The following is a 576716-nucleotide window of genomic DNA, read 5'->3' as shown; positions in this document are numbered from 1 at the left end:
TGGCTCAGGGAGAAGTGGAAGACGAAGCAATATCCAACCAACACAGCAGTGTTGGCAAAAGCTTCTAGCACAGAGCAGTTTATCCTAGCAAAATTGCACTTGGGTGTTTCACCCACACAAGGCTGGAAGAAACTTGGAGAGGAGAGGAGAGGAGAGGAGAGGAGAGGAGAGGAGAGGAGAGGAGAGGAGAGGAGAGGAGAGGAGAGGAGAGGAGAGGAGAGGAGAGGAGAGGAGAGGAGAGGAGAGGAGAGGAGAGGAGAGGAGAGGAGAGGAGAGGAGAGGAGGCTGCCTGGAGAAGAGTAGCTCCAAGGAGACCTTATAGTGACCTTCCAGTACCTGAAAGGGCGTACAAGAAAGCTGGAGAGGGACTGTTCGCAAAGGCTTGTAATGACAGGATGAGGGGCAATGGGTATAAACTGGAGAGGGGCAGATTTAGGCTTGACTTTAGGAAGAATTTCTTCACCATGAGAGTGGTGAGACACTTGAACAGGTTGTCAGGGAAGTTGTGGCTGCCCTATCCCTAGAGGTGTTGAAGGCCAGGTTGGATGAGGCCTTGGGCAGCCTGATCTAGTGGGAGGTGTCCCTGCCTATGGCAGAGGGGTTGGAAATGGATGATCTTTACGGTCGCTTCCAACCCAAACTATTCTATAATTCTAGGATGCTTGAGGTTTAAGCTACAAAATCGGTATCGTGCTGGTACGATGTAACAACATAGGCAAATATTCCCAGATTAGGTCTGTCCCAAGCGTCTTGCTCAGCAAGTAGTAAAGGAAATAGGAAGTCAAACATCAGGAAGGCAGTGAAGAACTCTGAGTCTAAAGGGGAATCTCCCAAAGCAGCACTCCTTCCAGTAAACAGGAACCTTCCTGCCCTGCAACAGCATTCACAGCCTTGCAGGCTGCAGAACAACCAGCTGCAGGGCAACGGGGGAGGAATTGTGCAATAAGTTCAATCGGCGCCGAAATGAGGAAGGAAATAATGTGTTAAATGATTTAATTTTCTAAGTTCGCTTTGTTCCTTCCAGATAGACCTAGAATCGGAGCTGATTACAGTGCCTTGTTTTGATTAACAGAGAGAGATCTAAGAGGGAGCTGTTTCTATCAGTTTCAAAGAGTTTCCACATCTTGTATTTCATTTTCATAGTGGGGTCAGGAATTCAAAGGACATTTATCTTTCATTCTTTATAGCTAAAAAATTATTCTCAGGCATGCTAGTTTAATGCTAGTCAACTCCACCAGCCTTACATTTCCTATACTCCTGTAGAATTACACCAGTGTAAGGAGGTACCCTTTATCTGACACTAAGTGAATTTAGATGGAATTTATAGCTAATCAATTATTTCAGTTGTGTTTCAGCTCTACATATTCCATCAGTCAGGTTTACTGTGTAATGCAGTCAGAATTTGGAAGTTAATGAGCCAAGTGCAGTCTCAGATGCACCCTGGGATGCTGCTGAGATCTGGTCATCCCCCCAGACCATCACTCCTTCTGCCAGTGCCTGACAAATCCCAGCACCTCTATACTGCCGCAGGAGATTAAAGCAACATTTCTTTTGTACTACCCAGTAATCTTTATGCTCGGTGGTAAAGTTAATGTACGGGATTGTCATTCAACTCATTTCACACTGGCTGCCAAAGAGCCTTCAGAGCACAATGAGGCTCTGTTGCTACCAGCCTAGAGCAGATCTGAGCCAGCGATCTAGAGGTAAAAGCATCGCACACTCATCTGCTCCTCAGTTTCAGAGGATGTGCAGTGCAGAAAACGAATGTAATCGCAGTGGCTTCTAAATGAATCATTAAAAAAGAATCCAGAATTCCTGATGCTCAGCCCTGTCGTAACTACTAGAAAGCACCTCCACTCACTGAAAGTCTCTAATTCTCAGGAACTGCAACTCTCTTGAGGCTTGGTGAAAGGGGAAATGGGGGAGAAATGTGTATTAGACAGCCCTGTTCTGTAGAGAGAGTGTTCGTTTTAAAAAGGAATGAAGACAGGCTTACAGAGCTTATTAGTTGTTCCACATACACATTCATTGGGAAGGGGAATTAGTTTCTGGCTAGCACACAGCCGCTGGGTAATACAAAGGCAAGACTCCTTTAATCTTCTGCAGCAGTATAGTGGTGTCCAGGCTTGTCAGAAGCTGCAGGAGGAGTGATGGCCTTGTCGCTGACAGCCTTCTAATTGGGTAGTAGAAAGCAGCTCTAAAGGATGTGTTTGTGCCAACAAGTGTGGCTCAACACCAAGAGAGATCTGTTGAGGAATGGAGAGGGAGAGTACAGCAGGAGTGCAGTGCTGGATGCTGTCCGAGCCGAGCAGGGCTTGGGTTTCACAGCCAGCAGGGCTTGGTTGTGCTGAGGTTACCCATGGCTGGTGGAAAGTGATGGCAGAGATGTTTGATTGGAACCAGAAGCGATTGGAAGCAGATAGGCTCTGCCAAAAAGGAGTCTTTGTGTCCTAGCAATAGGACCCAAGCTCACAAATTGCCTAGGAGATGGGAGACAGTAAAGCTGCAAACACTGCAAAGTGTATGCCAACCTCTGGTTTCCCCATTGATCCCCCAGTTCTCTCGCTCTGTACCACACAGCCACCAGCACTCCAGTACTACTTGCAGGATTATTGGGATCCATCTACCTGGATCCACCAGGACCTCCTGTGTTGGCTCCTTCTTCTCCAAAGACACAGAGCAGCAGCAGAGCTGACAGGAACTTCACACTGAAAACCACAGGCAACTGCACCCACTTAAATATTAACAGGAGATGTTAAATAATTCCACCTTGAGACTCTGATGAAGTTGTCTGAGTGAACGAGTTGGTCAAGGCTAGCTGATATGTATGTGATATGAGTTACTGGGCCTCCGTGTCACTGAGCTTACTTAACTCTAGAAATAAGCCCACGGGGAATTGAAACCACAGTTTAATCTGAAAATGCTCAGGCCCTGTGGCTGTGGAATTAAATGCCTGCTCTAAATATAAATAAAGGCTGAAGGACTTGCTGCCTAAAACATCTGTAGAGAGAGCGGCAGCCCAGGCAGGATGAAAGAAGAACCTGGATGCAGGTGGAGGCACTGGCTGGAGCATAAAATGCAGGCAAGCATGCCCACACTTCTTCAGGCTTTGCCGTTTTTCCTGCTGACCAGTAAGAGAAGACACAGCTTTGTGGTGATAATTCGAGTAGATGACATCATTCCCAAAAGGGGCCAAGAAATTAGAAAGCAGAGCTCCAGGGAAGGGTGCACTCCAAAGTAAAATGTCTGTTGTTCCTCTTCTGGGCATATTTCCAAACTGAGAGCAGCCCCAACTGTGCTTCCAGTGGCACCAAGTCCACACAGAGCTTCTGTTAGTGACAGCAGAAATCAGGTGGTGGTGACCAGATGGGGTGGCAAAGACCTGAACACTCTGCCAGCAAGCCTTGCGGCATCCCAGCTTTCCTCCTTTGGCAGGCACCTGACTTTTCCACACCCTGCCAGAGCAAGGAGATGGCACTGTCAAGAGCCATGGAGGTGCTGCAGAGAGGAGCCAGCTGCTTCAGGGCTGTAGCTGATGCAGAGAACAAGGAGGCAGGAGAAGGTGCAGCTGCCAGCAGCAGATTCCCAATGAATCATACACTGCAACCCAGTGAAGGCAAAAGGATCGCACCAGGATCACTTCAACCCTCATGGACAAAGTCGCAAGAGCTGTAAGGGATATATAATTTTAAAACTGTGTCAGGATTGACGAACAGAAGAGTTTGATGTGGCCACTGTAAACAGGAGATGTAGTAAGAATGTGGAAAGATACCAGTTATGCTGCAACCGATGCTGCTGTCTCATTTAAATAATGTTTGCTTGCAGCCTTGTGTGCATGGATAGGAAGCCAGACAATTCCTACCCACAGCATTTAGAGGTAGCTAATAATCTGGTCAGTGGTAGATGTAGCAGGTTTTACTAACATCTGTGGTTACTGGAAATTTACCCATCCAATTTTCTCCTCTACCCCAGCCACAAAGGGAGAACACTCCAATTATTTCTCAGACAGAATTAAGGCTGATGTTTACCATTATCTCCCTGGTAACCCTCTTCTTATGACTACATTATGCAATGTAAATGTAAAACCGCCTCAGCTCACTGGGGTTGTTACTAAATGCACCCTGCTTCTTTTTTTTCCCAAGGTCAAGATTAATAATTAGGTGGCTGTTCTGCCTGCAACAGAGACTTGTTATGTATTAAAAAACAGAAGCAATTTAAAGGCTGCATCAGATATTCCCAAGTGAGGAAATTTCTGCAGTGCGTTAGAAGATCTCCTGAAGGTGGGACAGTGAAGAAGGGTGAAGGAGTGAATACGAAGTTGTCCAGCACGCTATGGACGAGGCTTGGGCAGAATTGCAGTACGAAGCACATCAGATTAATTTCTTCAGAGAATGTGGGAAAGTGGGTGATGACCTCATGAGACCCCACCTGGAGTATTGTGTCCAGTTCTGGAATCCCCAACATAAGAAGGATATGGAAGTATTGAAACGGGTCCAGAGGAGGGCCACGAAGATGATCAGAGGGCTGGAGCACTTCCCATATGAGGACATCCTGAGAGAGTTGGGATTGTTCAGCCCAGAGAAGAGAAGGCTCTGGGGAGATCTTATAGCAACCTTCCAGTACCTGGAGAGAGCTACAAGAAAGCTGGGGAGGGACTGTTTACAAGGGCATAGAGTGACAGGATGAGGGGAAATGGCTTTAAATTGGAAGGGAGAGAATTTGTATTAGGCATTAGGGAGAAATTCTTGATCATGAGGGTGGTGAGACACTTGAACAGGTTGTCAGGGAAGTTGTGGCTGTCCCCTCTCTGGAGGTGTTCAAGGCCAGGCTGGATAGGTCCTTGAGCAGCCTGATCTAGTGGGGGGTGTCCCTGGATGTTTGGAACTGGATGATCTTTAAGGTTTCTTCCAACCTAAACCATTCTGTGATTCTATGATGCATTCTATGATTCTATGAGATTCAGAGCTGAGCTCCAGCTTCTGAAAGAGCTGAACTTGGCTCCTCTGCACTGCAGTTTTTGTTTGAGCTGGTGTAACAGTACTGAATTGAGCTGGCTGTTTGTTTTTCTTCTGGCCATCGTTTCCAAAGGGCCATGGTACTTGCATGCGATGTGTAAGCACATTATGCAGTTCTCAGGCCATGTATTTTTGAAGGTATACGTATGCACTGGGATGGGACAGCTACTCAGCAGGATGTCTCTCTCTTTCCATGGTCAACAGTACATCCAGCAATGCCAGGCAAACATGGTGATTTGCCTGGTTGAAGTTGAGAGGCTGGAAAAGAGGACGTGGCCAGGAACAGAGAAACTGAGGCACAAAGTCTTGCCCAAGTAAGTTCTTTTCTTGGTGGCAGAGCGAGGATTAAAACTCATCTCTCCTGGCTGCTGCCTGCTACCCGGTAGACCACTATGTCTCCTTGATGGCACCAGGATGGTCAATGTGAGCTAGATGACGCCAGACTTCCTCATTAGACCTACCTATTGCATTTAAATTGGGAAGATGACTTTATTGCATGTTAAAGCCCCAGAAGGAATTAAAAGGAAAAATAACAACATTACAGAGGGGAATAAGAGGACTGATGTATTCCTGGAGTGATGACAGACTTCCCGGTGCATTGCTAGCTACTGCCAAGGTTACTACATCTTCCAGGTGACTCTCTCAAAGGATAACATAAAACAGTGTGTTGGCTGGAGCTGGCAGTAATCTTGAAAAGCTACTTTTGTTTGGGAAACAGCTTGGAAAGCAGCAGAAGATGAAACTACCTGACTTACAAGTCTGCATGTGTCTGTGTGTGCCTACAAATATGCGCGCACACACAAATGTATAATTATATACACATTACATAGGCACGCACGTACAAATGTGTATATACATAAATACATAAACATATAAACATATCTATACATACGTGTGTCTGTATATAACAAAAAGGGAGCCTGAGCCACTGTTTCTAGTCTGTCTATGACTCCCTCTGAAGTTTTCCCTGAGGGTATTGCTTTCCCAGTCACCAGTTATTTTCTAAACCAGAAATATTTGTGGGCCTGACTCAAAACCCAATTAGATTCCTATGTGTCTCTCCTCTCCACATGTCTGGGTTGGGATGAGATATTTAATAGCAAAATAAACACTTTCCCCAGTGACTTACTGGAATGATTCCCATGCCTAAGCTCAGGAGAGAGCACTTTCCATGGTAAAAGGCAAAATTACTTGAAAGGACTACACTGTAGAGCAGTAGCCTTATGAAAACCATGACAGGGTAATTGGATCTGGCTTGTGCACAAGGCAGCAAGAGCTTGATGGGAGCAAGAGAAATCAATAAAAGAAGAGAGAGGAAATGGGGAGGGGGAACCTTTCACATTTTTGCACTGAAATATCCCTTCATCTGACTGCCTGTAACTTACTTTTCATCATCTGTGGTGTGACCTGCAGTCAAAGATTTCTCTCAGCTATAAACACAGAGTTGAGTAAGGTGATTTTTTTTCATCTTTGTTGCTTGTTGGAGAAAATAAGGCAAAACAAACTGAAAACTTTGTAACTGCTCAAACTTCTTTATGTACCAGGCTTCTTATCTAACGTCTGGACCTCACAATCCCAGGGCAAACCTCACCCTGAGTGTGGTTTTTATAGTTCTGGTTTGTTTTCTTCCAGTTCAAAGAAAAGGTTAAGCCCCAAAAAGAGAATTATACCCTTGGTGAGAAGGCTAAGTCCTCAGAATCACACTTTACCAAAAGCCTCCAAAACCAATCAAGTTAGTGCACATTGTCATCACTCCAGAAAAACTCCTTATCCTTGCTATCACCACTTCTATTCCCAGAAAGGTAAGAAAATATGAAAGCCAGGAGAATGATGTGGAGTCTTTGATGTGACGCCCCCCAATCAGCACTTGTGGAGACTGCACAAACCAGAACAGAAATTATTAGCTAAAAAAGAAATTTCCAGATCCATGAAAAGGCAATAAACACACTTTTTTCCTTTGAATTATGTGGTGCCTTTGATGCTATCAATATTACATAGTAGTGATGTCAGTAACTATTGATATGGCATTGATTCTCCAGTGGCACAGTCAAACATCCCCAGCAGTAGCTGGTTTATATTTCTCCTCAAGTATTCTCTATTCTTTAATAGAGACCAAGGTCTCAAATCATTCTGCAGTGTCAAATCTGTGTTCAAAAACCCCAAACCAACTGAAATTTTCCATTTCTTTAGAGTATCATCTGAAGGTCTGGTGTATCAAAGCTTCAGCCCAGCATGCAGTGAGAAGGAGGAGGATTCTTCCACTTTCAAAAGGGTAAACTGAGGAATGAAGTGGAGCAGTGATTATTCTAACACCAAAACGTAGGTCAGTGGCAGAACATAGCCTATATTACTAAAATCCTTATTCCTCTTTGCCACTTTCATGCTATTAATTCACCTTTAGTCATGGTCTTGACTTTTCTATCCCACAGAAAGGTGTAACAGAAAATCTAGGCCACCATCACTGAGATTTAATTCTCGGATCTATTTGGAGACTTCAGTCTTCATAAACTGCATTTTAGGCAACCAGCATTACTGGCTATTAGGGGCAGGAAAGTTAATCTTACTGAACACAGACTTCTCTAAATGAGGGTCACCTGAAATAGTTCCATCTTATCCATAAGCTCTAGGGGGAATAAAGCTAAGATATACTGAAGAAATAAAGGTAGGAGCAACCTGAGACTGAGCAGTGATGAAGATCTTAGGCATTAGGAAGAAATTCTTTCTGTCAGCGTGGTGAGGCACTGGCACAGGTTGCCCAGAGAAGTCATGGCTGCCCCATCCTTGGAGGTGTTCAAGGTCTGGTTGGATGAGGCTTTGAGCAACCTGACCCAGCAGAAGGTGTCAGAACTGGATGATCTTTAAGATCCCTTCCAGCCCAAAAAATTCCACGATTCTATGATTCTAAGATGATTCTGTGGATTTCTTTAGAAGACATCACTCATAGAAAGAATGCAGTATTACAACAAAAGTTCTTGTTGAGAAATAACTAGAGAAGTCCAACCAACTTAGTCATGGCACATTATTCCAAGCACTGAAAGCTAAATGCAGTTAATAACAGTGGGTTTGATCTCCACCATGCTCCAAGAATTAGTCTATAGTGTGATCTATATTAATAAAAGTTAATTGAAACCAAAACTCATCCCTTGGGATTTTCAATCAGTGAATACAAAAATAAATCTGCACTAAAAAAGCACTGGAAAATACGGCTTCATAGAGAAAGAGACAATGGAAAGAAAAGGCCTCCCTAAAAATAGTGTTAGTCTTTTTGTCCCTGTGCAGGAAATGTCAGCACCAACAATTCTGGTGTTGAATAACTCTTTGTCTTTAGGAACATTATTCAGCAGGAGGCAAAAGTAAATCAACAGCCAGTTCTGCTGAGGGAAATAAACAGTTGCGGACGGGAAAATTGAGGCAAAGGTATTAAGGGACTTGCTCAAGGTGAAAAAGAGAAGTCGCTCTGGATTAGTGTTCTCGTGGGATACAAGAGTCCTCAGCTGGAAATGCAAATATCACTGTCCAGAGCAAGAGTTTATTATATGTAATACAATGAAGGAAATTGTCCCAGAAAAGTATATATCTTTGCTCCTCAAAGGTGTTAGAAGATGCAGCTGTTGGTTAACATTCCAAGGACCTTCATGCTGGGCTTTTTGCTGTGAATTCAGTGGGATCTGCCACTAAATTCCAGCACAGAAATGTGAAGAAGAGGTGCTTCCAAAAACGTCACTGGGGCAGAACACCCTCCAGCAGTTTGGTAGACATCCATCAGGTCAGGACACTGCTCCTTGGCACCTTCTGCTCACCTCCTGACACACTAGTTCCTGCAAAGCCATGTCTTGGCTGAGTTTGAAACCCAGCCTGATGCATACTGTTGCTTGGTGTCTTTGTTGTGCAGTTTGTTCAACTTTAATCCTCATGCTGCATTTTCTGACCACTGTTTGTCTAAGCAGATTGAGGTCCAGCACTGTCCTATTAAGCATGATGGAACAAGGCTTTTATTATGTTACATACCAGCAAATTGCCTGCTTTATTTTACTTTCCTTAGCACAGGACTTCATCTAGCATGTCTTCTTCATAGGAAAGAGAGAAAACAAGAAATAATTGTGTGGGTTTGATTACAATTCTTGTTAGACAAGGAGACAACGGGCAGGACCATGGTGTGATACCACACTATCATAAGTACTGTGCTTAAAGATCTGACTTCTGTAGGAAGTCTGTTCTGGATCTGAGTGAAAAAATGACAATAAAATGCATATAAGTTGTCCTCTTCAGCTTCTTTATCACACGTCATTCCACTGGTTTTATGCAGAAAAGCTTTCTGCAGGTTAAGGGATGTAACTTGCAAAGCAAAGAGCATTCTTGGTCTGTCCTGCGATGCATGCACTCAGCTTTGAAGATGAGGTTACCTGCTAGACCTGAGGCAGTCTGACCAAAGCAAAGAATACAGCTGTTGCAAAACCTTCAAAATTTTGTTTATCAATAATTACTGGCCACTGCGTTTTATGAATCCTCATTTTAATGCTATTTTTCCAAGCAATTAAGTAATTCTTAATGTGACAGTGTTGATGGGTTTGTCCCTCACAAGAAGTTTTGAAGTAGCTGATGTCTTTTAGATATGTCTTTTTTAGAGACGGGGTTCCAAAAACACTAATTTCCTGTGAATTTGTACAAATAAATAGAAAGGAGTCTGCACACCAGTATGTCTCTAGTGTGTGCACAACTGTGACAGCTAGAACTAAAATCTACCTGGTATTACAGACTTGTTCACATTATTCCATCAGGGACTATTTAGAATATGAATACCCCCAATCATCAGAGAATTTTAACTCAGAGTTTATACTTTATTAAACCTCAAGACCCAGCGCCAGGAGAAACCAAGCTCATAGATATGTCTTTTTTCTTTTTTCAAAACATGTTTTAGGTCTTCATGCATGTTTTTTACCCACCTTTAAATTAAATATCTGATATTTTTAAAACAGCATAATGAAGCTTGTAGCAGACTATTTGGGGGGGAAGGGTCTCTTGTAATACTTTAATTATTCCGTCTTCTGGAAAGGTTTACGTTTTACTTCTGTGATCACACTGTAAATACATCAGAAATTAAGCAGTCATCATATAATTCAGTCCTGCCTGTGAAAACTTAACAAAAGAGCCTTTTCCTTAGCAGAAATAAGACAGGTTGTTATACTGTAATAGCTTAAAATACACCGGAGATAATGTTTTTAAAGAATAAGAAAGATGTGTTCTAATGACCGGTGATGGCTCTAAAGTATTGCAAGAGCTTGGTTCAAAGCTCCTTGAAATGAATAACAGTTCTTCTGCTGACATTACTAATCTTTGAATCAGGCTCATTAATGCATTGCAGATATTATAACCCCAGCTGCCAAAAAGCTGCAAAAAATAGAATGTAGTCATAAGAATAGACATCAAATACATTTCTCTTCTGGGAATTAATATGGAAGTGAAGTATTTCTACTACCATTCACTAGCTTTATCATAGATATTTTCTTACTGATTTTAAAGGAATTAACAAAGGAAGCTGTTCATCTCATCCAGAGCTCTGCCTCCAGCAGCGGCCAGTATCTAACGCCACAGAAACTGGGAAATGCTGGAATTGCTCTAACAGTTTTCACACCGGCGCTGTAAATCAGACCTTTCCGGGATGTGCTGTGCTGATGGAGAAGAGGAAGGGTGGGAGGGGAAATGGAGATGTTCAGGCAAGACTTTCCCATCTTTAGCTTCTCTGTGATTAATTACAGATCGATACTTTGTACTGTCTGGCTTTTATAGCTCATTAACATCAAGCAGTGTCACGATATAAATTTGTTATATTGCTTGCCAAGAGCTAGAGGATGTCTAGAAGCAGACACTCGTAAATGTTCACTGGGGGATGTAAATGAGATGCAATTCAGTTGACCGATTTGAATCCAAGGTAGAAAAATAAGCTGCAGGTTCTGTGGATCTTGATAGAATCATAGAGTCACCGGGCTGGAAAAGACCTCTTGGATCGAGTCCAACCAGGAGTCCATCAATCTTAAAGTACTGTACAAAAATATGGTATTAAGGGGGGCACAAAGGTGAAGTTGGAGGGGGTTCTGAGTAACCCGATCGAGTTAAAGGTGTCCCTGCAGGGTGGGTCAAGCAGATGACCTGTAAAAGTCCCTTCTAGCCCAAAGCATTCTATGATTCCATGTGTGTATCTATGTAAGAGAGAGAGAGTGACTGTCACTTTGGTCCTATGTGGAGCTAAGAAGAAGCCAGCAATACGGAACCAGGCAGTTATTTTTTCCCAGCCCTTGGGATAATTTCCAGGCTGCCTGCTTACCTGAGCATCCCAGAAAGTGTTGGTAAATGCCCTTGTGATGTGAAAAAAGCACCGTCAGCTCCCAGCCCTGGCTCTGGAGAGCCTCAGCTCTGTCTCTTTAAGAAACCCAGCGAGTCGTGATGCTGCTGTTTGTATTGCTCCATCCCCAGGAGTCCAGTTAAGAAACGGCCAGCTGTCTCTTTAAGTGTGATTTCCTTCTATTGTATTTGAATCGTGACCAGGAAAAAGGAAATGAAACCAGGGACCCGGGGCTGAGCCACGGAGTAATAATAATAATAATAATAATCATAGTGATGCTGCTCTCTCCGCTTCCAACACACCCACCCGGCTCCGGGGCATGTTTAGAGCTGGAAGGCTGAGAGGAGCGCTGGGAGCTCCGGATTGAGGCAGCAGTGGCTGAAGCAGAGAAAGCGGAGCAGAAAGCGGAGCAGAAAGCGGCTCGGCGGGTGCGGGCGCTGCCCCGCAGGAGGAAGGCGGCGATGGGAGGTGAGAGCCCGTGGGGCAGCCCAGCAGAGCCGCACAGAATCAGCCCCAGCCCCTGCTTCTCTCTCTCTCTCTCTTTGGTGTTGCAGGAGGAAATCCTGTGAATGTCATCGGGGGGCGGAGGGGGAGCTCCGCTGGGGAGAAGGCGTCGAGAGCAGACAGCCTCGGCGGGGGCAGCGGGGGCAGATCGCACCACCGGCACGCTACAAAGGAACAATCCTTGCCAATGTCATCGGCCATCGAGAGGAAAAGCCTCGATCCTTCCGAGTAAGTGGCCTTTTTTTAATGCATCCCGGCTCTCCCGCTCCCCAGCAGCCTTTCGGGGGGCCGCTCAGCATCCCCCACCGGAGCCGCTTGACCGGCTTTGTGCGCCCGGCAGAGCCCCTCCCGGCGGTGGGTTGGGGGTTTGGCATCGTCCCCCTCCTCTCCTTGCCTTCCCCTCCGCTCCCGATGGAGCAGCGAGCGCCGAGCACCGGCTGCCTCAGCCCCCGAGCTGCCTCCCGGCTCCGTGCTGCTTGATGAGAGCTCCCCAAGTTGGGGGAAAGACCAGCCCGGGGCAGAAAGGTGGCAAACGTCCCCCCGGGCAGGGCATTTTCCAACCCTTCGTCCACCCCAGGGGTGGTGGGAATGGCTCAAGGAGAGGGACAGCATCCCGCTGGCCAGATGTGAGGGTGGTTTTCATTTGGAAGGCACTTTCTCTGCCCAGTCTTTGATCTCCCTGACTCGATCGTAGTGAAAGGTCAGAGCTGTTATCTATGGGTGCCCAACTTCCACATTTGCATCGTGCAACTTTCAAGAGCTTGTGTCTAAAATGTGTTGGTGGGGGCAGGGTGTTCTGCAAAGGACACGTAGAAAGACTTGATGGATGTACAGGATATTTCATTCCATGGGTTCCAACTCAGGGAAAGGACCGGCTGTCATGTCCTGATCCTTGCTTTCGGGCTGTGCTCCGCAGCTGTCCCATCCCTCCTGCATCCCACTGGTGAGAGGCATGGGAACTCGGGGAGGACAGAGTCATTTCAGCCCTGTGCGTGCGAATAACTGCGGTTACGCTTGTCTGGAATCATGATCAAAGAGAAGAAAGAAAAAATTATAAAATTTCCATTTTCAGATAACGCTTAAAACACTGTTCTTCGTAAATTGAGTCATTCGTGGTTTGTTTCCTGTGAGATATTAAAAATGCCATTGTTTGATGCCCAGAGTGAACACATGGGAACTCTTTCTATAGGGAACTGAATCAATTCATTTTGTGTCACATCCGATGTTTTATAGGTTATGTTTTCTCTTATTTTATATTGTTTTTTTAAGAAATGATAATCCAAGTTCTTAGGTAGATGATGTCCAGTTTTTAACTAAAAAGATTTAGGAATCTTTATTTATTTTCCTACCTTGTCTTCCAGTGACTTAAATGCTGGCTTAGAAACCTATGGACATCAAAAAAGCTACTGCGTAAACCGGCAATTCTGTTCTGTGTAAACATCCGCTGGGCTGTTCCGGAGTTCAGGGCTTTCAGAGAAACCTGGCTCATGATTTCTGACCACTCATGAGATGAAATATTTTGGGGTACATCTGAAGTTTCAAGGAATGGATGATAAAGGACAATAATGGGCATTTCCTTCTATTGGAAGGCTCTCAGAACTTGTTGGAGTGGAGCCCACATTAGGAAAGGGATTATCGGGCCCAAAATAGTAAACTTGGAAAATGTAAGGCCTGATCACACAGAGAATGATTGATTTTAACCGAAACTCACAGGACCGTGAGCTGGTAGGAGAGAAGTGTTAAGACAGAACTTGCAGAGCACAGCAGTTTGAACTTAGAAGACTGGAAACCAGGACAGAATGCAATCAGATAATATCTTTGGGCTCAGCTTGCCTAAATAAAAAATGCAGGATCAGTTTCTCAGCACAGAAGTTCTTGACCACTGATCATTTCTCCCTGCTGAAGAAAGTAATTTTTGTCCAGAAAACCGCTGACCCAGGAAATAAGCAGCAGTAATATAATTTTTTCCTGCCGCCTGCTGGAAACCAGGAGCAGCCTGATCCTTCTCCATCGGTGTAGGTCTCCTCTAGCCTCACTAGCCTAGGGGAGGACAAACCAGTGACAGAAACAAAATGTTGAGGGACTCTGTGGTACAGCGAGAACACAGTAATATAAGAAAAAGTTTGGGGCTCTACTCTACCAGATATTGAGCACCTCGCTCATCAGCCAGCAAATAAATACACAAGCATACACCTTCCTTGCCACTAGCCACAGGTCTAAAATTAACCAAGTGCTTAAAGGATTGATCCTAGCCTTTTTATTAACTTCCCTGGGGTTGGATGAGGCCCTCAGCGGCAGCACCAGGTCACTGCAAACCTTGCAGAACTGGGCTTGTATGCCTTGCTATTTTTTGCTGATCATTTTTTTTGGCAGAACTTTTCTATCCCACAAAAAGGCAAAAAAAAAAGAGAATTCCTTAAGAAAACAGGTTTGAAGAAACATCTTGCTTTATCCCCAGGTGTTACCAGAACCATCCTAGATTTCAGAGCTTTTAAGAAGTGTAAAAATAAGGCTCATGAATACTTGGTGCTAAGATCCCAATAAAGATTTATGCCTCTTTTCACGCAGGGATGTGTAAATCCTAAATAATAGTTTGAGTTATTTTGGCATAGACCCATCCTAGGGGATTCACATTCGTAGGAAAATAAAGAAATCCTGCAGGATATAACATCAGGTAAAATTCTGTCTCTGTTAAAGAACAGTGGCAAAACTTAAGCCAATTGGGCAACAGTTTCATCTGTTGTATTTAGTCATTTCATGCTGTTCAGAGAAATGATATCCTCAGACTTCAAATTTACATCTCCCAACAGAAAGTAAAATCCTTCAGGTGCCTTTTCCAGTCTCGATGAGACAGTAATTCCCTTTGCTTCCAGGTCAAAGGTTTACAATGTGGGCTCACAAATCTGGGGGTTCCTGCAGAGATGCTTTATGGTAATGCTTGGGTTCTTCAGTAAGTTCTGGGTAAATCCAAAGGTTGTCTGTGTTGATTAAGTCACTTCCAGTTGTTTATAGGTTAAATCTTAAAAATCTTGTTGGGAACAAAAAGCACTCTTTAATGCAAATGAAAGCATTGCTGCAGACAAAAGAGAATTGTTTGAAAATATGAAGAATATAGGAAGAACTCCTAGGACTTTGGGATTGTTGGCATTTGTCAGCCTGCACAGACATAACTGGCATTTCTATGAAATGGTGAATCTAAGCAGCTCTTTGATTGTACTTCTGAAAAAGTGTAATCTTTAATTATGAAAGAATCATGTTGTGGGAAAGGTATCTCTTTTATAGAACCTGCATGGATTGAGACACATGACAAGCCTTTCGTGTTCTGTCTAGCAGAAAAAAAATGATGTACCTACACAGATACCAGTGTCCTAGTAGAGTATTACAGTATAACAGATGCCTTTGCAGTAATGAATACACATGGGTGATACAGTGGTGGTCATGATTATGGATTATTCTTTGAAGAAAAATTAAAAAATTAGTTGGCAAATTTTGGGATACTCTTATTAACATTTTAAGCCGTTCTTTTTTTTGAAAGCAAAAGAAGAGTGAAGTCCTGCTCCCTCTGATGTTAGAAGGATGAATCATTTACTCCACTGGGAGAAAGAATGAGGATCATAGAATCATAGAATCATTTGTGTTGGACAGGACCTTAAAGCCCATCCAGTTCCAGCCCCCTGCCATGGGCAGGGGCACTGTCACAGGGTCAGGTTGCTCAGACCCCCATCCAGCCTGGCCTCAAACACCTCCAGGGATGGGATATCTATGACTTCTCTGGACAACCTGTTACAGTGCCTCACAGGATGTAATCCCCATTCTAACTTGACCAATCTTGTGTTCTGTTTTTCCTATTCCTCCTTTCCATTTGGATGCTTTCAGAGTCCACTTTCCCTCTCTAATGACTCTTTCATTCTCTCAGGGAGCCGGTGGATGAAGTCCTCCAGATTCCCCCTTCGCTGCTGACATGTGGTGGTTGCCAGCAGAACATTGGGGACCGCTATTTCCTGAAAGCCATCGATCAGTACTGGCACGAAGACTGCCTCAGCTGTGACCTGTGTGGGTGCAGGCTTGGAGAAGTAGGGAGGCGGTTGTATTATAAACTGGGCAGAAAGCTCTGCAGAAGGGACTATCTCAGGTACACAACCCACTCGTTCTACCCCTGCTCCCCTTCTTTCTATCATTTCAGTTTTGCATAGTCATTTAATTAGTACAGCTAATGAGCAAAGATCCATAAAGAATTCATTTTTGATTACTCTTAAATGCAAAGCCTGACATGAGTCACAGTTGTAACACAGCACTGTTCACAAATTCAGGTTTATAAAATGGGCTCACGTACTTTGGGGGTTCATGCAGAGATGCTTTATGATAATGCTGCAGTTCTACAGTAAGTTCTAGGTAAATCCAGAGGTTCTCTGTGTTGATCATAGAATCATTACATTGGAAAAGACCTTTGAGATCATCAGCTCCAACCGTAAATCAATCAGGTCACCTGGAGTTGTTTATAGGTTAGATCTTTAAAATCTTGTTGGGAAAAAAAAATAAATTAAAGCATTGCTGTGTGTTGTGGACAAAAGAGGAGTATTTGAAAACTTCTAGGACTTTGGGATCATTGGCATTCATCAGCCTGCACAGACAGAACCTGATAGCTCCAGGCAAACCATGCAGTGTCAGCATGGGATTCTGGCAAGTAGAAATTGGGAAAATGTGATGAATTTCAGCAAGCTCCCTCGGAGCTGACAATGAATCGGTTCTCCCAAATGGTTTTAAGAAGTTCTGTGCTTCTCCAGGCATTGCCTTGGAGCTAAAAGGTACATAAAACCAGGTGCCAAGATCAGCAACTGATGAAGGATCATTTAGTTCTCTCATTTAAGAACACGGTATCCAAGGTAACTGAATCCAATTCATTTTCCTGATGCAGTAATAACAGCTATGTAAGAAATGCCTGATTCCACTATCCAGCAGGGCTAGAGGAATCAAGGAACCCACTTGGTGTCTGAAGTCACTGCCCTTTAGACACGGTTTGATCTCTGTCTTTCTCTGCATCACTAGTAAATAATCTGTGACTCTTCAAGCAGAAAGATGGGATGTGCTGTATGTTTATTGCAAAGCTAGAGCCAGTACAGGAAAGTTTGGTTGCACTAATTTGGATCCAGTGGACTGATTGCACTAATGCAGATCCTGTGGATTTTTAGCTTCTAAAGTCTTGTCCTGAACAGACAAAAATTTACCCATTTTGCTGAATCAGATCCTACAAATACACTTGGTACAGGTATTTTCATTGACATATCCTCTGCCTATCTGTTTTGCCAATATTTGTAAGTAGGACTGAGATTAAGATATTTCACAGAAGTTTATGATAAAGGATCTTTATGTTCTTGGTTACAGAAGATTAAAGTGATTCGGTCTTTGAATGATTAAAGTGCATTGATCTTTGCTGCACTGGTTGAGACAGTTTCTTCCAGTGGATCCCTAATATCACAGGAACAGAATAATATTATTTGATATTTTTTTCAGCCACCTTACTGAAGGCTAATTTACCTGCCAATAAAAACTAATCCAAAATCTCAGTGGGTGTCCTAATTATGGTCACCCTGAGCTTTACTGATGGGGACTTTGCTAAGCAGAAATTGAGTTCTGCTAATGGGGCTGCTTGTAAATATTCCACATACACAACAGTCCATCAGCGATCCAGTGTTAGTTATGCTTCCCAAATACTTTTTGCCTTCAAATGGAAGCAAGGGAAAGTATGGAAATACAATTTATGTATTTTATTGTAGTGAAATTCAACGTTGTTATTTATTTAATAATGCAACATATAATATCTTCCCTCATTAATGAAAAATTTGGCAACCTTTGTGTAACCTTAGTATTACTTTTGTAGGCTAGAAGTAAACACTGACATCTCCTGGTAGATGAAAGAAATGATGCCTTATCCCCTTAGAGATCTCCTAATTTAGTGTGTAACCTTTTTCCAGCTCAGAAGATTATATGAAGTAGGCACACCACATGTAAGAGAAGCATAGGTGGTGGAAAAACTCTTTCCACAATTAGCATGTAAATTTAGAAGTCAAACTCAATAGGTGCAGACTTTGAACAAGTAATAGATAGTATTTCTCCCTCCTTTTAAAAAAAAAAAAAATTCTATATTTCTGCTCATTTACTAATGATCTGGAAGTATCTGGAAAAAAGTATTTGGAAGTAATGTATCTGGAAGGTCTTAGCATGTAACCTCCTGAAACCCAGCAGAAGTGACTTCATGGATATGGAAATGTTTTTGTTTGAAAGAATCTTCACATAGAGGCAACAAGAAGAGACAGAGAGACTTAAACCAAGGCTTGTGTCAATCCCTTTCTCTAAACTCCAATAGTAACTGCTGAAGATAGGCAAAATTTATCAACAGAGAGGTGGTTTCTATCAATTACAGAAGTGGAAGTATTAGCATGGCACAACTTTATATTATGACTGGAGAACCTCTACTCCTCCTGAACCTACTCAGCAATTCAGGATAAGGTCATTGATCAGAGAAGTCAATTATAATGATAATAGGTGAACATCTCAGACTTTCTACTTTAATTTCTGGCATTGCAAAGTTTAGAGTTCTGCTCGGCAGCTTTCCATGTGCCGTCTACCTAACTTGGCAGGACTGTGATTTATGGATCAAGACACTGATGTTGTGTTCTTGGTTTGATTTGTTTTCTCCCATCTCCCCAGCAATAGAACTCTACTTACTTCTCTGCTGTTGTTGTTTTAGGCTCTTTGGCCAAGATGGCCTCTGTGCCTCCTGTGACAAGCGAATCCGGGCTTACGAGATGACCATGCGAGTAAAGGACAAAGTGTATCACCTTGAATGCTTCAAATGTGCTGCCTGCCAGAAACATTTCTGCGTTGGGGACAGATACCTCCTCATCAACTCAGACATAGTATGTGAACAGGACATCTACGAGTGGACTAAGATAAATGGGATGATCTAGCAAAGACATGCCTCGTAGTCTATAAAAGACATCTCACGGGCGACACCGGTGCATAGCTGCAGTGAGGAGATCATCACTTGAGCCATAGGCTTTGTCTAAAATAGGGGGAAAATAACTGCAGAGTCAGCCCTTTGCAGGCAGTGCTACATAGAATCTAAATTACAAATAGGTGAAGAAGGGAGATCGAAGCAATAGTAGATAGACTGACTTCTGATAACAAAGTTGTATGGACAGTAACTGACATCAGCCATATAGACAAGAGCTGGGGAACAAACACAGCGTGATAACAAATTCTAATAACTGGAAAACGAGTAGGGACTTTACAGCTGTAAAGAGATATTATGACTTTGTCACCTGCAGACTAGGATTGTGCAATTGAACTTTCTTTTCGTCTTGTTTTAGTTACTGAGTTTAGACGACAGCTCCTAATGTAGACATGAGGAAGAACACTGGAAGAAAAGGGCCGTCATTTACATGGTCATTCCGTATGGCCTTACATTTTGGATAGGAGAGAAAGTGGGAAGAGGGTGGGGGTTATTTTTGCATGGATTTTTTTTTTAATTTGAGAATGAACAGTGCATCCTCTAGTCCCAAACTCTCCTTTAAAAAACATCCTGCTGAATAGTTGTTTTCAGGCACTGCTGTTTCAAGATGATATGTTCCACAGATCATTTCTATACAAATATAAATCTAAAGAGTTGTTCAACTATTTTATTAACTTAGATTATATCGATAAAATATTTGTTGTGTGTAGTAAGACTCTGCAGCTTTAATAAAAATAACAGAAGATTCGAGTGTTGTTATTTCTTTTTTTGGAATTGGGCTGGGTTTTTTGTTTGTATTATTTTATTCTTTGTAGCAGGGTTTCTACACTTTGTCTATGGCCAATACCTGCTGGGTCCACTGAAGCTTGTGGTTCAAAGCAGTAGAGTGAGAACATTAACGTCTCAGTAAGCCCTGTAAAGATCTTCATGCTCAGGAGAAATTAGATAGTGTTGTAGGAGAAATTGGGTAGTGTTTTGTGACACTTAGGCTCTTGGGTGTTTATAAGGATGTTTCAAGGCTGGTAGCCCACAGAGAAATACATTTGGGCATTACTTCACAAGAAAGGCAGAGTCTATCTGATCTCAGAGGAGATCGTGTAAGAGTAGGGTCTCCTAGAAAAGTATCTTGGCCTGATTTTGCTCTTGGTTATTGAATCCAGTATAATATCACTACAGTCAATCAATAATTGTTAATATTTGGGAAGAATTAAGTTCAGAGCTTTTCCTACAAAGACTGTTGTCACTTGCTTCTTAAGCAAAAGGAAGTTTCTTAGCATTGTAGCAACACTAAGAACATAGAAGTAGGCCTGGTCAGGCAAAAGTGGGCATTTAATATTTTACCTCCATAGAGACAAGTAGTGGGACTCCAGGCAAGCAGGGAGTGACCTCCTCATGGAGCTTTTGCAGCTTGCAGGAAGATCCAATGAGCTTTGTGCGGGTTTGCCTTGAAACCCCTTTGCTGAACACCAACCTTAGATCCATCCTTTCTGAGTTTGCCTAGTCCCTTTTCTTAATTCTTTGGCCTCCATAAAGTCCCAAAGCAATGACTTTCATAGTTTAATTCTATGTTGGATTGATTTCAAAACCTGTTGCCTGATAACTTCATTGGTTGACCACAATATTGTGAAAGATAATGAATGGGCATTTCCTATCACCTTTTTTTCACTGTCCCTGACTTTAAAGACCTACATCATATCCCCTCCAGCTTGTTTTTTTCTGAGATGAATAATCTAAGTTCCTTCTTCCATGAAAGCTGTTTCATGCCTCTGATAACTTGTGTTTCTCATGCCTATGTATCTTCTGCTTTTATGTTATCTTTCTTGAGTGTCACTAGAACTGCACATTGTGTTCAAATGTACTAAAAAATTAAAGCTCCTAGCATAGCTGAACAAGTCTGACAGTCTAGTCAGAAGATGTTTGGCATGTCCTGCCACCCCATAAGTACTGACATGTAGCACCGAAGCATGTGGATATCTATGTCTGATTATTTTCAATAAACTTGTCACCTAAGGGATCTCTCATCCAAGTGCCAGCACTGACCAATGACATTTTTCACTTTACAGTGGATCTTCATAGAGTCATGGAATGCTTTGTGTTGGAATCATTGAATCAGAATGGTTTGGGTTGGAAGAGACCTTCAAGAGCATCCAGTCCTAACCCCCCACCATGGGCAGGGACACCTCCCACTGGATCAGGGGCTCCAAGCCCCATCCAACCTGGCCTTGAACACTTCCAGGGATGGGGCAGCCACTACTGCTCTGGGCAACCTGTTCCAGTGTCTTGCCACCCTCACAGGAACAAATTTCTTCCTAATATCTCATCAAAATGTCCCCTCTTCCAGCTTAAAATCATTCCCATTTGTCCTATCCCAGCGGTCCCTGATAAGGAGCCACTCCACAGCTTTTCTGTAGGCCCCAAGAGCTCTTTTTCCTTTTATTGCTTTTGTTGTCACAACTAGTGTTGGGGACAAAACCTTTAAATCTTATGACCAGTGAAGCTGGAAACTATACAGAAGACATTACAGGACATAATGAGATCATGCTAGAAAAGTGTAGTTTGAAGGGGCCTATGATTTAGCTCTTCTCAAGTGATATGCTGACCTCTGGAGGCCATAGGTGGCTGGTATAACTAGAATTCTTAGCCTAAACTGTATTCCTGCCAGCACAGGCAAGAAAGCTACATACCCAAGGAAAACACAACTATCACCTCTCCTTACCCTCAGTGGCTCCCTGCAAATATCCTGTCCAGCTAGAAAGAAAGTCTAAGTATTCCTTTTATTTTAAACAGTTTGGTGGGTGTAACCGGGATGCTAATACAGGGTGGAGGTTCACAATCGTTCTTCAGGTTGGTGCATGGAAGCACATAGCTTTCCAGGTCACTGTGCCCTGCCATGTCATTGCCATGTCCCTCTCAGAGCCCCTTTTCTTTCTCCCCCTCTCCTTTCTCCTCAAAAATATACCTTGATATTAATATTGTATGAGCAAAGCAGAGGAGATTTACAGCTTCATGAATATCTACTAGTTCATAGCAAGCAAACCTTGCCGATGATGGCAATTAGCTATAAAGCTGATTTTTCTGTAGTTACATGCTAATGATGGAACAGGTATTAAAAGGGAGTGTCATACACAGGGGAGACTGGAACTCTGGTCCACCTCATGGTGCTGCCAGCTGAAGGGTCTCTGAATGAAGGCCATGTATTTTGGGTAGCCATCTGCTGATAGTCCTGACTGTGTGAGAGGAAGAAGGAGATGAAATGAGATTCCCTTTGACAAAGTAAGCCATGATTTTGACTTCCAGAACTGCTGTGAAGAGGTTTTGGGCCACATCCTGACCTCCTGCAGCATGATGGTATAACTGGTTCTAAAATAACTGCAACTATAGAGTTACACCAGCACAACAAGAGCATCGGTGTGGTCATAGAATCATAAAATCATAGAATGACTAGTTTGGAAGGGACCCACTGGGTCATCGAGTCCAACCATTCCTAATACTCCCTTAAACCATACCCCTCAGCACCTCATCCACCCATCCCTTAAACACCTTCGGGGAAGGTGACTCGACCACCTTCCCTGGGCAGCCTATTCCAGTGCCCAATAACCCTTTCTGTGAAAAATTTTTTCCTGATGTCAAGCTGGAACCTCCCCTGGCGGAGCTTGAGGCCATTCCCCCTCGTCCTGTCCTCTGTCACTTGGGAGAAAAGGCCAGCTCCCTCCTCTCCACAGCCTCCTTTCAGGTAGTTGTAGAGAGCAATAAAGTCTCCCTTCAGCCTCCTCTTCTCCAGGCTAAACAACCCCAGCTCTCTCAGCCGCTCCTCATAAGACTTGTTCTCCAGCTCCTTCACCAGCTTCGTTGCTCTTCTCTGGACACGCTCCAGAGCCTCAACATCCTTCTTGTGGTGAGGGGCCCAGAACTGAACACAGTACTCAAGGGGCGGTCTCACCAGTGCCGAGTACAGAGGGAGAATAACCTCCCTGGACCTGCTGGTCACACCGTCTCTGATCCAAGCCAAGATGCCATTGGCCTTCTTGGCCACCTGGGCACACTGCTGGCTCATGTTGAGTTGGCTGTCAGCCAACACCCCCAGGTCCTTCTCCTCTGTGCAGCTTTCTAGCCAGACTTCTCCTAGTCTGTAGCACTGCATAGGGTCGTTGTGCCCCAAGTGCAGGACCCGGCATTTGGCCTTGTTAAACCTCATGCCATTGGTCTCGGCCCAGCAGTCCAGCCTGTTCAGATCCCTTTGCAGAGCCTAAACCAGATTGTCAGAATCAACTGAGATCACTACAGGTAAGAGCTCTGACACTGTTCCCTAGACCATTTGCAGTGTGATTTTTAACCTTACTCAGGCATACTGCAGAGCTGATTTCCAAGATTCCCCCTTATAGAGAGGTTGGGTTGAAAATTTAGTGTAAGGAGCTTCATTAACATCTGGAATTAGGTAAAAGTGCCAGTAGTTCAGGGAGGCTTTGTCATTTTAAACTAATGAAAGCAAGATCAATGAATCATAGAGTGCTTTGGGTTGGAAGGGACCTTAAAACTCATCCAGTCCCAACCCCCATGCCACGGGCAGGGACACCTTCCACTGAATCAGGCTGATTGAAGCCCCATCCAGCCTGGTCTTGAACTTCTCCATGTGTTTTGTTCCCACCTCAGAAAGTATTTTCTCTGTGACCCCTAGCAAGGTAGTTAAATATTCTGCTTCTCAACTTCCACCTGTAAGACGGAGCTGTTATTACTTATTCTGTAAAATACAATTTAAAACTTCCTAATGGAAGAAGAAGACGCTCTACTTGAGCATTATTACTCTACTTGTATAATTACACCACTGTATTGGTGGGCTCTTCCCCACCAGATATCCAACTCTTGGTCTCCAAATCCAGGAGGAGAGTGAACAGATTTCTCTTGGAATTAGTGTAACCAACACTTCACCTCCATCCACATCTCAAGTCTGTTCCCTACAGAAAGGACTCTTTCCCAAAATAACAAGAAAATGAAATATTCCAAAATGGATGGCAAAAATAAAAGCAAAGGCATAGGCAAAAAGCACAATAATCTGAATATGACTTCATCAGGCACTATTCAAATGCATTGTCCTTTATATGTTTTCAATATCAGCAGTATTTTAAAAGGCATATCCTCCTTCAAGATTTCCCTCCTTTGTCCCCATTATTCAATGTCATGGTAGGAAGATGAGAGCATTACCATCGATATCACTTTTTTAATTCCGTGCCCTTGAATAAGGGCAATATAATAGAGTTTTCAGTGGAGAGAGTAAATGGGAATCAGTTGTTAATTCAATACAGGATACAGAAGCTGTCTCTCCCATCTCTTTTTCTCAAGGTAATACTGTGCCTCCAATTGTCATTATACCCAAGAATCAAATTATTTGAATTCTGGGCACATCAGCACAAAACTGAAGACTCCCTGCCAATTTCGTAGCCTGCTTGGAAGAGAACATCAGAGAGCATCACTCATTTATACGACTGCCAGACTGAGACTGTAAATTCAGAAAACAAGAAGGCCTCAGGTGCTGCACTTTAACATGTCTTTTTGCTCCTGAATCACCCCCACCCTTAGCACCCTCATCACACACAAGGTAGTGTTTTATCTCTGAAAGGCAAAGCTTTCAAGCATGTGCCAGGGTGCGTATACACACTGTAAGGCCTGAATGCGAATGGAAAGTGAGATTATTAAGTATATTAATTGATAACAGTGACTTGTGACTTTGAAGCAGATTTATAACACTTGGGAAAAATAATCTATAAAGATTTTTGTAGCTCTAAAAGATGGTGCAGCATCAGCTTATTTCACTTGCGGCAGGTTCATCTCTTTTATAGAGCGTACTGCACTGCAGGCAAAGGGAATTTTAATGGACACTGGAAAAAAATGAGCTATTCCTCTGTCCCACAACAAAAAAGAAACCATAAAAGGACATAGAACAGAGAGATTGAGATATGATATCAGAAAACGTTTAAGGGACTATAATTAAATTAAGATTCAGAAGTTGGTCAATGAGATGAAGATTAAACTGGCAGAAAGTTGAACCTTGTTTGAAGCAACTTGTTCCCTCCTGCTGTGGGTTGCTTTGTACCAGGCTAATGAGAAGGCACCTCACTCAAAGGTTCCTAGTAAACTGGATGATCTCTGATAGTTAATTAATAAACATATTTTGCAGGAGTATACCATGTTCCATTTAATGCTTTAATGCAAGCATTAATGCATTACTCTTTCCTTTTTTAAGCTACAAGTTCTGTTCCATAGGTGGGGAAATTGAGGCACAGAATGAACATGACTTGCTTAAAAACCATGTGGTATCTCAGCCAGGCTTCGGCAAGAGCAGAAATTAGATCTCTTGGCCTGAGTGGGACCATTCAACCATGGACCATCTGGCAGCCGCTGACGAAGCAGGTATGGGTGCCACATTGCCTCACCCGTCTGACAGTGGGATCTCAAATACACTCTGAGTGTCAGCGAGCACTCTCAAATAGCGTTTCATATGGATGCTATCCATGAATTATGCTGACAGTGATGTACTTCCGCCCCTCCATGACAGATAATCTGGTACATAAAGCTCAGTTGTGTTTGCAGAATCAGGAGCTAACAGCCTGTGGGGACATTTGGGCATGGGTGGTAAAAACCCCTGAACTTCAGCTAAAATAAATGCATTTGATGACATCTATGGCTTATTCTTCAAATACAGAGAGCGAACCACCACTTCACCCTCTGTAGCAACACTCAAGCAATGCTTGAAGCACCCTTAAATTCCTTTGCCTTAACAGCAAAGAGATGATAAAAAGTACCTGTTAAACTGTTTCTCTAGTAACAATTTAGTTTTCAAATATTTAATTTTCATGGGGTGAAAACCAGATCATGCATGAAAAAAAAAATTAAGATTTTTCAGGGAGGAGTTTTTCTTTTTTTTTTTAATGAAAAGATTGAATGTACACTTTTGGCTGAACGCTTCCTGGTCATCTCTGCTTGCTCTCTGGCATATTCTGGTTACATTTATACATCGGCATAATGCAGCAAAGCCTGAAACCAACTGCAAGTGTGATTTCTGTGGAGTTGCTGGAATGGGGGAGCTGTGACAGTAATGACTGGAGTAGTGAAAAGCAGCTGTTATACTGCAGTGTCGAGAGAGGAATAACATTTTAAAGCCATGACCAAGAGAACTGACCCCTTTTGTAGTCCAGTAGCTCTGTCACACTGTTGCTGAGGTGTTTCCTCTTGGCTTAGTTGGTAAAAGCTTGCGCTAAGAAGGCTATCAAAGAAGCCTGAAAAGCGATGCAGGCTTTTGTTTTCTTGTTTCAGTTAATCATTGCAGCCCTCTGTCTAAAAGACAAGACAGTAAAAGCATTTCTCTTATGTGAAAACTACCACAAATGTTTGCCAGGCTACTCATGGCAATAAAAGATCTGGAAGCAGTGGTGCAGCAGACCAGCACCCCAGCATCTGAGATGCAAGCAATGAGGAAAAAGCCCCTGGATATAACAGCTAAGAGTTTAAGAAAGATTATTCCTAAGCAACCGGTGATCCTCATATTAATGAAATACTGTGTAATGACTATGTGTGTAGCTTCCAGAACACAAGGTGTCAGTGACAAGATGTATTTTCCCTTTTCATGGCAGTAGATTTCGATGCTTGTTAGTACAGGGAGTAGCTTTTCAACCGTGGTAGCTGAGCCCTTGACTTCATCTTCAGCTTTCTGACTTTTTTAGGCTCATGATTCTGGGCTGGGATTAGGGGTTTGGTTTCCTTCTCTCCTCAGATATGTGTCTTGCATCTCATATCAGATAACCAATATTTGATTATCAGATTACCAATATTTTTCACAACACCTGTAAACTGTTTTTGAGACACAGACGATTTACTTATTTGCATTTATTTTAAAGAGACAATCACAATAAAACTGAAATACTTCAGCAATAAGACACATCATAGTCTTCAGTCTGACAACATCCCAAAGCATCTTGACAGCTACCCAAAAGTGTGCTTAGTTATTAAGCTGATATCTCATTAAAAAGATGTAATATCCACAATCATTAACTTAAGGATGCTTTGCAACACCAGGAAATTCTCTGTCTGCTCCATCACAACATGCTTATGTTTTTTTTGCAGTTGGTAGGTGGGAGCGAGCGCTGAACGAGCTGTGGTGCAGTTGCCCTGGAATTCTTGGAGCTGGACCAGCAGCGAGTTTGACCCAACATGCATGAGAAGCGTGTTGTTCAGCTGATAAGGAAACTGAGAACGTGCATCAGCAAATACAGTTTGTTTATCCTGTAATAGCTGTTTTTGAGGACTACAAGCAAAAAGAGGCTGGGTCTGCACTAGACAGATAAGAGCTCTGACCAAAAGGACGACCAAAGGTCACACTAGGCCTACTGGAAACTTCAAAAGAGAAGCCTTTGGTGGGAATGGATGACTAAGGGAATAGTAAAGGGCTTCTAGAGTCTTTTATCTTTGTGCTACCTCTTCAAATCCAGCTCAACACTTCAGTCATTTATTGTTGCCATCATCTGATGAACGTACGCTGCGTTCAGCCGCCTTTCTACTGCACAGGTGTTTGCAAGCCAAAAACCTCCACTGCTGTGGCCCTGGCTAACTGGCTGCCTCATAAACGATCTCAGCTAATGAACTAAAGAAAGAGTGTGGGGAGCTGAAAAATGACCTGCTATCTGGTTGGTACAAGTAAGGCTTTTACATCAAGAAAGAACCAATAGCAGAGAAATTTTCTCTAGGGTTGCCTCATTATTCTCCATGTTCCTTAGGTAAGGGAAGACCTTCTGAGCTCTCACACAAAACAACCAGGGTCCCAGTGCTTTCTATAAAACAAAGAAATATTCCTCCAGTCCTTGCTTTCAGAGTGGTCTTTTGAACATTGCTTAGGCTGTGAATCCTGTCATTGCATCATGAATCACACAGGTGGAAAATACTGTAAGTGCATCATGTTAGCATTATTACTGCCTTTTCTGACCACGTTAGGTTTGAAATTATCAATCTTGGTCTCCTGCTAACTTTGTTCATGCTGTTCTCTATCAGTATTAAGCCAGCATGCACAACTGCATATGTACAAAACCTGAAAGCAGGTATTAGCATGGCCGGCCTGTGATGAAAGCACCTACTGTTTATCTACTGCACTGGGTTTCTCTTCTGTGTTTATCTGCTTAATTTAAAGCGTTAGCTCTTGAAGGCAAGAATCATGTCTTTCTATGCTATCCATGCTCTGTAAAGTAAGTAAATTTTATTTTTGATACTTTCACAGGTTAATGTTTACATTTGGAGCAGTGTTTATATTTGATTTATATGAGGGAGGATGATATGAAAGAAAAAGCAACTCTGCACTGAGCAACCCTGGGAAAGGATAAAACTTAGGTATGCAAGTTTGTGTCAACATGGAATCTTTCATCTGAAGAAAAAGCCCAGTCTGTTAAAATTACTCTCTAAGTGAGATTCCAAACTCTGCAAACACACATAAATATCTTAGACTCATTTTGGAGTTAAGAAGTGGAGACAAAAAGATTTGCTAATAAAAAAAAGACAAGCCTGAAGTCACAGAACACTTTGACTCAGAGCTGTGCTGTGCATGAGAGCAGAGGCCCAGATGTGGCTTTTTTGACAACCTTGGGCAACTGATGTAGACAAGAGCATCCACGTAGGGCCATTGGAGAACTCCAGATAGTCCAGTCACAGTTATATTGTCACAGTGCTCCCTCCCCAGCTCATCTCCATATCAGAATCTGCAGGCATCAGATGCGTGAGGACATGAGGCTCAAATTCAGCTTGCAACCTTTCACCCTAAGGGACCTGTCTGGTGACATGCACATGGCGCATCTTGTAGTGTCTGGATGGACGAAGACTGGGAGTAGACTCCAGCTACGGTTGCTTCAAGTCTTTCACTGCAACCACTAGATAAAGTCCATTGGTTGCATTCTCGGTGACCGCTTTGAACTCCTTTGACCTTGGAGCTGCCAAGGCTAATTTACAATTATGTGAGTGATTCAAAAGAGGTGTCATTATCGGCTGTGTCTACATGGCAGTAACAGGGAAGGGATTTCTCTTTAAACCATTGTTTCATTCTGTCAGAAGGCAGCATGAAGCTGCACTCTGACAGATACCCCATTTGTTACTAAAATATCCAACAAGCTCCTATGTAACATTTACTTTATTCATGTACACACTTCACTGAAGTTCTGTATCTGACCCCTTTAGCTACGTCCCTGTCGTCTAATCCCATCTGAGATTCACTCCTGTGGAGCCTGAAACAGTGATTTGGTTATCAGTTTATATGTAACTCCCCAACTTTCAAAGGACTGCTGAACTATCTGCACATTTATGTGATTCACCAGAGTCAGAGTCACTGCATGATCCCATTTTTAATTTTCTTACCTTTCTCCTTCTGTGCTCTTTATTACAGCCACTCATTGTGTTCTGGTCAATTTTAGATGATCAGATTTCCAAGCAAAGGTCATGGCCGAGTTATTCTTATGAAGCCCTGGCCTTATAGCATATTTGCTACAGTAAGAGCAAACTCAATAACAATAGTATAATAACAGTACAATATTTCTGTACCTCAGCTTCTTCCTTACTACCAATTCCTCAAGCTGCCTTCTCTCCTCAAAGTCTCAGCTTTGTCCATTTATTATTGCCCATTTAGAGGACTAAGAAGCTGATCGTGTGAAATTATCACCTGATCAAAAATCTTTGCATATTAGGTGAATTTTTACAAGGGCATGTAGTGATAGGATGAGGGGGGATGGCTTTAAATTGGAAAGCGGAAGATTTGGATTAGACAGTAGGAAGAAATTCTTCACAATGAGGGTGGTGAGACACTGGCACCCAGGGAAGTTGTGGAAGCCCCATCCCTGGAGGTGTTTGAGGCCAAGCTAGATGGGGCTTTGAGCAACCTGATCCAGTGGGAGGTGTCCCTGCCCATGGCAGGGGGGTTGGAACTGGATGATCTTTAAGGTCCGTATGAACGCAAACCAACCATTCTATGATTCTAATTTCAAGAAAGGCTCAGCACCCAGTGGTAAAGATCCCTAGTATGTCATTTCACGAGATTCTGAATAGGTAAAAGTAAACGAAGGATGCTAAAAGCCTCATCATCTTTCAAAGATTAAACATGTGATGTGTGAAGCACTCTGAGAAATTTTCAGCCTGAGGAATATCTCTGATCTATTCAGCCATTGGGGCTCTATGACTGGTAATAACAGAAGAAAAACTAGGTTCCATTATTAAAGTGGAAAAGAACCTTTATGTCTAGAGTCGGCTGGGAAAATGCCATGATAACCTACCCGTGCCTACAGTTTGTGCCACTGTCAGTTATTTGATGGAGAATGCAAAGCCTGCTGTGGGTAAAACATTTAAATACTACAATTTTAAGTGGTTTTCTGTTGCTTTTATTTGGTTTTGGGTTTTTTTTTTGGGAGGGAGGGGTTGTATTTGATTGGATGTTTTTTGCAGATTTTTTGCTCAGCCTCAGGGACAGGTATTTCTCTTTTACAATCTGTTCTTTGCAACTGTTAAGGTATCCGCTAGTATATCCTGCTCCCGCTGGCCACACTATGGCTAATACAAGCCAGGATGCTGTTGGCCCTTGCTCATCTGAGCTCACTGCTGGCTCATCTTCAGCCACGGTTGACCAGTACCCCTAGATCCTTTTCCACCAGGCAGCTATCCAGATACTCTTATAGAATCATAGAATCAATAGGTTAGAAAAGACCTTTGAAATTATCGAGTCAAACCACACCTGTCCAATACTAAGCCATGTCCCTAAGCACTTCATCTACCTGTCTTTTAAATACCTCCAGGAACAGAGAATCCACCACCTCCCTGGGCAGCCTGTTCCAGTGCCCAGTAACCCTTTTGGTGAAGACATTTTTCCTAATATCTAATCTAAACCTCCCCTGGCACAACTTCAGGCCATTTACTCTCATTTTATCGTCTGTCACTTGGGAGAAGACACCAGCACTCACCTTGCTACAGCCTTCTTTCAGGTAGTTGTAGACAGTGATGAGGTCTCCCCTCAGTCTCCTTTTCTCCAGATTAAACAAACCAAGTTCCCTCAGCTGCTCCTTGTAAGACTTGTTCTCCAGTCCCTTCACCAGCTTTATTGATCTTCTTCAGATATAGTCCAGCACTTCAATATCCTTCTTCTAGTGAGAGCCGCAAAACTGAACACAAGTTTCGAGATGCAGCCTCACCAGTGCTGAGTACAGGGGTACAATTGCTTTCCTGGTCCCGCTGGCCACGCTGTTTCTTGTACAAGCCAAGATGCCGTTGGTCTTCTTGGCCACCTGGGCACATTGCTGGCTCATATTCAGCTGCTGTCAATCAACATCCCCAGGTTCTTCTCCACCAGGCATAATTCCAGCCACTCTTCCCCAAGCCTGTAGCACTGCACAGCGTTGTTGTGCAACTGTAGGACTCGGCTCTCGGCCTTGTTGAACCTCATCCTGTTGGTCTCAGCCCATTGATCCAGACTGTCCAGATCCCTTTTTAGATCCTTCCTATCCTCAAGTAGATCGATACTTCCCCTCAGCTTAGTGTCATCCACAAGCTTACTAAGGGTGCACTCAATCCCCCCATCCAGATCATCAATAAAGATATTGAACAGGACTGGACCCAGCACTGAGCCCTGGGGACAAAACTTGTGACACCAAGCCTGGAGGGTTGCATGGAGCTGATGGCGCAGAAGGTTGGAGAGTGTCATTGATACAAAAAGTAGTTACTATTACAAAGAGTGGAATATTTTGATTCAAGCTGAAGTAGAGTTAACTTCATCCAAGTATCTGTGTTTTTGAAAGTTAGATAGCTATTCCCTCTGACAGCATGGTTTTTTATAGCATGTTTTGCCAGATAGTGCTTTTCCAGGCACTGTTATGTCTTGTGTTCAAGATCTGTGTTGAGCAGATGTGTCTTCTTTTGTAATCACCTCAGTTTGCAGTCTTTCCTGATCTCAGATGCAGGGTCAGACAGAGAGCTGGAGCCAGCTCCAAATTAGCAAGAGATTTGACTGTTGTGAAGTTCATAATAACATTAAAACTAGTCCTTGGACAGTAATAGAATATGCATACGATTTCTGGGAAAATTTATACATATGCATGAAAATGGGGAATATACTCTGTAACCAGCGCTTGTCTCCTTGCACAGGCTTGACAGAGATCATGACCTCATGTTGCCCAGGCCTGATTAAAGGGTGTTTGCTTTCCAAAACTCCAAAGCGAGCCTTAGAGAGTTTATTTGCCAGCATTTTTGGTATCAGGCAGATATATATTTTGTATGTGTATTTAAGCAGAATTTAAGCTTGTTTTCCACACAGAAAGGTCACAGTGGAATTGAGGAAACATATTTCTCAGAGGCTTGATGGTGCATTGACGCTCCTCAAATCCTGTGTTCAGCTTCCTGTTGACAGAACAAGGAGGAATGGCTTTAAACTGGAAGGGGGAAGGTTAAGATTAGATGTTAGGAAGAAATTCTTCATGGTGAGATGGTCGATGGCCAGCTCGACATGAGCCAGCAATGTGCACTTGCAGCCCAGAAGGCCAACTGTGTCCTGGGCTGCATCAGAAGCAGTGTGGCCAGCAGGGCGAGGGAGGGGATTCTGCCCCTCTATTCCTCTCTTGTGAGACCTCGTCTGGAGTATTGTGTCCAGTTCTGGAATCCTCAACATAAGAAGGATATGGAGCTGTTGGAATGGGTCCAGAGGAGGGCTCCAAAGATGATCGGAGGGCTGGAGCACCTCCTATATGAGGACAGGCTGAGAGAGTTGGGTTGTTCAGCCTGGAGAAGGGAAGGCTCCAAGAAGACCTTATAGCGACCTTCCAGTACCTGAAGGGGCTACAAGAAAGCTGGGGAGGGGCTGTTTACAAAGGCTTGTAGTGATAGGACGAGGGGCAATGGCCATAAACTGGAGAGGGGCAGATTTAGACCAGACACAAGGAGGAATTTCTTCACTTTGAGAGTGGTGAGGCACTGGCACAGGTTGCCCAGGGAAGCTGTGGCTGCCCCATCCCTGGAGGCCAGGTTGGATGGGGCTTGGGGCAGCCTGATCCAGTGGGAGGTGGGGGTTGGAACTGGATGAGCTTTATGGTCTCTTCCAACCCAAACCATTCCATGATTGCTTTGAGTCCTTCGCTCCCATGCGCTGCTTGGAGCGGCCACAGGGGGCGCTGCGGGGAGGGGCCGGCAGGGGGCGCTGCGCGCGCCGGAGCCCCCGGAGCCGAGAGCGGCCCGGCGCGAGGGGCGGGCGCGTGCCCATTTACGGGCGGCGGCGCCGCAGGACGCCTTGCAAGATGGCGGCGCCCCTGGACATGGAGCCTTCAGCCCTCAGCCTGGAGCTGCTGCCCACCGACCCGCTGCTGCTCATCCTCAGCTTCCTCGACTATCGGGATCTGATGAGGTAAGGGTCGGGCCCGGGGAGCCGCAGGAGCCGCCTGAGGAGTGGGGTAAGGGGGAGGAAAGGGCCGAGCTCAGCCTTTGCGGCCGGGGGTGAGGAGAGGGGCGGAATGGAGGGGTGAGGAGAGTAGAGAAGGAGTGGAGGGGTGAGGAGAGAGTGGGTAATGGAGGGGTGAGAGAGTAACGGAGGGGTGAGGGGAGAATGGAGGGGTGTGGAGGAGGGGAATGGAGGAGGAGGAGGGGAATGGAGGAGGAGGGGGGCAATGGAGGAGTGAGGGGGAGTGGAGGGGTGAGGAGAGCAGGGGAGGAATGGAGGAGTGAGGAGAGAAAGGGGAACGGAGGAGTGGGGAGGAATGGGGGGGTGAGGAGAGAAAGAGAAGTGGAGGAGAGAGGGGGGAGCGGAGGGGTGAGGAGAGAGGGGGGAGCGGAGGGGTGTGGAGAGAAGGGGGAATGGAGGGGTGAGGGGGGAATGGAGAGATGGGGAGAGAGAGGGAAAGAAGGGGGGGTGAATGGAGGAGTGAGAAAAGAGGGGGGAATGGAGGGGCAAGGAGAAGGGCGGGGGGAGACGTGGGGGGTCCTGGAGAGCCGGGGGAGAGACGTGGATGGGGGGAGGAGTGGGGGGGAAGCCATGGGGGAGGGGCATGGAGTGGTGGAGCGGGAATCGTGGAAGGGTGAAGACATGAAGTGAGACGAAACCATAGAGGGGAGGAAGCTATGGAGTGGGGTGAGAGGAGAGTGAGCCGTGGAGGGGGGCGGGACCGGAGGGGGGCGGATAGGAGGGAAGTTCAGCCATGGAATGGATTGAGCAGGGGAGAGTCGTGGGGTGGTGGTGGGAGGCGTGGAGGGGCGTGAGGAGAGGAAGGGGAGTCATGGGGGGTGAGGAGGAGGGGGTAGCCATGGCGTGGGGGTGGGGTGGGGGCTGAGCCATGGAGGGGGTCGAAGGGAAGGGCCAACCGGGAGGAGGGGTGAGGGGGGGTGGGGGGGGGAACCCACGGAGTGGGGTGGGGAGAAACCATGGAGGGGGGAACAGGTGAGGCCAGGGGGAAGCTGTGGAGTGGTGGTAAGGTGAGGTTGCATGAGATGGGGAGAAAACGTGGAGGGAGGCTTAGGTGAGGTGGTGGTGGGTGTAAGCTGTGGAGGGGGACCGTACAGGGTGGAAGAGGTTAGGACAGGTGAAGTGCTGTAGATGAGATGAGGCTGATCGGAGCCATAGAGGGGGATGAGGTGACTTGGGGCACGGGCGAAGACTTGGTGGAAGGAAACTGGACGGAGAAAGAGGTGAGGGGGAGCCATGGAGGGGGCTGAAGTCAGGCAGAGGGTGTTAGAGATGGCAGTGAAAAGCCATGGAGGGGCATGAGGAGAGGTGAGGTGGAAGGAAGTCTCGGTTGGAGGAGGAGATCAGGTCAGGTAGGATAGAGGGGAAGCCATAGAGGGGGTGAAGTGAGGTGAGGGTAAGCCATGGAGGGATGTGAAGAGTGATGGTGAGGGGAAGACCTGATGAGGAAGCCATGGAGCAGGGAAGAAGCAGGGGTGAAACTGTGGAGGGGCTGAGGTGAGCTGGGGGAGAAGTTATGGAGGGATTGCTGGGGTGAGGCTAAGCTGGGGAGCGGAGTCATGGAGGGGCAGTGAGGTGAGGTGGGACCTGCCAGTGACCTGGGGCTGCACAACTTCACTGTGCAAACCGAGCCAGGTCACGGACTGGTGTGGCTGTGACAGCAGGAAGTGGTCAAAGCACTCCCACAGCTCTTCCCACCGTGTAGGAAAAGAGTCTGGCTTCTTCTGGAGAGCTGCTATAAGGAAGACGTGCTAAAGCAGCAGCCCCTTCCAGAAACAGTGGTGGTGTTCTGATCTTTTGCCTGTTGGGTTGTTTTTTGGGGTTTTTTTTAAGGAAAAGGGAATTTTCCCAGTTTTCCTCTCCCCCATTTTGTTGGTTTTATTTGTAGCTAATACACTATTTTATTTGTAGCTAAATAACAATTTAGAGATGAACCAATAACTGAGTTTGTGAAATCAGGAATTCTCTGTATCTGTTGTGACTCTGTGGGCAAACAAAGGGCAGCCTTGTTGCCAGTAAATATATCCAGTTATTTGAATGAGCTGTTGTTTCAGGAAAACTGAGTGAAATTAAGTAGGACGACTTTTGAGGCAGAAAAATATGAATGGAAGGGGCAAGCTCCTCTTGGACAGCTTATTCAAGGTTGGATGAGGCTTTGAGCAATCTGATCCAGTGGAAGGTGTCCCCCATGGCAGGAGATTAGAGCTGGATGAGCTTTAATGTCACTTCCAACCCAAATCATTCTATGATTCTATAGCTGAATAGTTATGAGTCAGAGAGTGAAGAGGAGAGTATGTTTTTAGCTAAAATCCTACCAATGATGTACAAGCACTAACAGTGATTGAAATCACTGTATTTAATCAAAGAGGGAGGAATAGATATGCATGAAGTTTATTAACAAAATGGTTGTTGTTTGATTCCCTCCCATAGTATTAGTCAAAAAAGCTGAAGACATCAGGGAAAGGTCTTATGTGACTGCAAAAAAGAGATTAAGTATAAGCAAAAATTATAACAATTGTTCCAAGTCCAGTGTGTATGATTTTATAGTAGTTGCTAATGGTGTAATAAAAGCACTACCGATTTTTATTATGTATTTAACAAAATGAGAGAGATTTTGCTGTGCAAGGACAATTAAATACTGTGTAGGTCTCTTATTTATAAGGTTGGGTTTGTATAATGAGAGGTTTGTAATAGTGTGTTAGTTGAGGAAATCTCTGGGTTGCTCGCATTTGATTTTGGTGATGTTTGTATACTCTGACCATCTCAAACATTACAGTTTTGCTAGTATTCCACAGGCTGGTTTATCTGGTGGTGGCCCTTAAATATTGGAAAAGCTGATAGTTGACCAAATACTTAATGTAATTAATGAGAATAGTATTAATGGCGTCTTTATCATATTTGAAGCCATGTGGTCCTGTGATGCTACAGTGATTTCTTTCCTACCAGAAATTACAGACTTGATTGATAAACACCGATATAATAGATTTCTGCAGGGACTTTGACTTAGGGATATTTCTGTTCTCCAACCTCTTTCCCCGCTGCCAAAAAAAAAAAAAAAAAAATCCCTGTATCATGGATGAAGTTCTTAGGCAGCTAGATGTCAGGGTTTGAAGTGAATATGTTTGTGTCTGTGTTATTGCGGAGGGGAAGGGTAATGGTAGGGCATACTGGAGAATTGCTTTTACTTCTCAATGTTCATTTTTAAATACTAATACAATTCTAGCTTAAACAGCTTGCAATGGGTGTTGAGGAGGGGGAAAAAAAAAGATAATTGAATTGAACAGATAAATATGAGTAATTATGTAATCTTTGTGTACGATGTTTTCTCTAGCTCTGGACTTTGATTTTACTTACCAAAGACAAGATCGAGAAGCATCCTTATTTCAGTGCGTAACTGTGTCTGTTTACATTGTTGGTCTTTCTTAACAATTTCTGAACTACACTGGAAAAAGCGAAAAAGCAGTAACTGGAAGCTTAAGTCTGTCTACCTCATTTGGGGTATTTAGATGTCAATCGCTGCCATTAAAACACACATTAAGTGTTAGAACAAGGTAACAGAGGAAGTGATGTAACCACATCTAAATTGGTGGTATCTTTTGGGGAGTTTCTTTAAAGTATAACTGGTAATTCAGCTCAAACACAGAAGACAAAAAGGTTTATATTGTCTGGTGTTCAGGTTAGATTGAATGAGGCAGTAATTTCTTTTAAATTCCATGAATCTTGGAATAACATGGTCACTCCCTGTATTCCTGCTCTGCACGTTGCTGATGCTTTGCTGCACATTCTTATTTGTATAAATGCACTCTAATGATTTGCTGTCAGTACCAGCGTATGTTCCAGAAAGGCTTTGTAACTGTAAAAGTATTTGATGGCACCTCCATTGCTGCTTTTAAAGTGAAGTAGCAGGCATGGGGAATGTAGGTTAGCTTTTGCTAAGTCCTTGCATCCAGCCAGGATAAACTTAAATGATTTCTGAGGACATTTTTAGATTACATCCTGCATATTTTTTAATACTGCACTTGCAATAGTGCTGCATAGTGGAGAATACATTTTTTTTTTAATTTCCTGAAGCAGCAATATTACTTGTAATGCAGTGGCAAGAGCTTATGTATGGTCTTCATTAGAGCAAGCTTGCAGTTCTTGTTTCCGGGTCTATTATCCTTTGTATTTTTTCTGTGTCTTTCTTTGTCTCTGGTCATGAAGTTTGTTATTTAAACAAGTTAAAGTGAAAGTAACTTTGTAAAACTCAAACCTTAGGGTTTCTCTAGCTTTCAGTAGTATGGCAACAGTGGAAGAGATAAGGTAGAGACTGATAATCTAGATAAGAAAGTGATTTAAGTATAATAACTAGCCTTTGCTACTGGAATATTCATGGCTAGTGGAGAGGATTCACAGCTGGTGGAATGGAGTCACGCTGTGGAGTCTTTCAGACACTGTTTACAATGGCATAGATCTACAGGGTGACCTGCTTTACAAAATTACTTAATTGCTGACAGTTCTCAAAGTATGTAGAAAAGTAGTTCATGACTCACGTAGCTATAATGAAGACTTTTAACCATTGTAAGCACAACTGTAAAAAGGACAGCTAAGCAACTTTCAAACTCTGCATTTGTTTAATGAGCATGCAAGTGTAATTTACTGATCAGGATCTATCCATGTTCGTTTTACTACTGGTTTGCAATGAAATTTAATTTTTTTATATTTATAGTTGCTGCTATTTAAGTCGAAGATTAAATCAGCTATCAAACCATGATCCATTATGGAAAAGACACTGCAAGAAATACTGGCTTATTTCAGAGTAAGTGTGGTTGTTTTAAGCCTTTTTTTCTGAGACAATGAGACTTGGGTTATTGTGTTGTCTGTTTTTGTCCACATTACTTCTAGTAACTCTATGACTGAGTAGGTTTAGAAATGCTTTCCAGGAGGATTTTCTTCATCACTTTCCCCAGGAAGTCACGTCGGGGTGTGTAAAAGGTTTTATATAAGTGGTTCTTGAAATGTTGTGTCCTTTTCGAAAGTTCACTTTCTGTTATGCTTGCTCACACTGAACTCAGGGTGCCTGTTAATTGGAATCTAACTGCAAAGGTATCAATCCACATCTTTGCTAAAAAGCTTGTGTTTTTCTGAAGAGCTGAGAAAGCTTGTGGAGTTGACCAAAGTGAATTTGCAGCTGGTTTTGTTATTGCTTATCTCCTCTTTGTGTCCTCTTTTCTGGACAACATCTTTCTTTTCCGGTTGTAAATTGTGAGGAGTATTAACTGCTTATGACTTAGGTGATCAGTTCCATATATTTTTCCATTATTCAGGTTATGCAGATCTCCTTGGATTACACAAATAGCTTCAGATGGCAGAACAGCTAGTGATAAGGAGTTAATATGTATATATGCATGAGTAGGTGGGGAAGGTAGTTTAGGAAAACATTTCCAAAGCTGTAATTTGTAATCTGTATTATATCATATGAACTATTAAAAATTAACAGCAAACCAAGTTAAATCCACAAAGGTAAACATACCGTGCATATTCTGATTATATGCAGCTTATGAAGATATAACGCAGCTTCTAAAATTTTGCTTTGAGACTCTCTGCATAAAAATACTAAGTGATAGTCTTACTGGAATGTAAACTAGAAAGGAAAATCTGGTGTGGGGGCAAGGAAAGAAGGTAATGAAATGAATTCAAACTAAGTACCTGATGCTTTCAAAGAGGAACTTGTTGTGTACAAGGGGGAAGATGAGGGGGCTATAGGGCTTTGCTAAGGAGAACTGCCTCTGAGGTTGGTTTCCAAGATGTTGCTCTCCCCATAGCCAAGAAAAACTGAGTAATGGAAGGCTGTAGGTAATTTCTACAACTAACATTTGGAGGGTGAAAATATGTTGAAACTTTTCTTCCCTACTAAGATAATTCACTTTGGGTGTTTTTCTTTTAGCTGTTTAGTTTGATGTTAGTTTATCTAACTTCCCAGGTTAAACTTGATGTACCCTTCAGTGTACCCTTCAAGAAGTAAGGCTCTTCTCTTTTGAGAGCTAGAGAGATCTTAAAGGTGGCATGAAGACTTCCTAATTGTTACATTTTTATTTATATGTACAAACCTGTATTAAATCTCTTAGGTTTGGTGTGCTGATTGCAGTTTGAGGAGTTGGAATATATCCTAACACAAAGATGCAAGGGCTATTACAATTTGGAGACAAGCATCCTCTGTCAGATTGTTAGTCAGCAATTTTTTTTGGCAGCCTGCCTTCCCATAACCTGCTGTTTTGCCTGTGAGGAGTGCTGAATATGCAGTAGTTCCTTAAGAAACTGACTTTCCAAAGCAGTGCACGTGTAACTCTGGTTTGTTCCTTAATCCTTCTTTCTAGGATTTGTGACTAATGCAGTAGATCCAAAAAATGAGACTTTTCGAAGGCCTTCTCTGTACGTGTGTGGAATGTGATCTGAATTAGCTGTTCCCCAGTTCTAAGATTTAATAAGAGACAGCACTCTGTTTAAAGGAATACTGTTCCTAAGTTTTCCCCTGATACAATGTACCCTAAATATTTCCTATTTCTGTTCCAAGTTGCTGTTGAATAGATAGTGGAATTAATTGACTTTGTGTAGCTTCAGGTGGCTCAAAGTGTTCCTGGCTTAATATTATGCATGCTATTTCTGCCAAATAACACATATTAGCTTCTCAGGTTTAAAAGTCAAAGTTTTTGGGCTGGTCTTTAAACTTATTTTCTTCGTGTCCACTTAGTGAGGAAAAAAGTCGACGAAATCAGAGCTGGAAAGCCATCTTCATCAGTACCTACTCTGACCTAGGAAGATACATCCGTTACTACGCTACCTTGAAAAAAGCCTGGGATGACCTAGAGAAGTACTTGGGACAGCGGTGCCCTCGGATGATTGGTTCTTTGAAAGGTACGGTGAAATGCCTGCTTTCTGTAGTAATTTGGCTGATGCAGCATTGTCTGTTATTAAGTTTCATGTTGCTTTCATCCTGGGTGTGCGCCTAAATTACTGGAGCCTTGGCAGTCAAGTAGCTGTTCTTTTCCTTTTCTTTGAGTAAACAAGTAAATTGAACCACCTGTATGGTCCTTGCCCAGTTCCTGGTAATCACCATGCTTTTGTCTTTGGTTGCTATGACTGGATTTTGCTTCTTTGTTTATTATTATATTTTAGTTTAATAATGTCATTACTTCGAGGACCTGGAACCTGTCGATGTGATTTTTGTGAACTTTTCTTAAGACATAATTAAAACACTCCCGTATGAAAGCAGACATTTTAAACTAATGCATATTAAAAAGGAACTAGGTGGGTTTTTTCCTTCTTGTGGGCCTTACTGTGTTCCTCTGCAGGTCAGTGTCTGAATAAGAATTTTTATTTATCTTTCGAAGATTCAGTTTTTAAATTGTGTTTTAATACTTGAAGTATGTACAGTATTCTGGTTCATAAGTCTTACACAGCAAGACATACAGCAAGTTTCAGCTTTTCTGGTGTAGGGACAAAATATCTTTTACATCTTCGTCTGTACTTCTGTATGAAATGGACTGTTAGACCAAGATGTTTAACAGGATCTGTGAAAGTAGGAGAAATGTATAGACAATAATCTCTTTCATATGTAATTTTGCATGTTTCTTGGCTTGCTGGATAGTGCTAGATTCTTAAGTTTTGCTAAGTATTTGTGTATAACAGAATGTGTTTAGAACTTAAAACTCACTTCTATTGAAAAATATTTTTTGTTTTGTTACTTCTGAGTGTTAGTGAAGGAAAAGGCTAGAAGGGTTATCTGTAGCCTGAACTCTTGGTTAACAGGCTGTAGTACTTGATGTAGGTATCCATGCCTTGATTTCTGTAACTTTTATGCTGCTCTGTTGAAAACACAGACTTCACTTAGGTCTATAGAACCAGTGAACTGTCAGTCAAATATTTTGTTAATGAAATTGAAATTATTTGTGTTGAAATAAACAGATTTCACCACAGTTTTACTTCCAGAATCATCCTAAGGAATTTGGGGCATTTAAGCGTCTTTTGGTCTACAGAAAGACAAAAATAAATCTAAAAGGATACATTTCCATATTTGTATAGTGATCACAGCTTTTAGCAGGAGCTTCTCCGTAACTTAAACTTTTAAATACCATTTTTCACAGGGTGTTGTTTCAATGTATTGTTAAATTTTTCCATATGAATGAAACTGATTATGACTATGAAAAGAATTTAAAAAATAAATTCACCAAACAAAGCCTCAATTGGAACACACCAACCCATCCACCCTGTTGATCTTTGGTAGAAGTGAGGGTGCAGAAACCCTCTTAAGTGTGTGTGGAGCTGTAAGAGCAGTTACTCCCCACCCCCTTCTCATGACAATATGAAATTCCCCGTGTTACAACCCGGTTATTGCTTCAAATTCTAGGTGAAGGGTGGTGCAGCCAACATTTCTTTGGGACTGATTGGGCTGGAAATGGAAAGAATGCCCTCAGAATGATGAAAGAGTAAAATCAGTATTACGTAAAACTTTAAATAGAGACTCAGTCAGCTAATGACAATATTGTGGGAGAAAAGCTCGTTTCACTTTATAAATACTTTCTGCTTAAGTCAAGCCTGTTGAGATTTTGTTGGATGGAGATTGGTCCTGTATTAAGTAATCACTTAATGTAATTATCAGCTTCCTTTCAAATTTATGTAGTATTCATTCTGTGCCATCTAGCATACAATAAAGTTACCAAGTCTTGACTTGAGTCCATGTTCGTTTGATCAAGGCACTTACAAATTCCACGCTTTGTGTGTGAAATGCTTGATTTTCGTGATTCTGTCCACTAGACTGAATTTAATCAATGGAAGATTCTTGAGACCATGCTAGTAGACAGCTGCCTCCCAAAGCTGAACTGAATTTATCTTGTTTTTAAATGTCTGTCAGTTCACTTTCTTTGAATTATAAATGGGAAGATACTTTGAAACATCTATTTCTTTTGTGATTAAAAAAAATAATAATGCTAAGGATACTGGGGCTACTTAAAATTCCCAGCATATAGTAGTTAAAAACACGCTGTTATGTCTAGAACATAGCTAGTTTTTGCTTTATTTCTAGCCATGTAGCTCTGCTGAAATGATGTGAAATAGAATTTTAAAGGGGAAGTCTTAAGACAGACTCTAATGTTCACCTTTGTCAGGAACAGCATACTGGGCACCGGGGGCAGAGTGGTGAAGCAGCATTAAGTCTGAGAGTTTCACAGGAGCAGCAGTTCTTGGTTCCCCTTCCAAAACTGCCACTTAATACTCTGTTTCTTTTTGTACTCAGAGAGTGTGCGGGAGGAAGATCTAGACGCTGTGGAAGCACAAATAGGTTGCAAACTCCCTGATGACTATCGATGTTCCTTTCGTATTCATAATGGACAGAAGCTAGTTGTTCCTGGGTAAGGAGCAAAAATGATATACTGAGTTATTTATTCTGTTTGTGTTTCTTAGATAGTTTATTTAAAATGTCTGCTGAACAGGATAAATGAAGCATTTAAATGTCTTGCAACTGAGTGACTGCTTGAAGTGACGCTTCTAGGATTGGCCATCTTCTAGTCTCAGCAGTAATTGAAACATGGTGTGGGCTTCTAATTGCTCAAATTACTCTTACACTTCAGTCCTTTTTCCTAGTGAGAACCCATTTTTTTGTAATAACTAAAGCTTCCAACTGTTAGACTTCTAATCATACCAGAGGAAGTTGCTCCCCTGAAGTTTTGCTTTGTATTTCCTAAGTAAATTAGCTGTTTGCACCCTTTGGATTTCATTATTTTAAAAGCTTTTTTCTTTAGAATGGTGAGGGAATAGCTTTCAAACCAGGGAGCCATTTTAAGTAGAATCAAAATGTCAATTCTGCAATTTATTTTTTCTCAGTAGAAGATTTTACAATTTATGCAGTTTCAGCAATTAAAAACTCCTTATACGTCAAGGTTAGAAGGCAAATGACCAAACATAGTTTGCAATCTTTCAGCTATAGGAAAAGTTCACAGCTCAGCATTTGAAGCGCCGCAAACATTAGCAAATATGGAGAGCTAGGGCCAATCACTGCAGTGTCTGTAGGGGACAGTGCATTTGTGTTGCTTTACCAAAACCTTCACTAGTAAAGAAGGCACAGCTTCCTCCAATTCTAGCACTGTGTGTGCAGAAGGTACATGTGAAACAGTTCTATGCAGCCACAAGAATGGCTTCTCTTTCTATTTCTTTTCCAGAAGTTGCTTTTTTTTTAAGAGAGGAGATAGGTGCCCTAGTTCTGTAGACTTCAAGTGGAGCTGTGCAACTTGTGTGCTTCCTGCTCTTCCTACTACTTTTTCACTCTCATGAAGCCTCTACTGTAGTTATGTGTCTGTGGAAGGGCTGCAAGAGAAAACATATGCCTTTGGGCATGCTTTTCAGCTTGAGCAGCTGCTAGTGGGCTGTGGTCCCTCGCTGTGCCCTCAAAATGAGGGCGGGAGCCTTACACATAGGTTGACAAAGCTTGTTGCAGTGACTAGGGTGTGAGTTAGGGCTGACATGTGGGACCCTGGAGCAAGAAAGGCTGCCACACTGTGAGTGGAAGGTTTGGTCTTACTGTTGGGAACAACCTTGCTTTCTTATGGGAGATGAATAGTGGAAAGATCAGGTGTAGGTAATGGGAGTCTATGCAGGAAGTTGTTGGAATGTTAGATTAGAAATGAAGGAGATTTTGGGACAAGTTGTCACTGTTACATGCTTCAGGTTTCTGTGTTTGGATGTTAGCATTGATTTTTTAAAGCATGGAATGTGCTAATTCCAGGGAAGACTGAAAAGAAAAAGAGGAGTGGAACCTGTTACCCGAGATGAGAGCAGCTGACATGTGGCGGCATGCGTCTGAGTCACTGCTTTCATAACACCAGTGCAAGCTTAGCATCTGCGAGTTTACAGCTGAAAACATTGGTGAAAGGCAAATTAGAAAGGAGTGTGGGTGGGGAGGTGTAAATGGCAGATTTGTGTACTCCTCTCATTGCTAAGTGCACTGCTGTAGTCTGTGCTCTTGTAGTTGATTACTTTGATCATATTACCCCTTTTTTTCATTCTTCCACTGTCTGCCTCTTTGCTACGTTGATTGTAGGTTGCTTAGGTTTTTTATTTCCACCCTAACCTGACATTCATGTTGTTAACTTCAGCTTCTGATGCTTACTTCCATTCCTAATCTGTTACATATTTCAAATTAGTACCACTTTTTTCCAAATGTGTATATTCTTCTGTATAGAGGGGCTCATTTTGCTGTCTCCAATTTCACTTCCTTATTGTCAAAAATGGAAGAAATAAAAAATTCCCGTTCTTTGCTGTGACACTTACAAAAGGCTAGAGATAAAAATTAGAAAGACAATTGATGGTCTTGCCATGTTGTCTCATGAAAATTTTCTAATGCTTTCCTTGTGTATCTGTTTACTTCTGTCTGTATGCCTTCATTTTTATACTGAGATTATAGTCTCCCTAACTCAGTGGTTATTTTGCTTGTTTACTTATCAGCTTTTTCTCTGAAGCGTAAAGCACTTGCTCACTGTAGTTTCAATCAATGACTGTTACTATAGCAGCTGGGTTTTCTAATTGAAAAATCACTCGTGCTTCAATAGTATCAAAATGAACTCGCACAAAACTTGATTCTTATAGTGTGCTACTATAGGAAGCTGTGTCAGCTGTGAATGGCGTCTTTGAAGTAGTTGTAGACATGACAGGAATCACCAACAGACTTTAAAACGATGCTTTAGGGTGCTCAAAACACATGAGGTGGTCTTTATCTTAGAGGCATCAATATTGCAAGCTAACAACCTAGTTAAGTACCTGGATGTTAGACCTGGACTTCATCTAAGTCTAATACACATCTAGAGTCACTGCTTAGAAACTATTTAAAGCTACTTTTGCATTGTGAGTGGTATCTTCTGTTTATCTTTCCTTTTTTTCGTCATTATCTGTTAAGTTTGATGGGAAGCATAGCACTGTCAAACCACTACCGCTCTGAAGACTTGTTGGATATTGACACAGCGGCTGGAGGTTTTCAGCAGAGGCTAGGTCTGAAACAATGCCTTCCTCTTACTTTTTGCATTCATACTGGCCTGAGTCAATACATGGCCCTGGAGAGTGTGGAGGGACGAAGTAAATACGAGATCTTTTATCAATGTCCGGTAAGGAAGATACATTTATACTTGTGAATGTACTTTTTTAATAATTGCGAGTGTACCTTTGCATGTTATCAGATACCTGAAGTATTTTACATAACAGAAAGTGAATACTTGGAGTTCATATTAGTTTATCACTTGCCCCTGAGTTGCCATCTGGTTTTCATTGAAGACCACAAGCGGGCTGATTAGTTAGTGTGAGAAATTTACATGAAGCTGTCAATGGCTATAGCAATTTCTGTAGGTTCATGATGGTGGACAACATTAATCTTTATTGAAAGATATTGATTTAACTTGTTCAAACTATGGCAGATTTAAACTCTTTTGCCCCTTTCTGTAAGGAAGAAAAGCTTGTCTGTTATGGAAGATTGGCATCTGTATATGTGTCTTCCCCCAGACGAAAGGTTAGCAGCTTGGCAGTACCTGAGGGGGGCCTACAGGAAACCTGTGGAGGGGGAGGTGTCCCTGACCGTGACAGGAGGTTGGAACTGGATGAGCTTTAAGGTCTCTTCCAACCCAACCCAACCCATTCTTTGATTCACTAAACCTGAAATCTAGCTGCTTTATACATCATTATGCTCCAGTCAGATGTTCAAATATACATAAACAATATTCATATATGTATGTATAGGGGAAGTGTTCCTTATGTTTTGTTTAAGGTGTTGAATTTTAACCTTGGAATTCTAATGCTCTCATTCTAATACCTCCAAAACTTTCTTTCCCTTTTAGGACCAAATGACTCGCAATCCATCTGCTATTGATATGTTCATTACAGGTAATGCTTTAGATAAAATATTCACAAAATGTTTTAATTGCACTGTTTAGAAAGTGCATGTTGGTATGATTTGAACAAAGCAAGCGTTCTAAATAACCTGCTTTAAAACACAGTGTGTACTTGAAATGAGACGCTAGTTTTCTCTATTGAAGCTTGTCCTTCTGTGTGTCTTGTATACAAATCATTCAGTGTACTATCATGGGGCTGATGTAAGTAGTTATTAAATACAACACCCATCTGGACAGAAAGATCTTTTTTCTCCCCAGTAGTTTTTGCAGTCATGTTATTTTAAAAATATTTTGCATCCCTCAGTGGAATCTAATTTACTATAAACATAGCTGCAGAAGAAAACCTTTCTGGATTTTTTATTTGCCTGATTGCTTTGTTCAAAAGACAAAGGAGGGAAAGAGAAAACTGTAATTGTTTGGCTATGCAGTAATCTGTTATAGTCATTTATTTATCTGACACGTACATTAAGTGGAATAGTGTTATGATGATTTCTTGTTAATCCATTGGTATCTGGTAATCATAGCTGCGTCTAAATTAATTCCTTTCACTCAGTGGGAAAGCAGATGTGTAATAAATGGCACCAAAATTAATTAGTCTTGTACATTTCTTAGGAAATATATATTAATATTTATAGAGAAACTACAGTAGGCAATGCTATCCCATTGCGGGGTTGGGTTGAAGATAGGCAAACCACTCTAATTTTAAGATACCTTTCTATGTACTGATTGATTGGATGAACCAATTTCAGTGTGAAGTAGTCAGCCTGCTATTGGTTTTACAAAGGTCATTGTAGAATGCACTGTGTGCTTTAGAACCATCACACGAAAGATACAGCCAAAGCTCAAGAGTTTAGTTACTTGCTTCTCTCCACCTGACGACGGTGTCATACTCTAAAACTGCTCTCTGGTGAATTGGTGTTGCTGCTTTTATGGGATTGAGTCAATGGCATCACATTTAAATGTATTCTGTTTGGCTGAAAGGGTTAATTTTGGCTTATTGCTGAGTGGAGGAGAAATTTCATACACAGCATTTACCTCATCATTTTGAACATGGAAGGTTAAATCGGTCCACTTTATCCATTCGGAATTACTTTATACAAGGTTTGCATTTTGTGGATTAGTGGTAAACGAGAGGAGGATAATAAACTTGGAATTCCTTAGACTTACAAAAGATCAAAGGACAGCACACATAGCTCTTACTCAGAGGAAGAAGTGGTAAGTACTCTTAATCTAACAGAAGTGGTAGTACTTGATAACATGTCAGCGAAGTTGGGGATAATGATTTCTTAGTATTTCATCTTAAATCCTGTTTTGTGTCAGTAGCGTTGAAAAATAATTGAAGAAATCTCGACTTTTCTATTGAACTCTGTGTTGCAACGCTTGGAAGATTTATAGCTGAGAAATTCTTTTACAGAAAGCTAGTATCTCTTGTATGAAGCTCTTCTTTGAGTGTTTAATGTGACAGCTTGATTATCTACTTAGAAATCAAGCTATTCCTAATTAAGGGTTGTAGGTGTATGAAAAGCTGCTCTGAGACAATGGCTGTGGGTGTATGAAAATCCCAGGTTCTTTGGAATGACACATAGCCTTCATCTTCCAGGTTTGTAGCAGGAGTGTGGAGCATGTCTATGACCTACCCCTGGCTTTAAGGAGAGGGAAATTCTGCAACATGCTAGCGTGTTTCTTAGAGGCTCTATTCATCTAGAAACCTGGATATCAAAACCTGGCTGTAGTCCATAAATCCACCAGTGCGCTTGCGTGCTTTGTGTAGGTGGAATAGCTAGAAATAGCTATAGAAGTAGTATAGACCACTCTACTTGTCTTTCCCAGTCACAGCAGAAGAGTTATGAGCAGGAAACCAGATGAGGAGAGACACAAGCATTTGAAGACTGTGTTTATAATGTGAAATGCTTAGCTAAGAGATTATGAGTTTGCTGTGCCACTTCTGGAGTGTGTACCCTTAACTTCAGTTCTTGGTTGGTTTCTCCAAATGATCTTTGTTGGTGGAATGGACTGGACCACTGACTGACTCATCTAAATATGTCTGAGAGCAGCGTATCATAAAAACATTCAAAGCTTTAAAATGGTTCCATGAAGTATTTATTGTAATGAGCTTGGTGGCAAATTTGCCTGTGCTGATGAATACTTTTCTTCTTTGGCATCTAGGTACATCTTACTTGGAATGGTTTACATCCTATGTAAACAAAGTCGTAACTGGTCGTTATCCCATCATCAGAGACCAGATTTTCAGGTATTGCAAGTGGGATTTATAACCTCACTGCAAGGTTTTGATACTTCTTTTAGAATGCTGACCTCTTTCCTAGTAGTTATGAAGATCTGATACAAAAGCTGTTGGTGGAGAGAGGAGAAAGGACATGGGACTTACTGCAGATAAAGGTGTAAAACTGAATGCTTAAGGATACTTTTTGTTTTTAAAAAGAAGCTTCAGACTTAACTTTGTATTACAGGACCAGGATTTTGCACTGTAGCAGATCTGAAGCTTGACTAACAGCATAATATTTATTCTGCTTGCCGTGAGTGTGCTGCAGCTGCAGGACTGTCCTGAGTTATTAAAAAAGCAATCATTTCAGTGAACTGGTCTCATAAATAACCCTGCTGAATAGGTAAATAAAGAAGACTTATCTGGTGTTTGAATCTTCATGCGCCTCTCTTCTAAATATAAGCAAGAACCTTAATTCTGTCAAACTGAGGTGCTGTAGAACCAAGTTCCTGATCTGTAAGTTAATTTGCCATAGGAGTTGCTAGTTTTTGTTTTTTAAATAGTGTATTGATGCATCCTTAATAAACAAGTGTCTTCATTGACTTCAGATTGAATTGTACACCCAGCTTAATACAGGCAGTAATGGAAGTACAAAGAGATCCATAACTGTGTGAGTTTAAGTGATGGGGAAGTATACATCATGAAGACACCACGTACATTCTTTTTTTAAATGTCAAATGACAAGAATTGCTTTTGATCTAGCACCACAATGCTCTTATTACTAATTAACTAATCATTTGACAGGTTTAGTTTTCTGTATTGAGTGTACAGAGCTATTTGCGAGTTAATGTTTTCCTTTCTGTAGGTATGTACATGATAAAGATTGTGTTGCTACCACAGGAGATATTACTGTTTCTGTGTCCACATCTTTTCTACCTGAACTCAGTTCTGTACATCCACCGCATTATTTCTTCACTTACAGAATCAGGTAAAAATAACAATGGAATTAACTCCTACAACACAGGAGAGACCTATGTAATGTTCAAAGCATCGGTTGTTGCAAATTTATGCACAGCATTCATACTAAAACAAATAGAATGTGCTCAACATGCTGTACTTCTTAATTAAAAAAAAAATTAAATCATTACTTGGTCAGGTACGCAACGTAACGGTCAAATTTCTAGTTGTTAAAGTACAGTGATGGGCAGGGGAGATAAGTTATATGTAACTCTTGTGCTTTAGAAAGGGGTAAATAACAATAGAGTGTGAAGCAGAGGCATGGGGATGGATCTTGACAACTGATTCAGCACACTTTCCCTTGGCGGGAGGTTGCCCAGTCCACTTGGACAGAAAGCCCAGGGACAGTAAAGCATTTCTTAAAATGTATAAAAGTAGTTACCTAACTAAAAAGTGTGCTGTTTGGCTTCTAGAATTGAAATGTCCAAAGATGCTCTTCCCGAGAACGCTTGTCAGCTGGACAGTCGATACTGGAGAATAACAAATGCCAAAGGCGATGTAGAAGAAGTTCAGGGTCCTGGAGTAGTTGGTAAGTAAAAGATGGCTTTTATGAACACGATAGAGAGAGTGTTCTTGTATTTAATGTACATGTTATAAAAGTTACGTTATTAGCTGTTCCATCATGGGGACAGGGTTGTAGTTGTATAGTTTGTATCAAAATCATTTTGTTGCTTGAAAGAAAGAGATGTGGATCCATCTCTTTCGTCTTTAAAGTTGTTTGACAAGGGATTCTGAATATCCTGATAGTTAACCTCTCCTTAGACAGATTTTTAACATCGGTAGTTGCTGAGAATCATTATGCATCCACTGGAATATAAAATGATCTGCCTGAGTATGTTGTGGAGTGCAAGTGCTTTAGCAAACTGCTGAACTGTAGTTCTACTGCAGACCTTACTATTGTGATCTTACCAACAGGAGAGTTTCCAATTATCAGTCCAGGGAGAGTCTATGAATACACCAGCTGTACTACGTTTCCCACAACATCTGGATATATGGAGGGGTATTACACCTTCCACTGCCTCTACTACAATGACAAATTCTTTAACGTCACAATTCCCAGATTCCACATGGTGTGTCCAACATTCAAGGTGTCTACAGCACGAATGGTAAGTGAAGGTGCAGTTATGCTTATCCTAGATGGGGTTTTTTTTCCCCCCTGACCTCTTGTTTTCTGAGAACACTTGGATTAATTTTAATAGAACAGTGTAACTGTGCTTCAGCATCAATGTTGTCGTTTTTCAGTTTTGATTCTTTTCTTGAAAATGGCTTTTTGTTGAGAACTCTTTCTCAAAAAAAGTAGTAGTCTTAAAAGTATCACTCAGTCTATACGAATTCTTTCCAGCTTCTGGAATGTTTATCGGGAAGAAAACACTTCTGGTAGAAAAATTACAGTACTGAACAGTGTTCAGATTGATAATTCAATACAAAACATTGTCCAATTAAGACTGAGTCTAGCAACTGTAATAATCTTTATAGGCAGTTTGTACCTGGGTAAAGCCATGTATTCTCGTTGCTTTGTCACGTAATGCTACCAGTTTAGCTCAGGACCCTTGGCTCTGGCTTTTGTAGGACACTGTACATGGCTATGGGTCATCCTCCTTGCATTGTCATGTCTTGTCAGATATCAGGGTGAAAGCTGGTTGTGTTGTTGAGATCAGAGGCCCTGTGGATTCTTGACAGAGGTAGAATGTGACCTGATGTCCTTTCTATGAACACAAGTGCCCCTCAGGATACACAGAAATATATGTGTGTGTGTGTGTATGTCTGTTCAGGGCATATTTCAGCAGTGTATCTGATTATGCGGACTATAGCAGTATTGAGCTTTGCTTATTTTGCTTTAAGGACCTATCTTGCATCTTAATTTGTACCTAGAAAGATGACATTGCATTAGCTGTTTGGATTTCATAGTTCTTTCAAATATTCTGTCTTGGTATGAGTTGTTATCTGTTTTAGCCTTGACAGCGTATCTTCTTTCTTCAACAAGGGAAGTTTCCGTTAACAACAATTTCAAAGTGACAGCAGTCTGTCCAATGTTCATGAGTGCTCACTGAAAGTGCATTTCATAAAGTCACTTAATGAATTTGCCAGTCAATAAGCTCTATAGCTTGCTGTTAATGCAGATTTAGTTGTGGGACTGCAGCTTAACTATAACTTCTCCTTTTGCTTTGGTGCGTTTCAAGAAGGTGGTTTTATTTCTTTTATCACTAGTGTAGCACTTATTTAGTGACTAATTCAGATAGAACTTGAAGGTGTTTCTGCAAGCACCAAGTCTTTCCTTGGGGGTAGACAGCTATTTGTACCCTTTCTCACCTTTTTCCAGGGATTTGAGATGCTCTTATTACCATCTACACCAGCAGATGTCGTGCTTCTAACAGAAACTGGAATCTCATAACTCTTGCTCACATTGCTGGGAGTTGTAATCTCCTTCTGTTCAGCTGACTGTATAAATAATTTGCTTTTTTGTTTTGCTGTACCTCCAACTTAAAGGTAGTAACGACCCTTTGTTTTTTAAACTACATTTAATAAAAGCCGCCAAGAAAATTGGTACAGCTAAGATACCAAATTGTGGCTTTGCATAGTTGTACATATGAAATAATGAAGGCTAACCGATATTTACCGAGTGATAGGTCAAGTAGTTTGGCAAAATGAACTCTATTACGAATGAAATATTGCAATTGTAAGGAGCCAGTTTTAGGACACAGAGCACAAGGCAGACTGCAGATTTTTGTATGCAGTTGTTAGTGCTTTCTTGTAACTCGTTGGAATTGAAGGCTTTGATTAAGTATGGATGTGTTTTGTATTAGGAAACAAATCATAATGAACATGCACTGGATGAAGATGAAGATTCTACAGACACTGATGAATATGAAGATCGACGCAGAGTGTTGGACATTCCTGCACCTTCTGGACGCTGCCCACGTCATACCTGATGGGATTTATTTTCAAAACAATAAAAACTGTTTTCAGAAGCTGAACTCTTTGGGGCTAGTGCATAAAAATATTTGACTATTGTAAATGAACTTCCTGTTGCACATCAAGGCAACTAGCATGAATGTTGGTGCCAGTTCTAATATTCATCAGAGTATAACTTCTTTTTTTCTTGGTTTGGAAGTGGGAATGGTACTCGGGGTGGGGGCAAAGAGAGGGAGGGAGAGGGTCAGAAAGGTGCTTGGGCTTTGTTCACTTTTTTCCAAAGTGCAAAACAGCTTGATAGTCCAAGGTAATCATATCTTACATTTTTAAACTATTGCCTATTTATGATCATAATGCAAATATGGTGTGGGGACTGGTTTTTATACAAGCATTTAAAATTAGCAATAGACAAGATGGCAAAAAAAGGTGTATACTATCATCCTTTCTCCCAAGTTTCTACTCTTGATAACTCCCACTAAGCATGAAACTTGCAGTTTGGTCTGTGTATCCTGTTTGGGTGAGATCAGGTGCTCTTATGCTTTTTTTTATTAACATAGAAGTACCGGAAAATTCTGGTCATCAAATGCATAAATTAGGAATTAAACTGGCCTTATTTTTAGACAATCTGTCTTTCAGCTTAATTTTATGCTAAGTGACTCTGACTGGATAATGCCTTTTGGAATGTAGTGTTCATGCATCATCCACCATTCAGTAACCAAGAAATTTCCCAATGACTACAAGTATGAATTTGTAAATACGTTTTGAGTTTTTTTCTTTATATGATGTTTGCTGTTCAGACTTTGTCGTAGGTGACAAATTTATGGTGAAGTATCATGTTTCCCTAAATCCTCTATGGATTTTGTAACTACACCTGAATAAAAGAAAGGAAAAGAAAAGAAAAGAAAAGAAAAGAAAAAGGGAGGGAGCCTAGCAGAACACCAGATGACTAAAAACTTTATATTTAAAAAGTATTTGTTTGCTTTATCACTTTTATTTTGTTTCCATTGTCATTAATAAACAACTTAACTGCCTCCTTTGCTTTGAAGTGCTGCATGGATCTTCTCATGCCAAGACTTGAGCAATATTTGTGTGACTGGCATTGCTGTGGTCAGTTGTTTTTAACATCCAGAATTAGTCGTTCCTCTGAGGACAATCAGTCCTCAACAGACTGTTTCCATTACTGACTAGTTACTGCTCATACAGAAAGCCTGTTTTTTTAGATGTTATGTTCTCCCTGTACTTATCTTTTCTCGTGTCATGCAGCATTTGGATCTTCCACAGTGGAAGAAGGCAGGAAAACAAATACCCCGTATGATCCCTACAACAGGTGTTCAGGTGAACTGTCTAGAGGAGCAAAAATAAGTGCGGTGTCCTTACAGAACAGCCCTGTGAATCACTGGAATGGTTTGAAAACAGTTCCATTTTGAGGATTCTGCAGTACTAACTGTGAGGGGAAAATGTGGTATTTGTGGCGTAATGGTCTTTCTTAACAGGTATTTCATCATCTGTTCAAAGTATGAGTGAAAAAGGGATTTGGTAGAACTGGAACTTATTCCAGTGCTGTGTTTTAAGGACAGATAACTCACGGTCGGAGGATCTAAATGTTCTGGTTAAGTGGTATCGGGTGAAGGTCACAAGGCTCTACAGAAACATGTAGATTTTACTCTTCTCAGGGAGTGGCTCTCCCTTGGGGTGTTGAAGAGGAACTGTAATTACTGCTCACTGTAGAAGAAGCCAAGAGAGAGGACAAAGCTGTTTTGTCAACTTCTGAGCACTGCCATGTGAGGGTTTGAGCACCACTGGTGAGCGCAGGACACCTGTGAGCTCTGTGTGGGTGGAGTGAGAAGGTAACTAGGTGGTGGGAATGACACTTCCCTGTGTAATTGTAACAGGAAAAAGGTTATCCTGTTGCTTCAGGCAGCTATTTTAGCACTGGGCATTTTGCCTAAGGCTACCAGATGCAGATTACTGCGAGCATTGTAACTCTTCGTTATGTGCGTTTGAAGTAGGGTTTATACCACTGGTTCTTCTCACCCCACCCAAAACTCAGAAGCTTATGCCAGATCGGTATGAAAACTGAAGCAGCAGAAACCATCGGAAGAAAACAAGGAATCGGTTGTGTTTGCCAGTGTTTGGATTGGAAAGGACCATGAAGGTCATCTAGTCCAAAGCCCCTGCAGTGAGCAGGGACATCTTGCTCAGAGCCCCATCCAACCTGACCTTGAATGTTTCCAGAGACAGGACTTCTCCTGTCATGGTAAGAGAAGCCTTGTTGAGCATCTGTGAATTCAGAATATGGTTAAAAACCTAGCATCTCCAACACAAATGTATAACTAACCAAGTCCTTTTTTTTGTCTGTGGAGAAGGGCTATGCTAACAGTCTCTTTATAATTGCACTGTAGGATTCCTTCAGCATTTTTATGGGCTTTAGGCTGACTGGATGGCCTAATGGAGAGAACCTTTGGCCACCGTTTCCTTGCTGTGACTGCATCACATGAGAAAAACAGATGGTGTGCCAACCAGGGGGTAAAAAACAGCCCAAAAGTTGCTGTGCAAGTTATTCCAGTGCTGGACTTTCTTTTCCTGTCATTGTTTAATGTAATTTGTCATTGTCCATGTAAAGAATGCAAGGTGGAAAGTTCAGGCCATCATGGAAATACTATTTATCCGCAATGATACAGATAAATGTATCCTCTGTGTTGAGTACCTGCTCCTAGATTTTGGGCAGGGAAAACAGGTAAATGTTTCAGCTGTGGCCTCGTTTCTAGTTCTTCACTGCAAATTTTTCTAAGTAATGAATAAATCAAAGATTTTTTTCTTTTTAATCAAGCATTAATTGATTGAATTCTCAGGTTGCATGCAATAACCCACAAGCATCTTGCTCTTCCATTCCTTTGCTTTATGGCTTAAAAAGAGGTAAAATCTCAAAGACAATTACAAGATCAGATGCTGAGCTGACCAATAATAATCTCAACTACTGTAACCCAACCACAGAATCTGATTCAAGTTCTGAGTAGTTCAGGTTTGGAGGGTGATGAGCATTTCATTGCAGTCTAACTAATCCCATTTTCTTATTCTGTTGCTTTGTCCACCCAAGAAGCTGGGGTCACTGATCTTTGTGGCTCTGGAGCTGCCCCAACCACCTTTTGAACCCCATTTTCTGTGTGCGTAAGGCAAGTGCAATGGGCACAAAGAAAAAGTTTAGCCACTGGGATAGAAATTCAGCATAGGAACAGCTCTACTTAGTGAAGGATGGGAGGTATCTCTCACCCATCAAACAAGCCTCATGAAAAATCATTGGAGCTGGTACTACCGAGCTTTGTAGTAGGTCGGTGCAAAAATAATTGCTGTTTTTAAGCATCAACTTTAAAGCATAAGGTCTCTCTCCACTGAGAATAAAATGTGTTGATCAAAATAAGAACCATTAGAATCTATGCATTTTTGCCAACAAGAAAGAAATTATTCTAGTAGCATAGAATTCTGGAGCCCTGAACTGATGAGTTCTATGAAGATACTTGGAGCTACTGCTTGGTCGTGGAAAACCTTCTCTCGCAGGAAGTTGAGAGGCTTGAAACCGGTAACGTGCGAGAGAGGTCTGGTGAGGAAGGAAGGTGGACGAGTTAGGGGTTTATAGCTCAGTTCGTGCAGCTTCTGCAGTCACTTGTGAGACATGTGGTTGAGTGTTGTCATGGATTAGAACTGGTCCTTTACAATTGACCGATGTTGGACATAAACACTGCAGTTCTTGGTGCATTTTGGTAACTCCCTGGCAATGCTGCTCTGCTGTGATGGTTTCACCAGGATTCATGAGGTTGTAGGTGATTCCACTTGCTGAACAGCGAACAATGACCAGAACTTTCTTTTGATGCAGCTTCAATTTGGGGAAATGTTTTGCTGCTTCACCTCAGTCCTACCACTGTGTGGAACTGTGTCAGTTGTTGAATAGAATTGTTTTTTCCTCTCGTCACAATGTGATCAAGAAATAGATTGGTTTTGTTGTGCAAAAGAAACACTACATCAAAAGAAGTGTGGCCAGCAGGTTGGGTGAGAGGATTCTTCCCCTCTACTCTGCTCTGGTGAGACCTCACCTGGAGTCCTCTGTCCAGCACAGAAAGGAAATGGATCTGTTGGAGTGGGTCCAGAAGAGGCCACAAACATGATCCGAGGGGTGAAGCACCTTCCACATGAGGACAGGCTGAGAGAGTTGGGGTTGCTCAGCCTGGAGAAGGCTCCAAGGAGACCTTAGAGCAGCTTCCAGAATGGAAAAGGGCTTCAGGAAACCTGGGGAGGGGCTCTTGATCAAGGAGTGCAGGGACAGGATGTGGGGGAACGGTTTTAAGCTGAAAGAGGGGAGATTTAGACTGGAAATAAGGAAGAAATATTTTGCTGAGAGGGTGAGGAGACCCTGGCACAGGTTGCCCAGAGAAGCTGTGGCTGCCCCATCCCTTGGGGTGTCCAAGGCCAGGTTGGATGGGGCTTGGAGCCCCTGATCCAGTGGGAGGTGTCCCTGCCCATGGCAGGGAGGTGAAACTGGATCGGCTTTGAGGTCCCTTTCCACCCAAACCATTCTATGATGCCATGATAAGGCGATTAACCAGAACCCAGCAGCAATGCCTTCCCGAAAGTTCCCCATCTCGTTTTGTCGCCCAGGTAAAGGAGGGGGGGTCCCCGCCCCTCGGCCCCGCCCCGGGGGCGGCCCGGCCCGCAGAGCAGCGCCGCAGCACCCCCGGCACAGCGAGCGGCGGGGACGGAGCGGAGGGAGGTAAGGGAGGGTGAGGGGAATGGAGGGGGGAGATGGGGGAATAGAGGGGAGGAGGTGAGAAGAAGGGGAGATGGAGGGTAAAGGGGGGGAGATGGGGAGGGGAATAAGGGGAATAAAGGAGAGAAGATGGGGAGATGAGAAGACGGGAAGCGAGAAGAGGGGGAGATGGGGAGGGGAGTAGAGGGAAGGACGTGAAGAGAAGGGAGTAAAGAGGGGGAAGATGGAGAGATTAGAAGAGGGGGAGATGGGGGAGTAAAGGGGGAGAAGATGGGAAGGGAGGAATAAACGGCGAGATGGAGGGGGGAGTAAAGGGGGAAGAGATGGGGGAATAAAGGAGGGGAGATGGGGAGGGGGAAGAAAGGGAGGGAGGTGAAGAGGGAGATAAAAGGGGGAGGAGATGGCGAGAGGGGGAGGGAAGAGGTGAGTAGAGGGAGGGTGAATAAAGGGAGAGAGGGAGGTAATGCGAGGGGGAAGCAGCGAAGCCCCCCCAGGATTTGTGGAGCAAAGCCAGTGCCCCCCGCCCCATGAGGCACAGTGGGGTGATGGGGAGCGCGGGGCAGCCCCTCCGGGCGCTGTGGAGGAGAGATGCTGCTGGGCGAGATGAGCGGCGAGAAGGGAAGATCCTCAGCGAGGGAGGGAAGAAGGGGTTTTCTTAGAAATTCGGGGGCGGGGGGCGGGGGGTTGGGTGGAAATCTGTGTTTACAGTGTGTGCGGAGCAGGTCTGGATGTGGCCCCGGTCCCAGTCACGCTGGCAGCACCGCAGTGCGCTAAGCAGGGCGGGCTGCAGCAGCCGGGGGGGTCGTGATGAGTTTTGGGGTGTGAGACCCTCGTTGGAGAACCCTCCAAGCCATGGGGTGAGGGTCCTGGCTTCCAAAAAGATGGGAGAGAGCGAGGTGGGAGCTGGTTGGTGGCCGCAAAGGTGCGTGGCGCATCCCCGAGAAGATGCTGAGATGCTCTGGTCCCTGCAGGAACAGGGCTTGTAGCCCTTATTTACTCTTTTTCTGGCTGCCTTCTGCTCTGAGGTTGTGATGAGCACAGCCGGAGCTTGTCCGTGTGCTCTCTCCCAGGTGGGACTGCAGAGGAATTCTGTTTCACAACCACAGCGATTGCTCTTTCTTGTTACTGAAGTTGGTCAAATGCTTGAGTTAAACCCAGCAATTTAGAAAATTCAGTTAGGAAATGTTTTCTGCTTTGCTTCTTTTAAGCCATGTTGTGAATTGTTGTCTCTATATCTTCTTTTTATTTTTTTTTTTTTTTAAGCTTAAATGTTACTGTTGTCTCATTTGTTTGTCATTCAGGAGGACAGAAAAAATTACTCATTTTCACAAAAATAGATGGGTTGACTTACTGCTGCCAATGCTGTTATGCTGGTTTTTATTAATCTACTTTATATTTATTCTGGTGATAACTTGGTTGTTTTGCTAAAAGGCAAAACTGTTGTACTCTGCTGACACCATTGGGCTCCTGGAACATTGAGAGCTTCTCCAGGAGATTCTTGTTCCTGTCCAGAGTGGCTCTTGCTTTCCCCACCACACGCCGGGGAACTGCCAGCCTGTGGCACGAGCCTCTGGTCTTGAAAAGCTTCTCACAAAGTTGTTTACCCCATAAAAATCATCTGGTTTTGCACACTATGATTTTGCTTTTCTTGGGTTTCCTGCTCAGTGGGTCGTACAGGCAGGAGAAAAAATAGTGAGTCTGTTTTGTTTGGGGAGTTTTTCAACAGAAAAATTCAATTGAGAAGGATTTCAAGGTTGTTTTACTATGACTCCATCTTTTCAAGCCCACAATCAGCCTCCTGAGAGGAAAAACAGCCTCCATCCCAATGTGATTGTGATCTGCCACGCTTTTAGCTGTGCATAGAAATAGCTTCAAGTATGTTAACAGGGTCAAGAGCAGCAACGTGACTGTTTCACTGTGGTCTTATCATAAGTGAAACTTCTTACCTGGATGCCTTTAATTCTTTGGGACTCCCAGTTCCACTTGGGCTTTGAAGGCAAACATGAAATCATCCCCTCCTAGCACAAATATTGTCCTTCGCTCCCTCTCCACCTGTTTGATGCCTGGTCTGAGTGGCCCACTCGCTGCAACAGCTGAGCTTTTTTTTAGTAGTGAATATTATTGTTTGTAGTGCAAACTAATATACTACTGCATTGGAGTTGCATATGGTAAAAAAAGCCTCACCTTCTTATCTCACTGCAATCTGTGGATGAGAGGAATAGTGGAGGACTGAAAAATTGGAAGCAGGGAGATTTAGATTAGATGTTAAAAAGAAATTCTTCATGATGAGGGTGGTGAGACATTGGCTCAGGTTGCCCAGTCATGGATATCCCCGTCCTGGAAGTGTTGAAGGCCAGGTGAGATGGGGTCTTGAGCAACCTGGTTTAGTGGGAGGTGTCCCTGCCCGTGGCAGTGGGGTGGACTTGGATGATCTTTAAGGTCCCTTCTAACCCAAACTGTTTTACTATTCTATGATTCGATGACTGGAGCTACCACTGCAGTCACTTGGTGGGTTATTGTGTCAATACCTCATTGAGAGGAGAAATTTGGGGAGACGAGGGGCCAAAGCCCCCTTAGTTCAGACAAATCTCTTGCAATCCTGTGGAAGTGAAGAAAGGAGCACAGCCTGGCTCCAGGGTTATTGGGGAAATGCTGTAAAAGAAAGGGATCTGAGACCTAAATGGCCTCACTTTGTGTGAGGTGAATTTGAAGCTGTCAGAAATAGGGAGACCTGTGCAGTAGTGTAATCAGAGAAGAGAAAGGAGGGCAATCTACAGCCTTTCCGGGGCTCAAGCTCAGTTCTCAGACTGGAAACCCTCTTCTGTGCTGTTACTTTTCTCTTTCACTGGTTTCCTGCCCAATGCTTTCAGTTCCATCGTGAATCAAGTGTTCAAACCTCAGTTCCTCACTGTATTTTGCTGGGTTCATGTAGCTTTTAAATAGAATAAACATGTAACGTTTATTTGTGCCTTCAGGTTAGGGAAGAAGTATGGTCAAGATGAACAGCATCCTGTTAACCACCTGTATCCTTCTGGCTGCTTTTTGTAGTTGTGGTGAGTACAAAAGGGAGACTTTCCTGATGTGATGATATGATGGGCTGAGGAAATCATGGAAGAATAGGTTGGAAAAAAAAAATAACAGAAAAAAAAGGTCTGGATTATTTAATACCACTTTGGGGAATGACAGTAACCACCAAAGAAGAGAGAATTGGGTACAGAATATGATGCTTCTTAATGTGGCAAGAGACTATTCTGGTTTGTTGCTAGAAAATTGGATTCCTGTTGTGTAAATTGGAAACCAGGTGTACAGCACGAGAGAGAAATGAGATGTGACAAAAAAGTGGTAGAATAAAATCCTGCTAAAAGTCTCTCTTCTTGTCTGTCCTTTTGGAAGAGGCAATCTTTAAGAGTAGATAACAGAAGCAAACATTTATTATATCATTCTGCAGTGAACAATATAATGAGTAATGTGAGTAAATGTAAGTACATATGAATATACGTAAATAAAATAGATATTAATATAAGCATTTTAAAAATTACCTATGTGCTTCAGAATCTTCTTTTCAACATGGCCAGTCTCAGTTTGCACACTGACAAAAGCTTGTAAAGTTTAGCTTGAGTCTAATGACCAGGCATATGTTTTGTGACAGTTCGATGCAGGTAGTGATTATTCTTTTATTCTTTTTTAATGCTGCTGCTGTTCCAGTACTTTCTTATTCCGTGAAGATAACCCTTTCTCTTCTTAGGTTATACCCTAAGGTGTTACCACTGCGAGAACAGCCCTTCGTTGTGCAAGACTAACAGTACTTGCTTAGAAACTGAAGATACTTGCTTGCAGATGAAATTTGGTATGTACACTGTCCTACGGACCTAAAATAACACGGTGATATCAGTTTTCATTGCTTGTACGCTTCTAATCCAGCCTTTGCATGCATTTCTTAGCCTCACGCAAAAGAAGGTTGCAGATACTTTGAAGGTCATGCTTACAGTAGATGGTAATATTTTGACTCCCAAGCAACTGAAGAATGAAGATTTAGATAGCCGATTTATACTTGTACAAGCATATATATATAGATATCTGCATATCCAGATTTAAAAAAAACCAAACCAATGAAACCTCCACCAACTAAGGGAGCTGGAAACAAATACAAGTCAGCAATGACTTTAGAATACAAAACCTTTTCCCCTGAACTTTAAAAACAGATAAAGCATGTGTAACTCTGAAAATAAAACTGCAGATAAAGACTCAGTCATTTATGAATTGGGACTATTAAAATAAATGATCTTTTCCTGTGGGTGAAGTCACCTGCATCTCGGGAAGATAGTTGAGGATATTCAGGGCAACTCTTGTAGTTGTTAAATAACATTTAAGTAACTGTTTTTACTAGGAGTGACAGGAGTTTCATTGGAAAACCAGAAATACTGGATCAACTGGAATAACCTTCTTTCCCTGCTGGTTCCCTCAGCCCTAGAAAGCCTCTTGTGCTGGCTTTGGACAGCCGGAACCAGGATGGAACGGGACTGCTTTGTTCCCTGGGATGGTCCCTGCTAAAGCTCATGACTTGGTGTCAAGGAAGGAAGCTTCTGCCCCGCTGGGCCGGGATGCTAGTCTGCACTGCTTACCTTCTAAGGAATTTTCTCTTTAGCTATTTCCCTTAGGCCTAAACCCATGAGCACAAACTCTTGGTTTTCTCAAGTGCAGCCTACAGCAATTGCCCATTGTCAGAATCAGAAGTTGAGTACTTGAGTTGTAGGGAGAACAGAAGACAAGTTGTTTGATCTCTGGTGTCCAGGTGGATGAGCAAGAAAAGCGGAGGCTTCTTCTACTCCTCAAGCTCTGTCTTCTGCATGTTGCTTCTGGAAATGAAACCGGTCCTATCCAACGGGACTTGTCCTCAGCAGAAAAACTGGCTTGAGTTACTGGGGTCACTGAGCTTTGTGGAGAGAGAACGCCCGTGCTGTGGGACAATGCAAGAACAATGCAGGTTGAGCTGGATGGTAGTGCACTGTTTTCCTCTGTCAGGAGCCCTAGTGCAGCTATTGCTCAACCTTTACCCTGTACCTCTCAGTGTGTGATTTGGGCTGAATTGGAAGCACTGGTTAGCTTGAGCTAGAAAGCTTTCTTAACGGATGGCTGAGAGCTACAGGAGGGCCTATGGAGGCAGAACCGTGGCTTGCTATCACTATTGGCGCTACTAAATTCCTATTGAAGGCAAGTTTGGAAGCTTCTAAGCACCTGAAAAGAAGTTAAGAAAGGAATTTTGTGTCAGTGTAGGCAGTGATTCTCTCCCCATACCGAAAACGGCATTACTTTCAATACCTTCTTAATCTATTTGATTTTTTTTTTTTTTAGGTAAATTGAGAACTTTCTCCTGCTGGAAGGCATCCCAGTGCCGAATGAATGATATTGCGGAATTCTTCCAGTTGGATAATTTTGATTTCTTTTGCTGCCAACACGACTTGTGCAATGAGAGCGCAATTACTCGGGTTAACAAAGCAGCCTTCAGTATTGCCTCTGTAATGACCATGCTATGGATGCTTCTGTAATAATTCCGATTTGTATGCCGCACTTTCAAGCTGAAATTATACAGGATCGTTAACTCTTTTTCTGAATTGCCACATTTTCAGTTCCTAACCATGGGCTGAAACATTACCTTTTAATTTTGCCCCATCCCTGGAAGTGTTCAAGGTCAGGTTGGACGGAGCCTTGAGCAGCCTGGTCCAGTGGGACGTGTCCCTCATGGCAAGGGGGGTGGAACTGGATGATCTTTAAGATCGCTACCAATCCAAACCATTCTATGATTCTATAATGATTTTAAATTCTGTTTCCTAAGGTTGCATCTGTTCAGTGGCTGTCTCCATTCATGGGAAGGAGATGCATATTGTTAGCAGTTATAGTGAATTTGGGTATTTGGGCCTGTTTTATTCATGAGGAAAAATAACTTATTAATAAGTAATGTTATTTTTGGGAGAACCTAGGCAAACATCAGTGGATGATGTGAAAAGAAGGAACACTGTAGATTTTTATGCTGGAAAATGATAATATCACAGAATCATTAAGGTTGGAAAAGACCTCTAAGATCATCAGGTCCAACCATCAACACAATAACAGCATTTCTTGCCATCCCATAAATTGTCATTGTTGGTTGGAATTTCTATGTGGGCTTTTTGGGTGTTGGATTGGGGTTTTTTTGGAAGTTCCCTTGTCATACACCAAATAGTGGATTTGCTGTGCAAACAAGAAATGTTGGGTCATAAGTATAAGCTTTCTGCAGTCCTCACAATGAATATGGAAATACTTTTCAAGTTTCAAGTGATGTAGATTCTTTGTTCCCATTTCTGTAACATTTTTCTTCTTTTTTACATGCCAGTGATATAATCTTGTAAGTACTGTTATTTTGAGAGAAAACACCTACATTTCTCAAACCAAAATAATGTTGTATAAGTAAAGAGCACTTTTCTCTCTTTTTATAATTTCTCTGAGCATGCAGTTAACACATGGCAGCTTCTTCTGCAAGCTTTTTTTTCCCCCTTACACTTCATCCATGTCTAGAATTTTAACAAAGCATGTGCTTTGCACTGAGTATTTATGGGAGCACTGAAAATTCTTTATAATATGCTAAGGAATCAAGGTGGCACATCTAGGTTATTTTCCCACACAGTTAGCTTTTGGGTTTTGTTGGGAACAGTGACAGGTAAACTTAAGCCTTCAAACTTCCACCTAAGAGTATTAAACAAAACCTTGTAGAACGTTATATTTTGACTTTTATGTAGTTCTATAAATGCTAATACAAGAATATACATGTATTTATACAGCATGAATAAAAAATGCTCAGTTTGTATGTATGAGAGGTCTGGGGATGAAATGGTCTGCACGTCGCTCTGCCTCAGTGGTGGAGACAGACCTTTGATACTTCTCTGGTTCTTAGGGACCCTCTCAGTCAGGTACAATGCCAAATGCTCCTTTTTGTCTTCTGGAGCTCTTGACATGTCCCTGCAAGAGTCGTGGTCCATTGCCAATGACATATTCTCTTTCTGAAGACCCTTGCTTGTGCTCTTGCAGGGTGCCAGTGACAACAGTTCACCCAGTCATAACAAGGGTGTTACTCCAAATCCATGATGTATTCTGCAGTATATCTTTTGGTTAAGCTTGTCTTCTAGCTGTGACAGCGTCTTCGGATTAATCTGATCACTCAAAATGTGGAAGTTGTGCTGTCTTTGATTAATAAAAATGTCAAAAAAGAAAATGTGGAGAGCGTAGTTGTTTGTTGGTGTGCTGGATATTTAGAGATGGATCTAACTAGTCGTTTCCATGTGAGATGCATCCACACTTCCCATCCAGAGACTTTAGATAAGTGCAAGTAGACCTCTCTCGCTTCTTCTCTGGAGATGGGTGCTACATGTAGTTGGTTAGTTATGGCAGAGTCATGATTTGCTTTGTTTGATAGGTTAAGGAGTAATGGTTTTAAACTAAAGGAGGGTAGAGGTGGACTGGGTATAAGGAAGAAATGTTTTACAGTGAGGGTGGTGAAACACTGGAACAGGTCACCTGAAGAGGTGGCAGATGCCCTATCCCTGGAATCACTCAAGGTCAGGTTGGATGGGGCTCTGAGCAATCTGATTTGGTTGAAGACCGCCTTGCTCACTGCAGGGGGTTGGACTAGATGACCCTTAAGGTCCCTCCTGACTCAAACGATTCTATGCTTGGAAAAGAGAGTTGGTGATCTTAACAGTGATGTGGTGCTGGGGGGAAGCAGTAGAATATGTTGAGTCTTTTCTGCTCAAGAACTGACTTGTTGGAGGTGCCAGTATCCCATGATTTGGGGGGGGGGAAAGAGAGTTCTCCCTGTGTGACAGCTTTAACAACTGAAGCGTGGCTTGTAACATGCTTACCATGGTGGCACTCAGCAATCCTGTCTGCAGTTTTCCATTATCATGTTTGTATTCTCCTACATACTGATAGATTTCTTTGTGGAAGCATTTGTTGCTTCTCCATTTTCCCCTCTCCCCTCGTTAGTCCTTAGCTTTAGCTAACTTCTAGTATTTGTTTCAAGCAGAAAAACAGTTGCATATGATACTCCTCAAGTCGTAAATGATTTTAATAGAAGCTGTTTACTTGAAGTGTGTAAGCAAGTTGAATAGAAAGAGTTGTAGTTCATATTTACAAAGCCAGACAACTGGAAAACAGTATTTTCCTTCTCTCTCAAAAGCTAATTATACTTTGAGCTGTTTGGTGTGCATTCTTAGTCTAATAGGTAGTCAAAACTGTGATCTGGTGTGCTAGAAAGAAGAAAACAGTCCTTTATTTCCCACTCTCTTGTCCTTCCACCTTTTTATTTCTCATCTAATTAACAAAAGCAGACACTTAGAAGACAGTGATTTCTGCACAATGACTTTTTTTCCACTGATACATCACCATTTGTCATGTTCTTGCTCATTTCAGATGAAAAAGTGATATTAAAGCACTGACTCAATATAGAGTTGGGGTAGGTTTGTAGCAGAGAAGATATCTTGTGTTAGACTAGCTGATAGATTCCTTATACTTAAACTATCCTGGTTGCAGCAGTTTTGCTCTACGAAGTTGTCAATGTCTCTTTCGATGATTTTCACTTTAAAACCTGTTTGATTGCTGCACGGTGTGCATAAGCAGAATATTCCTTCTTTAATAAGTGTAAAAATCTCTCTATTTTGTCTCTTGATAATTGTTTGAACAATATTTTTTAGTATTTGGTTTGGGGTTTTTTTATGGCCTTGAGCATATTCTTGTCTAATCTACCATATTTCTCCTTCATTTTCTTTTAGAAGCAACTTGAGCAATAAGTCCATGTGCTTTGTGCTCTAGAAGGCCACTGCTTTTGTACAGATCAACAGGAACACCGTTTAGTTCTTGTGGTGAGAATGCACGTAGCAAACTAAAAGAATTCACAGAGGCAACTGCTATGATGGCAAACAACTTGAAGAAAAATGACTAGATTTTTTCTGGAAAGCATCCCTTTTGTCCCTTTCCTGGGAAAGTTACAGTACTTTTGTAGGCTTATTCTCATCTTATGGCATTTATGAGCTAAATGGTGATGCAAGGTTTCATATTTTGTTATGTATTCGCATCTCCTAAGCCTGCATGCTCTGACTGGGGAGCTCTCTCCTGCAGAAAGAGTTGCTAAACAGTGACTGGTGCTTGAACGTTGATGCTTCTCCCACATAATGCTGTATTATGTCCAGACTTGACGGCCAGCCCTCGAAAGTGGGTAACCAGAGCCATCAACACCTTAGATCAAATATACTTCTATTTAATCATAGTAAGATAATATCTGCACACATGGCAGGAGAGCACAGGGTACCAGAGATCAATTCTACATACAAGTATCTCATCAGTGCAAATAATTGCGTTTGCTTTAGGTTTGCATACATTTCAAAGCCAGCTCAATCTCTGCTCCGAGTTACAGAGCAAACAACTCTCACTAGGATTTTCTGGCAACAATCGGTTATTTGTGTGTATAACCTTGGTACAGTCTTGTCTCTTCACTTTTACATACACCTCTGTTCTTAAGTCAATGATTTTTCAGTCTATTTAACAGTGAGATCAGTGCATATGATAGTTTCTTGACTATTATTTGTATCTAATTATGACACTATTGTTGGATAGCCTATAATTTAAGCTCTTTTCCAGTCGTAAGGGCGAATTACAAAGAACTGAACAGCTGTTGGGAAGTCACAGAACGGCTGAGGCTGGAAGGGACCTCTGGAGGTATGTGGTCCCACTCCATGCTAAAGCCAGGGCCACATACAACCAGTTGCCCAGCACCATGTCCAAACAGCTTTTGAATATCCCCAAGATGGAGGCTACATGACCTCTCTGGACAACCTGTGCCAATGCTCAGTCACCTTCCCTGTGAAAAAGTGTTTCCTTGTGTTTGAGCTGTGCTTGTTGCCTCTGGTCCTGGCACTGGGTACCACTGAAAAGAGCCTGGCTCCATCCTCTTTCTATGACAATATGACTCGACTACTGGATGTGGGAAAGGCTGTGATGTAGTCTTCTTGGACTTCAGTAAAGCCTTTGACAGTTTCTCACAGCTTTCTGCTTCAGAACCTGTCAGCCTCTGGCCTGGATGGGCGCACACTCTCCTGGGTCGAAAACTGGTTGGATGGCCGGGCCCAAAGAGTGGTGGTCAATGGAGTTAACTCCAGCTGGAGGCCAGTCACAAGTGGGGTTCCTCAGGGCTCGGTACTGGGTCCAGCCCTGTTCAATGTCTTTATCAATGACCTGGATGAAGGCATTGAGTGCACCCTCAGCAAGTTTGCAGATGACACTAAGCTGGGTGGAAGTGTGGATCTGCTGGAGGGTAGGGAGGCTCTGCAGAGGGATCTGAACAGGCTGGACTGCTGGGCCGAGACCAATGGCATGAGGTTTAACAAGGCCAAATGCCGGGTCCTGCACTTGGGGCACAACAACCCTATGCAGTGCTACAGACTGGGGGAAGAGTGGCTGGAGAGCTGCACGGAGGAGAAGGACCTGGGGGTAAAGGCTGACAGCCGACTGAACATGAGCCAGCAGTGTGCCCAGGTGGCCAAGAAGGCCAGTGGCATCTTGGCTTGTGTCAGAAACGGTGTGACCAGCAGGTCCAGGGAGGTTATTCTCCCTCTGTACTCGGCACTGGTGAGACCGCCCTTTGAGTACTGTGTTCAGTTCTGGGCCCCTCACCACAAGAAGGATGTTGAGGCTCTGGAGCGTGTCCAGAGAAGAGCAACAAAGCTGGTGAGGGGACTGGAGAACAAGTCTTATGAGGAGCAGCTGAGAGAGCTGGGGTTGTTTAGCCTGGAGAAGAGGAGGCTGAGGGGAGACCTTATTGCTCTCTACAACTACCTGAAAGGAGGAAGCTGGCCTCTTCTCCCAAGTGACAGAGGACAGGACAAGGGGGAATGGCCTCAAGCTCCGCCAGGGGAGGTTCAGGCTGGACATCAGAAGAAAATTCTTCACAGAAAGAGTCCTCGGGCACCGGAACAGGCTGCCCAGGGAGGTGGTCGAGTCACCTTCCCTGGAGGTGTTCAAGGAACAGATTGATGAAGTGCTTAGGGACATGGTTTAAGGGAGTGATAGGAACGGTTGGACTCGATGATCCAGTGGGTCCTTTCCAACCTGGTGATTCTATGATTCTATGATTCCTTATAGGAGAGATGTTCTAGTCCTTTCATCATCTTGGTTGCCCATTGCTGTATTCTCTCCAGTATGTCCAAGACCCTCTTGTACTGGAGAGCCCAGAACTGGACACAGTACCCCAGGTGTGATCCTGCCGCTGCTGAGGAGAAGGGAAGGATTACCTCCCTTGACCTGCAGGCAATACTTAGCCTAACGCAGCCCAGGATACCATTGCTTTCTTTGCCACAAGGGCACATTGTTGGCTTATGTTCACCTTGGTATCCACTAGGACCCACAAGTTCTTTTCTGCAAAGCTGCTTCCAACTGGTCATCCTCCATCATATACTGGTCCCTGGGGTTATTCCCAATCTTTGGAGTGAGTGCCACAAAACGGGTCTTGAACCCTAGAGACTCCAAAGTTTAAACCACCCTCACTGGGAAGTGCAGGTGCCAGATATTCTGTGTGGTTTTGCTGTGTCCTTTTTGCTGTAATGCAAAATATATTGAGGGTGAACTCGTGTATTGCTGTGCCAATGTCCTATTGCTCTCTGCACTGAGTGCTGGGTAACTTGCCACTATTGTCTGGTTTCTTTTGGGTTTACTTTGTAATTATCTAAATGTTTTAATCTGTTCTGAATTAGTGGCATGACTAAAACTTCATCCTTAGCTGCTAACCTTTGAACTTGCTGGTTTTTTGCCAATACACATCAACTGTATACTGATGGCCACCTCACCATCAAAGAATATTCTTCCCTGCATCTACTTCTCAATATTCATTGCTCTCATAACCGTTAGTCCCTTTCTTGGGGCATAGGTTCACAAAGGAGTTATTTTTCCCTATAGGCATATGAAGAAGGAGCTAGCAAATGGGAGCTGCAGTAGCAGCAAGCGGTATGTGCAGAAATTCATTCTTGTGATCCATCTTTGCCCTTAATTCTTCCTTGAATTCCTCCTCTTTCCTGCCTTCTGCGTGGTGGTGACTTGCTGTTCTTTGCCTTGGACTTGGGCAAACAGATCTTGAAAGCCCTATGGTGCTGGTGGGAAAGTGAGGCTGATATACCTGGCTGGTAAAGATTTTGGTTTATCCTCTCTGAAATCCTTCTCTAGTTTTACCATGGCTCATTAAAGATTAAGATGGGATGGCTCCGTGCTATATCAGGATGTATAAAACTGTGAATAGAAGCAGATGCATGGGAACAAAACAGTCAGGCAGAGCAAGCATATTCCTCCCACTGCTTGATGGAGTGAGAGAAATGAGAAGGTTGACCAGTGAGGAGCTTTTATTTTGTGAGGAGGAGGAATTGCTAGTATAACAAAGCAGTCCCAACACAGAACTTAACATTAAGTAACTCACTATTGCTCTAAGTAGGGCATCTGGATACTGCTATTATATAAATATTAAATGCATTTGCTAACAGTGGTGTTCCTGCAGCTGGAAGAGAGTTTAATAAATCCAAACCTCTGAGTGTCTCCAAGGGTCTTGGATCTCACAGGTAAATCCAGTCATTCCTAGGGTCGGTATCTTAGTGGGGAAGTTAGGCTGCGAGGTAGGTCCAAACATCCAAGCCAACGTTATCTGTCAAATGCCCACGTGTGTTTGGGCAGAATCTAGTACATCATGCTTTCTGACTTGATAAAACAATCTTAATTTTGAACTAACAGGACCCTGCTAACAGCATTCTGCATTATAGAGGCAGAAGAGAGTGGCTAATTTGGCTGTGGGATTGCTGAAAGAAGTAGATTGTTATTTCCACTCCCACCTTTCCAAGAATACTTTATACATTGGGTTGAAATAAAGACCTGCAGATGATGTTATCTTTATGGCTTTATCTGCTGCATTGATTATTACAGTATGACAATTTACAGCATCAGAATATATATACCTGAATATAGATGGACTTAACATTTTGGACAATTGTATCTGAACCCTCCCTCCTGCATAAGAAAATCTCTGCATATGATCCAAAGTTAGTTCTATTTAAGTGGTTGGGCATCTCGCATTGATTTATATGCTCCTGGTATTCAGTTCCCAGCACCATCCTGAGCCTAGCTGAGTTATTCATGCCACGCTGCTGCTGTTCAGGAATAGTAACTCACCGTTCCTCACTGCACAGGGTTGGTTTGATGCTTGATATAATTTAAAACAGCCACTTTGGCGGCGTATTCATTCCTGTTTTCTCCTTTCTGACAGCTATTCCAACTACTTTGGGGCAGGTTTGGAGAAAGACAAACAAGGTGTTGGAGATACTGAGGATGGAGCTAGAATCCTGAAGGTTTGTTAGATGGAGGTTGTGGTCAGATGCACTCTGGTATTTTTGGAGTCTTCTATAAACCTAAATTGAAACAAGAAACAGCACAAACGTAAGTGTCTACCTTGTGCCTTTCTGGGTGGAGGACTAAGCTGTGAGAATAGTAGCTTGAAAGTTTCTGATGCTTTGTAGGGAGCTGTTTACTCTGTATTTCATCAAAATCCACAGTATTTTTGAATCACCAGCTAGCCCAACAGTGTTTTGAGGGTGCGACATAGTGCTTTTTTTCTCCATTTTTACAATTGCGGAAGAAGCCTTTATACTCTGCACTGCATTCAAGCCTGCAGCGCTGTAGTTCATTTCATGCTTATACTCCTGTTTCCAGAGACACTAATTTCTTCCAGAGGACTTCAGGCACCCATTGTCATCATCATCTGTCCTATTATTAAATGTTTAAGGCACGGATGAGAACACACACAATGCAGCATAATTATTTAGCTCACATCCAAAACTAATGAAGAGAGAGTCTGCAGTGTTGCACCAGGAAAAGCTTAAAGTGATAAAAAAGACAACCATATCTTGAAATCTAATCTCTTTTAAAATCTGATGGGTTTCTTCCTCCCTGTTTCCAGTCATTTGAATGTTGTAGTGCCCTGTAAATGAATGCTTTCTCTCTGTTCCACACGCTACAGGATGAACTTGTCTGGGAAATGCAGGGGCTGTAGGTGGGACAGAGCAGAAGCCGGACAGTGCCACACACTGCTAGAAAGCTGCGGTCTGCACACAGGGAAGAAAAGTATTCTCTAAATAAAAGCTGCCACTGTCAGACACAAGGTACAGCTTGCTTTTGTACTTATAATAATGTTCTACCCCATAGGAAGCTGGAGGTGGTTTTCAATCCATTCTTCTTCCTGGAAGCAAGATCAGTTTAGCTATTGATATGAAAATTCCCTTCCCTGGTTATATAGCAACCAGTCTTTATAGCAGGAAAGTGGTTTAACTTTGTTAATATAGATATTAGCTCTTTATACATCGTAATGTATGAGGTAATGGGATTTTACTGGAGGCTTTTGCATTCTTCATGTGTAAGGACAACAAACTAAAGGACAGCCCAGCCCTGGAAATAATGACTTTGCTTCTTGGAACCTTAGATCTGTTTGTGAAGGATAAAAGATGCTCCTGAACAATCAACAAAATGCCAACATTGGGTTGTGTCTGAACATTTTTCCTGTGAGAGTGGTGAGGTAGTGGAACAGGTTGTCCAGAGAAGTTGTGGCTGCCCCATCCCTGGAGATGTTCAAAACCGGGGTAGATGAGGCTTTGCACAACCTGATCTAGCAGAAGGTGTTCCTGCCCATGGCAGGGTTGTTGAGACTGGATGATCTTGAAGGTCATTTCCACTCCAAACCATTCCGTGATTCTGTGATTAGAAGCAGATAAGGACTCTGTGCAAAACCATCTTTGGGGTGCCCCAGTTTGGCTGGAACACCTCATGGACTTCAACTCTTTGCTCTTGGGTTTCTCTGTGCTGCTTCTTAGCCTCTGTTCTTGGTCAACACAGCTTAGCTGAGAATTCTGTGACATTACGGGCACCCATACCCTAACCAAGCTTGAAACCTCCACTGAATGGAATTCCTTCTCTCTACAGGAGATTTATCAGAGGGCTTTGCTTTTCTCTTCCTTGCTGAATTTTAACTCCATTATGAGCACAGTCCCATCCACATGGAAGATATCTGGATCCTTTCTCCAGAGCCACCTGGGAATGGGAGAGGGACTGAGAAGGTAATGGAAAGGATTGGGAGAGACTGGGAAAGACCAGGAGGGGACCGGGAAGGGGACTGGGAGAGACTGCGAGTGTACAGGACTCCATGGGTTTTGGTTTCTTAGAACTCTTTAGGCTTCTCCCTTTAACCACAAAATCGTTTAGCACTGATATTGCCATCTTATACATGGATAGCATCGTTCTGCGTTTCAACTTTGACTGCAGACCCAACTTATATGAAGCACAAAATTTTGGGTGTCTTTGTCTCTGGTCTTTATTGGGCAAAAATCAGTACTTATATTGCAAAAAGCAACATTTCTTTTCCTAACAAGAGGAGTGGGAGGGACTGAGAGGAGATGGGAGGGACTGGGAGGGACCGGCGAGGTGACTGGGAGAGACGGGGAGGGATCGAGGGAGACTGGGAGGGACCAGGAGGGGACCGGGATGGGATGGGAGGACTGGCAGGGACTGGGAGGGGATGGGAAGGACTGGGAAGGACCGAGAGACTGGGAGGGCCCGGGAAGGCATGCGAGGGACTGGGAAGGACCGAGAGAGACTGGGAGGGACAGGGGGAGGGAACGGGAGAAACTATAAGGGACCGGGAGGGGACCAGGAGGAAATGGGAGAGACTGGGAGGGACCGGGAGGAGATGGGAGGGGATGGGAGAGACTGAAAGGACCGAGAGGGATTGTGAGGCACCGGTAGGAGATAGGAGGGACCAGGAGAGTCTGGGAGGGATTGGGGGAGTGAACGGGAAGAGATGGGAGGGACCAGGGAGGTAACTGGGTGAGACTGGGAGGGGATGGGAGAAACTAGGAAGGACCGAGAGAGACTGGGAGGGACCAGCAGGCTACGGGGAGGAGATGGGAGGGAGCGGGGAGGTGACTGGAAGTGGACTGGGAGGGACTGAGAGAGTGGGAGGGACCAGGAGGGACCGGGCGGGGCCGGGGCGCAGTGTCCGTCCTGCGGGGCTGTGGGCGCTCCTCCAGCCGCGCGGGGGCGCTGCTCGGGGGCGCGGCGGGGCGGGAGGCGGCGCCGGGCTCTCGGCACGGCCGCCCCCAGGTGAGAGCGGGGCTCGCTGCGCTCCCTCCGAGCGGGCAGCGGGGGTGTGTGTGGAGGCTCTCGGTGTGCCCCTGCCCCGTGCCCGGCTCCGAGGGGGGCTCCGGCCGCGGAGGGGAGGCGCTCAGCGCGGGGGGAGCCGCGGAAACGGGGGAGGGGAAGGGGCGTGTCGTGACCCTCCGGTCACAGCGAGCTCGTAGTGCTGCGGGGGCTGCGGGAACTGCAGGAGCTGCGGGAGCTGCGGGGAGAGGGCCCTGCAGGGAGAGGAGCTGCAGCAGCATCAGAGTGAGGGAGCTGCAGGGAGAGGGCCCTGAAGGAGCTGCAGATAGAGGAGGTGCAGAAGCTGCAGGAAGAAGGGCTGCAGGAGAGGGAGCTGCAGGGAGGGGGCCCTGCAGGAGCTGTGGGGCGGGGGAGCTGCAGGGAGAGGGATCTGTAGGGAAGGGAGCTGCAGGAGCGTCAGGGAGAGGGATCTGTAGGGAGGGGAGCTGCAGGAGCATCAGGGAGAGGGATCTGTAGGGAAGGGAGCTGCAGGAGCGTCAGGGAGAGGGATCTGTAGGGAGGGGAGCTACGGGAGCATCAGGGAGAGGGAACTGCGGGGAGAGGGAGCTGCAGGGAAAGGAGCTGTAGGGAGAGGAGATGCATGAGAGGGAGCTGCAGGGAGAGAGCCTTGCAGGAGCATCAGGGAGAGCAGCTGCAGGGGCAGCAGAGAGAGAAACAGCAGTGAGAGGGACATGAAGGAGTAACAGGCCGAGGAGCAGCAGGGAGAGGGACCTGTTGGAGCAGTGGGGAGAGGAGCAGTGGACAGAGGGACCCGCAGGGGCAGCAGGCAAAGGAACTGCTTCGGGCTGCTCTGCTGGGAATGGCTAGTGCTCTGCTCCATGCACGCACCTGCTCTTCACTGGGCTGTCTGCCCCGATGTCTGATTTCTCAGGGGGTTGTGCACTGTAGAAAATTACACTTCTGTTGTTGCTTCTGTTATTAAGAGGAAAATGTGGTTGTTGTTATTAATAAGTGGTGTTTATAATAGACGCAAGTAATAACTATATTGATGTACTGTTCTATGAACTTTACGGAGAGCTTGTGGTTTGATTAACACAGCTCCTGTGTTTGTGCTTCTTTGCTGCATGTCATACGTGTGTGCAGTTTTGTTCAAGAGCTTTTAAGTTCTAAATGGCACAGACCATTTAAAAAGAAGTTTGGTTAATCAGCAGAAGAACCAACATCTTGGCAAGCCGTGAAAGAAAAATATGCACATACAATAAGAGAATAGTTCAAACGCTTTTCTTTCAGTGTGTGTGTTTAAAGCACAAAATTGTTCTAGGAAATGGATTTAAGATAATAAAACACTTAGATGACACTTCTGCAGTTGTTTGCTTTTCTGTAGTCTTGTGGAAGAGAGGAGAAAGGGGACCACCGTTACCTTTCTGGGAAGCAAGAGGAGTAGAGTTGCGCCTCATTGTTTCCTCCCATTGTCTGTATTTTTGCAAGAGAAGGGGGAAAGGTTCTACTGTAGTAGCTTCGTGGAGAGAACTCAAATGCTCTTTGAAGCCATTTTTTATATCTGAATGATTTTGGAATACATGTGGAGAAAGTTAGACAAACATGAGTAGTTCTGTGAGTATCAGTAGGCTGTTTCTTGGCCTGGGTAGTGATCCAAAGATGTATTTGTAATGATGCAGTTCAATATTTTATCTTGTGGATTGGTCACCCGCAAGCTGTGGGACATCTGTGACTGCTTTAGAAGGAGATGCTGCTGAAATCCATCCTGTCTGCTGTTGTGTGCTCCTGGGTGCCGCTTGTGCTGGGCCCTACGATGTCTGACTCAAGGGAGTAAATAGACTGGAAACAACCCAGATGAATAATACGCTGTTAGTTTTTTTAGCTGGATTTGGCTGCAGCTAGTGCTGGGACAATGGAATGGATGAGGTTGAAGGCAAAGCTGCCAGTGGGACTTTACTTTTTGATTGCAATAAGGGCCAAAACCTCATTTGTACTTCGAGCATCAGAAGAAACTTACTTCATAAATCAAGTGTTGTATTTTATGGAATTTGTGAAAGCTTTGACTATCCTGCCTATTGTTCTTTAGAGAAGAAGAGATTAACGGAAAAGAGTGCATGGTGGATAGCAAAGAATGGTTGCCAACACAGTAGAATAGATCAGTTAGGTTGGAAAAGACCTTCAACATGACCCATCCCTGGAGGTGGAAAAGACCTTCAACATGACCCATCCCTGGAGGTGTTCAGGGCCAGGTTGGATGAGGGTTTCAGCAACCTGATCCAGTGGGAGGTGTCCCTGCCCATGGCAGGGGGATTGGATCTGGATGGCTTTAAGGTCCCTTCTGACCCAAACCATTCTATGATTCTATGATCATTGAGTACAACCCAATAGGGAAGATAAAGAGCAGGATGAGGTGCTGGTAGTGATAAGGCGTGTGAAACCTTGAGAGTGAGTTGTTTGAATTTAGAGGGGGAAGACGAATTATCCGTCACTGTGAAAACTTCAGAGAGGGTAGCCACAGATAATTTGGACTCCTTGCTGCTCCTGTGTTTGATGCTTGGTAGCACTATGTGCAGGACCTAAGCCTTCATTCAAAGGAATGAAAATGGTGATAGAAAACTTAATTGAATTGTGTTCAGATGTAGTGCAAGGAGGAGGGATTGAGTTGAGTGGTCTAGCATTCAAATTGCAACTTAAGTGCTTTAACTTGCTGTCTCTGCCCTAGAAGAAAAGCAAGCCATATTATTCATTGACTTGATGCTGGGAAGTCTGTTCAGTTTTATTTCCCAGCTTGATTTGGAAAACTTGTCAATATTTGGTGTCCCTGATGTAAATAAAAACACAGCAGAAAGTAACAGTTAAGGCATTCAGACTGGAATACTGGCAGGTGAAGTGAGCAAAAGTGTCAGTCAGAGCTGGAAATGAGCTAAAATATTGGCCTGGTCTGGTGGGAAGTGTCCCTGCCCATGGTAGGGAGTTGGAACTGGATGATCTTGAAGGTCCCTTCCAACCAACACCATTCTATGATTGTGTGATAGTCATAAATTAAAAGCAGATGCACCACCACGTTACATCTAGTGAGTCATTTTGTCCTCTTTATACCTGGGTAACTTGTTTATGTATCTGCAAACAAGCTTTTCACTGAGAAGAGATTTGAAATTACAACTCTGGAGGAATTGTAAGAGGAGATTTTTACTTACAAGTTCTGTAATTCCCATCCCCAAACCCATGTCTCATTTGTGGATGTTAATGTTACAAAAGCTTTTTGACAGAATCCAGTGTAGCCTTATAGATAACGTGGGCCATAGATTGTATTCTGTGATTGCAGGTTTTAGCTTTGAAATGATAAACAGCTTTAAAAGCAGCCTCTGCTCTTGTTCTGCATGCTGTCTGAGATAAGCTGCATGCTAATGTTTATTGTAAACTGGTTTCCAGATTTGGTTCTGATCTGGGTACATGTAATTCCTAAGACTATAATATGGATTAGAAAGGACAGATTATTTTTCTCTGGAGGTTGCTAATTGCGAGTGAAAATTACTGAACAGGTACAACTTCTTTTTTTCCACTTTGTGCTGCTATTGGGAATATTATCCAGAGGCCAAGCAAGGTCTGTTAGTATGCTCTTGGGATTAAAAGAAGACACAATTTATAATTTATTGCCTGGGCTGTTTCGTAGACTTTGCTCATTTTTTTCCTCAACCGAGTTATCCAGTAAAGGTCTTAACCTTTGAGCTGCCTTGTACCTATTCTGCCTATAGGATTTTGCTATTTAAAACATTCTTATGGCCTGTACTTTTGTTTATTAGGCAGCTACAGTTTTCCATGATCAAATTGTGTATGTTTCTGGTACTTTGGTGCCATTTAGAAACTTGTGGTCCTTGATTGTGAGCGAAAGCAGCAATGAACACTTGCTGTTCACTTGCTTCTCTTGTTCAGCCTGGAGAAAAGAAGAGACCTTAGAGCAGCCTTCCAGTACCTGAAGGGGCTACAAAAAAGCTGAGGAGTTTTTTTTTACAAGGGCATGTAGTGATAGGATGAGGGGGAATGGCTTTAAATTGGATGGGGGAAGATTTAGATTAGGAAGAAATTCTTCACAATGAGAGTGGTGAGGCACTCAGGGAAGTTGTGGATGTCCCATCCCTGGAGGTGTCCATGGCCAGGTTGGATGGGGCCTGGGGCCCCTGATCCAGTGGGAGGAACTGGCTGGGCTTTAAGGTCCCTTCCAACCCAAACCATTCTATGATTCTGTTCCCGGAGTTTTGGATTCGGGCATTGTCTGTGCTGCTCAGTGACCGCAAGAGCTGCAACACTCCACATAGCTTTAGATCTGCAGTAGTCACACAGCAGTTAATGCAGTTTGGTGTTCTTTCATGTTTTTAGTCTTTACGTATGATTTTATAGCTGTATGCGTCGATACAATCCCTGTTACAGTTGCAGGCAGTGTTTGAGGTGACGTTAAATGTTAGCAAACTGAGTGTAGTTTCTGTCTTCTGTTTATAACTGTTTATAACTGTGCTGAATAATACTTCATGGCATTTACTCTTTAAAAACTTTGGATTATTTTTGATAGCATTGACATTTTACTGTCTAGCAGGTTTTAGAAAAGGCTCGTTATGCATATTTTATACATAATTTTATTACTAGTTGTTGAGAACTGAAGTGGTGGAGGTCAGAGGTGCTGTCAGAATTGGACAAATTTGTTCCAAACATTTTACAGGGGAAATATGTAGAGAGAAATACGAGTTAATTACACTTATCTGACAGTCACTTATTCTATTATTATTTCATTTATTTTTTCATAGCCATCGTGAAACTATGTGGAAATGGGGTAGTGGAGATGATTCTCCTTCGAAAACAGTAGTAAGTATTGAATTACTATTAAATATTATTTCCTTAAGAGTTTCAGACCTAGAGAGCCTTTAGTTGATGATATACTAATTGTATGTATTTGTCCTTTCGTTAGTAAGTTGCTTAACTAGTTCTACCATGACTCAGTTTTAGGACTCTCAAAGACAGACTGGGTTCTTGCTTCCTGTCTGCTTGGTATTTAATCTTTCCCACAGAACACAGCTGCTCTGTTCCTATTCGCTGTGCTTATCTTGCTTTAAGAAAACATCTGTAGGAATTACATAAGCTTTATCCCCAGTGTATTTTTGTGTCTAGTGTGTTCAGTGTCAAGAATTTACTGCCACCAGGCTCAGTAACTCTGCTACTGGTTGTTATGGTTAAATCCAGTAGATGAGGAAATTCGGTTTTAGATATTTGGGTGGTTTCATGGTTTTACTGTGTTTCAGACAGATGTTCCTAAATGAGTTTTGAAGATTTTTCATTCCATGTATCTATCAAACCTGCTAAAAACGTCTGGTATAGGTACATACAGTATATTTTAGTGTTGCATACTAATAGCATTTGCTGAATGTGTTTATAAAACCCTGAACAAACACCACCTGATGACTTTGTTGCAGAAGCAGCATTGTCTGCAGTGTTTTGTTTGTTCAAAATGTACTTCATATCCACAGGCTGGAGGCTCACGAGATGCAAGCGGCATGTCGGTGGCAGATTTGACTGAGCAGCTGGCAAGTACTGAGCAGCTGGTAACGCAGCTGAAGGAGCTTGTCAGAGAGAAGGATGCCGAGCTTAGAAATAGAGATCTTCAGTTAAAGGTACTGTCCATGTATTCTGGGCAAAAAGACTCTTTATTTAAACCCTTCAGTCCTCTTTATCATGAGCTAGTTTTAGAGATACTGGCTTATAGTCAGTTATAGCAACTCCAGGAACCCAGGAAGCGTTGTTCACAGTCAGCTGTTGTGTTTCCTTGTAGTGACTGCTTTTTGCCAGTGTCTTCTGTTCTAAAATTATAACTGGGTTTGGGTATTATGTGGGCAACATGATCCTTGCGTGAGCAGATGCACTTAGCAATTGCAAGCCACAGACTGACTTTCCAAGAGCTAGGTATGCATTTTAAGCTATATATGGGGAGAAGCATCATCCAAGTCAATATTGGACTTTAAATGAGTTGCCAGTGTACCTCAAACTGAATTTCTGTATATAATATTTTATTTCTCTTTCCACTACATGTATCTTTTTGCTGTATATGATCTTGCTGTTAATGCTAAGTATTATCCTCTGTTGTTGACTGGCATTAGGAAGGATGGAAGTAGAAGGAATTTATATCTAATATCCTGAAGACTTTTGAGGGTTTGTTATTCCTTACTCTGTTGTTTTTTTCAGCCAGTTGTAAGGTTAGCTTGCTCCTGCAAGAGACTATTTTTACACTTTAAAAAAGTCAGTCTTCTGTGGACTCAAACAGTCAAGTGTTAGAATATGGAATTTTATAAAACTCAGTTTAAATTCAGTAACCTCTTTAAACAAGATGAAATATGTTTTTATTGTATTGTGAAAGTGTCCTTTTGCATCAAAAAAATATTAACTCTTATTGTTAGAAACAATCAAGCCCTGAATTTGTATTGCTATCAAAAAATAGGAAAATACTTAACATTATAATGCCCTGGATTCTATACAATAATAATAACCATGTGCAGAAAGTTAAAATATTGAAAGAAAGGTTGTTTTATATATGCAGACCTCGTGCACATGACACTGTCTCTTCGGGGGAAAGATTTTTTTGGTGATAGCTTTAGATTTCTCTGTCTCTTTTTTTTAATGGAAGGATTGAGGGATGCAGTTGTTCATGTAGCTAATTTAGTCTTTCATGACTTTTATGTTTGTAGGAGGAGAAGGAATCTGCTGATGCCAAACTTTCCAAGTTGAAGCTGCAAAACAAAGCCAAGGTTGCATCATTAACCTCACAATTGGAAGAACTTAAGAAACAGTTATCAGGATCAGGAGTCTTAGAAGCAAAAGCAGAACCGAAAAAGGTAAGTAACCTTACGATTCAAAGCATATGTAATTTCTGTAACGTTGGAGACAGTTTTGTGTGCTGGACTCAAACGTGGAACTGAAGTTAAGAATTTGAGCTGAGTCAGATTAAGGTCAGAGTAAACTGTTATGGGTACTCTCAGTCCATCTGTGTGTTTCAGTTTAATTATTCTTTTATCTTTCTGTAGAAGGGTGCATTCATTTCAGCTTGTTTTAGTTAAAGTATTCTTACTTATCTCCATCTTATTAGCAGCTCAAACTTTCAACATGTGAATCAGGAAGATATGCTTTTAAGAAGGAATGAAAACAAAACCTATTTTGTTGTACCGTCCAGGATAAAATGGAAATACAAAAATGTCCTTGGTAGCAAAATGTTGTAGCAACATAGAATCATTGAGGTTGGAAAAGACCTCTAAGATCAAGTCGTGGCATCACCCCAACACCACCATGCCTTTCAAACCACGTCCTGAAGTGCCATGTCTACGTATTTTTTGAAACTCTCCAGGGATGGTGACTCAACCCCTTCCCTGGGCAGCCTCTTCCAGTGCTTTATCACCTTTTCAGTGAAGAAATTTTTCCTAATATCCAATCTAAACCTCTCCTGGCACAACTTGAGGCCGTTTCTTCTCATCCTATCACTTGTTACTTGGGAGAACAATGTTAATTAAGTGTAGAAAAGTCTCATTTAAGTGCCCAGTGTTTTACTGTTAACAAAGATTCTCAGATGACTTTTTAGTAGCGCAGTTGTGTGAATAGACTTTTATTTCTTTGAAAGGACATGCTTTCACTTCATAGAGCTTCTAAACTAGTGAGGCTTTGCTATTTCTAGGGCATTTGTATTTTGAAGGTATGCCGAAAAGGAACAAGACCAGATCAGTTTGTTAAAGTCCCATCGAAGACAGTGCAGTATTGATGATTCTGATCTATTTTGCTAATAAATTGTGTTCATAGCAACTGCACTTGCTTTCTTTTATATTGGCAAATAATTTCTCTACCTGCTGAAATTCTGATCGAAAACATCGTGCTTAGGAACAGTTTAGTTCACAGTTTGCCCCTCGCCTCTCAGTAGTCCTTTTCGCATCTGAGTTATACAGACAGAATCACAGAATCACTGGGTTGGAAAGGACCCATTGGATCATCGAGTCCAACCATTCCTAACACTCCCTTAAACCATGTCCCTCAGCACTTCATCCACCCGTTCCTTAAACATCTCCAGGGAAGGCGACTCGACCACCTCCCTGGGCAGCCTGTTCCAGTACCCAATGACTCTTACTGTGAAGAATTTTCTTCTGATATCCAACCTGAACCTCCCCTGACAGAGCTTCAGGCCATTCCCTCTTGTCCTGTCCCCTGTCACTTGGGAGAAGAGACCAGCTCCCTCCTCTCCACAACCTCCTTTTAGGTAGTTGTAGAGAGTAATAAGGTCTCCCCTCAGCCTCCTCTTCTCCAGGCTAAACAACCCCAGCTCTCTCAGCCGCTCCTCGTACGACTTGTTCTCCAGCCCCTTCACCAGCTTCGTTGCTCTTCTCTGGACACGCTCCAGAGCCTCAACATCCTTCTTGTGGTGAGGGGCCCAGAACTGAACACAGTACTCGAGGTGCGGTCTCACCAGTGCCAAGTACAGAGGGAGAATAACCTCCCTGGACCTGCTGGTGACCCCATTTCTGATACAAGCCAAGATGCCGTTGGCCTTCTTGGCCACCTGGGCACACTGCTGGCTCATGTTGAGTCGGCTGTCAACCAGCACCCCCAGGTCCTTCTCTTCCGTGCAGCTCTCCAGCCATTCTTCCCCCAGTCTGTAGCGCTGCGTAGGGTTGTTGTGCCCCAAGTGCAGGACCTGGCATTTGGTCTTGTTGAACCTCATCCCATTGGTCTCAGCCCAGCGGTCCAGCCTGTTCAGGTCCCTTTGCAGAGCCTCCCTACCCTCCAGCAGATCCACACTTCCTCCCAGCTTAGTGTCATCTGCAAACTTGCTGAGGGTGCACTCAATGCCTTCATCCAGGTCATTGATAAAGACATTGAACAGAGCTGGACCCAGTACTGAGCCCTGAGGAACCCCACTTGTGACTGGCCTCCAGCTGGAGTTAACTCCATTGACCACCACTCTCTGGGCCTGGCCATCCAACCAGTTTTCAACCCAGGAGAGTGTGCGCCTGTCCAGGCCAGAGGCTGACAGTTTCTGCAGCAGAATGCTGTGAGAAACTGTGTCAAAGGCTTTACTGAAGTCCAAGAAGACTACATCACAGCCTTTTCCCCATCTGGGGAGGCTGCACCTCGAATCCTGGGTTCAGCTTTGGGCCCCTCAGTACAGGATAGACATTGAGGGGCTGGAGTGCATCCAGAGAAGGGAACGGAGCTGGGGAACGAGGGTTCTGGGAATGGTGAGGGGCCTAGGGGTGTTCAGCCTGGAGAAGAGGAGGCTGAGGAGAGACCTCGTCACTCTCTGCAGCTCCTGAAAAGCTCCTATTGTGGTGAGGTGGGTGCTGGGCTCTTCTCCCAAGTAACAAGCAAGAGGATGAGAGACAATGGCCTCAAGTTGTACCAGGGGAGGATTAGTTTGGATATTAGGGAAGATTTCTTCACCAAAAGGGTTCTCAGGCCCTGAAGAGCTGCCCAGGGAAGTGGTGGAGTCCCCATCCCTGGAAGTGTTTAAAAGGTAGATGAGGTGCTTGGGGATATGATTTAGTAATGGACAGGTACGGTTGGACTTGATGATCTCAAAGGTCTTTTCCAGCCTAAGGGTTCTATGATTCTACCCTTACTAGATTATATGGCTTATGACTGCCAGAGGAAACAAATGCCCTTATTCCATGTTCCAGTCCACTTTGCCACAATAATTATCATTAGAATTTAAATACACAAATTTTTACAAAGTTTATGTAAATTCTGTGCCTGATTTGTGTAGCTTCTACGTGGGATATGTAATATATAGGAGAACTGAAACACAAACCATGAGTGAAGTCTACTTTTTCTTACCTGAATGGGTAGAGATCCAGAAATCAGGTGTTAACTATTTACGGAATGACAACTCCCTGTTTTTGCAGGCATCAAAAGATGGTGACCAAGAAAATGCTGCCGCAAATCGTGGAAAAATATTAGTACTGAGAAGGAGAATAGAAGAACTAGAATCCCAGATCACACAAAAAAATGAAGACTTACAAAAGAAGGTGGTGTTCTATATGATGCTAAGTGTGTGTTTTTTCACATTTGTGGTGCTGGATTATGTTTAAATATATTTACTTAAGATGGTTATTTATATGAAAATATGTTTATAACAGGGAGAAATGTAGGCAAGGGATGATATATTGTTACAATTTGTGGCTGTTCTGTGCAGAGATGTGTTTTGTGGACCTGACTGTTGGCAGTGGGAAGTGGCAGGAATGTTAATGCTGCAGAATTTCAGAGAGAAAGGCTCAGTAGTTAAAAATTGCACTTAAAATTGAATCAGGTTATAAATTTGATTATAACTTTGTAATTGCAGTAAAGAAATAATGTAGACCATTCTTCTGTGCTGTAGATGGTGGAAGTACAGGATACAAGCAGTGCTGTCTTTTCATTTTCAGAGTGTTGAACTGGACGCCCAGCGCTGTCGTGGGGCTGAAATGGATGCCATGCTGGCAGAGAAAGAAAAGAAGATAGCTGAAAGAGATGCTTATATCATCGATTTACAGATGGCGTGTGGGTCAAGTGGTGCTGCCCGGGAAATACTCTTGCCCAATGAAGAATTGAAGGTATATTAGCAGCTCAAATATAAAATCTCCATAGAGGTTTCGAGGAATCAGTGAATTCTGGTGCGTTATTCCTTGATAGGAATGGTTGGACTCGATGATCCAGGAGATCTTTTCCAATGTAGTGATTCTGTGATTATATGGTGGATCCTTCTCTGAAGCACAAATCCTCTGTAGTTATTCATGTGAATAAATATTCTTTACTGATTATGTAATTTATGTTAATAGGTCTGTATTTCTTTCCTTTGTTTGTCAGTACCATTTATACGTATTAGTATCAACTTCAGAATCTGCTGACAAATTTAATTCAAGTCAAACCTGAATTTTGAGTTGAATGTTGCTTTAACTGCGGGAAGGGCTGGGAGGTGGCTTCATGATGATTGCTACACCTTTCTCCTGGGTCCATTTTTCTGACTGCCTTTTGGTTTGCATTCTAAAGAATCAGCTGGCTGCTCAAAAGTCATCACTACAAAGCATGCAAATTCTAGTTCAGACCCTTACCAAGAAGGTTGGAGACAGTGAAGAAAAATGTAGCTTGTACCAAGAAGAGATTAAGAGTCTTAAAAATATTCAGAACAAAGAAAGAGAGCGTTTCCAAGGGAAAGAAGCTACGTATATGGAAAACGTAAGTAAACACAATAGTATCTTGGCTCTAATGTTTCTATGTCAGTAGTTAAGAAATGCCTTTTTAAATTTTGGATGATTCTTGAATAAAGCTCAATCATGGTGTTCAGATGAAATGAGAATAATAAAGCAGTAGCCAGTTTGTGCTGGTGATGATTGAAGTTGAATGTTTTGTGCAAGAGAGGAGTTTAAGGATGTGGCTGGTGCTTGAGCATGGAGGAGCCTGTGTGTAACAGTGAAATGAGTTGTGCAGAAAGAACCTCCAAACGTCTCTGTCTTGTAGCACTACACTTGAAGGTGCCAAAATGCAGGCGTGCTTGTGGCTGGTAGTGGTTTTGGGTTATTAGATCATTGTTGGCACAAATGGCTGTTTGACAGATCACATTCACTTGTACTGTTAGCTGTCTGGCACAATTTTTGGTATGAGAGCATGGGAAAAAGTTGTGTTTTCATCTGGACTGAGAAACAGTTCTAGAAGTTAGCAGCTAATTAACAGGCCAAGACAAACGACTTGTTAAATAATACTTAAAAAGGAAAAAAAAAATTGGAACTAGGGGGCTTTTTATCTTGTTTTCGATGCTACCTCTTCCAGCATCTTTGGAAGCTAAATCTCAGATTTTAATGTAATATGCTTGATTCCTCAGCATTTGAGTTCTACCATGTATGAAACTGTTCATCTCAGTATTTCCTACATCATTTGATATCTGAGTTTATTTTATCTGTAACAAAAGTGCTACTCTAATCCTGGATGTGACTGCACCTGTTCAGCAGCACAAAAGGAATTAGTTTTGATACAAGAAAGAAAGACAAAGGCAGACAGTTGAGACTTGAAAAGCCATTCTGGTGAGCACAGTATCATTGCTTGGATATAAATCTGGGGAGATCTTCATGTGAATTTATTCAAAATATCATTAGTGAGATTCCAAAAGTTATATCCGGTCCATATAAAAATTTTAAGGTGGCTAACAAAGACATGTTGGAGGTAGAATGCAAGTTTTTGAGGTTTCAAAGCTGCCATTTGGGCTTAATTGATGGAAACTTGCTAGAAATGAGCATGATCATAGTAGTCTTTTAGGAATTAGAAGTCTCAGAACAGTGGCATAGAAAAGGAAGGTGAAGATCTGTGATATTAAAGAGAAATGAATGGTACCAAGCTTCTCATTTTAAGTTTGTTATAGTGGAATTGAGACAAATTTTGTATGAATTGGATGTTTACGTGCATGCAGCACTGAGGTCAGCAGTCACTGACTGATTACTATATTTACTGTTAAGTGGAAGCAAAATTCAGACTGAAGCTAAATAGATTATTTTGCTCTGCCTGTACTTAGACAATCCAGTGTCCTTTTTCTATACCTGGACTAGTTTTGTATGTACTTTCTGTTTGCCTTTAGGTGCGTGTGTTTGAAAGTATTATCCAGGAAAAAGAAAAGGAACTGCAAGCACAGAGAGAAAAGCACGAGCAGGAGCTCTTTAAGTTAGCTGCCAAGTGTGATGCAAGTGCTGACCTAGAACAGGTACGTTGCTTGGAAACTCAGTAGTTTGCTTTGACTTAGTTAGACTTGGGAATTTGGAATCATGCAAATCACTAACCTTTATGCAGATATCTGGTTGGGAAAATAAAGATTTTTCTTTCTCTTCTGAATATTTTAACTCCTTTATTGATTGCTTGATTATTTTTTTCCCTAGCTACTAAAGGCCTTGAAACAGAAGCTCCATGAAAAGGAGGAAGTCATGCTGGGAAGGACACAGGTGATAGATGTCTTGCAAAAAGAACTGGATGCCAAGGACCAGCAGTTGAAAGTAAGAAATAGCATACACGCACAACTAAACTCATCAGGTCTATTACAGGCTCAAAAAGCTGCTTGGTTGTGCATAGAAGATGGTGTTGCATCAAATATTTAGGCAGTTCTCTGGGAGGCTTTGACAAATGCTAATAGTGCAGCTGTAGTTGTGCAAACAAGTAGTAATTCCAGTTATGAAATTAATTCAAAGAATAGGTAAAGTCTGTAAAATATAAAACTATCAACTCTCACCCATAGTTCATCTTGATTAATTTTGGGAGCAGGAGGGACTTATTTGCTGTTGAAAGATTTTAGCTTCCCTAGTTAGAAACTGGAGTGAGCCCCAAAACTGAGAGTTCTCCCCCCACCCCCAAGAGACTGTTTTGCTAATTGTGTGCCTTTCCTTTTGCTGTATTTCTACTGATTGCAGAAGCAATACCTAATCGAGGTGCTTTGTGTTGAGGCATCTAGCATGAACTGTGATTATAGCCTTTGAGAGCTGCTGCTTTAGTTCAGTGAAGTAGGAAAAAGATTGACTTATGGGACGGGGCTGAAACGGATACATTATAGGCTGTCAGGGATGCCAGCTCCAGCATTTTAGCTATCCGCTTTCCATGGAATTTTCCACCTACCAAGGGGGTAGGTGTGTTACTATTTCTACTAAGATCAAAATCTTAGTAGAAATAGTTTCAGCTGTGTATCCAGGCGGATGTCCTACTCGGGTGGTTGAGGTCCATGGTAGTTTAAGCCTGTTTTGTTTGTCCTTCAAATTCGTTATTCTTCCTGCCTTATGCAGGATTTTATTGGCCTTGTCTTTTGGGTTCATACAGCGCTGCTCTGCAAGAACAGATGGTACCTAGTGGTAGTGCATTGAGGGGACAGAAGTGCACACCTTGAGGACAGGGAGAAGGTTTGACTATGACAGCATGAACTTTAAGGTGTACCAGAGTCTCAGCTTTAGTATTAAACCAGCAGGAAGCCTTGCTTTATTTACATAATAAGTTATGGCCATATTTTGGCAATGTTCCCTCTGCTGTTCTGCACAGCTTCTATACTTGGACAGTTTATACTCCTAAGTTTATGTATCATGAAAGTAGTTCTTGAACAGCAAGTCTAGTGTGAGTAGACGCTCTGTAATCTTTTCTGCCTCTTTATGTATTAAAGAACTGCCATAAAGGCACTAGAAGTAGAATAAACACTGACAAGAAACTAGTTAGGAATAAAATATTGTAAAGAAGAGATAAATTGGTTTGCCAATTTTAATTTTAATGGATTTAGGTGACAACACCTGAGTGGCATCGTAGTGAGCATTCTTAATCTTTGGGATTGCTGTTCAAGAGAACTGTGTCTGTTTTTTTAGTAATTCAAAGAACCAAACATTCCTTTTTTATTCGGTTTTCACCTCTGGGAGAGTTTGCGTGTAGTTTGCACCGAAATAGTGATGCCATTTTGCTGACAGTCCTCACTTCTGTCTGTAGCTTCTGTAGCAGAGCCAGGATACAAAAAAGCAGGGCTAGTTTCTGATTATAATGTATGTAGGAATACTGGTGTAATATTTGACAATGGTACTGAAAGTTTGCATTAAAATATAAAGGTGGTGTGTTTCTTTCTTTACAGGAGCTTAATGAAAACCTGAAACGTCTTCTATCTGAAAAAGGAAACCTCCAGTCTAAACTGGATGCTGAGAAACATGTAATGAGAGCGCAGTTAAGAGACATGATGGAGAAACATGAGCTTGAAATGACAAAAGTTAAAGAGAAATATAATGCGGAACTGCATGAAATTCAAGAGAAACATGAAACTGAGCTACAAGAGAAAGATCAGGCCCTGTTGCAGCTTAAGAAACAAGTGGCAGAATTAAGCGGAGGTGGACAGACTAGCTCAAAAGAAGTTAAAGATCTGGAGTTTATAACCAAAGAGAAGATGGAGGATTTAGAAGGTATCCTATTTAAACAGTTATTAATAAGGGTTCCTTTGCCCCGTGCTGTGTTGTGTGCCAGTTTCATACCTGTTGCAAGTAAAACCACATTAAATTTGTCGGAAGAGTTATTGCCACACTACTTACAAAGTATCTCTACTCAAATGCTATAATAATGAGGCTTTAAGAATACCAAGAGGATCGTGTGAACTGGTAACTTCTCACTAGATTTCTTATTATTATGGTTTTCTTTAAATGCCGTTACCTTATATAAGTGTATAACTTCAGTTGCTGAAAGAATTAAATCTCTGTCTTGTATTAATAATCTTTCTAGAGTTTTAAATAGCTTTTTGTTTCTTGTTTCTTAGTACAAGTGAAGTTGAAAACGGAAGAGGCCAGCAAGTCGGAAGCCAAGTTTCTGAAAATGAAAGCTTGGTCTAAATCAAGAATCAAACAACTGGAGGATGAACTGAAAAATGTACGTGTAACATTATGTTTAATATTCCATTTTAGCCTGTTTTATATTCCAATAGCCTGTTTTAAAAAGCTTCTGCGCTTGGAGATTTGACTGAAAAAAGTAAAGTATGGGGTAAAGGGAATATTAAAGTAATTTACTCAAAGTATACTTGTATATGAATTAAGATGAAAAAATTGAATGGACATAAAATATTGATACAGGATGAAGTTTCAACGGAAAATAGTACAAACTGGTGTTACCAGCATTCAGGAAGAAATTTGATAGCGATTAGCTAGACTTTCAAGTATTAGAAAAACATCTCTTCTGAGTATTACTAAAAAACAAGGAAAAAAGTTGCATTGACTTTGCCATGTTTCTGGTATTTTGGTGCATTCGAAAAACTCTTTATTTTTTTCTTGTAGTTTTCATCAAAGAATAATGATGTATCTGCCTTAAACAATCGTGTTGCAGAATTAGTAACTGAAAATGAAGAGCTACAGTCAAAACTGCAGTCGCTGCATGAAATCAAAACTCAAAATGGTGAGAAAAGCAATCTTTCTTTTGCATATAATTCAAAGTAAAGAGGCAAAGATAAATGAACTTTCTAATTTTCAGCTTCAAAGTTTATCTTTTATTTAAGACAGATTCTGAAGTAATTTCATGCAACTTTGACCAATGACATACAGTACTTAGAGCTGCAGTTCAGCTTTTCTTCCCCTAAATGTATTGGGCAGGCAGTTGGACTTGATGGTATTAGAGGTCTTTTCCGACCTTAATGTTTCTATGATTCTACCTGAGCATAATCCTTGTTACATTTAGGCTTGGGCAGAATATGCGTCAACTTTTCCAGGAAATGGAAGAGACATCTTCTTGGAAGGAAAAATGAGACCAAACATACTTGAAAAAGTTATCATTGTACATAGAATAAACTTCTGAGAGCAGCGAATTTCAACTAAATTAAGAATTATCTTTTCTTTTAAAAGGATTTGAGGGAGAATTTTTGCTTAAATCTTAGATAGGTTAGAGTTCTGTGAAAGATTTTTCTGTTTCATTGTGTGTTATTGTCATAGAATGGTTTTGGGTTGGAAAGGACTTTAAAGACCTTCTAGTTCTATCACCCCTGCCATGGTCAGGGACATTAGACCAGGCTACTCAAAGCCCTATTCACCTGGCCTTGAGCAACTCCAGGGATGGGGGCACCCACAACTTCTCTGGGCAACCTGTGCCGATGTCTCACCACCCTCATCATGAAGAATTTCTTCCTAATGTCTAATATAAATCTTTCCCCTTCCAATTCAAAGCTGTTCTCCCTCACCCTATCACTCTACATGCTCTTGTAAAATGTCCCTTTCCAGCTTTCTTGTAGCCTCCTTAAGTACTGGGGTCAGTACAGGGCCTCCCTGGAGCCTTCTCTTCTCCAGGCAGAACAGGGCCAACTCCTCCCAACTCCTCTGCCTGTCCTCATAGCAGAGGTACTCCAGCCCTCTGGTCATCTTTGTAGCCTCCTCTGGACCCATTCCAGCAACTCCGTATCCTTCTGATGTTGAGGACTCCAGAAATGGATTATCTCTGACATCCTTTCTGTAAATTGAAAATGGTAGACTTTTCAGATCTCCAGTCTCAGTTGTTGGCAGATTTATTTTTAAATCGCTCATCAATGTTTAATAATCAAGAGGTTTGTCTCATGGGTAGATGGACAACAAAGCCCAACAGAGGTCTGCTAACTTAAATGAATTATAAGCGTTTGCATTTTAGATCTTTCTTTTAAATATGTATTGGTCTTCCTATTAGGGCTTTGTCCTAATGAGCCGAATTTATTCTATTTTGTAGAAGAATTGCTGACTAAGCTGGAAGTGTATGAAGAGCAGCAAAGGAAGTTGCAAGCTGATCTTGACCAAGTTACAAAGAGGGCAGCTTCACAGGTTAATTTTCATATTGACCCATATGAATTACTGATTAACACAGTGTTAATTAAACTTTGAAAAGTGTATTGACTGGATTTTGGAGCTGAAAATTCATAAGCGGAATGTGTTAAATGGAATTTTCAGTGTCAATACCTGTTCGGTTGGATAACAAGCGGACAGGTTTTGAACGACTTGAAAGGGATGGTTTCTACTTAACTTTTCTATGTAGCTTAAATTATGTTTTTCCAAGCAGTTTGCTGTTTATTCATTTGCATTTAACATGAGTCGTCAAAGTGGCTGTTATTTCCTATATAATCTGAATAGCTTTCACTATGCGTTTCAGGAAATACAGATGTATTTCACTATGTATTTCAGGAAATAACAGCTGTAACCTTGACAAACGTACAGGTCCAGATAAGAAAATAAGAGACACAGAAGGTGTTGCTAGAGGGCTTAAGATGGATTAACAGTATATGTTAATCACTACGTCTTTATGCACCCATGCCAGCAGAGGCAGCTTGGAAGAGTTAATTATGTTCTGCTAAAACAAAAAAATACATATTTTTTCTAAATTTTATGGAGAAGTTGTTTTTATAAAAGCTTGAAATAGTTTTTGTTTTGATGGGAAGGCAGAAACATTTTTATCCTGTTCATGGGGGAAAAGAGTTAGTAGAGATTTGTTATCCCACACAGAGAGTTGAATATTTTTCTACTTTGAAACATGCCAAGATGAAAATGTGCAACAAAAATAATTTGGTTATAAGAATCATTTTTTCATTTAAAAATATTTCAGATTAGGTGTGCTGCCGGTAGTGGCATTTTTGATATTTTACGATGTGATGTGGCTTACTTTTTACATCATCTACAACAGCAGTTGTCATTACTTTAATAGATTTATTTGTGCAAAGTGGTGAATTATAGTGGATTGTTTTCTCTGGGAATGGTTTGACAACTTCAGTTGTTATTTCTATGTACAGTCGGATTTGGTGAATTTATTTTCATGCACAATTTCTCTTGGTAGGCCAGTGAATCCGGTAGCGCGGATGAATTGCAGAGTCATCTCTTAGAATGGCAAGAAAACGTGCCAGAGACAGAGGAGTCCCGTGATCAAGTCAGGGAAGAGAAATCTGCAATGGCCTTGAGAATGGCTCAGATTGAGGAGGAGAGAGAAGGTGAATTGTTTTATTTACAATACAGTTATATTTTTTATATACCTATATATTTAAATATATATTTATGTGTCTGCTGTGGATCAGACTGAATTAATAGCGCACCACCATGGCTCGTTTCTGTAGTAAGTTTTGTATAACTGGAAAAATTGCTTAAAATTGCAATTTCTGCTTTTTCTTATCTCCTTGAATTTGTTTTTCATTCATTCATAGTTTTGGTATTGTTTTTATGAGTAATGTGCTTGTTCTGTTTGCCATCTGAGTTGCTGCCCTGTACGACTGCTTGGACTTGGAAAGCTTGTTGTCTGCGTATGAGTGATTGATGATAAAAAGTTCACTGTCGAAATATTAAAGCTGCTTAGTACAATATTAAAGCTGCTTAGTGAAGGTGTGGGGAACTGTAGTCTAGGTTTGATTTTAGGGAATGAAGGTGGTTCTTTAGCAAAATGCACCTGAGACGAAGTTTCTCTTTAAGTACAATTAATAAGAAACCTTTCTTAGAATATTTACTAATCTCTTAGAATGTGTCGGTTGTGTAGGGCAGCTGAAGAACATTAACTGGCAATGGTACGTAGTTAAAAATATTAAATTACCTACAGAAAATAACATTTCAAGTAATCTTCTAAATTATTAATAAAACATAATTTATTATTAAAAGGTGATGAGAAGGTACAGCAGATTCTATTAAAACTTATAAAAACTGCTTAAGTTGCAGTTTTTACTGCTTCTTTCCTTGCATTATAGTACAGGATTATATTTTTAGTCCTGTTAGTTAACTGTGTGGGGATTAATGGCAAATCTTAATGTGCACAACCTCCCGTCATAATTAATCCAGTTGGTTAATTTGAGCCTTCTCTTTTTAATCTGCAATTGAATTATTTTTCAATTATGTGATCAATTTGGAAGTTCAGTAGGAAAACAGAGAAATGTTTTCAAGATCACGTCTCTTCTTTTTGAGCCATTTACACATGTAGTGCTTTGGGATTCAAAGAGAATAATATTACCTTCTTTCAAACTACTTTTTGTCTCATCTGTAGTAACTACAGATCCACAAGTAATATTGGTAACAGTTGTACAATTTCATCTGCGTCAGTCTGTGTTTAATTTTGCATTTTTTCCCATTGGGATAAGCATGACTTTTCTGTTTCTTTTTTCCTGCCGTTACACCCGATGAGCCCTCAGCGTCCCTTCCCCCTCCACTCCTACCCTACACTGCGATTTGGTCAGCCAGTGAGAACTGAGTTTCCCATCAGTTTTGTGCATGCAGGTTCCTGCAGCAATGGCAACTTGTGATATACTGCTGCTGATTTCTTCCCTCGTTGCTTCCTTTGAGGAAATTGCCAGCAGTGCCTTATAAGCTTTGCCATTGATGGTATCTGGGTTTTAGCAATTCGTGTAACAAATGCTGGGTTTAGCTTGATTTTTTCCACCTTGCAATACTTGTTCCTTCATGTATATTAACCGAATCATCTTCCTCCATTTCGATTTGTTGTAACAGCTGACTCCATATTTATGTTGTAACCTTATCTAGAGAAAAATTTGTTGGCTTCCTGCAAGTGGTTGTGGCTAAGAATCAAATTAATTTCAATATTCTCAGTAGTATTTGAAATTCAGTAGTATTTTTTAAAAAATATATTGCAGAGCTTTGTATGTATGTATTAATATTAGTTACCAGTATTTTAATCTATATATAATCTCTCTCTATATAATCAATATATAAATTCATTCTATCCCAGTCCATGACCATTTGTCATATATGGCAATTGTCTCGCTTGGGCTGAATATATAGGGAGCTGCAAAACTGTAGAGGATGAGAGTATTTATTACATTTATAGACCAATCTTTGTATCCTCTGCGAACCACTAAAGGATGTAGTATTTAGTGTGAATAGTGACACAAAGCAAGACAGATTCACCATTAGTTAATTTAAATGGAGTATTTCAAGAAGCGGTTTCTGGGAAGCGTTTTCAGTTTTCCATTAGATACAATTGCAAATGAAAAACTCCCTAAGCTGCTGTAAAACATTAGGAAAATGTATTTACTTACCAACTGTTGTTAAAGAAAGGCCGAATTTAACTGAAAGTGTTTTAACACTTGCGCAAGTGTTTTAAGTTGTTCTAAATCTCTGATTTATTTTTTTTTACTTTAATTTTTTCACGTCACAGTGGTAATTTCATTCTTTTTTCATTATCAAATACTTTGGAGCCCTAAATATTTTGGGTTCCTAAAGGGCAGTGTGCTATTCGTTCTGATTATACTTAAAACCAGATTACTTCAATTTCAGCTTCCAAGAAATTGAATTTTTAGGTTTTTTTTCCTCCAGTGAAAGAGTTAAATTGTTATTGGATGAGGGGCAATGGGTATAAGCTGGAGAGGGGCAGATTTAGGCTAGACATAAGGAAGAATTTCTTCACCATGAGGGTGGTGAGACACGGGCACAGGTTGCCCAGAGAAGCTGTGTCTGCCCCATCCCTGGAGCTGTTCATGACCAGGTTGGATGGGGCTTGGAGCAACCTGATCCAGAGAGAGGTGTCCCTGCCCATGGCAGGGGGTTGGAACTGGATGGGCTTTGAGGTCCTTTCCAACTCAACTTATTCTATGATTCTGTGAAAATGAACATGGATAAGGTAACAGTGCCAGAAAGTTAATTGGAGCTAAAAGAAAATTTAGCAGTCCTGTTGTAAAAGCTTCTTTAATTCTTTTCTTTTAACTTTTTTCCTCTATTCTTTTCTGACATCATGTTCAGTTTATATTTTTGAAATTAATATTAGAGGAAGAAAAATCTAGTCAGTGTTACAGAATTGTGTGTTAGTGAAATGTGTGGTGTAAGTACTCCTTGGACAGCTCAGATGGAAGCTGAGTGTTCCCAATAGGGCTGGATCTCCTAGCAATTTCTGGTGTTTCCCTCACAGATGCATTGACATAAGTTCTCTGAATTTTGCATGCTGTGAGGACAACTGTGGATTGATGTGGTTACATTGAAAGCTGAATTTGTAATTATCTCATTAATCTAGTTTTCAATTAAAGTATGGAGCCAGCTTGACTTTCATTTCTTTTCCCTGGCTGTTCTGTGTTGTCTGCTTCGCATGAAACATCTATTTCCTGATCTGTTCCCCCAAATACGTTTTGTCATATCACAAAACAGATGGGAATGTACTTTGAATGAAAAATCATTTCTAACAATGAACAGGATGCATACGTTAGCTTTTGTATTCCAAATTTATTTGGTGTGTTTATTTACAAGTGATTCTGTATTTGTCTTGAAAAGAATGGTATTATTAATTTCTGATAAGATGGTTTGATGCCAGTTTGCAGTGTAACACGTGCTTGTGACTTCCTCAAATTATCTGGCTTTGTAGCTCATGCTAAAATTAAAGTTGAAAGGGACACGTCATTTCTGTAGAAATGGATGTGATTGTTCAGGTTATAAAAACTACAGCTGTCACAGCTGATGCTTTTATCGTGCAAATTAAGTATATTTTAACTTGGTAAATGGAAATGAGATAAAATTTGGCATTTTAATTGTCTGGCATTTTATTCTAAGTATCAGCATAACCTCACCGTTTCCAGTCTCCTGTATAAAGTCTTCATTTAGAGCTGATGAAGAAGTAAAGTTAGATTTCAGTTTGCTTCTTCTTAGTGAGATATGCAGACTTTATTCCAATCCTTTACATGGTAATGCTGGAGGGAAATCACAAGGTGAATGTAATGAATTGCTTCTTTAATCTTGTTCCTGTCAGTCATTCATAGGGACTTCAGCCTGTCCCTGGTCTCTTTTCACATAGTAGTGTCTGATGTAAATGTAACTGCTTTCCTGTGGCACAAAACTGATTGAGGATGACTGGTTCTTTCCTGGCTGCTCTGATCCAGCCATAGTCTCAGGGCAACAGGAGCTGGAGGAGGAACTGACCACAGTTCAAGGAATGGGCAGGCTGCAGCAGGCCAGAAGAAAAAGCAATCAGACCAGCAGGAAGCTTCAGGTGGGTTAAAAGAGATAAGAGTTTATTTTTACCTGTGTGTTAGCAAAAATATGGGAAGTACTATTATTTATATGGTGTTTTACAATTCAGTATATTAACGCCTTAGGAGCTTTGGTTGTGTAACTGAAAACTTTGGTGAATTTAATGACTGCACATGTAGCCAGAAGATGAGAAATCTTAATTCACATGCTTGAAGCTATGCACACGCTGAATATGTTAAGGCCATTTTTGGTTTAGATACAGTCTTTGCAAATCTCTTTGGTGGAGCTTTAAGTAGTGTCAGTTCATTCAGGTGTACTTCGAGGTAGTCAGTGCTGTAACTTCATGGGAATTAGGATGTCATTGTCACTGTAATGTGCTGTTGGAAGAATAATTATATTTAGTTAATGCTGATACTTTACCCTCAGATTCAGAGGACCCTATTACGTTTAGGGGACCGATTAAGCTATCTGAACACACTTGGCCTTTCACGTGTCTCAGGATGTCTTTGAAGGCCGGGCAGATATCATACAAAACCTGTGGGAGACTTGGATTTTCTGGAAATAATAGTTGGAAGCTGGGCAGGTTATTCTAGTATCCACTACAATCCCACATATTTACATTTAGATACCTGAATCCCTTGCTGGGCTTTAGGAATTTTAATTCATAGAATTATAGAATGGTTTGGATTGGAAGAGACCTTAAAGCCCATCCAGTTCCAACCCCCTGCCATGGGCAGGGACACTTCCCATTGGATCAAGGGCTCAAAGCCTCATCCAACCTGGCCTTGAACACCTCCGGGGTGGGACATCCACAATTTCTCTGAGCAATTGAAACTACGCTTTTAATAACAGAATATGTATTTTACCTTTGCTTCCTTTCTTCTTTTAATTAAAACTTTGTTCTCATGTTTTTTACATAGGAAGAATACAACTTCGATAGAAAACAATGCTTTCAGGAGTTGAACGTCACCTTGGATAGCACTGATTCAGCTGAAGGAGAAAATATGGGAGGTTGGTGGCCAGAGTACACTTCACCTAATGCAGGTGTGATAGCAACTAGACAGTTTATTAAAGCATGCACAGCATCTGTATTTTGTGTCTATTTTTGTTTTCAAATTCAACTAACAACCCATTTGTGGTGTATTCTAATAGTTGTTGAATTATTTTGGCTTGTGTTTTCTTCCTTTTCATTTCAAAGCATGTGCGTGCTGGATGAACTGCCTAGTTTTGGTTCAGAAGTAGAATATAAATATGACTAAACGCTGCACTTGTTTCAGCCTTGGTGCCCATGAAATATCATGTGCGGCAAGATTGTATGTTTTTTAAGTTACGAGTCTTGTTCCTGTGAATGTGTTTCCAATCTATGTAACTGTTATGTTGCAAAATAGAATTGCATTCCGTTTCTCTAGGCTTTTAATTTGAAAATGGAGATCTTATGTTTTTAATGACAATGTTTTTATATCAGTTGTTAAGGCTGCAAATATATCTTATTTGTTAAAATAGAATAGACTCGCAAGTTTTCATACAGAGCAGTTTACTTTGTTTATGAATGGATGCTTAAGGATCTGATCCTTGATGATTAATTTGTGATTAAAATAATGTGAGCTACACTGTTGGTTGAGCCACAATATTGTTTAGACTATTTCTGCCAGATTCTCTGAGTTCTTGAATTATGCAGCTTAGTTTTGCTTTTTTCAACGTTTAGGAGTACTTTTGCAATCTGATTTTCAGAAGTGCAGGACCTCAGGCATTTCCACTGGAAATGGTTGGGATCTGATTGTACCCAGCACTGATGAGAACTGTGAATAAAAAGCTGAAACCGTTTCTAGACTTCAGGAATTTTAGTAGACCTTGCTTGAAATAATTTTTCTTCTTTGACTTAAGTAGGTTTACGGAGTGTGGTTGAAGAGTTGGAATTGGAAAGAAATCAACTGCAGGAACAAATTCTTTTTCTAGAAGAGCGTTGTCAGGATTTAGAAGATAGATTGCAGCTTCAAGGTAGAATGGAGGCTCTTCAGGTGAGCTTTTGCAGTTGTGTAAAACCTGATAGCATAGGAGAATAATTTTATTCTCTGTTTATGTTCTTACAGTCATAGCCAACATCAAGACAAAAAGTCAATTTACAGCTAGCAAAGCTGTCTAAACCCTACTTTATATTTCATAATTATGTTGGCAGAGGGTGTACACATACTATATTATGCTTTAAATTGGAAGCTTTTCATTTCTGTTCAGCAAAAGTAAATCATCACACAGAGAAAATTGAAAGTAAGCTTTGCTATTTGTTTTAGAAACAGTAAAAGGCTGTTATTCTTTATTATATATTATCATTATTCTTTGTAGGGCCCTTTGACAGATGGGCTAGCATTAGATTTTGTTACTATTGGCGTAAGTCTCCCTCTGCTTACATACATCAAGTTTCTTCCGTATAAATGTGTGTGTGTGTGTGTATTATTTTTTATATAGACAAATGTATTTATAAAAAAGAAACTGTAAATATATGTAAAAAATTTACTAATTTAAAAAATATTGTTAGATACATATTCACACATTCTAAACCCCAGATATTAATTTAGTGTATATTTATATTGTAAAATTATTCAATGAAGTAATAGTAAAGTTAATATTTATCAGAAAAATTATTTTTAATATTGCCAGACTGACAAGTTACCGTGTTTGATAGTTTGTAAGCCTTATGATACAATTAATCTCTTACTCAAACTGCATCAAATTTGGTGCGTTACTGATTGTTCTGTACCCGTTAAGTTGCACGTATATAAAAAAGAATTAATGATTTTAAGATGTAAGACAACCGTATATTAACTATTCCTTAGTTGTAACAAAGCCTTTCAATACAGGTAACGTTTGATGTAGATGAAGAAGGGCAGCTATTGAGGGCGGTACAGGTGTGTTCTGCCTCCTCCAAAGTGGTAGCTTATTTTCATTAGAGGTGACAAGTTTGCCATGTTTGTCTTGTTTGCTGTTGATTCTGGATGTGTGTTTTGCTTTTGGTTTTTGGGTGCTATTGTCAGGTTTCTTTTGTGGTTTGATTTTTGGATTGGTGCAGTGGATCTGAATAGAGTAGGAGATTTATACTGTGTTTTAAAAAACCCAACTGTGTGAATGAAGCTTGCTTACTTTTTCTTTCTTCCACAATCCCCCCATATGCACGATTTTTGCATTCCTTAAACCTGAAAAAACAGGCAAAAAATGTTCCAAGTTTACTACTGTCTTCCAACCAGTGGGGAAAACAGTTTTTCAAAGCAGTAGCTCCCCCTGTTAAGATAAGTAAGCTGCCTTAACACAGTATGAGTGTGTGTGTGTGTTGTTTTGGGTATACAATTGTCCTTGAGCTCATGCTGTCATAGCATTGCTGAAGCAGGTCTTTCTGAAAGGTGGGTTGCATCTATTTGAACTAGTATCTCATCTGAATATGTTGTGATATTAGTGTTATATTTTGCACTGCTATCTGCTAAAGTGCTATAATAAAGGTCTCTGTGACCAGGTAGGATGTAAATCTCCCAAAGATTCAGATTTTCATGACTCCAATTATCTTGTGCTATTCTGGATGTTTATATGTGATAATCTCTTCATTAATATTTTGTTGCAGAATGAAAATGAACGTTTGCAAACTCAACTCACGCAATTACGCAGCCAGCAAATGCGAGATACGGAGAAGAATCAAATTCTCATTTCTAGCTTGAATGAACAGCTTAAAGGGTAACATAAATGTTCTTTACAGCTCTGTACAGGATTAACTTTCTTTGCTTTAACCTTAAACTTCTGATGAGAAATATAATCTCTTAAAACACTTGAAAGAGAGTTATTGGATTCGTGCTTCTGTTTGCAATAATGTTATTTTTGTACTTGCAAGTTTCAATGGAAAGTGTAAAAGTAGTTATTGTTTTAGGAACATAGTTTGGGGCTAGTAAGTTTAGAAAGATTAAAGCAAGCTTTGTTTTCAAAATATCTAAATATGTATTTTCTTCTTAGATTAAGTGACAGAAATAGCTTCCTTGAAACTTCGCTTGCAGAAAAGGAACAAAAACTATTGAGCACAACAGAAAAATTAGAACAAATCAAAACTTTGAGGAAACTGCTTCAAGAAAAGGATCTTCTGAACAAAGAGTTGGGTGAAAAGTTTGTGCATACCGAGCAAAAAGTAAGTTAAAGTTATTGTTAAATATTATTTAATTTGTTAGAACTGATGAGCATTAGCCATAACTTTCTGTTTGTGTCTCAGCAAAAATACTGCTGTTTTCCCTACCTATGCCATTTTTGCTGTTTCTTTACAGTGTCATTCATTTTTAATTCACTTAATTGCTTTGCTTTAAGTTGAGTGTAAGGATATCTTAGACTCAACACAGAGCTTTGCATGGAAGTGCTTTTATTGCTGTGATAAGTTATCCTCATTTATTAATTTAGAAGTATAAACTCCATTGTTATGTAAACTTGATATTATAACTCTAATATCACAATTTTAATATGATTCTATATATTTCTATCACATCAACTTTTATTTTTAATGCTAAGCTGAATGAAGCCTTAAAGAAATGCAGTGTTTATGAAGTGGAGAACACTGAGCAGAAAGCACTCATCAGTGATCTAACAGAAAAAGTTGCTGCGCTGAAGGAAAAGGTAACTCATCAAAATAAAGTAAGAGAAGAAATGGTATGTTCTTTTGACATGGTCCATTTAAATGTCAGCTGCTAAAAGTTTTGTATACTAGAGTTTCTGTATGATAAAACGATCTAAAGAATAACATGGTTATCTTGTGACTCTACAACTGGGTACAGATTGATTACTTTAGATACTCATTGTACATGTGGACTGTAACTTCCATTCTCCCTCTAACACGTGCGAAGTACTCTTGTAACATTATTTTCTTGATGTTTAGACTTTGAAACAAGACGGCGTGGTAGAGTCGATGCAGCTGGATCTGGACCAAACAAATGAAGAACTTGACAAATTGAATACAAGCCATTTAGAGGAAAGATCTCAACTTATTCAAGATCTCCAGAAATGTGAAAGAGAAATTGATAATCTTAAAGAAGCCCTGGCAGAAAAAGACAGGGAGATGTCTCTCCTGTCTTTGAATATGACAGAATATTCTGAACAGGTTATCATTCTGAAGCATCAAGTGCAATGCAAAGAGGAAGAATTACGAGGGATGGAAGAGACTTTATCAAAGACTGAAAGGGAAACTCATTTATTGAAAGAAGTACAAACAGCTGATATAAGAGATGCAAGTGTGAAGATGTCTGTCCTTTCAGAGCAAACTAATACAATGCGACTAGAACTAGAAAGAGTTAGAGCTGAGAATGAAGCTAAAGCCAAAGAAAACGAGGAATTAATAAGGCAAAGCAGCGAGAACAGCATAACAATTAAGGATCTCCGTTCTGAAATCAAAGCCAGCAGTGTCGCATACCATAACAAACTGGCAGAGTGTGAGTCACAAATTACTTTGCTGAAAGAACAAATTAGTAAATCTTCTCAAAAGCTACGAGAAACAGAGGATAAACAAAGAAAAGAAACTGAATATTTGAAATCTCAGCTTGAGGAAAACAATACTCTAAAGGAAGAATGGAACAATTTGCTTAAAGAGAAAGAGAGTAAAGCACAGACACTTGAAAATGAGTTAAAATCAATTAAAGATTCATACAATAAACTGGTTTTGGAAAATACTAAAAAGGATGAAGAGTTGGCTGAGTTATCTAGGAAGCTTATAGAACATACTGAGCATCAGGAAACAATTACAAAAGACTTACAAGAGAAACAAGAGTTCATTATTTCATTAGAGCAGAAGCTTGGGGTTTTGGAGCAGCAACACGAAGAGACTAAACTTAAATTAACTGGAGATCTGAAAGCCAAAGAGACATGTTGCAAAGAACTTAATAACCAATTAAATGAAATACATAAACAAATTAACAAGATGGAAATAGAGACACAAGAGAAAGCTTCAGCTAATAGGCAATTGCAGGCAGATCTTGCAGGGAAAGAAGAAAAATTGGTAGAGCAAATAAAAGCAAATGAACATCTGAAACAAAGTCTAGATATGCTGGAAAAAGAGAAGGAACAGCTAATCAGTGAAAATGAGAATTTGTCCAAACTGCTGGATGTGAAAGAGTGTGAATTGTTAAAGAAAATCCAGGCTGTGGCAGAAATAGAAAATAAGTTATCTGTTAGCACTGCTGAGTATGAAAAAACTGTTTCAGTACTAAACTGTGATAAAAACACTCTGGCAAAAGAGATTGAACAACTTTCAGTATTTGCCAAGCAAAAAGAAAATTCCGTTGCAGAACAGCTGCAGGAGAAAACAAAGGAATGTAATACTCTAGCTGATCAGTTGTGTGAAAGCAAGAAACAGACACAACAGTTGGATGAACAAATGCAATCACTTGTCATTCAGCTGAGGGATGCTAGAGACAAAGAAATAAAGAAAGAAGAAATGTTCAATGATAAATTATCTGAATGCAGTAGCCTGATCCAAGAGCTCAGCCATAGTAAGGAAAATAACTTACTACTGCAGGAACAAATTCAAAGCATAACTTTGGATTTTGAAGCTGCAAAGAGGTCTCTAGAAGAGAAAGTCCTTCAAAATGGTTCATTGCTTAAGGCAGTGGATGAGAGTAAGTTTTGTATTGTAGAGTTGCAGGATGAACTTAAAAATCTTAAAGATGAAAAAACTAAGTTATCTCAGTTTGTAGAGGAAAGAGACCTAACTTTAAAAAGTCAAAGTTCAGAACTTGAGAAGCTTCATAGGCAGGTTTCTGAAAAAACGGAAGAAAATACAATGTTAAACAATCAGCTGCTGCTCTTAAGGAAAGAAATGGGTGTGCTTAAGCAGGAGAAGGAGGACTGTACAAGCTTGTTGAGCAAGAAGTCACAGGAATGCGAAGTTCTTCAGTCGCAGTTGGAACAGCAACAGTCTGAAATTACTTCAGCAAGGCAACAAGCTCATACGGCAGCTCTAGAAAATGAAAAATTGAAAGCAGACATTGAAACAGTTAATGTAACGGTAATGAAAAAGACAGATGAAGTAGCTGGTTTAACTTCCCACTTGTCCCAACAAAGTCATAATATTTTAGCACTGAAGGACCAAATTGATGGCCTCTTGATTGAAAAAGAAAACTTAAGAATTGTCTTTGATGAAAAAGAAAGTCTCCTTTCTGAAAAGGAGGCTTTGATTCAGCAAATGAAAGATAGTAAAATGGCAGGAGAAGGGCAGTACATGCAAATCATTTCGGATCTGCAAAACCAAATACAAGCCCTAGGGCTTGAAAGCAACCAGCTTAGACACACGCTGCAGGAAAAAGAAAATGAATTAAAGAGGCAAGTCCAAGAATTAAAGCTACTAAAAGATAAATCTGAAGAGTCAGATCTACTTAGGGTTCAACTGTCTGAGAATATGGAGGTTATTTCTGACCTTCAATATCAGCTTAAAAATGTGACAGAAAAATCATCCCAGTTGAATGATTCAATTATACAGAAGGATGAATTCTTAAAACAAAAACTAGATGAATACATCGGTTTAAAAGCACAGCTTTCCGAGGTGCAGGATTCATCTGTTTTGCAGCAGAAACAGTTGGAGCTTTTAGCTTCTGAAGCAGAACAGTTAAAAGTGCTTGTTTCAGAAAAAGATTTAACCATCAACAATATTTCATTATCTAGTGAGAATTTAAAGATGCAACTTCAAGAGAAAGAGAATGAATGTGAGGTCTTAAAGAAACAGGTGATAGAGCTGGAGGAAGTGAGGGTGAATCTGCAAAAAGACATACAACATCAGAAAAACATAATAAATGAGATGGACCAGTCCTTATCAGAAAAGGATTCATCTCTTATGGAAAATAAAACTCTCCTCAAAACTCTGGAGGAGAAAGCAAGGAAGGATGAAGAGAAGACAAATTTAATTTCTCAGCTTAAAAGTCAGGTACTTGAACTAATGCAAGAGCTACAGAAATCTAAAGAACTAGTCCATGAGAAAGAAAATGCCTCTTTAGCTCTTCAGGAGAAAATTGAAGCACAATATGAACTAAAAACTGAGTTGAATGCAGCTCTTGGGAAAAAAGAAGAAGTTATCGCTGGTCTGCTTAATTCTTTAAAGGAGAAAGATGCCTGTATAGAGTTGGCAGATAGCAATGTTAATGTTCTTTCTAGTGAGATTGAGGTTCTCAAAGGAAAATTAGAGAAAAATGATACAGCCATGAAGGACCTTGCTAAGGAGTTTCAGGAAAAGAATGATAAGCTTGATAGTAACCAGAAAAAAATTGCTTCTTTGACAGTTGAACTTGACTGTCTTAAAAATGAACACCAAAAAGCACTAGACGAAATAGGTAGATGGGAAGAAGAACAACAGCAAAAAGAATTGGCTGTGGAGTCTCTGCGTGTAAAGTGCACTGAACAGGCAGATAAAATAGTGAATTTGAAATTGGAGTTGGACAGTGTCAATTCCAAATCGTCACAAGACTGCCATGAAAACGCGCTTTTAATAGATAGTCTGCGGTGCCAGGTGGAGTTCTTAGAGAAAGAAAAAAATCGGTTGCAAGAAGATGCCGATAAGCTGATGGTTGAAAATGCACGACTTACTGCATCTCAAAGTAATTTGCAAAAGAAATTGGAAGAGCTCCAAGAAATCAATGGAAAACTAGAAACCAGTGAGAATTATTCAAGAATGCAGATAGATGCTGTCAAACTGCAGATGAAGACTGAAAAAGAGAAGTTACAGACGCAGGTTAGTGTGAAGGGTGAAGAACTTTCTAGATTAGAACTTAAATTTGAAACTCTAGAAAAAAATCTACTTGAGTCAGAAAGCAAATGGGTGACAGAACTTAATAAGGCAACTTCACAAAATAGTGATCTTACTGAGCAATTGAGCAGTTTAGAAAGCGAAATGAAATCAAAGGATAGCAAAATCCAGTCTTTGCAGCAAGAGCTGGATCTTATAAAAGAGGAATTAACTAAAAACTTATCTCCATTACTTAGCAGTAGGCTTTTATGTAAAGAAAAGAAAGCACAGACTTCAGATACTGAACTGCAGCTAAATGACAGTAAAATTCAGTTGGAAAAATTATCTGCTCTGGTAACCACTATTTTGAGCAAAGAAACAGAAGGAGAACAATTGCAACTGGTGCTTTTAGAAAAACAGAAAGAAATAGATGCCTTGAAAGATGAATTAAAAAATATGCAGTCCATTGAAAAGCAGAAGGAGTTGCTGGAGAATGATATTGAAAAGATGAAGTACAAATACAAATCTGAAATTGAATGTCTGTCAAAAGAAATGGTCACTGTCAAGGAAACATTATGTAAACAACAGTCTCTCTTGCAAGAAAGGGAAGAGTCTTTTGCAGAAATAAATAAGCAGGTTGAATTTCTTCAAGACAAGATAAATAAATCAGAAGAAATAGTAAAAACCAGTCAAGAAAAACTGCACTCTGAGGGTAACAAAGTAGCAAATCTCCTTGAAGAAATGGGAAAAAAAGATCAACTCATTGAAAACTTAACCACCCAAGTAAATCAGCAGAAGAATTTAATTTCTGGTCTAAGCCAGCAACTGAAAGAAAAGGACTGTTCTGTTACCCAGGTCATGGAGTCACTGTCTAATGAAATGCTCAATTTTTCCGAAGAGAGAAGTAGATTAAATACCAAACTGCAAGACCTTGAAACTGTTCATAATAGTTCTGTAGGAGAACTAAGCCGAGTATTGCAGGAACTTGAGGATTGTAAGAAGGAACTGGAACAGAGCCAAGTTACCTTAAGCAGCAGAGAAGCTGCTTTTAAAGATTTAATTAATGAAAAGGAGGAGATGCAGTTTAATCTTGAGAGAATGGCCAAGGAAAAAGAGAATCTGAAAAAGAAACTTCAGGCAGCATTGATAGTAAGAAGAGATCTAATGCAAAAGGTTGCAAAACTAGAAAAGAGCGGACAGGAAGAACTAGAGAAAGAGCAAAAAAAAGCAGAGGAGTTGTTGAAGAATGTTAATGAGTTAAGAGACAAGCTGAAAACATTCGAAGTACAAAACAAAGATTTGGAAACTCATCTTGGTACTTTGAAGCAACAACTTTTAGAAAAAGATGCCAAAATGAGTGATTTGACTGAAATTTTGTCTTCAAAAGCCTCTTATTTAGAGGAACTTCAGGGCAATATTGCGGAGCTAAATGTTATCATTGCTGAAAAACAAAATTCATGTGAGCAGAACCTAAAATCTTTAGAGGAAAAGAACTGTATGCTTGCTCATATGCAGTCTGTGCTTGATGAAAAAACAAGTGCATATGAAGGGGAACATTCTCGTCTGCTTTTAGCTCTTGAAAAGGTGAAATCTGAAGCTAAGAAGGAACAATTGCTGGAAAATTTTACTTCAGAAGAGCCTGATTTACATGCTGGGGACAGGAAGAAGTGTCTGGACACCAACAATGACATTAATATCATAAATCAATTAAAAAAAGACAAAGAAGCCCTAGAGAGGGAGCTTTTGGTCAGGAAAGAAGATACTAAAAAAATTCAGAAAGAACGGGAAGACCACACAAAACTTGCAGCAGATTTTGATGAACAAAAGAAACACCTGGAGAATCTCAAACAAGAATATAAAGCACTCTGGGAAGTTCTTCAAACAAACTGTAAAGAACTCGACTTGAATCAGTTAGAAAAGTACCCTCTAGGGAGAGAGCTGGCTTCACCTAAGGCAGTGCTGGGAGAAGAAGCTGACCTAGAGAACTTGGAATCGGACAAGCCAAGAAGCAAAGTTCGGGTTACATCCTTGAAAGAGTCAGAAAACATCACTTCAGTGACAAGTAAAGACACTGAATTAAAAGAACTAAGAAGTACTTGTGAAAAACTTCAGGAGGAAAGAGAAATGTTAAAGAAAGAGTTGAGAAAAATATCAAGTGAATTTGGTGATGAAAGAGGAGAAAGCGTCGACTTGGAGTCTTTGAAACAGCAGGAGCAGTACCAGGAACAATGTGAGGGCAGCTTGTTGGAGGACATAAAAGAGCTACAGAAAAAGCTGAAAGTATACGAAGCTGAAGCTGTAAACATTAAGACAGTGCTTGAATGCGTGAATAATGAGAAAGAAGTGCTTATTAAAAAAAGTGAAGAGGATCGCATGATGAGCCAGGAGAAATTGCAGAGGTTGAGGATTGAAGTGAAGAAGGAGGTTGCAGAAAAGAATGAGGAAATAGAAGCATTACGTTGTTCACTTATGGATTTCAAAGATAAACTTGATCTGGAAAAGGAATTATTAAATAAAGCTATAAAGGACGGCCAAGAAGAAGCCCATCATTACAAAACGGCATTTGAAGAAATGAAGAGTGAGAAAGAGAAACTTATGAGTTGTTTAGAAAAGTCCGATTTGGAACTGATTAATATGAAGAAGGAGGTAAAACATTTCAGTGAAGAAAACAAAAAACTTGTGACAGAACTATGTGTGCTCCGTGAGAAGGCTGAGATGAGTAGACCTGTGGTGTCATGCAAAGAGCTTAAGGAAGAACTCAATACTGAAAAAGAGCTGGGAGAACTTTGTTCAGGAAATAATTCTCTTCAAGGAGAGTTACAAGGTAAAGGCGCGTCTTTTTCACCATCGGAGGCTGATTGCTCTAGGAAAACTAAGCAGAGAGAAGCAACAGAATGTCAAATCCAGAAACAAATGCAAATGATTGAAGAGCCCCTGACAAAAATTGCAAACATAAATGGTTCTAAACCACAAGACCAAAGAACTGTAGCAGAAGAGAAGTCCAGAGAGCGCCTTCAAAGAAAATTACAGGCAGCTTTGATATCACGTAAAGAAGCCCTGAGAGAAAATAAGTGTCTAAAAGACCAGATTGATAAGTTGCTGTTGGAAAGAGAGGAGCTGGTGAACAAAGCAGGTATGCTTGAACACTTGTTAGAGCTTGGTAGAGAAAACCAAAGTTCAAGTACTATTTCTCCATTGCCTGAAGAGGAGAGCCTTGTTTCTGAAAATGCGAGACTCTTGACTGAAAATGAAAACCTCACTGCGGCATGTGAAAGTCTTAAATCCACCATGGAGACTATAGTTCAGGAAAAAGAGGCCTTTTCTTTCCAACTAAATACCTTAAAAGATTCTCAGACAGTTGAATTAACAGGATGGAAGGCTAAACATAGTGAATTAAAGCAGGAGTATGAATCGCTTCTTCAGGCTTATGAGAATATCAGTGGCAAAATAGCAGATATGAGGCAAGTTATTGATCTCACTAGAAAAGAGAAGCAAGAGGCTATTCAAAAGCTCAGGGAAGGAGAGTCGGAGAAGGAAGCTCTTGAGGAGCGTTTACAAAAACTCATTGATGAAAATGAGGTTATTAAGGGTCAACTGAAGCAACTCAGTGAATCCAAGAAAGTAGAAGTTGATGAATTACAAAGTAAAGCAGAAAGGCAGATCCGTGAGCAAGAAGCAAGGATACAAGAACACCAGGATCGTCTTCATGAACTCACTGATCAGAATTACCAGCTAATGGAGGAAAATGACCAGCTGAAACAAACTTCCGAAAATTTAAAGCAGGCTTTAGAGAAAATTCAGACTGAAAATGATATCCTTCATAATAACATCACTGTAACTAAAGCGGCTTTGAGAGAACTCCAGGTTCAAATGGAAGTCTACCAAAATGATACACAATCTAAAATCAGTGACGCATTATCTGAGAATGAGTCACTGTTGAAGGACATTAATGTGTTAAAGGATAAACTCTCTGAAAAAGAACAAGATGTGCTTGTCTTAGAACAAGAAAGAAAATTGATTTCAGAAAAAGCACAAGAAACTGAAAAATCTTTGGACCATAAAAATCATTGTCTAACAAAGCTTGAGGTGGAATGTAAAAGTCTTGCACAGGAAATTGTTAGTCTAAATGAAAAAGTAAAGATTTTGGAGGATGATAAATGTCTGTTACAGGAAGAATTAGAAAATGCACAAGAAAGTTCTTGCAAAATAAAGAATGAGAGAGAATTTCTTGAGACAGAGTTACTTAATCATGTTAAAAAAGTGGATCATCTTACTGACAGAATGAAATCAGCACAGGTACAGAATAACTTGTTGTTACAGCAGCTGGAAGAATTAAAGGCAGAAAAATGTCATGTGGTTAAAGAAAAAGAAGAACAGCAGTTACACCTTGTAAAAATGTTTGAAGAAAAAGTGAAAAGTGCTCAGAGGGATAATAGTGGAAGTAAAAACAAAACCAAAGAATTACAAGAACTCTTGAAAGAGAAACAGCAGGAGATCAACCATTTGCAAAAGGATTCTATCAAGTTCCAGGAGCTGATTCTGGATTTGGAAAGATCTGTGAAACTGTCACAGTCAAGAAGTGAAAAATTTGAAAAGGAATTAAGTAACATGTCAGAAAAACTTGCAAAATCGAATGAAGAAATACATCATCTCAAGGGAAAGCTTTCTTCACAGATGAGGTTGTTGGATCAGGCGAAAAATGAAGTGGACAGGCTTACAGATGAGAATCTAAATTGGAGAAAAGAACTTAAGAAGAAGGAAGATGAACTACAATTTCAAAAGAAAGGATATGAGAGAGAATTGGAGTTTAATCTTCAGCAATTAAAATCGGCTCATGAAAGAGAATTTTTGAACCTAGAGGAGAGACATGGTGCCCTTCAGAGGGAAAAAAAAAGGGCCATTAGTGAGATTAATGGTTTGCAAGAGGAAATCAGTGTTAAGGACTCTCAAAACAAGAAACTTCAAGCAGATTTGAATGCAGCTTTGGCACAATTGGCTGCCTTTACGAAGTGTATGTCCTCTCTTCAGGATGACCGTGACAGGGTAGTCACTGAAATGAAAACCTGGGAAATGCATTTCAAAGAGGCCATCCAAAATAAAGAGAAACAGCTAGAAGACAGTAACAAAAGGATAATGTCTTTACAGGATGAATTGAAAAACAAAATGACTCAGATTCAAGAACTGAATATCAAATATTCCGTGGTAGAGGAAACAAAGAATGAACTTTACATGAGGCAAAAATCTGTTGATACACAACGTTATGAAGAGCTCTGCAGAGTAAAGGAAGAAAATACGCTTTTTTTTAACAGGCAGCAAGAATTGGAGAGTGTTCTTCAGTCAAAAGAAGAAGCTTTGCAAGCACTTCTTAAAGAAAATAATTCTCTTAATCACCTCATAGAGAATAGTAAAAGTGCAGGAAGAGAGATAAAAGCTTTAGAAAGTAGTTTTACGAGGCAGGAACAAGAATTGCAACAGCTTCTGGCTGAGAAGGAAAAAATTAATGCTGAATTGCAAAAGCAGATTACCATTTCTGAGCAAATGAAGATCATGCTAAATAATAAAGACAAAGAAATTTCCTTACTCATTTCTTCAAAAGGTGATGAAATTTCTGACTATCTAGTTCAGGTACAAACTCAACATAGAAATCAAATCAAAGAATATGAACTTCAGTTAAGGTCTTTGCAGACAGAGAGACAACAGTCAGAGGAGTCCTGTCAGAGGATGGAAAATGAATTGAGAAATCTCCAGATGAAAGCAGACAAAGCATGTCAAGATAAGGTTGCGATTGCCAGTGAATTAGATGCTTTTAAAAAATCGATGTCGTCGCTTCAGAGTGATCGGGATGATCTTTTTTCTAAATACAAAGAGCTGGAACGTCTTTACCAAGATGTCTTAAATCAGCGCGATAATCTTATAGTTGGCAACGCAAGTGAGAGTAATGCTTTGAAACAAGAATTGAGGGTACTTCGCAATCAGATAGATGATCTTCATTCTGAAAACGCACTGCTAAGTGCACAGCTGATAAAGTATAGGGAAGATCTTAACCAAGTTTTGTCTCTGAAAGACCATCAGCTGAAAGACTTACTTAAGCAGAAATTGGATTGGATTAAAAGCCTTGAACAAGAAAAATACGATCTTCAAAAACAAATGAAAGAATTGCAACTTTCCAATCAGCTGCAAAAGGAAACTGCTGTGTCTTTAGAACACGAAAATAAAAAGTTAGTGTCCAAAGTAAATGATTTAGAGTCTTTAATTGCATCATTAAATAAAGAGAAACTTGTTTCTGAATCTGGAGAGAAACTGCTAAGTAGTGATAATGTTCAGAAAAAAGAACGTGAATCCAGTGGACAGCATGGAAGAAATCTTCAGAGGAAGATTCAAGAACCCCAGAAATCAAGAGGCAGAAATACTAAAGATGCAGATGAGGAATACAGTAAGACTCTTGTGACGCTTGAACATGGACATGAACCTGATGGTTTTGCAGAGAAAATGATATTAGAAGTTCAATCTCAAAATAGTGAGCTGAGGTCCCAAAACGAGGCCTTTGGGAAAGCAATGACTGCTCTGCAAAATGACAGAGATAGGGTAATAGAGGACTTAAAGCTACTTCAGAGCAAATACACCTCTGAACTCAAGACTGAAAGAAAGAAAGGAGATGAACTCGAAGCTGAATTGGATGGCTTTAAACTGCATCTTATCAGTTTGCTTAAAGAAAAATCTCAGAGTCGGGTTGGTTTTGATGCTGCAGATAAGGTTACACTTGATCAGATTGCTGCTGAAATTGAAAATCTCTGTAGGACGTTAGTCAGTCGTGAGATGGAGATTAGCAGGCTTTCCTCTGAGTGTGGGAATTATGTTCATCAGATTGAAGCATTTTCCAAGGCTATGGCCAGTCTTCAGGATGACCGAGACAAATTGCTGCAGGAACTCAGCAATCAGAAGGTAACTTCTGAAGCAAAACAGGGCACAACTTCATTTCCTATTGGTTGCAACAGCATCAATGTGATAAATACTTTTAAAAGTAATTTGGATGTGCCTCAGAACAATAGGGAAAGATTGGTAAGTTTTAATTAGCTACATGTCTTTGTAAGTTTTTTTTTAATGCTTAGAGACATTATGGATTCTGAAGTTTAGCTTTGTAAGTTATGTGAGTGCTAAGAAAACATTATGTGAGTAGAGGAGGAGGAGGTGTTCTTACAGTTTTGGGAGTTTAGGTAATTATCCTGTTAAAACAGGAAGGAAACCCATTATTCTGTAATTAGAATTCTAGCACTAAAACATCAACCCTATAGTTTTAATTTGTTTGCTAATCATGTTTATTAAACATAGGCTAAAGAAGGAGCCAGCCTTGCAGCTGTTGAAATCTCAAAACTGAAGACCAAGGTTGATGATTTGGAGAAGGCATTGAATCAGACAAAAGCCTTCCAAGCAGAAGCTGAGAGAGAAATTGCATCGTACCAGAATGAGCTTGCTGGATTAAGGTATAAATGTTAAAATTAGCAAATAATACATGGCTCTTGCTTAGAATTCTTCAGTGACTTCACAACCTGGCATAAAACGAACACAAACCCAAAAGTATTTCTAGTTTAACAGAAAGTAGAATATTTCTTTAATGTGCAAAATCAATTTCCATCTGATTTTCTTTGTCTGTGGTTATCCGTGTGCCTTTATGTAATGATCTCTTTATGTAAAGTTTCAAGCAGTCTTAGTTGAATGTTTTCTCTTCTGTTGGTGACTTGGATACATGGAACTACATTTCAGAGCTTGGTCTCATATTTTCTTCTTAGAGTAATGGTTGCTATGGCTGAACATATTCCCAAAAATATCTATTTTAAAAGAGGTATCTGAGGTGTTGCATATTTGGCCCAACCACATGTTGAAAATTAAATGCATTTCACATTTGAGCATTATTTTTGTAGATTCAAAAGGCCACTTCAGCAATGTTAATGTCTTGCACCATTTGTGATAAATGAATAATGTGACACTTTGGGCCTCATTCTGAGAATGCCTCATGAGGTTTGATTCAGAGAAGGCATTTTTATGAGGCACTTAAGTGAAGGCTGGTCAAAATTTGGTCATCTTCAATTGCTGTTCTCATTCAAGCTTTTAAACTTGTGCAGATGAGTTCTGCTCAGGGAATTGCAGTCTCCATCCCTAAAGGCATTCAAAAAACATGTGGTTGTGGCACTTTGCGTCGTGGTTTAGTTGGCATGGTGGTGTTGGGCTGGCGATCGGATTGCATGATCTTAGAGATCTTTTCCAACCTTAATGATTCTGTGATTCTAGAAATGAAAAAGCATGTTGTGATCAATTCAGTGAAGGTAATTTTGTTGGAAATCAAGGCCATTAGGTGATATCCTAGTGTCTTACAGCATTTTATTGCCTGTAGTGCAATTTTTAGGCCTCTAATTAAACTCTGTGTAAGAAAATAAATGTTTTGGAGGAGGGGGTGTAGACCAGAAGGCCAGCCCCACATTTACCTTTGCAAATGTGAGCAAGATAGCATGAAATATTCAAACCTTGTTTTAACTTGTAGATTCAGTCAATGAACAGCATGAATAGTCTTTTCCTTTTTTTTCCCCCCCAAGCTTTAAATATATATATTAAATCGAGTTCATAGGGATTTTAATTACTTTTTTGGCCTTTATGATACTGCCTGTGTATGACAGTGGTTTCTGGAGATTTGGTATCTTAGTTTTCAGCCTTCTGAGTGTAGGGTGTTCTTTTTCGAACTTGTCTGCTTGTAGTAGAGTAGATTTGCTGTCTTGAGCAGCTCTATACAGCTGCAACCTGGAGCTGCTTTGCTGTGCAACCTTATTTCTTAGGTAGCTAAAGTATTTATTGCGTTAACAGATAATAGTATCTTTACAGCTATTGAACTTCTCTGATCTCCAAGCCAGTGAAGAAGATGTCGTGTTGGCACTTTCCAGGCTTTATTTTCCAGTTTTCTTTTTAGCAGATGTCTTTAAACTGAAGCATGTATTGGGAATGTTCATATAGTTCTCCATATTTGCATATAACTGGTCAAAAAAGACCATTCTTTATTTCAGAAATAACAATGAGTGCAATTTTATCCTTTTCATTGACTTCTATGGAGTATATTATCATTTAACATCCAGTCTGGTATTTTATGTTCAGAATGGAAAAAAACCTCCTCCTCTCAGAGTCCCAGGCCCTGCGAAATCAGTGTCAAATCACAGTTGCTGAGAGAGACCAGCAGATTGCAGAACTACAGAAGCTGCAACAAGACATGATTGTGAAGAAATCTGTCTCCACTGGCAGTAATTACCCAGTCAAGGTAAACAAATGAAATGTAGCAGGAGGCATGAATCTACTTTAATCAGTTTGTTGTATTAAATTTGCAGCCTGCTATAGGGCATATAGTGGTGAACTATAGGGCATATAGTGGCGAAGTGTAGAAGACCAATGTCAGCATTACCTGTGTGTCAGGGGTCAAACCAGCAAGTTGCAACTATTCCAAGCAAATGAGCTGCAGTTATTAAAACCACTTTTTAATAGTCTCTGACATATTAATCAACTTCTTTTAAACAAAATAAAATAATGTTTCTCATCTGCTGATAAAATAACAGAGAAAACTTATGGTGTGGTATGTTTTAATGGCTAAAACCACAGAACGCACCTTCATAGAGAAATCATAGAACCATAGATTTTTTTCGGTTGAAAGGGACCTTAAAGATCGTGAAGTTCCAACCACACTGCCATGGGCATGGACACCTTCGACTAGAATGAAATGGCTGTGAAGCAAAAGGTAAAGGTCATGAACCAATAATGGTTACTGCTTCTTAGTTTAAAAGGAGTTTGTTGTGGTAATGTTTTAAGGTAATGGTATTTGCTTGTTGTCAGTTGCTAATCTTAGTAGATTAATCGAGTAATCTTGTAATTGACTATCTTAGGTTAGCTAAATCCAGAATATAATATGAAGAAAGTAAAAGAAATAATAACAAAATAGTTCAGACTTGGTTCAACAGCAGAACAGGTGCTGATAAATCAAGACACGTACTGGAAACGGAAAGAAGTAGTGCAATTTACAGGTTTCTCAGTTAATTCTTTCAACTCAAGAGGAGGATAGGGAGCTTTAAGGCACCTCAAGGAGGAATTCTTTTCAGGTAGTAGCTGAGATGAAACATATTATGTCCACAGGTGGACTTAACTCCTCTTACTCTTCACACTGTTGTAACACAGGTGTTGTTAGGTGTTCTTACAGCACACTTGCTCCATAGAGAATAGGGTGCTGCACTGTTACTTGTAGGATGCCAACAATGTATTTATTGTCACCAAGTCCTTGCATGCTGCTTGACTTAATCACCTGCCAGACAGCCTGTGCTGCAGCTGTGTTTTACCTACTTTTTTTTTCTCTCAATAGGTAATACCGAGTTGGATCCGTCTTGCCCAGTTCAGTGATTATTACACTAATTATAGAAGCATCATAAGTTTTTTTTAGATGTGAACCTTCTCTTAAAATCTAGTTTTAGACTTGGCTAGGTGATGAGGGTATTATTGGGGAACAGATAGGCCAACAACTTATGACTTGCATATATCTTATTTTTTAGAAAGCCAGTCTAATCAAGCAAGTTATTTGATGTTGAAGAAATGGTAGGAAAAGTGGCACAGAAAACGTAATTCTGGAGTGTAACAAATTCATAGTACACTTCACCTCAGCTTTATGAAGTATTACACTGCAATACCAAAAGGTGTTTCGAGGGAGAAAGGTGGAAAGCATGATATAGAAAACTTCCTAAGAAGAAAATTTAGGAAAGATTGGGATTGTTGTTATTAAGAAAGGAAGAAATGAGAGAGAAAAAAACCACCCTAGTGTAGGATGTGAGTAAAATGAGAATCTACACTTTCACATCTGGTAAATCCAGAACAGATGTTCAGTGACATGTATACAAAAGTAGTAAAAGGATATGCTCTTTCAGGTAATGTGAAGATGTTTGCAGATAAATTATAGCTACAGTGTGTTTCCAGGAACAGTTTATGTTGATAATAATGGTTTTCAGAATTTGCTTACTTGATGCTAATAAATTCTAAAGATCTAATAAAGTTAATTCATCAGAGCGTAAATCAGTGTGTAGTTACTGCAGATTAAAATAGGACCTAATTGGATGGAGAACGGCGAGATATGCCTTATGAAAGTGTTCTTACCCGTTCCCTGAAGCGGCTGGAGTTGGCTTCTGCCAGCAACAAAATACTGGCTTTAGAAGGACAGCAGCTGAGACCCTGTCTGGTGATCGCTGTCTGCTTTTGTAGACTATCATTAAAGGTTCAAGAAAAGCGTTATTTTAGAATAATATTCTTATTTGCCTTTTCTGTACCAAAGGAAGTGATCCATATTCCTTTGAATTTCATTAAAAACGTTTTAGTTGGTCAGGTTTGTGTCTCATACACTGTTTATTTTCTGTGATTAAAATCACGAATCAAAGCTATTGAACAGTAATGTCTGTTTTATTATGGAATATTTTATGTGGTAGAAGTCTTTATTTCATGATTTAGTAGGAAAATAGATTCTGTAAAGCATTAGACGTGGCAAACTTATTGGCGATGAACATCAAAATGTTGACCTGCCAGAGGAAATGAAGGACAAAGTTGTGAATCCATTATAAAGTTGGCTGGTTTTTTATTCCAAAATGGACTATCAGCTTTACATTCATGTTTACAAAATGTTTACATTTTACATGTTTACACATGTTTACAAAATAGCTGCTCCTTTTGCCTACGTTATTAGTTTGAAAATAATTTTGAAAGGTGTTTTATATTCAGCTGGCTCTTAATATTTTTTCCTTTTTTGTGTGTGTGCTTCGCCCTATTTGCAAATTAAAAGTTAAGTTGGGTTACCTTTTCATGGTAGCTTTTTATTGTTTTAATTGAAGAGTTTAGGTTCAAAACATTAAAGTTTTTAAATATAAATTCTCTTGCAAATGTGGTATTAACTTGTGAGGAGGAATTGATCTAATGAAAAGGAAATTATTGTGTAGTCCATTTGCATATTTAGTGTTGGAGTTGTATATTGTTTAGAAAACTCCTATACCATTTACCCTATATATGCTAATACTTCTTTAGGTTTTAGAAACTGCCTCCCTCGCTGGAAGTGCCAATGTGCCGGAGGATTTTAAACATATCTTAGCTGAGAAGAATCAGCTTCAAAGCGAACTGCAGCGCTGTCTTCAGGAGATACACCAGAAGGATCTGCATTTTCAGCAGATAAATTCAAAGGTAATGTAGAACAAGAGTTATGATCCTAAACAGCCCATGTGAATCTGAGCTGGTATCAGCATGGAAATATTGCTGAATTGGCAGTTTCTTGTATAATTGAATATTAGAATGTTTTAAACTTAGATTCTTCAAAACAGCCGTGTTGGCTTGGACTAGACATGGCAAACTAAATGTCGGCATGATTTTTCTGTGAGGCTTTCCTGACCTATTATTTGACAGAGAGAGGTTTATTTGATTCTGCATTCCGAAAACGTTAATGGGGCACCGCTGAACTTCTATTTCAAGTGAAATGTTTTTCATTATAGACAGACACAGATGTCTGTCTTAGCTGGACCAAGATTTTGGGTATCATACCAAATTTTAAATGCCTCATAAATGTTTCTGCACCATTATTTGTTGAACCCTTTTGTGGCTCTTAAGATGGGGTGTGTGTGTGTGTGTGTTTGTGTTCAGTTTTGTTCACAAAAGTTTGTAAATGTCCTTGGAAATTACCTTAGCATGTATTTCTCTTTGTGTGGCCTGGCGTCAGAACCAAATTAGGTTTATGTTTACCTTTCATCTATCACTGTGTCTCTTTTCACTCCTTCACCAAACATTTTATAAACCTAATAATGATTTGAACCAAACTTCGAAATAGATGTAGGAATCTCAGGCTTCTACAAGTGAAGATGACTCTTTGGGTAACATGGAGATCCAAATTATGGTCTGCTTTTAGAAAAGAACTTTGCTGCTGAGCGTTCCTGGACTGCCTGGTGAGAGGGTTTATGTTTTTGAGCACCCTGATCCAGTGGAGGGTGCCCCTCCCATGTCATGGGGTTGGAACTGGATCAACTTTAAGGTTCTTTCCAACCCAAACCATTCTATGATTCTGTGATTCCATACTACCAGCCTTCTTTGGCCATATGGATTGTCCTGAAGTAGCAGCTATGCATGCTGTCTTTTTCTGGATGATGATGTAATAGCAAGCACGAGGAGGAAAGCACTGGTGTTTAAAACCCTGAGTTTGGGCATGTCGATGACAGGGGAAATGAATCTTCAGGTGTCATTATTTCTGCTGCTCATAAAACAATGCTTAAATCTTACCAAACTATGAACTTGACAAAAAGTTTTGATACTTGTACTCGGTTGATTTCAACTGCAGGTCGCAAATGTGAAGTAATTTCCTGGAGGAGGTAATTCTAATTTGTATTTATTTAAATGTTTATTTCCTTCAGGTCGTGCAGTCAGCAGAAGAGAACGCCGTCTTGTCTGCCCAGTTGAAGGCTCTTTCACAGACTCTAAGAGATAACCAGTTTCGTTACACTGACTTGCAGAATCGTTATTTAAGACTGGAGAGGGAATATCAGACCATGCAAGTGACGTCTTTCCAAGGCACTGTTCAGGTACACAAGGATATGGAAAAGGTTTTAGATTTCTTTTTAATTCTGTGCTTATGCTTCTCTAGTTCTTGCTTTAAAAATAAAGTAAATTCTTTTTGTTGTGCTTATTGAATACTCCTGATAACCTGCCGTGGGCTGAAGGCAGCTGTCTTCATTGTCATAAAGCTGTTTTTATTTGACCTTTAATTTAAGGAAGCTGTTTATACATGCTTTTTTTGTTTTGAAGTATCATCTTGAATTGGTTATAGATGGCAGAAATAATTGGATGGTCACCAGTCATTAGATCAGCAAAGTTTAGTGATAATTTCGCAGCAGACATGAATCATTTTGCAAGGTGTTTGAGTAATATTTTCAGAAGTGAGCTCTATATAACCAGTTTAGCATTTCAGTACCGTTTGCCAACCCCTCACATACACCTGTAAGCTTATTCCCTTGTGATCTCTTAATTCTTAAAATGTTTTCCTGTACTATCTTGGTAATTCAGTAACAACCAAATAATGTTCAGCCTAGAGAAGAGAAGATTCTGGGGAGACCTTCTAGCAGCTTCCAGTACTGAAAGCAGGCCTATAGGAAAGCTGGGGAGGGGCTCTTGATCAAGGACAGGATGAGGGGTAATGGTTTTGAGCTGAAAAAGGGGAAATTTAGGTGAGATGTTAGGGAGAAATGTTTTCCTGTGAGGGTGGGGAGGCCCAGGCTGCCCAGAGAAGTTGTGGCTGCCCCATCCCTGAGGGTGTTTAAGGCCGGGTTGGATGAGACTTTGAGCAACCTGGTCCAGTGGGACGTGGTCTGCCCCCCATGGCAGAGGGGTTGGAACTGGATGATCTTTAAGGTCCCTTTCCATTTCAAATCATTCTATGATTCCTCCTGAACGGTTCAGTCAATCGGTGCCGCTGTGACTGGTGATCCAGCCTTGCTCGTGTCCTAGTCCTAGTGCACATCCAGGAATTTCTGCTCTGCCATGCATGTTAGGCTGTCGCAGTGACCTGGGCAGCTAGAGCTGCCATAATCAGTCCAGATCATCAGAGGCAGTTATGAGGCCTTCAAATATAAAGTAGAAATTAATTGCCTGGAACAAGGTCCCCAAATGTGAGTAAAAGGATGCAATCCTGTGCAGAATTTTTCTACTACTTCTGTATGCACTGGCATATCGATAAGGCACGGTGCAAATATTTTGTCTCAGATTCTGTTAGTAGAATAGGTGCATTACTTAGGAGGTTGTGGTCAGTGCTGTGTAGATAATTTCATCCACTTCAGGCATTGTTCAGAGATTGCTATGTTATGTCGCGTATGGGTATCCTTCAAATCCTGCAGCAGATGGTGTTCCTCACAGGTTTGGAAAATTGTATCTCCAGAAATTAAAACATTAAATGGCACAAAGAATGGTTTATTCCACTGCTTTGTAGTGTTTGTGGCTTCTTTATTGAAATAAAGATTTTTAGCACCTAGAAAACCTGTCTTTTTTTTCCCTTTTAATATTTTCTAGGATGAAACTAGTGCTGAAGTTCCCCCTGGAGCGCCACAGGAAAGATCTGCTGTTATTGTTGAAATGGACAATATGGAGCTAAATGAGCTCAGAAAAAGGTCAGGACAGTGAGAACATGTATTAGCAATATTGTTTTCCTGACAGCTGCGTTGTAAGTGTGAAAGTAATACTTTTCTATCCCTCTGAGGCATTTTAGGGGAAAAGGAAAAGAAGTGTATTTACAGTGGATTAAATGAATCATAGTCTTGAATTCTTTTTATCTGCTAATGTTTATGGTTTATTTTTCTAAAGACACATACTTATTAGTGACTTTATTTCAATATCTAAAGCATCTCATAATTAAGTCTTCATCATAAAAAAGATGAAGACTTAATTATTATTATTCCTTAATAAAAAAAAGAACAAGGAATTAACTCTTTTAAGTACATAAAATATTGATTTCAGATTTCATTTTGTCACAGGCTTGCGGAGACTGAGCAGCAGTATGAGTCAGTGCAGCAGGCTCTGGCACAGCTGACAGAAACACTGTCAGAGGAGAAGAGGAGGAGAGAAGCTGCAGAAGAGGCTCTTGGACTCTCTGAGGAGCAAAGTAACAGGTAAAATACTCCTGTCAAAAACATAGGGTATTTCCTTTTGGAACGAAGTGTATGTAAAGGATATTGCTTTATTTTTTTCTTATACTTTTGAAATATGTGCTGCACTAAACCCTTATGTGGATATGAAATTACCTGCATGTTCAGAGAGCCAAAGCCATCTCTGACTTCCGCTTCCCCTTGGACGAACACGTGTTGAGGTTTTCATTTACAGTATGCCTGGAGTAAGTGCAAAGTGTGCTACAGAACTGGGAAACAGTGTTGGATTTTCTATTGGCATTTTATTTTAGTGAGATTACTGGTAGCTTTTCCTGTAGTTGTTAGATTTCTGAGCAAATAATAGAACAAACAAATAATAGAACCCATTCATGGGTCCACATTACCCGAAGCAATGAAAATGCATGTTAAAAAGCTTCGTCTAACTCTGTGGATCAAGAAAATGTTATGGGCTTTGGGATTTCTTTTTCTTTCAAGTTAGGAAAAAATCTTGCATGTAACAGCTTCAGTACAGCCACTGTATAGATGTAAAATGTCATTATCCATCTGCCTGCATAAATTGTCCATCACTACCATCATCTGGAAGTCACTGTTCCATCAGCTAGTGATGATGGGGGTTATTCTGAATAAATGAAACACCTTGAGAGTAGATTGTAAATAGAGGCTGAAAATGGCCTGGCAACATAAGCTGAGTCTTACTGCTTTCTGTGGGGACCTTCCTCCAGTAACATAAGGATACAAAATGATGGTTTTCACATTAATTCAGTATTTTAAATGAGCAGATAATTCAGTACTTTGTTATCTCCCTTTAATGTTTCTCTAGATTTGAAGTAAGCAGTTACAGGTCTGTACCTAGCGACTACACTGTTCAGATGGAAACTGAGGAGGAAAGGGAAGCCTTAATCATCAATCCTAGTGAACATGTTGTTGTGCGAAAGGTAAGTAAATTAAAGCTTTTAAAACACTTGAATTAGAAGTAACTTTAAAAGTGTTATGCATATGGTGTACTGCTAGTTGCAGGCTGGATTGAAGATGGCACAGCTCACTATCTCCTTCGTGCTGCTCCTTTCTTCTCTCTGTCTTCCCTTTATTATACCTTTCTTTCAAACCTCATTTGTTCTTGTTCTTGGAGTGTGGGTTTCCCTTCTGGATGACTGGGTTTTTCTCTTTATACACAAACACTGGCACAGAGCAGCCGCTTGCATGATCTGCCATCTGGAATGCTGACTGTGAGGAAGCACTCTTTTATTGTGTTGGATATCGTGGGGATGGGTGGTCCATAGAGGCGCCCATTCAAAGTTACAAGCTGCTGCTGAAACTACATTTTACTGAAGGAACATTCTTAACTTCTTTCTGTTTGGGTTGAGTCAAATACCTGTGTAAACCATTCCGTAAAACACATTATATATGTCCAAATCGAAATGTGAGTAATTGTAAATATGGCACATGTGGCCATTAAATAAAATGTGTTTGCATATAATGATGCATTTTGATGTCTAGTATGTGTATGTAATGACATAGTGGACAAATAGAATCATGGAATCGTTTGTATTGGAAGAGACCTTAAAGCCTGTTCCAACCCCCTTGTGATGGGCAGGGACACCTCCCACTGGATCAAGCTACTCGAAGCCCCATCCAGCCTGGCCTTGAACACCTCCAGGAATGGGGCAGCCACCACTCCTCTGGGCAACCTGGTCCAGTGTCTCACCACCCTCATTGTGAAGAATTTCTTCCTAATGTCTAATCTAGATATTCCCCCTTCCAATTTAAAGCCATTCCTCCTCTTCCTATCACTACACGCCCTTGTATTAAGTTCCTCCGCAGCTTTCTTGTAGCCCCTTTTAAGGCCTCTGGGGATCTGGGACCTCCCAGTACTTCTCTCCAGGCTGAACAACCCCAGCGCTCTCAGCATGTCCTCGTGGCAGAGGTGCTCCAGCCCTTTGATCATCTGTGGTCTCCTCTGTATCCGTTGTACAAATATCTTGTATCCATTATTCCTCTCCCCTTTGATTAATGCTGTTTCCTTTAGCCTTTGAATCATTTATGCTGTGGCATCCTTTGCTGCACGAGAGGCAAAAGGTTTATAGTGCCTCTGAAATCTGAAGTTATGGTGGAGCTTCTTCTCATCTGTATTCATTATTACTTATTTGATGTTTTTTGTTTCTTAAACAGATGAAAGGAGGAGCCCTTTTGTTCAGAAGATGGCTTCGAGGGCGAAGTCTTTACTGTTCTAAGCTGCTGACCTCCAGAGCAAAATCCCGCTATTTATTCCTCACATACCTAGTTATACTACATCTTTTTGTTTTGCTGTGCCTCACTGGTGTTCTCTGAATACACTGTATTTTCTGGGTGAATTATTTCCCTATAGGTAATGGTGTGCCAATTCAAGATGATAGACTTTCCACATGCTGCTGTTAAGCTATGCACTGGACACGGTTGTACATACTCTTCTTACACTACATGAATCTTGAGCTTCTTCAAAGAAATTTGTGTATATCACAGTTGCTCCAAAGTTGACTTGAATTGCTCTTTAACAGTGGAATATTATATTTGCTAAGGAGAAAATATTCCCCTCTATTTGCCCTATAAAGAAACTGCTGCATACAAGTTATTTAATATTGTTTGTGGGTACTTAATGATTGGTTACTACTGAATGGGTTGTAAATGATATCTTTTCTATATAAATTTTATTTTAAGAGTTAAACTATAAATTTTAAAGGAATATTCAACTATTACTGTTTATTGGCTTCTTGATTATAACAAGAAGTTTTATGGAGTGCAATAAAGGAAGAACTACTGTGTTTTTTTTGCTTCTTTTTGACTGAAAATGAAAGATTTAAGTTTGTGCTGTGGCCGTACGGTTGGTGGTGGCTCTGGCGAGGTGCACAGATATGTATGTGGTAATGAGGCAAGCTGATGATTAAAGATTCAGAATTAAAATGACATGCAGAATTGGCTTCAACTCCTTATTTCTTTACTGTTGGTTAAAGGTGCAATTTCTGTAACTCGTGGCTTCCTTTTAATTCACTTGCACTTTTTGTCTTGATGGGTTTAATTACTGTGCATCTTTGGGGCAAAGTGGCACTCAGCTGCTCAACAGGAGAAATTCAAGCTTATAAAGACACAACCTTATATAATTTACAAACTTGAGCTTCAAGATACAAATGAAGCAAGGGTACACTTTCAATTAAGAGGCTATAAGAACCCAAGGATTTGCATTCGGTTTCTGTGGGCACATCATAGTGCTATGCAGTGTGCATCTATGTCTTGTTATAATGTTCTCTGAAGCTGCACAACTGTTTCTTCTCAACCCAGAGAGGGGAAGGCTCTGGAAAGACCTTAGAACAGCCTTTCAGTACTTAAAGGGGGCTCCAGGAAAGCTGGGGAGGGGCTTTTGATCGGGGAGTGCAGGAATAGGATGAAGGGGAACGTTTTGGAGCTGAAAGAGGGGAAATTGAGATGAGATATTAGAAATGTTTTCCTATGAGAGTCGTGACCAGAGAAGTCATGGATGCCCCATACCGGAGGTGTTCAAGGCCAGGCTGGATGGGGCTTGGAGCCCCTGATCGAGTGGGAGATGTCCCTGCCCATGGCAGGTAGTGGAACTGGATGGGCTTTAAGGTCCCTTCTGACCCAAACCGTTCTATGATTCTGTGAGTATGACTTGCAAATTCATGCTCATTCTCCATTTTTCTTTCTCTGGTGGCTCTGCAAATCACCATATGAAGGCTCTGAGAACAAAAGCTCAGACCTACCTCACCCTTTTTTGCCTTTGCTGCTGTACCCTTAATGCTAAACTGTTCTTTGCTGATTTTAATGGCTGTGAGCAATGAGGTTTATGAGGGTTTGAGCAACCTGATCAGTGGGAGATGTCTCTGCCCGTGGCAGGAGAGTTAGAAGTGGATGAGCTTTAAAGTCCTTTCCAAACCAAACCAATCTATAATTCTGTGATGATTCTCTGATTAAAAACCCCCACTTACTTGTGAAGACTGTGTCCACTGGAAGCTGGAAGGTTGTTTTTACACCCTGTATTGTTGGTTGTTGGTGTTGATTCTCTCTGCATTTCTACTCACATCTGCATAAAGGGGAGATAAAACTAAAACAATCCCGGTCTAAAGGAGTAGACAGACAGTCACAGAGCAGAGTTGCCATTTGTTTTCCTGTTTGCTAGACTAAAATCCTGAAAAACTTGTGGGAAAAGGAAAATCCAATGGGTATGAGTATGGGAAGGGAAGAATTTCATCAGTTTTACTGATGGGCAGATACAAGGCTGACTCTGAACAGATGTTAGTGGAGTGAATTATCTGACCAAGGTCCAAGGATTTTTATATGCAAGGTCTGCTGTGCAGTCGTGTGATGAATAAGGAAGAGGAATTGGTTGGCGTATGTGTTTGGTAACATTTACAAATTTTATCTGATGTTCTGCATCACTTGTTTTTGTCCTGTGGAATAGGAAATAGTGCCAACCATAGTTACCATGGTTGGTAAATCCTGTAAACTTTCTTCTTTTGAAATCTTCTTTTGATTTACTATTTCTTAGTCTAGTAAAGATATGCATTTCTATATAAATCAAATATATCCCTATGCAATTGATGTCTATTTTGTGAAATGGTAACGGCTTATCTCTTTAGAATGGCTGATTGCTGATTCAGTTCCTGTTTTCAGCCGTAGCATCACTGAAATATTGAGATAAGTCGGGTATTTTCAGTTTTTGTGCCACAGAAACAGGTACAGTTGAAACAAGAGTACTGTACATGGTAAGACTTCACCTTTTCCAGCTTGAAGATGGCTGTTAGCATAATGATAAGGAGCTATTCTTAGTTAATTGTGTTATAATGAAGCAGAATGCTTTCCAATGACAGCAGTGGACCTACAAATCCTTCCAGTCTTACTCATCATGTGTGAGGGATTTCTGTCCTCAGGGGAGAAAACAACCCTCTGTCATAAGACAGGGCAAGTTAGCGAGTGGGAAAGGATCCAGAGATGTTGGAAATTCTGCCCTAATTTATCCAGGCCTTTGTGCTGTCACCGTGATAAGCACTAACTGAAAAAAAGGTTTTCCAGAATGGCTTGACATGTGAAGAGATTCTGTGAACTCCACTCCAGAGGCTGTTATAAATGTAACAGGAGGTGAGATCGTGTCATTTACAAAGAGGCTTTTACAAATCGTCGCCATTTCCTGGGTAAGTATTGCCTGGAGGGTTTTTCATGTTGCAGTACATGTTTTTAATGCTTTGCTTCACTTGGTCTGAGGTCTTTTGGGGATTTACACACTTGCTGGACTTGGATGCTGTTTGCCTCAAGCTTTGAAGGAATTCAAAGGGTGTCCTCATGCAAGGTAATTCAGGTTTGATTATATGGCTGCAGGGAAATTGTAGAACCATCAGATAGTTCGGGTTGGAAGAGACTTTAAAGATCATCTTGTTCCAACCCCTCTGCGGTGGGCAGGGACGTGTCCCACTAGATCAGGCTGCCCAGGCACTAGATCAGGCTGCTCAAGATGTACCTCATTGGTGGAAGGACCAGTAGAGTGCGCCGAAGCCACCTTAGGCTGTCTGAAACCTGGACAAGCACTCAATAGTGTGTGCTTTTGGGCAACAGGCCATGTGCAGAAACCAAGAAGGGGATTCTCTGTTAATCGTATTTAATTTTGCACCGGGAATTAGAAAAATACAAATGGAAAACAAAAAAATAAAAATAAAATAAAATAAAGCATGTTTAGGAAATTTATTTAGGAACTTCATCTAGTGACAAGATTTCCAAATAAGTGCTTTGTGAAAATGATTATTAAACCTATAAATTTGGCAGCTGTAAAACGGTAGCATGACTCGATAGATGAAAATTTTATGTAGTGCTCTTTATCAGTTCATTCACCTTGTGGTTAAGTGATAGTATGCAAAGCAAGATGACTTAGAAAAAAAAAAAGTGGGAAATGAACAAATTCAACCATTGTTTTTATTAAGAAGCATCAGTGGCTTCTCTGGAATCTAACCAACAGTGAGTAAATGTGTAAACAATTGTTGCCAGCACTCTGAAGTGTAACTTATACAGATCAGCTGGGGCTTCCCTGTGGGCTTTGTTTCTCTAAGTATGGCTGTACTGGCCTTAGTTTTACATGTAAAGCTATATACGAAGTGCTATGTGTATAAATGAATGGAAATATTATTTCTCACCATGGAGGATTAAACATTTTGGTCCTATCCAGCCTTCTTTAACACCAAGGAGTGATGCTGAGCTCTCAGATCTTCGCAGCTTTTCTCTGCTTTAAAATTCTCCACTTTTAAAATGCTAAAACCCTGTGCCATTTCTGATATATTTAAGAACTATTTGGCTTCTGATTGACAATGATGGAGTTAGAATCTGGGTGCAGTTCTGTATGTTGGACGCTGCTGGTAAATGGTTGGTTTATTGCATTGGAAAAGCCTTTTCCTGATGGTTTTAGAAGAAAATAACAATTCATGGCAACATGAAGGGATATCCCAAAGTGACAGCTATTAGAACTACTGGTTAAACATTCCTATGTTAAAGCTGTCAACAAATTTATCTGATAAAATTATTCTGCTTCCAGTCACAGGCACATAAATGAGAATTAAAGATTTAAATAATTAAAATTATTTCTATTTTTTCTGTTGCATTTTAGAATTATGCTTTCATTTCACAAGTAAGCATTGGGATCAGTAGCATCGCTGCCTTGCTTTGTAAAGCACAACATAAAAGACTGAACATTGGGAAGCAGAGGAAGGATATGGATATCATGTCCCAGAGGAGGCCACAAAGATGATGCAAGGGCTGGAGCACCTCCCATACCAGGACAGGCTGAGAGAGTTGGGGTTGTTCACCCTGGAGAAGAGAAGGCTCTGGAGGGACTTAGAGTGACTTCCCAGTACCTGAAGGGGCTCCAGGAAAGCTGGAGAGGGGCTCTTGATCAAGGAGCACAGGGATGATGGGATGGGGGGGAACGGTTTATGCTGAAAGGAGAGATTTAGATTATATTTTAGGAAGAAATGTTTTCCTGTGGTGAGACCCTGGCACAGGTTGTCCAGAGAAATGGTGGCTGCCCCATCTGTGGAGGTGTTCCAGGCCAGGCTGGATGGGCCTTGGAGCCCCTGATCCAGCGAGAGGTGTCCCTGCCCATGGCAGGGGGTTTGGGACTGGATGATCTTTAAGGTCCCTTCCAACCCAAACTGTTCTGTGATTCTAACTTCATGCAGCTCTAACTTTTAAAACCAAAACTGTTCCTGTATGTACATCTCCGGGGACTCTGGGATTCTTGCAGGGATCCTCTGAAGTATATAAAATATTTTAAACTCTGTAAATAGGACAGTGTGATGTCCCTGATCTGATGCTGGTGGCTGTTTCGCTACCACTCCTGGCCTGCTGTGTGCATAGTGCTGAGGTGGGACTGTAATGCCATTAGAAATCAAGTACATTTTTGCATTAACTGCAAAAATGGTGCTAAATACAGTTTTGCATTGTTTGCGATGGGCCTTTGCTGGACAAGTGCTGTTTTTCATTCCTTTCCCATTTCTGCAGTACCCTCGTTTACTGAAAGATGTTGCCAGAGAAGGGAAAATAAAATCCTTTCCTCTCTTTGACTGCCTATAGAGGAAATCATACAGTCCTAAAAATAACCAAGGAATCCAAAACGGAAGTCTTGATGAAATTCAGGCCCCCTGCTCCTCAGTAGGATTTTTGCCATGAATTCCAATGAGTTCAGGACTTAGTCTGATGTGTTGGCCAACCTCTCAAGTTGAGTTGTTCCTGGGTGGTTGCCCCAGCTGTCTCTTTTTCTGTTTCCCTGAATAACCACTTTGATAAGGTATTTACCACTTACAAGTATGGCCTAGGTCCTGTAGTGAGCACTTCACATTACAGAGGAGCTGTCATTTAAAAACACACTGCAAATGCTTCCCTGGAACTTTTTGTGGGGGCTATTTTCAGTTGTTTAAGATTGATGATGGCCCTCTAAGAAAAGGCAAATTTAAACATGCTGCTAGGGAACATCTGTGGTCTTTCAAGTAATGAATATTTGGTGATTCTTATTTACCATCTGAGTACTGACTGTATAACTGTAGGTGCATAAAATCAGTTGATGTTTAACAAATGAAATTTCTAGAAGATAATTCAGCCTTGGAAGAGATGGGGTTATGGTTGCTTAAGTCCAACTAGAGCTGGATGTCTATCTTCTAGCTGCATGGTGTCCCATAGTCGTAAGGCAAATTAACAGAATATCATGGGAGCCCTCAAAGCTACACCACAGGAGATATCTTTTTTGGAAACAAAGACTGAATGTCCTGATGAATTTGGTTTGGTAAAACCCATTCAAGCTGAAATTTATTTACTTAAGATGCTTTGCAAGATCGGGACTTTAGCATAGTCTTTGCTGCTGAGGATTATTCTTAGCCAAAATTATTCTTTTTTTTTTGCAGCAGTTTGCTCTCTAAATGATCGAGAGTTGCTTCTGTCCCACTCTCTTCCATCTGTTCCCCCTGTCTGTAAGATTCCTATTTTATAGCCAAAATTGTGAGGTGCTATGTGTGATGACGATGAAACCACTGCCCTTGTATGCGACAATGTCTCAAAGCTGGGTTTGCAGGAGATGATGCCCCAAGAGCTGTGTTTCCATCCATTGTTGGACCTCCTCGACATCAGGTGAGCTGGTACCAAAGTAGAAATACAATCTGGCTTGGGTTGTTGTTTTGGCTTGGGTTTGGGTTTTTGGCTTGGGCTTGGGCTTTTGGGTTTTTTTTCTTTTTTTTTTTTTTGAGACTTTAGACATGGCAGTGATTAAGCATCAGATTTATTATATAAAGCCTTAATCAGCCTTGATAGGAGATTGGCATGTTAATTGGAGGATTGAGCTGCGCATCTTTAAGGTAAACTTCTTGATCCTTTGGAAAAGATGTTCTTTGGCCATAAAATACTGACTATAGAGGAACACGAGTGTTTTAGTGATATGAAAGTGTCTTGTGAAAAGAAAACCCCACAAAGTTGTTGGAATAATTAGTGCTTGCTGTATCAATACAAAGAAAAAAGATAGGCAGAACATTGCAAACATGAGAAACCAAATAGTAGCAATAAGTTTCTTTTCTTGTTCCATTAAACACTGTGCCCAATAAGCTTCCAAAGAAGGTCTCTAGCACATCACTTTATGAACTCGTACAGGACTGGAAAGGATAAATGTGGCTTTTCTTGACCTTGAAAAGTGTCTTTCTGCTTAATTAGTCTCCTAATAATTCCTTTATCAATAGAACATGGATGTTTTTGTTCATTTTATTAATAGCTGAGCCAGATTTTAACATTCTGAGCTGTGAAAACCCCTGAAGTTCTGTGTTTTCTTTGACTGAGCTAAATAAGCCTGGGTTGACAGGCATAAAGTGCTAAGCATTTTAAAGAATGGATTTTGAACATCTCCATGAACTGTTTAAGGTGAATATCAGTGGTTGAAAACGTGTTTATTCTTTAACCCCTCAAATGTTCATTAGTGATTAGAGCTGGCACGTAATTTTACATAGTTAAGCAGCAGCTGTATTATTGAATCGATGGAATTAAAATGTATCCATGTGAAAAATTATATATTTTTATGCTAGTTGTTGAAATAATATTGTACCTCACATGTTGTTATATTATTGGGGCAATTAGGTTATGCTTCCTAATGCAAATATGATAAACTTAGTAAAACTATTATTTAATAAGTGAGGGTTTTTTTAGAAAAGCTGTCTCGTTTTCATGTAAATCAATGCATTTTTGCAAAATGTCTGTAGGGAGTGTAGCGATAGGATGAGAGGGAATGGTTTTAGGCTGAAAGAGGGAAGATTTAGCTGAGATATTAAGAAGAAATGTTTTCCGGTGAGGGTGGTGAGGCCCTGGCGCAGGTTGCCCAGAGCAGTGGTGGCTGCCCCATCCCTGGAGGTGTTCAAGGCCAGGTTGGATGAGGTTTGGAGCCCCTGATCCAGTGGGAGGTGTCTCTGCCCATGGCAGAGGGGTTAGAACTGGATGATTTTTAAGGTCCCTTCCAACCCAAACCATTTTATGATTCTGTGAAAATGCATAATTTTCAAAACAATTTCACTTCCAGAAGAGGGAATAATGTCACAGTTTAAAGGCAGTAGCAGAACGGCCTAGACACAAAGTACAACTAAATATATAAAGTAGATCTAGGGTGCCAAAGGAATGATATCTTTTTACACCTGTAATTCCTTCCTTTTATCCCTTTCTGCAATGACAAGGGACTCATCCCTTGTGGAGATCCATGAGTTTGCTGATGCTTGCTCCTGCGTGGGCATTAGTTGCACCAAGAGTGAGATACCTTCCTTCCTTTTTGAAGTTATCTTGTTCTCCTTAGTGGCTTGATAGAGGATGTTAGTACAGAACAGGTGGTTCCCATTAAATTCACCTTTTAGTTTCTTGCACATTTTGGGGGGTACATTCTGGAAAGGGAGTAGCAGGCACAAAATTTCATATGAAGTTTTAATTTAAACATGATATTCTATCTCTAATGTGCATGGTAAGCTGCTCTAATATTAGACTAATGTACTCTGCAGGGTGTTATGGTTGGAATGGGTCAAAAAGACAGCCATGTGGGGGATGATGCACAAAGTAAAAAAGGGATCCTGATGCTGAAGTATCCCATTGAGCATGGAATCATCACTAACTGGGATGACATGGAAAAGGTGGGTGTTTGTTTTTAATGTAGTTTTGTTGGGGCATCATCTTATCCAAGAAATACAATTTGCTGCTAACCTTCTGGCAAACCAAAGGTAAAATCCTTGAAAGATTTGTAATCTCAGTGTAGGCAAAGGGGTAGTACGGCCTGCTAGCGAAGGAGCTGATCAGATCTTGGCACTTATAGAGTTACTATTCTTTTAAAAAGTAAATACTTATTACTCACCAGCTTTTGGCAGTACCTTATAAAAGGATTTTACGCTTTATATGTGCTGTTTTCAGTCTTCAGGTTCACACTGAGTCAGAACATTTGACAATGATAGAAAGTAGCTACAATGAAAAAAACATTCCTCAGAGGTGAATCAGAGAAATATTAAAAGATACTGAAGTTGGAAGTAAAATATGTGAGGTTGAGGGGTGTTTTTCTCACCTCAGTACTTGTCTACATGAACAAGATGATGGACAATGCCCACATCTTGTATTGCATACAATATACTCCCTGTCAACTAAAGAGAAAAAGTCAGATTGAGGCTTCCTATCCCTAAACTTATTCTTTGACAGTGCGATGGTATTTTCCACCTGGAGCATGTTTTTCTGTTGCCATTTCCAGTTAGCTTTTGATATGTGAATGGTAAGAAGGTGTCTTTGTTCTCCATCAAGCAAGACTTGGTATGCAGCCGGTACAATGACCTCTCTGGGAAATGTCTGCTTAAGGGTGTCCCAGACCTGGCTCAGATGATGAGGTGTCATCACGGCAGAAGCTGGAGAGGCAGGTGGGGTCCGAAGGACACTTTTACTCTGATATCCCATATATTCTGATCTCTTCAGGAAGCATTTGAGTTCATATGTGGAAATACTGTACCTCTTTAGAGCCAGGATTGCAATTCAGTCTCTTGTCATCTCCAGGTGGAATGGTATGGGAATGAAACTCCATGAGCAAATGCTTCAAGTAATGTTTTCTGGTGGAAAATGCCACTGAAAGGAAGTCACAGGGCAGGTTGTTCTGTGCTCTCACGTGTTGAGATGAGGCGTATATCGTTATAAGACAGCTGAAGTCAGTTGCTCTGTCATATTCATGAACCCAAACAACTGATAAGTGCAGTGTGTTTCAAGTGAACAGACCGAAGTCAATATAGGGGGGACAGGAATTCCTCAGTTCATATTTGGAAATAAATTGCCCACCTACTCCTCTAGATGGAAGCATAGTATTTGCATTTCATTATTTCACTGCTTCCTGGGAGGGAGGAAACTTTCCTCCTTTCTGCAGAGTGGAAAGTCTACCTCATACATCCTTTTATGTTGTTTATCCGCATTAAGTTCCTGCTGTCAGCATTCAGTGGGAAATTATACTTCCCTATAGGAAAAAAAAATTAAAATAAAATCGGAGGGCACTGTTTTATGTTTTTTCCTCAGTGATTGGTCTCTGCATCTGGAATTTTCCTGCGCAAAACACGTATGTGTTCTTTCTCTGGGTAATACTGGATGCTAGAGCAGATCATTTAAAATCTAGTTAGGAAAAGGAAATAGAGAAGGTAAAAAAGGTGGCCTGTGCTTTACTCTGGTGTAATCTTCCAGCTACATTGACTGTTCTTGGGGTGTAATGTGGTGGTGGCTTCAGGCAGTGCTGTAATGCAAATCACGGTCAGATAATATATAGGCTCTTTTGCTTTGAACTTTTGTCTGTCACTTAAATGGATGAAGGAATTACTTGTTAAAGTGGGTCCCTACCCCAAACTTACCTTCTTCTGCCGTACAACTTGCAATATGCAGTAGCCGGCAAAGATGCCCCAACACTGGCTTGTGCTTGAACTTCTTGCTGAGCCCAGGAAAAGAGGGGGACAGAAAGCAAAGGCTGCTTTCAAGGGTAGAGTGCTCTGCAGAAAATAGAAAAAAGAAACATAGAAGAAAGGCAGTAGCAGGAAGAAGAAAAGAAAAAGCATTGCTAACTTTTATGATGATTTCTAATAAGAAAAAAAGCATACTTTATAATATATGGATTTCCCTGATTCAGCCTTGATACTTTTTTTCTTAGGGCTGATGATTTACCTATGAATAATTCCAAATCTTGGCTGCTGTTGACTTTGTAGGCTCTTCAAATTTAAAGAAGACCTTTTTTTTTCACTTAAGTTCATTTTGGAGCATAATAATGCTTGTTTCTAGGATAGTAATCAAATAACCAGGCTCTGAGAGTTGAGCTTGTTCAGCTTAAAGAAGAGGAGGTTCAGGGGAGACATTCAAGCAGTTTCCAGTACGGAAAGGGGGCCTATAGGAAATCTGGGAAGGGGCTCTTTATCAGGGAGTGCAGGGATAGGATGAAGGAGAATTGTTTTGAGCTGAAAAAATGGAGCTTTAGATGAGATATTAGGACCAAATGCTTTTCTGTGAGGGTCATGAGGCACTGGCACAGGTTGCCCAGAGAAGTTGCGGATGCCTCATCTCTGGAAGCATTCAAGGCCAGGATAGATGAGACTTAGAGCAACCTGATCCAGTGGAAGATGTCCCTGCCCATGGCATAGGGTTAGACCTGGATGATCTTTAAGATTTCTTCCAACCCAAACAATTTTATGATTCAATCATATAATTACACGTATTTCGGAACTTCCCTGAAGCTCTGTAAGACACGCATGCATGTGCACATGCTTGTCTGACTGAAGGAAGTTCTGAAACGCAATTCCTAATGTTTTTATGCAAAGGGAATGTCTTTCTCATGTGTATATATATATTTCCTCCCAAAATTTTTTAAACTAGTTGCATGATTTTGATCCAAATGACAGATTTCTTTCCAGTGCTTGAAAGTCACGCTACTAAAAGCATCACAGTTTAGAAGAAACAAGAGAGTTTTCCAGGTAATATGCCAGAAATGTAACAAAGGCGTAATAATTCAGTCCCCAACCAACCACATGTTACAAAAAGGTGAGGGGGTCACCAAAAGATTGGACTGACTGTGCATGTGTGCGAGAGAAAGCCAGAGCGAGGGTGCTGCAGGACGCACAGACACTCTTATGAATGGAGGAGGAGAACACGTAGGCGATGAAATGAAGCATTCTTCTTCTCATGTGCTTCAATTCACAATATTCAAATTGGGACTGCTCTGTTTTCCAGTGGATAATAACATAGGGCATTGTACATCACTTAATTTGTTCACAGCAACTGAGCTGACAACATATGGGAGGGAAAGTGTTGGGATGGAGCATTTTGTGACTCTGGTGACTGCATAAATGATTATAAGCGTGGGAATAGTTCTTCCTCAGTAATTTCTCTTTGCTATTGTGCCTGCTGCTTACATTTAATTCTTATGACCTATAAAATCCAACACTGAACTGTTTTAGTTTCTTGTAGAATATCATTATCCATTAACATTATGGTATTCATTAGGCTGAATCTAATGGGCTGTACAGTGCCTAATCTTGCCTGGTTCAGGGAAAAAAAAACCTGCCTGAGGTTTAAGCAGGTTCTTGCTTTATAAGGCCAGGTTTGTTCCTCACTGCTGAAATTGCCAGTACGTTGTTAATTATGTAAGCACTGAAGTTTCGTTCTCTTCCCTTATTTCTTTCTTGCCTGAAACAGCAGTCATCTTCTTATATCTGATTAATATGTAATTTTCTATAAACAGTTATAGAATTACTTTATGGTTTATTCAACTTCTCCCTGTATTTGTATTCTTGGGGCTCAGCATCCCAAGGGTCAGCTCTGGAAACATCCGTTTGTTTCGGTTTTGTGTAGGGGACTGAGATGGAATTGATTTTTTTGTTTGTTTTATAACTAATAATTTTCTTAATGAATGATTCCAACTCTGTACAACTTTGTAGATGCTTCAAATTTACCGCAATTTTTTTTTTTCACTTCAGTTCATTTTGGGGCATAATAATGCTTATTTCTAGGATATTAATCAAACAAACAAGCTGAAAGAGTTGGGTTTGCTCAGCCTGGAGAAGAGAAGGCTCCAAATTGCAGCCTTCAGTACTTCCACTGCAGGAAAGATGGGAAGGGGCTCTAGAGAAGGGCTCTTTTTCAGGGGCTGCAGGGATATGATGAAGAGGAACAATTTTCAGCTGAAAGAGGGGCAGTTTAGATAAGATATTAGGAAGAAATTTTTTACTATGAGAACAGTGAGGCATTGGAACAGGTTGCCCAAAGAAGTCATGAATGCCCCATTCCTGGAGGTGTCTAAGACCAGGTTGGATGGGGCTTTGAGCACCCAGATCCACTGGGAGATGTCCCTGCCCATGGCAGTGCGGTTGGAACTGGATGATCTTTAAGGTCCCTTCCAACTCAAACCATTCTATGATTCTATGATATTCTGTTTTTACATGCAGCAGAAACTCAATTGTTTTGATTCTAACTTGGAGTTGAATTTGGAGGATTTATTCTTGCATGGTTTCCATTTATTTTAATATATCTGTAAAAAAAAAGTATCAGACTATGTTTGAAAAGCTTTCCATGTAGTTCTGTGGACAGACGAAATGATCAGAACACTATTCTAAAGGGATTCTCATTTTTAGATTTGGCATCATTCTTTCTATAGTGAGCTCCGGGTTGCGCCAGAGGAACACCCATCCTGCTGACCAAAGCTCCCTTGAATCCCAAGGCCAACCTTGAAAAAATGACTCAGGTAATCATCTGAATGTTGTGCTGCACATAATTTCTGTATGGAAACAGCTAAAAATATAAATAGTCCTGGGTGTTCAACTTCTTAATCTGGGAGATAATCCCTTAGGGTTAGTGTGGGGTAACATGCTGGCTAAGCCATTGTGAGAGAGCAAAAGTTTCTGCTGCTCATGCAGTATCTGTTCTCCAGATGACCATAAAATGTTTTGTACTTGTGTTTGGCAGTGAGATATATGAACTAGCCTCTTAAACCTTGAAGTAATTTTCTTTGCAGACTGTGTGTGCACTCTGTTCTGGGAGTGGGGAAGCTGGAGGCTTGGGTGGCTCTTGATGCTGGGTTTCTATGTGTAGACAATGTCAACCCAGGATTCATATAATTTTTCGTATGAGACTGAGTTGTTGATGTATTTAAATCTGAGGTTTGCAAGTGCTATAACATGGGTTGTGTACCAACTGAATCACACTTCTGTGTGACTTTTAGGTGAATGATGTTTCACGTGGCTACCTCTGGCCACCAACAGCGCTCAACTTGTAGTAGCCCAACTCCTCAGCTCAAGCTATATCAGCTCCTCCTTTCTACCCTGAAGACTATCACTTTATCAACACTTTTCATCAGACAAAACGCTAGTTATCATATCAGAATTGCATTTTTTTGGCGAAGACTTGAATAAAGATGTTTGAAGGCCATCATGCAGACAGTTTTGGGGAACTGCCAAGTGGAGCACATCTTCAGGGATCTGGGTAAAGCATTCAAAAGCTGGAGTTTTTGTGCTGGCTTGGGAAAATGAGTTGTCTAAACCACTCAAACTTAACTGATGTTCCACTGAATATTTTTTGCCTCAATCTGATTCAGCAAACTCAGATCAGAACCAAAAGTTGACCGCTGAAGTTTGTATATTTTAGAGCAGCCTTCTGGTCAGATATTTGTTATAAACGTAGCTGGTGATATAATGAGAAGTGTGATTCAAATACAGATATAGGAATAAAATCACCTGGGAAAATTAGATGTGGCTCTGCACTTCCCTTTGTGCCTACTTTTGGCATATATTTAATAGAGAGACCATGCATCAATTTAGCAACAGTGTAAATAAATTAATTAAGTAGTGAGTTTGACAGTGTGCATTACTGGGAAATAATACAACTGGGAGACAATAAATGACAACAGACCGTAAGAAAGCCTAGCTTATAACAACCAGGAGATGAGGTTCATACAGTAGACATGTCTAGGACTGTTTCTCTGTCATTAAACTGTAATGACAAATCCTGTATTGAGATTGTTTAAAGGCTTATTTTTTATTATTGATTGCATTAAATTCATCACATCAATTAACTATGAAATAACAGTAATTTATGCTTTCTTTAATGGAAAGCATAATTTTCATTAAAAGTAGGCTTCGTTGGCTTATGAAATCTAAAGTTTAAGTTTATCCTCCTGATGTCATTGGCTGTAATGGGTACAATGGTGACAGTTGAGTCACCATACCTGGAGATATTTAAAAAAGGTGCAGTCGCATCACTTAGGGATATAATTTAATGATGGGCTTGGCAGTGTTGTGTGTATGATTGGACTCGGTGATCTTGAAGAGTCTTTTCCATCCTAAATGATTCTATGAAACGTGGTCACAGCAGCACCACTGGTGATGGGGTAGCACTGCCCCTTGGTTTAAGAAAGGATAAAGCAAAAGAGCTGTTCAGACTGTAGTCCACTGTATGACCATCATGGTTTTCCTTTGCAGAACTGCAGTGGAAGTCTGGTTGGAAACAAATGTTATTCCATCTGCTTTGATAAAATTGCAGTGTATCTGAAACAGAAGATAAATAGAACTGGAGCTTTTTAGAGTAGAGGATCTGAGAGTGAGACAAGAGAACACGGTTAAAGTCACCATGAAGACAAAAGATAAACTGTTGTGTTTTCTGGGGAGGCAGAAAGAGATGTAATGGGTTTAAACTAGACCAAGTGAGATTTTAGCTGAACCCCAGGAAAATCCTGGTAATAGTAAATATAGTGTTCACTAAATTTGTTTGCCAGAGGAATCTGTGATGGTCCAGCAGAGGAATTTCTGAGACAGAACAAAAACTATGTCAGGAATGGCTGATTCTCCCTTGAGAAGGGAATAGACATATTATTCCTTGTGGCTTCTTCCAGTTTTGTCTGCTATCAATCTTTATATATATATATATGTGTTTAGTGTGTATATATATATATATATATATATGTATATATATGTATAGTGTGTGTATATATATATATATATGTAGTATAGATAATATTAATTGGAGATGACTCCTTGGGATAACTTTTTTACCCTGAATCCAGGACTGCAACAACACAGCAAACTAATTTATGTATATATCTGTATATATAAGTAGAGTTCGTTAGTTTGCATAGTATATATAAAATATATATACTGTATATATAGTATGTAGAGTTAGTTTATATGTACACACTATATATAGTGTGTATATATATACATAGTGTATATACTATATATAGTGTATATATTATATATACTGTGTATAGTATATATGCTATATACCATATATATATAGTATATAGAAACTAACTCTATGCATAATGATATATATATACATAAATTAGATTGCTGTGTTGTTGCAGTCCTGCCATCAGGGTAAAAAAGTTATCCCAAGAGGTCGTCTTCAATTAATATTGTCAGCAAAAATCAGACGTAGTCTAAGGTTAATGGAAAGATACTCGCTGAGTTCCGTGATTTATTTTTTTTTATGAAATACTAAAGAAAACATAGTGTGCTGTTCATGGAAGAACCACAGTTCAGGAGAGGACTCAGGAGAAGTAACTGTCAGTGATAATTAGCAAACAAACAAACCTCTCTTTTCAGACACTCTTGAGAGTGGATACTAAATGCTTTCAAATTCTTGATTCCAGATTATGTTTGAGACGTTCAGTGTGCCAGCCGTGTATGTAGCAATTCGGGCAGTGCTCTCTCTGTACTCCTCTGGAAGAACTACTGATAAGTCTTTCTGGGAGTCATGTTTTCCACCTGTTTTTCTCTTATGGATGCAGATGTGCACACACACGCACACATATATACACATATTTTGATTATGATGCACCAGCTGTGTTTTAGGAAGAGCTGATAGCTGGATGGAGGCTGAATACTTCCTACCATGCTGTGCAAGTACTTTCTTGTTTTCAATTTCATGGCAGGTATGGGTGTAGATTTATGACTTTCTTCTGCAAAAGCTCAAGTGACTATGATTCAACAATGTGAGCAGATGAAAGATGATACAGTTTGATACTGCCCTTAATTACCTGACATAGAGAAGAGGCTGTATCTTAACTAGATTGTTCCAAACCCACAGTTCCTTCTTACCTACCTCTGTTGTTGTAGGAAAATAAAATACCATTCAGTATCTAAATGAAAATATTTCATTTAAATGTCATATTTCAATCACCTAATGATGTCTGCTGTTAAGCAATCATTAGAATTAGCATGGAGGTCATTTCTTATTGCCATTTAGAGTCTGATCAAACAATGACATGATAAATTACTTCTTAGCAACTCTTTAGTCTTGATATACTTTGAAAAAATTTAAAATACCATCTGTCTTTGTAGCCTGTCTCTACCATATAATTTTGGATAAAAAGATCAACATCTCACAGGAATTATGGTTGTCATAAATACTTGTTTTATGTTTAAAATTTGATTACCTCTATGTGTGTTTTGTATCAGTAATGCCTTGGTCATTTTGAGTGGAAAACATGTACTTCATCTCCTAGCCAAGAAGATAAGGAGCATGGCTGTGCACAGATAAACCACTGCTATTGTCCTTAATGAGGTCATTTATTTTAATGACAGATTCAAATTTTTAGTTTTCTAGATAGATTTTAAGGTACTGTTTGTACAGTATTTCATGTCTGTAAAGTGCTTGGGGTCATCTGAAATGAAAGCCTCTGCGTACATGTAAGATCATTATTGCTACCATCCATTCAGCGAGAACCATACAATCAAATTGCTGAATTTTCCCAAATGCAGTTACTTCTTATTTTGTGCTAACAATTCCATCTCATGTGAGCAGCTCTTTAATTATAGAAATGACAGAAGGAATCATCGTGCAAGCTTCTCTGTTTGTGGTTGCATGTTTCAATTAAGAATATGGAGCATGTGGGGACCCTTTATCAGTGGGAAATAACGAGCTCCTCCTTTTCTTTCACTTTCCAGGTATAGTTCTGGATTCTGGAGGTAGTGTCACACACAACCTGCCTATCTATGAAGGCTGCGCCTTGTGTCATGCCATCATGAGGCTTCATCCGGTAGGCAGAGACCTGACTGACTATCTCATGAAAATTCTTACAGAGAGAGGCTACTCTTTTGTCACCACTGGTAATGAGCTGCGCTTTGGATGCACTTTGCATACATTTGCTCTGTTAGTTGTCTCATTACGCAGGAAGGATGTACCTAGTGAGATGCATCAAAATCCCTGTTGCTAGGCTGGCCTGGGAAAAACTGTTCATGTTAGCTAATGGGATTCTCTTGGCTTTGGATTTCAGCAAGTGGAGCATGAAGGATGAGGATTCTACCTCGTTAGGAAATCCTAAGGCATTGATAAATCTAACGGGTTGTTGTGTTTGATCGTACCTGTTCCATAGAAAAAGGAACACAGTTTGTAGCTGGCAGTGGATGAACCTCTGGAGATTTGATCAAGGTTTTGGGATGTAGACATGTAAACAGTATTATGTTGGACAAAGTATCTCTTATTGTCCAAGGAGTAAAATGTGGTAATGCAGAGGGAAAGTAATCTTGTTGAGACAACAGAAAGGTCAGAATCCAAAGAACTCTGGGAAACGTGCCTGAGAATCTCTGTGTCCTGGTTGTCATACTGTATGTTAATGAAAAACTTGTTGGTTCTCTGCAGTGGAATGGGAGATTGTGAGAGACATCAAAGAGAAGCTTTGTTATGTGGCTTTGGATTTTGAAAACAAAATGGCAACTACTGCTTCCTCCTCCTCTCTTGAAAAGAGCTATGAGCTTCCTGATGGACAAGTCATCACCATTGGGAATAAACGGTTCCAATGCCCAGAAACTCTCTTCCAGCCATCCTTCATAGGTAAGACATGACTTCTTTTTTTTTCTCTAGTGACATGACAAAGAATGAAAAGAATTTCTTGGATAATATAGATAACCTTCGGCTGTCGGAAGTGAAGTATTTATCCTCAAACGTACTTGGAAGCACACAGCTTTCTATTGCTTTCTTAGAAGCTATAAATACTGCTGCTACATCTGCTGGACAAAATGAGATCTAACATTATAGAAATACCTGAATCCTAGGATGATTTTAATGTCTTATCAATGCAGTAGAATCTCTAAGATGATTTTTTAGAATACTGTTGGAAGATCATGCTTTTTATCTTGACTACCTGATACATAACTGCACAGTGTTGTTTATGTGGGTTTTTTAATCTAGATGTTGCTTCTGTTTATTGTTTTATTATATTAATCTGTAATTTAATGATACAAAATCAAATCGTACATTATTTTCCTGTAGTTTTATCTGTAGTGTTAAAATTCCCATTCTGTCCAATGGATGACTGACACTTTATGTGGTAACACATGCTGTCCCCACAGATTTCCCACTTCCCACTTAAATTCCACTCCTGAGGACGGAGTAAAAATGGCTGCAGGCAGTTTGGCACAATTTCTGTTAAACTAAATAGTGAAGCTAGCTGCATTTGTGTGTAGAAAGGAAACTGTTCAAGCATTAACATAGCTCCAATGAGCGGTGTTCAAATACTCTGTATTTGAGCATCAGCAAGAGAAATTCTCTTCAGTTGACGGAGGGACTTGACTGCCAGATGTGTATCAGGGATCACAGTTGGTGCTAAACAGTGGTTGGTATCAGAAACGTAGTGATGGAAATCAGAATTTCCTGGATCACAGATCTTTGTCAGAGTGTATAGGGATAAGATGAGGGATAACAGTTTTAAGCTGTAAGAGGGGAGATTTTGATGAGATATTAGGAAGATTTTTTTTCCTGTGAGGGTGGTGGGGCACTGGCATAGGTTGCCCAGAGAAGTCTTAGATGTCCCATCCCTGGAGGTGAGCAACCTGATCCAGTGGAAGGTGCCCCTGCCCATGGCAGGGGAGTTTAAACTGGGTAGGATTTAAGATCCTTTCCAACCCAAACCATTCTATGATTCTAAGTGCATGTTAAGCTAGATAAAATGTCTAGTAAGTTTAGAACTTAAAGTTCCAGCTGTATTCCCAGGACTGCATCTGGTCTGTTCTTTTTCTTTAGCAAAAAATAGTACTGCAAGTTAACTTTTACTGTACTGGCATTCAAATAAACCCAGCACCTCAAAAGCAAAATAGCTCACTGAAATGCCAAGTGGGCTTCCACTAACTAATAGCATCATAAAAATTCATAAAAATGGCAAACTCTTCCGGTAACACCTATTTTAATTTTTTCTTAAATAATGTTAGTTGTTTTTTACTTGAGGAAGTAAAAAACCTGTTATGAAATCATAACAGAGTTCTTTCTTCCTCACAAGTGTATTTGGATTGTCTTATACAGTTACTATGCTGAGATGACTAAGAAAGTGGGGAGTATGTCCTGTCTTTCTTCCTCTCCTATGCATCACATAGCTTTTTTTTCCTCCCCTGGAGCTTTAAGAGAGACAGTTTGGATTAGTTAGCTTTCCTTTCCTTATAACAGCAATAAAAAGAAGGAAACAAAGAGAAATAGTATGTTGAAACCCTGGTCCTGCAAGACAAGGGTGCAGAACAGAGCTGGAAAATATTTAAGGAAGCTTTCCACAAGGCGCAAGAGCGTTCAGTCCCAGTATGTAGAAAATCAGGCAGGAAAGGGAAGGGAAGGGCATGGCTGAGTTGAGACCTGCTGGTTAAACTAAAAAAGAAGAAGAAACTGCACAGGCAGCGCAAGCAGGGACAGGGAACCTGGGACGTGTATAAAGACGCTGCCCGGTTGTGTAGGGATGAAGTCAGGAAGGCAAAGGTGCGGCTGGAGCTGAACTTGGCAAGGGAAGTAAAGACTAACCGGAAGGGCTTTTACAGGTACATCACTCAAAAGAGGAAGGTCAACGAGAACCTACCCCCACTGATGGTTGGAAATGGGGATCATGTATCAACAGATGAGGAGAAGGCTGAGGTACTTAACAACTTGTTTGCCTCAGTTTTCACTGATAACTGCTCTCCTCACCCCTCCTGAGTCATGGGACAGCAAGATGGTGACCAAGGGGTAGACCCCCTCCCACTGTAGAGGAGGATCAGGTTTGTGAACACTCGAGGAACCTGAACATATATAAGTCCATGGGACATGATGAGATGCATCCCAGAGTCCTGAGGGAATTGGCAGATATATTTGCCAAGCCACTCTCCATGATATTTGAAAAGTCATGGCAGTCAGGAGAAGTCCCTGGTGACTGGAAGAAGGGTAAAGTTATGCCCATTTTTAAAAAGAGTAGAAAATACGACCCTGAGAACTACCGACCTGTCAGCCCCACCTCTGTGCCTGTGAAGATCATGGAACAGATCCTCCTAGAAGCTATGCTAAAGTGCATGGAGGACAGGGAGGTGATTAATGGCAGCCAGCATGGCTTCATCAGGGGCAAGTCCTGTCTGACCAACTTGGTGGCTCTCTATGATGGGGTAATCACAGCAGTGGACACAGGTAAACCGATGGTAGTGATCTATCTAGACTTCTCTAAAGACTTTGACATAGTCCCCCACACCATCCTTCTCTCTAAATTGGAGAGATATGGTTTTGATGGGTGGACAGATAAGAAACTGGTTGGATGGTCATATTCAAAGAGTAGTGGTCAGTGGCTCAAAGTCCAGATGGAGATCCTTGACGAGTGATGTCCCTCAGGGGTCTGTACTGGGACTGGTCTTGTTCAATATCTTTATCAATGGTATTGAAAGTGAGATTGAGTGCACCCTCAGCAAGTTTGCAGATGACACCAAGCTGAGTGGTGTGGTTGCTATACCAAAAGGATGAGATGTCATCCAGAGGGACCTAGACAGACTGGAGAAGTGGGCCTCTGAGAACCTCATAAGGTTCAACAAGGCCAAGTGCAAGGTCCTGCACCTGGGTCGGGGCAATCCCTGTTTTCAGTACACGATGGGGGATGACGTGATTGAGAGCAGCCCTGCAGAGAAGGACTTGGGGGTGCTGGTCGATGAGAAGCTTGACATGAGCCAGCAATATGCTCTTGGAGCTCAGAAGGCCAACCGTATCCTGGGCTGCATCAAAAGAAACGTGGCCAGCAGGTCGAGGGAAGTGATTCTGCCCCTCTATTCCTCTCTTGTGGGACCTCATGTGGAATACTGTGTCCAGTTCTGGAATCCTCAATGTCAGAAGGATATAGAGCTGTTGGAACAGGTCCAGAGGAGGGCTACAAAGCTGATCGGAGGGCTGGAGAACCTTCCCTATGAGGACAGGCTGACAAAGTTGGGGTTGTTCAGCCTGGAGAAAAGACTCAGAGGAGATCTTATAGTGACCTTCCAATACCTGAAGGGGGCCTACAGGAAAGCTGGAGAGGGGCTGTTCGTAAAGGCTTGTGGGGATAGGACCAGGGGGAATGGGTCTAAACTGGAGAGGGGCAGATTTAGACTGGACATTATGAAAAATTTCTTCAATATGAGAGTGGTGCAGCACTGGCACAGGTTGCCCAGAGAAGCTGTGGCTGCCCCACCCCTGGAGGTGTTCAAGGCCAGGTTGGATGGTGCCTTGGGCAGCCTGATCCAGTGGGATATCCCTGGCTGCGTCAGGGGGGTTGGAACTAGATGATCTTTAAGGTCCCTTCCAACCTGCACTGTTCTGTGATTCTAGGATTCTAAAACCTCTTTCCACTCAGGGATGGAATCTGCAGGCATCCACAAAACCACTTACAACAGTATTATGAAATGTGATATCGATATCCGTAAGGATCTCTATGCAAATAATGTCCTCTCCAGAGGAAGCACGATGTATCCTGGGATTGGCGATCATATGCAGAAAGAGATTACAGCTTTGGCTCCAAGTACTATGAAGATAAAGGTAAATTTGAAGATCTGCACTTGAGAAAAAAGAAGATTTTATTAGAAAGTTCAAGCTTATAGACAAATCAAAACACCTATATGGGAATGTCCAGGTCTTGTCTCCCAAGTCCTGATGTTAAGAGAGCCTCAGACAGCCTGCTTAATTACTACCTGTTTTCTTTCTACCAGTCAAAGCATAATTAAAAGAGGGATTTGAGACATACTGGAAGAAAAATGGTTGCTGAAGCCATGGGAGTTGATGTCATCTTGAGAAAAAATGTTAAAGAACAGTCAAGGAAGAAAGTCCTGTGGGATTCCCAGTGAAATAATGCTGTGAGGGAGAAAAGAGCTGCTTTAAGGACACCACAGAACAACAAGAGAGGTAGAGATGAATCTAGAGAAGATGGAGCTGTATATACTAAAGGGGGCAAGAACAACTTGAGAAGGTACTAGGAGTATTATAGGCTTCAAGGCTTAGCTGTCAGTGAAAGTCATTACTGAAAAGGGTGAAAGAATAAACCCGAAGTACAAGCAGCGTGCAAAGTCTACAGCTTGTTAGCTACTGGAAAGGACCCTTTTGGCTTGGATTCAAGACATTGTGTAGTGAACTAAGCCCTGTTATTAGAGGGATTGTCAGGAATGGAAAGAGGAGCATGCAGAAGCAAGGTTACACCCAGTCTATTTTAACAACTCAGTGGCTGAGGGGAATAATCAGGAGGTCTTCTAGCTCTACTTCCAGTGCTCAGCTAGATAAACAATGCCAGTGTATCTCAATGTTTTGGGGTGCTTTTTTTGACCTAAGAATTCCTTTGTCCTTAAAAGAAAACAAAAAAACCCTCGGAGTTCAGCACAGGAAGGACATGGATCTGTTAGAGCAAGTCCAGAGGAGGCTTTGGAGATGATCTCAGGTCTGGAGCACTTTTCATACCAGGACAGGCTGAGAGAGTTGGGCTTGTTCAGCCTGAAAAGAGAAGGCTCTGGGAAGACCTTACTGCAGCCTTCCAGTACTTGAAAGGGGCTACAGGAAAGCCGAGGAGGTGTTCTTGATCAGGGAGTGCAGGGATAGGATGAGAGAGAATGGTTTTAAGCTGAAAGAGGAGACATTTAGATGGGATTTTGGGAAGAAATGTTATCCTTTGAGGGTGGTGAGGCACTGGCCCAGGTTGCCCAGGGAAGCCATGGATTCTGCATCCCTGGAGGTGTTCAAGGCCAGGTTGGATGGGCAGCCTGATCTAGTGGGAGGTGTCCCTGCCGTGGCGGGGGGGGTGGAACTAGATGATCTTTAAGGTCCCTTCTGACCCAAACTATTCTATGATGCTGCATAGTGTTGTTCCATTGGTCTTTATGTATAGCCAAATTAGGTTAAGATTTCAAAACTTTGATTTTTCTTTCTTATATGTTTATAATTTTTTGGTCACTGTATCATGAGTTATCTGCAAACATCTCATGGACTTCTATATTTGTCTGCTTGTAATAACATTATAGCATCTCTATTGACTTGAGGTGGAAGGCAAAATATGGCAGCATTTCTGCCTCTTAGGTGCTTTACTACACTGGAATTCTGTGGGCAACCTGATTTAGTGGGACATATCCCTGCCCATGGCAGGGGGGTTGGAAGTAGATGACAACTTTAAGGTCCCTTCCAACCCAAGCTATTCTATGATGGAAAGCCTTTCAACTAGTTATTTCATTCAGGAGATGTTTTCTGTGTTATCTGCTTGTCACTTTATTTACAACAAATTACACTCCTCTTCTAGATGATTGTACCACCTGAACGGAAATACTCCGTCTGGATTGGGGGTTCGATATTGGCATCTCTGTCCACTTTTCAGCAAATGTGGATCAGTAAAGATGAATATGAGGAAGCTGGTCCCTCTATGGTCCATCGCAAGTGCTTTTGAATGCTTCCATCATGTACTGTCAGTGATAAATAGCGCTGTTTCTCTACACATCACCTGCCCTCATTCAGCTCTGAGAGTGGCTTGGCTTTCTTCCACATGCTAAAACAACAGTTTATGGATGTTATACAAATTAGAAAATGACTTCTAATTTGTGATGCTAAAATGAGACTAACATTTTGGTGATGGGAGTTTTCAAACACTAATAACAGTGGCTATAGTATGCATTTTTATAGACCTCCCTTCCCCTCATGTTTTTAAGTGCTGTGCTGCCATCCAGGAGGTGACACACAAGGCTGGTGTGTGTTAGGTTCTGCTAAGCAATGCTAAGTCTGAACTATGCACATAAATGATCCTTTCAAACTCAAACATAATGCAAATTTTAGGTACCAGAGAAGGCTTATTTTATGCTGTTAACTGGTACACAGAATTCTTTTAAGGTGGTTCATTTTCCAGAGGATACAACGGATTTAGGTGAGTACCAATGTGCACGTGGGTACCAGTTCTTTCAGTAGAGCTTGTATGGATGTCTTTCCTTCATATGCTGTGATTGTTTGGCAGGGGACCTTTGTCTCCATGTGACCACCACACCCCATCATTAAGGAGCTTCAACAAGCTATGGTACTTTCAAACTCATGCATTACAGTTTAATTTATTGAACGTATTATTGCTTTCTTTATATCTCTTCCTAAGTGGTTAACTGATATTTTATTTACTTTTCCTATATATGTATTATGCTAAGCTAAGTTAATGATTACAGAATAAACAACAAGCTTTTGAATATGTGATTGAAATGCTCTGGGTTTAATGGATCAATAAAAGTGTAATTATCCGTGTAAGGCTGCTGTGGCTTACATTAATTTAATACTGACTAGTTTATCTTCTATAGATAAACTAATAATTGCTAATTTACATTTTTATTTTATTATGGAAAAGGCTTCATTCCCTCTGAGTTTTCTAGCTAAGCAATTTTAAAATGAAATCAGAATTCTTTCGCAATATCTATTTAAAAAAAATAAAATATCTTCCTGGATGACGAATTCTTATAATGCTCTGTATGAAGAATAATAGAGTCTACTATGAAGATTTTACTATTTCAGATTCCAGGCAAGTGTGTTCAATATGATTCTGAATGCCATAGACTTCGAATGGATGTGACGTCAAGCTTGAAGTACATTTTATTATTTAAATCAAACCTGTCAAATTCTTGACAATGAACACAATACCTTTTTCCAAAGATGGGGAAAAGATATGAGTTTGATTTATGGACTTCTGAAAATGCTTCTAGGGGGTGTTTTAAAGAATCTTCTTACTACTGCCAGTTGCAGCTCAGGGTGATCTCATTTCCTTATCCAAATTATCTCTTAATGGTAAAAGCTAGAAGACCTATAAGGGAAGAATTTTTCAGAGATCCTGAAGCTAGCACTACTTAGTAAGTCAGAGATTGATCTTATCTTCATTCCAACTTTTGAGCAGCAGTCAGTTCAAATTGCTCTTGCCGTGTCTTTTCAAGCAAATGTAAATAATTGCAAATTTCTCAGCCTCTCAATGAATTCTATTTTAAATTTATTATCTCGGTCTCAGATTCTGTCATTGCTCACTGGTTAAGTTGATAATAAATCACCTTACATGCAGGCATAGCACTGTTAACTTGGATGTATTTCCTACCCAAGAAAAACAACTTATAATTTAATTTTGACCTCTTCTAGGTGTGATGTTTAAGATCTCTGGAACTGAGTTACATTTGCAGTTCCCTGTAGTGTCAAAGCAAAATTCTATAATTCTATTCAGCTTGCTGATAATCTACTTGCCTTTGTTTCAATATTAAGAATGAAGGGGTTTTAGATTTTCTTTAATTTTTTTAGAATAGAACCTTTTGTTTTGGAAGTGGGAAGGGAAGTACTCGTGTATAGTATTTGCATATACCTGAAAGAGTTCTTTGGGCTTTTCTTCTTCCCTCCCTTCCTCGGATCTCCTTATCGCACTCTCCACAACAAAATTCTCTTCAGTCCTTGGCTGGCATCTCCAGCTCCTGGCACAGCTGAAGCTGGGATGTGAGCTCTCAAGGGCTAGAATATGTATTCTCATCCCACAGCTGACTCTTTTTTCAGTGTGCAAGAGCATGATTATGCTCTGAATACCTCCCTAACGATCTGCATGTGGAATCTTATGCAAAATTAACACGCCTTTTGAAAACAGAATTAATGATGTGCTAAGAACAAATACAGATAAAAATAAGTAAAATTATTAAGCTGTTTATGTGATTTGACAAACCTTTGCTTCTCTGAGCGGAAATTGCCTTAGCCACCATATGAGTCCTGCTTTTCTGTGTGTGGTTGTGCAGAACGCTGTAGTGGTTGGAATTGAGAGTAGGGAATACCCATAGCCAAGAAAATAATTAATGGTTTTCTCCATGCACCCGGTGTTCCCAACTACTCCTTGGATACCGTTTCACTTTAAGATTATCTTTAAAGCCATGGAGGTGTTAACATTTATACTTGGTCATAGCTGTGCATGCCTTACTCTGTAATCTTATGTGGAAAATTAGTATGGCTGATGGTTAGTATCCTAAACTTGAAAGAACCTCTGTAGATCGTATCTGTATAATATCAACAGTGCCACCAGTGCCAAACATTCAGAAGTCATCTGGTTCTGGAGAATGGCTTTGCATTTCAGTTTTCTAATTTAGTAGGATTTGCATTTAATATTTACTCATGTTTTCTTCCCTACAGTAATATATGGTATAAAGGCCCTTTTTTTTTTAAAACCCAACAAACCAAATTTCCTCAACTTTAGCAGTAAGGACTTGGGAGACACCTCACAACCAAACTAATGTATCTTGAAGTCCATAATAAATCATGGCCTTACCATATCATCTCAAGTAGGTCTCATGAGCAGATGTAGCCCAGAAATTTTTAATGTTAAGAGCAGATGAACTTGGTAGAGAAAGAAGAAAGAACGTCTTCTACAATGAGACTTTTAGGTAAGAGATATATGTATTTTTAATAGATTCTATTGTTTCTGTAAATACGGTCAGTGGTGACACTCCAAAGATCCCTTCTCAGAAATGTAAGACAGCAAATCAAAGTCTGTAAATAAATCTTTGTATCACTGAGGACAATCTACTTTATTCTGTCCATGAGGGTGGTTTAATCATCTTTTTCTAAAGAGTGGGTAGACTATTACCAAGCAAATTTGCATCACAATTTTACTTCAAGGTAAATGAATCGAGATCATCTAAGTAGAAGTTACCTTTAGTCATGAAAATATTTTTGTCTTCAGTGTAGGAAGTAAGAGTGACTGCTATAAACTGTCAACATGAAGGAAACTCAATAGCTTGCTCTGTATGGGCTGAGAGCATGTCATAGCCTCACTACACACAAACCAATACAATGCAAAAGAAGCATGTTGCATTGGTCAGAGTTTATGGCTGTCTTGGAAATATCGTCTTCCAATAGAAATACTAATGGTAATGACTGTTCTTCATCATTTTTTTCTAGTTATGAAGATCTAAACTGTTCTGCATCAAGGGTGTACCTTTTCCTGCTGGCCAAAGTTGTCCTTTGGGGATTGTAACGTAAAGAACAGGAACCTACTCCTTTTCCCAAAGAAGAATCCTCAGCCACATTCGTATGATGTCAGCAAAGAGTCTTCTCCAACTTCAACAGTAAACCATGTTCGGTTCTGGATGCTATATGTGTATTTTAAAGGAACAGTATTTTTTTCAGTATATTAGCAAGGTAAAATTCTTAAAACTCAACTTATGTTTTGCTTAATGCCACATCCTTTTATTTGACCTTTACTAATGCAGTCTCGTATCATCAAAATATTCTCCTTAAGATCATCTTCCCCAGCCTGTGTCTTTGATTGTTTTACCTGTTTCCTTTATGCAAGAAATGTATGTTTTCATGTTCAAGACCCTCCCACAGCTTTAATCTATTTTCTCTCCTTCCCTATCAAAAGGTTGATTTATGCTCTGAGCAGCTTCTTTATGAAATCAAGCCTGCTGTTGCTATTTTTCTTTGCCCCCTGTGGAGCAACTCCCTATAAACATATTCAAAACCTCAATCCTTCCAAATGCTTCTATAAAACTTTGTAAGGCCTTGATGCCTCAGAACCTTAACCAGAATTAGAAGTTCAGATGGTTTTATGTAAAATGTTGCTGTGCCTTTTGCTCCCACAACTTTTATCCCTTTGCTTAGATTAAGAACTTCTCAAGGGCAGGAACCAAGTTTTGGGTTTGTCTTTGTACAGCAGCTTTTGTAATCAGGTTTTTGGCTGAAGTTTGGCAGCTATGCAGTGCATGTGTTTCAGAGTTACTATGCACTTTGAGGCTGTCCTTTCTGGGCTCCTTAACATCATCAAAGTGGCCACCTTTCACTTGCTCAATTTCTTCAACCAGTAATAGTATAAAATAGCTCTGGGTGCATGAAGCATTGCACTAGAACACAATTCTCTTAAGTAAAGGTGCTCTTAATTAAGAATAAGAGTATTTTTTGGACTGATTTTTTTTTTTTTTTTAATGATGTACTAAGTCACTGGAACGCCATACTTGCAATGAACTGACCCTTTTTTCTACTTGGAAAGTTTTTAAGGAAAGAGGAAAAGGACCTGGTGCTCTTTTACTGCAAAAATTAATGACATAAAACACTGATGAGCATTTTATGTAAGAAGCAAAGCCTACAGATCTCATTCCCTGAGCCTCCTGATTGTGCCTTCCTGTCCAAAAAGAGAAGTGAAAAATACATTTGATGCATTTCAAGAGTTGTAGTGGACAGCGTTCATATTGCTGATTCTGTTCCCAGTGCACTTTTCTTGTTAGAAGTATGAAAGACCATTAAGGTCACCTGGGCTGCCTTCCAGCCCAGGCAAGGTTGTTCACTCACCAGACGCTGACAGCTAAAAGTCATGTGTCTGACAGCAGTGAACATCAAGGTGAGGGAAAGATTTCAGTCTCAATTAATTGATTAGCAATTTTGTAACTTGTCTGTTTTGCTTGCCTGAGTTTTAGGTAAATATCTGGATTTCTCTTGCAAATCTGCTGCTAGAATATCTGGGAAGGGGTGGCAAATCATTGACTGCAGCAAGTGCAATGGTGTGGACAAATCTTCATCGCATTGGGGGTAAGGACCAGTTTGCAAAGTGTTTTGTAGTGAAAACCACCTGAATTACATCCTGTTTTTCAACTAGGGATTTCAGAAAGCAGCAGTCCTAGGAGAAAGAAGACAAGAATTGTAATATAGTGACAGCAAACAATGAAAATTCAAGGTTTGACGTGAATTAAATTTGCAAAGGTGGAAGCCATGCCCAGCAACATGACAAGCTAATATGGAGGAGAACAAGATTAATGAGTTGAAATATCTCTTCCCTGTCTAAGGTTAACCTTGGGCAAGACTGTGTTGTTTGGTATAATGTCCTGTTGAATTTTAATATGGAAATATCTCCTGGTATGTATTCCAAACACCCTACAAATACTGATATTGATCTAACCTTGAGTTAACGTGTGAGGCCCTTGCAAAAACCATATCTGGGTTTGAATGGCAAATAGCTTTAATATTCTGGGCAGAGTGCATCAGTTTGAGGATATAAATCACCAGGATTATGGCTTTTTTTATTATTATCATTTTAATACAGGCTTGCTTTCCCTGGAGCAAAAGACCAAAATCATGGTATGTTATTGCAAACATCACAGAGAATGTCAGTAGGTACAGTCAACAAAAACATTTGTACAAAAGGGAGTTATTTGAAATCCACTCCTGCTCTCTTTTGCCGCATTTCTCAGGTATCTTCTATCTTATTAGACAGTGAGTTAGAATGAACATTCCCCTTCTTTTGCTTTTACACAATCCATGGGTATTTTTCCTCTTTCAGTTCCCACAAAGCATCCTTTCTCACGGACAGTGTGTGCCTTCCTCTCTCCTTGATGCAATATCCCTTATCGCACCCTACAATAAGGGATCATTGTTGTAGCTCTCCTCTGGACCTGTTCCAGTAATTCTATATTCTTCTTATGTTGGGGATTCCAAAACTGAACACAGTACTCCCTACTCCTCTACTCAAAGGTGGAGACGATGGATGAATTGGGTAGATCTTTGCCGTACTTTCAAGGTGAAAAAGCATTTAATGAGCAGTGAGATTTAAGCTTGGATTATTTTTTTTTTTTGTAAGATATTTCTTGTACAATGAAACATCAACAATTCTCTTCTGATTTTTTATATAAACTTACTTACATACATAGCATTCTGAAGGGAACATATGGAATTTTTCTTCAGAAAATATCACTGTTCCGGGCCTTTTCCTACTCCCATTCCAGTTACTGAAGATTTTGTTGTTGTCCTTGGTAAGTATAAGAAGATGTGATTCTCTGAATACGTGCGAATCTCTGGACTGGTGTAATTCCCTCACTGCTGTTAGCGCTTGTGAGGAAGGTTTCCTTATGGTAACTCTTTCACTCTGGTAGTCCTGTAAAGAGCATTTTGCATTGCAGGTTGCACACTAAATCAGTTATTTGGCTCTCACACAGAGTTGCTGAATTAACATGATGTGACTCAGAGATGCAAAGGGATTTCTTTCATTAACAGTGCTAGGATGCTTGGGAGAACACAAGATGTGTTTCCTAGACAACAGCCAATGTTACTGTATTACTGCAAGAAAGTACAAAGGCTGGAACAAGAGTTTAGGATCAATTTAAGGAAAAAACCCAAACCCTGAATAGCAAAATTAAAGTTCTTTTACAAACTGTAAAACACATGAAACACAGAGACCTGCTTACAGAGCCTGTGAAACAGCTGTGATGGTCTCAGAAACCAGCAAAGAAGTGCAATTTAAAACACAAGTGCATTATCTCCTTAAGTCTACACATGCTGCAACCTTAAAGTCCTTATCACACTTTTTTCCCTGAATAAAACAATCAAGAGTGATAGTCCTGGTGGAATAAACACAGATGGCACCTTGCACATGATCTTGTTCTGTTGAAGTTTTACTTCAAATTCTGAAAGTAAACATCAACTGAAGAACCATCTCTCCTCTGTTCTAGATGCTCACGATAGGAAGACTGATGCAGACTTTTGGTTAATATTTAAGTGGCATCCCTGATAGCAGAATATTGTGCATTAGCTTGAGAAACCAGTTCATATCTAGCTCTGCAGTTCATGTTTGAAAAATAGGTTAGAACCTTGGCTGCATCATTCATCTGCTTCAGTAGCTAGAAAAATATGACTTAAATTTCCCTCATCTGACCATTTTTAAATGATTAAAAGGATTATTTTTCAGTGCTTATAGCTACTTGGGCTAACCGTTGCTCTAGAGACTAGTTTTGGGATGCTAAAGGTACATATTTTTTAGACCAGAGTTTCACAGACCTCCAAGCTGATGTGTTGACTTGCTGCCATCAGGAAGGCATGTTTTTTTCTCCCCCTCTCATCTCTCCTTCTCCCTTTCCTTTTGCCTTGGCTGCAGTGATTTTTTCATGACCTTATTCACTAACCTGACAAAAATAAAGGCCTCTTTTGTTTTGTTTTGACTAGTTAGCTTTCAGACCTTGAATTGTCTTTTGGATAGTCAGCTTTCAGTGGGTTGAATTGTCTTTTGGATAGTCCTGGCAACTGTCAAGGCTGACACAAAGCTAAGAGACGCAGTGGGAGACAAGCGGGAAGTTGGCTGCCCCTTTCCTTGGCAGGTTGCTATTGCATTGTTCTCCTGTTTCATGAAACTGCAGCACCAGGGCAAAGAATTTCATGTTTGCTGAGAAACAGGAGTTCTCATCTACATTCCAACTTCAGCAACGCTTAGTTTTGGACCAGGACCCCTGCATACTATCGTTCATCTGAGAATTTTGTAACCTTTTATAATTAATTCTTGGGAATTAATTAACATGGCAGGAAAAAGGGAATGCTACACCTTCTTTGAGGTAGACGAGGAGAGGAGCTACAGACCAGTCAGCCACCTTGGACCTTAAGAAGATTATGGAGCAGATCCTCATGAAAACTCTCAGGTTGCATGGGGCTCTGAGCAACCTGATCCAGTTGAAGATGTCCCTGCTCACTGCAGTTGGGTTGGACTAGATGACCTCTAAAAGTCTCTTCCAAGCCAAGCCATTCTGTCGTTCTATAATAAATGCAGAGTAATTTCTTCACTCACCCAAGCTCTGAGAAAAAATAAAAATAAAATTAGCAAATCCAAATATAGACATCAGAATAACTGATAAGATTCCTGTGTTTTAACCATGAAACCGTTTCTTCCACATCTGTGTGTGCCTCTCCTTTTCTACACCAGCATCTGGCAGGCAATTGTTAAGTTGCGATGGCTGTTGCAAAACTTTCTCAAACCAGTTATGCTTTCATTTCTGTTTATTAAAAATGGAGAATTATTGGAGAAAGAGTAGTAAACACCTCTGACTTTATTGTTTGCTTTTAATTAATATCTTTTTCTCTCAAAGATGTTTACTAGGCAAATATCACTCTATGAGGCTTACACTGGGAAAAGAGGTTGGTAAAGTTTGTTGGAATATGAGGTTACATAAATGTAGAGCTCGGGGACACTGCAGCTTTTTGAGCTGCTTGTTTGATGGCTTTTACTCTTCACTGCTTGCCAGTGGATGTCACACTTACGCAAAAATAGTTTAATTAATGAGCCAAATTTCTACTTCTTCCATTAAAAAATATATTTTTGCACTAAATCTTTAGAAGCTTCTCTAAGAAGGCTTTGACTACAGCAGGACTGTAACCTGGGGAAAGACCACCAAATGCAACATAGGCCATATATTAAATGAGGATTTATTTTCTGTTTTATGAAACTAGATCGACGACTTCCCAAGAGATGCATGCAATTGTACTGTAAAGAATTATCTAATTTCTCTGTGAGAAATGCTTCCTCCCCAGTTTTACGAGTAAACTGTATCTATGCTAGGAAATTCTGTTTTAAATAGAGCAAAATGTATAGTTCAACCTCAGTATCATTTATTGCTGTGTCATTATCAGAGCAATGTGGTTCCAGCATTATCTTCTAATTCTTTCCATTGTGACTTTACTTTTTCTATCTTAGAAAAACCTCATGGCATAGGTATTGCAAGGCAACAAGGTCTTGTTGCTGTTAGACTTTTGCATCCTGAAAGCAGAAGCATCGGGGTCATTTAAATTGTATTTAAATTGTGAATCTTTTAAAAAAGAGCATTAGTTCAAATGGTGCTCAGCTCAGAAACTGAAGTATACAAAAGTATCTTTTAAAGACAGTTCTGTGTACTAGAGACATTATTCCCTTTCCCTGAGGCACAGGAAACTTAAGAGGTTTTACCAAAAGCTGTGGAGGAACTCATTGTCAGGGTCTGGGTCTCCTGGGCCAGGACCAGAAATACAAAGCCATTCTTCTTTTTATATTTCATTGCTGAAATCTCAGGGATGAAAAAAAATACCTCTACAGAATTGGTGGCTAAATGTTTTCTATTGACTTCACTGTCCAAGCCATTCACTTTGAAACTGATTCTTACAAACTAAAACTAGATTTTCATAACATTTAAAGACTTTGGGTTTGTCTTGGTCAGTAGAACTGAAATATGTAAATGGCTGGCAGCAACCTTTCTTTCTTATGGAGGTATCCTGTTAAAGTCTACTCAATTACAGACTATGTGTCAATCATAATGGTGTCACAGTTATATTAATTACTATGTTAACCTAGACTAAACCTTTTAGGCCATATTTTAGATTGTTTAAAATACCTAAAATATTTTTACAAAGTTTAGGTATAAAGATGTCTTACAACTAAATCTTATTTGAGAGTGAAAGTACTGTCTCTTGCTTTGTATCTGTGTCTGGGAATCACCCACAGAGAAACAAGCCCGAAAGGAGAATCATAATGCAGAGATGTTGCAAATTGTTTACGCCTAATCCGCAAAGTCACCGGTTGCCTTTGAAACACTGTGAAGAGTTTCAGAGTGTAATATCAGCAGGGGTGAAACTTTTCTCTTACTATATTCCTTACCTGTTAGCTCAAAAGGGCGAGTTGTAAAAAGAGAGCTTTACCTCTATGCATCTTCTTTGTTCGTACTGCAAAACTTTGGCTTTGATTATCTCATATTAGGAGAACAGGATAGAGACAAATGTGATTCCTGCTGCTTGATCTTTTGTCTTGGCAAGACAGACCAGACGGGATGCAATGTCTGTGCAATGACTGTATATCAGTATAGTCATTGAAATTGTGGTTGTGTTATTGGTGCCTTATGGGTGAGAAAAAGACTCCAGGTACAAAATGAATGAGCTTATATGTAGATGATGCATACTGTTGGGATACATTGCAACTCGGTTTGCTGTTCATAATTTAAAAGGTGAGCTTTTGCTCTGTCTGTTAGCTTTGATTGTAGCTGTTCCCTGTGGCAGGGATCCTTGCATGACAGAGCAGAAGGTTGGATCCAATCCCCTTGAGCTGAGGGATGCTGTGTTTCCACATGTTATTACTGCATGAAACTATACAGTAAGGCTTTTTGGCTGCCTACGTGCTGACATGATTGTCACTGTGATGAAAAGGGGGAGCCTTGGGTGCGACCTGAAGGGAACCTTCTCAGTTAGGCAAGAGAAGAGACAAAGAAATACCTTTGTGTCCTGTGCTGTCTGCTGTCGTGGTTCAGTATTTCATAGAATCACAGAATCGTAGAATGGTTTATGTCGGAAGGGAACTTAAAGATCACCCAGTTCTAAACTCCTGCCATGGGCAGGGACACCTTCCACTGGATCAGGTTGCTCAAAGCCCCATCCAGCCTGGCCTTGAACACCTCCAAGGGTGGGACAGCCACAGCTTCTCTGGGCAACCTGTGCCAGTGCCTCCACCACAGGAAAACATTTCTTCCTAATATCTCAATTTCCCCTTTTTTCAGCTTAAAAGCATTCCCCTCATCCCATCCCTCCACTCCTTGATTTAGAGCCTCTCCCCAGCATTCCTGCAGGCAGAAGGAAATTCCATTCTCCCTGGCCAGAATGATGTCTCCAGGCAAGGACCTCCTCCACGCACCACAATGGCAGAGCTTTTAATGGAAGTGAGTATGGATTATGCTCCTGGAGCTTCCAGCTTCATCAATGCAGACATAGCCTTCAAATGGGGTTTAATATAATACTAAGACTCCTGACATTTAGCAGGAGAGAGGATGCTAATTTGTATAGTAATGCACAGCTGAACTGTGCTGCTTTCTGAGGAGGATGTCTGATCTCCTACTGACATAATCCTTTGTCAGAAGATGCCAGAAAAACTGTTACGAAGTGGTGGCTGAGGTGAAAAAGCCTTTTCATTCTTGATAATTAGGTGAGGACTTGTCTGGTGGTACAGACCTACAAAGAGGGGAATTTGAGAAGCTGAGTTTGACTGTAGGAGGGAGAGAGGAGGATGGTTAGCAACCACAGTTCAATATGAATTTAAATGAAACACAGGCAGTGATGATGAAAGTGCCATTTCCTAGTGCTGGAAAGTCATTGTAACAGAAATGACTACTTTTCTATTTATTTCCTTTACAAGATTTTTAAGGGACTTGAACATGTTCACATTGGTGATCCCAGAGGCAAAAGTTTTATATTTAGATCAAAACCTCTTCCTCCCAGGTGGTTAAACTACTACAGGTTAGTTGGGGAGGGAGGAATGGGTAGAGACCGAGATTTTGGGCACTGTATTTTTGTTAGGCATATGTGTAATATAATTCTACTCTAAACATATGTGAGTAGCAGTTTGGGTTTGTATCAACAGGAGATACATGCAGCAAGTTGTAGATGTTGTGACATTACAAAGCATCCAATGTAATACAGGTATGATATTTTAAATACTATATTTTCTGTATATATGTGGGACCTACGAAATATATGGCGACTACGGGAAGTCTGGGGAGGGGCTCTTTATCAGGGAGTGCAGGGATAGGATGAGGGACAACATTTTGAAGCTGAAAGAAGGGATATCTAGATTAGGTATTAGGAAGAAATGTTTTACTGTGAGGGTGGGGAGGTCCTGGCACAGGTTGCCCAGAGAAGTCGTGGCTGCCCCATCCCTGGAGGTGTTGAAGGTCAGGCCGGATGGGGCTTTGAGCAGCCTGATCCAGTGGGAGGTGTCACTGCCCACAAAGGAGAAAGCAAAGTAAGTTTTAAGTATTTCTTTTAAACTGTGAGTCATTTAAAAACAGTCTTCACCTCTCCAAATCAAACAAGCAGTCTGTAAGGAGATTGTAGCTTCTGTTTGATATAAATCAGCCTCTTGCTTGAAAAATACATCTGCTTCAATAAGATTTATGATAGTTGTAAAGACTCTCTAAACCACCTCAGAGACTGCAATGTGTGAAATCACTCCAGGCAAAAATATCCTAAATTATTTGGTGCATGTTTTTTGATATTTAAATATCTCAAATTTTGGTAAATTATGTTAATGTTTCCTTATAAACATAGCCTCTCTACTATTTCAATTGTAAAAGCTTCCTTTACATCACAGCATCATAGATTTATTCATGTTGGAAGGGACCTTAGGAGATCTCTAGTCAAACCTGATGCTCAGAGCAGGGTCAAGCCTGAATTCACATGAGACCAATTCAGGGCTTTGTCTAACCAGGTCTTGAAAACCTCCGAGGACAGAGATTTCACAACCCCTGTTCACAACCTGTTCCCATACAGAGTTATCCTGACAGCGTTTTTTTCTGTTATAGAGATGAAATGTTGAATACTTCTTTCGAACCATTCAGAAGGTAGCTCCCTTCTGTGATGGAAATCTCAAACCCGATTTAACTGGAAGACAATTGCACTTCTTTTGAAGGCAGACATGACAGAAATGAACTCTGCAAACAAAGAGCTCTTGCATTATAGAAAAAAAAGTACCCTGGCCTCTTTCTCTCTTCCACTGCCCTACCTGTGTTATGCCAGCCCAGATGCTTTCACAGCCTGGTGATACCTCCCTAGCAATTTTGTTAAACTTCTGCGTTAACTACTCTAAAATTGGCTGCTGCTTTTACTTTTTCTCATTATACACTCAGCAATAATATGGAGATTTTCATTGTCATTAAGTAATGCAGATGTTAATTAATTACTCCTGCTTGTGTATCCCTCTATTAAATTGCTTGTCTACTGAAATATATCCTTTCTATTCCCTATAGGTATTTTATATATCACTGAGGTCTTCTCTTAATCTTCTTTTTTTCCACAGCACGTTTAACCTTCTTTCACTCATCATTTAGGGTTATTAAGGCTTATTATCTCAGTTATCCTCTCGTGAACCTTCTGTGTTGTCCATTTTTTTTTTAGTTCCTCTAATCAGAACTGTATACTTGCCCCAGATTCTCTTCTGATTAAGTATAAAAAATCAGGAAACACTGAATCGGGGTTAACCTTACCAAAAGCAAGATCGTAGAGTCATTCTTAGGAATTCAGACCTGACTTTCTGGTCCAAGATGCAGTGCTATCTGCAATCGCTCTGATATATTTTCTCTTTAAGTAAGATTTACCGCTGTGTGCTGTTTAGGCATTTATCTGTAAATTGCATACACATGATGTTCCCACTTCAGAGACAAATGGAAAAAGAGATCCCAAGAATGATATGGAGTCTCAAAATCATGATCAATAATGCGAAACTAAAGAAGTTCAACCACTTCCAAGATAAGGGATTTTAGAGCAAACATGCAGAACCTCCAGGGAGAGGACTGAAGAGAGTGCTGAAATCAAATAAAGGTACAGCAAAAACACAGAGTTTGAAAACTGGAGACAGATTGATTCCGAGTACATTTAAGATTTACTGAGAGTAATTAACCATCAGAACAATTAACCTATGGACATAGTGAATTTGAAATTACTAGGTAAGATTTTCTGCATTGCATTCTAATTGTCGAACGGTTTTGGTTGGAAAGGACCTTAAAGATTACCCTGTTCCAACCCTCTGCCATGGGCAGGGACACCTCCCACTGTGTCAGGTAGCCCAAAGCCTCATCCACCCTTGCCCTGAACACCTCCAGGGATGGGGCATTCATGGCTTCTCAGGGCAACCTGGGCCAGTGCTCACCCTCACTGGAAAATGATTCTTCCTAAAATCTCATCTAAACTTACCCTCTTTCAGCTTAAAACTGTTTCCCCTCATCCTGTCCCTGCACTCCCTGATAATGAGTCCCTCCCAGTCTTTCCTGTAGGCCCCCTCACCGGCTCTTTTAACCTTGAGATTTAGGACTCTAAACCTCGCATGCTCAAAACTTCATTTTGTTTTTTAGCTTGTAAATGTTTGAGGTAGAGGGTATGGCTTATTCCTGGTTAAACACAAAACATCACCTCTTGTGGGATTCTTGCCCACGCACATTCCAAAGTGTTTTCCTCGGAATAGCACAAAATATATCTTGTCATTCAAAACCTTTTACTCCCTTGGTGTCCTGTAACATAAGATCTCTTTTAATTTATTCCCATTCCTTACTTTTTCTCTTCCACCATAACACTACATTGATTGAAGTTTGATTGTTGTGGTTGCTCCTCTATTCATGTTTAACTTCCAGCTGGTTATTTTGTCAGAAGTGTTTCCTGTGGGCCATGTAATTATACCCACAGATTCTATCCCTGTAAAATCTTTTCTGTTATTGCTGCTTCTTCAATGAGGCAGTGCAAGATTTGTTAGGCAAACTCTCTATGGGTAGATGCATGCCGACTGTCTGCAATTTAGGTATAATTTGCTAAATGTTCCATGCCAACTATTTTCTGCTATTCTTATTATTCAAATCATGCTTATAGAGCCTCCTAGTTCTGTTTTTTTTTCTTGATATCCATAATACATGTAACGTGGACTTCATCCTATTACTCCTGCCTATTCTGTCAATCCCAATGAATCCAGTGTTGTTGTTAAACCTATACAGTAGCATTTGGCTGATTTCTGGCTATCAGTGATTTGAATTGTCATTTATTTGCACCTCTTCTCTTTAGTTTTGTGTACAGTCCCTTCTCACTCTTAATGAAAATCAAATGAAGGATAATGAGGGTTTATCATAGAATGGTTTGGGTCAGAAGGGACCTTAAATATCAGCCAGTTCCAGCCCCTCTGCCCTGGGCAGGGACACCTCCCACTGAATCAGGGTGCTCAAAGTCCCATCCAACCTGGTCTTGAACACCTCCAGGGATGGGGCAGCCACGACTTCTCTGGGCAACCTGTGCCAGTGCCTCCCTACCCTCACAGGAAAACATTTCTTCCTAATCTCTCATCTCAATCTCCCCTCTTTCAGCTCAAAACCTTCCCCCCTTGTCCTGTCCCTGCACTCCCTGATCAAGAGCCCCTCCCCAGCTTTCCTGGAGCCCCTTTCAGTCCTGGAAGCTGCTCTAAGGTCTCCTTGCAGCCTTCTCTTCTCTAGGATCTAAATAGATCTGACTCTCTCAGCCTGGCCTCATACAGAAGTTTCCTCAGTCCCTGGATCATCTTTGCAGACTGCCCTGGGCAAATCCATGTCCTTCCTGTGCTGACCACTCCAGAACTGAACACAGGATTCCAAGTGAGGTGTCACAAGAGCGGAGGGATAGTATCACCTCCCCTTTATATCTCTTATGACAACTTCCTTCCCATTCTACTTCTTTATTTTATCAGCCATTTTTCCAGCTGATTTTTTTCCTCCATAAATATTTCCTTTGTCTCCCTGTTGCTCCTAGCCAGTAAGTACATCTTACATCGCAGTCATTTGGCCCCCACCTTTACTACCTAAATCCCTACATTTTATCTAGCTTCTAGTGACAGTGGGCATCTTTGTTGAAGACTGAGTTAATCTGTGTCTCAATGCAATATGTTCTGACACTTTTCATTTCACACAGGATTTACAGGATTGAAATCTATCGGTATCCTTGCTATAAAAATGTATTTTAGTGATGTCAGTATAAAACAACCAACCAAACAATACCCACCCACAGATCATAAGCTTTTGCACTGAGTAGGTGATTGCTTTTCCCTCTATCTCATGCCTATACTTCAAATATAACATCTCTTTAAGAAGAGGATATCATAGCCTCTTTCTAATGCATTGATGACCCATTTTTATTTTGTATCGTGCTGTTCAAAGACAAAAGAAGGTGAGACCATCTGAGGGAGTTTTCATGATTAATTGTTCTGTGCTACCTGTCCCAGAATGCAGATTGAAACTGGAACACTCTCACTCCCAAAGCTAAATTCACAGAAAGCAGCTGGGTTTTTTTTCTAATAAGCCACAGAAATACACACCTACCACTTAATATGTGAATGATCTTTAAAATACTGGGTTATTTCAACCAGATCAAAGCAACACTGACTTTAGATACAGTCATTTAAATCCGTTTGCGTACTCTTCCCTGTTGTCTATCACAGCCATAGAGAGGCACTTTTAAGAATAATGCATTCCAATGTATTATATTTGTATTTCAGTTTAAAGCCACCAGTGGCAGCTAATTTCAATCCTTTTGACTCTAGGAGAACATCTTTGATAAACTGTTCATTTGGCACATTAATAATAATAGGGAATCAAGCTGGCTTCAGCGCTCGTACCACCCTTGTGGTACTTGAGCAACTTGTCATGGGTGAGTTTGTTTTCCAGTACTTGCACAGTTGAGACAAGTGATATTCCCTTTACATAAATAGGGACTAAAACCATACAGATATACTAATGCTTCTATGTCTGTGTAAGAAGTAACGTTGCAATCAGCAAGCCTCCTCACAGGAGTCAAGTTAAGCATTCAGATGAGTACTTGAAAAAATCAAAGTAGAACAACTACACTTTCAGCCCAGGAGCATAAGAATGTCTCGAGCAGATGGGAAAGGGGTCTCTAGAGCAACATGCCAGTACTTATAAAGCTCTGTAGCCAAATGGAAGAATATCTCACTTAGAATAATTCTTGAAGGGAGAAGGGACAACAGGAGATACAGCCACAGCTAGGGAGTAATTAACTGGGCCCTTTGAAATCTTTAAAATTGCAGTTAGTAATTTGGTTGAAAAATGCTTTGGAATGACTTAATCTGCTTTAAAAAGAGGCTGTTTATCAATTCTTGTTTATGTGTTTGGTTTTGGGAAAGGTGGGCAATGTAGGGAACTTGTTGGCACTTTTAAGATGTGTAAGACACTTTTTTACTTTAGTTTTCATTCTCTTTAGAAGCCTTAAAGCACAGAACTTGTGTCCATGCTCTGCAGGTGTCACAAGCTTAGCAGAGGTAGGTATTTGTGAGTGTAAACTGGAGAGGGGCAGGTTTAGGCTAGATATTAGGAAGAATTTCTTCACCATGAGAGTGGTGAGACACTGGAACAGGTTGTCAAGGGAAGTTGTGGCTGCCCCATCCCTGGAGGTCTTCAAGGCCAGGTTGGATAGGGCCTTGAGCAGCCTGATCCAGTGGAAGGTACCTGCCTATGGCCGGGGGTTGGAACTGTATGATCTTTAAGGTCCCTTCCAACCCAAACTATTCTATGACTCTATGATTTGCAGCAGATTAATTAAAGATGTTGTAGGAGACAACTGCATTGTGCTTTCTCTCAAAGCACGCATCTTTAGCCTGGTGTTCTTGCTTTTACACCTGGGGAAAACCTTCATGTTGTCTTCCTCATTTTTGGTTCTCAAAAATGCTGGGTCACCAGGCTTCACGTTCTTCCAAAGTCATGATTTGTATAAGGTAGTAGCGCCTGGCTGAGCAGGCTTTTCCTTTGGGTCAGGTTGCCTACGATTGCTCAGTTCTTGCCTGGTGAGGCATGGCTGTCTCAGCCCTACCTTAGAGCTACGCTCTTTCTTCTATTCAAATTTCACGGTGCAATGAAGCAACTGATATCCATATACAACTGCTCTCGCTGACTATGTGAAAGCGGAGAACTTTAATTATTTAACGTTGTAGAGTGTTTCAGAGATCTAACCTGGCAGTACAAAGCCTCTTCTTGTTTGCTTCCCAACGGATGGAATATACAGGAGAGTGTAAGGGCTTTGCTAATTATTGACAGCTTCGGACAATTCTATTCATGGGCAAATCCACTATTTCCATAAAATGCCCAGGCATTCGATATCAATGGCAATGTTGTTATGAATAGGATGTCTGCTTCTGTAAGGATTTTATGAGGAAGCACAGGCAAAGGCCATCCAGGTGACACCTTGTTTCTATTTAGCAGCTGTCAGAGGGAGACTCGGGTATCTGTATTAGCTGTCACCTGTTGGATGGGCAGCAAATTTGTTTTCTAAGAAGCACTGAGGTTTTGTTCTTCTCTGGGCACTAGTAATCATTCTGAACATGAAATGTGGTAGCTTACATTTCATGTTAATGCCCAAACAGCTTTCTGAAGGGAAAGTCCCCACTGCTGCTTGTTCGGCTCATGGCAAGGAAGATATTTTAGTCATGGGGGAGGACAGACTTTATAACGGTTGTATGTATGATATGATATATAATATATAAATGTATATATAGATTAAAAGAAATATGACATTAAAATTACCTGCAGGTTGTTGAAAACTGCTGTTGTGAGAAGATAGACACTTGAAGTAGTGAAAAGGCTATAGCCTAATTTATCTTTATAAAGCAAAGACAGAAGCAGTTAACTACAGTGAACACTGTCATGAACACAGATAATATGTAATGATGTACTTGTACATGGGCTTTGGCTGTTGTCAGACCCTGAGGAAATCCAATCTGTTACACTCCTTCTAGAGACTTCTCTGCCAGTTCACATAAATTCACTTTATCTTTAGTACTGATGGTTGAGATTTAGCACTCTTGGGGCACTATGAATAACAAAGGTGCAGCAAATATTTTGCATATTTTCTTATAGACCTAATCCAACCCAAACTCTATGCTGTGCCGCGGTACTTCGACCTAGCTGTATCTGTAGCACGGGTATTGCAATCAAGAACAGTGTGTAGCTCCTTATTTCTGGGTTACCATAAAATGATCTCTTATGGCCTGCAATACATCAACAGACAATCTGGGACAACAAGGCACATAACATCATTTTGATATTTCGAGAAACGGGGACAAAAGAATTAGAACATTCTTGTTGGCTGGCTTAAAAAATTTCTTTGTGACAGCAAGTTAAAATTTTACAGTAGGGAGAAGATCCTAACGTTTTCAATAGCAGATTTTTTTAAAGACAAAAAAAGGACTTTGTGTACATCTTTAACAGTATATGCAGCTATTTAAAAGAATAAATTGATAAAAGGTATTCTCAGCCTTCTAGCAATAAAACCATATGATTGCATTTCCCTTACCAGTACAATTTAATGCAATGACAATGCTGAAGAAATTTAGAGAAGACTTCAAACTGTGTATAGTAAGAACAGGATTTTAGTGTCTGTTTGGATGGTAGTACATATCCCAGCTTTCTAACACAAATTGAATTATAGAAATTGAAATTTCTGTCGCTGGATCTAACACATTTGTAAAACTGTGAAAACCAATGCTATTCAACTTGACTTGATAAATGACTTGTTGTCCTGTGCATCAAATTTTGAATTACAGAAACAAACAATACCCTGAGAATTATTTTTTATTCTGCTGCTTTTGGATTTAATCCACATTTCTGTTATTAACTTTTACCAAATGTTAAACCTTATAAGCAGCCTGCAAACAAAATATTCCATGCAGATCTAAGTTGTCTTTAAAGTACTATTTAAAAATAAACCACTGCTTAAAAGTATCCATAAAACTGGATTCAAAGAACTGAAACACGTCAAGACAATGATTGTACTGTAATTAGTTCAGAGAAGTGGACTGAACATCCTCTTCTTGGGAAGGTTCATGAAACAGTGTGCCAGAATTCAGGTTTACCCTGGGGTGCAGGTTCAAGTGGTGTTTACCTTATGACATACAAGTTTGAAGCAGAGGATTGTTTCATGCTATCTAGTTGAGTAAGACAGGTCCCATGTAGAAATGAAACCTCCTTTATTTGTTCCTAGGCTGTAGTAAGAATTTGGTGTTCAATTTGTTATATAAACCCTCAGCCAATGGACGCTGCCTACTGTGAAATGTGTAGCGTTCTGTGTTGATGATGAAGAAAAAGTCTGAGATAGAGATTAAATCTAAGATGAAGCTTTATTGTAACTGAAGTTAAGTAACCTCAGTGATAAAGGAGCATAGATGTGTGTCCCGTTCTTATCAGTGTTACTCTATAAACCACAGATGATATGAACTAGACTCTTCTAGACCCTTAAAGGGCCTGCACCTGTAGAAAATGCCTGACATAGCTAATAAAAATGCAGTTATCCTGCAATTACCTTTCTTACCATGACCACAGGCATCCTTTTTTTCCCTGGGATCTTGTGTAAAGAGCTCCACTGAAAAACTGCTTATTTGCCTTTCACTATGGGATTAAGACAACAGTGACCTACTTTACTGCTGCCTTATTATTTGAGACCCAGCACTGACCATCCCCATAAATTCTCTTAATTAAAAGCATTATCTGCAACGTGGCATGAAATAGGTTTACAAGATGTTACCAATGTTATTTATAAAGGAATATGAATAACTATGGAAAATTATCAGGAAAGCTAGATTAAATGGGCTAAAAAGAGTTATAGAATATTTTACACATCAGAATATTGTCAAATTTTACTTGGGCAAGTACAGCAGATAACAAACTGAAAATAATCCCGAAACTCCAACAGTGAGTATTTCTCTATCTTTCTATATATAAATATAGAAATATTTATCTATAGCATGATTTTTAACATCAACTGCAATTTACCTTTAAAATATGCTTTTTAGACAGACTCTTAAAGAAGTGCAAACAAGAAACTTCACTGGCTTTAGCAGAGCAATATATGGTTGATTTAGCTAATATATGGCTGATTTAGCTGATGATAAAGAGATATTTGCTGGGACACAAATTCAAGCAGGCAAGTAGTATGGAAGTTCAATAGTGGGATGCAGCATGATATCAAATACCCTGAGTGCGTCACAGTGGCTCCAGCACAGTTTCTGGTATTATTGTCTTCTCTACTCTGTAGGTATGTATCCAAACTTGTAGAAAGTTCTAGAAAACAACAAACTTAATATATCAGAGTGAGAAGGAAATCTTTGTTCTTGTGCTTCTTGGAAATTTATGGTCCTTCATCAATGAACACAGTGCACCATGAGGATGAACGGGTGCCTCTTCTTGACTAAGACTTGTAAGTATAGTTGACTCCATATTTCCTTTCTTCTCTATCTCTGTTACAGATTTCTACTGCAGATCTCAATGGTTAGTCAGTTAAAATCCTTACGCTCAATCTCAAAAGCAACAGTGAATTAGTATTTTTATTAGAAGGTTAAATTAGTTTTATCTTTTGTATCCCTGGAATAAGTTAAAACACACTTTCAAGCTGTTCACAACTACCAGCATAGGGTAACAACACAAAAAAATGATTAAGGGAAGAGTGAAATAAACACAATCAATCCAAAAAAAAAAAGAACATTTCCAGTCTGAAACTCAGAAAATTAAAATAAATGCATATTTTTAGGTTAGTTAAGTGATCAAGAAAAATCATGTACTTTCAAAGAATGGTCTTCTCTGATCCTATCAGAAATCCTAAACTTTAATGCAGAGACACAAGAGATCTACATTTGGCTCTTAGTGATGATTGTCAGGAGATTTCATTCTTTCCCTTGTGACGTCATCGCTGGTTGAACAGATCTACTCCACAAAGATATTGTCTTATAAAGGATCTTTTATGTTGCCCCTAGATTCCTTCTGGTTGTTCTGTGCTCTTTTAGTTAAAAGATGTTTCTTTGTAAATTCCCTCCACCTCAAATCTTTCTGTGTTATATCAAGAATATGCTTCCTCAGCTCCGCGAGATGATGGACTCTGTTCTAGTTTCAGAGTAGAAAATGTTTGTATAATTGCCCTTCCTAAAGCAGGTAAATACCCAGTTTTGTCTTTAAAGAGAAAGACAGTTTGTCTTATAACTCCATTTTAATTTTATCCAATCTCACAGGAAATATTGACAAATTTGTGCTAGTCTACCATAGAGATTCAAGAGTTGATTCTGAAGGGTCCATATTGGAAGAAAACATTATAAATGAAAGCCACAGAAATACAGAAGACTCTGGGTTTAAATTCTTGTTTATAATTTTGTAATGAAAAACTGAATCCCAGTAAGTGCACACTGAATTGTAGGCAATCCCTAAAGAGTGAAAAGCTTTTAAAAGGATACTTTGTCTAGGGTACTTATACTATAGTTATATACTATATACTTTTGTACTATATGCTGTACACTTCTGCTATACTTACTATACTTAATTTTATGCAATATAATATGGACTTTTATATACTTTCATATGAGTATCCTTATGCAGTAAAGATACTGTAAGTTAGTTTTAATTAAAGTAGTGATCCTAAGGGGAGAGAACAGGGAGAGAGGGGAACTTTTCTTGCTTGGAAACCCAAAGCAAGGAAAACAGCAGAGAGTTGTTAAATAACATTGTGAATACCAAGTCAGACTGATGCTGCAGTAGAGAAACCTGTAATTCTGGAAGTTCTGACAGGGTGATAGTTACAGCAGAGTATATAATTTCTCCCTGGTGATTTTCTTGCTCTTTTAATTTACAGAATTGCTCTAAAGTCGATTTTTTTTTTTTCAACATGAGGATTATTCATGTTAAGACTAGCCATGAATATTCAAAATTTGAGCTATTCTTTGAATGTGTTTGGCCAGACAGATTGTATGTGATTCCTGCTTCTTGATCGGAGAAAACCAGAGGAATTCTTTGTTCAAATATTTTCATTGACATCTTTGCCATTTGTTTTAAAACAGTAGTCATACATTTGATTTTCAAATGATTTTTTAATGAGCATTGGCTTATGAAATGTTGGTTGCCCAGGTTTTTTCACTAAACACACGCAATAATGACCTGACTGTGGCCAGACTGTCTTAATTTGAAAATAAGTAGGAATTTTCATCATAGATTTTTGTATACTTTGCGCCTAACTTTCATAAAATGTATTGTTTTATGCACACATGGCTGTGAACCATTTGACTATAACAGCTGCTCAGCAAAACAGTTGTGCTGGTATCTCAGTTCTATTGCTTCTCAAGGCAGCTTGTTACAGGATTTACTGGTAATGGCATGACTATTATTATTAAATATTCAGGAATTTCTTACTGAAGCACTGCTTTTCAGCTGTGATCGTGACTCAGTTTGATACCCAGTCAGAAATAATATTCCCTCGAAGGGTAACTGAGTGTTGAACTTCAAGAAAGGAGATTTGTAAATCGCATAGTTAAGGTTGATAAGTAAGATTATAGTATCTCAATTGTCTTTAAGCTCATAATTTGTGGAATCATTTAGCTGGGAAAAGACCCTTAAGATCATTGAGTCCAACCATAAACCTAACACTGCCCAGTCCACCACTAAACCATGTCCCTAAGTGGCAGGTCTACAGGTCTTACCTCTGGGAAGGGTGACTGAACCACTTCTCTCGGCAGCCTGTTCCAATGTTTGACAACCTGCCTAGTGAAGAAATTCTAACACTGGGTAGCTGATGCATACCTAGGTGAAAGGGAAAAACAGAAGAACATCAGTACCCTACAGAGGATCTGACAGAGAATTTCTGCTCACTTTAGGGCTCCCGAGGAAAGGTGAGCAATACTCTAAAAAATGAAGCTTAGGCTCCATGGTGACTACGTATGTATTCCTAGTGCTTGCTTTCCAAAGGTGAGGGCTATTCTTTTTTTTTTTTCTTTAATGTTGTGGATTCACAGTAGCTCTTTATTTCAGTAGGTGTTTTGGAGCTTAATTTTGTTTTTCCTAACTGTTGGGTTACTCCTTGCAATATATGTCTCAGTATCACTATGTCAGATTTTATGCTGAGGGAGGGAAAACCCTGACGGTGGTGACAGCCTATTTGCTGCTCTCCAGTTAGGGACAAAGCTGCAGCTTCAGCTTGGATAAGCTGATAAAGAGAAATGTGTGGACTCAGAACGTGAAATGGCACTGGAAATCACCTGTCATTTCATTTCATTTTATAGAATCATAGAATTGCTTGTTTTGAAAAGATCTTTGAGATCATTGAATCCAAACGTGCCTGTTCACTACTAAACAATATCCCTGAGCACCTTGTCAGCCTGTCTTTTAAATACCTCCAGGGATAGTGATTCCACCACCTCCCTGGGCAGCCTCTGGCAGTATTTGAGAACCCTTTTGGTGAAGAAATTTTTCCTGATATCTAATCTGAACCTCCCCTGGCACAACTTGAGGCCATTTCCTCTCATCCTTTGTCACACTAGGATTAATTCATTCCAGTGCCATCTGAATTTCCCATTCTCTCTTCAGGCAGGTACTTGTTTTTCTCCCCTAAATGGCCATTGCCTTCAGCAGGAGGCGATGCCTTTTCTGCTACCTCTCAAATTCTCTTTGGGAGCCGACTTACATCTCCTGACATTGGCAGAGAAGAACTCATACATCAGCACAATTTGCTGGTGACCATCTATTTGTCTGCCTCCTGCACTCACACCAGTGGGTGCTGGGAAAATCCTTTTATTTTCCCTATCCCATCAGCAAATAAAAAGGCATCTAAGTATCATACAGACAGAATGACCTCAGAGCACCAGCAATTTAGATGAATTCATAGCAGAGGGCAATTTATAAAATGCATACATCTTTGGGTACTGTAGGTTGGTTTGTGTTGTGCCAAGGAGTGCACTGGTCCCCTCATGTCTCCTTGGTCAATGGAGAGCAGAACAGGGGGGTTGTAGAGCCACTCTGACTGGTGTTTGTCCAATTGTGTGCTCACCACACACCATGAAGATCCAGATATGGAGCTTGTGGTCTTTTCTGCACTCAAGGGAAGCTGTCTTTACAGCACTCCTCTTCACTGTCTTGCTACAGTAGGTCTAGCAGGGGGCTGAATCACCCCAAAATTTAACTGAGCTATTTGAGTTGCAGGGTTAAAAGAAGACAGAATATTACTATAACTAGCACATGATCACTGGTGAAATTCAAAGGGTTGAGAGGATTGCAGTGTTGTTAAAAGCTGAAGAACACCCAAACCTGACATGACTTATGCAATTTGTTCCAAGCCAAGTAAAGACATGGATCTCAAGCAGCATGATGTAAAATGATCCCATGCCCAAGTTGGGACCATTTCCTTCCTTAGCTTGATTTTCTTAAGTGACCATGTGCATTACTAAAGGGAAAGAAACCAGCCTGCTCCATCCATTGTCAGTTCTATTATAGTATAGCAAATATGTATAACGCAGTGATTTTTTTTTAAAAGCAATAAAAACTGTATGAGATCACAAAAGGTTTATGTATGTTTTATAGCAGGAGCAACCACTAGAGAAAAACTACATTGTTTTCCTCTTTCATGCTTTCTTACTGCTTTCAGACTACATTCCCTGTGAAGTCAAGCAGGAGGTTCTTTAGCTTTGGCAAACGTCTTAGTAAAAAAAATCAGCAGTACAATTATGTATTTATACAATGGCATTACAGAGATTACAAGTTATGAATTAAAACATACTGCTAAATAGGAGATACGCAAATGCTATATTTCCCATTCATATCCCCTTATCAAGCAGGAAGGTCAGGGTACAATATTTTTGATGCAATTCACTTAAGTCAAAGGTTAGAGTTTCCTAGGTTTAACTCCATTGTGTGTGTTTCACCTTTCGTGCACTCCAGGTTATTTCCAGTACAATGGGATTTTCAGCAGTGTAAAATTATGTTCAGAAAATGCTCAGTGATGATCTAAAACAATTTAAATGATGCTACGCTAGTTACAAGTCATTGCTATTGTGTTTGAATAGTAGAAAAGCAAAAAGTTTAGTCCCTGTGAACAAGTTGGTTCTGTGTGTCGAGCTTTTTGTTCTGTTAGAGACATTGCTAGGGAGAACTGGCATATTTTTCTTAAGGAATAATAAAATGATTTGCAAAACATTGGGGCCTGACTACTCTTTGTACATGTTTTTTCTGGATGTAGATGTTGGACTGAAATGGACCTTTCAGACTAGAAAATTCCATATGTTGCAATTAAGTGTAGACATACTTTGAGAGTAAGTAGTTTTCCAGTTGCCAACAGTTCTGGAAGGCTGGCAGGCTTTTGGTGCCTAGAAATCTTCTTCCAACAGACATTATGCTGTTTCCTAAAGCACAGATTGAATCCTATCCTCCCTGAAATTAAGATTAATTTATTGCCTGTCGGAGTAATAGGAAAAGAGAACCATTTTGAATTAGGGAAGAGTCAGAAGTGGAGGAATGTGTGATCATGTAAAATCTGAGTAGTTAAGAGCAAGCTGTGTTCTCACTCAAAAAAAAGATGGGATTTTTGATAAAACAAACAAAAACCCACAAAGAATTTGCTGCACCATTGACTCAAAGGATTTATGCTATGTAAATCAATTCCCGTGGGGAGCTATAAATGTTATGGTGCTCTAAATTAGCTGCGGATGATGACGTCCTTTAAATTAGGTGAGGATCAATTTGTCCTCAGACAGCTTTCTGGCTAAAGGAATGTATTATTTCCTATCATTACAGGAATCAGCTATGGAAAATTAAAAATTAAAATAAACTTGAGGCCTTCCCCTGTCCCTAAAATAACCCACCTTGTCTTTAACATTCTATTAGTTACAATTCAGTTTAAATACTAATTGGCACTGAAGTACTAATTAATACAAGCATTTTCTGTCAAAGATTTAAAGTGAAAAATCTAAACCCATCATAACAGAAAAATGTTTTTATGAAGGATATCACATCCAGAATACAACTTCCACCACTTTTAACTAAGGAAAATCCATCTTTTTCCACTCGGAAACATTGTTTTCACCAGAGTCTAGTTAGAAAAATGCACACTGAAAAAAATACTTAATGTCTTTATTCTAATTTTCTTCCAAAAACTATTTTACAGGCAAAATTTCAGTCCCATTGGTTATTTCAGGTGTAGCTTAGATTTGTTTTCTGTTGAGTAGAGCATTTAAAGACATGTTTAACTTCGAGAATTTGCTTAAATGCATTTGTTATTAGGTATGTGCATAAAAGCTTTGCTGGATGGGGATAGATTGCTGCAGCAGGCTCTAAATGAGCTAAGAATCAAGGTTATAAAGGGATCCTTTGGGTAAATTGTGCTCAGTTTTAGAGAAGTTGAGATCCCCGCAACAGTGAGCACCATGAATTAATCTTCGTCATGAGAGCTAAAATGACCATCTCCAATTTTCTTATTTGGAAATTATAATGCAGGTGGAAGCAGCAATTTGCTCATGGCTTATGTGGTAAGTGGGATGTGATTTTCAGACCACAGCCATCACAGATAAGGTAAGCTTTTCAATAACGATGTCAGTTCTATTATCACAAGGGGAATCTTTTCTTTTTAATTTGAGATTCTCATCTGATAGTAACGGGCGATGTGTATGGGTCTCGAGGAAAGAGCATGAGACAAGATAGTCTAGTTCTGCAAAGTGGCTACTCCACAACGAAACTTCCTATAGTTCTGAATTAATGGGCTAAACGCCCTCCCACTGACTTCAGTGATGAACCTGGTCCATTATTCCTAAGTGCTACTGTCTGCACATGTTCTTACTTGACTGTTATATGGCTGAAATAGGCTGGTGAGCACGATTATATGGAGTGTGTGCACAGAGGGCCATGACAGAGACCAGTGTGGCTCATTATGACTGACTGAGGGTGAAAATGAAAAAGTCTGGCTGTGTAATGAGCTGTTCTAATTGACATCTTGTTCAAAATACATGTCAAAAAGGATAAACTCTTCAAAATACCTTTCCAAAGCCATGTTGTGCATTTTTTTTAAAAAAAAATTATTTAACTTCAGCTGACATGTAGAATGAATAATTTTCTGTAATTCATGAGTAATCCTGAGAAGGCAGGGAAATACTCTACAAACGTGTTCCAAAAACATTTACAGCTTTCACATTTCCATAATATTAAACTGAAGAGTTGCAAAGGGAAACTGCTAAAATGTGTTTTCCTTCAAGTCAGTGCTGAATTCTATGAAAAACTCAGATGTTGCAGTGGTTTGATCACAGATTTGATAGGTTGATTGTGATCATCTTCTTCTGTGAGAAAAATTAATAAAAAAGAAATCCATAAGATAATAGCATGCCTATTATACTAATTCCAAGGAGCTGGATGATACTTTGAATATGCGTAGTACTGAATTACTGTTTTGATATTTTGGTAGTTTCAGGTTTGTCTTACACTAGCCAGTTCATAAGTTGACAATCATAGAATCATCATAGACTGTCCTGAGCTGGAAGGGACCCACATGGATCATCAAACCCAACGCCTGTCCCTGTATAAGACAACCCCAAAATTCATATTATGTGCCTGAGGGCATTGTCCAAATGCTTCTTGAGTATAGTTAGGTTTGGTGCCATTACTCCTTCCTTGGGGAGCTTGTTCCAGTTCTGACCCTCTATTTCTTTTCTTGATAACTTCTTACTCTTCAAAACATTTTCTCTTTTATGGACGTTTTCTGGTAGCTCTAATAGAGTTCAGGGTTCTGGGGACTACCCCTAATTCATTCTTATTGAGCAATAACTTAATGGGGTACAGACAATGGGTCACTGACAGCCTGTCTTACTATCTTGTATCAGACAGCATGTAAGGAAGAAACCCTCTTCTCAGCATATTGTCTACTAAAATGGGTTGTGGGCTATGATTTTGAAGTATTTTGCCTTTCTTTGGTTATTTAGTTTTATAAGCTTTATGACTATAGACATTGTTAAACATCCCAGAATATGCTGGAAGAGTGCATACTCAAGGGAAAATACCTAAATTTATCCAAATGTCTATCTGCCATTAAGGAAAAAGTTTTGAGAAAGTTAGGACCAAACAGTTGTTTATTGTTTTTCTTAATAAAATTATGCCCGGAGAAGAGAAGGTTCTGGGGAGACCCTATAGAAACCTTCTAGTACTTGAAACAGGCCTATAGAAAAGCTGAGGGCGGATCTTTGTCAGGGAGTGCAGGGATAGGATGAGGGAGGATGAGGTTAAGCCGAAAGAGGGGAGATTTTGAGTAGATATTAGGAAGACATTTTATCCTGTGAGGGTGGTGAGGCACTGGAACAGGTTGCCCAGAGAAGTTGTGGATTCCCTGCCCCTGGAGGTGTTGAAGGCCAGGTTGGATGGGGCTTGGAGCAACCTGCTCCAGTGGGAAGTGTTTCTGCCCATGGCAAGGCAGTTGGAACTGGATGATCTTGAAGGTCCTTTCCTACCCAACCCATTCTATGATAGTAGTAAACCACTCTTTAGAACAGCAAGATAAATATTAAGAGGTCAGTTCATTTACATTTTGTCCCCTAAATATTCTTATACAGTTCTATTACTTCAGTATATTATGGAATGAGAGCCATCATAACCTTAATTTTATCATCATCTGTCCTTCCAACCTTCTATAGAACCCTGAAAACAAGTACATAGTGCAGGTGTTTTGCACAGAATAATTTACCTTGCATAAATTTCATGTTTCTGTATAACTGCACAAAGGTGAAGTACTTTCCTTCAGGAGTTTGGTTTTAATTTTAATTTTTGGAGAGATGAGCAATAATACCATTTTACTGAAATATGAGAAAACTTTCATGGACTACACAGGAACTAATGTACTATCCAATCCATGTGTGCGCAAAAGGGTAAGACTGCCTGAATGAATCACCCGGTGGGCTGTGTTTCAGATAACAACTCAGACTTAGAAAGACGGATAGTACAAGAGAAATGAGCTGTAAGAGCTGAAAAAATCTAGCAGAAAATCATCGGTTCCCTGTTTTGGAAATATTACTTTTAACAAGTCTTACAGAAACTAGGACTTCTTTCAGGCTGCTGCTTTCTGTTTACCAAAATTGAGCTCTTTCTATGAATAGTGAGTGGATTTAGGCAATAGTCTTGCAGTCAAAACTGCTGCTATGAATCATTATGCAAAACTGGAACTTCATGTTGGCTTCAAAGATCCATTCACATGTAGCCCACTGCAGAATAAACTGCAGCCAAAGGTATCCTAGAAAGAGCCTTGGGAGGATGCCTCAGTAAATATTGTGATCTGTTTTCAAAATGTATTTGGTTTGCACCCTTGTCATTGCCTTACAGTTCAGGGACTTGTACTTTGAGGTGAAAAAGATAAACTCTCTACATATTGAGCTAAAGTCCATCAAGCACATAGAGGAGTCACTGAACTTGGAACAAATCCACACTACAGCTGTTCATGAAATCAAACTTGTGCTCACTCTGACCGATGCTCTCATCTTCTGTTAAACTTGGGGAACTATTTGTTACATTCACAGGCAGATGCTGGAGCCTGTGATGTCTAGTTTTCCATTTTATGGCTACGAAACCAGCTGATACCACCAGAAGCAGCATAAGCGTCATGCTGTATGGGGCCTGAAAATCCGGGCTAGGATTTTGCTTGTGCCAGGTGAAATAATGAATCAAATGATTCATTCGGCTTGGGCAGCCTGCTTTAGTGGGATGTTCCTGCCCATGGCAGGGGAGTTGGAACTAGATGCTCTTTAAGGTCCCTTCCAACTCTAACTATACTATGGTATTTCTACTGTTGAATCTATAGAAATAATTTACAAAGCTGGCCTTGCATGTATATCAGGTCTCTCATTTTAACCCATTTAAGATGGTCGTAGCAGCCTAAGTGTCATGGAAACAAAAGTTAAAATCAGTTTCTTGCTTTGACTTCTTATATTCCTAAATCTTTTAGTTTTTCATCATCTACAATTCAGGTTTTGTTTTTCTACTGCTTTGTCCTGGGTGTCTTCCTGGCAACACAAATTAAGCTTAAATTGTGTAGCTGTTACACACGCTCCCAGAGTTTTCGAATGTAGACCTCTGGTTCTATTCTGACTCCTCCTTATTATCTGCCAGTATTTATATGACCATTCACAATCAGCTGCTCTTTCAGGAAACGTACGAAACACCAGTGAAATAGTAATTGTTTTGTTTTCAGTTTTTTCAGACACAGAGATTTATTTCAACACAAAGTCATTTTCCTCTTTCTTTACATTACTTCGTTAAAAACGTTATTACACGTTCAGTTGTCTTAAACTGCTGCTCGAGCCAAGAGCTGGAAGGTGTTGTCACGGTGTCTCCAGGAGATACTTAGTGACATTTTGAAGTTGGCACTTGTGGGAGCTGAACTTCAGAGAGCAACAAGCTTTGTGAACAGCTGCAACTTTGCTTTTTTTAACTGCCTTTTACTTGCTTGGATAACTGTACTTTCTATGAAACTAAGGAAAGCAATGGTGAGGGAAATTAGATATAATGACTATAAAAATAAGTGAAGGAGAAAGAGGACATACATGACTTCAGTGTAACTTATCTTTGACGTGCTGATCTGTTATTTTTCACTGACGTAAAGGTTAAATCCATTAAGTGGTGGTCTTCCAGCGAGAACAGAGAGCTGACAAGGCATGAAGGGCTCGGGCCAGCAAAACCACACAGTACTTGATCTTTGAATGTATGACTTTTATTGTCAGTAGCAAAAATGACTTGACTTTCATATGTTCCCTCTACGTGTGAGGAAATGAACATAAATTAATAGCTATGGTAATTTCCTCTGGGTAAATCTATCTAAACGATCTAAAATATCAGAATGCTGAAAGGCTAATGGCTTGACTATCTGACATGATGAACATCCACAGCTGTTTATGAACGCAAAGGGAGGTCTGGGTGCTCACTTCCTTTGAAAATCAGGTCATAACACCGAGGATGTCTTTATACAGAGAATCTCCTTGACTTCAGTAAAATTAACCTAAACTTGCAGCAGGGTAACAGCCTGATGTACCAAGGGAAGTGGAGTCACCATCCCTGAAGGCATTCAAAAAAGTGTGCAGATGTGCTGCTTTAGGACATGGTTTAGTAGGCATAGTGGTGTTGGACTGATGGTTGGACTGGATGATCTTAGAGGTCTTTTCCAACCTTAATGATTCTATGGTTATTATCTCTCAGTTTCTAAAAATTAAAAAGATTGGAAATGATTGCCTTTTTTGCCTTCTGAGAGATGTTAAACTATGGGCGCAGTGGTTTTATCCCCAACTGTTGACTGGTTTGCATTTATTCTGAGGAGTGAAACAGTATGTAGACCTGAAGAGACCTGTAGAACTGTTGGAACGGGTCCAGAGGAGGGCTACAAACATGATCAGAGGGCTGGAACACCTTCCATATGAGGACAGGCTGAGAGAGTTGGGCTTGTTCATCCTGGAGAAGAGAACGCTCTGAGGAGATCTTATAGCGACCTTCCAGTAACTGAAAGGGGCTACAAGAAAGCTGGGCAGGGACTATTCATAAAGGCTTGTGGCAATAGGACGAGGGGCAATGGGTATAAACTGGAGAGAGGCAGATTTAGGCTTGATAGGAGGAAGAATTTCTTCACCTTGAGACTGGTGAGACACTGGAACAGGTTGCCCAGCGAAGTTGTGGCTGCCCCATCCCTGGAGGTGTTCAAGGCCAGGTTGGATGGGGCCTTGGGCAGCCTGATCCCGTGAGATCTCCCTGCCCATGGCAGGGGAGTTGGAGCTAGAAGATCTTTAAGAAGATCTTCCAACTCAAACTATTCTATGATTCTATGATTCTAAGAGTAAATTGTAGGAAACGAATAGCCAGTTTGGGTTTTACAATTCATGTATATGAACTCTCCTCCCTAGAATTACTGTTCAGTGATAAAACAAACTAAAATGTTCATGTCAATGTGATTACAATTTTTCTGTGTCACAAGGTACTTGTAAAACTGTTACACAGGATGTCTATATTTTTATTTTGTATTTATAGTATTCCTTTTTCTGCAAGGAAAGTGATTTCTTGTCAATATTGTCATGTTATTGGATAATCTGACCAGAATATGTAGTAAAGAGAAGTAAGTTTTAAAAAAAGACTTTGATTTGCATACTTTTTATTTGTCCACAATGACTCTATGCTTGTGTGCTGTAATGTTCCAGACCTGACTCAAAATATAGCTCTCATGTATTTTCTCAGTTTATCACAGTTAACTGTACCAATGATTCATCCAAGATACAGTCAGATAATCAAAGCAACCAATTTAGCAAATTTCAGGAAACTGCTGCCCAGTAATGGTTATGTATGTGCATCCAGTCTTTCCTAACAACAAATAAAAGAGATTAGCCATAAAGATTCAATGAGCTTATTTTAATACATGACGATTTAAATTTGAGTTTACCTGCCCCCTCAGCTGAGATGTGTAACCGTGTGCAAATTCCTTTGCCACTGCAATGAGAAGTAAAATGAGTTCATTTGAACTACTGCCTCTTGTAATCAGCAGACAGCACTCCTGCTCAGTGGTTTGTTGCCATCTACTGTGGTCTGTGCCATGAATTCAGAGGAAGGAGTGATTGTGCTAATCCAGCAAAGCAACAAAAAACAAGAGAGAAAAAAATCTGTATGTCTTCTCTCCCTTCTGTTTGCCCTGAGTTTCTGCAAAATGGCAGCCAGCAGAGTATTCACATATATTTCAGTTTTTAAAATTGATTTACAGTTTGCAAGAGGCTGAGAAGCAATAAAATCTAAGCTTACCTAATACCTGGTAGCATTAACTACAGTTCAGAAACTTCAGACTAATATAAGAGGGAACATAATATGGATTTAATATGAATAACATGAATTCTCCATCCACTGTGACTAACCCATGCCTTTGGGAAAATTGCTTAATCTCTTTTTTTTTTACCTTAACAGATCCACATGGAAAATGAACTTCCATGGGAATGCATTAAAGGTATTTATGAACTTTGAAAATTCTATGTAAATGAAAACAAGTAGTCAATGATTCGTAAAGATGTTTAAATATTAACTCTAAAGAAAATAATTCATCTGCTTTTCCTTATAAAATGTTGCTTAGTTCTCCCTGAGGTGCTGGTTAGTGCATGCTGAATAGAAGAGAGTAGTGCTTTACTTTCTTTACAAACTGGAGACTATATACATGAATAATCAAAGACTGCTTTACCAGCAAGCATCTTTTCCTTTTTGTTGAGCGACTACCTCATTTGGTGGAGACAAGGTGCACATTTAGCTCTACAGCAGAAAATCTTCCCAGTTTTGATGAGTTCCATCTTTTAACAACAAACTTCAATGAAGTCTTATTTTTAAAGATGTGGGGTCTATGAGATCCCTCTTTTGAATAATTAAACTCCGTAAAAATCTTGTTGTGTAACTTCGAAGCAAGCACCAAACTCAGTAAATGGATACTTACAGCTCTAAGTGGTGGCATATTCCTCATCCTGAGAAGTAAATTTTCAGATAGAAAACCATAACATGAAAAAATGTTAGTAAATACTCCTATTGGCATGAGAAAATGTTAGTAAATATTCCTATTGGCATGAAAAGGAGAACATCTGCTAAAGCCACGAGTGGTTTGTTGCCTGAGTTAGCAGCAGGACAGCCTACAGCTGATTAGCGATGGCTTGATAGGAGAACAGGAGGGCAGTAGATAGAAATGTTTGTCATTTGAAGTTGCTTGAAATCACTCTAAAATTTGCATTCTTTTAAGCCTGGGTTGCAGGTCTGGTCTTGAGAGCTGCAATGCCAACCTGAACTTTGGACCACAGGCTCCACACAGTTCTTGACTGCTTTTTTCCCCAATTTTAAACAGATCCAGCAATCTGAATCTCAAATATCTACAGTGAGGTTTGGTGTAAGGGTGAGGTAACTACGGATGCTGACATAATTAACCCTGGCTGTCTGTTATGTTAACTCTTTAAGACAGATGTGCTAGCACATGGAAATGGGAATAAACTCCAGTAAGTGTTTCACTGTGTTTCTTGATTCCCTGCTGTTTAATTGAGAGGGGGTGTTTTGTCTGGTAAAGCTACCATGATAAGTTGACCATTCATTTAAGGAAGAAGTGTTTTACAGTGAGGGTAGTGAAACACTGCTACAGGTTGCCCAGAGAGGTGGCAGATGCCTCAATCCTGGAAACACACAAGGTCAGGTTGCATGGGGCTCTGAGCAACCTGATTTTGTTGAAGGCAGAGGGGCTGGACAGGATGACCTGTAAAAGTTCTTTCCAACCCAAATGATGCTATGATTCTGTGACTTCAGTTGTTCCTATGAGATCTGTATGAAAGATTTCTCTCCTCTCCGAAAAGAAATCAAGTTTGGGCAATCCACAATGTCTCTGTATAGGTACTCATACAGCAGTTTAATCATCAGGCCACTCATACAGCACATTGTTGTAAGGTGACATGTTATCATCCCAAACGGCACATCCCTCAACACTGCCTGTCTGAACATTTCTTGGATGGAGAAAGGAGAGGACCTTCTATTAGTATAAGCATCACATGCGGGCAGGGGTGGTCACTCAAGTCACAACTGGAAGACCCTTCCTGGCTTTGCTGAAATTGCACAGGGAGTGGGTCTGCCTGGATCTATCTAGCTGGAGGACAGGAACTTCTTAGCCTGAAACCACTTTCACTCTCTGCCTCTAGGATCCTGGACTTAGACCATGGAGATTCAATTGCCTGATATTCTACAAATGAGTCTATCAAATGCAATTTTATACTGGCTAGACAGTAAGAAGGAAGTTTATCCCTGCCTTATGCAGTTTTCTTGCTGACTAAGGGCAGACTTTTTTACTTTGCTGCCATCATTTATGTTTTGTGTAAGATGTTTCATGTTGGCATAGTTCTTGTGAGAAACACTTGATGCCTCCAAGAGGAATACTTAAAATTTTTAAAATTATACTTATTTCTATAAATAAAGAGAATCAGTGTAAATAGGATTTGAACAAGGTAACATTTGTGTTTCCATAGTATTTGTGACCTATAAACAGCCCTGAATCCTCTTAAGGCATCTTCACTTACCAAAAAGTGTGGTAAATTATCTACTTTTGTGATTATTTCTGAAAGTGTGTGGATGGCTTCTGGTTTTCAGCATTATTACTACCAAGAGACCATAAAGAACAACAGCAGGTCTTACTTTATTGACAGTGGATCATGGATCTGTTGTCCAAAATGCCAAACACGACTGGAAGAACAGATGCGGAAGAGGACATGAGTCCACCAAGTCCATAAGAAAACAACTGTTACATACAACCTACTGAACACAATAGCATGTCTTAATTTCTTTATTCTATGCTAATCTTACGTCTCCAACTTGAAAAAATAGAATAATATATATATATATGTGAAGTGGCAAGAATCCAAATATAGATGGCAATCGCATAAAACATGGAGAGACTTCATAGAAGAAAAAAAGTTGAGACTGGAATTACCTAGCTCAAAAAATAGATGGGTGTACAAAATAACAAACAAGGTCACAAGAGCTGGAGAAATTTCCTCAAAAGCCAGAGGTACTGTATTTAAATTAGTTTTTCTTTGTTGTGTTCTATTTTACTATTCTCATTTATTTTAACTTGTTCAGACAGTAATTTTCTAAAGGCTTTCAGTTCACAAGGGCTCAGTGTGAAGAAGACGTACACAAGTATGATGTGTCACACCCAACAATAAAAATGAGGAGACCATTTATTTAAAAATGACATTTGTAGTTGGAAGAAGCTGTGGCAGGATGGCTGTGGTGGTGCAGTTGCTCCAATGTGTGCTCGGGAGCAAGCACAGATCTGGGAAGGTGAGGTACCACCTGTACCTCAGCTCTGGACTAAACCACATCTGTCCCTCAGGTCTACAGAACAGATTAGCAAGATGTCTTTGATATAATCTTATATAAAATTCTTGAGCCAGTTTATACTCATAGAATCATAGAATCATAGAATAGTTTGGGTTGGAAGGGACCCCAAAGATCATCTGGCTCCAACTACCCTGCCACGGTCAGGGACATCCCACTGGATCAGGCTCCCCAAGGCCCCATCCAACCTGGCCTTGAACACCTCCAGGGATGGGGCAGGCACAGCTTCCCTGGGCAACCTGGGCCTCACCACTCTCATGGTGAAGAAATTCCTCCTTATATCTAGTCTAAATCTGCCCCTCTCCGGTTTATACCCGTTCCCTCTCATCCTATCACTCCAAGCCTTTGTGAACAGCCCCTCCCCAGCTTTCTTGTAGCCCCTTCAGATGCTGGAATGTCGCTATAAGATCTCCTCGGAGCCTTCTCTTCTCCAGGCTGAACAAGTCCAACTCTTTCAGCCTGCCCTCATATGGGAGGTGCTCCAGCCCTCTGATCATCCTTGTAGCGCTCCTCTGGACCCGTTCCAACATCTCCACATCCTTCTTATGATGAGGATTCCAGAACTGGACATGTTATTCCAGATGAGGTCTCACAAGAGAGGAATAGAGGGGCAGAATCCCCTCCCTCGCCCTGCTGGCCACGCTTCTTTTAATGTAGCCCAAAAAGCCAATGTTGTTTCTGTTGCTGTTTGTCTCTGGTGAATGAGTGTCAGTGGGGCAATATAACCAACCGATGTGATGACTGCAGAGGGACCAACAGAAGACATGATCTGGAAGGTCATGATTACATATAAATACGACAGGACAAGTACAGTGAAGTTCTTAAACCATTGTGTAACTGTGTCATTATGCATGTAACTTGAGGAGGAAAGGAATTAGCCATTGAAATCAGAACATGGAGATTACAAATCATGAACTTATCAGAAGAAAAAAGAAAGCTACTCCAACTTTTGACTCAGGAAAATGAGATAATTTACTGTTTAATGTTTGCTAAATAATAATAATATTTGCTTGTATACTGATTTATAGATGAACTATTTTCTTGAACAAGGTAAGGAGCGCAAGTTAGGGAAGACTTTTTTTTCTCAGTTTTTTAATAGCAAAAAACTTGCAACAAATGACTCCATGGTAATTTGCCTATAATGGTAAAGGAACAGCTTTATTTTTTTATCAGTTATTAATTTTAAAAAGTATTTTATCTTGGAATGCAAGGAACCTAATAAAAATTGACACAAAGTATTTATATTTAAATGACTTAGTAATTTAAAGGGCACAGTAATCTTACCTCAGGATATATTAATGTATTTTACACCTCTTCCAAATCTATGTTGAACTGGTGCTTTTAATGACTTTTATTATTCTTGAAGGATGTAAAGAACTGCTGGAGAAATCTACTCACAGTCGCAGGAAAAAAAATCTGCACTAATTTAACTTTATATTGGTTTAAGCTTAATAAGATGGCTCATTAAGGCCAGCTGATAAACCATAGAAGGGGGAAAATAGTTACTGCAGAATCATGGAAGCAAAATGCAGAAATGCAATGAAGATGTCAAAAAGTCCCACTCAAAGAGAGCTTAGGAAGTGCAGCTGAGGGTATTGAACAGAGCATAGAAAAGGATTGGGGATTCAGTGGTGAAGATATTTTGGGCAGGATCGTTCAAGGGAGTGAGGGGTTTGAGATCTTATCCATAAGCAAACTCATTCTTCATAATTATATAAAAGATTTGATTTGACCATGAAAGTGCTTTGTAAGGATTTAGTAAATGTTCAAAATAAATCCCCTAATTTCTACAACTTGATCTATTTGGAAACTTACAAAAACGCTAAGGAATGTGTAGGGTTTCTTTAAACAAAATATTTCACTTTTTACCTCTTGTACAAGAAATCTGAATTTGGGGTCTGCCTCAATATTGCTTTAGTCCTGTCTCCATTTCTATAATTCAACTACACACAGGTTCTGCTTGATTGGAGTTTAAAGAATCTTGTAATAAGCCTAATAATAAGTCAAATGCTAAACTTGCATTCAAAATTATCAGAATGCATTCAAACCAGATCATTAATCTAAAGCAAAGAGAGGTTAAAAAGCCCTTGAAACTTCCTTTGCTGCTAATGGGTTTCATTCCACTTAACCCCCTCAGCCTACAAAAGGTTGGTTCTCCAGTCTAATACAGTGAATAGCCAAACTCACCCATGAAAGAAAGTTCCCAAGGCTGCAAAGTTATTTAATTTCTAACAAATATAAAGATCTGCTCTTGCTGTATTTGCATTTGTGTGCTTTTGCAAGGATAAAATGTTACAGACAAAATTTCCTAATATTATGTCCCAGCTTATGAGGGGGAACAGTTTGAAGCTGAAAGAGGGGAGATTTAGATTTTAGGAAGAAATGTTTTCCTGTGAGAGTGGTGAGGCACTGGCCCAGGTTGCCCAGAGAAGCTGTGGATGCCTCATTCCTGGAGGTGTTCAAGGCCGGGTTGAATGAAGCTTTGAGCCATGTGAATCGGTGGAAGGTGTCTCCACCCATGGCAGGGCATTTGGCACTGGATGATCTTTGAGGTCCCTTCCAACCCAAACCATTTTATGATTCTATGATTCTATGAACTTAACCATATTTTTCAGGCAACTGGTTGTAGTTGGGAGTAGGTGCTTTGTCCCGGTTTTCTTAGCTCCTACTCAGCTGAAGCTCTTGGAGAGGACAGTAATATACTTTTAAATGAAGAAACCTACAGGTCTAGAAACTGAGAATGCAATTAATTATACATAAAGATTAGGTACAACTTAACCATCAAAATAAAGTTTTAGACAACACAGTTAAGTTTGTTTGTGCCTTTCTGTTGTCTCCATCAGTATTTATAAAGTACTCAAAGGATCCCAAATTTTTCTTGCACCTTAGAGTAAACAAAGAAATATATACATTTCAATATGATCATTCTTTGAAACTTCATTTGAAATTTGATGAAGTTATATGTATTAATATAATTTACGCCAGTAAAAATATGGATGCAGAATTATGCAACTTCATGCAGAGCAACCGTCAGACATTACCACTGAGGTAAGTAATTTCTATTTGCACTTTTTATACGCTGGTCGTCAGCTACAATATTGAGTTTTGAATTACAGCCTGAAAAGGAATTAAATAGTTTTCACTGCTTTTTGTTGCTGCTGCTGTTGTTCAGTGTTTGCAAGTTTTTTAATTGTAAAAGATGCTGTAGATGGAGTTTTTCTTCTTAGCACTGCTGTCCTATTTTCCAGTGATATCCCCAGGGGATCTAACATGAGTTTAAGTAAGTCCATTTTTTCTCGACTGACAGAACAAATGTTCAGATGCTTTAAAATTTAAAAAGCAAAATGTAGGGATGGGTATAAGAGTTTAGAAGAGTTACAAAATTCCCATTCAAATCAAATTGCCTTCCTTTTTGTTTGTTTCCTTCTGGGTCCTTTTTTGTTTGCTTTTAATCTCCTATAACAATGTTACACTCTGAGAGCTAAGCATTCCAAAACCACCCTTCATTTACACCTAAAAGACCTCCATGTATCACCAAGGACTTGCAACCAGGAGGGAGAATTAATGTGTGAACTTTGCCAGTGAATGCACCTATGTGCATAAGAAGTTTTGCATGAAAATGATTTTCATGGCACACAGTTTAATATTCATGAATATTTATGAGGTAACATAGTTGCTCTGTGTATTTAAGAGAATATTTGCCTTTTCAAGGATGATTCTTGTTTAAAAAGGGCCATTAAAGATCTACCATTGTAAGAAGTTTTGCAACTATACAAAGGAGTTCAAAAAGTCCAAAAATGAGTTGCTATAGATATTCACATGTTTTCTGTTCTATTTAGTTTGAAATAGCTTATATAGAATAAATATAGCGAGAGTCATTGTTGTTACAGTTCAGCGTGGTGTTGTGCCTAAGGGTTGACTCCTTCAAGTGGTCTAAAATCTATATTCTTGCATAGAATAACTTGAAATCTGCACAATGTGGCATTACTGATCTGATATTAGCGTTGTTTGGGTTTGAGGATAAAGAGTCAAAGATACAGCCTTTTTAGTATCATGTTTTACCAAATACTTATCCTAACTTTATTGCATCGTTCAAAGACACAAACTATGCTTCTAGTGTCTCCAAATGCTTTCCGTGGCTTGGCAGTGACCCTAGCTGGAAGTAAGTAAGCTGTCAAAGGTTCAGCCCATGCCATGACAAAATGTGGTGTACTTGGGCCTAGCTGTCGAGCTGTAGCTGCCCCCCCAAATGTAGGTGCATCCCAGGTAATGTCTGGGAAGATGCAAGGAAACAGCAGCAGTGCGTGCACAGTTGGAATGTGTGAGATCAGCAAGTCCTACACATTCATTGCCTGTGTGCTCCCCACCACATCTGGGTCCACATCTTCATCCAGGATTTCCCCCTACCTTGAGATCTGTGGCCTGAGCCCGCCTCACACTTGGATCTCCTCGTCAAGCCTGACAACTTCTGTTCTTCTAGGAAATCAGTGTGTAAGTAAAAGTTTCTGGCTTCTTGCATCATCTGTGATATTTGTCCCTGCTACCTGCTGATACTCATCCCTACCAGCTGTGATGTTTGTTCCTACTAGCTGCGATACTCTTCCCTACTAAGCTACAATACTCATCCCTACTAAGCTACAATACTCATACCTACTAGCTGCAATAGTTGTCTCCACTAGGTGTGATATTCAACCCCACTAGTTGTGATGCTTGTCCCCACTAGCAGCAATGCTCACCCCTACTAGCTGCAATACTCGTCCATACTAGCTGCAATGTTCATTCCCTCTAGTCGCGATACTTGTTGCCACTAGCTTTGATGTTTGTCCCTACCAGCTGTGATACTCATCCCTACTAAGCTGCAATACTTGTTCCTACTAGCAGTGATGTTTGTTGCTACTAGCAGCGATACTCATCCCTACTAAGCTGCAACCCTCATGCCTACTAGCTGCAATACTTGTCCTCACTAGGTGTGATATTCAACCCCATTAGCTGCAATATTTGTCCCCACCAGCTGCGACATTCGTCCCCACTAGCTGCGATGTTTGCCCCTTCTAGCTGCGATACTCATCTCTACTAGCAGCAATGCTCATCCCCACTGGCTGTGATATTCGCCTCTACTAGCTGCGATGCTTGTTCTTACTAGGTGTGATACTCATCCCTTTAGCAGCGATGTTCACCCCTTCTAGCTGCGATGCTCATCCCCCTGGACTGCGATGTTTGTCCCCACCAGCTGCGACGCTCATCCCCACTGGCTGCCACGCTGGCTCTGCCATGGTCCCACACCCCGGGTTGCCCTCCCGAGCCCCTCGGCAGCAGCTGCCCTTGCCCATCCCTCTGCCACTGCCCATCCCCCTGTCCATCCCTCTGCCCCACGCTCATCCCTCTGCCCCACGCTCATCCCTCTGCCCCATGCCCGTCCCTCTGCCCCATGCCCATCCCTCTGCCCCATGCTCATCCCTCTGCCCCCTGCCCATCCCTCTGCCCATCCCCCTGCCCCCTGCCCATCCCTCTGCCCATCCCTCTGCCCGCACAGCGGATGCACCGATGGCGCTGGGACCCTCTCCTCCATCCCCTCAGGGTCAGACGTGGAGGGGAACAAGATCACAAAATAAAAGCCAAACCCATGAAAACTGAGTAAAGCAAGGCTGAGCTGCCGGAGCGGGGCCACGGGCACTGACCCAGCCCCCGGGGCTGGAGGTAACCGGAGCGGGGTGGGTGGGAAAAGGGGGCAGCGCCGGCCCCTCGGTAGGAGCATCCGGTAACCGTGGGTGCAGGCACCGATGGTGGAGGCTGTAACGGAGGGGTTGGCCGGGGCAGCGAGGCGGGCACTGCCTGTCTGAGCTCGGGGGGCGGCTCCCCGACACGGCCCCCCCCCTCCCGCCCCGGGATACGCGGTCCCGCTGAGCCCGGGCAGCGGCGGCTGCTAGGAACGAGGCGAAAGCTGTCCCCGCAGCCCCCATCGCAGCTTCCTATCGCCACAGGTAGGGATGGCCCGGGGGGCAAGGAGGGATGCGACAAAGTAGGGATGGCCCGGGGGGGAAGGGGGATGCGGCTGCCGGTGTCGCCCCGTGGAGCATCAATTGGCATCAGCCCAGTGGCATCGCTCCGAGGACCCCCCCCGCCCCCAGGGGTCGGGGAGTTTTACCCAGGTGGTGAATGTGGGGTTCGCCCGTGCAGACGGGCTCTCCACCACCCCCTGGACTTGGGCAGTGGAGTTTCTTTATCCCGGCGGGGCGCGCAGCGGGGTTTGCTACCCGGGCAGGGTGGAGGCAGGAGATGCTGCTTGGCTGGAAGGTGCCTTCCTGCCCTCGCTGCCAGCTGGGGATGGGAGCGGTGCAGCGGCACGTTTGGGGTTGGTGGGGGTGGAAATAAGAGGGGTGCGTGGCTGTGAGGAGGTGGCGGAGGGGAGGGATGCGGGTGGACCCGGTTCTCAAAGAGCGGGTGGGGGTCCAAGCGCATCCCGACTCTTTCCGCACAGAAGGAAGAGGGGCAGGAAGGGTAGAAGTAAGCAAAGAAGCAGAGCGACCTTCACTTGCGCTGTTTGTGTGGCTGCGGGCGGCGGGATGAGGTAGGAGAGGGTTTGGAGTATGAATAGTGGGAAGACGCTTCCGGGGGGCCCCACGGAGGAATCAAAGCAGTGGGAAATGCAGTCACCTGCCGGCAGGCTTAGTCCGAGACACCTTGTGTAAGGAAGCCTTGCTCTTTAACCCAGAAAAAGTCACAAAACCTCCCTGCAAGTAACTGAATGTGCCGCCGAATTTATTCTTTTTACGTCCTTTTCGTTTTAAAATCTTCCTTTTCTCCTTTCTCGTGGTCTTGGCTCTTTTCAACTCCTCTCAGAATAACCTGCCTTGTTCGGGGGGAGAAGGGGGATAAAAGTCCTGGGAAACAAATGCTATCTTTGTTTAAAGCTATTTGTGGATCAAGGTTGTGACTTCACTGTGAAATAGCATGGATCTTGTTTGGTTATATTAAAAACACAATAACACATTAAAATAAAATCTTGAGAGGTAACTAGGCTGAAGTGCAATTCAGCAGTCTGAGGCTTTAATGTAGGTTTTACAGTACCTTGTGTCTCTTGTGAATAAATATATAATTAGTGGTAGGCCTTTTCACTTTTTTTAATGTTCTATTTGAAGAAGTACTTCAGGGTAGCAATTATAATTGATAATACTTCTAATATTTGCCACTTTCTGGCTGAGATCTGTAGCTGTGACTTTAGGTGTTTCTGTTTGTTATGGTATGCTATATTACTTTACTGGTATAGAATGTTATTTTAAAACCTTTGGTGTGTTGGTGAGCGGATCAGATTTCCTGTGGACCTGTCTGAATTAAACCTGTGATTGCCTAATTGCTCATGAAAAATGAGAATCAATAAACAGCATCATCTGTCTAGTCTCACGTTACTCTCATAAGGCACTTGTATCACCTAACACAGCACGGCCTTAATCTGCTGGTTATTGTGGACAAATAATAGAGAATAGCACATCCTTATACCTGAGGGAAACCGGAGGTGAAGCAGCATTGTTTCTTGCCTGGTCTCCCTAGAACACGTTCTTCAGGCTTGGTAAGGTGGCGATGAACACTCCATCTCCTGTCTGCAGTGGGACACGGGGAGCACTTCCATATACACCAGCTTAGATGTGATAGGAGACAACAAGAAAATGGGTTCAAGTATGGATCCATCCTTCCCAGGTTTCTGTTCTGTTTAAAAGTTGCAGATTGCAATTAGTGAGCAGGAGTACTTGCTGTTAAATTTTTGAACCCATTGCTGGAGATTTCAGCTTTGGATGTGGGTGTGAGTGGAAGCCTCACATGTCCTCAGCATCTCTGAAATGCAGTAAGTTTTTAACACCTATATGCATTTTGGAGCCTCAAGACACTCAAGCCCCAGCTGTCCTCCTGGATATCGCAGGACATTAACTATCTCCATATCTTCTGTCTTAAAAATGCAAGGAGTCCAGTTATGCCAAATATGTTAATCCCTCAGAATTCAAATGAGAGCACAAACCGAGAACAGGGAAGCAGAGATCTCATCTGTGCTCAGTTCCTTGCAGTGGCAGGAGGGGGTGAGCAGGCTGGCGAGATCCCAGTTGGAGAAGCACTCCCAGTCTTGTAGGAAGAGGCAAAATGGCCTCAAAATACCCTTGGTGAACAGGGTCAACACTTTCTCAGTTCCAAATTTGACGTGTTCTTATGTTCTTACATGCGTTAAGGTATCAACACCACCCAGCATTTCTGATGATTTTCTGCAGCACCTCTAAACTACAGTGCAGCTTTAGTATTTCTTCTCTAGCCACAGTTGGTCTGATGGATTAGAAGAATTAGGTTGAAAAAAGCAGCAGCTGAATTTAGACAGTCAGACTTAAAGACTGGTCAAATTCAGCGTTATTCCTGTGCACCTTTTCCAGGTGTTTTGCTGGAAACTAGAATTAAAGGCCCATGAAGATGCGTCTGAGAGTCAGTGTCATCTGCCAAATTCTTTGTATTCATTCTGACTAGCTCTCTTTATAGCCTCTGTTTTATCCTCATGCTTTCTCCCGCTGTTAGGTCCAGAAAACCAATTTTTTGTTTCTTCAGGTTGATTTCCCCCTGCTTCCATCTCAGTTTTTCTTATTTTCCCCACACTTGTTCTTCTCTGTCTTTCAGCTGAGGTTATTCCAGCTTTCTGTTTTCCTTTAACTTACAAATTTCTCAGATGCTATAACCCCTGGGTTACTTCTTAGATGCCCACTCAGAAACAGCCCTGGCTCTTTCCGACTATGAGCTGCTCGCAGCTGGTGGCCACAAACACTGTCTGAGTAGTTTGCATCTTGGAAATAGTACTTCTCCACCTTGCACTATGCTCCTGGAGTGGGTTATCCTGCAGATTGAGCCGTTTAGGGTGTGCCTTGAGTGAGGTGTCTGTAGGGTATCTGGGATGCGAGGAAGGCGGAGGGCTGGGAGACATGGTGCTCCTTCTCCAAATCAGCCAAGGCAGTCCAAAGAAGAGAAGATAAATTATGCAGGAGAGCCCAATGACTTGATCACATTTCTTTCTTAAGTTTCATTGGCAGACTTCAATTTCGCCACTTCTGAGGTCAGACTCTTATGTTGGGGAGTTTGACGAGTGTTTGCCGTGTAACAGAACTGTGAGTTTCTAAAGAAGCCCCTTTAGAGTCCCCATGTGATGTAAGTCTTTCCAACAAACTAGTTTTCCATTAATTTATGCACCCTAAATCATGTGAATTCTTTGATAAGGATAGTAGAGACAAGTTATTTATCTTCAGCATTTTAAGACTCTTTTTTGACCTTTGCTTATTCCTCCTGTGTTTGTTATTCATGTCTCTTGCATATCTGAAACATCTTTGCTGAACCCTACAGGAGGATCATTGCTCTGTTTTCCAACTTCTCAATCTTGTTCTAATCAAAAATGTAAATACATGCATAATGATTTGTATGCCATTAGCTTCAGGAAAATACTGTCATGCTAAAATCAATGGTTTTTGATATCTAATTTTCCTGCCTGCCTGAGAAGTAACACCTGGAGTTCACAAACCAAGAATTCAGAAAATATAAACTACTTTTGCTGTTTAATTTACACATTTTTTCAGTTCAGCCAGAGAAGAACAAGAATGTAAAAATATGGTGATGGTGATTTTTCTAGCCAGCTCTTCAGTTTTCATATTTCAAGAAAAAGCTTTGTTGTTTTTTTATTTATAAATGAACAAACTTGGTATGGTATATACTTACACTCAACTTGCCAGCACTGATCTTGCTGTGAACGGTTATGAACACAATATCTATCACTTTCCAAAAATTTCAGTGAAACTCTCTACATCTTTGGACAGGAACTTGCAGATTTTGAGGAATACAGGGAAACCAGAGGAAAACAATGTCGTAGTAGCTAGTGTAGCAGCGTAGCTGACCCCGGACTTGAGTTTCCCCAGCACAGAGCTTTGTGTGTGAATGGAAAGATCAGGCTGCGAGTCTCTGTGTGAAGCAATTGGTAGACAAGGATACGACATAGGCACTTTGCCAGCGGTTTACACAAGTGTTTTTTTCTTGATGTCAGAGATGCTGAGAATAAAAATACTCATGTTCTTGCATGTTTGTGGAGATGATCGTCACTGACGTCTCAGAAATGCTGAGTATGTGTATTAGACACAGTTGTTTTATGTTTAAGCAGATGAGATTTAATTAATGTTAAAAACCTAGGGTCAGAAATGAGCTCTTGATATGCATCATTTGCCCAGAATTCAGGTCTTGTTTTAATCGGCTGTCTTCAAGTCATTGAGTCTGTAAGCCAGCACAGGGTTACTTTGGATCAGATACCATAGCATATAAGCACTATCCCTATCTGAAAGTGCTCTCAGTCTTTGAAAACAGGATTAACGGCAGCACTGCAAACACTGTGTGCTGCTGGAGTGCATTATACTGTTAGAAATGCATGTTCTATACCCCTTAGGAGCAAACAGAAAGTACCACTGCTAGTCATGGTTCAATATAGCAGCTTTAACATGTCCATTCTTTCAGGAAGGAGGAGACAACGGTGTACGGCATCTGTGTTGGTAGATGTAAAGACCTACTTCTAAACAGTGAGATAAAACATAAAGGCAAACTATGGCTCTGGTTTAAGTTCAAATTATATTTGAAAGGGCATTTTGATTTCCTTTGTTGGGACACATCTAGTGTATGGATCTGTCTGATGTCTGAGACACAGTAGCTGTATTTCATGCTCACCGCTTTTTCTAATAAATTTCTTCTATTAAAATTAAACAGTATGTGATCTCTCATTAAAAAAAACCCAAACCCAAACAAGCCCCCCTTCTTTTAGGAACTAGTTAAGTTTTTAGAAACCAACAAGGCTTCTGTGTGTTTTTGATGGTGAGTGGAAGAGAGCAGTGCACCCATGTTCATTCTTGCACATTTATTCTTCTTTTATGTAGGGGTCTGTTGTAGCATATGGAGAAACGTGCATTGTGCTCAGCAGTGTGAGCGTGCTGTGAGGATCTTGGTAGCTATGCATGGTTGAGCAATAGGATGCTTAATGAGGGGATGCTGAATGATGCAATAAGTGTTGTACAAACGCCTTCTTAGAGGCACCAGAGACCATGCCTTTACAATGAAATAAAATAAGCCAGTGACTGTTTGTGCCGAAGCCTAACGGCACAACATAGCTCCTTCATGCACATCTGTACTGTCTTCCTTTCCAAAACAGAGTGGTAGGATCAGACTGTCTGTCGGGGGCGGGGCGGGGGGAGCCTGGGGTCTCTGAGTGCCTGAGTTGTGCCTGTGCACTCATTCCCTGGGATCCTTGGGTGAGAGGGCAAAACCCATGCTAGTGAAGTGGAGGCAATTAAGCATCATAAACAATCTCTGGCCCATTTTGTTGATCAGTAAAGCCGCAGGTGTAATATTCAGGACTTATGGCATCATTGTTCTGAAATGTTCATTTATTATAGAAAGGGGTGTTGTATATCATTGATTTAAACTACTTCATTGCTACTTTTAGATTTTAAATGTCTCCAATTTAGGTTTCTGTTATACTTAGCCATGTAGACAAGTTCGTAGTTGCAATTTCAGATTCATAGCACACATGTGCTTTTTGTTTAATTAAACTTTACTGACAAAATAGCAGAGCGAGTACTTGACAAAATTTGAGAATTGTAATGAGGATGCCGTAGTTATGGAAATACAGTGCTGGGACTAACATCCTTTCAATTACAAACGGAGGATATTTACTCTGTCTGAGTAAATCTTGAAAGCAAACCTTAGGAAAAGTTTGTTAAATGGTATTTTTATGTTCCACACTGAGACTGAAGCCATGAAACAAGTAGTTTAAGCTTTGAATCTAAAGTTTAATGACCAGAGTATAACACAGAATATCTTCAACAGCCCTTATTGTGATTATCAAGATGCTCCTCCTTTAATTTGTCTTAACGCTGCAATATAAATATTTTAAATCATCCAACCATGCCACCATCGTGACTTTTACCTGGGGATCTGAGAAGATACTGTGTGTCTTGAATAGTTTGTGACTACAAGAAAGTTGGGGAGGGACTTTTTACAAAGGCTTGTAGTGATAGGACTAAGGGCAATGGCTTTAAACTGCAGAGGGGCAGATTTAGACTAAACATGAGGAGGAATTTCTTCATGATAAAGGTGGTGAGGCACTGGAACACGGTCTCAGAGAAGTTGTAGCTGCCCCCATCCCTGGAGGTGTTCAAGGCCAGGCGGGGTGGGGCCTTGGGCAGCCTGATCCAGTGGGACGTGTCCCCGCCCATCCCAGGGTGGTGGAACTGGATGATCTTTAAGGTTCCTACCAACCCAAACTATTCTATGATTCTGTAGACAACCCTTTCATGTAAGTCTCAGGGTGGGAGACCTCTTTTTGGGTCATTTACAACAGCTAATGGTCTGTGATGGGTTGTACCAGCTAGAATGAAGAACAACTAGAGTACTGAGGGGAAAAAAGAATAGGTGAGAAAAAGGAACAAGAGAAGTAGAGATGGAGAGATATGACCACAAGTGAAGGCTATCACAGTTAATGTGTTGCATTACCTTGATAATTTGCTGACCTTAATGTGGGATGTATGGGTGAAAATAATCAGTGGAAAAGGCAACAAGAGAAGTGTTAGAAAAAGTTCTTAAAAGGCCATGCATTTAATCCTACTACTTAAAGAACCTCTGTTGCAGGTGAGAACTAAAATCTCTGTTTCCCACTCATATATATATGATATAGTTCTTTCCCCAGTTTACTAGTTATACATCCTTTGGCTTTCTGTTTTCATCAGTGACCTGGATGAGGGGACACAGGGAATCCTCAGCAGGTTTGCTGATGATATAAAGCAGGGACAAGTGGCTGGTACACCAGAAGGCCTGGATAGGCTGGAAAGTTGGGTGCAGAGGAATATTAAGGAAGTTCAACAAATGTAAGTGTAGTGTTCTGCACTTTGTGAAGAAAAGCCCCATGCACCAATACAGCTTAGGGGTTGACTGGCTGGAAAGGAGCTCTGCAGAGAAGGACCTGGGAGTTCTGGTTGAAAACAAGTTGACAATGAGCCACCAATGTGCCCTGGTGGCCAAGAACGCCAATGGCATCCTGAGGCGCATTAAAAAGTGTGTGGTAAGCAGGCTGCAGGACATTCTCCTTTCCTTCTACTCTGCTTTAGTGGGGCTACATCTGGAGTATTGTGCCCAGTTCTGGGCTCCCCAGTTCAAGAAAGACAAGAAACTACTGGAGGGAGTCCAGCGGAGGGCCATAAAGATGATCGGGGGACTGAGATGTATCTCTTGTGAGGAGAGGCTGAGATATCTGGCTCTGTTCAACCTGGAAAAGAGAAGACTGAGAGGGGACTTCCACAGAATCATAGAATCACCAAGTTGGAAAATACCTCCAGGATGATTGAGTCCAACCATTCCTATCAACCACTAAACCATGTCCCTGAGCATCTCATCCACCTGTCTTTTAAAGACCTCCAGGGATGGTGACTCCACCACCTCCCTGGGCAGCCTCTACCAGTGCCCAATGACTCTTTCTGTGAAAAACTTTTTTCTGATGTCCAGCCTGAACCTCCCCTGGTGGAGCTTGAGGCCATTGACTTTATCAATGTCTAAGGGGCAGGTGTTCAAGAGGATGGGGCAGACTCTTCCCAATGGTGCCTAGCAACAGGACAGAGGGTGTAAGCTGAAACACAGGAGTTTCCACCTGAACATGAGGAAAACCCTCTTTCGTGTGAGAGTGACAGAGCACTGGCTGTCCAAGGGGATTGTGGAGTCTCCTTCTCTGGAGATACTCAGACTCTGCCTGAAAGCACTCCTGTGCAGCCTGCTGGAAGTGACCCTGCTTTAGCAGGCGGGTTGGACTGAATGATCTCCAGATGTCTCTCCCAGCCCTTATGTTCTGTGATTCCTGCTTGAATTGATGTTGTTTCTTCATTAGCTGTAGAAGTTGCAGTTAGTCAGTTCTGCAGCTGACAGTCTGATGTTGACTCAAAGTTACTCGCCCCTTCTTAGAATACGTTTTAAGTGTTTCTTCTCAGAATTTTTTTCATCAGAAATCTGGACCAGTTTTCTTGGTAGCTTAAGGTGTCACTGACAGTGTGTTCTACACCAGCTCCAACCTAATTTTTTAACCAAAATATGGGCTATAATTAAACTAGGCATATAATTAAGAAGTTGAAATAAGACTTTTCTAGGTATAAAAAGATGCTTTTGTAATGAAAAATGCATGTGCTCAGATCCCATCAACCTCTTAAAAGGAGGGCTGATGGCAGATACTTTGACGTGCAGTAGGCTGATAGTGAATTACATTTATGTTCCTCATGTGGATATTTTGCAAGTAGCTTTTCCGTGAAAGAGAGTGTTGGGAATAGGGTATGTCACTGGAAACTGTGTTACGTTTTGGTTAACGGTCACATTCTGGTTAAAATTGTTGAGTATTGATGTTTTCCTGTTTCCCCATTATTTTCAACTGTTTTACTGACCATTGTAATATGGAGATATTTTTCAGTTAATCATAGACTCATAGAATAGTTTGGGCTGGAAGGGACCTCAAAGATCATCCAATTCCAACCCCCCTGACATGGGCAGGGACACCTCCCACTGGATCAGGCTGCCCAAGGCCCAGTCCAGCCTGGCCTTGAACACCTCCAGGGATGGGGCAGCCACAACTTTGTGATTGTAGCTGCCCCATCCCATGATGAAGAAATTCTTCCTAATATCTAACCTAAATCTGCCCCTCTCCAGTTTATACCCTTTGCCCCTCATCCTATCACCACAAGCCTTTATGAATAATCCCTCTCCAGCTCTCTTGTAGCCCCCTTCAGGTACTGGAAAGTCGCTATGAGATCTCATCTGAGCCTTTTTCTCTCTAGGCTGAAGAAGCCCAACTCTCTCAGCCTGTTCTCATATGGGAGGTGCTCCAGCCCGCAGATCATCTTTGTAGCCCTCCTCTGGACCTGTTCCAACAGTTCCATATCATCCTTACGTTGAAGATTCCAGAACTGGACACAGTACTCCAGATGAGGTCTCACAAGAGAGGAATAGAGAGGCAGAATCCCTTCCCTCAACCTGCTGGCCACACTTCTTTTTATGCAGCCCAGGATACGGTTGGCCTCCTAGGCTGTGAGCCCCCGTTGCTGGCTCATGTTGAGCCTCTCATCGACCACCATCCCCAAGTCCTTCTCTGCAGGGCAGCTCTCAATCACATCCATCTAAAGAATGCAGAGTTTCTCCACCATATAAGTTAGGAAATCAAAGAGATTCCCACCCGAGTTGTGCCCCAGTGCCATGCTGTAGATGGGGAGGTGGAATCGGGTGCCTGCCACTACTGCTTGCCTCCTCTCTAGAAAGAAACTTTCAGAAGACCTGATCTGGTGAAAAAGTTGAATGTAATAAGACTTCTGCCAATTACCAGCCTTCAGGTTACTTGCAGGACATGTCCTTACAGCTTTGACGTTAGCAGTAAGAGTAAATTTCAAACTGGCAGGTAACTGACCTGTGGAAATCTTCCAGTAGCTGTTTTAGACCAGCTCCTTTCCAATTAGGTTCCCCTTACAACGTACCATCAGTGGAGCAAGCTCAGTAATTTGGCCCATTAATTTAGTCTAGTGTGTACAGATACCTGTAGCCATTATTTCTGAAAATAGATTTTTAAGTACACTATAAAAGATTGTAGCTGTATAAAACATTATGTCTCTCTTAAATGACACCGATCCAATTAGACAGTATTCTCATAGGACATGACTTTGGTGTAATATTGTTATTAGTTTTGTTACTATACATTACTTTAATAAGACTGCAGAATGATCCTACCGTCAATGCAATGGACTGTATGAACTCTGTCTTTTCCAGGTAATACTAAGATAGGATTTTCTGAAGCATATTATAGCCTGAAAAGCAGAAGCAAGAAAATTACACCCTTTTCTACTACTGATAGTCACGTATCCTTTGTTACCCATTGCCTATTCCTAGGAATCATAAAAGGAAATTTGACTGCTGGGCAATTAATTTTTTTTAAACTTTATCCTTGGCTGTTTTATATATTTGTCAGTAAGAGTGTTATATATTAACTCCCAGAAGCTAGAATTGGTGTGGGAGCAACAAAAGTTGATGTGAACCCAAAGACCTTAATTCAGCTCAGTCATTGCCCCTCTGCTATCATGACAGGCCGTTCAGATGAGACCTGAGAAGGTTGAAAAGTCTAAAATGAAATGGTAAAGTTTTTTGGTAGACAAGGCTTGTTTACCCATCCATTGCAGGCAATTGTGGTTTATAAGCATGTGATTTGTGTTAGGATCAGCAAGATGTGTCAGCTTCGGGCTTCTGAGAGGATGCATCCAGATAAGGACTCAAGCAAAGTGACACATTTTTGTTTTTTTTCACTTCCTGCTATCGTAAGGAATAAGGGCCAGGAACCAAGGCAAAATTGTGGCCTATACTGAATGTCTTACAGGGCTTTACTGCTTTAAAATATGTTTGATTAAGAGCTGGTTTAATTTCACCTAACTTTAGTGGTTTGAGTGTCTTCAGTGGTGAATAGAGAATGGTCCTTCTGGAAAGCCCCTTTTCCATGTGGCTCCTCCCAGGTAACAAGTGATAGGACAAGAGGAAATGGCCTCAAGTTGTGTCAGGGGAGGTTTAGTTTGTATACCAGAAAAAAACTTCTTTACCAAAGGAGTGGTGAAGCATTGGAACAGGCTGCCCAAGGAAGTTGTGGAGTCTCCTTCCCTCTAGATGTTGAGAAATGTGTAGGTGCAGCGCTCCCAGACACAGCGTAGTAGGCAAGGTGGTGTTGGGCTGATGGTTGGACTGGATAGTCTTAGAGGTCTTTTCCAACTTTAATGATTCTATGATTCAGCCATCTCTGCAAGGACGAGTTTCTTCCGCCTAAACTCTCAGTGGTGGCCACTTGGCAGGAATGGCAGACCTGGCTGGTGTACCCCATAAATGTCTGCATTTGTCCTCCAGTGACTCTCTGGCTTGAGAGGAGAAGGTCTGAGGAACTTCCACGTGGAAGGTTGGCTGCTCCATTCAGTGCCATCTTCGCTCTAAAGTGAGCCCGGAAGCTGCTTGGGAAGTGAACAGCCCACAGAAATCTAATGCTTTTCCTATTTCTCAGTTCCAGCCCTGTTACATCTGCTTTGATTCACCCTGCTTCCCATCGGAAAGCTTCCCATCAGAAAGCACAAGCCCAGCAGGACAGACGAGTGGTCTCCATGCTCACCTTTGTGGGCGCCAGCCACCGTACAAATGACTCCACTCTCAGACACGAGGTAAGGTCATACATGGGGGAGAAGCTTCTCGTGTGAGAGAAGAGGGATCTCAAGGTCAGCACTGCATATCCCTCCTGGCCTTTCACTCTGCAGAAGTTGTCTGGCAGCTTTGGATGCTGTCTTTTCTCTGCTTTCTTTCCCTTGGCTGCAAGGATGATATCCCCTCAGTGCTGTCCTCTGTGCAGTCATAACTGTGTGGGGGATGGAAACTGGTGACAGAGAGGCAGATGTCCCTCTCCTCCTGCAGTCTGACCTTAGTTTTGAGGCTTCCTATAACTCCCACTGCTGTTGATAGTCTCTGAATACCATCTTCACGGTTTCTCCTGATGTCTGCCAGATCACCAGCATGTAGTTGAGGTGTTATCTATGCTTTGCAAATACCATGAGCACCACCTGTAAAACTGAACTGAACCTACCATTTTTGCATCTTGTGAAAAAGCATTACAGAAGAAAAACACGTCCTTTCTTTTTTTTTTTCAAATGATTCTACTGCGTGAATCAGAAAATTGTATTTCAGCTTGCCATCAGCTCAGCGTTTACCTGATAGTGAAGATTACCTCTAAAAAAATATTTGAAAGAATATAAAGAAAGACCTTAGCTTTTAACAAATTCTGCTTTTTGCAAGGGTTGTTCAGCCTAGAGAAGAGAAGGCTCCAAGGAGACCTTAGAACAGTCTTCCAGTACTTAATGGGGCTATAGGAAAGCTGGGGAGGGGCTTATTATCAGAGAGTGCAGAGATAGGATGAGAGGGAATGGTTTTCAGCTGAAAGAGGGGGAGATTGAGATGAGGTACTTGGAAGAAATGTTTTCCTATGAGGGTGGTGAGGCACTGGCCCAGGTTGCCCAGAGAGGTCATGGCTGCCCCATTCCTGGAGGTGTTCAAGGTCAGGTTGGGTGGGGCTTGGAGGAACATGATCCAGTGGGAGGTGTCCCTGCCCACGGCAGGGGGCTGGAGCTGGGTGATCTTTCAAGGTCCTTTCCAACCTAAACTGTTTTATGATTCTGTTGATTCTAACCTGGCCTTAGGCATTTTTACAGTCAGGTTTGTGAAGTTATGTTTTTATATCCCTGCAAAGGCCACTTAGCTTGTCAGTCATCTGGAAAATGAATGTGCAGCATAATGCAATGCAAAATTTTTAGGCTTCAAAACCTATGAAATACATTTGAGGAATGAAAGTCTTTATTTAACGTACTTCAAGATCCTCAGCTGGGTTCAGCAGCTCTGCTGACGTCAGTTACTTGTGCTACCTCAGAGCTGACCTCAAAATCATGAGGATTAATGCGAAGAGCCACTGTGAAGCAGCCCTTAAATGCCACATGGAAGAAAATATGTCAAGGTCCCTAAAAGATCCATGCTACAAATAGTCCAAGGTAGTATTTTACTTTTTTATGTTTCTCCTTTCTCCTATATCCCGATAAGACTGTATTGTTTGTTTTTTTCTCCCGAGGAGTGTGATACCGTGCACAGAGCTGTGTGATGGCTTGTGTCCCATGGAGCTGCCTCGTAGTGTGTCACTGTATCTTTGGTTTCCAGTGAATTATATTTGTAATCCCAAATGTCTGTATACAGCACTGTTCTTGAGTCTGGTCACTTTTCCATCTTCCCTTCTATTGAGGATGTGATATTAATTTTTAATGAGTTCCTGTAGTAAAAAACCTTCTGTATATTTCAAAGGCAGAAAAGAGAAAGAGGAGCCTTTTAAAAAGTTCCACTGAAAACTTAAACGTTTCCTTGAAGTTTTCTCTCGTAAGGTAACCACCCTATTTTGTACAACTTTCTCTTCTCTCAACAAAGCTGGACTAAAACTCTGAGGATTCTTGCTGAGAATGTGTAATTGAATTTATTTTTCCTGAAGAAATTTATTCACTGAATGTTACACCCTATTTTTCTTTCTGCTGATGATAATCAGTTAATTATTCTCCAAAATTTCTTCATTAATTTACCTGTGTGTGTCAGGAAGACCAAAATCACTTGTTCGTTCATGTGAAGTGTTTTGCTAAAAAAACATGTAGCCCTGGTGTACTTTCCAGAGTTTGGATGTACCCAGTATGGATAGCTACAAAGCCAGGGAGAGCTGGTGGTCTGGGACCTGGGGGTGTGAATTCCTGCTCTAGTTTCTGGGTGTAGAATATTTAATTAATGGACTGGCTGAGAATGAGGGCACACCTTTAATTCAGGCTTACTTAAAAAGGACAGTGTGTGGCAAATTCCTGGCAGCCTCACCAAATTATAATGCTTTCAGAAGATCTGCTAGGCTAGGTAAAGAATATTGTAGGTGCACTGATCAGTTGTTTAATTGGATGAGTACCAACAGGATGTCTGCATCCCCTGGCTAGTGCTGCTCAGAGGCAGAGACTGTTGGTATTGTCACTTCTGGCAATATATAATATTCACTGGAATACTTGAAATTACCTTTGCATGTACTTCTCTTCCATTGCAAAGATTGTTGTCATTTCTTAGGTCATGATGGAACATGCTGCCCCAAGGATGGTCCAGTGAGGTCTCCTAAATAAGAGTTAATTAAGGTGATCCATCACATTACAAGGGGTGATCCGTCCCTTGTAAAATGCTGATGTTTCTGTAAATGGAAAAGACTGTGGTGGCCTAACAACAGTTGTTTTTAGTTTCTTGAAAAGGTTTAAAAGAAATGTGTTTCAAACCCAGTGAAAATAAACCCAGGCATTAGTAAAGTAGAAGGGGTTTGTGTAGTACGTTTAAAGTCAAGGTCAGAGAAGGATGCAGAAGAAGAGCTTGTGCTGTCTTTTAGTTTTACCAGTGTAAATGTGATTTTAGTTCTACTGGCATACTCCTGAAAAGAAGCTACAAACAAAGCTAGGTTGGTTTATACGGATTTTAGAAGTTTTATTATGGCGAAAAAAAGATGTAAGATATATTTTAGTTAGTCTTACCAAGAGCATTCACGTCCACTTTATTTGTTGCCAGGAAAAAAAACCTTTAACTACTCTGTCTTTTATTTCTTATTTACTGGACTGCATTCCAGAGCTGCTGGGGAGAATGCTGTTGTAAATGTCATTGGTGGCCAGGTGATAAGGGAAGTGTTACCTACCAAAGTCTTTGGTATAGTAAAATCCTTCTCTCTCTCTCAACAGAAATTTAACAGGCAGTTAAAAAGTAGTGGCTGTAAAAAGCTTCAGTCTGGGCAAGTGTGAGAAAGAGAAAGACAGGGCAGCTATTGCTTAGGGCTTGGTGTGGGTGGAAGGAGTAGGACTTGTGCCCCCGCCGAACAGTCTTGGAGCTGGAGGAGCCAGAGAGTGATGAAGCTGAAAGTCAGATATTATCATCCTTTGAACTTCCTGGGCTTATTCTGACTTCAGCTGTGCAAGGAGAAAGACTAGCATGTAGCTTTAGGACACTTGCGATAGACCTGGTCATAGGATTTATCAGAAATGCCGAGTGTCCTGCAATAAGCAACAATTAAAATAGGTATTTAATTCAAATATTAATGGAGGTGAACAGTGTTCTAATAGGAGATTAGGTTATATAGGCTTGAGATTACAATGAAAATAAAATACTGGAGGTTTGAGAGAGATAAGGATGAAACCTTGAAAGTCTCAGTTGAAGCATCAAGTTACATCATGCGCGTATGACTGAATGGTTCTTCAACAGCAAAAGGCCTCACAAGAATGTGGGTGACATTGTTTAAAGCAGTTTATATGGTGTGGTCAATAGGAGTAAAAGTTGTTGGTGTTTTTTTAAAGTCTATATTGGATGAGTATCTGATTCTCATGGAAAGACTTTTAGAACAGGGCAGATATGCTGCAAAATCTCCCATTCTGGCCTCTGGGCATTTGTGTTTCAGGAGGTTTATTTGAAGCTCGGTCATGTAGCCTGTGTGCAGTACTCGGTGAACTGAAGTTGATACGTCATTTGTTTACTCGGGGTCTTGGATGTGTCAGCTGTGCCATGGAGGAACGGATTGCAGACCGATACCTGTTGTATTATAATACATAAGTTCTAATTTTAAAGAATGCTGGTTTTAATTTTCAGAGATCTCCATTGTACTAGGCATGATTGAGAATGTCCTGAGAAGAGGACTGAGGGCGTGTTTCTGCTATGTAAACACTTAGTGTGGCATAATCATTTAATAATATATATCTCTGCATCTCATGAAGGAAGCAGTGGAGTTGGATGAGATACAAGGGGAGAATAAAGAAGCCGTGACTTCAGTTTGGAGAGGAGAAAGTTGAGTGTGAAAGAACTGAGGTTTTCAAAATCAGGAGGGTGATGGATTAAGCATTCATAGAGTTCTACAACATGAGAGCTAAAAATTAAGAATTCTAGTTGAAATTGGTAGATTGGATTAAAACAGATAAAGTGCATTTTTATAGAGCAGATATTGTACTGTATGGCCTTTGTAGCATGTGACCACGAAGCTTCTAATAAAGATAAGAGTCTTGGAACAACACAAAAAGATTTTCACTAGTGCTCTCCAAGTAAGACAGGGTTAAACCCAGACTGCTATATCTGAATCCTGTTTGTACTGGGGAGTGTATCGACCTCAGCCTTGCAGTTCTCCGCTCTGTGTGGTGAGGAAACCTGGTCATTGCTGGCAACAAAGCGTTGCCAGCATTTTGGTTGTTGGAAGCTGCTTAGGAATTGTGCTTTATTTGAGGAGAAAGGAGTCTGTTGTTTTTTTATTTCTTTCTCTCTCTCTCTCTCTCTGAAACAATGTCTTGATGGATAGCAGGTTTTCAAAGCATCTAGGAGCTCCAAAAGTAAACTGTAGAGCACATGGGGAAATTCAGTAACCTCTTAATTGAAAACTTTACATTTCAGGTGGGACTCTTAAGGTAATGTTGTGTTTTATGCTATTTAAAATATTGTTTGCAAATTGAATGATAGATAATGAGCATAAATATCCAATTTGTTAATCATGATGCTAATAGGCTATTAACAACTGATTCTGTTAGCACTTAGTGATGATACTTAATTCAGGTTGTGCACTATTGTGTTTGCATTTTTTGGAACTAATGAAACACACAAGATACTCATCTGATTTCAGTCCTCTGAAGATTTATCTGAAAAATACTGTGATAAACATATAGTCCTTATTGTTTTCCCCTCAATACCTTTCATTCACTTTTCTGTTTCCTACTAATAATCAAGTAATTATAATTTCCACACAAGTGTTCTGCCAAGTTTACGTTCAGAGACCAACTTTTCGGTGCCATATTAACTTCTTTTGATTTATCTGTGATTGATAATGTTATGATATTCGTAATGCCAATAAGAAAATGTAATGACTAGTTGAAGTTGAGATGCTGTGTAGATCCACTCGCGTCACACTGCTGATGAGGAAGGTGGAGGGAAGGCGGGAAGCGGATAGAAGGAGATGGAGAAGACTGGCAATGCAAGATATGGCAAACCTACGAGGCTGGGCAGCCTGGTATAGTGGGACGTGTCCCTGCCCATGGCAGATGGGTTGGAACTAGGTGATCTTTTAGGTCCTTTCCAACCCAAACTATTCTATGATTCTAACCTGGACCATGGCAGGTGGGCTTGTTAATACGGTACCAAAATAGTTTTTGACTGGATGACATTAGATAGCTTAGATTCATGGTTTTGCCATAGTGGTCGTGCTGTTCCACCCAGCTGGAGCTGTGGCCCGTGATCTCACTGAGGCAGTGATGTGGTATCTTCAGAGCCTTTGAAGAGTTTCTCTCCAGGAACATGTTCTCTGGTTGCGCTTTGAACGTATGCTGAACTTCAGTGATCGACGGCATCCTGTGGCAGTGAGCTCCTCAGCTTCATGGTGTGTTTTGAGTTTGTGAGACTGACTTGCTGTTTCTTACTTCTTTTATTAGAGCAGGTAGAAAGCACTCTATTCGCTTTCTCCAGGTTCTAATAATGGTACGTACCTTTCAGTAAACTTTCCCCAGGCTTAAAAAGATGCCATACACCTTTTTCTAATGTGCATCCTAGCTGTTTTATGTATCTATTTTCATGGCCAGCTTTCTGTAGCTTTTCTAGTTCCACCCTAACCCTTTCAAGACTGGGAGAAAGCAGAGAAAGACTGGGAAAGAATAAGGTCAGAACATGCATTTCACGTTTTTATGATGTGGCTTAATAGCTTTTATTTTGTTCTTTATTTCTTTGCTAATATTTCAGTTATTCTTGTGAATGCAGCACTTAAAACTGACATTTGCGAAATACTGTCTTGAATGGCAATAATTAGCTCAATTCCCATTGCTGTGTGTGTAGAGCTGTTTTTACCCATTTCACTTTGTATTTATCAGCTTCATATTCGATCATCCATTTTCTTACCTTGTCATCCCTTTCTCCTGCTGCTCCCTGCAGCCAGCTTCTTTCCTCCCTTCAGATCTCTCCTAGACCTTTTCGAACACTGAGCTGGAAACACTGTGAGAGTGATGTAAGTTTTGCTATTTGATGTAGCTCCATGGACAGGTAGCAATTCCTTCCCTGTAGGAAATAGGGGCCAGAGCTGTTCCTGGGAAGAGCTTCATTGGGAATCCCTGAGGATAGCTTAGAGAGGTCACACTGCTCAGATCTTACTCTGTGGATTGCTGTCAATAGTGGCTTTTGCAGCTTTTTTGTGCTCCCTGCTTTTATTGATTTCTTCCACGTAGCCAGAAAAGCATATTCAGTCACCTAGAGATTAAAGAATTGCTTAATGGTAGCCTTATACATCTTCCAGGCAAATGAGTATTTTGGATTTCACATGGTCAAATGTGCCCTTCATATTTCCAGGTACTATTTTTTTCTTTCTTTTGAAGTCTGTGGTGGTATTGTAGCTTAGGTCAGAGTGACACTGTGCAGTGTTAGCTCTGCTTCATTCCTGACAGGCACACACCTTGTATTTTCAGGGAGAGGAAGGGAAAGGTTGTTTCTGTCTGAGATTGCATTTGAATCAAAATACTCTCTTTCTCAGGGTAAAGATCACTCAAACAAAGGGTACTACTACCCTATCTATATGAAGATTTGAATTCGCTTAACAGGCTATGTGGCCGTGCACTGCTTTGGGGCACATTAACATTTATTCTTTCTGCATGGAAGGTCAGTTCCCCATATAGCAATCTACATATTTGTAGAGCTGGTTTAGCTATCTATAGTAGCTGAGTGGCTTTTTATAGGTATATGTCACTTTTTCAATACATTATTTTTGGAAGATATATTTTCTTAGTATTATTATTTCACAGCATTTATGAGATTAAGCAAATTTGTGGATAATAAAACTAGGTGACATGGACAAGGCTAATTAACCTGTACATAGGCAGAGAAAATCAGGGAAGGGAACAAGCTGAGAATAGAGGAAACACATGACAAAAAGCAGCATGACCGGTGTTTGAAAGTTAAGGGAAAATGTTTGTTCTTTGTTTAATTGTATTTACACTTTCTATATCCTACACAGTGCAGAGACTATGGGGGCAAAGCTGCCTGCTGGAGCTCAGCACCAGTGCAACAAAGCGTAAAACCAATGCATTGCTGATCCACCAGTCCAAAACTGATGTCCTATTATCAATAATAGTATGCAAACATGGGTAATACTATCACTGTGATATTGTGTTTGATAAGGGGGGAGTCAGCAAGGCACAGCTGTGACTCACGGGCACTCAACTCAAGGCAGCTGGAGTCAAGTGTCCTTTACATAAAATGTCCAAGGCTGCCTTCTTAGGGGTTTTGCTTCCTGCTGTAATTATTTTGTCATGAAAATTTCAGTGTATTTTCAGCAAAAGTAAACAAGCATTGCATACATTGGTTGATTGGCACGGGTTTTGTTCGTCTAACTTGAGATCTTCACTGAGAATCCTGTACATCTGTCAGTTTTAGTCTCCACTCTCCCATCCCTTTATCAGGGAAGATCTGTTTGCCTGAGAACACTGACTTCCTTGGGGGAGGGGGGTTGTGAATGACACTCAAAATTGGTACCTGATTGTGATCTTAATGCATATCCTGCATGTGGCTATCAAAATTTGCCAAGAATCTGTAAGTTATGGAAAGCTTTTGTATTCTTCCATTTGTTTTGCTTCCAATTTCATTGAACCTTCTTTATTTGTTGTCTGTATTCATAAAGGAAAGAGGAGAATCTTATCCTCGAGTAAAACTACTCATTTAAAAGACAGTGGATTGTCAGTACAGAAGCCCAAGATCTGCTTCTGCTCTACATATCTGCTTTGTTAAAGAACATAAACGTGTTGTAAAATAAATAAGTCTAATCTTGTTGAATAGTCTCCAGCATATATGGCAATAATCCCATTTAGGCAGCTCAAAAAATACACGGGAGTGTTATACTACTTGCTATAGCTACTTATGCTGTTAAGTCTCGTTCATTGTAAACTGTGCTGGTAGCTATGTTATGAGGCTTGTGTTCTCTTGTGGTTTTATTTTCTCATCTGGTTCCCTTCCAGCTCATCACATTTCACAAGTAAATCCAGGGCTGGATTAGGAAGCTACGTCCCAGATCCTGTTGAATTGAGCGATTCCATTTGGGGGGAGGCAAACTCTCTCCAGGAGTCTGCCTGGAATTTGCTACAAGGAAAGGCTCGCACCCGGCTCATTTAAAGGGCATCTTTCCCTGCACTGTGTTAATGGAATGAGAAAAATGTATCCCTGGTGATCTGGGATAAGCTGAATAACTTGTATTTTGACAAGCAACATAGATAGTTTTTAAGTTGTGTGTGGTTTTCACTTTCTTTTTTTGTTTGTCTTGTAGTTTTCACCAAAAAGAGAGACTGTGCACCATTAGATTAATTAGGCTGGATGATTTTCTGACATCACTCTACAGCAGCTCTTGAACTTTGTAGCTTGCATGGTGATTTACTTGCTAAACCATAACCAAATTTTAAATTGGCAACAATGCTTTCTTCACTATTGACATGGCTGTCATAGTATTTTTAGTATGAAATGTTTAAATTTACTATGACAGGTTGATCAAATTATTTAAAATACAATACTGCATTTTATCTTGCATTTCTGTTTCCTTTAAGTATTGCTAGGATGATACAAGCTAGTTTATTTCTGCTGATAATAGCAAATGTTTGACCCACGTCCCCCAAAATATTAACAATCCTCTTAAACCAAGCTAGATGTGCTGCAAATGAACTGAACTGTTGGGAATGGATTGGCCTGTGTGTTCACGCCATTGGACCTGGAAACTGAATAATTTACTTCTGAGCAGGTTGACTGTCCTTGCGCGGGTCAGCCACAACCCCGGTTTCTCTCCCTTTCGTTAGTCCCATCTTTCATCTCTCTCCAGTTAGCTCAGCCAGGAAAGTTGATACATTCCCATCTTGAACTCAAATTCCTGTCTTTAAGAGAATGATAAAGAAACAGAAGCTGCAGCTGCCCTCAGTGACCTGTGGTTTATATCTGGGGGGAATAATATCTCTCCTGTTGCCAAAATGATAACTAGTGTTTCCACAAAGCCACAACGATTGTTTAGAGGGTACCTGTAAATAAAACCTGGCTGTCTGGACTGTGAGAGCATGACAAATAGAGTACTGGCTACTTTGACTAGATCAAGACTGTTTCTTCCTTTTAGCTAATGGTAATCTGTGGATTTAATTCATTTCTTGAAAATGCTTTTTTCTTTTTGGCCAACAGCTGGTAACATTCACAACCCTCTGGATGTGCTGAAAACAAGCAGCCTGCTTCTGTTTGGCAAATGCAATTTGTAGGCTTTCCTTTGAGTTTAGGCTTAAAATCCAGTTGCAGGCATAAGGAGAAAACGGGCACCAATCTTTCTGTGGATCTTAAGTTTCCAAGTTGTCCACTTTCTCATAGAAGAAAAAAGTGGAAATTGTCAGTAGAAAATTTAAGATTGACTTCATTAACTTGGACAGACCCAATAAGTTGCATGAAAAATTACAGCCAAGGTGAGCACTTTCTGGCTTTTTGAAAAGCTTTTATTATTTATTAGTTATCATGGGTTTTGCAGTATTCGGGAAATGAAATAATTATGAGCCATGAACTGAGGATGACAGATTTTTCTTTCATCGCTGATTGCTTGTAATTTGCACTGATACTTATTACTTTAATTATATTGCCATTTTATGTTTAGATAAGCATAGGAAGGAGATATTTTTCTTTCCATAACTGAACATTTTTTTAACCTAACACAAGCAGACAACAAAAATGCACGATCTGATGCTAGTCTTAGTTTCATTAGCATATACTCAGAATTTTAGCTGTTTGGAATTATATTATAGTTTATACTTTGTGGCTTTCCTAGTAATATGAGTTTCCATAAGCTTATATTTTGGAGTGAAAGTGTATTATTTTAGAAATATTAAATGTAGACATTGAGTAGGTTGCATGTAAAGTATTAACAAGACATCCAGATATGGATATAGATAGTGTGCTTGCGTGAGACCTCACCAGGAGCCCTGTGTTCCGTTCTGGAGTCCTCAGCACAGGAGGGACATGGAGCTTTTTGGACAAGTCCAGAGGAGGCCACAAAGATGATCTGATGAGGGCTGGAGCACCTCCCATACGAGGATAGGCTGAGAGAGTTGGGATTGCTCAGCCTGGAGAAGAGAAGGCTCTGGGGAGATGTTATAGCAAACTTCCAGTACCAAAAGGGGCTACAGGAAAGCTGGGGAGGGGCTTTTGGTCAGGGTGTGCAGGGATAGCTTGAGTGGGAATGGTTTTAAGCTGAAAGAGGGGAGATTTAGATGAGATCCTAGGAAGAAATGTTTTCCTGTGAGGGTGAGGAGGCACTGGCACAGGTTGTCCAGAGAAGTCATGGATCACCCCATCCCTGGAGGCGTTCAAATTGGAGGTAAACAAATTGCTTCATGTGGTCTCTTCCTATTTGAATTATCCTTATTTGATGATATGCTCAGACATTTCAAAAATACTCACCAAATAAGTTAAACCATGCTCTGCTTCAGCTGATTGTCAGTCCAACTGTTTGTAACACAACCACTATTTAAATATCTTTCAAGCTCTTCTGATCCTGCCTCTTCAATGTTTTCCCTAAAGGGACCTTTTTAATGAAGGTTATCCTACACTAAGTAATCTGTTAGAGAAGTCAGCAGCTGTGGGGTGTCTCTGAATTTGTGGTGTTCTTTGAATTTGTCCCACTTTACAAGAGGAGTGAAATCTAGAAAGCTGTTGCCCCAAGGATACCTACTATGGCTTTTGCACTTGGGAAATCTCTAGTGTAAAGCAGCACAGTGACACGTAGGATTCAAAGTTACACAAGGCTGTTTGGGCAGCAGTACTGTCCAGTAGCATTTTGAGTTTGGGAAGGATTTTTACCTGTTACTGTGCTTGTCCTGTTTTAAGCCCCTGACTACTTGTTTTCCGCTTAAAAGTAGGGAATATTTGTATGATACACCTGAATTCTTTCCAAATTAGATCAGCTAGTTATATTCAGTTTGTTTGAGCTAGTGAATTTTGGATCTTCTCAAATCCTGATAGATATGTATTTATATCAACTCATTTACTTGTGAGTTTATTTATGGGTTACAATACTCCACATTTACTCCACATTTACTGATCTAGCTTTGTACATCAAATAACATGGATTCTTGGCTCTTGCTGTCACAAGAAGACTTTGTTTCGTATGTTCATGCTATAGCACCACACACCCCTTTTGGCTTCCAAATGCAAGCATTCATCATCTTCTGGCCAGCGGCGCTCAATTTGTGTGACCATGGAGCAGAGACAAAGTGTGTCAGTGAGTTTCAGCAAGGGAGCTACATCTGCTCTTATCTTCATCCGTGCACTATTCCTTCTGCATTATGCATGGCCACTGTGCTAAGAGATCTGCAGTTCGCATGCAGGCTGAAACTACTAAGTGAGGTGTAACAACTGTTTAAGTTGCTAAATATTTTGGAAACGGGTTTAATAAATCAAGTCAGCTCTAACACAGGTCTAAACAGGGTCATGAACATTCTCGGAAAAGGGAAAGTAGCCCTTATCTGGTCCTCTGCTGTGGCACGGTCCAGGCAGAGTCTGTCATGGAAGCAATCTGGGTTTGCCGAACTGGTCAGTGAGGGAGACCCCGAGCATGGCTCAGACAAGTGGGGTAAATGTCATGCTTATGACTTTGAATCTTGTCTTCCCTTCTCCTCCAAGTCCAGGGGGAAAGGAGGAAGCTGCCTGGTGCCTGGGTGGGAAGAGGGAGCTGCACTTACATGGAACATCTTTGGTTTTGTGCTAACTTGTCTCATTTTAAGATAGTCTGTTACTCAAATTCTTGTTGCTGCCTTTTCCCCTTGTCTGTTAAGTGTCTTTGAAGAGGCTTTTGAGTGGGACAGTGGAAGTTCTCTGTCTTTAGTGTATATGGAATTAACAGTACGTTTTTATATTGTCTGTATTTAGACAGGAATAAATGTTGTTTTTCGCTGCCAATGTGAATTTGCTGCTCTAAGTAGTGAATAATCTGAAGCTGCAAAGCATCTGGCATTTTTGAATACCATTCTTTGCTACCACACAATACATAAGCATTTAAGCTGTTATGTTTAGACGGCTGAGGAAAAATGATTAGAGTAGTCGAGCATAGCAAAAAACCAAGAGAGTCACAAATATGTGAATTCATTTCAGTAAGTGTTCAAGCAGCTGTAGACTTCATATTTAGTTCACTAAAAAGTCCATGTGGAGTTGTTTCTGTTCTGAATTTTAAATATATGCTCAAATACATTCTCCCCTGATTAATGAAATAACTATTTTTCCACTTCCTCAAACTGTTTTCCTGATTCTGTTCACATTCCAGTCTTGTGGACAACTTTCTTTGTTTGCTCTGGCTTTATATAACGGCAGAATTAGGTGATAGCCATTCTCCCAAAATCTCACAGAGCTCTTCCCTTGCTAAGTTCATAGCTGAGCTGGAATCAAATCAGGTTTGTTTATTAAGTCTCCCTCAAGCAGCATTTAAATCCATCATGTATATATGTGCCAGAGACACAAACCTTGGTCCTAGTCCTAGTACTTACCTTGGTATTTGAGCTCTTAGTTTAACATGGGAAAAAAAGTACAGAATTCAGTGTGCATGTTTAGGTTCTATTAGTATGAAAGATGTCTAGGAGGCTCTGACTATTACTAAACTAATGGACTGCCTGGAGCCTTACAGTGCAAAGTGCCCTCAGCTCTCTATAAATTATCTGAGCGTACTGTTAAAGCAGCAGAGTTACAACTTTCATCTGACATAACTGAACTGCTTTAGCAGTTTTTTTAACTAACTGGCTTGTGTGAAGTATTGTTCTAGTAGACACCACGTATAAATGATCTTTGATAAGCTGCTAGTAATATGAGCTTATATGGAGATAAGAGGGTCTTCGAGGTTGATGACATTTTTGTGTACGTGAAAACAGAGAAAACACTTAGGATGCTATGAGAGCATTAAGACTGTAAGGGCTGTGTTCAGAAAACACCAATTAATGAAATGTGTTGTTTGAAATTGTATTGATTAACACATACTAATCCTTTAGTTGTCTGGTCCCACATGCTTAATTTTTGAGCATTTCAGTACATCTGTTTCCTGTGCAATCTTCATAAATTTGCAGAGGTATTTCTGTGCAGACACCTGTGCAGTTAAGCTGGCTGGTCAGCTGGGAGCCAGTTCAAAACCAGAAACTGGGGCCACTCTGGAACTGAGCAACCTGATCCAGTGGGAGGTGTCGCTGGCAATGTCAGGGAGATCTGGAACTAGGTGATCTTTAAGGTCCCCTCCAATCCAAATCGTTCTATTGTTCTACAACTGAAATAATGTTAAGTGATACAGAAAAATTCACTTGAGTTTGCCAGCACAGTTGTATGAGTTTTGTTGACTTCTGTTTATGTGAGTGAGCACACTTGCAGAATAAATGTGTGTTTGTCTGCCGAGGAACTTACAGATGTATCTTCTCTACTCAGCTGTTGAGTTTATTTGAGCTTTGCTTTTATTAGTTAGTAACTTTGACTTTCCCAGGTGTGCACCTAGGCATAGAGAAATGCCCACAGTTACCTTCCTGCACAGAAGATTCATTAAATATATGTATTACTATGAAAGAAAGGAATGTGAAAATTCTGACATTTTTGTTCCACTTGTTAAAAGTCTTACAAATATTGGAAGATTTCTGCTTTTAAAACTTGCCAAATCTGAGGGAAGATTTGACCTGTGTCCTTTGGGGAATGTTTATTCCACAGCATGCTGGTAGAGCGAAGGCTTTCCTCCAGCAGTGGAAGCAGCTGCAGAGCGCTGTGTTTGGGAGGCAGCGTCCCGGCTAATTCGCCGGGGGGAAAGGAGCAGCGCTAAGAAGCTGAGGAGAGAGAACTATAAATACTGCATGGCTCCAGCTATACTGCTCCCTGAACCAAGTTACTGTTGCTACATTGCACACTGCAAAAATGTCAGTTCTCTTCACTGTACAGCACTGAATCACATGGAAATAACTTACTGTACTGTTCATCTCTGTTTTGGCTTGGACTTATAGTTTGACATTTTTTAGATTGATTTGATAAGGAAAATTACTTATGTGACTGTGCTGACAGTGTTTTTCTCCCTCCCTTATCCTTCCCCTTCTACTGTCCAAAGCCTCTATCCCTCCCCTTCTACTTTCCAATGGCTTTTGAATTTGCTGCTCAACTTCAGCTAGAATTTTTTTAAGGGACCAGTAATCACTGAAGGTTTTAGATTCCTGCAAATGTTATAAAAATGGGTGATGAGGTACAGGAGAGCTCCGCGCCAGAGCTCCCATGGAGGGAAAGGCATGTCGCCTGTCGCCTTCGGTGTGTCGCCTGGGGGATGTGCCTGTGCGTGGCTGTGCTCTTGCCCAGCCACACGTGAAAGCAACGTCTGGAAGAGAAGCCTTTTGTGGTTAGAAAGTGCTGGGGGTGTGCGAGTAACGTGGGATTTCACGGCACAGAAGGCATCTGGGGATGCGTCGCAGGCTCTGAAATAAAAGGAACCTTCTGTGCTGTTGACCCTGGACTTAAGGAGAGGTGAAAAGAGGATCCAGGAGGGACTTAGGAATTTTTATCTGCATGTGGATATTAAGAGGATACTTTTGCAGAAATAGAAGATAGGACACTTACTCACTTTTCCAACAATGGTGCCTTTCTTCACTGTGTAACCTCACCCAGCCACATAAGTCAGTATTGGCACCATCTTAATTTTTTTCCTATGAATTTGCATTATAAAAGTACTCTAATTTAAAGAGCTTTTCCTGGTGCTTGGCAAACCACTGTTTTTCACATTGATTTTCTTATCCTTAGGGTTAGCTCTGCTGTGTACTGTGAAAAATAATTTAGCATCTGAAATACGAAATGGAGTCATGCCACTGGGTGATTTTTATAAACAGAAGAATTTGCCCTCCATGCAGAACAAACTGCTGGCACTCTCCACTCTCTCACATGAAGTGCAAAAACTCCCTGCAGTGAGTTTCTGTAGCCTTGATTTGTGTGTAGTATTTAGTAGCTGAATACTTCACGTTTATGTTGCTTTTGGTTTTTGGGTTGTTTACCAACGAAGTTCCAACATATTTAGGCTCTGGCCCAGGTCGCCCAGAGAAGTCGTGGCTGCCCCATCCCTGGAGGTGTTCAAGGCCAGGTTACATGAGGCTGTGAGCACCCTTCTCCAGTGGAACATGCCCCTTCCTGTGGCAGGGGTTCTGGAACTGGATGATCTTTAAGGTCCCTTCCAATCCCAACCATTCTATGATTTGCTTAAGGTTCAGACTGTTGCTGTGGACATACCTTTAGTAAGTAGCAATATCTATCCCAAACTGATGAAGTTATAAGTCATTCCTAAAACAGACAAAGCTTGTTTTTGGAATATGTTGAGCAGATGTGTTAGCATTTGAGAGCAGTTTTGGAAAGTTTCATCTGTGATGGAGATTTCCAGTCCCAGGTAATTCTTCCAGCATTTATAACCAGAAAGCTGGTGTGTGTAAATGAGGTGGTTCAAAAGTTGAAACAGTTTATCCCGTCTCTCAGACGTTAAGGAACCCACTAGATAAGTTAGTTGATTTTGCTTTGCCTTTACTCTTGGAATATTAGAATCATAGAACAGTTTGGGTTGGAAGGGATCTTAGACCCCATCCAGTTCCAAGCCCCCCCGCTATGGGCAGGGACACCTCTCACTGGATCAGATTGCTCAGAGCCTCATCCAGCCTGGTCTTGAAAATCTCCAGGGATGCGGCATCTACAGCTTCTCCGGGCAACCAGTGCCAGTGCCTCAACCCCCTCACATTAACAAATTTCTTCTGAAGATCTCATCAAAATCTTCCCTCTTTCAGCTTAAAACTGTTCCTCCTCATCCTGCCCCTGCACTCACTGATAAAAAGTCCCTCCTCAGCTTTTCTTTAGCCTCTTTAAGTACTGAAAGGCTGCTGTAAAATCTCACTGGAGCCTTCTCTTCTCTAGGCTGAACAATCCCAGCTCTCTCAGCCTGTCCTCAAAGGGGAGGTTCTCCAGCCCTCAGATCACCTTCGTGGCCTCCTCTGGACTCGTTCTAACAGATCCATGTCTTTCCTGTGCTGAGGGCACCAGAACTGAATGCAGGGCTCCAGGTGAGGTCTCACCAGAGCGGAGCGGACTGGGAGAATCCCCTCCCTCACCCTGCTGGTCACGCTTACTTGACTGCAGCACAGGATACAATTGGCTTTCTGGGCTGCAAGCGCACATTGCTGGCTCGTGTTGAGCTTCTCATCCACCAATGTGCTGACTTCTTTCCTTGTATAGATCCTGTTTTTTGCTTTGTGAGAAACAGCTGATGATCTTCCCTTACTTACCTTTTTTATGACATCCAGAATCGTGGAGATCGCGTTTGTATCACCCACTCTGAAAATGCAAGGTCGACCTAGGTTCAATCTCAAAGGCACTTTGCTTCTATGTGGTACAAAATAGAGTAATTCAGTGTGGGAAATGTCCAGTAGCCTTTTTTTTTTACCTGCTTTGTCATAGTTGTCAGAATTATGTAGGTGTTTGAGACAGATTTGTAAGTATTTTCTTCCTACTCAACTTTTTGCATAGTTTTGTTTAGTTTTAGTAAGATATGTCAAAATCTATCTTCATTTAAAATAAAGAATGGGCTTAAATATACCTTTTGTCAGATCTGGCCTGAAATGGTCTGTCTTGATAACCAACTACACTGAAAGTGTATTTAAATGTTTAAATATACATGTACATATTAACATTAACTATCATAGCAGGAAGGGTCTAATAAAGCACGGAATAAGGAGGGGTGAATTTGAGGTGAAATCAGTTTTTATTTATATTGGAGTCAATGGTGCAGTGCCAATGCTCTTCACAGAATTATCCTTGAGTAATTCCAGTGTCACTTATGGTTGTGTTCTCTATTTTTTCTGGAGCTGCATGACTGCTTTATGCTTCTCTTGTGTCTAACGGAGAGTGCCTCTTAATGTGGTTAGAAGTAACAGATGTAACATAATCTGGTATTATTTTTTTGATGAAGTACAGCACACCAAAAAGTAAAAAGTTCATCAAACTTGCTTTCTCAATGGAAATCTTTGGATTTTCCTTTCCATTTATATCTGTAAAAGGCAAAAAATATGTGATAGACAAGACTTTCTTCAGTTTTAGCTTCTACCCATCTATGAAGGCTATAAATTTTGTATCTAGTCAAGAGTTAAATCAAGGAAGATGTTTGTGGGAAACAGCAGAGCAGCATCTTTCACCTTCTGTCAGATCTGGCCTGAAATGATGTCTGTCTTGATAACCAAAAGGGCCTATTTTTGCCTTAGTACTGACTTTATGCTGCCAGAAGCACTCTGAAGTGAGTGAAGTTGAATCAGGCTCTGCCCTTGCAAAGCTCTGCATAATATTTATGTTACAGCTCAATGAGTATGTTGGAAATGTGCAAGGTGATAACCTTCCTCCCTCTCTGCTTGCAGACTAACATATCAAAATCCTCTTTGTGTGGAGAGTGTTTCTGCTTTATAGATTTTGGATAGCTCCACATGTCAATAATCTTCTTTACGTGTTTCTGTATTTTTACAGGAATCTGAGATGAGAGCGAGCTAGATTTTGATGATCATCTTGACACCATTTCTTTCTTCTGTATCTTGACAGGTAAGTATGCCAAGGTAATTTTGTAGAGAAATTACTTAAGTTACTCGTGTCGGAGGGGCAAACTTGCAGTTACAGACTTAACCATGTGTCCTGTTGGTTTCTGTGAAGGTGTATTTCAATAAACAGGTAGTCAAAAATTCTTGAAAAACCTATTTGATCCTTAACAAGGAAAATCTTGCTCTTCCTGCGTTACAGTGCTGGGTGGATTGCAAGAATGAGCTCAGAGCAGAGGAATTTGCAGCTCAAACTGTAGCCTGTAGTGAAGGCAGTTGGCAGATCTTCTTTACTTTTATCTCCATGCTAGCATCTCTCTTCCTCCTCCTCCTGAATGTACTTTAAATATGAACAGGTAGACTAATGCTCTTATACTTCTTTTATTAGACATGTTAAAACCCCTGGGTCTTTTTTCTGGGACTTCACTGTAAATTTGCAACTGATGTGAGATTAGGATGAAGAATTTCTGGGGTTTTGTACTGTAATGCCCTTGTCATACAGTCAGGTGAGAACTGATGGACTAGTGATTCCGAGTAGAGACTCTTGTGATAACAGCACAAAGATGTTCCTTGTATTTTTTTTACCTTATCTGTGTGCTCCATATTCAGAGTTTTCTATGCAAAAAGGCTTCTAGTCTCTACGTATTTCCTTTGTCTTTCTATTTTCTGTGATTCTTTCAAAACACAATTTAAAAAATTCTGGTGGTACTCTGGAGATGGCTTGTAACTTTTTATGCAAAATAGTTTCTTAAACTAGAACTATTTTATTGGCTTCCAGTCCAATCGTTACTAAACAAATAGAAACTTAAAAAATGGGGAACTAGAACAAAAAGGACAATGATTTAAAATTATATTTCCTTTTATAGAGCTTGCTACAGAAATGTGAATCTGCTGGAGGGTAGGGAGGCTCTGACCAATGACATGAGGTTTAACAAGGCCAAATGCCGGGTCCTGCACTTGGGGCACAATAACCCTGTGCAGTGCTACAGACTAGGAGAAGCCTGGCTAGAAAGCTGCATGGAGGAGAAGGACCTGGGGGCGTTGGTTGACAGCCGACTGAACAGCAGTGTGCCCAGGTGGCCAAGAAGGCCAGTGGCATCTTGGCTTGTATCAGAAAGAGTGTGACCAGCAGGTCCAGGAAGGTTATTCTGCCCCTGTACTCGGCACTGGTGAGACTGCACCTTGAATCCTGTGTTCAGTTCTGGGCCCCTCACCACAAGAAGAGTGTTGAGGCTCTGGAGCGTGTCCAGAGAAGAGCAACGAAGCTGGTGAAGGGGCGGGAGAACAAGTCTTACGAGGAGCGTCTGAGAGAGCTGGAGTGGTTTAGCCTGGAGAAGAGGAGGCTGAGGGGAGACTTTATTGCTCTCTACAACTACCTGAAAGGAGGTTGTGGAGAGGAGGGAACTACCAAGTGAGGACAGGACAAGGGGGAATGGCCTGAAGCTCCGCCAGGGGAGGTTCCAGCTTGACATCAGGAAAAAATTTTTCATGGAAAGGGTCATTGGGCACTGGCAGAGGCTGCCCAGGGAGGTGGTCGAGTCACCTTCCCTGGAGGTGTTTTTAGGGACGGGTGGATGAGGTGCTGAAGGGCATGGCTTAGGGAATGTTAGGAATAGTTGGACTCGATGATCCAGTGGGTCCTTTCCAACCTAGTGATTCTATGATTCTGTATGATCTGAAAACTGAAAAACACATTTCTCTATGATAAGGGAAATGGAAGGTGGCTTTTCTTGCCCTGCTACTCCAAGCGTCTGTGTTAATGCACATTATGAGCACAGATCAGAGATAAGGTATTGAGTCCTAACCGTATCTTTGGATGAACACTGAAAAGAGAGTGAAAATGCAAAACTGATGTAAAAGTGTGAAAAGGATTGCTATAAAGTGTAGTGGTGGCATGAAGTAGTTTAAATTAGTGCAGTAGTCTGTAGAAATGGAAAAAGGAGACAAAGATTAAAAAAAGATGTGTGCCTGAAAGGCCAGTACAACACACAGTTCCATCTTACTAGGCATTTAAATATTGACTGTTTGGTTCTGTGGTAGTGCCCCTGTCAACAATAAATACTTACACCAATCAGAAGAGAAAGGCGATGGTACAGAAGCAGGTGCACAGATTTTGATGTTAAGTGTTGTATTTGTGTATTGAGTTGATGTGAATAATAATGTTGTATTGGCTGAAGTGTGTATGTGAGTTCGCAGTTGTGGTTAGGAGCTTTCCAAGAGTCAGTCTGGCCTTTTGTCTGTGACATGACCAAAATAATCCATCAGAACCCCTGCTGTCATTCCTTGGTAGGTGATGTATTTATCTGAATTAGATACAGGATTAAGAAAGTGTGTTTTTTGACAGGAAATCATAGAATCGTAGAATAGTTTGGGTTGGAAGGGACCTTAAAGATCATCCAGTTCCAACCACCCTGTCAAAATCATGAAGTAAGACTGAAAGAATTTCAGTTTTTCAGGGGCAGATATAGTCACTGTCTACGTGTGCCTGAAAAAAACAGGTGAGGAAGAGGAGTTTAGATTTATTGAGGTGTGGAAAAAACTGTTGAGGTGAGGCAAGTTTAAGAAAACGGTGATGCAGACTTAAGAAAACCCATGGGATATTGTGAAGCAGGTGTAAAACCTAATGGCAAATGTCTTTTTAATGCTTCTTTCCTTTAAAAGTGTGAATTAAACAAAATACATTTCTAGTTTTATATTAATGCTGAAAAGGAGGGCTTTTCTCACTCTGTCTCTGCCTCCTTCATTCCTGCGAGCAGCAAAGCAGAGTGGGTTCAGTAAATCTCATTAATGGGTATGTCCTGAAGGATTTGGTTCACATGATGGGCTTAATTATTTCCTTTCCTGCACAGCTGCTTTACATAGTTAGCGGAGCTGCCTTGATGTTGCTCTTCTCTTATAATGAGGTGCAGGGATAGGTAGCTCTGACAGCATCAACAGCACTGTTAGGAAATGAGCTTTGCATAGCAATTGTTCAGATTATGATACAACGTGGAAGTATTTGAGCAACGAAATAGGAACAAATTAAAGCAAAGTGAAGGGTGTGTCTCATAGGGTCATCCCAGCCCTCAGTTTTGGAGAAAACCAAGAGTTCCTTCAGACATGGTATTCCTGGGCATCACTTCCCTTCATTCCTAGGGAAATGTGGTCCCTTGTGGGTGGCCATCACAAAGGTTAATGATTATGAAATCCAGTATCAGCAGCCACTCGATACCTATGGAGCGTTTAGTGAGAACTTTTACTAACTTTTACTTTCTTAATGGCAGAAACTGATAGTAATATTCCTGGAATTCGAGAGATGGAGGGTTTTTTTATGAGGAATATTTTAGAGCGTTATCCAATGAAGATTTTTTTTTTTTATTTTAAGAGCTTTTATATTCAGTTTGCATATCTTGATTACACTGATAATTATAAATGGTAATGAATTCACTTAATCAGGTTTTACAGGAGTACAATCAACATGAAATCTAGTCAATTAGAACTAAATCCGTTTAAAGTATTTCTGGTTCTCCAAAAGTCTCATTTTAGGACTTGCATTACCTGTGACTGAGTTAGAGACCTACATAAACAGGTAGAAATTATACTTTGTGAAGTATATCACCATAGGTGATATGAACAAATCCAGAACTTGGTGATGTTGAAATTTACCTGAATCTCAGTTGTAAACTATTGATTGGACAGTTTATAGATAAAACTATAGATTCAGTCAATGATAATTTTCAATGTGACGTCCCTTTGAAAAGCACAAGAAAGGAATATATTATCGATGGTAGGTTTGACAGCCAGCTTGCATATGTATGGTTGAAAAAAAAATTATATGTATGAGTATATTTTATAGTGTGTAAATCTGTGAGACTGTATTAATTGCTAAATGTGCGTTTGCTTGTACGCAAACTTTCAAGAAGCTTTGGGGTTACAGAAATAAGCCATAGTTGTAGGTTAATCTTTTGGTTTTAATATAACCCCTCACAGCTCTCTTTGAAAACAAAATACAGATACAAGTGCTGCATGTTGCTGTTGGCCTCAGTAAGACCAAGTTGTCCATACATCCAATGTGGTCACCAGTGTTGTTTCCAAACTTGATCTTTGTCTTGCCCTTCTTCATAGGGTCAAGTTCTCCTAAATGGTTTGCTCATGGCTTTGTTACGTGCATCAGTACAAGGGCAAAATAACCTTACCCCTCTCTCTGACCTGGAGGAAGTGATGAAGTGTGCTTTTGTCAGGTTTGTAGACGGCATCAAACCTTGGGATCCAGGACTGCCATCCATTGGGACCGAGGCAGGCTGGAAAAATGACCTGACAGGAGCTATGTAGTGTTCAACAAGGACAATTACTAAGTCCAGCACTTGCTGAAGCAGAGCTCCTGCAGCAGTGCAGCCAGGGGAGCAGCTCTAAGGAGGGGGGCTGTGGTGTCCAGATGGGCAGCGAGCTGGGCGTTGGCCTCCAGTGAGCCTGGTAGCAACAGCAACTAACAGCAGCTTGGGCTGTCCTGCAAGCTGCACAGCCACCAGGTCAAGAAAGGTGATTTTATCACTTGATGTGGCACTTGGTAGACTGCATCTTGAGTATTGTGTCCAGTTTTGGATGCGCTGCCCCCTCCAGATACGGGGCAGATGTTGACAGACTGGAGCAAGTTCTGTGGGTGGCCACTGAGAAGGTACAGGCTGGAGTACCTGTCCTGCAAGGACCAGCACAGAGAAGAGATGGCTTCAGGGAGCATCAGCCAGCCGAGATAGGGAGGATACTGAGACGACAAGAGCCAGACTCTGTGCAGCAGTGCATGGCAGAAGGGTGAGAGATGACAGTCACAAGTTGAAACAAGAAAAGTGTGAGGACAGTCAGGCACAAGTTACTTAGAGAAGTGATGCAGTCTCTGTGGTTTTCAAGACATAACTAGGTAAAGGCAAACCAACCAGATCTTATTGCTGGCCCTGGTTTGAGCAGGAAGTTGGACGAAAGACCTTTGGAGACCCTTCTGACCTGAATGACTTGATGATTCTGTGACTCTGAGGCACAACAAAGAATCCGTGTTGTGTTCATGGAAGCTGACATTTATCTGGATTCTGCATTGAGAGAGGGATGCTGCAGAAAAACAGTACTGTTGGTACCCTAAACTCTGGCTCTAAATCAAGAGTACTGTAAGCAGTTATCCCAGGGTGATTTAGCATGCTATTTGTTTTTAATATTAAATTCCAAACTACAACTGGCGTTTAAATAGTGAAAGCTCAGAGTTCGTTATGAATCTTTCTGTATTTTTAAATATGCTTTATATTTTTTGTTTTTCTACTTCTGCATAACAGCCATGAATGTGTCTCATTCTGTTTTTCTTCTTGCCTAAGAAGTGATCTTTTATTTCTTGAACTGTTTACTGAAGGCAGCAATTAAGTGTTGGTAGTCAGTGAGGAAAACTGCTTCTTTCCATCAGTTTTATTGTGTCTTGATTGCCTAAATTTTGGCTAGGTGCAGTATGGTAAAAATGAGTTTCTTGTCTTTACAGCCGGTTGAGTCAAAAGCTCAAAGATCAAGAGGATAATTTATTTTTTAGTTATGCTATAGAATTACTGTGCTGCCTGGGTCATCTTGGCAGATCACTTAACCTTTCTGAGCCTGCTGATATTTCTCCCCAGTCTGCCATCACCATCGTCATTTGTGTACGCAATCCTAAAGAATGTTCTAGTTGTGCAGTGGGCTCATTCTTGCTTGCAGAGGCTGGAGTATAAATTAAAGCCCAAGATATGTTACCTTGGTTTGGAAAATAAGCTGGGAAGATGCAGGTAAGATGAGTGGAGTTCCTTTTTCCAAATTTCCTTTAAAAAAATTAGGTAAGTTTTTCTACAATTAAAGAAGCCCAGAGACCATCTGTCACTAGAAACCAGTGATAGTCACTGTAGACAGATATGGATGCAGAGAGAGCGAGGGCAGGGCACACGGCTTTGCTTATACTTTTGGCTAAACCAAGGACTGGTCACCTGCCCTAGTTATACAGTGTGTGCATCCTTTCTGGGTCATAATTTGGTGCTTCCTGCTTGTTTGGGAAAATAAATGAAATATAGAAAGATGAAGTAGTTCCTTCTGCCATTATTCTTTCTTCTCTGTATGAGTTGGTTTAGCAATCCTAACTGAGGCCAGGGCTTGTTCCTGCTCAGCTGGTCATAAATTAAGGGAGCAATTGAACTGGACATTTATTAACCAACTGTTTATTGTATGGCCTTACGTATTGCCAATATGTTTACTGATGCTGGTGAAAAATAGTTGTCACAACTTGACCTGTGTTTGTAGAACCGTTTCTGATGTCACATTTCTGGACCTTCATATTAGCACTTCACATGAAATCTAATTACAAATGAAGTTGATCAATTAATTTGGTCTCTGCATCTGACAGCTTGCAAACTGCTCTAGTTAAGGAGATCTCGACAGAGAAAAACATGCTATTTTGTGGAGTTGAGGATTTCTGTATTTCAAAATGTGGTTTCTTTGAGCTTGGAATAAAACTCCTGTATTTTGGTGTCCTCCTTAAGAGCACTGTGCTGGGGGGTGTAACTTGGAAATCTCCACCTGCAGGGCACTTTGGTGAGGGACTGCCCCAGATTTGCAGACCTAGAGAATCTGAGATTGGTGCCCCCAAATTACACCTTGCAGGCTGCTAAAGACATTGGGTACCTGGTGTCCTCTGGACACTTCAAGGGGTCTTTCCTGCTAAGTTGCAATAAAAATGAATTTGTGGAAACTAAACAAGAAAGAAACCTAACACACACAACTAGAAAGGATAGTTGATATTTTTTTCAACCAGCTCTTGGACAAAGATATCTCATATTTTTATAAGAGATAAATAAAGCATCAATTTGAAGCTTTGTTTTTCATAACTGACATTATTTCTTTGATTAAAATAATGCAAACAATGAGACTATTTTTTTGACAACGTAGCTAATAAATTAAAATGATGCGGGACCTATAGGAAAGTTGTGGAGGGACTTTATCAGGGAGTGCAGATATAGGGTGAGGGGGAACAGTTTTGAGATGAAAGGGAGGAGATTTAGATTAGGTATTAGGAAGAATTGTTTTTCCTGTGAGGGTGGGGAGGCCCTGGCCCAGGTTGTCCAGAGAAGTGGTGGTTTCCCTGTCTCTGGAGGTGTTCCAGACCAGGTTGGATGGGGCTTTGATCAACCTGATCCAGTGGAAGGTGTCCCTCCCCATGGCAAGGGGGTTGGAACTGGATGGGCTCTAAGGTCCCTTCTGACCCAAACCATTCTATGTGTCTAAGACGATTCTATGACATTGTAGCCCCCATTGGGCTTGCATTTGAAGAAAATTCAGGTTAAACTTCATAGCAAGCTACAAATGCTGACCCATGTGTAAGGAGAAGAGGCAATCTGCTTTATCTGCTCTCAGGAACTGATGTAATCTAGATAACAAGACAGCAACAGTGCTTATCAGTTAACATTTAATTATGTTTGTATTTGAATTATCCCAAAAATATTTTCCTTATGGATAAAGAGAAAAAGGGTTAGTAAGCATAAAATGCAAATTAAACAAGCAACTAAACTGCTTTGTCTGCCAGGGAGATGAACCTGAGTTAAATATGTTCAATTTCTTCAAATTCTTGTTGTAAATAATATTAAATTATCTTATGTCCTTTCCCTTCCAACATATTATAATCTTTTTGTTATTTAAGTTGTCAAGTGCAAGCAGAGGCTGAAAACAGAAAGAGTATAAGATAAAATTGTTTTCCCTACAGGCTTCTGTTTTGTAAAGAAAATTTCTGGGGAAATCAAACTGAGCATTATATCCATCTTTTGTAAATAGATAATGACTTTTTAAAACTGAAGAGGTGTAGTACTTCCACATTAGGTAGAAAACAATTCATAGCCACTTGCTCACCTTGTATCATTCTTGTTTTTGATAACTGAAGGGGATTTTTTTTTTTTTTTTTTTTGCATTGCTGAAATTTGTGACTTTGAAATCTCCAGTTTTACTATATGCAAGTATGCTTCATGGTGGTCAATATTTATAAGTGGTACTTTGGACTGGGGACAGTCAGTGTGACAGCTCAGTCTGTGGCGTGTATCTGGTTTGATAACTGAAAAGCTGTCATTTTATGAAGAAACGCATTACTAGATCCAGAACTGGATAAACATTTCAGTGTTTTGGGTCAGCTCTTATGACTTACCTTGCAGTAGTTTGGCTCATGAATACAACATGCAGGGGTCAAGTCTTGTTGGGGCTGTTCCTGAAGTGATTCTGACTGCAGTGGGATTGTATATGAGATTGCCTGTGCAAGATATGAAATGGCTTAAAATGGATCTCAGAACATTAATCTTTACATGTTTTTGCTCCTAACAAGATCAACAATATACAAATTCTGTGACAGATCCAACCTTAATTGCTTAGAAAGGGATATTTATTTGAAATTATGCACTGAAGAAGACACATCTCAGATTTGAGGTGCTGGTAAACTTTGATATCTTTGATATGGTTGGTGCATTATTTTAAAGTTTTGCTGTTTTTCTTCATGTTTGAATCAGTTATTTAGTTGCTACTTGTTTGGCTCCTTCTGTTTAACATCTGTTTGAAGTGATTTAGAATTCTAGATTGATCTATCCTGAACAGAAGACCTTTAAAATTGAAAGTTGTTTTTGCAAGTACATGTATGCAATTGCGTTGGGATGCCCTCTCGTATTTGATACTTCAAAATGCATTATGATTTTGTCCTCATATCTATATAGTATCCCTTGCAAGTAGTACTTAAAGAATGACTCATGAACACTGATGTTCATTAGTTTATCTGTTGGAAAATAGAAAGTACTAGTAAATGTAGAAAACTAGAGGTCATACTATAACCAGCTATAGAAATGAACAGAGCCTAGAAGCGGCCTGTCTTGGGGGCTCACGGGGCTGGCCGTAATTCCTTGTCTGGAAAAATGACCTTTAAGTAAAGGTCAGACAGGATTGCACTGGAAACCTTGCTGGTGCTTAAAAGAGGCACTTAAGATACTATATTGCCAGTGGGAATTGGCCTTTACTGTAAAATTCACTGTGGTTAACATTTATAAATACTTGCTATGTTTCACTCAGTAATATATTTCTTCTAAGGTTTTCAGCTGTTTTAACCAACCTGACTGTGCTGTTCTGTGCCAAACCTTTCCACCCGGTTCTTCTTTCTTCTAGTGTGTTCTGTTTTCTCGTGTTAAACTCCCACTTCAAATGTTTTCCTGTTTCCTCATGTTGAACTTGGACTTCAAATGTTTTTAAGCTTTTTCTGCATCTGCTTCTCCGCCTGTCTCCTAGCCTTGCTCATCCAGTACAATAAGTTGCTTATCTCCTGTATTCTTTGTTTCCATCCTTCCCCAAGATCTCTCTTTGTATCTGCCTGGTTGAACTTCAGCCTTTCCGTGAACTGGCTGAATAGTTTACAAGGAAAAGAAACGCTAAGTGGAACAGACAGAAGACAAAGGAGAATTTTAGCATCCAAAGCTACTTGGAAGCTCAAGAAACTTTTAGAAAACTACTTTGTATTTGGAGAAATAGGTTGCTTCTGCAGATTTTGTATGTGCACAGGAGTGCTAATGGTGAAGTACATCTGTTAAAAAAACCCCCAAACATTCTACAGTCTGATCTCAAGACCCGCTTTAATCATACGGTGTTGGTATTTATACTCTAAATACCAGAAATTAATGGGGCTTAGCCACTTCTTGACAAGTCTGTGCTGTGCAAATATACATGAACTAGGAATAACAAGCTGCCTTAGCTATAAAGGGTGGATTCAACAGTTGCTTCACTCAGTTTTCTTCTTTTTTTTTCCCATAAAAAGGAAAAAGTGTCACTCTTGAGCCCTTTTGCCAAACAATTTGTCAGCTGTGCATGTCGTCTAGCAAAGAAATCAAGGACTGCATAAATTTGCCCTTAAACAGGGTAGTAAGAACAATCTTCTGATGGTGCTGGTGAGAACAACTGCATATGATCATTGATTTTTCAATACCAATTTCAAATCAGTATTCAGAGATCATGCTGAGAAACAACAGCTTCAGAGAAAAGTAAAGGAGGAATTTTGCTTGACATTCAGTACATTAATACTTATACCTCAGTACACCTTCTAAAATATTTATTTGGGTTTTTCAGTTATTTAACAGAGAGATCAAAAATGCATTACCAGATAGTGTAACCAAAGTGAATTTAAGTGAAGGACTGGTGCAGAGGGAATAAAACCATAACTATGGGGGTTGTGAATAGCAAACTATTGTAGGATTGAATTTGCTTAGGTAATTGGCATGGAGAGGGATTTTTTTTCGATTAATGTACAAGTCATTTGGTTTTCTAGCATTTTGTTCCACAAAGTGCAAGTGCCTTAGAGAAGATGCAAGAATCAGTTCTCCTGTTTTACATAGGCAGGTCAAGGCAACTGCAGGATAACTTTCTTAAGCCTTCATATATGTCACCATGATTTATTTTTCAGTCTCTGAAACTATATCTATATTTCTAAACAAAGTCAGGCCAGGAGGTGTTCTCTGGCCCTGGGGCCATGTGGCGTGAAGTGGACCTTGCTGACCCTTGGATGTTGTTTGAGCTCCTGAGCCCTAAGAAAGTATTTTTTTTTGTGACTTAGCCTAAGTAAGTGTCTGCAATAGCACATGGGCTGTGTTTCAGCCCAATAGAGAAACATTTCCATAGCATGAAAGCTTGTAGAGATTGGAGTGCATCAAGCCTGGTAAAACCTTATTTCTGTGTCCTGTATGTGAGGGGCATCGCCTGGCACTGACCAAGGGAACACATGTTGGGGCATGCCAAGAGAATAGTGCTTTGTTTTGTTGCCTGGCCACTCTTTTTCCTAGCATTGGAGGCTGTGCTGGCCCTTTTGCAGAAGGTCCCCAGTGCTGGAGCCCAACCAGCACAGCTTCATGTGATGTTGCATCGGCACCAATGATGCCTCCTCACCTGGTGAGAACAGGGAGAGCTCCAAGTGCCTCATTTGGCTTGAGATTTCGCTATGGGCTGGTCAGCATTCGTTGTGCATATTCTTTATATCATCTTCTAATGTGTTCTTTTAGGTTTTGCATTTGCCTGGATGAATTTTGTATCAGTGGGTTTCACTAAGCTGTCCTGCTCATAGTTGTGGTATTTTGGTACTAATAAGCAAGAGATTTTCATTGGAGTTAATCAGCTGGTTGTATTTTTTTTGTAGATTTCTTTCTTGTCACTTCGGCAGCGATGTCTTGGGTTCACTTTACACTGGCAAGTGTTAATACTACCTTTGGAAAAAAGTCTTTTTGCCCTTTTCATGCCCTTGCTGTTTGCTTCTGGCCCTTTGCCATCTTCCTCCTGCTGCTTATGCAAACACTTGCATAGTGATCCAGTTCAGAGACATGCTGGATGCTGAAACTAACCTCCCAAACAAAAAAAGCTGGCATTTAACCTGGATCAATGCTTTGTTCTGCTTCACTCTTCATGTTATTGCAGGGATTAAAGCAGTCTGAGGGCAAGAGTGGAGCGGTTCAGGGAGCGAGGAGGGTGGGAATCCTGTCTTTGGGAGGCAATGCTGGTTATTGCCAGCTCTAAAGGAAGAGTGCAAAGTGGAGATTGAACCCATCAAATTGCAAATTGCCCATTGGAGTTGGTCTTCAATTCAGATTTTTTTCTACGTGACCTTTTCTGCAGACCTGTGGAAGCATGTGAAACGCATGGTGTGTTGGGATTGCACCCCCCATCTTCAGTTCAGTCTGAAATGCATTTTTGTTTTAATATTAATAGAATTAGAAAAGGTAATGCTTGATCTTCTCCAGCGTTTTAATTTAGTAACTTGGTGAGCTGTTTTTTGAGCAGCTAATATATAATCCCAAATAAAGCTGCAGAATCCCAGTGTTAAAAGCTCTGGCAGGTTTTATACAGATGGAAATCCCTTTTCTGAATAGTTTTTCTTCAGAGTTAATTATTGAATGCCTCTTTCTAGCAGTTGGTGGTATTCTAACAGGAAACTTTTCTCACAGTCTGGTTAACGGCATTACTCAACCTGTAACAATGCCGTCTCTGTATCTGAGATATTCCCACAGGTACATTTTTAACTCATCTGACAATAGCAGTCTAGAGGACTTCTCCCTGCAGACAACAGGACTGTTATTGTGCAAATGAATGTTTATATAAAAATAGATTGTTCTTACGACTTAGAAGCCGGTGACCCTTGAATTTGAAACCTTGCTCTGTGATCTAGTCTTGTTGGCCTTGGACATGATATTTGATGCACATGCCTCAGCTGTGTTTTAAAGAGAGGAGAACTAATAACTATTGTAATTAGTCTGAAATGGCCACTCGTGAGACCCTATCCCACGTTCACACAGTAGCACAGCCAAAATCTCATAAGTTGGGAAAAGAATGTATAAGTCCTTTAATGTCCTTTATTGTGACTTCCCTACCAAAAAGTGCGTTTGGTGTTAGGGTTGCATTTCATTCTGTCTCGCCATATGTTAGTCTTCCCCAATGCAGAAGTCCAGTGGGAATTTTTGCCACAGCTGCAGTGTTGTTGTGCAGGGCCTCTGTGTTGGTAGCTGTTTGCTTTTGGTGGTTGTCAGATATATGTTAACTATTAAGTTTGCTCAAGGCAAACTGGACAAATACACCTGCACTTGCCATATTTGCTGGTGTAGGATACAATAGAGAGCAGACTTTATATGGGGCAGATCTTTTAGAAAAGTTTTTTTTTTTGTGTGTATCATTATGTTCTATATTTACCACTATGAAAATTGATAGAAGGGTTTGTTTCTTTGAAGGATAAAAAAAATTGTGCATAGACGTAATTAAGTTGAAGATTTTAAAACACAGGTTTTGTAGCAGGGAAGTACATTATATGTCTTATAATACATCTATGTTTAATGAAGATACTCTGTCCATAGGGTATCTTCATAGAATGTTTTGACTTGGAAGAAACCTTCAAGATCATTCACTTCCAGTCCCCCTGCCATGGGCAGGGAGACATTCCACTGGATCATGTTGCTCAAAACCCTATCCAACCTGGCCTAGAACACTTCCAGAAGGCCACCAAATTTGCCAGGCATGATTTGCCCGTAGTTGAAACCATGTTGGCTTTTTTTTCCACTTTAGCATAGTTTCCAGGAGGATCTTATTGGGCACAGAGGTGAGACTGTAGTTCACCAGGTAGTCTTTTTATTAGTTTCTTAAAATGAGGGTTATATTTTCCCTTTTCTAGTCAGTGGGAACGTCACTGAACTGCCTTAACTTCTCAAAAATGATGGCTAGTGGCTTAGCAACTTCATCCCCCTGTTCCCTCAGGACCTATGGATGTATCTCATCAGGTCCCATGGAGCCGTGCATCTTCAGGTTCTTGAGCCTGTATCCTTCCATTCCAACACTCTAGTTGTTGGATCGGTCCCACTACATCTCTGTGATGCCGGTAAGATCATGGTCCTGTAGGTGTGTGCACATCTCTAACTCCTCTTTTTCATTCCCTGTGGTATGTGCATTTGCATAGAGGTATTTAAGTTGGGCCCCCAATGAAGCTGAATTACTGACTGGAGGGGGTGGAATTCCTTTGTGCTTCTTTTCAGGTGCTGTCCTGCTGGTCTGTGTTCCTTCTCCAGGAAGGAACTGGCACTGGCATCAAACTGCTAGGAGTGGAAACTTTAATTTAAAGCCCTCTTCACAGGTTGCCAAGCCTATGACCAAAGATGCTCTTCCCCTTCTTTGACAGATGGACCCCATCAAACCAAGTTTCTCAAAGCGTATCCTATGGTCGAAGTAGCCAAACCCTGGTTATGGCATCAGTCCTGTAACCCTTTGTTGATTCACCAGATTTGACTGGCCCTTTCAAACTCCTGTCCTTTGATGGGAAGGACTGATGAAAAAAAGTACCTGCACCCTGGAGTTCCATACCACCGCTTTCCGGGGCTTGGCCATTCTCCTTGTTACTCCTCAGAGTGTCCTTGATACTCTTCAGACTGCGTATCAGTGATATTTTAAACATCAAATTTATAACTTTTAAGATAGTGAAAAAGAAATTTAAACATAATGATTCTTTTCATGTGATGCTTAACAACCACAAGGCTCCAAAAAATAGATCAGTCTCTCTCTGCTCTTGCTTTTTTCCCCTCCCATGCTGGTTTGCAGTCACTGTACCACACCATTCAGACAGAGCGAGTGAGCTCTGGATGTTAAATTTCTTGCCTTTTGATGATCTGTGTGCTGTTTTAATTCCAGTCTATTGTAGTGTGCTCTTAGTCTTTTTTTCTTATAAAGAAAAAGGCAGTTAGATGGTCATGCTGCTTGCTCGTAGTGTTTTAAAATTTATTCATTAACTGTTTTCTGCTCCTCTTAATGGTGGGGAGGTAACAAATAGCAGGATAAGGAATTCCTGCAGATTTTGTGGAAGTTGATGACTGGATAGAGAAAAAAAATATCTAAAAATAGCATCTGTGAGGGGAGCGCAGCAATGTGAACTCAATTTATGTCATCTGGCCTGTCGGCCTGAGAAACGTAACCTGGCAATAGCCATAGAGGCAGAGTAAACACCCCTGCGCTCCTGCAGAGCGAAAGGGCACGGTGCTCAGGGAAAAGCGCAATAAGGATGAGCATACACCTATCCTTTTATTCTTTCATCTTCCAGCTGTTTTGTGGCCGTCCTATGTCAGAAGTAGTGTTTAATGCACGGGAGCCTGTGCTTGCCTTGGTCAGCTGGTGGTTAGGGGGTATGCAGCAGCCAGGGAAGGAGAGCACCTGAGGCTGGGAGATGTGGGGAGCTCCAGGTACGGGAGTCAAAAATGAAGACAGAGGAAGTGAAGTGGAGGAAAAACTCTTTTGGTGATAGTTTGCATTGCAAATTTACTTCCAAGATCATTGGAAACCTGTTTTTATTTATTTACAGAGAAACTTTTTAACACTCTACACAGAAAGCAGCTGCTGCTGTATCACGTTGCTATAAAGTACTTAACTTAAATCAACTTAACTACAGAGAGTGTACTATGTGTTATGGTTTTAAAAAATGCAAGAAGGGATCCCAGACAATCACATCGGCAAAAACTAACCCATATTTTAGCTGTATAACATCTTTTTGAACCTATGAATTGCCAGCTGGGATTTAGGAACCTGGGATGCTATATTTTCTTCAGCTGTACAAGCTTAGGTAAGCCAGGCAACCTGCCTTACTTTTCCTTAGGTAATAGTTTTGGATGTGGAAAAGTCTTTAGAAACTCTTTCAGTTTTGTCCCAGTGATATTCCAAAATATGACAACTTACCTGTGGGAGTTATGTTATTAGTGAGCATCTCTGGTTAACAAATGGTGCTATCTTCCATTTCTGCACAACTTAAGAGCCAAACAACCAAATTGCCCTAAGGTGTCTGTAGGAGACATACTTGACCTCTGCCCTGTACTGGGAATTGCACTGATTTAGTTTCCCTTGTGGTGTCTTATTTTAAAGAGGCATTTAAATAGTCTGCTTCTCCATGGCACTGGTGGGACATAGGTTCTACTCTTTTTGCTACTGTAGATACGATCATGGAATGGTTTGAGTAGGAAGGGACTCTCAAGATCATCCAATGTCAACCCCACTGCCATTGGCAGAGGCACCTTCCACTAAATTGGGTTGCTCATCCTCATCCAACCTAGCCTTGAACACCTCCAGGGATGGGGCATCCATGACTTCTCTGGGCAGCCTTTCATTACTCTTTCCATGGTTATGTGTGCATTTCTTTTTTTCTCTATATTTCAGAAAATTACTTGACTTTTGCCTTGCCGATGCTTCTTCAAGGAGTTCTTTGTCCCGCTATTAGTTACACATAAGTGATTAATATCTGGGAGCTGGTTCTTCACCTCATAATTTTCCTTTGCTATTCCCCAATGAGATATTTCTGGGTAGTTTTTGCATGAAAAGGCTCTTGCCAAAACCTTGTGAAGTTTTTTTCCTAATTCAACTCTTTATTTGTATGCTATATAATTGCAGTTTTCTGTTTTGTGTCAGAGGAGTTGAATCCATTGCCCTGGAATGTATTGCACTCCCAAATGGCTTTAGGGACAGACAAACCATGTGATAGCATTAATGTCTTTTTCCTCTCACTCACTGGCCTTATACCTCTTATGCTCTTAAAATACTGTGTATCGACCTATTATATTTTGGCTTCATGTGATTTAGCACTGGTAGATAAATAAGGAAGCCATCGAAATGTTTATGCTTTTTATTGACTTTAAGGTTCTTTGGAGAGCAGCATTAATCTACAGTTCAGTGAAGCAATAACAAAATTAAATACTCCCTCAAGAGGTTTTTTGGTTTTTTTTTTTTGTAAATAGAGCCTTGCATTAAGCTGCTGTGGACTGGCATGCTTTTGGATTTTAGAATGCACTAGTTTTGTCTTCATTAGTAATTATAGCTGAGGGTAATAACACTGGAATTGTCCTTCATCAGAAATAACAATAGGACTTGATGATGTGGGTATGTGATGTGCTTTGGAAATGTTTGTCCTTGACCTCAAGCTTTAGGCCTGCCTTGCCACTGCCCATTCTCTGGTGTAAACGCTGGCTCCAATATATGGTTGCCTTAAAAAGCTGAATGAGTGTGGTAGGCTTTTAAGTGCTGTAATCATTGTGGCATAAATGACTGGACCGAGAAGAGGAATGAGTAAGCTGGTTGTGATATTTAGTTGGCGCAAACTAAATTAGAATTATAGAATAGTTTGAGTTGGAAGGGACCTTAAAGATCATCCAGTTCCAACCCCCCAGCAATGGGCAGGACATCCCACTAGATCACACTGCCCAAAGCCCCATCCAACCTGGCCAGGGATGGGGCAGCTACAACTTCCCTGGGCAACCTGGGCCAGTGCCTCACCACTCTCATGGTGAAGAAATTCCTCCTTGTGTTCGGTCTAAATCTGCACCTCTCCAGTTTATACCCGTTGTCCCTAGACCTATCACTACAAGACTTTGTAAACAGTCCCTCCCCAGCTTTCTTGTAGCCCCTTCAAGTACTGGAAGGTTGCTATAAGGTCTCCTCAGAGCCTTCTCTTCTCCAGGCTGAAAAACCCCACCTCTGTCAGCCTGTGAAACACAGTGGTAGAAATGTTCTCTTAATATCTGCTGTTGTTTGACTGTATTTACTTTGGGGCAGCTCACTGTGACACCACTGTAGAAAACATATATTCGGACCTTTCTGCCCTCTACAGCTCCCTGAAAGGAGGTTGTAGCGAGGCAGATATTGGTCTCTTCTCCAAAGGAATGAGTGGTAGGACAAGAGGGAATGGCCTCAAGTTGTGTCAGGAAAGGTTTAGACTGAATATTAGGAAAAATTTCTTTACTGAAATAGTGGAGAAGTATTGGAAGAGGCTGCCCAGGGCAGTGGTGGAGCCTCCATCCCTGTAGGGGTTAAAAAACGTGTACCTGTGGCAGTTTGGAACATAATTAGAAGGCACAGTTTTGTTGGGCTGATGGTTGGACTGGAAGAGCTTAGTCTTTTCCAACCTCATTGATTCCATGATACTATCATAGAATCATAGAATTGTTTGAGTTGGAAGGGACCTTAAAGATCATCTAATTCCAGCCTCCCTGCATGGGCAGGAACATTTCCCAGCACAATCACCTGGTATATGAGTGACCTTGTCAAAGTGAGTTCATCCTTCTGTGTTTTACTTTTTCTTTAATGTCTTTTTTTAATATGGGCTGACAATGTTGGTTTGGGTTTTTTGTTTGTTTGTTTGTTTTGTTTTTGTTTTCCCTAAACTGAGAGGTTTTTTTAATTAAAAAACAGAAGTTGTCTTACGAGGTTTATTATGTAAAATCTGAAAAAGAATGTTTACATGTCTCTGGCCTCTGAAAACTGAAAAAGTGTATAGTTGCCAGGCGTTGCAAAACTTATGGTGTTATTTTCAATTTTTTGACATTCAGTACACATTTTCCTGCATTTTTTTCCATAGAATATTAATTTTCATCTCCTGGTAAATCTTTTAGTTTATGGGACAAAAAAAAAAAAGTCTTTTGCTGCTTCGGTTGAAAAAGCTCAAAAGGAAAATGTTCTGATGCTCTTACTGTGAGACCTCTCAATACAAATATTTTTACTTTGGAATAAAAAATTACTTTCATTTTAGCTGAATATATGCCAGCGATTAAAAATGTTTCTAGGATCTGTATTTGGGTATGTATAATAAACAGATTTTGGTAGTGTGGATATGAAAGGATGTTGTATGAGCCACAAACCACAAAGCAGCATCTGCGTCTGTTTGTTTCCCTATAGTATTTAATCTTTTGGTTGATTCTGCTGTTTGAAAATACTGTCTGTTATTGCAGCCTTACCTTTCATGATGTACAGGATGATGTTACTTTAGCAGTGTATTAATTTTCTGAAATGCCTTTTTCCACTGGGGGGAGAAGACTTCAAAGCTTGTTCTGGTTCAAAGTACAGTTTACAACAGTGCTATTCAGCAGAGAACCTCAATTATGCTGGATTTTTCTGAATCCTTTGGGAAGCTAGGTTTGCCTGGGAAGAAAAGTCGTCTTCCCTTTATTACGCTCTTACTCTCTTTCTTCTCCTGTCCCTCTTCCTCTTTGGTAGTAAATTGCTAGCCAGATTTATTTATATTATGCTCTGCCTGCCCACGTAAATTACAGGAGGAAATAAAAGGAGGATAATACATATAACTTTGTTAGTAAATGTGTGTTACTTCCAAGAAAACAATGCTTGCAGCTGATTGATTTTTAAGACTTTAGTTCAAACTTACCTTGTTCTCTTTCCGCTTATTTTGGCAGGATAAAAATCTTGATCATGCCTCGTAGCCCAACATCAAGTGAAGATGAAATGGCACAAAGCTTTTCCGACTATTCTGTGGAATCTGAATCTGACAGCTCCAAAGAAGAGACTATTTATGACACAATTAGAGCAACTGCAGAAAAGCCAAGCAGCAGGATGGAAGATAGTCAGAGCAACACATTAGTAATTCGAATTATAATACCTGATCTGCAGCAAACGGTAAGGGGTGTTGTGTTACAATTAAAAAAATCCCAATCAATTAAATTACTAGCTTTGCTGGCTTCAGTCTGCAATAAATTTGTTCTATTTTCTTACAATTTGTTAGCAAATTACAGGCAAAATTTGTCCTGTTTTGTTTCAATATCTAAATTTCTTACCCCAGTGGTTAAGCCTGATTGACTGCCTAAACTAAAGGCACCATCCCATCCCAGAGAGCCTATTTAGTATGTTAATTTGATGAAAGCTGTGTTCTGTCTGATCTGCATTCTGAGATGTTAGGGTAGAAGAAAGCGAATTAAGCATCAAAAATCTCATCTAAAGATGAAGGTTGAACTCCAAAAATCACGTTATCACTATGAAAGCCTTACACATATATAACCACATCGCCTTTTCAAGCTTCTCTTTTCATGAAATGCTTCGTGACTGACACTACACTGGGGTCTTGCAGGTCATCAGATTCTCTGTCTCTCTCTTTACAATATTAGTTGCCTTTCTCTGTCATCCTCCCATGAAAAGTCGTCCTTTTTAGATAGCTGGTGGCTTTTAGAGCATAATGATGAGGAAAGGGAAACACAAATAATTCTTCCTGTCCTCCTTTTCTGCCATGCCTTTACTACACAGTGTTGTTTCTCAGACATCCACCTAGAGAAATCAATACCCTTAGTTTGGAGGAACAATAAAGCATAGCGTCGTACTGTTCCACAGTTTTTACAATGACATGAAATCTCTATTCTATCCTCTCCCACCTCCTTGCCATTTATACAGGAAATGTATCAGAGAGGTTAAAATTGAACCTTTTCTTATTTTCCTAGAGGAGTCGTTTGCAAGCTAACTTGTGGATCTTGGCTGTATCTCACATCCCTGGATCGATTGGAAAGAGAGGCTTTTTGACAAAAGATTTAATCTCTTTCCTAGAATCATAGGATCATTAAGGTTGAAAAAGACCTGTAAGATCATCCAGTCCAACCGCCAGCCCAAAACCACCATGCCAGCTCAAGCATGTCCCAAAGTGCCATGTCTACATGCTTTTTGAACATCTCCAGAGAGGGAGACTCCACTACTTCCCTGGGCAGCCTGTTCCAGTGCTTCACTCTTTTGATGAAGAAATTAAAAAGACTTTTGATTAGTTAGAAAATGTCTGATTAATTAGTTAAATGTCTGGAGCATAAAGTTGGATAAGTTTGCTGTTGGAACTTTGTGAGTAAAAGAATCGTTGTTCTCCCCAAGCGCTACAACAGGAATAACGGTCTCATCCCAGAGAAGGTCTTGGGTGTTAATTACTGATTCTATCCAGAACCACAACCTCTCCAAGTTTGTCATTAATTATCTACATTACCCTGGGCCTCCTTGAATGCTGTTGTCGGGTTTTTCAATTGATGATAGGCATCATACTTCTTTCTTTTCAAAGGCAATTGTAAAAACACATTCGTTTTATGGATGTGTGCTACATACATCACTCTGCTGACATTTAAGATCTACATCATACTCTGCTGCCACTGTAGATCTGTTTCAGATGAAATTATTCCTTTCTTTTTAATTAAGTTCATTTTTAGAATGATAGAGATGGCCGTCTGCAGGCTGACAGGGAAGAGCTGTTTTGACAGGGTGGCCTCAGGTGTGGTTGAACAGCTCTTCTTTTTTTTTTTTTTTAAAAAAACCCAACCTACGCAGTGCTACAGAAACTCAGAGAAGTCTGTGTTGGAGCTGGGAGCATTATCTCTTAAATTCTTGTACTTAAAAATTCTTTTAGATGAGGATTGCGCTGGTTCCTGCTCAAATTACACTACTCTTTCATTAGTATATCGTATGAGATTAACCCCTACAAAGAGCAAGTGGTGTGGAAAGGAAGGCTTCGGAGGGCAGAGCAGGTCTAAGGCTGCTGGGATTTTTATTACATCTTGGCTGAAGCAGTCATCACCTTGGGTCTTTCATTTCAGTATTGATTGAAATTCTGAAAGCCAGTGTTGTACATCTTAAATTTAAAAGGATTTTGCCTGTAGTGTCAAGTGCCCTCTGTCAAGACAGGCTCTAACTTCCCGTAGTTAGGATTTTTTTTGGTGACCCTAACAGTTTGGTATATCTTTTGGCTGTGTTCAGTACTCAACAAATAGATCCAGTAAAATGGCAAGATTGGCTTTACTTGCTAGGTTTTCTGTATTGTTAAAGACAAATACTCTCCTTTCTCATTACACGAATTTTTAGATCAATACTAAGTTACTTATTGATGCTACAATTATTTTTAAGTTTCTTTTCTGCAGGAAATTAAATTATTTTAGATTTTGTGTTTAATTTCTCCGCTTTTATTGCTTTATTTTTACTCTTTATGTTTTTTATCTTTTCATGAAGCTCTTGATGAAAAGTAGCTCAGTTGTTCTAAACAGTTCTATAGCAGATGATCTACTTTTTATTTAATTTATCAGCCGATAAGCTCTTGTACAGAGAAGTGCAATGTGGATTCAGTTTTGCAAACAGGAATGACTGATGTAGAGAAGCAAAGCTTGGAGAAGATCATAGTTCATGAGCTGTGTTATAGCTACAAGCGGAATCCAACGTACACATCATTTACCAATTATAATTAATTTAACATAAGAGCTGTTAAAATTAGTCTGTTTAATCAAAGGAACATGAAATGGCATAATTTAGTTTTACATTTTTATTCTTTATTGGTTTTTGGAAAGTATGATCAAATATATACATTTTTTAAGAGAAGAGGAGTTTGGGTTTTTAGATAAAATTCAACCCACTGAGCTGAACTCACTAGGAATAAAAGTTTGCTCATTTGCACTGACTGGTGTAAATCACCTTTATTTCATTGCACATGTAAGATAAGTACCAAGCACCATAATTAGGCTGTGCTGCCATAGAAAACTTTATAAATTGTCACCCATTGTAGGAAACTCGTCTTGTCACCCTTTTATTCTCTTTTGAAACTATAAAGATACTGTAATCCTTGACGAGTTCATATGAAGCTGTTATGAACACTCACTTTTCTGTTCTTATATCAATTCTTTTTTGTCTCCTTTTCAGTTCAGATGATAATCCAATGTATTGAAACAATACTTAGTAGAAAGGGTAATTTCTTATTTCTTTTGTGCATCATTGTATTCAAGTCAGTGTCATCCTGAGCATGGGAAGGTGGGAAATATTTAAATGAAGGACTGAAAGATTTCCTGAGCTCAGTTAAATTCCTGAGGGAGTGGAAAGCATAGGAAAACCTCCATATTCACAAACATATGTACATAGGAGAGTGAGTACAAAAGTTATATTTATCTGGCATTTTATTTCCTGATTTAATAAGCTGGGAGGCTCAGCTTTAATAGATCCTCTGTGGGGACAGGACACAGGTACATTCTCTTTTGACCATAAGTTTATTTACAGTGCATCCTGCCCAGAGGGCTCGGGCTTGGTGATTGCTCCTGCTACTTGTTATTGAGATGGAAAGACAGTAACTGACCTGTTCCTCCTCTCGTTTCAATAATGGTGCAAGATTTCATGGCAGCTTAGGCAATATTTAATTGTTTTTGCCCTTAAGTGAGGATGCTTCATCTCCAGGGCAGCGAAGTTCAGTGGCACTGTCAGCAGCATGGATTGGTGACAGGTCCGCATCTTTTATCTTAGTGAGCAGAGCTGGGAGTCAACAGCCCGAGCAGATGACTGGGGTAACCATGGCTGCGCTTGATGACTTTTGGACATGGAAAACTGGGTGAACTAGTGGGATGTCCCTGCCCGTGGCAGGGGGGGGTGGAACTAGATGATCTTTAACATCCCTTCCAACCCAAACTATTCTATAAGCTAGCATGCCTGTGCTTTTCTCTATGATGCGTGGCATATCTGACGTCTCCCTGGACCTTTTTAGTCTTAATCCAGGGGAGTCTTCTTGAATCCATTTCCTTTCTAAGCTCATGCAGGAACATATCACAAGTGATTCTGCTTGATTCTTCTCTAGTAGCTGTCAAGAAAATCTCTTTTGCATCGTGTTCTGGCTGTGATGTCCAATGTTTTATGATTACAATTGTTCTTTTCCCCAGACATTCAAGAACAGATCTGTCAGCCAGTTGTTTTAAGGACAGTTTTAATCCTTTTATTAACAACACATGGTGTTTGTTCTGCTCTTTTGTTTTACCCTATACTTACGTGCTCCCTCTGGGTTATGTTTTAAATCAAAATGTTCAGATTCTTTATTAAGTTCTGATGCTGAGATGGGATTGGGTCTACTGATGACTTCATTGAAAGGCTTTTTGCCCACCTGTTTTGCTGCTCCACTTGAGTAATGAGCATTTACTGACTTTCCCCTCCCTTGCTTTTTACATATTGGACTTTCTGTGCAAAATGTTGCTTAGTAGCTGAAGGTTTGGTAAAGCAACAGCTTAAGTTGTAGCTTATGAAGATAGGAATCCAGTTGTCACAACTGCAGCTTAAGTCAGCTTAATTTGTGCCCCCATTTTTATTTGTTTCCAGTCTGTACTGACACCTGCTGCTTCAGATCTGTTCCAGGTTTCCCTTTGCAACTTTTCACAAGTATTCTTCTCTATCTCATTTTCTGACTGATAGTTCATTGCTGCTTTCTGCTTATAGCTGATCTTCCTTGTTTTTATCCTCAGTTTGACAGTGGAAACTTTATGGGTGCTGCTGACATCCATTCTTATGCCCTCAATCTGGACAGGTGATCTGACTTGTCAGCTGATGACAGTGTGGACAGACTGGTTTTATTGTCCTTTCATCTCATTAATTCTGTTTTCTGAATGCTTTTTTATGAAGGAAAGCAGTACCTCCAAAAACTGAGTTGAATATCGAGCACAAATCAAATTGAGCGACTTGCTCCATTCTTTTTCGTGATACCCAACTTGCATTTGCCTTTTCACTTTGTTTGTCACATCTTTAATGTAGATATCTCCTATTGAAAGGAATAACTTGTATTTTGATATTCTGCCAATCATGTTTTGGAGGCAGCCGTACAAACCATTTGTCATGGTTCCTCTGTCGCTGCGTGGTTTTGTGTGATTGACAACTTTGTGAGTCTCATGAAAAAGATGTGTTGGTTGATAGATTTTGAGTAGATAACTGTTATTCTTCAGAAACTCTGTATCATGAACATTATTCCCATCAACTTAATATTTTCCCTTTAGGTGGAGTGGACAAAATGTATTTTTTAAATATATGGACTTACTTACAGTGATTGAAGTTAAAAGGTTGTATTGTTAGAATCAAAGTGGTGTCATACAAATCCAAAATTAATTTGCTTAATGTAAGATTTTCGTGTAAGAAAGGCTTTCCTGGAGATAAAATACTTGTAATTTCATAATTATCTTTGCTTCTTCCCATTTTAATAGCACTTCTTCTACTCTTTCAGGACGTGTAGATAATGACAAATCACTGCATACTGGCACAGCTTGTAGTCATTAACATACATTGTAACTGGTAATTTTTTAGAGTTGCTGAAAATTGCTGATGTTTGGATCTGAACTTTGTATTGAAGTTTTAATCTATGTAATAGTTGTGGGGCAAGTGTTGTTCAGAACTGAAGGAGCACAGTGGTTTAAAAGGGATTGTCCTTCCTGCTAAGTCAGAACCTTAACTGCTGGGCTGTTTGGCAATGATAATGCTGTTTATAATATCCTTTCTGTCTCACTTTCTCTTTCCCTCCACCATTTAAACACCTCCAACTTTTTACAAAACACCTTGAAATGTAAAATATGTGAGGGGAATGAAAACCACTTCCTAACCGATCCTGTTTGTGACAAAATCTAATATCTCATTTGATTACACTTTTATATTTAAGACTGTAAAGGATTAAAGGTATCTCCCATTTCCTAGGCCACAGCATCACCTGAGCACATTGCAAGGAAAGTCTCATCCCTCTTCCCTTACATATCCTGAAATGTCTTAATATCACTCCCTGAGCCATATCTGAAAAAAGTGCTGTTTGTGCAAGATCTGATGAAAGGCAAACCAAGTGGTTCTTTTTAATAATTCATGCCAGAGGTGGTGGAGCTGGACGGAGCCCAACATTCATGAGCCTGCTTTGTTTCTGTGGGCAAATCCCTGTGAGATGCTATCATGGCAGCTTCAGTGGCAGTAGTAGTAGGCAGTGATGAATAGAGGACATCTCAGTTTCAGATAGTCCTCATATCTGATGATTAATTCAAAGAAACAGCCAACTTCCTCAACTCAGTATGTTGTGATATTCAAAACCAGTTAGTCAGCTCTGCTTTGATAATGTGGATATATACAAAGGACTGTTTGGCTGTAATGTTAAAAGCTGTTGCAGATTGAAAGTGCTTAATGTCCTGGTTGTGGGTTTTTTTACTGTTGAAAATATTGGAACAGACGAGAAGATACTGTGAACGTATAGAATCATAGAATAGTTTGGGTTGTAAGGGACCTTAAATCCCATCCAATTCCAACCCTTCTGCAATGGGCAAGGACATGTCACACTGGATCAGGCTGCCCAAGGCCCCATCCAATCTGGCTTTGAACACCTCCAGGGATGATGCATCCGCAACTTCCCTGGGCAACCTGTGCCACTGCCTCACCACCCTCACAGTGAAGAAGCTCCACCTTATGTCTACTTTAACTCTGCCCCTCTCCAGTTTATACCCATTGCTCCTAGTTCTGTCACTACAAGCCTTTGTAAACAGTCCCTCCCCCACTTTCTTGTAGGCCCTTCAGGTACTGGAAAATATATAAAACATTGTGACTTCTGCCTTTGAATTTGCTCTTCAAAATTCAGAATTGAAATATTCAAATGGATTTATTTAATTTGTGTATATGGGATCAGAGATCACTTTCAGATGTATGCAGAGCTTGCCAGGATAAATTATGTTTAGTTCTAAAGGACAAACTGCAACTATTTCCTTAGGGGTGACCTTGGGACTTTAAAAAGATGCCAACAGATGCTACAGAGGTGAGCACTGTGGAAGCAACTATGGGTAAAATTAAAGGAAATGCTTCACATTCTTTGTAAAACATCAGTCTCATTTTTACTTGCTCTCCTCTTACCTGCGTATAGGAATCTCTCATTTGCCTACAGAGGAGAGACTTTATCGGGGAGTGCGGTGAGAGGTATCGGTTTTACATTGAAAGAGGGCAGATTTAGATTAGACAATAGGAAGAAATGTTTTCCTGTCAGCGTGGTGAGGCACTGGCCCAGGATGCCCATAGAAGTTGCGGCTGCCCCATCCCTGGAGATGTTCAAGGCCAGATTGGATGGGACTTTGATCAACCTCATCCGTGGAAGGTGTTCCTGCCCATGGCATGGGAATGGAACTGGATGGGCTCTAAGGTCCCTTCCAACTCAACTCATTCTATGAATAGAAGCAGAGAATTGGAAAGGATTTTTAAGGTTTTCAAGTTCCCTGCTGCTTCACAATGTATAGTTTCTCCCACAGACTTACCTTAAGATAAACGTAGCTTAAAATGAATTAGAATTCTCACCTGAATACTGTTGTTTTGTGAATTTGTTGCGGATCAGGTTGTTGGCACAGTCTAGAATCAAGTAGATAATTAAATGTCTTATAAGATCCCTTTCATGTGGCTTTCCAAACAGGTTTGCTGTGAAGGTATTCTCTCTTTGAAGAAGGAGATAGTCTCCAATTCCTGTGGAAGGACTTTAAATGTCCTGTATTCTCACACTATTTGTGCATTAGTTATTATAGAGGAATGCATGACTGAAATATAATTCTAGTGATGTATGTTTTGTCATGGAATATGTAGGTTTATTGCATGTGTTTGTGTATATTTATGATCTCTGTAAATTTTAGAGTGCAAAAATATCTTTAAATGTTTTTTCATTAATTAGATTTTTAAATAATTTCTCTTTGCAGAAATGCATTCGATTTAACCCGGAAGGTTCAGTGTGGGTTGCAAAGCAACGGATTTTGTGCACTTTGAATCAGAGTTTGAAAGATGTCCTGAACTATGGATTGTTTCAGCCAGCAAGCAATGGTAGAGATGGGAAGTTTTTGGATGAGGAACGACTTCTTAGGGAATACCCACAGCCAGTGAACAAAGGAGTTCCTTCCCTTGAGGTATTTTTAGATCTAATATCTGAAACATTTACGTTCTGATACAAGTGATACAGTAAGCTGTCTTTGAGGTTTCTACATGCACCTGATTTGCATTTTGGAAATAATGATCAGCAAGCCTGAACCTGAACCCTCGCTAACAGAAGGTCTGGCGTTCACTTGCTTGGTGGGCTCTTCCATGTATTATCCCCCAAAGGCTGCAAAGAATCAGTCCCTCTGGGAGAATTGATTTTGTAGTTTTCCTCTGCTGAGGACATGGGAGATATATCTTATTCTGTGATTTAATAAAGAAACGTAAGGTTCTATATTAAGCTTTTGGGTCTCTGATTAGGTTTGCGATAGTAAGGTAGCACTTGCTGAATGACCAGCCTTTGCTTTCTCCCAAAGAGAGGTTCTTTCCATCTCAGTGAAGCCTCTTTTTTCCTTTTCTCCTGTCTAGTTCCTTCTGCGCTCTCCTTTGGAGTGCACAGGTTTCCTGTCTGTCTCCTGGGAAGGCAGTAAGGGAAGAGAGGGGGAGTGTGTGCAAAGCAGTCACACAGAAACACTGGTATTCCCCCCTTCTCTGTTGCTCACACAGAAGCTCTGCAGCTGGGAGATAAGCTGGGCAGAACTATTATGGCACTGGGCAAACATGGAGCAGAGCCAGATCACACTGAAACACGGTATAGGAAGAAATTGGGGCATGTAACTAGTATTTAATTAATTTTGGTCTTGCTTGTATGGTGGTACATCAACTGCTAATGATCTACAGTTTAATAGAGTTATGCCACTATAAAAAATGTCCAAGAAAAACACCCCAGAGAATGTTTCAAGTCCTTGCTTTTCTAGCAGTTTATTGCAGAGATTTAGTCACTGGTGTTCATATGATGCCCATAAGCAAATTAAATAACCACTTTATTTTTCTGTCATGTTGTTTCATGAGTGTTTAGCATTTGCAAAATTCTTCTTGCTGTGGCTGAACAATTGCAATGCAGGGGTTAAAAAGGATCTTGTGGAAAGCCAGTATTAAATCCTTATTGAATACAGTCTCCTCGTCCAACAGACGTGCTGCGTTCTTTGGATTCTGGGTAGTATGATTAGATAATAGCAAATCATAACTATGTAAATCCCATGATTTTTGCCATATATCTTGCTGCTCTGGCCATAGGGTAAACTGTTCCTAGTAAAATGTAAGTAAGTTTCAGCCTCAAAATAGAGGTAATCCTCTGAACCTCATTCTCAGGACCAGTCCTGTTAAACATCAGAACTATTCCCATGTGTAAGTTGTGCTTATGTTTGTTAAAAGATTTATTTTGTCTTAAATTTCAGATATTAAACTGATATATTGAAATATATATATATTTATTTAACATGCCTTTCAAGTTCTTCTTTCTGCCTGAAGCTATAAATTAAAGTGCACAGATAACCTTAGGGAAGAGCTCGTTTCACTCTAATTCTTGCTTATTTATGTAGATTCTAGAGGCCAATCTCATTTCCCAAACACCTCCACTGATTTCAGTATGTTTATACAAGATACAAATTTTGCTTGCATGAACTGTAAGACTATGATGCCACTATGTAAAGCAGAGTGCTGATTATTGGTGAATATTCAAAATGAAAAACTAATCCTTTTGTTTAATTTTGCTTAAATCTACATCATCATGGATGATACTTTCCGGTAGGGTCAGAAAATTATGTTGAAAACTTTTAAGCAAAATAGGAAATGTAAAATGCATTCTTTTTTTTCCCCTCCCTCAGTTTCGATACAAGAAGAGAGTGTACAAACAGTTCAATCTTGATGAAAAACAGCTGGCCAAGCTTCATACAAAGGTATGCCCGATTTACTAGAGAAGTCAGCGGTTGCCTAATTAGCAAAGTAATGTGTCTGAAGAACTGCAAATAAGTAGGACTTCATTACCACCTGGGCTGATTGCTGAACACTAAGCAATATGTGCTGCCAGTACCAACAGGGATGTGTGAATTGTGATCTGGCAATTTCTCTCGTAGAATTCCCGTGTTTGACTCTTCCGTATATCCTAGTAGTTTTAAAGGGACCTTACTTCATAAAGACTATGTACTTTCAGCAAGCTGCTATTCTTTTCCTACAATTTAGTCTTAGAACAGTTTGGGACCTTAAAGATCATCTGGTTCCAACCCCCCTGTCATGTGTTTATTCGGACCTGCAAATAAGTCTAATAATAATAATGGTCAACATACACCATCATGATTTCTTACTGAATTATTCTTCCACTATTTTTTCCCTTGTAACTGTAATAACAAAAAATCTTCTTACTGTGTTTGACTTCTGAACCTTATGAACTGTAGGTCTATGCTCTCACTATAACACCATGTTCTCCAGGAATGTGAATTAGCTACTGTTCAATGATGTCAATGGATATTGACAACAAATGTAAGAATATTTCACGTTTAGTTAAAGTTTTCTTTTTGAAATTAGAGGATAACTCATTTGTCACTCTTTTGTTTCAGGCTAATTTGAGAAAATTTATGGATCATGTCCACCACCTCTCAGTAGAAAAAATCACAAAGATGTTGGACCGAGGACTGGACCCAAACTATCATGACCTAGAAACTGGAGGTCAGAACAATAGAACTAGCAGCATAAAGTAATACCATGGGTTTTTTCAACCTTAATTGATCAGAGGGCTGAATCTCACGCATTCTTTCTGTTGCCTTGATAACTCTAGACTAATGGAATCTGTATGGTTTTGCTGTCCAAAGGAGAAAATCGATAATTCATTATTTTCTTTGAGCAGCACTTTTAAATTACCATTTGTAAAGCAAATGTTCTTTATTTTATAAATCTGCTCGTCTTTTTTTGAAGTACATGCTATTCTCTCCTTTAGAAACCCCCCTAACTTTGGCAGCTCAGCTTGACAATACAGTGGAAGTGATAAAAGCTCTGAAAAATGGAGGAGCGCATTTAGACTTCAGAGCCAAGGATGGAATGACAGCTCTCCACAAAGCAGCCAGGGCCAAGAACCAAGTAGCCCTGAAGGTAACTGCTTTCAGTAGCAAATTATGCATTTTTTTATAGAAAAAAATATATAAAGGAGAATGTTTTCAGTTAATTACTGTACTGTCCTCAATGGATCCTTTAATATATGCTTGTTCTAGTGCTTTCTTAGGGCTTTCAAATCTCTGGATTTGCTTTCAATAAAGGGCCTTGTAATTTCTGATTTTTTATTTTTTGGTAAGAAGAAAAAGTGGTGAACTTCACCTTATTCATAGATAAATTGGAAAAGATCGGTCTGGGGACATGAGAATAGTGTTCTCGTCACTTATCTGTTTGCAAGTAAAAGCCAGTGGCATGATTTACACATTATATCTTAACACGGTCTCTTCTGTTTTCTTTTGTATTTTAACAGGTATTCTTAAATCACCTTGGTAGTCTAGATTACGTCTTATTTTTACGGCTTTTGTTTGCTTTCTTTTGACAGATACTCAAATTGCATGACATTTTTGATAAAGCATCTTGTAACTGAAGAGGTGACTGTGTTGCAAAAACAATGTGATGTTTTCAGAGCTGAGATTTCTGAATTTTATGAGAGGGTGAAAATTGGACATTGCCACTCACCCTTTCTTTACTATCCCTGTAGATTCCTTTAGATCCTACTTCTTCTGAGGTAATTTCTTGCTTAACTTAATCTGTGCTGTGGCCCATTCAATGAGCTTATAAATAAGTGAGTAAATAATAGATGTTATGGCAAGGATCAACCTTATAAATAGTTTTTCAGGTAAAGACCCTTTAATAGTTAGAAGTCTCTCAAAAATATTTTTTTCACAGTTTGTGATTGCTTTCAGACTCTTTTAGAGCTTGGAGCATCTCCTAACTACAAAGACAGCTGTGGACTGACACCACTGTATCACACTGCTGTTGTGGGAGGAGATCCCTACTGCTGCGAACTGTTACTTCACGAACACGCTACAGTCAGTTGCAAAGATGAAAATGGATGGCAAGAAATTCATCAGGTAGGAGAGATGACTTTTTGTTTGGAATTTGGATGTTAAACTCTTACAGACTCACAGATTCAGTTTTCATTCCCTGCGTGTGTGGAAACTAGGATTCTAGTATTTCTTTTGCTGTTTGTACGTGGATTTTTCTTTCCTCCCTTACATATTAAGGATGTGGATAAAGGTGATAGTGTGCTTCATTGAAAAAAAAGTAATCTTTTGAGGTTCGTGTTGCTTCCACACCAGAAGGGCGAGATGTCATCCAGAGGGACCTGGAGGAGCTGGAGAAGTGGCCTGAGAGAACCTCGTGAGGTTGGGTTGGGGCAATCACCGATTTCAATATAGGATGGGGGATGATGTGATTAAGAGCAACCCTGCAGAGAAGGAATTGGAGATGCTGGTTGATGAGAAGCTCAACATGAGCCAGCAACATGTGCTCACAGCCCAGAAACCAATCGTGTCCTGGGCTGCATCAAAAGAAGCATGGCCAGCAGGTCGAGGGAGGGGATTCTGCCCCTCTATTCCTCTCTTGTGAGACCTCATCTGGAGTATGGTGTCCAGTTCTGGAATCCTCAACATAAGAAGGATGTGGAGCTGTTGAAATGGGTCCAGAGGAGGCTACAAGAATGATCAGAGGGCTGGAGCACCTCCCATATGACGATAGGCTGAGAGAGTTGGAGTGGTTCAGCCTGGAGAAGAGAAGGCTCCGAGGAGACCGTATAGCGACCTTCCAGTACCTGAAGGGGCTACAAGAAAGCTGGGGAGGGACTGTTCACAAAGGCTTGTGGTGATAGGACGAGGGACAATGGCTATAAACTGTGGAGGGACCAATTTAGACTGAACATAAGGAGGAATTTCTTCACCATGAGAGTGATGAGGCACTGGCACAGGTTGCCCAGGGAAGCTGTGGCTGCCCCATCCCTGGAGGTGTTCAAGGTGTTTAGTCCTGGAGGTTGGATGGGGCTTGGAGCAACCTGATCCAGTGGGAGGTGTCCCTTCCCATGGCAGGGGGGTGGATCTGGATGAGCTTTAAGGTCCTCTGCAACCCATATGATTTTGTGATACCTTGAGCCAGCTATGGTGTTGGAATTCAGTAGGCACTGGCCCGTCTTGGTCAGCTTCACCATAGCTATTGGAAAGGTAGTCCTCCTTCCTCACTGAAGACCTAAACTGTGACTCTCTTAAAGATGCGTAGCACATTTAGTAAGGCATTTCCTAAAAAAACTTTTCCTTTTAAGTCTTTTATCTTGTCTTCTCCTGAATTTTGTAAGAATGCTTTATTAATTTCTCTTTGCATAGCAATAGATACAGTAATTTGCAAACTTTAAAGATTCTAGCAGTCCTGATGTCATTGTGGCTATTTAATGCTTTTTTTCTCTGCATGGATATGTTTGAGTAGTCATAATCATAAAAAATGGAGCTGATTTAGTATGATCAGATACATAAAGATATGAGTGATCAACCTTACAGGCCTGCTTAGGTTATCTAGGCTCACTCTCTTTTCTGTGCACTGCTCTTTTTAGTACACAACTTCTTCTCTTCTTTTCTTTGAAAGAAAGGAGGGACAGCTTTGGTACAGAGCTTTGGGCAGGGATCTGAGCTTTTACAGTCTAAATGTGTTCCGGTCGAGGTTGTTTGGATCCGTCTCTAGTAGGGGGAAAAAAGAATTGATTTACTATCATCATTTCTGAGGATGTGGAGGAAATGGATTATCTAGATCAAAGTATTACCCCATCTGTAGTCCCTGAAAATATAGACAAAAATTCCCTATTTTGAAAGCCATCCTTATGCACATATGGTTATTATTTCTCATAATGGAACAGATCTTTCTAAACCCATTTTATTGGTTGTAATCCCAAATAAATCAATGTTTACATCTGGATTATGGACAATCTGTTTCCAGTAATCAATAATACAGGCATTCCTCAGTGAATTGAGGAAGATGGTAATATGATACAGTCCCATATGTTGTTATCTGTGTCAAGAAAGCAGAGTTACCTTGAATGGCAAGGAAATAATTGCCAGCAAGTGTATTTTTCATTTTACTTACACAATCTTTAACTATAGAACCGTCACAGTTTAGCCCTGGCCCAGCCAAATTTGGCAGCTAAAATGAAGCAGTTGGGCTCCCAAATCCTTTCCCCACACACTAAGGGAAAGGGAAATGAGAGGAAAAAAAAAATGTTTGGAAATGAAAACTAATCTTTAATGAAATAACAACAACAACAACCATATGAAGTTGCATCCCCACCCCTTGATGACTGTTCGTCACCACAAATGCTGCAGAGTGGACATGGGGAAGGGCTCAGTGGCAGGAGATAGCAGGACTCAGGAATTAGATTCAGGAATGCATACATTAGGCATCAGGGACAAAAAGACAGATTAAGTCCTCACTGGACATCAGCCAACAAAGAAAAGAGCGATGCCCTTGTGATCCTTCCATTTTGTTCTGAATATAATGTCTCTCTTATTTTGACAAATAGTCTGTAAATGAATAAATTATTTAAGAAACATATTTTTTCCCCTTCTGTGTGTGGAAAGTGGAAAATAGAGGAAGAAAAGATGTAATGGTTAGGATACTAGGCCGGGACTTGGGATGTGTCACAGATTTAATTTATGCATTGAGCGGTACACTTGATTTTTCTGATTCAAATTGCAGGACGTGTAGGTTTCTAACTCCCACTGAAGTCAGTAGTAATAAGGTACCTAAGGCAGAGTGAATGACTTTGTATACCTGTATCACTCAGCTTAATTTCTATATATATACAGGATATATAGTGATCTGAGATGATATGAAGTTAAAAACATTACGGATTGGGACCTACTTGGTGTGTTATTGCGAAGAAGGTAGCTGAATAAATAAAACTGGTGGATGGAAATACTATGATTGTTCTCAGACTTCTTTCCTAATCAGGGAAGTTTCTAATTTCAGTGAAGTCTTGTTCATAGGTTTATTTCCAAGTGTTCAGTGTCTAACATTTTATTTATGTGACCGGTGAAATAACTCTTGAAGATTTTCATCGTTTGGATTGCTGCCCTGTGTATACTCTGTGTCTCCTTGGCATCACAGAATCAAGAAGTTTATTACTTGAATTTTGGCCAGGTTTCCCCAAATTGTTTTCACACCTTAAAAGAAAGCTTTAGAAATCTGATCATCTTCAGTGCCATCTAGTGGGCAGCTTCCTGCAGTTTAGCAGGACAGAAGAAACCTACCTTCTGTCGGTCTGCTTGTCACGTTTGACAGTTAGGAATATTAGCGGATGAAAAGTGTCAAACTGCATTTTCTTGATGACTTAAACTTCCATTCCTCAAACAAGCAGATGCTTGAACTTGCGCAGACTTGAGGTACTTGAAGTTGGTATTTACCAGTAGGTACGCACATCTGGATGTTGGTCCTCTTGTTCAGTGGTTCTAAAAATTAGACCCTAAGTAAAATAGCATCTTCTTGGCTAAAAATTTTTACCTAAAATGCTTACTTGGATTGTATAATAACCAAAATATGAATGCATCTCTTTACAGGCTTGCCGATATGGACACGTCCAACATCTTGAGCATCTCCTCTTCTATGGCGCTGATATGTGTGCGCAGAATGCCTCGGGAAACACAGCGCTGCACATCTGTGCCCTGTACAACCAGGTGAGCTGACATACACCTTCACTGCTGGCAGACCCAGCACTACAGCATCCTTCAGTGATGTAAAGGTCCTGGTGGGAGCTGAGCAGTGCCCGGGGTCCCCTCTGAGTGGCTGAATGGAGAGGGATATCTTGCTTAGGGAGGAGACGGGTCTCGAGAGACCAGTCCTGTAGAGACTGGAAACCAGTGCTCTAAGAGAATGGCGTAGTCAGGAAAAAAAAAAGGCATGATTGAGGTGCAAACACGAAATCCTTCATGTCCATATACAGAAACGGAGGCTTCTTGACTTTTTTGTTGAAGACATTTACTGCTTTGGTATTTGCTTTTCCTGAGATGTAGTTTCCTCACTTTTAATAAGTGCATTTTGGGATAAATTTCTCATTATTATTGACCTATAGAGGTAAGTTACACTAAAGAAGAACGCAGTTCGTTCTTTTTCATTTGTTTTATTTAACATGCAGTGAAGTGCTGTACATTTTAAACAGTGGTCTTCCAAACTCAAAATAACGTATTTAAAAACTATTATTAATGTTTTATTCAATGATTACAAATAGGGCTGCTCATTGTAGGTAGCAGGATTATACATGTTAATCAGAAAATAAAACAACACTGCATTCTACCAGCTCAATTTTTTTGTATCATATCTAAATATTTGCTTCTTATTCAGAATTTATTGCTGTTTTGCTAGAATTTAAATTAGAATTAAATACATAATACTTGGAAAATACTGTGGAAATGTATCTGTAGATTACGCAGATGGTACAGGATTCCTGTCCTTTACAACTTGTGTAGTAATTTATAAATAATAGAACCATTTGATTTGATAGCATTTTATACTCTCTTTGCATGGACAGGGTGGGGAGGGAATGAGTTTTACAACTGTGTTAACACACGGTGCTTATAATGTTACATTGAATTAGGAAAACACAAGTCATGAGATGTGACCGTAACTAGTGAAACAGCTGTTAAAGCATCTGCTTCTTAATTACCATCTTAATTTTTTTTCAAAAATCTTGTCAAGACAGATTCCTCAATTAGGTCTCACGTACCCTCAGCTTCTTAAATAATAGAATTTTGGGAATAATTTGATGTTTTTCAAGATTGTGGACTTGTGTCATAATTGATATCCCTTCATAAAGAGTCTAGCCATACAAATCTTCCCAAATAATGCAGATTATTTGAGGTATTCAGCATATCAGTGGGAGCAGTACCTCTGTGGACTGCTTCTGGCTCACTGCCTAGCAAGTGTCTTCAATAGGCTGTCACATACCTTCATCAAGTGGTTTAAAGTTAACAATAGTTTGTTTTTTCAGCTTTTATGACTGTAGGCATATAAAGCTTTTGCAAGTTGCCAGTTGTTAAGATTCCTAGAAACTTTTGTGGAGAAATGAAATTTGCCATCATCTCAGCAAAAATTTTGCATTTAGGCTTCACATCAAGAGCTTTAAATCTGCTACAAGCGTTTCTGTTAAAAAAATGTTTTAAAAATATTCTCTTTAACCTCATTTACTTCACTTTTCCTGAGTAAGCATTGTGAAGCCTGGACTGTAATCATAGAATCATGGAGTCATGGAATGGTTTGGATTGGAAGGGACTTTAAAGATAATCCAGCTCCAACCCACATACCATGGGAAGGGAGACCTCCCACTGGATCAGGCTGCTCAAAGCCTCATCCGAACCTGGCCTTGAACACCTCCAGGGATGGGGCAAAATACACATATAAACTTAAAAACATGAACTCATCTGTGTTGTTTTTTTAGTATCCATTTTGTTGCAGTGCTTTCATGGGTATAGTTGTTTACACGATCGTGCACTTTTAGCAAAGGTTCTGCAGTACGATGCTGAAATGAGAACAATCCTGTAGAACGGCAGTATTTTTTCATGTAGAGATGTTTTTCTCCTGAGCTCTGTGGGAAAAATTATTCTGTAGAAAACAGACTCATTGAAATTGCTTCTAATTTTCATATTTAATAAGCCTGGCTTTGTGAATGGAAGTTTAACATCTTGTGACTACACTGTCATACTTCTTTTTTCCTTACACGGATGTATGTGAAAAGAGAAAGGTTTTCTCATGGTGCTGTGAACTATAACCTATGCTGATTTTTTCAGTGTCCCTTTATAGAATGTTGTTATTAGCTAACGTGGAACTAACGGTGTTGGTCTTTTCTGGATGGAGAGGATGGGGAGGACAGCAATGTCCTTTTTACCTCTTGATTCCTGTAGATGGAGTCATTACCCATTTGATTTTCCCTTCCATTCTTCCTTGGAAAATTTTTTTGGGATACTTTCTGAAGTTGGTGGCTCTGTTTTCCTGAGTGTCAGCTGAGGGCTGATAAGAATAAATTATTTTATTTTATAGTTATTTCACAGCCATCCAGTAACTCGATGAAATTGAGACAGATCTTATGCCTCTGTGTTTTGTAAATAACAACACTGGGATGAAATTTGCCTTCTTTCACCAGTGGATTGAAAAATTGTTGTAGTGTTAAATCAGGTAATTAGCTCTAAGACATCTTAACAAATTGAATCTAATCCGCCGACAAGCCCACACTTCTCTGTGAAATTCTTTTTAATCTTATGAAGTCTAAAAAGCTACTATTTGTAATATTATGAATGAACAACACTAAGCTCTCAATATTGGAAGTTATGAGCTTGTCACAGCTAAAATATATGCAAACATATATTTGTTGTGGAGTTGTGGCATTCATAGGCAGCACCTTAACAATGGAGAGCTCTCAAATGTGGAATTTCTCTTGTTCCCCTTAACTCTGGGAGGAGGAGGAAGAGACAAACGTGAGAGAGGATGAAGCTAAGAATGCTTCTATTTGTTTTAAATGACTAAGCAAACAGACACAGTACTTTATCCAAAACAGATTTTCTTGAAAATTCGGACACTGAACAACTCTGACCTCTTTTGTCAAAAGTTTTCTTAGTAAAACCACTTAATAAAGAAATCACTTTGCGTGTTTTTCATTACGCTGCAGACAGCTTAGTTAAATTCATAAATAATGTACAGAGTTTTTAACTGTGCCATTATTTTGATTTTGGAGAGTTGAATTATTTATTGTGAAAACTAAATGGTAAGCCAAGAAATATATAGTATGTTTTTTAACATTATTTCTGTCCTCAAGTTCTTGATCAAACTTGGGCATTTTAATGCTAAAGCGTTCTACTGACATCCCAGTATGTTTTCTAAGGAGTACCTGATGGAATAGCTATTATTATGGGCATGTAACATAGTGTTAAAACCTGGGATCATTTAGGGGTCTATTAAAAAGGAATTATTGGAAAAGTAACCCTGAAAAAACTTTTTTATTTTTAACCTGGAAGTCTTCATCTAGGCCCGTTTACTTTTGGGTAATTGCTAATTCAGAACACAGAATACGTTTTGACATTTTACACATTGCTCTTGGTCTTCCTGTGTTTATAGATGCAAAGAAGACACCACATTTCAATGCAAGCAAATGAGACTGTTTCAATTCATTATATATCATTCAAAAATTACCACCTATGAGATGACTGTTAATATACCATCTTGAGATATGATCCGTTGTGTTGTTTGTCTGTTATGCAGAATAGGAAGTGTGGGAACAAAAGGATGTTGTTTTGGAGTAAGATATTGAGAAAAGGATCGGATACCCCTATCCTCAGATCTATTTGGGGCAGCCCTGTGCTGGAGGAGACTTAATGGGATCAAGAATCCAGTGTGATAAATTAGAAAACACAGTGATGAAACTTGCTTTCAATCATAATTTCTGCATATTCGCTTATGACTCAGAATCTAGAAAATAAGCTTCATTTCTGTCACAAAAGATAGCTAAATTACGCGATTCTTTTCTCTGGCTGCAAACTTGCCATTAAAATTGAAAGGTGGCATGTTGAAATACTTCATTAGGTACAACTCCATTACACAACATGACACAAAATCTGGAAAACACAGCAAAATTAATAAAAATATTTGTGATAGGGAAACATAAGCATGTTTTGAAATGTGAATTGGTTTGTATAAGGTCTTAAGATGTTCATTAAAGATGACAAATAGGAAACAGTCTGTATAAGGATCATCCAAAAGTATAGTGTTTTGAGAAATGTGCCAGAACCATACAGGATTTCTAGCAGATTATGGTCAGTCATATTTTACAGCATTGTAGAGTAGCTGCTTAAGCAATACACTGGTCCAACAAAATTGTTTTTTAAGGGATTTCTCATGCAGATTTCCTCAGTTCAGGGTGTCTGAAGTCATACCTTTCCCTTGTTAGTGGGGCTGAAGATAGTATTTTTTTATGGAGGAAGAGATAAAGTAAGACTGGTCAGTGCAGTGTGTATAAATATATTAAAAAATCATACATCAAAAATGTAAAATTGAAAATAGGTTGACAAAGCCCAAAACAAGTGCGTGCAACTGGTAAAACTGGTTTGTTTAACTTTTAGCAGTAGGGGAGGATCCTGTAAGGGTGGGGAGGCACTGGAACAGGTTGCCTAGAAGTCATGGATGCCCCCTCACTGGATGTGTTCAAGGCCAGGTGGGATGGGGCTTAGAGCAACCTGATCCAGTGAGAGGTGTCCCTGCCTATCCCTGTCAGGGATGTTGGAACTGGGTGGGCTTTAAGGTCCTTGCAGCCCAAACCATTCTATGATTCTATGTCATTCATCCCAGGTACTGTTTACTGTACTGTTGTTCCTACAAAATAGGCAAAACCCCTATGAGAGTCAAATTTCATTTTGAACTAAAAAGTTTTCTGCCAAATTTGTCAGTTTTGGAATTTCTTCGGTACAGTTTCTTAAAAATTTAATATTTTTACCTCTTGCAATCCTCTACATTTTTTTCACTTGCATGTTGTTTCTACTTTAACACACTGCAAACACCTAAAGCCTTGTCATATTTAAAGTACTATTTTAGTAACTTAGCTTCTCAGATTATTCATTTATTTTGTTGACTTATCTAAGAAAATACACACTAAACAGGAGCTCATCTATCTCACAGCCACAATGTCTCTTTAGTAACTCAAGAACCTTATTAACACGTTTATTCTTCTGTCATTTTCAGGAGAGCTGTGCAAGAGTGTTACTGTTCCGGGGAGCCAACAAGGAGATTAAGAATTACAACAGCCAGTCTCCATTTCAGGTAAACAAGAAATAGCCCTCTCCCTAACCCCCATGAATAGTTGGAGAAAAGCTCACGTGAACTTCATTTGGTGGAGAAGTTAACAATGCACAAGGCTAAGAACAGCTGTAGAGTAAGATAAGTATAATTTTGAAAAGTGTGGCTTTTGTGTAATGCAGCAAGTGATGTCCTGGAATAATTAGGAGTAAGAGAAAAACATGTTCCCTCTAGCTGGCCTGGTGACACTATTATTGAGTTTAAGAATTATATGAGCTATTGATGACAAAACATGATATCATTGTTGCCCTGTGGTCAGATGTGTCTTGTTTTGTGAGTGCCTCCAGTCCTGTGTCAGAGAGATCCGAGAGTCCATCAAAGAGAGATCCAAGAGCCCAAGTAAGGGAGTTCCAAGGAGTGGTTGGGCAGCTCAGCTCTGCTTAGCCCCTGTTGACTTATCCAGAAAGAAGCTCTTCCTTCCTCGGATGTGAGGCCAAAGAGCTGGGCTAAATTTCAGGGATGGGATTGATTTAATGCACTGTCAGTGGTAATTAACCCTGTCATCTCTATCTCCACAAGGAAATTAAGTCTTTATTTGGACTAGTCAAAATTTACTAGGTGTTTTTTTCACCATTTTCTTGTATTAAAGTACTTTCAGAAAGCTTAATGAAAAATCCAAATAGAAGAAAATTGTCCAAAGGGTTGTCAGGTATGCCTGGCAACCTTAAGCCCTTATTTCTGGGGCAGTCTTAATTAGCCTGGATTTCTGAGACATTCATAACGCAAACTGACGTATGAGAAATAGGGATGAAAGCTGTAATCTTTTAAAAAAAAAGGAAAAAGGAATAGAAAAAAATTTTTTCAAGTTACAGAAAATAGGATATCTGGAAGAATGATGGCACGGTACCATTAAAAGGGACTGTGCTGTTGTGAAGTGTGAGAGCTGTTTCCTGAACCCAAGCAGTCTTTCAACCAAAAGAAATCCTAATTTACCTTTGCTTGTTGTATTTTTCCCATTACACCCTTGACCCACTTTGAATAATGCTGGTATAGAATTCCAAGAAGATTCGCTCTTCTCTAATGCTTTGGAATAGTTGGAATATTAACCATGCCCGTGTGGGTCTCTGTGTTGGTTCCTCAAAGTTTACGTGTAGATAACGCCTCTGAGCTTCAGGCTTTTTATAAAAAACCAGCTGTGTATTTCTATATCCATTTAATTATGTCCATATTTTGAAGGTTTTCTGGACTTAAGTTACAAATCTCAAGAGCTTAAGTGTTCTGCCTGCAAGTCCTAGCCAGATTATTGTTTACTTTTGGGACAGTTTTCCCAAAACCGGGGAAACCGTGCATTAATATTTCAATTTTAGACACCGTTTTCAGACTGCTAATAGTTTGCCATCTAAACGTATGCTAAGCACAGATTCAATGAGCACTAGGTAATGCCTACCACTACACCTCACAATTATGGACTTATTAAAGAATGGAATTAAAAAATCCTAATTATTGGAGGTAGGGGTTCCAGTGTCATCTCTTGACTTCGAGCGATTAGATTATTTCATTACTTTATCTTTAAGATTAACTTTTTTTTTTAGTTTAAGATTTTGTCTAGAGAGGGTAAATGGCAAGTAGAAGAGTTGCCATTTGTCTTCCTCTTCGTACTGACTGCTGCAGCATTCTAGTTCTTCCTCTTAAAACAGAAAATACAGGGGAAAAAGGCAGAAAAGAAAATCTTTATAAAAGCTAGTGCTGATAGTTGCAGAACTTTGGGAAGTGAAGGATGACTAGTCAAAACTAAATAAAATCAAGTGAGCACAAGAGACAAGGGTCATTGAGTCCAACTCCTGTCCCTGCATAGGACAATCCCAAAATTATCTGAGAGCATTGTCCAAATTATCTTGAATGTTGTCAGGCTTGGTGCCATGACTACTTCTCTGAGGAGCTGTTCCAGTGCTCCACTACCCTCTGTGTGAAGAACCTTTTCCTAATATTCAGCCTAATAGAACAACTGACAATAGGGTTGACTTTGTTTTATCCTTTCTAAATCCACATACTTAATAAAGGGAATTACTTACCTTTTTTTTTCTTTTGCGCTCTGTAGTGTCTTACTTTTAGGTGTTGTGAGTTGAGGAAAAATTCTAGTTCTTCCAAATGGAGTGATCAGAGAAAGCTCTGACACCAGCACTGCAATAAAGCAGCATTAGAATTAATTCTTTGCCATCTGTCTGTTGCTGACCCAGTCGATCAAACACCACAAGTGGAGCTGTTATAAAATTATGCAGAATCCCCTTGAGTTAATAGGATTTTGCATACTAAAAATGTTTACTCATGTAATCAGTAACAAGGAACATTGCAGTATCTGGTATGTACATAATGACAATAGTTGTAGCTGCTGCATCTATTCCTTTGAGTAACTTCCATTATGTTCTTTTCTCAGAAATCTAAAGGGATGATTCTTTTGCATCTCTGCTTAGAAAATTAATGATATAAAAACTGTGCTATTCTATAAAACAAAAATATTCAGACATGGAGAAATTTGTGTGTTGCTTTTGCCTGCCAAAGCTTTATTTGTTTTGATGAAAATGAGCAGCAGAGTTTGTATCTAGTGTCAGTGTCCAATGAATGTCATATAATTTACCACTAAAAAAGAAAAGTGTATGTATTCACTTCTTGGCAAATTATAGTGCTTATTAAAACAAGTTTGGGTTTAACAGATCATGTGGAAGGAAAACTGCTCTGACCTGGACTCTATGTCACTTAATTCAGGTATCCCATGCTGTGTATACGTCTCTATCTGGGATTGGGTTGTCCTTTTTGCCTTTTTGGTGTCTAGCATTGTCAAGTAATTCATTCTGACTTTCTCCAGACTAAATAGCTGCAGTCCTCTCAGCCAGTCCTTGTAAGACTTGTGCTCTAAACCCTTCCCCAGCTTTATTACCGTACATTGGACAGGCTCCAGTGACTTGATGTTATTCCTGTACTGAGGGGTGCAAAACTGAATACAGCATTCAAGGCACAACTTCACCAACACCAAGTGTAAGGGTCTATCACTTCCCTATTCCTGCTGGCCACGCTATGTCTGATACAGGCCAGGATGCTGGTGGCCTTCTTGGCCACCTGGGCACTCTGCTGGCTCCTGTTCAGCTGCTGTCAACCAGCACTCCTAGATCCTTTTACATCGAGCAGCTTTTTAGCTGCTCTTCCCCAAGCCTGTAGTGATGCATGGGGTTGTTGTGGCCCAGGTGCAGGACCTGACACTGAGCTGAACTCCATCCTGTTGGCCTCAGCCTGTTGACCCAGCCTGTCCACGTCTCTTCTCTTAAGAAGATCATCACTGCCACCCGATATGGTGTAATCTGCAAATGGCCTGAGAGTGCATTCAGTTTCCTCATCCAGATCACGGATAAAGGTGCCAACACTTAGGAGATTGTACTGCTGATAGGATGCACTCTGTCATAACAGAATATGGGTCAGCAGACTTTTCTCTTTCTTATTTTTTCTCTCTTTTTTTTTTTTTTCTCTTTTGTCTATGTTTTTTTGTGGCATCCCTGCCACTAGTAAGCTTTAACACTTGTATGCGTATGAGGGTGAATCTTCTCTCCCTGTCCTCTCCATGTATGTTCCAGGTAGATTAGGGCAGATCCTGCAGTACCATCCTTGGTCTAAGTGTGAGAATTTTTTTGTGTACTTTTCATTTAGCTTAAAGGCTGAGTAGCTATTAGAGTTAAGATGAAACCTGTGTAGCATCATTATCCTATCTTTTCATTTCTGTTTTTAATCACTTCTCCATCCTGTCTTGGCTGGGTAACCTAGGTACCTTACACACTAATTATTTTGTGCTAACAGATGGAAAAAAACACTGACATTATAGAGCTGGAAGTGCTAGCTAAAAATACATGGTTATAGACATTGTGCTTAGCCATTTTTCTTTAGAATTAACTGTAATCGTAGCGGGTCTGTGCTGTCATTCGTTGCACTTGGATGTACCCTCAACGATGCCGGCTGTAAGTACTGCTGATACCTCCAGGACTGTTCCTACCTTATGATAGGGCTTGCCAAGACATGATGTTTGCAGTGCATGTTGGTGGCATTGATGTAAAGCCCTTGGATACTGACTTACGATATGCTGAACTGTAACTTCTGTTCCAGTTATAGCTTACCTTTAAAGTTTCCAGTGGTTTTATGGTTTTATTGATGTTACAGTTTCTATTTTATTAGTAAAACTTCCCAAAATATCCTTTCAGAAAAGCCATGATATCCTATCAACGTCCATAGCTACTTAGTTTTCAAAAGATTTGATGTGCTTTTAGATTAATATAAATAATTTCTTACCTATCTGGCAATTATTAATACAATAATTCAGAAATCTCAGAGTTTTGCAGTGTTTACAAGCTGTTGAAATTCTTTTGCATAAGTTTAAATGAACATACACCTTGTTTGTCATATTTTTGTTTTTTCTTTTAGTGAGCAGAAGTTCTATATAAATAATTAATGCTTTCATATGGGCTATAAAATTTAAGCTTGGAGCTGATAAGTTAATAATTAGTCATATTTTTTGGAAGCATATGTGTTCAGGAATACAGAACTATTCTGAAGTGGCATTTAGTGACTCCTTTTAATGGCATAGTTGTACCTGAGAATGATTTAGATATACCATTGCTGTCCCAAATCAGCCTGGGTTATTAATGCATTTATGTTACATAGATGACAGGAGGAGCCACAATCTTCCAGGTTGACCGCAGGAAGAACTGTTCCTTTCAGTGTGCTGGCTGTACATCTGTTTTCAATTGCTCATCTTTTTTGCCAGATTTGAATAATTTGAAATGAAATTTTCTATGCCTGGTATCTCAGGCAGCATTGTTCGGAAAAACAAAATGATTCAGCTGTTTCGGTGTATGGGTGAAGGAAAACATGTGTTGTTTTCCTCAGAGTGAAAAACTCTGTTGACCCACCTCTCCTTGTCCCATGTCCCCTGTTGTGTTATGTTGTTTTATTTTGTTTTCTTTAATTGCCCTGCATGCTGTTGGGGATCTCCATAATAATAACATGGCAGTGTAAACCCGTTTGCAGTCTGACTCAAATACAGGGGCTCCAAACCATACTGTGTATTTGGAACCAGAGTTGGTGAGGGGGAATATAGACATGGGCAAATAAACATTGAGTTTGGAGATTGGTGAGAAAGCACAAGATCAGCTGAGACATGGGCTGGGAGCCTGAGCCCAAAAGGAGTAGAGTGAATGGAGCAAGACCAAGATTTATGATGATCTTGGGGAGATTTTTAATCAAGACTAAAAGAGAAAGAAATTCAGATTAGAGAGTATATACAAAGGAGGTCTTGCTTAGGTGGTGATGCTGGGGAGGAAGCCATGGATTGGAATGAATGAGCTGAGAGTTCAGGGAAGATGGGACTGTTGCAAGGTGGAAGTGCATGCCATGCTCCCAGCCCTGCTAGTGGTCTGTAAAAAAAGTGATCTTGCTTCTTATCCAGCATATCACTGTAATGGCTTCCCCAAACCCAATTTTGATATAGTTTATTATAACTTTGAATTTAATCTTTCTGGTAAAATTTACAAGGAAAGGTCAGGAAGTTTTTTTCAAGTGTGTTTTGTCTCTGGCTTGATTTTGAGAGGATGAAACTCCGAGAAAGCAAACTTTTAACCCAGAATCCTCTGTTGGGTGCCTCAAAAATATACCTTTACAAATATAATGTTTTCTCTCTTAACGTTAAAATATGTTGTGTTAATGTAGCTTGTGGATTACACAAGGACTTTGTTTTTGCCAAGTATTTATTTTCATCCTAATTCCTTTCCTGAAGCACCTGTGTGAGGAATGCATCATTGAATATTGTGTATTATTGGCAAATATATAGCTCTTTTCTCATGATGCATTCTGCCTTCAGTAAGACTTTCAGATTTGTAAAGCTTTTGTCCTGATTTGAGTCAAATAATGCAGTTTATTCATACATGCTTTGGTTGTTTTGCATTTTTTCATGTTAGCTCACTGCTGGTGTTGATCAGTTATGTTATGTTTTGCAGTACAGAAATAATAGGTAGAAGACAATCTGTCATGGAAGAGTGTACAGTCTAATTGGCACTTAGTCATTAATTATGATGTTTAGATATTGATAGGAAAAGATTTAAGGTTTTAATCATATAAAAGCCCCCAAAGTACTAGAATAGGTATAATAAAAAATTCTACAGAATGGCTTTTTAAGACTGAGATATAGAGTTAGTAGTAAGACTTCCATTTTTAAAGCTACAGAAGTCACTATACCAGAACAAACTGTGGATTTCCCTTAGTAAAGAAATGTGTTTGTAAGTATGTGGGCATACTCAAGGCAATTTCTTAGAAAGACGTAATTGAAATTAAAAAAAAAAAGGAGAGGTCTCATGGTGATATATCCAACTGCAAACAGCGAGTAGTTATGGTGTTTTCCCATCACTTACTTTGAAGTGCTATTTATACAGAGTTCTCATTTAAGAAAAAGGCTTTTTGGAAATTTTACACGTCACCGTGGCATATTTATGTCTTTGTGGTGCTGATATGTTATCTGTGAGGGTATTAGGGGAAATGTTGCCAAATGAAAGTATGGTAAATACACAAGATGTTGTTCCAAGTAACCCTTCCAGGGGGAAAGTGCTTGCTGGCAAATTAAAGCTGACCTCAGGTTCCAGCAGATTTCCTGTTATTGTCAGTTTTGAAGTGCTGACAAACTGCTGGGCAGATGCTTCTCGTTGCTGCATGAAGTACAACTACCAAAGGTCAATATTTGGTTCATTAGGCAGCTGGTGACAAGGAGGTAACAAAGTGGAATCATAGAATGGTTTGGGTTGGAAGGGACCTTAAAGATCATCCAGTTCCAACCCCCCTGCCATGGGCAGGGACACCTCCCACTGGATCAGGTTGCTCGAAGCCTCGTCCGAACCTGGCCTTGAACACCTCCAGGGATGGGGCATCCATGATTTATCTGGGCAATCTGTTCCAGTGCCTCACCACCCTCATGAATATAACACTCTGGCTGAAAACTTGGACAGCAAAGATGCTTCTGTTTCAACTAGTTCTGAAGATATTGCAGCTACTTTTTGGCACACAGACCTCAGCTTAAGGGGCTTTCACTAATATTCTCATTTCGCTTGATAAGGTCTGTGTACAGTAAGTGATACAGAAGCAGAAAAATATGTATGGATAAAGAATGGGGTTAAAATTAATTCACTGTGACCCAATGATGGTTTCCTAAACTTTGTCCTAATTTTGTCCTTTTTTTCTGAAAGTAGAAGTAATGAAGTAAACCATGAAGAAATTAAATATGGTTATCTTTTATTGACAGAGGCAAAATATTGCCACACTTGGAGTTGCTAAAAATATTTACTGCAGAATGTGTCTTTTCATAAAAAAGCTGTTGTTGGTGTTCAGTTGTTACGTGAAAGGAAACTTGTGGAGGAGCGTCCATGAAAGCATCTTTTGTTTTGTGTTCTGTGTAAATGATCCTAGACCCTTTTTTTCCTCTCCTCACTCAGGGGTGTCCAGCTGAAATGCCTCAGGTGTTCTCACATGCAGCAGGATCTCCCTGGGATAGACAGTGTCTCTGAGGTAGCTGGGAGCCAATCTGTTTGTTTTTCCACCAAATGGATAAACTTCCCAAAAGCTCTGAAGCAACTGAGACTGGTTTATAAAACATAATAAATTAACCAAACTAAATTGTAAGTGTCATTATCAGTTCTTGTCTCAAAGAAGGGCTCCAGTGCAGTGTGATCCAGATGACATTAGTTGTTGTGGGTGAAGTTGCAAAAGGCAAAGGAGATTTGTAAAATCTTGATTTCATTGTAGGATTTTGATAGCGAGATTGAATATCTCTTGTGATTTTATTTATACTCTTTCATAGAAGTGAAGGCAACAAGGGTAAGTTCTTAAATAGCTCGATCATAACTGGGTAGTCACACATAGCATGTCTTATCTTGTAAAAAAGGTCAACTGTGGCAGACGTGGGTATTTTATTCTTTAGCTGTAAGGAACACTGTAAATCCCGTCATTGGAAATACTGTATTTCATTGCTGTGTCTGTCAAAAGAAGTTTTTTGACTTGTATTGGTTTAGGACAAATTTGGGGTTTAGGTGATCAGATTTAGACTTCAACCCCCTCAACAGTCCTAAACCTGGAGCTGCATGAACAAGGTTAATATAAAATGTCCATTTATTTGTGTTGCGTTGTTGCCAGGGCTTTGGTTGTATTGAAATGGTAATGACAGGCACTGAATAAATATCCAGAGAGTTTACAGATATCCAGTATTTTTTTCCCCCAAATTTCATTTAGAAAAGTATATTGTATTGACTCTGCTCCAGATTTAACTACAGGAGAGATGAGAGTTATTGTTTTATCAACTATTCCTGTACCAGTCTGTATGGTATAAGAAGGTTAAACATTATGGGAAATTTGTTTCACAGATCATGGATAAGAATGCTTGTGGTAAGCTGCTATATTTAAATTTTTCTTATTGTTAAAACATGTTATTTTGAGATATTAATACTATTCAGTTTCTCTATAAAATGTAATACCTTCTCACTCTCTGTATGGCACTATTATGTATATGTAATAGCATTAGTGACACTGCTTGAGTTAGTCTATAACTAATGAACCAGAAATATCAGAGAAACTGAAATCCACCTTTTGTTTTGAGGCTGCTTCTGCCACAATGACCAGGGTGCCCTATGATGTTCTCACGTTCTCTTGTGTTCTGCTGTCTGCTCTTATCCAAACAAGTTGTCAGAACTTCAGAGCAGATATAAGGAAGAAATATTTTATGGCAAGGGTGGTGAAAGACTGGCACAGGTTGCCCAGGATTTAAGTGCCCCATTCCTGGAAACACTCAAGGTCAGGTTGGATGGAGCTCTGAGCAACCTGATCTTGTTGGAGATGTCCCCGCTCGCTGCCAGGGGGCTGGACTGGATGACCTCTAAAGGTCCCTTCCAACTCGACTCATAGTATGATTCTATGAACTTACACTTGCATTTCTGGGCAACGATGATATTTTTGTGCCCATGCAGTGCTGCGCGCAGTCTGAGTGGGCTCGTGGGAACTTCTGGGCTGCAAGTTTGGAATAATGACTTTAGTTATAATGGAGGTGTCATGTGATGGCACGATCTCTTGTGTTTGCATGACTACACAAGCTATTCAGTGTTAATTTCTGTCCATATCCACATGAGTACTTGCTGCTTACAAGAACAAGGAATCTATGCCTCTAAGACAGACGTAGCCTCTTCATGCATTGCTATTTGGAGGCAGTATTCGTGACAAACATTGTTATACGCTGCTGTCCTATGCCCATTTTCATCGAAGTATGTTATTGGCTCTGACTTTTACTGGACTGCTGTTTCCAAAGGTTTTATTATAGTTAACCCTCAGAGTTTAACACGAATCCACCAAAAGTATTAGGTAAAATAATAATCTAATTTTATTAACCCGATGTGTTTTATCCAAAGGGATTTCAAAAAGCATTTTCAGCCATTCAGGGTAGCAGCTTAAGCAACACATATTATTAAGTGTTTGTAGAACTGAATCCCATGAACAGGTTTTATTCTGAAATAGTGGGCAGTAGCTACTGCCTGCTGTGAGTAGGAAGATGTATTGCTGAAAGTGTTGGAAGAAGAAGCTACTAATGCAGCACATTTGGCTTTTTTGAGGTGGGACTGCCCTCAACGGTGAAAGTTTGGCCCCTACAGCAACACAGACCTATACATACTTCAGCTGAATTTTCTGTATAACTTGACTTTTAGTGCATTGCAAGGAAAGAAAAATCTAGCAAACAGCATCCTTGCTCAATCTTTTCCTTAAAGAGTTCTGCTGGAGAAGATTGCATTTCATGGCTTTTTGATTTAACATATTATTAGAGGGAAGGAAGAAAATTAAGCCAATTTTATTACTGTCTGTGTCTTATCTAATTCATCTGATGCTGCAACCTGGCTTTATGTTTTAGTAAGTACTCCTTTGAAACTCCTGCTTGCCCATGTAGCAGTAATAAGGATTATGTAATAACTGGCTTTTGATGGCTCTTTCCAGCTTGAGCTATATTTTCCTGTGGAATGAGCCTGTAATTGTAAATGTGTGTGTACCACACTGTTTCCTTTTTCTCCCAATATTAATTATTAAAACCCAAGTGTAGAAAAATGCATCTTACTCGAGAATGCCTTGCCAGGTGGCATTTTAGAAGAGAATCAGAAAGAGGATGTAATTTTTTAAATCTACTTTTAAAATACAAATAAACATTAAATTTCCCTATACTTGCAATGACTGTGGAGAAGGTTTAATACAATCTATGCAATATAGGGTAACCTAAAAATCTTAATTACTTATCAGCTAAAGAAGCAGGAGGGAAGAAAAGGATGTTGTGAAGCACAAAACTGTGCCTGGGATGAATTTGCCTATGTGTTCTTTTTTGCTTCCTGATCTGTTTCATGGTAACTTTAATTACTTGCCCAGGTATTCAGTTCAAGCTTTCTGGCAAGTTGGTTCTCGCATAACAAGGGATCCTTTTGTCATAGGAATTAAGTTTGCATTTCAAAGCTGGAAGAGTGAGATGATTTAGAAATGATTTTCTCTCATGTTGTGAGGGAAGGACTTGCATTTTTTTTATCTTGGTGTCCATGCAGTTTACTTCAATCTGAAAGTATTCCGTCATGGCTTATTCATGAATAAGAGTGGTTAGGCTTTAAGAATGCAGTTGTGTATGTTCATGAAAGGACAGTGTAAAACAAAATACAGGTTCTGCTTTTTAAACCACGATAAGGTTACTGGAAAATGAGTAAGGCTGCCTAAAGGCATTTTAGGTGTCATTCCGGTATAGAGTCCTGCTAAGACAGCCCTGTAGGACAGAGAGACACTCAAAGGAGGTCCTTCAGTGTGATAGCCTTCTCTTAATTTTGGCTTGAATTCACTAACCTTGTCAGCTCTGGCATTGTTTCATGGCTACTGAGTGTATTTCAGAAGACCCACAGGGGCTGTAAAATCTCTTGCAAGCAAACCCAGCATTTTAGCAATGAAAATGTGCCAGCGCTGTTATGTTGGCAGTGTACCTTTTTGATAATACTCAGCTAAATACATACTGTGTCTTTGGATGCATGTTGTTGTTTTAGGTTTGCTTATTTTCAAAATACTAATTGCTCAAAAATATTTAGGGTAAAATCGTAATTGCTTTGAATCATAGAGTCATAGAATGGTTTGGGTTGGAAAGGACCTTAAAGATCATCCAGCTCCACTCCCCCCATCCCTTTGGCAGGAACTACTCCCACTGGATTGGGTTGCTCAAAACCCCATCCAACTTGGCCTTGAACACTTCCAGGGTTGGGACAGCCACAACTTCCCTGGGCAACCTCTTCCTGCATCATCACTCTCACAGGACAAAATTTCTTCGTAATATCTAATCTAAATCTCCCCTCTTTTAGCTTAAAGCCATTCCTCCTCATCCTATCCCTGCACTCCCTAGTAAAGAGTCCCCTTTCCAGCTTTCCTGTAGCCCCTTTAAGTGCTGGAAGCTGCTCCCCAGAGCTCTCTCTTCTTTTGGTTGAACAATCCAAATGGATCGAAGTGCATAATAATTCTGTTTCTGATTTCACTGTGGTAGAACCATATTCCTCACACTTAAGGTTGTTTCAAAGCCGTATTGCTGAATCTCTCTATAGGATCTGCTCTACTGAATATGAATATTCTTAATTAACATTTCCTGATTTTAGTACTGTGCTATTCTTATAAGCTACATCAAATTGCATGCTGCATTGCAACATATAACTTATGGTGCGTTAATCTTTAGCTACTAAGAGATAATTTGCTGTAGCTGAAAACAAGCTTTCACTTCTGAGTGAAAGCTTCCTAAGAATTTTGGAAGGCAAAACCAGTGCTTGGAAAGCATGGTTGCTTTTTTTTTTTTTTTTTTTTTTTTTTCTCCCGATTCCCTGAACAGTGTGTGGGACATTGTTGCATCTCCTACAGTGGTTGCTGATGCAGAAGTCTCTTTGCCATTGCTCAGCCGAGACATTGACCTTGTCCCACCCGTTGCAGAATACTTTCCATGAGTCTTCTGCTCCAACAGTGTGAAAAATGCTTAAATCTTAGTGCTGTGTATAGCAATACTTGAAGTTTAAACACCTAGTCTTTGGTTACTATTAAAGAATAACCAGGGTGAAGTTTAAACACCTAGTCTTTGGTTACTATTAAAGAATAACCAGGGTGAGGTGGTCCTCACCAAGGAACCCTTTTAAGATTGCTTGAAGGACTTACGTAAGGCACCCAGCACAGCCAAGCTGCCTACTGCTGCGCTCTGGAAGGAAAGAATACTTTGACCTTAATCCTAAGGTGAAGTGATTGTGGCAAGCCTTTATTTAAACCGTGCTAAAATGATCAAGGGAATGCTGAAGAGCCTCAAAGAAATATTGGCCCTTTCCCATAATTTATATTTTCAGATGCTAAAACTAGTTGTTGAGCAAATGTAAGGTATCTATTTTAAGATCCTGCATGTCAATATCTGACTGCAGATGGCTCCATGAATCATAGTTGGAAGAAGGAAAATGTTAGACACTAAGATATTGTTGCTAAGAGATTTTTGTACACAGTATGCTAACATGTGCTGGCAAATTTGGGAACAGTAGAAGCAGCGTGCTTTTGGAGAAAAAAAATTCAGTGGTGAAGAAACTGTCTTCAAAGGACTATTTAAAGGATACTAACATTATTGTGCTTTGTTGTATTGAGAACTGATGAAGATGAAATTGTCTTTCAAGCAGATATCATACAGAAAACATCTAAAAGGTAAAGCTAATTGTGCTGTTTGATGAAATAGAGAGCGGAGACTAGAAAGAAAAAGAAAAAAATATACTTTGAGGTTTAAATTAAGCCAGTTTCAAGAAGATTAAAGGTGATGGTTCTTGATATTTTGCCATCTAATGGACATTGGATACATTAAAATACAAAGTTAGTTCCTTTCAAAATGCATAAGGTTAAGCTTGTGTTACATTATATAAGTAAAAATACTAAAAATTATTTTCTGTCCGGGAAAGAAACATGCATGAAAATGCTGAGTACAATTTTTTAATTTATTTTCTTTCATAACATTACCATAGAGTAATTTAGGAAAATTGTCGTCGTTTTATTGTCCTGCTAGAGAATGTGGGTTCTTTCTGCACTTAATATAAGTCTTTACTGATGATTATTTAAAGAAAAAAACTTAAAATTTTGCTGCTTTTCTTTATTCTATGTACATCTTATTCATCTTATTTCAATGAGTTTTACTTGAAAATGTTATACCTGAAATAAAGCTTCAAATTGATAAAAATAATTTTATCAATTAATTTTATTTTATCAAAGAAAACCTTTCAGTTCTGATGTATTTTCAACAAAAACATTATTCTATGTACAAAATACTACACAAATATAAATTTCTCAAAATAGTAACTTTCTCCTGATATGCTTCTAATTAGATATTTTACATCTCAGTTTCAAAACTGATTACTTTCTGGTCAAGTTTTGGAGTGTAAATATAGATGTGTGTCTCCACAATGTAAACATATGTATCTTCTTGAGGTCTTGTTTCATGTCATCCATATTATATGAATTCAAGAGCGCTGTTAGCTGAGTGCGTTAATTAGTGGTATTAATAGGATATTAATCAAGAATTTGGTTTTATTTTATAATGAGGTGAACTAAGAAGCTTCCGCTAGTTTTATTTTACAGTGTTGTAGCCTCAAAGTCAAAAATCAACTGTAATCAATACAACTAATACAAAAATGTGGGATGATACTTTGCCCTTTGATTTTTGGAAAGTAAAATACAGAATTCTTGATTATTCAGCATTTCTATTTTGGGTTATATAGTTATTGTAAGTACAGAGAATTTTCCAGCTGGTTCAGAAAAAAACCCCGTTTTGTTGTAGTTATTGAATTCTTAATGGATTTAATAAATGTCTCAATTGAAAATTAGTCCTAAAGTCTATGTTGTGATTTGAGCTCAGAACAATACTTGTTAAATTGTCACATCGTGCTAAGGTATTACAAAAGAATGTCTTCCCAAAGGAAATTGAGTTCTAGATGTGTTCTTGTATTTACTGAATAAATAAACATACCTACATGTACAAGCTCTCTATAATTACATAAGAAACCAGTAGCATTTGCTCAGTACATTTTTCTCCCACACCTATGGAAAAGGAATTTGGAGTGCAGATTGCTTCTTGTCTTTCCAAACCGAACTCCATCTGTACCACCGAAGCAAGTTTTAAAATCTGCATGCTGCTCATATACGAGTGCAATGAATGCAGATCGATTTAAGGTTTTCCTTGGAGTCTGCAGAGCTTGTTGCATGGTTTTGGGTCACTATTTTATCAGGAACGGAATCTCATGGTGCTGTGTGCTGCACGGGCATGCACAGGCATAGATGACAGCAGGGTCTTTGCACTTAATAACCTAAATTTAACTTTCTAATGTCCTTGTGGATGTCTTGATGGCACCTATGACAAACTTCAAAGTGGCTTTAGACTCCAAAAAGCCTTTGCCTTTTCCTTTTATTAGGGAGAGCTTTTATTTTGAGAGCACATAATAAAATTATGTTGAAGTTGAACTACGTTGCCTTTTCATTGCCCCACAGTAAGCACTGTTAGACTTTCATATCAAATTAAAAAGGTGTCTGACTCCAAAAGTTGTGATTTTAATGCAGTGGTTTAGAGATTGCCTGACTGTTGGATTATTACCTCTTATAGCAGCTGTTGTGTGAATTGTTAATATGATTTTTGTCTTGAAACATGTTTAGGAAAAATGATAACATTTATTATATTTTTAATATTAAGAAAATATGTCCTAATTATGGCACATGGAAGAGCCTTTCAGGTGGTATTTTCATTAAGGAAGAAATCCCATCTAATCCTCCTAAAACCATTTGCGTTCATTTCTCATGAGTCTCTGCTGTTTGTGAATCCTATTGTGTAATGACTGTGACTGCTTGAATGGTGTTTCTTCATTGTATGTTAGTGGTACAATACATAATTTATGATTTTATAAGTGTGTGATGGAATTAGAAGGTAATTTTTGGAGCGTCTTAGCAGCTACAGTCTCCTTTGCAGGGTTGTATAACCTTTTTCTTCCAGTTCTGCCTAAAGGTGGGAAGACGTAGAGTAGATGAACTTCAGAGTACCCTGTACATCTGTTTGCATTTCCACTACTGACACTGACCAAAGTCGAGACTGAAGTCATGTTTTGTCCTGGGATAAAGCCGTCTACCTCCTCTGATGTGTAGTGCCAAGAACTCATTGCTCTGTAAAGCTTTCTTTTAGTGGGTGCTGCTGGGTAGCAGAGACAATGGAAGGTTGAAACATCAGCCTTGCGGGAAAGAATAATGAAATGTACTTTCATCAGGAAACTGAAATTGTTTGGAAGAGACGAGAAGGGGAAGAAAAGCAGGTGGGGAGTGTTTTATCATTGTGAATTGCAGCTAGAACCGAGCAGCCCAAACAGCTTCCTCCACTCTTCATTTAAGCAGAGCATTTTAAAGCTTTAAGTCTTTAAAATTTAAGCATGTGTAGAAGGGAGCAGCCTTGACTGAGAATGAAACATAAATGAACTGAGATACGCTTTCCTCACTCCAGTGTAGAAAATTTGTCAAAGTTCATTGTCTGGATTGAAGAGGGGACAACTTCGATCTCAGCCCTCTTTGTATTGTTCCTTATTGTCTGGAGCAGTTAGTTCCGAAGAGAGGTAATCTAACACTAGTTTTGGTGCTTGCCTTTCAGGGACTAACCAATAAAGCTCTGAAATTGTATTTGCTAACAGGCTACAAAGATCTTGCTTTAATTTAATATAACCCCTACTTGTGATAAATTTCAAGACAAGAAAAAATCAATTGTGAAAGGTTAGCGACAGGTGAAGTGTATATATAATATCCAGTTTTCCGAAAAGAGCAAAACACTGCATTAATCATAATGAAAAACATCTAAATACTTGAATGTAAATTATTGACAACTTCATTTATGAGGTTGAAAAGAGAGATTCTGATGAGTCAGTGCTGCTACTTCTGTCTGATCCAGAGTATGAAAACATTATAAAACGCTTGAACTGAAACCTGTAACTGGATATCTGTCAGGTTTCACTTTTACACAAAGTAGTCTTATTTGCCATTATTTAAACTATGTTTGTTTGGGTAACAAGATTCAGGCAAGCAGAACTAAGCAGATGCAAATGTTTTAATTTCTCAATTGACTTCTGAAAGCCAACTTAAAAGATGCCTGTATCCAGAGGGAAAATTTCTGACTTGTAATATCAGAAAACCAGAAGATAAGAATAATGTTATGCCAGGAGCAGGAATTACTCTGCTAGAGGGGCCTTGCTGGTTATGAGGGTTTCTTTCCTCCTCCAGTGCCTGATACTGGACTAGCAATCGTGCCCATCTCTTGCCTGCTACCCCCAGTCTCTACATCACACCTGTTTCATTCATTTAAATTTCTACTTCCCTGAGCTGTCACTTGGTTACCATCCATAGCAACTACCCAAATGCCAATTAAACTCCTTCCCTTCTTCACTAAATTGGTGGCAGAGCATCTGGCATTGCCTGGCATGGAAAATAGTAGTAAGGCCCTGTAACCAATTGCATCATTTGAAAGAAACATCTGTCTGTGAGATTGTGATTAAGAGGACGGGAAAATTGTGACGAGCTTCCCTTCTACCAAGGCAGAGCAAATATCTGTATAAACACACAGCTTCGGGTCATGCTCTGCATTGCATACCCTGACAGTGACAACCAGCTCTCGTCTCTGCTCTGCTGCCTTGCTCAGAGAGTCACAAACGCCATGGCTTGGTGCCTTGCACACCTCTGAGTGTGTCTGGGCTGTGACCTCTTTCAGTGACTCCATTAGCTTTTTGTAATGATGACATTATGAAGACAGAGTATTGTGGAGATAGGAGGTTATACACCCAGTCTAGCTGCGTGGGTTTACCCTACTTTTTACTTTGTATGAGTTACCTCCTCCTAAGATAAGTCTTCCTGCTTAGCTTTACTTTGTGCTCAGTTCTCTTTTATAAGTGTATGTGCTTATTGAGGTCAGTCATGTGTGTTACCAAATACAATCTGAAAATAATTAGATGCCCATGTTAACACCCTTAGTGGGGTCAGTTAAACTTGGAGGGGAGGGAGCTGGTAAATGATTCTTTTTCATTACTATAATTTATATAAAATTGCTTCTAATGCTGATAGGAAAAAACCCTGTAGGGTTTCTGTTCTCTGTATTGTACAGCAAGCTGTATGGCAGAGAGCCCAACCAAATGTCTGCAGCAGTTAAAGATCCTGGTTTGGGTCTGAAAGCACTGTACTTGAACCATTTAGTCCTATTTTTCAGCTGGAACTGGACTGACATAGTGCTGTGACACCACAGGTGCAGTCTTTCTGATTCTGGAGTGGATGGAATGTAAATACACCCTTAAAAATAGGGCAAAAAAAAAGCAGCTTGTAGTGGAAATTGTAGATGAAATGTAGCAGAAATTGTAATGGCTATAAACTGGAGAGGGGCAGATTTAGACTAGACATAACGAGGAATTTCTTCACTATGAGAGTGGTGAGGCACTGGCACAGGTTGCCCAGGGAAGCTGTGGCTGCCCCATCCCTGGAGGTGTTCAAGGTCAGGTTGGATGGGGCCTTGGGCAGCCTGATCCAGTGGGAGGTGTCCCTGCCTATGGCAGGGGGGGTGGAAATAGATGATCTTTAAGGTCTTTTCCAAACCAAACTATTCTGTGATTCCATGAGTGATATTTTTTTAGATGAGGTGAAAACTAGGTTTTATCTGGGTTACAGAATAACATTACTAAAGACACGCAGATTTTTGATGTAAGATAAGTGTCTTGTCTGGCAAGAAATTGAAATGATAGGACATTTGCTGCAGGAATGAAAGAACTTGAATTATGGTAAAACTGCTGCATATGCAATTTTTAAAAAGCTACAGTTTTTGAAGCTTCAGCATAAGAGATTCTGTGTGTAGGTAGCTTGTGGTTGTAAAGTGCTACCTCCAGCCTTTCATGGTCATATTTCATGTCTGTAAACATACGTGTGATGCATTTTGATGTCTAGAATGCGGTTCCTACTGGAATTGGAAAAAAAACTTTCACTGTAGTTTTGTTGGCTGTACTGCTTTTTCACTGCCAAGAAGAGATGTCTTGTGATCCAAAAAAAACCCAGACAGAAACCTTCTTTCCTGCCATAACCTCTCAATTAGACATCTAGCAAATATGGCTATTTAAGAACACGTAGATTATGAAGCATTTTTTTCTGCAAAGATACAACATTGCTTTTTTTTTTTCTAAATTACAAAGAAATTTAGTACAATTATAGAACTTTAGTAAGGTTCTTTTTTAGTTCTCGTCTTAGTTGAGGGGAGACTTGACACCACCTTAATTTGGTTCAAGCCCTGGATCTTGTAGAGACTGTTCACTTGGCCTAATGCATTCTTGCTTATGGTTTCATTTGAACGCAACTTTAGTTCAAGGTAAACTGTGATGGAAAAGAGTCCGTGGTTGCTGTGCTTTGTGGTTTGCAGCTGTAAAAATTGAATGAGAATGATTCTGTATCTCTCAGATTTTTCTCTTGACTTCACATTCTCCCACGCTTTTTACCCATCATATTCAAATGAAGTACATTGATGTTATGCCAAGAAATATTTGTACTTTTTTACTTTTTCTTGCTTTCTTTAGATTTTTAACATATTTTTCCTTCATTTTGCTGTTAGAATTTTACATACTGTTTTTAGTGAGTTAAAGTAAATTAAATTGAGAAAAATGATACCTTAAGCTTGTTGAATCTAGTGCTTATTCAGAAGCAAGTACAGGAACAATTCTCTGTCAAGCTGTCAATTAGCTAACTGACAATATCTTTTTTCAAGTAATAAAATGTGTTTCTCACTTGAACAACATGTTTGTACTTGAGTTTTAAAATTACTCTGTATCAAAAATTCGAGTAGCATGGCTGCTGTCTAGCAAGCTGCCTGTCGCTGGTGAATTCCCTGTTTGAATTTTACATATTAATTAGGGATAATGTTGAATAGAGGTATTATTGCTTGCTTATAACGGAGAGAAAACCTCTGATCTATGCTTAAGTGTTGCTTTTGTGAACCTGTACCAAGCCAGGCTGAAGAATGTGAAGTCAGAGAGAGAGAGAGAGCGCGTTTGTACAGCTCTGTTGGTACGTTCATGGTGCTCTTTGCCAGGGAGATGCACGAGTTACACTTTAGAAGCTCTAAAGAGGAGGCTGAGGGCCAGATTCCCATATGTTATCCATGCTGAGAAGCAGTTTGTTTCAGGAGTAGTTCCTGGAATAAAGATCTTCTTACTAATGGTTAAAATAGTAAAGTTCATATGGATAAATGCTTCTGCTGGAGGCAAGGTTACAGGGCACTGATGTCCTTCTGTCTCTGACCTCCCTTATCTTTGCAGATATTATGGCATGCAGAAGTCTTATGGCATATCTGAGTAGAAACAGTCTTTATTTGTTCAACTATGGTCTAACAGCGGAAGTGAGATTGAGTTGAACTAGCGTTATTGATTCATAATAATGCATTTTGCTCCCAAGAATCCATCAATGTTTGATGCAATGCAACTGAGAAGTGCCCAAAGCAAAACATTTCCCTAATGTTAATATTATAATGAGAAAATTACATGATTAGTAAGTATGGTGATATTATATGCATGTTAATTATTTAAAGGACGAAGATGATTATACTGCACGTGTCACGCTTATGGCTGTCCACTGAGGCTTATTTCAAAACACAAGTATAAGTGTATTGGGTGTAACTGCTAGGTGCTATATAAATGTGGAATAGACTTTCTGCCAGGAAACAGATATACTTGAAATGAAAAGAAAACATAATTACTGTATTCAGTCTTTATGCTGGACAGAAATTTTCAATTAAGGAAGGAAACAGCTTGCCAAGTAAAGAAGACAAAACCTGAAAAGCATTAAAAAAATACAAATAAATTCAGGGAAAACTTGGATTCAGGGCATAAACATGATAAATGTTCAGTTGTTTGTTTTAAACTTTGCTTGGTAATCTAAAGAAAGTTATTCTGATATGCTGTTACACTTAAAAAAATAGTAGGTTTTTTAAGCCTTGCTTGTACTTTACTACCCAGTAGACCTTAACAACCTACACTAAATCAGTTTGTTTCTCTTTAGACCAGCTATTGCTAGCTTAGGACAAAAAGATTAAATGGAGGTTACTTTGCTGTGTTTGAACCCATTTGTTTAAATGAGTCCTTCTGTGAGAATTTCCAGGACTGCATATAGAAATAATTCATGAGTAATGGCTTGAAGCATAAGGACTAATAGAATGGCAGTCCCAGCACTAAAGAAAGGCCTTAAAATGAAGTCACCAGGAGAACTGAAGAGGAAAGAAAATAGTGTGATAATCTGACTTTCAACAATTCCCACCTAGTTTTAGTTAGGAGTATTGCAGTGAGTTCTTTTTTCTAAGACAGTGCACTCGTGCCTGTAGCAAATTGTCTTGATTGTATTGTGTTTCAATGAGGACTTCCAATGTCGCAGTAGATACGCGCTAAGTCCACTCTGAGCCCTACATGAGACAGATGTGCTAATGGCAGAAGGAGGCATTGTGTAAATAATCAATGCTGAATGAAAAGTGCAGAAAATGTGTGTAATGATTTTATTTTGGGTGAAATGGATGTAATGGTCACGACTCATGATTTAAGCCTGTTCTGTGTGTATCATTTAAAGCAGATTTGGAAACACTTAAATACATAATAGTCAAGATTTTCTATCTGTAGTTTGTGGCTTGTGTGTGAAGTCATCGTTTTTGAGGAGTTCCATTTTAGTTTTTCTTGGTTGCTAACAATTGTTCAATTTCCTTTAGTGAGTGCAGAAATAAAGTCTTATGCTTTTTATGTGAAGAGATATTACTCACATTGCTTCACTCTGGAGGCTGGAGCACCTCTCGTGTGAAGAGAGGCTGAGAGATTTGGGATTGTTCAGCCTGGAGAAGAGAAAGAGCCACAGAGACCTTAGAGTAGCTCCCAACACTGAAAGGAGCTTGGAGGAAAGCTGGAAAGGGGGTCTTTATCAGGGAATACTGGTATAGGGTGATGGGGAACAGTTTTAAGCTGAAAGAGAGGAGATTTAGATCACATATTAAGAAGAAATATTTTCCTGTGAAGGTGGGGGGGGCCCTGGCCCAGGTTGCCCAGAGCAGGAGGTGTTCAAGGACAGGTTGGATGGGGCTTGGAGCCCCTGATCCAGTGGGAGGTGTCCCTGCCCACGGCAGGGGGCTGGAACTGGATGATCTTTAGAGTTCCTTCCAACCCAAACCATTCTATGATTTTATGACAGCCGCCCTGTATCCAGGGCAGTCCATAAATCAGATATTTTGTTTGTTTTATTTTCGCCTGCAGCCTGTATATGCAGAAGCTTCTATGAGAAAGGTGTGGTCAGCTTATCCCTTTTGCCTATGTCAGGAATGTCACAGTATTATTACAGGAACAATACCCATCATAATATAAAACTGGGAAATGGAGACAATGAAGGCAATTACTGAATATTCAGAGCAAAAATAGGAGGGAAAACCAGGGAGGAGACAGCAATGTTGTACCACATCACTTTCCTCATATCCAATGGAGATATTTCTCTTTTGAAGTTCATTTAAATGAGAAATTGGACAAGATAGTTACACATCTGTGTCCAACAACCAGGAAATAAATGAAAATTATTATTTTAGAACTGTATTAAAAACACTTTAAATCCTATACATATGCATAAGATTTTCCAGCTCCTCTTTTTTTTTTTTTAGGGGATTTTTTTGGTGTCTTAGTGGTACCTGAATTCTTGTAATTCTTGGTACTTCTTTCCTGGCTATCCCACGTACATTGCATTGTAGCCCCTGTTTTCATTGTTCAGGTAAGTAGTGGGGCTGGAGCAATTAAAGGGAAATAATCCCTTAAATGTGTCCCTCTGAGCCTGCTTCTGTAGCATTCTCCAGACATCAGTAGAGGTCCCAGAGCTTTTGGGATGGTGTGTTTAGTTTTCACCGCTGGTTTTGACTGCCACACCATGGCGCTTCGAGCAGTCTCCTGAGACATCCATGATCATCATGTTCTTAGTAAATGGGTAATGAGCGGACTGGCTGCTTAAAAAATAAATTGAGTTATTTCTCAACATTGTTTCAGAAATGTATTGTATGCAGTGGTTGCAGAATAAAGGTAATAACCAGTTACTCCACTTCGTGAAATGAAAATATATTGTATGTTACTTGTCAGTAATAAAACATGCATAGTTTACTACTTACTAATATACTAATTGTAACTATTTTACAATCCTTTAGGTGGCTATAATAGCAGGAAATTTTGAGCTCGCTGAATATATCAAGAATCACAGGGAAGCTGATATTGGTAAGTAAAATGTTTGCAGACACTGAAAATAAGTTATACATGTTTAAACTAAGATTTTGGTTCTACATGAGATAAGACTATAGGGCTGATTAATGGTATGGTTTCAGGGAGATTTTAAAAGATGGAGAAAAAGCTGAAATGCGTTCAAAATATGGTCTGAAAATGAAAATTTGTTATGTAATGCAAAAGAATGGTAGCTGCTTTAATAGCATACATTAGCCATTTTGTAACAGATTAAATATACATCCACATACCTGGCCAAATTGGCTCTTGTAAACTGCTTTGGCATCAGCCTAAAGCGGTTTTCAAGTAGGAATAGTTGTTCGGAAGAAGAAGGTAAAGAAAGATGCTTCTCTGCAATTAAATGAGTGTACAGAAACTGTCTGTATCCATAAACTCATTTCCTCTCGCTGAGTTTGGTGTATGGCACTGGATGAAGGCAAGTGACAGGCGTTAAGGGCTCTTGGCAAAAAGAAGCTTTTTAAAGATCCTTTTTACATAGTGAGTTTTGGTAGTAAAATAAAAATGAGTTTGATAAAAGTGACTTCTAATACTGTTTAATTAAAATGAATTAAAATGCTTTAATTCAAGTTAATTAAAGTTCCACAGGAACACCCTGAAGTTGAATGAAAAAAGGCATTCCTTTTGCAGCAGGAGGGTCAGTCTAGTCGTCTATGGTGATTTAACTCAGCGATGCAAATCTGTGACTTGACAGTATTTAATTTACTTGGAAAAACTAGGCCAGCTCACAAGAAACTTAGGACTGTGAAAGAATTGCTCTGGATTAAGGTATCCTTTCCATTTCCCTTCCTGACTGGGCTATAGTTAAAAATTCTGCGTGGTAATGTGAATTCTCTGCGCTGCGATGCTTTTGCAGTGTGTGCGGAGAACACTGAGGACACACTGCATAAAAGTCTTGCATAAAAGTGATAAATACTGCATAAAAGTTGGTGGCAAGTCTGGAAGGTTTCTAAGTAAGAAAGTGGGATAATTCTTTTCTGTATAAGAAGTCTTCGCCCTGTATTTATGAACAATCAGCTGTAAAAAATTAACTAAAAATGAAGCAGTTATTCCTAATAGGGTGAGCATCTTATTATTGTTTATATTTACATATGGCTAATGGTTTTCTAACCTTGTGATACTATGGAAATGAAAGGAAATGTCTGTTCATATTCAAACATTCCCATTGTTTCTGCCACCTTAGTTTTTGATATTTTAGCTCATGTGTATGGTCAGTGCGGAGCAAGTAATACACAGACAATACACGGTATTATGTTTAATGTTTCCCTAAATGGATTTTGTTCTCTTAAAATAGTTGTATACAATAAAAGACAAATAGGAATGACTTGCTAGTATTAACTGTGTGTATATTTACAGTATGAGTAACTGCAAAGTGAAAACAATGCAGTCCACTTACAAATGGCAGTCTCGAATCTGGTTTGCGTGAAACCACATTGATATTAATATGATCATTTTTTTGACTAACCAGTTCTGCTACTACTTCTCCTTTCTTCTGACCAGTGCAGGTTCCAAGAAATGTCAATGTGTGGGAGAAATGGGAATGTAGTTATGAAGTAGATGGGTGCAGGCAAAACCCAGTAGCCAGGTGTCTGAAGGGTTAGGCAGAACTCATTCTTGCTGACTGGAAAACTGTCAGTAGGATTTGGTATATTCTAGAAAAAAGCCTAGAAAATATCTTCTATGGGAAGATTGTCCAAATTTTCCTGATGTCTTCACTTTTTCCACTCAAAATGGAAATATTGATGCTTCCATGATTCACTTGCATTTTTTGCAAGGTGGTGGAAGATTGCACAGCTATTTAAATTAGTAGATTGTCATAAAGAAAAAGTGTTACATCATGTTGTTCCTCCCAGCTAATTTAATTTAGCTGGACATTTTCCTTAAGATTTATTACTTAAAAAAAAAAAAAAGTGAAGCCATTGCAATTTCTATTTCTGGAATGTCTTCCAGTTAAAAAAAAAAAAAAAAAAAAAAAAAGTCAAAAGAATAATATCCTGAGCAGAAAACCTGAGAGCTAGTAGGATGATGAATGTGCAAAATAATGTCAACATTTAAACTTCAACAAGTTGGCTTTTATTTATCTTACTTGTCTCGTTATGTGCTACGTTCATGTAGTTTTGGTTGTGTTTCAACATGTGTCATTTGAGCAGTGCACCTTCTTAGAGCCCTGAGGCAAAAGAGTGGGAAGAAATAGCGAAGAGCTTGAAGAGGTATCCTCATGGAGATACGAAGGACAGATCATTCTATGAAGTGTTTTGAGAAACATTTCCTCTTCCATCTCTCAGAAAAATGGTTAGATAGAGAATTTTGATATTGAACCATTCATTAACCCGTGTTATTAGGCTCCTTTAATGATTGTAAATACTTTATATTTTGTAATTATTTTAGACTCATTTAATAATAAATGAGTTACAACTGTAGGAAATTCTTTGGAATATGTGCAGTTTCTAGTGACTCTTTTCTGTGGAGGTTTAAGCTGGCAGATGATGGATGAGCTGTTCAATCAAATAGTAAGCTTGTCAATGATATATGTGGTTTTTCATAGAATCATGGAATCATAGAATGGTTTGGATTGGAAAGAACCATAAGATCATCTAGTTGCAATGCCCCTGCCTTTGAATGCTTTTTATGATAGCATTCATTGGAAGGAGGGGTTAGTGGTGCATTGAAAAAGCTCCACATTGCTCATGATTCTTTGGAAAAAACTACACATTGCTCTTGGAAAATTTCTGACCTCATCTTTTTAATGTTAGTGATCTTCATACACAGTATCACGAGCTATAGATAGTTTTTAAATGCAAGCCTAATATACAGCTAAGTAATAGAAGTGGCAATAATACTTTTTTTTAAAATGAAAATCTACCTACTTTCCTGGGTACATTGTCTTAAGGATGGGAAAATTTTAGTTGGTGGTAGTGACTGGAGGCTGGACCTAACTTGGCAGTTTGAAGAGTAGGTTTTATCTGGTGACAGAAATAGGTTTTTACATTTCTTGAACTACAGTATCTGAAATATGAAAAATAATATTTACTTGAAACCTCTAGTCTTACACAATTAGGAACTACACTATCCGTGTCCTTCTGTTTTGACGTATGCTAATTAACATTATTCTTAGATAATTTTGTTGTCCCGTACTACTGCGGTAGGAAGTCATTTGTACTTTCAATGCAGAAGGTATTATGTGGGTGTCTTCCAGTTTGTCAGTAGTCACAAAGCTGTTTCAAGTAATGTTGCCAAAACTGCAATTATAAGGATCTAGTGGAAGTACTGTAATGCTTATGATTCATGGTCCTGTGTCATGCATTGCAGTGAATGAGCTGCTTTGTTCAGTGGCAGAGAGCAGAGCTCAAACTTTCTGCAGAAGGAGAGTATTGTTGCCTGTGGAGTAAAGGGACGAGTCTGCAGTGCTACTACATCCCAGTGCACTGGTCCACAAGAGCTCCACATAAATAGATATATATTCATAAGTGCTGCATATATCACTTATTATCTATTCTGCCTTTGGCTGCCAATTATATTTCATTGGCATTTAGAGTGGAATATCATTTTAAGGTGTATGTGAAGTCTGGGATTGTTCAGTTAGGGACATGCTGGATTGCATGTCTTAAAGTGAGGGTTTTTTTCCCTCTCTTGGTCTGGATTTGTGCCAGACTGTAGTGCTAACACTGTCCCTGTTGTTCATGATGATGGAATAGCAGCTCAAGTGCAAAATGACCAGGGTATCCTATAGCAGTAGAAAATTCTAATATACAGAACCACAAAATATTTGTTCTGTAGATGAAATCCTGCAGAGATTGTCCTTCCTTTTTTGTTTAATTATAAAGCAATTTTATTAGACAAATGTGTTGAAATGCCGAAAAGCTGGGCATGTATAAAATACGCTTTTTTGCAATAGTCATGACTTCACACTGTTCTGTAACAAGAAGTAAAATGTAAAAATATGCTTTTTGGAGTAAAAAAAGGGCAAAAATAATGACCCATGGAGTAATGTGACATTTTAAGATAGGGGTGTTCTTCTATGGTGTGTAGTATCTGGTTGTCTCACTTGGATCTCACCAGGTAAAAGCATCTACTCGGGGCCAATGTGAGCATACACGCTTAATCAGAGAGACAAAGTCTGTCTGCTTCGCTTTTGTAGAGGCAAAATAGATTAAAGTTTGTATCCAAAACAGAAGAAGTAGGTGCCATTGGCAACCAGATTAATCCAATGTGTCCCTACCTAATCATCTGAAAAAAAGAAAGAGGAGATTTCGCCAATAAATTTTCTCAGCTACATGAATTTGTGCTGTAGAAGTCACTTGCTTAAGCTGAGTGTATTTCAAGACAGATAAGGTCATTTAGGGCTTCAGAATAATTAGGAGGGGTCAGAGCTGGTAAATGTACTCTACAGCTCTGAGCAGCAGCACTTCGCTTGAAAAGTGTGTACCACAACGGCCCTACCTACCTACTTCCACAGTGTTTCTTCAATCTAGAGAAAGCCTGATTTCTCTCACGTCCTCATTCTGGATGGGTGCATCTCTCTGTCTCTTAGATAGTTTCACAGAGGAGGCTCATGGCGATCCATGGAAAAGGGCGATCCATGGAAAGGGGAGACCTGGAATGCAAACCCATTGACTGTACTCATGACTCTAATCCACAGTGTGTAAACGTTTGCACTAAACAGTTATATTCCTTTATGGCTGTAAGACCTTGTGTCTCCCAGCAAACTGGAATTTTGGAGAACATACTTCCACTTGGCCATAATACCTGCATAAAAATCTTAGTTCTTCTGTCCTAATAAAAAATAGACCTTTTCCTATGAAAGTTCAAAACTGTATGGGTTCTTTCACACATGTTCTCCCTTCTTCTATCAGCAAGTTGTTTCTTCCTTACCTCTCCCTGTTTCCCACTATCAATTGCCAATTAATCTTTCCATTCCAGCATTCCAGGTAGTACATTACATGTTTCGGGGATCAGTTTGTTGAAACCGTGGGATGAAAAGTGTTTATCAGAGATAACTTTTTTTTTTTTTTGACTTGGTGCTGCCATTTCCAGAAACAAATGAGGAAAAAAAGCCTTGCAAATGATTCATAGAATAGTTAAGGTTTGAAAAGACCTCTGAACTCATCCAATCCCAACTGGCAGCCCAACACCACTTCACCTACTAAACCATGTCCTGAAGTGCCACAGCTACATGTTTTTTGAACACCTCCAGGGAAGGAGACTCCACCACTTCCTTGGGGAATCTGTTCCAGTGCTTCACCACTCTTTCAGTGAAGAAATTTTTCCTAATATGCGGTCTAAACCTCCCCTGGTGCAACCCTGAGGCCATTTCCTCTCATCCTATCACTTGTTACTTGGGAGGAGAGACGACCACCCACCTCACTACAACCTCCTTTCAGGCAGTTGAGAGAGTCATAAAGTCTCCCTTCAATTACCTTTTCTCCAGGCTAAACAAACCCAATTCCTTCAGTGCTCCTTCCTCCCGTTGCTTAGTACAATAAGAGACACCTTACTGTCATTAACAGAGAAAGTTCATGTTTAAGTCTTGTTTCAGACAGAGGTGATGCGGTTTGCTAAGAATAAATCATACATAAAAGGTAAAGGATTCAGAGGAATCCTTTATAAGGAAAAGGATATCAGTAAAAGATTAAAAATAAGATCCAGGTTTCATTGTATTTCATTGTATTTATTTTTTTTAATGAGAGTCTATGGGATGGTTGAAAGGTGAGTGAAAATTGCCGTATCATTTAAAAAGCAATCCTATTTGAAACAAATATTTTATAAAGCGAGAGAACCTATTACTGTGAGGTACTTGAAAACTTGTTTTACAAGCAGTATGAAATACTTAGTATAGCTTCTCAGATTATTTCAGTTCATAATGCTCATTCATTCAGTTCAAATTAGTTTTTGAGGAATAATAAACACATTAAAGCAGCTTATTTTAATTATCACTTACTCTGAAAGTCTTTGGAACCCAGAAGTATCTTGCGGCTCAGTGAGTATTGTTCCATCTTCTTTTCTGCTTTGAGGAAGACATTACACGTACTCTTGATGTGCAGCGCAGCAGTTACACGTTGTTAAAAAAATAACAATAATGTCCCTTTTTAAACTTCTGTTGTATTTAACTGGCTGTAGCACATTTATAATTTGTTTAACTTTATGCACATATTTACTGCAAACTAAGAGAAAATAATGCATTAAAAGATCTGATGAATAGAAAAGTTAATCCTTGATTGTTTTCATCCAGCCTGCAGCTGTCTGTGAGTAAACGAGCACAGCAGATTTAGGAAGCATTTGCTATACAGAATTTACTGTGGCTTCTATAGGATGGAGGTACAACACCCAATCATATATGTAAGAATATTGAAGCTTTCATTAGATACAGATATGCAGATACTAAGTGTGTTGCAGGCTGATAATCCTTTGACTTGGATAACCTATTTTTAAATCTCCCTTTTGCCTTGGTTCTTTGTGATGAGATGAATTTTCAGATGGATTAAGTGACATGGGTTGTTCTTCTTCAAGTGAACAAGGTTTGTTTTCTATTGTACATCTTGTCCTTCAGCAGTTCTGAAGCTAGAAACAATAGGGTTCTTTTGGTTTGTTTTTGTTTGCTTTTTGCTTTTGAAAAATGAAACACATTGAGCTGGTGTGCGAGTTTTTGGTAGTTGATTAGCAGACTAACTAATACTTGGATACTGTTGCTAGGCTTCAAGTCAGAGTTCCTGTATTCCTCTATAATTATGCAGAGATATATGTGTGTGATGGTTTGTCTGTACTTTCACAGGATTTATTTTTCCTTAAATACTGAAAGTCTGTTACTATGGTAGGCTTATCCTCTAAAATATACATATTCCTCACTGGGAAATCGCTTTTAAATAAAACATTTTTCAACTATGAGTAGAAGTATTTACTTTATTGGCATTGTGCCTGTAAACATTTTAAGAAAAATGCAATTTATTGTAAAATAAGCAGCACAGGTTTTGCAAAAGAGAAGGATATTAGTTGGTTTGTGGTAAAAACTGTTTTCTAACCTATTTTCTTTAATTAGATCAGAGTGATTGAGGTCAGCATTCTTGGTTTTTCAGCTGCAAGTGTTTTTATTAAATGCTAGCCAGCCCAGTGAATATTCTGTTTGTTTACTTATTTATTTTGGTTTTGGGAACCATTTAGTAATTTTGATTTTCATAAATCAAATGCTTGCAGAATGCTTCTCAACTTAGGAGAAATCCTATTCAGAAAGATAAAAGCAGAAACAAGAAAAGGCAGCAAATCAGAAGAGTTAAAAATCTACAAAACTGTCAGCTGCATGCAACGACTTGTTCTATTTTTATCGCATGTTACTTAATAGAAGAAAAAGGGACACAAGCATGTGTTACAGCCCTGTTTATTTGTAATTTGAATGCGAATAACATTAACCTGTTTCAGATGCTAGCGGGCATTTTAGTGTGGAAAAGGAGGATATTGGTGTAATCAGGATAACAAAGGCACATTTTAAATACATATTATCATAATTCTAGGTTCCCTTTTCCGGTTTCTTTCAAATACCTCTGCTGAATTAATAGTAATTTCTCATGTCCATAGGAAACATCCTTTTGCATTAATGACTTTTAAGCTGGGTTACAACCAAATGAATATTTATTTTGTTTATGAAATAAACCAAAATAAACCATTTATGAAATAAATTTGTTGCTATTATTTATCTGTTTTTCTCCAAAGGTTTGCAAGGAGTATAGTATTATATGCTCAGTCTTGCTATGTGGTAGCAAACAAATTGGAAAACTGGGAATTGTGATCTGTTAATGTAATTACATACTGAAATGTAGGACAGAGCTTGAAAAACTTACAGTAGTTTTCTTTTTCCCTTTGATCACAGGTAATTTTTTTCTCTGTATTAGTATAAAATTGTGCAGTAACTACTTTGTTTCAAAGTTGAAAACTTTGTTGTCACAACTTGATTATTCTTGTTGGCCGGCCTTTGACCTTTGCGATCTGTATTCTCTGCATATAATGTGAAACTCCATGCAGAATAGTGCAAATTATGTAGTGCGCAGTCATTGCTTGTGATTTCTTAGGCTTATTCTCAATTTTGAGCAGGAAAGAAGGAAGAGAACTGATGACACATGTAACTGCTGAGATAAGTACAGGCTTAAACCAGGCTGTAGTGTGTCCTTGCCCACAACAATTGCCACAGCTACTCCTGTTAGATTTTATTTACAGACTGAACAAGAGGAACCTCATAATTGAGCTGAAAATAAACCACTGGAATAATCCTAGGCCATCTTCAGTGCCCTTGAGCTAGTTTTGGTCTTGGCGAAGAGCTCTGTGGTCCGAGCAGCAGGTACAAGTCATGCAGGGCTCACTGGGTTGTTCACGTCTTTTTCCTGGAGATGCTTGAGATCTTTGGGAGGGTGGCAAGGGAAGAGTGGAAAGGAAAGGAGAGAATCAGTATGTGTTTAGGTCTTGCCCTAATCTTCATGCTCAGACCCAAGTGGTTGGAAGCGTTTCTAGCCCCATCCCCAGACTCTTGCTTCACCCAAATTTGGCTTCTAACTAGCTCCTAGTCTGCTGGCCTTGCATTAGGAGATAAGCTTCTCACCTTCTCTGCTCTTTCTTGCAGGGGCGGCATTATATTGAGCAGTTAGGAACTGTACTTTTTTAGGTAATGTTCTTATCATCAGTGTGTTGTTTCATCAAGGAGAAGGGTCAAGTTACCTTTCCCTGTTTGTGTATCAAACAGGTTATCAAATGAATTACATCAATTTCTTGCTTTACAAAAAATAATCAAGTATATTTTACTATCCTCAAAAATGTTGGTGATAATGGTGTTGGGCTAAATAAGCAGATCAAGGGTCACGTTATGAGTAGACAGCAGTACAAGTACAGAACTCTCAAATTCTGAAATGTTAAACTAGTATTTCAGCTAAACTGGAACTTAGGATAATGATTTTCAGTGACTCCCTGTAATTGAAATTTGTAGTGTTGTTCAACCTGATGGCCAGGTTCTTCTAACACCCTTAGCTCCCCCTGGAGTCACTTGAGAATCTGCTTTCTGATGCAGTCTTGCAGTCAATGTGCCTGATGGTGCACCACGGTGTCTGGGGGGGGCAAGGGCAGGTATTAGAATAAGTTAAAGAGTTGAATTAGGCTGAGGAGATGTAAAACCAAAGTAGTACTTTTGAGTTTATATGGGACCTGTAATTTGTTCTGTGATACCTGATTCAATTTTGTATGCCATAGATCATAGTACTGGAAGAGCTTTATGTGATCATGCTGTCTGACCTTCTCCACAGTGCAGATTACAAAATTTATGTTAACCAACTCCTGCTTGAACTGGATTCTAAGTAGGGAAAAAAAAAAAAAGGTTTGTCTTTTTAAAGACCTGCAGTAATGTAACTGTGATTTGGAAAAGTGTATTCTAGTTAAGCTATCTGACGTTTCTGGACCCATTTGTTAATTGTTCTAGAATTGACTGCTCCTTTATTAAACAGGTGTGTCTTCTTTTCTTGTAACACTCGAAGGACGGGATGTAATCCAGAGTCCCATATGATGGCCAGGCTGAGAGTGTTGGGATTGTTCAGCCTGGAGAAGAGAAGGCTCCGAGGAGACCTTATAGTGACCTTCCAGTACCCGAAGGGGCTACAAGAAAGTGGGGAGGGGCTGTTTACAAAGGCTTGTGGGGATAGGACAAGGGGCAATGGGTATAAACTGGAGAGGGGCGTATTTAGTCTAGACATAAAGAGGAATTTCTTCACCATGAGAGTGGTGAGGCACTGGCCCAGGTTGCCCAGGGAAGCTGTGGCTGCCCCATCCCTGGAGGTGTTCAAGGCCAGGTTGGATGGGGCCTTGGGCAGCCTGATCCAGTGGGAGGTATCCCTGCCCATGGCAAAGGGTTTGGAACTGGATGATCTTTAAGGTCCCTTCCAACCCAAACTGCTCTATGAATCTATGATCAGCTTGTTTGGTGGTAGCAACTGGACCCCAAGTAGCTCAGTCTTCTTGACACTACTGCATCTGTGCCCACATTGCTCTTCTAAAGCCACTCCATTGTTAGCGACAAGGAAGTGGTTTCAGCTATTAGAAAGGAAGAACTTTGAGGGGGAGATGTAAAACTTGAGGTCTAAATTGAATATAAGAAACTGCCAATGGTCTTTGTGGTTTTTATTTCTATCACTGTTTGATCAGTATTATCTTAAGAATCTTTCTGCTAACTTTTCTCAGGGTCTGCTAAAATCTATATCCCTAGACTTTCTGTTATTTCTATTATTGTGCTTTTTTTTTTTCAAGAGGATGTGCCCTTTGGAAATGTGTGATCAGTGCATTTCAATCATGATATATATATAGCTCTCTATGTAACAAACCAGGAGGGTTTGGATGGCAATACTGATATTAGGGGATGCACACCTAGTATGATAAGGCAGGGATCCTTCAGTGCAGGTGTAAGATATGAGACTGCCCAGAAAGGGGTAGTACAGAAGAAAAATTGTTTGAATTGTCGCACAGAGAGTTCTAGTATTCCTGAAAAGTTAATGTATTTTCTTTAAATCTTTTTTTCAACGTGAGCCTCAAGAGCTCTCTAAGATTGTGTCAAATGTTCTATGGGATTTCAAACAGTGAATCCAGGTCAAAAATAGAGGTAGGACAAAGGGTGGAACAGATTTGTGCCGCATCCCATGGCTTTCCGTTTCTCCCATTTACAATGGTGAGAACATAGGGAAGAGAGATGAAAAAACATGAAATAAACGCTAGACTTACAAATAAAAATGCTTTCTGAAGAAAATTCCTATGCTTCCCAAAGCAAATACAGAGATGGACTAAAAACCAAAATAAAACAGCAAAAAAACCCAAAAACCCAACAACAACCAAGAAAGGGAGGTGCAGGAGGAAAAAAATAAGAAGCTGTGGGTGCAATGTTGGTACTTATGCTGAACACTTCATCATAAGCCTTTTTATGCACCCAGTTATTTCCTTTATATAATTAGGCCACCAGTGGACTGCAAAGTTAAATCTAATGGCACAAGGGTTGAGTTGTAACTTCTGAATATATGGACTTCTAGTTGCCCTTGTATATCTTATTCGTTGCATTATTGGAAACAAGTAGGCTTAATATAACTCACATTTGGGGAAAGGAATGTCTTCTTTAATTGGATTTGGATGAGGATAGCTTCCCAAATACAGAAGCAACTTGGTTACATGGCCAATCAGAGAAAACAAGTATTTGTATGAACAACAAACTTCATGTGGATATAAAACTAAGTATTTGTATGAGCTTAGTGACTGAAAGGATAATATGTTTCATTTAGACTGGTTCAAATAACCTTTTTAGGTTGTACTTTTCAGTAGTAGCTAATATCCTCCATTTTGAACAGGTTTATTACACTTCAGTGACTCCCTTACTTGGAACTCCTCTATTATGCTATATTTATGTTCATATCATTTTTAACAGCTAAACACACCAGTTTTCTTCCAAACTAGATTATTTATCAAAATTAAGTTCATGTCATGCTTTCCATTCAATATACAATGGTTTGGCAATTTACCTTAGGAATTGAGACTTCACTGAAAAAAATTGTTTTAATATCTTATGAATAATCTGATTTTCATAACAAGGTATTAGTGTCAGACTTTTCATGAAAATTGATCTGTTAATATGCAGTTTCTTTAAAAGGAAATAGTATCCTTACAGAAGACTATTTGCTGTCAGATTTTATAGATGAGGGCTGATAAAGGGATAGGCTTTGAAGCATACTGCTTGGTAATGAGTGTAATATTTCACACTGTATTTCACACTCTTCACCATATTCCGCGCTGTTGCTTTTACCCCATTTATATCTCTGTCTCCTGGGCTATGTCTGAGTTGACAGTCTTTCCCTTGGAGTTCAGGATAAGCCGTATCTTTTTGCAGTCAAGGTTTTGTCATGCTGTGGAAGATGTTTACAGTAAACACTTTCCAAGTATTTAAATCGGATCTCCTTAGCATCTTGGAAAGAGTTTCCAGGAAGTCCACTGTCACTGAAACTACTTGCACCTTTTCTGTCATTCCTTCTCAGTTTTAATGAGCTGATGTTTGGAGATTCTCTCCCTCTCTCTCTTTTTCCCCACTTCTCTCTCTTTCTCTCTCTCTTTTTCCCCACTTCTGTTTCGTTGCTCCACTGACAAAAAAAAAAATAATAAAAATAAGGTGTTTTACCCACATTTTGCAGTTCTAAGGGCAGTTGAACCAGAGTGGCTTGTTTACTGGTTTCCATGGTTCTCTTCTGTCCCAAGTGGTGGTCCTCAAGAGTGTAGATGTTGTTTGTTACAGTAACTGTTTTTGAAGGATATCAGAGAAATAATTACTTTGCAGTTATTTGTTTTTGGGTGTTTTCAGGAATAGTTGAAAATATAAATTGTTTCTAAACATAGTAACATTAGATAGAATGTATGGATGGCACATATTAACAGATGCCAGTTTTAATTTCTTCAAGTTCCAGGTTAACCAATTAGTTTTATTTACTAGCCTATCTGAACCTGGTTTTGTATTTGAGTGAAACTATAGATATAAATTCTATTAAATAAGCTGGTTATGGAATGAGATTATTATTTTGCACCTCTTTCTCTTGAGCATATCTCTCTGCCCCTTCCCTGACACATGGACGGACATCTTCCATCTGGACAGTTGCAAGTGCCAGACTGGGCCACGCACTGCAGTCTCCTGCAGTCTGTCCAGGGCAGTGTAGTTTACACACCATGCATAGCCTGGGAATCCTACTGGTGTGCAATAAAATTGTTTTCTCAGTGAATCTCTATTCCATTTCAATTTTTACCCTGCACCTCCTCTTAGAAAAGAATCCTAGAGTGGTTTGAATTGGAAGGGACCTAAAGACCTTCCAGTTCCAACCCGCCTGCAAAGGGCAGGGACACCTCCCACTGGATCAGGTTGCTCAAAGCCTCATCCAACCTGGCCTTGAACACCTCCAGGGATGGGGCAGCCACAGCTTTTGTGGGCAACCTGTGCCAGTGCCTGACCACCCTCACAAGAAAACATTTATTCCTAATATCTGATCTGAATATCTTTCAGCTTAAAACCATTCCCTCTTGTCCTATCCCTGCACCCCCTGATCAAGAGCGCCTCCCCAGTTTTCCTGGAACCCCCTTCAGTACTGGAAGGTCGCTATGAGGTCTCTCTGAACTTTCTCTTCTCCAGGCTGAACAAGCCAACTCTCTCAGCCTGTCCTCTTACGGGAGGCGCTCCAGCTCTGGTATCATCATCTTCATGGCCTTCTCTGAGCTTGCTGTAGCAGATCCATTTCCTTCCTGTGCTTATCCTTTGTGTGTGTGTCTTGATAATTTGATCTGCAAGTTTTGAAGTCAAAAGACTATTTTCTGCTCCATTTTCTATGTAATGTTGCTCAAATAATTGTTCAAAATTTTTCATGAAAGGCAGAATGATGATACCATCTTGATTCAGAAGAGGTTGCAGGGTAAATACTATCCAGCAGAGTGTCTATAATTGGATGAAATCTGTGCTGAATGAAAGCAACAAAAGATTTATTTAGTTGAAGAGGCAGGAAGATTTACAGCATTAAGATTATATTGTTTGTGTGTGTGTAGGAGTATCTCTGGTTTTCTGTTAATTATATATTTCTACTAACTCCAGTGGACTAGGACTTCAATAGCTAGTAAAGATGCCATCTTAAAAAGATGATCCTAGCTGTTTGCATTTCATAAATAAGGAAACCATGAAAATAAATGCCTAGATTTTATTCCTCCTCCTAAAGTATTCTCTTAGCAAAAAATAATTACTTGATAAATTTCCATTCTCTCTATATATAATCTTTTGTTTTATAGCATTTCTTACTTGGGGAAACTGCTTCTTACATCTCTTTGGAACATCTGAAATAGCAAAAATTAACATGAATTCTGTGATGTGTTTTCAGTTTTAAATGTGTCTTATGAAATCTGTTATTTCACACAAATAACTTATTTATCCTGAAGAAATTACTTGTTGCTCCTGAAAAAAAAAAAAAAAGGCAAGTGTAGACCATCAGCTTGCTGGTTTGTCCTTTGACTTTCTATTGCTTTTCCTTCACAATGAGAGTGGTGAGGCACTGGCCCAGGTTGCCCAGGGAAGCTGTGGCTGCCCCATCCCTGGAGGTGTTCAAGGCCAGGTTGGATGGGCCTTGGGCAGCCTGATCCAGTGGGAGGTGTCCTTGCCCATGGCAGGGGAGTTGGAACAGGATGATCTTTAAGGTCCCGTTCAACCCAAACTATTCTGATTCTTTGAATTACCATCCAGCCACCAGTACTTATAGCATTTCTGGGGTTGCAGGCACCTGTGTGTATCTTGACCTCAGAGATTTTAGCTGTCAAGCATTTATGTTTTCTTGTGCATAACTTGGCCTCTTCCTGCATGTCCCACCTATGTGAGTGGTCCTAAAGAGATGAGTGCCCCTGTACCCCTGATCCTACAGAGATGTGCTGTTTCTCATGCTCTACAGCCTTATCCCAGCTCACTGTTCTTTGCCTTCAAAGGGAAACTCAGTCCCTCCTGTGTAGCACTTGTCCAGATGTTGGGGTAAACCTTGCAAGAAATCAAGAGGCCGTGAGTCCATGGGAAATTTTTTGTTAGTTCAAATTTATCTTTACCTTTCTGTTGAGGGTTAAGCTTTGTATTTTGGGTTAAAGCATGCCTTATCTTGGCAGCTTCATTAACACTCTTGAGAATGCCAGGTGCTAAAGAGCTCTATTTTTACTGTGCAGATCAAGTGTGTCTAGTTTCTTGTGGCCTATTTTTACATATTTCTTCATTCTATGGTAAGAAAAAGCTGTGAAGGGAAGAAGGAGATTGAGAATAGCCAGAGAAAACTGCTTTGATATTATTACAGGAAAATAAAGGGGAGGATGTTTCGATGAGGTTCTATTTCTGAGAGGGCATGGAGTTAAAATTAAAGGCAGGAAATGATGCATATAAAACCAAATATAATAAAAAGTTAAAGAGTACATTTTGTTAGCTATATTTCATCGGTCAATTGACTATTTCCAGATAATTCTATGAAAAAAACTTTTAGGGTTTTGAATGAAGGATTCTTAAGTACCAGTCGCTCGGAAATTTTCTCTCTTATCTATGAGAATTCAAGGGCGTTCTTATTTAGCATTCAGTATTAAGCAGTTATTTGCAGAAAGTGAGGAGATGCTGAGAAACCTGAAGACACTTTTCCTCCCAGAGAATGAGGCATATATTCTGCTTTGGGTGTGTCCTTAAACCTAGTGGTCCTCTGTCTTAAAAATAAACAACTGACTGGGCTGTAGGGAGCTTGGAGGAGGGAAAGGAGATGCTCAGTTCCTTTGTGCAGAATCACCAGCCAACACAGGGACTCTGACACTGACCTAACCATCGAGGGCAGGAGCTCGGATTATGCACTGCGATAGTTCATGTGCAGTTGATATACATGGGATGAAACCCAGAAAAATAGCAGATAATCCCTTATGATTACTTGCAGTGTAGCAGGAAGGCAAGAAATAGTTACTCAGATTAAGGTAACCAAACCATTTCAGTACTCCCCATAGATCCTTTAGACTTTCGGATGCTCTTGTCCCCTAAACTCTCTCTGATTGATTCGTACCACAGTATTGTGGTTGAGTACCAGGAACTGAGTGCCTAAGGTAGTGCTTCCTATGCATCTTAGCATTTCGTTTGCTTTTGTTTACAGCACTGTGACTTCAGGTTTATCGACACGTTTTGAAGGCAATCTCAGAAGTTTTCTACGTGTGCTCAGAGCCAGCACCTGGGACACCATATAAACTGAAAAACACAGAGTTAAGCTTTGCTCTGAACCGTGTTTAACATAAAGCCTCCAAGCGAGCAGGTTGTTAGTATAGATGGTGCTGTACTAACACATTATTACAGCATCAGTCTGGCTTGAGGAGCAGTTAGAATGAGCTCGTTTGCCTGCCTCAGCAATACACAATCAGCTTGTGACCTGCTGTAACATCCGGAGTCTTTTCTTCTTTGGTAGCACTTTTCTACTTGGTAGCACTGCTACCAAGTACTTAATGTACCATATTATCCTAACTGCTAATTCCATCCAAAATAAGGATTTTAGTTTTTCTCAGCTGATTGCATCTTGCCCTTTTCAGATCCCTTTTCCATTTCATCATGATTACTTTCCTGTTACTCTCCTTTGTTGTTAACTTTCCTCATTTTTGCTTTTGTCAGTGCAAGCTTTTCTGTTCTGTATTGTTACCCCTGTGCTCTTCCAGTTCTTTTCCTCGGTTACTCAACCTCTCTTCCCTTATAAATTAAAACCCTTTCCTGTGTCTGAGGAAGCTGCTAGGATTTCTGCATGTTGACTTGTTCACTCCCTCAGCAATTTGGTATGAAAATGCAGGATTACTGGGATAGGGAAAATTTTTTCTTTGCCCCTTGTTCTAAACAAGAGCAAGGCTGAATTTCAGCACTGTGCAGGGGAATCTTCTATACCTTTTCATAGCATGACTGATAGAAAGCTAAAAGTCTCTTTATAATGCCAGTGTATGTGCTGCAGTTGCATTGAACAGCAGTACTTTCTGAAAGTGATGCATGCGATACTTGAGCTTCGAATGTGGTGAGTACCATGGTAGCTCACATAGTGCTGTATCGTGACTGCTGGTAGATCTGGCCTTGGTTTCTGACAGCAATAGACTGCTAGCAATGTGTTAATAGTTTAACCTGCTTCCAAGGAAAGATTTATGTACTTCACATAGAATATTTTGTTCTTTATGGAATCATAGAATCATAGAGTAGTTTGGATTGGAAGGGACCTTAAAGATCATCCAGTTCCAACCCCTCTGCCACGGGCAGGGACACCTCCCACTGGCTCAGGCTGCCCAAGGCCCCATCCAACCTGGCCTTGAACACCTCCAAGGATGGGGCAGCCACAACTTCCCTGGGCAACCTATTCCAGGGCCTCACCACTCTTGTGGTGAAGAAATTTCTCCTTATGTCTAGCCTAAATCTGCCCCTCTCCAGTTTATATTCATTGCCCCTCATCCTATCACCACAAGCCTTTGTGAACAGCCCCTTCCCAGCTTTCCTGGAGCGCCTTTCAGGTACTGGGAGACCGCTATAAGGTCTTGGAGCGTTCTCTTCTCCAGGCTGAACAATCCCAACTCTCTCAGCTCTATGACCCATCAGCATAACAATGTTTATTCAGATGTCTTTGTAAGCAACAGATGCACATCCTTACAAGTGAAGTTAACCAAGAGAGACAAAAAAAAAATGTAATAACTAATCTGACATTTTTAATTTCAATTCAATAAGCACAAACTTAGCTGGTTTCCTAATAGAGAAAATGCTTTAGGATTTTAACGCAGGACCATATTTTCCTCCTGGTGGTAAACAATGCAGTAATAATTTTGGTTTGTTGTTTGTTTTTTTTTTCCCTATTGCTAACTTGATTGTGAACAGATGAGAGAACATACATTTTTTTATGATGATTGGATGGAGGGGGTTTTCCTTTCACCATCTTAATTGACTAAAGCTTGGAGCCACTCTCCCTCCAAAGCCGGTAGAGGTTTTTGTCCACATGCTGCATTGCTTTCCCCCCCCCCAAATAAGAGATAATCAAGTTGAGTCAAAATGCCTGGAGTAGCGCTTCTCATCCTTCTGTGGAGTACAGGTTATTATCTTAGAAAGTTACATTTCTTGCATTTCAAAAGTTATTTACTGTCAGAGATTTTATGCAATTAAGCATCATTTTTTGCCTGTCCATCAATTTGGATTGATAGTACTTACTAAGAAGTTTTCGTTTGTATGATGACATTAATTGTATGACATTCATTAGTTTTCTTTCATTTTCTTATTTATTAAAAAAAACCCAAAACAGTTATGGAATTATCTGAAAATAGTTTAGCGTTTCCCTCTTTTTGAAGGATCTACCTCTTCTTAGCTGCAAAGAACTGGAAGTTAAATGAAAGGAGCGCCTGTTATTAAATCTGGGGTGTTGCCAGTGGTTCAGAGAAAAAGGTCCCTGAGCAGGGTGATGCTCTGGTTGCTATGGTGATGGTGCTTTGTTTTGAATAGCATCCCGCAGGCTGGCAATGACCATCACGCCTGCTGTAGGTACCCAGGAATTACTGTGCCCTGCATACTTTCCTATTTGCCAAGACAATTAGTGTTTTTGTTTTCCACCCATGGCTACATCTAAGTAATCAGTTGCAGTTTATCCTCTGCCAACTGATGAGGGATATAGTTCAATTGATGGGGGAAGTTTTTCTGGTGTCTAAACTCTGTTATGCAAGTGACAAATTGCGTTCTGCATTAGAGAAGTGTAAATCTGGATAAAATCCACGTAAATTATTACGGATTTAGGCTAGTGCCTTATCTTAGGGTGTGTTTGGGTTTCCTCTTGGAGGACAGAAAAGGCAACATTTTACTAAGGCTATTTCTGGCAGCTGGTGGACTCTGTCCTGTGCAATCTGAAAAATAACTATGCAGACTTCAAAAAAATGTGCTTATCTTCTGATTTACATCTTCTAAGTGAAAAAATGGAGTAAGTTGGAAGTATAGAGTTGTTTAAAGCCAAGCTTTCTCCCTTTAGTAATTGGTAACTGCATGTTCTCGACATACGAAGATAAAACTGTAGTGTACTTCTGATACCCAAATGTTTTCACTGATCCAGTGCTATATGCAAATTAAAATCTAAAATTATTTGATTAATACCGGGTTCATGTACAATAACAGGTACTGAAACATTATGTTACAATGACATAAGCTTTGGATCTCGCTTTTATAGATCACACCAACATATGGCTTAGGCACTTTGTTACCATCCCTAACACAACAGGCTCTAATTTTAGAATGTCCTTTACTGGTTACAGCTAAATTGTTTTTGTCATATACTTCTTTTATTTGTTTGAGAAAAGTCAAAGTTTTTTATTTGTGGTGTTTTAATAATCAGGCTCAAGTCCATTACGCTTTGTGGAAACTAGAAAGAACTAGGAAAACAATGAGTCATTAAAATACATGTTGTAGAGGATTAAATTCTTTATTCTGCTTGAATTGCTTCCAGGCAAAAAGGAAAAGTCAGCCAAGTATCATATCATGTAAAACAAGTCTCAGAATTTTGGCAAGTTTTTTCGTTTTTTTTTTTTTTTCTTTAATAAATACTCCTAAAACTTGACTTCGGAAATACCAAAGTCATCTCTGCTACATGAGAGGTGTCTGTAAGGGTTAGACTAAGCAGGGCATGATGATATTGGATGGTACTGGGGTAGTACTGAGTCATTTGACCGTCAGTGAACATCAGTGGTAAAACAAAATATGTTTCTTAACTCATATGTGAGTCCTTGTCACCCAAGGTCAGTGTTCTACTAAGTTGTTACAGTGAGCAGAGCTATTTAAAGAGGCAAAATGTTCAAATCCAGAATTCATTTCATGAGATGTCAGGCTAGTACACAGCTAGGATAATTAGAGATCATTATCAAATAAATAGTATTCTCTGGCTTAACTTCCTTATACAGATCTGTAGATGTAGAATTACAAGAAACGTGGTTATGTCATGAACTTCGCCTATGTACTCTGACCATTTTTGTTTCATGATAAAGCCATTACATTTGTATTAATCTCATAAAAGCCACAGGGTGTCCTTTTCAGATAGGTTTCGTATTTCTGCATTAAATAACATTTTATAGGTTGCATACTTCTGAGGTGCCAAGATGTGAATAGGCGTGTTTAGAACAGTAGAATCCAAGTCAGTAGTTAAACTTCGTTTATCTTTAGATAAAGAATATTTTCTGCAAAGCTGAATGCCTTTTAATTGCAAAAAAAACTGAACAGATACACACAGAGTCAAGTTTTACACATGTATAAAATGAAGCCATTAGGAACTGGTTTTATTTTCTTTTCCTGCAGACATATAGAAGAAATAAGTGCAATTAGCACTTACCCAAAAGAAGCTTGAAATCAAAATCAGATCTCTGTATTCCAGTACCTGAAGGGGCTACAAGAAACCTGGGGAGGGACTGTTTACAAAGGCTTGGAGTGATAGAACGAGGGGCAATGGGTATAAACTGGAGAGGGGCAGATTTAGACTAGACAAAAAGAGGAATTTCTTCACCATGAGAGTTATGAGGCACTGGCACAGGTTGCCCAGGGAAGTGGTGGCTGTCCCATCCCTGGAGGTGTTCAAGGCCAGGTTGGATGGGGCCTTGGGCAGCCTGATCCAATGGGAGGTGTCCCTGCCCGTGGCAGAGGGGTTGGAACTGGATGATCTTTAAGGTCCCTTCCAACCCAAACTATTCTATGATTCTATGATTTAATAATACTCAAGATTTTATCTTTTAATACATATGAATTTGGGATAAGGTCAGTATAGTTTATATGTGGCGAGAGATGCCAGTTCTGAAGTATCTAGCAAAATACTTGGGTACACATTTCACCTCCTTTTTCTAGGATGCTACTTAATTGTATCTTGAAACATAGCAGATCTCAATTATTTAACATAAATGAATATTAAGTTTAATTAAGCATCTTGACTATGTGTGTACAATGTGCTAGTGATATAAAATAACCTATTGTAAAGCATTTTTAAAAATTTCAGTTGTTTGTAAATTTAGGGGTTATTTTTGGAAAGAATGTCTGTGGAAAATTTAATGTAATTTTATAGTGAAAGGATCATGTTTGAAGTATCTAGTTTCCTGAGAATTACAGGTTACCCTTCTTTGAGGATGTGTTTGTGCTTAGTCTTCCTAGGGAAAAGTATAGATATTTCTTTGGAAATCATCAAGAAGGCACTGTAAAAGTAGAGTTCTGATCTGGATTATGTGAACACCAAAAATGTGTTGCTAATTTTGATGAAGTAGGAACCTATCTCTCCTCACTGACTTGGGGTCCTCTCGCCCTTGACTAAGTGCTGTGTTGTTACGATGCAATTACTGCACTACAACGTAGTTGTCACACTCCAGATATTGCTCCAGCAGATCTAAAAAAGTCCTTTTAACTGAAAATCAGTGGAGGAAACTACAACTGAACAAAGGGAAGTGAGCTGCTAGTACAGTGGTTTATGTCAGTAGCTTTCCAGCTTCTTCAGAAGTGTGTGAATATCTTAACATACTTGCCATATTCTTACTGAAACAATATTTCATCTTCAGTTCTAGGTGGAGGTGGTTATTGGTCTGATTTTTTTTCTTGTCAACAGCGTATATTTCTCATTATACCTGGAATATCTGATATTTAGGATTTTATTTTTTCTTAGGCTTTCCTATAGTCAAATATATATTTCAAAGGACTGCAAAAAAACATGACCTTGATGGATTTTTTTATTTTTGCCACCTAGAGTGAGGCGTATTTGATTTTTTTTGTTCATTATTTTTACACTTTCTAATTTAATGGTTATGACAAGAATGTTTTCTGTCATTCAGCCGTTTCATGAGATCAGGTCTAGGGCTGCCAACAGAGGTTTTGGGTTCAACCAGTTGTTGAAATAAATAACTAGTTGGTTAAATCTAGCTTCCTCTTCTTGAAAATGTCTCGTCTGAAAAATAAGGATCAGCTTTCATTGAACTGAGGATGATTTTGCCGTGTACAGTCTGTGGGTAAAACCTGTGCTGCCTAAATACAAACAGTGTAATGATTGTCCTTAAAACTGGAAGAATTAAAGCTATTAAATTCTGATAGTGAACATTAAAACATGAAGTTTTTAACTGCCTGAGTATGCAGCGATGATAAGAAATTCAGACACATGGAAATACTTCATAATCTAAGGTTTGTGCAGATTTCATGGAAAACTTTTCTAAGGTAATTTGTATAAACTTGCAGAAGTTTTGCATTCCTCTACTCTTCACATTAACTTGTAAGCAATGGTGTATAACTTCTTAATGGCTAACTGAGCTCTTAGTTTATTACTATGATTTAAAAATTAATCTATTATTTCTGATCTTAATGTTTACTATTGTAAACGCCTAAGGATAATAAAATAATTGTTATAAGTCATGGTCTAAGGTAATTCCCATTGAATCTTGCTATAGAAAATGAAGATGGTGACAGCAGTAGCTTCTTCCCTCATTGGAAAAGTGTTTTATATGACTTTATTTTTATGCTTGACTGTTGCAAGTCTGAAGTTTCATAGTCGGGCAAAGAATGGATATCATTGTAGTCAGTACTGCAGTAAACACAAGCTTTTAATAATTAAAACAAAGTCAGGCTTTCTCAGGTGTATGTCAAAGAACGTATCTTTATTGACAGGGAGTGAGAATCTACTTGAATACAAATAAAGCAAGTTCCTTTTCAGTGCATAGACAGAGTTCAATGCTTTTGCCACCACTATAGAAAAAGGTCAGTTTTCAGGCTAAGCTGCACCAAATGCCTGCAGCTGCGGGGACTGGGGCTGTGATGATTTCATAGAATTAGAGAAAGGTTTGACTTGGAAGGGACCTTGAAGCCTATTCAGCTCCAATCCCCGTGCCATGGGCTGGGACACCTTCCACTGGATCAGGCTGCTCAAAGCCCCATCCAAACTGGCCTGGAACACCTCCAGGGATGGGGCAGCCACGACTTCTGTGGGCAAACTGTGCCAGTGCCTCACCACCCTCACAAGAAAATGTTTATTGCTAATATTTAGTCTCAATCTCCCCTCTTTCAGCTGAAAACTGTTACCCCTCATCCTGTCTCTGCATTCCCTGATCAAGAGGCCCTCCCCAGCTTTCCTGGAGCCCCTTAAAATACTGGAAGCTGCTCTAAGATCTCTCCACAGCCTTCTCTTCTCCAGGCTGAACAATCCCAACTCTCTCAGCCTGTTCTCATATAGGCGGTGCTCCAGTCCTCTGATCATCTTTGTGGCGTGGATCCTGCATGAGTTTCCAGGCTTGCAGTGTGGAGGAGTTTCAGTTCAGAGTAGCTTGTGAATGATCCTCATTCTTAACTGCTTCCCCTTGATTTGCATTTGATCCTGAGCTGCTTAACCACTGGTAGATTATTTCGATTTTCCTGGTGAATAATGCATGAGGGTATATAAGTGGATGTTCCTTGGCTGAGTGGGCTGCAGATGAAAAGTGTCAGCTCCTTTGCAGCATTAATGTGCATTTTTTTTTCTCTGGTTAAAGCTGTAGAGAACCTAGGTATGCTTTTTTTGGATAACTCCTACAAATGCCAAAATATTGGCAATGTTTGCTTTTCCTCTTCTTTTCCGTTTGAATACTTGTTATTACAATGAAGAAGTCAGTTGCCAATTTTCCATTATAAGCTTATTTTCCTTGGGACTCCTCTTCAAGATTTCAATGTTACATTGTTGTACCTGCTGCTTAAGTTTCAAAAACTGTCAGGAAAGTGATTTTTTTTGTTGTTATTTTTCTGCTACTGAGGTTAATTTGTTTTATTGACTTAGAGTGCTAATTCCTTTTCTGCATCTCCTTCTTTCACCTTAATATGTGCCCAAGGAATAATAGGAATCACCTTTCCGGCACAGGCAACCATGAAACAGATACGTGCATTCTTGTGTATGATATGTGCAACGTTTTCTGCAAGTAGATCTAAATACATTGAATTTACTAAGGGACATTTGAGGATCTTAAAGTACATTTGTTTCAGTCCCTGGGGTAGGCAAATCTTGTCGTCTTTTTTCAGCTTATTAGAAAATATCCTTTTATATTCCAAAATGCTAGAAAATTAAAGCACAACCACTATTCCTGTTTCCTTGTGGTTAGTATTATAAGTATGGGGCATCTATTCAAGATCATAATTTGATCCGTGAAATATAAACACTCTGAAACTGATGTCATGGGCCATTCTAAACAAAATATTGAATTGGAGTGGCCAAATGTGAAATGTGAAAAATTCCAGGGGTGTATCTGATGTAGCAAATACTTTGGAAATTGGTGTTCGATATGAGAGTCCTGACGAAGCATGGTTAGAAAGAACTTCCTAAAATATGGAATCAAGCTGCTGAACAAAACAGTCATAAAATACAGTTCCTCCAAACTCCCCAAATGTAACAATATCCCTTGAATTTACAGACATCTAGACATGAGTTGTAGATAAGTATATTGTAAAATAATGCTTTTAAACTAAACTTAGTCTGACATTTGTAAGGTAAAAGATTGAAAGGGTGTGAAATTGTAGAGGTTATGTAGTAAACAAGGCACAGCATTGCGCAAATGTTTAAAAAGTAGATATAGGTTAATAGCTGTGATAACAGAATTCCATATTCAAAACCAGTCCTATGAATATTTTCTGAACTTTTTATAGTATTTGATGTTGAGATGCTGAAAATTGCAGAGAAAATATTTGGCAGAAATGCAGATTATTAGAAGGGCTGCATTTTACTGGTGTCAGGTTGTACATTATGAGTTCTCAAAATATAACCAAAGAAGAATAGAGAGGAAAAAAAGAGAAAACATAGTTTGAGAAGATGTGATTTAAGTTTGAAATAATTATAAGACATGCTCTGAAAGCCATTTTCCAGTAAGATAAGTGATCTTTCTGTGAGAGTGATTCTGTGATTCCAGTGCTATTGGGGCAGGGAGAGATATGTTGTTGGTGTCTTGTCCAACACAAGTGGTCCTTGACTTTCACACATGTAACTCAATCAGCTGCAGTTGAAGCAGTCTTTCTCATTGTTCAAGGTGTATTGCTGAGATATTCTAGTCTTCCAAATCCTGTGTCACCTTCCTCTGCCATTCTTAATCATGTTTAACATTCCTCATTACATTTGTCATTGCCTCATTTTCATTTCTTCATTTCATGTGCAATGTGGCAGGGATAACAGAGTAGGAGAAACAGAGAAACTAGAGTTTGCTTCGTCATCTCCTCTACATGTTTATTTTGTTCACTTTTCCATTCTCACATCATGCCGTAAGAAGAGCTTTTCTTACATAAACTTCTGCTTTCAAATTTTCCCCTTAATATCAAATTCTGACACCTAACTTCTCTTTGATGTTGCCTTCATTCCTTGCCCTTCTTAAAGGATCCTGCTACCCATATCCAAGTAGAAGTCCCCGGAATCTGTTGCTGGCAGGTAAGGGTTAAACCATGGTAATTTTTCTGGTTGGGGGCAATAGCAGAAAGTTCTTATTTCGGTGCTCTTATTCCTCATGAAGGAAAATTAATGAAACACGGAGATATTTTAGGAGCGTAGATTTCCTGTAAGGAAAGGCTTCATGTACCCTTATTCTGTTGTTTTGAGCTTGTCTAAGTTGGGAGTGTATAAAGAGCCTATTAAAGATTCTGGACTCCGAGTGGCTCTAAACTCCACACTTGGGCCTCAGAACACTGAAAAGATGGACGGAATAGAGAAAGTATTTTTATTGTAAATGCTATTTCTTGTGACTGATAGAATAATCTCTTCTTAGTATGTTTAAAGCTCTGCCCATGTATATCAAATCATATATCTAGTGAGTAAATGCTGCATTATCACAGTCACTATCTCAAACAGAATGCTAGAGGGCCGTATTATCTGATGATGTCTGGCTTGCTGTGGAAAGGGACTGCACTTAAACTGCACTCAAATGAAATATCTTAGCACTTTTCAGAGAGACACAGGAACTCACCAGTCATAGAATCATAGAATCACTAGGTTGGAAGGGATCCACTGGGTCATCGAGTCCAACCGTTCCTAACACTCCCTAAACCATACACCTCAGCACCTCATCCACCTGTCTCTTAAACACCTCCAGGGAAGGTGACTCCGCCACCTCCCTGGGCAGCCTCTGCCAGTGCCCAATGACTCTTTCTGTGAAAAATTTTTTCCTGATGTCAAGCTGGAACCTCCCCTGGTGCAGCTTGAGGCCATTCCCCCTTGTCCTGTCCCCTGTCACTTGGGAGAAAAGGCCAGCTCCCTCCTCTCCACAACCTCCTTTCAGGTAATTGTAGAGAGCAATAAGGTCTCCCCTCAGCCTCCTCTTCTCCAGGTTAAACAACCCCAGCTCTCTCAGACGCCCCTCATAAGACTTGTCCCTTTCTCTCCTTTGCTCCTCTGTTGGGTTTCACATGGTGGGGAAGCTTGGCTGCACAGGGCATGAAGGAATGGCAGTATGCTCAGATACATCCTGGTCTGAGCATCCCAACTGGAGCTGTTCAGGGCGGGCAGCAGGATGCATGATAGAGGTCACCTACCAAAAGGGCTAGAGCTGGGCTAAATCTTTCAAGAGCCTGATGTATCCAGTGGCAACAAATGGACAAGTGCCAACATCACCAAGCAGCCCCACCGAGCTTAATTTCTTCTGCCTTTGTTCGCAGGAGAGTGCCATAATGAACAGAGACAATGATTCACAGCAAGGCGGATAAAACACAGCCTTCGAGTGGAGGTGCTATTGATAGTCATTTTTACATTACTTATATTTCTGTGCCACGGAAATGTACTTGATTAACAAAGGCTTTACTTAATTGTGGGCAGCCTTCAATATGAAGACCAGTAAAAACCTCTTTATCAAATTTAAACAATTCTAAAATGGAAAAACATTTAGAATAAAATGTTTATTTGAAAAGTGGTGTTACTATGAGGGTTATTGAGTACTTACATTGTCAAGGAAAAATAATGCAGTTCTGCACCTCATCTCTCAGTCTTCTTGCAGATGATTTTTCAGCAAGGATTCTGTTCACAGGTGGGACCACTCTGCATGGTCCTACCTACCTTTTTCCTTGGAAAGCCAGTAGATGGGCAGCTTTTGCTTAGGAAACTTCTGCATTAAAAAAAAATGTTTCATGGTATGGGCCAAATGAGCAATTTTGAAATGTAAGATATCAGAAGAATAGATTGAAAGAGAGATTGATGTGCTTTGAGGTTATTTTTTTCAGTCATGTAACTGCAGATGAAGATGTACATTGTGATAAAAGATAGTCCCCCATGGGTAGTTTTCACTGTACCTGTCTGCCATCTACTATAAAGTGTTATCCATTTAATTTTGATGCTTCAAATACTTTAACAAAAGAACAAATCTAAGATTTTTCAGTGTCCGTAGCATTATCAGAAGTATAAAAGACATATTAAGCACACTTTATTGGTCTTTTAGGTGTATTTACTTGTGCTCTTCTGTCACTTTAACTGTGCTTTATCTCTTTGTGGAGTTTCAGAAATGAGTGTGACTAATAGTTTGCTGCTGGATCAAAGGAAGTATTTTCAGAACTTAAATGCATGTTGGGGTGACAAAAACCACATTCAAAGTTTGCTAAAAACCAAATAAACTTTTATTAAAATCAGTAGGGATGAACTAACCAATACTTTTTCCATCATGAGTGTAAGACATAATTCAGATCACTTGTTTTCTCAACTGCTTGCACAGTATGTTTTGGAGGAATAAATCATATGGGATAGTCTTTGTATTCTAGTAGAATCTGCCCCTCTGTGGTGGAGAAAGTTTGAAGATAAGTCAGTTAAACTCCTGGTGAGAGACATTCAGCTAGAACGAATTTCATTACTATGAGTTGTCGCTGTTAGGTCTCAAAGGAAAAATAAAAAATCACTCAGTGTATAGGTACACATTGCTATAAGAAACTGTTGGGATGTAAATTCTGTTCAATTCGCAGTTATGGACTGACAGTACCCGGTAACTGTGGTACTGATGGGGTTGACAGCTTTTAAGTTTGCCTACGCAGCACTGACCCGTTTAGAGATTTCCAATAAAGGTTTATTGTTGTTGGAGGAGAGTTCAGTATCAGCGAAGTCAAAAAATTGATGGAAGTGTTTCAGTTTGGACCCCTAAAATACCTCATCTGGAGTGTTGTGTCCAGTTCCGGAATCCTCAACATAAGAAGGACATGGAACTCTTGGAACGAGTCCAGAGGAGGGCTATAAAGATGATCAGAGGGCTGGAGCACCTCCCATTTGAGGACAGGCTGACAGAGTTGAGGTTGTTCAGCCTGGAGAAGAGAAGGCTCTGAGGAGACTTTATAGCGACCTTCCAGTACCTGAAGGGGTTACAAGAAAGCTGTGGAGGGACTGTTCACAAAGGCTTGTGGTGATAGGATGAGGGGGAATGGGTGTAAACTGGAGAGTGGCAAATTTAGACTAGGCATAGGGAAGAATTTCTTCACCATGAGAGTGGTGAGGCCCTGGCACAGGTTGCCCAGGGAGGTTGTGGCTGCCCCATCCCTGGAGGTGTTCAAGGCCAGGTTGGATGGGGCCTTGGGCAGCCTGATCCAGTGGGAGGTGTCCCTGTCCATGGCAGAGGGGTTGGAACTGGATGATCTTTAAGGTCCCTTCCAACCTAAACTAGTCTATGATTCTATGAATACTGTGCAGTGGATACTCCACTCTGTCCAAAGTAGGAAGTCCCTGGAGACTTGGCAGTGAATCTCCAATCTCCTGCCATCATTTGCTCACAGTTTCCCTTTATACTCTCTTTTCCAGGTAGGTATCTTTTCAATTGCATTTTATGTTAGTTCAGCCACAGCGCTGGTGTGCTGTGCTGTAATATGAGTGTTTTAAACCTCTCCCCTGAGCCCTAGCTAAAATACAGGAAATTTTCAATGCAGTTTCATGACATTTTGTTTTTTTCTCGGTTTAAAGTTATAATGTAGTGGCTTTGGAGATTTTTTAAAGTTTTTATTCAAAACATGGTATAACTAGGATTACAGGTTGTCAGAATCAAGTCGTGCTGAGTTTTCTGCCATGGTTACAGCCTTTGTAATGAAATGTATAGGTGCATGGTGTTCTGTTTTAATAGAAGTTGGAAATTATCTTGAGGGCTACTTAGTTCTGCTTAGTTTTATGACATTTTCTGTTCTTGTCAGAATCTGCCACAACAATTGCTTAGCAAGGAATTAAAATCTCATGGGTTCCTAATTCTGCTCCGTCTTTACCTGATAAAATGTTCATAAACACACAGTATGGGGCATCATCTTGTGTCTATAAAAAGGCCCTGAGAGCTGATCTAATTCTTAAAATGATGAAAGTGCAACTGAAGAGGAATTTATACAAAGTATTGAAAACGAAAATGCCTGAATAGTTTACAGAACCAATAAGAAAAACTACTAGTTCTGCTTCTGCTGCCTGATATCTCTTTAGCAGCTTTGAGCTGATCCAGACTATACTTAACTGATTTTTTAGCAGTTCCTTAAGCCCAGCAAGCCCCTGCATGAGTCCTCCCTGCTTCAGGAGGCACAGCGAGAGTGAAAGCGTGACTTAACTATCCCCATCACCCGGGTGTCCCTGACTGATGGAACAAGAAGCCCCATTGGGGAGCTCCAGTTTAATTAGTGCAGCTTTAAGTCAGCCCCAAGACGAAGGAGCACAAAACTTGCCTCAAGTCGATATCGTACACTTCTTTTCAGTGCTCATATGACAAAAATCTTGATAAATTAAAGAAGAAAGATAAGCCTTTCAGAAGCTAATGAAGGCATAGTTTCATAACTAAGTATTTGAGCAACCTTGGACCACTGAGGTTAGATAATCGCAAACCTTATTCAGTCTTTGAAAGCAAGTGACAATTTTCCAGTAATGGCTTCAAAGCTGTTAGCTGCCTTCTGTGTTTTCAGAGGCTTCTCTCTGTGTATAAGGAAGGTTGCACCAGGACACATCTTTTGATATCATATGACATTATGCACTGCACCCATCACATTGCATCACCATTGAAACAAACTTTGTTCAGATCATGTCTTTTCCTGACATTAAAGCTTAATGACAAAAAAATGAACTTGTACAATGAGAATAAACAGATTCCTACCAGTTTTCTTTCTGGATATGGTTTCAGAAGGCAGGGTAAATGGAGGTGGGAACATTTCATATTTGCTAGAATCAGCAATCATAGAATCATCATGGTTGGAAAAGTCTCTAAGATCATCCAGTCCAACTGTCAGCCCAACAATGACATGCCTACTAAACCATGCCCCAAAGCACCATATCTGCTTGATTTTTTGAACCCCTTCAGGGATAGTGACTCCACTACTTCCCTGGGCAGCCTCTGCCAGTGCTTCACCACTCTTTTGGTAAAGAAATTTTTCCTAATATCAAATCTAAAACTCTCCTGGTACAACTTGAGGCTGTTTCCTCTCATCCTATCGCTATAAATCCTAATGAGTAGTTATGAGATTTCAAAGCTTCACCCTTTGTAACTTCCTCAATGTTTTATTCTTCAAAATTTAGCTGGAGAAATTGGATTTGCTAAAGATCTGGTGTGGTATGACGGTTAGTTGAATCTTATTTTTCCAGCTTGCTATCTTCCTGCAGCATTTTGTGTGGGTGTTTGCATCCTGTGTAGCCTCCCATATCTCAAGCATTTCCAGTTTCCCCTGGAAAGGTTATTCATATTCCAGTGCCTCTCATTGTCAAAATTTAAATTTGTAACATTCCGATGTCCTGAAAAGACATGCTGGGATTGCCAAATTTAAGGAATATAAATTGGAATTTTTCTTTCGCGATAGTCCTTTTCTGCTTGAGTGGGGACGATGTTCAGATCGGCACCCAAGCTCTCACATGGTTAAATAAGTCATAGTGTAGTATGAAGTCTGCTTCTATGATGCTTTTTTGCCATTATTTTGGTGGCATACTACTCTGCTGTGTACTCCTTTCTTCGCATTTGCTTCTGTGTAATGCCTGTAGAGAATTTCAGCAGTGGCTTGCGCAGTAAAATAGCGTCAGTAAATTATTTAAAATAGACATAGTCACTTTAGTGTGATTTAATAATTAAAAAACCCTTTTAAGAGAAAGCTGACTCCACAGAGACCTTTGGGGAAGTACTGAGAACTTTCATTTGAGAACTGATGGCTCTGGCCAACACCCCTGAAGTTTCTGGATTACCATGATATTGTCAGCTGTTAACAGTTACAGGAAGATCCTCTCGAGCTGCTTGTAGTCTCTGCTGTCTTATTTACTTTGTTCTCACTTAGCAAACTCAGACCTGAATTATCATTACACATAGAGATCACTAAAACATTACTTCTCCCCTCTTTCCATTGCTTTCTTTTAGAGAATTGTTTAATAATGTAAAGAATCTAATAACTTGACTCTGATACTTTAGATAAGCAATATTTTATTAACAAAATCAAGGCTTTTTCAATATAATGTGAAATGGTCGCTGTGTACATGCACTCATATATACAGTTAGAAAAGCCTGTGGCTAGCATTTTATTTCCCACATATATAGCTATAACTCTCTGCGAAGCCCAGTGTAAATTGTGATGTTGGCTTTAGATTACAAACAGCTTCATTTAGGAAACCATGCAGAGAAAGGTATTGCCTAAGGATGTAAAGATATTTTATTTCCCTGAGAAAACAAAGTGGTTGCTATGGGACAGAAAATTATCTAATGATGGCTTTTTGCAGATACAAGCTACTGGACAGAATTAGAATGTTCAGACCACAGGAGGTGAAAATGCTGATTTTTCTAGGATTTATTTTTGAAATATTTTTCCTAGTGTAAATCTAGGTATTTTCAAGAATAATAAAGAAGCAGGTATTTTTCTGCAGGGTACAATTTAATTGTTTTTTTCTTTCCAGTCCTCCTAGAATACTGTGTAAATGAAACATATTTGTTTAGTCAAGTGAGCTTTTAAATGCCTATGAAGAAAAGTGCAATCCTTTTCAATGCTGTATGATAATTTTTTAAGTTATCACCTAGTATAAAGAATGATTTTTCCATATAGTAACATAATTAAAAATTATGTTACTAAGCAATAAGTGAAAATTATTCTGTAAAATTAATAACCATCTTAAATGTCTGGTTTTTTTTTTAAATGAGTTAAGCATTTAAATACTGATGTTTTGATGTTTGAAATGTTACTGCATCAGCTCTACAAGTGCCCTCGGCATTGTCTTTTAACTAGCCAAACAGAATTGTTGATTCCAATGAGGTTGGGCTGTCTGGGGCTTATTTGGCTGTGTGAAATGCATTATGATCCATTGCAAACCTAATAGTTAACTATCTTACCCCATCCAGCATGCGAAGGATCTGTGATTCTGTCTCTTTTTCTCTTTTCCCGTGAGTTTTCCTATGAGACGGTAGTTTCTAACAGCCCCTCACCTTCCCCCTGTGGAGAGGCTACAGTGCCACTCCAAGTGTACCTACACTGAGACTGGTAAAACTCATTGCTTTACCTACAATTAAACACCATGTGGCTGTGAGCATGAAAATGTTAGATCTTTATGGGTAGTTGGTTCCTAATGGTATAGAAAGGTACATTTTAGGATGTTTTTTTGAACTGGTTGCATGCTTGTGCCCTGTTAAAGTATAACTTTTGGAATTCAATTAAATGGACCTAGAAAAGATGCTTAGTGGTAAATCCACCATCCTTTAACAGCATTTGCAGTAACCTTTCACTACCCATAGCGATGACAACCTGGTGTACCAAGAAATTGTGTAGAGACTTCTCAGGCTGATCTGCATGGAGTACTTTGAGTAAAGGATGGCTTGTTAGCTCTAGCATAATGTCCACCTTACCAGACCCTCCTGACTTTTCAAAAATCACACGTGAACCATATTCCCTTTCGCTCTTTGGTCTGGGAATATGTCGCAGAAATGCCCAAGTCCAACTGCTCCTGCTGGATTTTGCTCTGTGCTTGCTGCACTCAAGTGCTTATGCTACTTACATTAATTACTTAGCACTTGTACTCTTTGTAAAAAAGGATTTTAACGTCCTTCCTTACTTGTTATGAACACTAGATTTGAATGCCCATAGATTAGTAATGAAGATGTTCCTTCCTAATGCTTGAAAAAATTGCTCTGTTCTGGAATGGATGAAAACTCAAAGTTCTTTTATAATACTTGTTTTCATTCCATTCATAATTTTATTCCTCTAACAAGCTTCAGGACCTTAGAGGTCTTGGTTCTCCAAAGAAATTTCTGCTGCGATCATGCTTGAAATTCTCACTAGCTGTGTGCTGCTTACATGCATACATGCAAAAATTGCGGCTTTACATCATCTGCTTTTGGAATAGCTAAGAAGATGGTCTTACAATATGATTAGTATTCTTGTATCCTCCCCAATTCCCTGCGTGTAGAATCAAGCTAGGTAAGTCTTGTGCTATTTAAAAACTTTTCCTGAATGTGCTGGTTTTTAAAAAGTTCTAATATTAACAGACCATGAAGAGAGACCATTCTCAATTTGCCATTGAGAGAGGTCAGAATTTCTGTCTTCAGCATGTGCTTGTGCCTCTGTTTACTCAGAAATATCCATCCACTTATTTTCATCAATATTACATTTCTGGTTTATTTTAGTATCCTATCTCCTTTTCCGCACTTTTTTTCATACCGGTTGAAACTATTCCCTAAATCTTGTCTCACAGTAATCCTTAGAATCCTGTTTAACAACTCCAAAAATCTTTTGCAGTCTCCTTATTCCTGTTCATTCACTGCAGGCATTTCTAGACCTGTGATGCTTTCTACCAGCCACTTTCCTGAACTGCCCATTCTCGAACTACCTTTATGTGCTGTTACGTGCTTGTGGGGGTCTATTTGTCACTGCTAATGCTGTCTCTAGACTTTGGGGTTTGTTCTTCTCTCTTTTTCTTTAGGTGTTTGCATGTCTTTTCTTTAAAGAAACAGTGCTCGCTGTTAGTGAAAATGTTTCTTACATCGCAATAACAGTTGTGTGTTGAGGGTTTTGTTCTGTCACTGACTGTAGGCACCACCTGCACTGGGTAGGTATTGGAAATGCAGCATATTGACAGATGTAGAGTAGTAATGCTAGAAAAGCCAAGAAAATAATCATCAGCCACAGAACTTTAGTTAGGACATAGCTGCTTCCTCCCACCACCACTTTTTTTCCCCCATAAAGCAGAGTAATAAAAAAAAAAAAGATCAATTGAATTCACAGACAAAGATTTTCCCAGCCATAATGGTGCATAGCAACAATAGCCCTGATAGTTCAGCCCTTTAAGGAAGGTTAAAATTGGTCAGCAAGGCTTAATTAGTGAGATTCTAAAATAAAATCCACATTGAGACAGAGTAAGGTGATGATATGGAGAGATAATCTGTATTTCATTTATGATGTTGTTTACCACATGGAATGCTTACTTTGAGAAAGGCTATCCATTCCTGCCAATTAATGATCAGGAATTCTCATATAATCTCCTTTAAAAACAAACTAACAAACTTTAGATTCTAAGTGTCTTAATCATGTAAGCTGAAAAAAGTACTCAGTAAAAGAAAACCATGCCCATTCTTTTAGATAATGGACCAGTGGAGCACTAGTTAAAAATGAATTTCCTAGTTAATATTTTGAACCTTGTCTGTTGAAATATTGATGAAGTTTAAATAATGGAATGGAAGGTTTACTGCGTTGTTCTTCTGTTGGAGTTGTGCTCTGGAGACTACAATTCACATCTGTTTCTGCCTATGGTTGTGAAATTTTTCACTTTTGCTCCACAGATCCCTCGATGGATCAAAGCAGCAAATTGGTTTTCTCCATTTATTTTGCAAAGCCTAGGTTGCATTAAAATATAGGGCAAAAGTAGAGGTAGGAATAAACTGCACTGCACTGTACAGCTTTCAGATTGAAATGTGACTTGTGGTCGTGATGGGCTGTGGAGAGCTACCTGCCTTGCGGCTTCTCTGACTGTTGTGAACCAGGGCTGCATCCTGTGTGCTTTTCCCAGTTATATGCTTAAAAATGTCCATGAGCTATGATTGTGCAAAGGAAGGGTAGAGCGAAAGGAATACTTTTGAATACCTCCTACTCTTTTATACTGTTTTATTCTTCTATTTATCCTGAGTTGATCCATTTCTATTGTTCTGTAATAGTCCTGTTTTGCATTATTCAAGTGTTCCTGTATTTCTGGACTGAAATTGTTGTCCTGCTAGAGTCCATAGCAAAAGACAGACCACCTTTACTGGGACTAAGATTTAAACAGCTGTGTCTTTCCCATTTATTCAGAATGAGGTACATGTCTTCCAAGTTAAGCCAACGCAAATCTCTGTGACTGTGAATGGTATAGGAGCTTGCTCAGAGCATTTACTTTTTGTAGTCTTTCCTACATAAATTAGAATCACTAATTAGTCAGGCCTGCATCTTAATTAGTTACTGTATTGCTTTTGGTCGCTATATGGTTTGATAAATCTTTATGCTAAACTGGTGCCTGGCATTCACAAACTGAATAAGACTTGAGAGGATGCAGTAGGAATTGCTTGCTACCACCTTACTCTCTTCTGCAATGTGAGTTGCACACACATCCAAGCGTGAACTGATTTCTTGTTTGTATACTGTATGAAATACTCTTTCCTAAGTTGTTGACTACTGTCATTTTTGAGCATCTTAACCAAGTAATCCATTTTCACTTTCTTAATTGAAAATCTCTTTCAGATTATATCTCTCAGATTCACGGGAAATCTCTTTAATTTTACTGTGTTTTCTCCCTATCTTCCAGTCATTCCGACTCTGTTTTTGCTTTCTTTTTTGACCTCATTTGTGTCTTGTGAGTCCCATTTATTTCTCCTCCTTCTTTTCTGTTGATAATTCCTTTGATATTCCTTGCAGCTTCCCAGCATAAAGGAAAGCATGGTCCTAGCCAGGGGTATTTAGGGTGAGTAGTTTCTAAATTTCTTGCTGATTTCTCAACCAGGAGAAAGATATTAAGACTTTCTAGAAAATTTACTTCCACGGTGATTCTATAAAAGTTTTCCCCATCTTCATAAATTTCTGTTTTTTCTTATTCTGTTCCACCACCCTTCCACCAGTCATCAGCTAGCTGAGGGAGTGGTCTTGGACTTTGCTGACTTCCACTGGGAACATTGCATGGGGTGTGTGGACAACTTTTAACTGTGTTTCTGGCCCTCATTGCAATAGAGGTGGTGTGGGCACTGGGTCACCTGTATGTTACCTAGAAGCAGTGGTTCCGACGAAACCAAAGCTGCTGGGGGCTGCTTGCAGGATTGCTGTACCACAGGTTTCCAGTGAAACTGTGTCTCGTGTCCCCTGGTAGAGCTGAGGGCTGGATCTTTCCTTACTATTAGACCTCTATTGCAAACTTTAGTAAAAAAAAAAGAGTATTGCAAGTAATTTGAATTCACTTCTCAACTGGAGCTTCCTAATGTAATATCTGAAATATATCTTATATGTTACCCTGGTTTATCTGTTTTTCCGTATAAAGATGGAAAGTTTGTTAATTAAAATGCTCATACCTGAAATTGGGCCCTTGAATATATAAGTACAATCATCATTACCTTAGGTTTAGAGGTGTTTCTGTAAATGAGAGCAATCTAGATCCTAGCTGGTGAGTTCCAAACAAACCTTCCTCTAATGAAAGTGCTGGTGGACATGTACAGTAGTTACATGTGTATAGGTAATGCCAGCATGAGAATAATTTCTCTACTAATCACAGTCTGATTGTTCTGTAACATCAAGAATCTGGAATGCCGCGACTTAGTAGAGAACAACATATGTAATTCTCTTATTTATACAATTATTCTTCTTTCTCTAGTCCTCTTCTTTTTAGGGATACACATTGCTGTTTCCTACTAGCTTTATTTGCATCTCTTCTTGTTCGGAAGAAAACCTATTTTGAAACTTGAAGTCAAAATGTATTGTAGTACTCATGATGTCTGGGGGTGTGAATGCCAATTAATATCCAGAGCATTTCTGTTTTCGTAGTAATGTCTTGGATGTCAGCCATGCATTTCCTACTGAATTAATGAATATCATGGAACTTATCTACCGCTGCTGCCAGAAACATAAGAATAAATGGGAATGTTTCTGAAATTGGATGTACCTAAGATTGCATTTTTATAATAGGTTTTAAGCTTGCACCTTCTTTATTCTTTCAATGGATCTTACTTACGTGCTCTGACCCTCTATACAAACAAGAGAGTCCTTTTTGTTTTGTATTCTTACATAAAATCTAAATTCAGTGCACCATCTCAAAACGTAATTTGCAGACAACATCAAGTAACAGGATACACGGGGGTTAGGGAGGGAAAGTCTTCCCTTGACATTTTCAAACATTGTGAAACGCAGATGATAATGTCTTGAACCAGAAGCAGGCACAATATTGCTAATATTGCTTCAATTGTTAATCCACCTCAAAAACTCTTCAGTGAGCAAGCTTTCCTTTCTCAATGGGATTAACCACTGAGAACATTAGAAGTGCTGCAAACACCTACATATTTGTACAAAGACAACCCGCTGTTATAGCGGATACGTTCTTTTTTTATCCTTTCTTATTTATACCAGCATGATTCATTAACAGTTATTTTAGGGATTAAGAAATGTAAGCTACTAATATAATTTAAAATGCTGTTATTTTAATGAATAAGTCAGCGATGTTTTAGTTTCTTTTCAACACCAACTGTCTAAATGGAACTAAGGAACTAAGGATAGTGAGACAATTATCAGCCTAAATTATTAGGTTTTATCTTTTAAAGATCCTGCTTGATACCATGACTTTAGATGGAATTTGCTCTTCTCTATTTAGAAAAGAAGGTATTTTGAGGGTTGAATGGTTGCATTGAGTATCTACTATCTGTAGCATAAAAGACAACTGGAAATTTGCAGTGAGACTCTATACTCGGGTAACCCAAACGTGCGTCGTCTCAAATGTGCAAGTATAACTTACTTGTTGCTTACAGTGCTAGGTCCACTTTGGAATTGAGAGGATGAGGGTAAGAGCAAATGGGTAATTCTTGAATATCACTTACGCTAGAAAAAAGGTGGGGGTAGAGGTCCAGAGGATAATGTGGGATGCAGTAATGATGGTTCTCAATAACTCCACCTATAAGAAGCTACACCTACAATTATGTAAATACTTTTTACTTTCCAGATTGTCATGCAAGTCTATAAGATGGTCTTACCGTCTTCTTCCGTGCTCATGACCCCCAAAAGTACTCTTTCCTTATATACTGCTCTCACTAATTGCAGATTCACAAACTTCATGAGGGCTATGGAGTCAAAAATTTAGTTCTCTTGGCACTTAGTTTATGGCTCGTTGATAATACCTCTATCAGAATAAAAACGGGCTCCTTTTGCTGCTCAACTGTAAAATAAGAGTGAAAGTGGTAATGCACACGTTTGTCATTAAATTCATCATAAAGTAGTATGCACCTGTGGGAAGCCAACCAGTAGAGTGAAAGTCTTTCACAGTTCTGTAGTTCCTTTACTACAAGGAACTACAAGTTCAATCCCAGATATGTCTCCTCAGTAAAATACTGTTTTCTTTTTCTCAATGAAAATATTATCCTCAATGTACAGCTGGGTATTAAAAAGATATGGCAATGCCATTTTAACTGCTTGATTGTTCCATGCTCTATTCACAATTAAACTTCAGCTAATGAAGACTAGGTGATTTTTCTCCACTGCAAGCTCCTGCAGATCTTGCTCTTCTAGAAGAACTAACTCATGCACTGTTTTCTTGTCCCCCATTCTATCTCTCTCCATTTGTGTTCATATCTTCTAGAAATTCTCTCCTGATGCCCTCGTACGTGCCATTTATTTCCCGTTGTCTCTGGGTAGCAGGCAGATTATCCTTAGAGAACTGGTGATGGAAGCAGTGAAAGGCAACTGTATTCATGAGAAGACGGGAAAATGAGATTGAGAAATGGCAGTGAAGGACACTAAGACTTAGGAGTTGAAGAAGAGGGAGGAGCTGGAGCTAAAGGAAGATATTGTGGATTTGTTGCTGTTGTATAATTCCTGCCTTGGGCCAACTCACAGCCATGCGTGAACTTAAACATCATTGCTTGGTTTCTTCTGTCATTTGCCCTGCAGCAAATTAGTGGTTTTGAGACACACTTGAGGCGATGATGGGCTATAAAGCTGGCATTCATAGGAGGCGTACTTCTCCATCTTTACGTACCTTGTGCTATCATTTAGACTTCTACACTGTTCTGTAAAGTGTTGTCATAGCAGAGTGGATGCATTTCATATCTGATATTCTGGGGAAATAGTGCTGCCAGATCTGAAGCCTGGAGAATTGGATCCAACTGACTGGCACCTAAAATAGTATACATAAATTTATGCAATATCCCCCACCCTCCCAGTGATTACAGTTGTCTAGTTGAATTGTACTAGCCTAATGCATGTGCTGGTGGCACATCATTTGACCACTTTGGCTAATTACGTATTTTGTAACTTCTACGGAAGTAAAATCTTTTTTTTCTTCTTTCATTGAGAGCAATATACCCTTTTCAGTTATGAAAATGGTGTTTTTCTAAATAAAACTGACATGATCCACCAACACTTTTGGAAGCACAGATGCTTTGTCCCACTATTTACTAAAGAGGTTCACACTTAGATTAAAGCAGTGAAATCAAATCAGTGAATAAAGCCTGGAACAACATAATGGTTTAAGGAATTCGTTGAGAGCTTTTGGTAGGAGAAAGTTACACAAAGGCAAAATTGGATTGTTTTCTGTACAACACCAGAACACAGAAACAGCATGCAATCCAATATTAGTAAATTTGTTTCTCTAAGCATCTTGTGTATTTTCATTGGTCTTTGTTCTCCTTTGCAACATCAGACTGCAACCCACAAATTCGTATACTGTATCCAAGGCCCATCAGCATCAGACATTAAAGGAGGAATCGGGCATCTGTGTTTGCTAATGCTACCGGCCATGAAATTCTCGTTTTTCTGAATGACACTGCTTTTTTATTATTTTTATTTCAGCATAAACTGTGTAGGTTGGGATATGCACAACCCCCTGATGTTAAAAGATATTTTTCCCGACTCAAGGTATACATAATGGAAAGAACAAAATTAATTTGTTGTGTAATTCAGTGCTTCTGAGTGGTGCTACATGAGGACTAGATTTCCCAGTGTATTATTAGTGGAGCAAATTGTACCATTCTTTCACTAGCTTGTTTAAAGAGCATAAGAATTTGTAGTGGGATATAATTATATTTGATTTGTATTTTCTCTCTTATTGTTGGAGGTAAAAGAATGCAGTTTTGGGGATTCACACTTGAATGCTTTCGGTTCAAACTAATAGGCTGAGCTAAATAGATGTTTCTGTCCAGATACCGTACAAGTTGTTGATCTCTTGCTTCAACGATACTTGTGAGCAGCTGGCTACTGATAGTCTGCTGCTGCATGAAGATAAACAATTCTGGATGAGTTCTGCTTGCTGAAGAAAACAGATCTTGAAATCACCCAGTCCATACTTAGAGATGATATCAAAAAGTACTCAAATCAATTAAAACAATTTATTTCATGTTTTATATACTGTGAATCACTCATTGCCTTCTTTGAAAGGATTCACAAGAAGTATTTACTTTTTAAAAGACTGTCTTTTCCTTTGTCTTCACAAACAGCAAAGAAAACTATTTGTAATCCAGGTGCACAAATATATAGAAGAGAGGCAGGAATATTTATTGGAGTTATTTGTATTATTGTGAGTCAGATTGGGTGTTACTTTCAAGCCATACATGCATAATAGAAATGAGGGGCTATGAGTGACCTGAAAGTATAAAAGCTTGAGCAACCCTTGTGAATGCTGGCCTTCCCATTCCCTGCCTCTGGCTGAGAGAGAATACTCTGCAGAAACAGAACTACATCAAATACAGGTTTCTATTTGTATAAGTTGCTTTAAAGTGTCTTTATAGCAAGTATACCTGCTATACAGAGTGAAAGTGAGCATACATATTTTATTCAAATAGGCTGCTTTCTTCGACATTGCTGATTGATTTCAATCATGTTTTAAAATTGTCCTTCAGCTATTGTAGCTTTCTATCATTGCATTTGCTTTTCTCTCTCTTCAAGGTGCTACTTGCAAGACATCGCCCTCATTATTGGCCATTGTTTCCTCCCTGCTTCCAACCTTTCACACAAAATCGGAGGGTTTCATTTTCCCACCTTTTAACCTTCTATTGTTCCACATCTATCTGCACCCTGACCCAGATTCCTCATGCAGTTGTAGGCTACAAAGCAGCCTCTCATCCTCGGGGACAAAGATTTTATTTTGCTTCTCAGATAAATCCTGATCTATGTATCTGTATCACTGCAGTCAGAGCTTCAGATATTTGCAGGTATTGCTGCACTGAGCCTTGTAAGTTTTTTCAAATAGAGAAACCCTATGATACTCAAGTTCTTGTGGATCGCAATTTCTAAATCTCTTATCTTCTAACCTGTCAAGAGATTTCAGACATTTGTAACGAGTTTTAAGCAATATCTAGCAATTTTTAAAACGGAATCTAAATAGAAGATTCTCTGTATCTTCTTGATATTGTGTAAGCATACGAAGGTAAAGCTTTAAGGCAAACGTGTCTCACTTCTGCAGAAGCATGCAGCTCTTTGGATGTTATTCTTGAGCTGCTGGTGTAATCTAATGAGGGCTTATTTATAATTGTGTGAGTATGGCAAGAAACCTTGCTCAAGGAAGTTGTGGCTGCCCCATCTCTGGAGGTGTTCAAGGCCAAGTTGGATGGGCCTTGGGCAGCCTGACCCAGTGGGAGGTGTTGTTCTTTCAACCCAAGCTATTCTATGATTCTATGAAAGGGAATGATTTTCATTTTCCATGATTTTAAGCTCATTTATGTGCAGCAATAGTATATTCATCACCTTTTAAATTCCTTTGAGATGTACACACAAACACATACACCTCACGTGCTTAGTTATTAACATACTTCTAATTAGAGGAATGGAGTAAAATGTTTGCCATGAAATTTGGAGAGCTCAGTGGCCAGTTCACTCCACCACACAAGAAAATTGCTTCTAATTAAGCCATCTACAGAGCTGTGGCTTTTGCTGGAGGTCTGAGAGCCTTTCAAACTCCTTGTTGTTTTTGAAGGAAGTTCTGAGAGAGCAAGTTCTTGTGAGAGCAGAGTGAGACTGACCCTTGTCACACAGAGCAAAGTTTGGGAATGACAATGTAACAGAAATGCCAGGTGACGGAAGAGGTGTCTGGCACATGGCTATATAACTTACACTGTTATTTTTTATTTTTTCCTTTCTAATTGATAACTATTGCCATCTGTTCCTGAGCCATCCCTCTGCTGTCCTTTCCTACACACAGTCTCCTACTCCCATTCTACCCTTCCAACTTGGACTGGCTGTCTGAAGAGTACTAACAAGAGCTGGCTGACACCAGTAGTAGCTGGGTGGTAAGAAGGTGATGAGGGAGATGCTCATGTCAGGTCAGCTAAGGCTGGGCTCTTTGAGTATCGTTTGAGCGGGCCCAGATGCTTCTCTCTCAGCACTGCTTTAACTGCAGGTTCCAGAGCAAACTTCACAGATTTTTTTTTTTTTCAGAAACATAACTAAACAATTTGGTTTATAAAATCATAGAATCATAGAATGGTTTGGGTTGGAAGGGACCTTGAAGGTCATGGAGTTCCAACCCCTCTGCCATGGGGAGATCTCCCGCTGGATCAGGCTGCTCAAGACCCATCCAGCCTGACTTTGAACACCTCCAGGGATGGGGCAGCCACAACTTCCCTGGGCAACCTCCAGTTCCACTGCCTCACCACTCTCATTGAGAAGGAATTCTTCCTTATGTCTAGACCTGAAATAGGTTTAGTTGTTTCCTTGGGGTGGATTTCTTCTGAATCTGTCCCCACTGCATGTGTTCCTGACCACCTTGTGGCTTCCTGGAATAAGTGAATAATCTAGAAGAACTGTACCAACCTAGTTTGGTTATTTTTTTCCTGAAGTCTTTTTGTACTTTACAGTCTATATTTGAGTCTGTTTTTTCCTGTCTAACTCTCCATTTGGTGGCTTAGCATCTGGAAAGCCTATTTTATAGTGGAGAGAAGTGCATTTTTACATGCTAAGAACTGTATTTTTAACAAAAACCTAGATGTATATACAAGTTAAAGGGATTTTTCTGCCAAGAACTCCAAAATGAACAAAATGAAGAAAGAATAAGGCATGGCAATCATAACTGTGTCCGAGCAGCCCTTGCTTAGAGGTGTGTTGTAGGATGATTAAGCGAGAGCACAGATTTGGTCAGACAGATAATTTTTTGCTTTTGTAAAGGCATTTAAGTGCCTAAAAATAGATCCTCAAGAGTATGTAACTCACTGATTTCCATAATAGGAGCTATGGATTGAAATACCTATAAAAATCTGGGAGCCTGATATTACAAATGTACAAAAAAATGCTCATAAAAATTAAGAACCCATGTTTTGATTTCTGTTTAATTTTCTTCACAGAGCCATCCCCATGCAGAGCTCACAGATTTTTTCCTAAGCTCTTACAGAAGTAGTAAGGGAATTTTGGCTTACTTCATAGAATCATAGAATAGTTTGGGTTGGAAGGGACCTTAAAGATCATCTAGTTCCAACCACCCTGCACCTCTATTTGAAAGGTTCTTCATTATTTTAGATTATGGATGCATATATTGTGGCTTATATTATTGTTGTTTGCTAACATAGTCATATTATTAGGTTTTTGTACTGAGTCTGTAATACCAAGAGTACCATTGTGAGGGAGAAAATCTTTCAGGAAAAGGTGGAAGCTGCTGGAATATTTTCTTTTTTAGCTTCTCAACACCACAGATTTTAGGACTTCTGTTAAATAAGCAAATTCTAATAAGCTTTTAATGAAAATAAGAAAAAACTTTAAAACTGCAGCTGCAAGTAGTTCCTTGATTGTCATATTTTCCAACCGTACAATAGTGTTTATTGCAGTAGGCTCTGCCACGTAGGAAGAAATTATATTTCCTGTGTTGGGGAAAAGACAGACAGTTAAATGGAATAAAATGATCACTTATCAGATGATGTATCTGATAGTGCGGATCAGAGAGAGTTCCCACGATTTCCATGAAACTCGATAATTTCAAGTGACTTTAATATTTTCTGTGTTTTTATAACACTGATTAGAAACCTCTAGATGATAAAATGCTACAGCTCTGGCAAGAATCTAATAAAAATACCCCCTGGGATTGATTTTGGTTGACTACAGTTGCCTGTCTGTTTTTATTTTACTGTATATGAACAGACATGAATGAGCACACTTGAGTTAACCCTTTCCTTGCCTAACTGCTTTGGGTAGTTAGGCTGTCATTGCTTTGAAACTCTTGACACCCACATGAAAGAAAAGGCAGTTTGAGGATTCAACTCCCAGATTTCTACACCAGTGTCTCCTGCTTGATAAAACACCCGGAACATTCTGCTTAGAGAAACACAAGTGACACTGAGATCCCATCCCTTTGGTGGTCATTAATGCTTAGCCTGTGTGTAATTTTTTGTGACTGGTGTTCTGGTTATTAAAGCACAGAGCTGATCATAGGGAGGCAGTGATTTTCTTCTTTTCTTGTGGGCATGACAGGTAATTCTCTTGAATTATACAGGGAACAATCTATTGTCAGTAAAGGTATATTGCCCTACATGGTGTAAAATCTAAGATGCACTCCCTAGGAATCTTGTGCCCAAAGGCATTAACAGTGATGCCGGGAGCTAAGGAGCAGCACAGCCCTCACGTTATCCTGCAGTTGCTAAAAGCAAGGATCACCAGCAAGCGCTTGCCTAACTTTTACAAAGGACTGTCTCAGCCCCATCAGTAAGCAAAAATTAAGATTCTGGTCTCTTTCCTGAGCATTTCAGGGACTACCACTATAAAACTTGCTTCTGTTTGTCTCCACTTGTCTATCAGAGCAGGTACTGAGGTGTTCATGCAGAATTCACGCATACTATTGGAGAAGTTTAGTTGGAAAGCACTATGGAAGTATGCAACATTATTGGTACCTATGGCTCCTTTGTAATTTGTAGCTCAAATATAACTGGGGGATTGGATGAAGATACTAGAAAAAGTAATGCACAGAAGCTTATAATTCAAATTAGTGGCACAGTTTTTCTGGCGTAGCAGTTCTTGTTCTGGAAGTGATATTGATTCTTCTGGGGACTTAATTGATGCACATACTGATAAGTTAGTGAATAACAGTTCAAAGTTATTCTTTAGAAAGCTTTGGATCTTTTCAAAGTTCAGAAGAAAATTCCTCCTGTCAAGTAAAGACGGTTAATGATGTACATATGCTATGTCCAATATTTGCTCTGGTAGGATTTCCACCTGCTGTGAATAGCTGCTTTTAAAAATAGATTTAACCAAAGCATGAGATATTATTAATTCAGAGAAATAGTCTTTTCATTACAAATAAATAACTGTGTAAATGCTGGGATGTTAAATTAAGTTTAAACTATTAAATTTATTTATGCCTACTAATTCATTTCAGTGTTATATTAAATGCGAGATCATTATGCATAGACGTTAAATCCATTTAAGTAATTTATTTTCTGTCTTTCTTGAAGCAGTTTTTGTGGTAAGAAAAGACCTAATTTTCAAATAGCAATCAGCAGAGACGTCTGAAATGAGATTAGTATTTATTAACCCTTATATAGTTTATACAATTGGAGGACAATTCTTTGATGTAGGTTACTCTTTTTTTAAAAATCAGTGAATTTCCTATTCTTTGGAATCTTTATGTCTTACACTTAACCAGTTGTGCTTAAAATTTTTGTGATTTTTAGCAACTCTCCCCTGTTTCCTATCTGCTTGTTTCAGTTATTTGCTGTTCCTCTGGGTGCATGTTTGCACTGGCTGACATAGCCATCTCTAGAACTTTTTGTCACAATTAATACTTTAAAAACTGCGATGGCTCCATCCCTTCTTTTCTGGCTTCTGTGCCAAATTTAGAGAAACACCTTGGTCACATTTTCATTCTTCTACCCTGTGCAAAATGCAATTCAGTCTTATTCCAGTGCAATGAAAGAGGAGTGGAAAATAATTGTGCTTGTATCTCATCTGTTTCAGACTGGAATATAGGCCGTGTTAAGAAATTCTGTTTAGAGGCAGTTTTGTCTCCTTTCTTACTGTAGTCATTGTGTGAAGCTCAGTGTGATTTGTACTTTTCCTCAAATTGGCTCTTTGGAGCATTGCAGCAAGCAAGAAAATAACTTGCAAAGAGCAAATAAATAGCAACAAACAAATGAAAAGCAAAAAGCAAATAACGATCAAACACCAAATAAATAGCAAAAAGGAAATGAAGAGCAAAATCCAACTAAATAGCAAAAGGAAATGAACAGCAAACCCCAGATAAGTAGCAAAAAGCCTCTGAGCAGTGCAAGTCAGCTGTGTGAGTTTAAAAGCTAAATGCACTTCTAAAGCAGCTCTCATCTCTGCCAAGGCTTTCCTTTTCTCACTTGCAGCTTGTGGAGCACTGCTGCGAAGCACCTTTCCACCTCTCGCTTCCCCCCTTGCCCTTTACAAAGCTGAATTTTTGGCCCTCTCTGAGCTCCGGCCGCCTGCACCTCCCTCAGGCTCAGTGTTTGCTCCTGCACAAACGCAGCCCTCGCGGAAGCCAGGGGATCGTCTGCGAGGCTGTGGCGGTGGTGTTCACATGACTAATGCTGTGAAAGATAGCAAGATTTTTTTTTTTTGAGCAGCTCCAGTCTATGCACAGTTGGCTCCCAGCTGACAGACAGAATGTGGGGTGGGCTTTGTCACCAGAACGCTGGGTACTGCATGCCCGGCTATGCTCGCAATTACACGGTGCCCAGAAACCTGCTGCTTATGTCAGGGTGCAGGCAGCCTGAACACATAGAAATTGGGTAGCTTTATTTTTTTTTTATTATTATTATTATTATTTTTTGCCTCTTTTTTTTCCCAGCAAAGGTTATATAATGAGGGGATTGCTGCTAAAGTAAAAAGGGAAAATGAAGTCTTTGTTAAATGCCTTCACAAAGAAAGAAGGTAAGCAATGAAAGCAGAACACTTTGATGTTTCAGACCGGTGTTTTCTTGTGTACATTTAATATGATCGGCTTGGTGACTCTATAATTAATCAATTCCTGCAGTTTCTTTTTAAAAATTGTGCTAGACAGTCCATTGAGGCAAGTGATTATTAAAGCTGGATGTGACTTTATTCATTTTAGCTTTTTCTCTGAAGAGTCAAGTAGTTCTAAAAAAATGTTTTTATTCCCTAAGAAATGCATTTGAAGACATGTAAGGAATTTCCTAGGTGAATTTTGTCAGTGAGTAGTGCTGAATTGCCCCTTCAGATGTATGAAATGCCAGGAATAGATTTCTGAGAGCTGGAGGAAGGATTAAATGGTACTTTCAGGTATGCTTTTAGGGATGATATTTTTAAACTTTAGGGAAATGAAATTAGTTGAAGCGTTTTCATGTCATTTTATATCAAAATGTTTTTTCCCAATCAAGTTTTGCAACAGTTATACTTACAGTTCTGAACGTGGTGAAATATTAGGGGAAAACAGTGTCCAGCAGGCATTAAAGTGTGGACATTTGCATTTAATCATTGTGTGTTGTGGTTATTTTTTTATTGTGAAAATAATATAAATAATGCCTATAAGAAGCAGCTAAAAAAACATCCACCCACTTACAGTTTGCAGATTGCTGGGGAAAAGAAACAGTTGGGTGGAATATTAATCACTTTAGGCATGAAAATGCTTATTTTTAACTCTTTCTATAAAAGATATGTGTTAGACACGCATCAATTGGTGTGATTAGTTGTCCCCTTTCCTGTTTATTTTCTGTAGTAAAGGCTAATTTTGTTTGTAGTTCTCTCCTTATGAATAGAAATTAATAACAAAGCAGAAGCTAACTCATAAGTGGTCATATAAAATCCTTTTAAAGTATGCAAGGGAAAAAGAATTTAATCTGCTACCCGGAGAGTGTGTATACGTACAAACCAGACCCTGTTTTTCAGTAGCAGTGAATATGCCAGTTTTGTGTTTTCAAAAACCTGTCGGTATAAACGTGCTCAGCAATCCTCTGTGTGTCCTGTTGCCGTGCCTGAGCTCCGTGCCCCTCGTGCTCTCTCCTACTCCCACCAGCCTCTCAAAACTCACATTAAACATCCCCAAAATGCTGGCAATATTTAGTTTTATCGGTCTGTGGCTGGAAGGCTTGGCAGTCTGCTTGGAGTGCTCATGGGTTTAAGCTCATGAAAAGACTCAGATCTAAAGGTCAGATCCAATTTTTACCGAAGTCTAAGATAAACTTTGGTGGCTGTAGGGGGACAGCGTTAGACTTTCAGCTGGCAGACCTCTGTGTGCAAAACATTCCCTATATTCCATTCTGTGTGATTACTCCTTGACTGAAATTGTTACAGCAGCTCTTCTTTATTCTACCTGGGAAAGATCCCTGTCTTCAATGAAATAATTGCTGGAGTCATGTTCTGAATGTCAGACATACAGGAATGCTCGAATGGCACATCTGTGCGTCAGTCTAGAGCAGCTGTATATGTCAATGTTGGGAGTAAGTGCTGTGAGTTTTCTTTAAGTTAATATTAATCGTGGATTTCACCGTGACACTTGAAGCACTGAGGCACTTTCAGTGACATACTCTGCTGCTTCGAGACCTTAAAAAATAGGAAGTGTGGAAAGCTTGGAACGTTCTGAAAATCAGAGAGAGTTTCTGCCAGTTTCTGTTCATAAATATTGGACTTCTGTGCTTTATTCCCTTTAACAACTTCAAAGACTACTTCCCTTATTTCAGCCTTGCTTCAAATGAGGTGTTATGGAAATGAATTTAAAGCCATTCCTCTCTGTGCTCACTGTTCTCTTGTTTGGTTATTCTGATGTTGTTGGGTTGTTTACCAGATAAAAAGTTTCAGCTCATTAGAAATGCGAAGGATGTTATTTTAAAATATTCAGAATCACAATTGATCATAAACTGATTCTGGTAAAAATTATATAAACCATTCTTTTACTTGCAGTTCTGTCTTTATTTTCTGCTATAAATATGCTTTCAGTTTGTCTCTGAAACCTTAAATTCTGCTGTGTTCTCTCAATTAAAGGCTGTATTTCAAGGAAGGACAGATTGATTCCTACGTATATTCATAGTTATGTGAATTTATTTACTTGCACATTATGACAGACATTCTTATTCTGGGTTTTGTGTGGTTTTTGAAGGGTATTGAATGCATAGACATTTCTGGCACTTTAAAAATGGCACTTACTGGCACTTTAGAGATGTAGGATGATATTTTGTGGGGCTTCTTTCCCAACTGAAAGATGATTTTTTTGAAAATTACAACAGCTCAATGAAGTCCTCAGAATAATGCCTGGCTGCCTTTTGTTAGTTATATGACCGTGACTTTTCAGATGTAAATATGTGCACTTTGGATCAAATCCTGTGACCCCACAAGTTCCACAGAAATAAATCAATGAGAGTAGTTGCATGGAGGGGTACTGAGGCAAGCATGAGTTTTTGGGATCAGATCGTTTATTACCTTATAAAAGGGGTAGGAAATACTGTTGCATCCAGTGATAGCTGAGTGCCTTTTGTTAGGCAATTTGCCTTTTAAGTTGCACTTGGAACTAACTGACCCACCACAGTCAGAAAAGGAGATCTGGAAAAATGTAGTGTCTGCTTGTACAAATTGTTATATGACTGCAGCTCTGTACCAATAACACTGATGAAAGGATGGGCCCTCTGGTTTGTATTATGTTTTTATTGCCCTTGCTTTTGTTTTCTGTTACGACTCTTTCATTAAATAGTATATTGCAGCCTTTGGATACAGTCATGTTCTCTTTGGGACACAGCATGTGACAAGAGTGAGTGTATTACCCTTGGGTAATATGTTCTATATACAATAGTAATAGATCTGGTAGAAACACCTAGATTAGAAAGAAAGGAATACCTAGGGATTATAGCAATGTAATAGAGTTCCACCAGGAGAAAAATCTATGTCCTCAATTTTTAACTGGAAGATGGGGATAAGGTGACTGAAGACTACAAATTTCAGGTTATGCCTGAACTTGTGATAGAGCAAAATGCTTTTGGTTTGGGTGCCAATGGGAGAAGGAAGTTAGAGGTTCACACATGAAAAAATCTGCCCATCAGCCCTGTTCCATGTCTTTCTGATTGAATATGACAACATAGTATGAATACGAACTTTTTCGAGACTCAAACCTGGCAATAATAAGGTGTTCCTCAGTTCCTGGACTGTAGTTAGACTGTTCAGTGGACTCACGGCACTTATGTTGCCTAACTATTTATTAAAGGCAGTAAATAGGTTAACATCGCCCAGTTGTTTTCAGTTGTAATGATGATTTAAAGATAACGAATCCAATTAGCTATGCAGGCAAGGTAGAGTTTCTGTCTCCACAGAAGAAACAATGCCATATGTTGCTAAATCTTTTTAGGGGGTGGTAAATAGATAGAAATGGTGAAATCATTTGAGATTACCCTGGATGTCTTTCTTTATACAGTGCCCTTTAGAGAGGCTCCCACCTATTCAAACAGAAGGCGGAGGCCACCAAGCACCTTAGCAGCACCTCGGATCTTGCTTCGTTCCAACAGCGACAACAATCTGAACATCAACAACCTCCCCAGCTGGTCAGCCGCCTCGTCTGCTTCTTCACACCGCAGCCTTTCACCTCATCTACTTCAACAGATGCAGAATAATCCTAATGGAACTGTAAAAACTGTGAGGAGTTACACTCCGTCCTCCCGGAGCCGGTCGCCATCCCTAAACAGGCTGGGAGAGGATGCCAAACGGCAGCAGCACAGGCACATCAGGTGACTTTTTGGCTATTTGCGCAGCATAAGATATCCCTGTCATAGTGCTATGTTCTTTTATGTAATTTATATGCCCGTTCTGCACTTTATCTGATATATAGGTAATAAAATCCAACCACAGTGAGAATGTCCAAGTGTGAATATTTTAATTTGAAGCTCTAGTGAAAGCCAGCTGTTTCCACACAGCACTTAAGCCGCCAGGAAGACTTTGAAGTTCAGCAAAGCTCAGCAGTGACTTGTTGCTGAGTTTCCACCTCCAAATCAAGGTGCTCGTTTTCAAGATCTTTTACAAGTTGAAATAATGACTTGGTCCCTTCATGAAACTAATAGTCATGCCTGCAACTTTTGTTGGAGCTGCTCATGAGTGATGAATCAGAGACTTAAGTTCTCCCTTCTGTAGATGTGTGCTGAACTGAAGAGTAAAGCAGAAGGATAACTGGGGACAAAAAGCAGGGCTGTCTAGGAGGCTGGCTGAGAGCAAAGGGGGCTTCTTGAGATGGTGGTGATAGATGTCATGGGCTTCTTTCGTAACTATCCTTGCTGCAGGGTTTTGCATTCCCCATGACTTTGCTGCTCTTTCTCTCCCCTTGAATTACAAATGTGATTTAGCAGGCACTCTGCAAATATCCTGCAGGTATATCCAACTGGAGAATGAATCCCAACTAATTAGAGTGAGGTAGGTATTGTAGTAATATAATGAAACAGAGGATTGTATCTAAGTTTTGATTACAAATGAGGGCTTCATCTTTATGAAGCCTCTGTCCTGTGAATAGGTAATTACAGCTTCTCTTTGAGGAGGACTTAGAAACTGCATCTGTCAAGTGTGCAAGTGATGGAGCTGCACCAGGATGAGAGGTTTAAGCACAGGGCTGCAGAGATGGACAGTGGCAGAGCTGAGTGCTGATGGAGAGAAATGGAGTTTAAGTGTTTTGACCAAACACGTTTAATTCAATTCATTTAAGATATCAGGCTTTATCTGTCCTGTTGCCTAATAACAAAAAAACACCCACTGCTTAGAATAGAAAAGGACATGAGTAGTGTTAAGAAGAGCAGCAATGTTCATTTGTCTTTGTCGTTTGTAGGTGTAATGGATATTTATTTGAATTTTCAAGTCAGTGAAACAAAACATCATGCAGTTGAAGTTGTCACCAGCTCCCTTGCATATTCTTTTTCTCTCCTTGGCTGTAGACACCCGAACTGACAAGCATGATTTGTGATAGTAACAATACTGCTGGACAGTGGAAATACAGTGAAAAAACAGTTGTCTGAAAAGTTAGAGTCACTGAACAGGAAGCAAATTTCTTATGCAAGTGATTTCATGCATTAGAGAAAACTCATCTTACATTGTTGTATGTTACAGTAGTGGCAAAACCTCTTTTGGTTATAATTTGGGTGACGCTTCGTCGCAGAAACCCATATCACCTTAAAACCAGGTTGTTTGTAAACAGGCTTCCCTTAGGTAAGGAGGTGGCCACCAGGTGCTCTTCAGAGATGCTGCTGATGCCACCAGAGTGGGAGGTTCTACTATAGAGTCCATGGGCTGGGAGGGATCAAAATTACCTTTGCATCGATATTTCTGACATAACTCACTTTCAAATTCTAGAAGTATAAGCAATCCTTTGATGTGGGGAGGAAGAATTAAAGAAGTTTTTTGAATAAGCAAACGTTTATTTGCTTTGGCATTATTCCACCACTTTCCTCTTCCCTTTCTGAAAGCATGTGATTTTGAAAACTAGCACAAATAATAGTGGAAACCTATTTAATGCCTGAAATTTTGTGGCAATAAAATTTTAGTCTTCCTTTAGTACATCAGTACTACGTCCTTTAGTACATCACTGCTACCCAGATGCAGAGTTTTGCACGTACCATCAAGATTTGTTTCAGATGTCCAGAGTACATGCAAGAACTGAGATGAGAGCTGGAGGCTCTCTAAATTTAAAGACAACTAAAAGAAAATTTTTCCTGTGAGCAATGCCTTTCCTTGTCACACATCCATTTTGCAGTCATGAATGGCACCTCACATGACACTTTCCTCACAGATTTTGTTTAACTGTATGGCCACCTACTTACTGTCAGCTGAATGTGGGAATTGTTGCTGTCTCTGCTTATTATTTGCAAATAATACATTCACCATGAAGCTGTTGTTCCCCTAGAGATGAAAAAGACCTTTTTGACATAGCAGATTGGGGTCTGAAGCAGAAGCAGCCAGAAGGCGGAGGTTAATTAATGGAGAAGGTTTGAGTACAACAAAGGGTTAATGAGGTTTGTGAGCTTTGCATTGTGGAATGGGGAGGGCTGAAAAGTAATGCTGGAAGGGATTCATGTGATCTTTACAGCCTGTGTGGCTCAGGTGTTTATCTTTTTGTGAGGCTGCTGCTTTTCATACCCAACTGGTTTTATGGGGGGAGCTGGGAAGGCTCGGGAACTGGCACCCTTCCTGTGGTATTTGTCCCACAGTGATTAGTGAAAAGAGGTGCCAGCAGTGTTTCAGTCAGGGCTTAAGCATCAAGGATGGCCACTTTCTTCTGGGTGAGATGAAAACATGTCCACATATCTTCTGAAGTCTACGCATACTCCTCCTTTTTCTTGGTACTGTGGGACTTTATGGGCTGGGAACCCAAACTGGGGTCAAGTGAGGAGAGGAGAGATCTTTTTTAAGAAGTGATCTGTCCCATGTTGCAGCTCCGATTTCCAAGTCTCATGAGAAATAAAGCTTTCAGTGAGAAGGTTAAATGGGCCATTTCACTCTCCTCTTTCAATAAGAAAGAAAATGAATGAATCTTCTGTGGTAGGAGTTAAGGAGGATGCTGGGACATAACACTATGAATAGCTGCTACCTGGCTGCTACCAGACTAGTCTTAAAATGCAGCTTGATATAAGTGGAGATTGAATGTGCAGCAACAGTTCATAGATCTGGATTTCTTTTTTTTAATGGTGATGACTGTCTTTTTGCTTATAAGGAAAAGGGAATGGACTGAAAGAACTACAACCTGAATGCCGTATTTTTCTGTCTTCCTTTAAACAACTGTGAGAGTTGGCTGAAGTTTCTGATGCAAACTCCATCGCAGACATGCAATCAGAGCTCACTTTTACACTCTTAATTATGGCTTATCTTCATTAGCACCTCTTCACAGTAATAGAACAGAACAACAAGGTGAAAGGGGGATGCTATTCCAGATGGTAAAGAAGTTACTGCAGGAAAATGGAAGTGTTCCTGGTATGAAAGACTCACTATGTTTGTTTTTTCACCAGACAACTTCTTTACGTATATTGAGGGCCTCCTTTTTTTTGGTAGGATATTGGTTAAAAAAAAAGGGTGAAGTAACAGTAAACTTGAATTTCATTTTGCTTGTAGCAGTTTGAGATCTTTGCTTTCTCCTTACAAGAAAGCAAGCAGAGTGTTGTAATGTTGGGCCACCATTAAATCATTCTTCCTCCTTTGGTTCCCTGACTTTTTTTCCCGCATTGCAAGTTTGTTATGTCTCCTGTAGGTTTTCCACCATCTTTAATATTTACCTCTTTCTCACTTTACATTTTTGACAGTTCACTCATTTTTACACAGGTTCAGTAATGATCCTGTGCATTGCTCATCAACTTTCAGTGATTTCTTCTTTATGCACCACAGGTAGATTTTATGTTCTCTGATGACCTATGGCTTATCTGACCACTCTGAAGTCATTGGGAGAGCTATTGATTGCTGTCAGTAAGAAATGATCTCTTGGAGAATGTTAGCCATAAGTATAATGCTTTGTGCAGATCTAAAATTTGGCTCCAGACCCTGGAGTGATGAAGTAATCAATTATTCAGTCCGTTCAATTCAGTTATCTTATCATAGAATCATAGGTTGGAAAAGACCTAAAGACTCATCAAGTCCAACCGTAAACCTAACACTGCCAAGTCCACCACCTAACCATGTCCCTAAGCACCACGTCTTGATTGTTCAAGAAAAACATAGATTCTTTTAATGCAGGGTTAGAAGTCTTACTGGAAGACAATTATGTTATTCACTACTTAATTTAATTCTGCTAACATGATTGTAAATGATTAACTTTGCCCATTTTATATAACCAGTTAATGTTTATTAATTTCAATTTCCAGTGCCGTTTACAATCCTAGTGCCAACAAGGATACACTGTCTGCCTTGGATTATCAGGGTCCAAAACGCAAGCTTTACAGTGCTGTACCTGGAAGACTTTTTATTGTCGTGAAGCCATATCAACCTCAAGGAGAAGGGGAAATTCATCTGCACAAAGGAGACAGAGTCAAAGGTGAGTATCTAATTAATTTTGGATAAACATTTACTTCTGCTATTTATTTTAAAATTCTCTTCTATTTCGGGGAGAAAGAAATCTGTTCAGTAGAAGTTCTTTTATGCATTTGTTTCTTTAGAGGGTATTTTGCTCCTGGATCTATTTTATAACCGATACATATTTGGCTTCTAAGTGTAAGTGACTTCAAAGTACTATTAAAAATCAGAAATATTTGCAGCAAGAGCTGCATTGTCTTTTACACAGAGCACGTAGTTTGCTTCTGTAGTCATTATAGAAAGACTACTCCAGGGCTTTTAGAGGTTGTAACTATGTTAGCTATCTAAGCAGCTCTTAAAGGAAAACAAGGATAAAGTCAAGTTTGTTTCAAACACATCCCTCAAGGAATAATTTATTAATTAAGTAGAAAAAGTCCCATCCTGCGACTTAGGGTAAACAGTTAGGTAGAACCTACTGTATATGTTTTGGAGGGGAATTGTGGTGGTGCATGTGTAATTGCTATCCACCTCTGTACTTCCCAACTAAGAATACATGAAAACCAAGTCCAAACTTTGTATTGTTATTTTGAAGACAGTACATCCAGTTATGGCTGAGAAAGTGGACAATGTAGTTTACAGGATTGACCTTCTTATGAGTGTGTTGTTATGCAATTTCAGCTGTGTTTTTACATATTAAGGTGAAACTGGTCAAGGAAGGACAAGAATTTCTGCTCAATCTATAGAAACCAAATACCAGTTCCAGAAATCGAATAAAAGGCAATAAATTTAGTGCCCTAAACTAAAAGTGTGAAGCAACTAAACATTTCCTTGCAACTGAAACTACGTATCTTACAAAGGAAAACTTGAAATATCTCCTCCCTTGAGCCTTCAGACAGTAGTTGAAAAAAAAAAATGGGGAGCCATTAGAAGGTATTTTTGTACTTTTATTTTTGGATATGGCTGATTCCAAAGCATTTGCGGATTTAATAATTTTTGTTAAGCCTTCAGAAGGTGTAGGACAGAAGTCTGAAGAATGCTGCACTGAAAGATAAAACCTAGGCAAAATTAATTTAAGATGCAAGGATGAAGGAGGAAGGTTAAACTTAGGAGTACTGCTGATGTCTGTAAGGCTGAAAAGATAATTTTGCAGTCTGGGAGATTGTATCCTGATTAGGTGGGAAGCAATGATTATGACCTAAAGAAAATAGTGCACAGGAGCTTTTGGAAGAGCCCATATGAACACTTCACGAAACTTTATAAAGTTCCTAGTTAAAGGAAGTTACCTAGGCTAGAGTAAAATTAACGTAAGGCAAGAATAGGTCTGAGGCTATAGAATTTCTTTGGAATGCCAAATATCAAATAAATCTCTACATTATTATGTTCAATTGACTTGTTAGATTTAAAGATGCAGCAATATTGTTGTTTACGTGGAGGATGTAATATCAACATAGATTCTTGTGACCAGAGTAAAACAACAGATATTTCGTGCAGTTCTGGAGGAAGAGCAGACAGAAAATGTGTTCCCTTGCAAAAGAGCAAACAGTGCAACAGGTTGCTTGGGATGCTGAATTTTGTAGGGTTGTTCGTTATCTGGCTGTTTGTTTACACTAGAATTTGTGACTATTATATGCAAAAATAACTCAAGAAGGAGGAATTTAAATTTCAGTGAAGAGTTTAATACTAAAAAAAATCAGTTCAGGAACCCTTAGTTCTACATAACTGGAAAACAATGCAAGGAAAAAATAGTCCTCTTTTCAAATCTTTTTACAGCAGTATGATTTAATCTTGAGAACAAGGATTATTTTGGGGGACACTAACCAATGAATGCCAAAATGCTGAAATACAAAATGTGATCATGTCTAGTCTGTGAATTTTGCATCTTTGTTAATGGGGGAAATCTATGTTTACTGAAACAGACTATAAATTAATTATTACTCTATGAAAAAGCAAGATATGCCCGTCCCACACCAATCATACCTGCAGGGATTATTTTTCAGCTTTCAATGCATGATTTTCACATTGAATTAAAACCTTACAGAGGTCTAGCATTTGCAGACGCGTTTGTTTTAGAGTGTTTTATAGAACTTTGATGTGGTGAAGCCTAGTGAGATTTTTGTACGTCAGTCTGCTTGTAGAAAAAGTTTGAAAAAGAGAAAGGGCACATAGGGATTGTCAGTGTTACCACTTAGGATGAAATCTTGTGGAATGTAATTTAAGACTGTTTACATGACAAGACTGGAACACTGTATGGCAAACTCCCATTGCTAACCAAAGGGAAAACTCCCAGAACAAGATCAAATCCTATTTTGTGTTACCACGTCAATGGTTCTTCAGTTGTCACAAAAAATGCCAGAATGAGCACCACAAGGTCATGTAAAGAACGAAGAGTCCAGGTAAAAAGACACTGAGGCTTTAAAAAGGTCTTGGTTGTGTAACAGTGTTGAGAAGGCCATTAAAACTTAGCAGATGTGACAAGAATCCAGGTTCAATTAAATCTGGATTCGTGTCCCTGTTCCAGTCACAATGTAATTATTTAAAGGGAAATAAAAAAATGACTGCAATGTGAGAGATTGATAGGCTTCCTCTCTGTCATGGAAAAGCACAGGCTATAGAGCTCTTACTATCCTCAATACTGCTTGTTTGCTGTGCAAGTGCCAGAACCACTGGCTATAAGGAGTTCCTACTTTCTTTTTTCTTTCCGAGCACAAATTCCTTGATACTGGCTATATTTTCTGTCTTTTATTCTCAAGACCATGATCCAGTCATCACTGAGGCTTTGATTTTCTGTGGGTACACGTGGCTGTTTGGGGTTTAGTGACACACTATGTGCAGTGCTGGGAGGAAATGAAGCATTAAACCCAAAGGAATTCGATTTTTCACACTTCAGAAACACTTTAGCCTCACCTTTCAGAAATAAAAGAGCTTTGTCTTAGCCCCTTTCCTCTACCAACTTGGTAGCTGCACTGTTCTATACTAAAAACTGTTGCTAGAGTACTGGCTTCTTTGATTGTTTGGGGGGACTCAAATGAATATTGGCATCTGCTGTGGGATTCTGACCCGTGTTCAGTCTGACCCTGGGGAGATGTTCATCACATGTGCATCCCATGAGACTAATCACAGTAAAGATGTAGCAAGGCATTTATTACAGGGATAAAAACCCAGAACAACATATTAGAGAAAGGGATTAGTTGGGAGATGTTTTTATGGATTTTCTTTTTTAACTTGGTAGAATTAGAAGGGTCACGGAGAGGGATGAATTCCTAAACTCTTGATGAAAAGTGCTTTCATCAGATGAAGATGAGGCAGATTTTTTTTCTTTCTAAAACCCCTAGAAATACATGAGTGACAATAGTTCACAGTATGTGATACGAGGAAACTGCTCAGAGAGAGCTGTGCATGGGCAAGATCCAAAGAAAAGGTAAACTAAACAAAATGGTCTTGTATTAATAGCATATTACGTAGCCTGTACAAAATTATCTGCTTTATTTTTAGTTGTTAGTCATACATACTGACATCATTTGTGTGTCTGCCACTCATGAAAGAAGGGCCATGGCTGTTGTAAAAATAAACCTGATAACTTTATTTATGCAAGAACAACCCTAATCTGTGTTTTCACATGAATGAAGAACTAGCTTCATCCCTCACCAAGACACTTCTAACACATTTTATTTCCTTCTTCATTTTATTCTCAAAGTACATAGCAAGAAATATGCCACAATCCAAAACCACATATATATGAAGTATCAGTAAAATGCATTTTAATCAGCTTTTGCATTGCTAAATTTAATTCTTACACTGGAAATATTTTATAACAAAACTCAAATTTATGAAGAGAATGCAATGCTTCAAAGTTCTTTGTGAGCAAAGAATTAGCGGTCTTCTATGTCATGAAGGTAAAGCAGTAAAGTGTCTGTGGAAGAAGGTTCAAATCTGTACCAGCATACCTTCTTGGAAAGCTAACAGATATGAGTTCTGGGTACCAGTCAACACGGGGCAGATGATCTCTGGTCATTTAGAAACAAATAAATCAAAAATTGTTTTCCGAACCTATGTTATCTTAGCATGTACCTGAAATGCAGTGAGTTCCTCACTGACCTAGAAAGAAAACACCCACATGGTTGCTTTATTCAATACTTTGACAACTTTTGAAGTCTCAGTCTGCCCAGAGTTTTGTTTTTCTTGTCTTTCTACCCGTTTTCTATCTGTTTTTATTACAATGCTTCCGTTTGCCAGGTGATTTCTCATTTTTTTCTTCCAATTTTTAGGTCCCAGATCATAGTATAGCATGTCCATTGGTGGCTTTCAACTGTAATTTTCACTGTTCTCTTACTTCTATTGCCTGCCCTAATATTACTGTCTCCTCTATTTCACCTGGAATTAAAACAGAATACAGGGCTAATTCTGGAAAATGATGTGTGTTTAACTCTTACTGTGATTAAACAGATTTTCTAGTGCTGAGTATCTAGTAAAATGGGGAGTTATTTCAGTATTTCAAATATGCTCCAACGGACCTTTTCGTGAACCTTCTGCGATGCCTCCTGTGCAGGCACAGGCTGCACATTTGAGAAGTATTTACCACAACCAAAGTCTGTTCTCTCCTATGTTCTCCAGGGCCAGTGAAACGGTAGTAATTCAGTAGTGGTGATTCAAGCATCTGTTCTAGGCAGAAAGTCAGTAGTTCACAGCATTAGAAATATTGACCCTTGCAACACTGCTTTAATTTCAGTGTGTTCTCAGGCAGTAAGGCAATCCAAATATACCACTCACATTTTCATTTCTTGTGAAATCTACTTGTAAGTCATTTTGAAAAAGAAAGGTTATTAAACCCCTGCTGTGCTTGAAGATATTGCCAACAGACAGTGCTTGTGGGCAGAAAGTCGATCTCCTGGGCTTTTGCACTTGTTAGATTAGTAAATAAAACACTGGAAAGGGAAGGGCCCCAGAAATGCTATTTTGTACCTTTTGTGAATAAGTATGGCAGCAAAAATTAACCTAAGAGGTTTGCCTAAGTATCATTTTGCTAATCTTTTATATGAAGGATGAAATTAATGTGAAATGGAATATTAGTCTTCCCCAGAAACACTGGTCTGTTTTGCTTCCCTTGCTGTCTCCCGACTTGATTGGTTTGATTTGAATTCCTAACATAAATCATTATGACTCATCACAGATAATAACCTAACTCATTTCTTCAAGTTGCTTCTGTCTGAAGAGCAGGAGAGAGTTGTGCTTCGAGCTGATATATCGAAGTGGTGTAACAAACACATTACACCACTTGCTCCTGCTCCAGCAGGAGAGCTTGCTTTGCCGTCAAGGCTGAGGAAATGATTAGAATGTAAGACCATCCACAAATCCCAATTGTCTTCACTCTTGACTACTTAAAGACAGCTTTCCTTCAGTAGTCAGCAACTGGCCCAAGATATTCAGGAGTTAGGGAGTACCAGAAAACTGAGAGGAGCTATGAATGGCATATGAATCCACTAGCATAGTCTGACACAACAGCACAGGTTCCACATCTGAGTTTGTTTGAGACCTCTCCTCAGGTTAATGCTCTCTACTAAAAACCTCTAGTCTGGGCATCACTGTGAAGAAGAGCAAACTTGACTCTCTCTACACTTTCCTCAACAGAGTTGGTGATAAACATTACAAACTGATGCATTTTTCCAATGCTCAGTTTGAATTTCTGTCCAAAATTCAAATCAGTCCAGAAGATTGGTTTCTTATGTTGCTTTCCTCTCTTTTTAACTTTCCCCAAACTGTTTAAGAGGCACCCAAATAACAGGAAAAAGACGATCATCATGGAAAGTTGTTGGCAAAGATAACAAAAAAGAAAAATGAAAATACAGGACCAAGTATTGAACAGCACAGCTCATTCAGTTCTATTTCAGTTGAGCTCTGTTTCCTCAGATTTAGAGGATTATGTGCAGATTATTGCATTTGTAGATTTTGCTGTAGTGAGTGGTTGCTCTGTTAATCGTCACAGTCATCTTCTCATCTCAAGCTTCTTTTTCTGAACATTGCTTGTTTGCCTTGAGAAAGTGGAGGTGATAAAAGATAAAAAGCTGTTTTAAGTATGGATCTAGCCTGACTTGGTTTTTTTGTGGCTATGACGGTTGGGGCTGTATGTGCACCCTAAACCTGAAGCCAAGGCTCCTCAGTCTTCCCATCTCATTGCAGTGTGGGTGGACATAGAGGCTGGTGGGATAAAACCAGGTGTGTAGTAAGCTCAGACTATGGCAATTAGACTTTTATGATAAGTGAGACAATCAAATACTGAATTATAGGTAGGTAGGGTTGCTTTTCAAATAAAGCAGCAGAGTGACTTGGATTACAGAAAGGTAAACTCAAAAGCATAAGTGGATCACACTTGTTTTGGAGGCAAAACTGCAAGACAAATGTAAGTTTAAAAAGTGAACAATATTTTTTGCCTAAGTTATTTCCCTAATTTGATTTATCTGTGAGGTTTCACAGTCCAAAATAGGAAAAGGACCTGCTGAATTATCTTCTTCACTAAAAGAAATATCTGTGGAGCTGCAGTCGAATCTGACTGCTTGGGTCAGTTATACACAATCATTAACTGCAGACACACAAGGCTTTCCTTCCAGATTGTACGTGGACCGCACAAGAACATTTATTACGTGGCAGCTGGGGCACAGTCACTTGTTTGCATGCTGGAAGCCTTAATGTGGTTGTCATCAGAGCGATAGACAATGACTTCCTTTCCCGTCCTGTTGCACTGAGCTCAAGTTATGTCAGTCTCTCTTGATTAAGTATTTCAAAGCCAGAAATGGTCTGCCCATAAGGCAGAGCAGACAGATCCGGTTCATCATTAAGCACAGGAAGGGAGGGATGTCTCTCAGGAACAAGGAGGGGTAGATAAAGACATAGGGTAAAATTTAAACTGAAAGCAGATTTTAAGAAAAATATCTCTCTTTAAGAGAGGGAAGATTCAGCAGGAACTTGTACCAACCTTCAAGTACGTCAAGTTTGAGTCGAGTTGCACTTCAGATTCAGAAAAATGTCACTCTGCACTATACTTGTTTCAGTATTGTTTTCTATTTACCTGACTGCATACCAGAATAGATTAAACATTGAACTTTTGTTTATATGTATACTTAGGAAATAAGTTACCATTACAACTCAAGGTTAGGAACATACATTTCTAAGCTGTAACCATTTTAGGGGCTGTTCTAAGCAAAATTGTTTTTATTATTGAAATATATGTTCTTGCATATGTTATCTGTCATTTGGAAGCTCTCCTTCCAAAAGACAAATAATTATGGAAATTTACATCAGACAACAGATATTATTACAAGAGAAAGGCCTAAATTATAATATTAAGCATTTCTGAGAGAAAGAAGTTAGGTCTTTTATCACTGGAAGGTAAAAATCTACTTAATTTTTTTATAAATCCAGATGATTGTTACATCAAAACAAAAAAAAAAATCAGTTCAGATTTGCACTGAACTTTGCTTTGCTAAAATGCAGATGAAAACTCTTTGCATTTCATTAGGTAAATGGCATCTGTCGTCAAGAACAGAATAATGGAATCTATTGACTAACATATTTATGCTGCAGTTTGAATGGAAGGGACACTACACTGTCCCTTTCACATTAAGAATGAGATGGTGAAATTTTCTGCTTGCTGCTCTGAGTTCTAGGGGGCTTTCAGCTTACATTATTCCTCATTTCACTAAGAGTATTGTGCTCTTCAGCTGCTCCTGATTAGCAGATCTTTTACTTTTAGCCCTAATAGTTCTTACATCAGCTAGTTCAGTTGCTAGATTTTTCAATGGGTTTTTCGTCTTTACTTTGTACCCCATTGCCATCCTGTTCTTTTTTTCTTTTGTCTCCTAGTTGTAAGAATGTTCTTTCTAGAAGAAGGTCTGTCATTCCCAATCCATATAATTATTTCTTTGCCCAGGAAAAAACACATCTTATACAAGCACAAAAGATTGATTGTAGATATTACAAAGACATTTCAGATGTATCCTGTAGCAGCTATATAGACAATGGCCTGAATTTGGCTCAAAGTTTCATTGACCTTTTTGCAAGTAAGGGTACCTAGACTAATGCACTCATCAAAATTTCAGTATTTTAAGGAATTAAGAAATAGTATGCACCAGTATTTGATAGAAAAATATATAATAAATATGCATATATTCTCTTTCTTAATTGTGGCATCATAAAGGGGGCTGTAATCATAGAATCATAGAACAGTTAGGGTTGGAAGGGACCTTAAAGATCACCCAGTTCCAATCCCCGGCCATGGACAGGGACCCCTCCCACTGGATCAGGCTGCCCGAGGCCCCACCCAACCTGGCCTTGAACACCTCCGGGTATGGGGCAACCCTTCCCTGGGCAACCTGGGCCAGGGCCTTGCCACCCTCATTGTGAAGTAATGTGGAAGAACAAAACATTTTTGTTGTTATGGTTAAAGTGATTTTTTGATAGTATATTGAGCAATTAAGCTATTTGAGATGGGTATGCTGTATTAATTACCATATATAAATTGTCAATAAGTTTACAGAAGTTGCAAGAGATAAAACATTCTATGCTTAGTTGGCACTATTTATAGTTTTATTATGTTTTTCTCTGCACTTTGGCAAAGCAGCATCTGGCTGATACTAACTATAATACTTTAAAGGCATTAATCTATGAGATCATGATAGGCACCTGCCTATACATGTTTTCCTGTTATTCAGTTGTTTGATATTTGTCCAATTTTGATTTGAAATTTTATTCATATAGTTGAATCTAATATTTGTTTTAAACCGTTCTTTTCTTGTGATCATATACCAGGATTCATGATGTTACTAGAACCTTAATTTTACTCTTATATCATCAGATTCTTGTTGTAATTCGTGTTTTGTGTAAAAAGACTCTGGCCTGCTCTTTGCCATAGCAACCACTAAAAGCAAAAGGAAAAAAATACTTGAAATTGTAAAAATTAATTATTAATTCTGGGGAAGTTATCCTTTGGTTTACCATTGTTACATCCTTCAGAAAGGAAAATGTTGATTAGAAACTCTCTTGCTGGTACCAAATTATCTATTACAACGTGACGCTTTAACACTATTGTGAGAGGAAAAGACAGAAATTAAGTCCTCATTCTAAAAAAGCATTCATGAGTACAAAAGATTAATTATATTTTTTTATTTATCCTTTCAGTTCCCAGTTACCCACATGGAATATGTGAAGTGTTGCCAGTTTTCAGAGATACGTAGATTTTTATGGCTTTGGCTCCTGCTGCAGAATTTCTTACTAATGGCACTGTTTGAGATATCTAAAAACATTACTTCAAGTTTTTTGGTAGCACAGAATCATCTAGATCTCACCTTCCACATTTTGAGTATTGCACCATATGTGCTTAACCTCCATCTCACCAACAATTCATCTCTGTCTCAGCACATCAGCTGTATCCCCGGCTACCCAAAGGTTGCCTCTTCTGTCACCTTGGTGCCTTTTGCAGTTCCATCAAGCTTTCCCTTCCTTTCTTGGTGCCCATAATGATGTTTTTCCTTAATAGTAAATCCAAATGTACAGTCATTTTGGTTTTAGCTGTAATCTCTAGGTGGGGTTGAACCAAAACTGAATGGTGTCTGTGTTCTGGCAACACCTCATTTCCCCTTCTACTGCTTTTCCATAGACTTTAGGCGGGACTACGCCTATTTTTGCTTTGCTCCTGCTGTTAGTAATCACTAATATTTAATAATTCATGCAATAATGATCTAAAGCAGAACTCGTTTTGCTCTGTCTTAATCACTTTTTACCTTGCACTCACAGATGGACTTACAATAGCAAATACTTACTCAAATACTTACTCAAAGCAAATATCTTTTCGCATCTTGATTTGGATGTCTTATCAGCTGCCACGACCATGAACACAGTAAATTCCTCCATGGGCGTGAAATACCCAACTTCCTTCTTATAGTGAAAATGCTTTTTGGGGATGGAAATAGCCATGTAATATGGAACTTCAAAACAGCAGATCTGACAGATTAATAAAATACCGAGGGAAAGCTTTCTTAATCTCTAAGTAGTTTTTATTCTCCCTTGCTAGTTGCTAGTTTTTGGCGTGAAATCAGAACTGAGATTCAGTGGATAAAACTCTCCTCAAAACCCCTTAATTACTTGCAATAAGAATCTTTTACCGTCTCATATTTGGAAATCTCTTTTGTCTGGAGTAGTATACTCACTTTTATGATTTGAAGTTAAATCAAGATACAGTAGGAATCTACAATAATTATAATATCTATATGTTATTAATTAAGTTTTCCTGCTTCCTTTCCTCATCTGTAAGAAATGCACTATTATGTGAACAGAAGTTATATTGTTCAAAATATATTGGAAGCTGATGAGTACCAATATATATTGGATAAATGAATAGGGTTCTGTTTTATGTAACACTGAATTATCAGATTGACTGTGTATTAATTTACACGGGTTTTATACATTTTCAAGAACAAGTGGAATTTAGGAACATATTCTTCATTAGTTATGCCCCAAATTTGTTTTTATTAATATTTCTATTGATGAGTTATTTATTTTATTAATACAATCAAAGCACAGATCTGATTTCAATAGGTGTTAGGCAGCTAAAAAAAAGGCGTACTAAAAATTTTTATTTCAGCTTAAGTGTCACTGTTGAGGTGACGTCTCCCAGGGTCAGAGCCCTCCCCCTTTATCCCATAACTACCTAGGTAGGCATAGTTTCCTCATCTAGATCAGAAAGGTGTTTACTAAATTATGCATTTGGGACCCATGCCGGTGTAGGATTTTACCTTAATAGATCTGTTTCCTGTGGCTTAATATGTACTTCTTATTGACAGCGATGTGTAAATATGCGGTTCATGGAATCTGTACCTATGAATTTACCACGTTCAAGGACTTAAAACTGGCATATTTAAAGACATTTTTCTGTCAGATGTCTCTGTTAATAGATGGCCATGCTCCCTAAGTAGTATGACAAATAGCTTCAGATGTCATTAATGAAAACATTGAATTTCAAAGGCACTTTTACTGATTCTGGCCTGTCATTTGTTTGATTTCCATCTTACATTTGCAGTGCAAATCAAGTTCAAATTTGATGCGATTGAGTACCAGCAGTTCCACTGATACAAAGTTCAGTTGCAGTCAGGGGCGAGGACTGCAGTTTTAAAGCTTCATGAGGTGTTTCAACAGCACAAAGAATGTTTGTGTTGGAGATCATCAAAGTAGCTCTGAGCTGGGTAATATCCTGTCATGCAGATACACCCTGTGGAGATATTGTCCCAGGTCTTGAAAACCGTATGCATAGAGATGTGCTTGGGCTAATTAGCCTTGATTTTCAGCAGGGCCGGTTAGCTTGGCTGGCTTAGCGAGCACACAGCTAATGGAGCTGTGCTGCTTCGACTTTCATGCTCTTAGTTTTGGTAGCTCAGGGACCTCTCCACCACACATTGTGTTTGGTACAGGTGTACTTTGAGGACTTGTGTTTTATGCTTGAGCTACATTCCAAATCAACCTATTTAGAAGAGCTAATGGTGTTGTTGTTAATCTATAATATCACCTTTGTTCCAATATTAATGTGTAGTATGTTTTTATTAGTGTATTTATGTTCTTTCAATATACATTAAACATAAAGAGATTTGTAGGAATTTCTATGAAATTAATTTAAACACAATATTTAGCAAGAATTTAGGATGCTCTCATTATTGGAATACAACTCCAATTGCTTATGATTAAAAACACATATTATTGTTCTGCAGTCTTTTGTCACAATCCTTGTTGAGTCCGAAGATGAATATCAGGGTAATTAGAACTACAGGATAAAGCTTTTTCTCCTCTTGGTGAATCATTCTCCTTCCTATTGTCTCTGCCTTCTATTGAGAAGTGTCATTGAAATGTTTCCAAAGGCATTTACACAGTGTATCGCACCTATGGGATATTCGTATGTTTGCTGTATACTCAAACTGTTACATCATATTACTTGACCTACATTTCAAATGGAGCTATACACTAAATAAAATAACCTATTTCCTTAGGAAGTAGAAAATACATGAAATATCAAAATATGCATTATTAAAACTCAATTTCAGCGTGGGTTTAGTTTCACAATGGCTTCAGCACTTCAGCTTAATTTGAACAGGCAGGACAAATATTTTTGGACTTACTATGACCATGCATTTATGCCTGATAAAAGCAGCAATGAGAAAACTGAAAATGGAAAGAATTATGTGAAGACCAAGGAAACTTATGCCAAAAATATATTTGGGGAGAGGTTCCATAGGGTGGGTCACACGTAGAGGTTACTCTCTGCTTGCTTTTGTGGTACCAGCATTTGAGTTATTGTACAAAGCTTGCTTTTGTCAATAGGATATTTAATTATTACTGAGTGTGTTATATAAGGAAACTTGGTATTTACATGAGAAAAGGAAGAAGTCTAATGCTTCTTGTGTCTTTCTGTATTTAGTTTTAAGCATTGGTGAAGGTGGATTCTGGGAAGGCAGCACCCGAGGACATATTGGATGGTTTCCTGCAGAATGCGTTGAAGAAGTTCAGTGTAAACCAAATGAAAGCAAACCAGGTAATTGGATCAAGTTCCTGTTGAATCCTAACAATGATAAATGTGATGTGTCTGTCCAAGCAGAGAGGCAGCCGAGATGGTATTGTTTTATACGGCAGTATGTTTGTGCAAGACTAGAAACTGGAGAATTAAATAAAGCTGAGCTGCTGAATTAAAAAATCAAGACGGGTTTATTGATCAGATTTTACTGGATGCTGTCCAAGCAAATGGTCTTTGTCATAAGGGACTATGCCGGGAAGTACTCCGAAAGCTTTTACACAGAATCACAGGCAGACATTTTGTAAAGCATTATGCTGTGTTTTATTTTCTTGCAGTGTAAGAAAATGGCTCATTAGACAGTTAAATAATGGAAGAAAGACTGGGCAGTCATCTCCCAATGTGAAGTGGCCATACAATGTATTTAGGTTTCGTTCATTGAAACCAAGTTCCCTTCGTGACCTCTTACTAAATTTTAGAGTAGGCATCCATTAGTGGGATATTTCATGTACCTCCTTTCTTATGAGAAAGGAAATAGAGTCCTACTTATCATACACTTGTACGGCCAAAAGTAAGTAAAACACAAGTGACAATAAGCAAGGAGTCTTTACAGTTCTGGTATGATAAAAGAAAAAGAAATGTATATTGAAGCATGTTATTTTAAGAATTACCTTCTCATGATCTCTCTGCTTTTAAGAATCAAGGTATGAGGACATCCTCTCTAAATAAATCCTCATTCCAAATGTGCACTGAGGATATAATTAATGTTCTCCAGGAGTGTATTGTTTTAAATTAGCTGTAGATGTGTTTTGGATTTCTGATGTATCGATCAAGTTCTTTTGGCATTGCACAGACAATACACTTAAAATCAATGCAGCACACAATTAATTTCCAAACATTATTATTTTAAGTAGGTCAAGTAAGGACAATGGCTATAAACTAGAGAGGGGAAGATTTAGACTAGACACAAGGGAGAATTTCTTTACTATGAGTGGTGAGGCACTGGCACAGGTTTTCCAGGGAAGCTGTGCTTGCCCCATCCCTGGAGGTGTTCAAGGCCAGATTGGATGGGCCTTGGGCAGCCTGATCCAGTGGAAGGTGTCCCTGCCCATGGCAGGGGGGTTGGAACTGGATGATCTTTAAGGTCCCTTCCAACCCAAACTATTCTATGATTCTACAATGGGGATTAATGGGACTATTAGGGACTAATAGCTGTGGGCTATTAGGTCCCTTCCAACCCAAATTATTCTATGATTCTGTGACAAACTGCACAGGTATGCTTTTCTTTTTTTAAATATACCCACTGTATAAACATAATAGAATGGAATAGAATGCACTGGACAAGGTACTCATTCCAGACTATTAAGGATTTGGAAATATTTATACAATTTAATCATTATTTTAATTATTTTGGTTGTAATGGAAGCTCTGGTAGGATGAAATAAATGAATGAGCACAGGAGGAGGCAAAAAGTTAGCTTTTGTAATATGAAAACTTTAAAAGAATGAGGGAACGAGGCACCAGGGACACTGCTTTGATAAATAAACACAGTGTGGAAAAGTTATACTTTGTTTTCTATTTCCCTTTTGAGAGAGCAAAAGAGGAGGCAAAATCAGATCTAATATTTGGAGAGAATCTATTTAGACTCTGACAGTGAGGAGAGAACAGTTGTATTGCTCTTCAGGAGGCTTAAGAGCAAATCACAATTTAAAGATGGAGGAATGTTAAAAAAAAAGAGGAAGATTGTGGCTGGAACTGTCAATCTAGGAGCAGTTCTCAGTACTAGATGTAAAAAGAGCATAAGAAGTTGCAATTCTACTGTGATTTCATTTGTTGGAAACATTATGTAAGATGAATAAATTCAGTCAGCGTGGGATATGAGCTGGGGAAGAGCCATATGTGAACTGTTCTGACGATCCTCCAATAAAACCTTGTGGTCACTTGACTGTGAAAGACTTCAGAAAGATATAGTCTATATAACTAAGTCTTCCCTAACACCTTTCTTGACTCTATCATGGCAACTCTGTATTAAATTTGAGATGTGCATTTGTCTCCAAATCTGACAAAAATTCTAGGAAGGGACATTAAGTGAAGTTCTAAACTGTGAAAGAATTTTGCAACTTTTTTAGTTATGTATGGTGGTTTTGAAGAGAAGATAACCTGTCTTGTTTGTCACAAATCCTTAAAGCTCTTTCCAAGAAATACCATAGTAGTTAATTCAGAAAGTCAATTCAGTTTATGATGTGGTTTCTTTAATATATGACGAGATTAGTTTTGAGCAGAAGGGTTTTTTTTGTCATTCAAGGGTAAATGAAAATTAAGAAAAATTAAGAACAGCAAAAGGATTACCAAAGCTGGAAATTTTAAAAGAATATCAACAGAAACATCTTACAAATTTTATGATGAATTTATGCCATGTGTCTGCTGAAACACCAGAGCATTTACTCTAATTTATAACTATTGCATACTATGTTCTTTCTGATTTTTTCCTATTTGCTTGTAGTGTACTATGAGTAATAATGTCAATATAGATAAAGACTTTAAATATAGAATCATAGAGAGTCCTGAGTTTGAAGGGACTCACAAGGGTCATTGAGTCCAACTCCTGTCCCTGCATAGGACAACCCCAAAACCCACAGCATGTGTCTGAAGACATTGTCCAAATGCTTCTGAAATATGTCAGGCTTCGTGCCATGACTGCTTCCCTGGGGAGACTATTCCAGTGCCATTCTTGTACACCAAAAAAAAAAAAGAAAATGTAATTAAATAACCATAAAATAGACCCATTTGCTACACCTTTGAACACATATTTTGCTGGGATGTCTTGAAGAATGTCCTGCATTCAGAAGGCACAAATGAGGTACAGTGTGTCTCTGTCTTATGCAGTAGAAGTTGGAGCTGTGAATAAGAAATACATGTAATCCACAGTGTGAGCCATATTTTTACTGAAATATGGTACTGACTGAAAGATGCTGATAACTGAATTCCTCTATGCAGTTAGCTTCCTTCCCTTTGCATAGGAAACAATGGAAATGAAAGAGGAGAGCTTTATAAGCAAAAATCAGGCAGTACTCCCTCTGAGTACAAATGCAAAAGTAATTTAGAAAAATGTGTTAAGCGTGGTGAAATGATTAGAAAATAAATTAGGTCTGCTGGGATCGCTGAAACATCTTCAGCTGAGAAACATCACAAACTTGTGTGACTTGCAAGAATTTGCACCATGGACTTTGCAAAGCAGAAAAACTTCTTATGATAATGATTTAGAAAGTAGATCATCTTAACGTGTAGGAAATGAATCTCATACTCAGCCTTCTTCAAACAAGCAGCACAGTAACAATTCTTTCTTCTAAATGAGATTTAGGAACATTTCTTCAAACAGCTTCCCTTTGCTATTAAGTTTGAAGAATTGTGTTTAATAGTAGCTTGTCATTTGCATGCCATGAATGAAAGAAAGAGAAATAGTTCTTGGAAAAACAAACCACAATTGAACACTACATGCCCAGTAAAAGTGGTGGGCAGGTGTTTTGTGTCATGCTGATGTATAATCTCACTTCTGAGACAAGTTCAATTTTCAGGGAACTTCATTGCTGTCCAACCTATTCTGTGGAAGCATTACAGAACAGCACCTGGTTCCTGTGAGCTCTTCAAAGATATCATGCTAGCTTGGCAAGTTCTCTTTCCAGGAAAAAGGTCACATTGACTGGCATTAATTCTAGGTCCTTTCTTCAGTCCTTTAATAATTGAGACGTGTAGGAATTATTCCATTATTTTGCTAGGATTGATGCTAGGCTTATAGGCTTTTAATTATCCAGGTTGTCTCATTTGCCCTTTAATAGCACTGGCACAGGACGTGCTGCCTTTCAGTCTCAAGAAGTTTCCTTGGCATTTTGGGATCTAATGAAAAAAGAATAACAAGAAAGACAATCATTATCAGTGGTCTGCTAAGTTCTTTTGCCTATTTGTGAACAATTTTTGCCTATTTGTGAACAATTCTCGGCCACAAAACCTTCATACCACCTCATTTTAAGTAGTGTTACGTTAGCAGCCCATTTTAACATTCTTTAGAAACGTTCTTGGAATAAGAGTATTCCTTCAGATGAGATTGGTACAGCATCTTGCTTTTTACCTGTACAGAGACAGAACACAAATATAACATGTTTCTTCTTTCTCCATTGACAGTTTTCCTGTGTTATTCAGGAATGAACCAATTCCATTCTTGAATTTCTTTGCATTCCTAAATATGTGAAAATACCCTTTTTTTTTTTTTTTTTTTGCTAAATGTTCTGGATAGATTGAAGAGTGTTCTGTGCAGGAAAAGCTTGATTTGTATGAAATACAACTTTACTGCGATCTATGCAAATGGGAGGCACTATCTTGGGTTAATAGACAACAGGATTTATTAACTAAATACTGTAGGTACTGCAGAGAATCAAAGATCATGATGGATATCTGGCAGCATGTTTACATTTGCATGTTCTCATACACTATGTGACATAACTTTGTGTAGTTTTTCTACCTGTAAAAACAACCAAGGCTTTTCATTTGACCAGTGTGTTCATCCCTTAAAATTCATTATCCTTCTTAAAATACTAAGAATTCCTACCTAATGCCTTCCAATGGGAAATCAAATACAGAAGAATCTGTTGTCCATAACATCATCTGCCCCATTGATGCAATAGTTTTCTTCCTCATACTTAAGTTGAGAGGTTTCCATTTGGTTTCCTTCCATCATCGGGTATTACACTGACTTGAGAGATTTACTACAAAAATGCTTGCTGTTAGACTTGTGATGTTATACTCCCTGTCCTTAAGAATTCAGAAATATAGATCATCTGATTGGTCATAACAGAGGTGAAGGATTAATCTGCTTGCAAGCTAGAAGACATTTTGACTTTACTATTTATTATTCCTTGCCCCAAAATGATGTGCCTGAAGAACTCTTAGATTTTACAAATGACACTGAAATGTCTTTTAGTAATTCTCACTGTCTTTCAAATCTTGGCCTGCTCAGTGCAGCTTTGCTTGAGTTCCATGCTGATCTTTAACATTGTCTTTGGGTGACTTTTCATTCACCCAAAGTAGCGTCTTCCATGCATTCATCTATGCTGTGGCCTTGGAGTACACCTTATTAGCAGTTGGAGTTGCCATACTGTAGCTGTTGTAGAATCATAGAATGGTTTGGGTTGGAAGGGACTTTTAAAGATCATGGAGTTTCAACCCCCCTGCCATGGGCAGGGACACCTCCCACTGGATCAGGTTGCTCAAAGCCTCATCCTTGAACACCTCCAGGAATGGGGCTTCTACAGGTACTCTGGGCAACCTGTGCCAGTGCCTCACCACCCTCATGGGAAAGCATTTCCTCCTAATATCTGATCTAAATCTTCCCTCTTTCAGCTTGAAACCACTACCCCTCATCCTGGGAGTTTATTTCAGTCTAGGTCTAATCTGGGCATGTGTCTCGTATGACTGTTAGCAGTTGTTCAAGAGCTCATATTTCTATGAACGAATCCAATTTGCGGTCTCTGAGGTCTGCTCAGTCCTGTGGGCTCCACCAGAGCAGGCAGCACTTACAATGCCTGTTCCTGGCCCAGATGAAAATGCTGATGTACGTGCACCCGTGCTGACCTCTAGTGTCACAAGTGCTCTGAGCAGACACTACCTAGCATCTAAACTGAGATTTATCTCTCATAATATCTGTACTTAAATGTTCAGCATAGTTTACTCCTGAGTTTCCAGCAACTTGGAAATATAGAAAAATCCTGTATAATACAGTTCCCTTGCCCATTTATTTTTACTTGTGTAGTCATATACATATGTTATAAGCGGCAACTGCAGCATTCCTTGTCCAACATTCCCTCTAGATTACAGAAGTTACCAAGCAAGTCAAAGTTGTGTTGATAAAATGAATATTTTCCTACACAGGCTGCTATTTCTGAAGTACAGAATATTCCTTATTCCTCATTCTTAGTTTTTTTACACCTTGTGCATTCAATAAAAATAGGTTTGTTCCTCATTTTCATCCTCCCTTTTTATAATTAGCACAACACCTTCCCAGACAATCTAGTCAGCCAGGCTGCTAGAAAATGGATTTGCCTCCTTGCAAAAAAGCAAACTGCTTTACTGTGAACTGAGGGGCTTCATGTGTACCAGTAGCTGTTCAGTCTTCTTTTGGGCAAGTGGTGTGGCACATATTGTGTCTGAAGGTTATCTTCCCCTTGCCTACCAGCACAAGGTTGCCTTCTCCCATCCTCCTGGTGCACTGTTAGTTGGTCTAGGGCACAACTTCCACTTATGCCAACTATTATTGTTCTAAACAGTACCCAGATAGATTTAAGTGGACAAAAAGTGTTGGTGACTGTTCTTGCATCAATTGTTTAAAGAGCTAATAAGTCTGGTGGGTTGGAAATATGTGCTGAATCAACAGTGCAGGTGATGGATAGACTTAATAGGAAGCAGAGAATATAAAACAAATTAAAAGTGGAAAAATGGGCTTATTGTAAAAACTGGTATGATGTGGATACAAATTCAGCCTTTTGAAAATGGATAGAAATCTGAAGAGATTTATATTATATGTTTGTAATCCTCCTAAATGTGTGACGTGTAAACAGCTGTGCTGATTAAAGTTCACCCATGCTTGTTGAGGAGCATTGTCCAGCCATCAAACCCTGCTACCCAGAGCTCAGGCTCATGGGTCAAACTCTATTCAATAAGCCCCCCTGCCTTGAAGGATACTGTCTGAAGCTCTGAACTCTGAAATGTTCTTTTCTGCCTTTCTTCTATGTTTTGCACAATGAGACACATGGCTGACATGATTCTGAAAAGTGTCTTTGTTGATAAGTGATTTTCTGCCACAAAATATGTTCCCCAGGTACAAATTTGTAATTAAAGATGTGAATAGTTGACAAAACTCAGTGCATTGATCATTCACAAAGTTGTTGTGTTCTACTTTATGGCTTAGAAAGATCAGGAATATGCTACATACCATATTTTTGCATAAACTTCATTCCCTTCCATCAAATAGTGGAAAACTTACTTTATACTGCAACAAAAAAATCAATGCAAAGAATTAGATCTGATGTGCTGGCAAGCCAGTCCACAAAACCCAGCTGACAGAGGAGCACAGTGCAGGAATATTCAACAAATTGTGACAACTCTCAGTAGCTGAGGATGTAAATCAACTCCGCTTTTTGTCTCAAGTAATGGAAAATTTAAAGAATGAACCTCAGCAAGTTTCTGCACTTTAGCTTTGCTGAGCAAAGCATTTGTGTTCTCAGCAATGATAAACAGCAGTTTGGGAAAAGACTTGTAAATGAATCATCACTCAATAATAATGCTAATTTGGAAGCAGAGATAACTTGAGAGCTGCATTTGTCTGCAAGCTGGCGAGAGGATGGACTCATATGCTTCCCACACAACCTGATAACATGTCTTGAAAGACCTTGCATTCTTCCAGTCTTGGTCTTGATGAAACAGAAGTTTCTTACTATAATGGTACTTGCAAGAAATGTTTTGGAAGACTGAATCTACCAATTAATATTGTGGTCAGCTCCTCTTTCTCAAATTACAGTGGCTTTTCTTTGCTGATAATATGAGTTTGGCTTCAAGAAAGAGTAAAATAAAGTACTCTATGATAATAATTCCCTAATTTACCTAGTGTCTGAGAGCAGCATAAAGCAAAAACACGAACGAATAATTCAAAAGAAAGACAATATAAGCCTAGGTGTAGAGCTGGTAAAGGATGTAGCCTTGTCTACACCATTATCTCTGGATAAGTAATTTTTGATTCATAATATTTTACTGTCTTGTCTCCTCAGCTGAGATAGGCTTCACCCCTCTCACTCCAATTTTCATGCTTGCAAAGAGCCAATTAAGTATAACTCTAATCAGCTGAAAAGGAGCAACACAATTCTCTAAAGCATTGAAATAGGCTAAAAATAAATTACACAGCAACATATAACTAAATTTATATTAGGAAACTCAACATTTCCAATGCATCTGGGATGGCTGATGTGTGAAATTGGACATGCAAGTGTAGATTTTTTCCTTTTCTGATTCTTTCTGCATTTTTCCCCCCAAAATATCTAACAAACCATATAGGATAAAAAAAGTGCAAACTCTAAGAGTCTCAAAAAGAATGTAGCTGCCATTTTATCAGCTTTCTTTTACTTCCAGTGATGCGTTCACATATGCTGTTCAAAACCACAGTCCATCTAGGACTAAGAAGCAACTTTTAAAGCCTGAGAGGAGATACAGATACCCAAAATGTCTAATGTTACAAATTACTTCAGCAGTATGAAAAAGATAAAGGCATAGAGTGAATGATTTATGGAGTGATACAGCCTTCTGAGGAATTTAAGCCCAATTACTGGTTTAAGACGGACACTTCAGCCTGTGGCAGAATTTGATCAGCTCTGTTATGCAATGTTCTAACAATCTGGAAATAACAACTTTTTGATTGTGGAAACTACACATATAACACTCTTTTTTTTCCAACCCATCAAAGTCCGGAGTTAAGTTATGAGGGTTTTAATGAATTTGGTGTATCTCAATGATTGCTAGTAGGCAAAATTCATTAGCTTTCACCTGAAATTTTGGAGAATTTCATATTTCATAAAGAATATATATTTTAATAGAATATTTTGTTAGTACAAATTGTTCTTTTTCTTCTTGATTAGAGGTACTTCTTAATGTCTTACCCTATGATCAAATATACTTATCTTTGCTCTTCCTATAAACACGTTAAATTATAGTAACAATAGGTTTTAGCTTTTATTTTACATCAAAGTTTTTTTTTTAATTCTTTTTGATCAGGATTCTCTGGTGCATCTGTGCAAATATTATTTATATCAGAATACAACTTCTGTTAGAATCATTCTGGGTATATATCAGGATTGAATAAGGTGCCATATTTCTTTTAACTCATGTCATTTAGTGTAACCTATCACTTTTTAAACCCATTTACTTAAAATGGCTTGCATAAAGCAAGGCAAGGCTTAGATCTAGGCATATTCGGGAAGTGTTGATCAGTCATCTTTTTATTCTGTGTTCTCCTGTACTAAATGACACATTTGGGTTTTTCCCCCTCTTATTTTTTATGGTTCACATAAAAGGCTTGACAACAGAGGCTGAAAAGTCTTTGAAACATTCCCCAGTTACCTGAGATCAAATTCGTATTAATTTAAGCAAGATGATAGAACATCTACTTATAGTAATGGCAATGCTGGAGGTGATCAGAAAAATGATACCTAAATAACAGCAGCTTTTAGATAATCCATATTCTGATCTTAAATTACGTCACTGCTTTTTGCTTCCATACCTGCCTGCAACGAAAGAGAATGGAAGGGAGCTTTTTCCAGCTTGGAAGAAGATCTGCCAATGCTTGATGGAGAGCAAATGACTTGATGAGATGCTACTTGGTGACAGTAACTGTTCATAGTAGAAGCAGCATGAAAATGAGCATGTAGTTTTGATTAATTAAAAAAAAAAGGTTTTACATTACCTACCAGCATTATTTTCATTACAAATCCAAAACATAACACTACATCTGCTACCAGAAAGAAAATTCTCTCTAACCCAGTGAAAGCCAAGACAGTAATACTCGTATCAAGCACCAGTTTAATGTAATCCAGAGAGACATTTAGAATAGTTAGGAATTTTGCTGCTTTCCTGGAGATAATAGAAAAAATTATATTGAATTCCCTGTACAACACATTAGTAGTTTAAGGAAATTAAGTACAATGTATCCTCATTTATCTAAAAATTCTTTACATTTCACAAATTATAGTTTGTGGACTAAAGGTTAACAAGAAGTCTATAAAAGCTGTAACATTACCTTTTGGCTGAATAGTAAAAATGTTGGATTATATGAGTTAAGAGAAGTACTTTTTCTCTGTTGGACACATTTGTGTGCAATAATACACTGCAGGAGATGGAAGACAGGAGTTAGGTAACAAAAGTAGAAGTTTTTGCAACCACATTTTAATGAAAGTCTGAGAGTATTGGTGTTATAGTATGTGCTGGAAATGTTCGTGCCTGCTGTGAAAGCTATGCATGGTCAAAACAAAAATGGATTGGCAAAATAATCCCTTCAGATACCAGCAACATTGATAAGAGAGAGGGCTTGAAAAAATCTTGACACTGGAAAGGAGGAAGATATGTTGAAAAATGATTTATGTCATGAGGCTGCCTTTGCCAAAGTCCACCAGCAGGAGGGAAGGGGAAGGAAGGGGTTTCATGCTTTTAGCGCATCTTCACTTTGAAAATTGTTAGTTGGAAGATTCCTAAGCACAAGAATAACCCATTATTCATTAGTTTTTAAATTAAGTTAAAGTTGCTGCAGACATAATAACAGATGCTTTTACATGGCTGTATATAAGACTGAGACTTAGCACTTTATCAGTTGCTGAGTGAACTAAAACGTTTATAGTTGTATCTGAATCTTGTACAATGTGGTCTGCATAATCACATCCTTTTTTGGTTCAGATTTTGTGCAATGGAGTTTTCTTTGTCAACTACAATTTCTTTTGTTCCCACTACAGTTGTAGTGGCAGAAAGCTTTGTGTGGCTGCATTTTGGACTGAAAGGGAAAAACGTAATGCTTTTGAAAATAAAATAAATTAGTTTTTAAGGCTGTCCTGTAAGCAGACTCACTTGGAAAAATGATCAATGAATATTGGAAAGACAGGAGTTGATACTGCATAGAACGACAGCCCGAGTCAGCTGTCTGATAATGCAGCAATTATTGAAGAGCAGGAGATAGCAAGCACCCTCTACTTTGCAGTAATGAGCTGGTGGCAATTAGAAGACACTTAAAAACAATTAATCCTTTCCACGATGCTTTGTAGTGTCAGTGCAGTTTACCTGGTTGAATACAGATAGCAAAGCTGCAGTGGGGAAAGATTTGTATCACTCAGCTGTATGAGTTTCTATGGGACTAACATTTCCACCCAAGCTCATCACCTTCAGGTATCTTCCCACTTTTTATTATATTTGCGTGTGTCAAACATTTAGCTCCCTCCATAAATTTAGGGATGCAAGCCAATTCTTTGCTATTCAAATTTAACAAATCAAAATTAAGAAGCAGAAGGAAGGATGGGAATGATGTCATTTTTTTGCCGTCAGCATTAAACGCCATGACAGAAGATTTCTAAAGAAAAAAAATAAGGAAACCCCTTTTTGAATTGCAACTACTTACTCTGTTCTAAATGTTTTGTCTTTCACGTAAGTCAGAAAACTACTTTATGTTATATTAGCATTTGTTAGTCAACACTTAAAAAGAAAAGAAGCAGTTGTATTTCTCACTGTCAATCCTTACTTCCCTTAATTTGCCAGGATAAAACCTGTGCTTTGGTTTGGTCTCATGTAAAACTTTGAGGTCAGTGGTTGAGGGTAAATGCATATGCATATATATGCATATATATATATTTATGAGGAAACTGGGATTGTTTATCCTAGAGAAGAGGAGGCTGAGGGGAGACCTCATCGCTCTCTGCAGCTCCTTGAAAGGAGGTTGTGAGGTGGGTGCTTGGCTCTTCTCCCAAGTAACAAGTGATAGGATGAGAGGAAATGGCCCCAAGTTGCACCAGGAGAGGTTTGGATTGGATATCAGAAAAGATTTCTTTACTGAAAGAGCAGGGAAGCATTAGAACAGGCTGCCCAGGGAGGTGGTGGATTAACCATCCCTGGAGGTGTTAAAAAACCGTGTAGAAGTAGTGCTTTGGGACGTGGTTTAATAGGCACAGTGGCGTTTGGCTGATAGTTGAACTGGATCATGTTAGAGGTCTTTTCCAACCTTAAGGATTCTCTGACTCTATGATTTTATACATATATGGATTTCACAGATGTTACAAATCTATCTTGCTAAGATTTGATCATCTAAAGACAGGATACAGTTACACGCTGTGAACAAAAGACTTCAAGAAGAAACAATACCACAACTTATTTATTTTTAAGAACCAGAGGGTGTTTAAAATATAATAGAATGACCGACAATTTTTGCTAAGTGCTTGCCCCAGAAAACAAGAAGGCAAATTGTAGATATGTGCATTGATTAGTGCTGCGGGAATAAAAGCCTAGATAAAATCAGGGGAGAGGTACATGGCAGGATTGGAATAGAAATATAATCCGTCAGATATCTCTGTTACCTGGTAGGTACCGTTATGATCCTAGATGTAGGCTGTTAGCTGCTGATCAAATAATGCACACAGACAGAAGGAAAACCTGACTGAGAAGTGAAACAGTGAGTCTGGAGATAAGGAGCCCCTTTGGCTGGAAAAGGGAATGGCAATGTTGCTGTATTTTTTGGTGATGACATCTTGATATCTAGACTAATTTTAAACACTACTCAGTTGTTTCTATTCAGCAGTATGGGGCTGTGAAATAAAGATTAAAGATAAAGATAAATGATTAACCTCCCATATGAGGACAGGCTAAGAGAGTTTGGGTTGTTCAGCCTGGAGAAGAGAAGGTTTTGAGGAGACCTTATAGCGGCTTTCCAATACCTGAAGGGGCTACAAGAAAGCTGGGGAGGGGCTGTTTACAAAGGCTTGTAGTGAGAGAACGAGGGGCAATGGGTATAAACTGAAGAGGGGCAGATTTAGATGAGACATAAGGAGGAATTTCTATGCTATGAGAGTGTTGAGGCACTGTCCTAAGTTGCCCAGGGAAGCTGTGGCTGTCCCATCCCTGGAGGTGTTCAAGTCCAGGTTGGATGGGGCCTTGGGCAGCCTGATCCAGTGGGAGGTGTCCCTGCCCATGGCAGTGGGGTTGGAACTGGATGGGCTTTAAGGTCCCTTCCAACCCAAACTATTCTGTGATTAAGGCTTTGAAGCTCTGGGCTTCCTCTACTCTTTCCTGTGATCACCCCACAGCTCGGCTTTACTCAATTTCTTTCCCTGAACATTTCTCCTTTCTTGTGAAAACAGTGGAGGACCGATTCCCCTTCTTTGTTCTCATCCTTTTAACTATCTTAGGAGCGGCACTTAACCCCTCACACAACACACCTAAGTTTTGTAGTTATGCACCTATTTTTCAATAGTTACCAAACATCCAGACATCATCCCCACAGGCAAGAGGACATAAACTCATTTCTAGGGTTCTTTTTTTTCTCCCCCTCTTGTTTACTCAAATAAGAAAATAAGGTAAAAAATCTAGAAATGTAGCAGTACCCAAAACTAAGCTACTGGGAAGAATTTTGACAGGACATACTGTATTTGAAGTGTGCACTGCAGGGCAATTTCAAGGAAATTGAAATTCTTAATTGCTAATTAGTTAGGAAAACAGGTAAATCAGGTGAACATTGTTTTGTTCTTCTGTCATACCTTCTTCTTTTTTAGAAAACAAGTTTTAAAGGTGTAGTTTGTTTTCCAATGAACATTTAAAATCTTTATATTGTTCTTACTGATTTGGTCTAATCCTTTCATCTGAAATGAATGCAGTTTTCATGATATATGCTGCTGACACGGAGAGGTATTACCTGTTTTCTGGGCAGCAGATGGAGAGATAAAAGAGGAAGATTCTTATTTTCTTGCAAATGCCTTGTTTAATGGAGACGAAGGTAGAGTCTGTAGAAAAACATGAAGGTGGAAATGGTTGTCAGAAGTCACACATTCCTGCTCTGCGAGTAAAAGCAGGTGATACCCACTTTTTGTCTTTTCTAATTGATGCTTGTGAGACTGTCTAATGGAGCAGGAACATGCTGTAGCTGCTGAGCTGCCTAGTGCTTATTTTCTCTCAGATTCTTCTGAGGATGCTTTCTGTGCTGCAGTAGAGAAAATGCTATTCTTGGGAATGGATGTCCTCAGGTCCCCACTCCCTCAAAACACGTTGCAATACTGTTGAAAAGTACAGACACTTAGTAGTACATGTAGACACTGTCCCAGACCTTGACACAAGGGCTTAATGACCCTGAGTAGCTTGGGGTGGGAAGTGTTAATATGACTAAGTAGGGAAAAACATACACCTGGGAAGTAAAATAGCTGATGTGGCTGCAAGTGCTGTTAGTTGTATATATTTCGGTGCACCACTACCTCCACCTTCCCTTCTGTTTGGTGTGTGTATTTAACAATACGTTTAGTAGTGGCACTAACCTGTGAAATAGATATATATTGGTTTTATGTCAGGTTGTGTGTGAAACTATGTAAATTATTCCTAAAATAATATCTGCTGCATCTAAAGTTTAAGTCATCTTGAAACTGAGCTTGTGCTTAGTCATGCTTCTATTTGTATGGAAAGAGAACTATCTAATATTTCTGAATTTCTTTTCCTCATTAAACAGTTGAGTTTATTAGCATAAAACTGATTAACAATCTAATAAGTGCAGGTAATTCTGATTATTTAATTAGAAGCTTCACCTCTAACAAGGTGTTTCTAAGTATTACTTTTGATAGGCGTTTCAGGGTTCAGCTCTGAAAATACAAAATGCTTAAATCTAAAGGTGAACTGCAATCATTTATATGAGCTACACTGTAGTGTAGTTGCTGGATTTGGGGATTCAGTAACATTTCACCATAGATCAAGTTGGAAGATTGAAATGTATTATAAATATTCTTCTAAATTAAGTCTTTAGAATTTCTTGAAGTCCTAAACTTACTTTGTAGGATGTTACATCACATTAATTGGAAATGCTTAAGTTAATGGGTTTTAAAACACCACCTAAACATGTAAGAAAGATCTTGCAAAGCTGTTTTCATTGATCAGGTAAGAAATTTATCATATATGAGATATTTTTAAACCACACCGAACATGTCTATTTTCTGTAAAATGAAGGTCTAGCGGTGTTGTGTTTCGTGTGTATCTCTAATATATCATAAACTGCTGTTTTGCTGTGTGAAGTTAATTTAGGTTCTGGTCCCAGCTGGTTGGGAAATGGACATTGGCAATAGTCTTGAAGTCTGGCATAGCTACATTCTTAAATTATACCAGTGCACAGGTTAATGGCTGCTGTATCTGTTTTATGACATCTAAGTAGCTACTTTTTGGGTTTCGCTTGGAAATTAATAGACTTATAAAAATAATCTATTAAAAAAGTTATTAAAAATGTCACTTGTTAACTAGTGACTCCAGTGTGACAATCTTCCTACTGCTTGTCTGATTTATTACTGAATACTTTAAAAGTGAAGAATGAGTAAATAGTTGATTATCCTTCTTCTAGATTGATCAGAATAGCAAATAAGGCAGAGTGTAAAAGCTGTCATCAGATCCACTTGAATCAAAAGACATTAAGAATTTTTCTTTAAATATTCAGTTGCTTAGGTTGTACCAAATGAATACAATATTGAAGTACTAGTTACAGTGTCATTAAGCACAAAGACTTTTGGGGTTCTCCCAGTGTTTTTGAGTACAGCTATAAGCAGGAATACAGTTCAAGCTGTCACATTATTTATGAGAGACAAACTTGAAAAAACATCTGGTAGGTATTTTGACAATTAGTATGCAATTGTAAGGTTATATGTAGACATAATGCCGTATATTTTTACTCTGATTTGTGGTACCCTTTTTATTTTAAAAAGCAATGTTTGTGTTCTGGCTTTTCTAGTTGTTTTGATGAACCTTTGTGAGCACACAAAAGCTGAATATGGAAAAGTATGATTTCTCTTCATTTGCTGTGACTCTTTACTCATATTTTTCAATAGGAAATAGTCTATCCTGATGCATTACACAGTTCTGTGGGGCTGCTCTGAGGGAGTCTGCCAGCAGTACTCATATGGTTCACCTTGCTCAATGCACAACGTACAAGTGGTGCAAGATTAACCAGCAGCACAGCAACTGTGTCAATTAGTAATTATTATGGGAAGCCACATAGTTTGTTGGGTTGGGTTTTTTTACATTTTTGTACTTTGTTTGCTTTTACTTAATTCAGTGAAATGTATTTCCCTTACATGGGCACCGGAACAGGTTGCCCGGGGAAGCAGTGGCTGCCCCACCTCTGGAGGTGTTCAAGGCCAGGTTGGATGGGGCCTTGGGCAGCCTGATCCGGTGGGAGGTGTCCCTGCCCATGGCAGGGGGTGGAACTGTATGGGCTTTAAGGTCCCTTCGAACCCAAACTATTCTATTCTCTTGTATAAAGTAGAATATTTGAACTCCAGTATAAAACTCGGTGATGATTTAGGGTTGTAACAGGCTACTACCATCCATTCTTTGGCCAATGTGATGGTAGAATAGAAAGAACATTGTTGCTAGCAGTATCACAGGTAATCTTTTATGCACAGGGAAGAGGATCCGGGCTCTCTAATAAGATCTACCTCTGACAAGGATTTTCACTTAATCCTCATGTTTCAGATAGATCAAAGAGATTACTTGGATGCTGAAATGGGTAGGCTTAAAATACCGTTTATCTGTGATTGCTGGAATCTCATTCTGGGAGGCATTTGGGAGGATGATGGTTGTTTTGAATTTAAACCAGAACTTTCAGATTAACTCTGGAAAAACCTGTTATGATGCAGGCTCTGGATGATGGAACCTGTCACTAAGTGGCAGATTTATGGTTTGATTTTCAGATACTATTTCAAAGCACAGGGAAAGTGTACTAACCACAGTAGCCTGTTAAGCAGCTAATATTTTTTAATGAAAATAACAAAGTTTGAAAAGGTTACTGTCTGAATATTACTTAATTCGGAGTTTGGAATGTCCACATCCACAGCAGCTGTATTATCAACCCAGATTTGGCCTCATCTTGGGAGGCACAGCCCTGGGATAACTAAGAGTATTTAAGTAACAGACAGGTTGTGAGTATCATGAAAAGTAGTCTGAACTGCAGGTGTGAATTTAAATTGCCATAAGTCTCTGTCATTCTGATTTTAATTGTTTTAATCCATTCTAACTTTATGCCTCTAGATTAAATTAATTTGTAGTCTCTTATAGTCAAGCTTTCAGGTAAGGGTTGTAAATGCATCATTTAAAGATGCATGAAAATAAGAAACCCATTTCACACCCACACTCTGCACCCTGAAACATGAAAGAGTAGCTTTAATGCTTTCATAAACATGTATGTATAGCTATGAATTAACATTAATGCTATTCATACATGTGAAGGACCAATGTTCTCCTGGGAACCACATTTTCTAAAATGCTAAAGAGCATTTTGCTTGAAAATGGAACTGATGCTAAGCACTAGGACATTTGAAAATTATGTCATTGCTGATGAAAAATATTTTTAAGGCTTTAGTTTTTTAAGGATACTATTGCCTCTTAGAAAAGGCTTTAGCTCAGAAACATGTACATTTTAAATGCTTTTATCTAAAATCTGCACAGTATAACATTTTGATTTCCCCTGCTATGAAACTTGTGCATACAATATATATGTTTTAACCACTTGGTTTTGATGCTGTAGGTAAGATTTTACCAGCGACTTTTGCAGTACTCATTCTGCTTGCATGGTCAAACATACTTTTATGTGCATATGAATGCACCGCTGATTTGTATTGATTTTTCTCTTCCTTCTTCTGAGTCAGGACTGAATGTGGAGAAATTTTTGGAGGCTTTCCTCCTGATTTTCTTGGTGAGCTATTCTAGAGTACAAAAAGAAAAAAGTACTCTACAGTCCATCCTGCAAATGTACATGAGATATGATCTAGTGTTTATTAAAGCACGTCCTTCATGGGTTTTTTAACATCTCAGCAACAAGAACGTATTTTGAATTGTTATTATATATGTTTGATGAGCATTTAAGTTAAAGCTTCTTGAAGTTCAGATCTCGTATTACACAAATCCAGTAACTTCACTGTTATGTTAAAATCTCAGGCATCTGTTTAGGAACTTATTTCTCAATAAATCTGACTGTTCTAGTATCTCTATCTGGAATATCAATATCCAAAAGCCTTCCTACATTTCTTAACTTGCTGATTGCATCTTTTTCTTAGAGCTAATCAATTACTCTTACCTAAAGTAGGAGACTTTTAGAAAGATATAATCAAAGCTTGAATTTCTTTCTCTGATTTAACGTCTGGAGGCTGTGTATAAATCTCTTCTATGCCCCTTGTTTAAATTTCCTTTGGGCTTCAGGTAAGATCAGTGGTGTGCTGCCTTATTCCAGAAAAGTAGGCACGAGGAGGTGCTTCTTTGTCAGAGACCTCTTGTGTTTAACCCCTTACAATTGTTATCCAGAGAGTACTGCAGCTCTTGTCCGTGTTTGGTTTGCTCTACGAATTAGCTTAGCAAAACCACAATATTGTGAATTTCTATGAATGGAGAGATATTGGCAAAATGAGTGAATGCAGAAGCAGTTGGCACTTTTTTTTTTTCCTGGTGGCTTATAATGTGTCTATGTGGAAGAAGGTAAATCCCTGTGTAGATAGTTGTATTTTGTGTGAGGGGTTTATCTTAATCCACTACCTGGTAATGAAACAGGATGGTAACAAAAGTATTCCTTAAATCTGTGTGGTGTTATGGTTTTGTCTGTACATGTTCTGGTGGATCAATCTAACATTAATGCAGAGCTTTTAATGGTAATTATTAATTATAATTTGGCATAGTTTGCAGTTTTTCACCTGATATAGTGCAAAAGCCTTTTCTTATATTTCCTAGTAGGCAATTTTATCTAGAGTGAGAGGGCTTTTAAAGAGCTTGTCTTTGCTATCAAACTATATGTAGAACATGGCATTGCTCAAGTTTTCCAATGAGATATCCCTAGTGAGGTCAGGTTTTCCTGTGGAAAAGTGAGTGTGACTTGGATCCACATTTATTGCTTACAAAATTTGTGATTAGCATCACACGAGCCCAGTCTGTGTTCTGGGTGGCAGCTGTAGCTCATCTCTGCTCCTGTTACCTGTCATCCAAAGATTACTTTTTTCCAAGCAAAACCAAATTGATATGAAGATTAGTATTGTAAACATTAGCCTGTTAATCAAAAGCCACTTCTGTAATCCAAAACCAGTAGAAAAGCAATGGCAAAAATAGGATTATTTTTGAAATGAGAAATATCTAGAAATAGGAAATATTACTGAGATAAAACAATTCTGGTTTTCTGAACTCCTGATTTTATTTATCAGCATGACGCGTAATTTTGTGTATTACACTATATCGTATTATTCTGAACATTAGCAGCGGGACATACTCCCTATCTGCCAAAGGGGAGAAGGAAAGATTAGCAAAAGAAGTGTCAAAACCACTGAAATTTTACAGCCTTCAGTAACAAATATGCCCTTATCAGACAATAAGTGACTAGAGTGCTACTATGTTTCTTTCCTCTTTGTATGTTTTTGGAGAACAAAACATTCTATAATATAAATTACATGGTGTAGGGGCTTGTTGAAAAGTCTTGCCTTTAGGGCTTTTGTAATGTATGGTTTGTGTTCAACTGTGCTGCAAGTTTCAGTGCAGGCAAGACATCATATCATCTGGTCTTTTATAATGAAATGTTCTGTGTCAGAGAGATTGTCACAACACAAAATAGCTTAGATTGTGTGCTGTATTTTTACTTTAACTGATATGGACTTTATCTCAATATTTCTTCTTAAGGAGAAAAGGAGAACCTGAGTATCAAGGGAAAACGGCATCTTTCCTGTTTAGAAAATGCTGGGAAATCATGAATGCCTCAGTGTTTAGCTGTTTGTAGATGCATACAGAGACAATTATCCTAAAAATGTTCTTTAAGACAGAAGCCACCTTCTGGACGGAGTAGTTGAAGCAGAGAGGAAGTGACAAATTTGATGTCAGATGTCCTTGAATGAGGGTACTCTAGTTAAGAATTTATGCTTTCTGTTTGTCATCCACACACACAAAAATAATAGAATAACAAAATGAATGTGCACATCGTTAATGTGTAAAAGATTAGCTTAATAGTTGATGTAAGATGCATTATTGATACTAGTTCTTGTGTTCACGAGATGGTCACTAGATGGCATTCTTTGGGTACAGAATTTAAGTAGAAAATGATCTGTAATCTTTAATTTCTATTCAGCTGCATTTCAGTGTATATGGAAGTATGATTTTAAGATTGCAGATTAATGCAGATCAATGAATCTGTTATGTGTTTGGCTCGTACTTCTTATAGACAATGATCAATCACTATGAAATGTTCTAGATAAGATCCCATCTTCAAAGCACTGATCAGCAACGCAAGCTCTCTTTGTGGAGCAGAACTGCAGGAGAGCTCTGGTAATCAGAGGATGAGTGCAGATACTCTTGTTTAAGTCTCTTTTAGGGTTAGGACAAGACATGTATGTAATACAATGATAACATGCCTCTCAGAAGCCAATCAGAAATTCCATTTAGACCTTAGGGTCTCGATAAAGCCTGTGGCAAAACTATCGCAGTACTGCAGGACATACAGTGTAATTAAAAGTGTATCGTTCTAGTAAAAGCCATAAGTACTAACTGGCTACATGGCAGTTGCCTTCCCTCAGTCGGTGCCATGTTTTAGGATGAATAAAAGCAGTCATCATTGATTTCTTAGCTGTGTTTCAGATCTGACTCATCTATTTTGTTCTAATTCAAAATGAAAGATGAAGTATCTCAAGTGGCTATAAACACTGTTCGGTGAGTGCAGTTGAGTAACAGCATTTATTGCAGCCAGCATTCTCTGGGCTTGTTTGCCGGTGGTTTTTATTGCCTCAGCGATACAGATGAAAGGGCTCACTCAGTTAGAGCACTCTGGGTTTCATGCTGTCTGCGCTATCCAGCTTATTGATGTGAGATAATTAATTTGCTGGCTTTCTCTGTGCCAACCTCTAACATAACCCTCATCACAACCTAGGAACCTTGTAGTTTCAAACCAGTTACTAGCAAGAATTTCCAGTTTAATATCAAGCCAACTTCTGAAGCAAAGAAAAATGATGTTTAACGCTCTAAACCTTACAAATGCTGACACCTTTTTGTACTTTTATGTATAAATAAGAAAAAAGTAAAAGGTATTATCACAGATCTCATTTTTTGAAGGTAACATGAATCTTTTTCCTAATGACACATAAAAGTGAGGGTAACTCAGTAGGTGGCAGTCCTCTTAAGCCGAAGAAGAAACGGTGTGAGCATAAAGGACTGGAATGTGAGTGGAGTAAACTGTCAAATATTCCCATGTTATCTAAAGTCAGTATAGCTTGTATCTTTTACTTAGAATCCTGTATTGATGGTTTCTTTTTTGCTACCACAGGCTGTTCTGTAAAATCATGATGATAACCCTCTAGATGTATTTGAGGAGATATAGTTTACAAAATAGAAAGGAAAGGTGACTTTCCATATCTTTCTTCCTAATTTGTCAGTATTCGAGCTTAATTGCTGAATTCTGTTTCTAGGTATTGTTTTATACCCTTCTCTGAAAACAAGTTCTTCCTAGATGTATTTATGACAGCTCTAATACATCAGTGCCTGGCATTCCTCTCACCAACAGTGTGTTTCTTATAACTCTCCCCTTATCTGTGCTTTAGCATTTCATGTGCTCCAAAGACACCTATGCCTTACTGGTTTCTAGAAGCAGCTTCCTTTCCCAGGCCCCACTGTCTGTCTCTTGCTCTTGCTTGCTCTCCTCTCCCATCTAGCCTGTTCGGATTTTTATGCTTTTCTCACAGGCTTATTCTCAAAAAAAACCCTTGTCTGTGTAGCTACAACTGGTATTTTTCTTTTCTTGTCTCACGCACAAAAAGGAAACTCTGTCATTCACACATTACCCACTGTTTTCATCCAAATTTTTATAGGATAATCCTTAGAATAGGAATCACTGTTCTTCACTCCCAAGTAAATGGCCTGTGCTGCTAAACATCTCCTCTTGCAAATTCCCCAGCCCCTAAATCCTTTGTATATATGCTCTCAACTCAACAGCAGAAATGAAAGCTTCTGCCTGGTGGTCTGCCATAGGTTTGTATTAGTGCTGCTGTAGTATCCATCAAACAAATTGTTCCCTTCAGGCTCGTCCTCGTCTTCAACAGTGTGAGGGACCTCTCTGATTCAGTCCTCCGTGTTGCTAAGGGAGAGACTACATACCTTTTTTTTGTTACCTATGTGATAGATTGGTGTCCCCTGCAGTTTGCAAATTGGTGTCCCCTGCAGTTTGCAAATTGGTTTCCCCTGCAGTTTGCAAACTGTTTGAAAACTTATAACACAAAAATATGCTTATTTAAAGAAAAGAAAGAAGTAAAAGCTTTACTGTTATAAAACAATGTCTGTTCTAAGCATGTTTAATATCGTTCATATTGCCTTCATCCCACTGCGTGCTTGCTACACTCCAAATCCTTTTCAAGTAGGCTACAATTGCTCCTCCTTTGCATGAAAGGAGTGGACTTATAAAATAAATATCTTGAATAAGGCCAAAAGAGTTTCTTATTTTCATGTAACACAGAAGATGTGAATCTTAAAGGCAAGAAGCTGTAATAACTTGATGAAGCTGCTTAAATAGTGTTGGTGGAGACATAGGAAGATCAGGTATGAGTGGGTTAAAGGGAGGTTTTGATAATGTTTGGGAAAGTTTTGTTCTTCTACTTTGTGTTTGGCCACATGTAGGATATGGTCAGATATTACCTGGAGGTCAATCAAAAGGAGATCAAAGGACCACTGGATGATGCCTGAGGGAGATGAATAAATGTTAAATGGAGACCACATGTATAATATAAAAGTGAAAATTCACTTAAACTTTGGGGTCTTGATCCGCTGTCTGCCTGTATGTTGCTGTAGTTTTCAATAGCTTATATATGGGGTTGTGTGAGGGAGATTGTTTGTTTAGTTTTACCCAGGTATAGATGGTATCTGTGTGATAAATCATGTAAGACATAGAGACAACTGATGGGTCCTGTGTACACTCAATAGGAGTAAACGGACAATGAGTTAAGTAGGATCCTTCCTAGTCATCCATAGATTTCTATAGAATTTAGTTGTGTGTGCTTGGTTTGGGATATTTTTTTATATGGAAAATAACTGAACTATAACCAGAAATGTTCCCTTGCCAAGCTTTGGATGGATCTTGCAGACACCTTTGTCTGATGATCAGGCTACAGCTCCTGTAACGTTGGTTCTGCATCAGTGGGGTCTGAATTCCTGCAGACATCATCTTCTGGAATGGAATACATCTTTTATTTCATGCAGTTAATTTCTGATTTTTCTAACTCTGTGAGTAGGATCTGCTGTTTCCTGTTTTCTTCAGCTACAAGCAGGCATGTAGGACAGGAATACAGGGTTTCTCATTTGAAAAATACTGCAACTGTTGTGATATTATAACTTTAAATTATTAAGGTATATAGGAAATAGGGAAAGGAAAACGTATATATTACAGGAATATTTAGCTGTGCTCCTTAACCTTGTGGTAGATATCTGTGCATATGCATTTTACCCTTAAAACCAACAAAAATCATATAATGCAAAAATCCTTTTTCAGGGTGGGTCTCTTGTGTGTTTTAATCCATCATATAGGATCAGAGGTTGTTTCGGTGTGGCAAAGATATTGTCTATATTGTAGCTGAATAAAATAAATAATTACATGTTATTTTTTATAATCTTGTCCGCTAATATGCTTTTTATAAAGAATAACATTTCATCACTTTGCGTAATTTACTGGAAATACAGTTAGTGAATTAGAAATAATTAAATGAGCTTTCGCTCATCAGAGTGGCTGATGGTTCTTTAATCTTTTTTATGTCACATAAATACTGAAGTACTAATAGCTACTTAATGATCATGCAAGATATTATGCAGTGGGAAAATAACTCTGCAAAGGAATAACTGGTACAGAAAACTTTTAAAATATATTTGAGCGACATAAGCTTTTACTGTGTGAAAGTATAAAATAGATTGGAGAGTGATATAATCTTACCACTACTGTGCTCAACTGAGCAGAAACAACACAAAGTTGCCTACTATTATCTTGATGAATGTCTTTGAAATCTTTGATGATCAAAGGCATAATTTTGGGCTTCCCAGTGTCCTTAGCCTTTCTTTTGATAAATGAAGAAATCAGATCATGGTGTTCTTTGTCCCTAGCTGCAGCTACAAATTGCATAGTTGAATATGTCTTTAGACAAATTCTGTTTCCAAATAGTTGCATTCACATGACAGTAAATGAAGATTTGAGGTTTTATTCAAACCATGCAGGGAAACTATGCCCATTAGCTCAATAATAGTCACACTTCAAAGGTGTGAAGAGTATAAATAGGAGTCTTCTATTCTTTTATAAAATGGTAGATTGTCAGGGGGAAATAAAGGTAATTTTTTTTTCCTTCTATGACATTGAATTTAGGTATCAGCAATGTAAGGATAAATATGAATTGCCTCCTGGAATCATGGTCATAAATTATTCTCGTTTCCTATTTGATTTACTGCTACATCTCTACAGCAAAACAACAAAATAAACCCGAAACCCTGAAAGCTACTATACATAGTAAAATGAAAATATCTGATCTAGTTGTCATTGTTCCTGCTGAACAATACGTGCAGCTCTGAGATGTATCTGAAGCCTAATGAGTAGATTTCAAAAGGTGTTTATGTCTTATTAGTATACCCAGGGCAGGCGCTTGCAAGAATCTTCTGAATCCTGAGCAGGAGTAATGGCCTTGGAACACTCTGCAGGATGGAGTGTCAAAAGACTCTCTTACCTGGCAGCTCTTTGCTTTTCACCCTTTTAGTGAAGGAGAGAAAATGCTGTATGATTGTTCCTATTAGCCTCAACAAGCCTTGATAACAATGGGAGACTCTTGGTCTGGGAAAAACCTTAATCCTGGCCTTCCGAACTGTCAGTTGTAAAAAGCAACCCAGATGTAAAGGAAATGCTTCTCCCACACCATATAAACTTTGGCTGTGGGAAGGGAAGGAGTATTTTTTTCCCCACCAGAGATTCAGATATAATAATATGCATTTTGCAATTAATTAGAATCTGTCCTGATATCATTGTATTTTAACTGCTAATGTGAAAATTTACTAAGAAAATCTCCACTTTCACTCTTCTTAAAATTATTTATCTTTTGAACATAAATTTTTATTCAGCCAGTAAATGAAGTACAGTTTAGTTTTGCTGTGACACCAGAACTGCCCACAGTACTCGAGATGTGGACACGGTTTATGTGGAGATGAAATTACATCCTTTGTCTTGCTTTCTGTAGAGCGTAGTTGAGCTAACTTGTTTGTGGAGGTGGATTTGTAAAGTCAAATGGGTTATGGCTGATGCCTCTGAAATGGCATGTGCTTAATTCTACCTACTTGATTTATTGACCACTGACGGTCTCTTCTCCCAAGTAACAAGTGATAGAGGAAGTGGCATCAAGTTGCACATGGGGAAGTTCAGATTAGATATCAAGAAAGATTTCTTCACTGAAAGGGTTATTGGGCGCTGGAACAGGGTGCCAGGGGATATGATGGAGTCACTGTCCCTGGAGTTATTTAAAAGATGGGTAGACGAGGTGCTCAGGGACATGGTTTAGTAGTGGACAGGTACGGTTGGACTTGTTGATCTCAAATGTCTTTTCTAACTGAATGATTCTATTATTCTCTTAATCTGTGATAACTTCCACAAGAATCCTGCAGAGGTATGAGCACTTTTGGAAATACATGGGGTCTTACTAATAATCTGAATTATTAATCGGATCATTTTCTGATGACAAAATGCACTTAAAGCTGACAGAACTACATTTAACTATAAATAATACACTGTCAATAGCAAGCCTATCTTTAGCCACCTTATTCCTGTTATCTGCTTCTGGAGGAGACTTTTTCTTTCAAACAATATTGCCTTAAAATTTTGACATCATAATGTTATTGACGTGACAAGTTGTCAACTTCACGTTATGTGATTATTTAAAAGCAGTTACAAGTCCTTTCTCTCTTTAAATTATTGTGATGTTCTATGTATGCCAATAACTTGTAGTGCCCAAGCAGTCCTGTAAAGAGTAGGTAGACAGCAATGTATTAAATCATAATTGTTTAACTAGTTCGATCATTTTGAGTGTCAAAAGAATTCTTCAAGCTGTGCAAATCATTCTTGCTGTTAGGTGGTTACTTCTTATACTGTCTGTGTGCAGGATTATGGTAGAAGGAACAAAATGGGATTTTTTTTTTATGATGTATTATATTTGGAGGATTAGATTTGCCTGCCCTCTTTGAGGATTAAGTTTGAGTCTGCTGAGATGCAATTTATGTGTGAGAAAGAGATAAGGATGGAAGGACCATGGTGAGAAGCATGGCATGTGATTATCAGGTATAGAGAGATGGCTAATTCAGATGGGCTTAATATACTAAATTACATTTCTAGCAAGGAATAAACCTATGAAGTACGTATCTCAATTAAGTACAGTCCGTGTATGAGAGACCACTTGCAGAACAAGAATTCACTCATTGAAAATCTCTTCCTGGTCTCTTCCCCCTCACTCCCTATCCCCAGTCAAATTTTAGATGTCTCTAAGTCCACAATATAAAAGTTTCTATTAGATCAAGGCTACGTTTTCGTAGAATCATTGGGTGGTTTGGGTTGGAAGAAACCTTAATGACCTCCCAAGTCCAGCCCCTCTGCCATGGGCAGGGGCACTTTCCACTGGATCAGGTTGTTCAAAGCCTCATCCAGCCTGGCCTTGAACACCTCCAGGGATAGAACATCCATGACTTCTCTGGGCAACCTGTGCCAGTGCTTCACAGTAAAAAAATTCTTCCTAAATCTATTCTAAATCTCCCCTCTTTCAGATTAAAACCTTTAACCCTCATCCTGTCACTGCTCTCCCCTATAAAGAGCCCCTCCCTGTCTTTCCTGTAGCCCCCTTTAAGTATAGAAGGCTGCTATAAGGTCTCCCCAGAGCCTTCTCGTCTCCAAGCTGAGCAGCTCCAACTCTCTCAGCCTGTTCTCCTGTTGGAGGTGCTCCAGCCCTCTGAGTTTTAAAGTGGTTTTAGGAGGTTCAGTGAGTCAGCTGGGAGATTCGCTAAGTCATGACTTTTGCATTGTTCTTCTTTAACATGGAGGAAGAAAAATGCTTTCTACTTGTAGAGAAGCCCATCAGTCATGGTAGGTTAACAGGCTGCAGGATTACCTCTCCAATATTTTCCTCCTCATTTCGTTGGGGAGAAACTCTTCTAGCCATAAATGCTTTTAAAAACAGAGAGATAAATCTTCTGGCACCTCCAGCTGCCAGCCTGGAACACTGATTTGTCCCTTTGTTTTTGGGCCCCAATAAAGGAGAGCTGAGGGATCAGCAATTCTTTCCCTATGATGGAGGGTCAGTTCTAGTTACATCTTTTCCATTTTTGGGGTGAAGCTGACTGGGACTCGGAACCAAACCACCCATCTGTAACATCTTCGAGCAGACAGTGTTCTAAAAACTACTGTAGGTCAGACTTTGTTTTCCTTTATATCTGAAGTGGGAAGGATCTCTGTTTAAAAGCTGAAGCTTCACTGAGATTTTATCCTCTTCTGGTTACTGGTAATCAGGGATTAGATTAGTGGGAATTATTGCTACCAATTTTATAAAGCAAGATTGTGTCTAGAGACATCAGTGGACAAAAGCAATGATGCTCACTGCTTGAGCACGATTGATACACTAAAAGGTCATTAGTAACTGTTAGCTATGTGTAATGTCTCTGAATTCCTGCTTTTTTGTCTCTACCCCTGCTTGTCAGTCATGTCCTGGATTTTTTAGTCATGAATACTATGCCCAGAGTATTTGATTTCCTTAGTTGTAACATTTTACAAATCTCATAACTAAAAATCTCATAAGTACAAAGATGCAACATAATTAGCTTTTTCTTATTAGTTTATAGGCATTAAGTGAGATACATAATGGAGCTTCAGGGATGTATCAGTCTTAAGAGAAATCATTTCCGTATCGCTACTTGCTTCCAAGAACTAGTCATTTGGACTTACTGAAAACATCTGGAATTGATAACAATATTTTTTTGTTATTTTTTTTACCATTCCCACGTTTTTAGACTTTGGATATCCTAGAAAATATGGTTTGATGTTTCTGTATCAATTAGCAAATGTCTGTACCAAATTTTATCGTTAGCCTTACAAAATTAAAACTCAAATGCTTTTTCAGCTGAACTACTTTAAAAGAGGTTCATTGCCTTCCCTTTGTCTTTCTCTGGGGCCTTTGCAATTCTCTTTACACCCCCTGTGCCTTAGTTACCCAATTCTGTAAATTGCAGTTCTATTCTGCGGAGAAACACCCTGAAGATTAAGATGCTCATTTTGACTTTATGAATCAGATCTGTAAGGTTAAGCTTGTCTTTTACTGTTCACAGTGAACACTTCAATGATGATCTTCACTTAAATATAGACCATTTCATCTGAATAGCATGATTGGAGATATGAGATTTTCGATTTCTGTACTACTTTTATATTCCTACAATTACATCTTCAACTATTATTCTAAATATGTGTATCATCATAAAGTCTTTGCTTTAATCTTCACTGAAATGTGACTGAATTTTGATCAATAACTGGACAAGTCACTATTCAAATTAATCAGTGTGCAATTTAAATCCATGTAATTTTTCAGTGATCTGTTCATGGCATTGTATTTCCTAAGGGTTTCAAGGTATGTTATAAATAAGATATGATAGAAACATAAGAAGTTTTATTTTCTTATTATAAAAGAGTTTTACTGTTACTTTCAAAATACATTCTTAATCTAGATTGGGCCAAATGTTAAAAAATGAGAGTTGAAAGAATGTGGCTTGAAGTGTAAATAAAAGATTGCCAGATTTGAGAAGGAAGGACTACTTTCTGCTGCTTTTTTGCAGACTTCAGCAGATGAAGAAAAGGCATTTAGGAGCAAGTGTTAAAAGTAACAAAATGAAAGCTAACAGAAACGATAACAGGCTGAGATAGTTGGGGTTGTTTAGCCTGGAGAAGAGAAGGCTCTGAGAAGACCTTATAGTGACCTTCCAGTACCTGAAGGGGCTACAGGAAAGCTGAGGAGGGACTGTTCACAAAGACTTGTAGTGATAGGACAAGGGGCAATGGGTATAAACTGGAGAGGGGCATATTTAGACTAGGCATAAGGAGGAATTTCTTCACAGTGAGGGTGGTGAGGCACTGGCACAGGTTGCCCACGGAAGTTGTGGCTGCCCCATCCCTGCAGGTGTTCAAGGCCAGATTGGATGGGGCCTTGGGCAGCCTGATCTAGTGGGAGGTGTCCCTGCCCATGGCAGGGGGTTGGAGCTGGGTGGTCTTTAAGGTCCCTTCCAACCCAAACTATTCTAAGATTCTATGATAATATATATTCAAGTAGATTTGTAGTATGTTTTTTTTAGTGTCCTTGAAGTATGCATAGTCCCCAATTTTCCCCTGCCCTTTTTCCTTTTTCTTTTCAAAATTTCAAGTTGGACAGTGAGAACTTTACTTCTTTCTCTGATAGTCTGTTAGGCTAATATACCTAATATACCAACCACGCAGGTAAATCATCTTCTGTTCTTGGACTAGAAATGCCACTTTCACTATTTTCATCATGTAATTTTAAGTGGGCCTGCATCCAAAGGAATCCAGAGGCTGGCATTTCATTTCAGCCAGCAAAGGTCAAGTTTTCTCCAGAAACATTGTATTGTACATATACTACTATATACAGGGTTAATAGTGAATTTTTTGTAAGATTTACTTTTCATGGTCAAAATTCTTTGTTTCCATTGCTGCAGGAAAACCATGAGCCTAGTACTTACGTACATTTTAAAAGATGCAGATTTCTATGCTTTGCTGGGATTTCCTCAGCTGCTACTCCCTGGTTGGGTAGACACCACCTGGTTGGGTTTTGCATGTTAATTTTTATTGCAAAATGAAATTTCCTAATCCTGCCTGTCAAAAAAAATTATACACAGCGTTGTTGTTTGTGTTAATGATGTCATTAAGAATGCCATTTTGGCATTTGAGGAACTTTTAACTGGTTTGACCTTTTAACTTCTGAACCATTTTTACTCTGGCTTAATTATCCTTTGCTCTTTTTTACAGTCTCATTCTCCTATGACGTTCCTGCTGCTGCTCCTCTTTATTCCACATTGCTTTCTCTGCTATCTTTTATTTCTCTTATTCCAGCTTTTACATCCTATAAATTTGAATATAGTTAATTAGACTGTATTCCCAGTGGTGCTTTGCTGTCAAGAACCCTAAGCATGTAAGAAGAAACAGTTCTCTGTCTTCTGACTGCTTTCATCTCTAGATGTACCTGGTACTTTTGGGTAGACAGAGAGTGCTTAGCTGGGGTGTGGAAACAGAACTCACACAGAATAGGGACTTGAGTGCAATTAAAAATTTAAGATGTCTTTTCTCCAGAACTGTGCTTCCTCCTTCTCAGATCCCACTGCTTGTGGTATAATTGCAATGGTTATTGGCTGAAACCACAGTAAATTCAAATAGACTTGTTAAATCTCTGTGCCAGACTCTGGAATAGCGCTATTTAGTCATTAACCTCACTCATATATGATTACAAACATTTGGAAGACATTTCCTGTAAAACCTAATATGGACAACCAGAACTTGACAAAATTGTCATTAGAGTTCTAAAATTGGGTGTTTTCAAGGCTATCCAGTATTTCCTCTTATCAATTGTACTACAGTAGTTCATTCTTCAAGAGTGAGGGAAGGGGAAAAATAACTGGGTAGTAATTCTAACTTCAAATAGTCTGAAATAACTCTCCGCCTTTATGGCAAAACATTTGTTTGTGCTCGAGAGTACAGTGACTGCTCCAGATAATTCAGTATTTTCCTGTGTGACAAGAGGTAGGAACAGCTTGAATGCAAAGCAGCGGGAGGACAAGAAAGCTAGGTAACAAAGAGTAATGGTTTTAAGGGAGGGTAGATTTAGATTACATATAATGAAGTAATTTGTTACACTGAGGGTGGTGAAACACTTGCATAGGTTGCCCAGGGAGGTAGTGGACGTTCCATCCCTGCAAACATTCAAGGTCAGGTTGGTTTGGGCTCTGAGCAACCTAATGTGGTTGAAGATGTACTTGCTTCTGCAAGATGGTTGGACTAGCTGACCTGTAAATGTACCTTCCAATCTAAAGTGTTCTATGATTCTATATCCCAAACTGCTTATGTGCAAGCTCCATGAACTAGATAAGTATACGCTATGTGACAAGGGTGAAATATTGGCAAGGGCTCTCTGATGATCTCTATGTGCCATGTAATAGAGCTATAAGCACTTGTACACAAATAGAGAAGAATGGGTGCCCATACTGCTATGTACTATATATATGTGTGTATATATATGTATATAAAGTTAGTAAGGGTGCTGAATTGCAGTTACCTATCTAAGCACAATCTTGCCTGTGCCTGGCATGTATGCCAAGGTTACAAATAGATGTTTAGTAACACATTAATCAGACATTGTATTTACATCAAATTTCTTTACAGATCATTAGCCCTTTAATGCAGATCAAACTATTCACTTTTCCATTGCTCATCAAAATGACTACAGTGAAGTATCTTTAACCAGTAATAGAACAAAAAGTTTTCATGTACAATGGATTCTCATGGCAAAACAAATATGTGTTATTAACTACATTTGTGTTTTCCAACCGATATGGTCTGACTTCATTGTGTGCTTGTTACGTGAGAGTTGTCTTTAATGCATTTTCTTTTTTTCCCCCTCTTACAGGCAGTGAAAGAGTGGGTTTAAAAAAAATAGAGAAGCAGTTTTGGTTTCAGAGCACTACAACGATACATAGAAGTGATAGCTGTGCCACATTTCTTATAGCTGGGTTGAATCATATTCTTTTTCTCTAATGGCATGCGTAGTTGCTCTAGGTTTTCAGGTGTCCTTCACCCGCACTTATTTAGATTAGTGACTGATGCATTTCCATGGAAACCTGCAGCAGGGAAAAAAGCAGGGAAAAAAAATCACATCTCTTAGTACAGCATGGAACTGAAAGGATGTGGGCTTTGAGTCTCAGCCTATAACTTGGCTTGTACTTGTAAAATAAGACTTCTTGTGTGTGGTCATCTTGATTTGGGATTTTTGTTCTTGCTGTTCTCTAAAAAGTAAGAATTATTTCCAGCAGCCTTTTGTATAAAACTGTAGAATGCTTGTCAAATCCTACATAAGTTGAGAAGCTTTAACTTTTTTACATAGTTAAAATGGTACATTTTGAAATTAAGTGTCTGGGATATTTTTCTTCGTGAGGATGCAGAAGAAGCAAAACTCAAGTGAGGTGGTTAGAAACTATGTTTGAAAAGTCAAGATCCAAGAAGTGAGTTCATTCTGGAGGTATTGTGTTTAGCTTTAATGAAGAGTGACTTTTTTGAAGTGATGGTGTGGGAAACGGAAAGGTTTTATATGAAAAAAGTAGTGACCTCAGTCAATAAAATGCTTGGAAAATATAGTTGCTTTGTAAAGCTTTGAGCAGTACTATATTACTTTTCTCAATATCTGGTACATGCTTAATATGTCCTGCCTAACATATAATATCTCTTTAATAATCTTATTTTTAGTGCTTTCTTAGGAGAACTTTATTCTTGGCTTTCCCAGCAATTTATTTTAATTTCCAGGAGTGTTTAAGGTTGCAGCAGGTCATGGATTACCAAATGTGTTCTTTTAAAGTAATCGCTCTTATTTGTTTTCATGATGCGGTGGCCTGACCCTGAAACTTGTGTTATTTAACAGCCATCAATTTGAAGGTAACCATATTTAGATATTATTTTTATATTTAATACATAATATAATGTATATTATAATATTTGTATTCTAATATATACATATATCTGAATCTATATATTCTGATAAAGCATTACGAGTTCAGTAGGTAAACTTTTGTATTCTGGTTTCCATGAAAGTGATGTGATGTTCCTAAGTAATTTTGCGGTTGTGACAGCTTTGTGTTTTAGACACACTTGGTAGTGTGATGAGGAAGGAGCTCTTGCTGTTGAGCAGGGAACTGTACGCATCTGCAGCTCCTTGATGTTCCCCTCCTCAGTCCTGTGTAAAATCTGGTAAAATATTGCTTAGCAACATTCTTCTCTGCTAATCTGAGTGATTTATTTGCTCTGACTGAGGTAATAATATTAAATTATAAGTTATTTGGAGGCCCTTGCAGTAGAAGTCGCAGAGTATTGCTCTGTATGTCTACTGGGGTTTGGTTTTATTTTATCCACAGTGAAATTCAGACTGTAAATCTCCCATGCTCAATCAAAGCAGAGGAGGAAAAAGAGACTGAGTGAAGGCTTAAACTTTTGGCTTTTAGTTGATTTTTGCTTAGTGTTATCTTGTTCTTAGAAAGCATCTTCTTTTTATCATCTTGTAAATTCTTGCCACACTAGCCTTACATGATGTGAAACACTGGAACTGGTTGGAATTCTGGAGCAGGTTGTCCAGCGTGGTAGTGGAGACCACATCTCTGGAAACATAAAAGGCCAGGCTAGAAGAGCCTCTGAGCAACCTGATCCGGTTAAAGACGCCTCTGCTTCTGCAGGGGAGTTGAACTAGATGACCTGTAAAGGTCCCTTCCAACCAAAAGCATTCTATGAAGTTAGGGTGACTAGCTTTGACAAGATTTGGGAAGAGAGTTAAGAGAAAATGCAATATGTATGTGCAGGACAGAATGAGAAAGGTATTGTTTGAGGTTTTTACTAGTATCTGAAATATTCCAAGAGAACTGGGCACTCTGGCTCATTGACTTCAGTGCTCCTTGGTGAAGGAAGGGGAAACAACTATGGTCTGCACAGGGCAAACGAGTTCTCCATATGCATGATCTAGCAGAAAGCGTTACTATGCTCTGTCAGCATCTCTGCTGGCCTCTCAGGTCAGTCAGAGCCCAGTTTGGTGGCAAGATGAGGAGAACTACATGTAGTTCAATTTGATAGCTAACTGCACTCTTGGCAAAATGATGTTTGAAACCACTGTGCATGTCAGGAAGTGTTATGGTGAAGAAGATAGGCGAGAAGTTCAAGGAACTTCCCCATCTCCTGCTCACAGCAGATGACAACGTCTATGTATTCAAAATTTTATCTATTATTGAAGTGAGAGAATTTGACAGATCATTGATCCTGAATATAGCTGGCAAAGATGTAGAATTGAATGAGGCTTCCGTAAGGGAGGAAATTGAGGGGAAACATTTATATCATCATTGATGATAAAAGTCCATAATAACTCTTGTTGAAGCTTGCTGTACATGAGAATTAATGGTTTTTGAAATTGAACAGAAGAATGGCTTTTCAGGGCCTGTTTTTCCTAAACCAACCCAAAATAGTTCTCCATCTGTTCTTTCCACCTTAGGGTGCAGAATGGCTTTCTTCAAAGCAGCTGGTTATCTTTGTGAGCGTGTAAACATGTCTCAGGTAGCAATAATCTGTGTTAGTCAGACTAGACCATAGCTCCTGCCACACAAGTGAATGCAGAGTTCCTGCACAAACCTCTAACGGAATTTCCCTATATTTAAGGCAAAGTCACTGAAAAGTGTTATCTGCTACTCTGTAATAATATTTAAACTATTTCTATTAGATTGCCATTCGGGTATTTGTGGCAGATTTATAACCACCTTCTATTGAAAGGTGTCCCTGCCCATGGCAGGGGGATTGGAACTGGATGAACTTTAAGGTCCCTTCCAACCCAAACCATTCTATGATTCCATGATGAAAATGATTGATTAAAATGGTTTCTGTTGTGTTATTTCTCATCAGAAAATAAATACCAAGGCTGGCATTCTAATAACTAGAACTGCCCTGGCACCAGAGAATTCCTGCAATAGGGAAGGGGGCACTTCCCATCACTTCTTGAATGTTTGCAGGAAACTTTCTGTGGACATGCATCTGGCCTCTTCCCAATGCCTTGCTGTACTGAACCACTTTTGTGTAGCTTTGTGTTGGTGTACAGCTTCAGGACTTAATCTCTTTAGTGGAAGTAAAATTCTGTGAGCAGTATAGAGAGTAGCAGTAACTGTAAGAAAAATAGTATTTAATTAATGATTGAGGTAGATATCAAGTTTTAAAATGTTACTTGGATTTCCTTGATCTTTTTAGCTTTTTTCTTCTTAAGAGCCTTTTCCCTTTGGTTTTCAGGTCAGGTGTGGAGCTAAAGCAGGTTTCTTCTTTGTGTGTGGAGGTGGTTTGGGTTTTGCTTGCCTTTTGTTTGTAGAAATACAGATAAGCCAAACTTTGTGTTAGCATATCAACAATGAATCCTGTGAAGTCTCAACTTTACTCCTGCCTGTAAGCATGTTTTCATGTTGTCCCTGTTTGCAGTGTAGTGGATTAGGACATTTCCTTACTGCTCACAGACATGTATTCTTGACTTAAAATGAATGACATCTACTGAAATACTGGAAGTTAGCGTAAAGTTAAGCATATGCAGAGGTTCGACACTGCAAAGTTAGTGTCTACTGAGTATAAATAAGAAAATCCCGCTATTAAGCAAACTATTAAGGCAAGTTTCACCGGACTCCTGCCCTTTGTTACAGACCATAATTTTGGATTATGCTGCTGTTACCAGTGAGAACGCTACAGTAGTTCATTAGAATATTTGCAGGAAAGAATGAAAATATGAAATAAAGTGTTATGATTACAAACATTTGTACCAAGAATCAGTTCCAAAGAACTGGAACATCATACCACCAGAGCTTTGTAGTTGAACAAACCATCCTGAACTTTGAGATAAGTAATATGTGCAACATATAATACTGCAGCAGGTGACAAATGAAGATCTCTTTGTTCTGCCTAAACTGGAAAAAATGGGATCCCTTTATTTACATGCTTAGGAGCAGTTTGGGGTCAAAGTGCATTGCAATTGTTTGATTTTGGACCTGGTTTTGTAAAAAATGCATGTTTTGGCAGTGATTGAAATATGTGCAAATGGACCAACTCCATGGTTGGTTAGTGGAATCTCTGAGATCTCCTACCGGCTCAGGTCAACATCCATCTCATTACATGCAACAAAGTCTGTAAAGCCTAATACATTTTGGGGCCAAGACAGAAGAAAACACTTCCTCTCCCAACTGTTTTCTTTTGATGACATCAACCAGACCCACGTCTGTGTCTGTGCCAGACACTGAGTAATTCAATCCTCCGTTTTGACTGAGACCATGGACACACAGCTGCCTTGCAGCATTTGCTGTAGGTTGATTAACTCTTCTGCTGCAAATGGGTCATAAGCGAAGGGCGGAGGGAATGAAGGCCTGTGGAAGCCCAGCAGGAGAGCTTCATAGGGAAATATCAAGCGATCACTACTGTTTTAAAATACTCTGCAAGTGAAGGAAGAGCCATGCAAGAATAACCTCTATTGACTGTAGCTGCTCTGGAAACAGGTTAACAACAGTTTGCCTAACACACAGAAACAAAATCTGCCTCGGAGGTTTGCCTTAGTTTTATTGCCTTAGTGCACATATAACTTTGCTTCTTCATAAGATCCAAATACAAGCAGATGAAGTTGTATTTCCAGTCAGATTTACACTTTAGCAACAGACTTGAATACCAAGGTGGTAATGTTGTTCGAAGAATACCAATTTCCCCCTTTTGAGATTCGTAAGCCTTCTTCGGAGTTAGAGAATAAGAAGCAAATCTTTCGCCAAATGCTTGCTGGTTTGTTTTTTGCTTTTTTTTTTTTTTTTTCAGGTATAACCAATCTTTTTGATAAATTAAAGGGGAAAATTAATGGAATGGAAACCAAAGTGCTTCCATAACTGCATCTCTAGTAAGCCTAACTTGCATATTTCAGTTATTAAGGATTCTCATGCAAACTTGCTGATCCGCTACATTGATCGGCTGTTTCAGCATCTTTTGTGAGTAAGCTCATTGACTATATTCCAGCTTATCTTTCTCTGAGGATGCAGGAGGGAAGCAACATCTTTCTTCCTTTATTTTTTTTTAGAATAAGAGTTAGCAAGGAGGAAAAAAAAAAAAGAACGGCAGGAGGACATCCAAGGATTTGCTATTCCAGTCAAGGAGTGCTTCTTGACACATTTTTATGCCTATTATCAAATCTGAAAAACTTCAAAAACCAGAGAAGATTTGCTGTTTCTCAGCTTCAAATGAAAGAAAAATAGGCTGAAAGCACTGCATCAGCCAAACACTGGGATTTTGAAAGATCATCCACAAGCTTAAAAAGGAGAAAAGTGAATTAGGAATTACAGGTTTTCATTAGTGGTACAATTTATAATGCTTTCATCATATATTTCTTTTTTTCTTGATCCTCATAGTTTATCTCTTCTGATGAAATGAAAACCTTATTACTTCAGATTTGCAAAGATATGAAAAAGATAATTGTAATTTCTTCTGAATTCTTGGGTAGTTCATACCTGTAGTTGTCAGTTTTATGAGTTTCTAGTACCCTGTTAACAAAAGCAGGCTGTACTTGCATGTGTTGCCTACAAATATTATTAATTTCTTACTCATTCCAGCTTCAAAATTAAGCATAGTAATGTTCAGGAGGGAACGAAGGAAATCCTGCTCCAGATTTTAAAGATGGCACATAGGAGGGAGGAATGCTATGATCCCTTAAATGCAATAACTTCCGTTACTAAAAAAGAAGGATACTGTGATTAAATAGAGACAAGTCCAGTTTATATTCCTTGATTGCATGTTTCCATTTTTGTACAGACATTTAGAATCCAAGATCCTACTTTGCTTGATTGGGAGAGGGTCCCTGAACTTAATGTTTTCTACTCAAAGAGAGAAACGTGAAATATTATGTTAAACAATTGTATCTTGGGCCTGAAAAACCTGCTCTCTTATCAGCATTTTAATCTACTGTATTTCACGGAAAATCCCAGTTTTGGTTCACCTCCTTTTCTAAGGATGAAAGGGAACAAGAAAAAAAGAGGTTTTAATGAAAGCTTACCGAGACTTCATACATTGTGTGATGAGGAAGAGAATTTTTTTTCCTTTTGACTGGATTCTTTTCTGAAGCAAAGTTCAGAGTGTCTATTGTCAGGGAAATCACTTGTAACTCAAAAGCAAAGTGCATACTGAACTAGTAATGAGTTAAATCAGTGCAAATATGACATGCTTACAATATGCAGAAAGGAAGGTGAGTCTTCAGTGACAAAATGTTTCTGGCTTGCTAAATGTGACTTTTATGTCCTTAATGCATTGTTTCACATGTACTGTATAGGCTTTGTGTGATGTGAGTGGGTACTTAAGTTATATCTTTCTCTCATTAAAAGTGATGACATGAACTAGAACTTTTTTTTGAGAATCACATAATTTAGTAGCACGGACCTGTGATGCAATGATCTGCTTATTTCATTTAACAGATGGGAAAATAGGTGCTAAACAAGTTTAAGGGTAAGAACATCCATTTAATTTAGTGTTTTTGAGGCATGGTTTTGCTAACAAATCTGCTACCTCATTTTGCTTGTTTCTTCCTTTACAGTTAGAGATAAAGTGGCATCATTTAGTATGGCAAATATTTTGAATGCATGTGTACTTGGGATAGAAAGATAATGCTCTTCTCAGTGATGTTTTCAGTCCCACATCCTTTCCATATCCTTTTTCTCCACTTTTTTTTTTTTTCTCCTCGTAGGGTCAAATTTTTTTGTGATCCTATTGGATCAGTTTTAGGAAAGGCTCGTAAGAGAGGTGCACTCTCTTGTTGTAAAAGAATTATATAGATAATGGCTAGCACAAGTGCACTTGAATGATGAACTTCTATTAGCTTTATTTGTTGTCATAGAATCATAGAAAGGTTTGGGCTAGAAGGGACCTTAAAGATCATCCACCCCCTGCCATGGGCAGGGACACCTCCCACTGGATCAGGCTCCAAGCCCCATCCAACCTGGCCTTGAACACCTCCAGGGATGGGGCAGCCACAACTTCTCTGGGCAGCCTGGGCCAGTGCCTCACCACCCTCACAGGAAAAAATTTCTTCCTAATATCGAATCTAAATTTCCCCTCTTTCAGCTTAAAGCTGTTCCCCTTCATCCTATCCCTACACTCTTGATAAGGAGCCCCTCTCCATCTTTCCTGTAGGTCCCCTTTCAGTACTGGAAGGCTGCCATAAGGTCTTCCTGGAGCTTTCTCTTCTTTAGGCTGAACAATTCAACTCTCTCAGCCTGTCCTCTTGTGGGAGGACCGGAGGAGAGATCAAGACAGGAGAACAGAGAGCTCTCGGATCATGTTTTGTGGCCTTCTCTTGACTTGCTCTAACAGATCTGTGTCTTTCCTTTGCCAAGGACTCTGACTGAACACATGACTCCAGGTGAGGTCTCATAAGAGCAGAGTAGAGTGGCAGAATCACCTCCCTCTCCCCGCTGGGTGCAGTTCTTTTGGTGCAGCCCAGGGTATGGTTGGCTTTCTGGGCTGCAAGCACACCTTCTCAGCTCATGTTGAGCTTCTCATCCACCAGCATCCCCTAGGAACAAAGAATTTTAGACTGCTTTCCTCAGCTTTGCGTAAATTTTGGTCTAACCCTCAACATAAGTAGTTGTGAAAACATTTTTCCCACAGGAAAGAAGATGTTGCACAGTGAAAGCCTTTGCCTCTGACAACTGCTGGGTATTGCTTTCCATCAGACACATGCAGGGTGCTGTACCTGAAGCTCTTTTAGCAAAGAACATCTGTAACGATCTACTGCATTAGTGAAACATCTCTCAGAGGTGTCAGTGGAGAAGAGGGAAGAAAGAAAAGGTTCATGTTCTAGAATGGTGCTGAATTGTTGAATTTATTGTGTGCAATTGAAGAGCAAAGGCAAGGTCTCTGGCTCTGACTTTTGCATATTACTATTTTTTTGTATGTTTGGGTTGCAAAAGCATTTATTAATGTGCAGACTTACTTCTTCATGCTGGAAATTGGCTTAGAACAGACTGAAACCCCTTCTGAAATTCTGCTGGCGTATCAAGTGCAATAACTAGTTTGGAGTAGCGATATAAGGTGACTTTACCTTTAACAATCGGTGGTGTTCAGAAGATATCTGCAGCTCTGTGTTATCTCTCCAATGCCATGAATAAATTACACCGTTACACTTTTATTTCTTTTGTTCATCCTATGGACCTGTCGATCCTTCTAAAACCCTCCCAGAGTGCTGGCAAGCAGTCTGACAACATACTTGCTGGCAGAGCAACCCCTCACAGTTTCCTAGGAAACACAGCCGCCGAAATACCCTGTGAAGAGCAGGAGGAGGAATAAAAGGAACGAAGACAGTTGCTTTGGGATTTTTACCCCTTGATTCTTTACTCTTCCAAAGAATATCAAATATGTAAGCAATCTACTACGAATAATAGCATCAGTGTGGTAATTGGGTTGTCTGTTGTAACGTGCCTACAATAGTTATGTGCTAATCATTCAAGAAACAGAGCAAGAATGGCATTACCTATCTTGTGAATTAGAGCTCAAATTTTATTTCTTGCTTTTCATGTCAGTGAATTTTCAGCTTTTGATAATGTCTGCAGGCACTGTTGGAGTCCTGTGGTCAGTTATGAGGCTAACACAGTGAAGCTACAGGGAAATCATATACATATTTCTCGGTTGAGGAAAGCCATCACTCATCCTAAGGTGGAAGAGAAAAGGAGAACATTTTTTTTCACCTGCATGTTGTCAGTGTTCACCTTTCTATAAACCCTATAAATTACATTCTGTCATGGCAGAGTTTGAGTCTGTTGGTTGCTGCAACAATAATTCTTATAAAGAAAAAGTGAGGGCTTTGTTATTTGTATTAGAACTATTTCACAGTGCAAGTAGCTTATTTCTACTGCATTTCCTTGGGTGCAGAACAGACAAAGAAAAAACGTGCCACATGATTTTGTTCCTTGTAGGCTCTTCTATGGCTTTCATCATCCTAGAACTCCTATTGCTCCTAGATGGCATATCAATTTACAGAATCGTAGGATGGTTTGTTTGGAAGAGACCTTAAAGATCATCCAGTTCCAACCCCCTGCCATGGGCAGGGCTCCTCCCACTGGATCAGGTTGCTCAGAACCTCATCCAACCTGGCCTTGAAAATCTCCAGGAATGGGGCTTCCATGACTTTTCTGGACAACCTGTGCCAGTGCCTCACCACCCTCACAGGAGAACATTTTTCTTCCTAAGTTCTCATCTCAACCTCTCTTCTTTCAGCTTAAAAGCATTCTCCCTCATCCTATCCTTGCACTTCCTGATAGAGAGCCCCTCCTCATCTTTCCCACAGGCTGCCTGTAAGTGCTTGAAGGCTGCTCTAAGGTCTCCCTGGAGCCTTCTCTTCTCTAGGTTGAACAAGCCACCCATCTTTTCTCAGCTTTTCTTGCATGGGAGGTGCTCCAGCCTCATCTTTGTGGCTCTCCTCTGGACTCGCTCTAGCAGATCTAAAGAATTCTGTAGGTGAAGGCTCTGTAAATGGTAAGGTTATTAGTCTTAGGTGGTCCTAACTTGCTCCAAAGCACTCTGATTAAAAGTGCTGGTCTTCAGAAAACCTGGGGACATAAAAATGGGTAAAAATCTTGCAAAACCGGGGACTAGCTCACTCGGTGCTATTATACCTATAATAGTGCTGTTAAGCTTTATGTTATTTGAATTCACGAAAAAAGCATTTGTTAAATAAAATTGCCTCTTTGTTCTTTGTATTCTTTAGTCAAATTAGAGAACAGAACCTTTAAGTGGGGCTTTTTTTTTTTCGGTATCCAGTCAGTATGGCTGCAGATTCCTGATTCTTCCCCTCCTTTTGGATGTCTGCACTTATCCTGCGTAATAGGACAGGCAGGATCTGAGTCAGAGGTTAGGGAAAGAGGATAATTAACTTCCACAGCAACCTGGGAAACATACTGCTTAACCTTGAGTCCAGGGATTTCTAAGGCTAATGGTTTCCCAAATAATCTCTGTGAATGCGATTGCACACAAAGAATTGGGGGAAAGTAGAGGGATGGGAGAATCAGGGAGCAGATACAAGCTGCAGCTGAGGAATGCTGGCTTTGCAATACTAAGTAGCTGAACAAAGCTATCTGTCTTACTGTGCCTTTCCGTTCCTCCCACCCACTTTGTATTCGTTAATAGCACTGAAATACCATGCTATAGAAAACAGTTTCTGCAGAAGAAACATCTGGCTCCTTAAGGCTCAAGCAGTGACTTTTATGATCTCCAAAATATTTTTCATCATACTTGGTGCTTTTAATTATTTATAACTGAATTCTGAAAACAGGCCAGTGGTAAACTGTAAGCAGGATCTCTGTTTATGTTTTTCTCTATTCTGATTATGTATCTTGATATTAATCTGATTTTTAAGATGGTGTGAAAAAGAATGTTGCTCGGTGGGGAATAGAGTGCTATTCATGCAGGTCACTGTATTCCAGATCACAGCAGGGCATTGGGTCTTACAGCTGAATTTGTAAACTTAGCAACAAAGGCATGATCCATGAAATTCAGTGAAGCCCTTACAGCACGTTAAGAGACATAGTCATATAGTGAGCTACTTCAAAACCAAATCTCTTTGAGCAGCTGTCACGTAGCCTTGGGTAGCATTGCTGCTCACTACCTTTACAGCTCCTGTTCTGTGAAAGGCAGTGTGTTGTCCTCCAGCCCTGCAGCCAGAGTGCTGGGTGAGTGAGCTTTGGTTGTGTCTAGGTATGTACTAGTCCTGGAGCAAGTTATGTCTTTATAAAGTGTTCTAGAAAGACAGGGGGTTAAAGGCAGTAGGAGCTGGAACCTGGGGTGAAGGTAAGGCTTCCTTGTCAGTAACTATATGTTGTAGTTGAATGACAAAAGGACAACTTAATCCTGTACAAAACCATCAAGTAGCAGTCATATTATAACAGCAATTTTCTTCCTCTTTGGCCATCCCGTTGGAAGGAGGCTGACTAGTCTCCACAAAATTTATATAAATGTATATATTTATGATTTTCCTTAGTCCTGCTTTTCTTGTATTTTGCAAATTACTGCACCGCTATGAAGAAATAACTTGCTTACTCTTAGCCAGCTGCAACTTGCACCTGCATTTTCAGCCGTAATTCCTCTGTGTTATGTAGACATTTGTATTTATTTCCCCAGCTGGGGGCACAATGCAGTTATGTGTCAGCTGCACTGGTTAAAGCAAGGAAAGATGCATTTTGTCAACCCAAAGTCTACCTGCCCCTACTTTCTTCTGCAGTGTGCTCCTTGGCCATGTTTAAAGCCTGTCATACTGCACTGATGTATTTTTTTTTGCTCTGAAGACTAGCAGTTGGCTGTCTGGCAGCACTACCTCTCACAGTAATTTTTAACATCCTTAAAAGTTGTGACATAGACATGGTGTACCTTGAGGGCTATGTCTGGCTTAGAGAGCTAATGAGTTTGTCTGGATGGAGCCAGGCTGTCCTTCAATGAAAAATTCCTCAGCCATGCAGATGAGAATTTCATGGTCACAAGTTAAACCAGAAACTTTTCAATTTGATTTTTGATGTCTGTTAGCCTAACTTAATGTGATTGCACTGGAGAACCAAACTATATTTAAGCAAGACTTTTTCCTGTCTCAAAAACTACAGGTTCTGCTTAAGTATCTTGATTGAAGAACCTACATAAAACCAGGCTGCACTAAAATAAAATTGTGGTAAAGGCTAAGACTCAGAAAATGATTCTTTTGAACAATTATTGTAATACATAAAGTTACCAAAGAAGGTTCCTTGCTTTTTTGTTAAAGTTTTACTTAATTTGAATACTTCTTTGGAATTAAGCTTGTGTGTTTTCTTGTCATTCTGAAGAAGAATATGACAATGGATTACCTACTTCCTCTACAATCTGTTTTTCCTTCCCCAGAAGCGTAATTTTTTTATATATATATATATACTTACATATACACACACACACATATACATAGTGATAGTCTTTCAGTGAAAGCCTTCATGATTATACTCTTCACTGTACAAATTGAAGCAACCAAGAACTGGAGTAGCTTCTTCATCTTTCCCACATGCCGGATTTATTGGTGCTCCTGTTGGTACCCACTGAAAGAAAATAAATGTGAGAGCATCTTTCCAGTCTTAGTGGAAGAGAGGTATTTAGCTCTGTCTATCGTTTTATAGATATGGTTCTAAACAAAGCACTTTAACTGTTATACTCATGCTAAAACAGAGTTAATATTGGTGAATTGTAGAAATACTTGTAAACCTGAAGTTCGTAGTCCTCTGGGTTGATTTAATGCTGCAACTACTAGATGTGGGAGCTGGTTTGCTGGGGTGAATGTTTTTTCTTAAGAAAAGGCATAAATGTAACTCTTTTTATGTATTTGAGGTTTTAAAAGCCTTGTTTTGTAGATATGATGTTGTATTTTATTCCTTTGTTCTTCGTGTTTCCCAGATATAGGGTTTCTTTGAGTTTTTTGTGTTGTGTTGTTTGCGTTTGCAATGGCAGTACAAGTTTCATAGCACTATTTCCTGTGAGACTTGATTGATGGCAATGAATGTGGGCAGCTACATTTCCCTCTACCTCATTCTCTGTATGCATAATAAAATTATAGCAGTAACGCTGGTTTTGTCTGCGTGTTTGTAAATTTAAACAAAATATACTGTTTTACATTCTTTTGCCTATTTTTTCAGCCTTTCAAATATGTGTTTCTTTATTTTTTTCTTTCTTCTTGTATTTTTCTTCTTAGTCCAAACTATAAAAGGACCAAAGATTGGAGTTGAAAGGTTTTTGCCGCTGAGAATGTGGATGGAACTATAAAACCTGTCAATTATGCACGATATATAAGAAGTTCTCCTTATTTACTTGATGTGTATGATATGATAAAAGAAACTCTCAAGTTTCTCTCAAAGTAAAAAAATTTTTTCAAAATGCCATGAAATCATGTTAATTCACTGTAAAGAAACATAAGGAAATGCTTCCTTACTGTGAGGATGACTGAGCACTGGAATAAGTTGCTCCTGGAGGTTGTGGAGTCTCCTGCCTTAGGGATATTAAAAAGCTGTCAGGAAACAGTCCTGAGCTGCTGGCTGTAGGTGGACCTGTTTGAAAAGGGGGGTAGGACGAGGTGACATCTAGAGGTCTCTTCTGTCCTCAATCATTCTGTGAGTCTGTGAAGTACTGTAAATTTTCTTTTATTGACATATTGCAGAAAATGTACTTTGAAATTGCAAATTGAAAAGCAGTTGATTAAGAAATACAGGGGTATTATTAGAAGTTCTCTTTTCTTTGTGCAGAAACACGAACAGATAGAACAAAGAAGCTGTTTAGACACTACACAGTTGGATCCTATGACAGCTTTGATGCTTCAAGGTAAGAATTTTTCTTTTTGCTTGCAATCTGTTTACAAAATCTTTCTGGGTTTTATTTAATTGTTGCATTTGGTTTAGACTTTTGAAGGCAAGAGGGAAGCAGATTACTAAGCAGAGCTTCTCAAGATATCATTCTACATCTAAATTGTTTTTTATCACAGCTTACTTTTTTCACATGGGATGTGTCTACAAAAATAGTCAGTAATGAAGTAATGAATATCACTTTTTTTTTTCATAAGTGCTGGAAGAGATAAGCATTTCATGGAAGCGCTGTGCTCCTTCTGCTTCTACAGTCAAGGACCACTTAAGTTGTTGGATACTTCACGAGACCAGGCCTTTTATATCTGTTCACAGAATCATACTTGCTGACAAGAAAACCAAAATAAAATGTGATTTGTTGTTCTGAAAAATATCTTTTGATCCTAAGTAGAAATTAGGCTGTGAGTAGTGAGGAATTTAGAAATTAGATTATTTATTTGCAGTTTCTGCTGAGGAGTCATGATTTTTAAGCAGTTTCTTGTCTCGCATGCATTGGACGTTCACCCAACTTCTGTTAGTAAGGATGATTTAAAGCACAGAACCTCAGTTAGCTGTTGGTGTCTTTTGAGAAAATTATGGTGGCATACTGGAATCATTATGCTTTTCTTTTGATTGTCTACTTCCAGCTTGGGGAATTTTACTTTTCAAGAATAACACGGTTTTTGTCAGAGGTGAATTCTGAACCATATGAGGCAATGATGGCAGAGTTTCGTGTAACACGCTTTATTTTAAAAATAGAAAGAAAATGTAACTGTTGGTTTTACTATGTGATCTTAATCCTTGTTCTGACGGTCATGCATAGTTTCTACATCAATTAAATAATTTGGAGATGGAGGATGAAGTTCATGTCAGCTGAAGTAGTTTGGATACCCAAGATGTCTTTCTGTGTTCCTGACAGTCGATGTGCAGAGCTCTGAAAGCTTGTAAATATTTAAAAATATGTAAATATTTAAAAAAAATGTAAATCTGCAGTCCCTTGATTTTTTTATTTGAAAGGGTGTTGCAATGTTTGCTGAAGAGGGAAGGTTTGGTGACACAGTGGAAAGAAGAACAGGCTTGTGGTTTTGGGCTACAATCATCCTCTCTTGGAGGCTATCTTCCTCTTGTTATGTATGGTGTACTGTAGGGTATCAGCTCTTGCTGCTGTGACATAGGAATAGAGAAACTCCATGTCAACGGCTTATGTATTCCCCTGACATGATTAGCTGAGTTACTAGAGCTTTGCATTGTTGGACAACGATGTATTGGACTGGGTGGTCTAGTAATGATAAAGTTGTCAAGAGAAGCTGTTAGTCTGTACTGTGAAACACATAACTGTTCTGTAGAACAACCTAACAGGTTACTGGTTACATTTCCAGTGAGCAGAGTTGACATTTTACAAGATTCTTTGAGTGATCATTATTCTATAAAATTCATAGCCTTGTCTCTACATGTCGGTGTTAATGGATAGGGTTGTTTCTGTAAAGCTAGAAGGTGTGGCCGCAACATGTTGCTTCAGAAATACCAAATAGTCCCACTTGGACTGCTACTTTCTAGCAAAAGATTTGTCATTTGAAAATGTCAGTTCCATCAAAATCTTTTTTTTTCCCCTTGGAGTAGGGTGCTATTGATTCTAAAGCATATGGAATTTTCGTTGTCCTTTTCCCAAGAAAATTCATGTCCATTATTGGGAGAGAATAATGCTGTCTGCCTTCTGGAATAGGTAATACTCAATTGTTTAGAGAGGTTACTTTGAAAGCAGGAGACCAAAAGATACATTCAGACCAAGGGCTTGAACCTCATCTTATGAACGTGTGTCTTTTAACCAGTGAGCTGATGGGAGTGAGTGGATTATGCTCCACAGTTTGAAAAGTCATGGAAAGTATGTAAGATGTTTGAGGGGAAAGAAGGAATGCTTTTTCGTTTATTTTGGGGGGTTTAGGGTGTTTTATTTTCCCTCTTAAGGTATTATGCTTGTATAGTGTAACACCAAAACACTCAAAAATTAAACTTCATTAGCTGATTCAGGCCTACAAATGAGCACAAAAGTTTGTCAGATAAAGTGATAACTTTCGTACACCCGTATTATTGAGAAACTAGGTATGAAATACGTCTGCAGTTGTTCCTGATTTTCGCATTGATTTCTGTTAATTGTCTGAGCACTAAGAGGGAAAGCAAGAGTTCTTCTGGCAGCTTTTAAGTAAAGCAGAGTTTTGAAGAAACTCAAGGACAGTTTCCAGAGAATCTGAAACCCCATGGACTCATTTTGAAGAGTAATAATGGCAGTCCAGCAGAACAAGTGGAAACTGAGTGGGAAAGGTAGGAGAGGATTGAATTAATAGGAAATTCTAAGAAATACAGTGGAAAAGTAGACTTGCTTAACACACTTCTAAGTCGAGATAAGCACAGTAATTTTAGAATTTTTGTAAAGTAACAGCAGAAAAACTAAAAAAAAAAAAACAAACAAACAAAACAAGTTTTCATGTCCAAGTTTCCAAACCTAGTTAATTGCTGGAAAGGAAAAAACTCATTAACTCGTTTCTCTGAGGAGCATAGCATAACTTACTGTAATGACGTATTCATAGAGAAAATATACCATGATGAAAGGTGAACTTCCTTTTTCATTCTTTACAAACACTATATGGTGTGAAAAGCCATTCTGATACTTTTTTCCTGAACAAAATAGAGTTCAAGGACTTGCTGTACTAAAACTGCAATAGCACAGCAAGTTGCATTTCAGATACTTGACTGAGGCTACAAATCAGCTTTTTATACATCTAAGTGGTGATTTTACCGGTGCTTACGTATTGCTGGTAAAGAACAAGAATTTGCATTTAAGAGATTAGTATGTCTTGTTAGTATGTACAGATTTAGTACCTAGCATGAGCTTCTTCAGGGAGAGGAATTGTTAAAAGAGGCAAACAAGATGTCAAACTAACGGCAGTTCTCGATGCTTCCAAATTTGTACTGCTTTCATTGCTTTCTCTGTTGTCATTTCCTATCAAAGTAAGGGAAGAATACAGTAAAGCAGATTGAACTGCTTGCAGCTAAATTTTAATAAACATTTGTCAGAAGGCAATTGTGCCTATGTACTAAGAAGAGCTTTGAAACCAACGTATTAACAAAACCAATCCTGTTCCTTTCTGGAGATGATGGGGAGGAGAGAGGGGAAGTGTCTGCTCCCTTCTCCTTTTCTTTCCCCCTCCCAAAGGGCAAAAATTGCTGAGTAGAAACACTCTGTTCAGAAATCTACATTAATGGGCTTATTCACATGCAGGAAAATACATTGTACATGGTATTTTTCATCTTTAGGAAAATTTGCAGCTTGAGTAATGGAGGTTCATTAAATCCTATTTCAGCTTGGCGTAAGAGATCAGTTTTCCATACGTTAATACTTAAGGAAAATGGGTAGTGTACTTATATGTGGAAAGGCAATGAGACTTGCTTGCCAGTACAAATAGTCATTAAACGTCATACAAATAAAATATTTGAAACTACCAAGCCTAATGTATTATCTGCTTTAAATGCTGATGGGATACATTAATTCTGTTATGCAAAAATGATGCCGTCTCTCGCAGCTGTCAGGCACTGCTACTGCTGACATTCCTTTACTATTTATTAAAACTTCGGAGAACTAATTTCTTTCAATCATTTTCCTTTAATCTGATGCAGATGGACAAATGTTGAAGGGAAGGATGGGTTTTGTTGCAATGGTACACATGAGAGAGGATTACGTTTCTTGTCCTTACAGGATCTCTTATTGGACAAGCAGGAGTAAATATGTGCCCCTGGACTTTTGACCCAGGCTGCAGCTCCAGAGGCTGAGGTGGCAAGTGGGGTGGGTAAAGTTTCTTTCTGTGTCCCCAAGATGGACCAAGCAGGCAGCAACCGTAGTGTCAGACCCCAAGAAAAGCCTTGGGCCTGAGGCTGTACTTGCTTGACGTGCCTTAGAGCCACAGAGAGGAGGAAAAATCATAGAATAGAATTGCAGAATGATCTGGATTGGAAGAGACCTTTAAAGGTCATCCAGTCCAACTTCCCTGCAATGAGCAAGGACATCTTCAACTTGGTCAGGTTGCTCAGACCTGTGTCCAACCTGACCTTGAATGTTTCCAGGGATGGGGCATCAACCACCTCTCTAGAAAATCTGTACCAGTGTTTCAACACCCTCACTGTAAAAAATGTCTTCCTTATATCCAGTCTAAATCTACCCTCTTTTAGCTTAAAACCACTACCCCTTGTCTTAAAGGGCAGATACACCAACACTGTTGCCAGGATATATTGTAAGGCTGCTTTGACATGGAGTTTTGTCTTCCCTGTCTTTGTTGTCAGCAGTGATCAAGGCAACTTGGAGATGTTTTTGAGGCCTGCAGCAGGGAGGGATCCCATTGAGTTTGTTAGGAAAAATGATTGTTTGGGTCAGTCTTGTCTAGGCTGGATGGTCAGTATTGTGACCAGCAAAGCAAAAGCTTTCACAGTTTTATAAATATTCTTCAGAAGCCTAGTTAGACTTCAGGAATATCTTTAATTCAAAGAAAACTATTTGTAGGCCTTAAGTTGGTTATTTCATTGAGGTTGCACAGAAATAATTGCTAAAGTGTGTAATGGATGTTGGAATTTAAAAGAATACATTATTTTTTGAAGTACTAAAAATCAAGGTGAATATTTAGAAATTATTATTCTTTATCTGCTTTTTAAGTGAGGAAATTAATTATCTCAAGACAGGACTGTGAATTTTTCAGTCAGGAAAAACAGAAGACAAAATTATCAGATTAAAATCTGTGGAATTATTCAGTTGTTTAATATAAAATGTAAAATGTTAGCACCTTTTTAAATGTGATGTGACTGATGATAAGATGGTTACTGAGTTTTCATAGTCTGGTGGCATAAATAATATGAGCAATTTTGGTACTGTGTAAAGATTATAAACTTATTTGATTGAAAACATGATCCAGTTGCCTTCATGGATTTGGAAACCTTAGAACACAACAGTGGAAACTTTTACTCCTTCATTTATTGCATCATCTCCCTCCCAACAGAACAGTGAAACAGCAAAAGTCAATAGCATAATTGAATGCCAACTTCAATGCAATTATGAAGCATGCGATGTAAATGTGAGGTTTCTTACCTCTTCGGTGTTTTCTTTCTCCACAACAATTGACTTTCACATCTCTTTTTTTTTCCTAACCACTTTAACTAGTAGTAATCACTGCATGGGAGAAGTTTTCTTGGTGTCTTTTCTTGACAGCCTGTGGCTACAGGAGTATTAAGAAGTTCACGGGAGAGGATGTAATAATAAATAACCTTTTTAGAAGGCTTGTTGCCACAAAGTTAACAACAGGACCAAATTGATTTGCCTTCTGGTTTTAGTTCTGTTCTTCTGGATGATGAAAAAGAGGAAAATTGGATTGTGTAGTCTAGGAGGTATGTGTAAGAAAGCTTAATTAAAAGCTTAATTCACTAACCCCAGCGTCCTTATTTGGAGTCAAGTGGCAGCATCAACGTTTCCTGAGCATGGAAGCTGACAGAAGCAACTCCTTCAAAAGCCAATTTACATACAAACACATAACTGAAAAGCGCGATTCTACTCAGCTGTATATTCCAGCAATTTGCTGTGATGTTGTCATCTGCACTGCCAGAGAGAGCAGTATAAGCTTTAATCCTAGACAGCTCAGAGACTCCTTGGCACATCTGCAGCTTTGTACTGCTGTAATTCATCATGCTGTGAAGTGCTTTTTATTTATTTATTTTTTTAACTTGCAGAATCCACCAAAGACTTAAGTCTTTGTCCCAAAGTTGTGCTGCGTCTTTGTAGTTTAAACATTAGATGTGTTACAGAGAAATTAAATTTTTATTTACAACTGTTTTAGTGGAAGCTCTCAATTTGATGCAGAAGTGCTCCAGTTTGATACCTGGTTTCGTGTGGATATTTTACGTAAATATATTGTCTTCCTTCTGGGGGAAAAAAAAGCAATTACTCATCACTTTAAATTTATATTTTAAATGTATGATAACCTTTTGAAGAATTCTGGTCATTGGTGGCCAAGAAGGCCAGTGGCATCTTGGCCTGTATTGGAAACAGCATGGCCAGCAAGTCCAGGGAGGTGATTCTACCCCTGTAACTCGGCACTGGTGAGAAAACACCTTGAATCCTGTGTTCAGTTCTGGGCCACTCACCACAAGAAGGATGTTGAGGCTCTGGAGCGTGTCCAGAGAAGAGCAAAGAAGCTGATGAAGAGGCTGGAGAACAAGTCTTACGAGGAGCGGCTGAGGGAACTGGGGTTCTTTAGCCTGGAGAAGAGGAGGCTGAGGGGAGATCTTATCACTGCCTACAACTACCTGAAAGGAGGTTGTGGAGAGATGGGTGTTGGCCTCTTCTCCCAAGTGACAGGTGATAGGGCAAGGGGGAATGGCCTCAAGCTGCACCACGGGAGGTTCAGATTGGACATTAGGAAAAGTTTCTTCACTAAAAGCTTCATCAAGCCCTGGCAGAGGCTGCCCAGGGAGGTGGTAGAGTCTCCATCCCTGGAGGTGTTTAAAACATGGGTAGATGCGGTACTTAAGGATATGGTTTAGTAGCAGATAGGTATGGTTGGACTTGATAATCTCAGAGGTCTTTTCCAACTTGGTGATTCTATGTTTGCAAGCTGTGAGACATGCAACAGGGAGCTAAGGGACTTTTTCCTGGATATGGCATAGCAGTGGTCCCCTTTCCCTGTTGCGGTGAATCGAGCATATGTACTTGCTGAGGGCTGCTTGCTTGCGTACAGCCATCAGCAGCAAACTGTTACATGCAGGCAAAAGGTTCTTTACACAAATCAAGCGCATGTATAAGAGCTGTTATTATATTTTTATATCCTGCTTGCCACATTTTCATGTTGGTTCTGTCTAGGCCTGCAGAGCAGTGAGGGAGACACTGAGAGAAGTATCATTATGTAGAGAATGGACCTTTCTCTGTCGACACAACTAACTTTTTTTTGGTTTTCTGTTGGATGACACCAGTTCCACTGTACCGATGTTTTCTCTTAAGTTTTTGCTGTTCAATTGATCTCTAGCAGAACTGGAGCAAGCATGTTAAAATGGATGCTGTTCATTCTTAAAAATAACTTTATTAATTGTGTTCCTTTATTCTGGACTGATACATTAATAATAAGAAGTTGAAAGTGATTTTACAGTTCTCTTTAGCTTGCAGGCATCAGTTTTACACATAATCCTTGGTTTGCTTTTCTCTGGTGGAAAGAAGTAAGAACAGCAGTATTTTAACTTTTTTTGCATATATTCATAGCTCAGTTTTTGTCCAGGAGATAGTAGGAATAATATCTGAGTATGCTTCCAGTTGTAATGTATATCTAATGTAATGCTTACAATATGATGCCTCTTTTGAATTAATTCATTCACTGTGAGTACAGTAGTCTGACAGCACTGAACTGCTTTTAGTGTGTGAGGCAGAGAGATGGAATGAGCTCATTTTTAACACCTTGTGCCTCATTAACTTGAAGAATGTAATTTAATACAATTTGGAAAATTACATATATGTTTAATCAATAGTTAAGGCATTGTAGATTTTGTGGAACAGGTGGAGATATAAAATGTGAAGTTCCTCATTTACAGTTATTTAATTTCTAATGAAAATGGTTTTACTTGCTAATAAACAACTTTGAACTTTGCCTCCCCTGCTGTTGTGTGCTGCCACAACGGAGCTTTTCATTGCAGTGACTATAGAAAATACTTAAAGTAATTCCTGAAACAGCAGTCAAAAAGTGTGTGTGTGTTTGTATCTGAACTGTAGTATTTCGTCATTGAAATCTGTAGTATAATTGCATGAAGATGCACTTTTCAAGGTCTAATACACTTAAAGGAAGATGCAAAACTATACAACGAGTGGTAAGAGTTTCTGTGAACTTGTAAGTGCATTTTGAAGTTGTTTGCTGCTTTGATAGTGAAGTTTGTTTAAAGCACTTCAGTAAGATCCTGATTTTAGCAACTGAGGGTTTGCAAGTAGTGATTAAAATTTGTAAGTTGTTTTCTAGGCTAGATGTTTGCTTTAATTTTCAGGGGTAAGGCACTAGCAAAGAAAGTCCAACAGCTTCTAGGGCCAAGGCTGAAAAAAAATATATAGCTCTTCTCAACTTTCAAATTAAAATGCCCCTTCTAAAAAGATTTAAGCATCCAACTCTAGCGCTAGTGAAAACCTAACTATGTAGCTATGGGTACAGAAGGTCCTGATTGCAAGCGCCATGATTTGATGGATGTGCCATTTCCTGCACAGCAACTGATGCTCTCAAGCTCAACGGTATTTTCTCTGCAACTCCTCCAACCGGATGCTGGAGGACAGGATGGATTTAAATGTCAGAATTGAAAGCAGCAGCCTGTGTCCTGTGCTTGGGGAGGAGTAAAGTTTTCTGAATTAAAATAGAGAAAAGGAAAAAAGAATGGAAATGACAGAAGGTTGAGGACAGCAAGAAAAGATCGTGAGGATGTGATACCAGGTTAGTTAGAATTGAGAGCCGCGTATTTAGATGCAAGTATAGAGCAAAGGGAAACAGGAGATTAAAATGTTTGTTTTCCAGGGAAAAGGAATAAGTTTATGGTGATTAGTGTTTTACATTCCTGTCTCCTAGCCTCCTCTGCGATGACTTAGCTTCCTCTCTGTGACCTTTAATTCCCTGCCCCGCTACACCTTTGGCTGCCTTCCTCTCACCTAATCACTAGATGAGCAAAAGCCAACATATGGTGCCTCTGATTGCAAGTGATGCATTTTTAAGTTTTGGCAGGCCAAAAGGAACAAATAACTGTTAAGCTCACACTGTGGGCTTTCCTCCAATGGGAGCAACGCTTTAAAGCACTTTTCTTTTCTCACCTCTTTTCTTAATCTCAAACGAAGTAACTATTGAGAAGGCAGAAACGGATAGATTTTCATGCTCTAAGTAATGTTGGTCTCTTTCATTGTGTAAAACATAAGGTTGATAGGAGGAGGATGTCTTGTTTTGTCTTGGGATGAATAGATGTGCTGGAGTTGTGTTTCTTTATCAATTGGGTGGAGTCACACCCTACAAAAAGGGACTTGCTAAAGAGCAAGCAATAGCCAGTGTGAGCACGTTCACCAGCAATAAAGAGGTTCGGGGCTTGAGTAGCATGTGTGTTAGACTGCTTCATCTTAAACCTGTACCTGGCATTTCAGATGAATGCCAAGAACCTGGTGGATAAAGCAATTCTCTAGCCAGGTCTATTGAAAGTATTATTCTTTCACTGAGCCAAGAGACAGATGCTAGCTCTGTCCTCAGAGGTTTTGGCATGCAGGTGGGGATGGTAGAGTTGAATGATTGGCAGATAATCCAATTGAATAGCTGGTGATATTGCTGGGGGGGCTGCTTTCTCTGACATAGAATTTTGTCTTGTATTCTGGAGAAATAATGCCTAACGAAGGCTTAGTTTAGACTGAAATGGATCAACAAAAGATTTGATGGCAAAATTCCTAAAAGAAGAACAATGAATGTTAAGTTAAACGTGCACTAGAAGAGACTGCTACCTGTGTATCTTCTAATTTATCTGGGTTTTAAATTAAAAAATAAAATGTTGGACACAGGTAACAGGTCTCAGAATTGGAAGTTTGATATTAGAATTGAAAACCAGGGCTGATGTTGAGTAGCTGATTGTGTGAGCCTTTAAACAAGCATTTCCAAAGACTGATAGTGTAGCATTGTTAGATTTAGTTTTGTAGAACAGTTGTAGCTATAGCAGAAGTGGTTTATACCTCTACTGTGAGCACTTCAGGTATGATACACTCTGAAACACATTTAAAAGCTAGTGACTCAATTCACTTGAAAGGATAATGCGAAATTTTTTACCCTGTCTCCAGTACTTACAAAATAAAAGGTTTCGTATTTCTAGAAATCATGCGTGAATGCAACCGATAACTGGACATCAAAAGAAAAGAGGGCAATAGGGAGAGATTCCCACTCAACATTGACTTAATTAAGAAAAGCAACTGCCAATTTAAATAAAGCAGAGTACAGCTACCAGCTGATGAAGAGAGAAAAGTCAATGATTTATAACTGCGACCAAAGTTGTGGGCTAAACTGTCCATGCTTTAATAAAGTTGCTGATAATTATGATAATGTTAGGATGGACGTTTCTCCAGCTGTTTCACAGAGAAGTAAACAAAATTTGGTGTAGGCTTAAAATACCTCAAGGGCTTAGTGTCATTAGAGAAATGGAGGGAGCTGAGAATATATTTCAGAAACAAGGTAGAGGTGCCACCTCCTTTTTGATGTTAATGAGACTGTAACATAATATGGTGATTGATCAGGATTTTTAAAGGAACATGAGAAAAAGAATTTATTTTAAGTAAAATCCTAGAAAATCTAAGTTTCTCTATATCGTGTTTTAAAAGCTCTTGGAGAAGAAAAAGTGGGAAAAAGCTCTTAGAAAAACTTTTCTCCATATTTTTGTCAATATATCACTTGTTTGGAGACAGAACTTGAAACTTAGTTGTAATGTGCCTTATACTAAGGTGTGAGAAAATTGTATTGAAATTTTAGCACTGATGATGATTTCTGTACAATGTAGAATTTTAAGTGAAATACTTTCATCTGTAAAGCTGAAATAAACTGTCAGGCTTACTCTGACTTCTTGTGATTAGAGCTGTATTTTGTTTCCAAGGAATGGAGGACAGGAGGACTAATTCCTCCTGCTCATCATAGCAAACAGAGTGTGATGGAAACCCTGAGGGATCCCTTAAAACTAATTTGAAACCTGTGGTTATCACCAGTTGTGAAATCACCAGTCTCTTTCCTATATTTCATAATTTATTTATGTTCAGCCTTTAGTATATTTAGACTCTCTAAGTGGCTGAGCAAATCAAGTTACTCTACCAAAATGTATAGTGAGCTTAATAATTGTTATAAAGACCTGTAATGTCAAACTTCTTCCTCAAAGGGCTTGTAACACATTTAAAAAGTGTTAATAAAACACATTTTTGTTTTCCTTAGTGAAAGTGTGACTAAAATGTGTTACAGAAATCCCAGTTGAGACAAAACTATACAAGGGGAAGAGAACACGGTGTACCATATTTTTCCAATAAGACAAGGAGAAAGTAGTGCAGTGTGGCTGGGGGCTGATGGAGTACTCTGGGGAAGCACCAAATGCGCTTGTCCGTCTCCTACACCCTTCTCTGCTTTTGGCACGGACAGGCTGTTGGGTTCCATGGACCAACACATGTCCATCCCAGCATGATTGCTCATACGTTCCAGTGGTCTCTAAAAAGTGAAGGAAAATATTCAAAGTCCTGTCAAACATATGCCAACTCCAAAATCAACAAAGAGATTGATTAGAAAGCTTTATGAGCTAATTTAGATGCCGCATCAGCTGAAGACAATCTTTATTGTTATGTATAGTTATGTTTTCATAGCCTCATACCATTATCTTAGATCTGGGTTTCCTTTCCTGGTTCTACCTCTGTTACTTGTTCTTTTCAGTAGCCTTGAACATGTTCTTTTCCTTGTTACTGTGGTTGTCTGTGATAATACTGACAACATTTAGCAAAAACGTTTGGAAAACTGTTGATAAAAACCTATATAGAAAAGCAGCATTGTTATTATTAGCTATTATTATTATTCCCTTTTGAACACATACTTTATGTGTTAAGGTGCTTAGGGAGAAAATTCCTGTATGTGTGTGGTTTGGTGGCAATAGCCGAGGCTGGAACTGCAGCTGGTTCGGGCTAGAAAAACACAAACCTAAAAAATAAGGTGAATAAATATGCTAGTTGCCTAAACATATGTTTGTGTTTGCATAGTCTGTTTGTTCAAAGCTTATAGTATGAACGATGAATATTAATATTTTCATAGTGCAAGCTTAGATTGCTCAAATGCTTGGTAATTACAAGTGAAAATTGCTACAAAGTGTCAGGTATAAGTGGAGTGTGCTGTAGCCCAAAATACTAATGTGATTGATGGAATTTCTGTATGAAACGGCTTGAAGGACTCTGCGTTATAACTCTTATGTTCTATGCTAGAAGGACACCTGCCTGAATGTTTCATGTTTAGCTTCTGCTTTGTTATTTGTTGTACTTTAAATGACTGTTTATTTTGAAAATACAGACAAAATTAAGAGAGAAGAATGAAGCTTTTCTGTTTTAAATTCTCACTTCATAGCTTTCTTCACCCCACTATGCTTTTTTGTTTTCTCCCCACCAGTGTAGATGCAAGACAATAATAGCATTTCTCTTAAAGAAGACTATATATACTCATTGTAGCATGGGTATGTATATAGTGTGTATATGTATTCATATATGGATATCCAGATATCCGTACATATGGGTACATAAGAATCCTATATATATATATTATATATATAGTGTGTGTGTGTATATATATAGGATCATAACCTTACCATTGACCATTTTTTTCCTTCATATCTGATCGTGAGATCTCTGTATAATGTAAAATCAGACTTTTACTGGATGGTTGATATTTCTAGGAAGATCTTTGACTACCTGTTCTGCTATATCAATATGTTACCTCAGTGGTTACAGTTTCAGCAACTTAAGGTGAAAACAGAAGGAAAAACAGAGGTAATACTAGCCAAATCAATTGACTTGGGTATTCACAGAATCATGGAATTATAGAATAGTTTGTGTTGGAAGGGACATTAAAGACCATCCATTTCCAAACCCCTGCCATTGGCAGAGACACCTCCCACTGGATCTGCTCAAAGCTTCATCCAACCTGATCTTGAGCACTTCTAGGCATGGGGCAGTCACAACTTCTCTGTGTTCCAGTGTCTCACCACCCTGGCAGGAAAATATTTCTTCCTAATATCTAATCTAAATATCCCCTCTTTCAGCTTAAAACAATTCCCCCTCATCCTATCACTGCACTCCCAGATAAAAAGTCCCTTCTCCAACAGGTCAAAGAATGCGATATTAAGTGTAATTAAAGCTGGAGAAAGAATGAACTGATATACATACATAGAGGGAGGAAGTTTCTACTTGGTTCTCCATAAAGAAATTGTATAACTTTGCTCTTGTGTCATAAAATTTACTGTTTCTCTTTTAAAACCTGCATTTCTTTGTAAAGTTTTCTAGCATAAATTCATTAACATATATAGCATTATTACTTATTTTTAACATAGATTGCTTTTTTGTGATTATGGTTAATCTTTTGGGCAACTCTGTCAATCACAGGACTGGAAAAAGTAGCACAATCTTTCTGTCTTCCTAATTCTTATTGAATCATTTCATTGCTGATATTAGTGGTTTGGGTAACTAAGTGAATATCTGTTCATTTTTTTCCAAAGGTATCAAATATTCAAAATCCAATAGATGGCTTGTTTACTGAATTCTGTAGAAACAGTGTTGATACAGGAGAGCTGAAAGACAAATACCTGACTATGGGAAGTACATAGGAGTATTGGAATAGTCTCTCTTCTTTTGCCATACCTTTTCTTGACCTGACTGTAGCCAGCTGAGAAAGACATGGCTATGTTGAGTTAGCCATTCAGCTGTGAAGGAAACGTACAGTTGGCTGAGAAGAAATTAGAGTACGTCCTTTGTATAGCAATTTGAAGTTACTTGCCTTGAGGACACCTGTGATGCTGGAATCCATAGTTAATATTAAGCATTTTATTCAACACCGCGTGTCCATTTGCAGCCATGATTTTGTAACTGGTTTTTGAGGAAGTAGTTAAATGGCTTGGAGTCACTGTTGTTGTGAATTCCTGATGAAATAATGCTTGTTCTCCAGTGTAACTACTCTGAATACGCTGAAGAGTATTTTGAGAACTGTATTAGCAAAGGATAGGCAGCCCTGATACCTCCAACTGTAACCTCTAATTCAGTTTTAACAGTAAATGTTAAATGTAAATGTAGGGGAGTGAGACTTCTGGATCATGATAATGAAAGCATAGTTTTGTGAAGCAGCTCAACTTCAGCCTAATTCCACTTTATGTGTAGTAGCTTCATGGAATAAAATGTAGGCCTGTGCACCAATACCCTCTCTGAAGAAACAAGAAAACACTTGCATCTGTGAGTTCCTACAAATGATTCTGATGTTTCGGGAGCAAGAAGGAGAAAGGAGAAAGTCAAACAAAGAGTGCAAAGAAAGGAAATGATGTTTTTAATTTACGCTATTGTGATAATCTCTTGGCCTCAGATATTGAACAGCAGAAAGAACGACCTTGCATTTTTAGTTCTTCTGTGCGATTCTATTCATTCCTTCTGTCGTATTTTATTTATTGTACCACCATTATATCTCTTGGACTTCTGTCTCCAGCCATCTGATAAGGAGTTCATTGACTTAAAGTTAACTTTCTCCAGTTATGTGACTGAAATTATATTGGCAGGATTGATCAGGTGTACAGAGCAAGTTCTGTGCATGTGTTGTTGACATGAGACACGACAAAATATGTAATTGTATTTTTACTGAATATCTCATTTAAGAGTATATAGAACTTACAGAAGGCATTGCTAGAAGATGGGAGTAAGCAGTTGAAAAAAGCAAAATGTAGGAAATAAAAAGCTGTTCTGAAAATGCTAAAACATGTTTCATAAAAATAGCTGGAAATAATTATTGATTTTTTTTTAAGATATTATAGTGAGAAACTACGAATATATTCTATCAAAGACAGCAGCACTGGTTTGTGAATTATTCATTAGCATAATAGCCTGTTATTGTTCAAAGCTATATCATATATTTACTGAGCAAGCACATTCTTAAGGAAAGTTGCATTGCAGTGTAGCGTAAGGCATCATCACGCGAGAAAATCTCTCCAAGTGATGGCAACATATTACAGAGATGGTATTATGAGATTTGAATATAGGGTTGACTACAACTTGTTCTTCCTGTTTGGGTTGTAAATGAGTTACGTAGGTACTGTCTGTGTATTCTCCTATTTGCTGTGTAAAGAACCATGCTCACTGGTGTACCTAATGCCTCTTGAACTAGAGAATGCTGTTCACATGTTAGGCAAGATCTGTGAAGGCTCTTCTGTATGACCTACATCTGGATAGTCAATGTCTGGGAAACTTGAACAATAGCAAACAGAGCCTTCATTAATCTTGGAGGCCTTAGCTACTAGGTTTAGCCATTTTTCCTGGAGTCATTTCAGCAGATGACTATAAATAATAAGGTTGACCCCTTCCAGCAATGACAGTAAAATTTTTCTGCTGAAAGTCTCTTGTCTCTTACAAGATTTGCTGTAGACATCATTTCCATTTTATATGGTATCAGTTCAAGTAACTTCCCAAAAAAAGAGAAATATTCAGAGAGAATATTCTTTATGTGCTTTTAGCTGGGATTGACTATTGGAACATGCAGTAAAGAGCTCCCCTTCAATAGATTTCCCGAATGCCGTCCTATGGGCTTGAACGCAGCCACTAAAAATTTACTATCTTAGCCTGAAAGGAATTAGTGTAACTGCTTTCATTTATTGTGTATATACATTGTATATAAATTTATGGAAGGGTTGAGATATTGTTTAATTGCATCTGTCAAAGTATAAAAAGGGCATTTCCTTTACTGTTGGGCTGGTACTTGAACCTTCTAATATGTGAATTCAGTAGATCTTTCAAAAAAATTGATATTGCAAGTGTGCTGAGGAGAGGACATAAAAAAAGACCTAATGAAGAGGTTTGGATTTACTTGGCCAACTGATGGTATCTGAACTTGGAGAGAATAACTTCTCATTCAAGAAGAGAGCAAGCCGTCTGTCTGAAGGGTTTGTGGGTTGAGAAGGCTGTTTGTATGGTTGTGACTCTGGTTTGAATTTCTTGTGTGATCTCTTAACTTTTTTTGCCTCGGCGGGTTGCAGTCTGGTTTGTTAATTCTGAAAAGTTAGAGTTATATTATATTTCTAGGGGACGCATGATTGCAAAGAATCAGGAAAACCATTCTTATTTAAATAAAGGTCTTTATGAAGGATTTTACCATTCTCCTTCCTTCCTCAAGTTTTGTCTTAATGGGCTTTTAGCAAAGTAGAAATTCTTGCTGTCTTGAAAAGTCTACACAAATGATGGTTGTTACATTGAACATAACAGTGCTCAGTTCAAATCTCAGGTATCTTTCTTACCACGGGTAGATCTTTTTATTTCTTTTTGTCATTAGTAAGTCTGTAAAATTACAGGAATTCTAACTGCAAGTCTTGACCCTTACAGTATTAGAGAAGCTACATGAACTGATGAACAAGTATGGGTTTTTTATATTTAGTGTTTGAATAAAGCAAAATTGATTTTAGATTGACCTTTTTTTTGTCCGGAAATTTTTATATTTAAGATTGTATTTCATACAGGAATATTCTGCACTTGATAGGATGTATTTTACATTTAACTTTAGCTGCATTGGTTCCTGGGCTTGTATAGCCCAAAGTCAAAGTAATGTATGCCCTATTTAAGTAATGAGCTATTGATTTTAGAATTACTCATTTTATTACCATAATATGGAAGTGGTAATATTCTGAACTCATCTCTGAAATGGACACTGTTTAATATCAGTTTGGGATGGGATAGAAAAAGAATTTAAGGATTTTCCCTATGGAAATATAGCATCTCATAGATAGCAGGGACTGTTGAGCTCACGTAAAGCCATGCATTGTGTTTGAAGCGTCTGTGAAGAAATGCCTCTTCTTGCTTGAGCACAGACCTGTGAACAGGCTCATAACATAATGTCACTTTTATTTGTCATTAGTGGCTATAGCCAATATGCATTCCATTACTGAGTATTTACAACACCTTCAGGAAATGCTGCCAAGAAGGCTCGTTGTGAGAAATTTTGACCTACTTTTACACTTGGCACCGCTTTGCCTGCCAGAACCAAGTAGACTGTGGACCTTCAGCATGTCTTTAGTGAAGAGGTCCAGTCTGACGTTGAGATAAGAGAACCCTGTCATGGCAAAGCAAACAAAAAGCAATATTGGAAATAGTCAGAATTTAAACTTCTTTTCTCTCCTCCTTCTCCCTTCTCTCGGAGATATGGAGTTCACTGAGAGAAGGGGTGAGGAGGTTGCAAGTTTGGTTCATTTGTGTGTGCATCTTTGTTTTCCATCCTTTTCCTGCTGCTAGTTTTAGCTCTGCAGCACTGTGATGAGTGAAGAGATTCAATTTGCTTTCTATGATTGCTTTAAACAGCTTTAAACTGTTCATGCCATGAGATGATTGCAGGTCCTCTTCTCCTAGCGCGTAAATGAGAAGAAATGCCTGCACATCTGATTTTTTCTCAAACCTAAATTTTTGCTTTACAGGCTGTGATGGAGTTTTTCTCATGTAGTACATGACTGAAATGGTATATTAGTAAGCTGTATTTGTCAAATAATAAAGATCAGCTTATACATTTTGTTACCAAAAACTCATGTTGCATTTCTCCTTCCTTTCTCTTTCCTCTCCTCTTGCATTGTAAAACACGGAACTTTGTAAAATTTTGGCAATTTAGTATTCCTACTTTCAATGTCTGAGTTGAGGTATAAAATGGGGTAGTTTATGCAATAAATGTGTTGTAGGTTAAAGGAAAACCATAGATGCTTTTTGTAATTTTAATCCATGCAGTCACAGACCTCTGCATTAGAACAAAGCGAAGAGAACTTGAAAATGCCTGTTCCTTTCATTAGCTGTCTATGAAAGTATCCTAGATGCCTTATTATCAGGTGTAAATGCCTAATGTTGATCAGGTGAATTGATCCTGAGTTTTCTGAGCACTGCTTTTGGAACTTCAGCTTGTTAAGGAATGATGGTATGAATTGGTTTGGTTTTGTCAGCACAAATGAATTTAGGCAAGGTTTGATGAAGAACCTAGCTAACAGGCATCTGAAATCTTTGTATTAATGAATTGAGATCAGAGTGAGATTTGGGTAGGGGAGAGGGGGGTTAGTCTTTGAACCAACTTTCTATGATTTCTATGCTTTCTATGATTAGGTTTTTAAAAGTAGCCTTCTAACTTCTATTAAGCTGATTGTTTACAAGAAAACTTGTAGAAAATAGGTTTTATTGATTCGACAGAGTATTAAGGCTGGAGACAGCTTTACTGTTGACTGATGATAAGTATGGAGCCCCACCTTGAAAATGTGAGTGGTGAAATGAAAAAAAATAAGCTGGTACTCTTCGGTTCAGTCAGTTTCTGTAACATTAGGACATTGATGAAGGAATTCATTGTGACTGTACAGGCTCTGAGGGTTACAGATTCCATCCAACTCCAATATCCCTGAACAGGAGTGTGTTTGGCTTTCTTGAGAAATAGGTATTTCCTTATTACATCCTTTCGCTAGGAATGGTATTAATTATCTGAGGAGGTAATGTCTGAACGATACAGTAAATAATAGTAAGTCGAGAGACAAGCGTTCCAAAGCTGTTGATACCTATGGAGATCATCTGCTAAGACAGTCACCATTGTGGTAGTTTTCATCCGTGTGTTATTCCATTCAGTGGTGTTTAAATACTTTGGAAGACATAATTACCTCATCATGTCAGCAGTTACATGAAGTTGCATCCCTCAGTTAGAGTTGATAAGTCACCAAAATGGTAGTCTGTGATACATGAAAGATCTGGAGTTTGGAGGCTGTCCATTGGTCTCCTGATATCATCATCCTTGTCTTTGTTTAGAGCTTTAAATAAAAAGGTCACACCAATTTTTCTTTAATTAGTTTCCTCCTCCCTTTTCGGATTATTAACGGCACTGACGCAGATCCGATCTTATTGTATTGAATGCTTTAGTGACTGGAGTATGTACAAAACCAGTGGTGAAGGAGAGTTGGCTAGTAAAAAATTCAGAAAAGAAAATAAAACTTGTTCATACTTCTTTCTGCCTTAACTAGTTTTGTAGATATTTTAAAGCCAACCTAGCAACGTGTTTTGCAGTGCTTAGAATTTGTGAATACTTAACCCCTGACACTGTCTTTGTTCAGAAGAATGTCTTGCAACTTGTGCTCTGTAATGGTTTTGTACAAAAAAAACCCATTAAAAACTAGATATTTTTCCTGTTTTTTAACTTGGAGCTTATTGTTAGTAACCTAATGTTTAACAAAAGGCATTAAACAACTTAAAGGTTTTACAGATCATTCTTTGTATATGAAAGGTGTCATTTTAATGTGAACTTTATGTATTTTCTTAATCTACCATCTACTTTTTTCTTAGCCAATGACAGTAAGATTCCTAAGGCTACTTTCTCTTTAAGGACATACTGCTTACATAAATAGTCCTTTACAGCATCTCCTTGTTTTATAATACTAATTGTTTATCAGAAGACGGGAGATATTCCTTAGAAATGTGTTTTCCTGATTGTGCATGCCTTGTTACTATTTCAATTATGCAGATTCTTGATGCTGTGGAAATTTGTGCTTGATGACGCCAAGGCAGCTGCACGTTGTTAGCATTGTAGGCTGTCAGATGATCATGTGGGATTCTTGCAGCATGCAACATTCAATAGGATTGAAAAAGGGCTTTTGATGCAAGGCATAGCTTTCGGAATATATTTGTGCCTTTTAGTTAGCTAATATAAAATCATAATTTATTATCTTTAAATTTAAAATGCTGCCTCATTTTTCTTCTGGTTGGTTTCATTTTGGCTTCACTAGAAGATGCATCTGGTACATCCACGATTGAGGAGTTTATTAATGATACCGTGGTTCAGTTCACTTACTTTTTTTCCTTTTAGAGTCCTAGCTAGCCCACAGATTACATGATCACATGTTCATTCAGTCATTCATATAGAACACAAACCACCATGCATGATTTCTTCTTCTTTCTGTTTCCTCTCTGCCTTTTTTATTCCCTTTAAGTTGCTTTGTCATGTTCTCTTTTATCATCAAGCTCAGTCTTTGTCTTCCTCTCGCTACTATTTGTTCTATATTTTCCCATGCTTGGTTACTGCAATATTATTTGATTAACGGGCTGTGATGATGATGAACCTGCACACTGGAGGAGCAGCTACTACAGTGGTGATGAAGGGATGTAATAATGGTCGCTATCCTCGGAATTCTCTCTACAGTGACTGCATAATAGAAGAAAAGGCAGTGGTCCTGCAGAAAAAAGACAATGAAGGATTTGGATTTGTGCTCAGAGGGGCAAAAGGTATGTGCTTCTGTGTGTGTGTGTGTGAGATGTGCACTGGCATGAAGAAATTTATACATCTCTGAATATAAGCAAGAATTATTCTTGGTGCACTTGGTTGCTAGACAACAGGATTCTCTGTATGCTATACTACTCAGACAGATTTTAGTGGCTTCTGTCTGAAGCAGTTTGCATTTTTACATAGGAGAAGCACTGTATAATTGTTTTGGGGGGTTAAAGTTTTGTCTGTATTTTTATTGTGTCAGTATATGTAAAATTTTGTCGTTAATCTGTTTTGCTATGCAGTTTACCTAACTATGGGAAACCTGCTTTCCTTATAAAACCTGCTTCTTTATTTTAAATGTCAGTCTGTTTAAATAGGTCTGTGAATAGAAATAGACAAGAGAGTGATGTTTTGTTTAAAATAGGTGTGGATCTTCTGCAAGGTGACATTGGTGCAGTTTTAGTATGAAAATATGATCTTTTTTTATATATTCAGAAGCTGCACGTATGTTGCATGGCCTGTAGTGTGCTCATTTTAAAAGCTGTTCATATGTTAAATTGCATGTTACTTTTCTGTAGGCTAATGCCTATAATAATGGCATTCTTAAGAGTTAAAAAAAGCATTCTATTTAATGCTTTGCTTTTTAACTTTCAGTCCAGTTTGCTCCTTTTGTATTTAAAAAAAATATGTATGATGGTATGTCCCATCTCTTGCTCCCCCTCATTTTACGTGGGTTCTCCCTTGCCTTGCTTGAGCATGAAAATTATTCCCTTTCTTCATTCTTGGGACATCATTTTTGCTCTCCTTGTTCCCTCACCTCTAAATCAGTGCCACCATAAATTTTCAGTCTTGTAAAGGCTTTTCTAATTTTAGCTGAATAAAGATTTGTGGACTTCTGCTAGGAAAGCCAATAGTGCAATCTTTTAGCTAACGCACTGGCATGAGTTCCCTGTGCACCGAGCAGAGGTTACTCCCTCTCTGTGAGCCCAACAATCATTCCCAAATTTTCTCCAGAGCAGTGAGGGCACCTCAGGTGAAAGACCCAAGGACTTTTCTGCTTGTATGTGTACGTGACATAAAGACAGGGCTGTTACAAGGCCTGTTTGTGCCTCCTTTCCTAAAAAAAAAAAAGTGATTTCTTTTGTTATCTTCTTAGTAATATACATGTAAATCTGGAAGAAAAAACAAATCAGTTTGATCTTTTTCATCCTTCCCTACCCACTCCATCCCCCCAGTTTGGCTGGATGCTCTCCTCTGGCTCCAGTACATAATTCATTTTTAGTTGTATGTTGCCAGAGTTACAAGCATTTTGCCAGGCATACAAAAGGGTTAGTTGAAGTAATACTGAATATCCTGGAATACTCAGAATCCAGCTATTGCCTCATACAGCTTGATTTGGTTTGTGTCAGTAAAGAAGCATGTATTTTTCTCTCTGAATTGAAGACCTGTGGATTGCTATTGCAGAGAGATTGCACTCTGTTCCCAGCATCTTGATATCCTTGGAGGCAGAGTCCTCTTTACTTTTAGCACCCACCATTTTTTAACCATCAGTTTGAGTGGCCAATAAAAGGCCTTTAGTCAAGTGGTATTTGCAAGCACTCCATAACTTTCTTTTTTTAATGTGGTGTTTATTTTTAAAGCTGACACACCAATCGAAGAATTCACCCCAACTCCAGCCTTTCCTGCTTTGCAGTACTTGGAATCTGTGGATGAAGGGGGAGTAGCATGGCAAGCTGGCCTGAGAACTGGAGACTTTTTGATCGAGGTAGGAGATCCTGCAATTTGATTCTCAGTGCTCTGTTGGGGAAATACTGATGTTCCCTTTGCAAATTGGGAAGAAGTGTGAGATGCTTCTGAAGTTCAGGAGACTAATACCAATAATGTACTTCACTTGATCTATTTTAGACTCTTATGCAGCATTTAGGAAAGCAGATCGAAAGAACAAAGTTCAGGTTGGCTGCAAATTTGCTATTTTTTTTTTTTTAATTGGGAATACACTATTGAAGAAATCTAGGGGTTTTTCTTTTTCTCTGTATTAGTTAATAAAAATTTAAATTAATTTTAATATTTATTGTAGGCTCTAAATTCTGTGATCTTCTAAATATTTGTAGAGTCACCAAAATTAGCGACTTTTTATGCAACTACTTCTGCAGTCAGAATCACCAGTGGTGTAGTGCTGTTTAGAAACCACAGAGAATAAAGCAATTATTTCAGTTTGAAATTAAATATTTCCAACAGTGCACTGTAAATACAATCATAGAAAAAATAAGCAATGGATGTGATTGCAATGCAAACTACTTTATAAAAAGGATATATTTAGAAGCTCTTATCATTCATACCAAAAATGTCTTCACGTTTTATATTTTGGTGGAATTTTGTTTGGTATTTTAGGTTTCGTTGCAATTGTTGGTACTCCTTTTTAGTGTTACTGGGCAGTTTGCAACCAAATTGTGATTTGGGATTTTCTTCCTCTTCCTTCCACAACCTTTCATGACCAGCAAAGAGATGCTGTAAAACTGTAAAACTAGGTGTTTGAAAATTGGTCTTTCGGGATGGATTGACCAGATCTTGTCTGCAAGATCTATTGATTTATTTTATTTTATTTTATTTTATTTTATTTTATTTTATTTTATTCTATTTTATTTTTTCTTCTTCAGTCACATATGTGTTTTGTTAAAGCATTTACTGGTACTGCAACACTTATTGCTGCAGAGCTGGCCTTTACATTCTGGGGAGGATATAATAGGCAGCTTTTATTTGTTGTGTGCATTGAACTCTCATGGTGATGGAATTTAAATACTTGCTTCACATCTTCGCATTATAACAATGAAAGAACAGGCTTTGCAGACTTCTAAAGTAAATAGATGTGCATTTTTACCTGTGTCTTCAAAGTACATTTTTCTTACTGTTTGTTTACTTAAGAATGAGCATTTAGCAAATTATAAAACAATAGCTTAGAAATTGTGCTCGTATGTACTCTGTGCAAGAATGCTTTTAAAACTATGATTATTGATGTGGATATTTTTTAAACAATGTTTTATTTTTAGAAGTTGATTTCTTGTTGGTCTTTTAATCTGTAGGAAGTATGAATAGTCTGTACTGCCTGATATCACAGATAGACTTGATGGTGAATGATGTGTAATTTAATGGAGAAGATTACAGAATGATATCTATGCATATGGAATTTTTTAAGATCTCTGAAGGGATGCAGGAAGTCTGGGATAACTGATTCTGCGGAAAGCTTTAGTGGTTTTCTGGCAAATGGAAGAATTATAATTAATTGTCCAGAAAATTTATTTCTAGCTTTAGCTTAAAAGAGCAGTTAAAAGTGCACATATATTGCTGAATCAGGACATTAATATGTACTCTACACAGTCCAGCATATTTGTAATTAATTCTGAAAGAAGCAGTTGTTACATGCAAGTCAAATCCATTTCTGTCTAATTTACGTTCATTGTGTTATTCTGTTCTGAATTTTGCAGCTTAATTAAGAGGATATGGTAATCCTAAGAAATCACAGCTTTGCTATTGTTGAAGGGTTTTATGTTGGAGAAAGACAGAGTTGGTTTTTTTTCTGTTTTATGAACTGCCTGTGCGGTGCACAATACTCTATAGCTATAGAAAGCCAGCTTTGAAGACGTTTGCACTCATGCAAAAGATACTGCTCTCGGAATATAAATGACTGAACTTCTAGGAATGACTACTTTATTTCTGGTGTTGAACCAAGAACTAAATGTACTATATACGTTGTAGCTAGTGGTTATCGTAGCTGGTGTAGTTAGTCTGTCTTATTGTTAAATGATTTCTCCTATGACTCGTAAGTTTACGCTGCTGTGTCTAAGTGCCACCTCAGCCATTTGTAAGTAATATAATGCATTTATCATAAATGTCACACGAATAATAAAAGAGTTAATGGGCAACTAGGATCCTAATTAGTCCTATTTATAACACTTGCGGTAAGCGTCAGACTTTAGAGAAGCAAGAGTCCAGCTTGGCAGAGAGCAGTATGCAATGGGGAGCAGATGTTTCAGTATTGCTCAAGGAGGTTTGGTGTCTTGGGTTCATGGAGATAAGGGGAAGCTTTTCATTTACTCCTCACTGTGGAAAGACAGGTTTGACACGTGGATAGATCCTTTCCTTGGAAGCAGGAAAGATCATGATTGTAGGTGAAGAGAAGGCATCATTTCTTCACGTGTAATGATGGTCTCTGGATCTTCTGAAGGTGGCAAAACTTCAACAGCAGCTACCACACATACTAAAGTAATTCATTGTTGAAGATGACGTGTGTTGAGCAGAATAAATAGAAGTTCTATATAGGAAGAGAATAAAAGGTGTTGTCCTGTTTCAGCAGGTAAACAGAAGAGGTATTAGTTGTAAGAGGTTTGGTTTCATTTGACTGAGTTTTTATCAAGTTTGTAGTTTTTCTGAAAAGCCACGTGATACGGATTTCTCCAACCTGAGACTTAAGAGTTTAGTGTTAAACTTTCCCGTGGAATTAATGCTCATAGACTCTTCATAGAAATTTCTAGCCACCTACGTTTTTTCTCCTAGCTTCAGTCATAGGTTTTGTGATACAACTTGTATGGGCTTACTGGCTTTTCTGGACAGAACACAAGTAAAATGTATTGGGAAAGTGCATGAGTAGTTTTAGAGCTGAAAGAGTTAGCTAGAGGCTTGTGTCAGCAATTCCACACTTGACAATTCATGTAATTTTTCTTAGCTTTGCTAAATAATTAGAAATTAAATATGTTTATAACTTGATTGTTATAACTGAGAGAGATTGTGTAGCTTGCACTGTTTGCTATTTTTCACACCTTTGAGTGATGTTTTCTTGAATCTTGATATCTGCCCTGTTTAAAGGACAAAAGAAAAACAGCATCTAAGTGAACATGTTACCCAACCTGAAAATTATGATTTCCGTTAGAAGAGGATTTAAAAAACTACACCCATGATTAAAGTATACACCAATTCTAAACCCATGTAGGTCCTTGTTAATTCATCAGGGTGACTGGATTTCTATACTAGACTTATTCACGTTGTTGAATGCTTGATCAGAAGAAATTGAACCATAAACTGATTCAATTTGTTACTTGAAACATTTGCAAGAAATATATTAGCTCTGATTTTAAATCTCTCATTTATGGATAATCTCTATGTGTGTAACCTTTTGTTACCTTTGTTTATTCAAACTAAGCATAAATATAGGAGTCATTGAATACTGCTGTTCGGAGAGTGCTGCTTTACAATATGACTTAGAGAATTCTTGGGGTCTGAGGCTGTGTTTTCTTTTGAAATTTGCTTTGGTGACCTAGCCAGGTATAATCATCTTTAAAGAAAGAGATCCATTGCAGTAGGACATGTGTGGATTATTAACTATTTGTTACAGTTGTACCTATGAATGTGCAGTTGTTTTGCAGTTGTTGCATGATGTGATCTGTGGGGATCTTTCATCTGCCACAGAGCATATCTCATTTCAAACAATGATGTAATAGTATCGTACTTAGAATGTGAAACTAATTCTGCAATACTTTACCAGAATAATGCATTTTTTCTCTAAATGAGGCATTGCAGTTTGCATTACTGTGCCATAAAATCACCTATTTTTCCAGCTAAATTGAAGTTTTTGTCTTCAGAATAGGATGGCTGCTTATTTACATTCCAGTTAAAATGTCAACTAGATAAAACCAGTGTATTATCCATTGAAAAATAAAAAAAAAAAAAAAAAGGAAAAGAAAAAGAGGCAAAATTCAAGGTTTGATCTAAGGATTAAAACCAGGGACACTAATGGAGAAATCTCATCATTTTGCTGCAGAACAGTTTGGTTGGTACTTGTACTAAATATGCAAAGTGTCTGTAGTAAAACTGCCTGTATGTATTTATCCTCAAGAGCTTATAGAATTTACTAGTACAAACTTTTCTTTAAGTAGTGTGATAAGTGGAAAATAGGCATCATTTTGTTTAGAGACAGCATTGTTTTATCATTGTATTAGAAAAAGATATCTGTCCTCTGACTGTAGGAAGTAGCAATAAGCATTTAGGGAGACATTGAAAATATTTGGATTTTTTTGTTTAATACACACACACAAATAACTTAAGGTTCATATTTAGCTCTAGGCTAGATTTTTGTTTAACTCCAGTAAAAACTTAATACAAACTTCAAAACTGATCTGGAAAGCCAGCTTTTAACTTTGTCGTAACTTTGACTATAGTCATTATGAATATTTTTGGCAGGCATACCAATGTTATGTCTTACATTTGTATTCAATGGCGAATGAATTAGTGGTTTTACAAAGCCATCTGATACTGATTTAAATCCTTTTAGCAATTGAGAAACCTTCCCATCCTTAGGTAATCTTCATTATTTACCCAGTAACTGAATTTTCTCTTATTTCAAGTGTCAGCCTTGTTAGCTTCTGCCACTGGCTATAAACCTAAGGGTTTTTTTCCACGCACCTACATGGGAATCATGATATTTGTTCTTTATCAGAAACAACTAAGGCTTTGTTAGCTTGCTTAATAACATGGATAATCACATTGCAATTTTTTTGTGGCTATTGTCTGAAAGTTTGCTAGTGTCCTCCCAAAAGTCTGGATGCCAGCTCAATGCAGTACTTAGAAAGAGCTTCCCCAATATTGTGTGTAGGAGGAGGAAAGGAAAACCCCAATATTCTCACATTTCTCTGTGTTGTCTTCAGCTCTCAGGCCCTTTTGTGGACCAAAAGAAAAAGGTTTACTCTAGTTTACTGCCTTGTGTTAGGCTTTTTTTGTTGCCAATTTGGCTGCTCCTCCTTTCTGTGCAGTGAGCCTCCCCTTTTGAACACTAAGGACAACAGCCAGGCTCATTGCAGTGCATTCTGAGCTGTTCTGTTCCTAGACAGCATCTGGCTGGGATTTTGGTTTGACCATACAATAAATACTCTTCCATCTTTTTAACTTACTGAAACTGCAAGAGTTTTGTTGCAGTATGTTTCAAAACATATAGAGAGAGATATGTAATGTTGGTATATAATATAGACAAAGTCTACATGTAATATATTGTGACCTCATCTAGAGTATTGTGTCCAGTTCTGGAATCCTCAACATAAGAAGGATATGGAACTGTTGGAATGGGTCCAGAGGAGTCTGCAAAGATGATCCGAGGGCTGGAGCACCTCTTGTATTAGGACAGGCTAAGACAGTTGTGGTTGTTCAGCCTGGAGAAGACTCTGAGGAGAGCTTATAGAGACCTTCCAGTACCTGAAGGGGCTACAAGAAAGCTGGGGAGGGGCTGTTCACAAAGGCTTGTGGTGATAGGACAAGGGGAAATGGGTATAAACTGGAGAGGGGGAGAGTTAGACTAGACATAGGAAGAATTTCTTCACTATGAAGGTGGTGAGGCACTGGCACAGGTTGCCCAGGGAAGCTGTGGCTGCCCCATCCTGGAGGTCTTCAAGGCCAGGTTGGATGGGGCCTTGGGCAGCCTGATCCAGTGGGGTTGGAACTCAATGATCTTTAAGGTCCCTTCCAACCCAAACTATTCTATCATTCTGTCATTCTAAGTGTTGAACAATCTGGTGTATGTGTGCAGCCTCTGACAAACTGGATTAATTTTTCATTTGACAGAAAAGTGTTTTGCCTACTTTCTACTTAAACTCAGTGAATTAGGGTTTGGGTTTGAGTGGGTTTTTTCTTAGTTTATGTTTTTAGTGGGTGATGGCAGCTGAATGAGATTATTGTGCTTTCAGAGTGCTTTGGACCTGCACAAAACCACTGTAGAAAAATGGCAATTATTTTGGATTGTTATTTTTATCTGTTTAAATGCAGCCTTTAACCTGTAGGAAGTGATGGTATTCCAAATGTGCTCAGTGTGATCATAAAAAAGGTGGACCAATCTTGTTTAATTCTAAAAATACATTAATAACACTGTTACCTTTTTGGCATAGATGGAAATGGGCAGACAAAAAAGGATTTTATTCTTGCCAGAACTCAGTTATTCACACCGAAGCAAATAATACACTATGAAATACGCCTGAAAGACAGACAAAAATGAAATTACTTTGCTGTTGTCAGATGTAAAAAAACAGGCTGTTAGCAAAACTGGGAATTATTTTCCTTTAGCCTTGATTCTACGTGGAATGTGTGCTGGGCTTGTAATCCCAAGGTGCCAGAGGAAATGGAGATATTTATCTTGTTTTCTGGAAATGTAACAAATACTGATTTGATACTGAGAACTTATTTTGATGCTTTTTTGAGAGAAGGATTCAGAAGGAATCTTGGTGATAATGGCAGCAACAGTCAGAACCAGTTCTGTGTCCATTCAGTTCTGTGTTATCAGTTTTAAGACATTGTGACTTAGATGCCACAATATCTTTAAGAGAAGTTTGCTAACATTTCTGTTCTGAGGGATCCTACTGAGGCTCGCGGGACTCTGTGTGGAGTGTGGAGCTATCCATAGGGAGCTTTTTGACTCTTCGTGAATATGAAAACCAGTGTTCCCTGACTTCTTACTACAAAATCCTCTAAATAGAGCAAATCTGTTTAAAGCTAAGCTGCTTATTATAAATAGCCAATTCTTGGCCACGTAGAAGCCCTCAAGTGGCATACGGCCATCTTGGCCATCCAGTGCTTCACATAAAGCATAGCTATGGACAGTCTTCACTCTTGCAAATGTTTCTATCCTCTGTTCAAGTAATACAAGAATAATCCAACTCTTCCATTTCTATCTCTTAGGTGTTAAGGTTACATATTAAGGCTAATAACACCATATAAATAAATGCGATTTTTAAGGTACAGTTTGGAGATTTCCAGGAGACGTTATATTAAAATTAATTTCTCTGAAGCTTGTTGGCTTTTTTTAGTCTCTTGATACTATGGAAACCTGGTTGCCAGAATGGAGCTTTATGAAAAACAGTGTTTGTGCCTGGTATTTTAGGGAAGAAAATTCAATTTCTTTTAATTGCAGGATGTTGCTACGAACCTGCAAAATTGCAGGTGAGGTAAAACAACTGAGTTGTTCTAAATAGTGGAGAATTAACTGACAAATTCCTGATGTTGAGTACTGCAGTAGAACTAGTCTAATATCAAGAATTTGCATTCAATTTCTAGTGTATGTCCTCTGTAGAAGGGTGGGTCCACATTTAATCAATCGATCAATTAAGTGCAGAAATCCTTTTCTTATCCTGCTGTAGATACAAAAAAAAAAAAAAAAAATCACAAACTTCTACCTCTGAGTCTAATTTGGATCCTTACACAGCATTAGGGTATGTATGACCAGCATAGGTTTCTATCTTTAATAGAAAAGTGATCAAAACCAGGGTAGACGAGGCAACGAAGGATCTAGTGAAAAGCTTGCTGATTTTAATAGATGGGAAAGTTCAATGTTGGAGTTGTGCTAAGCTTGATCGAAGACAACAGGTGGTCGTCCCTCTCAGAGAGCTTCTGTGCTTCTCTGAAGTTACTGTACAAGTATGCAGGAGACCAGTGAAAGAGAAGGTAATGAGAAAATATGGCTTTCCAAGATATCCCTGCCTTGTATTCTGCTACATTCAAAGCATTTCCTATGGCTTGCCGCTGTGGGACTCGGCAAATTTATCTAGTAAGGAAATTGAAATATACTTTAAATTAATCAGATTAGAAATAACATTTTATATCCTATTGTGACACATAGGCCCTTCACCACACAAAGGATGTTGAGGCTCTGGCACGTGTCCGGAGAAGAGCAACGAAGCTGGTGAGGGGGCTGGAGAACAAGTCTTATGAGAAGCGGTTGGGAGAGCTGGGGTTGTTTAGCCTGGAGAAGAGGAGGCTGAGGGGAGACCTTATTGCTCTCTACAATTACCTGAAAGGAGGTTGTGGAGAGGAGGGAGCTCTCAAGTGACAGGGGACAGGACAAGGGGTAATGGCCTCAAGCTCCGCCAGGGGAGGTTCAGGCTGGACGTCAGGAAAAGATTTTTCACGGAAAGGGTCATTGGGCACTGGCAGAAGCTGCCCAGGGAGGTGGTTGAGTCACCATCCCTGGAGGTGTTTAAGGGACGGATGGACGAGGTGCTGAGGGGCGTGGTTTAGGAAGTGTTAGGAATGGTTGGACTCGATGACCCAGTTGGTCCCTTCCAACCTAGTGATTCTATGATTCTGTGATTCTATGACATATATGAATCTTTTCAGAGGCTCTTGTATATAAGAATAGAGAATAATAATCATTTATTTCTACTATTATTTATATTATTTAGACTAGACATAAGGAGGAATTTCACTATGAGAGTGGTGAAACACTGGCACAGGTTGGTCAGGGAAGTTGTGGCTGCCCTATCTCTGGAGGTTTCAAGGCCAGATGGGATGGAGCTTTGAGCAGCCTGATCTAGCGAGAGGTGTCCTTGCCCACAGAAGGGGGCTTGGAACTGGGTGATCTTTAATGTCCCTTCCAACCCAAATGATTCTATGATTCTAATAACTTCCTTTGTGCTTCGTATATTCTGGCAGTAATTTGGATTTCTAGTTCTCCTCGTCTTGTGGTACAAAGTTTTCACTTGTTAAAAAAAACTTATTTCTCCATAATGAGAGTTTTGCCTGTCAGTTTTCAAAATAGGAGCTCCTGGGTAGTTTTCATGGTGAGTGGCAACTTTTCTGTATGAAGTGCTGGATGTGGTTGGAGCTAAACATCACTGAAGGCTTTGCTGATCAGTGCACTGAAAATTGTCCTAGCAAATACATCGGAGGTTTAATGGATTTTTTTCAAGACTGGGTAAACAAGGGGATAGGACAAAAGTAGGTACCTAAATGTATCTTTATTTGCTGATGACAAGAAAATGTAAAAGGCATGTATGTGCATAAAAAAGAAGTTGTGGAAGAGTTGCCTTACATCTTGAAACAATAAGGGTTGATTCTGGACAAAAATGTTTAGATATTCATTGGAATAAAGAGGATGCTTAAGAAAGAATCATGATAATCCTGGGAAGAATGAGTCATTGCAGAGAAACTTCATTAAATACCCATGATGTACTAGTTTAATAATTGCTAAAGAATTAGGATTAAAGATGGCAGAAAAGCCTTTTTATAAAGGCTTGGACTTGCACTGATGTCACGTAACAAAATGTTGTAACCTTACATGTATTTGATCCCAATCTACATGCTAATTTATGTGAGGAAATGTGTAAAGCTCCTGCTTTGTGCACGCAAAAGCAGGTCTACAAGGCGGATACCGAATTCCTGCGTTAACTATGTTGTGTTGTATTTTCTTTTAAAGAAATATGAACTGCAGAATCAAAGAATCCTTTTTTTCAAATTCAGAATATAAATCTCTCTAGCATGATCCTTTCTTTTAGAATTGTTCTTCTAATAGGCTTCAAACCACTGTCATTGCTTTCAGTGGAATCAACCTGTGGCTTGGCTTTTCAGCACTAGATAGATTTGTGTGAGGTAGCAGTTATTGTTGACAGACTTGTAAGTTGTTAACAGAGCATTTGGTATATTTATTTACACTGAAGGCTATTATGACTCATTTTAGCTGCTAAATTGAAGAGAGAACTGTTTTTAAATGACCAGCAAAACATTTATTGTAAGCGTTTTCTTGAAGTATGTTGTTAGGTTTTTTGTATCTAAATATGCTTTATTGACTGTACCGATTTTCGAACTGGCTTTTACAAAAACTGTACAGATTGGGAGTTGCATTTAAGATGTGTTTTGTCTGCACGTAGGTATTTGGTTCCTATAATTCCCTGTGCGTTTTTAGAATCTGTTTGAGTTATTTTGGGTGGAAATCAAGTGTACACTGAACAAATTTGTTTTTCTTCAGAGTTGGAAATTATGTAACCAGGTATTGTCCATGAATCAAAGAGTAGGACTATTTATCATCAAATCTCATTTTTTCTGCAACTTTTTTCTGTTTCTTCTCCCTATCACATGGAAACCTCTTCAGAATTGCTGTTCAGTTCTTTACTTCTTTTGCTTCTTTCTCATGGTGTGGGTGCCTTTGGGTATGCCGAATTTGTACTGCTCTGTTGTGTATTGATCGAGGTATTTTTCTGCAGTTAAGCCAAGAGCTGCATTAGTCTTCTTCCAGTAAAGGTGTTAAAACCAAAGTATTGAGATAACATGATTTTGTTTGACATTTCTGAATTTAAGGAAACTGCCCATGTCTCGCCCACTGGCCAATAATGCAAAATGGGCTACTGCAAGCATTTTAAGATGTGCAACATGATATCCTTACAGAGAAGTTGGGATGATTTGCAGCATTGTAGAGCTCTGTAAGGCAGAGTTCCAGCTTTCTGTGTTAACTGTAACTGCCTTATCCAGGTGTCCATGTTTTGAATGGTTTACAGGAAGTGGAAACATGCCATTCAAAACTTTCCCATGGTGGCTACGTGTGGTGGGTCAACCTTCTATGAAGTATTTGGATGCACCTAATCTAGCTACATTGTCTTGTAATTCAGGCACTGACTGGTTTGGGGTTTTTTCCTTCTTGAAGGGAGTTTGAAATGAAAGCCAAATTCATTTCACATAGACTAAGATGTATTAATGTTCATATTGACTGTAACTGCAACAGAAAGGCTGTTTAAAGTTTTTTTCTGTTTCTGAAGGGGTTATGTAGTTGATAGGTTCCTGTGTTTAGCAGTCCCTGTGTTTAGCAGTAGAAACCAGGAAGAGTTTGGAACATAAAGAAAGTGAACTGGTACAATATTTTCCACTGCTGTAAACCTTGCCATCTTTCTAACACTACAAAGGAATTTTTGAGAAGTGAAATTTCTCCTTCATTTGAATACTGATCCATATCGAATTGCTAGATTACTGTTTAAATATCAACTTGCCTACCTGTTTAGTAAAAAATATTTGGTATTTCAAGTTGTTTCATATACTCTTTTTCATGCTTTTATTGCACAAATGAATGTCATTAATCCAATGTAAATTTTTAAATACCTTCCTCTAAAGACGTTTTGAGGCAGTGAGGTGTAAAAGTTAATTTTAATTTTTGTTAGTGATGATCTTATATGCAAAAATGATGCTGCTAGGCAATTATTCACCCAGAGAGTTTTCAATACAGTTGCTCATAATAAACACCAGATTAGTGACATGACGCAGTTTTCGGTAGATGCATGATCCCCTTCTAAGTACTGACTTTCAGATTGGCACGATTCTGCATATCCATGGTTTAGAAAATTCATTCTATTTACGAGAGAGAAGAGTATAAAACTAGAAGAAGGAAGATACTATGATTAAGTTGAACCCACTTGCAGGGTTACCGCTTCTGTGGCTCAGTCAGCAGAACAGAATCAGAGGGTGGTTTTTACTCACTTGCTCACTATAAAAAGTTATATACTTGAATTTAAACTGTTGTAGAAGCCAGTCTGAGTTTAAACAGCTGATGTATAATCAGGTGAAGGAAATTTGTGCTATCATTCAACCAGAGTGATGCATATTCACATATGGCTCTGCTTTGGAAAACTGATTGGAAAAGAGAGGTAGTAAACTTTTATTCTTAGCAGTCTTAGTATAGTCTTACTCAGGGAAGGTGTGTAACTGTATTTAAATACCCGGAGTAACTGAGATTTAGGTTGTTTAAATGTTTGCTAATACAGAATGGAGTCTGGGGATTGATTATTTCATCTTATTATTTTTTAACTAAAATACAAAGCAGTTGCATCTCACAGTTTGCTGTATTGCTTAGATTATTCTTTATGGTTAAGTTAACATGCAGGAGCAGCTTTGTTTAAAATGTATGGCCTGTAGCTCATTTCCAAAACAATTAATGTAGTTTGGATCCTACACACTTCTCCAGTACCCTTAGTGGGACTATTTTTCTCACTTTTGGCAAATACTGGCTTTTTGAACAAGCATGTTTAGTTGCCGTGGATCACTTTCTGGTCATTTCCAGTGCTGCAGGCTTTTAGACTTCTAATTCCTGCATTTTTGTACTTCCAGTGTGCATGATTTTTTTTCATGATTTTTAAATTCTTATATTTTTTCTGTTATTACCTTATAAAAATAATACTAATTTAAAAATAAAACCTATAAATTTAATCTTTAAATATTTTTGTTATAGTTCTGTAAGTAAGGAAAAAATGCATTATTCTTGGATTCTCAACATTTTATTGAAATCTCATGATTGCCTTTGTTAAGTCTTGTTTTTGTTGGGATCTGGTAATGGGGAGCGCTATATAATACCTCACCTAATGCCAGACTGTGGCCATGATTTGAGTTGGCACTGAGAAATGGCTCAGTAGTATGCTTTATTTTTTCCCAACTTGTTGAATCCGTTAGTAATATTGTCTGATTTCTCTTATTGGCTGGTTTGACAGTTGTCTGGCCTTTCTGTCCTCGAAATGTGTTTATGGAAATCTACCATTGGTATGTTGGGTTTTTTCACTTTTTTTTTCCTTCCTATATTTAAATCACAGAATCATAGAATAGTTTGGGTTGGAAGGGACCTTGAAGATCATCCAGTTTCAACCTCCCTGCCATGGGCAAGGACACGTCCCACTGGATCAGGCTGCCGAAGGCCCCATCCTGCTTGGCCTTGAACACCTCCAGGGATTTGGCAGCCACGAGTTCCCTGGGCAACCTGGGCCACTGCCTCCCCACTCTCATAGTAAAGAAATTCCTCCTCATGTCTAGAAATGTCATCATTTTCTATAGACTGGAAACAATTTTTTGCCCCCTTCTGATTTTGATTTCCAGTCTACAGGGTTCTGAATAGATAAACGCTGCCTTCGATAAAATATGCCATGTTTGCATAGCAACTTCTTTTATTGTTCTGTTATAATATCTTTGGGAGAAGTGTCTCTTTTGAATTATTATTTTAATTAGTTTTGATTCTCTTTGGTTGTTGTTCTCTCCTGTGCATACAGACAACTGTCTCACAATAAAGTTTACTCCTCAAACTGCCCCATTAGAATTACAGACATGAAAAAATTACATATTAGGCCCTCCTGATGCTACTTGCTGCAAACAGAGTAAGATGCTTTGAAGGTTTATCTTGTCTCAGACACTCTTAGAAAGCATCACTGCACCGGGCTTTCCTGCAGTGCATAAGCAGACGGGATCTTGGAGGAACTGAGTTCAAACACGAACTTTCTCTGTACTTATAGGAAGGTTCCTGCCTGTCTGTTCTTTTGTATCCTAACTATAAAATGGGATATTTAGTCTGCACAACTTGCAGAATTGAATGTTTGGTTTGTGAGCATACTTCAGCAGGAGTGACTAAAGCTTAAAGTAGGCTCTATAAACCTATTACCAAAGGAAACTCTTGGTCTCTGCAAGCCCTGTCTTTTTCTACCAGAAGAGTTTGAATTTATTTGATGCTTTCAATGTATATAATCTGTATTTACAAGGTTTTTTAAGACGCAGAAATGTCTTACTACCCTCTGCTTATCTTTGATAAGTTAAACTTTGAGTGTTGTACTCTGATCCTGAGTGAGATCCACCAACTACGGTAAGGGTGCCTGGAGCGTTAGGAGTCTGTGGTCTGTGGCAGTGTTAGTCTACAGTCGGTGGTGTTTGCCTGGTTTCGGTGTGAGTGCTCTGGGATGGTTACAGGCCTATGTTTGGGGTCCTCTGAAGCAAAGATAGGATACTTAATGGGTTTCTGCGTGATTCCTTTCGATGCACTTTGTTACTCTAAGGCACAGACCCTCCTTTTAAAGGTGTGACACTGGCAAAGGGTCCGGGCCGTTTTCTCACTGAGCATCGTTATCTGTTCGTTTTTTAAAATGGAGCTCCCTGCCACTGCTAATGACCAAATTTGCTTTTCTCCATGACCAGAAGGAGACCAATCCCAGTCTTGAAACATCCTCCTCCTTCTCACGTATACCTAAAATCTAGAGGTCTCAAGGCACAAAAGCCTACGCAAGTTCTCTTCCAAAAATAACCTGCTTGTGCTGTTGCCAACACAACCCCTTGCCTGCAGGTAACCATTTTCTATTGCAGGGAAAGGAAGAAGTGGTTGTAAGAAACATTGGTGTTGCCTTGAACTTTATAGCTTCTCCAGTCTAATGGAAATTGCTAGAAATAGCTGCCATCAGCCAGGAGTGTCGCTGTGCCAAAACCAGGGACACCCCTTTTCCTTCACAAGTCTCTTGGTGGAGAAAGCTGCCTGCCACCAAAGGCAGTTCAGGAGGAGATTGGTTGCTTTTTCTCCTTGCCATCACCAAACCTCTTGGAGAGCTCTTTTAGACACAATGATGCAGAAGCTCCTGTGGCTGTACAGAAGGGCTAGAAGACAGAGGCCTGGCAAGGCACGCAGCTCTGTTTTCCTCCCACTGCTGCAAGGGTTAACAAGCCGTGGCTCCTAAACGGTGGCTTATATCTGGATGCCATAGGTAAGGGGGACCATGGATGATGTGCGTCTTGTTACTTCACTCCTGCTAGCCCGTTAGTGTTCATTCTTGTTGGCCTTCGTGAGCTTATTTATTGTTTGATCATGTCCTTTTGCTGAGTTTCAACTTGGGATTCTCCTGCCTCGCCTCTGTCATGCCGTCTGCTGGACTGACTTGTCTGGGGAGGGACAGAATTCCCAGCACTTCGAGTAGTGTCCGGCGAGCCAAGTACCCATATGTCTGCATAAGGGCTGGAAAAGTGCTAGCGACACTCAAATAATTCCGTAACAAAGACTCTAACACTTAAAAATCCATGCAAATAGAATCAGTCTTGATCTGAAAAAACCTGCAGTGAGTGTGTTGTGTGAGAGAGAACGGAGAGGAGTGAATGTCTCCAAGGGTGGTGCAGAGGGAGGAAACGTGATGGGCCAGAGGGATCACCAGAATCTCCTAATGTTGTAGAGGAATTGCTTTGAAGCTGGATGGCAACTTCTATCAAAACGCAAGTTTTATCATTTAGTTTAAAGAAGATTGTAGTAGGTTGGTTGGTTTTTGTTTTTTTTTTTAATTTATCAATTTTGTTTAAAAAAAAGTAGTTTTGAGGTGTGTTTTAGTGCATGAGTGCAGAACGAGACCGGGGAATTTCACCTAGCACTTCTGCCTCTGTTTAAAGTACAGCTCTGTGGTGACAGCACGTTCTTAATCACAGGGTTTCAGAGCTTCAAGACAGGTCCCAGGTACCTATGTTTGTGCAGTCTCCCTGCTCGGGGGCCGAACCTGCCAGCTTGCTTCCACCAGGGAATCCCTGTTAGAAGGAACCCAAACCAGGCTGGATGGAGCCTTGGGCAGCCTGATCCAGTAGGAGGAGTCCCTGCCCATTCCAAGGCGGTTGGAATTGGATGATCTTTGAGGTCCCTTCCAACCCAAACCATTCTATGATTCTATGATATGATTCTGTAATTCAACTAATGGATGAACTGCTCTCAGAAAGGAAGAGCGATGAAAACCAGGTAAAATGTAATCCCAGCAGTCTTCTTTTCTTTTGTCACTCTTTTTGCTAAAGCCCTTATAAATATAATCCCAAAACTTAAAATAACTGAAGAGAAAACAAGAATATTGGGGAAAAAATGCTTGCAATTTTTTCCATCAGCATGCTGAGACATTTTGATATGATGGCTTAAGACTGTGCTATATTTTGTGATGCAGAATAAGGCTTCAGAATACCAATCTGAGGATCAACTTTGTGTTTTCATATTATCGACTTGACTGAATGGGTCTGTTGGATTTTTAGAATATCAGGGTTTTCAGTAGGTGTTTTTTTGAATCAGCCAGCATTGCTAAAATCTATCCAAGTTAAAATAAAATAGTAAATTTTTCTTCAAAGGATAAAACTATGGCTTTACAGGCTAGATTTCTTTCTTAAGGCCTGAAAACTTCATCTCAGCTTTAAACAAGGGCATGGTTCTCCTAGAAAAGGCATAAAATGCTAAGAAGACACTTCAGGCAAGCACATAAGTTGGGCTGGATAAATCTAGTCCATGTGTTTCTGCATAAATACTAGTGGGAAGCCAATGGCAGTACATGTTTTGCAAAATTAAGCATTTGAAAACTGTCAGATTTATGGCTGTATACCGAATGACTCAAGGACCTTTGAGCAGTCAAATATGTAAGTAAGGCTTGTAACATATTGTTTCTATGTGAGAACAGCATAAATCCAGCACTTATCTGGGAATTCTGAACAATCTTTAAAGAAAAAAAATCTAAATTCATCACTTTCAAACAATTCTTGAAAAGAAAAAAGGTAAAACCATTGATTCTATTTCTAGAATCCGTGTTTTCCTCTCATTGTCCGATCCCTTGCCATCTTTATGTTAATGCCAACAGTACAATCTGATTCTTCTAGCAGTTACTCAGTAGTTCGAGCAGAGATATCCAAATTGGTGTACCTTAGGTCATCATCAAAATTAGGCTTCAGAACTCAATAGTATTCAGAGAGCTGGTACTGAAAATGAGAGTTCAGCTCACACAGTCCATCTACCTGTGAGAAGTTTCTTACGTATTTGGGGGTCCTGGTTATACTCAGTCCAGATAGATCCATTTTCTCTCAGCGTTGCTAATACCAGTGGTAGCATGAGCTGGATGTAGCTGCCTCAGCTACCATATGTATCCATCTCTTCAGGCTGTTCATGTTTTATGGCAGTTCTGGCAGTCTGCCGGGAATTTTCTGAGTAATGCGAGTGGTTGGGAATAATAATATTAACCCTTTTCTATATTAACCAACCATGTGTAGGACAGTTTTGTGGAGCAGAGAACGTTTTGTAACCTCCCCTGCTTGTTCTTCTCCTTCTCTGTGACCCTTGAAATGTACAGATCATAGAATCAGAATACCTCAAGTTGGAAGGGATTTGTGAGGATCATTGAGGCCACCTTGCTGCTCCTCACAGGATGACCTAAAACTAAATCATACAACTGAGACTGTCGTCCAGAAGCTCCTTGAACTCTGACAATGCAGTGACCACTTACCTGAGGAGCCTGTTCCAGTGACAGAACACCCTCTCAGTGAAGAAGTATGCATTAGGGAGCCTGTTTAGGCTACAGAATATTTGGGCTATCTGACTATTTAGTCTATCTACGTATTTAGAGAGGTAATGCAGTTAAACTTTCTAAGGAGGCAATAATGTAAAAAAGGAAGGCAATATAAGTCTCCTTATCCACTTTTCTTTCCCAGCAATTTGAAAAGAGAATGTGTGATTCTTTATTTTCCCATTCTACTTCACTGTCAAGGTCAAATACGAATAGCAACCACAGTGGTTAATGCTGACAACCTTTCTCCATCCTCATCTCTCTTGTAGAAGCGAAAGGTTTGTGGTAGCAGTATCGTGCAGCACTGCAGGCTTTTTCTTGAGTGAACCCAAAGCTAATGCTTCCCAACTGAACCGTGGAGTGGTTTTCAGATCATCAGAAGACACTAATTCCATACTGAGAGCTGGTGGCTAGGGCTGGTTGAGTTACAGTAACACAATTAAAATATTATCAGCACCCTTAAGGATAAGAAAACTGTATTTTGATAAAGGCACGACAGAGAAAGGGTGATAAAATGTTGTTTTCTAATATGGGGAAATGAATATGGAAAATAGTGCTTATGGGCTTGAATTTCCAGGAGAAAAGAGTGGATCACAAACACATTTATTTTACTAACAGTGCTGATAAGCCAGTCAGCTCTATCACATTATGAAAGTCTTCATCAAAGATTGTTTGAGATCTCTACATAGGCCCAGGCAACTTCGCCAGATATTCTTTGCTGCTTTCTCTGCTTATGTTAATGCCAGTTTATTACACCTAGCAGCTTTCCTTCCTCACCCTTTTACAGGGAGATGTAAATTTTATGCTTAACTGCCATTAACTGTGTTCAGCGTGGGGAAGGAAGGTATGTATTGTTGACATGCTGCAACCACACATATGTTGCACACCAGCCCAGTAGACCAGCATGTCCTCAGACTTGTTTGTGAGCTTCCCTGGGCTTCCTGCCTAGGAGCAAACAATACCACTTAACTAGCTCTCCGGTCGCCACTAATTGAAGCAGCCTATTTATCAAATACTTGGATTCATTCCACATCTGAAATAAAACAGCTGTGTTATAATGTTATGATCAAATTCTTTCGCTGTTATATGGCCTAATAAATTAACGGTTGGGAATCATGCATTTGTGACTCACAGTCTGTCACTAAAATATACTAATTTCATCAATGATCTTTTGGATAAATTTCTCTGAATGGGTACTGGTTTGCTTAGTCTGAAAAGAAGCGTGGCTGTTTCATACCATCAGTTCTAAGAGGACTGAGTTAGTAGTCTCTGGTCTATAGTAGAGTAATGAAGAAACTAGAAAATAATGAAATATTTCTGTAAAGAATTGGCTTCACAGGGGACTGAGTGCCTCATCAATTTAGTGAGAGATGTAGGTTAGCTCCTGAGAGCTCTCAAAATTGTCCTGGGTTGCTGCTCAAGCAGCTGTCTGGACAGACTTTATGTAGATTGATCGCACTGGCTAAAGAGTAATACAGCATATTGCAGACTAACTCTTGCTACAACAAGCTTAAGGGTGAAAAATCAAACAATTCCATTCTTGCTAAGCAGAAGATTAATATCTTGTTTGCAAAATGATAATTAGTTTAAACTACAAGCAATAAAACATTCTGTGGAATTCAACTGAACAGGAGTGCTCTTCAGCTATTCGGGTATATTAATTTGCTTAGGAACTAGAAATTTCAGCTTCTTTCCATACAGGTTGGCCTGCCTTAGACACCTTTGAAAACAAGAGATATCTGACCTCTTTTTCTTTTCTTTGTTGTTTTTTTAGTTAGTAAGAACACAGACACTAAAAAAAGGCAGCGTGGTTAAATGGCTATAAATAATGTCACTTAGAAATAGGAAGTCTTATTTCAAAACTTGAAATGTGAACAAAGAAGTAAGAAAAGAACTTAAATCCAGCAGGGCTAAAACTTCAGGATGGCTCACCAAATTAGATCTCGAGGAAGAAATAGCTAAAGGCATAAAACCTGGTGACAGAATTTTTCTTTCAAATGTACCAGAAATAGGAAGGTCTGCCAGAGGCCAACAGACCTGAAAGGTGATAGATCTATAAAAAGACTTTTGAAAGAGAATACCATAGATTAAAACCTCAGTGAATTCTTAGCAGTAGCGTTAACTATGGAGGAACCTGGCATACAGGTGCTTCCTCAGTGTGCTGAAAATAAAGACCAATGGTGCCACTTCGCATTTTGCTTAGATCACTTGTGGTCTAGCCTGTAAGTCCTTTACTGTACCTGCATCCTGAGGTGCAGGCTCCCACCTTCTCCCTTGGGTTAGCGCTCATCCACAAGTGATAATTTGTGTGTCTAGCTGAAAAGTGAAAGAAATAAACTGTAGGGTCAGCAATCAGCTTAACTGTCGAGAACCACCTAGAAAGCCTCTTCACTGCAGATGATACCACAGGATAGCAGCTTACTGTTAGATCAATTTAACCATAAGCCTACCCTGAGGAGCAATGTCTGGTTTAATAGACACAATCAAAAGGTTTCATAACTGACTGACAAAATGAACAGTAACAAATCATCAGGACAAGGTGATGTTCCAAGGGTAAGTCAGATATGAAATTTCAGAACAGAAGTGGTATCCGTTGCTTATCTGTTGCTCAGCCTTGGTAGCAGAGGAGTGAGACATGACAAATGCATCGCTGGTCTTAGAGTCGTAGAAATGACCATGAGAACTGAACTAGGAAGCTTGTTTCCACTGCTGGAGAGTTGGTACTAATGTCACAAAGGTTAGAATCACTGGAAATGTTGTTAAAAAAGTATGGATCTCCAGGAGTCAAAATGACTTTTACAAAGGGAAATTGTGTTTTGAAGGAGTCAGCGGTTATATGAATGACTACCTTGACACTTTTGGCTTTGATTTGGATATTCTGAAAGCTATGCTTAAAAACCAGGCTATTGTGGAGTAAAAGAAAATGAACTCTAACATAAAGGGTAGAAATAAATGAACGGCTTTCAAAGTAGAGGGCAAATGAGTGAAGTTTTAGAGAGCTCGGTGCTGGTAACTGTCCTGTTAAATCTGTACACAAATTATTAGATATTGTCATAGCCATATTTCAAAGTAAAGCATTTGGAGTTACCTGAGGATCTAACAGGATTTTCAAGCATTATTAAAGTACTTTAGAGAAAAATGAATCATAGAAAAATCTGCTTTACAGATTTCAGTCTTACCAAAAATACAGCACCTAGTCTAGCTTTTTGTAGGGACTACTCACAAGTTTAGGATATACAATGAATTGACTGCTTTGCCTGGCCCACTGCTGCTCGGCACCTCCTTTTTCCACACGTAGGTGGAAGCTCCAGTCTTGCTTCATACTGAGAGCCAAGACAGTAATTTTAACAGTAGGACTGGCTTTCAGCGGGGTTGTGTGTTTGCTTCCAAGTGGACAGGCAGCTACCTTAGTCATTGACAGTACTGTTCTGTGGACTAAATACAGGTGTTTAGCACCGCTAGGTGCCCTATCCTATCCCGGTTAGCTTCTGTCTTTTACTCCAGTAAGCTTTAGGTGTCCTATGTCTTGTTTGCAAGTCATGATCTGATCTTCGTAATAACAATGAGTAACTAAAATATCATCAGATGCTTATGTTGAGTAAGTTGAAGGGAAATGCACCTGGGGAGGGATAACCCAAGGCACCAGTACGTGCTGGGATCTGACCAGCTGGAAAGAAGTTTTGCAGAAAAGGACTCGGGGGTTCTGGTGGGTACCAAGTTGAGAGCCAGCAACGTGTCTTTGCAGCAAAGAAAGCAAATAGTATCCTGGGCTACATTAGGCAAAGTATTGCCAGCAGGTTAAGGGAGTCTCCATCCTTGGGGATATTCAAAAGCTGGCTTTAGATGGCCCTGCTTGAGCAGGGGTTGGACCAGATACCTCCAGAGGTCTCTTTCAGCCTCAGAGAATCCGTGATTCTAAGGCAACTGAAGTGTGAACTGTGGCTGTGGACTTTGAATGGCCAGATAGCCAAGATCCAACTATTTTCAAAATTTTGTACAAAAATGAAGGCTAGTCACCTTTAATTTTTTTTTCCATTTTCTGTTCTTTAAATGCATGTGTGGCTGTATTTCATGGTTGACTTAAAATGCATGTATGCAAACTGTAAAAAAAATCAGGTGTGCCAGCTATTAGGGGACAGAAAGAGTGGCAGTAAATTAAATTATTCATGTTTTATATCAAACTCTGACACATGGTATAGATTCGTATTCATAAGAGGTAAAAAATAATTTTTATATCCTAATGTTGAGCAAGAACAAAATACAACTACTGATTTGTCTGTTATTTATTGAGCAAGGGTGTTAAATATTTCTCTTGTCCTTTATAATGACAAGTACGACTTCTGGATTTTTATAACCACTAGAAAAATGCTGTAGACAAAATCCTACACTGAGCAATAATCCTTGTGGTTTCAAAAGGTGTGTGAAAACACTTTACTTTCACATTAAATGTGACTAAAAAGTGCGTCAGTAAGGACAGAAAATTTTCTAAATCATTCTTACCTAAATACCTAAATCTCTTAATCTGCAAGAGTGAGGAAAGAAAGCCCTGAGCAGTCAATAAGTACAAGATCTCATCTTGACAGAATATAACAAATCTATGCCTCTAGTGCTCTTTTACAGCACTAGTTGACTTGTAACGCAGCAACTGTCTCCAAGCAACTGTGACACCGCCTGGGAGGTACAACCGGGATGCACAAACCCCGCGCAGAGGCAGAAGGAAAGTGAGGCAGCTCTGCTGCCATGCACTGCTTGCCACCAAGCCTTCAAGTCATGGCTTCTGCTGCAAAAAGACTGTCTCCAACTGTGTTCAAGGTGGTCCTTTTCAGCAAGATGCAGCTATTCCTACAGGTGTAAAATCGGATTGGGTCATCAGTGGCCCACATCAGTCTTTGCTGAAATAACTCTAATGTATTAATCAATTCAATTCTCTCATCTGTGCCAATAGTACTTGTCAAAATGTTATTTTGGCAGCTAACTGAATCTAAACAAGCTCTCAAACCCAAAACAATGCCTTTGCAGCTCAAAATAGCTATTCACATAGATTTAATCTAATTAACTACAATCAATATACATCGTAGAAAGAAAATCTGTGTGTTTAAGATCTCCCCAGCTGATTTATCTAAATGCAAAACTAGCAACATATGTATGAAACTTCTTTTAAATGGTAATAATGTACATTTGTTGTCCTTGTCCTTCTGATAAAACTCATCATTTTGTCATTTATTGTATTGTGTTTCATTTAGGACCCACCCCAAGCACTGTATAAATGGCAGGAATGCCCCAGTCCACAATTTGAATCCTTTAAGAAAGGGAATTGTAATCTATGTGATAGTTTGCTATAAAAGCTAATAACTAAAAATGTTTTTTCATTTTTATGGCATCATTGGTATAATCATTCCTGTGATTTGTATAAATATTCTGTGATTGTTGATTTGGGGGCTTGCGATTTTGCAGAATTGTTGTGAGGCAAAGCACTGGTGGCAGTTTAGAAGATTAAAAGCCTTAGCCTTTACTGAGGAGGATGGAGAGGGAGAAGAAGGGAAAGGAAATGAAAGAAATACTCCCAGAATGGGAGCAAACACCAAGTTCTTCCAACAGTACAACTTTGTTATCGGCACTGATGTTAAGTATTTTGCCAAAACTGTTGCAGCAGTAGCACGTCCAGCATATTCCTGCTTCTATGGGCTCATCCGTAGCCACAAAATGGGATCAGAAACCTATCTGCATTGTGCTCTCTGCCAGCATACCTGAACTACGGGAGGCAACAGTTCATGTTCTTCTCAGTTCTCTTGTGCAATAGGTTAGCAAAATGTCAGGCTAGATCTGCATTTTGCTTGTTTGTGTGCTGACTGTTTCTTTTCCCCTAGCCTAAATTCTCAGGCTTGCAGGTGATGCTGGGAAATACACTGTAAGGCTTGCCTTGCTTTTCCCAATTTATTCCCTGTACTCTCTTCTGAAATTCTAAAAAGCCAGTAGTGAGTGAATTTTGTTAATGTCCATACATTAATAGCAGATCACTGTATACTCATGTTACAGATACTTTCTGTATTGTTTTGACATTCATTAATGCCGTTCAATCCAGAGGCACTGTTTTACTGATCTTAATATCTTAATCCAAGAACCCTGCTGAAACATTTTTATATCACAAATTAAATGCCTTCTCCAGCTGTAATTATTTAAGAGAAAGTAAAAGCTTCTAGGTAAGAGAATGTGGCATGTCATGCTGCAGAAACACATCAATATGCTGACAGTCCTTCATGAGTACTAGCTTCTGTGATTAGTCTCTTTCAGGCTATTATTATTATTATTATTGGTTATTATTATTATTATTTAGTAAAAATTAAATGATATCCGAATTTGAAGTTTAGACAATGGATTTACATGTCTTAAACAGGAATGGATTTAAGCATAATGGCCTGACACAGTGGTGCTTGGAAGCATAAGGAGTTTGGGATTAGGTGTGGGTGCTACACGACAGGCTGGCTGACAGGTAAATAAGCTGGGAAGGTGGACATTGTGTTCATGCTGGAGCAGAAACTTCAGTGCAGGGATAGCAAATGGCTGCACACAGAACAGGGTGCTGTGGGATCATCTGAACCAGCTAGGACTAGGCTTTCTCCCAAGCTCTTTCTGATTTGTGATATCTATAGGATTCATTGCTAAACACTGTTAACATCTATTTTTATGTTGTTATTTGCATATGGTTCATTTTTATTGGTAACATAAATAGCGCACAGTCAGCATTTGGTATGCACTCAGTGCGTTACAACTATTCATGTTCTCAATATGGTACCCTCAAATTTCTTTTTTCCCCCTTTACCTCAGTCATGAAGTAGCTGAACAGAACCATTTACAAATCAGATATATTGTGCAGGCTGCACTTTGTTTGCAGTACAGGGACGGTTTTATCCGAGTCAGAAATGTTCACATGAACTTGATGATATAGAAACATAGACTAGTTTGTGTTGGAAGGGACCTTCAAGATCATCCAGTTCCAACCCCCTGCCATGGGCAAGGACATGTCCCACTAGATCAGGCTGCCAAAGGCCCCATCCAACCTGGCCTTGAACACCTCCAGGGATGGGTAAGATCTTTCTGTTAATGGACTTCAGGGTGTTGTTACCCTATATTAACCTTTGAAGGACAGATTGATATATATTTGTGTGTCTGTGTATCTTTGCTTGAGATGTAGAGATATACATGTTGCTTTCTGCCTGACAAAGAGATTAGAGCTGCATCCCACCCATTCCATGTTTGGATCTACATCCTGAGAATATTATATACATATATTCTCTTTGTGTGAATATAGATTAAGCTGCTGGTTTTCTCCTTTTCTTCATCTAGAATGTTTTATGTGTTTTCAGGGCAAAAGAGGCCACTCCTTTTCACTAGACCAGGGTAGCAGCAGGAGAGAGAAAGCTGCCAGCTCCTGAGGAAGTCTGATCCCTGAGGTGCCCCCAGACTTTTCCGTGAGGTTGCTATGGGGTCAGGAGAGCTTTGTGGGGCATGTCAGGCTTGGGGATGGCACCGCAGGCAGCAGCAAGGCAGCTCAAGTGTGCGCCTCTCGTGCCCTTCTGCTTCCTGTGATGAGAAATGCAAAACATGCTGGGAGTTTCTAACTCCCCGGCCCACTCCTTTCCTCCTTCTCCGCCTCATGTTCCACCCCTTCGTCAGGACTTGTAATAAATCTGTCAATGAATAAATGAGTATCTTAGAAGTGGAAATGACTTGACATTTTGGACTGGACCTCTGACACTGAAGGGGATGAGTGGGAACACCACCTCTGTGTCACTCCTGGACCTAAGGAGGAGGAAAGAAGCCCTGAAAATGACAGCAGGGGATTTTGTTCTCCTTCCTGGGAGGTCCACAGGGAATAGCAAAAAAGAAAATAGCTGCAATCCAACTCTTAAACCTTTCTAGTCATACTGGCTTTGTCCCTCATTCTTCCCGCACGTGTTTTGCATAGTTTTAACTATCTCCTATACTGGAAGTATTTATTATGTGCAATAGGTTATCAGCATTCAATACCAATTTCATAGAAAACATGAATTTTTCCATACAGATATCTTATTTTAGTGGTGTTTGCTGTAGTCAAATTCTGATTATTTTACTGTTCCGTTAAGTGATTTTCTATTTATTAACATAAGTTTCCTGAGAAGAATTGTTATTATAAGAATTATTATTCAGAGATATTTTTGCTTTCAATTTATTTCTTGAATGTCTCCTCCCTTTTATAATTTATGAAATTAAATTTTACCCTTCAAAAAAACTAAACCCAAACCAGTGTTTTTATTTCATAGCATCAGACATCTTTAATGACTTCCATATATTTTTTCACAGTTCCCCTGTAATTTTTCTCATTTATTGCCAAGTCCAACTCCCTGCTATCATCTAAATTTTCCTGGTGTGATTTCTAAAGACCGTAATAGATAGACAACTAATATTGGAAAAGTACCTGTTGTGCAATTAGTCAAAAATGTGAAATGCAAGGAAAATTGTTATTACTGAGGTCATAGAGTCATAGAATGGTTTGAGTTGAAAGGGACATTAAACACCATCCAGTTCCAGCCCCCTGCCATCAGCACAGACACCTTCCACTGGATCAGGTTGCTCAAAGCCTCATCCAACCTCCAGGGATGGGGCATGTTAACTATGAAGATATTATTTCTCATTGGAGGCATTTAAGTTATTTTTTTTAGAAATACTGCTTTTTCTGGATAGAAAAGATAGGTACAAAAATGAATAAACTTCCTATATAAACAATATCCTATCTCTTGACTTCTGTGGATGATAAGGATACTTTATCAGAAGTATAAAAAACTGCTGGAATGACATTTTACCTGGATGTTTAAATCCCAATAATCTTTTCCACTGGTCAAATCCCAGTGGTAATTCTTTAAATGTAAAATTTCATGTCACTCCTTAGGAATATAGTGCATAGAAAAGCTTTGAGGGAAAGTAGCCTTACTTTACACCCTAGTCCCAGGCTGTGTGGGCTCTGACCCCAGTGAAGAAAATAGTTTCCAGGAGCCATCCCTGCTTGTTGGTTTGTGGGGAATGGATGGGATTATTTGGTATAAATCACTTTGTTACGTATTTCAGGAAGTCAGGACAACCTCCTGAGTAGTTCTCCAAACAAGAATGTTTACAGATGTTTCCAAGCCTAGTATGACAGATTTACATTTACCTGGTGTTCCATTTAAGATTTCATTCATTCTGTTTCTCCAGTTTTTTGGGGTTTTTTTGTAAGACAGCATTTGTTTTCTAGTTTTAGTACAATTCTTTGGTGATAATGTGTGCGTAGTGTTTGTCTCGGTTTTGTTTCTTGTAGATATTAGCAACTAGAAATAATCCAGAATAGTTTTCATTGTGGCATTTGGTTTGAATACTCTTAATTACTGTCTTTTTTCCAGTTTTCTACACTAAGCTTTTAAGCTGCAGGTTCTGTTTCAACATTAGAATTACAAAAAGCAAAGTTTTCCCATTAATTCAATTAAGCCTCCTCACTGTACAAAATTTAATGATGTAAGTATCTGATTTTGAAGTTTGCTTGCATGTGCACGGTAAGTCAGCTTATGCCATTCCAGCAAAATAGAAAAAGTAATATTACATTTAGATGCATCTAGGGCTTGTTATGATGCTTTTCTTGAATGGTTTTCCATGTATAGGAAATTGAGGAAGGAAAAAAGCCGATGCCATGACTGCATATTTAGCTCGGTTAAGTTGCCAATAATTATTACAGAGTTCTGAGGTTTGTTTGTTATTTTGTTTTGACCTGTGACAATAATAGGGCTTGGCATACATATCTCTGTCGTTAAATGCAGCAATCAACGACTCAGTAGTTGAATAAGTGTTTTTTAGATGAACTTTACAAATGAGTAGTACTAATGGCATGCATTATAGTAACAATTTTCTGTATTTAGCCTGTGTTTTACCTTGTGCACAACTTCTCTTCACGTGAGATAAAACAGACATTACTTAATAGAAGCTACATTTTTGTATATGCATGTCTGAGGAGCAAAGTTCACAACAATTTAATGTTGTTTATGTCTTTTGAAAGTTTTACTAGATATTTTTAGTGTCTCAGTGAACACAACTGAAGTGGAAAAGGCTAAAAATAAGGTCACAGACGGCCCATAGCCATCAAGGAATTTAGAAGAGGATTACATTGTACTGAGTGTGGTATCTTTGACCAAGATGTAATTGTAGCCTGAAGTGAAAGATAAACTAAGGCATATTAAAAATGGTGATAGCTAAACACAGCTAAAGAAATCAATCAAAAATCTTTATAAACTCTTATATACGGTGTGTAAGTCCCTTATAAGCTCTATAAGTTTCTACTTTAAGAATGACTGGGATTTATTAATCATTTTAGATGTGCAGTGTGTTACTTAGTACCTAGTGTCTTAGTTTTAAGAAAAATTACCTCCCAGTTTTGTAACATCTCTGTGAATGGTTCACCTTTTGCTTTGTGTTTCAGTTTGGCATTAAAAAAACATGACAAGAAAATGTTTGTCTTCTCACTTCCATCTCTCCCCCCAAATACTATCAGCTGACTTGGTGAGGGTACACAAGACCTTGCCATATGTCTTTGCTAGAAGTCTCTCATAAACACAGTGCTTGGTCATTTTGACTGTTAAGAGACTGAAGATGCAATATTTTGTAAGATGCGTATTCCATAATTTGAATGTTAAGACACTCTTCTCTTGAGCCTGTCCTCTTATCAAGGGTAACTCCTCATTTGGTGAGGAGAAGCATGGATGTCATTTTGAGGTATCTATTTTTTCCTGGTCTTGTATGCTTAAAGTACAGATGTGCTGGGTTTTCATTGGAGTGCTAAGAGGAAAAACCTAAACGTGTTCCATGAGGCTTAACTTTGCAGTGCTTAATCTGTTTGTGGCTATTGGGTAGAAGTTGTGAAGCATGACAGACCATTGTTCTCATTCATACACGGAGCTACTACTCTGCTCTGTTAAAGCAAGGAGGGAAAGAAGGGTAAACAGTGCGGTGATGTGTTTGTAGGGTCCTTCTCATGCCAGAGATTCAAGTGTCAGGAGAGATCTGGGGTCCCTGTTCTTGCCCTTGGAAGTGTATGGGAGGGTTGGGCTGCTTTCCTTGTGACAGTTCCCCAGTGCCCCAACCTCCACGCCTGAGCTCGTTTTAGTTTGTTCAGTGATGTTTGCCAGTAGATTGTCCAGTATTTGCTGTCCTTCACTGATGTAATTAGGTTTTGGAGATTCTTAGGCTTTTTTTTTTTTTGCAATTTTTGCCTAACTGTAGTGACAACCCAGATGCACTGGCTGTTTTCCAGATTAGTTTCCTGATAATACTTGCAATGCAGTGATGCAAAAAATCTCTATAGTTTTCTCTGTCATCGTTCAACAAGACAGTTCTTTTTAGTTATTAAATCTGATGAATTAATGGTTGTCTATTTAAATCTGTTGCCAAAGTAATTAACCCTGGAATGTAATTCCCCAGCCAAATCAAATCAGTTTTTTCCTGGAATTATTTTTGAAAGACAGTAATTCCTGCCAGTGTAGACCAAGGTCTTTAAGAGAACTCCAAAAGAAAGTTTAGAGGTTTGCCAATTTCCTTCTTTCAGGCTCAGAAGAAGCAATTCAGTCTCCTTACTCAGGCATTCATGGTAATAGACTTTATAAAAACAAAGGCATAGTATGGGTATGAAACTGTTGTTTGATTGAAAATTGAGGTAGTCCTACCCCACAGCTCAGCAGGACACTGATCCCGTATTTTTTAAAAGAAAAAATAGATAATAAGTAATAAATACCAATGAGTACGATTTCCTTCCCCAGAAGGCTCACAGTTCAGCTTCGAAGTCAAAGCAACATAGGGCTGGTGCACTGTAGCAGGAAACAAAGTGGGCGAGTTGGAGAGGCAGGTGGGGTCAGAATATCTTGAGACAGCTATTGTTGGGTCCTGCTTAGGTTTTTTTTCTCTGCTTATAATAAATTAAAATATCATTTTGAAGAATTATAGTACAGTCAGCGTTTTCTGAGTAAAGAAACGACCTGCTGTTTGTTTCTACTGTGTTCCTGGGAAATACAGCTTAACTCATCATTTTTGTAAATAAGTAAGATCATAGCAAATAATCATCCCAAATATCACAGCTGACATGTCACTGATATCTTAACATGAATATCCTTCAATATGTATCTTTATATATACATATATATATATAATTATTTTGTCTTTTTTGGATAATATTTTTTAAATCATAGCAGTCAAATAATGCATTATTCTCCATGGTAGTTTTCAGACCTTCCCATTTTTCTGGAAGTTAGGAAAAAAAATGTTGATCTTCTCTAGTTTTCTGGGGTTTTTTCCTCTTCTCAGAAGATAACACTTTTGCACAGGAACAAAATGGCATTCCAAAATGAATTTTGTGCTTGTATTGCAACATGCAACAGAACTGCTGAAGGTGTAATACTTTTAATGACGTGTGCCTTTGGAAGGACACCAGCACTGTATCAGTGTCCTCTAAAAGAGGAAAGAAGAGTGAAATAGCATATGGTTGCTCAGTTACCTTTTTGCTGCTCTTTTTGCTCTTGCCTGGTAAAAGACTTTTTAGTTTCTCTGACTGCATGTGGCTTGAGACCACTTAAACAATAAGTAGCTGAAATGTCAGCTCATGCTGACATTTGCACTTACAAGAAGTGTTAGGCATCCATCCAACATTGATCTTACTCATAGCAACTAAAGAAAGTAAAATCTTCAGGTTGAATTCAGGTTCTCAATCTAGTCCTGAATCCTCTGGTTTTAATCTTGCAAAGGATTTGATCGTTGATGAACTTTAATCATGTACGTTCACAAAAGGCTTAAGTGAAAGACTTGGAATCAAGAACCTTTGTTTCTTTTTTTCTGAACATTCTTTGTGCAAGGATGCAAAACAAGAAGTCCCTGAAGTCATCATTGTACATGTAGCACGGGTTGGGACCTTGTTAGAAATAGGACAGGTTTAAGTGGACAAGTGGCAAGACAGCACTGAGACGATGTACTGGATCTGGAAGTTGCAAACAACATGGTTTCAAGGCTAATACTCTTTAGGCTGCGTTTTGGGTGGTGGTTTTTAAATCAGTAGTGAATCAATAATGAATAGCCCCTCTCCAGCTTTCCTGTAGGCCACCTTCAGGTACTGGAAGGTTGCTATGAGATCTCCTCTGAGCCTTCTCTTCTCCAGGCTGAACAAGCCCAACTCTCTCAGCCTTTCTTGTAGTAAAGGTACTCCAGCCCTCTGATCATCTTTGTAGCCCTCCTCCGGACCCATTCCAACAGCTCCATATTCTTCTTACATTGAGGATTCCAGAACTGGACACAGTATTCCAGATGAGGTCTCACAAGAGAGGAATAGAGGGGCAGAATCCCCTCCCTCACCCTGCTGGCCACGCTGCTTTTGATGCAGCCCAGGATACGGTTGGCCTTCTGAGCTCCAAGAGCACATTGCCGGCTCAAGTGGAGCTTCTCCAGCATCCCCAAGCCCTTCTCTGCAGGGCTGCTCTCAATCATGTCATCCCCCGTCGTGTACTGAAAATGGGAATTGCCCCCACCCAGGTGCAGGACCTTACACTTGGCCTTGTTGAACCTCATGAGGTTCACACAGGCCCACTTCTCCAGTCTGTCCAAGTCCCTCTGGATGACATCCCAACCTTCCGGTGTGGCAACTACCCCACTCAGCTTGGTGTCATCTGCAAACTTGCTGAGTGTGCACTCAATCTCACTGTCAATATCATTGATAAAGATATTGAACAGCACCGGTCCCAGTACAGACCCCTGAGGGACACCACTCGTCACGGATCTCCATCTGGACTTTGAGCCACTGACCACTACTCTTTGAATATGACCATCCAACCAGTTTCTTATCCACCTTACGGTCCACCCATCAAATAGATATCTCTCCAATTAAGAGAGAAGAATGTTGTGGGGGACTGTGTCAAAGGCTTTAGAGAAGTCTAGATAGATCACATCTATCGGTTTACCCGTGTCCACTGCTGTGGTTACCCCATCATGGAAAGCCACCAAGTTGGTCATACAGGACTTGCCCCTGGTGAAGCTGTGCTGGCTGCCATTAATCACCTCCGTGTCCTCCATATGCTTTAGCATAGCTTCTAGGAGGATCTGTTTCATGATCTCTCCAGGCACAGAGATGAGGCTGACAGGTCGGTAGTTCTCAGGGTCGTCTTTTCTCCCCTTTTTTTGAAAATGGGCACAACGTTACCCTTCTTCCAGTCACCAGGGACTTCTCCTGACTGCCATGACTTTTCAAATATCATGGAGAGTGGCTTGGCAACCATATCTGCCAATTCCCTCAGGACTCTGGGATGCATCTCATCAGATCCCGTGGGCTTATATATGTTCAGGTTCCCCAGGTGTTTGTGAACCTGATCCATCTCGGCTGTGGGAGGGGGTTAACCCCTGGTCACCATCTTGCTGTCCCATGACCCAGGAGGGGCGAGGAGAGCAGTTACCGGTGAAAACTGAGGCAAACAAGTTGTTAAGTACCTCAGCCTTCTCCTCATCTGTTGATACATGATCCCCATTTCCAACCATCAGTGGGGGTACGTTCTCTTTGATCTTCCTCTTTTGAGTGATGTACCTGTAAAAGCCCTTCTTGTTAATGTAAGAAGTGTAAGAAGAATATGTAAGAAGTGAAGGGGAACAGGTCTACTGGTGAGTCTTAAGACCTGGTTTAAGTGCAACTTCTGGATCACTCAGCCTCTCCAAGCTCAGAGAGATGTGAGTGCACAAGGGGAAGACCTGCATATGTGTACTGGTTCTTGGATTCTCTTATGTAAGGTACTGTGCAAGTGAGTTACTGGATACTATTCGGAAGAGAAGGCTAGGTGGGGTGGCCTTGTGCTTCACTCCTTGTGGCTGTTCCTATAAATACATCTAACTCATTTTTAGCTCAAATAGGTAGACTACAATGCACAGAGTGATGTTGATTTACCTTCAGGTTTTCAAACATTTGAATTTCTCTAACACCAAATTGTTGAATTACTTTCAGTATTTTGCAGATGTTTTTACTTATTCTATTAATTAATCTAACATGACAGTTGGTTACATCTGCTATTGTTAAATTAAGCTTTTTAGGTCAATTTCAGAGGGGTTGCAATGGCTTTCCAGAATACTGAATCCATCAGTCTGACATCAACTTAAACCTAAACAGAGGATTTCAGCATTTCATCTGGCTGCAATTGCTATTCCATACAAAAATGTACAAAAATAACGCTTCATTCTTTCCTACGCTTCTTGTTCTCCTGATTTGTCAGCCCTGACTGTACCTATGATTATGAATCTACAGTGCATATAAAAATAAAATTATATAAAGAATACGAAGGCTACCTTTTACTGCACACAAATATTAAGAACGCAATTAAGCAAGTGTTTAAGGAAATCTCATTTCTAACTTGTTTCCATAAATATTACAGTGACCTTCCATCTATACCTTGAATGAGGTGTATTCCTAAAGATCGACTTCTTTCAAATGTATGATACTGGCCTAAAACCACATTATTTAACTTAGGGATTTAATGTGACTTTCTCTATCCACATCTAATATATAACTTCCCATGGTTTGTGTGAATCAAGTTCTTTTACTGGGTATTGACATTGACCTTGACCTTATGCTAATTTACTGAAGAATAGAAGGAAGTGGAACTGAAAGGTGTTGCCCTTAGAAAATTACAAATGTAAAAGCAGTCTTAACTTGTGATTTTCATAGTTGTTAGCCCCTGGTTTTGACTTTATTTCAGATTGTCTTTATTTAAGGAATAACAGCTCTTCAAAATATATCACATTTAAAACCTGGGTGTCAAAAGAGTTTCTATTTCCAGAAAAAAATTGTATGTTTTTTTAGTTTTCTCTGCACCAAAAAATAATCATATAATGTTAAATCTTGTATTTCACATGCTGTGATTTGGAGGTAGCTCATTTGTTTTCACTAGCTTTTTGGCAGGGGAAGGGAAAGTCTTCTGAATTCTATTTTTAACATTAGAATAGTATTGTACTCCTTGCATTTAATTCATTACCTGGCAGGAAGAACATTGAATTTTTTTTCCTTCATTGTAGTATATCAAGCTTTTAAATGCATTTCTTCCGTACTTTCCTGCCCAGAGATGTTTTATAAAATGTGGATGTGTTTATAAATTAAGGGATAGATAGACAGACAGACTGATTGACTGATTGATTTAAGTCTATACATATATTTATATAGGTATATAGAAACATTCATGTGCATATATGCATACATATATATCAGACAAAGCAACAAATTTTATAGACAATGGAAGCTGCAGGGTTTATATTCTAGCATTGTAGAAAGGCATTTTTGCATTTTCATTATGGTGTGACAGCATCCCTATCTTCAAGATGTCAAATTATCAAGAGAAAATGTATCTGAATTTTTTGAGACAGCTGGTAGAATCTAATAATAGAATCACTTAGGTTTTAAAGATCATCAAGTCCAACCATTAACCTAATACTGCCAAGTCCACCACTAAACCATGTCCCTAAGCACCACATCTACATGTCTTTTAAATACCTTTAGGGATGGTGACTCAACCACTTCCCTGGGCAGCCTGTTCCAATGCCTGACAGCCCTTTTGGTGAAGAAATTTCTCCTAATATCCGGTCTAAACCTCCCCTGGCATAACTTGAGGCCATTTCGTCTCATCCTATTGCTTGTTACTTGGAGAAGAGACCAACACCTGTAGGTCATTGTAGAGGGCAATAAAACCCCTCAACCACCTTTTCTCCACACTAAAATATCCGAGTCTATTTATCTGTCTTCTCAGTTTATTTCAATTACTATTTACAAGATGTAAATGATTTTTAAACAATCCGATATTGATGGTAATTTGTGCTTGCGTTATTATTTTACAGTTATGAAGCTGATTATTATGGTTTTCTGCTCTCTTGGTTGACTTGTGACTGAGACTATTCTAAACAGAAATGTCACTGAATGCTTTAGTTTTCCAGTGTTTTATAGACATCGTGGTGTTTAAAAGCATGGCCTCAGTTGCATTTCTAAATGAACTGCATGTCCATTAAATAGATGCATATGTTTAGCCAGTTTAGTTGATTCGATTCTTAAGCAAGTCTTAACAGCAATTTGTAGGAGTTTTTAAATGTATTAAACATGAGGCAATACAGATGTTGACTGAAACCATTGATAGTAACTAGCTGGGGGTGAAAAGAACTGACTGTTAAATTTTGCCAGAAATTTGAATGTACAATCCAACAAACTAAGAAATCAGAATGTTACCAGTTTGGATGAGTAGGAAGATACCTAGTGGAGGTGGTTGTAGACTGCACGTATTTTAGTTACAGCAACAGAGATTTTTTCTTCCTTTAATCCCACTTTTAATGTTTCCTAAATGCTCTCAAAATAAATGTCCATGCAGTAGCATTGAACTTTTATTAAATAATTGAACATAAATGATGATATTAATGTAACATAGTGTAAAAATACCAAGTTAATAGCAAATAATAATTAAAAAAAACAAGTGGTTTCTGTAGATGATGATCAGTAGAAATAATTATATAATCATATATATGATAGTTTATTTCCATATTACAATCATATCTATATTTACTAACTGAGTACATTGCAAAAATGGGTTCTCTAGGTGAGAAATGAAATCTTTACATTCATGTTTCAAAAGTATAGTTTTCATGTGAAGTTTGGTATGCAGTAGAGATAGTGGATGTGGGAGAGTATAGGAGGTAACTTCTATTTGCCACATATCTTTATCAGACTTGCTGAAAGGCAAAGTTGGCTTTAAAGCCAGTAGACTGCATTACTGTTATCTCTGACCTGAAGCTTGCTGGAATTGCATAGGATGGATGATGGGACTCATTTCCTGACAGTCCTGCTCTCTTATGTGTGAAGAACAGATTGGTCACGGTTCTTTATTCTTTCTCATCCACTTCTTAAACCTCCAGGTAGATTATCTGGAGTTGTCCTCCTCTTGGTGTGGTCACATTCCCAGCTGTGGCTTGTGCAGGCCAGCAGATAGACGAACAGGACTTCTTTTTTTGCTGGTAGAAAGCTGAAATGGCCCATGCATTTAACACTAATTTTATAAGTATTGTGCTTCCTACTAAGAGGTACTAGAGCAAAAAACCTTTTCTAAAAAGCTGAACCTTTCCATAGTTAAATGTAAACAAGTAATAGAATTCTGGGAGAAAAAAAACAAAGAGATTGTACTGTAATTTTGTTTGTGATGTGCAATTTGTAAAGAAAGTTTTACTTTCTGTTGATGCACAGAGTATTTTGGATGCGAAGGTATTAGAATGTTTATTTTGTCATTCCTTATCAAAAACTTTTTCCAAATGGAATGTGGGAAGACCATAATATAGTTCAGTAAACGTAAAAGCCTCTATCTTGAACATGAAAAAATAACTCAGGCAGCATCTACTCTTACCTCACCTGCACTGCTAGGTCATCATCTTGATAACTGTTTTATATTCTGACTTATACATATCTCAACAGACTAACTAGATTTATATTTCTTGTAGTATATCTTATGCAGGTCTAAGATGTACCATAGAGGCTATAAAATTATTTTGGTTCAGGTCTGTTTTACTTTACTTTTGGCTTTGTAATATCTATTTTAATAGGTGGGAAGACCAGCCTTTACTTTTTAAGGAATCAAAAAGTTGCTTTGAGCAACTTGGTCCTATAGAAATTGTCCATGACCACAGTAGGGTGGTTGGGACTGGATGGGCTTTAATGTCCCTTCCAACCCAAACCATTCCATGATTATATGAAAAATTTATGCAAAAGCAGTATTGATCAGGAAAGACTGAAGAAATATTCATAGTATGTATGTCTCTGAGTGTCTAAGTATTATAAACATAATGTAATGCATAGAAAATGTAGCTTATTATCATTTTTGGTATAAAAGTGCTACCTAATTGACATTTTTAGCTTTCATGCAGCACCTTACATAGCAGAAACAGGGAATGTCAGGATATTGGTCTCTATTTGGTGTTTGGGGCATTGTTCATTTGATTGCTATGTTAAAAGTTGTGGAGGTTTGTTTCCTTACAGTTTTTGTCTCGTATTTTTCTGTACTGAAAGAAAAGAAAAGGTTCTGTATTAGAATCTGAATTTAGCAGATTTTATTTTCAGAAGCCAGAGGCAGGTTTGAATTTTACTGTTGGATTGTTTCGTTTGATTTAAATGTTCCCTGAGGCACGTATGGTCTGTGTTCAGTGGTCTTTTCAAATGTTTTGCCGAGTGTGTAGAGGAAACGTGTCTGTGTCCTGGAGTGAGCTATTTGATTCTGCAGAAAAGGAAGGATGGAAGAAATTGGTGATTGGCGATAAGTTTCTTTTACCACTATGTTAAAAAAAAAAATCAGGCTTTCTCTTTCTTTGGAGGATAGTCATTGGGCTGAAGGGGAGGTTTGAGGTGACTTTATTGGTAGAAACCAGGCATGAAGCCAACAGAGGTACAAACAATTTCTAAAGCAGGTTTCTAACCCAGGAAAAAGAATCACAGGTTCCCTCGTGTGTCAAGTACTTCAAATTTCTAAAAAGCTAAAGTTGACAATAAAATGCGTACTTCTAATACTGAACCTTACCTTTAGTGTCAGTAGCTCTGCTCAGCTGCCTAATTTCATGTGACTTCTCTGTACTGTTGTATCCTTTACCTCGAAGTTAAGAGTTCTGTTTCTCCTTTTACCAAGCAGACTGACTTAAATCATTTCATAGGAACAGCAAAGTTTTTCTCTGGAACTGAATCCATGAGTCCAAATACATTAGTACCCCAATGAAAAAGTGAAAAACAAAAAAACCAAAACATAAACAGGTATTTCCAGAATAATTTTGTGTAACAAAACACTTTACAGACATTTACTTAAGTCCTGTGGATAAGACTTAGTCTACATTTTAACCTTTATTTCTTGAGCTTTTCAAGATTAATTTAATATTATTTTGCAGTTCTTGCAATTATATTGTGCTTCATTTGCCATTTTATGGGAAATGGGGAGGTAGGGAAAGCAAATGGAGTGCACTTCTGTTAATGGATGATGCCATTTCTGAATGGCAATGGAAAGCTGTATTGGATTGCATTTTTTTGCTTGAGTACAGTGACTACTGTAGTAGTTTTAAAAATAAGAATGTGGTTTTGGAAGAAATAGCATTCACAATTGGTTGACATTTGGATTGGAGACGTGGTCATGTTAGAATCCCAGGTTCTACTTCCATGCATCCAAGAAATTTGTAAAATCTTTGCAGTTTCATTAGTTTGAGGTAAGAGAGTAGGTAAATTGGTAGCTCTAGTACTTGGACGAGCATGAAATTTGAATGGAAAACTCCTGATGCGAGCTGGGAGGTTGTGATTCTGGTGTGAAAGGTGTGTGTCACTAAATAAATACAGGAATTTTCTCATCTGTACTACAGCATTCTCATCATGTGGTCACATCAGCTTGAGGTGAAAAATTCTGCCCTTTGGTTGACATTGATATGGTGGTAAAATTGACGGTGTTGCTGCAGCTTTGCTGACCTGAAAGAGCTTTTGTTTGCTTAGCTAGTTTATGCTGTTTGCTCAAAGAGAAGGTGCTCTGATGCCAGCGGAAAACTCCTTTTGTCAGCATTTACTCTCTATCTCCTAACAGGACTCCGCTGACACAGCACTGGTTCTACAAACCGAAGAAGATAATTCACGCAAAATTGAACTGAAAAGTAGAAAATAACGAAAGAAGTTGTAGGGAAAATACAGCTCAACAGTAAATAAATTGTAGTTTCAAGTCTGCTTTATGTTGCTTTAACAGAAGCTCATGTTTCTACTTATGTTAAAGTGGTAATAGGGCGTGAACGAGAGGATACAGGAGAGGAAAGCCTTCCCTGGACTTATGATGCTTTTATGTGGAAAGGAAGAGGGAAGGAAAAGCTTAAAAGTGTAATATTCAAGTGGAAAATCTGAAGATGTCTTATGAAGCTGTCTGTATTTTCAGATCATTGAGGTTATAACTAAATGAAAGAAAGAATTATCTCAAATTCTGCTCATGTCTGATCATAGACCTGTTTATAATAAGGAAACAGTTCATATCTGAAATGCTAATCACTAAAAACCCATTAAGTTCTCAGGCAATTTATTGGTCATTCGGTACTACTTAGTATATTTTCAGAAGCAAAAGTGTCAGTGAAGGTTACTTCAAGATTTAAGGTGAAAGGAAAACGGGGATTTCACTATGAAAGCTAAATTGTCAGTCCCGGTGGATGGCAAAGAAACATGTTTCGTTTTCAGTTGAACTCAGCGCATATGCTGGTTCTTGGCTGCTTGTGTGACATAATCAAGGATATTTTTAATACACCTCAGATGTTATCTGAATTTCTGGAGTATGTCTCAGATCATGCTACTTTTCACAAAGGATATTTGCTTTGTATGAAATATTTATGCATCACGCTACACAAAGTTTTGTTAGTAATATGTAATGCAAAGCGTGAGGCCTTTGGCTGTATTAATGTCTTCCATTTTAGTGAGCAGTAGGCTTGCTAATCTTTGTGTAATAGCACCAAGGTTATGATTATGGTATTTTATTATATCCACTGATGTATTTTTAGTATAGGAACTGAGTTGAGGCTGAGGAGAAGCTATTTGCACACTTACATACAAAACAGCAAAAAAAAAAAATCTAAACTCTTAGTAGGTTTTGTTAAATACTTAGTACAAGTGTTAAACTCAAATGATTTTGCAAGACTTGGAAATCAACTATATGGATTTTTATGTTACCTTTCCATCAGAGATTTAACAGCTCTCAGTTATCGATTTCAGGTATTCAACGTAGTTTTCTGTAATAGCTGGTTTGTAAACTAGTGGAATTCGCTTTAATGAACGTGTAAGCCATATCTATTACAACCTTCTACTGTATTTTCTTCAAATATATATAATGTTCTACTCATCATTTGTTACTTTGGATGGATTAGAAAATTGCTGATTTGTGAGGTTTAAAATACTTTGGATATAGATCCCAGACTGAGAACAGCTTTTTATTCAGAGAACTTTTCTCCCCGTATCATGCACAGGAGTCAAGGAAATTGTTTCATTTCAAACCCCAAGAGTCATCTTTTTCAGTATTCTTAGTCTTAAAGGTGCCACCTTAAGGTACCTTAAAATTACTGTGCTGGTCAATAGGTACATCAAAGCTTTCACTATGATAAGCACAAATTCAACTGAAAGGTATTTTAACAATTCTATTTTATCTAAGACTAAAAGTGTAAAAAGAACTGTTTATCACAGTCATTGTCTTATGACTGAACACCAGCAAAATTTATCAGTAGTACCTAGAGGTTAGCAAATATGTATTATATAGTACATAGTATATAGTACATAGTATATATTACATTAGAAAAAGAGACAGAAAGAAAGAAAAAGAGGAAGAGAAGAAAGAGAGAAAGAAAGAAAATGGCCTCCATTTTAAACAATCAGGTTTTCTAGTTTAAGCTGCATTATGTGCAATGACATTTCATAGATTTTTCCAAAGAATTATTGGTCTAATTTGTCTTGTACAAATATAGGAAACGCTTGATGTCTGGAAACATCAGAGGCTTTTCTGAAAGATGCTTGCTGCTTAATTTCTTTCCTTATATCCTGATGCATAATTATTACCTCTTTCTCGGATAGGTTTTGATGTCTCACTTTAATTGTGAAGGACCACAGGGACTATGTAAATAAAAATAAATATCCAAAGGCAATCTACAAATACATCTCTATCCTTAGACATCTGCAAAAGATCTAGGTGTCTTGGAATTCTCAGGCAAAATGTTGTTAGAATCATAGAATGGTTTGGATTGGAACGGATCTTAAAGATCATCCAGTTCCAACCCCCCTGCAATGGGCAGGGCCATATCCTACTGGATCAGGCTGTTCAAGGCCCCATCCAACAGGTTGTCTGGTTTATGATATAATGATTCTGTGAATGAAAATATATTATGTTGTGGCAAGAAAAAAAACATGCAATATTGAGAAATACATCTAAGGTTTTCTCATGCTTTTTTTTTTAGCAGGCAGGCAGGTATAGCAAATTCCTCTGTTTGGAGCATAAGCATGTCCAGTAGGGAGATCGGACTTCAAGAAAAATAAGATAATGAAAATGAGATAATGAAAAGCAAGCTCAGAGGAAACCAAGAACAAAATTAACCTCATGTTTTGGGGGTTTTTTTTACAGCAGACGTTATGGTCTGCTGATAGCATTCTCTAGAGTTTTCCCCCTATCGAAGCTGCTTGCCACTCTGGCTACAAGCCTGAAACACCTACATTTCCAGTTAGACTGAAACACCTACATTTCCAGTTAGGGGCTGACTTCTTGAAGAATGGCTGAGGAAGAAGTCAAAAAAGCTTGAGAAGTATTCTTTTGTCTACATTCCGTCCCTCAGACTCATCTGGTTTTATATAGATACTTTTGTTAATCTAACAGTATCTGCTGAGAAAGAAAAATACTGAAGAGTGCCAACTTTTTAAAAAGTTTTCATTAATTTTTTTATGTTATGAAGAAAATTATTTGTTGATGGAAAGATATTTGTTAATGGAAAGATACTGAAGGTTTTATAGCATTCTGCTAGCACAAATAGTAGAGTCTTCATTATTGGTGATTGATGAGATAAACCTCTGCCATATATGATTTAGGTGGAATTGATCCTGTTGAAACAGGAGGCAGATTGCAAGAACTCTGTAGGTTTCTTCCATGCATTTTTCTGCTTCTCTTATCAAATATGCTCTGTAACTCATCAGATTATACACTTTTCTTTGTGCAGAAGATTGCTAGAACTCTATTTATTTATTTTTCAAATTGTTTTTATCATGCAGTAGCAGGCTTGGTGATTATATGGCATATGTGTTTTGAAAGCCAAGTTTAGTTTCTGAGGTGATGTCCTCTTTATAGCTACTTACCTTATTTCTGATGCTAAGGGAAGACTCTGTCCTTGCTGCCTGCCAAAGAATGCTAGCAGTCTATAGGGCGTTGGTTTTACAGCCTGATACGTAAAACGCGGCAGGAAAAAATAAAATTTTTATTAGCAAGTATTTTTTCTGGAAGAGAACTCTCTCAGACTATTGCAAAGAGAGAGAAAGCGAAGAGGGATTCATGTACTGTGACTAGTTCCACCGTTTCTGGAAGAAAAGTTTGCAAACCCTCATGAGTTTCATATTTTGGTAGATTACTGTGTTAGAATTTTATAGGAGGCAAAATGATGTTTGTGTTTGAGTAGGAAAGGACCCTGCAGAGGAAGATGACTGGATGGCAGCCTTTTGCATACTTACCTCTTCTTCTGCTGTTTCCCTGCCTAACCTGTTTTGTTTTGAGGGGTTTGAGAGGTGGGTAGTTTGCTAGTTTGTTTAATGCAGGCATTTCTGCAAAATCCTGAAAAGATTCAGTGTTGGAAAACTGCCTGAAGTAGTCTAAGAGTGTGTGCACTGGATCTTGCTTGCAATTCAGTCTATCCAGTAGTGAGACCAAAACACTGTACCTGTCTCTGAATCGTTTATGATCCTTGTCTGTTACTGTATATAAAATCTTAGTTAAGGCCCCATTTGTCCCTATAACTCCTTTAAAGAATTACTTAGTCTCAACTGAGGGCTTTCTGATGACATAATTCACTACATTTTTATGTTCACAAAGTGATTTTTTTATTACAGGATGTATTGTTATAGGAAATTCACCATGCTTAGGTCTCATCCTACGTATTAATGAATTGAGTCTTAAGGTCAAAGATTTTGCGAGAGTGATGGTTAATAAATAAGAGGATTATTATTAGCGTAGCAGGTTAGTTTATCTATATGACTTATCTGACCAGAGGATTCAGAGTTTCCATGTATGCAGATCTGAGTGTTGTGCATCTCATATTAGCGATGATTTTCTACCAACTGTATTTACTTCCATTCATCAGTAAAAGATAGGAGGTAAGTTCACTGGACAGGAACAGTTTGTGATATGGTACCAAACATATGCATCTGAAGGATGTAGAAGAGTGGCATTCCTCCTCCCATTTGCATCCCAGAATTTGTAATTTAGCAGGGGAAATTGCTGTCCAGTGTGATTTTTCCTTCATATACATACATGAGTAAAATCAAAGGATGAGAAAGAAGGGGCTGCAAATTTAAACTACATCGCGTTTGCTTGGAGATGGAGTTAGAACGAGAGGGAGGAAAAGGGGAGAAGTAAACCCTTAAGTTCATATTTTAAGTTATGTCTTCTTGCCACTCCTACATGGGTTTCTATGGAAACAGAAGCAGAAACTGGGCCATCAGCAGCCAAGAATCCATTTACACTTTAAATTTACTGCTTGAGCAGCCATGCAGTTTTCTTGTCCAAATTAAATCATGATGGAGTAACACATGCTGAGTAAATCGGGGGCAAGATGAAAACACCAAATATTAAATGTCCTTTCATGGATACAACAAAAAAAGAGAAAAACAGCTCCTTTTTTCTGAAAGACCTTAAAATGACAAGTTAGATCATGTTTTTAAAAGAAGATGCTTACATATGGCTTTACAAATGCACATTGAAATTATGTTAAATAATGCTGTTATAGTCTTCAGATGATTATGTTATCTACTTTAATTAAGAATATCACTAACTCTCTTAGGCAGCTTGGCTGTTTCTGTGCTTTGGATGGAGAAAAGAAACAAGTTGCACTTCTCTCACTGCTCATCTAATAAATTTCAGGGTGAAATTCCCATGCGCTAACAGAGCTCATGGGCGTTGTATAATCACTACTGACATTTATTTTTCTCTTCTTAGAAGATAAGATTATTTATCCTGCTTATGTTAAAATATTGTTAGATACTCACCACTATTAGAAACTACCAAAGCTATTAAGCATTTGCTGAAACTGTAATTGAGTTGATGCTTCTATTTTAGTTGGTTGTCCCCTTCTTGTTGAATTCTTATTTTTTTTAATTCTGGTGAGTTTTGATTAGAAAAATGCTAGTGCTCTTATGCTTTTGAATAAGAAATTTTCTTTTGAAAATATACCCAAATTATGTGCTGTATTTTGTCCTGTTTGTCAGTTCTTTAATTGTACTTGTTTCCTCAGTTGACCCTTGTAACTCTTGTAAAAATCTCAGGCTTCTTTTCTCTACTGCTAGTAAAGCTGATCAGTGGGTACTCCTGACTAGAAGACAGTAAGCAAGGGACCAATCTCAACTGAATAATGCGATTGTAAACAGCTACAGAAGAGAGATAACCTAGGAACTATACATGTACAAATGGAAGAACTTATGGGAAGGAGAGATGAAAATTAAGGAAAGAAATAAAGAAGAATGAATAAAGAGAAAATTGGATGGGCCATGAGGGGGAGGGAAGGCAAAATGCCTAAACAGTGAAGAAAAAGGAAGTGGGGATGCGTGTATAAGGCAAGTAGTACTGATGATAGAGTGGGAATACTGGGACTGGCAGAAGATGGAGGCTAAGCCTGTGCTAAGAAGTTTGAGGAACAGAGAATTGGCAAGTAATATGATGCTAGGATAAGAAACTGCCCTGGGATAAAGACAGGTATAAGGCCTCTTCAGAGCCTGAAATGGCAGCTAAGAAAAAGTGCCAGAGGAGTATTTAGTCTGCATTTGCAAAGTCTCTTAGCGTGTTGCCATATTATCCCTGGGCACTGGACCAAGCAAGAACTGGAGTCCCAGCATGGCTGGGACAGCCCTGTGGCTGATGTCTGCACTGGGGCTCTAAAAGGGAGACCAATGCCATGGATTACTTTCATGGCCCTCAGCGTTATGGAAAAATGCAAGACTTTGTTTTGTCTTTGTGAACCTCTTTGCATTCATATTTAAATTACTTTTTCAAGCAGTTGATGGCTTTGTGTATTGCTGACATCAGCTAGATATACTAGTCATGAAGGCAATGAGTGCTGGCAGTCAGAGCAACTGTTTTGACAGACCAGATGTGCAAAGAAAGTGTTCCTCCATTTTCTTGGTCTGGGATAAACACTTGCATGAAGCCTTTATGGCACAGAGAAGTTCCTCTGTATAGGAATCCAAGAGCTGCTGCTGCATGTGTTTGGTAGTGATACGTGGAGTGTGTTTTTTCCCCGGGTGATGACTCTGGTTGGATAGCAATTGGTAGTTTGTATTACCTTGCGGGATTTTTCATGAGTAAAGCTTCACAGACTTCTTACATCTATGAAAATTGAGTCTGATCCCTGCACCTAAATAAGAAGCAGGGATGACTGATGCAGTAGATTTTAGAAAGCTATGCAGCAAGTAAGTAATAGTGAATTGGGTAGAGGATTTTACATGAAATTTGTAAAGGAACCAGTAGGGTTTGGTTTTTGTTATCCATTTCCCTTAGAAGGGAAATGTGAGAAGTTATGCAGGAAGTGCCAAAATATGCGAGCAATAGAGAAACATGGAGCAAGCTGTGGAGTATTCGTCATTCTTGAGTCATTTCCATTTATTTAAATGTGACATGGTGACTAACTGGAGCTATTGGATGAGAAGATCCATGGACCCAAAGTGTAACTGAAGATAATGGCCGTATTTGGTTTATGTAGCTAGGTTTGGGTAGTGAGAGAGGGGGGAAACTGCAGGGGTTGCCTCTGTGAGAAGAGATTGGGGTTGCCCTCATGTCAGAACCAGTTTCAGTCAGCTCCAAAATGGACCCACTGCTGACCAAAGCTGAGCACAAGTGAGAGAAGAAGGAGGAGTTAGAGGTGGTTCGGGGTCCACAGCAGGGATTTATCTGAACTCTGTAGAGAAGACCATAGAGAAGCCGGTTGTCCTTCTGCAGCCCATGAAGGATCACACTAGAGCAGATATCCACACTGCAGCCCATGGAGATCCAACACCAAGAGCAGTCTCCTGGAAGGACCCCATGCAGGAGCAGATCTACTGACAGCAATTGCAGCCTGTGGCAGACCAAGCTGGAGCAGTTTTTCCTGAAGGACTGTAGGCCATGGAGAGGATCCATACTGAGCAGTTCTAGAAGCATTGTGTCTAGTGGGAGGGACCCACACTGGAGAAGAGGAAAAATGTGAGGAGGAACAAGTGACAGAGGTGAACTGTTATGAAATGACCGCAGCCCCCATTTCCTGTCCCCCATCTGCCACTTGGGAGGGGAGGTAGAGGAGTCGAGAGTGCGGGAGTGAAGATGAGCATGGGGAGAAAGGAATGGCAGGGAGAAGGTGTTAACTAGTTTTCTCTTTGTTTCTCACCATCCTACTCTTATTTTTGATTGGCAAGAAATTGAATTTATTTCTCCAAGTCGAATCTGTTCTTCCTGTGGCTGTAACTGGTATATAATCTTCCTGTCCTTTTCCATCTTATTTTCTCCCCCTGTCCTGTATGACCTGCCAAAATAAAGCACAGGAAGAGAAGCAGAGCTGTGGAATAGTTTGGCTGTTCAGCAGAATGAGAAGGAAAAGCCAGAAGGATCTGCTGTGTGTAAGGGAAAATAGACCAATCCACAGAGATCGGAAAAAATAAATCATTGATTGTATCCACTATCTGCTTCACAATAAGTTAGAGATGTTTTGACAGACTAAATGTGAGGATAACTTTACAGACTGTTATAGCCACCTGAAATACCTATAATAGATCTTTCTCAGTGTGGGGTCATGAAAAGAGTAGATAGATCTTTTAGGAAAAAAATCTAGATAACAATATTGACAGCAAAAGGAAGCAATACAAACTTGTGGTTGGGGAATGGAAAAGAGGCAATTTATTGTTATTACTGCTGGAACAAACAGTACAGCCGGATCCTTACTGAAGCAGGTATGCCAGGGTGTGAAAAATGCTCTAAGTCATTGCAGCTCAGATGAACTCTAGTGGGACTCCTCTAGAGAAACAATCCAGAAACGTTTTTGAAAATAGTCTTAAGGGAATGACATTACCAAGAGAGACTTGGGATGTTTAATTTTCTTGAGATATAGATGACAGCTTTTTGGAGGAGGACTGAATATCACCTAGATAGCTCCAAGACTATTAGGCATCAAGACTAAACAAGCAAAGCACAATTAGAAAGTTAGCAAAGAAGGCTGGAAGAAGCTTAGAAGTGTACAGAGACACTGAAATAAAGTGCATGAGAATGCAGCAAGACAAGACTTTTTTGTCATGAAAAGGTGTAGTATTATATATCTATTTTGATAGATAGCCAGAACATGTAGATATAGGAAAGTGTGATGTTTTTATACATTCTGTATTGTTATGGAGGAACTGGGATGTCTGATACGTGACACTCAACTGAGCATTGTAGAAATAAAGCTGAATGGGCACAATGGGCAGGAAAATAGTTGTGATGGGTTGATCTTGTGTCCTGCTGGGTACCACCCAGCTGCTGTCACACTCTTCAACAAGAGACAAAAATAAGATGAAAAAGTTTGTGTGTAAAGGTAAAGACAGGGAGATCACCTACTGGTTATCATCACAGGCAAAAGAGACTCAACTTGGGGAAAATTAATGTAAACCATTGTGCATTAAAATAGGCTTAGATGGTAAGAAATGAAGACAAAGGTTAAAGCACCTTCTCCTCATCCCTTTTTTTTTTCTTCAAGGTTCAATTTCATTCATTCATGGCTTGTCTAAGTTTAACTCCCTCCCAAGTTGCATAGGGGGATTGGGAATTTGGCCTTGAGATCAGATTATGACAGCCATATCTGCTGCTCCTTCCTGCTCACACCTACTCTAGCATGTCCTCCACGGGGTGCAGTTCCTTCGGGATCAACTTACTCCAACGTAGGCTGTCCACAGCTTGCAGTTTCTTCAGGAAATATCCAACTGCTATGGTGTTGAGTCCTGTGCGGGCTGTGATATTGAAATCTGCTCAGTGTGGTGGTGTCCACAAACCTCTGCTCTGCCTGGAGCACCTCCTCTCCTCCTCCTCCTTCTCTGACTTTTCTGCTCACAGGGCTGTTTTCACTCACATTTTCTCCTCACTCCTCATATGCCTGTGCAGCATTTTGCCTTTTCTTAAATACATTTTCACAGAAGTACCACCAGCTGCACAGATGGGCTCAGCTGTGTCCTGAGGTGAGTTCATTTTGGAAATGGCTGGAACCTGCCAAGTCTCGGCATGGAGCAACCTTGACCTCCTCCCAAAGAGCCCCCACTGCCAGCGCCTGGCCAGAGACCACCCATACAGCAGCCTGGAGAACCAAGAACTGAAAGGTGGAATCTCTCTAAGAAAGTGGGAAGGAAGCCCTGAGTGAGTCTACAGTTTAAATTAGCTGAATATTTCCTCTTAAAAAAGGAAATGGGGATGGTATTGATCCCCATTTGATTTAATAGGGTTAAACACTGGGATTTTAGAAAGACAAGCTTTAAAGAATTCATAAAATGAAATAATACAGTTAACTGGTCTGGAGAGCTTTGAAAACAGAGAAGACAGGCTTGTTTCAAAAGCTTGTAGAAAGGACTGCAGCTTTACTTGCATGAATAACCTCTTTAGGGAGGATACAGAAGGAAGCAGAGAATCTACAAAGATTTAAAAGGGGATTGAAAAATAAGCAAAATTAGAAATAAAAAGAATGAAAAACAGGAACTGCTAAGATTTGCATTTTGTAAGGCACATTTAAACAACAAAAAAAATTGTTCATTCTCATTAATATTTGGGACACGTATAGCACATTCACACCTCTCTCAACATGTAATATTGCCTCTTCTGTAGGTCTGGAAACAAAAAAGAGTGCTTTGCGTCAGCTTGCAGGGAAGTTCATGTTGTGCATGTGGGTGATTAGGTACGTACTGAAAATGAGCCTGACAAGCAACTACAGTGCTGGTAAACAGTATTTATGTTGGATTTCTCAGGAAGTATAGTCCAGCATGAAACATGAATAGCGAACTTTACATCTGTATTCAAAAAGATAAAATGTGAAACAGCTAAGGCTGACAGATTTTCTGATGATCAATTCTTTATGAAGTTTTAAACCAGAGTTTTAAAAAGAATTAAGTAGTTAATTGAAAGTAAATGGGAAGTGGTACAAATGGCAGTGTGGGATTTTTTCAGTCTAGGTTGTGAAGACTAACGGGAGAGAGATTAGCTGGTTTCTTAAAAAAGATGAATACAGGAGAATCAGTCTGTTTGGATTTAACAAAAACATTGCTTTAGAATTCCATAGGACATTATTATTGAAGGTGGAAAAAGTTGGATAGGAAGATGAGAAGGGCCATGAAGATGATCAGAGGGGTAGAGCATCTCCCATACGAGGACAGGCTGAGAGAGTTGGGCTGCTTTAGCCTAGAGAAGAGAAGACTCTAGGGAGACCTTATAGCAGCCTTCCAATGCTTAAAGGGGGCTACAGGAAAGCTGGGGAGGGGCCCTTGATCAGGGAGTGCGGGACAAGGGGGAACAGTTTTAAGCTGAAAGAGGGTAGATTTCGATTAGATATTAGGAAGAAATTTTTTCCTGTGAGGGTGGTGAGGCACTCGCATAGGTTACCCAGGGAAGTGGTGGCTGCCCCATCCCTGGAGGTGTTCAAGGCCAGATTGGATGGGGCTTTGAGCAACCTGACCCAGTGGAAGGTGTCCCTGCCCATGGCAGGGGAATGGAACGTTAAAGGTCCCTTCCAACCATTCTATGATTCTAAGATGGCTAAGGGGTCAACTCTAAGAAGCTGTGAGCAAAATGCATCTTTCAGGATGGGTAGAGATTGTTAAAGGTTTTGTACCATGATTGGAAGGTATTCTTACATGTTTGCTCATTCAGTTGTGGCTAATGTGAAGTTGAGAGGGCTTGCTCATACAGAGGAAAACTCATCATGCAGGGCAAACACAAAGAACTTGTCAGTCATCAGTGGATATGAGAACATCACAGGGCAACGGTCAAAGTTGTGCACTAGTGCTGAGAATTGTAAATGGGGGATGATGAGAGGCAAAGATGTTGGTCTGTGAAGAAGGACTGCAGCTGCTGAAATTGTGTAGCACAGAAAGGCAAATGCAGTTCTGAGCAGCACTGTGTGAGAGGCATTCAGTTAAAATTGAGAAGCAGCAATTTCATATAATAACAGCTTGGCATCTGCCCTACCTAAGGCCCTTTTTAACTCAATCTAAATTCTGTGAAAAGGCATATGAATTGGCTTGGTCTGGCCTATAAAAGAACTTTTTTTTTTTTTTCCTGTAACATGTACTTTCTGTTAAAGCAACACTCAGAGTTCTCAGAGCACTGCTGCACTCTCAAAAGTGCTCTTAGGTCCATCCTGGTGACAGTGGGTGTCCTCACACAGTCTAGAGCTCAGTAATAGACATATTTCACTTTTGTTATCACTTATTTATCTATCAGCAATAACTGTGGGGAGTTTTGAGTATGTTTCCTTGCCATTTAGGAGGAAGTTCAGTTCTCATGTAAGGTAAAATGTGAACAGGAATACCCAGGCAGTAAAGGACAGATCTCTTGTCAGTGCTCAATGTCCTCGTTTCCCATAGATTAAATTGTGTCTGGTGTTAGACTCCCCATTTCTTTTCCCGTGCTAGTTTCATTTTGAAATTTCAGTAAACTCAAGCCCTAAGACTGATTGCATACTGTGATGGTTTGCCTTTTTGCTACTCAGCCTCTTTTTCATTTCCATTGTGAAAGTGTGGGACATTGCACTTTCTCTCAAGGTGCTAAAAGGCATGACTCATTCCTTCTCCTTCGTCTGTGTCTTAACCAGGTTCTACTTCATGGCTTTATCTCATCCTTTAGTAGACTTTTGGATAGACTTTTCAAAAGGGCTTTGGAAATCTGAGTAAACTATCAGGGCATTTCACTTGTTACGATGGGATGGGGTGAGATGGGATGGGATAGGATGGGATGGAATGGAATGTCCTTAGTTGGAAGAGACTTAAGGGTCATCAAATCCAGCTCCTATCTCTGCATAGGACAACCCCAAAATTCACACTATATATCTGAGGGCATTGGCCAAATGTTTTTGAGTATTGTCAGGCTTGGTGCCATGACCACTCCCCTGGGGAGCTGTTCCAGTGCTCCACCACCCTCTGGGTGAAGTATCTTTTCCTAATACCCAACCTACCCCTCCCCTGGCACATCTTCCTGCCATTCCCTTGGGTCCTGTCGTTGGTCGGCAGAGAGAAGAGAGCAGTGCCTGCTCCTCCTCCCTTTGTGAGGAAGCTGCAGACTGCAATGTGGTCTCCACTCAATCTCCTCTTCTCCAGGCTGAACAAACCCAGTGACTTTAGCCATCCTTCATACAGCTTTCCCCTCTAGACCCTTCACCGACTTCATGGCGCTCCTCTACATTTAATTCTCCTTGCATACTCCAGAATTAGATGCATGCCAAGATTTTTCTTCAAGGCTTTTCTTTCTTAGCATGTAGTAGTTTTATGGGTTTATCCTTAATTATTTTAATCAGTTGTCCTGCCACAGGTGAACTGAAGTGGACTGTACGCTTAGGATTGCCACAATTACTTCAAGATAGAAAGAACATTGGCTTCTTCCTTCTGGAGTAGTGCTAGATTTTTTAATCTGTATTTAATCATCTTCGCATATTTCAACAGATATGATAAACACTATCACAGTAAGGTCAACTTGTTGCTCTCCTAGCTAGAAATATTCTATGCTGTATTTATTATAATTGAGAAAACACAGTTCATACAAATTTGTTCCGTGAGTTCATAACAGGTTTTGATACCCATCTTTGCATCTCAACAGACAAAAAAATTATATTAGTTTTTAGATTTATAGCTGATCTGGGTTTTTTTGTAAGTAAAAACAAAATAAACACAATTATATGAACATGAGACACAGGAACACATTAATTTGATTCCATCTGCTAAATATTTCTCGTGAATTTAATTGCACCCTAGTTCTTCTAAACACGTTAAGACATATGTTCATAAACTAATTGAATATAGCTCCTGGTCTTGGCAGTAGTCCAATACACTGTTAAATCAACAACAGTGTTCTTAAGAATTACTTTGGTTGTAGTATATTAAATGTTCTCTTCACCATTTTCAATTTTGAAAATCTTGTGACAAAATGAAATATAGGCTTATAAAAAAGTGAGCTACATATCTCAAATTAAATATTAGTTGCCAATAAGCTTTCGGATTGGAATGTTATTGTTTTGCCATTTGTGTGCTTTGACTGTAAATTAAATATTGTAGCTCCTTTCAGTTGTTTTTCTTGGGTTGCTGTATGTGGCTGCTGTAACTTCAAAGAAATTCTTCCTTGCATGTCTAATTTTAAAATATTTAAAGGTCATAAGATTTCGTATTTGTGGGATTATAGAGCTGGTTGTCAAGACATGTTGAAAATCTGCTTCTAAACCCTGATCTTCTTGTTATGAATGTTGCTAGATTTTACCAGATCAATGAATCAGGATAATTTTATAAAAGATAGAAGACATTATTGTTATTATCATTGACATCATTATTGTTTTTGCTATTATTATTCACGTCCTTACTGCTGAACTTTGTGGCAGTTGACTCTTCTAGGACTTGTGCAGTCTGTTAAGATTGACAGCAGTCTGAATAGCCTGTAGTAAAACAGAAAGATGGCATATATTTACATGTAGAATGGGAATTTTAAAGATTGCCGATATTTCCCAGCAGGTTAATTACGGAACCTTTTCTTCTTCTGCAATTAATAAGCATGTAGGTTCAAGAGGAGGCACTGAGCCCAAACTAGCCTGTGTGCTTACTAACAATGTGTAAAAAAAAATTGAAATTATCTACTGTATAGCTGTATTATGCAGATGCAAGTGTGTTATTGAAAGAGAAGAAACAGAAGTAATTGCTTCCTGGTTTTGAGAGGGGATGTGCATTTGAATGTCAAGGCACATGTTCTGGCTTGTGCAGTAAAGTTGCAGTAATCTTTATACCGTCATTGCCAGCTCAAAGTTGTAAGTTGTAGAAATGCAACTGGGTTCTTTGCACATCATGAAATTAAAAATATATAAATTGCCTTTGGATTTTTTACTGTGTCCTGAGTAGGTCTCAGCCCAGCATTGTTAGCTTGAGTAAATCTATAAATGAGTGTTATTAAATATTGTGGGTATTTAGAGGCCAGGAGTTGCTTATAGTGCTTGGTCACTTAAACAAGTTGGTAAGGATACGAAAATGTTATCCTTATCCTCTTAAATACTTATGGATTGGCTTATTTTAAATAACTCACAGGGTTGGATGAGGCTTTAAACAACCTGATCCAGTGGAAGGTGTCCCTGCCCATGGCAGAGAGGTTGGAACCAGATGGATTTTAAGATCCTTTCCAATCCAAACCATTCCATGATTCAGTGATTCTATATGTTTTGATGCTTTATGAGATATATTTTGAGTTAATAATCCTTTTTGGCACAGAATCACAATACATGTTAAGAAATTTCCTTCTGAAAGCAGGAAAAATGCCTTAAAGGATACAACACCCCTGACAGGGCACACTGTAACTCACCTTTCTATCATTTTTACATGTAGTTAATAGATACAGAAGTAGGCCGCCTTCTGCTAGCAACTGATTTATTTGCCTTAGCTGAAGAGCAGAGCAAATATTGCCAAATCCATGATGACAGTTTCTAACCCAAAAGGTGAGAAAGAATTACAGAATAATTTCAGACTTTTCTGCAGGGTTGTGTGTGTTTTGAGGAGGTATCCGGTCACACTCTCTTGCCCCAAGGAAGGATGAAACTATACCTGATGATATATGAAACAGTAGGCATGAAATTGAACTGAAAGCCTTGAAGAAGGATTTGAAGATCAAGCCTTTAAGTATGTTGACGTTTAACATACTAGAAATAATACAGCAGAACTTCAAAGTGGCATTTCTGAGGGAAGAGGGAGGAAGGAACGGTGTAATGTACTAATAATTGTCCTTATTTGAAAGTTAAAAGGATGCTGAAACAGCAATTGCACTGTTCAGTGCATGCAGTTAGGTGACAAATCTCTTCTATGCCCCAGTTTTTCCTTAATAACTAACTTTTACTTCCTCTTCTTGTTAGCAGTGTATATGTAATCATAGAATCATAGAATAGTTTGGGTTGGAAGTTAAAGATCATCTTGTTCCAACCTGCTGCCATGGGCTGGGACACCTCCCACTGGATCAGGCTGCCCAAGGCCCATCCAACCTGGCCTTGAACACCTGCAGGGATGGGGCAGCCACAGCTTCCCTGGGCAACCTGTGCCAGTGCCTCACAACTCTCATAGTGAAGAAATTCTTCCTCATGTCTAGTCTAAATCTGCCCCTCCCCAGTTTATACCCATTGCCCCTCATCCTATCACTCCAAGCCTTTGTAAACAGCCCCTCTCCAGCTTTCTTGTAGCCCCTTCAGGTACTGGAAGGTCGCTATAAGGTCTCCTCTGAGCCTTCTCTTCTCCAGGCTGAACAACCCCAACTCTCTCAGCCTATCCCTGTATGGGAGGTTCTCCAGCCCTCAGATCATCTTTGTAGTCCTCCTCTGGACCTGTTCCAACAGCTCCTTATCCTTCTTATCCTGAAGATTCCAGAACTGGACACAATACTCCAGATGAGTTCTCACAAGAGAGAAAGAGAGGGGCAGAATCACCTCCCTCGACCTGCTGGCCATGCTTCTTTAGATGCAGCCCAGGATCCACATATTGTATGAACAGCCCAGTAATTCACATATTATATGAGTAGAAGCAAAATTATATGATGTTTGAAAAATTGAAAATATTGAATCCAGAGTCTGCTTTTTAGCATAGTTTCAGGTTTGTGGAACTTTGCACTAATTTTCGCTTTTCATGAATTCTGAGCAAGAGGAAGGTACAGAAAGGAGACATAAACACACAGTTATCATCAGCACTTTAGAATACACCTTAAAGATATCCTCTCTTTTACATTATTGTGCCTCTGCCATGCATTGACAACGCCCCCATCAACTGAGATTATCAGACTGGATGACAGTAAGGGGCTGCTAACAGAGCATTTCTGTGTAGTTATTAAATATCGTAAAAAACAAGATTTTAAGGTGTGTTAACTGCCATCTGCAATAAGATTGGAAAGGGGAGGCTGAGAATGGAGCTTTTCATGTGTTGCTGTGGATATAAGCCTAGCAACTGTAGTAAAACTTATTGCTGCAGGTTTTGTTACTCTGCCTCAAAACAGTTTTAAAACCAGCTCATTTCAGGGATGCATTTTAAAGATCCATTTTGCAGGCAGTTGGACCAACAGCACAGCCAGCTAAAGGGATGAAGTTAGTATAAGTGTTAGTATAAGTGTTGTCTGTGTAGAGGCAGTTCCTGGGCACTTTGAGCCAAGATCATTTACAAAGTAAAAGTGAATTTTAGCTAAAACACACCTGCATGCTGTTTCTTGAATCAGCAGCAGTTGCAGTCTTTTTATGCTGTGTTTGTTCTGTCCTGTCCTAGAACTGTTTTACAGGTTGATTCATTTACTTGCTTGTAATAACAAAAGTTAATGTATATTTGGAGAGGTATATACATATTCTTCATTCCTACCTGAGGAAATGTGACCGTTCTGCACCAGATTGATATGACTTATTTCATTTCTGTGTGAACTCTCTACTCTTATGGGTTAGAAACACTTTAAATTGATGTTTCAGAGGTTGAAAAATGATGCGAGTTGTGTAACAGGAGTGTTACAATCATCTCACCGAGAGATGATTGTATGTATTTTTATTAAATATGGAATAAAACCTATCTGATTCCAAAAGGGAGATGACTGTGAGTTTGAAGAGGTCACTGATATTTTTCTCTGTGAATTTTTCAGCTATAACATGTTTTCTCAATGCAGTCTAATTATTGTGAACAAAAGAGTGTTGAGAATATGAGACCTCTCCTTTGAAAGTCATGGTACTGCCAAGCTAGAATGGAAGTTCTGGGCTCAGATTCAGCATGTTTGCTTTCAAAGCAGCGTCTGTTACCTGATAATCCATGGGGCAAAGTTTGCTGACAGTATTTATTTTGACTTATCTAGTGCCTTGAGCTTGATAATTTTAAATTTAAATTTAACTTAATAGATTTGTAAATTAATTATGTATCTTTAATACACAATAGAAACATAATCATGATTTTTTTCTCTAGGCTATATATATGAGAATTAGATAAATACAAAAAGAGGCTATTATTATTATACTGTGCCATGGCTACAATGCTACCTATCATACTATCATAGACTCATAGAATAGTTTGGTTTGGAAGGGATCTTAAAGATCATCCAGTTCCACTCCCCTGCCATGGGCAGGTACACCTCCCACTGGATTAGGCTTCTCAAAGCCTCATCCAGCCTGGTCTTGAACACCTCCAGGGATGGGCAAAATATGAATATATAACCTACTTATTTTTGCTTTGCATTTAAAGAAAAGTAGTATTTAAGATCTTGACCAGATGTCAAATGTTTATTATGCACCAGAGATTTTGGTATTCAATATGCATTAATAAGTCATAAGAATTAAAAATTTACAATAGAATATAGGTAAAACATGTTTTGGCTTCTACTCAGCTGCATGTTTCAGCACTTTTGTGTTGTGTAACATCCATCTTTACCCAGAAATTTTAACTTTATTGTTCGGCACAGCCAAAATAGAAATTAAAGAAGCTGCAAAACAGATCTAAGAATTGCACAGAGATTGGCTCCATAAGTCTTTGCTCTCTATACTTTGTTGTTTCTGTTGAATAGCAGAGAGTTAAATGGGAAAGACCACCAGGAAAAAATATGAAACTTTCATGATTTTGGGGAAACAAAGACATGACTTTTATAGAAAACTTTTTTTTAATAAATAGTACTGTTAGTTACAAGTGTACAGAGTGCATAATTTCCTGGGTAAATTTTCTGTGCCGGGAAGTTAATGGAATTAACACATAATTTGATTTTGAGCTGGGCTAGATTTAATTTATGACCACTAATATTAGAAAATTTAACTGCACTAAAATGGCAACCTGAAAATCCAATCCTTTGAAGTATAAATCCAATCTTGAAAAAAAAGCAGTTAATGGAAGGTCTACGTAGATAGGGCCAAGTGCTTAATAGCGTTTACAAATGGGCTATTTTTGGCAACTGATCTATAGGTACCTTTTGAATTGCTGGCCTCAAAACACTACTTAAATCCCTTTCCCTTGCTAAGAATAGACCATCTTACAATTTTCTTTCTCAGTCATGGGTAATCAGGAAGTTTCATAATCTATGCTTTTCATTGGAGTCACTGAGCCAAGATTTCTATCTGTAAGAGGAAGGCTTCAGAGAGGGAAGTGCAAGCTTGCCTTGAAAGACTTGCTCTCTCTCCATTACTCCCAAGTATTTTCCATTTTCCAGCATGGATCTGACTTTACCAGCATGACGCTTCTCAGAGATGCGCTTCGCATGCACCTGTAGCTGACCAAAATAGTAGGCAATTTGCAGATAGTTGTGTTGAGCCCTGCAGGTGTGGGGCTTCTGTGGGTCCTAGGTGCTCCTAAAGGTCACTGTATTCTCCTGTTGCTGCATGGTCTTCCCCTGGTACTTCCAGCTGACCCATTGCTACAGCCTCTCTAGGTTTGCAGGCTGGGAAAGGCAGTATGCATCTGGAAGCATATGAGGCATCCTTCTGTAAACTCACTGCCTGGAAGTCACTTGATTTCTTCAGTTATTTTTGATAAAGACTTAAGTATGTTTTATAATTTTAACCACACTTCTAACCATTCATTAGAACAGCAACAGAAAAATCTTCTTTGCAGAGTCACTTGTCTTCTCCACACCTGTGATGTGTTGACCCTGGTTGGATGCCAGGTGCCCACCAAGATGCTCTATCACTCCCCTCCTCAGCTGGATGGAGGAGAGGGGGAGAGATAAGATGGATAAAAACCTCATGGGCCGAGATAAAGGCAGTTTAAAAAAGCACAAGCAAAGGTTGTGCGCAGAAGGAAAGGAAAATCAAAGATTTATTCTCTACTTCCCAATAGCAGGTGATGTCCACCCACTTGCTGAGAAGCAGGGCTTCAGTACACACTGGTTGACCTGGACGACAAACGTAATAACATCCCACCTTCTCCTCCTTTCTCGTAGCTTTTATTTTACCATTTCCTGTGGTATGAAATATCCCTCTGCTCAGTGTGGGTTAGCCTGTCCTGGCTATGTCCTCTGCCAATATCTCACCCATCCTCAGCCTGCTGGTGAGGGGGGGAATGTTGGAGAGAGCCTTGGTGCTGTGTGAGCGCTGCTCAGCAATAGCCAAAACACTGATGTGTTATCAACATGTTTCTGGCAACCAATGTACAGCACAGCACTATGAGGGCTGTTGTGGGGAAAATTAATTCCATCTCAGCCAGACTTGATAAACCACATAAAATTGCTCCAGGCCTTGTCTTAATTTAAAGATTCAGAGGGTAGATTTAAGTGAGATATTAGGAAGACTACACTACACTTGATCTTAGCCAAAAGGCCTACGGCCATACCACCCTGAGAACGCCCGATCTCGTCCGATCTCGGCAGCTAAGCAGGGTCGGGCCTGGTTAGTACTTGGATGGGAGACCGCCTGGGAATACCGGGTGCTGTAGGCTTATCCACCCAAGAGTATTGAAGGAACTGGCGGATGTCCTTTCCAAACCCCTATCCATCATCTTCCAGAGGTCCTGGCTGACTGGGGAAGTCCCACTAGACTGGAGGCTGGCTGATGTTGTGCCCATATACAAGAAGGGTTGCAGAGAGGATCCGGGGAACTACAGGCCTGTCAGTCTCACCTCAGTGCCAGGGAAAGTCATGGAACAGGTAATCTTGAGTGCTATCATGAGGCACATGCAAGAGAACCGGGTGATCAGGCCCAGTCAACATGGGTTTACAAAAGGCAGATCTTGCCAAACTAACCTGATCACCTTCTATGACAAAATCACTCAACTACTGGATGGGGGAAAGGCTGTGGATGTAGTCTTCTTGGACTTCAGTAAAGCCTTTGACACAGTTTCTCACAGCATTCTGCTGCAGAAACTGTCAGCCTCTGGCCTGGACAGGCGCACACTCTCCTGGGTTGAAAACTGGTTGGATGGCCGGGCCCAGAGAGTGGTGGTCAATGGAGTTAACTCCAGCTGGAGGCCAGTCACAAGTGGAGTTCCTCAGGGCTCAGTACTGGGTCCAGCTCTGTTCAATGTCTTTATCAATGACCTGGATGAAGGCATCGAGTGCACCCTCAGCAAGTTTGCAGATGACACTAAGCTGGGAGGAAGTGTCGACCTGCTGGAGGGTAGGGAGGCTCTGCAAAGGGATCTGAACAGGCTGGACCGCTGGGCTGAGACCAATGGGATGAGGTTTAACAAGGCCAAATGCCGGGTCCTGCACTTGGGGCACAACAACCCTATGCAGCGCTACAGACTGGGGGAAGAATGGCTGGAGAGCTGCACAGAAGAGAAGGACCTGGGGGTGCTGGTTGACAGCCGACTGAACATGAGCCAGCAGTGTGCCCAGGTGGCCAAGAAGGCCAATGGCATCTTGGCTTGTATCAGAAATGGGGTCACCAGCAGGTCCAGGGAGGTTATTCTCCCTCTGTACTCAGCACTGGTGAGACCGCATCTCGAGTACTGTGTTCAGTTCTGGGCCCCTCACCACAAGAAGGATGTTGAGGCTCTGGAGCGTGTCCAGAGAAGAGCAACAAAGCTGGTGAGGGGGCTGGAGAACAAGTCTTATGAGGAGCGGCTGAGAGAGCTGGGGTTGTTTAGCCTTGAGAAGAGGAGGCTGAGGGGAGACCTTATTACTCTCTACAACTACCTGAAAGGAGGTTGTGGAGAGGAGGGAGCTGGCCTCTTCTCCCAAGTGACAGGGGACAGGACTAGAGGGAATGGCCTGAAGCTCCATCAGGGGAGGTTCAGGTTGGATATCAGAAAAAAATTCTTCACAGTAAGAGTCATTGGGTACTGGAACAGGCTGCCCAGGGAGGTGGTCGAGTCGCCTTCCCTGGAGGTGTTTAAGGAACGGGTGGATGAAGTACTTAGGGACATGGTTTAGGGAGTGTTAGGAATGGTTGGACTCGATGATCCAATGGGTCCTTTCCAACCCAAAGCTTTATTTGATTCTATGATTATGATTCTTCAGTGGTTTGATTGAGAAAATAAACATCATTAGTAGACCATAGTCTACTTAAGTTTGAACAGAAAAAATCAGTATCAGTTCCTCCCTTCACCCAATCAATCTGAATGAATGGATTTTGGATTTTTATTACCTGTTTTTATGGAGATTTCTTTAGTTTGGTGACTCACTCTTTAAATTGTGGGTAAAGTAGCTGACTAAGCATTCTTCGGCGTGCAGAATTCCCAGCTCAAGGTTGACTTTTGGAGAAGGAAAAGGTGAGTTTTAAAAGCTATAATAAAAAAAAAAAGTAATCAAGACTTCAACTACATAATCCAAACCCCATTTTCAAACCGATTTCAGATATCTACTAATAGTCCCTCTTTGTTTTGCCTACCGCATCACGTCATATCTTATGGGAGGAATTCAAATTAAAAGTTGTTTTCCTGGACAATGGCAAAGTCTGGCAGATTACTGGATATTAGTTATATATATCATAGCATTTTGTTATAAAATTCTATTTAGATAAATTGTATTTCAGTGATTCAGGAAAGTCTACCCAGATGTTCACCCAGTTACTACTGCCAGCAAGTAAAGTTTTTACTGCCTTCTCTCCTAGGGGGGAAATGCTCATTAAAACTCCATTTAATTTGGTGTTAACAATGTTATTAGCTCCTCCACATGTTTCATGTCAGTCCTCCCACACACCTGCATTCTTTTTCCCAGTTTTCCTCTATTCACTTGCTTCCCCAGTTTGTCCCCGCAGTCTCTCCTGTTGTGTTTCTAAATGCTAGGACAGACCACGCAGTATGTTTTGCAGATTTGGAAGAAGCAGTAAAATATGTGTATTGAAAAGAGCTTTCTTTGTGAATGTTTTGTTGCATTTGTCAGGTGTGTCTGTGTCTTTAGAGGTCTAGGAAAACAACCTTGTGTTAGAGGAGTATATTTGGTTAACAAATCAGCTGTCAGCTAGGATAAATTGAATTCAGCTTTCAAGTCTCTTTGCAGAAAGTGTCTTGTTGTGCCTGCCATTTAAATTTTGGCTGGTCTCTAGTGCCTTCGATTCTCCGTGCAAAGGGAGAGTATTCTTTTTATTGTATCTAACTAAAGATGCCTGTTCATTATTTTTTAAATCTATAGGTTTTTGCTACTGTATTTTGCTTTTATTTAAGCCTCTAGGTTGGAATTGACTTAGTTTAGATCAAATTTTAGTTGAATTTTATATTTTAGAGACTCAGAATAAACTGAATAAATAAAATGCTGTATGAGAAGTAAAATATGTGATTACTTATGTTTGTTTAAGAAAATGTACAGCCAGAATTTGCTGGTAAGTGGAAAATATTTTATCATCTTACAGTGAAGTTGATGTTCTATTTTTTCATTTTCACATAAATTTATAAGCACAGCTAATCTCTTTGAGCTGTTTGTAAACACTGAAATCATTTTACTGGCTAACTGCATTGCATGTTTTCGTGGGGTGGGGAAGAGATGTTGCCTAGGTTGCTTAATAACCATTTTTCTTGTTGTAGAAGAACTTATTTTCCAAATTTAGTACTCTAATATATTGGATGCCATTATTGGAGAGAGAATTAAATGAAAATGGTTCCTGCCTTCCTGTGGCAGCTCTACACTGGGGTGCCCAGGCCTGATTTGGTGTAAAAGCTTCTAACTGTAGAGGCTTCAGCAGCCAGTGTCAGGAAGCTGGGAGTGTTAGTCCTGCACCAGCCTGTGTACTTACGTAGTCTTTTCTTCCTTGCAAGTCTTCTGCCCTGCATCCCAAATGTGTTTTTCCATTGAAGAGCCCCTCTCCTTCAAACCTCAGATAACCTTCACCTGCTCGATTTAACTGTAGCATTTTCTTCAACAAGATACAAATTCTATTTCCATCTATGTCCTACTTCACTGGAGAAAAGATTTAGAATAGACAGTATAATATGCTCCCCACAATGAGGAAATGTGGAAAGATTCATAAATAATAGGTTAGCCTAATTCCTGCTGATATGAAACTGCTTTAAATTGAACCTTGTTTGCTAGCACACTTTTTCTGTGGAATTGATTCTTCTTCCAAAGAGAAGCAGTTGTCAAAGAAATTTAAAATAAATTGACTGGTCACTTAGATTTTTTTTTAATTTTTTTTAGACTGGTTTCCTAAGAGACAGATTTTGCAGTCCCTGTGTCTGCCCATTCAGCCGTTTATCACTACCCAACCTCCTCCCCGTTTTTCAACACGTTGGGTAATTTCATGCAAATTTGACTGAGCCAGAAGTCATTAGAACTAATCATTAGTCATAAGGTCTAGTCATTAGATTTAAGTCATTAATCATAAGACCATCATTCCTACAAATTTAATAAAAACTGGCAGTTGATTTGATGATAGAGATCCAAAGTGGACCTTTCACTTTAGGGGAAAGATGGGCAGAACCTCAGCTTGGTGGCCACTGCTTGGCATTCTTGTTGGGGCAGAAAGCAGTTCCTCCTCCTCCAGCCACAGAATATTTTCTTCTTGCACAGCTGTCTTGTTAAAACAAATATGCATTATAAAGAAATTATTGAAGTGGTAGAAGGGCTTTAGTGGACAGATACATTAAACATCACAATTCGTTTTCTTAAAATAATAATTATTAACTTTTGTCCTTTGACTGCCAAGATATTACAAACTTTTCTTAATCATCTTCTTGCTAAGAAGAATACTTTATCAGGTCTTTCAACTCAATTTTGATAGTCATCTTCAGTGTTCCGTAATTACTGAATTATTCTAGTGGGTTCCTCAGAAAATAAATTAAGCTGAACTAACCAAGAAGTCCTTGTAAGATTTCAGCAACAGCAAGTGGTCTTTGGCTAAAATTTTCTTCCCAAGTGAGTCTGGTTTTAGTTGTTTTTTTTTTATCTTCTCCTATACGAAATCATAATAAAGTGGTTATAATTGATTTTAGTCAGACCTAACAGTGAGGCTCATCACTGGCCCAATTATCTTTTTGTCTGTCCTCTTTCACCTTCAACAGCTTTTGCTGGATCTGACTGTAGGCACAGTAAGGTAATCTATGTGGTTTTATTTTTGTGCTTTTGTGCTATGATAATCTGTGATAAACCATGAGGAGTGTATAAATTTAGCTAGCTGAAATACCAAGCTAGGTAAAGAGAGAAAAAGTGTTCCTGATGGTTTCAGGATTTTTATTGTCTATGGGCATGCACGCAAAAAGTACTTTGGATCATTAAATGTTAACTTCCTTGCTTAGCTTCATTAGAATTATTTTTATAGATTATTTAGAAACTCTGAGAAGAAAGTTCAGAAAAAAGAAATAACTTTTTCCAGCCAATTTCTTAAGTCTATGGTAACTCTATTTAGTATATATGGTGCTTTACTTCAAAAAAACACCTGTCAGCTGCTCCCAAATTAATCAAATGTGACTTCTTTGTAGGCTACCTATCTGCGAATTATTTTTTCCTGATTTTCTTTTTCTCTTGTGATTGTTACATAACGGTGGGAAACTGTTTATAAGCAGTGTGTGCTCATGTATGTAAATCCTAGACCTTTTTTGTTGTGCACCTTTCCTTGAAACCATTGATTTTCATCCCAGGAGGACAGATAATACAATCAGTGAAGCCTTTGAAGAAGCTGTCACCCAAATTCCTTTTTGCTTCTTCCTTCATTCTTTTAGTGAATGTATCCTAATTGCATAGAGTTGATTACAAGCATAGAGAAAAACATTGCTAAAACATTGTTACTTATTTACAATTCTGCATTCCTGTCCGTGAGTATATGCTAATAAGTGACAAGACAAACTGACTTTCTCCTTACCAGCTGGGCTTAGCTGATGACTTTTAGTGGTTCTTTACCTAAGTAAATCCATGTTTCCTTGGTTAATGTATGTTACTGGAAATGCAAAGGAAGCATCCTGGCTTTACTGAAGTCAGTGTGGAATAGATTAAGTGAATTCACATGTTCATTAATTTTTCCATTTAATATATTAGGGGTTTTGGTTGTTCTCAGGTGTTCATGTGGTTGTATTTAGATAAACAAAGTGAATTAACAGCTTTAGCATACAATGACCTCTTTATGCTCTTCCTTTGTCACAAAGTCATAGTTATTAGCAGGTAATCAAAACAATAGGGGTTTTAATTTTATTTTTCTGCCTGATTATGCTATACATGAAAGAAAGGATCTTCTTAGTGCTCACGTAGTGGAACTATCAGATTGACTGTCTTGTAATGGATTTAGTGTGTTACAAACACAGCTTTGAGGAGGAACAAATACCAACCACCATCAGTAAAGGAACTATGCATGGAGAAATTAAGGACCAAGTGCTCTGAAGCAGCACGTTATCCACAAAGCTGTGCGAAAGCTCTCTGACGCATCTTGCTGTGGGCACTGCACATACTCTTCCACAGCCTTAAATTGCTGGAAGTGCCTCAGGGAAGGCAAGTCCAGCCGCTACCAGCTCGGCCACGCTTTGCCCAAACCATTAAATCAAACTCCTTCTCTGGAGGCTGTTCTGTTGCAAGAGTCTTTCTGGAATATGAGCTGAAAAAAAGATTTGTTTAGACTACCAGCTGTGTTAAAAAAATGAAATAAATGGGACTGATTGAACTAGCTGTTGATGTATATCAAGTAGCAGCGATGTTGGATGTATGTCCTGCTTTTGGCAAAAAGTAAGCACAAAGTAATTTTTTTTTAAAATGTAAATTGCCTTCTAGAAGACAAAATTACGTAATACCTACAGAGTTTATAAATCATATAAATATATGCTTTGAGACTAAAGTTATAACATTTTCGGCTTTGATCTTGCATATCTTTTAAAGAAAGCTCTATCCACTTAACCTGGGGTTAAGCTTTGGCAATAAGACGTGAGAAAGCATAATATTTGCAGTGTCCGTGAGCTTGGAAGGCTTAATGGAATAGAAGACTTCAGTTCTCTTATTTTGAGTCTTTTAGAGCTCTTTAAGGATGTATCACAGTTTATAGCAGTTAAAGCTCATAAATGATTTAATAGAATGTTTTGGACAAAAAGGCAGCTTATACATTGATTTTTTTTTTTTTTTTTTTTTCTTTCTGAGACAAAAGTAACCCTTTTGAAGTTGTGGATTTCAATAAATTTTCAGATTAAAGAGTAATTTCACAAGAAGAGTTCGAATTAATCAGACCATGTGATTTATAGTGCGATATGTTTTCCATGTAGCTGTGGTCAAATAGTGAGACAATCAAAGGCGGTTTCTTCATACTGAAATTCAGTTTTAAGTTCCTTATCCTAAGGATGGATCACATTATCTCTTAAATGAGCAGTGGTGACACAAATGCTGGTTTTTCATTTGTGCTCCTGTTTGGAGATCTTGACTAAATTAACCACAAGGTATTTTATCTTTTTGTGATGGTGAGCCATTTGATACATCATGTGGTCTCCTGCTTAAAAGAAATCCTAGTCTTAGGACAGAAAGCAGACAACATATTTAGTGACAGGTGACATGTTGGTATTTGAGAGGAATCCAAGTAACAACTTAAATCTTTTCATTGAAAGGGAAAATAGGAAAAAAAAAAACAAACCCAAACTGAATTCATAAAAAAGCTGGATTGATTTTTCTAGTCCTTGAAGTTTTTCATCTACTGCATGGGATTTTTCTAGTGGGGAGAGAGAGATTTCTCTGTTGTAAGAGAAATAGAGAGTGAACAAGAACAGCAGGGGGTTATAATAGATCTAAGTACAGCTAATCATCAGGTGTGTAGTCAGCCTGGTTGTAGATTCAACAGATGCAAGTGAAATAGCTGACACATATCTGAAATTTCAGAAGTGCAGTGTACTGTGTAGAAGACTGACATGATTCACTGCTAACTTACATTTTTACGGGGAGATAAAGGGTATTAAGACTGTTTCTGTGATCGCATTAAAAGATTTGTGACTTATTAGGCACAGAAATGAAGATCCCAACCTGTTTGTCCAAGTAATTAAAGGGACAGTGGAAACTAGTGTTGAGACTCAAGGGATAAAATTAATTATTCATATTCAGTTATCAGAACCTCAAAGCAAGAATGATTGAGATTTGCATAAGTGGGTATGATTGAGACAACAGGGATAAATTGTTAACTGCCTGTGTGGGCTGCAGAGTGATGTAGTTTTTATAATGATTGTCATAGAGATGTAAGGCTGAGCTGGAAAAATAGAAACCAGAAAAGAGATAAAACAGAACATAAAATATTTTCTTGCTTTTGATCAACATCCAATTGTTCATCTTCACTGTAGGTGTAAATGAACAGGTTTATTATTGTAATCTGGTTTTGTATCAAATCTTGGAGAACAAAATTGTGAAATTACAGTGCTACGTAAAGTTCTTGGGTCACATACATGATTATTTTTCCAAACAGCGAGTACTTAGGACTCCTCATTCATATTTGGAGAAGGCGAGTTGAGATGTACAACAGGGAGGAGAAAAAGAAACCAACATACAAACCAGTATTCTATAGTGAGCATTTGGCTCTTCCTTTGAATACCTGCATTATTCAGTAGCTTTTACAAGGAACTAATCATTTGCCTGCGTTACTTTAGGGCATTTCAGAAACCTCTATATTAGCATACCCTATGCTTTTTATACATTTGGGTGTAAAAGATTGACTTTAATTGACATTCCAACCTAGGTTTGCAATGATGATTTATATACTTATTAAAATTCAAGTGTATTTCAGTGAAGTCATCTGCATGGTGTTTAAGACACTATGCCTTAGCTGCACTTTTTAGGCTTTAAAACATTGACAGTAGCACATAAAAAGAGGAACTTACTTGGTACTAATTTCTCTCTGAGTCTTGATGTATTTATAAAAATCTAATGCCAGTGATTTACTATGGATGCTAGTAAGTTAGATTTAATGTACGCGAAATACATTTTAAGCCCGTAAACAGGAGATGCAGTCTAATCATTAACTGTCTCTCTGAACTTATTCCTAATTGAGCCACTAATAATGGTAGTTGCTCAACTAGCTCCTCTGACTTTGTTCATACAAACGTCCCACAATAGATGAGTAATCCCTGGGCAGGTTTATTATGCAGCCAGAGCAATAATTGAAGTCCAATGTAGCAATATTTGTGCTGGAACATATCGATGAGGCTGTACACTGGATGCAGTCTCGCCATGGCATCCTGGCTAAGTTTCTCTTCCTGATGGTCCATGCTGTTGCAGGTGTTGCTGTGACTTTTGTGTCTAGACATCCTAATTAAGACATTAGCAATCAAGCTTATTTGGAAATCGTAAAGTGGTATGAAAAGCGTGTAACAGCAGTAAGATTTAGAAATTCCAGACATGGAGAGCATCATACAATCACGGTGGATTCCACAGTGATTAGTGTCCTAAATGCATTGTTGAGAGAAAGATTTCAGGAGCTTTAAAGGACTTCTCTGCTCTCTCGGACAAAAACTATGTGGGGAAAACATGCTTCTGCACCAGCTTGCTGCTCTCATCAGATTCTTAAACATAAGCCCCCAAAAGCTACACATAAACAAGTGACCTTGGGGTTTATTTAAACTGGATTATACATTTTCATAAAAATAATGTTTGTACAAATCTTTGTCTATAAATACAGTACAAGATTAATTTTAATCAATAAACAATGGAGACGGAGGAGTTTTTTTCAAGAAAATCTCTCTGGATGGGATAAACAGTGGGGCCTTTTCCCTTTCTTACAGCAGACTAATCCACAGATACATTTTTATAGGGCTTTTTTCAGTGGCTTGTATCTCTACAATGCTTTTAAAGCAATATAAAAATTATTTTGCTACAAATAATTAAGCAAACCTATCTGGAATTTACTTTGTACTTAAGAATTTGCCTTTTCTGATGAAAATTAATTTTAAAAGACCACATGCAATTGCCATCTTTTGCCAGGAGAAAAGTGATTGCTATCCCTTAGATTCTTAAATTATATTCAAAGTGATCTTCAAACAGTTTAGTGATTTCAGGAGTAATAAAGGTAATGGGATTTATTTGAAGGGTTTCATGATTACAGCAGATGATTTTAAATGCTTACTGATGTTCCATCGTGCTGCCTGTGGCATTTTTATTGCTAGTTTTAAAGAAGTCATGATGATTTCTTTTAAGAACCAAACGATTCTGAATGAGAGCAAACTATGGTGATGAGCAGCTTTAAGAACAAGAGGGAAATGTTTAACCTGTCAATGCTGTTGCTAGAGAGCACAGTGTGGTACGAGGATCTGTTGCCGTCTCTAAAGTTCATTGCTTTGCAGGAAATAAGACCAGGATATTTTTCATTTGTTCCAAACATCAGATGGTATTTTAAGCATATGAGGACAGGCTGAGACAGTTGGGTTTGTTCAGTTTAGGAAAGATTCTGAGTAGACCTTATAGCGGCCTTCCAGTACTTCCAGTTACCACAGGAAAGGTGGGGAGGGACTCCTTATCAGGGATTGCGGGGATAGGATGAGGGGGAATGTTTTTAAGTTGAAAGAGGGAAGATTTAGATGAGATATTAGGAAGAAATTCTTCACTGTGAGGTTGGTGGGGCACTGGTACAGGTTGCCCAGAGAATTCATGGATGTCCTATCCCTAGAGGTGTTCATGGACAAGCTAGATAAGGCTTTGAGCAACCTGATCCAGTGGGAGATGTCCCTGACAACAGCAGGGGGATTGGAACTGTATGAGCTTTAAGGTCTCTTCCCATCCAAACCATTCTATGAAATGATTCTATGATTTGATATAGTCTAGTAGATTACAGAATTGTCAGTTGTCAGATGTAGAAATGTCACATGAAATAAAATACTTGAATTGCAATTTTACATAGGTCATGATACCAGCAACAAGGATATTAATTGCTTTTACTATATATTAATTACTTTTACTATAAAATTAATTTGGAAGGGAAAATAGGACTCCAAGCATATTATCTTTGGCATGGTGCTTTCCAGCTCAAGTGGGCAAGAGAATTCCATACAAATGTACTCATATTCTTTTGTGTTTTCTTCAAACATAAGATAAGCAGAAATTAATTGTATTGACGTCTTCATAGGTGTAGATAGCATAGGGATGTTTAAAAATCACATGTATAGATGTAAACACTGCTAATGAAAACTGGTTTTGTGCATCAGGCTTTTTGTTAATAAATCAATCTCTGTTTAAATGATTCCCAGCTAACAGGCTCTGCTGATCAGATACAAAAATGTAATATGCCGTAGCTGTGAGAAATAAAAGATACAATGATTGGTAGCATTTTCCATGAAATATTAAATTTTGAGAGTTAAGAGGGCTCACTTTCAGATCCTGTGTATTTACATGTAAGCAATTTTTAAACATAAATTCTCCTAAATCTGTACTGATAAGATTATGAATAGCAGAATCATTACATTTAGGAGACAAAGTTACAGTTCCTAAATTGGATTTCTCACCTCAAACAACAAACGACTTCGATCATTCTCTGTGGTTTCACTTTTTTGGAGAGGATGAAGGGAAAAAGTTTTAATTTAAACCAACCCACGGTAGTTGTACTGAGGAAAAAGATATACAGAGGTGATGCAGGGATTAGCAGCGCAGGCTGATGTCAACCCGTTTCCCAAATTATCTGTAGTGTTATCAAGAGAAATTTGTGGCATGCTATTTCATGTCCAAGGTGTTTTTCTTTAAAAGATAGACACGTGGTTGATTGTAAGATCCAGCATTGGCAACAGCTTACTTTTTATAGTAGCATCATATTTCTTTTCTGGTCAACATCATAATCTGAAGTGGTGTTGTCTACAACTATATTCCTAACCAAAATAGTGTATAGAATAAGGATGCAGGCTAGTAATAGGCCATAATTCCTCGTCCTTAAGAGTATCTGAGCTGTAAATAACCTAAATTCTGCTACTGCTGTGAGTGACTTAGTGCCTTCTGCAGTGGATTTGAAAGGGTAGTGCAGAGTTCCTGCAAAAATAATACTAAATCATTAATTTGTAACTGAGTAGTGTTTTAATTTGACAAAAATCCTGGCAAAAATCTTATTTGTTCCATTAAATAAATTAATCCAGTTTGAAATGTGTTCCATACACCAGAGTTTGAGAAACTAGGACTGTACCTCTCTTTATTCCACGGTCTTTTTTGCTTGGATTCTAAAGAACAATTTTTTGTGATAAAGAGTATTAATTTAATAATATTCAGAAATAAAAAAAACAATATCAACAAAGAGGTTCTTACTGCTTGAATCCTCCCCATATCTTTATTATATCGATGTTCTCAGCTGGTGTTTATTCCTGCTTTAGTATCATCTCTAAAATAATTCACATTGTGCAGTTACAGAATAGTATTAGGTTTTGTCTTTGTCATTTGAATCGAATTCTCACATGGGAAGATGAAATAAGTAAGCTTCCTGCTATGGATTGATGTCTTTTGGCCAGTTTCTTTTAAGTAATTCTGTGTATCCTCGATATTTTTCTCCTCTTAACTTTGTTCTGTCACGAGTGTTTCACATCCCACCAAAACCCTTCTTTTTCACCTCCGAATGTTCTGAAGTCTTTTTTTGCCATTATCTTGACTTTCACTTTCTTATTTTCTAGAACTTAACTGTTATCCAAAATTATTATCGTACTATCATAGTATAGTTTGGGTTGGAAGGGACCTTAAAGATCATCCAGTTCCAACCCCCTGCCATGGGCAGGGACACCTCCCACTGGATCAGGCTGCCCAAGGCCCCATCCAGCCTGACCTTGAACCCCCTCCAGGGATGGGGCAGCCACAACTTCCCTGGGCAACCTGTGCCAGTGTCTCACCGCTCTCGTGGTGAAGAAATTCTTCCTAATGTCCAGTCTAAATCTGCCCCTCTCCAGTTTATATCCATTCCCCCTGGTACCCTAGATCTTGCTTAACGTTGTTTTCAGAAGTTATCTGTTTCTTTGTGGCCAAAATGATTTTGGATGCTTCTGTAGGAGAACAGCAGTGCTCTGCTGTTCAAGGTCTGCATACAGCTGAAATGTTGTGTCACTTCAAAGGTTTTCTGGACTCGTCTGTACATTTTCTGCTTTATTCTCTGAGCAACCTTCAGTTTTTATCAGTCCTTTTTGTATTCTTCTCTAGTGAGCATCAGTATTTTTGCATGCTGTCTCTTCTGCTGACCTCTCCCTTGTTCTGAATGACCTCTGTTTTCTCTTTTAAACATGCTACTTTCAGCATTTCTCTTTAAAAAGTATGTTGATAGCATAACTGCAACAATGTCAACCGGGACTCCGTGGATTTCTTTTATTATCTTAGAAGACTTTTATAATACTTTTTGGATAATGGCCTTTTTTAAAGTATGTTATCAAAAAAAACCATACTAGCATATTTAAGGAGTAATTTCAAAACCTCTGCAGAGGTGTTCAGAGTTTCATCCCATTAACCACTGCTGCATATGAAAGAAGCCTTAGATGTCTTTATCTATGTGGGATGGGGTCATGGCTGAATTAGAGATGGTGGGAATTGTTGTGCTTTAGGGAATCAGCTGCTGGATGTGGTTGCTGTGGCCTGTCTAGCTTTAGAGAGCTTCCTGGAAAGAAGAGAAATGATGAGAAGTTTCAGTGCCATAGAATCATAGACTAGTTTGGGTTGGAAGGAACCATAAAGATCACCTAGTTCCAACCTCCCTGCCATGGGCAGGGACACCTCCCACTGGATCAGGCTGCCCAAGGCCCCATCCAACCTGTCCTTGAACATCTCCAGGGATGGGGCAGCCACAGCTTCGCTGGGCAACCTGTGCCAGTGCCTCACAACTCTCATGGTGAAGAAATTCTTCCTTATGTCTAGTCTAAATCTGCCCCTCTCCAGTTTATAGCCTTTGCCCCCAGTCCTGTCGCTACAAGTCTTTGTAAACAGTTCCTCCATGGCATTTCTGTAGCCCCTTCAGGTACTCTAAGGTCTCTATAAGGTCTCCTCAGAATCTTCTCTTCTCCAAACTGAACGACCCAGACTCTCTCAGCTTGTTCTCAGACTGGAGGTGTCATTCCCTTCTGACCAGGGTTCCAGTCATAACCAAAGGAAACCTTAGCATGTTGTAATAGAGATGAGCCTGTCCATTTTCCTGTCTGTTTTGCTACTTCATATATTTACTCTAACTTAAAATCAAAAGGATTCTGCAGCGGATTATTTTACTGATAGCAGTATCTAATAAGTAGTTGCTTAAGGCTTCATTCGTCCAGCTAGCATTAGTTTTCAGTGTTAGTTTTAACTTTTTCCTGGCTGCTAACAGGATTAACAAAAGAATAATTGATAAATATTGCTGCCATCATCTTGGAATGCTGATTTGTATTTATATACATATGAATATGCATATGGGCCTACAGGATAGTTGGGGAGGGGCTATTTATCAGGAAGTGCAGTGACAGAACAAGGGGGAATGCTTTTAAGCTGAAAGAGGGAAGATTTAGGCTAGATATTAGGAAAAAATATTTTCCTGTAAGGGTGGTGAGGCACTGGAAGAAGTTGTCCAGAGAAGTGATGGACACCCCTATCCCTGGAGGTGTTCAAGACCAGGGTGGATGAGGCTTTGAGCAGCCTCTTCCAGTGGGAGGCGTTCCTGCCCATGACAGGGGAGGTGGAACTGGGTGATCTTGAAAGTTCCTTCCAACCGAAACCATTCTGTGATTCTATTAATCCACATAACTGAGGAGAACCATTATACATTCTGAGGGCCTGAAAGGGTCAAAAGCAGAATGATGAAGCCAGAGGCCTTGAGAGCAGTGTTCTGTGGGGTCTGAAAGGGTCAATTACAGAAAACTGTGCTGAGATTAAAAGCCGCTCCTCCTGGAAGGGAGGATGCGGACACAGAGGTTCTTGGCGGTATGATGGGTTTCTCCCCATTCCAGGGCCCAAGCTAAATGTATACACTCCAGGAACACCTGCAGACTTAGTTAAGGATGTTATGTGAACTCTGGCCAGACACGTAGACCCTTGTTTGTAGAACTTATAGAGCCTGCTTTCTCACGACAAGAATAGTAATAAAGTATGTAAGTAGTGCATACAAGTACGATGTTATCTCAACTCATGTAATCATTATTCGAAGAGGAACCAGAAGAGTATAAAAACTCCGTTTGGAGAACAAAATGTTGCTACTTGCCACCAGAGCAGTAGTCCGTCTGTCGATTTAGGCGTCCCTGTGAGCTGGTCTCCGTCACATAACTACATCATCTAAGAAATGATAAAGGTTTCTGTTCTTTTTAGAGGAGGTATAGGTGTAAAGATGTGGAAGAAATTTTGAGCAAGCAAAGCATATGTTTTCTGCCTGAGGAAGAGAGGGTGTAGAATTAAAATGCATACTCGAAGTACACCAGCTGGATTATTTCCTCTGCTGAAGTACAATCAGTCTACAAGATACCATGCTGAAAGTGAATGCACTGCTATTTGTAGTGGACAAATTCTGGTCATACTGTTTTAGTTACTGAGCCACAAAAATTCTGGTTTATTCATTGTTTTTCCTATACACCTACATCAACGTGAAGATAAATAATTCAGTGTTTGACTGTGTTTTTCCTTTTAGATTATTTTCAGCTATTATAGACTATTTCTCACCTTCATTCATTAATTATAGATTGCTTAAAGAAAGAGCATTAATAAATTTTAGCTCACAAAGACTGATTAGCTTCTAATGACAACCTAATTTTTAAAGAAACAACCTAATTATTGAAGAAACAAACACCACTATTTTAAGATCACTTTAACTCTGCCGCATTTTTGCATTTTAAATTCCTACTGCACTGTGCACTTTTAGTTTCAAAAGTGCCAATATAAGGGTCATGAAGGAAAGTGCTATTCCAGCCCTCCAAATAGAGCTTGGCAAATGACTTCGAGTCTTTGAAACAAAATCAATATCTATTTGAGTTTTCTTATTAAAAAGGAATCATAATTCAGGTGTGTATGCTGAAATTATTGTGTAGTCATTAAGTTTAAAATCCACATTTTGGTACTTGTACAGGAGGGCTCCTCTAGTGCAAATCCTGCTGTTACTTGCGTTTCTGTCAATTTATTCAATGGAATATCTCTAAATTTATTTATTATCATGGGAAACTTCCAATTTTTTATTCCTTCCCCAGAGGAAATTAAGAAATGCAACACTACAGTGTTACTTTAGGCCAAGTAAATCTAGCTAGACTAGCTTATTTTGTTGCTTTTATTTTTAAGAATTCACTGTCTGCAAAAAGAAATCTTTTGATTATCACTTCATTATAAATTTTATTTTTAAGTTAATAATGACTAAGTTGCACAAAGGGAGATTTAGATGGGATATTAAAAGAAATTTCTTTACTGAAGGAGTGGTGAAGCACTGGAAAAGGCTGCCCCACGACGTGGTAGAGTCTCCATACCTGGTGGGTTCAAAAAACAGGTAGATGTGGCACTTTGGGACATGACTTAGCACGGTGGTGTTGGGCTGATGGTTGGACTGGATGAGCTTAGAGGTCTTTTCCAACCTTTATGATTCTATGATTGTAATTTCAAACAAATCATAAATTATTTACGTAGTACATTGCAAGAAAGTATGTAATATATTCATTCTCTCTTTCTGACCCTGCTCCTTTCATTATGTACGTACCTTCTGTACTTCCACAGCTTAATATTAAGCAGAGATTTTTCAGAAGTGGCGTAAACTAGTATGACTGATCTGGTTTCAGCTTTTACATTGCACAAACGTATTTTTGCAGATCTTCTTGATCTTCTTGCTTTCCTGCAGTAGTTGCCAAAACACTTCAAAAGGTGAATAAGTACTTTCTCACTTCAAAATGAGTAGCTGAGAAAGATGAGGTTTAGCCATGCAGTGCTGTCTTAAGGAGTATTGGTGCCGTTTGATTTCCTGTCTGCCAGCCTAATCCTGCTGCTGATTCTCGCCATGCCGCTTTGTACAAAAGATATATTTCCTATTAGTTGTATTGACACACGGATTGGTGTTTTATTAAACCTGTAATGCAAAAAAAAATGTTCACTTTTACTGAAAAGATTACTTCCTAGAAACTCTCATCTGGGAAGGGAGGAAATTAATTATCTCCTTAAAATACATTATAGAAAATAATCTTCCTGTATCTGCTCAAAGGAGCTTCATTCTCTCTCTAGTCTATTTTGAAGAAAGCAGATCTTCAGAGTTTGGTCATTTTAAGAGAGTTCTTTAGGGAAGAGACACATGCACATATATGTAAGTAGGTGTATATTACATTTTCCAGTACTTAACAGTATCAACATCTATCTTTGAACATAATGCTTCCTTCATTTAAATAATAACAACAGTAATCAACTTATTGTTTTGAGGACTGAATTTACTACTAAGCTGGATTAGCTAGCAGAGTTTTGAGTTCATGTTTGCAAATGTACATGACTATAATTAGCCATGGAGATAGATGAGCTTTCTCCCTTTCAAAAAAAATTCTCACATGCACATTTTATGGACTTCCAAGAAAGTCTGGATTTGCTCCTGCCTTTGAAAAACCAAAGCTATTGTGGGTCAAGTTTTTTGTACTGTTGGTCTTCAGTATCCATCTCAAAATTCTTGTGCTTGATAAATGGTGAATTATCTGTGGAGAGGATTAAGTGATATCTTGAAAGAAAGTGAAACAAAGCTGGAAATTATTTCAGTTACTTCCTAATTAATACCACAGAGACTTCAGTCTTTTTTTAATCTGTTGTAAATGATGCCTTCTCTTTCTTGTGGTGAAAGTCTAGACAGCCAAATGGATGTTACGTGCTTTGCTGTAGCTGTTGTTATTCATTTCTTATTAAGTCGTGGTTTAATAGAAACACACGTATTATTTAGTGGGAAGCAGATACCAAACTGTAAAGCTATTTAATAAAGAGGGTAACAAAATAAATCTTATTTTATAATTTGCAGACTTGCTTTAAGAGTGTTAGTTCTCTATGTGCTAGTGCAGCAGTTGATCCCAAAGAGGTCCCAGCACCTCCACCCACCCACTCTTCCCTACTGCAATGGCATTTGCCCACAGACACACTTAAACAGTGACATATTTTCTTATTCGTATTTTCTCTACTGATATCCCCTCTAGCCACTTCCACGCAAAAGTCTGGGAAACCAAAAACCCTCTAGGAAATAAATTTAAAGAATCTTCCATGTTTTACAGAAAATTAATTAGGTTTTTTTTTCAAAAGGAAGTGGGTTTCATTTAGAAGAAAAATCAGTTCACAAGGGTCTGAAAATGTAGGTAAAATGGCATAGGCAGAGGGAATATAGGGGTGACGTCATCGCCTAGCTATTCCTTAAGTTATCTTCAGATGAGAGGAGTATCATCATTTACATTATTAGGGCAGAGAGGATCACAAATTAAAATTAGGTCAGAAATAGCTAAAGGTTGTGATAAGATGATTACATGCGAGGCAGAATAAGAAGTACAAGCAAAGTCTGTGGATATGCAATGCTAATACATCCCTCTGGATCTATAGCTATCTCAGCAGTATCAGACAGCAGTGGTGGCCCAGCGTCCTTTGCTAACTGCCACTGCGTAAGAAGCTGTTGCCATCCTCTTTAATTTAGCCCCTGTGATCTGTGTTTATGTCACTAGGCCAGTATAATCAGTTCTGCAGTTATCTTGAATTCTCTTCAGGCTCATGGAAAGCAAAACTGTGTAATCGTAGTAGATACATGCTCAATACAGTGCTTTCTTCATCCTTTTTTTGTGATATTTTGAGTGTGTGTGGTTTTCAAAAGGGTCTATAATAACGATTCATTGGTACTGCAAATAGTATTGTGCTGTACTTTGTCACGTGCCGGGTAAATCCGAGAGGGGTACTCATAGCCCCTTGTTGTGTCTCTTGAATTAGCAGCTGAACTGCATCTGCTTCAGCTGATCATGCTTCTGGCAGCTGGTGTACTTACGTAGAGCGACAGACAAACAGATATCCTGGGCTGCACCAAAAGCAGCGCGGCCAGCAGGTCAAGGTAGGGGATTCTGCCCCTCTATTCCTCTCTTGTGAGACCTCACCTGGAGTATTGTGTCCAGTTTTGGAATCCTCTACATAAGAAGGATATGGAGCTGTTGGAATGGGTCCAGAGGAGGCTACAAGGATGATCCAAGGGCTGGAGCACGTTCCTTACAAGGATGGGCTGAGAGAGTTGAGGTTGTTCAGCCTGTAGAAGAGAAGGCTCCAAGGAGACCTTATAGCGACCTTCCAGTACCTGAAGAGAGCAACAAGAAAGCTGGGGAGGGATTTTTTTACAAAATCATGGATTGATAGGACATGGGGGAGTGGCTTTAAATTGGAGAGGAGCAGATGTAGGTTAGACATAAGGAGAAATTTCTTTGCAATGAGGGCAAGTAGGCACTGGCCCAGGTTGCCCAGGGAAGTGGTAGCTGCCCCATCCCTGGAGGTGTTCAAGACCATGTTGGATGCGGCCTTGAGCAGCCTGATCCAGTAGGAGGTGCCCCTGCCCATGGCAAGGGTTGGAACTGGATGATCTTTAAGTTGCCTTCTGACTCAAATCATTCTATATACACGCATTTGTAAATGTATTTATATATACATACAAACATACAGGTGAGGTTCCATTAAGATTATGTTATAGGCAGTTGAGGCACTAGAGCCATGAAGGTACAGCAGTTGCCCAAGTAGGGACTAGGACTGCCCCTGGTCCAAGTGGAATCCTTCATTATCATAGCTTCTCTGAAACCAGTTCCAGTATTGGCACCCAGATAACAGTATGCATGTGACAGTACACTTGAAAGCAGAAAGTGGAATCAGTATTCTTTTGTATATTTTCTCTTTCAAAGCAACAAAATTCTGAACGGGTACTTCAATGGGTACATTTTTTTGTTATTTTTTTCCTGGATGGCATATATTCTAATAGTTCGTCAGCTGCAAAGGCTTCTAACATGGGTAGTAATTGTCTAGATGCTGCAGAGATGGATGATAAAAATAGATTGTAGGTGATCTGTGTCTTCCTAAAAGGCCACTGTAAAATAAAATGTTAGAGCCTTTTATTATTGGGTCAGTAATACAGAAAAAAAACTTAAATGAATTTAGGAATGTTTTAGTGATGGAAGCTTTCTTCTTCAGTTTACCAGTTACAGAGACTGTGGCAAAAAAAGGGGTGTATTTCTGGAAACGTCTAGTAAAAATCGTTGCTAAGAGGAGAAAATATATCGATTTCTACAGCTTGTTTGTTGTTCTCAGAGAGGTGTAGGGCTTTACTAGTCTTTTCAATGTTATTCACTTGACTTCCACTTGTTCTTACAGAGAAGAGCTGGAAAAGAGGTCAAATAGCACCACTGAAATCTGAAATGACAACAGGAGGCATAAATCTGTGTTACGAATTTTAATCTTTTTCTGCTGTCTACCAGAAAAATTTTTATGTATGTTCAAAAGAACTTTATATTAGAGCATGTTTTGTTTTTTTTTCTGAAATGCAACACTCAATTAATTTACATGAGAGGCTATAGTGAGAGGATGAGGGGCAATGGGTATAAACTGGAGAGGGGCAGGTTTAGACTAGACATAAGGAGGAACTTCTTCACCATGAGAGTGGTGAGGCACTGGCACAGGTTGCCCAGGGAAGCTGTGGCTGCCCCATCCATGGAGGTGCTGAAGGCCAGGTTGGATGGGGCCTTGGGCAGCCTGATCCAGTGGGAGGTGTCCCTGCCGATGGCAGGGGGGGTTGGAGCTACATGATCTTTAAGATCACTTTCTACCCAAACTATTTTATGATTCATGATATTGCTCTAGTAGCAAGATGGACAGATATGGAAGCATAATTGATTATATTTAAAATCACAGAATCATAGAATTTATGCTAGTCTACCAAATGGAAATATAGAGGTTCTATTTTTCCAGGTTGCTCTCAGCCTGTCCTCATATGGGAGATGCTCCAGCCCTCAGATCACCCTTGTAACCCTCCTCTGGAACCATTCCTACAGTTCCATCTCCTTCTTGTGTTGAGGATTCCAGAACTGGACACAATATTCCAGATGAGGTCTCACAAGAGAGGAAAAGATGGGCATGTTACTGAAGACAAGTTCAGAAGTAACGTCACAGCTAGCACTGTCCTGTCCTTCACCAGCCAAACCGTTTCTTTCTGTGTGTTTCTAATACCTAGAAAGTGGAGTGCGTGTTTCTCGCACATTTCACCTGATACTGGTCTGTTCACAGGAAGAAAGACCAGCACAGTCTGCTGTCAGTTTCTATAGTAAACTGCTGGTAGCAGTAGAGTTTGGACTGATGTTGAGTCACACCTTGTAATTCACTCCACCTTCTGGAGAGAGAAAATCTGTTGCTTTACAAAAGGTTTTCAGTGATAGAGGTGAAATGATTAGTTACCTTCCTAAGTGTCCCAGTATGTTTTGTTAGTTGGACTGTGCTCTGTCTAGCAGAGTTGGGGAAAGGGATTGTATACACGCTAAATAACTGAGAATTTTGTTCATATTAGCTCTTTTTCCCTTGTTGCTGCAATTAGGAGGGACCATATGTTATTTTTGCCCTTTCTTCTGGAACTTTGTGATTTGCTTTTAGTTAATCTATACCAAAACCATCAGAGTTAACATTCTAAAATATATCATTACCATCTTGTCGTTCGTGCTTATGTGGTTACTTGTGTCTTGGCAGTAGAAGAACACACAGGATGCCAAAGTGGACAGGCAGAGGAAAAGAATAAAGCAAAGAATGTAAAGATTAAAGGAACTGATGGATTGTTATGGCTGCTAGAGTGTTACAAAAGTTTTCCCTGAAAATGTTAGTGGGCCACATATTCGCTCCTTTAAAGGTTAAGGATCATTGTCACTAATGTTATTACTAATACAATCTGCAGTTATTAGCAAAAATGAAACTACAAAGTTGTGCAGGATGTCACAAAAGAGAAGGTATGTTAAAATATAGTTTGTGTAGTGATAGTTATTTCAATTGCATTAGACAATTCTTGAGCATATGATCCAGAGGAATGAATTCAGAGCTGCTGCTGATCCCTGATGCTATTAGCATCCCAGTATATTCGTTCTAAATTTCCTCCCTTTCTCCCAACTTTTTCTACTTCTCCCTTCCTGTTTCACAAAGGTCTGAATGGCACAGATCCTCAGTAATCTGGGTTTGGGGAATTAATGAACCCTTTAAGCACCCATCAGGGATATTCTCTGTGAAACGTATGGTGTGCTGAGAGAGGCGTTTGGGATGGTAGAGACAAGACCATCTCTACTCTTTTCTGCCGTGCAGGTGCCTTCCTGTCAGTAGTCCTCCCTCACAGAAGACCTATTAGTGATCTACTGGAATACAGCCATTCTGATCTTCATCTTTCATTCTGATTCCAGTTTAAATTGTGAGAAAGTTTCCAACAGCCTATTAAATTAGTTCATTCACTTAGTTCATTAACTTAGGAGACCTATTTCAAATTAGTATCTAATTTGAATACTCGGGGCATTGAATACTCAGTAGTCTTTCTTCTTGGATGCTGATAGGGAGGATATTCTGGAAGTTTATTTTGGACACTGGCTGGGTCCTTTTATTTAGTAAGGAAATTCTCTTTTTACTTTTACTGTAATCTACTGAAATATTTGGGTTTTGCTTTGTGGGGAAAACATGCAAAGTCATCTTTTCTAATTCACTGAGTGGATGACTGTTTTAGAAGAAACTTCTGTAGCACATTATATTAAAACCAAGGAAAAAGAATTTGACAACCATGCTTAATCTTGAGCTTTCTGTGAAACAAAAGAAAGACAGATGTAAATATATGAATCAGGCTTTACAGGTGTGTAGAAAGCATAATTGTTCTGCTACTAAAAGGTGTGCACTGTTTTCCTTTTTTCACTATGTGATCAGAAATCTGAGATTCAATACATCTGTATGGGCATGGCACACTGCGTGAAAATAATATGCCTGGTACTTCCTACATTGTAGTATTCCAGGTTTTCGTACATATATATAACTTTATATATGTTATATACATACATATATATAACTTTATATATGTGTATTTATATGCTTATAATATGATAGGACTATGAGAGCTATGAAAGAATCTTTTGTTGCTTCACTCTTCACAGAGGAAATTAAAAGCTAAATAAGAGGTTTAAATTTTAGAGAAAAACATTGACAATGTTTTTAGAATAAGAGCCAGTCTTAGTTGTCAGTTTTGAAGGACAAAATTCAGTGACCTGACAGCAATCCTGTTTTGAAGCTTGTAATGAAAGATCAGTTGTGTTGAACCTGCAGGGCATTCTCTTGTTTTTCTACAAAGTGGCTTTTCCCCTTGAACAACTGGAAATTTTTTTTTTTTAAAATATTATAGTCCTGACTGTGTTTAACTAAACCAACTCTTAATACTGACGTAGATTCTAACTAGGATAAGTCTTCACTGTAAAGAAGGCTGATCAAACCCAGAAAAAGAAACTGAATCTTGATCAGATAACAGAAGGGCTGTCTTGAGGTTAAGCACTGATATATCAAGTCTGTTGTTTAGCTGTTGTATCATCTGCTAAGATGAAGGTACAGGAGGTGATTGTTGTTACGGAGGGGATGGAGAGCTTGACAGCATCTAAAAACTATCTGTTTAAGTCCAATACAGCTGTCTGATGCACTTTCAAGCAGGAAGAGCTTTTCTGGTGGGATAAGTATGAGCAGTTTTTCATGGTCCAGTTGTAACTCAGGGAAGTTTTCTTTTCTTTTTGTTTATTGAGCTTTGCTGTGCTATGAGAGGTTTTGGCCTTAGATAACATTACCTGTGTAGTATTATGGTCTCTACATATATCTAATATTGGAATATGCCAATAATAAATCATTAGAGTTGGTTATACTCTTTCTTATGCAATGACACCTGCAAGACATTTAATGGTTTCATAGTTTTCCCAACATGTCAAAATATAAGTCGTGTGCTTATTATGGGATGTATATGTTAAAAATCTCATCTATTTGTATAGAACAGTTCACAGACATGATTTATGTTTTAGGAATAGGTAGTGTTCCTGTTTTCTAGTATTACACTCAGAAATCTAGTTTCCTTTTGGTATCAGTTTCATCCAGGATTAATGGATGTATAAATGCTTCTGCAATAGCACATTTCTGAAGTTGCTGTGCCCCTCTGCCTACAGCGAATTATCGGTTTTGATATCAAAATGAAAACAAATCACTAAGGTAAAATCAGCTGAGTTAAAAGTCAGCTATGAGTGTACTGTAGTCCACACTACCGTTTTAGTAATAGAATAGTACCAAGTAGGGAAGACTCTCAAAAGATGTAGCAGCTATTATTAGCAAGACTGCCTCTAAAAAGGTGTTTATTTTAGTCTTGCATGACTCATCCTTAGTCTTACATAAAGACAAGACAAAGTGCAGTTCACTGACTTTGGCCACTAATCAAAATACTGGCAAGACCTCAAAGTGCGTGCTTTTCCTTTGTCTGTCTTTTTTGATCTGTGTCTTGTGGCATGACGTTGGTAAAGAAAATAAGTAACCAACATTTACTGTTTCCGTGACTAAGTATTATCTAGGAAGCTTTTAACTAATACCGCATCTGCAGTGAAAACAATTCTGAAACTATGAAATATTCAGTGAGGTTTTTGTCATATGCTGCATTTTACTGGCTATCATCATGCTGTATTAAGTCATAGCTTTTGGCCACATTAGATGTCCTACAATCTTCCAGATTGGCTACAGTTATTTCAAGTAAAATTCTTCATCTCTTCTTGATTAATTATGGGATAACCCTGCAATGAGACCAAAAAAAGACATAAATCCAGTTACACATAGTAAAGTGAGGATGTTCTTCATTAACCTGAGGACCAGTGGTGGGAATGCTGTATAGGGAGGCAGCTCTGAGTTGCTTCAACTAACAAGCAGCCTAGTACTCTAAGTGAGAGGTTGCCAGTGTAGCTTTGTACACAGCCAGTATTCGTTTTAAAAAGCATGAAGATGGAAAAAGTAATGGTAGCACAATTGCTTCCAGCCAAAATGATTGTAATTCTTCCAGTGAAAACAAAAAGCAAAAAAAGGAGTAAAGAAGGTAATTGATAAGCCAGATCCCAGTTGGTAATTGTGATTTCCTGATGGAAAGATTTAATAGGAGTTTGCTAATGTTTCAGTTGGGGCTGTGATGAAGGAGGTATAAGAGATTTTTAAAAAACAATATGAAAATTATACAGCTACATTTCCTGCTTAGAAGGCAAGAAGTAAGGAAGTAAAATAAATTACCTTCCTCATACTGGTTTGAAAAATAAGAGAGCGCTTTGTCTTTTCCAGGTGGAGGAAACTAATCTTCGTTTCTTTATCACAATCTGCAATCCATTCTTTCTTTCTATTTTTGCCTTTTAAAAAAATTTTCATTTCACCTTTTTGTTTGGGAATGTATCTTTCTGGCTGAAGACAACAGACTCTGTCTGACTTGTTATACTTTCTTAGCTAGTGACTTAAGTCCTCAATGTTACGAGAAACTTTGTCTCTTATAAGAGAACAGAGTTTGGTCCTAATTCTTACTTCACTCCTGTTTCTCTGATTGTTTAGTTGATGTTACTGAAGTGAGGCCTCGAGGTCTTGAGCAACCTGATGCAGTGGAAGGTGTCCATGCCTATGGCAGGGGGCTTGGAACTGGATGATCTTTAAGGTCATTTTGCAAGCCAAACCATTATGTGATTCTGAATATGATAAAGGTAGGGAGAAAATATTTTGTCTTTGTAATATCCCTGCCTGATAAGAAGCATCTAGAATTTGTCGTATCCCTCACTGCAGTGCAGACAACTGAGCCCATCGCCTCAGTGATAATACGCTATAATGGCACCAGAATAAGGCTTTGGTAAAATACTTTTATGGGTCAGAATTCAGGCAAACTCACTCGTGTTTGTTGTGAAACAGGAATATATTTCCCACGCGTAGTCATGTTATCAAAATAGGTTAAATTTGCAGTTGATTGATTTGTAACTAATAACATTACAAGTATACTGTCATGTTGGAAAACCTTAAGTTATAAATAATCAGAAGTTACCCTACTTTAAGGCCTCCTTCAGGTTTTGAAAGAGAGGTTTCCTTCACTGAGCAGCTAACCCCAAGATCCTCCGTGTTTCAAAACTATTATCGGTTTAATCTTGATGTAGACAGGTGACAACACGGTTCTAATCTTGGCTTGGTTTCAAGTTTCAACATATTTGCTTTATTTTATATGCAACAAGGACATATATTTATCTCTATTCTAAGATAAGTGATCTGGGTTTACGGGAAGGAACCCAGCCTAGTGAAAGGTGTCAATAGCAACCTGATCTAGGTAAAGACATCCATGCTTCTGCAGAGGGGTTGGACTAGATGACCTGTAAAGGTGCTTTCCAACTCAGAGCTTTCTGTGATTCTATGTCCATACACATGGCACGGGGCTTGGACTAGGTGATCTTTAAATCAGAGAATCATAGAATCATTATGTTGGAAAAGACCTTAGAGATCATAAACTCCAACTGTACCTGTCTACTGCTAAATCATGTCCCAAAGCACCTCATCTACCCGGCTTTTAAACACCTCCAGGGATGGTGACTCAACCACCTCCCTGGGCAGCCTCTGCCAGTGCTTGATAAAGGACCCTTCCAGCCCAAACTAGTCTATGATGCTGTGATTCTTTGATAATAATTATTTATTTTGGAGCAATGTTGGAATGAGAAACTAAATTGAGAATCTGATGGTTTTAGGAGGCTGCATCGTGTTTTCTAGGTCTTTGATCTATAACCAGAGTGAATGAACATTGGGTTTTAGAGTTCTTGCATCCACACAACTTCCTACATAAAGAAATTTTGTCTATTCCATGGACACGGGACAACTTTCTGAAGATTTTTTGCACATATCCTCTATTTCTGAGTAATACTCATCATTCTCAGTGATGTGCTCGCTTTTCTTCTCCTTGAAAATAAAGCTAGCCAGGAAAGTATTCTAGATCTTTCTCTTACAAACACAGTACCTTGGCTCCTTGAGACATCTCAGCAATGTCTTCTCCTTACAGTAACCTCTTAACTTGAAAGCCATCTTTCAGAATGATTGGAAGTCCCTGGCCTTTAGAGTGATTTTTTCTGTTGTTGTTGCTGTAAAGAATTACTCCATAATCCAAGTGTGGCTTCTTAACAGTCATTTGCTGATGCCAGTATGGAAAACTGTATGTGCTATAGACCTGATACAGTTGTAGTACTTAACAACAACAACCAAAAAAAAAGGTAAAAATTCTAAAAAACGAGCATTGTAAGAAGCAAACACATTCAAATTCTTAGTGTTTCACACAGAAAAAATAGCACTTAGCAAGGACATATGTCTAAAATATTATAGCAGTCTAAAGAATACTAAGAAAACAGAAAAATACTGAGCTAAGATGTATGTAAAATGACATTATAATGTCCCATCTGTATTACAGTTTATTGTAGGAAAAGAAAGATCTCTGCTTATACCAGAAAACAGCCAAGTATGCATTTGCTATGTAATTTAAAGCCTGATCTGGGATGTGTCTTTCCAGATTTGCGATCTTACTTAAAAGTCTCTTTTAACTCTAAAATGCAGATTGTATGGGAGAAAAAAGTAATTGTACCCCATTAATGACTAGGAACTGCATGTCTAATGATATCTCTGACTACATTTTTGAAAATGTGAGTATCCTGGGGAAGAGTGAAAGCTGGTTATGGTGGCTTTCTCTCTGAGCAGTTCGAGATGCAAGGAGCCGTGAGGAGTTAGTGTCTGTAGACTCTTTAGAGAATCAGGATTATAAATATTTTTCTCGAAAGTCAAGGTAAAAATCCAGTCACAAAATGACAGGGTTAATCCTTCTTCTTCTAGCTGCAAAATCAGAATTCTGAGCAAGTAAGAGGTGAAATGTTTACAGTCATGTAATCACATTTATCTGAATCTTTCAGCTGCATAGCGATAACTACTGAGTGCCTTAGCTAATTATTCCCTTATGTTCTGAGAATACTGTAGTCATTAATTCACAAAATCATATTGATTTTGATTAAATTTTGAAAAATACACTTAGCACCTTCAACAGCAATCTCCATATCCCGTCCCTGACCGATGTCCCTCTATATTTAATGTCAGCAGTGTGGGTTTACACATTAACACTGTGCATGGCCTGTGGTAGAAAGAGCCTTCAGCTGGCATTGAGTGTAGTAGCTCCAAAAAGAGAAGTGACAAAAATGTGTTGATGTGGTGCTAATTAGCCTGAGGGCAGTACCATGCTGGTATGACTGCATTTCTTCCAGGATTCAAGCTTGGGTCTCTGCATGGTGTCACAATGCATCATTGAGGTATGCCAGATTGCTCTGTGCTAGCTCAGGTACTTCTAATGCAGTATTCTCTCAACACCTTGGGAGTTTTTCCCTCTCTGTGTCCTAGACATGTCCTCAGAATAAATTGTTATGGCGTAAAGGATGAAGTGCCCTTCAGTGTCTTTAGATCAAAAGGAGAGGAATAGGGACATTCAGTGTGGATGGAATGGTACGTGAGAAGGATGCACTGGAGCATTACCACATTAAGTGGTGGATGCCCCATCCTTGGAGGTGTTCAAGGCCGGGTAGGATGAGGCTTTGAGCACCCTGATCCAGTGGGAAGTGTTCCTGCCCATGGCACGGCGGGTGGAAGTGGGTGATCTTTAAGGTACCTTCCAACCCAAAGCATTCTATGATTAAACAGGGATTGCAGAGGTTCCCAGAGAGACAGCCATCAAGCTCGTGGGGATAACACAGGAATTCAGAAAACCATAAATAGTTTCCCTGAACTTGACAAAAAAACCTAGTGAATTTTACAACTTAGTTTTTCCAGATTTGGATAAAGTCATTTTCTGAGATAAATAATGAGCATAAAATTTCCAGGTCTTTCCTTCTGAGCAACGCTGAGAAAGAACTGCCATGCGTATGTGAGCAAAATTGCTTTAAAGCTTTCTGTAGAGATGATGCTAAAATTGGAGTCAGTATGTTGTTCAGAAGACTGAATTATTTTCCTAGTCCATTGTTCTTTTGTGTTACTTTTATGTAGCCCTTGCCTGTTGTAGCAAGATGAGCTGTTTGATGGAGTACGTAAAGGCTGTATCAGGTTATAGCTGCTCTTCCCCACTTAGAAAACAACAAGGCAAAACAATGGCATATTTTGTCTGATGTATTTATTTATTTTTAAATTGCTTCCTCAGAACATCACAGCTTTTACTGTTCCCATGCCTATCAACAGAGTTATTTCTAGTAGATCTGTACATCGTCAAATGCACACCTACATTTTTCTCCATTCCTCTGGACAAAATTATACTTAAGGAATATATTCTTACTGATAAGCACATATTCTATGTGTGTGTGAAAGAAACTATATATTATTAACAATTGATCACTTAAGTATTTCAGACAGCATATATTTAGAATGTCTAAAAATACTTCTAATTTCAGAAGTGCTCAGGAGCTTTGGCTATGGATCAGGAATTCCTTGCGTTCTGCAGGATGATACTATGAAAACTAGCAGATATGTGATAATAAAACCCAGTGGCAGAAGATATTCTGCCTCAGGCAGGGGCAATTCCATTAGCGCTGCCAGTGCAGGAGTTGGGGTGTATGTTAGTATGAGTGAGTAGCACAGATTGAGGTTACTTTTTACTGCAAGCTTCCTAGAAATGAAGCTTTCATGGTAGCATAGTCAGACTTCGGGATCTGAATCACATCTTTCATGGCTGTCTTCCTTGTAGTCTAAAAAAAAAAAAAAGCCTGGAAATCAATAAAAGGAGTATAAGTGTGCACTGAAATTGTCCCTCTACTAATGCTAGACCGACTTGTCAATGTCAGTAAGTGGGACAAAAGTGATTTAGGTCAAAGTATTTGGAGAGAAATCAGTTGTGATGCTACTGCAATTTGAGCAATTAAGCAAAGAGCTAAGAGGCTGGGATAAAAAGAGATGTCATTCAAAAAGAATCAGTTATTGCCTTAAAGTCATCTAAAATTCATACATCAGGCTTGTGAGTGTACCTCTTTCTCAGAGCTCTGTCTCCATGTGAGTGTATCACACTGCAAAGCCATGTGAGAAGCATGTCATTAAAGAAATTGTTATTGTTAGCTATGAAATGAAACCAGAAACTACTAGTGGGGTTACTTAACGCATGTGTGGCAAAATGCAAAGATCTTTTTTCCCAGATATATCTTTAGCGTGTAAAATTCACATACACTAGTAAAGTACGGGATTAGAAGTTTTCTAGCATGGGTAGCTGCTGATATGGAACAATGCATTATCGTGCAATTAGAATCAGCTTCCAAAGCAGGGTAGCTGCATCCATTGTGTCTCATAGAAATGGTCCTCAGCCCATGCCGATTCCCAGATTCTTCAGTGGGTCTGGAAACAGTGCCCTTGCCTGTTTCCATCAACCCAACAGGATTTAGTAACTTAGCAGGGAGTTCAGTGCTCAAGAAGGTGGCCAGGTTGCAGTGTGTAACTTGCCATCTGTACTGCTGTCAGGAGCAAGCATTTTACTGCCCTTCACTGATAATAATGATGATTTAGGATTAAGCTTTGGCACATCAAGTGTTTGTAGGGGTCACCCCATCCTCCTGGGTAGCTGTATCTCTGTTGCAGTGGGATGCAGGTTCCTTAGTACCTCGGGAGTTTGAGCACTTAAGTCTCACTGAAGCTGTCTATCTCACTTTTAGGGGCAGTATGCAAGTCACTTAGGCATAGCTTTTAACAATTAAAACTGTGGGACATAGACTTGTAGAATGCTTTGGATTGGAAGGGACCTTTATAGGTCCAACCGCCCATATTTGCTTTTTCTGCAGTGCATCTAAGTTTTAAACATTTGCATAAGAACTCAGTTTACATATAAATTTCATTCTGCAACACTTAGTTACAAAGTAATTTAATTTAAATTATTAGGATTTTGCATAATGTTTTGTATTTAAATCTAGTCTTCTCTTTCTTACTTTTGGAAGCACCTAGCATTTCAGCCCTTCAATATATGGCAACATTGTCCCTTTCTGTTCTTCCTTTGTTGTACATACATAGAGTCATAGAATAGTTTGTGTTGGAAGGGACCTTAAAGATCATCCAGTTCCAACCCCCTGCCATGGGCAGGGACACCTCCCACTGGATCAGGCTGCCCAAGGCCCATCCAATCTGGTCTTGAACACCTCCAGGGATGGGGCAGCAGCCACTTCCCTGGGCAACCTGTGCCAGTGCCTCACCACTCTCATAGTGAAGAAATTCCTCCTTATATCAAGCCTAAATCTACCCCTCTCCAGTTTATACCCATTGCCCCTTGTCAACCTATCCCCGCAAGGCTTTGTAAACAGCCCCTCTCCAGCTTTCTTGTAGCCCCTTCAGGTACTGGAAAGTCACTATAAGATCTCCTCTGAGAGATCTGAGCCTTCTCTTCTCCAGGCTGAACAATCCCAACTCTCTCAGCCTGTCCTCGTATGGGAGATGCTCCAGCCCTCTGATCATCTTTGTAGCCCTCCTCTGGACCCATTCCAACATCAGAACACCTGAGAAAACATCAGAAGTCCTTTTTCTGATCTTTCCTTGCTTGCTTTAGCCCAAATTCACAATTCAAAAGGTTTAACATAGAATGAAGCTTACCGGGCTTTTGCTATCTGTGACTGTTTTGGGTTTGAGTTTTTTTTTATTTTGATGCACAGGAAATAAAAGCTACCTGAATTAGTGTTGTTACAAAAGAGGCTACTGTTCTCTGATAGAAAAACCTGTTACGTTATATTCTCCTGTGCTTCGTCTCCCTCTCTGCGGTGTCTGTGTTTGGTTTCGTGACATGTTTATTTCAACAATATGCTTCTGATGAGTTGCTTCATTTTTACATGGTCGTATAGCTATTCAGTGTGTTCCTAAAATGTCAGTGCCGAACAGCACTGATTCATCCAATCCATTGCACGGTAGCCTTCTGCTTATGAAGCAGGCAATTTTGTTACTAACTTTAGCAGTTGAAAGAAAGTGGAGGGCAGGTTTGGATTCCTTTTGGCCACTAGAAGGGAAGAAGTGTTTCCAGCCTGTTTTGATACAGAATTTGATTGTGGAGCAAATGTTTCCAAAGGACAGGCTGCGTCATCTCGTTGCCACTGCAGGCACCCACAGGCTTGGAGCAGTGCGTCGGGAAAAACATTGCTCAACTGATTTTGCCTTTTGCTGCAAGGATATTGCCTGAGGACTAGCGTTCTGTGTAGGCTAGGTGGAGCCGCTTTAAAGGCCAGAAAATTTCCTCGTGCTCCATGAGTCATCAGATCATACAAAAATAGATTTTTACTTCTATTTACAAATAAAATCGAACTTAATGAAAGGTTTGTTGGTGGTTCTTATTCACTATCACAAAACGCTCTGAGGAGTCTGCTGTTATACTTCTATGATGCTTGTTCACTAACCAAAATAAATCATTCCTTCTTAACACAGAAATTTTTGCACTTATACTCTTCCTTGGGATAATAATTATTAAGATGATGTTATTCTATGTGGATAGTGAGTAAATTAGAACATTACTTCTCTGATATGGTAACAAAAAGGCTCATTTTGAATCAATGAAGTTGCTCTCATAAACAAGTCTTTTTCTTTGAAGAGAAGTGCAAAAGCTGTTTTATTGCTCTTGAGTTTTTGTTGAGTTGTGTAGCACCACGTGTACATGGCTAGTGTTTATTTTACTTTATTTTTACAAATATATATTCCAATATTGCTTTACAAAGTAGGATGAGTAGTATTTGTATTGTCCTGTGGATAAATCTGGTAAATTCTGACATTCCTCAGCAAAGTTATAATAGATACTAGAGGACTGTCCATTATTGTTATTTAAAATAATGTTGTCCTTCCTGATCAAATCTGGTAGAGCATTTCACCTCCATTTATTGGGTTAGTGGTTGATGGTTGGCTAGGTTTGAACCGAAACAGAGGTTTAAAGGTCCCAAGGTGGCGAGTCTCAGGCTGAACTGGGATTGTAGAACAATTCTGATGCAGTATTAGAGGAAGAATAACTTTGAAAAAACACAGTGGAATTCCGTCTAGTCTTCTTAAACAAAACCCAAGATTATCTAGACTAGCTTGAATGTAAATAGTTGGGAAGCAGTTAGAAAGACTTTATCTGCCATGCAAGAAGAATCTAAGCAGGCAAATGTGAGTAGTTTAGTTTTACACCTTATGATTAGAGCTCCAGGAGCCATTAATCTGAGGTGGAGAGCCATCTCTTTCTGCTAAAAAAAGCTGCTACAACTGGAATGGATAATTTTTTTTTTTTGCCTTGGTAATTGCAATTCCTTGCTTTTAGATAAGTGTTTTCGTTCGGTGGTTATTTCAAACTAAACATTTCCATGTTTGTAGCCATGGTGTGCTATGACTTTATGATTGATAGCTTTTCTGGTTTTTATTTCGGTTTCAGAAGTCTTACATAAAGCATCAAAATTCTTTTGGCAATTAATAGAAAATTGCAGTCTGCTTTGTGCAATTAAGAATTTTCTAAATCAGAGTGGGGCGCTCCTGACATCACCAAGTTCATGACTCAACTGATCGATGCGTATTTCTTAAATCTGATCCAGAAAACATAATTTTAATGTGAGTTTGATTATTTTGTATGTGCCTAAGCATTTCTGAGGGCCAGAGTTCAGCCCTCATTCACTCGTACTCAAGCATACCCATGGCAAAATGGTCCACAGGCATAAACTCTTTACCAGTTCTTTAGTCAGTAGTGCTATTGAAGTAAACGTGCGTAAAGCTAATCAAATCAGGACTTTGTTGAATCAAAGGATGGTTTTCTGTAGCACAGGTGAGCTGCACTGCTCTATGGGACAAGCAGCAGCCAAATGATCCAACACTGCAACGCTTGGGCCTGCCCAGAGGCTTGATGGGTCTGGTGGGTGACAAATTAAAACACCTGTCTGTAGAGATAGTAATGTATTAACAGGTATGAAAACCTAAAAACCACACTCCTTCGCAACATTAGTCACTGAAGACAGATGTCAGGTAAAATGCACTTTACAACAAGTCACAGTGTGGTTAACAAATCAAAGCTGGAGCTGTTCCTGTTCAGGTTTCTGTTTCTGGAAGCACTTCTGTTTGTGCTCTTCTATAAAGACTGTGAGTATATCGAGTGCCTGAATAAGGAATATTGGCTTACATTTGTTTTACCTATTTAAAGCTCTCTTATGTAGCTCCTATTTCATTGCAGCATGTATCTCTGAAATAAAAATAATTGCCTACAAGTCTCACTCTAAAGACGTAAATGTTTTACTACATTTTCTTCTGGGTTTATGTAGCAAATGCCATCATATACTAACCTAAGTATTCTGTGAGATTTAACAACATGATACATGGCCTCCAAAAAAACCAATTCCAAGTTTAAGGCAGTGTAGTTAAAACTGGCATGCCTTTGAGAAAGAATTATCTCTATATACAGTGAGATTAGGCTTCCCTACATAAAGAGAAATACATGAGCAATATGTTTTTTTTATTGGTCCTGATGCAGATGCATTTTCTGGAAAGTGACTGTATGTGGGACGAGGAAGCTTAGATTATCTGTATTCGGTGACAACAAATTCTGTCAATATATCTATGTAATCTCTGTAAAGGTTTTAACTGAAAATCGTTGAAACGTACAGAACTGATCAGTTTAATTTTAAATTGTGTTGCCTGACTAATGTGTGCTTACCTAATGAAAAAGAATATTAGGCTGATTGTTAATACTCATAAAGAGATCTATAATTTTATACATAGTTTTGAAATCTCTGCCTAATGGCCTTTAATAAGAATGCAGAGTTTTAAAAATAGAAAAGCTCAGCCTTCTATCTTCTACCTATTATACTTATCAAGTGGTTCATTTAGAATTCAAATAAAGATCTGTTGTCTTCTCAGTGCTTGCATCACACTGCTGAACCCCTGGTTTTAAAAAAGGATGTATTTTGGGGGTTGAACGTAGCCTCAGGTGTTCATAAGGTGTAAAGTTGAGAATTGTTTAATTGAGGTGCAAAACATTTAATCACTTCAAAGGTCAGTGTGTGGCAGACAAGGGCTGTTTCCAGGGCATAATTGCACAAGCACTTGTAGCAGTAATGCCAGCTTCAGCTTTCTTTGCTCTTCAGTCCTGTCCCCAATCATCTTCTCAGCTGCACCACTGAGGCCGTAGGTGAAGCTGCTCAGTGAGGTACCTCCAGGAACAGGCAGGCTCAGAACTGTCCAAGATAGATCTGTTCTTCATGCTGTCCTCCAAAGAGTTGTCCCAGACGAACTGAGATGCAACAGGAGTCTGTTCTAGTATCATGATGCCAAAAGGATGCTTGTCCACAATTTGTAGATCAAACAGACCACCACAATCCTAATTTGTGAAGTTATGTGGTGTTAACTATTGCACTTAAGTGATCCAGATTAAAATTATCCTCTTCCTTTTTTTTTTATTTTTCTGATCTTCTGGAATCAGCTTAGTAGAAGCGCCTCACAAAGCATTAATGGCTCTGCAGAGAGAGTGGCAAACTGATAGGGATGTGAGTGGTCATCAGAGAAGAGTAGAGGGATAAGAGTCTGTTAAACTTGCTTTTCCACTGCTTGGGTTGCATTTATTTTCCTTATGTGAAAAAAATAGTTTGCTCAGAACAAATCCAAGCAGACGTGGATGCCTGTGGATGTATGGGAGAAATAAAGTGAAAGCTGCTCTGGCTGCAATGGGTAAACAGTTTTAGATTTTCACGCATGCTTTCAGCTGTGAAGGGCAGAAATGCTAAAGATGTTTCATTACGATATGGGTGACCTCTAGTTTGTTAATTTTGGTACCCTGTTTTCAGTGCTGGCTGCGTACTATAATTTATAGCCTATAATAGCATCTGAGAACAGATTAAATGTAAGAGGCGTGTTCATGAAGTGAATGTTAAGATAGTCTCTGTTGCACTTCAAACTTCATTTTAATTTTACTGAATTTTAAATTAGAACTTTTTTAGCAATGGAATTTAGAAAAAGAAAATAGTTATCCGCTTATCTTCATGGAGTTTATTTTAAGGAAAAAAAGAAGCAAACATGCCAGAAAGTGGAGGAACCATCAGATACTAATGGAACTTAGATATACAAAATAAGTACATGCTGAAAAGACAAACAGAGTAGTCAATAAATGCAGTGCCAATAGAAATAGGGCAAGGGGTTAGGTGAATGCCAAATCCAACCTCTGTGATTAAATTAGGACACACATACACCCCTCCCAAGGATCATTTTGAACCTGCCAGGTGACATATTTGGCTCTAGAATGCTGAGTTATCTGGGCGGGAAGAGGGGAAAGCTTTGGCAAAAAAAACGAGATGAAATCTTAAATTGTGCCCAGGCTCTCTTCCTATCTATGGACCAGCTGTGGCCAGACTATCTGTGGACCATTAAAGCTTGTTCTCAGGTGCAAGCCTTCTGTCTGATAACTTCTCTTGAGCATGCAGAATTGATAACTGGTCAGAGACTCTTCCAGACAATAGCTGCACATCTTCTGTTCTTTATTCTGGTGTCCTCAGCACAGGAAGGACTTGAATCTGTTAAAGCAAGTTTAGAGGAGGCCACAAAGATGATCCAAGGGCTGAAGCACCTCCCATACAAGGACAGGCTGAGAGAGTTGGGGTTGTTCAGCCCAGAGAAGAGAAGGCTCTGGAGAGACCTTATAGCAGCCTTCCAGTACTCAAAGAGGGCATACAGAAAAGCTCTTTATCAAGGAGTGCAGGGATAGGTCAAGGGGGAATTGTTTAAAGCTGAAAGAGGAGAGATTGAGATGAGATATTAGGAAGAAATGTTTTCCTGTGAGTGTGGTGGGACACTGGCAAAGGTTGCTCAAAATAGTGGTGGCTGCCCCATTCCTGTAGGTGTTCATTGTCAGTTTGGATGACGCTTGGAGCAATCTGATCCAGTGGAAGGTGTCCCTGCCCATGGCACAGAGTTGGAACTGGATGAGCTTTAGGGGTCCCTTCCAACCGAAACCATTCCATGATTTTGTGCTTCTGTGAATATAAGCCACATTCTTTAGAATAGGTTAAAATATCGAGTGTAGGTCACAACCTCATAATGTCTTGTGTCAATATATACCACATAGGAGTAATACTGTTCTGAAGATTCCTCAGAAATGGAAACTCTTTCAGTTGTGTATATGACAGAACAGAACAGATGGGCACAATTCCCTTGATTTTTTCCCTAAGAGAGGTTCAGGCATGAAATACTGCCACCTCTTGCAGCTGAAACCCATTGGACAAATACATCTCTAGTGTAATTTAATTGATTGTGGTGCACAGCAGTTCAATCAACTGCAATAAAGTTAATTGAACCTCTCCTAAGAAACGTGACTTAAACCAAATGATTCAAAATAGTAACAGGTAGTGATTAATGGAGACAATTATTTTTAATAGGAAAAGGTCCGAGTAATTGAGTGATGCTTAAATGTTCTGTATAAGGCAGTCTCATGAGGGCAGTAGTTAGGTACTTTTAAAAGCTTTCAGTTTAGATATAAGTATGCAAAATTCTAGATTAAAATGCTAGTTTAACATATTCCACTTTTTAAACCATGGCATGGGTATGAGATAAAGAGCAACCTTCAACTCTTCTGCTTTTCTTATACCATGTGCTTTCAACTTTGGCTCCAAATCCAACCAGTGAGTTCTATACAGAAACAATACTGCTGTTTGTGTCTCTTGGCCATATTTTTAATGGGATATAAGAGACTATCGAGAAATCATTTTGTTACATTATTGCATTGTTGTTGGGGTTTTTTTTCTGGTAAGACTGGATTATAATTGTATACCCTTAATTAAAGTAAGCTGGGGATAAGGGAAGTTCCATCAAAATATCCTGTTGTACTTTCTTGTTACATTTTGTTTGATCACATATACATGGTCATATGTGCAAAGTTTACAACTTTACTCGAGTGTAAAATGGTCAGGACTTTTAAAGTTTTAACCAACACTAGGATCAGATTTTGTTACTGAATGAGTATTGGTCTCCATTCGAGTTTTAGACTCTTTGTCGTAATGGTTTATTAAAATGTTTGTTTTATGGAAGTAGGATATTACTCCCACCTGATCTGATTGTGAAATGCATGGAGAGCGAGGGGAAAATAGCTGTTTAGGCTATTGGCAATTTGGCTCAGGAAAAAATGATTAAGCTAGTCACGCCTAGGATGGAAATTATTAAAAAAAAAAAGGTCCTTTTCAAGGTTCTGGACTGAACAGGAATAACAGGAACACGAAATCTTAGAAGTTCCAAGATGGAGCTTGGCTAAACGTTAAGAAACAAATTATGTGATGCAGTTGCCATGACAACAAAGGAGGCTGGAGTTTATGATCTGAGATGCCTCTTCGTTCCAATGCTTCTATCAGAAATAGATGTTCCTAAGGTGCAGCTGAAGATTTGCAGTACTGGTGCTGCTTCAGAGGATGAAGATGCAGACTAAAGCTTCTTCAATAGCGTGGTTCACCTGTCTTTAGGCAGAGACCAGATTCATGCTGCCATTCAGAAGACCTGCAGTTTCACCACTGCTAAATCTATTGAAGGAAAGGTCTGCCACCTGGCTGGAGCAGCCTTGCAGATCCAGCTTTCACCAGGGAGGCTGCTCTTCAGCTTGTCCTACTGCCCTTGTTGGGAGCAAGCAGGCAGTACACCACCTCTTGCCATGGGAGCTGCACAACAAAAGTCACCATATTCCCCTACGTGCAAACAGGGGGGCATGTGGTGACAAGATGAAATCTATAACATCAATATAGTATCTCCACAAGGTGTTTTCCCTCAGATCTCTAATATTTTGCTCATTTATCATAATATTTGGGCTAATACAAAGAAATTTGTACTGTGGCAATGCTGCTAATGATTTCGATGCTTTTCCTGGAATTCATGTGTACGTCTTTTTCATAGAGTCACTAAGGTTGGAAAAGACCTAAGATGACCACGTCCAACCATCAACACAATACCAACATGCCTACTACACCACATCCTGAAGCACCACATCTACATGTTTTTTTAACGCTTCTAGGGATGGAGGCGCCACCAACCTCTTCCGATGCTTCACCATTCTTTCACTAAAGAAATTTTTTCTAATATCCAACCTAAACCTTCCCTGGCACTTTTTCTCTAAGGCTGTGGGTACTTCCTTATGATACCTTTTCCTTTTGAAGAAACCCCATGGAGTCACAGAATTGCTGAGGTGATCTGGAGATCACCTAGTCCAATTCCCCGCTTGCTGTCTTCATCTTTTTTACAGCCTTCTATGTATTATGGCCTCCAATCCAGGCAAATGTATGAGCAGGCAGATTAGTATTAAATATTTACTAATGCAAGATTTCAACTGGAATTTTTTATGTGCTTGATAGCCCTGGTTCTGTGAGCCTTTTTTGTTTAATAGTGCCTTTTAGGTGCACAGAGTGCATGAAGTCGGTGAAGCATCTTTTACATTAGATTAGATTAAGTGGGATATGGTCAAATACTAATAACATTGAGAGATGTTTGTGTTGGAGACCAGAATGCAAACAAACTTCCTATTTGTATTATTAAGTTTTCAGGAACTTTCCAGAGCCTGTTCAAGGCTTGTTTTAGAACCCGTTCAAATAAATGAATAGTTGAGGCCCAGCGGAACATAGCCATCTGCTTTAATCCACTGTATTTTGATGTGAATAATTGAGTGCAGAGATACAAATTCATAGATTAATTTCCATTATGGGACTGATTTATGTATTATATTATTATTTTCTATTTTAATCTAAGACACATTAAACTCATGTGCCTGCTTTTTGAGGATTCTTGAAATTGTTTGTGGTTAAATGCATTTTATGAGTACCTAAAATACCATATAAATCCAAAACATGTTTGGATTTAAAGCTATTTGGCTTGCCTTCTCTTTTGGATCTCCAAACTCTATCAGCAAATGTAGTCATTCATTCCTTTCCTGTAATACTCAGGGGAAAATATGCTGCCAACAGCATTTGTTTAAAATTGCTTTGCACAGAAACCTTTCTAGGTGGATGATCTAGCTTTGTGTTGTTCATGTGCCTGTTGATGATCATAGAATCATTGAGTAGTTTGGGTTGGAAGGGACCTTAAAGACCATCCAGTTCCAACCCCCCTGCCATGGGCAGGGACACCTCCCACTGGATCAGGCTGCCCAAGGCCCATCCAATCTGGCCTTGGACACCTCCAGGGATGGGGCAGCCACAACTGGTGATGCTGGATTACAGTACTGACAACAGAAGACAAGCGCTGGTGAAATCATTCAGCATTTGGAATGAATTTAATGCTGCTTAAGCCAGTCACAAAGAGTTTAAGGCCAGCAGACCCACAGACACTGTGAGCAGTTACTGGTTATATGTGAATGACAGTCTTGCAGGTGACCCCTGGATTAACACTATGGATATAATGAGTGAATTATCTTCCCAAAAATTGTCTAGGCCACCATTTCTTTCTTCGTCTCGCATTTTAGTCTACAGAATGAGAAGACTTCACAGATGGAAATTCGTATTGGTTTGTGACTTGCTTAGACCAGTGTTAGATGCACAACTGTGAAGTGACTCAGAATGCAGGAGTACAATTTAAGCCTACAAAATGCCTTATTTTGCTGGTACAAATTGTAGCTGGGGTAGTAAATATTTATTAAAAATGGTGGATTTTTTTTTTTTTAAAGTGTGTAGGCAGGGGTTTGTGAATGTGTGTAACAGATTTGGGGGTTTGGTTGTTTTTTCAAGTAGTTTAATGTATATGAAGACAGCTTATTTTGACAGAATCTGCATTCACAACTGCAAGGTCAAATTATTCACAGTTGCACCAATGCAGGGGTCATTCTGGGCAGAATGAGTTTTGTCTGCTTAATTGTTGAAAATGATTGACTGTGTTTTCCACTGAGAGAATGTTTAGATAATGGAAGGATTAGGATGATGCATTGAAGAAATTAAGATTTTTTTTATTATTATTATTAATAGAACAAACTCTGCAAAGGTCTTTCTCCCTGGTGGTGTCTTTTTCTTTTGCACCTTCCTACGGGCAGGCTGGTCTAGTGAATGTGTTCCAGCTTATGCATCTGCTTTCCTACAATGTGCAGGTTATTTTATTTTAGTTTAGTATGGTTTAGTTTAGTTTAGTATTTCTGCCCTAAATCTGCCTATGTAAATCAACCAAATGCATGTATTTACACAATGAAAGGTCTATTTGCAACTGAATATTGCCCAGTGGTGGGGTGTGGTAAAAGAGTGGGGACCCACCCAAGTAACTTCTGTGCGGAATTAAAGATTAACAGTTTATTTTCTTTAAGATATAAAAGTACCTGTATATTAGGGGGGCAGAGAGGTAAATTTAATCTTCGGAAAACAAATGTCAATGTAATTCTATCCCTAGTATTGCTTCTAAAGCAAATAGCAGCTGCCCTGTAGGCAGTATAGTGATCATTTAGCGGTGTATGAATGCCAATTATACATGAAACAATTGATTTATGATTTTCTGTACCTCTCAGCTGGATCTGTGTGTCCTCACTGACTAGCATCTTGTTGTAGTTCTCTCTCTTTCCACATCATATTTAAGCTCTTTGCTGCTTTTGAGATTACCTAGAATATCTTTGTAAACATAGACCAGGGAAGATACCTACTTCTTCTCCTTTTGTGCTCTTAGCAATCATGTCACATTAAATACTGCTTCTGCTTTCCTCCTTTGCTTCTGGCTTTATGCCTTCTGTTATGATACCCTTTCTCGCTCGAGTACATGTCTTGAAATCACCCATTAAATTACTTTACTGCCTTCCATTCATATTCACTGTAAACCAGTTTCTATCATACCTTATCCTTTTCTAAACTTCTTCCGTTTCATTAGTTGTTGTCATTCTTAGTTCTCTGTGCTTGTCTCTGATGTTATCAGGATTATGAGGTTGCCTGAACAGGAGCATCTTTTTCTTTGTAAGCTTGAGTAGATATTTATTGATGTCATGGGCCTTCATCTTTCATATGGAGGGCTCTTTCATGTAGGGAATATTTCACACAGAAAAAAAGAAATTAACTACCTGATTGATGTTTTGTTCTTAGAGGCCACATCGTTATTTATTCTTGAATAATTTTTTATTATATATGTTGTGTTTAGTGGGGTTTAGATGTTGCTATGTATAAATACTGAGTAAGAGTGGTGGGCCTGAGATTTAAAGATAGTGAGATTTATGACTGCCAGTTGTCTTTTCTACTGGTTTACTCCATATTTTTAATTCTTCTCTTGAGAGAAAGGCTGTGTTGGAGAGAGAACTCTTCATCGCTGGTGTTCAAAGCTCTTTGTGCAAGGGGAACATTGTTGTTCATCACAGGTTCTGGTTTGGAGCTTTAAGTAGGTGCAAGGCCCACCTAATGAAGCGCATTGAATGTAAGCCCCAAAGTGTTTTTGTTGGAGGGAGCATGGAACCAGCCACAATGCATATAGGATCACAGAAACATAGGATGGTTTGGGTCAGAAGGGACCTTAAAAATCATCCAGTTCAGGGCAGGGACACCTCCCACTGGATCAGGTTGCTCAAAGCCTCATCCTTGAACACCTATAGGGATGGAACATCAACAGCTTCTGTGGGGAACCTGTGCCAGTGCCTCACTATCCTCACAGGAAAACATTTATTCCTAAAATCTAATCTAAATCTTTCAGCTTACATCTAAATCTTTCAGATCTTTCAGTTTAACAACATTCCATCTCATCCTTTCCATCTCTGCACTCTGTGATAAAGAGCCTCTTCCCAGCTTCGTGTAGGTCCCCTTTAAGTATCTATTTCTGTAATCTATTTTAACTTATTTATGAAGGATATGGGAAAGAAAGTTTTGTGCAGGGAAGTTTTCAGGAACAGTTAAAGGAAAATAAAAACTTATGTTTTGAAAGATTATGTTTTGAAAGTATGGGGAAATATTGGATCGAAGAAGAGAGAGGGACACAAATTTGAGCCTGCAAACAAACTTTGCTAGTTTGACAGCTTATTAGAACATCCTTCTAAACACTTTGCCACGAACAGCAAAGGTATTTTTTAATGTTTCAAAGAATGTGATCACATTGAATACCAAGTACACATCTGATTATTAAATGAATTGGCACAGGTGACATAGATGTTTTACTCATTATAAAAATATACATTCCTCAGCTTGTTTACAAAGCCTGGATGAGATGCAGCAGTCATCTTCCCTCTGTCAAAACTTGAAGAGAAAAACCAAAGAGATAATTTCATCAAATTATTCACAACTGAGCATAATATCAGACTAAAACTATCAAACAAACCTGCTAGAATTCTGATGTTTTACTGTTTAATGACCATTTCTACAGCCACTTGGTTTATGTATAAAATATTAAAGAAGGTTAAAAGAAATAGAGAATCTGTCACTGAAATCCTGCTTCTTAACTGACAATTCCAATGTTATTGCTTTGTAATCCTGCTAAGTTTTACCCAATGAGGTGGTAAAGGTAGTGAAGATGAGTTACTAAGTACTTTGCTGATTTCATGATTCTTTTGTTATCCAGTATTTCTGTAAACTTATGGAGTTAAATAATCTTCAGATCTATCAATATTTTATTTTTGCAATATAAATCTTTTTGGTACCAGCTTTTGTAACTGTGCCTCTTAAACAAAGCTGCTATAAACAGTCGTTTACAGGTTCTGTTTCTGAGACAGCTTTAAAAAATGTGTTGTATATATTTGCTCTTGCTCTAAATGTTAAATATCATTGCACATAACGATGAGAACAGATGGTATGCTGCATAAGCTCTTTATCATTTTACACGTTTAGCACTTTACACTAGTGAAGTGTACATGTGTTTGATTAATATTAACTTCTGATTTATTTGGAGGTCTCTATTTTTTGACAGCATTAGGGATGTATTGTAATCCATGCTGGCTTCCAACCTTAACATTTAATTCCAGTAAAGATAGAGTAGATGTGTTATGCAGTTCTTAATTGCATGAACGTTTTTGTTGTGGAAAAGAATTACCTTGTTGACTTTTTAATACTGGAAGAAATTAGGAAGTAAATCGATAACACTGCTCAAATGTCTTAGACAGATTAAATTTAGATGCCAATGGTCCAGCTAAATAAATACCATATCTTGGAATTAAGTACAAGGTGTTAAGAAGGTATGAAATAGAACAAAACAATAACAGGCTATTCAAATTTATATTCTTTTATATCCTTCACATACAGAATGACAGAACCTCTTATTTGCTCGTTCAATAGGTCTGGATGTTCCCATATGAGGACAGGCTGAGAGAGTTGGGGTTATTCAGACTGGGGAAAAGAAAGCTTCGAGGAGACCTTATAGTGACCTTCCAGTACCTGAAGGAGCTGCAAGAAAGATGGGGAGGGGCTGTTTACAAAGGCTTGTGGGGATAGGATGACGAGAGGCAATGGGTATAAACTGGAGAGGGACAGATTTAGACTAGACATAAGGAGGAATTTCTTCCCTATGAGAGTGGTGAGGCAGTGGCACAGGTTGCCCAGGGAAGCTGTGGCTGCCCCATCCCTGGAGGTGTTCAAGGCCAGGTTGGATGGGCCTTGGGCAGCCTGATCCAGTGTCCCTGCCCATGGCAGAGGGGTTGGAACTGGATGATCTTTAAGGTTCCTCCCAACCCAAACTATTCTGATTCCATGTTCAGCATGTTACACCTGTGTCACTGTGTACGAAACTGAAAAACCATCTCAAAAAGGGTCTCAAGCTTTTAGACATAGCACACAGACCATATACTGAGACTTCTGACTGCATCATTGTATTAAAAATACAGTTTACCAAGATGTTATTTCATCATAACATGTTTTGTTCCAGCTCAAGCCTGAAAAAAGGCAAGATTTTCCTTTGATACCGTGGATGGAAAAACGATTTCAAGTTGGAGTTGATCTGATGTTCTTGTTCTGCTAAATGGCAATAATATTTAATAGGAGCTTTTGCTCTAAACTGTAAATTCTTTAGAGTGTGAGAAGCCCAGCCTGTCAGAATAAATAGAGGAGGCTAAAAACACTTACTTTGAAAACGACTGTTCATTTTGGAAGGCACTGAGTGATCTTAGTGAAATATAACTGAGTCAGTTGGATTTTGGATAGAGATCAAATTTCCAGCATGTATCCTGGCAGCATCTCTTCTTCACCAATTCCATTCCTCAATATCTTTTATGTTCAAATAGCGCATGTAGCTCTCCAGTCTTATATGCTGCTACTGTTCAGATTTTAGATAACTTTCAGTGACTTCTTACAGGTCAAATGAATAAATGAATTACTTTTATCCATGTTTATCTACTGTTTTTATGCCTATGCTTTCTCCTATGTCTTTTAATTAATATCATAAAAAGATGTATGCAGCAGAAATGATGATGTAGCACTAGGAATTACCCAGAGAGTATACATTTTAAAGTTTAATGTTGCAGTGGAGTTTAAAGTTTAATTGGCATGAACACAATAGGTGGTTGGGGCTTCATATGGTCAACTCATCATTTTCCATGAAGACTCTTTCGAACTGCCATGGCCCTGTTGCCTTTGCTTCCAGGACACCAGATCCTTTCCTGCAGAAGGAAAATGCTCAGAAATGAGGAGAATGAAAATAATAAAAGAAAGTCTCTTGAAGAGGAGAGTTTACTTCAGGCATGAAAATCTTTGTTCCTGGATGATCCAAAAAGAAAAGCTTCTTAATATCTCATTAGTTATGTTAGAGAGCATAAAATGCCTATAAACCTTTGTGGATAATGTAGGCATGAAAAATGGCTATCATTTAAGAAAATACTTTTAGTGTATGAAGTACAGAGTTGCAGCACACTTATTTCTGGAAATAAAGTATGTAAAGAGAAAGGCTTGGTTGAAATCATAACTTTTTTGTTTTTTAAACTGGCAATTATAAGGAAATTATATTGCATATAATGAATATAATTGTATTGCATATTTCATGAAGAGCTAGCTTTGTTTTCCAGTTATTTTGTCAGCTATAGACTGTTTCTTAAGTAGGCATTTTTATTAAAAGACAGTAATTGGAAAATCTTTATCTGCTGGTTCTTTCCACCTTCTGTTTTTAAAACTGAAAGAGCAGAAGTTTTCTGCATTTTGATCTAAAAGGCTCTTTTCTTTCTTTTTTGCAGGTTAATAATGAGAATGTAGTGAAAGTTGGCCACAGACAGGTGGTGAACATGATTCGACAAGGGGGCAATCACCTAGTTCTTAAGGTTGTCACAGTAACCAGGAATCTTGATCCTGATGACACAGCTAGAAAGAAAGGTACATTTTTCTCTTTTCCTAATGGAGTCCTGATTCATAGATTTCACTCTTAAAATTTGAAGTACGCTTTTCTCATTTCATTTAGAGTTTTTAATTCTGTTGATTTATGCGTTAATATGTGACAAAAAATATGTCATGCTTGCTGTGGTATTTTGTCTTCATGAATCTTTATACATTTATATGTTTTAAGACCTTAAAATTTCTCACAGTAGTAAAGGAGAAAAAACACAAAGAACAGATTATCTCTTCTTGATTAATGGCAAACATGCCTGAGATGAGGTTAGCTTGATTTCTCTTGAAACTGAGAACTTACACTTTTGCAGAACACATATGCTAGAAAGGATGTCCGTAAGAATAAGAAAAATAAGCAGTATCTTTAGACTGAAGTTCTGCTAGAAAAATGTACATTTTAATGGGAAATTTACTTAGATTACTTCAAAGTAGAAGGATTGTTCCAGTGAGGGAAAATACTTCCTCCTCCTGTAAGGAGAACACATGCACAGCTTAGTTTTCTGCAGCTAATCCGAGAGGATCATATAGCATCACATGTGATAACGACTGAGACAGAATTGTCTGGGTAAAAACAGGCTGAAAAATAATATTAATATTAATTTTAATGGAGATTATGGCTTAATCTGTATCATGACTGGGCTACTGTTTTAATAGTATCAATATATCTCCCACCAACCCACCCAAAAAACCTACCATCGAAAAAGACAAAGCAATTGATTTTGCACTATTTGCTTCACCTTAGATGCTGCTGAGTTTGCTCAGGTAAAAGCTACTCTAGGAAGTCATTAGACACTTGTAACTATCATTAAGCAGAAAAGATTGCTGCTGCTAACTAGTGTTCAATACAGCAGCATCACATCGTTGAAAATTGCTATTCCTCCCACTGGTTTCTTGAATCACCATTTGCAGCCGCCTGGCTCTTCAACACAAGAGCAGGCCGGAAGCTGGCACACAAGGGTCTCTCTTTCTCCAAGTCAAATTTTCCGTCTATGCTGTAAGCATTCTTCCCATCTACTGCTTTTATTCACCCACCTTGGGAGGAAAAAAAAGGTTATATTAAAGTAAATAATGTCCAAACATGGTCCTGTGTTATTTTTAGCTCAGTAGAATTACTGCGCATACATTTTAAACAAACCTTTCACCTCTACCTTTTGCGATGTGACATATTAGCCTTATATAGGACTGGGGCAATGGGACTGGAGAGGGGCAGATTTAGACCAAACATAAGGAGGAATTTCTTCAGGATGAGAGTGGTGAAGCATGGGAAGAGGTTGCCCAGGGAAGCTGTGTCTGCCCCATCCCTGGAGGTGTTCAAGGCCAGGTTGGATGAGGCCTTGCGCAGCCTGATCTAATGGGACGTGACCCCGCCTATGGCAGGGGTTGGAACTGGATGATCTTTAAGATCTCTTCCAACCCAAACTATTTTATTATTCTATGAAAAAAGTGCTGCTGTATACAATCTAAATGGAAGTTGCCCTTTCGAAGTCTTCTATTAATAATATGTCATTTGCCAAAAACACTTCCTTTTGAATCTCGCCCATGTTTGATGCAGGTTGGTAGCCTTCCATGTTACCTGGCAATTGCCATTGCACCTTGAAAATAATGTGGAAGTATTATTTTGCTGTCATTCTCCTTTATGATGAGGCCAGTGTCAGATACCCAGCCTCATTAAACAGTCCAGCATTTTGTGCAGTTTCCCTTATGGATTTGTTGTCACTTCTCTTGTCGGGCAAGAGCAGAGCCCAGACTGGAGTTAATGTGTTCAGTACTTCACCTCCGGCACTGAACCTGAGCTCTATATTTGCTTTCTTGTGACACGCTGTCATTCAAGACTCTGTAAGATGATGATGGAGCTTAACAGGGAAAGGATGATGCTGACACAGTGGATATAGGTGATGGGGGAAGAATGTTGTCTGCTTCTTTCCTCCATCAGTCTTTCTCACCCTCAAACTGCTTTGCCACCTTTTGTCAAAATGGATTACCCTGATGTATAGTATTGACCAAAACATTTAAAAATCTTTAATTTTCCCTAGTGTCCCAGAGCCATTTCTATTTACTGGAAATCAACTTTTCTGTCAACATTGGCATAATTTCTTCTGACCTTACACTCCTTTTTGACTGTCAGAAACGTTTGTTATCAGGATAGTAAAGCACATGCTGGATTTTACTTTCTGTGCTAGACGATTGCCCTGATATTTTAAGATTATTTTTTTTCTGAGGGTCACCTGTTTTTCCTTGTCCCACCATAACTATAAATCCGAATCATCTGTCCTGTATTTCTCAGATTTAACATTTTCTTCAAAGATGAAATTAATCTGGCAGAGATTTAGTTTCGAGGAGATTTTTAGCTATTTACATTTCTTAGAAGGTGGGGATCAACTGGTGTGAGGCACTTTCTCGGGAAAGTCTTTTTTCCTGCTGAAAAATAGAAATGTATAGTTATTTAGCTTTAAATGTTTCTATGTATCCTGTTACATAAAAGCTTGCTGATGTGTCAAACAACCTACACTGAAAATAGAAACAGTATAGAAATTCAGTACATGAAAAGCATCTCAGGGTTTTTTCCTCCGTGTGTGTGCATTTAATATTACTTTATTTAATGTAGCAAATTCTTTCAAACAAATGCTAAATTGCGTATGTGAATATAGCTTTTCAGAGATGTGTATTGCTTACACTGTGTATCTTTCTGTTTAATGCAAAGCCCCACCACCTCCTAAGCGAGCTCCAACCACTGCACTGACCTTGCGGTCTAAGTCAATGACCTCAGAGCTTGAAGAGCTTGGTAAGAAAGTGGTTTTTGACACGCATGCTGGTATAATGGAACTGTAAATATATATATATATGTATGTGTATATATGTTAAATTGACTAAAAGGAATTGCACTGTGAACAGTATATAGAACAGAAAAGGTTTTAAGAATGCTGCATCTTTGGAGAGTTCAAATATGCATGATTCGCATGGATAATTTTGTTTAAACTTGTGCCTTTACTGCTGCGCAAGAGAATGTTGATACATTTTATGCATTATCAAAGTTCGGCACATCTACTAAAAAGTAATGCCGTAAAATATTTTGTTAGCTTTGCTTTCTAAATTTTCAGTTCATCTAATATTGTTTTGTTTTAAATTTCTGTGGCCTCTCATTAGTGGATAAAGGTAAGCTGCCAGAAGCTGTTGTTAAGAAGCTGACAGTGTTAAAGCAGCTTCAACTTCAACTTGTTTTCATTAGACTCTGATCTGAAAAAAAAAGTGCATATTATGATATCACTTTGACTTTGTGCATGATGTAAACTTAATTTTTCTCATTATTGGTAATAAAATAAATATTGAGCATTCAGTCTTTTATTTGCTAATTTTAAGAACTGTAATTGTAGATTCGTTTGCTTGATCATCTACATTCTAGATAGTGATAACTCTTTGGGAATTTTCATTTGTTTTATAGACATGAGAAAGACAATAGTTCTTTTCTTTCTGGTTTTAATCTGCTAGATCATTAAAAATTAGAATTTCTGCAGCTAGACTAATAAATATGTTATGAATGGACCATATACACAAAGAGAAAACCCCAGTGTGCATATATATATATATATATACATATGATTGCTACACTAGAACGGTGTGCTTAGCGAGTGATGATTGGATATAAAAACAAGCCCTCATTGCAGAGTAGTGGAGTCTATCATACAATAAACCCATTTTCCATGTAACCCCACATTGATTTAAATACTTACATTTTGTAATCATTTTTATTTCTGGCATGAACTCATATGAAGGTCAACTGGAAGGAATCAAAGCTTTGTGGCCATGGTTTTTTTTTTCCTGGAAGTCAATGTTTTCTGGGGCAAATGGACTTCATCCTTCCTTTAGTGAAGCAAGTCACATAGCTTCAGTGGGAGTTCTGACCAACATAGAAGTGCTGAAGTGGTTACTGTCTTCTCCGCGGTGTAACAACCAAATGAAGACCAAAATGAAACAGTCTGATTATTTAGCTCTAACAGATCTCAGAAAATTAGATTTTTCTATGCCAGAACGTTTAGAAACCTGACTAAAAGATTTCAAGAGTTTGTGAATGCTCTGTAATTTTTCTTCCAGGATTAAAATGTAAAATGTTATTTCTGGAGCCACTTTTAGTATTTGAGTGTTTTGATTTGTTTTCCCTTCATGGAGTGCTGAGAGTTTGTAAGACTTTACTTCCCAAGGGGACAGAACTACTTGCACTCCATTTTTCCCCCTTCTCTATCCCCCACTGCAAATCACTTTCAAACTGAGAGTATTCTTCTATTTCTCTTACTTTTCAATCTTCTGTTGTAGATACTGTTCTTAAAGCAGAAAGAAGCAGAACTCTTTTTAGGGGAAAATAGCTTATTAATAGTGAAGTCACCTCAGTAATGAAGACCATCCTGTCTTAACCTGGTCCCCCCACTCTGTTGAGGTTATAGTACTTGATCTGCTATTCGCTTTCATCAGCTGGCAGAAACCACTGCAACTCTTGTGACTAGCAGGCATGGGGCATATTTGAATCTTGAAGCGCATTTCCCATCCATATCTTTATCCAGATGGGGCAAATTTTACAGTGGCAAGACTTTACTGTTCTCAAGTATAGTCCTGAAGCATGTTCCAGAAGTGTACACCCCCTAACAAAGCTGTAGTAGCACTAAAGCATGGCAGAAATTTGCCTTCTTCCTAAATAAACCTGTAAACAGCAGTTCCATGATACTCTGAACGTTTGCCACCCTAGCAAGTAATGACTACTGTTATAAATAACATCTGTGGTCTACCTGTTCTAATATTTGTCCGGTAAAAGGGCTATTATCAAAAGGAAACAAGGATTCCTAAATTGTATAACTGAACAAGCTTCCAAAAAAAAAATGTTCTCACTATCATCACTTAAAAGCTTCTTCTGACATAAACCTCAGATTGTGTGTGTATTTATACATAATTTATATACCTTTATATGTATATGTGTATATATTGGACATGTGTATGAACTATGAGAACACCCACATTTTTATAGCCATCAAACTATCTAATGTATAAGCATTTTTGTAACATATGCAAACTACATAGGAAGTATGCATAGATGAACACTGTGGATGTTCTCATCAATATATATGTGTAATCTATTTTTCTGAACTGAAGAAGCTCTTGGTCTCAATAGTGTCTCATTGCAAAGAATTCAACAGGCTAATTAAGTGCTGTGTACAAATGTATTTCCTTTTTATTGGTTTTAAATGTGATGCCTTTAATTTTATTAAATGTCCCTTGTTACATAATAGAAGAGAAAGATAAATAGAAATTCCCAATTTGTTTTCCCTTAGAGTATATACTCCTCTAATTTGTCCTAGATAAAAGCTAAACAATGTCATTTTTTACAGAACATATATACATCTTGCAGTCTTTACAGCCACTTCCTTTGCCTGACTCTGAACTCTACTTATGGTTTTATTTACATGTTTTTAGCTACTCTGTTCTCCATAATACTGAGCAGACCTTCTCAGCTGTTGTCTTTCAAACGAGTTAATCCAAAATATGGCAGATAATATGTGTTAATGATTACTTTCCACTTCAGTCTGCAAAGATTTGAAAATGCCCTATTATCATAGTTTGAAAGTCCTGGTATCAATAAGTTGCCCCAATTACTGCTTCTAAAAAAAAAAAATATAGAAAAATATTCTACATGTATCCCTAATATCTGCAGGGGAGCTATTTGTGGTAGTTAGGGTATAACCCCTGATAAACTGTGCTTTTGCAGATCTGTTTATCTACAGCAGTTTGGTAGATATGTGCATAGTAGAGGCTAGCTGGGAGAGACTAACTTCTTAGATGGAAGGAAAATGTTTACGCTCAAAATGACAGATGAGCATTTAGCATATAAAAATTACCTTCAGAATTGATTCACAGTTCATTCCCTTTCTATTTCCAAGCTTCAGTACGGAAGAAGAAGGGTAAGGGGAAGCATTTTGTCTCTTGTTTAACCTGTTTCTCACCTTTCCATAGTGAAGGATAATAACATAATGTAAATGTTGGCATACGGTCCAGTTTATTTTATGGTGTCAAATGTACATTAATTATTGTATATGTTTTTTAGTTATTTAGTTTAAAAATTGCAAACACACTAAGAACTCAAACAGAAGACTACATTTGAAAATATTCCCCACATTTCTTCCTTTTGTCTCCTTTCCTTCATCTTCCCTTCTTTTCCTTCTTTGTATCCAACTCTTTTCCAAACCCTTCCATGCCATCTCCTCACAGTTACCGTGCTAACTGGCCACTACAGAGAATATGTGGACAGTGACATATCCTCAGTGTAGCCCTACGTTAGTTGATATCGCTTGTCTTCTTAATGGCCAAATGTTACTCCCATAACCACACTGTCTCTGTCTCAGGAAATAGGGATCTTGCACACAACACTTGAATTTTTGACCTGAAGAAATGCTGCTCTGCACAATTTTAAGTTTTCAATATAACATCTTCCACGCTGTCCCGTATGCATGGAGTGCCCTCCCTGAACTGATTCGTAAGGCCTTCTCCTTGAAATCTCTCCTAAAGACCCATTTCCCCTATGATCCCTATTAAGCAATCATCTAAGTAATGATGGCTAGGCAGAGGGGTAGGTAGGAATAGTGGTGCTATTTTAATAGCTTTTATAAATGTAACTGTATATATATGTATACAAAGTTTGTTTGTGTTTAGTTGTATTTTTTCCATACTCCTGTATGTCATTTTGCTTTCTTAGATTGTAAGCTCTTCTGAGCAGGGACTGTGTCATTTCCACGTGTTCGTGGCGTCTGGCCCAAGGAAGAGTCTCAAACCTCCCTGAGCCCCTGGGTGATAGTTGGTACAACAGTCTACATCGTGCTCTCTGACAGAGTTGAGCATCACGGAAAGGAAAGCTAGACTGTAGGCAGTATCTTCGCTCAACAGGGAAACTTTTGCTTTTTAATATTGAACAGGACAAAATCAGGTGGTTATCCACTATTTTTCTGCTCTTTCCTGACCTCCTTTCAGGTCATGAACAGAGGTTCCAGCTGGTGATATTTTCTATTCTCCGTTTAGAGAATAGGGCAGAATAAATCTCAGTGCTAGTGATGTTTTTTCTGAAAAATATGTTTTGGCAGCATATAAAAAACTTTTACATTGTTATTGTAGAATCTTCTGTCAACCAAAAAAAAACCAGTTTTCTGGGTCATAAGTAAGGGAGGCATTGAGATGAAAATAATGGCTTTTGTGGTTCTGTTTGACTAGTTTTGTTGGTTGTCTTTTGAGAGGGGTTCTGGTTCATGGCGAGGACAGGAGAAGGGAAGGACATAGGATGGGTTTTTTATATTCAGGATAGAAGATGTAGCATTTGTGCCTAAAGATATAGGTAATAAAACCTAATGTTTCACAGCAGTATAGCATGGGCAGTATTATCATCTTACAGCAGTTACGTAGCATAAATGACTAAAATGCAAGTTCTACTTCATCTGTGCCACTGACTTTCTGCTTACAGTAGTTGCTTGACTCAGAGTGACCGTCCAACTTCAAGATGTATGTTAGGAAGGGAAGTGTTTTCAACAGTGAAACTACTTTCCTGATTTTGAGGGATATTGGGATGGGGAGGGCACAAATGCTTTCTTTTTTCTTTTGCAACTTGTAGGTTTTCAAGAACTGTTGAGTAAGTTATGTTAACATGTAAACTAACAATTGTAGCAGCAATTTTTTAGAGGCAGTACTTAAGAGATAATTTGAGGTAATGTGAGTTAGCCCATTAATACTAAAGAAGAATGAAAATACTCATGCAGCAATTTAAAATAAAGATTTGAAAACACTCTAAAACCAAAACATTAAAGGAAACTTTATGAAACTCCTAATGCATTTTTTCTGGTCATAACTTTCATCATCACTATAGAAAACAGGTATCATGAGGGTTTCAAGATTAATATTTTAAAATGTTAAATTTAACTGTTCATAAAAAGTTCATCCAGCTCATGAAAAGCTTCTTTTTAAAGGGCTTTTCCTTCAGGTTTTTTTTCAAGTTGTTTATCAATAACTTCTTGTGGATGGAGAATTTTAAAATTATATGATACTTAAGGAACACATCTATAAACTAAGATCTGTAAGTGTCTAGGTACATGATTTAAAAATTTCATGCTCCTAAGCCGTTTTCACTGCCAGGAAATAGGTTTTATTTAGTGAGTAAGTCAGGATTTTCAGTGAAAGCTAAAGTGGACAGTGTTTAATTTTAAGAATCTGATATAAAAATCTTCTAAGAGAAAGTGCAAAATTAGGAATAGTGCAAGCTGAATTTTTTGTAGTGAAAAGGAATGACAAGGTAAATAATTTTTCTGCATTAATAAATACTACTTTGATAGTGTCACAGAAGTGTCAGTTGTGAGCTAGGGGTGGTGGTTTGTTTGTTCTTAGATTTGATATGGTAATTAATGTAAATTAATCCCTCTGTATTTGTTGATACTGGTCTTTGGGGTTTAATGTGGGCTACAATACCAAATACAAATGCAGGATTTTCCTCCTTTGAATAGTTTAGATGCAAGTACCACCTCTCAGATAGAGTGACCGTGATATTGTCAGCCCAGAATGTTGTTACCTGGCATCAAGTCTTAGTGGCGTTTGAATGGAAAAATATCAGTTGATGGCATTCAAAAGAAATATTATTAGCTCTGTCTGCAATAAGCATTCACACTTCATCCCATTCCTGTTGTCCATTGTTTCAAAGGTGGCACATTCTAATGGCATCTGAAACAATGAAATTGCAGAGCAAATATATATGAATGAATGCCAAACAGCGGATTATCTTACAGTGTTATGTTACGTTTGAAGAAACCACTCCCAAAGACGTCTGGGTTCAAAAATCATATTTTTATTTCACTGTGGTGGAGTTGATGATGGAGATTTGTCTGCAGGAAACAATGGAAATGCCATCAAAGCAACTTTCACAGCACTCACAATGTCGACTCCTTTGATAGTTTCCAGCATCTGCAATGCTTCTATGTAGGAAGAAGGTTTTCTGATCTTCACCAGACACTATTTCAGAAGATGAGAGCAAAAGGCATCACACTTAATGAAGAATTCTTGAAGGGTATCCTTGTAAGTAATTGATTTGCATTACATATTTGAAATTCTAATGGGATAGCAATATAATAATAACATGAAGATTGACATCAGGCTGCTGTTTTTCATAAACATAAAGCAGTGACTCTAGGTGGAATTTTTGAAGTATATCCATGAAAAAAGTATGGTACTCATCTTTTTGTTGATGTAGCAAGGCTACAAGTTTTATTACTTGTAGTTTTAACTTGTGGGAAGTCCACGGCAGTGTAAGAAGGTGTAGAATTAGGACTGTGCCTGTTGCGTATGTGCTCTTAAAACACTTTGTAAGAGAACTATTGAAAGCTGCCATGTTTCAAGGAGAACAATGCTAACTCTGTTTTCCACTGAAAAAAAACTACCTGGCTGGCAGTGTGCTGATTAACAGTTTTTGTCACAGAGTCTTAAATTAACAGGTAACTCTTGGTACTGAACTGTTCTTTAAAATTGTTTATGTCACTAGAGCTTCAGCTTTAATATTTTGAAAACACCGCCCATCCTGAACAGAGGTCAATTGAGTCTCTGTGTGGGTGTTCTCATTTACACTAGAATTATTTTGAATTTATCGGTTTATTCTTGAGTATTAGCGCCCTTTCATGATACTTGTTTTTCTTTACTACAGGGCAGTAACTGAAAAGGTTTTCAAAACCTTTCTGCATCAGCCAAACAAGACAGTGGTATAAAAGAAGTTGGCAAGGAATTGTAAGTGTTAAAGAAAAAGTGAGTTTTGTAGCATTTGGAAACAAATGAAGTGAATACGTTGGCACACGTGAGTGCCGCTTGTGATACTCAGATATTATTAATTGAATATCTAACCACATATTCAAAATCCTGAATGCCTGAGGAACAGTAAAAGTTGCATGTGATTCCCAACATGGTACAGTTAGGTCAGTGGAAAACTTTTTCAGCACTTTTAATGTGTTCTCTCTCTTTTTCAGGAGCCAGGGAGATGAAGGAATTACCTCCCTCATCTCAAAACTTCCTTTGCTGCTATTTCTTTTTTTTTTTTCTTCCAATGTTCATATACCCATGTTAATTAATTTCTAATATAATTAAAAATAAATGGTTTTAGATAATTCATTATAGTTTGTTTGTTTTTTCCCCTCGGTGTGGAAGCATTGAGAGTAAGTGTAAGAAAAGAAAAGGCTGCAAGTGTCTTAGGTCCTCCACCTTTTGTTTTGGTTTCTTTTGGTTGATTGTCTTTCTTTTGTGACTAGGCCAAATTTTCAAATGCTGTCTCTTAAACAGAACATCAAATTGCCACTTAAATTCCACCTGGCTTGCAGGGTAGGAGTGGGTATTGACTATATTCTCTGCTTTGTTTTTGTTCTTGAACAGAAACCACTGTTAGACAATGACCATTCCTCTTTCAAGGTAGGCTGAATTGTAAGGCTCCAGGATTGCAGGTTCATTTTATATGCCTGTATAATTATTTCATTAATTGAACATGCTGTTAAAGAGCTGGTACTTGAAAATTGTATCTGCAGAAAGAATTTGAACGTATCAGTTTTCTACTTTCCTTAAAATTACTTTTGATGGTGTGACTATAATATGTAAACGTGACCTGTGTGTACTAATGTGAAGATATTTTCAGCCCTAGAAACACAAATAAGACTTTCTTTCAAGAAAGTTTTGTTAGTTCTTTATTGTGAATACATACAAATCATTTTTATAAATGATGTACTGGTATTTGTAGATACTCAATGTGAAACGATTCATCTTAGTCACCAAACAGTTTTTATGTTTTACTTACTTTTTTAGATTTTAGTGTACTTTGTAGAGTTTACAGTGTCGCAGAGAACATACAAGTATTTTTACTCAGTTTTCACAGTGGGAAAGTGTTTCAAATGGCTTATGGTTTTGACTGTATTGCAAAGTACTTTTGTTATTTCCTCATTGTGCTAACTGCTAAGTAATATTCTCTGCCTATTGTTTGCTAAATATGTGATTTTTGGCACTGTGTCTTAAGCACAATCCTGCAAATTGTTCATTTGGGGAGGGACTGGAAGAAGTTAATTCTAGACTAAAATGTACTCGTGGTGGCAGATTTATGAGGATTAGCCTAATTGTCTAAACGAAACCTCAAATCATTCTATTTCTGCATATTTTTTAAACGATACATTTACATGGCATAACTGTAGGCTGATCTTGTCTCTTTCCTGTAAATGTGATCATAAACATCAAATTGGGTTTAAGTCTTAACCTTTAATGCTCTTACTCTGAAACTATGCTTTGGCTAAGGTTAGTCTTTAAATTCTTGGCAGTATATTGAAGGCCTAGTTATACTTTACCTGCTTTTGGTCTTTGACAAATTTTTGTACATCTGAATAGCTAAAAATACAAACATTATTTTTCAGTGGACATAGCTAATGTAACAGAGGTCCATTTTTAGCCCTTTGCAAATCAAGTCACCTGTTTTCCCCAGAAGCACTAGAGATTTGTTCATCAAGTGCAATTGCTTCTGTAACAAGCAACATTATCGTATGAACTTCTCTAGTCCAAGCTTTCTTTTGAAATCAGTAGGTTCTCATCTTTCTGCTACCACCTTATTAGTATTGGAAAGCTGTTGTAGTATTTTATTCATCTGCTTCTCTGATAGCACTGTCTAGAATCCCATACGTACTGTTTGCTCAAATTGTCCTTTACGTCGTTCCCCCCCCACACACACATTTACCGTGAAGTATTTATCAAGTGACTTCCTAGCTATTCTTTGACAAACTAAACAAGGCAAGGTCTTTTTGCATATATGGGAAGTGCCAACATTCTAAAAGGAATATAACGTGGATAAGCTCATCTAATTGCTTTAGATGCCTATTTCTTTCATACATGCAAAATTATAATTACATGTATAATCACTCCTGGTCTTTATGTCAAAAGCAAGCTGCTTATAGCTAAAAATAGAAGAAACTTTAAAAATTAATCCGTAAGATAAAACCACAGCCATATTTTTGTGTACTTTATCCATTTTTGATAAGCACACATAAGGACTGCCCCTTTAGTTTTAGTACTGCTTATGTAACTGACTTTTGCAGATTATTGACAAGGAAACAAATTTTACCGGCTAATGGAAGAAATTAAACTAAACTTGCAAACTCATACTTAGGGAAGGCGATGGAACAAAATATGTGCACATGCAGTACCTGACATTAAGGGTTATGTGCCTAGACCTGTTGACACCAAGGAAGAACGAATGTCTTGTGCTCCCATCACTTTTCAAAAGGAAAAATACATGTGCCAAATATTTGACTATGGTTGACTGCAGATGCTAGAAAAGGTGGGTGATACTATAGCATATAGGTGCAATTGGCATTGTATGAAGTTTTGCATAACTGATTGCGCCTGGTACAGTTTCTGTCTGTATCTATCTTAGGTATTTACAAGGCATCTATCACCTTGGTACCTAAGCAGTTTGAAAAATGCACCCACCCCAGGAGGCATGATGCAGACACAGGCAGAGGCCCAGGTCCAGAGCAGCAGAGGCAGGTCCCAGGAAGCTCCCCAACTCTGTTACCGCTGTTGTTGAGCTCCTGGTCCACTTGTTGTGGCCAAGGAACATCTCCACCTACCTGTCAGCAGGAAGACGGTACCCTACCCCTCACGTCCAGCTCCACTGGTGGGGAATCTGAAAAGGAAAGATAATGGAAAAGGCAACGATCCAGTAGCAGAGGTGAAACAGAAATGGTGGGATTTCAAAAGGAGGGATTCTTAAAGAGCAGCACATCACAGGGGAGGGATCAACTGCCAGTCCAAGTGGCAGGTAAGGCACAACACAGGCATAAATCTCAAATGTTCTTCAGTGAACAAAAGTTAAAGAACTACCTCTGATGTCTCTAAAGTTTGTCTATCTCCAAAGCCCTGCTCTGTTCTTGGCCTCTGTCTCAGTCCTTTATCCCTGCAGCTGAATGGACTGTTCAGTTCTTTGTGTATCTCAACCCAATAATTGCTACAATCCTAGATATGACTAATAACAAACATAAAGGACTCTCTCTGGTAATGAATGTTGCGGTGCAAAGACACTGCACGGTATAGTAGTGGTCCAAAATGATGGACATATTCATGACCGAAAGGCTGGAATAATCCTGGCTTCTAATCACCGTGTTCAGTACAGGATTGGGCAAACCACAGAGCACCCCTGCATGTACAAAAGATGGAGCCTGTGGCCACCAGGAAAAATTACTGGTCTACCACATCAGACCGAGCTCTGATCCAGCTCAGTGTGAACTCTCGTACAGGCAGCCAGCTATGGGCTTTGCTGCAGAAACAGGGGACCAATCTAACAGGAAAGAAGGATAGCCAGGACTTTGATGAAGGTTCCCTAGTTACTATTACATGGACCACTTTAATAACAAATCTCATTTTTCCTTTAAACACAACAGAATCAGCAAGGTAAAACAAAAAAAACAGTCTTCAGAAACCTGTGAGTCCCGTGTGACTTTTGGAAATAGCTCCATAGTACTCACAGTGATAAAATACTAAAGTTAAAAGTGCAGTGGGTCACTGAATTCCAGAGGTTCATATTTCCTTTAGCCCATATGCATGCTGCTTTCTGATTCCCTTACTTGATCATGTAAGGATCAAAATGGGATTCATACCCCGTCAAAGCAAGGGACATGCTGTTAGGAATATGAAGCAAGTCACAACTTTGGATGCTGCCAGTTTGTTGGCTGGTATCACTAAGTATAAATGCAAAAGACATAAGTGACCTGTTTTGCCTGTAAGTCTTATATATCACTGTGAGCAAAATGCTGCATGTAGGAATGGTACGTAAGGTGGAAACAGCTAGAAAGATCAGAGGATCTGACCTGTTCCTTTTGCTTCGCACCTAAGGAAGCTACCTGTGCTTCTGTGTACCCACTGTATTTAAAGCTTGGTTTTAAAAGGGAGAGGATTATTTCTAAAAGCCAGCTAACAACCTAAGTTCAACCATCTTGATATCCACTGTGGTCCATAGCCGATTCTGGGTTGACAGCCTTAGTGCCCACTCTTGGGTATTTTTTTTCTTTTCGGAAGTCAACCCTTTGCCAAGGAAATGAGGCAAAGGCAGTTAGTTGAGGTAACTCTTTCAGCCACCTTTAATCCTACTGTTGGCAGCTGTTGAAGGCTGTCAGCCTCTTTTCTGGCCAATAAGGACAGTTTCTGGCTGATCCATGTTTTCCAGTGTCCCTACTGTAACTGGTACACCTTTTCCACGGCACCAGCCTAGCCACTGGTGCAATCATCTTACCAAGATCTGGTCTGGATCTTAGGGCGACCTTTGGTCATCAAGGAATGGATTTATTGGGCAGAGACTGACACTTTCGTCAAGGTGGTGTCAGCCGTTGACTTTCAGGCAGTTTTCCCATGATTACACTGTAGTGATTGAAAGCTTCTGTAAGGCCATGCCTGTAATGCACCCTCAATTTCCCCATGCCCCACGTCAATGCTTCACAAAGCTTCCAGAAGCTGGAGTTACCAGAGTTGCTGAAGACTTTGTTACAATTAATAACAATTATGCATATTCCTCCTTTTCATTTCTAGTCAAGTTAACAAACCTATCCTAAAACCTGTGAATGTATTCATTATTCATAAGTATTCGCCAGTAGTTTCCACAATTAACTTTCTGCCGATGGCTTTTCGCAGACTGTTTGCTTGTATTCTTTGTCATTTGTGTTATTGGTCACCTATGCCAGATGCTGTTCTTTCAGCTCCAAAAGGCTGAGAATACTGATTAGGAGGATAGCACGTGGTAAATTTTCATAGAGAATTAGGAACTTCCAAAAAATTTATTGTGCTTTTTAAGAGAAGCTTTTATTCACAAGCCTCTGGCAAGTGTGTAAACGTGCACAAATGACAAACGTGTCGAGATCCCCCAAACCTGAACAAGCTAAACTCAGTGATACTATTTACAGAAATATTCATAAATTAATGTGGGGGTTGGAATTTTTTTTAATTTTGTTTTGCTTCAGGTTTTTTACTTTGAATTTATTTTGGTTCTATTATTTAATAATCATTATGTGGGCTCTGTTTAGAACACTTGAAAATGGAGTTTTCAAATATGGAAAATTTTCTGATGACATGTCAAAAGAAATACAAAGACTTTTTGTATGACCAGTGGCTCTACCAGAATGAATATATATGATCCCTTATCTTTCTTCTATTCCATAGAATTTAACTGAAATGTGTGTTTGCTATGTGTGGTAAAATTAGGTCCCCTGTTTTTTTTTTTGTTCTTTTTTTCATGTGTACTCAAATAGAAAAATGCTGAGAACTAATTTTATAGTCCTACCCTGTAGCTGTTAAGAGAGATTTATTAGTGAAGTGTTGCAGCTACGGCTGTACTAGGCAAAGGGGGAGAAGAGTGGCAAAGGAAGAAGCAGTTATTACAGTTAGGTTCATATATAGTCCCTTTCAAATCTCCATGGAGTGGAAGAGCCAATGATTGCATGACAGTTTGTCCCTAAAATTCATTTTCATAAGGACTTCATGCCTTTTTACAAATACAATCTCATCCTCACTTTCCATAAAACATGCAACTGGACAGTCCAGCCAGACACAGACAGAATGTGAATACTTTGAATGTGAATACTTTGAAGTAGTGAATATGCTAAATGCACAAATAATATCCATTATTTTAGCATTTTAAAAATTCATAATTAAGCCACAGAGAATCCCTTTTAGAGCAGTATAATGCTGGAGGCACTTGGGTGTAGAAATAATGAGTGCCACATTAGGATTAGGGTAGACAGGGGCTGATCTATAAGAGGAGGGATCCTTGGGTCTGTTGGAAGGAGCTTTCATTTAAAACCATATAAAATCAAAAAAATGAAAATGAAACACAAAACCCCTGATTCATAAGCAGAATCATTTAACATGACCTCAGCAACACCTTCCAGGTGTAAGCTTACAGCTTCATGTTGAGGTCTGAAGAGCAGCATATCAAGTTATTTCAAAGAGCAGAAATTAATCCTTAAAGAATAACATTTTTCAAGACTAGGATGCCAGAGAGTAGGTGTGACACTGATCTGGCATTCAGACCACTATAGCATGAGCAGCACAGCCAGCCAGCTAGCAAGAGTCGGCCACTGCTGTCCAGGTCACAGTCTTACCAACAGCAGAGCTTCTCTCACTTATCCCTTGCCTGAGTGTGAGGAATGCAGGCTCTTTGGGCTACCCTACTGCTACATTGATAGCCAGATCGCCCCAGATTAATTTCTGATGACCAAATTGTCCCCCAACAACAAATAAAATGGACTCTTTTCTTTTTTTATCTGAAGCATGGAAATGGTGAGAGTTACGGCTACTAACTCACATAATCAAGAATGGTGTTGGGCAGATCACGCTCTGCTATGAGACAGTGATGGCTAAGGGTGCAAAAAGCTTAGCCATTTCTAGGCTCTGGGAGTGCATTTTATGTAGAGGAGGATTTAGAGTAAGCACTTACATAGTATCCTCCTCATTAACATCTATAATAATGCCTCTTTCCACACTAAGCTGCCACAGGGAAGCACTTGCACCCAGATTTCCATCATGTTCCCTCAGGCAAGGGAGGAGGTAGCCAGGGGAGTGCAAAACTAAGTTTATTTTCAGGAGATGCTGAGATCCTGGCGAGCAATGCCCTTAGATAGCATTTCCTACTCTTTGGAGAAAAGAATAAGAAAATCCAGCAAATGTTGAGGAGGGCATTGCTCGCGGGATAAGTGCTGTGGACGGCCACTGTCACGCTGCAGCAGTGATTCGGGAGAGAGCGCACTGGGGGTGGGGATGACGTGAGACGTCGGACAAAAGTGAAGATAGCCAGCAGTGCTTCAGAACAACAAAGGGCTGCCCTCAGCCAGTGGTGGAGCACATCTGACACCCCAGGAAGCTCAATTGGACACTTGGCCCTGAGCTCGTCCCAGGGATTTCTGACTGACACCACTGCAGTGCATAGGTGAGCTTTTTGATAGGTTCACTGACATTTCCTGTCACAGTCACGATGAGGTGAATTGGTAGTTCCTGCCTTGGGATGCAGCATGGCTGTGTGTGTTATGGGTACAGGACAGTGTGCATTTGTACCAAAAGCACTTAATAACATCAACTGCCACGTGCCCAATGCAGTCACTAATCTTTAGTCCGCCCTTCTGTTTGCCCAAACACATACACTCTGGCTTCCCAACTGGCTTCTTTCTATGTGTTGTCCAATGCATGTAGATACCTCCATCTGCCTGGCCTCAGATACAGTGGTTGTTGCTCCTCTATTTGATTGCCAGATGTCACTGGGGAACAAGATGGGGAGGTTCCTGGATCCTCGGGGCAAGCTGGCCGTCACCGAGGGAGCTCGCCATCCACGCCAGCCGAAGAACAGGAATCCTCGGTGCCTGCTTCTGACGAAGACTCGCCGGCCAGGACCACAGAGAGCTGGCAGTGGCCGTTGTCCTCATCTGAAACGCACAGCAACGTTGGGGAGGATTTTGAGGGATTTCAAACGCCAGCGCGGACTCCGGAGTGTACCATGGACATACAATCTCCCGGGGATCAGTCACTCAGTAGGACTCCTCAGTTTGAAAGTGACTCTCCTGAGGAGGAGGGAAATGATGAAATGAATGAAGAGCACCGCGGTGTTGAGCCTGTCCCTAGGGATCGGGGTTGGAGAGGGCAGCCCCAGCTAACAGAGGGAGAGAAGCTGTTGATGGAAACCAACAGTAGGATTGTGCAGCTGCTGGAAAATATCAAGAGGGAGCATGCACAGTCCATGGGTCTCATGTCGCAGTCCATGGGCCGTATGGAGCTGCAGCTGGGCATTGTGGCTACCTCCACAAGAGCCATCCATAACTACCTGTCAGAGATTTTAGCTTTCCTCAAGCAGCCAAGGACGCAGGTCCTTGAAACACGCATCTCCCAAAGAGCCACCCCCCATGTCGAGTTAACCTGTGCCTCGACATGGACTGGTGAGGATGCAGTGGCATCCTCCACTGTGTGCTTACCAGGGGCAGAAGGGACGAGCGACTCTCGAGAACCACCGCAGGCCACACTGCCTTGTCGCAGTGGCCGGCTGCAGAGAGCCATAACCGAGAGGGCCTCGTTGCCCATGCCTACACGCCAGGCAAAAGGGGGAGGGAAGAAAAAATAACCACATCATAGGATTTTTAGGGTTTTTTTTAATGTGCCTGTCCTTTTAATTCTTAGCCATAAGGCCATCGGTGGCAGAATTCAACCATTTCCTACATTGGCTAACATTGTATTCTGGCTGACTAGATTAGTCTAACATTTTGTAGTTTATATTTGCACTGTTAACGATGTGTGCTGCTGGTATTTGAAGAACATTTGCCTCTGTTCTTTCACTTTAACTTCATACGAGCATTTTTTTACTCTGTGCCAGGCATTCATTGCTTTTCTTACAAATACAAGTCATTTCTTGAGGCAGCTGTTTTTTGAGTTTTCTTTCTCCATTATCCCATCCCCTCTGAGCAAGCATTCTGGAGTCGGTGGTAAGTATACAGGTCTTGGCAATACTCGCCTCCAAAACTGTGTTCGATCAGTCTTTGCCTGGTGTTTCTGGCATGCCAGCCTGAGGTGTTGGGGTTAGCCTGTACCGGATCATGATCATTCTTATCCTCTGTGGGTCTGACAAGCTCACTTTCTAAGACCCTCGGTGGAGCTAATCCACATGTCTTGGCTATGTCGTACAATAAGTAATGTTGCCAGGATCATACCTCATATTTATATTTTGGGGCCTGTATAGTGACGTGCCACCAGATCTATCTAGGCACATGACTCTCATTTTCAAAGTCCCTTTTCTGATGGATCTGGTGGTTTGATGGGCAGCATTATAATTTTTCCTCTGAGAGAGTCTGGGGATTTGGAACAGGAGTCACTAAGCAATGTGTTCTACGGGGATAAGAGCCATCTCCTGCAACCAATCTGTTAGGAGGAGACTGTCCCCTGTAATTATCACAGATATTAATTATTTAAGAAAAAGGAAAAAAGCAACTTGCCTAGCAGCCAGACCTCTTGAGAATGTAAAAGTCATGACATGCTGTTGGGTACTGTGCTACTATGTCTGTAATTAAGAGCTTTTCATCAGAGACGACCTACACGTTGATAAAATGCAACTACTTTCTGTGCCTTTAGGCCATCTAATTTCCTGAGGGCTGGCACCCTGAGCAGAGCACGGGTGCAATTGCTAACCTACAGGGCAGATGGAAACGCACTTTGCAATAAATTATGTTATATCTGTTGGTGCTGCCTCTCTCGGGGGAATTTAATATTATAGTGGCACTCAAATTGCTATATGCATGCAGAGGCATCAGACTGGCTTATACATGTGATAGCCCTGACAGTTCTCTGAAAGGATGCTGTTACCAGGAGCCCCTTGAGCGGTGGTAACTAATTATCACAGGTGTAGCATGGCTCCTGTGTTTGATTCTCAACGTACTGTTGTGACTTCTTGTAAAGGTTCAGAAGAGTTTGTATGGCAAAGCAGTGATTGATTCCTCCTCTGGCAAATACTAGAGAATAAACGTAGGCCTAAAAATCCTCTTCTATGCTTACAACTGAGCTGCGCTCTCTCTCCAGTGAGCCATAGATTCTTCTGTCTTTCTGTGAGACTGAAGTTATTCAAAATAAAGCAGATAGAATTTTGTTGTTCTACAAATCAGCCACAAGTTATTCCCTTCTAAGTGTGTGTGCGTGCGTGCTTGTGGCTCTGCTTTGCTAAATGACCGGTTTGACGACGAAATGCAGCTGGCATGGCCATCCTCCAATGTAGGCTTTTTCAACTGCAGAAATATTTCTTCCCTGCCACCTACATCCAGCTGCATTCCTTTTAAAAATACCATCGGAGGCATGCTTCTTTGGCCACTCTGTCGACACACCTTACACCAGGTGCAAATTTCTGCACCCATCCTGTGGCTTTTTTATATCTGTTTTCTTAAAACTGTTTGTAAAGGTATCCTTAGAGAATTTCCAACACAGGCTTGTAAGATTCCCCTCTCATTGGTATGAGAAATGAATGCTGCAGAGTATTTAAGATCACAAGGAGGTTGGGAGAGAAGCCGATTAGTAAGCCTGATAAATTATTCCAGTATGTGCGGCCTTTGAACATGTGTTTCTGGTGCATACATGATTTGCACACTGGTACTGTGGATATGAACAGCCTAGTTAAAGGCAAAGGCAAGTGAAAGTTTGTCCCAATATGCTTATGTCTTATTTCTTCGGGATGAGTTTGAATGAAGCTGAGTACAGTTCAGCCAGTTAATTTTCTTAGCCTCATTAGCACGTTTGATAATACAGTGAGAAATGTTTTTATTTTGCATAGTGCTTTCACTTCAAAAGTGTGATGCAGTTGTGGCCATATGCTAAGATTTTGACGTATTCTGCAGGACCCGCCATGTAGCTGCTGCCATTTAGAATAAATCTCGTTCCAGAAGTTGGCTGCTTCTATAGGTTCAATTTTTTTGGTTGTAGTTTTAAAATTACAACTTCCACTCTACCTTTGCTTTCTGATCGAAGGCAGCAGAGCAAAAGAAGAAGCTGCACAGGTGTAGCAGTGCTGCTGTTGGAGATACGACGTGGGGAGCCCCTAAGGAGTTCCTTGCAAAGCAGCTTAAGCTTTAATGTGCTGTCCTCTCCTCTTTCAAAGTGCTTTAGCTAGACTTGGCAAGGCACAAAGCACTGCTTGAATGGGAGCAGCTATAGGGCGAGAAGGACTGAGAACCCGTCTGCAGACAAGAAACCTGCAATAAACATACAGAAAACAGAGTTATTTCCAACTGGAAATAGTAGATGGTCTTAAGAATTGGTACCAACTGATATTTTGGTCAGATCCAAAACTAGGATCTGACTTCTAATGTTGTCTAGCAAAATCAGTGCAGCTGGAGGGTATGTATGTTTCATCCCCAAACAAATATTTTCATGCTTTTCAAGTGTCTGTCATAGCCTCATCACTTTTTCCCTGTAGCTTTTTGTTGTCTGAATGGGTATATGGTTACATGTGTCTGTTAAAAATAAAGGGGATCAGTTCTTACATGGTATATTTATATTTCTTATTTACAGATTTTGAGTACCTAGTGCTTCAATGTCCACACCTTCCTACTTTCTGTATCCCAAAGACCAGTTGTTTGGCTTCTGGGATGATAAAAAGGATGGGAGAGACTTAACAGGAAATCTCTGCCCAGTTGAAGCTCTTGGTGATAGATCCCCTGAGTACTTGTCTACAGTCTAGCCATATTTTGATGTATAGGTCAAATGTTTATGGTTACACCATTGCTTTCTGATGCCTTTTGCTGAGCAGAAGTGCAGATATTTTTCTTTCAGAAGTCCACAGTTTGTATTACAAAGTCTTATGAAATGTGACTTGAAGTTTGTTTGATTTTTGAATACATGTGATGATTTAAAGAATTTTTTTCCTTTTCTCCTTCCACTGGATGATTTAAAACACACAAAAATAAAGCAGACCAATGAAAAGAATTGAATGCTAACTTCAATCGAAAAGAAACAGCAACACTACTCTTGTGAGACAGTTTTCAACAGTGTTCAGCTTAGTGATTCTGCTCAACCTTTCCTTTCCTGCCTGCTCCCTGACCCTCTGTGACACTGAAATATCCACTTCTAGGACAACCTTCTTCCTAACCAGAAGGCTAAAGTTCTTCCCTCTCTTCTCCTGTTTAAAATATCATCCTTGCATCAGCCAGGTCTACTGTTTAGAGGGATCAAAAGCTCTTTTCCTTCTGCCTTATTCCCATCCATATCCATGTCCAGGGCCCTGAGCGCGCTGCTCTCCAGTGAGAGGTAAAACTTAAATCCCTCAATCTGATACTTGGCATAATAACACCATCTCTAGACCATCAAAAACCCGGGGTGTTTTTAAGTCTATAGTATCCTAATGAAGTAGCTATCCTAGTTTGCTGAAGCAAATAATCAATCCCTTGGAAGATGGATCTAATTGCTGAAAAGTAACATTGCTCTGAGACACGTTGTGGAAGCCTAGGAGCCAAGCTAAGGTATTTCCCTCACATGAACACCAAGGCTACATAACTAACCCTTACTTTGGTGAAGCTTCAAAGGAAAAGACTCTAAATTAACATGATACAGGAAAGCAAATGCGATGGAAGGGGCAGTAAAGAAACCTGTTGGTATGAGTCAAGTTTGGATTCTAGTACAGATTCAAAAATCAAACTTTTCTACTGGCTTAGGCTAGACATTTACTTTCTTAGTGCCTTAGTTAACAGCAGCAGAAGTGGCAATAAAGGAGCTGTCGGGCTATAATTAGTTGATTATTTGGTACTTGGAGGTCTTCAGTCTGAGGGAGTTATGTTATGTATTAAATGCTGATGAACATTGTTTGCGACCAAAGTTGGAGAAGGGAACTAAAACTAACACTCTAAGCTTCAGAAGATCTTGATTAAAGTTTTCCCTATATTTTATCATCACATCATGAGGTAGATCAGAATCCCAAATCCAAATGTTGATGTTCTCATTCAAATTTGGACTTTACCTATTTGGTCTCTTTCTGACCACAACTAAATACATTCCCAGACTGTTCTTAAAATATAAAATATGTATAAAAGTTTCATTTAAACAAATGATGCAGTTACTAATGCTAATCTAATAATCCAAGAGTGTGGATAAATTAGGATGTGATTACTTAAGGAGAATAGGTGTAAAAGAGCACTTCTGGAGTACTGGTTATTGTCCAAAATATCACTGGAATTCTGATGACTATGTACAGTCTGCTTATCTCTATTTGACAGTGCTGTACAGATTCATTATTTCTAAAGGTCTTCTTTCCATTTCTATATAGATATTCTCCCTTCACATTTTGAAGGTTTGAAGAAGAGGATTGTTTTTCGAGTCACACTAAGTAAACATTAAATGCATGCAGGCTTAAAACTAAAGCATGCATGTTATGTAGCAGCAATAAAAAGTGCTCGGCTTGCACGACTTATGATGCTCAAGCGTTGCCTTGTTAAAATGCCAAAAAAAATTTTTCTTTGCATTTTTTTGAAAAGTAAATCTCTTCCTTTGACCTTGCAATACTTTAATTTTCAGTTTTTGGACAAATGATATTTATTTTACTGAATACTTTTATATTACAGATAAGGTGGATGAAATAGTACCAGTTTCCAAGCCATCAAGAATTGCAGACACTGCAACTGTGGACTCAAGAGTGGCAACTATTAAACAGCGGCCTTCTAGTAGATGTTTTCCCTCAGCTACAGATATGAATGTGAGTGGTAGCTATGAAGTACTGCTTTCATTTCAGAAACTGACTGGAGAGGGCCTCTTGGCAGCATGTAAGACATACAGGAGAAATTAATTTACAAACATTGCTTTATATACTCATTTTACTTTTATTATCTTGTAACTTTGAGACATGGTCTACTCTGCACTTCTAATAATATTTTTTTTAGTGGAAGAGTCTGCATATGTCTATAAAACTTTTCTTATTACATCTTTATATTTACTCTGAGACTGTCAGATCAACAGCATCGCTACCTCAGTGTTATTCAAACAGACATTAACTTGTTCTACCTGTAATCTGACTTCAAAAGATGCCAGTAAATTCTGAACTGGAAGGTATCACTCCAACACTAAATTCAAGTTAAAAACTTTGCTGAAAGTAGATGTATACTGTTTAAGTTTTAGCTCCCAAGTTAGTGTAGCCACATAATTTCCACTAATGTGAAGGTTTCTCCTATTACAGGTTTTTATTATTCCTAATAACATATATAATATCTTGATTGAATAATGCATGATGATTTGTAAGGGAAGAATTGACATTAATACTATAGCACATATTAAAAATCCAAACTCAAGACTTCTCAAATTTGATTACTCATTTGCAGAATTTGGTCTTACAGAACTTTGCATGTGCAAAAAAATTGCATTTTATATGTATTTTTCCACTACGCAGCTTTCCAAAATACAACAAGCACTTTGTTGTCCTAATACAACAAGCACTTTGCTGTTCTCAGTGACTTGGGGTAGAAGGAAATTAAGGCTATTCTAAGAGGCAGATAACAAATAAGTTTTGGTATGCCCTACAAGGGACAGTTGAGTGCATTGGGATTCAAGCAGTGTTCCTCTGTTCCTAGCTGAGATGCTGACTACCAGTGTAACCTTGTGTAAGACACCTTGAGTCTCTGCAAGACTCCAAGGACAGGTCTGTTTTTCAGAAGTGAAGAGAGCCTACAGCTTGATACAGAGCGAACATTGGTACCTGTGGCTAGGTTTTGAATCGAATGAAACAAAATGCAATTACTCATGCTTCCATTTCCTTACAGCACACAAAATGTGCTGGAAACTTAATGTATTGCCTTGTAAATAATGTCAACTAACTCCACTTGCAGCTGTTGTCATTTGATGAATGTGTAAATGAAGCCCAGCCTTCCCCTTCTCTTCACCTCCTCCCCAAAATAATACCAGATTTGTTATTTTCCATAAGACTTGTAAGTAAAAGGGATAGTGGATTGCGAGGTGTGACAGAAGAGTTATTTAAATGTGAGAGAAAGACTTACATGCTTTAATGCTTGTGGGGTTTTTTGTTTGCTTTTTTGTAGTCCATGTATGAGAGACAGGGTATTGCTGTGATGACGCCCACTGTACCAGGGAGTCCTCAAGGTCCTTTTCTGGGTATACCTCGGGGTACAATGAGAAGACAGAAATCTATAGGTAAAATGCTTCTCATGTGTAGTTTGCTTTGCATTAATCACATACTTTTAGTAATTGTGCTTCTTTCTTAAAGCATATTTCTCCAGCATCGTTACCTCAGTGAATGATTGTTCATACAAAGTTAATGGAAAAAGATGTTTATGTGTAAGGTGCTATAATTTCCACATTCTGCTTTGATGGCAGTAGGCAAGTATTATGGAATTATAATTTAATTCCTTTCTTTAGAATGATCCCTCTAACAAAGAAATACAGTGAGAAGGGGGGGAAAAAAGATTAGTACAAGCCCTTTGTAATGCATTACCTGGGGCAAAATGTTATTCATTTTTTCTTTGTTACTGTTTCTTTCTTGGTAGTGCTGTTTATCAGTTTAGAAATGCACTATGCTGATGTAAAATTAGCATCAAATTATCCCAATACTATCCAGTTTATTTATGTTAAAAGCTGCACTTTTCATAATATAATGTCATCTTTTGAAATTAAACATTATGATTTTTTCCCCAATAGAATCTTCACAGCCCCTTTGCTGTGTTTCAAATGCATCTTAAAAATTCGTTAAGTTTCTAAGTTGCATCATTGTACACATTTAGAGAGTGCTAGAGCAAGGCTTAAGCTATTCTTCTGCACACAATGTCTTCCCTGTTCAATAATTTCCAAAGACAATGTTCTTCTCTACAGCTACCTTGATGATACAAGAAACCAAAACATTTGCCTACACATCTATGATCAGTTTAATTAAAATTCTGTAGCATCTTTTTTAATTCTGGCATCCAGGTCTCTGGAAGTTCAACAAGAAAAATGCTTATGGTAGGAATCAACCAAAGTTCTCTTGCATAATTTTGCATATGCATCGTGCCATGTGGAAAGCACCCTGGCATTTTAGGGAGGGTGCAGAATTGTGTGCAGTGTAAGGGATCCCTGTGGAAGGCAATGTTTAAAGTATGCTTTCTGATTTTTAGGAATAACAGAGGAAGAACGGCAGTTTTTGGCTCCTCCTATGCTGAAGTTTACCAGAAGTCTTTCGATGCCTGACACCTCTGAAGATATCCCACCACCACCGCAGTCCTTACCTCCCTCACCACCACCACCTTCTCCCTCTCTGTACAACTCACCCAAATCCCCAACATCAAGGAGCTATGGAACTATCAAACCTCCATTTAATCAGAATTCAGGTTCAAAAATTTCTTTGGTTAGGCCTGAGAACGTGGGAACAATGATAAGGGACAAAGGGATCTATTACAGACGAGAACTGGACAGATACTCTCTGGACTCTGAAGACCTGTACAGTCGGAGCGCCGCATCTCAGGCAACTTTCAGGAACAAGAGGGGTCAGATGCCAGAAAACCCATATTCTGAGGTTGGTAAGATTGCAAGCAAAGCAGTTTATGTGCCGGCCAAACCAGCAAGGCGGAAGGGGATGCTGGTGAAACAATCCAATGTTGAAGACAGTCCAGAAAAGACCTGCTCTATTCCAATCCCAACAATTATTGTGAAAGAGCCATCCACCAGCAGCAGCGGGAAAAGCAGCCAAGGGAGCAGCATGGAAATTGATCCTCAGTCTTCAGAGCAACCTGGGCAACTGCGACCCGATGATAGCTTAGGTGTCAGCAGTCCATTTGCAGCAGCCATTGCTGGAGCAGTAAGGGATAGGGAAAAGAGGCTGGAAGCAAGGCGTAATTCTCCAGCCTTCCTTTCCACAGACCTAGGAGATGAGGATGTTGGACTAACGCCACCAACACCACGTATGAGGCAATCTAAATTTACAGATGAAGCAATGTTTAGTGCTGAAGATGGTTTTAGACAGCTTATGTCACCATCTCCGATTCCCGCACCTAGGGAACCTGAAAATATTTTTAATAGCAGTGAACCCAGCAATCAGAGTGATTCAAGGACATTAAATGCTTCGTCCAAAACGAAAGGTACTGAAAACAGTACAGCGGCAGCTAAATCCACGAATGCATCCAGCTCAGATAATTATGTTCACCCAGTCACAGGAAAGCTATTAGATCCAAACTCACCGCTAGCCCTTGCTCTCTCTGCCAGGGACAGAGCCATGAAAGAACAAACACAGCAGATTCCAGGCAAAGGAGACACTGTTAAAGCTGACCTTAATAAACCACTTTACATCGATACAAAACTGAGACCCAATATCGAAACGACTTTTCCTGTTACGGCTACTGTCACTAGGCAAAATACTCGTGGCCCATTAAGAAGGCAGGAGACCGAGAACAAGTATGAAACAGATGCAGGGAAAGAAAAGAAAGCTGAGGAGAAGAAAAACATGTTAATAAACATTGTGGATACTTCACAGCAAAAGTCAGCTGGCTTGTTGATGGTTCATACGGTGGACACAGCAAAGTCAGATGATGCACCAGAAGAGGAAGAGGAAAAGAGAGATGAAATGGAACTGAACCCTGAGGACTCCCCACCAGAGAGGCCAGAGGGCAGCGAGGAAGCAGAGAGTGAGCTGAATGTGCCTGCTGCCCCTGAGCCACCGGCATCTCCCTGCAAAACCATTGTAGCAGCGAGCTCTGTTGATGACCCTGTCATCTTGCCATTCCGCATCCCTCCACCACCCTTAGCATCAGTTGATATTGATGAAGAGTTTATTTTTACTGAGCCACTACCACCCCCCTTAGAGTTCGCCAACAGCTTTGATATCCCTGATGATCGCACAGCTCCTGGTTCAGCTCTAACAGACTTGGTTAAGCAAAGAAAAAATGGCACGCCTTCACCCGAACCATTTGCCCCCAGCCAGTCAACTAATTCCTTAGACAGTAAAAAGCAAGTGGGTCTTTCAAACTGTTTGCCTGCCTCCTTTCTGCCACCCCCTGACAGCTTTGATAATGTCACTGACTCTGGGATTGAGGAGGTAGATAGTCGAAGTGGTAGTGACCATCACTTAGAGACAACCAGCACTATCTCAACAGTGTCCAGCATCTCTACCTTATCCTCGGAAGTGGGTGAGAACGTGGATACTTGTACAGTCTATGCAGATGGGCAAACATTTCTGGTGGACAAACCCCCAGTACCTCCTAAGCCAAAAATGAAGCCCATAATCAACAAAAGCAATGCACTTTACAAGGATGCGCTAATTGAAGAAACTGTAGACAGCTTTGTTATTCCTCCTCCCGCTCCGCCCCCGCCTCCTATCAGTGCACAGCCCAATATGGCTAAAGTTGTTCCCCAAAGGACATCTAAGCTATGGGGTGATGTGACGGAGGTGAAAAGCCCAATTCTCTCAGGCCCAAAGGCTAATGTTATTAGTGAATTGAACTCAATACTCCAGCAAATGAACAGAGAGAAATCCTCAAAGCCAGGGGAAGGATTGGAGTCACCTACTGGAACAAAAACTGCAAGTCTCAGTACAAGGTAAACGTAATTAACTGAATAATTTTCTAATAAAGATTTGATTTTTTCTATCCCTTCACTAATTTCCCTTGTAAATCACATAGATTAAAGAAGAATGTACTCTCTATTGTGCATGTCTATGACAAACAATTTTACAAATAAGAAGAATTTCCAACATTGTCAATGTTTTTATAGTTTACACGATAGGGTAGGAGCTTTCTCAGTCTTCTACAACTTCAAAAAGACTTTCCTCAAACCTTTCAGTTGTTTTTTAGATTCGTTTTTACTTACTACTTTTCTCTTTTAAAAGTTTTTCTTTAATATGAGGCAATAATTCAATTTTTCTTTAGTCCCAGAACGTATTTGGTCTTCAAACAGGTGAAAAAGTGGTTTTGCCTAGGCTTAATTCATATTCCCTGTGTGATACCATTTGATTCATGCTGATACCTCTCATAATCCAGTTCATCATGAAGTAGAAATCTATCTTGGAAAAATCTCTTGTTGAAATCCCTTTGCACAATTCATATTGTTACTAAAAGGTTAATTTAGCATCTTTATGACTTAGCACTATAGGGTTTAAGTTCTTGCTTTCTATTGTTCATGCTGTTAGTGTGTGTGTCTGATGTTTACAGGTTCAAGGATGTGGCTCCTTTCTCCCAACAGCACCTTCCCTGGTAGTGCAGTGCAGTATGTTTGAATTTAAGTGGTTTGTGAAAGGTACTTAATTGATAAATAACTCTCAGGAGTCAGGCACCGTTGGGTAAATGTAAAAGTAATAACGTTTGTGTGGAATATGGATAATAACATCATGAAATCCATGCTTATGGGGGGAAAAAAAGGTGATTTTCTTAGTTTTATTGAGAGCCTGAGGTATTTCTTTTTGTAGTATGGAATGGTTTGGCTTTACATACAGCAGCTAAATGTAACTTTTACTGAAGGATTGCATATTGTTTGGCTCAGGCTGCTCCATAGAAATACAGTTTGTGCAGAAATGCAGTGCTGACTTTGTTTTAAAAAATACACCATCTGTGTAGATTTTATTGGAATTATTCTGTTGTATAATAACTAACTCAGCCTTTGAAAAGCTACCATCCTTTGTGTACATAAAAATAATTTGGTTTTAGGGGAAGGGTGACTCTTAGTTGCAAAGGACTTCTCATTCAGAAAACAGTGCGATCAAAAGGCTCAGAGTCGGGTACTTATATAGATTTCCTGAAAGATGGAAGTCATCAGACTGGTGACAGTGAGGTATAGAGGTTATACAGTTTTTAGAATGAAGGGATGGAAGAAAATCACTAAAATTCTGGAGTTTCTGTCAGTGGCACTTGACTAAATGGAGCAGAAATTGAGTTGTCTGTACAGGAAAAGCACAAAATGCAAAAGAAAATGGAATGAAAACTGCATGAGAAAAGCAATATATGCTGGCTGCCTGATTAAGACAGTCTTTAAACAAAGTTAGCACAGCAACTGAACGCTTTAATTTGAGAATACCTCAGGCAAGCACAAAATCAGTACTTGTGCACTAGGCTTGAATTTACTGAAGTCTTGTCATGCAGATGACTCTGAAAGTTTCCTTTGACATTATTTTTCTTGTTTATATTTATCTTCGAGAAGTTCTTGCTAGAGCTTGATCATCTTTCTTGCTAAGCCATTTGAACATGTTGCCTCTAGCTTTGTATGTATAATGTTTATAATCTTTCATGTTTAAGCTGATAGTTATTTGCAGGTTACAGTAGAGACCTTTAGGATCTCTATTTTAATAGAAAATAACTGCAATGAACTGTAAATAGGTGAAAGTATTATCATTATTGAGAGAAAAATGAAAAGTAGAAGCAAACAGACATATCTTTTTTGGGAAAAAGACATTTAATCAGGTATAAAGACTTGGGCGAAAAATGGAAAACTACTATATCACTTAATTGGAAAAATGATTAGGAGGCTGAGGGGAGACCTTATTACGCTCTACAACTACCTGAAAGGAGGTTGTGGAGAGGAGGGAGCTGGCCTCTTCTCCCAAGTGACAGGGGACAGGACAAGAGGGAATGGCCTGAAGCTCCGACAGAGGAGGTTCAGGCTGGATATCAGAAAAAAATTCTTCATGGAAAGAGTAATCGGGCACTGGCAGAGGCTGCCCAGGGAGGTGGTTGAGTCGCCTTCCCTGGGGGTGTTTAAGGAACGGGTGGATGAAGTGCTGAGGGACATGGTTTAAGGGAGTGTTAGAAATGGTTGGACTCAATGATCCAGTGGGTCTTTTCCAACCTGGTGATTCTATGATTCATATATGTTACACTTTAGAGAAAGATCTGACTTGGACAGTGTTAGAAAGAATGTTGCTTTTCTACCCTTCAGCTTTTTTAATTCTTATAACTCAGATTTGGCAAATTGTATAGTATTCATCATGAAATACTCAATTTGGAAACAAAACCACACAAAGCGTTATTCAGTGTGGCTGAAATCCTACCTCTTTCCGGAAGAGCAAACCCAAATGAGTATCTTTGCAAACTGGAGAGAGAACCTGGAGATATGGCAGAACTGAAAGACCTGTGAGGTAATAAATAAAACAAGTTGGCCGTGGCATAGAGCAGCAAAAATCTTGGCTGCCCTTTGACTGTGGAAGAAAATGATATCTCCACAAAATTCCTGGTGGCAACAGAAGGTAAGAGGGCTGTATTTTTTTCATTCTGTTTTCAAAATGGAGGTGATGATTGCATTATTTTTAATCGAGCTCCAGAAAATTAGGTGAATTGAAGATACTGAAAATTATTAGAAAATGTTGCTCAGGATTTCTTTTTTAAGCTAAATAGTAAATCAGAGACAAGAGAAAAGGTCCAACTGCCTACAGATATTAAAAGTGTGTTTCAGAAGGTGCTGTGGGCAATTATTTTTCAAGAGTGAAGTTGAGAGGTGTAAACTGAGAAGTTCACTTGTAGATTCAGAGGGTCCTACCTGTAAACCAGCAGTGGAGTTTTGGGTGGTGTCTGTCTGTCTGTGCCTGTGCCCAGTTCCCAACTGCCTCTGGAACAATGCTGGCATCTTCTCCTCTATGTAAGCATAACCAGTTCCACTTTCTGGGGGCGGTTGAGAGAGGTTTGATTTCTGAGCTTGATGAAGAGTGTGAAAGAGGGAGCAAAAGGCTAAGAGCAAAATTTATCACAGTGGAAAAAAATGCTCTGATTTCATTTTGTCGTGCCATGTATGTTTATGCCCTGAACTGTCTACATTAAATTTCAATTCTGCTCTTAAAGGTGCCTGCATAAAAACGATGGATGCATGGCAAATACTTCCCAGACGAAGATATAATTTTTACTTCTTTTACTCCTGCCTCATCTTTTGGAAATTTAAATAGATTACAGCCTTTCTAGTCCAATTGCATGACTGACACACTTTTCTACAAAGCTGTCAACTATTATGACCAACAAATACCATCCTGACGAAATTCCAAGTATTAATGCTAAGATTAAAATTTTAAAGCTAAAATTCTTCATTATTTTCTAATACTGTAACACTTTGGACAACCACTTGTAGAGTTGTAGCTCTTTTCTGTGAGGCAGCACTAGAAAGTGAGCAAGGATTTTTAGCTCAAGGAATGCAAGGATTCTGCTAAATTAAAGAACAACTTGTTAGCTGTGCTGAAGGAAAAGTAATAAAAAATGAGTACAACTGTTCGTATCCTTCACCCAGAGATAAGTATTGGGAAGTCTTATAGATAGGACCATTGTTCACAGGCTCACTTGGGTTATGTTCACAGCAATAACAGCCTGATGAAATTGAAAATATATATTTTCTCATTGGGACATATGTGAAGTTATAGCGAAGACAGCGATCCTAAATATCAGTAGGAGTTACTTTTGCACAGCCAGTAGACATACAGTTGTAGTTTGCTCATGGCAATTGCCCTGTTAGGGTAGCGAAGAGGTGAATTAAATTGTAGTTAGTTGGGTAATGGCTTGCTACAGAAACCCATAAAACTATATTCTTTCTACATTTTTGATAAATGAGTATGACAAAAAATTGTTCTACTGTACTGAACAGCGTTTCTCTCTGAAGTATTGTGTTAAAAATCAACCCTAGACTTGCTTTTTCTCTCTGCACGTTGGTTTAGCAATAATTTTACACGGTGTATTTATAGTTTTCTGTGGTTCTTATGGAGACACTAAGTTTCAAGATTTTTAAATAGAGTACGGAAGCGTTTGGCTGGAAACCATCTGCTTCTCAGTGGCAGTGACCAGCCGTGAGATAGGAAAAAGAAGATTGGTAGGGGTAGGATATAGAGGAATAGGTGAAAGGATCTGCTTGCTCATTTTGTACTAATAAAAACATAGAGAGTTTGATCAGAAGGTTCTGGACCAGAGCTAATCCTACTCCAAATTTAGCTACCTTCCAATACCTGAAGGGGCTACAAGAAAGCTGGGGAGGGACTATTTACAAAGGCTTGTGGTGATAGGACAGGGGGCAACAGATATGAACTGCAGAGGGGCAGATTTAGACTAGGCATAAGGAAGAATTTCTTCACTATGAGTGGTAAGGCACTGGCACAGGTTGCCCAGGGAAGTGGTGGCTGCCCCATCCCTGGAGGTGTTCAAGGCCAGGCTGGATGGGCCTTTGGCAGCCTGATCCAGTGGGAGGTGTCCCTGCCCATTTTAGCGGGGTTGGAACTAGATGATTTTTAAGGTCCCCTCCAACCCAAACTATTCTATGATTCTATGAATTTCAGCCATCATTAGTTATAAGAAATTCTGCAGAGAAGTCCTGGTGGTACAGGTTTTCATCTGTTCTATCCATGTAGTCAGGTCACAACATCCGACTATCACTTCCTACTGACACTTTTGCCCATGGCTCCTTAGAGAAAAGGTTGAAGGTGTTGGATATGAGGTTCTATTTGACCCAAATATTCAGCACTAATGCCCCAAAGATGAGTTTTGGTCCCATTTCTGAATTTGGATGTGCACAGGTGCAGATATAGAAAAACTCAGCATAGGGGGGCCCACGGCTTGGCAGGTGATGTTTTGTCAGCAAGCAAGGTGGGGAGGATGGGACATAGAATCATAGAATCACCAGGTTGGAAAAGACCTCTTGGATCATCGAGTCCAACCATTCCTATCTGCCACTATAATGTAATGGCAGTATCGACCATGATGCTATAAATATAGCTGTGCTATAAATTCACTTGAGAGGCTACTGAGTTTTATGTGGAGCTGATAAAAGGAATGGGGAGAAGACTAATGCAGGGGTTTTTTACCAGGTTAAGGGAAGAGTGCTCACTCTGTCTGTGAACCCAGCAGTTGCTTAGCAACATAATGATCAAGGGCAAGCCTGCAAGATGACTGAATAATGTCAGCATGATTAACGTGGAATAGACACAGTGTTGTGGAGAGGAAACTCAGCCTCCAGTGAAAACAGCATCCTTCCACCACAACTCCAGTGTACTAATAAGGAGTAATGAACAGCAACTGCTGTTGCTCTCTACTGTCACCATACAAAAATGAGTGATAGTTTTGCCATAGGGAGAAATATTTTCTCTTTCAAATGATGCTTATGTTTCTCCAGCTGTGGTTGCACATTGTCCCCCTTGGCCTCTGAGGCAGGTTGGGCATCACTCCTGGTAGTTGGAAATGCTTGCTATTAACCTGGGAGTTATGCTTAACCATACAGGATTGAGTCCTCTAGGAAAGATAACCTGTACAGTGTTGGCATAGCAGATTTTTAAAGCAAAACTGCCTATGACTGAGGGTTTCCTCCATCTCTGAATTGTTTTTTACGACTATCTGGGAAAGTTCCTATTTTTACCAAACAGGTAAGGCAGAATCAAACTTAGTAACAAGCCCTGCGTAGGAACTGATTCTAATTTGGTTTATTGTAAAGTGTGTCTGGATTTCACAGATGATTAAATACTTATCTTGTGGGGTAATTCTCAAGGCTTGATCTTTCAGTTTACTGCTGACCCATTAGATTCATTTCATTTCGTTAACCACTTGTCATTCAATTTCACGGGATTACTTGCTTTGTCAGTGATTTTTGCAGTGTTTCAGTCATTCCATTTTGTCATTTTTATTTGCTGTCATGACTGCTGTTGTCAGAAGAGGGTCATGCTGAAGTGCCATGAAGTAAGTGACAACCATAAAGCATAGAGTATTATATGTTGTACATTCCGCTTCTTTTTAATGCTCACTCATTGTTATTGCATTTTAGTGATTTTTGGTGTTGATTTTGTTACCAAGTGCAATGTGGATTAGGTCATCCTAATCCAGAATGGTAGCCATTCTAAACCCAGAAATAGGATGTCATCTCAAGGAAAAATAAAAGCCAGAAATATTCATCGAATGATTTTTATAGTATTAGCAGACAAGACCAGATCCCTGAACTTATGTCTGAGCACCTAGAGAAGGAGCATGATTTTTCAAATACGACCAAATTCTCATGGATTTTTGGAAGGTGTTTTGGGGTGGATGGCGGAGTAGGGAGGGATGATCAATGCATTTTTACATAGAATCATAGAATCATTAGGGTTGAAAAGGCCTCTTAAGATCATCCAGTCCAACCATCAGCCCAACACCACCGTGCCTACTAAACCATGCCATGAAGTGCCACATCTACACGTTTCTTGAACACCTCCAGGGAAGGAGTCTCCATGCCTGTGTGAGATTCAGAGTAAAGACAAACTAGCCCTTAAAATAACTAAGATCTGCTGCAGTCAGCACTGTGGAGTCTTTCATCTTTGGAAGCTGCGCGATTGCCTTCTTTCTTCTTTCTGCTTCCCTTGACCTTGCTTCCTGACACTCTCCAAGAAGCTCAAGGGAAGTGTGACCAGCAGATCGAGGGAGGCGATTCTGCCCCTCTGTTCCGCTCTTGTGAAATCTCACCTGGAGTCCTGCATTCAATTCTAGAGTCCTCAGCAGAGGAAGGACATGGATCTGTTAGAGTGAGTCCAGAGAAGGCCATGAAGATGATCAAAGGGCTGGAGCATCTTCCCTATGAAGACACACTGAGAGAGTTGGGTTTGGTCAGCCTGGAGAAGAGAAGGCTCTGGGGAGACCTTATAGCAGCCTTACGGTGCTTAAAGGGGAGTGACAGGAAAGCTGGGGGGAGTGTGGGTATGGCATGAAGGGGAATGATTTTAAGCTGAAAGAGGGGAGATTTAGATTAGATATTAGGAAGTAACTTTTTCCTGTGAGAGTGGTGAGGCCCTGACACAGGTAGCCCATAGAAGTCATGGATGCCCCATCCCTGGAGGTGTTCAAGGCCAAATTGGATGAGTCTTTGAGCAACCTGATCCAGTGGAAAGTGTCCCTGCCCATGGCAGGAGGGTTGGAACTGAGTGGGCTATAAGGTCCCTTCCAACCCAACCATTCTATGATTTTATGAGAGGTGGCTGAGGCTGACTTTGTGTCCTCTTCCCCAAGTCAGCACCATTCTCTTACTGCCAATTTCCAGATATTTGTGCTGTTCGCATGGAAACTGTTGTGCTTGAACAGACTCCCACAGACTTTAATGATTATTCCTCACTCCAACTCAACAGTGTTGCTTGCAACAGACACTCACCATTTCTCAATTCTTCTCACTAAAATAACACTGTTATAAGAATCTCTGTATTCTGACAGTCATCATGTCAGCCCTTGTTCTTCATCTTCCCTCAAAACAGACAATTATTGTCTTTCTTTCTTACCATACAATTTTCTTTTGACAATCCAAACTTAAAGGAAAAATATTATAAGAGATGAAGGCAAAGTCTTGTGTTTGTGGGTTCTCAAAAATCTGCGAAAAGTTAATTTATCGCAGCACCTCTGCCTAGGGACTCATTTCACTCGTTTCTCTTGGTTGTTAAGATTTTTTTTTCTCTGATGCACTGGAAAAGCTTTGTCAGAAGCATTGTGTCTTTTGGCAAGGTATGGAATAAACCAGCTCCCATGAGAGCATTATGGTTTTGGGTTTTTTTTCACATGGGAGGCTCCTAGGAGCTGTTGCAAGATGCCATCTTCCGCTCATATTAAATTAACAGTAAATTTGAGCCCTGTAAATCTAATTTAGAATTTAAAAGAATTTCTTGCCAACAAGCTGTGTTGATGGCTTTTATATTTGGACGCCTCATCATTGTGACATAGAAATTATATATTGTGATTTTAATATGAGGCAACATAATGGGCCTTGCAATCAGTGCAGTCTTACAGCAGCGAATGTTTCTAAATTACTACCATATGCTGATTCTAATAGAGCAAATTTTATTTAAAATAATTATCAGACTTTTCACCTTTTTGAAATGAAATTTGGGGTTAGGCAGGTTTAATATGGATTTAATATGTTTAGTAAAACAGATGATCAAATAAGGCATAAGAAATTGCTCTTATTAAAAATCTGGGAAAGCCACAACACAACAAAAACATGCCTGCTCTCCAGCTGGAATGTGCTTGCTCCTTATTACTAGGATATCAATCAACCGTAAAATGCAAGACAGCTGATGGTTTCAAGGCTATATCTGCATCACAGATTGTATTGGAGATGTTATAAATTATAATTTAGGATGCACAGGAGTTAGTTACACAAATATACATGTTTTTTTCCTTGGATTACAGTTACAGTATAGCAGTCTCTATAGCATGTTGGAATTTATATGGCAGGTGAAAGGAGGGAAAAAGAAAGGAAAAAAAATGAATCTTGGAGTTAAAGGCATCAAACTGAAAGCCTGGAAATGCAACTGTGGGCTCCAGCAGACTTGCCCGGCTTTCACAGGGGCTGAAGTTGCTGTGGTTAAAAGTCATCCTAAATAGGGCCACTCTTGCAGCAGTGAGGGCATATACTGAGTCACAGACTTGTCGGTGTTCCCAAGTGGGCAGTAGAACTAATAACTTTCTTGAAGGTGAGTTGCTGTAGGATTAAGTCTGTTAATGTTAACAAAGCGCTCTGAGGTCTCTCTTAGAGGTGTTAATAATGATAATAGTAGTAGTAGTAGTAATAATAGTAATAAGGTTTAATAAAAGCTTGATCACTGATGTGGCTTTAAACTGAACTGCTGTTGAAACCTCATTAATCATCTAAAATATCTTATCATTGTTCCAAGATGTATTTAGTAGTCAGTAGTCCTGAAACTATGCCTTGAAAAAAGCAAGATGCACACAGATCTTTTAATATTGCCTGTAGTCATGCAAAGCCATTACTTTGATCCAGGCTGACAGAAAGGAAAGTACAACGTTGCTTTGCTCACCCAGTATTGCTGCCTGTGGGTCTGAGAAGGTTAGGTAACACCAGTCCAAGGAATGCTTAAAATAAGAGCACACAGTTTACTTTTGGGGGTTTTATTCTAGGGGCTTAATATACCTTCTTAAAAGAAACAGTGACAATGATTGCCTGAACAAGGATGGGCAGGGAGTCTATGAAAGGAACAATACAGAGAAGATGCAGCAAAAGTGGGTTACAAAGCAGAAGGTGTGCACTGAGCCTGGAGTTGTCAGTCAAGTAACAGGAGGGATCTTACAGCACTTAGCAGAATAGAAGATACATTTTCGTCATCCATTCGATATTACCATAATGGGTGTGAATACAAACCCATCATTTCTAGCATTTGCAAGACAGAAAAGTTAACTAAAAGTGTAATTGCAGATAAAGAGAGAGGGAGACTTTCCACATTTATACAAAACTCATCCTGCTCTTCTTGCAATCACTGGGACAGCATTGTCCCAATCTTTTTCCAAGTGGGTTTTCATAGATTTAAAATAAGATCATGCCTTATTAAAGTATGCAAGACTTCTAATGCAAACTTAAAGTAGGAAGAAATAACTTGCTTCCTTTGGTTTGAATTTAATAGTTTCTTGCTATAGACTTTTTATTTGAGAGAATGCTTAGCTCCAGTCTTGGAAGACAATGAGAGCCATTAAACTCCAAACAAATCATAGGAAACACTCAAAATCTTGCCAAATGTTTCCCTTCTTTGTTAAATTATGAAGACATAAGTACTAAGAGCATTGTTCCTACCGTGTTTTAAGTGAAATACAAATCTTTCCACTCTCCAAAGGATCCCCCTGTTCCCAATGAAATATATGGTACGATTTCTGAGAAATCAGTGGGATTGCTTGTGTGAATAATATGTACATTCTCCAAAAAGTTATTCTTGGTGCTTTTCTAATAACACAGTGTTGGAGCTCTATTTGAATGAGACTCACTGTGAAAGGAACATGCTCTGAATCTTGGTGTAGCGGTGCTATAGGTTACCTGGTGGCTAAGTTTGTTAATTATGTACCAAAGATGTGATGTGGGGAGTGTGTAGCTAGCAGGTCTTGCAGCAGCAAGCAGCAAACCAAGAGAACACTGGAGAAGGTCTCCAGTTCAGTACTACCAGGGCTACAGTAAGGCTCAAATGAGAGAAAGGGATTAATAGCCTGTTATCACTGCCTCAGGTGAGCTGCCTACATTTCTTCATTTTGGAAATGGATGAGGTCTTCACAAGGGGAGCAGGTTAGGGTAGATGGTGAGGAAGTGCTGGTACTATTATCTTGTTATTTAAAATTTTAAGCAGGATGTGGGTGACCAAAGTCAAGTCACTTGCCCTTCCGCGGGTGTTGACAATTACACTGCACCGGGGAGCAAACCCAGTGAGATAGGATAACCTTACACGCTACATCCTCCTTCCCAGCTGTCACAACGCTCAGCAGGAAGGAGCCAAGCTGATTGAATCACCTATGGCAGAGGAGCACCAGAGGGCCTCTTGTTTGTAAACCAGATCTAGTGGTAAGGGACACACCTTAGAGGGGACGGATGTGGCATTTGACCCCTGCTGTGTGGATCATTTTTGTTTCTTCATGTGGTGCCAATTAACACAAAATCTTTAAGCAGTGACTCAGAAAAAGACTGCAGTTTCATCCATAAAAGCATTTTAAAACTGTGGGCTCCAGAACCATGCTCTTTCTTTGTCTCCGTATGGTCTTTTCTCCACAGTGGTGAATCTGCATTATCAATGAAAGCATTTTTATCTGACATCATGCACCGAAGTTAACTTCAGTTCTGCCTGGCATGACAGGTCAGTTACACTCAGATACAGAGGGCTTTAGTTAGGGTTTAGGTTAGAAATCTAGCTACAGCATCCTCCAGGTCATCCTTTGGAGTCTGTGGCATAGCTTCAAGGGTAAATAAATCCTTCCTTTGGTCTGGAAGTGTCTGAAGTTAGTTGTCTGAAGGTTTTCCTGGTTGGCAGGGTTTTTTAAATGTGGAAAAAAAAATTGGAGCTTAAGGCATATAAGGATTGAGTGGAAGATCCTGAAGCGTGCAAGCTGACCGGGAGAGTTTTCTCATGAGAAGGTCTGTGGGGTTAAGCATTTTATGATATGAACAGGCATTAACCTGGATCTTCTGCTTCTAAATTTGTTGTGTAGCCAGCAGACAAAGGAGACTTCTCTGCTCCTTCACCCACCCTGTCAGCCTTGGCATCAGTGCAAGCCTCTCGACAAGTTTCATACCTGCTTAATTTGTAATCTGAAATTTCCTTTAGGCAAGAGATAGGTGTCAGTGACTTGATCGTAACTACATCACCTCTGGGCATGGAGAGTAACAGGAATTTTGTTTCCTTAAATTTTGTAGTGAAACTGCCAAAGTATAACTTCTGTGTAGAAGGAAATGGACACAGAAGTCCTTTTATCAACCTTAGAAGGACTGTTTCATTTTTAAGGCATGAAAAGACCAGCTGAACACAAAGGGAAATAAGAGGAGCTTCTGGAGAATACTCTCTGAACAAATGGGAATACAAACATACCCTAAAATACAAACATACCATAAAATTAACTGAGTAGATGCCCAAAGATTCAAAATCTAATGTTTCTGATATTTCCCATAATTGCTATTATTAGCTGTTATCTGACTCTGTAAAATCGGTTAAAACTGAAATTGAGGATCTCATGCCTCCAAACAACGAAGGGAAGATCCGCTCTGGATTGCACTGCATGGGGACCACAAAGTACCCGTGTGCTTATTCCACTTGGTGCAGCCTTAAAAAGGAAGAATGTGCTCTGGGAAGTGTTCTTCTGAGCTGCTGATAAGCAAAAGTTTTGGTTTTTAACTATGGCTTACCATCGATGATTGTTTTAAGGGAAAGATTTAATGATACTGTCTTAGTACTTTTAACTTGATATTGCACATTAAAAAATGAAACAATGCAAGCATTCCAAAACCGTATTTATCACGATGGTATGGAGAACCTTTTAGATGGTGGCTGATATATCTAACTTTCCATGTCTGTTTACAATTTCAGGAGCACAGAAGTCATGAGTACTGTCTCAGGTACACGAAGTACAACAATCACTTTTACTGTCCGACCTGGAACCAGCCAGCCGATCACACTGCAGAGCAGGTCCCCAGACTATGACAGTAGGACCTCAGGAGCAAGACATGCTCCAAGCCCTGTGGTTTCACCAACAGAGATTAATAAAGACATCATGCCTTCTCCTCTGGCTGCTTCTGCTTCAGCTTCATCTCCTTCTCCGACTTTATCCGATGTATTTAGCCTACCCAGCCAGCCCCCTTCTGGGGACTTATTTGGCTTGACCACAGGGCGCAGCAGGTCTCCTTCTCCCTCAATATTACAACAGCCAATCTCAAATAAGCCTTTTACAACTAAGCCTGTCCATCTGTGGACTAAACCAGATGTGGCAGATTGGTTGGAAAGTCTAAACTTAGGTGAACATAAAGAAACATTTATGGACAATGAAATAGATGGCACTCATTTACCAAATCTACAAAAGGAAGATCTGATAGACCTTGGAGTGACTAGAGTTGGGCACAGAATGAACATAGAAAGAGCTTTGAAACAGCTGCTGGACAGATAAGAATAGCTATTTTGCCTCACAAACTTCTGTTGATAACTAGAGATGGGCTGGTACTGAAATACCCCAAATGCCTTGTCTGTCTGCGAGTGCCAGCAAAATTGGGGGGGGGAGGGGGAAAACAGTTTAATTCTTGGTACTCGGGTAATGCAGACTGTGTGCTACATGCCCAAACATAAATTTAAATATGTTACACGAGTGGGGCCAGTTTATTTCAAAGTTGTGGGGAGACATGAGAGAGAGAGAGAAAATTGTTAACTTTAAAAGTACTATCTCTTGATGACGTCCTTCTGCTGAATCATTACATACCACTTTTCTTTCAACTGAAAACTGCAAGCATTTCATTTTTTTTATTGAAAAGCAATGTATTCTCTTCTTGACATTCAGTCTCCGAGCAGGCTTCCTTCTCCAAACTTTAGTTCATTTTAAGAGGACAAAGTGCTTTGTTACCATTCAAACCCTTTCTTATTAGTAGCAGAGGCACAGTATTAAGACAGGTACAGGAGTTCATATTACTGTTTTTTACTAGTATAGCTCTCTGATTTGTTGGCAGTGAAGCTGGTTGTTCTGCTGGAATTAGTTCAAAGGTAACCTTGCTCTGTTTTACCTGGTGTTTCTTTATTTCTGCAGTTATACTTAGCGCTCTTCCAAGGTGGCAGAACAAGTTCAGTACATGCTCCATTGACTTGACCTGTAAGGTGATGCAAACATTGCATTAAAAACGAGGAGGAATGCACACTTAGAGGTACAACAAAATGAAGCTAGTTTGAACCTAAGACCCCCAGTTTTCAACCAGCTAAACTACTGCTAAGTTGCAATGTGAACTCTACAAGCCAGTAAAAATTTGGGGTTGTGTACAGGTGGCACCTTTGGGACTTCACAGTCAGATCCTCAAATATGCTGAACCTTGAGAGGTGCTGTTTAATTTAGTGAGTGGGAAGTGCTTAGCTAGAAAGAATAAAAAAAAGGATGAATGTTCCCAGCGAAGTCAGTGGGAATTTTGCCAGTATTTTAAGTGTGAGAGAGGGATTTTGTCCTATTAATGGAAATGGAAGTCTTTCAGCTTGTTAAAAAAAAAGGAAAAAGGTGAAAATGTAATGCCAAGATGGAGAAAGGTGTCTAGTGTCTCGGAACGCATGTGTTCCAAGGGCCAGGAGGTGTGAGTAGGTATCCAGTTTCTTGTTTTTATCACTGTTAACTGGTGTTGGCTTCTTGACAAGGACAGCAGACTGAGCACTTCATGGGGGGAGCTTGATGCTGCCCGTGGCCTCCAGGGATTTCTTTGTAGGGCTGTTAGTGAAGTCACAGGAGAGGTGCTTGCACCCTGCTAGAAACCACACAGCTGTGGCTGAGCGTATTCAGATGGGGAATAGAGCTCAAGAGCTTTCCAGGAGACTTCAGTCAACAGGGGAGAAACACACAGATTTCGTTAATCGGACTTTTCTTCTTAGTTTTCAAGTTAACAAGTCTCTCTCTGCATGTTTGTACTCCCCTTGTAATTAACACCTCTTAATATCTGTGAGTTTTGTAGGTCTTTATTAACATAATATTCAAGATGTTCAAGGTGGGTAAATTGTGTGTGGATGGCTAGACTGCCTACCTACCATACTTTCAGGTTCTCTTGCATTTTGCAAGGTACCTGAACTTTCTTTCCTTGATATGGTCCTTGATATGGTCCAGCCTATCTCTAATTTTTTTATTGTGATTATTTTTTGCTCACAAACAAGTGTCTAATTAGGTCTGCAACAGCCCTAGTATGAGTACATAAAGTTTAGCATTTTAAATATCTTTCTTTACTGCAAGTTTAAATAGTTGTACAGATAGTTTATAAGCACAATATTTTAAGAAAATAAGTGGCTGGTCTACTGGGCAGCCTTTGTGCCACTTCAGTGCTAAAAAGTTATAAACAAAAAAACAAAAAAAAAAACTTTTGTGGTTTACTACTATTTCTGTGGAATAATTATAAAGTCTTGACCTTTTTAAAATCAACCTCATTTGGATGCATCTGAACCAGCAGAGCTGTGTTATATTTTCTATCTTTGCTAGAACTTCTTCAAAGGAGGACGAATCTTTCTTCAACAGTGGTTATAGTTACCAACGCATTGGATACTCGTAAAAAGCAACTTATTTAGCCTCCTGCCCCCTTTACGGAACAACAAATCTTTTGACTAAACATCTGTTACTACGCTATATTTGTATTTGAAAGTTCCAAGTAACCTTGTAATAAAAATCAAGTACTAAGGCGTTTTACTTTCAAGAGTACCGAATTTTTCCGTAGGTGTTGTAGAGAACGGCAGTTTCATTCAGCTAGTCAATACAAGCAACTTGAGGCCATTGAGTACTTTAAGAAGTGTAAAAATGGTAATTTAGCCATCATTGTCTTCCATTTGGTGATATGACAGAATTCAGTAAATAAACCACTAATGCCATGCTCTTTTTTTTTTTTGTTTCTTTGGGTACAGTTGATATTACCTCTATAACATGTGCCAGAAAATACATTAGAAAATACGGTAGTAAAAGAAAATATAGAAGTTGACTTTTAAGATGCTTTTTAATCACAACCTTCTTGTTGAATTTACGTTGAATGAGTGCTGGCATACACGGTAAATTACAGTTGGTGGTAAAACCCTTTCTTACGCAAGTGTGTTTCTTGCTCGTGTATCTTTTCAGGTACTGAAAGACTAGGTACAATACGATTAGTAGAAAATAAAAAGGTTTAACATGTTAAAGAGCTAATGAAATAGTTTATTTTTTACATTGTGTCTTACAAAGTAAAGGTAAGGAGACCTGAGAGGACCTACTTTCACCAATAAAATGCACCTCTGCCAAGATGAATTGGTCTCTAGCTCTGTGTGATGATTTTGCTACAGAAAGCAATAGTAACAGATACGACGTTGCCTCCAAGTATTTTCATCAGTCTGGAAATGTTGGGGGGAAGGAGAGAAGACCCATTTCTTTCATGCTACTATGATAGTGATAACCAAGTTGTTAGAGATCTATGAAATACGTTATGATATTCTGGGTTTTAGGATCAACTTTTGTTTATATACTGTAATTTAAATAAATTGCATTTACATGCCTAGTTTCTGTAATATTTGTGTATACAATACCAAAATCTTACAAGATGTAAATTGTGTATAACTGCACAGACTCCTTTCCCTAGGTGTCTGAGAACATTTTAAGTTTAATTCATATATTATAAAATGACTAGATGTGACTGTTGATTTCCAGAATTTACATATCACAAAAGTTAATTATTTGTGGTACTTAAGTTAATAAAAATAGTGATTTTTTTTTTTCTCAGTTCTTAAAAAGCATTACCCAGTTGATCTGGCGATGATTATGTGTATGAGCCACAAATATTGATAATTTTTTCCATTACATTTTTTCTTTTCTTTTCTAGATATTAATATGTTTCTCGCTATAGTTTGTGTAACAACTTGTGTTCACGTTATCTATGTTGCTGTAATTTTTGTGCTTTAATTCCTCTTATTTTGACTGATTAAAAAATCAAGCTCCTGTAACTTGCACTTTTCCCCAATCCTTAATACTCTTGTATGGCAACCAAAATTACTGTAAGAAATAAATATAATATTGCACTAAGGTTGTGGTTCTGATTGCAAACAGAGAACACTGTCTGAATTTTTATTAAAAGAAAAAAAGTTGCCAAAAAACTTGCAATCTGATCTTATTGAAAGCGCATAAAATGCTTTAACAAAATGTAGATAGACTTCAGGCAAAATAATTGATTTATTTTTGGGAGAAAGACTATTTCCTTTTTATTTCTTCTTTTTGGTTAAAGCATTCTTTATGCCAAACATTTACTGGATTTCAGATTCATGTGTGAAATTTGAAAAGTAAAAAATATTCAGCGAGAGGTGGAAAAAATACATTTCTATTTGCCTTAAGGTGGATTTCAAATAATCATTGGATATTTTGTTCTTGGCTGAGCGTGTGTGTGGGAATGCATGCTCTCAACTGGCCGTGTAAGGCACTCGATTGTGGATCTGTTCTAGGATTTAATAAGGCACTGAAAAGTTGGAGGTGAGGGGCTGGAATTCTGGTAGGGCAGAACAACTTTACAATGGAGAAAAGGAACAAAGGAACCAGTGCTCCTTATCAGGCTTTGTGCATCTTGTGACTAAAACAATGTACCAGCAGAGTATATTTGTACTGTGAATAAACAAGGCTTACAAGGGGGGGGTGGGGGGGAGGAGGGAACAATTCACATCTTCTTTCTGCCTAATATAAACATTTGTTTTTCTATCTTTAAACGGGGATGAAATGAAGAATATTTTTTATTTTCTAAGATATTGGAATAAATGCCTAGAACTGTTGCCATGCAGCTTCATATGTTCCTTAACTATTATTCTCTTCTCAAATATTATTAATCTTTTTTGTAGTTACCTATTATTTGTCTCATATTTTTCCAACAACAATTACTTGGCAGCTTTGTTTTGTTAAAAAGAGATAGAAGAAGACACAGCCTTTGTTTTCATTTCAGGTGTTGTGGTAATCCGGTGATAAACATCTGTGTATCTAAATAAAGTCAGGTATTTACAGTGCAAAACAAAGAATGCTCTGTAATTGTCTGTGCGTTGTTGGTCAAAGAAATGAGAAGATTTGATCATTGATGTTGTGGTCTATGTTGTTTCAATGTCTTGTGTTTTGTTTCGTTCATGGGTTTCTGTATTTTTATGTATGTTTATGTAGTTTTATGTCTTTTTCTGCATTTCATGGTCTTTCATTTTGTCCAAACCCATGACAAAACCCCAGTAGCTCTGGCAAGCCATGCAGAATAGCACGGTTGCAACAATACTTCAGAACAAGTGTTTTTAAAGAAAAAAGAAATGTACGTGCCTTATAATTTTCAATCTGGATCAACTACACTGTATTTAACATAAAGAGCTTTATCTTCGAGATGGTATAGTACCTGGACAAAAAGAGTTTGCTCATTTTTTCAGTCCACGTCGCTGCATTGAGAAAAGCGATCGGAAAAACTGAAATGATTTACATCTTATTCAGAACCATTTTCGGCATTATGAGACTGAAGTCCTCTATTCAAATAAATGGGGGGGGGAATGAAAATTCAATGAGACTGTTATTTTAGATTCAGTTTACTGCCATAAATACTTGGTTCTTCGCAGAGTTGATGTGTACTCTATTTCACAGACAAGGTAACAGTAATAAATAAACCAAGTAGACTTCGGCTTTTAAGTCTGAAACCGACTGGTTCTATAATGCTGACATCTAGTGGAATTTGATGGACATAGTCTCAGAGCAATATAAGAGCTTTTCCAATCTGTATTTATTTTAAACAAATGTCATTCTTTCTAGAAGTCATTTTAGCAAATTTTTTATTGCTGCGAGTTGGCCTGAATATTTAAGTCAGAAAAAAAGACTGACTGTATAATTACACAAATTATACACCGAATGAGAAATCTTTAAAGAACTGTAATGTGTTTTCTAGTTTGTATGTTGTTATGTTCTATCAATTTTATGTTTTGAACGCTAGCATCTCCATATGATCCTTCACCTGCATCAAGCATGAGTTTTAATGACTAAATAGTTTTTTGTCTCCAGTGCTGCAAATCTTGGACTATTTTGAGTGATTTCAAACGTTGCACTCTGACGAGCAGCAGATATTTCAGATACGAACTGCAAAAGAGCGCAAGGGATTTAGGTTAAGAATTAGTTTAGAAGAGCTGGTGGGTTATTTCCCAGATGTGCTTGCAGAACTGAAGTTGGTTTCTTAAGTGAAATTTGAGTTTTTCCTCAGGACTGATACTAGAAGGAATACATGCACGTGTGTGTGCGTTCTTGTATGCTTTTGATGTAAAGGTTCTTGGACAGCATTAGAAATTAATGTACAAATAGGACACCAGTGTTGCATGTGCTTAAAAATGTATTGGAATAAATGTTGCAGTGTACCTTTTTGCTTTGGAAATCTGAAGAGAATACAATATACAGAAACCTCAAAATGTAATTCATGTTTTAATGGGTTATTGTCCACTGATACTTTCACACTCTCTAATTGTCACTAATCTCCTAGGGTTTTTGTATGCTTAAATGCAATTTAAAGCAATTTCTTGTAAATTCGGGGCGGGGGGTGAAATGCCTTGGAATAGCTGAAACTGAGGTTTGAGGGAGAGGAGTTGGCCTCTCTGCTGCACAGCCTTCTGAAACCTTTGATTCATTGTCCTTAAGGATGTCCTTCTTTAAAACAAATCCTGAGGGAAGTGTTGCCTTATTACTGTGATGTAAAGAATTCACAGCTCCCTAAACAGGCACTCGCTTGTCCACAATGAATTTTGAGCACTGCCTTGCATGGAACCTTACTGAACCTGCCCCCTAGGCAATACTTAGTAAGGACCTGCTGTAACCACGTAATTAATTTGTCATTTTGTTTTGACCTGGTTGGTGCATGTTGTGACCTCATTTGCTATCAGACCTTTTAAGATGTGCAGGGCTGAAATCAAGGTGAGAGCTCTCAGTCTCTCATTGGTGAAGAACATATAGGAAGGTGGTTGAAACACAATATGAAATGTCCTTCATTAGTCCACATGTAGTGTTGAAAAATAAACAAAAATAACTTTTTTATATCTGATCACCATCAAATTTGAGCTCATGAGTCCATTTGTGCACAATATAATATTGTGATTAGAATTTTATCTTTTATTTCAAGACATTCTCTATCTATCCCCTATTCTCCATTTGCTCTATCTCAGCAATTTTCTTTCTTTACAAAGCAGCGGATGTTAGTTTTCACATGTGCAACATTCTGTAGGTCTGTTTAATTCAACTGAAGACTTTATAGTGACCCAGATTACATGCGCTACGTTTCACCTGAGGTTATCTGAGTTCTCTAATAATGCTAAGTATCTGCATTACAGAGAATTTCAAGTTTTAGAAAAGAAGTTTTCTTTCAAAGAAAAAAGCCTAGAGAAAAGGTGGCTGAGAGGAGACCGCATCACTGTCTACAACTAGGTGGGCGTTGGGCGATAGGACGAGAGGAAATGACCTTAAGTTGTGCCGGGGGAGGTTCAGATTAAACCTCAGGAAAAATTTCTTCACCAAAAGGCTTCCCAGGCACTGGCCGAGGCTGCCCAGGGAGGCGGTTGGGTCGCCATCCCTGGCAGTATTTAAAAAGCAGGTAGATGACATTCTCAGGGATATGGTTTAGTGGAGGACAAGTACAGTTGGACTCAAAGGTCCAACTAAGCGATTCTGTGATTCAAAGTGCATCATTTACACCCTTTGCCTTTTAGTCTATCATTTCTGCACATGTCCTTACTCCAGTGGGTGTTCTTATACCTCTTTAGAACTGTTAGGCAGTCTTCAGCCCTCTAAGGAAAAGCCACCGATACAGACCTAATGCTGTACACATTAACCATCTGTGCTGATGACCAGGATAGTTTATCCTCAGGGAAGGTGAATACAGCGTATTATGCACTTGAAAGACCACTGCAATGGAAACAGGGAAAATTTGAGTGTGCAAAATGCACCAAGTGGAAAAATCTCACTGGGAATCCATGGGAGCAAGCTGTTGGAAGTGACAGAAAGGAAGGAAAAACTTTGTCTTAGTAAAGACATGCACAATGTGTAGCCATGAAAAAGGCAAAGCATTTTCAGCAAGAAATAAGGACCCATTAATATGAGTGGGCTGAAGGGCGTTCACAGAGCTCATCTGCAACGAGTACAATTGAGATAGGTGTGGGAACCAGCTGCTAGTGAGGTACGTGAGTGGGGGCTCACAGCGGGTTTTAAAATGACTTGGTCTATTTAACCAAGCAAATACAAGGCTGAAATCAGATGTCTGCTTTTCCCACTCACATGAGTGGGTGAACAGCCAGGAGAAAGATTTTAACTAAAAGGAACATCGGCGCTAGAAATACATGTTACCGATTGGCAATGAATAAATTCTGATTGGAAAGTAGGAGAAAATCCTAACTGTGAGAAGAGAGGGGCTGTGATCTCCTGCAAGGAATAGTGTGGGAGTTCATGACCGCATGCACTGAAAGTTCATAAACTGAGGAGAAGTCCTGTATGGATTTCTTCCAGCATGAAGTTCACCCCAGGGCACCTGGTGTACAAACTCTTCTGCTGAAGCCACAGGGGGGGCTGGGAAAAAGAGGATGGTGGGAGCCAAACCTACCCCAGGGACAAGACCCTGTAGTTGGGGAGATGGATGGGGGCTCTAAACTGCTTTCTCCCTGCTGGACTGAGGCATTTGTGCTGCACAATGAGTGGTGGCACTTTTCACATGAAGGCCTTGTTTTGTAGGATTTCAAATGATTTGGCCCAGTGTGGCACAGGAGAGGCTACAAAGGCTTCCAGGACAAGCCTCATTCATCACAGAGCGTGATTGGACACAAGCAATTGAGAACTGGGAAGCCCGGCTGTCAGAGACCGCTATGCCTGCTACAGAAGATGATTGTATACTTTACATTAGAAAAATAATAACTACATTAATAGCAAAGCATTAGATGAAACACTGGAGCAGAGAAACAAAACCTAGGATATGCATCTGAGAGATGCTTGGCTGCAGCGTTGATAAATTGTCAGGGCAGAAGGGCTGAGTATTGGCAATGATTTGCTCAGGAGAGAGAAAATCCTGCCACCTCTGCGTGGTAGTGCATCTTGTTAGCAAAAAGTAGGTGTTTGACCTCATTAGGGATTAAATTTGAGATTACACCACTTGAGGACTAAGTACCTAACCCTGATGATGTTGTTAGTAAGTGCTGTGCCAGTTATTCCTCACGTTCAGGTTTTGCTTGTTTTCATGGATTGTTCTTCTTTTTAAAGAAATCAATAAAACATCTAAAGACCTTTGGCTTGAGCTTGGCATCATTCACACCCTGTCCACCGTAGCTGGGAGTTTTTATGTGTATTATGCCATAGCTGACATCACATCCTATATCTCTGTAAAAAAGAAATAAAGGCTAGGAAAGAAAACACCAGGTTTTCTATCACCTGAATTAAAGAGAAATAAATTTAAGTTATTCTTGATAGATTTTATTAGATGACTCTGGGTACATGACTCCGTTCTGACATGGCCCTCACAGTGTCTGGACAGGCCAAGGGTGTGCTGAGTCCCTCACCCAGGGAAGGGAAGGGGTCTCTGAGGTGCCGGAGCATCAACGTGCGTCAGCATCCAGGTAGATACGACACCGTGCTTCTCTATTGTGTTAAAGCACTGGAGCCAACCAGTCTCTGCAAGATGTATTTTAAGTTAGATGGAAGTTACTGACATTCAAAGTGGTGACCTGGCATCTGCTGAGGTCTGATCCACCACAAATTCTTTCATGGCATCTTGCTGATGGGAACCTAAATTATGACAAACAAAAGCAGCTGAGCACCATTCAGAGGCATTCCAGCCTCTCCCCTGTTTATTGGCTGTTTATTGCCTGGTCATGTGGTTTAGCCTTGGGGCTCATAAAACAGAAGAAGCATGAAGTGGGATGGTTCTCATCTTTCTGTTGGGAAGGGTTGGGGTCAGAGCTCTGGAAGTCTCATTCATTTCCTTATGCTGTTTAAGGGTAAGTATTTTAAATTTCAGCTTATTTTGCCTCAATGCCGTTGTTTGTTTGATTGATTCTTCTACAAGCTGTCTGGTGCAAGGTCACGTCATCTGCCTTTATTTTTAGCAAAATATATTTATGTTCTTATTTTTTTCAACTATTAAATAACAGAAGAAGGAAACTATTTAAGTAGAGGATACTCCGTCAGATGGAGAAAATCCTGTATTGTTAACTATGATAAAAAAAAAATTCTATAAAGATTTTCAGAGATTTGAGAGGCAAAACCAATATTCAGAAACAAAAAGTAACCAAGAGGTGATTGTGGATTATTCACTGTGCCAGAAAGGGTGGCAGAGTAACCCCTTAGTAAGGATATTAGTGTTGCCATCCAGCTGAAGATTGACAATGTTTTATTATATTTACGCGCTTAGAGAAAACTTGTGCTTTCTTTGAGACTCTTGGGTTTATTATAAGAGGATGTACACATAATATTGTAAATATGATGGTGTTATCAGTTTCTTCCACAGAAGAAAACCGACTCGTTTGTTTGGCTTTAAGATCTGTTGAATATTTGGGGTTGTAACAGTGCTTCATGTGGAGCAAAGATGAAAACCAGTCCTGTTAGTAGTCTTGGTGTTTCTCAGAGAAGCTGTGCTGCTTAATTTGGAGTTGGGAAGACCGTCATGAGTCCAGCATGTCTTGTATGGTGACATTTTTTACAGTGTGTGAAGAATGATGGTGCATCAAGACTATCCAGAGATCCGAGTAACATTTTCAGAAGCGCTCAAATACATTTGTCGTCTATGGCAGCACTTACGGGAGAATTCAGGCAAGAAAAGATGTAGGCAGGTGACTGACATTAATGAAGAGAGACTGAAACACTCAAAAAGAAAATCCATCCTGTCACTAGCTGGTCAGCTATTACTATTCTTGGGTTTTAACTCAGGACAGGTTTTTGGGTTTTTTTTCCCTGACTAAGCTCTTGTTCTTCTTGGATATATGATATTCCTTAATTTTTTTCTAGTGCTTTATTCTTGGTATTATTTCTTCCCAATAAAACTTAAAACCAAAATACTTCATCTGCCTAAGTGAAGTCTTCTGAGCACAGATCAAAACTTCTTTCTATTCAGGAAAAGTATATGCCTTCTGGGTAGTAAGACACAGTGGAATGGCATTAGTAGCGTGTGATCCTAATTATGAACAAAACGCATACAGCTCCATGTAGTAGCTGATTTTAATGATGCGTATAAGTGACCAGAGAGCTCTCCTCACTGAACTAACCAGGCTTCAGACCACTGGGAGAGTCATACAACAGCTACAGAGGTAAAGCCTGAGCACACAGTCCCTCCTTCTCCTCCTCCTCTGCTCAGCACCTACACGGGAAATTTGGAAACTGCTCTAAGGAGCAGGAGAAAAAGATGGCAAGTAATCGGGATAGATGCTACACACATCATAAATGTTGTGTAGAGTGCTGGCTAAAGGAGTTGTCCAACTGGGAGCGTTGGAGCTTTAGCCAAGCTCTGTTATGTCTAAACCCCTGCTGCTCTTTTTATTCATGAGTGCACGAACATTGCTGAAATCCTGACTTCAATTACGGTTTGTCTTTTTTAATTACTACCTAGGCTAACAGGTACTTCCCCAACCCGTATTTTGGTTATATTAATTTGGTGAGGGTTGGATATGTGTACTGTCATATACACCTAACTGTTAAATTCAGAGACAAATATTAGACCAATGTCTATGCAATAGGGCTAAAAAAGGGCAGGATTTAATCAACGATTATCTAATGCATTTAGAGTCCTTCAAGATAAATATGGCTATAAATTGGAGAGGGGCAGATTTAGACTAGACATAAGGAAGAATTTCTTCACCATGAGGGTGGTGAGGCACTGGCCCAGGTTGCCCAGGAAAGCTGTGGCTGCCCCATCCCTGGAGGTGTTCAAAGCCAGGTTAGATGGGCCTTGGGCAGCCTGATCCAGTGGGAGATGTCCCTGCCCATGGCAGACAGGTTGGAATTAGATGGATTTTTAAGGTTCCTTCCAACTCAAATCATTCTATGATAGCATTTTCTTAATAATAAAGATACTTACAACTTCAATGTAAGAAGATTTGAATTTGTATCAGTTTGTAGTTTTCAGCTAGAAAAGCCGAAAGCCAAAACTGACATCTAAGCTTTACAGAAGGAAAAGGTCATTCAAGTGCCAATTAGCAGCAATGCAATTTTAAAAACAGTGGACTCAGGGAGAATGAGCTCACTGGAGAATTTTTTTCCAGATTACAATGGAAATAACACCCAATATTTAGCAGAGAAATGTTATTATAAACTTGGAATACTACCAGACTGTATTTAAGTTCTTGTATTGCTACATTAAGAAAGATTTTGTTTTGCCTTTATTTTTATCAGTGTTCTGCTGACCACATTATGGTTTCTTGCGGTAAAGTGCAAACACAGGGGAGCCAGAGAAACCTAAGAGGTTTAGCTAATTAGATTTTTTTTTTTCCCCCTAGGTGGCATAAATAAATGAATTCAGGGTAAGATTGATACACCCAGTACTTTGTTTTGCCAGAAATGGTAATAGCAGTCTGTGTGCCTGGGAATAATCGTAGAATAGTTTGGGTTGGAAGGGACCTTAAAGACTATCTAACTCCAACCCCTCCTGCCATGGGCAGTGACACCTCCCACTGGATCAGGCTGTCCAAATCCCCATCCAACCTGGCCTTGGACACCTCCAGGGATGGGGCAGCCACAGCTTCCCCGGGCAATTATCTTGAACTGGAGCGTAAAACTACTGACATTTATTATGCTCAGAAGTGTGTAAGCCAATGGTCCAGGGCTATCTGACACAGATTAACATGTGCATTTGGCTAATAGCAATGTTAATAACATTAGAAGTAGTACTAATGTAAATGAGTATGTAATTATGCAGTACCATGTGGGTTAAATGAATGGACATTGCTGAAGAAAATTAGTAAGCAGGTGAGCTATAGCATGGAACAGCACACTTTAAGGAGAGGATAGACAATGGACCTGAGGAGTGTCACTTGGAGTGACAACTATTCTCTGGCTGTTTCTCAGTATGACAGACAATGGGACATTAGCTGGTTTGCATATAGAAGCGCTTACCTTTGTATTAATAAGAGATGGTAGCTTTCCTCTTCTCGATTACCATGAAGTATGAGATCTCTGGTAATGGCAGTTGAGAGGATGAACCCAACCATGAAACTAAGTGCTGCTCTGAGTCTCTAGGTCCAGCAGTTAGTAGCTCCCTTTTTTTCCAAGCCTACTGCAAATGGTGATTCCTGTCCAAGATTCCACAAAACACCTAACATGATTCAAGAACGTCTTTGCACTTGTACTGATCTACCTGAAGGTTAGTTTGCCATACCCTTTTCTTTCAAAGAAAGGTCACTAATTACTGGTGCTAGGCACATACACTGCGGTCTTTATTCCAGAAAAGCTACACCCTGAATTGAAGATCTTTTATGCTAAATGCTACGCTGTGAACCTGCCTTATAAAAATCAACATGTCACTTTCACTTGCAGCAGATATTTGTCATAGATCACTGTCTATCTAAATAGGATCAAAATGTTCTCTAACAGGGTTGCCAACTGTAAGGTTGGCGAAAACTGTTTATGAAAAATCAAAAGCATTTAAACAGCCACAAAGGCCACGAATATTATCAAAGGGCTGGAGCACCTCCTGTACAAGGGCAGACTGAGAGAACTTGGTTTCTTCATCCTGGAGAAGGATTCAGGGAGATCTTATAACAGCCTTCCAGTACTTAATGTGGGCCCACAGGAAGGATGGGGGTGGACTTTTTTTAGCCAAATGTCTGTTGTGACAGGACAGGGAGTAATGGGTTTGAACTAAAAGAGGGTAGATTTAGACTGGATATAAGGAAGAAATTTTTTACAATGAGGGTGGTGAAACACTGGTAGAGGTTGCCCAGTGAGGTAGTGGAGGCCCTGTCTCTGGGAGCACTCAAGGTCAGGTTGGATGGGACTCTGAGCAACCTGATCTGGTTAAAGATGTCCCTGCTCCTTCAGGGGGACGTTGGACTAGATGACCTGTAAATGTCCCTTCCAACCCAAAGTGTTCTATGATTCTAAGTAGAATTACTCTCCTGACCTTTCTCTCATAGTGATGTTGTCCAGCAATGACCTACCCATCCTAAACCAGGGATATCTTTAGCTGTTACAGTGCTACCCAAGGAGTGGCCCCTGCTAGGTGCCAGCACCCAAACCATACTCGTATCATGGCCTTACCTTGCCGAGGAAGGACACTACACAGCCACGGCCAGGAGTTCACAGAAAGGGTGGCAGTGCTTGAGCTTTCTTTGCCCAGCAAGTGCTGCACTGAAGAGTTAAACCACTCTCACCATCGTCCTTCTTTGTTGTACCAGAAGTAGGAGATGTGGAATCAGAATCTCTGTATACCACAAGAGGACACCGGCATGCAAAGGGATGGCAGAGGACTGTGTTTACCAAATGGAGCGTTCTTGAGATTACACTGTGAAAACTGGGAGGACAACTGGCAACAAAATACAGTTCAAGCAGCCACCTAAGGAGCTGTAACAGCATCTGCATTTACATAGAGCATTTTCAATGCAAAAATTGCCCCATGTGAGCAGACATAACTGAGTGTCTAGAGAAGCCTGACTGCGTGAAGAAGAAAACAAGTCAAACAAGTTCCTAAATGCTGTACTTTGAGTTAAATGCTGGCCACACCAGCAGTGCCAGGAGCTGAGATGGTAACTCCCTGATAGCAAAGGAGGGCCAGAGCCAACTCTCCGGATGTGGCTTACACAGGGGCATGCACAGCACCCGCAGCAGCCGTCGGATGAGGTGATCTCCTGCTAGGAGAAGGGAGGAGGCACCAAGCAGCAGGGGTGTGTCATGCGCAGCCGCACTGGTGAAAAATGTCACCATTGAAAATGAAAGGATATCAGGCACACAGGACCAGGCAGCACCTGTGATAAAAAGACATGCCTCAGTGCGACAAGTTTGCTCCAAGGCAAACAAAATTGCTTTTGATCCAGTTTAGGTCCTATTTGATGCCATTGCACCCAATGCACGGTCCAAGAGCTGTATTGGTTTTCAAGTATGGCCATCTTAAGGGTGTTAGCTCAAGAAACCATTGTGTGTGTGGCAAATATGACTGCCATACCCTCATAACATAAGGAAGCTTTGCCACAAGCTATGAAACGTAGTCTGTGAGGAGCTCAGCACTGTCACGCTTTTCATAGCATAGTAGCTGTGGAGGTTCATGCACTAATTCATGCTGAACTCAAACACTAATCAATTACTGCATAGGGATATAACATTATCATGGACTTCTCTTAGGCTAGTGCCATCCTGTGAGCTTAAGACTTTGAGCATTAATTTACCAAATAATGTAACTTTTAACTTTTCTGCACAGAGGAATGATGCCAGCACAGGGTGGGGGCTGCCATCATACTTGCTCCTGCCCCAGTGCTTTGAGTGTGAGAACCCATGTTTGACTGCTTCCTGGTCTGGTTTCTAGCCACTGATGCTATTGAAGGAAAATATTTCTTTATCCAGTTAACACAATCTAATAATTCTTCACTCTTTGGCTCTTCAAACTGCGATTTGGCCATCCTCCCTTCTCTGCAGAAAGAGATGAGGTGAAGGTGTCTAACTGCACAGCTGCATGACTCTTCCACTCTCCAGAGTTTTTATGGAGCAGATGGGCACCATCCGTCACAGGAAGGCTAACAAGTCAGTATTTTCAACTCTGGAGTGCCACCATCCCTTTCTTTTTAGGTGAATATATAGATAGATGGCTGCTGTGTAAGCACTCAACTCGAAAGAGGTAACTGTCAGTTCCTGTTCCCTGTGGGCACAGACCCCGCTTCTCATTTTCAGTGTGCTTTGGTAATGGAGCAGCTGAAATAGCTAGGATTATTTGGCTACTTAAATAACAGTAATTAAGTTAATTTAGAAAATGGCCATTAAACTCTGGTTTTGTGCGTGCTTGAGTTGGACCACCATGCACTTCTTATTAAGGTACCCTTGCTGCCCGTGAAGCACTTTTCAGGCAGTCAAAACTGCATTGCCCCTTTTCTGTCCAAGCTTTCCAGATTCTGGGACAAATGTGTCAAGGAAATCTATTTTGATCAATTCAAACTCACTTTTTGGAAGCCATCCAAGGCAGTACTCTGTGCACTTAGCATTATACAGTCGAGATCAATTTCTGTTCTTTTCCTTTTTCCAGGGACTAATATATCAATTTTCCTTTCACCAACTAACTTTATAGCAGTGTCTGTAAATCACAGTAGAAGCAGGAGCTCAGTGTGAGGAGAATTTGAGGAAGCTTCTTCAAATTTAGTAAAAAATAAAGCACTGCATCTTCAGCATCCTGTCGATAATGAGATATGGACAAGTATGCAATAACTGACCTACATTATTGCAGCCTGAATCTTGAAGTCTTCATGTCCCTGTATAATGTAGGGAGCCTGCAGCAAGGTGAAGGCTCCACATCTCTAAAAGGTAGAAAGCCTGCAGCAAGGTGATGGGTAACTACACAAAATGGCAGCGGTTCTCAAGTTTCATCCTACAAGGAATTGACTTGCTGGTTGGGTATTAACCATACATAGGTTGCACTTTGAAAGCTCTTATTATAGGCTGAAGTCTCTCAGAAAATCACAGGTGGCTTTGAGTCTGCATTTGCAAAAGCATTCATCTAAAAGTAGGTGCTTCAGAAAGCACCTTGGTAACTAGCATTTGAGCTGTTTGATAAAAAAGGGACTTAAAAATGAGAATATGCAAAGATGATTGTGAAGGTCAACCTTCCAGGCCCAGGAAGAACTGCAGAGGACACACAGACCACATGCAATATAGAATTTTTCTGGTAGGCATTTTTATCTAAGCCAAACCACCCCTTCAGAGGAACTTTTCTGTGCTTCATTTTCTAATTTCCATAGCCTTCCCCCCCCCCCCCCCGACTTCCTTGATTAAAAGTCAAAAAACTGGTTAGGCTCATTTTTGCAATTGAAGATGTAGGCAAAATTAACAAGTTGGTAATCATCCAGTCCACATAAAAACCTAGCAAAATACTCCACAGCTCCAAGGCTTTATATAAAATGAATCGAATGCAGGCGCATTCTTCACCATCCTCTTAATCCTGCCATCTGTGCAGACTAAAAATAAAGCAGCCGCTTAAGGAGAGGTTTGATAAAATGCATCTGAGAAATGCACTGGTAAAGCTCTGGCAGGCTCTTGAAATGACTTTGAGATCCTAACCTTGTGTGCTGCGGAGGGGCTCTTCATCACTCTCGTTATCCATCCAGCCTCTGCGTGACCTGCTCGATGGGTAGGGAACTCCATCACGGTAAGAGAAGCTGGATGGTGACATCGCATTAGCCAAGAGCCCTCTCTTTTTTTATTTCTGAGAGACCAAAGTTGCTGCCAATCTGGCAGGAAAAGGCTGATCTAATTCAGACTATTTGGCACATAAAAAGAAGGTGATTAGCTACCTACAATTAACATGAGAAGAAACTAAGGCTCAAAGTGGGACTAATGTACGCATGTACTGTCAGTTTATATGACATGACACTTTCCATCCACTCTATCAACAGCTGCTGGTGCCCTGCAGCATGGATTAAATATTTCTATTTACTGAAGCTATGATTTCTGTGGCTGTACAGGACACTCTCGTGTCTCTAAGGATTTATCCACCTCCCACGTAACCACCTTTCAAACTGTGTCCTTTTCTTATCATTGTCACTAGTGATTATTACAGAAATAGACAAACAAAATACTGTAAAATATTTATATATAAAAATGCTTTGAGTGTTCTTACTATGTGCTCGATTACAATCAATTTAGAAGAATGACACTCAGAAGTGTACAATCATCAATTGATTACACGGTGAATAATATCAGTGCCGATGCTGCCTTGTGTCAGCTGAAGCCCCAGCACGCTTGGGAGAGACAACAGGGTTGCACTGAGGAGCCATGTGATGAATTCAAGGTGTCAAGAAAGTAAATGGCTCCCCCAAAGTCAGGCAGTGAATCAGTAAGACATCCATTAACAGAAATTAAGGGGCTTTCTGGCTGCTGGCACTGATTACCCATGAGGAGGGCTGAGTCAGTCCTTCTGGTGGCAAATCAGATGGTTTGGGGTGGATTTTTCCAGCAGCAAGTGTTTTGGATAACTCCAGCAATTACTGCTGATGAATAAGAGTGATCTTAAAACTTTAAGATTAGAATGCATCTAATCTCATAGTACCAACAGTACAGTCCTAACACTGCTACAGCTACCTAAATATTCCTGACAAGATATTAAATCGATCAGCTATAGAACATCTTGCCACACTGCAATAGAGAGATTAGTAGTTTAAATTAGAGGTGAAACTTTTTCCATTAGGTGAGGCAACCCATGAATAAGCTCCCAAGATTTAATAATCATAACATTGCTGACAGAGTCAGCAATTAGAGAACCTAATTTGTTCTTCCAGTAACTCAATTCCTCCCCATCTCACTCCGACACAGGAGGTGGACACAGGACTGCAGTTCTTTTCCCCACAATGCTCTTTATGAAGATTACTCATAGTGACTTCCCACATGGTGCTTTTTCTTCTCTCCCTTTGAGCTTTTCCTCTCTGCTAGGAGCTCATATTTTGCCAGGCACGGGGTTGTGGCAACCAGGGCTTGTTTTCCTTTGAGAAAGCAGTTCTCATCCTCAGACCCTGCAGCCATACCCCACACACCTGGACCCAAAAAACATCAGAAAGCCTTTGTGTGGCACTATCCTACCTGCTCAGGCTCCCTTGCCAGCCCTGCCTTACCACTGGGTCAAGCCCAAGGAGAGGTCAAGCCCACCAAGAAGCTCATCGCCCACACCGGTCCCCTCCGATCTGCCTTGAACAGCGTAAAGCTTTAATAACCCCTCCGTCCAGCCCAGAACGCCGGCTTGCGTGTGCACGTTTTCTTAAGCTGCGTGTTTTTAAGTTACCTGCTAAAGCAATGTTTGTCATGCATTGGAATTCTGGACTAGTGGAGGTGAGCTCCAAAGCTCTGGGCTTCCTGTTAATACATTAGCATTAAAGAAGATTCAGAAAAAGGGCGTTATAATTTTCTTTCTTAGCACTCCCAGCAGTGCATCGCTAAGTATCAAATTCTCAGAATAGTTCAGGATAAGAAACCAAAAGGCTTGCTTAGACAGCAAGGCAGCACCTCTCTGCAGCCAAGGCTCACAGGAACAAAGCT

General features: G+C 39.5%; 6 protein-coding genes, 1 non-coding gene and 1 pseudogene across 18 annotated transcripts; all 8 read left to right on the top strand.

Moving 5' to 3' along the window:
- The first annotated feature begins 11671 nt into the window (after positions 1 to 11671).
- On the top strand, positions 11672 to 19618 carry LMO2 (LIM domain only 2). Its single transcript, XM_009564398.2, has 4 exons — positions 11672 to 11823; positions 11910 to 12087; positions 15776 to 15991; positions 18608 to 19618. The coding sequence occupies exons 1-4, from the start codon at positions 11817 to 11819 to the stop codon at positions 18825 to 18827; spliced, it is 621 nt and encodes a 206-aa protein (XP_009562693.2). The 5' UTR covers positions 11672 to 11816; the 3' UTR covers positions 18828 to 19618.
- A 13376-nt stretch (positions 19619 to 32994) lies between these two features.
- Positions 32995 to 54473, top strand: FBXO3 (F-box protein 3). The gene is made up of 11 exons (XM_054067885.1): positions 32995 to 33269; positions 38029 to 38118; positions 40051 to 40214; positions 42592 to 42706; positions 45244 to 45448; positions 46172 to 46217; positions 48392 to 48476; positions 49312 to 49434; positions 49877 to 49992; positions 50379 to 50569; positions 52268 to 54473. The coding sequence occupies exons 1-11, from the start codon at positions 33010 to 33012 to the stop codon at positions 52391 to 52393; spliced, it is 1521 nt and encodes a 506-aa protein (XP_053923860.1). The 5' UTR covers positions 32995 to 33009; the 3' UTR covers positions 52394 to 54473.
- A 2585-nt stretch (positions 54474 to 57058) lies between these two features.
- CD59 (CD59 molecule (CD59 blood group)) lies at positions 57059 to 64372 on the top strand. 2 transcript variants are annotated; one of them, XM_054068931.1, is made up of 4 exons: positions 57059 to 57138; positions 60111 to 60188; positions 60881 to 60982; positions 62488 to 64372. In XM_054068931.1, exons 2-4 carry the CDS (start codon positions 60125 to 60127, stop codon positions 62679 to 62681), a joined length of 360 nt encoding a protein of 119 aa, XP_053924906.1. In that variant the 5' UTR covers positions 57059 to 57138; positions 60111 to 60124; the 3' UTR covers positions 62682 to 64372. The 2 variants fall into 2 exon arrangements, with proteins under 2 accessions (XP_053924906.1, XP_009562681.1); XM_009564386.2 differs by lacking the exon at positions 57059 to 57138 and adding an exon at positions 57658 to 57775 and having other exon boundaries at positions 60112 to 60188.
- Positions 64373 to 73276: 8904 nt separating this feature from the next.
- Positions 73277 to 123458, top strand: LOC104062515 (golgin subfamily B member 1-like). The gene is made up of 29 exons (XM_054067183.1): positions 73277 to 73341; positions 78138 to 78195; positions 78855 to 78998; positions 80067 to 80213; positions 83259 to 83381; positions 83778 to 83945; positions 84382 to 84567; positions 85958 to 86080; positions 86253 to 86366; positions 87965 to 88286; positions 88634 to 88743; positions 89145 to 89262; positions 90553 to 90644; positions 91648 to 91798; positions 95666 to 95775; positions 96677 to 96800; positions 97641 to 97774; positions 99364 to 99473; positions 99747 to 99915; positions 100287 to 100391; positions 100651 to 111537; positions 111808 to 111959; positions 113617 to 113776; positions 116560 to 116712; positions 117927 to 118094; positions 119575 to 119672; positions 120036 to 120170; positions 120988 to 121102; positions 122337 to 123458. The coding sequence occupies exons 2-29, from the start codon at positions 78151 to 78153 to the stop codon at positions 122493 to 122495; spliced, it is 14622 nt and encodes a 4873-aa protein (XP_053923158.1). The 5' UTR covers positions 73277 to 73341; positions 78138 to 78150; the 3' UTR covers positions 122496 to 123458.
- A 5239-nt stretch (positions 123459 to 128697) lies between these two features.
- On the top strand, positions 128698 to 146355 carry LOC104062329 (actin, alpha skeletal muscle B-like; annotated as a pseudogene).
- Positions 146356 to 188719: 42364 nt separating this feature from the next.
- Positions 188720 to 558079, top strand: SHANK2 (SH3 and multiple ankyrin repeat domains 2). Of its 11 annotated transcripts, XM_054067522.1 has the most exons (27): positions 188720 to 188844; positions 199968 to 200121; positions 218048 to 218119; positions 236838 to 237057; positions 244881 to 245084; positions 246819 to 246890; positions 247548 to 247656; positions 247925 to 248076; positions 248883 to 249050; positions 252552 to 252668; positions 257713 to 257790; positions 280097 to 280163; positions 305087 to 305137; positions 330152 to 330461; positions 334560 to 334729; positions 347159 to 347272; positions 392141 to 392216; positions 412204 to 412286; positions 413910 to 414034; positions 516954 to 517089; positions 519803 to 519883; positions 523023 to 523043; positions 539945 to 540004; positions 540240 to 540370; positions 541704 to 541815; positions 542772 to 545184; positions 557393 to 558079. In XM_054067522.1, the coding sequence occupies exons 4-27, from the start codon at positions 236854 to 236856 to the stop codon at positions 557964 to 557966; spliced, it is 5628 nt and encodes a 1875-aa protein (XP_053923497.1). In that variant the 5' UTR covers positions 188720 to 188844; positions 199968 to 200121; positions 218048 to 218119; positions 236838 to 236853; the 3' UTR covers positions 557967 to 558079. The 11 variants fall into 11 exon arrangements, with proteins under 11 accessions (XP_053923497.1, XP_053923499.1, XP_053923500.1 ...); XM_054067524.1 differs by lacking the exon at positions 305087 to 305137; XM_054067525.1 differs by lacking the exon at positions 539945 to 540004.
- On the top strand, positions 471425 to 471543 carry LOC128852432 (5S ribosomal RNA). The gene has a single exon (XR_008450273.1). It is a non-coding gene; the product is annotated as a 5S ribosomal RNA (ribosomal RNA).
- LOC128852261 (uncharacterized) lies at positions 527571 to 539991 on the top strand. Its single transcript, XM_054067534.1, has 2 exons — positions 527571 to 529942; positions 534414 to 539991. The coding sequence occupies exons 1-2, from the start codon at positions 529864 to 529866 to the stop codon at positions 535271 to 535273; spliced, it is 939 nt and encodes a 312-aa protein (XP_053923509.1). The 5' UTR covers positions 527571 to 529863; the 3' UTR covers positions 535274 to 539991.
- Positions 558080 to 576716: the final 18637 nt, after the last annotated feature.

This window comes from Cuculus canorus, chromosome 5 (assembly GCF_017976375.1).
Source record: "Cuculus canorus isolate bCucCan1 chromosome 5, bCucCan1.pri, whole genome shotgun sequence".
Taxonomy (NCBI): Eukaryota; Metazoa; Chordata; class Aves; order Cuculiformes; family Cuculidae; genus Cuculus; species Cuculus canorus.
The sequence above is the reverse complement of the archived record's forward strand: the minus strand, read 5'-3'. Positions and strand labels throughout refer to the sequence as shown.

Excerpts from the sequence above, each read along its gene's own strand:
- LOC128852261 (XM_054067534.1), top strand. The coding sequence starts at position 529,864 with ATGGTGGGATTTCAAAAGGAGGGATTCTTAAAGAGCAGCACATCACAG. Across the intron at positions 529,943-534,413 it reads ACTGCCAGTCCAAGTGGCAG|ATGTCACTGGGGAACAAGAT; the intron begins GTAAGGCACAAC and ends TTTGATTGCCAG.
- CD59 (XM_054068931.1), top strand. The coding sequence starts at position 60,125 with ATGGTCAAGATGAACAGCATCCTGTTAACCACCTGTATCCTTCTGGCT. Across the intron at positions 60,189-60,880 it reads GGCTGCTTTTTGTAGTTGTG|GTTATACCCTAAGGTGTTAC; the intron begins GTGAGTACAAAA and ends TTCTCTTCTTAG. Across the intron at positions 60,983-62,487 it reads TTGCTTGCAGATGAAATTTG|GTAAATTGAGAACTTTCTCC; the intron begins GTATGTACACTG and ends TTTTTTTTTTAG.
- FBXO3 (XM_054067885.1), top strand. The coding sequence starts at position 33,010 with ATGCGCTGCTTGGAGCGGCCACAGGGGGCGCTGCGGGGAGGGGCCGGC. Across the intron at positions 38,119-40,050 it reads AAATACTGGCTTATTTCAGA|TGAGGAAAAAAGTCGACGAA; the intron begins GTAAGTGTGGTT and ends GTGTCCACTTAG. Across the intron at positions 50,570-52,267 it reads AGGTGTCTACAGCACGAATG|GAAACAAATCATAATGAACA; the intron begins GTAAGTGAAGGT and ends GTTTTGTATTAG.
- LOC104062515 (XM_054067183.1), top strand. The coding sequence starts at position 78,151 with ATGTGGAAATGGGGTAGTGGAGATGATTCTCCTTCGAAAACAGTA. Across the intron at positions 88,287-88,633 it reads GAAGATGGAGGATTTAGAAG|TACAAGTGAAGTTGAAAACG; the intron begins GTATCCTATTTA and ends CTTGTTTCTTAG. Across the intron at positions 119,673-120,035 it reads CTAAATGAGCTCAGAAAAAG|GCTTGCGGAGACTGAGCAGC; the intron begins GTCAGGACAGTG and ends ATTTTGTCACAG.
- LMO2 (XM_009564398.2), top strand. Across the intron at positions 12,088-15,775 it reads AAAAGCCTCGATCCTTCCGA|GGAGCCGGTGGATGAAGTCC; the intron begins GTAAGTGGCCTT and ends TCATTCTCTCAG. Across the intron at positions 15,992-18,607 it reads TGCAGAAGGGACTATCTCAG|GCTCTTTGGCCAAGATGGCC; the intron begins GTACACAACCCA and ends TTGTTGTTTTAG.
- SHANK2 (XM_054067522.1), top strand. The coding sequence starts at position 236,854 with ATGCCTCGTAGCCCAACATCAAGTGAAGATGAAATGGCACAAAGCTTT. Across the intron at positions 252,669-257,712 it reads TCTGTGCCCTGTACAACCAG|GAGAGCTGTGCAAGAGTGTT; the intron begins GTGAGCTGACAT and ends TGTCATTTTCAG. Across the intron at positions 392,217-412,203 it reads GACAGCTTTGATGCTTCAAG|TGACTGCATAATAGAAGAAA; the intron begins GTAAGAATTTTT and ends TTCTCTCTACAG.